Source organism: Lepidochelys kempii, chromosome 10 (assembly GCF_965140285.1).
Source record: "Lepidochelys kempii isolate rLepKem1 chromosome 10, rLepKem1.hap1, whole genome shotgun sequence".
NCBI lineage: Eukaryota > Metazoa > Chordata > Testudines > Cheloniidae > Lepidochelys > Lepidochelys kempii.
In genome coordinates this window covers 31,061,168-31,637,883 of record NC_136389.1, presented here as the reverse complement: position 1 = coordinate 31,637,883, position 576,716 = coordinate 31,061,168, and the positions used below count along the sequence as shown (strand labels likewise).

At 44.9% G+C, this 576,716-nt stretch overlaps 6 protein-coding genes and 2 long non-coding RNA genes across 35 annotated transcripts; 4 read left to right on the top strand and 4 right to left on the bottom strand.

Moving 5' to 3' along the window:
• Nucleotides 1–9,192: 9,192 nt before the first annotated feature.
• On the top strand, nucleotides 9,193–125,527 carry RHBDF1 (rhomboid 5 homolog 1). Of its 3 annotated transcripts, none has more exons than XM_073362664.2 (19): nucleotides 9,193–9,547; nucleotides 64,444–64,585; nucleotides 71,858–71,988; nucleotides 77,879–77,980; nucleotides 83,127–83,340; nucleotides 89,016–89,222; nucleotides 89,838–89,960; nucleotides 90,139–90,299; nucleotides 102,011–102,262; nucleotides 103,012–103,123; nucleotides 104,654–104,728; nucleotides 105,530–105,691; nucleotides 107,332–107,432; nucleotides 108,948–109,011; nucleotides 109,941–110,035; nucleotides 113,066–113,141; nucleotides 113,933–114,033; nucleotides 114,396–114,549; nucleotides 124,635–125,527. In XM_073362664.2, exons 2-19 carry the CDS (start codon nucleotides 64,466–64,468, stop codon nucleotides 124,641–124,643), a joined length of 2,259 nt encoding a protein of 752 aa, XP_073218765.1. In that variant the 5' UTR covers nucleotides 9,193–9,547; nucleotides 64,444–64,465; the 3' UTR covers nucleotides 124,644–125,527. The 3 variants fall into 3 exon arrangements, with proteins under 3 accessions (XP_073218765.1, XP_073218762.1, XP_073218763.1); XM_073362661.2 differs by lacking the exon at nucleotides 124,635–125,527 and adding an exon at nucleotides 116,351–117,180; XM_073362662.2 differs by lacking the exons at nucleotides 77,879–77,980; nucleotides 124,635–125,527 and adding an exon at nucleotides 116,351–117,176 and having other exon boundaries at nucleotides 9,194–9,547.
• Nucleotides 41,688–42,986, bottom strand: LOC140917888 (uncharacterized). The gene is made up of 3 exons (XR_012161032.1): nucleotides 42,806–42,986; nucleotides 41,834–42,101; nucleotides 41,688–41,721 (listed from the first exon to the last, which is right to left on the bottom strand). It is a non-coding gene; the product is annotated as an uncharacterized LOC140917888 (long non-coding RNA).
• On the bottom strand, nucleotides 94,048–127,519 carry SNRNP25 (small nuclear ribonucleoprotein U11/U12 subunit 25). Of its 4 annotated transcripts, none has more exons than XM_078854607.1 (7): nucleotides 127,333–127,519; nucleotides 126,617–126,707; nucleotides 125,042–125,147; nucleotides 124,563–124,637; nucleotides 122,251–122,313; nucleotides 119,006–119,156; nucleotides 94,048–94,691 (listed from the first exon to the last, which is right to left on the bottom strand). In XM_078854607.1, the coding sequence occupies exons 1-5, from the start codon at nucleotides 127,447–127,449 to the stop codon at nucleotides 122,259–122,261; spliced, it is 444 nt and encodes a 147-aa protein (XP_078710733.1). In that variant the 5' UTR covers nucleotides 127,450–127,519; the 3' UTR covers nucleotides 94,048–94,691; nucleotides 119,006–119,156; nucleotides 122,251–122,258. The 4 variants fall into 4 exon arrangements, with proteins under 4 accessions (XP_078710733.1, XP_078710734.1, XP_078710731.1 ...); XM_078854608.1 differs by having other exon boundaries at nucleotides 119,025–119,156; XM_078854605.1 differs by lacking the exon at nucleotides 94,048–94,691 and adding an exon at nucleotides 96,011–96,417.
• POLR3K (RNA polymerase III subunit K) lies at nucleotides 127,329–130,152 on the top strand. Its single transcript, XM_073362689.2, has 3 exons — nucleotides 127,329–127,669; nucleotides 127,964–128,051; nucleotides 129,589–130,152. Exons 1-3 carry the CDS (start codon nucleotides 127,559–127,561, stop codon nucleotides 129,714–129,716), a joined length of 327 nt encoding a protein of 108 aa, XP_073218790.1. The 5' UTR covers nucleotides 127,329–127,558; the 3' UTR covers nucleotides 129,717–130,152.
• A 12,525-nt stretch (nucleotides 130,153–142,677) lies between these two features.
• GTF3C1 (general transcription factor IIIC subunit 1) lies at nucleotides 142,678–225,128 on the bottom strand. 6 transcript variants are annotated; one of them, XM_073362655.2, is made up of 37 exons: nucleotides 224,880–225,128; nucleotides 219,046–219,255; nucleotides 216,398–216,574; nucleotides 212,344–212,487; nucleotides 210,792–210,888; nucleotides 208,141–208,264; nucleotides 206,241–206,399; nucleotides 198,220–198,335; nucleotides 195,990–196,314; nucleotides 194,912–195,123; nucleotides 193,898–194,037; nucleotides 192,038–192,191; nucleotides 190,294–190,397; nucleotides 188,531–188,718; nucleotides 187,192–187,488; nucleotides 186,399–186,544; nucleotides 185,004–185,101; nucleotides 183,425–183,521; nucleotides 181,547–181,724; nucleotides 179,642–179,783; nucleotides 175,992–176,127; nucleotides 174,508–174,589; nucleotides 172,545–172,730; nucleotides 169,775–169,929; nucleotides 167,894–168,036; nucleotides 162,623–162,704; nucleotides 159,528–159,640; nucleotides 158,266–158,328; nucleotides 156,392–156,485; nucleotides 153,839–154,011; nucleotides 153,044–153,328; nucleotides 151,545–151,798; nucleotides 149,454–149,740; nucleotides 148,275–148,953; nucleotides 147,998–148,037; nucleotides 146,016–146,208; nucleotides 142,678–143,043 (listed from the first exon to the last, which is right to left on the bottom strand). In XM_073362655.2, exons 1-37 carry the CDS (start codon nucleotides 225,098–225,100, stop codon nucleotides 142,822–142,824), a joined length of 6,516 nt encoding a protein of 2,171 aa, XP_073218756.1. In that variant the 5' UTR covers nucleotides 225,101–225,128; the 3' UTR covers nucleotides 142,678–142,821. The 6 variants fall into 6 exon arrangements, with proteins under 6 accessions (XP_073218756.1, XP_073218760.1, XP_073218759.1 ...); XM_073362659.2 differs by lacking the exons at nucleotides 216,398–216,574; nucleotides 219,046–219,255; nucleotides 224,880–225,128 and having other exon boundaries at nucleotides 211,844–212,437; XM_073362658.2 differs by lacking the exons at nucleotides 216,398–216,574; nucleotides 219,046–219,255; nucleotides 224,880–225,128 and having other exon boundaries at nucleotides 211,848–212,437.
• On the top strand, nucleotides 155,243–170,473 carry LOC140918391 (uncharacterized). The gene is made up of 3 exons (XR_012161179.2): nucleotides 155,243–160,618; nucleotides 161,339–161,453; nucleotides 164,327–170,473. It is a non-coding gene; the product is annotated as an uncharacterized LOC140918391 (long non-coding RNA).
• Nucleotides 225,129–225,206: 78 nt separating the features above from the next.
• On the top strand, nucleotides 225,207–406,649 carry KATNIP (katanin interacting protein). 10 transcript variants are annotated; one of them, XM_073362645.2, is made up of 27 exons: nucleotides 225,207–225,243; nucleotides 230,080–230,156; nucleotides 249,809–249,978; nucleotides 255,859–255,953; nucleotides 259,478–259,609; nucleotides 287,432–287,554; nucleotides 295,956–296,214; nucleotides 301,102–301,251; nucleotides 303,343–303,554; nucleotides 309,908–310,020; nucleotides 316,251–316,353; nucleotides 321,383–321,595; nucleotides 324,385–324,525; nucleotides 330,458–331,331; nucleotides 349,769–350,500; nucleotides 351,736–351,944; nucleotides 356,353–356,428; nucleotides 364,068–364,245; nucleotides 368,058–368,223; nucleotides 373,489–373,646; nucleotides 374,147–374,211; nucleotides 377,965–378,075; nucleotides 382,822–382,961; nucleotides 392,097–392,198; nucleotides 392,705–392,865; nucleotides 398,939–399,027; nucleotides 404,628–406,649. In XM_073362645.2, the coding sequence occupies exons 2-27, from the start codon at nucleotides 230,095–230,097 to the stop codon at nucleotides 404,684–404,686; spliced, it is 4,893 nt and encodes a 1,630-aa protein (XP_073218746.1). In that variant the 5' UTR covers nucleotides 225,207–225,243; nucleotides 230,080–230,094; the 3' UTR covers nucleotides 404,687–406,649. The 10 variants fall into 10 exon arrangements, 9 of the variants coding, with proteins under 9 accessions (XP_073218746.1, XP_073218750.1, XP_073218747.1 ...); XM_073362649.2 differs by lacking the exon at nucleotides 225,207–225,243 and adding an exon at nucleotides 225,251–225,405; XM_073362646.2 differs by lacking the exon at nucleotides 225,207–225,243 and adding an exon at nucleotides 225,343–225,405 and having other exon boundaries at nucleotides 303,343–303,515.
• Nucleotides 406,650–434,914: 28,265 nt separating this feature from the next.
• GSG1L (GSG1 like) lies at nucleotides 434,915–574,003 on the bottom strand. Of its 9 annotated transcripts, XM_073362639.2 has the most exons (8): nucleotides 573,261–574,003; nucleotides 536,186–536,233; nucleotides 516,184–516,336; nucleotides 506,602–506,713; nucleotides 502,602–502,769; nucleotides 488,971–489,038; nucleotides 473,490–473,530; nucleotides 462,241–462,360 (listed from the first exon to the last, which is right to left on the bottom strand). In XM_073362639.2, exons 1-8 carry the CDS (start codon nucleotides 573,559–573,561, stop codon nucleotides 462,328–462,330), a joined length of 924 nt encoding a protein of 307 aa, XP_073218740.1. In that variant the 5' UTR covers nucleotides 573,562–574,003; the 3' UTR covers nucleotides 462,241–462,327. The 9 variants fall into 9 exon arrangements, with proteins under 9 accessions (XP_073218742.1, XP_073218732.1, XP_073218731.1 ...); XM_073362631.2 differs by lacking the exons at nucleotides 473,490–473,530; nucleotides 488,971–489,038 and adding an exon at nucleotides 450,494–453,582 and having other exon boundaries at nucleotides 461,764–462,360; nucleotides 573,261–573,988; XM_073362630.2 differs by lacking the exons at nucleotides 473,490–473,530; nucleotides 488,971–489,038 and adding an exon at nucleotides 450,494–453,585 and having other exon boundaries at nucleotides 461,764–462,360; nucleotides 573,261–573,985.
• Between the last annotated feature and the right edge of the window lie 2,713 nt (nucleotides 574,004–576,716).

Below are 576,716 nucleotides of genomic sequence, written 5' to 3'. Positions count from 1 at the left end.
ACAGGGCCCTGGCCTGGAACCTGGTGTAGAGGGTGAGCCTGGGTTCCCCCCATCCTGCCAACTCCTGATTGGACATAGGAGGAGTTGACCTGTTCTTTGAGCAGCACCAGAAGAGAAGGCCTAATTTGGAAAGGGATCTGGCCTGTCTCTGACCCACTAGGTGGGACAACAGAGTCTGTGGCAATTGTTTGCCATTTCCCCCATGCTGGCCAGTGATGAAGTTAGCTGAGTGAACGGCAGGTTTGAGCTTCTAGCAGAAGTGGCTAAACTGAGGGCTGCCGTGAACCTCTGAGGTGAGTAAATCTGCCAAAAAGCGCAGGACCCACCAAGGCAGAGGAGGAACTTTGTCACAGTAGTGACAGGAAACTGCTCTTCTACCACTAGACCATACTTGTAGAATCCCTAAAGGATTGAGTCTCTCTCTATTCAACATCTACATGAAGCCCATAGCTGAACTGGTCAGATGACATGAATTCAAGTGCCAGAAATATGCAGATGACACATAGTTCTACCTATTCACCATATATGACCATACTATTACCACCAAGATGGCTTGGTGGACAAGATCAGCTCATGGATGAAGAACAGCTGGCTGAAGCTGAATCTGAGCAAAAGACCCCATCACTTCTTTGTGTACAGTGACCCAGCCTCAGTTATTCATACCTTCGTCACCTCTCAGGTGGATTACAGCAATGCAATATATCTGGTCATGAAAGCTTCAGCACCTAGGAAAATCCAGTTAGCACAGAATGCTGCATGCATCTCAGCAACACTGGCTACCGCAAGCAGAGCACACCCATCCTCCACTGTCTACCAATAAAATAGTGAATTGAGTTCAAAGTCTCGGTCCTCATAGTCAGGGCATTGTATACAGGTATAACCTCTCAACTAGCACAGAGTGTGGTGTGTTTTTTTTTTTGTTAAATCCCTTCCCAAGTGACCTAAACTAAACCAAAAAAGGGCATTCAAACCAGAATAAGAGTGTCTAAACAGTAGGTTATGCTGATATAACTTTTTCACTTTGAATTCACACCCTATGTTATACCAAAATATCTTTCCTGGGTAGACAAGGCCTGAATATCTCCTAAGTAGAAGAGAGGCCTTGTTGTTCCAGAGGGAGTCCATGACCACTTTGTTCAATTCTTTTCTTTGTTTCATGGCCTAGGTGTGAACTCTCATGGTGCCTGCAAGAGCCTCCAGCAGAGGATGTCCCTGTGATGGCTGCTTTCTTGTGTTGTTGACTGGACTTATTCAGTCTTAATGGGTTGTAATCATGAGCCTGAGGGCTGTGTCTCCTCTGTAAGTGAGGTTGTTTAAACTGTCTAAGCAGGGAGGAAGGGGGTTTCCCTCCCTTTTGCCAGATTAAGACCTTGTCTACACCTAACATTTTTACTGCTATAGCCATTAAGGGGGTGATTTTTTTTACCAACATAGCTATGCTGCCAACCCCTCTAGTGTAGAAAGGTTATACAGGCATAATCTATACTGGTACAAGTATAGCTATGCCAGTTATCTGAAATGACATAAGCTACACCAGTATAAGCAATTTTATATTAATATAACTGCATCCACATTAAAGGGTTTTGCCAGTTAGTTATGTAAGTATAACTGTACTGGTAGTATCTCCTAGTGTAGACAGGACCTAATACACCATCTTAGAAATCAAGCACCTAAATCACACTTTGGATACAGATCAAAATATGCAACTAATATAGAGATACTTATAGTCCTATGCTGTCCTCTGCCTCTCTATTCTAGTTTAGTCCAGTCTTTTTACCACACCCATTACTGTGCTGAGTTCCTTTCAGAATTAAAAAAGCCAGACACCCTGAAAAATCCCCAGATGGTACCAAATCCAGCAGTTGTCTGCTCAGCAAGACCTGTCACTATGATTGCATCACTGAGGTGCTCCAATCTTCTGCACTGGCTGCTCAGTGCACAGAACCCCATTCAAGGTCTCTGCCCTCATGTTCAAAGACCCCTATAGGACAGGATGTGGGCACTTGAGAGATGTTGCTCCCTCCATGACCATGACAGCTGTGTCCCATTGAAACAATTAAACTGTCAGCCAAGAGCAAGGGGTCAGGAATTCAGAAGATGTCACTTTCACAGGAGTTGGACTTAGACTGTGGAGCCATCTCCTGCAATGCATAAGAGACATCAGGCCTCACAACATTCAGCATTAAATGCAAAGTCCATTTCTTCACCTTTGCTTTCCTTCAATAATTTTTATACACACATACAATTCAACAAAATAAATCAAAGAAAGACATAAATCAAGCTCTGTCTCCTACCTGCTGGGAAAGGAGATTGTTGTGGTTTTTTTGTTTTGTTTTGGTTTTTTTTTTTTGGTTTATTGGGAGGTACTCAGAAACTACTCTGATAGATAGCTACTGCTAGTGAGGGAAGGACTTCCAGGCCAAGAATGTTACAATATCCTGTAGTATTTGCTATATGCATAACTAAACAGCTGTATCACATGACACCATTGCATAGTTCCTTTACCTGATTCTCATGAGAGTAGGTTGCTACTGATATAGTAGGACCATGGGAGACAGCACCAGTGGCAAACATACCATTATACTATTGCTGTAACTGATTACTTTGGCAAATGGTCACAAGTAACTTCAAAAGTTATCGAGTTCTTAATTTTCAACTGCATTCTGACAATGGAGCTCAGTCCACATCAATGGAATGTAAAGAATTCCTAAAGGAGAGAAACGTTAAGCACATTACTTTGCTCCACACAAAGCACATAATCCATTCTGCATTATCATGCCATTTGTTATCCTCTGGCCAATGGGAAAATAGAATGTTCTAATCAAATTTAATCCAGACTGTTTGCAAACAGCTGACTTAGAAGGATAGCCCTGGGAATGATCTGCCTTACAAGACCACCAGATACCCGATATATTCTGTTGTATTCTATACACGTTCTTGTGCCCCGCTCATCCCCACAGCACATGAACACCATTCAGTAATGCATTAAGCAATATGACTCACATGTCAAGTGTTGTTTGTTCTCTCATCCTCTCCAAGGGGAAAGACATATGTGCAGTGGAACGTTCTGTTTTGGTAGTGGTTTATATAGATCTCTCCTCACCTCAGGTGTTTGGCCCCTTGCTCTTACCTGTTTCAGGGTGAGATCTTGTAATTCTCCTACTCTGTGAACGTTAGTACAGAGAAATGTGCTTGGGTCCATTTCATTCACAGAGTAGGAGAGGTATGCTCAGAGACCAGAAAAGGGACAGAGCAAGCAGCCATTGCTAAAACCAGCAATTGAGCTACCAGTTATCTACAGGTGTTTCTCCAGTACTGGTCCAACAAATGATTGCAGGGCTTGGTCTTAAATCATCTCATCAGAGAGATCCACAAACTGGCATACCAATCTGTGAAAGGGACAGGGAAAATGTAATTGTACATGGTGAGAGCCTGTAGGCCAGCAGTGATGGAGAGGGTAGTGTATACTATGGGAAAGTATGAGGGTGAGGATAATATTTCAGTGAAAGAAAATTATTTGTCTCATATTAAACTTCCATGTGCTGGTGGGTGGAGGCTAAGAAAGAGCAGCAGTGTCTCTGAACCATATGCTGGCTCCAAATTGCTCTTTTGGGAGATGCTGAAGGGCCTGTGGACTCATCTCTTTTATTTCTGTTACTGGACAATTTCTTTGCCTGGTTTGTGTGGTTGGAGCATCTGGAAATAATCTGCAATTGTTGAATTGCTTCAGTAGAAAGGAGCTTTGAGAATGGTCAGTCTGTGCCTTGAGTAAGCCCAGCCCTCTGCAGCAGCAACTAGCAGCAGAGGCTATTGCTGTGCTCACACCATGACCAATGAGAGGGGCTGTGGATAGACAGATAGTCATTCTCTGCAGCGACCTCTTTTAAGCACTCTCCCAGTATACACTGATTTCCCTGTTGATATGGGTGTGAGTAGGAATGTGTTGGGGTGGGTGTGGTGCAGATGAGCTAATTCTTCCTTGGGAGTGTGGTTCCCGGGCAGCCCCCACACTCCTTCTTTCTCAACTGCATTTTGTAATTCAGATGATTAAGGTGAAAAGCAGGAAGCAGTAACGCTGCAAACAAGGCAGCAATTCTGAAGGTGGGGTGGGAGAACTCCAGAATAAAAATGGTATAAATTTAAAACAACAGAAAAAAATAACATAGTGCTGGAAAATTGGGAGCAGAGGGTGGGCTAATGGCACGGCCATCATAGGGAGAGTAGAGAAAGTGTTAATGAAGTGCCAAGGAATGGAGAGAGGAAAAACAAGGGATGCAGAACATGAAGAGCTGAGGGGTGGATAACAATGGGCAGGTAACAGGGGCTGGAGAATTGGAAATAGGACAACTATGAAACAGAGTGTGAAGGACATAGCTGTCAAATTTTGGGGAGGAATAGCTCAGGGGTTTGAGCATTGGCCTGCTAAACTCAGGGTTGTGAGTTCAATCCTTGAGGGGGGCATTTAGGGATCTGGCGCAAAAATTGGGGATTGGCCCTGCTTTGAGCAAGGGGGTTGGACTAGATGACCTCCTGAGGTCCCTTCCAACCCTGAGATTCTATGTGACGTTTATTAACATTATAAAATGGAATAATTTGCATATAACAGTAAAAACACATTTTAAAAAATGGTGTGGATTTCTTACAGGTGAAAGGCAGCCCTGGTGAATGAAGCTTTCAGGTTATCTACAGAGCAGCACCAGGGTTAGGTTTCCCTACTCACTACCTTGCCAGCCTAGGTTATGGGATAACAGTCAGTCTCAAACGCACTCTCAAAGAAACTGCAGAACCACCTGATCAACATCCTATACAGCAAACAGGAAAAGATTAAGAATGGGCTCTCAAAACTGGATACACTCATAAAAAACCAACCTTACACACAAACTTCCTCGTGGCTGGACTTTACAAAAACTAGACAAGCCATTTACAATACACACTTTGCTTCTCTACAAAAGAAAAAGGACACTAAGCTATCTAAACTATTACATGCCACAAGGGGCCACAACAGTGGTTCCCTTAACCCACCCAGCAATATTGTTAATCTATCCAGTTATACTCTTAGCCCAGCAGAAGACTCTGTCCTATCTCGGGGCCTCTCCTTCTGTCCCTCCACCCCCACGAACACGATACAGTTCTGTGGTGACCTAGAATCCTATTTTCAACGTCTCCGACTCAAGGAATATTTCCAACACACCTCTGAACAACATACTAACCCACAGAGACCTTCCTACCAACACGACAAAAAGAAGGATTCTGGGTGGACTCCTCCTGAAGGTCGAAACAACAGACTGGACTTCTACATAGAGTGCTTCCGCTGACATGCACGGGCTGAAATTGTGGAAAAGCAGCATCACTTGCCCCATAACCTCAGCCGTGCAGAACACAATGCCATCCACAGCCTCAGAAACAACTCTGACATTATAATCAAAAAGGCTGACAAAGGAGGTGCTGTCATCATCATGAATAGGTCGGACTATGAACAAGAGGCTGCTAGGCAGCTCTCTAATACCACATTCTACAAGCCATTACCCTCTGATCCCACTGAAGGTTACCAAAAGAAACAACACCATCTGCTCAAGAAACTCCCTGAAAAAGCACAAGAACAAATCCGCACAGACACACCCCTAGTATCCCGACCAGGGCTATTCTATCTGCTACCCAAATCCATAAACCTGGAAATCCTGGATGCCCCAACATCTCAGGCATTGGCACCCTGACAGCAGGATTGTCTGGCTATGTAGACTCCCTCCTCAGGCCCTATGCTACCAGCACTCCCAGCTATCTTCAAGACACCACTGACTTCCTGAGGAAACTACAATCCATCGGTGATCTTCCTGAAAACACCATCCTAGCCACTATGGATGTAGAAGCCCTCTACACCAACATTCCACACAAAGATGGACTACAAGCCGTCAGGAACAGTATCCCCGATAATGTCACAGCAAACCTGGTGGCTGAACTTTGTGACTTTGTCCTCACCCATAACTATTTCACATTTGGGGACAATGTATACCTTCAAAACAGCGGCACTGCTATGGGTACCCGCATGGCCTCACAGTATGCCAACATCTTTATGGCTGACTTAGGGGACGAGAGCTGAGGAAGTGTTGTTCTAATGCCCCTACTCTACTTGTGCTACACTGATGACATCTTCATCATCTGGACCCATGGAAAAGAAGCCCTTGAGGAATTCCACCACAATTTCAACAATTTCCATCCCACCATCAACCTCAGCCTGGACCAGTCCACACAAGAGATCCACTTCCTGGACACTACGGTGCTAATAAGCGATGGTCACATAAACACCACCCTATATCGGAAACCTACTGACCGCTATTCCTACCTACATGCCTCCAGCTTTCACCCTGACCACACCACACGATCCATTGCCTACAGCCAAGCTCTACGATACAACCGCATTTGCTCGAACCCCTCAGACAGAGACAAACACCTACGAGATCTCTATCAAGCTTTCTTACAACTACAATACCCACCTGCTGAAGTGAAGAAACAGACTGACAGAGCCAGAAGAGTACCCAGAAGTTACCTACTACAGGACAGGCCCAACAAAGAAAATAACAGAATGCCACTAGCCATCACCTTCAGCCCCCAACTAAAACCTCTCCAACGCATCATCAAGGATTTACAACCTATCCTGAAGGACGACCTATCACTCTCGCAGATCTTGGGAGACAGGCCAGTCCTTGCTTACAGACAGCCCCCCAACCTGAAGCAAATACTCCCCAGCAACCACACACTACACAACAAAAACACTAACCCAGGAACCTATCCTTGCAAAAAAGCCTGTTGCTAACTGTGTCCACATATCTATTCAGGGGACACCCTCATAGGGCATAATCACATCAACCACACTATCAGAGGCTCATTCACCTGTACATCTACCAATGTGATATATGCCATCATGTGCCAGCAATGCCCCTCTGCCATGTACATTGGCCAAACTGGACAGTCTCTATGTAAAAGAATAAATGGACACAAATCAGGACATCAAGAATTGTAACATTCAAAAACCAGTCAGAGAACACTTCAATCTCTCTGGTCACTCGATTACAGACCAAAAAGTGGCAAAACAAAAAACCTTTTTTCAACAAAAAACTTCAGAAACAGACTCCAAAGAGAGACTGCTGAATTGGAATTAATTTGCAAACTGGATACAATTTAACTTAGGCTTAAATAAAGACTGGGAGTGGATGGGTCATTACACAAAGTAAAACTATTTCCCCATGTTTGTTTCTCCCCTCCCCCCGCCCTCTCCCTCACACATTCTTGTCAACTGCTGGAAATGGCTCACCTTGATTATCACTACAAAAGGTTGTTTTTTTTCCCCCTCTCCTGCTGGTAATAGCTCACCTTACCTGATCGCTCTCATTACTGTGTGTATGGTAACACCCATTGTTTCATGTTCTGTGTATATAAAATCTCCCCACTGTATTTTCCACTGCATGTATCCGATGAAGTGAGCTGTAGCTCACGAAAGCTTATGCTGAAAGAAATTGGTTAGTCTCTAAGGTGCCACAAGTCCTCCTTTTCTTTTTGCAGATACAGACTAACACGGCTGCTGCTCTGAAACCAGTCAGTCTCTGTGGCCTATCCAGTTCTTGGTCTCTCTGCCAATTAGTTCAAAGTGTGGGGGTAAGAGTGTCATGTGGGAGCTGTAGCTGAGACACCCTCACCCCAAATTTATCTTGCATCAGGGCCACCAAACACCCATTAGAGAGGAACAACGTAATTCAAGCTAAGCTGGGCTGCTTTCAGACTGCTGACCTACAGGGAAAAGGCTCTGAAGCCCATTAGTATCATCCTGAGGCATCCAGTGCCTCTAAGTGCTAATATGACACCCTTGAGTATTTCTGGGAAGATACGTTTATTAAATCTAGTTCTGACCTCTTCCGAGTTTACACAAGCAACATCTCTCCCACACTGCATGCGGCCTCTTTCACAATCCTTGTGTGTCTCACCCCATGCTGAAAGAGGCAGCTCCCATTAATCGAAACACAAACACTAAAATCTGCAACACTGAAACAGACACAACATCTACATTCATCTCTCAGTACAATATTTTGCAATATAAAATGATTGAAACACTTTTCCCAATGGCCGCACACTAATTTGCATATACTTCTTTTTCTCTGGCCATGAGCAGTATTGGAACTCAGGCTGTTCAGGTGGGGATGAGGGAAAGCGTATTTTTGTCCTTGATGAGAAGCAGCCCATATGAGCTTCAGCATACACTTTATCTGCTATTTGTGAACTAGCACTAGAATGCTGGGTATTGGCATTCCTGGGTTCTCTCCTTGGCTCTGAGAGCAGAGCCTGGTCTAATGGTTAGTTACAGCACAGACAAGTGTAACAAAGCCCCCGACTGAGTTGTCCACAGGGAATAGCCTCTTGGCCGTAAAAGCCTCTTGATGTAAAAGTTTAGCTTGAGTGATAGTACTAGTTTACCTGTGTGGCAGAAGCTCAAAAGACAACGCATATTAGGTGTAGAGACAGTAGCAGGATCTGTGAAAGGACTGAATGATAGCTGCTCCCCCAAAATCAAGGGATGAGGCTTCGGTTAATCCGAATTGCACTGATGTAGTAAGAGCAGTCCTTGATGTAAGTCTTCACTGAGCTCAGTGCCCGTTCTCCAAAGCTATATAGGGCTTTGTGAAGCATGGCTGGTGTGGTGGCACAAACTGCAACCGGTACATTTTCCCACCAGGAGCAGTTATCACAGAGTAAGGATGGCCTTTGCTTACCCAGAAGATTTTGCTATCTTGGGACCTTTCACATCCTTCTGGTCCTGGGGCAGTTTTCGCATCCTCTAGTCCAGTGGTTCTCAACCAAGGGTACACGGGTATGTAGTGGTCTTGCAGGGGGGTACACTGGGCAGATCTCCAAGGCATAGGGTGGAATAACACTGGACAGGGGCAAGAGGATAAGGTAGCACCGGATTATTTAGGGCTTGCCTGCACAATGAAAGTTACTCTGTACTAAACGGGGGTGTGAAGCTGAAGTGGAGCAACTGCTCCGGAATAACCGCAAGTGTGGACATTTCTGGACTGGGAGTTCCCCTCGGGCTATGGGGAACGGCCGGCTGAAGGCAGCGGGCACCTCCCTGGCTGGGTGAGGGGCTGCCCGGCTGAGCCGCTTCCGCTGGGCTCAGGGGGGCAGCTGACCCGCGCCGCCGCCAGCAGCATTCCTGCGCCGTGACTCAGCGCAGATAGCGAGCCGCGGCCGGCGGGCGGGCGGCCACCACCCCAGCGGGAAGGGCATGGGGCTGCGTGGCGGAGCCGCGGGCGCACGGAGCAGTTCCTCTGCCGGGCGCCGGCTGCCGGGCGCGGCGCGGCTCGCAGCTCCTATTTGCATGCTCGGGCTGTGAATGGCGTTGCCGGCCGGCCGGCCCCTGGCACGGGGGCGGAGTCTGCGCTGCCTGCTCTGGGCGAGTTTGCGAGCGGGGGCCCCTTAGCCGCACCGGGGCGGCCCGATCGCTGGATCTGTCGCTCGCTGCTGGGCGGGCCCCACGCGGAGCCGAGACGGCTGCCCGGTGAGTGTGGCGGCCCGGCGCTGGGGCCCGGGCGGGGGCCGGCGCTGGGGGCCGGGCGGGCGCCGCCGCGGGGGAGCGGCCCCGGGGCGCTCGGATGGGGGCAGGGGGTGCGGCCGCGGGCCGGCCGCTGGGCCCAGGCAGGGAGAGGCGCTTTGGCACGGCGGCAGCCCCGGACCCAGCTTCGCCGGGCGGGCAGCCGCTCGGGCGCCGGGCTTGGTGCTGCCCCGAGGAGCCGCCTGAGCCCGGCTCCAGCGAGGGCAGCGCTCGCCACCGCCGCCCCTCGGCCTGGCGCGCACGTGAGCTGCGGGCCCCGCCGCCGGCCACCTGCCGGGAGGGCGGCCCGAGGCGGCGCCGCGCCCCGCCCAGGAGCCCCCGGCTGGCGGGTTCCCTGGGGGTTGTGGGGGGCAGGCGGCTGCTGACGGGCCCCGCGCCCCCGGGTGGGGCGAGCTCCCTCAGGACTGAGCTCCGGCTTGGCTCGGCCTAGAGGCCGGAGTCTCCTGGGTCGCTGAGGGATTGGGCGCTCCCGTCCGCGGGGTGCGGTGCATGCTGCCCGGGCTGGGGGACGGGACGGGGCTGGGCGACGAGCGGTGATGTACGTGTGAGTTTGTAACCCCAAAGGCCGGGCCCGAGAGCCAGAGTCGAGTTACTGCCGCCAAACCGTTACTGATCCGACAGAGTGAGAAGGCAGTTGAGCCCACCGCTCTTTGTAACCTAAAACCGGGTAAACAGCTTGGGCTGGGACCTGGTGCGCTGAGAGCGGAGCCTGATCTCTAGCAGGCCCAGGGTCTGTCCAGCCACACTGTCTGGAGATGGAAATTCAATGGCAGATACTTGTTGCAGGCATCCAGTCTGGCTGCATTTCCTCTTGGGCCCTGGGGATGATCCCAGAGTAAAGTGAGGTGATGGTGGAGCAAATTCCGTGTGGAAAGCACTGACTGGAGCAGGATGCTGGGGGAAGTGAATTCAGGCACTAAGGCCCTTGGCTACTTGCTGTGGGAGTGGGACCCACGCTTGGGAATGCTGGAGTTTGCAGTTGCACTAAGGCTGCAGACCTGCTTCTGGGTGCAGCCAGTAATGTTCTTCTATTTGGAATTTGCCCTGGTTAAAGGAGGGGATGTGTGACAGTTCCAGGACATGTTCACAATTGTGTGGGGCTCAATGGGGAAATCTCAACAGAGTCTATACTGAGACGTGCACATCCCCCAAATAGTTTTGGTGGGATTAGTCCAGTGCATCTCCCTTAGCTGGCAAGAGCCCCTGGTGGACACTAGTGGGAGAGACGGCAGACAACCCCTGTTCCCAGGAATGCTGTGAGCAAGCCTGGACTCTGCACACTTGGGATGGAGTTTAGTGTCTGTCCTGCTTAGTAACTCATGGGTATGTTGTGGGCTTTCAAGGCAGGTGATCAGCAGGCAGCAGCCTGGCTCTGTGCTAAGACATCCTCCCTTCAAGAATCTGTCTTATCCTGCAGTGCACACATGCATCCTCAGGACTCTTAACTTTCAGACAGGTTCAGCTCACTGGGTGCGTATTGGGTGCTGCTTGGGCAGAAGCTGGGATAGCTAGGGAGCTTCAGTGGTCCCATTCAGAGGACCTGTTCCCTGCCCACTAGTATGTGTCCAGCTCCTCACTCTGCCTCATGCTCAGGAAAGAAAAAGCTCAATCTGCAGCCTTTCTGCTAGCTGCTCTAACACGGCAGCTGAGGATAACTCTTGACATAGGGCTTGATGGAGCACATAGCTTGAAGGACAGAGACCTGAGGCTGCTCTGAGTTACAGTGGGAGCCATTTTGGCCTTTAGCCAGTCTAGGACTGGGGAGGCAGAAAGATGGCTTTGAGTCACCCCCTCATCCTGTTCTCCTCGGGGTAGCAAGTGTAAACTCAGCCCAGCTGAGGATGGAGTCTAAGATCTTCAGATGGATCTTGGATTCAGGAAGAAATGTGTTTGGACCCGAATGCAGCCTGGCTGCTAGGATGGCAGCCTTGAGGAGTCCTTGACTATTGATAATATTCTCAGAGTCACTGAAAAGTGAGTGAGACAGGCCCCATGAGATCACTAGTCCAGTCCTGGCGCTGTTTCTCTCCACAGATTGCAAACAATATCATTGAGATGAGAATATTTTCATGCTACTGGCACTCTACACAAATGGGGCACGCATATTGAGTGCAGTTAGCTAAGTCCCCTAGATGGCATGCTCGTGGCCTTGGAACATGGGAGTCATGAGAAATTAATTTGCACTAACCTGCCTGATTCCAGTGAAGGGCAAAATAAACGGTGTGGGGCAGAATCCATGGCATGCTAACGTCTCCCATTAGGCAGAACAATCTCCAAAGTAAGTCTGAGTAGTCATGCAAAGGGACCTCCAGCCTTTCCTTGGGGAGCAGACTCCACAGCTTGATATTTCTCCGTGTCAGGGAGTTTCTCTGATATCCAGTCTGAAGGTTCATACTCCCATTACAGCTGGTTGTTCCCTGTGCATAATCCTAAATAATTCTTCCCCTTCTTTGGTATCTACTTCCTTCATGCTCATGGAGACTGTAGCTACTCTACCCTCCCTGCCCCAGCATACAAGTGGGGCCTTCTATATTTATTAGGGCTGTCAAGCGATTAAAAAATATTAGTCGCGATTAATTGCGCGATTGAAAAAAACTAATTGCGATTAAACAATAATAAAATACTATTTATATTTTTATATGTATATATTTTTAATACTATTTATATTTATATTATATTTGTGGATGTTTTCCACTTTTTCAAATATATTGATTTCTATTACAACACAGAATACAAAGTGTACAGTGCTCACTTTACTTTTTATTATGAATATTTGCACTGTAAAAATAAAAGAAATAGTATTTTTCAATTCACTTAATACAAGTACTGTAGTGCAATTTCTTTATCATGAAAGTGCAACTTACAAATGTAGAATTATGTACAAAAAATACCTGCATTCAAAAATGAAACAGTGGAAAACTTTAGAGCCTATGAGTCCACTCAGTCTACTTCAGCCAATCGCTCAGATAAACAAGTTTGTTTACGTTTTCAGGAGATAATGCTGCCTGCTTCTTGTTTACAACGTCACCTAAAAGTGAGAACAGGCGTTCACATGGCATCGTTGTAGCTGGCGTTGCAAGGTATTTACGTGCCAGATGCACTAAATATTCATATGTCCCTTCATGCTTCAATCATCATTCCAGAGGACATGCATCCATGCTGATGATGGTTTCTGCTCAATAATGATCCAAGCAGTGCAGACCAATGCATGTTCATTTTCATCATCTGAGTCAGATGCAACCAGCAGAAGGCTGATTTTATTTTTTGGTGGTTCAGGTTCTGTAGTTTCTGCATCAGAATATTGCTCTTTTAAGACTTCTGAAAGCGTGCTCCACACCACATCCCTCTCAGATTTTGGAAGGCACTTCAGATTCTTAAATCTTGGGTCAAGTGCTGTAGCTATCTTTAGAAATCTCACATTGGTACTTTCTTTGCATTTTGTCAAATCTACAGTGAAAGTGTTCTTATAATGAATAATGTGCTGGGTCATCATCCGAGACTGCTATAACATGAAATATATGGCAGAGTGAGGGTAAAAAACAGAGCAGGAGACATATAGTTCTCCCCCGAGGAGTTCAGTCACAAATTTAATTAATGCATTATATTTTTAACAAGCATCGTCAGCATGGAAGCATGTCCTCTGGAATGGTGGCCAAAGCATGAAGAGGCATACAATTTTTTTTAGCATATCTGGCACGTAAATACCTTGCAATGCCAGCTACAAAAGTGCCATGTGAATGTCTGTTCTCAGTTTTAGGTGACGTAAATAAGAAGTGGGCAGCATTATCCCCCTGTAAATGTAACCAAACTTGTTTGTCTTAGCGATTGGCTGAACAAGAAGTAAGACTCAGTGGACTTGTAGGCTCTGAAGTTTTACATTGTTTTGTTTTTGAGTGCAGTTATATAATTAAAAAAACTTACATTTGTAAGTTGCACTTTCACGATAAAGAGATTGCACTATAGTACTTGTATGAGGTGAATTGAAAAATACTATTTCTTTATCATTTTTACAGTGTAAATATTTGTAATAAAAATAATATAAAGTGAGCACTTTACACTTCGTATTGTGTGTTGTAACTGACATCAATATGTTTGACAATGTAGAAAAACATCCAAAATATTTAATAAATTTCAATTGGTATTCTATTGTTTAACAGCGCAATTAAAACTGTGATTAATCACAATTAATTTTTTGGAGTTAATCGTGTGAGTTAACGGCGATTAATTGACAGCCCTAATATTTATTGGCTTATTTTTTCTTTACATCGTGTGAAGTATATGAGTGTTGCTGTACAAATGAGTACTGGCCAGGGCCAAGAAGACCAGGGGCATTCCCAATACAAGCCTTGGCACTGGCTGCTGATTCCCCAGCCAGTTTGCACTGCTTAGTGCTGGTGTACACAGAGTAGATCAGGGATGTCTCCAGGGCAAGCAGGAAGTTGATTCCTTTCTTCCTGTTTTTGTCCCCATGGCTGCTAATTTCCTCTGGGAGGAAAGAGCTGCATTTCTGCAGTAAAGGAAAAAATATCCATATGTGATGGACAGGGAACAAAATGTGACGCAGGGAGGTGAAGTCTCTTCTGAACTAAGCATGGGCAAGAAAAGGATAGATTGTTGTGACTCCTATAACATTACCTGTGTGGTAGAACCCCTCTTACCCAGGGCACCAGCCCCCAGAAATTTAGCACCTCTGCCCCAACCAGAGATGGCACCACACTCACAGAAAGTGAGCAGTCACCCCAGACTGGCCATGACAACACATCCATAGAAAGTGAGCTGGGAATAGAACTCAGGTTGCTTGAGTCCTAGTCCAATACCCTATAACACACTGTCTGTAGCTGCTCTAACTTATGGTGGCCTGTCTCAGGCTAATTGTGAGCTACTGGGCAGCCCAGAATCCTTTAGGGCTTGCTCCCAGCACACCGCCTACATTGTAGCCTGCAAAGGGGCAGCATAGGATGACTTGCAAAGCCTATATACTCCGCCTGGGCTGGGGGAATTTTTCCTTGGCCCCTTGCATCACCCTTTTAATGTCAGTGTGCCGCAGCATGTAGCTGCCCTGTAGAGTTTGGAGTTGGGGACAGAATCTCCCTCATCCTGGTTCTGCTGTAGTTCCCTCAAAGGGCAGTTGCTCTTGCACATGACCACGTATTAGTGGCGCGATTTTCTTGGTGAGCTTCTGTAGACGAAGGCTGAGCAGGAGGTCAGTGCTGTGCAATGATGAGTGAAAAGCAGCGCCTACACAGCTAGTCCTGCTCTGGGACTTCGCTTGGGAAGCTTTTTAAAGCAATACACTTGCAAGAAATTTGAATACAAACTGGCTTTTCTGGTTTCATGTAGAGCTGGGAGCTGCCCAGATCTTAGGAATGTCTCGCTCTGTGCAGGGCAGGCCCATAATTGGGGCCAATTGCTGCTGGATACAGGGCAGAGCATTGGTTATGTGTGGAGCACGCACCAATTCCCCAACGTGTACGTCCATTCCACGCCTTGGTCCTGAGAGTTATGGGCCACAGACATGGCGCCTCAGTCATAGTCTCTCATCCTCTCTGAAGGGATTACTTCTACCTTGCTACCTTCAGAGGGAGAACAGACTCTTCCCGACTGGCTGATGTTTCTCCCTTGTGCACAGAAGGAGATAGTGGTACTGTCATAAAGAGACCCCAGAGGGTGGGGCCTCGCTTGTCCTCCATGTGCACTAGTGAGGGGTCATGTCCACCCCACCAAGGGGTAATTGCGTCCTATTAGGGTATTAGGAGTTAACCCCAGCAGTAACCAGCATTGAGAGGGAATAAACTCCAATAGGGTTAGTGGGAGTTATCCACTGTCCCTATCCGTGGGGGTATTAGACCCTATAGTATTGGTTGGCATTTCTCCCCTGCATTAAGATATTGAGTTGTAGGGCCCTGGTCACTTTAGAGCATTTAGGGGCCCCTTCCAGCTCATTTGTTCTACTCTGGCAACTGAAAGCTGATATAATTGGATGTTGGTGTAAAGAATCACTTTCCTGGCTCTTGATGAGGGGAGCATTTTTTCACTGAGGGGAACAGGGTGTGGCTAGAGTGCTGCTGCTCTCCAGCATGCCCCAGCTTCCAGATTAACTCAAAGGGACCACTAGCTGGGCGCACCTTAAAGCAGCCCTGAAGCTGCTCTAAATTGTGCCAAGGACTGGATTGGCCCCATGATTAGGAAGCTGCAAGGATGACGTTCATCCACTTTTATGTCCCACCCATCTCATTGTGTCAGGCACAGCTGAGGTTTTGAGGGGGTCTTGTTACCATATTTTCAAACACAGTTAGACTAAGACATGGGAAGAACCTTTTGCCTATTGCAAACCCTCTGGCATCTGTGTTAAACACAGAGCTGAACTTGTCAGGGACTGGCTGAGTTAAGTGCTCCCTGCGAATGCAGCATGACAGACCGTGCTAACACCATGGTAGCTTCATCCTTACTTGAAAACACTTGGCGTGCAGAGTCCTGTGGTGTTAACTGGAATCAGGTTCAACCGGAGCTTTCATACTCCTGGTAGGGTCCCCCTTGGCGAGCACGTCTGAGGCAAGGCTCCTGACTAACTGCAGTCCAAACTTCACAAGATCCCAATGGTGGATCAGGGGCATATAGAGGACCTTTGAGTACTCTGTGGCTGTGAAGGCTGATGAGGGCTGCAGAAGGAGGGAGGTCCCTGGTTGCCTTGGATCTCCTTGCCACTGAGTCAGGGTTTTCCTTCTGTCAAGTGTCATGTCACTGCCTGCGTACCAGTTTCCCCACGTTAAAAGATTTCACATGCAGGCCTCTGCCAAAGGGCTCACACCCACACAAAGCCTTGCATCGAAGGGTGGATGGTGGTGAAGACAGGAGTAGTGATTTCTGGGAGTCTTCGTTCACAAATCTGCAAGCAGGTGGCAGCTGTGCGACAGATGAGACAGAAGTGCATTTTAGCAGCAGCGGCTGTGACTGAGCAGGCCTTTTTAGGATCCCCTCTGCTTACCCCAAATGGGGAGGGGGCTAGAAAAGGTGCCCCAAACATAGGCTGTCTCTCACTCTTCTGACTGGATGGTTGCATCCAGTGGGATCACTCAGCTCCGCAGCCGAAATGAGATATAAGAATGAATTTCACCACCTGGAATGTCTGCACCCTTATGGACTCTCTGCACAGCGAATGCCCCAAAAGAACTGCCATAATTGCCAGACTACTGGCAAGACTCAATATTGACATTGCAGCTCTTAGTGAGACCCGCCAGGCCGATGAGGGCCATTTAAGAGGATGAAGGTGGCTACACCTTCTTTTGGAAAGGAAAGCCACCAGAAGAGAGATGCATTCATGGGATTGTCTTTGCCATCAAAAATAAGATTGCCAGTCATCTTTTGGAGATTCCTGTGGGGGGTCAACGAATGTCTCATGACTCTTCAGCAACAAACTCTTCAGCAACAACCAACATGCCACAGTCATCAGTGCATGCACCCCAACGCTTGATGATGAGAGAGACAACAAGGAGCAATTTTATGGTGCTCTCGATGCCGTTCTCACAGCCACACCGAAGGCAGACAAACTCATCCTCCTGGAAGATTTCAGTGCCAGATGGGACTCCCAACTCTGGAGTGGCACAATAGGCAAAGAAGGGGTGGGAAATGTAAACCCCAATGGTATTCTCCTCCTCAGCAAATGTGTAGAGCATGACCTGCTCATCATAAATACCATCTTTAGGCAGAGTAACAAATTTAAGACCACCTGGAAACATCCTTGGTCCAAACACTGGCACCACCTTGACTATGTTATAGTCAGAGCTTGAGATTATGCCGATGTCTGTATAAAACTAGCCATAAGAGATACGGGTTACTGTTGGACAGACCGTCTATTAGTAAGATCAGTCATGTATGTGCAGCTCCACCACACTGCAAACACACAAAGGCTAAGTGAAAGCGGTACAATGTCAAAGCACTTCAAGACCAAGCCAGCTGCAAGATGTTCCAGCAACACCTCTCTGAGAAACTCTCTAACTTGCCTGATAACATCATTGATGTTCAAGAGCACTGGGATCAACTTAAAAATATCATTCACAGTGCATGTGCTGAAACTATAGGATATTCCACTCATCGGCACCAAGACTGGTTTGATGAAAACAATGAGGAAATCCTAGCATTAATTCAACAGAAAAGAACTGCATTCTGTAACTGGCAAAACAATTCCTCTAATCAATAAAAACATGAGGCTTGTCACCTGCTCAAAGCCGAAGTCCAAAGGAGGCTATGTGACATCAAAAATAAGAGGTGGTAAGAGAAGGCCTCTGAGATCCAGGGTTTCGTAGACCAGGATGACATGAGAAGGTTCTTTCAAGCAACAAAAGCTATATATGGGCTGAGCTCCAAAGGCCCAACCCCTTATGTTCGTAGGATGGCTCCACCCTTCTCAATGACAATGTGGCCATTAAACAATGCTGGAAGGAGCACTTTGAAAGCCTACTAAACTGTGAATCCATGGTCTCTGAAGACACCATCAAGTTTATTCCACAATGCTCAGCAACGGAACACCTTGCTGATCCCCCATCTTCTGAGGAAGTCCAATGTGCCATTACTCAGATGAAAAAATCACAAGATACCAGGCCCAGGCGGCATCCCAGCTGAGGTTTTTAAAGCTGGTGGAACAATGCACCAGCACAAACTTTGCAAACTCCTTGACAAAATCTGGACCTGTGAAGAAATTCCACCTGACATTAAGAACGCGAACATTGTTACAATATGCAAGAAAGGGGATAAATCTTTGTGTGGGAACTACAGAGGTATTGCCCTCCTCTCCATCGTAGCGTACATCCTTGCCTGGATCCTACTACATCACCTCCCCCTTGCTGAGGAACTCCTCTCTGAATCACAGTGTGGCTTCAGGCCATCCTGAGGCACAACTGGCATGATCTTCATGGCACGATAGATTCAGGAGAAGTGCAGAGAGCAACATCAGGAACTGTTCATGGCATTCATCAATCTCACCAAGGCCTTTGACTCTCTCAGTCGTGATGCTCTATGGAAAGTGATGTGTAGGTTTGGCTGTCCACAGAAATTTATTTCCATCATCAGACTATTCCATGGTGGGATGACTGCCACCATTCTATGCAACGGCTCAGAGACCGAACCATTCATCATTTGCACTGGTGTCAAGCAGGTCTATGTCATTGCTCCAACACTCGTCTCCATTTACCCTGCCATGATCCTGATTCTCAGCCATGACCGCCTTCCTGGTGGAATCAGGACTGAGTATTGTATGGATGGTCAACATCTCCTAACAGAATCTAAGATCATGAGAATTGGCATCACTGCTTCAGGGTGCAGATGACTCTGTCATTCTTGTACACACAGAGGATGACCTGCAAAGTACCCTAAAACTTTTTACAGATGCCTATCACAGCTTGGGTCTCTCTCTCAACATTTGGGGGAAAAACAAGCTACTCTACCAGCCTTCACCTGCACAAACTACTCTTCGTACTCCATAAATCACCATCAGCTGACAACTCCTGGAAAATGTGGGCCATTTTCCATACCTTGGCAGTCACCTCTCCCAAACAGCCAGCATTGACACAGAAATCGAATACAGGATCCGCTGTGCCAGCCCATCCTCTGGAAGACTACTCAAATGAGTCTTCAGTCATAGGGATCTGCAAACAGGCACCAAGATCTTGGTTTACAAGGCAGTTGTCATCTCCACCCTTCTCTATGGGTATGAGACCTGGGTAACCTATAGACAACATCTCAAGCGGCTGGAGTGGTTCCAACAGCGCTGCGGCAGGAGGATTCTCAGGATCAGCTGGGGAGATGGACACACTAATGTCAGCGTTCTCTCTGCAGCCATCACCATCAGTATAGAAGCGCAGGTCATGAAACACCAACTCTGCTCGGCTGGCCACTGTGTCTGCATGCATGACATGCTCCTCCTGAAGCAAGTACTCTTCTCTCAGTTAAGTCAAGGAAGAAGGGCTCACGGGGGGCAGCAGAAGTGCTTCAGACATACTGGAAGTACACCTTAAAAAGGGAGGCAGCAACCCAACAAACTGGGAGGACTCGGTGTGGAACAGAACATGGTGGCGCCACACCATACACCAAGCCACAGCTCGCTTTGAGGGGAACAGACGTGCTCATGAGGCAGAGAAGCAACAAAAGAGGAAAGAAAGGGCACAACACTCCAGCCAACAACTGTGTCCTTCAAGATTACACCTGTCACTTCTGTGGGAAAATTGGGCTCCTCAGCCACTTAAAAACGCACCAATTAATCCCCTTGGCAGACATCATACTCTCATCGGTCAGACATTCTACTGGCAAAATGCACTCATGAGCAGGGGGTAAGAAAACAGACCACGTGCATCATTGGGACTGGCCCCAGCATCTGTCCCATCCCTGACTGCAGCGTTCACTACTCTCATGGACCAGTCTGGAAGCTCTGGGTGATGGGTGCTGAGTAGTCTGCTGTGCTACCCAACAGCTCTGACTGTTAGGAGCTAAGTCCCAATATCTCAGGAGGCGTTCCTTTCTTTAGGGTCAAGCTTTTGCTCCTGGAGCTGCTCCTTTTAACTCATTCTCCCTTTGTTCCTCTTTCTCACTTTCCTTATTTGCATTTCCTTTTGTTTTTCTGTCTCCTGTCCAAGCCTATGGCCCAGAGTTGTGCACTTTGCCTCAGCTCTGTTTGCCCCAAGTCTAGGGAGAAGTGCTCTTACTGCCACGATTTGACATGTGTATTGAACATCCAGAGGATCACACCTGAGAGTAGCCCTGGTCACTGTGAGTTTGCTGTGTGCTCTCAGCCCTAGATTTCTGAGCACTGAAGAGGAGAGACGTGTGTGTGTGTCTCCCTCACCTCCCTCCCTCCATTAATACCCATTTAAAGCCATGGGATAGAATGGAGACAGCTTGAGCCTCCTCGTTCAGGTGCTGCTCCAATTTTTGCCCTGCTGGTTGCAGAATCTGGGGTGTAGTACTGCCCTGGCCATGTGCCATTCTACCCTCACTCAGCCCTCTTCCCTCACTCAGTTACCTCTGCCCCACTGGGGAACCCCCCTCCCTGGCAGCAGAGGCACTTGAACATAGATAGAACTCGGCAAATTGGCAGGTAACCGCAGACCATGCTTGCGGATTGTGGGATGGATACGGATCCACATTTTATATCTAGAGCCCTGCAAATCTGTGGATATCCGCTTTATATCCGCAGAACATGTTTGCGGATTGGATGCGGATACAAATTTTGTATCCATGCAGGGCTCTAAGCATAGAGGCCCCTTGCCTGGGCATATTCCTGAGGGTCAAGTATGGTCCTCACACCTAGCCTGTGGCTCTGTTGCTCCAGGTAGCTGGTACAAAGGGGCATTGGGCAGTGCTGAATCAGGAACTGCATTCTCCAGAAATGACCATACTCCCCCTACCATGGGTATTCTATATGAACCCTCAAGTGAAAGCTGTAAGCTAATTCCCCTGTGGCCAGCTTGGCACTAACCCTGGCATTGCACAGCCCTCAGTCAAAACTAGGAGGCAGTTTTCCTCTTAAGACGCCATTGCATAAGAGGCATGTTTGGTGTCTTGGAGGCTTCATGGGACTAGAGACATCTGATGCAAATGTTTTGAGGTGAGCTATGCCACAATGCTCCATGGTGGGCTTTATCACAAGGCAGAAAAAGAAACTTTGTTTAGGGTCCATAGTCCTTTGTCTCTGCATTCCAGCCCCAGGTAATGACTAGCAGTCCTATCATATTCTCCCTGGGGGGCAGGCAGGGCCTGGGGCTAGGTCTTGCTGAGTGTAGCATGATAGGGCAGTTTATTCTGGGCTTCATACTAAGCTATAATTAACTGAAGTTTGACCCTCCTTAGACCAGCTGGGTCTCCGCACAATGTGAACACAGTCTGCTTGGTGCAGACTGTCTGATACAGACAACGTGACAAAGCAGCCCACCCAGTTCCCCTTTCCCATCCCACTTGTCCAGCAGAGATGGTGACAGCTTGCAGGGGTCTCTGCCAACACCGTTTGTTACTCTGTGTGGGATCAGTCCACAAGCTCACTGGGAAGAGTCAGGGTCGTAGCATCTCTACCTCTGACTCATTTGAATCTCTGTTTTCACCCTATGAAGCAGCCTGCTGTAGGATTTTTCCCTTTGAGAGAGCATCCGTGTCCAGCGGCTGTGGGATCCTACATGGAGAGTGAGCACAGATGCTTCTGTTCTCACAGACCCCAACACTAATCACAGTCTAGGTGAGCTCATCAGTTCCTCCTGATTCTCACAGCCATCCAGCCTCCACCAGCCCACGCTGTGTTCCAGCCCAGCTCCTCTGGCACATGGGAATGCCACAAAATCCTGCACCCAAAGGCTGCATTCCACCTCCCTCACCTTGTCCCAAAGGCAGGGACTGCATTCATTTCCTTGTAGCTGTAAGTCTGCCGAGGGGGATAGCCCTAAGCCCAACCCTATCCCCATCTTGGTAAACCATGCGGGCAGGAACACGTACCCCACATTTTCTCACTGTAAGGAGCTGCTCAGTGCTTGATGTGTGTAACTGTTATTGTGGAGAATCCACAGGTAGAGAAGGAACACTGGATGCTGGCACTTGTGTTTCTGCCGGCCACACCTCCAGGTTAAAGGCTAAGATGTGTGTCTTTAGCTGCAGCCTGTATTGTGTGAGTTGCTGAGCCACACTGCTGTGGTGGAAGCTCTGGGAGCGCATTGTGTCCCTGTCAGGAATAGTCTTCGAGTGCTGCAGGATGAAAGGGGTCACTGCAGTGTCCTTTCCCAGAGTGCAATGACCCCTCTCTCCAAATTCCACATGGCCCAGCCCTGCCCCCATTCTGGGGGTTAGTGCTGGGTGGGTGCTGGCTTGGAGGCATTGTTGTACTTGGAAGCCTAAGTAAAAAAGCTCCTTGCACTCTCTGCACATCCTCATAGCTGAAAAGGACCATTCATTTTGCTTCCGTGGTCAGTTATAGTCAGTAATTCAGAATTAACTTGCTAGCAGGCGGGGCTGACAAATTATTACTAGCTCACAAATTACTAACTAATGTGATTAACTCAAAAAAATTAGTCGCAGTTAATTGCAGTTTTAATTGCACTGTTATACAATAGAATACCAATTGAAATTTATTAAATGTTTTGGATGTTTTTCTACATTTTCACATATATTCTATTCTGTGTTGTAATTGAAATCAAAGTGTATATTATTTTTATTATATATATTTGCTCTGAACTCTAGGGTACAGATGTGGGGACCTGCATGAAAGACCCCCTAAGCTTATTCTTACCAGTTTAGGTTAAAAACTTCCTCAAGGTACAAACTTTGCCTTGTCCTTGAACCCTATGCTGCCACCACCAAGCGTGTTAAAGAACAGGGAAAGAGCCCACTCAGAGACGTCTTCCCACCAAAATATCCCCCCAAGCCTTACACCCCCTTTCCTGGGGAAGGCTTGATAAAAATCCTCACCAATTTGCATAGGTGAACACAGACCCAAACCCTTGGATCTTAAGAACAATGAAAAGGCAATCAGATTCTTAAAAGAAGAATTTTAATTAAAGAAAAAGTAAAAGCATCACCTCTGTAAACTCAGGATGATAAATACCTTACAGGGTAATCAGATTCAAAACTTAGAGAATCCCTCTAAGCTAAACCTCAAGTTACAAAAAGACACAAAAACAGGAATATACATTCCATTCAGCACAACCTATTTTACCAGCCATTTAACAAAAGGAAATCTAACGCATTTCTAGCTAGATCACTTACTAACTTAACAGAAGTTCTCCCCTTTCCCCCCCGCCCCCAGCTTTTAAAGTAACTTGTCTCCTCATTGGTCATTTTGATTAGGTGCCAGCGAGGTTATCTTAGCTTCTTAACTCTTTACAGGTGAAGGGGTTTGCTTCTGACCAGGAGGGATTTTATAGTTCTGTATACAGAAACGTGGTTACCCTTCCCTTTATATTTATAACTACCTCATACAAGTACTGTAGTGCAATCTTTGTCATGAAAGTGCAAGTTACAAATGTAGATTTTCTTTTTTACATAACCACTCAAAAACAAAACAATGTAAAACTTCAGAGCCTACAAGTCCACTCAGTCCTACTTCTTGTTCAGCCAATCGCTAAGACAAACAAGTTTGGTTACATTTACAGGAGATAATGCTGTCCGCTTCTTATTTATGTCACCAGAAAGTGAGAACAGGCATTTGCATGGCACTTTTGTAGGCAGCGTTGCAAGATATTTACGTGCCAGATGAGCTAAAGATTCATATGTCCCTTCATGCTTCTTTACGTCCCAGATATGCTAAACATTTGTATGCCCCTTCACGCTTCAGCCACCATTCCAGAGGACATGCTTCCATGCTGTTGATGCTTATTAAAAAAGTGTTAATTAAATTTGTTACTGAACTCCTTGGGGAAGAATTTTATGACCCCTGTTCTGTTTTACCTGCATTCTGCCATATATTTCATGTTACAGCAGTCTCGGATGATGATTCAGCACATGTTGTTTGTTTTAAGAACACTTTCACTGCAGATTTGACAAAATGCAAAGAAGGTACCAATGTGAGATTTCTAAAGATAGCTACAGCACTTGACCCAAGGTTTAAGAATCTGAAGTGCCTTCCAAAATCTGAGAGGGATGTGGTGTGGAGCATGCTTTCAGAAGTCTTAAAAGAGCAAAATTCCCATGCGGAAACTACAGAACCTGAACCACCAAAAAAGGTGGCATCTGACTCAGGTAATGGAATTGAACATGTGTCCGTCTGCACTGCTTTGGATTGTTATTGAGCAGAACCCATCATCAGCGTGGAGGCATGTCCCCTGGAAGGTGGTTGAAGCATGAAGGGACATATGAATCTTTAGTGCATCTGGCGCATAAATATCTTGCGATGCTGGCTATAACAGTGCCATGAGAACACCTGTTCTCGTTTTCAGGTGACATTGTAAACAAGAAGCAGGCAGCATTACGCCTGCAAATGTAAACAAACTTGTTTGTCAGTGATTGGCTGAACAAGAAGTAGGACTGAGTGTGCTTGCAGGCTCTAAAATTTTACATAATTCTACATCTGTAAGTTCAACTTTCATGATAAAGAGATTGTACTACAGTACTTAAGTGAATTGAAAAATGCTATTTTTTTTACAGTGCAAATACTTGTAATAAAAAATAATTATAAAATGATCACTGTACACTTCGTATTCTGTGTTGTAATTGAATCAATATATTTGAAAATGTGGAAAACATCCAAAAATATTTAAATAAATAGTATTCTGGTATTGCTTAAGAGTGCCATTAATTGTATGACAGCCCTAATTATTACTTGTATTGCAGTTGTGCCTAGAGGTACCTGTACTTCGTGCTGTACAGACTCATAGCAAGATATAGTCCCTGTCCCAAACAGCTTACAGTCTAGACCAGTGTTCTCCAACCTTTTTATCTGAAGATCAGTTTTTGAATTTAAGGACAACCCAGGATCTACCCTGCCCCTTTCCTGAGGCCCCCCCCCATCACTCGCTCTCCCCCACCCTTACTCACTTTCACTGGGCTGGGGTAGGGGGTTCAAAGTGTGGGAGGGGGCTCCAGGCTGGGGCAGAGTTTTGGGGTGCAGGAGGGGGTGCGGGATGCAGGCTATGGGAGGGAGTTTGGGTGCAGGAGGGGGCTCGAGGCTGGGACAGAGTGTTAGGGTGCAGGGGGGGTACAGGGTGCTGGCTATGGGAGGGTGATCAGGGCTGGGGCAGGGGGTTGGGGTGCAGGAGGGGGTACAGGGTGTTGGTTCCAGGAGGGGCTCAGGGTTTGGGGTGCAGGAGGGGGTTCGGGGTGCTGTCTCCAGAAGGGGGTTCAGGGCTGGGGTGCGGCCTCCCGCTGGGCAGCACTTACCAGTGGCAGCTCCCGGTTGGTGGTGCAGTGTGGCTGCTGCTAAGGCAGGCTCCCAGCCTACCCTGGCCCCACGCTGCTCCTGGAAGGGGCCAACATGCCCCTGTGGGGGACAGGTGGCACGTGGCTCTGTGCACTGCCCCTCTCTGCAAGCACCGTCCCTGCAGCTCCCATTGGCCACAGCTTTCCGTTCCTGGCCAATGGGAGCTGCGGGGTCAGTGCTTGCAGACAGGAGCAGCATGTGGAGGGAGACATGCTCCCTCTCCCCCTGCTCCACCCGCGGGGCAGCGCTGGCCACTTCCAGGAGTGGCCTGGGGCCGGTGTAGACAGGGAGCTGGTCTCAGCAGCAGCCCTGCTGCGCCGCCGGAGATTGCCTAGGATCGACTGGTTGGTGACCACTGGTCTAGAGATAAACGAGGGACAACAGGACAGCCATTAGCAGCTTGAATAACCCAGCCTATTGGATTCTAACAGATATTTATGCAACCCTTTGGGCATCTTGTTGAGGAGGAGACCCAACACCCCCCCCCCCAACTCGCTGAGTGCAAACAATCTGCTGGTACTGATACCAAGGGGAAGTGCCCTGTGTCTGAGTGGCTTAGGTTTTGATACTTACTACGGAATGGTCAAGAGAGGAAATGCCTTAGTCTCCCATCCACTCTGTGTGCTGATGTGAGCCGTCTCATCACTAAGGACCAAGTTCAGCTGTGGCATAATGGAATTATGAAACTATGGAATTTATAGTGGAGTCAGTGGAAGTAGCACCTTCATTAGTGTTTGCCCCTAAGTGATTCGTACATGTGGAACCTGTTAGGATGTTTTTGATTGTTGTGGTGTTTGCTGCTTTTTTTTCAGTCCAGTATTAATTTAGTTGTTCGACAGGATTGGCTGAATCCCGTGTGAAAGCAGCAATCATACTGACTGACAAAAGAGACCACGGTAGAGAGGAACAAAATAAACTTGCAAATATGTTTCTGAATATTTCAGTTTGTGCTGATTGAAGGAGTCTTATTACTCTTTATTTGAGAGTGTTCAGGAAACTGTGCTCATGTGCCATTGGTAGCAAAATGAATAGCTTACAGAGAACAGTTCATGGGCAACCCAGAGGTTGAAATTCTTCATCCAAACTACCCAGTGAATCCTTTTGAATAATAAATGTGTTAAAGAAAATCCTGATCAATTCAGGAAAAAATAATTAACCCACAAAGGGGCTTCATTTTAATAGGGAAAATAACTTTAACACTCAGGGTATGTCTACACTACAAAATTAGGTCGAATTTATAGAAGTCTTTTTTTTAGAAATCGTTTTTATATATTCAAGTGTGTGTCCCCCCACAGAAAATGGTCTAAGTACATTAAGTGCATTAACTCGGCGGAGTGCTTCCACAGTACCGAGGCAAGTGTCTACTTCTGGAGTGTTGCACTGTGGGTAGCTATCCCACAGTTCTCGCAGTCTCTGGAAATGAGATTCGAACATTTCCGGTTCTTTTCCTGTCTACCTGGCCAGTTCATCTGAGTTGAGAGTGCTGTCCAGAGTGGTCACAATGGAGCACTCTGGGATAGCTCCCGGAGGCCAATACTGTTGAATTGTGTCCACAGTACCCCAAATTCGACCCGGCAAGGCCGATTTAAGCGCCAATCCACTTGTCAAGGGTGGAGTAAGGAAATCGATTTTAAGAGCCCTTTAAGTCGGAAAAAAGGGCTTCATTGTGTGGACAGGTGCAGGTTTACATCGATGTAATGCTGCTAAGTTCGATCTAAAGTCCTAGTGTAGACCAGGGCTCAGTGATGGTTAAAGGGCATTGGATTGTTTTCAGTGAATTAAGAGATGATATAAGATTTTCTATGAAAACCTCATAGAGACTTTTGCAGCTTTGGAGAAGGAAATGGATCTATCCAGGTGAGGAGTGCAGGAGGATTGTAATTGGATTAGTGTGCCAGTATCACCATGGCTGTGTGATTCTTCCTGGGCCTGGCATATGAGAGCCATCTAGATTCACATAAAGAATTCAAAGCTTTTTCTCTGAGGAAGCTGATTCTGTTATAGCTCTTCCCTCCTTTTCCTAGCTCTCTTTTGAAAATGTTTTAAAAAGTGACCTGAAGAAGAGCTCTGTGTAAGCTTGAAAACTTCTCTCTCACCAGGAGAAGTTGGTCCAATAAAAGATATTACCTCACCTACCTTGTCTCTGTAATATCCTGAGACCAAAGTGCAGTGTTGTTGTAGCCAACAGCTGGTTCAAAACATAGTTAGTTCAAACTTACAGAACTTGAGTATGTTTCTAAGGCTCTGTCGACACTGGCAGTTTCGTTGTTAAAGCTTTTGTCACTCAACTGTGAAACACCCGCCCCCCCCGGAATGACAAAAGTTTTAATGACTAAAAGTGCCAGGGTGGACAGCGCATTGTCTGCGCTCCCAGCAATGAAACTACTGCCCCTTGTTGGAGGTGGTTTTATTTTGTCACCGGGAGAACTCTCTCCCGGCGATAGATTGGCTACACAGCGCACCTTACGATGGCGTGGCTGCAACAGAATGGCTGCACTGTTGAAAGGTACAAAGTGTAGACAGAGCCTAACTGTGGTGGTACTGGAATTCATAGGTGGTGCTATTGTTTATCTGAATGTATAGGAGTGAGATCTTGGGGAAATGCATCTGGTCAGTAGTAATGCATTCTCTTGCTGAACATCTCCAGCAGTATGTGATGCTGAGTGTATCAGTCTGTTGCTTTATCAGTGAGTCTCAGTTTGAATGATTTAAACGTAGAGCTGCTACCTTCGGATCATTCCTATGAGAACAGATAAACCAGGGATTGCCATTGCCCCTCCTCTGGCCTGGGGGCTATTCTTAACCTTTTGAGATTTATGACATCACTCAGTCTTCTTACAGTTGTTAATGTTGCATATGTTTTTTAACTGTCTGAATAGCTATTAGTGAAAATATCTGAGGCTGTATTCAGAGATTATTAGTTTCTTCATCTCACATCCTGTAGGACATCCCGATTACAGTACCCCTTTCAGGAGTCTGATTTGTCTTGCATACCCCAAGTTTCACCTCACTTAAAAACTACTTGCTTACAAAATCAGACATAAAAATACAGAAGTATCACAGCACACTATTACTGAAAAATTGCTTACTTTCTCATTTTTACCATATAATTATAAAATAAATCCATTGAAATATAAATATTGTACTTCTATTTCAGTTTCAGAGTAGCAGCCGTGTTAGTCTGTATCTGCAAAAAGAAAAAAAGAGTACTTGTGGCACCTTAGAGACTAACAAATTTATTTGAGCATAAGCGTTCGTGAGCTACAGCTTACACTGCATGCATCCGATGAAGTGAGCTGTAGCTCATGAACGCTTATGCTCAGATAAATTTGTTAGTCTCTAAAGTGCCACAAGTATTCCTTTTCTTTTTACATTTCAGTGTGATACCTGAGCCTGTTTTTCACTTGTGAGCCTTGTCTGAAGCCTGAGACCCAGGCAGCAGGGCTGGAGCAAGTAACTTAGCTTCGTGGGGCCGCCTGTGGCGTGGGGACCCTGGCAGTTGCCCTGCTTGCCACTCCCTCATGCTGGCCCTGCACTTGCGATCCTCCTAAGCCCCTCCCATGACCCTCCTGAGGGCTGCAACCTCCAGGCTGAGAAACACTGATCCCCTGCGTACACCCAGAAGTACGCATACCCCTGGTTGAGAACCACTGCTGTAGGATGCTGCTATATTGTGGTACAGGGAGAAATTGAGACGTCTTTCTCCTTATGGTTGGGGAGATTTTTAGCACTGAACAGCCCATCTGGAAGAATGAGAGAGGTAAAGGAATTGCTAATTATGAGAGGTATCTGCACTCTGAGAATACTATATGCAGAAATTACTGTGTCCCCTTTCCTTCTCATTTCTCCATTGCCCTCACTATCTAGAGACCCCCAAGTTGCTGATTGGTAAGCATGCTTGCATCTCGTCTTTAAAAATATTATCTGAAGTCACACTGGTCTTTACTGCATCACAAGCTTTGCAGTTCTGCTGTGATTCAGTGGAATTTAAAATTGTGTTCATGGGTTTAAAAATTCTTGAATCTGATGAAGAAAATATTCATTTGATGAACCACAAATACATTGGAAGATAGTACTGTAGAACTTCAAGCAAAGATAGATCACTTGAAGATCTTTACTGGTGTTACTGTAAAAGAGGAGGTATGGGGAGTGTGGCAGAGCTCCAACCTTGTCCCCATGGGTCCCGTGCTTCCAGGCAGTTTATACTTGCCTCAGAGGCTCACTGGGACCCTCCACGTAGCCCTTCTCTCTCTAAGGCCAGGGTACAGTTTACTGAGCCCTTTTCATCATAAGCCAGCAAGGAGGTTGGTGAGAGAACTCCCGCAGTCTGTTGTCCCTATGGGCTTATTCAAGAACAGTTTAGCCTCCTGTCCTGACAGGGGCCTGCCTTCCCCTCCCAGGAGGTGTTTCTGTAGTGGCAGGTTGAGGGGAACCCCAGCCCGCCCTCTACTCCAGGTTCTGGCCCAGGGATCCTAATGGCAGCAGCTGTTGGCAGCGGACCTTTCACTGCCAGAATTGCTACATTTCCCTGGCCACTTCCCCACAGCTCCCCACTTCTTTCTCTTAACACTTTCTTCACCCTTACCTGAGAGCTCCTTTTCCAGTGGTTTGAGGGTGTCTTCACTACTCAGCCCTTCAGCCACACTTCCTCTCCTCTGGCTCTCTTTGGCCTGACTGAAGTGAGCCCTTTTACAATATGAGAGGGGCCTTAATTAGAGTCAGGTGTTCACATTAGCTTAAGGGCTTCAACTGACTCTTTGCAGACTAATTGGAGTTGTGTGTCTGCCCTAGCCTGGAGCAGCCCCTGCTCGGTCAGTCAGGGAACAGAAAACTGCTAATCCAGTGGCCAGAAGCTGTGCTTCTGACTACTCTCTTATAGCTCTCTGGCCTGGAGGGAGGCGAGAGGCTGCTGCTAGGCCCTGGGCTTTCGCTGCTCTAGCTACTCCCCTGGCTGGGCCAGATGCACCCCCCCACCCCATCCTTCTTTGCTACCTGGTTGCTGGCTGGCTGCTGGACCCCCCCTCCCCTTGGTTGCTGCTGCTGCAGCTCTAGCCCCTTGGGGGTGCCTGCTGGCCCGCTCCCCAGAGGAGGGGAGTGAGGGGCCCCAGCTGTTGCTGCTGTGGACAGCACCACCACCACCTGTGAGGGGCCCTTCTTGCCTGGCCACCGGACTGCCACCTGGAGCTGCTGTTGTGTTTGCTGCTGAGGTTCTGCTGGAGCCCCAAGGAGGAGAAGAAGAGGACCATCTGCTGCTGGGGGAGTGCACAGAGACTCTGCAGACCACCGTGGAGGGGACCTCTAAGACTGAATAACTTTTGACCTGTGCTTTTGTGGTGGGGGTTTTGACTGTGTTTGTGAGGACACGGGATGCGGTGTGGAACCTGCCCCCTGGTCCATCCGTGTGTCCCCCTTCCCCACCTTGACCAGGAAGCACGGAGTCTATTGCCTCCTGGTGCCCGCTTCACCCAACGTGAAGACCTATGTGCAGGCGTTGGCGAGGGTGGTGGGGCCCATGGCCATCGTAGCAGGCTCCAAGATGTATGGAGAGGTTGTGTTCTTCCTAGCATTGGAGGTTGCCACCCAGGAGGTGGTGGAGAAGGGCCTGGCGGTGGGGGGGCGTGTTCGTCCCCCTTGAGCTGCTGGAGGACCTGGGCGTCCGAGGGGTCCTGATCTCCGTCCCTCCCTTTCTCCCTAATGCCGCCCTGTTACCTGCCCTTTCTACCCTGGGGAAACCTATCTCCATTATCAGCCCTCTCCTAATGGACTGCAAAGATCCCACCCTCCGTCACATCCTCTCATTTCGCTGGCAGGTGCAGCTTCAACTGCCGCCAGTGGCGCGTGACGGAGAGGCGCTCGAGGGGTCCTTCCTTCCGCCCTACGGCCTGTTACCAGGTACATTATTCATTCCATGGGGGAGGCCCGGTGCTACCTCTGCCGGGCGATGGGGCATGTCCAGAGGGACTGCCCCTTAGCCCGGCACGGAGGAGCGTCCTGGAGCCCCGGCAGGGCCCCATCATCACCAGCGCCCCTGGTGCCCGGAGCCGCCCTTCCTCCTTCCCAGCCCACCACTGCTCCCGCTCGGGCCCAAAGGGTACCTCCCCCAGTACGCCCAGATGAACAGGAGAGCCCCGCTTCCACTGCCTGCAATCTGGTGGGGCCTGTGGAGAAGGGTGCGGCGGGGATACCGCCGAGCATAGCAGAGGGCCTACCCCAGGGGGAATCTTTCCTCTCTCGTGCTGCCCCACCATTACCTCCCCAAGTCCCTAAGCCATCGCCCCTGTCCCTTGACCCGACCCCTGTTAGCCAGCCCCCAGATTATGCCATGGAGGGCTGGGCCCTACTAGGGGCAAGTGGAAGGCTCGAGCTCTGCTCTTTCCATCTGATGCGGAGGTCCCCCAGAAGACCAGGAGCGGGGGCACCGATGCCGAGCCTTCTGCCTTGCCCAAGGGTGTATTCCATCCACCGGTGCTGGCTGGGGAAGACGTGGCAGCATGGGAGAGAAGCGCCGCCCTTCCACTGGAGTCCCTTCCCACGGAGGTCCCCGATGGAGCCCCTCCTGCCCCATTAACATCTGAAGCCCCTGCAAGCCCCGAGGTGAGCGTCGCTTCGGGCGCTGGCGGGGAGAATCCAAGGATGGTGGAAGGTGATCTCCCTTCTGTCTACGAGGAGATTGAGGCCCTGGGTCTGATACCGCTTACCCAGGAAGAGGATGACCTCTGGAGGAAGGCCGGGGGCCAATGACCACCGTACCACTCCCCCAAATATGCTGCGAGAGGAGCTGTGCGAGTTTCTGGAAGACATCCGTGGGTCCCGTAACAGGGTGCAGCTTGCTCTCCAGCGATGGGGGGATTTTCATCACATTCTCCGGGCCGCAAGGGCCATCACGGGGAGGGTAAAAGGACCAGGAAGCAGGCCGCCGTGGCCTACGAGCAAGTCTGCAGCTTCCATGACTCCTTGCTCACCTACAGGTTTGCTGTGCGGCCCAATGGGGGCTGTGAGCATTTCTGCTGGCAAGGATCCCCCCCAGTCCTCCTCATGGCACCCATCATCCTTGTAACATTGAATACTTGGGGCTGTAGAATGGGTCTCTGCAGGTGCCAGGTGCTCCCCTTCCTTCGGGAGTGGGGGTACTCTGTAGTTTTCCTGCAGGAGACCCATATGGATCCAGCCGCCGAAGATAGCTGGTGGCTGGAATGAGGGGTGTACTTTATCCATCTCACAGTTCGTACAGCTGGAGTGGCTACCCTGTTCTCTCCTGACCTACAGCCTGAGGTGCTGGGGGTCGCTGAGGCTGTGGTGGGCCATCTGCTGCACCTCCACGTCCACATGGAGGGGCTCATGTTCAACCTTGTCAACGTCTATGCCCCGACATCGGGCCCGGAGCGGCTGCATTTCTGTCAGCAGGCGTCTACCTTTCTTGGCTCCTTGGATCCTTGCGAGTGCCTGGTCCTAGGCAGGGACTTTAACACTACCCTCGAGGAGTGGGACTGCTTGGGGACCGAGCAGTGCCCGGCCGCCGCGGACATCCTCTGGGAGATTGTTGACCATCGCTCACTGGTGGACATCTGGCGCGACCACCACCCGGACGATGTCTCGATGTTCACCTTTGTCTGGGTGGAGGCCCATCGGTCGCGCCACTCCCAGTTGGACCACATCTACTTGTCACGCTTCCACCTTTCACGGGCCCACTCCTCCAGCATCTGGCCAGCCCCGTTTTCTGATCACCATCTAGCCACCGTGACGGCCTCTCTCTGTGCAGAGAGGTTGGGGCCGGCCTATTGGCATTTCAACAACAGCTTGTTGGAGGATGTGGGCTTCGTGGCATCCTGCCGGGAGTTCTGGCTGGCCTGGCAAGGGCAGAGGGGCGCCTTTTCCTTGGTGTGGCGGTGGTGGGACGTGGGGAAGGTGCGTGCCCGGCTCTTCTACTGTGACTACACCCGGGGCACCAGCCAACGGAGGGATCTGACCATAGAGCAGTTGGAACGGGAGGTCTTAGAGCTGGAGAGGCGTCTGGCTGCCAGCCCTGAGGATCTATCTCTCTGCGGAGCGTGCTGGGAGAAGCGGGAGGAGCTCCGGGCCCTCGAAGACCACTGGGGTGCCTTTGTTCGATCCTGCATCCGCCTCCTTCGGGAGATGGATCACAGCTCCCGCTTCTTTTACGCCCTGGAAAAAAGGAGAGGGGCCAAAAAGCACGTTACCTGCCTTCTGGCAGAGGACAGCACCCCCTCACGGATCCGGCGGAGATGTGCGGGAGGGCCAGGACCTTCTACGCAGGCCTTTTCTCCCCGGATCCGACTGATCCTAACGCTTGCAGAGTGCTCTGGGACAGACTCCCAACGGTCAGCACGGGCGACCGAGACCAGCTACAGCTGCCTCTCACTCTGGCTGAGTTCTTGGAAGCCCTCCGCCGCATACCCACCAATAAATCTCCAGGCATGGATGGGCTGACCGTGGAGTTCTACCGTGTGTTCTGGGACGTCCTCGGCCTGGACCTAGTCACCGTCTGGGCTGAGTCTTTTGGAGAGCGGGGTCCTCCCTCTCTCATATAGGCGAGCCGTGCTCGCCTTATTGCCGAGGAAGGGGGACCTCTGCAACTTATGGAATTGGCATCCCGTCTCGCTCCTCAGCATGGACTACAAACTCGCTGTGGCTGGGGTCCGTGCTGGCAGACGGGGTCCAGCCAGACCAGACCTACATTGTCCTGGGCTGTACCATCTTTGATAACCTGTATCTGGTTTGGGATCTCTTGGAGCTTGGGTGTAGGGATGATCTGTTGTTCGCCTTCCTGTCCCTGGATCAGGAGAAGGCATTTGATAGGGTGGACCATGGGTATCTCCTGGGCACTCTGTGAACATTAGGCTTCGGACCCCAGTTTGTGGGCTTTCTCCAGGTGATATAAGCCTCCGCAGAGTCTCTGGTCAGGCTCAACTGGACCCTGACTGAGCCGGTCAGCTTCGGGCAGGGAGTACGGCAGGGGTGCCCCCTCTCCGGCCAGCTGTATGCTCTGGCGATCGAGCCCTTCCTCTGTCTCCTCCATCAGAGGTTGACAGGTTGGTGCTGCGAGAGCCAGAGCTGTGGCTGGTCCTGTTGGCGTATGCCGATGACATGTTCCTCATGGTCCAGGACCCGGGTGACTTGGCACAGGTGGAGGCTTGCCAGACCGTCTACTCGGCAGCCTCCTCCACCTGAGTCAACTGGGTCAAGAGCTCTGGCCTGGTGGTCGGGGATGGGTGGCAGGCGAGCTCCCTCCCACCTGCGTTTCAGGCCATCCGGTGGAGCGTGGGTCTGCTGCTCTCTCTGGGTGTTTACCTTTCTGCCACGCATCCGTCTGCGCTGGAGAACTGGCATGGTTTAGAGGGGAGGGTAACAGAGGAGCTCCATAAATGGACAGGACTACTCCGTTGCCTCTCCCTTCGAGGGAGGGCACTGGTGCTCAATCAACTAGTCCTGTCCCTGCTCTGGTACCGGCTCAACACCCTAGTCCTGGCCCCGGACTTCCTGGCCAACCTCCGGATAGCGATTCTGGAGTTCTTTTGGCCAGAAGTGCACTGGGTCTCGGCAGGGGTCCTCCACCTGCCCCTGGAGGAGGGAGGGCAGGGCCTGCACACTCAGGTCCATGACTTCCACCTCCAGGCCTTGCAGAGGTTCCTTTATGGTGCAGGTAGAGTACTTGCACACGCCTTTCTGCGCTGCTTCTGAGGGCTCCGATATGACCGGCAGCTCCTTTATCTCCACCTGAAAGGTGTTCCGTGAGACCTCTCCAGGCTGCTGGTCTTCTACCAGGACCTTCTCCAGACCTGGAAACTGTTCTCGGTGACCAGGTCTGCGGTGGCCACTGAGGGGGCAGATCTCCTCGCGGAGCCCCGCCTACACAACCCCCAGCTCCGTGTGCAGGTGACGGAGTCCCACTGGGTGCGCCAGAGGTTGGTCGCGGCAGAAGTCACCAGAGTCGGAGACCTCCTGGACTATGACCGGGGAGACTGGCTGGATCCCCTGATGCTCACTCAGCGAATGGAGCTCTCCAGGCCTCGTACTCCCCGGCGCATACTTCAGGAGGTGAGGGCTGCTTTACCGCCCACTGCTCGGGCCTATCTTGACCAGGTCCTATGAGAGGGCACGCTCCACCCACCTTCCACCCCAGGCCCTCCGGACCTTTTCATTGGGCCCCTGCCCCGTGGACCCGACCGGCCTCCTGCCCCTTTACAGCGAGCTGGCTGCATGACTTGCAGCCAGTTCGGTTCCAGACTGTGCCAAAAAAACAGCTATACATGCTCGTGCTCCACACCCTTCACGTCCTCAATCTCGCGTTCTGCCCCGACACGAAGTGGTGGGACCTCTTGCCGCCTCTGGAGGGTGAGGAGCCCCGGTGGGCCAGCCTATATTCCACCCTGGTCCCGAGGCCCGCCGGGGACATCAGCTGGCGGCTCCTTCGTGGAGCCATGAGCACGGGCATGTACTTGGCACGGTTCACTCCCCTCCTGGACACCTGCCCCTTTTGCAGCATGAGGAAGATCCTGGCACACGTGTACCTGGAGTGCGCCAGGGTGCAGCCCCTATTCCGGCTCCTCCTAGATATTTTGTTATGGTTTTGGTTGTACTTTTCCCCTCACCTGTTCATCTGTGCATTCCCTATCCGTGGCCCCACAAAGTCGCGGGACCTCCTTGTCAACCTCCTCCTAGCCCTGGCCAAAATGGCCATCTACAAAACCAGGGAGAGGAGGTTGGCTGATGGGGTTTCTTGCAACTGTGGGGGCTATTTCCGTTCCTCGGTCCATTCACACATCAAGGCAGAGTTCCTCTGGGCAGCGTCCACTGGCTCCCTGGACGCCTTCGAGGAGCAGTGGGTGCTGTCCGGGGTTCTCTGCTCGGTGTCCCCAATTAGGTTCCCTTTGTTTAGCCCTGTGACCTCACTCCCGTTCCTGTTATTCATTAGTTGTCCCCCGATTTATTTGGAATCCTGGACTTGTGGATCCTCCCCTTAGGCTGTGGGGAGGTCCTTTAGTAGTGGGCAGGTAGAAGCCTGCTCACCTCCTGGATATCAACAGGACTACTCTGCTGTACCCAACTGGCCTGGGTCTATCACATGAGACATTGTCACAGCATGTAACATTTATGAATGGGGATTATTATTATAATTTTATTATTTGCATTATAACTGAGATTGGGTTGATTGTGGTGGGTGTTATACACGCATGGTAAGGGACCACCTCTGTCCCAGAGAGCTTACAAGTAAAATAGCCGAGATAAACAAAAGGGGAAGTGACCTGCTTTGTGACTGTGGACAGTGGCAGGTTTCCTGAGTCCTGGTGTAGTGCCCATCTACTGAGCCACGCTGCAGCCTTGATCAGCAAGCTCAGCAAAAAATGTTGAGTTTTTGATTTCTGGAAAAGGATATTTTTGAATGAAAACCCAAAATATTTGTAAAAAACCTTCCAAACTGAAGAAAAAGGCCTTGTGATCAGCTCTGTCTGGTAAACATATGCAGTATTGCCAACCCCACATGTTCAAAAAATCATGAATGGATGAGTTAAGGCATCCAAAATCATGAGATTTAAAAATATATATACTGGGGTTCTTTCATTTGTGTTCTGGTGTTTGAGCCATTAGGGGTCACTTTATCCAGCTTTTCTTTTCAACTGGGGAGCTAGAAACTTGTTTATTAATGCAGGCTGAAATGCTCACATCGTCACCTGACTGCAGGATCAGGATTGAAGAGTAAGCCCTAATATTGCATGTGTGCCTGGCATTGTACTAAATACTCTAGTGATTCAGTTGGTCTTGGTAATAAGTGAGCATTCAGCTTGCTGAGTGGTTCTGTGGTATTGATTTTTTCCCCCCCTTTTGATTGCTCATGAGCATTTGGTGCTCAGCTGTGCTGTTATGACTGCATACTGCTTTATGTCCCAGCGGATCTCCTGGAATTCCAGGGAACTGAACCTGCTCTTAAGGATGGTGCAGCCTGCTCTTTTCTCTGCATCTGCCCAGCTCTGTGTCCCCCGTTTCTTATTCCCTTTGGGGTGGATTGTGCCCTGGGAGGTGCTAGGATGTAGCAGTCCCTGTGCTGGCATAGCACAGGAATCGTGAATGTGGCTGACCTCTGAGTAAGAGTGCTGCTGGGAAAGGCTCCTTTGGCCTGTTTCAAAAGTGGGCTCTCAGTAAATACTGCAGGTTTCATCCAGGGAAGGAAAGGGCTGATACTTACTGACTCTCTCTCATTCTGTATCAAACGGTTGACTCCTGACTCATGCCCCCATGATGCCAGCTTGTCATACTTGTTAAATTTTCAAGCAAGCCCCTTCATGCTTTCTCCCATGCTGCTCCTTTCTCCTGGGAGTTGCTCCCCGTAAACATTCACAAAGCTGCATCACTGTCCACCTTCAAATCCCTCCTCAACACTTTCTCCTTTGCTGCAATGCCTACAAAAAACTTGACCATGGTTAGGATGCTGTATGCTGAGACCACTGCCTGTCATGTTAACGAACATTGTCTCATTGTTTCCTTGTACTCCCCCATCTGACACTATCCATCTGTTGTCTCTTGTCTTACACATAAGCTCTTTGGGAAGGGACGTCTTTTGTTCTGTTTGTACAGCAGCTAGCACAATGGGGCCCTGGCCCATGACTGGGACTCCTAGGCGCTACAGTAATACAGATAATGTAGGAGGTATGCACGTGGAGGGAGATGGAGTCGCTGAGTTCCTGGGCTCTCATTGCTCAGGACCCTGTCTAGACTTGTAAAGCAGATTTTGTCTCCACACATGTTAGCTAACGTTTCATATGCATTCAGACACTAGTGTAGAATGGGTTTAGCACTTTGAAAAGTGCTTTGGCTTGTCATGATAGGCCTAGAGAGGAGCCATGGTAATGGGAAAGGTGAGGCCCTCAGCCCAGTCCCTCTCCTGTTCCTCCCCTCCTGCCAGCATGCAGCTGTTCCCTTGCTGGGCACTCTAGTCGTTGGGCAGGCAGTGCTGTCACTAGAAAACTTGCTCTTTGCTTCAGGGATTGTGCTTTCTAAAGAACTTGTGCACTTGAGCGCGAGTGAAGTTTCTCTATGGGCCCCAGAGGAGCCCATGGATTCCACTGTGCACCAAGTAATCCTTGCAAGAATTCACTGTTTCTTTTTCTGGCAAACAGCACTTTGCTCCTGTCGTGGGGCACTGGGGAAAAGATGAAGTAAAACTGCAAAATGTTTTGCTGTGCCCAAGGCCATCCTGATATCAGAATGCTAGGAACCATTGGGAAAGGGACCACTAATAAAACAGTATATCGAAATCCATGGTACGCCCACAACTTGAATACTGCCTGCAGTTCTGGTTGCCCCATTTGAAAAAAGATGTATTAGAATTGGAAAAGAAACAGAGAAGGGATTAGGGATCTCGAACAATGTCCATATGAGGACAGATCAAAAATACTGGAATTGTTCAGGTTGGAAAAGATAACTAATGGGGGGAATGATAGAGGTCTATAAAATCATGACTGGGGTAGAGAAAGTGAATAAGGAAGTGTTGTTTACCTCTTCACATAACACCAGAACCAGGGCTTACCCAATAAAATTAACAAGCAGCAGGTTTAAAACTAACAAAAAAAGGAAGTCCTTCACCCCATGCATAGTCAACCTGTGGAACTCATTGCCAGGGCATGTTGTGAAGGGCATAAGCTTTACTGAGTTAAAAAAAATATATATATCTAAGTTGATGAAGGAGAGGTCCATCAATGGCTATTAGCCAAGATGGTCAGGAACACAACCCCATGCTCTGGGTGTTCTAAGCTTCTGACTGTCAGAAGCTGGATCTGGATGAAAGTGGATGGATCAGTCGATAACTGCCCTGTTCATTCCCTCTGAACTGTCTGGCAATGGCCACTGTCAGAAGACAGGATATTGGACTCACTGGACCACTGATCTGACCCAGTATGGCCATTCTTATGTTACTTCTTATGATCTTATCACATGGGATGTTTTATAGCCAGCACCCAGAGTCTACCCACCATTTGTCTCTGCGTCCTAGCTGGGTGCACACTGCAACAGGGCCAACAAACAGTGGGTCAGGTGCAGTGTTTCAGCCACTCTGCTAGGTTGCTACTGTCTCCCAAGCTCAGCTCTGTGCACTGGGAAGTTTGATGAGGGGACTGGAATCAGCACCCTGCTAGAGCCTGAGTGAAGGGAGATACCTCTCCATCATAACAGGTTCAGGAAAGGGACTCAGGAATTCCCTCATGCAGCACCTTGTAAGGGAGCTGGGGCTGCCATGCAGTGTAGGACAAGGCTTTTCAATCCGTCTCACTGCCTTCACAGCCCCATTTTCACCCCCCTGTCAAAGCAGCCTCGTTTGTGTTTTTTTGCTGGAGGGGCTTGGCTTTGATCCGCTGCAGTTCTACCCTTTCAGACATTCCAGCACATTCATGTCTGACTCTCCATTGGCCACCACCTTGTGTGCTATCAGCACCAGTGCACAGAGAGTGTAAAACATGCCTGTTCTGAGTTGAGAGCATTTGACACCCTCTTTGCTTTGGAGGAGGAATGATACACAAGGGTTGGGGCAGGAGAGAATCCACCCCAAGTCACTACTGACAGATAAAGAGGAACAAATCACAGAACTAAAAATTAATGGTATTATAGGTACAAGTGATCATGACGGTACAAGCAGAATAAAGTCCAGGCCAGTACTATCTACTTGGTGCTTTAATAGGGCCAATTTCACAAAGCTGAAAACAATTATGAGTAAGGCTAAGAGTTTAGCACAGGTATTTTTAGTAAAAGCCATGGACAGAATGTGGGCAATAAACAATAAATCATGTAAGCCAGAGCCCAACCAATTGGGGCAGACAGCTGGAGCCCCACAGCCCAGGGCTTAAGTTGTGGAGGTCACACAAAATCATGGAATGTGTGTCCTCCACGACTGACTTGCAGCCTTAATCATGAGCCAAATCAGCTGGGAAGAAGAATAATTTAGAATAATTTAAAAATACCTCACTAGATGCCCAAAAACCACAATTGAGGAAGAAAGCTGTGCTATTTAAAAAAACAACTTGGTTTAAAGAGGAAGTGAGGGTAGTTGTAAAAAATGAAAAGATAATATAGAACACATGGAAGAAGAGGGAAATTGATAGTAATGAATATAAACCAGAGACTAAGAATTGTAGAAAATTGATAAGGGAAGCCAACCGATACAAGAGAAATCTATGGCCAGCAGAATTAAGGACAATAAGGAGTTTTAAAATATATTAAGAACAAAAAGAATCCTGACAATGGTATTGGTCCATTACAAGATGGAAATGGTAGAATTATCAATAGAAATGCAGAATAGTTCAATAAATATTTCTGTTGTGTATTTGGGAAAAAACATGAAGTAGTCTCATCATAGGATCATAACACTCTTTCCATTCCACTAGTATCTCAGGAGGATGTTAAAACAGTAGCTACTAAAGTTAGATATTTTTAAATCAGCAGGTTCAGATAACTTGCATCCAAGGAGCCCGCTGGACTGTTAATATTGATTTCCAGTAAACCTTGGAACACTGGGGAAATTAAAGGCTAATTTTGTGCCAATATTTAAACAGGGTAAGCAGTATGATCTGGGTAATTATAGGCCGGTCGGTCTGACATTGACCCAGGCAGTATAATGGGGCAACTGATTTAGGACTTGATTAATAAAGAACTAAAGGAGGCTAATGTAATTAATGCCAATCAACATGGGTTTATAGAAAATAGATCCTGTCAAACTAATTTGATATATCGTTTTTGATGAGACTGGAAGCTTTGATGGTAAAGGTAACAGTATTGATGTAATATGCTGAGATTTCTGTAAGGTGTTTGACTTGGTACCACATAGCATTTTTAATTAAAAAAAAAAAAATCTAGAATGATATAAAATTAACATGATGGCACACATTAAATGGATTAAAAACTGGCTAACTGATAGATCTCAAATGTAACTGTCAGTAGGGACTCATCATCAAGCGGGTCTGTTTCCAGTGGGGTACCACAGCGATTGGTTCTTGGCCCTGCACTATTTAACACTTTAATCAATGACCTAGAAAAAAACATAAAATTATCACTGATAGTCTGCAGATAACACAAAAATTGCAGAGTGGTAAATAATGAAGGGGACAAGTGATTCAGAGTGATCTGGATCACTTGGTAAACTGGGCGCAAATAAACAATACGCATTTTAATATGGTTACAAAGAATGAAGGGCATACTTACAGGATGGGGGACTCCACCCTGGGAAGCAATGACTCTGAAAAAGATTTGGGGGTTATAGTGAGTCATCAGCTGTGGCCAAAAGAGCTAATGCGATATTGGGATGCATAAACAAGGTAATCTCAAGTAGGAGTAGAGAGTTTTCTTACCTCTGTATTTGGCAGTGGTGTGACGACTGCTGGAGTAGTCTTTAGTTGTGATGGTCCCTATTGTATTCCACTGAGGGTTATGCATGAGCACCGTGTGTCTGGAGCCGGATAATTTGAAAGTAGTGTCTGTTGGTCCGCACAGTGTGCCTTGGCTCGCCTTGTGCTTCTGTCCAGTGTCATAAAGGGTGGGGCGGATTGACTGCATCTCTAGTTCCTTCTCAACATTGCATGGTCTGGGTTGGAACTTTCTGTCCTTGTTTCTGACACACTTTAAAATAAGATAGTTGTACATAGTTTTAAGAGTTTTATAGTAGTTTTACTAGTTTATTGTAGTTTTATCGTAGTTTTAGTGATTAGTTTAGATAGATTGGGGGTGGAAGGGGGATGTTTTCTCCACATCCTTCCCGCCCCCTCAGGACCTGTAAGCGGGTACCGAACTATGCCCAGAATGCCGGGCTTCATACTCTGTGCCTCCTGTCCATGCTCCTTCTTGGTCAACAGTGAACACCAATGCTGTCTTTACTGCTTGGGGGACGCTCACGTTGCATTCAGGTGCAGTATTTGCCAATCCTTCCCTAGCTGCAAACCAAGAAGACCGGGCTCGATGCCTCTGGAAACACCACCTGGAGCTTGCCATGAGGCCTCACTCAGACCTAGGCTGGGGAAACCCCCTCCCGCCCCGTATCCTCTAGACCAGGGGTCGGCATCCTTTCAAAGAGCCATTTTTTTGTCCTTGAACAAAATATTTCGAGAGCCACATCACATGCAAAGCTACTTGTAGATTTAGAATTTATCAGCAAATAATAATTGAACATATTTAAGTTATTACTACTCACTAATACTTTTAATGTGACTTCAGCCTTTTGAATTTGAATATAAACAGGAGGGGGCTCTGGGCTGGGACAGGGGATTGGGGTGTAGGAGGGGGTGTGGGGTCTGTGAGGGAGTTTAGGAGCAGGAGGGAGTTCTGACCTGGAGCAAGGGGTGGGGTGCAAGAGAGTGTGCGAGGTGCAGGTTATGGCTGGGAGGTGCTTGCCACAGGTGGATTGCGGATGGCGGTGCAGCAGGGCTAAGCAGACTGCCTGCCTGCCCTGGCCCCATGCTGCTCCCAGAAGTGGCTGGCTGCTGGCACGTCTCTGCGCTCGCCTGGCCTGGGGAGAGGCGGCTCCATCCCCAGCACTGTCCTCACAGCTCCCATTGGCCGGTTGTAAATCCTCCTTAGTCAAAGTGGCGAGGTGAATATTGTCTGTGAATATAAGGTTATGCACTGTCCTACCTCGTAATATGACTCCTCCTGCTTCATCTCTCAGTGCTACAGCCATTACTGCTTCCAGTATTAAATGAACAAATTGAACTAATTCTGGCAGGATTCATTAAATATTAACACCAACAGTCTGGACAATTCCTTCGTGAACTCTTTTAAAACTCCTGGATGCAAGTTATCAGGGCCTGATGGTTTTAAAATATTTAACATCAGTAGCTGCCATATAGCATCCTCCTTAGTTGGAATGGAAAGTATTTCACTGTCAGATGATATGAGCACATCATCCATCTTCTTTGCAAATGCAGAACAGAAATATGTATAGAAACTTCTGCCTCATTTGCATCATTGATAACGTTACCATTTTCACGTAGTGTACAACTTTCCTTGTTGCTGTTCATTTACAGTAGCACTCGTGTGCGAGGTGCTCACCAACACTTGAGGAGGAGGTTCCTGTTCTGAGAACTTCATAATATAATGACAGAAGTCAGGAGAAAGGAAATAGCAATTGGCTGCTTATATACAAATCAGCAAGTTTCACTATGGGCAGCATGGCAGAGGTAAATCCTTAAAGGGCCTTATGGGGTTAGGATAGGGCATTAAGCCCAGACAGGTCGGACCATGCACAGGGGACTGCATAGAAGAAGGTAGGGAATCTGACTAACTGGTGGGTGAGTTTGGGAGCATTGATAGAGTGGAGGGGACACACATTTGCTGTTGTTGCATTTAAAATGCTCCTTGTTGTGGTGCCTAACCCAGTGGTGAGGGCTGCTGCAATGGAGCTTGTTTGTGGGACTCTAAAGGGTTTAGGATTTGGTGATTGATTGAGGCTGGGCATCTCCTTCAGGATCAGTGCCTTCTCATGGCTGATCGGATCTGTCTTGATTGAAGTTATGATTCTAGTTTGTACTGGCAATAAGTATAAATGAATGTGAGAAGTTGCTCTTAGATATTTTAGCCCTTCAGACATTCTTGAAGTTAGCCATGCAGTATGTATCAGTGAAATGGCTAACTGACATGAGGGACTGTACGTTAAAGTGGCACTAATAGAACGCTGCAGCTGTCTGAAACCCAGCTGTTTGAAAGCCTGGGAATTCAGAGTCATGGTTGCTGTGAATGTGGAAGCCTCTGAAAGCCAGGAAGTTCAAAATGATGCTTGCAGTCCTGGATCCTTTATCCATGCTGCCGACCTCTCTTCTGATGGTTCAGCTGCAGAGCCTTGTGAGGTATCCAGTCAGTGCGTAGTTTGGGTGATGGATGATTTAAATCAAGACCTTTGATTCATAGTGGAACTATGATTGAGACTGGGTTGTATCGGGCTGTAAATGGAGGGATAGGGGAGGGGATGACATGCAGGAGTGTCTGGTGAGGTCCATGGCCTATGTGTATGTGGGGGTGTCTGAATGAACAGTATTGGAGCAGTGGTATTTGCAGTGTACGTCAGACCCACCATCTCTTTGCTGCTAATCATTTTCTGACTTCCAGCTACTGACGCAATTCTGCATAAGATGCTTTACACTACAAAGATTTGCTTCCATAGCTATATTGGTTAGGAGTGTGAAGAAAATTACCTCACTACTCGATATTCTTGTCAGTATTCTTGTCAGCAAGTTAAGGAAGTATGGGCTGGATGAATGCACTATAAGGTGGGTAGAAAGCTGGCTAGATTGTCGGGCTCAACGGGTAGTGATCAATGGCTCCATGTCTAGTTGGCAGCCGGTATCAAGTGGAGTGCCCCAAGGGTCGGTCCTGGGGCCGGTTTTGTTCAATATCTTCATAAATGATCTGGAGGATGGTGTGGATTGCACTCTCAGCAAATTTGCGGATGATACTAAACTGGGAGGAGTGGTAGATACGCTGGAGGGGAGGGATTGGATACAGAAGGACCTAGACAAATTGGAGGATTGGGCCAAAAGAAATCTGATGAGGTTCAATAAGGATAAGTGCAGGGTCCTGCACTTAGGACGGAAGAATCCAATGCACCGCTACAGACTAGAGACCGAATGGCTAGGCAGCAGTTCTGCAGAAAAGGACCTAGGCGTGACAGTGGACGAGAAGCTGGATATGAGTCAGCAGTGTGCCCTTGTTGCCAAGAAGGCCAATGGCATTTTGGGATGTATAAGTAGGGGCATAGCGAGCAGATGGAGGGACGTGATCGTTCCCTCTATTCGACATTGGTGAGGCCTCATCTGGAGTACTGTCGTTTTGGGCCCCACACTACAAGAAGGATGTGGATAAATTGGAGAGAGTCCAGCGAAGGGCAACAAAAATGATTAGGGGTCTAGAACACATGAGTTATGAGGAGAGGCTGAGGGAGCTGGGATTGTTTAGCCTGCAGAAGAGAAGAATGAGGGGGGATTTGATAGCTGCTTTCAACTACCTGAAAGGGGGTTCCAAAGAGGATGGCTCTAGACTGTTCTCAATGGTAGCAGATGACAGAACGAGGAGTAATGGTCTCAAGTTGCAGTGGGGGAGGTTTAGATTGGATGTTAGGAAGAACTTTTTCACTAGGAGGGTGGTGAAACACTGGAATGCGTTGCGTAGGGAGGTGGTAGAATCTCCTTCCTTAGAGGTTTTTAAGGTCAGGCTTGACAAAGCCCTGGCTGGGATGATTTAACTGGGAATTGGTCCTGCTTCGAGCAGGGGGTTGGACTAGATGACCTTCAGGGGTCCCTTCCAACCCTGATATTTTATGATTCTATGATATAGCTATACCAGCATAAACCCTAGTATAGATGCAGTTATTCTGGCAAAGAAGTCTTTTGGAGAACTAGTTTAATCTTTACTGGCAGCAATTCTTTTGCCTGTATAAGCTGTGTCTCCCACTGTGGGAGGGAGTTTGCTGGTATAGTGCTATTGGAAAACCTATACTAGGAAACCTTTAGTATAGAGCATAGAACAAGACCTGCTGTTAGTATCTGTAGCCCCTGTTCCTGGATAATCGAAGATACAGATACTGCAAGGATGGGTGCTTTGCAAAGGCAAAAGAAAACAACTAGCAGTTATCAGGCGCTGAACTCTGAACATTGTGTTTGTGATGTGTTAATACAGTTTTGGTACACAGGAGATTTGTATGTGGTGCATGAGTGCATTCATGAGGGAGCGTTCGTTATGTACGGGGGGTCATTCAGAGGGGTGGGTGGGGGAGAGCTGGCTGAAAGTTTTCATTCAAAACTTCGGAAAAAATTTTTTTCTTCAAAATGGAAATGTCAGCGGGAAATGTTTTGCTTTTGACTAATTTTATTGTGTTTTTTTTTGTTGGAAACTACCAACCCAAATGCCGATTTTTGTTGTTTTTGTTTCTGGGAGCCAAAACCAAAAATCTCAACTAGTCAGGCAAAAATTTTCAGTAAAATCCCCAAATTTTTGCCTGATCAGCCAGAATTGTGTGATTTCCTGTTGTTGAAAACAAAAACCAAAATTTTTCATTTGTTGAAATTTTTAACAAGGAAAAAGCTGATTTTCCCAGCCAGCTCTAATATGTAGCAAATTGCAAGGTTTTATGAACCTGACACACAAACGTGCACCCATACCCTCATGTACCCATCCCTTTAATTTACACACATTCCTCTCCACATGCTCATGAACATCCACTCAATTACATTTGTACTCCCTCTCACACAAACACAGTTGTTCTGTTCCCTGGGGAATACGTCTGCTGTGGCATCTCTGGTAGTATGCACCATATGTGCCACCCAGAGCGAGTCTGCAGGAATCCTTTGCTCCCACATGCTGAGTGCTCTCAAATTCCCCAAGCTCATGACATGCAGTGAGGAAGGCAGGAGCTGCAGCACTGGGGCCTTGGAGCTGGAAATGGAGTGAGCTCCTCACAGCAAGCAGAATGGTGGGTTTGCCTTTGGTGAGTGCCTTACCTCCCCTCCCCCCAGGCTGCCAGGACTGCTTCCTCTTCCCCTCCAGTTTTGTCATTCAGGATAGAGGATGTTCTAAGAGTCTAAGGGCAACAATGACCAGTTGGACAAGCCTTGTAGAAGGCTGCCAAGTCTCACAGTGGTGTTTAAGTGACGTGACTGAAGGAGTACACAGTAACAGGATATGACACAATGGTTGACTGAGCAAAAGCAGGCCATATGGCTCTGGAAGAGACATGGAGTGTAATGGTGACAAAATCTATAGGGTTCTATGGAAATTACTCTAACATGTAGCCTTTAAAGGGAAGAAGGGACTTTCCATGGAATTGTTATCCGGTTGAGAATAAGATTCCTGCCCTACTATTGTGTAGATTGGTTTAGAAATTCTACAGCAAGGTTTTCATTCTGTTTGGGTCACTAGAGACTTTCCTAGAAGTGGCTTTTGTCTGAGGATCCCTGGACTTAACCACCTACTCTAGGATTTAACCCACTAACTCCCACCCCTTGTTGGATTGTGTCACTGATGTGGCAGATTTCGGTTTTATGCTTTCCCCAATGACTGCTTCACTTTGGCCTAGGGGTTCTTAAAGCATCTTACCTTGAGAAACTGTGCCTCAAAGCTCACATGCAGAATTTGTGTGTGTCATTACCATGAGTGGATTTGCAGTTACCAGCTGAGTGAATGTAACAAACCTTCTCCAAGTGTGTGCACAGCTGTGGTACCTGTGTTCAAGTTATGTACATGGATTCCTGAAAACGTGACCCCTCGCCAGTATATTGGGTCCAAGATCTGTACAGTACTGTTTGGTGACCTGGCGAGAGGCAGGTGTTCAAAATCCCTGTAATCTAGAGTTTACTCATCTAGAATGACTGCTCAGGAGAGAAGTTGTCCACTAGCACCTTACAGTGTGTTTAGCATCTTGGACTGGCTGGGAAAAGTGACATTCTTGGGAGGTGGGGCATACAGTTCTCCAACAAATGGTGGAAGTGGAGCAGCTTTGGAGGGGTCTCTGCTTTCCCAGTACAGCCAGGAGCGATCCCCTCTGAGACACCCTCCTTCCCTTGCTGGGCTTCAGAGTCTGAGCGGGAATGTCTGCTGCTATTTTTAGCATTATAGCATGAGGCCCATGAGCATGAGTCTGTAGACCTGGGCTCTGGGATTCGCTGCCATGTTTTTGTTTTGTTTTCTTTTGTGTGTGGTATAGACATACCTTTGGTAGCAGGAACTCTCTCGTTTTGCAGGGTACTCTCATATAGTTGCCAACTCTTATGATTTTATCTCCAGTCTGGTGAGATTTGGTGCTTCACTGAAAGTCCCAGTTGCTGGAGTCCATCTATTACCTGTTTCAGAGTAACAGCCGTGTTAGTCTGTATTCGCAAAAAGAAAAGGAGTACTTGTGGCACCTTAGAGACTAACCAATTTATTTGAGCATGAGCTTTCGTGACAGTCTTAGCTTTCGTTTAAAAACACCCAAAACTTTATAGCCAACCTGTGTGCAGAAAAAAGCTTGGAAACATGGACCCTAAATGTTCCCATGCCAGAAGGGAAGTACAAAGAACGCAATGTAATTTTTATTTTTTTTTTTAATATCTTGATTTTTTTCGGGGGGCCTGACTCTCACAATTTTTGAATGCTTGGGACTGGTGATGCTGCCCTCTGCATGGGCCCTTCTTTATTAAAGGTAAACATGCAAAGTTCCCTCTCTGACTTTCATCACTGGGAGAGAAGCAAAGGCGGCTGCTCACATCAGTCTGTCACTTAGACTCCAGCCTTCTAGCTCTTCGAGGTGGCTGCAGTTTGCTGACCAGGCTGCGCCACTGTCTATTCCATGGAGAGTGCACCCCAGCATGCACAGAAATGGCTCTCCTCTCCAAAGTGACTGGACAAACCAGCTGTATCCTCCAGTCCCTGGGAGGGCCAGCTATGGCTGACAATAAGAAGGATAGGGTGTTCCCATGTGCAGTGCAGGGCACACACAGTGAAGCATTGTTGGGCTCACAATGCCTGAGAGAGATGTTTCTGGCCAGTATGGAAAAGGAACCATTTGCCCCAACCCAGGAAATGTTTACATCTTTCTGCAGGTTAATTTCTCATGAGAAAGAGTCGCATTCTCCAAGCTGGAAACTCTGGGGCACTAGTAACAATGCCATGCATCAGCAAGCAGCTCAGCCCTGCATTGAGCTTGCAACCACTGAGGTCAAGTGAATCCTGGGGACAGGAGTGTGGGCTGATCACAGAGCCTGGGATTCCATTAGTCAGGAAAATTTCTTCTGAATGGTTAGTTTGTAAAAGTTATAGACAACTACTTCAAATAGAGGTCATAAAGGGGAATGCTAGGCAACTTTAACTATAAGCATCAGTCCACACTCCACCTATAGCAGGTGTGGGCAAACTTTTTGGCCCGAGGGCCACATTTGGGTATGGTAATTGTATGGTGGGCCATGAATGCTCATAAAATTGGGGTTCGGGTGCAGGAGGGGGTAAGGGCTCTGGCTGTGGGGTGCAGGCTTTGGGGTTGGGCCAGAAATGAGAAGTTCAGGGTGCGGGAGGGGGCTCCAGGCTGGGGCAGGGGGTTGGGGTGCGAGAGAGGGATCAGGGGACATTCTGCTGCCTCTGGGAGCCTTGGCATATGCACGCGGAGCAGTCTTCAACCCTGCTTCTAAGCTGGAGCGTGGGAGCAGGGCAAGCCCCAGACCCCGCTCCCCAGTGGGAGCTTGAGGGCCGGATTAAACAGGCTGGAGGGCCGGGTGTGGCCCCCAGGCTGTAGTTTGCCCACCTCTGACCTATAGTTACCCATTGGTAATTGGAAATGATCACATCTGTTCAGTGCAAAGAGGGGGAAAAAAAGCCCATTAATTCATGTTTCTCTCACAATATATGCAAAAGCCAAACACTCGTTTCAGCAAACTCAGCATAAATGTGCACAATTATTACATACATTTTTGTAAAATTTGACCAGTGGCTTGCTATTTTTTGAGAATGAGGAAGATTGTAAATGTGAATGTGTGAATGTCCATTTCATGTATTATTCAACAGCATTACAAAATGTTTCACTTTCTGTAACACTGGACTGTATATTCAATAAGGCACTTATGCAAAGGTGGCTAAGCAGATGAGACAAGTTATGAAGTCATAACTTATAATACACAGGTCTTATGTTATTTAATGTTTCTATAACAGTCACACACACATGCCCCAGTCAGGATTGTGGGTGCGACACAAACACACGTGAACATGCAGTGCCTTCCCCAAAGAGCTTCTACTGCAGAGGTCTCCAAACTGTGCCCCCTTTGAGAGGGCTGGGAGGAACGTTTTGGGGGAGAGGGGGCACAGGTGGGGCCTGGGATAGCCCCCACAGGGGGTAGGGAGGGAGTGCCCACCCAGTTCTGCTCCTGGCCCTGTCTGCCGGCCCGGGACTCCAGCTGCCGGCCCCACGCCCGGGGCTCCACTCACCAGGGCTGTGGCCCCAGCCTCAGCCCCCTTACTCCTGAGTGGGGTGCAACCCTGAAAAGTTTGGAGATCACTGATCTTCTGCAAGAAGAGAAGTGAAAAAGTGATAGTTTATTAATAAACAATTTAGTTTTGGGCCAGCGTGCAGAAAACCAAGTACTACAAAAAACTGAAACTAAATCCAAAAGGATAAAATGTTAAAATATTTATAAATACGGATTAAAAAGGATATACACCATTAATCTGTATACAATCACCAGGCTCCTTGCCTTTTCGTTACTTTTAGTGGCTGACTATGCAGATAGGGTAACTGCTCGATACGTTGTCAGTTCCTAAAAAATATTCTGTTTTCTGAGAGATCATAGATAAAGGCATCTGGGACAAAAACATGGAAAGCCAGTTTGACGTTAAATGACAACACAGATTACAATGTAATAAATAATAAAGTAAATATTCCACCTGCCCTAAACTGCATGGACAGAGGCATTTACATTTCTCAGTGCCAATATCTTGGCCTTTTAAGTAAGTTGTCTGCATTGATTGGAAATGAAGAGCTCCTGAGTGTGTGATTACAAGGACTGGGTAAATATCTGGCATACACAAGTCTGTTTTTGACAAGGGGAGCCAGTGTGACATTTGAAATAGAAAAAACTGCTATATCTAGTTGATTATTCATATCCTTTATTCTCAACTTTAATAGGGATTTCACATTTTTAAACTTAAATCTAATCATTTCCGATTCTCAGAAACATAAAGACTGCAAAGAATTCTGAACATGCTCTAACTGAGGAAACTTACGTGAGAAAGTCCTGCTGAGCTGTTCCTCTAAGCATAGCCTGGGCAAAGGCTGTGGGTGCATAGTATGAGTATGAAGCCAAAAATTAATATTACAATATTGACTTTGGACAGAATATCCATTCCTGCCTCAGCTCTAAGCACAGAAGCTAGGGTATTATTTGGGAGACCAAGGATCTTTCTAAGAAATTTGTTTTGACTCACCTCCAGTCCCATGGGATCATTCCACCCCCATATTTCTGCACTGTACAAAATTTGAGCTCACAACTTGTCCTCAAACACTCTTATGGGCCCTACGCTACCAGCACTCCCAGCTGTCTTCGAGACACCACTGACTTCCTGAGGAAACTACAATCCATCGGTGATCTTCCTGAAAACACCATCCTGGCCACTATGGATGTAGAAGCTGTCCACACCAACATTCCACACAAAGATGGACTACAAGCCATCAGGAACAGTATTCCCGATAATGTCACGGCAAACCTGGTGGCTGAACTTTGTGACTTTGTCCTCACCAATAACTATTTCACATTTGGGGACAATGTATACCTTCAAATCAGCGGCACTGCTATGGGTACCTGCATGGCCCCACAGTATGCCAACATTTTTATGGCTGACTTAGAACAATGCTTCCTCAGGTCTCGTCCCCTAATGCCCCTACTCTGCTTGCACTACACTGATGACATCTTCATCATCTGGACCCATGGAAAAGAAGTCCTTGAGGAATTCCACCATGATTTCAATAATTTCCATCCCACCATCAACCTCAGCCTGGACCAGTCCACACAAGAGATCCACTTCCTGGACACTACGGTGCTAATAAGCGATGGTCACATAAACACCACCCTATACCAGAAACCTACTTACCACTATTCCTACCTACATGCCTCCAGCTTTCATCCAGACCACACCACACGATCCATTGTCTACAGCCAAGCTCTACGATACAACCGCATTTGCTCCAACCCCTCAAGACAGAGACAAACACCTACAAGATCTCTCTCAAGCATTCTTACAACTACAGTACGCACCTGCGGAAATGAAGAAACAGATTGACAGAGCTAGAAGAGTACCCAGAAGTCACCTACTAAGGACAGGCCCAACAAAGAAAATAACAGAACGCCACTAGCTGTCACCTTCAGCCCCCAACTAAAACCTCTCCAACGCATCATCAAGGATCTACAACCTATCCTGAAGGACGACCCATCACTCTCACAGATCTTGGGAGACAGGCCAGTCCTTGCTTACAAACAGCCCCCGACCTGAAGCAAATACTCCCCAGCAACCACACCCCACACAACAGAACCACTAACCCAGGAACCTATCCTTGCATCAAAGCCTGTTGCCAACTGTGCCCACATATCTGTTCGCGGGACACCATCACAGGGCCTAATCACATCAGCCACACGATCAGAGGCTTGTTCACCTGCACATCTACCAATGTGATATATGCCATCATGTGCCAGCAATGCCCCTCTGCCATGTACATTGGGCAAACTGGACAGTCTCTACGTAAAAGAATCAATGGACATAAATCAGACGTCAAGAATTGTAACATTCAAAAACCAGTTGGAGAACACTTCAATCTCTTTGGTCACTCGATTACAGACCTAAAAGTGGCAATTCTTCAACAAAAAAACTTCAAAAACAGACTCCAACGAGAGACTGCTGAATTGGAATTTAATTTGCAAACTGGATACAATTAACTTAGGCTTGAATAGAGACTGGGAGTGGATGGGTCATTACACAAAGTAAAACTATTTTCCCCATGTTTATTCCCCCCCTCCACCTTCCACTGTTCCTCAGATGTTCTTGTCAACTGCTGGAAATGGCCCACCTTGATTATCACTACAAAAGGTTCCCCCCTCCACTCCCCCCCCCCGCTCTCCTGCTGGTAATAGCTCACCTTACCTGATCACTCTCGTTACAGTGTGTATGGTAACACCCATTGTTTCATGTTTTCTATGTGTATAAATCTCCCCACTGTATTTTCCACTGAATGCATCCGATGAAGTGAGCTGTAGCTCATGAAAGCTTATGCTCAAATAAATTTGTTAGTCTCTAAGGTGCCACAAGTCCTCCTTTTCTTTTTGTCCCGAATTGGCCCTCTCAGTTGGGTGCCACCAAAGCCAGCATCATTACCTGGCCACGTGCTTCTCCATGCGGAGGAGAGCAAGGTGTCTGGGACTCTAGTGTTGGTAATCTTCTCCCCATTTAGATACTCAGAAACTAACTAATTCACTTCTTAATCATCAGTAGGCTAAGAAAATAGAGTTCTGATCTCTCACTGCAATATAGGTTTGTCAGACCTCAGATCGTTCTTGTATCTTTTTTCTGAGCCATTTCTGATTTGTTTCAACATCCTTTTCAAAGTGTGGGCACTAGAACTTGACTCAGTTTCCAGAAGTGGTAGTACCAATGCCATTTATGGAGGTAATGCTGCTGCCTTATTCTTACTTTGTATTCCCCTCTTTATACTTCCAGAGATTGAGTTAGCCCTTTTTGCCACAGCATCGCACTGGGGACTCATGTTCAGCTGGTTTCCCTATGACCCCTAAATTCTTGTCAGAGTCATTGCTTTCCAGGATCTAGTTCCCGCCCCCCACCCCATCTGCTAAGCACAGTCTGTATTTTTTGTTCTCAGATGTATGAGCTTGCATTTGTCTATATTAAAATGTATGTTGGGTAATTGCAGTGAGTTTATTCTATCTGTGATTTGTCCTTATCATTATTACCACTCCACCAGTCTTTGTGCAATCTGAAAATTGTACAGCAAGGGCATATAAAGCCATTTCTTCCAGATCATTGATAAAGATATTGAATAATTTGGTCCGAAAATCAATCACAGCTGGATCCCACTAGCAGCATCCCCCACTTGATGGTCATTCCCCATTAACAATCTATCCAGTAGCCAGGTTTTAATGACACTGTTTAATATGCGTCGTTGACTTGGTATAGTGCCTATATACTGTGGTACATAGTAGGTCAAATGCTTTACAGAAGTCCAAGTATGTCACCACAATTACCGTAGTCAACCAAACTTGTAATCTCGTCAAAAAATTATATCAGGTTAGTTGGACAAGCTCTATCTTCCATAAAATGAAGATGATTGGCTTTCATTATGCTATTATTCTTAGTTCTTTACTGATTATGTCCTGTATCAGCCATTACATGATTTTACCCACTGTCAATGTCAGGCTAACCAGCCTATAGCTATGCATTTACCCCTATTAAATATTGGCATTTAGCTCTTGCAGTTCTCTGTAACTTCTCCAGTGTTCCAACATTTATTAAAAGTCAACACGAATGGCTCAGAGAGCTCTGTGGCCAATTCTTTTAAAAGTCTTGAGTGCAAGTTATATGCTCTTGCTGATTTTAAATTATTGAAATGTAAGTAGATGCTGTTTGACATCGTCCCTACTTACTGTTGGAACAGAAGATATTCCATTATCACTGTAACATATTAATACATCACCTCGCTTCTTTCCAAATCCATAAATATTTCTGTAACATTTTATTACTTACCATAGGGAATGGATGCCTGAGGACATTGCTAATGTAGCCTGAGCCTTCCACTTGCAGGTCACCAGCCCAGCTCAGTACAGTTTTAAAGTGGTTGCCTTTGAGTGTTTGGAAGGCATTTGGGGGCTCTTACTTCCCCATTAGAGAGCATTCACCCTGAATGACAAACTTGCAGTGTTTGTTAAGCAAGAGCAAAGCCCTGTGTGACTACTTCTAAGTCAGTTTAGAAATAGCTTATAGTGATTTATTTACCTTCAGCTCGTCATCAACTTCACTTAATCGGTTATAGCCATTTCTAATCCAGTTTAAGACTGTTCACACAGGGTTTGCAAACTGAGCAAGTTTGTGGGTGGCCAACCCCTCAGTCAAACAGGATTGTTCTGAACAATACCTTCCCGACTACCTGGAGTCCCTGCTTTGCAGGTTGTTCTCAGAGTCTGCCCCTCAGGTCTGCACAACAGCCTGCCGGAGGATTTGTTCTGCTGCCTCACTGTATGTACTTGTCTGAGTTTCTCTCCATTGAGCTTCAGGTGACCCCTTTTTAGTTCTAAAGCCCAGAGCTGCTCCAACACAGACCTGCCTGTGCTCTCACGTGCACACACACACTCTGCTCCCTCTGGCATTGAGTGAGAAGAAATGTGGTTGTGAGCATATGCACGCACGCGCACACACACACACACACCCCTCCTCCCCACTCTCTCCATCTGGCATTTGGGAACCCGGAGCTGTCTCTTCCATGAGTCAATATAAAGTAAATGTGACCGTTTGGGCACAGAGCTAGCCTCAGCAGTTACCCAGTGTTTTTGCTTGCAGCAATTCAGGAGAAAACAAATTCCAATAGGAAGTCTTTAGGATTGCGTGATTCAACCTGCAGTGTGTCTATTACAGGAGGTTGGCAAACCCAAGGGATAGCTATGGGGCAGTTCCTGTATTCCTGTTGGTGTTAGAGTATGAAACCAATCCTATATATGACAAATTCACTGACCCACACTGGCCTGGCATGGAGAGGGGTAGTGCAGTGCAGAGGGCAGAGTAAAGCTGCTCCTCTTCCTCATGCCATTTTCTGCAGTAGGGGGTAAAAACCTGCATCAGGTCCCCGGCTGTTTTTGGTGAAGACCTGTCTGGATGATGCAAAGCCTGACTCATGATGACAGGACCACAGCCCAGCTCCCATGTCACAGAAGGACTCGATGCCTTGTCACCCTCTGAAATAAGGAGATTAGCAGGAGGGAGCTCACTCATGTCCTCAGACTGGGACCCTTTTCATCTGCAGCCCTGAGAAAGAAGCCTCCCACCATTTTGTGATGGTCTCTCTGAGGGTTCCCTGTGGCAGGCCGGTCTGCATCACTTATTACAACTTCTAGCCAGTCCTTCCAGACTGGGGAACAGATGTTTACCACAGTTCCCCAAGAAACTGAGGGTGGGACCATTTCTGCACCAGTGGGCCATGACCTGACCATGAAAACGAAGTGTAGCCCACACACCATTCACATCAAAAACTATCAAGGTGAAACCTCAGCCATTCGCCTGTCACAAGTGAAACAAAATTCTTCTGCTTGTATCAGAATATACTCCCAGGAGCTGGTTGCTGCTCACAGAATCTCACCAGTTATCTGCTCTCTGACTAGGTGCCCAGCATGTATTTTCTCATTTAAAAAGTGTAACAGCAATTTGTTCTCTATAACTAGGAATCTTTAAATCAAGCTTGTATGCCTTTTTTTTGGTAAAAGGTACATTCTATCTCAATGACAAAATATGGACTAGATGTAAGAATCAGTGGGTGAAATTCCCTGGCCTGTGTTATGCAGGAGGTCAGATGAGGAGATCAGAATTGTTCCTTCTGGACTTAAAAAATCTATGAATTTACAGATTACTCCCATCCCAGGTCTAGCTGACCTGCCTGCACCCAGGGGCTAGCTCCCTGGAAACCCGATCAGAAAGACAATTGGGAGCCACTTCCTCTTTCTCTGTAGTGTTTGACACCTTGTTCTAAATGTCCTGGCTTCCTTTCTCTTTCTTTTGCAATTAAACAAATACCTGCTCTCCAGTTATATGTTCCTTCAGTGGGTTTTTTTGTGGGGGAGACGCATAAGAAGACTGATTCCTGAGCAGATGTCTCCAAAGTAGTAAAGTAGCTGCCATGCTTGCAACAGAGGGTGACTCATGTACAGTTAGTGTTGGGAGAAAAATATGTGAAGGTGCCAGCAAAAACATGCTACACCTCCCAATAGAGTAGCCTTTTGGGTGTGGACCGGACTTTGCCCATATGACTAAGCATAGCCCAGACTGTAGGATTGCTGTGAAAACTCTTACGCGATATGGGATGATTCATGCATCTGCATTCTCAGCTTGACCTGAGGACTTGTTTGGGCCATGTGCTGGTTTTGATCAGTTCCTAGTATCTTAAGCATTTATGCTGTTAAGTCAAACCCTACTGGCCCTGTAGGCTTTGCTGGAGCCAACGACAGGCTCTATACACAACAGACAAGAAGGTTTCCAGATGACATTGGGTTGGAATTCTTTCTAAGCATTTAGTGAAAATGCAGCTGAGAGTAGAGAGTTGCTTGAGAAGCTATCAATTTAGCTTCTGAGGCATGTGATGTAAGCTCTTCCACAAATACTTGTGTTGTATTTGGTACATGTGAGGCTAGTTGTGTTAAGACCTTTTAGGCAGCCACCAGACTGACACCTCCACACATTGCAGTGGCTGTATGATAAGAGTGTTTCAGGGAACTTTGGCCTCTTATCAGGCTCATTTGACAAATACTATTCACTTCTGAACTGCACTGAGAGTATGTTTTCAGATTCCAGAGCTTGAGAAACCTACCTTGTTCCCAGTCTTAGTCAACGATGGGGAATTTGTCAGCATATTGCATGTTAGGATAAAATGCAGAAGGCTGTCTGGTAATTGTGCTTTCCCATCTCTTATTCTGACTAATGCTCTGATGCCCTTGTTTAGCTCTGTTGTACCCTGGGGATCAGTATTAATCTCCAGCCTCCCTGGCTGGTTTGTCCTGGCTTGGAATTAGTACAGCTCTGACACCAAGGACAGCAGTAAGGGTGTGCGTGAGAACTAACACCCACATTCCTTTATGGTGCCCTTGGGTATGTGAAGCAGTGCAAGTGGCTGGCATCATTCTGGAGGTTATTGTACATACTAGTTGACTGGTACGATTGCTGTTGCAAGATGGTCTCTATTCCTGGAGCTAGAGGAATCTCTAGCTTTTTAATGCCTAACAGACTACATCAGCATGTAGCAGCAGGAGAACACTGAGTGGAAGTAAGGACGTGGCATTATTTCTTTATATGGCAGTAATGAGACCATTACTAGCTACTGTGTCTAGTTCTGCTGTCTGCAATTCGAAAGTACGTTGACTGATTGGAAAGGGTTCAGAAGAGAGCTACCAGAATGGCTGGAGGTCTGGAAAACCTGCCTCAGTGAGAAACTAAAGAAGCTCAATGTACTTAGTTTATCCAAGAGAAGGTTAAGAGGTGATGTGATCATGGTCTACATGGGGAAGACATTTCTGATAGTAGAGGGCTCTTTAATCTTGGAGCTAAAGGCAAAACAAAACACACAGGTTGGAAGCTGAAGCTAAACAAATTCAAACTGGAAATAGGGTATTTTTTACAGTGAGGGTATTTAATCACTGGGACAACTTGCCTAGGGACATGGTGGATTCTCCATCACATTGAAGTCTTTAAATCAGCGCTGGATATTGGTCTAAAAGTCAGAAGTTGTGGGCTTGATGCAGAGTTTACTGGATGAGGTTCTTTGTCCTTATGTGTTTTCCCTCCCGTATGATGTTGTCCCTGCTGCTGTCTTCTGCCACCTGCCAGATTTTCATGAGAAGGCTGGAGATGGACAAATGAATCATAGAATCATAGAATATCAGGGTTGGAAGGGACCCCAGAAGGTCATCTAGTCCAACCCCCTGCTCGAAGCAGGACCAATTCCCAGTTAAATCATCCCAGCCAGGGCTTTGTCAAGCCTGACCTTAAAAACCTCTAAGGAAGGAGATTCTACCACCTCCCTAGGTAACGCATTCCAGTGTTTCACCACCCTCCTAGTGAAAAAGTTTTTCCTAATATCCAATCTAAACCTCCCCCACTGCAACTTGAGACCATTACTCCTCGTTCTGTCATCTGCTACCATTGAGAACAGTCTAGAGCCATCCTCTTTGGAACCCCCTTTCAGGTAGTTGAAAGCAGCTATCAAATCCCCCCTCATTCTTCTCTTCTGCAGGCTAAACAATCCCAGCTCCCTCAGCCTCTCCTCATAACTCATGTGTTCTAGACCCCTAATCATTTTTGTTGCCCTTCGCTGGACTCTCTCCAATTTATCCACATCCTTCTTGTAGTGTGGGGCCCAAAACGACAGTACTCCAGATGAGGCCTCACCAATGTCGAATAGAGGGGAACGATCACGTCCCTCGATCTGCTCGCTATGCCCCTACTTATACATCCCAAAATGCCATTGGTCTTCTTGGCAACAAGGGCACACTGCTGACTCATATCCAGCTTCTCGTCCACTGTCACCCCTAGGTCCTTTTCTGCAGAACTGCTGCCTAGCCATTCGGTCCCTAGTCTGTAGCGGTGCATGGGATTCTTCCGTCCTAAGTGCAGGACTCTGCACTTATCCTTATTGAACCTCATCAGATTTCTTTTGGCCCAATCCTCCAATTTGTCTAGGTCCTTCTGTATCCTATCCCTCCCCTCCAGCGTATCTACCACTCCTCCCAGTTTAGTATCATCCGCAAATTTGCTGAGAGTGTAATCCACACCATCCTCCAGATCATTTATGAAGATATTGAGCAAAACCGGCCCCAGGACCGACCCTTGGGGCACTCCACTTGATATCGGCTGCCAACTAGACATGGAGCCATTGATCACTACCCGTTGAGCCCGACAATCTAGCCAGCTTTCTACCCACCTTATAGTGCATTCATCCAGCCCATACTTCCTTAACTTGCTGACAAGAATACTGTGGGAGACCGTGTCAAAAGCTTTGCTCAAGTCAAGAAACAATACACCCACTGCTTTCCCTTTATCCACAGAACCAGTAATCTCATCATAAAAGGCGATTAGATTAGTCAGGCATGACCTTCCCTTGGTGAATCTATGCTGGCTGTTCCTGATCACTTTCCTCTCATGCAAGTGCTTCAGGATTGATTCTTTGAGGACCTGCTCCATGATTTTTCCAGGGACTGAGGTGAGGCTGACTTGCCTGTAGTTCCCAGGATCATCCTCCTTCCCTTTTTTAAAGATTGGCACTACATTAGCCTTTTTCCAGTCATCCGGGACTTCCCCGGTTCGCCACGAGTTTTCAAAGATAATGGCCAATGGCTCTGCAATCACAGCCGCCAATTCCTTCAGCACTCTCGGATGCAACTCGTCCGGCCCCATGGACTTGTGCACGTCCAGCTTTTCTAAATAGTCCCTAACCACCTCTATCTCCACAGAGGGCTGGCCATCTCTTCCCCATTTTGTGATGCCCAGCGCAGCAGTCTGGGAGCTGACCTTGTTAGTGAAAACAGAGGCAAAAGAAGCATTGAGTACATTAGCTTTTTCCACATCCTCTGTCACTAGGTTGCCTCCCTCATTCAGTAAGGCCCACACTTTCTTTGGCTTTCTTCTTGTTGCCAACATACCTGAAGAAACCCTTCTTGTTACTCTTGACATCTCTGGCTAGCTGCAGCTCCAGGTGCGATTTGGCCCTCCTGATATCATTCCTACATGCCCGAGCAATATTTTTATACTCTTCCCTGGTCATATGTCCAACCTTCCACTTCTTGTAAGCTTCTTTTTTATGTTTAAGATCCGCTAAATGGCTCATATAAACTCTGCCAATGTATCCCTTCTGCTAGGCAGCAACAGGAGTAACAAGAGCCAGGTTCAACAGAACATCAGGAGTCCCTTTTAAAATAAATAAAATGGTCAGCTCAAGCCCCACCTGACACCTTGTTCATGTCCAGTTTTTAGAAATTTATAATCTAACCATTGGGACCCTCTTACAGGTGATTTTTCACCACTTCCGAACACAGGGGAGTCCTGGAAATAGGAAACAGGAATCTTTTTTATTTGGTAAACAAGATAGACGTTCCTTAACACAACAAAATAAAATTAGCCAAACCACAAAGTATATATGAAGGGCATGGCCAACTCCATGGGCTCAGTTATTAATTCCCTGGCCTTTTGGGGGGCCTGAGACTTTACTGAAATGCAATCCCCTCAACCAGGCCAAGCTGGGGCTAGTCTGCTCACCCAGGTCCAGTTCCCTGACATCAACTCCACAAGGGTCCAGAAGCCTGGGCTGGAAGCCAGCACAAAGCAAGACACCCAGTGTCTGTCTTTCTCCTGTTCATCTTGGGCTCACTACTGAATCCAAGCCGCTATCCATCAGCTCATGGTGACCCATTTCTCCCAGCGTATCCGCTTCACACTTCATATAACTGTAACCATTTATACAGTTATATGGCACTGTTTCTCAGAACAGCTCACAAGTAAACTACAGAAATGCAGAAAAATAGGCTGTACTTGGCAGTGGTGGTTCAATTTTAATTCCTTGATAAGGTGTCATTTTCCAGTGAATTTACTGCACTATATTTTGTAAAATTAATTAACTCTTAGTAATCTGAGAGGAGACCTCTCTCCAGATTTGTGTCTGTGTCTTAGATGCTTGCAAATGATAAAGGGACACATTGTGATTTGAAGGTATTGGTTCAACATACAGTCCCCTCCACATGCACTGTGTGGAGGGGATGGACCATGGCTCCACCTCTTCCTCACCCTCCCTGTGGTAGGTAGGGCCCATGGAGATATTAGTAGAGAACCCCACTTAGACAAGTTAGATGTCTTCCAGTCAGCAGGGCCTGATGAATTACACATTAGAATACACAAGGAACTGGTTGAAGAGATCTCTGAGCCATCAGCGATTATCTTTGAGAACTCATGGAGGATGGAAGAGATACCAGAGGACTGGAAAAGGGCAAATATAGTACCTATCTATAAAAAGGGGAATAAGGACAATCCAGGGAATTATAGACTAGTCATCTTAACTTCAATACCCAGAAAGATAATGGAACAAATGATCAAACATTCTATTTGTAAGCACCCAGAAGAAAATAAGTTAACAGTCAACATGAATTTGTTAAGAATAAGTTATGTCAAACCAAACTAATATCTTTCTTTGTCAAGGTAACAAGCCTTGTGGACGGGGGAAGCAACAGATTTAATATATTTTGACTTCAGTAAGGCTTTTAATGTGGTCTCTTACTACCTTCTCATAAACAAACTAGAGAAATATAGCCTAGATGAACCTACTATGAGGTGGGTGCAGAACTGGCTGGAAAACCATATTCAGAGAGCAGTTACCAGTGGCTCACAATTGAGCTGGAAGGGACCTGCAAGGATCTGTCCTATGTCCAGTACTATTTGATGTCTTCATAAATGATTTGGATAATGGCATAGAGAGTACACTTTATAAAGTTTGTGGATGATACCAAGCTGGGAGGGGTACCAAGCGCTCTGGAGGACAGGATTAGATTTCAACATGATCTTGATAAACTGGAGAAATGGTCTGAAGTAAATAGGATGAAGTTCAATATGGACAAATGCAGAGTACTAAACTTAGGAAGGAATAATCAATTGCATAAATACAAAATGGGAAATGACTCCTAAGGAAGGAGTACTGCAGAAAGGGATGTGGGGGTTATAGTGGATCACAAACTAAATATGAGTCAACAATGTAATTCTGTTGCCCCAAAAAAAAAAAAAAAAGTGATCATTATGGGACGTATCAGGAGTGTTATAAACAAGAAGTAATTTCTTCCACTGTACTCAGTATTGATAAGGCTTCAGCTGGAGTATAGCATCCAACCCTGGGCTCCACACTTCAGGAAAGATGTGGACAAATTGGAGAAAGTCCAGAGCAGAGCAAGAAAAATTATTAAAGGTTTAGAAAACATGACTGACAAGGAAAGATTGTAAAAATTGGGTTTGTTTAGGCTGAAGAAGAGAAGACTGAGGGGGGACATAAGTCTTCAAGTATGTAAAAGGTTGTTATAAAGAGGAGGATGATAAATTGTTCTCTTTAACCCCTGAGGACAAAACAAGAAGCAATGGGTTTAAATTGCAGCAAGGGAGATTTAGGGTAGACATGAGGAAAAAATTCCTGACTGTAAAGGTGGAAAAGCACTGGAACAGGTTATCTAGGAAGGTTGTGGAATCTCCATCTTTCATTGGAGGTTTTTAAGAACAGATTAGACAAAAACCTGTTAGAGATGGTCTACTCTAGATAATCCTGCCGCAATGCAGGGACTGGACTAGATGATTTATCAAGATCCCTTCCAGGCCTACATTTCTGTGATTCTAACCCAGGTAAGTGCAAGGAGAATTGGGCCTGAGAAAATATTCATATTTTTCTCCCTCCTCCTTGTAACAACCTTATATGTACTTGAAAACTGTTATGTCCCACCTCAGTCTTCTCTTCTCCAGACTAAACAAACCCAGTTTTTTCAATCTTCCCTCGTAGGTCATGTTTTTTAGACCTTTAATCATTTTTGTTGCTCTTCTCCTGAACTTTCTCCAATTTGTCCACCTCTTTCCTGAAATGTGGTGCCCAGAACTGGCCACAGTACACAATACAATAATTGCTAGCTTGTATTTATACAAACATTGTGTTTCTGCATCCTCCTCAGCCCACCGCACTGAGGATGCTGGAACAGAGAACAAATTTGTATGAAGGGCTCGGCATGTTTGTAAATTTGTATATAGGAATATTTGAGGAGGATGATGATTTGTTTCTGTTTCTGTTGCACACACAGTGCACTTTCCAAACACAATCCCTGCCCGGAAGAGCTCAACCCAAAAAGGCAAAGGGCAGGGAAAAAGGGCATAACCTCTAGTAAAGTGGGTAAGATGGTAATTTGTCACATTGTTGTTAAAACATTTCGTTAACCACAGTGATTTTTATTTAATGCTATTTCTGTACTGTTCCCATATGACTACACTCTGTCCTGGATTTAACCTGGAATTGATGAGCTTCTGTAGTTTGCACACTGAGCTCATTTTTTCTGAGGTCAGTATGTGGTTGGGTTTTATATAAAACAGTTAAATAAAATTGAATTTTAAGACAATAATAGTTAATTAGTGTTTGCCAAAGTCAGAAATACAGTTCTTGGCTCAGGCTCGGCTAGGGAATGGACATGAATCACAAGGAGTTTTCAGAGTGAGGTTGATGGCTTTGATTTGTTGGGAGGGCCCATTGGTTGAATTGGACCCAGGTCCAAATAAGCGGTAATCCATCCTCAGTCCTTGAGGAAATAGTGGCTATTAAGCAAATCTCAGACAGTGTTAATGGAAAGTGAATTTTAAAACAACAACTTAGCGTTCACTCTGGAAACCTGATTCTAGGTGTTCCCTTCCTCCTGTTGGAGAACAGAAACATGCCATGTGATCTGTGTGTCTAATCAGAACTTATCAGAACTGCTGGGAAGGTGACTCTTGAATACCCATAGCAAACTGCTCACAAAACTGCAACAGCAGATTAGTCACAGAAAGTACTCAGCAAATCAGCTAACTAGGGACAGGATTTGAGTGAATCGGTAGCTGCTCATAGCCACTTTGTATGCATGATAAAAGGCGAGATCTGCCTGACCAATGAACGGCATGGACTCCTTCCAAACTCAATGATCTCTTCCCTTTTCCTCAGGCCTGAGGACTGAGACAGGAAGATGTCTGAAGTGCGGCGTGACAGCACGAGCAGTTTACAGCGGAAGAAGCCGCCATGGCTCAAACTCGACATACCGGTGCCCATCTCTGTGGCAATGCCTGAGGAGCCCACCTTTGTGCAGGTACTGGTATGAGTAATGTACAAAGATCGGGGAGGGGGCATAAGGAATGAATATGTGAGTTCAATGTAGTCTGTACGCACAATGGGAAGGGATTTGGATGCTTAGAGCTTTGGACTCTACTGTGTTGAGAGCCTGTTTGCATTATATGGTCTAGGGATACTTTATTATATGGCATTATATGGTCTAGGCCTCCTAGATACAAAACAGGTAGGGCATATTAAATGGTTATTAAGTTACAGGGGTAAGGATGGAAACGAGAGCTTCATTTAAGTCAGGTGATCTGAATTGTACCTTCCAACAGACAAAGGGAGGCAGAAGGTGGGTTGTCTGGAAAGAAAAGATGAAGAGTAAGTGGAGTGTTAACATGTCAGTATGCCAGGAGCATGGGAAATCAGCAACAACCCAGTGGATCCTAAGAGCCACACAATGGACTACAGTACCAGGGAGAATGAAAAAATGGGAATGGGGCGGTTACATATATATCAAGGGCAGAGAGGAACTGGGAAGAAAGTAGCTCCATTAATAAGTGAGGAAGGGATGAAATTAACAATTCATAAATAGTTGATAGTGAACTCTTCTTTTTAAACTTGTCTTCAACAACAAAAATAGTGAGAAGGTGTTTAGTACAGGAAGTAAGGTAGGAATAGCCTGTACAATAACTATTGATAAAAGGCAGTTAAGAATTAAATACGTAATAAGTTCCATATGGTGATGCTGGCATCTATTATCCCCTCCCTTCCCCATGGAGCCTGGTTTGCAGCTCTTGATATGAAGGACGTCTATGTCCACGTCGACATTCACCCAACCCACTGGAAATTTCTCCCTTTCCGGGTAGAACTACACCACTACCAGAATGGTATTTAGTCATTATTTAACTGCATCACATTGTTGGCTTATATTCAAATTGTGATCCACTATCACCCCAGACCCTTTTCAGAAGTACTACCACCTAACTAGTTATTCCCCATTTTCTATTTGTGCAAGGATCTGGAGGATGGTGTGGATTGCACTCTCAGCAAATTTGCGGATGATACTAAACTGGGAGGAGTGGTAGATACGCTGGAGGGGAGGGATAGGATACAGAAGGACCTAGACAAATTGGAGGATTGGGCCAAAAGAAATCTGATGAGGTTCAATAAGGATAAGTGCAGAGTCCTGCACTTAGGACGGAAGAATCCCATGCACCGCTACAGACTAGGGACCGAATGGCTAGGCAGCAGTTCTGCGGAAAAGGACCTAGGGGTGACAGTGGACGAGAAGCTGGATATGAGTCAGCAGTGTGCCCTTGTTGCCAAGAAGGCCAATGGCATTTTGGGATGTATAAGTAGGGGCATAGCGAGCAGATCGAGGGACGTGATCGTTCCCCTCTATTCGACATTGGTGAGGCCTCATCTGGAGTACTGTGTCCAGTTTTGGGCCCCACACTACAAGAAGGATGTGGATAAATTGGAGAGAGTCCAGCGAAGGGCAACAAAAATGATTAGGGGTCTAGAACACATGAGTTATGAGGAGAGGCTGAGGGAGCTGGGATTGTTTAGCCTGCAGAAGAGAAGAATGAGGGGGGATTTGATAGCTGCTTTCAACTACCTGAAAGGGGGTTCCAAAGAGGATGGCTCTAGACTGTTCTCAATGGTAGCAGATGACAGAACGAGGAGTAATGGTCTCAAGTTGCAGTGGGGGAGGTTTAGATTGGATATTAGGAAAAACTTTTTCACTAAGAGGGTGGTAAAACATTGGAATGTGTTACCTAGGGAGGTGGTAGAATCTCCTTCCTTAGAGGTTTTTAAGGTCAGGCTTGACAAAGCCCTGGCTGGGATGATTTAACTGGGAATTGGTCCTGCTTCGAGCAGGGGGTTGGACTAGATGACCTTCAGGGGTCCCTTCCAACCCTGATATTCTATGATTTGATTTTTTCTACCTAAATGCAAAGTACTTTACTTATCTTTATTGAATTGCATCTTGTTGAATTCAGAACAATTCTCCAATTTGTCAAGGTCATTTTGAATTCTAATTCTGTTTTCCAACGTGCTTGCAACTCCTCCCAGTTTGGCGTCATCTGCAAATTTCATAAGCATACTCTCCACTCTATTATACAGGTCATTAATGAAAATATTGAATAGTACCAGACCCAGGACTGACTTTTCTGACATCCCACTAGATATGACTTTTTGGTTTGACAGTGAACCATTGATAACTACTCTTTGCGTACAGTCTTTCAACCAGTTGTGCCCCCGCTTTATAGTAACTTCATCTAGAATGCATTTCCTAGTTTGCTCGAGAGAAAGTCATGTGGAACTAATCTCCATGCTTGAATAATAAGAGTATAGAAGTAGGGAATGTTCTATCGACCACCTGACCAGAATGGTGACAGTGGTTTGTGAAATGCTCAGGGAGATCAGAGAGGCTACAAAAACAGAAAACCCAATAATAATGGTGGATGTCAACTATTCCCTTATTGACTGGGTACATGTACCTCATGCAGAGATAAAATTTCTAGACACCTTTAACAATTGCTTCTTGGAGCAGCTAGTCCAGGAATGCACAAGGGGAGAGGCATTTTTGATTTAGTCCTAAGTCATGGAGTCCTAAAGTACACAGGATCTGGTCCAAGAGTTGAAAATAGCTGAACTGTTCGGTAACAGTGAATATAATGTAACTAAATTTAATGTGCTTGTAGGGGGGAAAATGCCAATGAAACCCTCCACAGTAGCATTTAACTTCAAAAAGGGCAACTACCTAAAAATGAGGAGGCTAGTTTAAAAAAAATTAAAAGGAACAGTCACAAGAGTGAAATGCTTGCAAGCTGCATGGAAAATATTTTAAGATACCATAATAGAGGCTCAAACTGAATATATACACCAAATAAAAACAACAAAAAAACAGTAAGAGGACCAAAAAATGCCCCTGTGGCTAAACAACATAATTAAAGAGGTGGTTAGAGGCAAAAAGGCATCCTTTTAAAAATTGGAAGTCAAATCCTAATGAGGAAATTAGAAAGGAGCATATACTCTGGCAAGTCAAGTGTAAAAATGTAATCAGGCAGGCTGAAAAAGAATTTGAAGAGCAACTAGCAAGACGCAAACGAAAGCAACATTTTTTTTTTAAGTACATCAGAAGCAGGAAGCCTGCCAAACAGCCAGGGGGCCGCTGGATGATCCAGGTGCTAAAGGAGCACTTGAGGAAGACAAGGCCATTGTGGAGAAGCTACATGAATTCTTTGCATCTGTCTTCACTGGAGAGGCTGTGAGGGAGATTCCTTAGGTGACAAATCTGAGATACTGTCCCAGGTTGAGGTGTCAATAGAGGAGGTTTTGGAATAAATTAAATGGTAATAAGTCCTTTGGACCAGATAGTATTCACCCAAGAGTTCTGAAGGAAATGCAGATATGAAATTGCAGAACTACTAGCTGCAGTATGTAACCTATTGCTTAAATAAGCCTTTGTACTAGATGCCTAGAGGATATCTAATGCAAAGCTGATTTTTAAAAAAGTGTCTAGAGGTGATCCTGGCAATTACAGGCCGGTAAGTCTAACTTCAGTATGAGGGAAATTGGTGAAACTATAGGAAAGAACAGAATTATCAGACGCATAGAGGAACATGATATTTGAGGAAGAGTCAACTTGGCTTTTGTAAAGGAAAATCATGCCTCATCAAATCTATTAAAATTCTTAGAGAGGATCAACAAATGTGGACAAGGATGATCCAGTTGATATAGTGTACTTGAAGTTTCAGAAAGCCTTTGACAAAGTCCCGCACCAAGGGCTCTTAAGCAAAGTAAGCTGTCATGTGATAAGAGGGAAGATCCTTTCCTGGATCAGTAACTGGTTAAAAGATAGGAAACAAAGGGTAGGAATAAATGGTCAGTTTTCACAATGGAGAGAGGTAAATAGTGATGTCCCCCAAGGACATATTCATAAATGATCTGGGAAAGGGGGTAAACAATGAGGTGGCAAAGTTTGCAGATGATACAAAATTACTCAAGATAGTTAAGTCCAAAGCAGACTGAAGAGTTACAAATGGATATCACAAAATTGGGTGACTGGGCAACAAAATGGCAGATGAAATTCAATAATGATTAATGCAAAGTAATGTTAATTGGAAAACATAATCCAACTATACATACTAAATTAGCTGTTATCACTCAAACTGTGATCTTGGAGACATCACGGCTAGTTCTCTGAAAACATCTGCTCAATATGCAACAGCAAACCCAAAAGCTAACAGTGTTAGCAACCATTACGAAAGGGATCGATAATAAGACAGAAAACATAATAATGCCGCTATAGACATCCATAGTAACCCACACTTTTACACTGCATGTGATTCCAGTTGCCCCATCTCAAAAAAGAAATATCAGAATTGGAAAAGGTACAAAGAGGGGTAACAAAAATGATTAGGGGTATGAAACAGCTTCCATATGAGTAGAGATTAAAAAGATTGGGATTGTTCATTTTAGAAAAGATGACAAAGGGGTGATACGATAGAGATCTATGAAATCATGAATGATGTGAAGAAAGTCAATAAGAAAGTATTATTTACCCCCACGTAACACGGGAACTAGGGATCACCCAATGAAATTGAATAGGCAGCAGGTTTAAGACGAACAAAGGAAGTACTTCACACAATGGAGAGTGAACCCGTGGAACTCATTGCCAGGGGATGTTGTGAAGGCCAAAAGTATAACTGGGTTTAAAAGGAATTAGAGAAGTTCATGGAGGATAGTCCAACTATTGGTCTTAGCCAAGATGGTTAGGGATGCAACCCTGTGCTCTCAATGTCCCTAAGCATCTGACTGCCAGAAGCTGGGTTTGGACAACAGGATGGATCCACTTGATAACTGCCCTGTTCTGTTCATTCCCTCTGAAGCATCTGGCATTGGCTGCTGTCACAAGGCAAGATACTGGGCGAAATGGACCATTGGTCTGACCCAGTGTGACCATTCTTATGTTCTTACAGTGTCAAAAGCCTTACTAAAATCAAGAAAGACCATATTTAATGCTTTTCCTCTATCCACTAGGCTATTAACCCTTTCAAGGAAGGAAATTAGGTTGGTTTGGTATGATTTGTTCTTGACAAATCCATGCTGACTATTCCTTTCATAACCCTGTTATCCTCTGATTGTTTAATAATTTGTTCCACTATCTTTCTAGGTATTGAATTTAGGCTGTCTGGTCTATGATTCCTTGAGTCCTCTTTGTTCCCCTTTGTAAAGACAGGTACTATGTATCCTCTTCTCCAGTTGCCTGGGACCTGACCTGTCCTCCCATGAGTTTGCCAAAGATAATTGCTAATAGATCTGAGATCGCTTCAGCTAGTTCCTTGAGTACTCTAAGATGAAATACATCAGGTCCTGCTAACTTGAATACATCTAACGTATCTAAATATTCTTTAACCTGTTCTTTCCCTATTTTGGCTTTTGTTCCTTCCCCCTTGTTGTTTTAATGTTAATTGTGTTGAGTATCTGGTCACTGTGAGAGAGCAAAGGGAGCGAAGGAGCTGCCTGCAGAATCCTGGGCCAGGCTTGCTAAATGAGCCAGTTGGAGACACCTGTTGCAGGGAAGGAACCTCAAGCAGCTGGTTCCTTCTGAGAGAGCTGAAGCAGTTCTGTTGGGGAGAGACTGACACTTGGGAAGCTGCAAGGGAGTCAGCTTGTGTAGGATAGATGCAAACTGATAGGAGAGGCTCTGTGAGGAAACCATTTCTGCCCCCAGGCTCTGAGGTAAGAGCCAGGCCTTGGAACAGATTTGTGGGGGGCTCTGTGAGTGAGTGGTAAAATTCCTTCTTTGTGTTTGCTTTTTTTGGAGCTTTGTAAAGAAAGAAACCAGACCCCAAGAAGGACTATATTTGGAGGAGAGAGACTGTGTGTGGTTTGTCCAAGGAGCCCTGAGAAAGGGGAAACGGGGGGAGGGGGGGCACTGCAGACATACCTATGGCCATGAGGGGGCGTTACAGTCGTCATAACTTTTTTACTGAAGACTGAAACAGAATAGGCATTAAGCACCTCAGCTTTCTTCATGCCAGCTGTTATTAGCTCTCCTTCCCCACTAGGTAGAGGACCTACCCTTTCCTTCGTCTTAATCTTGCTCCTAATATATTTAAAGAACCTCTTCGTATTGTCTTTTATGTCCCCTGCAAGTTGTAACTCATTTTGTGCCGTAGTCTTTCTAATTTTGTCCCTACCTGCTTGTGCTGTTCTTAGCGATTCATCTGTATTTCCACATTTTATAGAACTGTACTAAATGTACAGTTTGGACAGAATTCTGTGCAGTGCTGAGAGTGCCCCTCTAGGGAAGGCTGCGAGACATTCTCTATTTTAGGCCCTTAGTTTCACACACTCCCTTCTGGGCTGATAAAATGTGGAAACACAGATTATTTTGATTTTCAGGTAATTAAAATGCTCCTGATGGAGTCATATTGGCCTCTTACTATTATTCCTATCTTTCCTTCACATTGGGATAATTTGCTGTTGTGCCTTTTATATTGTCTCCTTGAGAAACTGCCAACTCTCTTGAACTCCTTTTTCCCTTAGATTTTTTTTCCCATGGGACCTTACCTACCACTTCTCTCAATTTGTTAAAGTCTGCTTTTTTTAAATCCATTGTCCTTCTTCTGCTGCTCTCACTCCTTCCTTTTCTTAGAGTCATGAAATCTGTCATTTCATGGTCACTTTCACCTATATTACCTTCTACCTTCAGGTTTGCTACCAATTCCTCCCTGCTGGTCAGAATGAAATCTAAAATTCTTGTGTCCCTGGTTACTTCCTCTGCTTTCAGAAACAAAAAGTTGTCCCCAGTGCACTCCAGGAACTTGCTGGAGATCTTGTGTTTTGCTGTATTACTTTTCCAACAGATGTCTGAGTACTTAAAGTCCTGTATTACTACCAGGTCTTGTGTTTTGGATACGATGGCAAAGTCCGTCTCCTCACTCATGTGACTAGTGCCCAGTTCTGGGGTTGCAGCGCTATGAGCCTGGGGGTGTGTAGGGAGAGAGGCCCCGACCATAAGTAACACATCTTTCTCACCTACTCAGCACTGTGGCAAAGCCTAGAGCAGGGGCAGAAGCCTGGTGCAAGAGCTTTGCCACAGACCCGGCCAGTAGCACTTGTTAGCCCACGAGCTATTCGTGCCCTGCAATGAACAAACAGCCCTTGGCTAGGGAAGCTGCTATACTGTTGGTTCCTTTGTGTTTCATGTCCCTGTTGGGTTTTGCTAGGGAATGAATGTGCAGCATGAATGCAGGGGCACTGAAATGCTCCCCACTTTGTTTTGCAGCCATTTAAACGCCAGGCCTTCCTGAGAAGCGTCAGCATGCCTGCTGAGAACACCCGCATCCCCTCCCCGCCAAACGAGGTGCGGCGGCCCATGCTACAACGACAGACCTCCATCACCCAAACCATCAGAAGGTAAGATGTGGCATATTGTGCACACAGAGACTGTTTTAAGAGGGAAAGGTGAAGGCCTTGGGATTTGCTGCTGACAAGCCTCCTGGCTTCGTTTGCACTTTCTGAAGAGATGCAGCAATTTCCTGCTGAGGACTCTGGATGTTGGAGTCCAAGGAGCAGTTTCCTCTACTAACGAGTGGTTTAGTTAGAACTGCTCCTGGGAGATCAGCGCTTGCCTACGTTGCTGCATTACACTCTCCACCTTGCATTAGAAGTGCCTTATCATGATTTTTACTGAACAGAATATTTTCGGAGCGTTAGGACTGCCTGTTCGCTTTGACTTGGTCAAAGCCCTTCAGAAGATTATAGTGTTTGGGAAGATACTTCAAATCATTGCAAAGGGGGCAGGGTCATGGTTCTTGGGCTGCACACAGAGAAGCAGTATGTGCTAGCCAAAGAGCTTCTGTTGTCCTCCTGTGCCCCAAGCCCAGTCCCAGAGGTCTCCTGGGGCCAGCAGCTCTACACCGTCCTTATTCAGGGCCATTTGCACTTGGCCCAGTATGACCTCAAGCTGCTGTTTTGCCAGAACCAATGGAAATGAAGGGCTTCCTTGGCTGAGATCCAGCTGCAGCTGGAGGGGCCATGGGCAACAGTTAGTTTGGACAGAATTCTGTGCAGTGCTGAGAGTGACCCTCTAGGGAAGGCTGCGAGACATACTCTATTTTAGGCCCTTAGTTTCACACACTCCCTTCTGGGCTGATGTGTTCTCGGCTTGGTCTCTGCCCAGAGGGAAGATCTTTGGAAAGTTTGAGCAAATTTCCTTTGGCTGCTTGTGTTTATGGCGTGTCAAACAATGCACTTCTTGCCTTGTGCAAGCAGTCTGACCATCCCTTTTGAAACGGCAGAACCAGCTGATGTCTGCCTGACGTCTGCTCTAAAGCTTCTCTCTCTCTCACCAGCAGAAGTTGGTCTAATAAAAGATATTACCTCACCTGCCTTGTGTGTCTGACATCTGTACAGCAGCCTGGCCCTGATGGTTCTTAGGAAGGTACATGTGCCTGGATGTGTTTGGGGAAAGAACCCTTGAAAATAGGCAGTTGTTGGAGAAGGAGGGAATCCTGCTGTGCAGACGTAGAGCAGGGGAGAGAGAGCTGCTCTGCAGCTGTTCCCATGGCATCTGCTTTCTTGGCTGCCACCTTTATGCACTTGGGACTTTTGGGGTTCTGGAGAACTTGGTGGGATGGTGTCTGCCCTCAGGACTGAGAGCAACCCCCTGCCTTGTTAGTGATGTCTGTATATTGGGGTAACATGCATCTGCATCCCCAACTGGTCCTGAAGCCCCAGGTCACATTAACAGGCAGAAGTGACTTTTCTGTCTGTATTAGGCATACTGATCCAGTTTCTCCCAGATGTGGCTATCTCCTTCCTGATCCCTGCCCCATGACTTTTGGCCTGGTTAATATTTATCATATTATAGTAGCTGCCAGAACTCCAGACAAAATTGGGGCCCCAGTGCTCTGGGTACCTGAACAAACGCAGTGTGAGACTTGCCCCATGGATGAACAACATGCACAGCTGAATGGTCCCCGCTCAGTTATACTCTTTTCCTAATTATCATTTTAAATAGTCCCCCCCCCGCCCCATTCCTGAAAATGTGACGTGGGGAACACGCTTGTACGTCTGGCTCTTGGGTGTGATGGATTTGATCCCCATCTCACATACTCCGCTAATGTGGTTCTGCTGGCTGTAAGGAGGTCATTCCCGGTTTATGGGAGAGGAGCCTTCAGCTCCCTTGATGATGAGCACCTCCCTCTGCATCTGCCCTTGGTGCCTGGGAGGCCACTGGGGCTTGGAGGGTTGATGGCCTCTGTGCTGCCATCCAGAGGGCAGCGGTGTCAGGTCTAACAGGGCAGAAAGTCCATTCATCAGTGTATGTTGGGATGTCTCTGGGGTTCACAGCCTGTTCATTCCCTAATCTCCTACCTACCCCCTCCCTGCCAACAATCACTTTCTCAGACCTCCTGAACAGCACACAGAGTCCTGAACACCTGGCATTGGGCCAGGTTCATTGCTGCTCTGTGACCTTTGTAACAGCTAGACTGGCCATAGGGAAGGCATGAGCACCCTGCTCAAGAAATAGGGAATACACCATGGAGAAGGGGCCTGTGTCAGGCCCAATACCTGAACCACTACCTCGGCAGGAGCTCTGAGCACTGGGTGCATTCTGGGGGATAGGCCAGAGAAGTGAGGGGGGCAGTTGAGGTTAGGAGGCGGTTCGGCCGGCTCAGCCCTGAGCCCCAGCAATTCTGCACCCTTGTAATGGCCCATAGGGACCATTGCAACTGGGCACAAGTTAGGGCAGCCCCTAAATGTGGGAGGCACAGGCTGCCTCCCCTCTATCCTTGCATTAGCACAGCTGTGGGATGAATCTTCCCCCTGGTGCTGTTCAGAGGGGTGAGGGCTCCTTGGGCTGTGGAGGGGCTACAGCAGGTGCAGAATGGTCCCTGGATAGTGGAGAAGCTGCTCATGCTCCATTGAGGAGCTGAGGTCAGATGATCTGCTCATGCCAACAGTCCCTAGATCTGACTCTCTGGGCCTGGTCCTGGGCAGGGCATGCTTGGTGCTGGGTCTTTGGCTATTGATCTGACGGAGGTTGAGTCCTGCCTTTCTGGGCATGTTGGAAAATCCATTTACTCTCTCAGGCTGGGGGTAGCTGTGGGCTCTGCTTGGTAGCCTGGATCTGGCGTTGTGTCTCTGCTGTAGTGAACGTTTCTATTGTTTGTTTTGTGCACTGTTATTTTACAGCCCTGAGACGTGCACAAGGCCCCTCCCAGTGCAACTGGAGAGTCACAATTCCTGGGTGGGTAAATGGCTCAGAAGTCCCATTTGCCTTCATGTCACGTACAGGAACTTTCGAAAATGTTCTCCTGCTCTGAAAAGGTGATTTCAAACATGCTGCAGTAAGACAATGTAGCTGTTCCACACAGGCTTGTACACAGCAGAGAGGGTCTGCTAAGGGCACTGCTTTTCTTTATGCCTTTTGGCAAGTGTCTTTGACTCATGGCTTGTAGATGGTCCACCAGATTCCTAAGGAATGGGGAATGGGTCTGGTGGACCAGCTTGGAAGGGTATTCCATGAGCAGGAGGGAGTTGTAGGAGATGCAAACGGGGCACTGAGCGTGGGAGAAAAGGGTGGGAAATGCTGTAATAAAAGACTAGGTCAGATAAGTAGGAAGGGCAAGACTAGAAATGTACATTTGATACAAAGAAGGTGGAGAGCCAGTCGAGAGATGCAAGGACGGGGTCTGATGAGCTGGCCAGAAAGATGATCTCAGCAGCTGTGTTGTGTGGACTGGGCAGCACTGTGTGTATCAGGGAGTCTGCAGACATTAAGGCAGGAGATGATGGGGGTCTGGATGAGAGTTTTAGTGGTATGGACAGAAAGGAAAGAGCAGATCTTAGTGATGCTGAAGAAGAAGAATCAGCAGGATTCTCTCCCATGGCCTAGATTCCAGTGTAGGGAGATGAAAGGGTAAGAGCCAGAGGTCCCCCAAGGGAGAGGGAGGAGATAGGGGTAGACAATGGCTGAGATGGAGGGGTAGGGAGGGAAGATCAGGAGCCCAGTTTTGGTCCTGTTGAGTTTAAATTGACAGTAAGACTTCCAGGAGAAAGCTGGGAGTGTTTAATTCAGCTTCCTGGCCTCTGCCCCTACTTTCACGGGGGCTGGACAGCAGCACCCTCATTTCATAGAGAAAGCATCTGACGCATGGAGAGGTAAAAGCCAACGTTTCCAAGTGTTGGTTCCTAAAGGTGGGCAGCTCGATCCATGTTCAGTAGGGCTGTTGATTAATCACAGTTAACTCAGACGATTAATTCAAAAAAATTAATCCCGATTAATTGAAGTTTTAATCTCACTGTTAAACAATAGAATACCGGTTGAAATTTATTAAATATTTGGATGTTTTTCTACATTTTCATATGTATTGTATTCTGTGTTCTAATTGAAATCAGTGTATATTATTTGTTATTACAAATATTTGCATGTAAAAATGATAAACAAAACAAACAATTCAACGAAACAATTATTTTTCAATTCACCTCATACAAGTACTGTGATGCAGTCTCTTTGTGGTGAAAGTGCAACTTACAAATGTAGAATTTTTTGTTACATAACTACACTCAAAAACAAAACAATGTAAAACGTCAGGGCCTACAAGTCCACTCAGTCTTCTTGTTCAGCCAATCGCTAAGACAAACAAGTTTGTTTACTTTTATGGGAGATACTGCTACCCACTTCCTATTTACAATGTCACCAGAAAGTCAGAACAGGCATTTGCATGGGACTTTTGTAGCTGGCATTGCAAGGTATTTACGTGCCAGATATGCTAAATATTTATATGCCCCTTCATGCTTTAGCCACCATTCCAGAGACATGCTTCCATGCTGATGACGCTCGTTTAAAAAAAAAGGTGTTAATTAAATTTGTGACTGAACTCCTTGGCAGAGAATTGTATGTCCCTTGCTCTGTTTTACCTGCATTTTGCCATATATCTCATGTTATACCACTCTCGGATGATGACCCTGCACATGTTGTTCATTTTAAGAACACTTTCACTGCAGATTTGACAAAACGCAAAGAAGGTACCAATGTGAGATTTCTAAAGATAGCTACAGCACTTGATCTAAGGTTTAAGAATCTGAAGTGCCTTCCAAAATCTGAAAGGGACAAGGTGTGGAGCATGCTTTCAGAAGTCTTAAAAGAGCAATACTCCAATGCAGAAATTACAGAACCAGAACCACCAAAAAAGAAAATCAGCTGTCTGCTGGTGGCATGTGACTCACATGATGGAAATGAACATATGTCGGTCCGCACTGCTTTGGATCATTATCGAGCAGAACTCGTCATCAGCATGAATGCATGTCCTCTGGAATGGTAGTTGAAGCAGCAAGGGACATATGAATCTTTAGCGCACCTGGCATATAAATATCTTGTGATGCCGGCTACAATGGTGTCATGAGAACGCCTGTTTTCACTTTCAGGTGACATTGTAAACAAGAAGCGGGCAGCATTATCTCCTGCCAATGTAAACAAATTTGTTTGTCTGACCAATTGGCTGAACAAGAAGTAGGACTGAGTGGACTTGCAGGCTCTAAAATTTTACATTGTTTTATTTTTGAATGCAGTTTTTGTACATAATTCTACATTTGTAAGTTCAACTTCATGATAGAGATTGCACTACAGTACTTGTATTAGATGAATTGAAAAATACTAGTTCTTGTTTTTATATAGTGCAAATATTTGTAATAAAAAGTAAAGTGAGCACTGTACACTTTGTATTCTGTGTTGTAATTGAAATTAATATATTTGAAAATGTAGAAAACACCCAAAAATATTTCAATAAATGGTATTCTATTATTATTATTTAACAGTGTGATTAATGGCACGATTAATCGTGATTAATTTTTTTAATCTCTTGACAGCCCTAATATTTAGGCACCTAAATAGAAAGTGGCTTCAGTTCCAGAAGTCTGGGGGACACGGGCCTCTCTGGAGTCAGCAGGAGTCTTGGGGAAATCAGGGCAAGAGTGTAAGTGCATGAAAGGGAGTCTGTGGCCTACCACATTGCCCCAGGCCCTGCTCTTGCGCCAGGCCCCGCTCCAAGTTACAAGCACAGAGGCTCTTTTCTGCCATTCCCAGCTTCTCTCTGCAAGGTTGTGCTGTCCATCAGAGCATGGCCTTGGGTGCACCTGGTCTCAGCTGTCACTGTGGTGAAAATGTTATGAACAGGAATAAATGACAGTGCGATACCCTCCCTTTACCCCGTCCCCAGTGGCAATGGGAAAAGGCACCTCTCATTTGCTGCCTGTCCCTGCAGGCTCTCTCCCTTCAGCTCTCTTTTCTTTGCAGCAGACGGGTACGGTTTGAGAGGATTCAGACCCTGCCTATTCATGGGCACCGGGCAGGCAGGAGGCCCCTGAGAAAAAGGCAGTCAGTTCCCCGATCGCTTTTCAGGTACCCGTGGTGTTGAGTGTGAAGCCCAGCCAATGCATGTGTGTGGGAGGGCTGCTGTGAATCGTGCATGGATGCTAGCCCTGCGCCATGCTGCCTACTGCATAGACCCCAGGGCCTGGGCAGGATCCAAACAAAGGGGCCTGCTGTGGTGGGTGTCATGTGCGCACCTAACGGAAAGAATGGTCACATCCACTAAACGTTTCAGAAGCTGAAAATACCGAGCATGGAATTGACTAATGAGCCATTAGCCTCCTTCCCGACCTAACAAGCCCTCAGCCTCCTGGCCTTCTTCACAGCTGGAACCAATTCCCAGAGGCACGCCTGGGCCCCACAGACCTCCAGGTGCAGGGTGCACTTCTTCACCCTGCCATGCTAATGGGAACAGAGTAGTGTGTACACAATGCCCTAGAATGATAAACCGTCCCCTGGGGAGGGGAAGAGAGAAAGAGAATGACCCACAGGACACAGATGCTAGTTACTGAGCTTGATATGCCTCTGGAAGGTGCTCAGATACAAAGGGGGATATGTTACACTCCCAGACCAGGAAGGGTTTTAAAACTGGGGTTTTATTAAAGTTACTATCCAAGAAACCAAACAAACGCAGCTTGCCCAAGCCCCATGCCTGCTCAGTCTCACTGGAGTACAACTGCCTCCTGCAACCACACCTTGCTTCCCCACTCTGTTCCCTTTAACCTCTTCAGCAGAGCTCCGAAACTGCAAAGGGACAGGGCACATCTTTAGGGCTAGGGTGCACACAAATATAACCCTGGCATTCCATTATGAGTGCCAGAAATAGAACAGAATAGCTGCCCATTCCATCCTAACATCACAGCTTTGACTTCAATCAGAGCAATTGTTTTCTTTTGTCCTCTGCTGTCAGGGCAAGGGGCTTGCCTTGCTGGTGGCTAATGGGGGTGGAGGGTGTTCAGAGGGCTCCGAAGCATGATCCATTTCTGTCACTACATTGTTCCATCCGTGGTTGGTTAGGACAGTAAAATGCTTTGTCCTCTTCCTTCAGTGGAGTGGCCCCTAGGTGCAGGCTTCACCCTCACAGATTAGCTTGGTTCACATACATCCTGTGACAAAAGAAGTGACTGGGAAGGTGGATAGAGTGCTGGATACAGAAGCCTCGAGACAAATCTGGTCAACTGGGCTATAAAGATTGTTTTGAAGCCTTACATTGTGGCCGCGCAGGAAGTAAGGAAAGTTTCTTTCCTCCACTGTAGCACCTGTACAGTCTCAGTCAGTGGGTTTGTTTTGGGCTGTGGACAGCCCAGTTAATTCAGGCTGTGTCAGCCTGGGTGCTGATTCTAGTCCCTTTCACTGTGGGCAAATGGAGAACATTGTTCAGATGTTGTACCTGTTTGTACCTGTTTGAGCTGACCGATCGGTGTCTGTAGGAGCAGAACAATATCCTGAGGGAATAGACTCCTAAGCGGAGTGCAAAGCTGCCTCTTGACTTTTGGCCTGTATCACCTTACTGAGGTGCTGGAGGTGTTAGGAAAAATTTGGGTCACTCCAATCAGGTGAGATCCACAGGCTGGTGAAGACCAGTGGGGAGCGCTGGGTTTGTTATTAGAGGAAACTGTCCATGTCTCTGCCAAGGAGGAGATGTTGGTGCTTGACTAGAGTTCACCATCTGGGGTCTGGTTGGATGAACAAGTGACATTGGGCCAGGATGGCTTTGTTCAACTTGCATGTGTCCAGAAGGACAGGTTCTCTTTTCTTGGATGCAGACCTTAAGAACATAAGAATGGCCATACTGGGTCAGACCAAAGGTCCATCCAGCCCAGTATCCTGTCTACCAACAGTGGCCAATGCCAGGTGCCCCAGAGGGAGTGAACTTAACAGGTAATGATCTAGTGATCTCTCTCCTGCCATCCATCTCCACCTTCTGACAAACAGAGGCTAGGGACACCATTCCTTACCCATCCTGGCTAATAGTCATGAATGGACTTAACCTCCATGAATTTATCCAGTTCTCTTTTAAACCCTGTTATAGTCCTCGCCACAACCTCCTCAGGCAAGGAGTTCCACAGGTTGACTGTGCGCTCAGTGAAGAAGAATTTCCTTTTATTTGTTTTAAACCTGCTACCCATTAATTTCATTTGGTGGCCCCTAGTTCTTATATTATGGGAACAAGTAAATAACTTTTCCTTATTCACTTTCTCCACACCACTCATGATTTTATAGACCTCTATCATATCCCCCCTTAGTCTCCTCTTTTCCAAGCTGAAAAGTCCTAGCCTCTTTAATCTCTCCTCATATGGAACTTGTTCCAAACCCCTAATCATTTTAGTTGCCCTTTTCTGAACCTTTTCTAATGCCAGTATATCTTTTTTGAGATGAAGGGACCACATTTGTACGCAGTATTCAAGATGTGGGCGTACCGTGGATTTATATAAGGGCCATAAGATGTTCTCCGTCTTATTCTCTATCCCTTTTTTAATGATTCCTAACATCCTGTTTGCTTTTTTGACTGCTGCTGCACACTGCTTGGACGTCTTCAGAGAACTATTCACGATGACTCCAAGATCTTTCTCCTGATTAGTTGTAGCTAAATTAGCCCCCATCATATTGTATGTATAGCTGGGGTTATTTTTTCCAATGTGCATTACTTTACATTTATCCACATTAAATTTCATTTGCCATTTTCTTGCCCAATCCCTTAGTTTTGTGAGATCTTTTTGAAGTTCTTCACGGTCTGCTTTGGTCTTAACTATCTTGAGCAGTTTAGTATTATCTGCAAACTTTGCCACCTGACTGTTTACTCCTTTCTCCAGACCATTTATTTATAAGTTGAATAGGATTGTTCCTAGGACTGACCCTTGGGGAACACCACTAGTTACCCCTCTCCATTCTGAACATTTACAATGTATTCGTACCCTTTGTTCCCTGTCTTTTAACCAGTTCTCAATCCATGAAAGGATCTTCCCTCTTATCCCATGACAACTTAATTTACATAAGAGCCTTTGTCAGAGGGACCTTGTCAAAGGCTTTCTGGAAATCTAAGTACACTATGTCCACTGGATCCCCCTTGTTCACATGTTTGTTGACCCCCTCAAAGGTTAGACTGTTGCAGTGCGAGGCTACATTTGGACCTGGTGCAGAAGGCAGCTGCGTGCTGGGTGAATAGTGTGTCTTATTGGGAGCACATGACACCAGAGCTCTGTAATCTACATTAGCTGCTGGTTAACTTCCAAGTAAAATCTAAAATGCTGGTTTTAACCTATAAAGCTCCAGATAGTCTGGGAGCCACCTCTTTTCCTGGGCTTCACTGCCAGAGCTGCCATCTGCAAAGCTGCTTAAGCTGAAGCCCTCTTGGGAATGACAGAGAAGAGGCTGCTGGCAGGGTGAGGGCATTCTCCATGAGGGCCCCTTGATTTTAGAATTTCCTCTCCTCCTTGGATGAAAATAGCCCAAGTCTTTTGACCTTCGGGACACACTGCAAGGCTCTTCTGTTTTGGGTATCTGGGAAGGGATATATAGAGGGGACCAGTCTGAGATAAATGGGGTTACAATTGGAGTTTAACAGGAGAGGCTGTCTGAGGCCTTTGAATTGGATATGTATTTACATAACCCAGATCGTTTGGATAGGGACCTTTTTGTTATAAGTCAAAAAGCAGTTTATTCTCTCGCTGCCCAGGCACAAACCCCATTAACAGAATCTTGCCCCTGCCTAATTCTAATTCTAGGGCATACTACTTCCTGCTAATACTAAAATGGTATATTCCCCTCTGATGCCCAGGCATAAACCTGATGAACTAACAGTAACTGAGTCTGCTTCCCTCTTAGTGCCAGAGCATACCCCCTGGCCTCCACCAGGAGCACAGGCTAAAACCGCTCCCTCAGTGTCACAGCATCAGTGGATGTCCTTGCTCCCATGAAGGAGTTGATGAAAAGGATCAGATGATCTCACGCTTCCATGTGTGCACTTGGGAGGGGTTAGGATGGACTTTTTCTTCACAGCATTGAACACTTGGCCAGGTGCATTATGGGTTCTTGTGGCATGCCTTCTTTGGAAGCAGCAGGTATTGGCCACTGCTGGAGGAAAGGCATGATGGATCAGTGGTAAATCTTACATTTCTAGGACAGTTTACAATGCATGACTAGAGAGACGACTGTAGCCATGTCAGTCCCAGGATATGAGAGAGACAAGCTGGGTGAGGTAAGTGCCTCACCCACCTTGTCTCTCTCATATCCTGGGACTGACATAGCTACAATTACACTGCATGCTACAATGCATGACTGTCCTCCTGCATTTGGGGTGGCCTGAAATGCTCCTAATTTACATGTTCTGGCTTCCTCCAGGATTTTGTCTTTGAATGTAGATGCCTTTCAGTGATGAAGTAGAAGCAATGCAATACAAACTGTTCTGCTCCCAGGAGAGCCCTAGCAATATCCTGATGGCCTGCATTGCTGCACTCCACTGCCTTCTGCTCCTAGCTTTTCTCAACTTTCCGCAGCAGGCAGCTCAATGCTATGTACCCCTATAACCCAGACATAAACTGTTGGAAAGTTGAGATCCCAGGGAGCATAGCGGCACTCTGGATGTTGATGCTAAGCTTCAGCTAAGTACCAGTTTGGCAAGCACAAGGAGGGAGAGGGCAATAATGGGGAGTCAGGAGAAGAAAAGATGAATTCAGACTGAATATAAGGAAACTCTTTCGGACTGTGAGATGGCTGAGGTTGTGAAAGGGCCATGGCCCCATCACTTGGGACTAGGCCTGGTCCAACATGGGTAAGTATTTTCTGTGAAAATGTTCAAAGAAATAAAATAGTTTCATTAAAAAAAGTTTCCAGTCAAACTAAATGACAAAATAAATAGGTCCCCTGGTTCCTGCTGCCCCTTCTTTTCTTTTCCCCACTGGGAAAAACTTAAAGTTGACCAAAATATTTTTTTGCGTTAAATGTTTGTTTTGGTAAAAGGCATTTTTTGTTTATAATAATGTTTTGATGAAAATTTTGTGCCCTGGTCTTACTGCATATTTAAAACCAAGCTGTGAAGAGCCCGTGAGATATACTATAGGGCAGAATCCTGCATGGGAATGGAGTAGGTGTGAACCACTGGGGCTTTTCTATCTCTAATTTGCATGATTTAAGCGAACCCAAACGTTCCCTGTGCTTGTGTGTCGGTGTCTTTCAGGGGCACAGCAGATTGGTTTGGGGTAAGCAAGGATAGCGATGCCACTCAGAAATGGCAGAGAAAAAGCCTTCGCCATTGCAGCCAACGATATGGGAAGCTGAAACCTCAGGTCATCCGGGAAATGGACCTGCCCAGCCAGGATAACATCTCACTCACTAGCACAGAGACCCCTCCTCCTCTCTATGTCGGGACTTGTCAACTTGGCATGCAGAAGGTGAGTCCAGTGGAGGAGTAGCCAGGGCCTTTCCATGGGGCTTGTTAGCTTTCAGAACATACCAAAAAGGCTCCTTTCTCCCCTCTCCCACTGCTGGATGCTAAGCCTGCTTTAGGGTTCAGTGTTTCCTGAACATTTCAGATCAGTGTACACAAGACACTAAAGAGATCAAACATGGAAACAAAGGTTTTAGAGGAAAGGAAGAGTTTCCTGTGAAGGGATGGTTTCCTAAATCTCATACACACATTTGAGCACTCTCTTCCCATAATCAGTGTTGTCACCCTTCCACTTGGGCCTCTGGGGTTTATACATTTGCAGTCTGTTTCCCCAGGACTCTGAGAGCCATGTCTTTGTCCCTTTGGCATCATTACTGAGTGAGAATGGTATATGAGCACTAGTAAGGAATTACAGTAATCGTGGAAGGCATTTTTCAGCTTTTTCCATAGCAAGATTCCAGTTTCCTAGTCAAATCTGGCTGTCAGAGTCTTTTCCAACATGGGGTATTCAGCAGTTTTGAGAGGAGAACTGTCAGTTTACTTTCGATACCCAGATTAGACCCTATCCTCCCTAACTGCAGTCTCATACTAATAGCCCCATTGCCATGCAATGCACTTACTTTTTTATTCTTCACATTTTGCTGTGACAATACCCTAGTTTTCAGTATCCTCAGAAATATTATCTCATGACTTCACAGGAGCTACCTATGTGTCATCTCTCTTACCTCAGCAGCTGGCACACTGTGCTCACAAGCCCTCAGAAATTGCCAGGGGAAGCTGTAAAGCTTCCTGCTTCCTTGCCTACTCCATGTTCCCAAAGTACAGATTCTGCCAGTACACAAACCTAAATGAGGTAACTTCATTAGCACTTGAGCTCTAACCTGAAGGGTTCCCAGTGCCTTGCTTTTCCCTCGTAATTAATCTGATATTATGAAGTCAGTTAAGAGTGTTGCACTTGTCCAGGTGGTGAAATGGGAAATGAAATTATCTCCATCTGCAGATAATCCTGCCTTGGAGAAGGGAGGGTAAGAGATTGGTAGTGTCTCCATAGTAAAGGATTGACTATTGTCTAACCCTGATCCTGCCCACCGAGAGCCCTCTCTCCTCTTTCTCAAAAGCTGAAATTTCTCATGTTTTTAAAAAGTTTTTTAAAGTTTGATTTAATCAAACAAATCATTTTAGAGTTATGGAACTTAGAAAAATGGCTTCTTTTTCAGTTTGGAAAAGCCTTTGAATCAACTCATAATTGACGTGTGGCTTCAAACAGGTCCTGTGCTCTAGACCTTGCTGAGAACTCAGGCACAGAACCAGTTTGACAAGTATTCTTAAATATAAAATATTTATTCATGGTCAAGATCATTAATATTGGAACTTCCATCCAGTCCTCTGACAGCAGTTGTAACTTTTGTCTAAAACCTTGTGTTCATTTTTGAAAGTACAAGTCTTTTATAAATTGGCACCCTGGAGAGGTTAAAGTTAATGAGCACCACATCTCAGGCCTCACAAAAGTTATAGTCTTTCCTACCCTACCCATTGGAGCCATGTGGAAGTTGTAATGTCTGTCGGATGTAGCTGCCGCATTTTATAACTTCCATATGTAACAATGGAAGGAGGCTGGCTATGTTGTGCTGTTAGATGTTGAACTCTTGGTTATGAGCCCAGCCATCAGAGCCTATAACTTTTTCGGGCCACAACTGTTGGGGTAATGAGGATTATATGCTATATTGGCAGAACCTGTAAATCTACCAAGGATTGTATTTTATCAGCCTTTTGGTTAGGAGAGTGCATAGAAATTGCTGCCATAGCCAGCATTAGTTTTTTCTGGCTGTGTTGGACAGAGTTAAATCCTCATTTTTGACCTTGTGGAGAAGTAATGTGATGTTCTGGATCCTGTAATTTCACAAGTGTGTGCTGCCCAGGAAGGTTACAAGTAGGGCTGTCGATTGATCACAGTTAACTCACGCAATTAACTCACAAAAATTAATGGCGATTAAAAAAATTTATCATGATTAATCACCGTTTTAATCACACTGTTAAGCAATAGAATACCAATTTAAATTTATTAAATATTTTGGATGTTTTTATACATTTTAAAATATATTGATTCCAGTTACAGCACAGAATACAAAGTATACAGTACTCACTTTATATTATTTTTGATTACAAATATTTGCACTGTGAAAATGATAAACAAAAGAAATAGTATTTTTCTGTTCACCTCATACAAAAACTGTAGTGCAATCTTTGTCGTGAAAGTGCAACTTACAAATGTAGAATTTTTTTGTTACATAACTGCACTCAAAAACAAAACAATGTAAAACTTTAGAGCCTACAACTCCACTCAGTCCTACTTCTTGTTCACCCAGTCGCTCAGACAAACAAGTTTGCTCACATTTATGAGACATAATGGTACCCGATTCTTATTTACAATGTCACCTGAAAGTGAGAACAGGCTTTCGCATAGCACTTTTGTAGCTGGCGTTGCAAGGCATTTACATGCCAGATATGCTAAACATTAGTATGCCCCTTCATGCTTTGGCCACCATTCCAGAAGACATGGTTCCGTACTGGTGACGCTTGTTAAAAAAATGTGTTTATTAAATTTGTGACTGAACTCCTTGGGGGAGAACTGTATGTCTTTGGCTCTGTTTTACCTGCATTCTGCTATATATTTCATGTTATAGAAGTTTCGGATGATGACCCAGCACATGTTCGTTTTAAGAACACTTTCACTGCAGATTTGACAAAATGCAAAGAAGGTACCAATGTGAGATTTCTAAAGATAGCTACAGCAGTCGACCTAGGGTTTAAGAATCTGAAGTGCCTTCCAAAATCTGAAAGGGACGAGGTGTGGAGCATGCTTTCAGAAGTCTTAAAAGAGCAGTACTCCGATGCAGAAACTACAGAACCAGAACCACCAAAAAAGAAAATCAGCCTTCTGCTGGTGGCATGTGACTCACGTGATGGAAATGAACATATGTCGGTCCGCACTGCTTTGGATCATTATCGAGCAGAACTCGTCATGAGCACGATCGCATGTCCTCTGGAATGGTAGTTGAAGCATCAAGGGACATATGAATCTTTAGCGCATCTGGCACATAAATATCTTGCAACGCTGGCTACAACAGTGCCATGTGAACGCCGGTTCTCATTTTCAGGTGACATTGTAAACAAGAAGTGGACAGCATTATCTCCTGCCAATGTAAACAAATTTGTTTGTCTGAGCGATTGGCTGAACAAGAAATAGGACTGAGTGAACTTGTAGGCTTTAAAGTTTTACATTGTTTTATTTTTGAATGCAGTTTTCTGTACATAATTCTACATTTGTAAATTCAACTTTCATGATAAAGAGACTGCACTACAGTAGTTGTATGAGGTGAATTGAAAAATACTATTTCTTTTGGTTTTTACAGTGGAAATATTTGTAATAAAAATAAATATAAAGTGAGCACTGTACACTTTGTATTCTGTGTTGTAATTGAAATTAATATATTTGAAAATGTAGAAAACATCCAAAAATATTTAAATAAATGATATTCTATTATTCTTTCACAATGCAATTAATTGCAATTTATTTTTTTAATCACCTGATAGCCCTAGTTACAAGTAGATCTGCTTGAGAAATTGACAAATTTTGCAGGTTGCAAAATTGGTTCATTTTTCAAATTTATTAGCCAAAATTCTAATCAGTATGTTTATCATTTTCCATTTTATAAACAAGCAATATTGGGGGGGAAAAATTTGGTCAGCTTAGTCACTTGGTAGAATTTAAAAAAAAAATTGAAAAATTTAAAGAAATTATTGACTCGATTGCTTATTTTGGAAATAGTCAGCAATAAATGAAAAATATCTATGAAATTTTCTGTGGATTTGAAGGAGATCACTCGTTGCTGGAGTTCTTCCTTGTGGCTAAGCATGGTGTAGTGTCTCTCCCCCATCTGGCACATCCAGCTGCCCATTGCTTTGGCGCTGCAGTGGTCTCTCTTCTTGTAACTCGGCCCTCTGGTCAGGTCACAATTGAGTCAACCTCTGCCAGGGTACCAGAAGAGTCCAACCAAGTCCGAGACCTTGTATCAGATCTTCAGCCCTGACACTGGGACTTGTGTCCTCACTCCCGTTTCTCAGGGCTCTCTATCATCCATGTCCCTTTCTCAGGGGATTCATGCCACCTTCCCTGGTGGTTGGTAGGGAGCCTGTCCCCTCCCACTATCTCAGGTTCCAGTCCAGGGATCCTGTAACCAGCAGCCAAGGGCTGCTCTGCAGAATTCCTTCCTGCTGCCTCCCTGGGCTTCCAGCTGGGTTACCTTGTCTGCAGAGTGAGGTAGGGTTACATTTTCAAAAATTGGACCCCAATCTTGCAAGCACACATGAGCTTTACTTTACTATCTCAGATAGTCCCACTGAAGTCATGTTCTGGTGGGGAAAAAAGGGGCAGGGAGTATTTAAAAAACCAAAACCAAAAGGAAGTGAAAGGAAACACCTCCCCTCCCCCCCGCCCAAATCCAAAACGAAATGAAAAATGCAATTTGAACCTAAACAAAGTAAAAATTTTCAGTTTGTTTCAAAATTTTCCATTGAAATATTGAACAATATAATTGAAGATGACCTTTTTCTACAAAAAAAAAATTATATTCAACAAAACCACAATTTTTGGTGAGAAGAATTTTTGGCTTAAAAATTTTGACCAGCTCTAAAGAACAGCAGTGATGACCAGAAAGGAGTTTTGTGTTCTGCTGCTTAGGAATGGAGGAATTTCAGAGACCTAACTAAGCTGGGTGAATGTAGCTTACATTCGATGCTGGTATGTGCTGCAAAGTAATGCATATTGGAGGGGGAAAATGTGAACTATTTACACATCTTGCAGGGTTCTAAGTTAGCTGTATTAAATCACAAAAAGGACCAGGGCATCACAGAGGACAGCTCAATAAAGACCTCTGTTCAACTGTGGTCCAGAAAGCAAACAAGATGTTAGGATACAGGATGGAAAATGCTACTGTAAACATTATTATGCATTGTGTAAATGAGTCCATCTCGACAGCGTATGCCGCACTGGTCACTCCTTCTCAAAAAAGATATTGAACAGTGAGAGGGGTCTCAGAGAAGAAATTTACTTTAGGAATTATTTTGGGGAAGTTATCTGGCCTGTGTTTATATAGAAGGTCATACTACATGATCGCAGTGGTATCTGGCCTTGGAATCTGTGAAAGGAAGCCAAAGAGTGATCGAGGGCCTAGAAAAAACTCTCATTCACACAACAGATAATTAGACTGTGAAATTCACTGCCACATGACGTTGGTGAAGCCAAGAATTTAGGAAGAGTCAAAGAGGATTGGACACTCCTCTGGATAGTGTTTTTATCCATATTTATTACAGTTAATGATAAAAATTTTGGAAGGAATGTAAAACCTCATGTTCAGGGCTCACGGTGTGACCTTCATGGATTACAGATTATCCCAGACCTTCCTCTGAAGCATCTTGTGCTGGCAGCTGTCAGAGACAGGATACTGGGCTTGATGAAGCCCAGGTCTGATCCAGTCTGGCAGTTCCTATGTTTCTTTGTGTTTGTTGAGGGGAGAAAAGGGCCCCAAGAATGAGGCACAGGCCTTTGCTCCTTGCCTGAGAGCATGCTGAGATCTTCCCAGTTTCTCACAGTAACTGAGATCCTCTCTTCGTCTGCAGATTGTAGACCCTTTAGCACGAGGCCGAGCATTCCGTATGGCTGATGATAATGATGGATACAGCATCCCTCACACACCAATCACTCCAGGTGCCACATCACTGTGCTCCTTCACCAGCTCTCGGTCTGGGTTTAATCGCTTACCACGACGGCGGAAACGGGAATCAGTGGCCAAAATGAGCTTCCGAGCAGCAGCAGCCCTGGTGAAGGTACTGTCTGATTGAGGAGGATTCCTGTGGGGACAGGGTGGAGGTCTCGGGTGAAGGCACCATCTATGGGATTCCTGAGGTGGGAGGAGGTGTAAAATGGGACTCCACTATGTCATTTTGGGGAGTCACTGTTCTGACTGCTTTGCACTGTGTCTCCTGCCCATGCCTAGAAGGAAGTGGAGTAGACCAGATAAAGACCTGCCAAGAGTTTGTCAGTCTGAGTGCTTCAAGTTTGACAACAAACAGGCTCAAATGTTCTTTACAAAATTTGGTTAGCAGTAGCTAAGCTCTAGGCTCTGATTGGATGAGAAGTTTGGAAAAGCTAGGCTCTGAATGGGTGATGGTCCTTTGTAAAAAGCATGTTAGAGCATTCATATACTGCAGAAGGCACCATTTAGCTCAGCTGAAAGGGATGGTGCTGCCATCTTGGAAATACTAGTATATGGGATTCACAAGTCTCACTAGAAGGGTGTCAAGTTGCTGGTGGATCTGCTGCACTTACTTTGGTGACTCCCTGACACAGCTAAGCCTCTGAAGAAGCAGGGTCTGCAGAACTCTTAGGTGTTTGTGGGGTCAAATTTCTCTGTGACTGAATGCTATTCCCTTCTCTTCCAGGGCCGCTCTGTGAAGGACAGTACCCTGAGGAGGGCTCAGCGACGCAGCTTCACCCCAGCTAGTTTCTTGGAGGAGGACACGGTGGATTTCCCCGATGAGTTGGACACCTCGTTTTTTGCTCGGGTAAGGGGAGCAGTGCTGGCTTTGTCCCCAGTAGCCAAAGGCTGTAAGAACTCTATCACCCAGCAGTATGTGTGGGCTCAAGGGAGAGGTGCCACTCCTGACAGAGCTTCCTTTTGAGTTGCTTTGCTCTAATAAGTCACTGGAATGTCTTTGACAGGACTTATGTTTCTTTGCCCAGGAAGGAGTCCTCCATGAGGAGCTCTCTACATACCCCGATGAAGTGTTTGAATCTCCATCTGAAGCGGCGATCAAGGATTCTGAGGTGAAACCCCAGGATCAGGCCGATCTAACAGGAGGTGCCTTAGACAAAAATGAACTTGAAAGAAGCCACCTGATGCTGTGAGTATCTTCCTGACAGTTGGCAGAATCTAATCTGTGGTCCCGAATCTGGGAAGGGAAGGACATTTCACACCACAAATTTGAAAGGCCTTAGCCACCATTGCTCATGGTGAAGACAAGCCCAGAGGAGTTAGTGTCTCTGACGCTGCTGGTACTCCTCGGAATGGATCTGATACACAGGCCTGATTTGTGCAATGATTGATACCTCAGCTCAATTGACTCAGTTTAGCTCAGTGCAGGCCTAGAGCAGCAGAGCACACACATTCTTGCCTAGTGCTAAATACTAGCCCTCTTGCTGAGGGCCTTGAATGGAAAGGCTGAGGGGCTGCAGAGGCCACTGCCCCAGTATTCCTGTCTGTCTGGGAGGAGAATCCCCAGGGCTGCTGCACAATCTGTGTGACACCCCCTCTGTTTATCTCATACCTGAAATCTTCTTGTTTACCTAAGAAACAGTGTCCGACTTCAGAGAGCAGTAGACAATTGGTGCATATGAAGGGCTAACTCTGCTAACTTAACTCTAGTCAGCACAACAGCATGATGAAGTTGGGTTCCTGCACATCATGTTTATGAGGCCGTATCATTCTTAAGGGGAAACAGAGACCAGTTTAAATGGGTTATATGAGTGCCAAGAGCGCAGAACATGGCAAAAATGCAGTGTGTGAATGTCAGTCCTCTAGGGTATTGGCATGAAGACCGGTAGATAGAATGGCTACCTCTAGCCATATTCACTATGAATTGTCCTGCTCAAATGCCATGGGGTAACATGGTAGGTGATATTACACTAATTTGAAACCAAGCAAGTGGAAGACCTGGTGCTTTAAGACCATGATGCATGGATGGAACCTTGTGTCTTCAGTTTCCTCTTAAACCTAAGAATGGCCATACTGGGTGAGACCAATTGTCCATGTAGCAAGTATCCTGTCTTCCAACAGTGGCTGGTGCCATACGCTTCAATTTATTGAGTGATCCATCCCTGGCATCCAGTCCCAGCTTCTGGCAATCAGAGGTTTAGGGACACCCAGAGCATGGGTCCCTGGCTGTCTTGGCTAATAGCCATTGATGGACCTGTCCCCCATGAACTTATCTAATTCTTTTTTGAACACAGTTACACTTTTTCCCTTTTCAACATCTCCTGCCAATGAGTTCTACGTGTTGACTCTGCGTTGTGTAAAGAAGCATTTCCTTCTGTTTGTTTTAAACCTGCTGCCTATTAATTTCATTGGGTGACCTCTGGTTCTTGTGTTATGTGAAGGGGAAAATAACACTTATTCATTTTTCTCCACACCATTCATGATTTTATAGACCTCTGTCATATCCCCTCTTAGTCATTTCTTTTCTAACTGAACAGTTGCAGTCTTTTTAATCTCTCCTCAGAGAGAAGCTGTTCCATACCCATAATCATTTTTGTTGCTCTTCTCTGTGTCTTTTCCAATTCTAATATATCCTTTTTGAGATGGGGCAACCAGAACTGCACACGGTATTCAAGATATGGGTGTAGCTTGGATTTCTATTTTCTGTTTTATAGTCTATCCTTTTCCTAATGGTTCCTAACATTCTGGTTAAATTTTTGGACTGCCGCTGCACATCTGAGGGGATGTTTTTAGAGTACTATCCACAATGACTTAAAGATCTTTCTTGAGTGGCAACGGCTAATTTAGATCCCATCATTTTGTGTGTATAGTTGGGATTATGGTTTCCAATGTACATTACTTTGCATTTATCAACATTGAATTTCATCTGCCATTTTGTTGCCCTGTCACCTAGTTTTGTGAGATCCCTTTGTAACTCTTCCCAGTCTGCTTTGAATTTAACTATCTTTAGTTTTGTATCATCAGCAAACTTTGCCATCTCACTGTTTACCCCTTTTCCCAAATCATTTATGAATATGTTGAGCAGCACTGGTCCCAGTTCAGATCCCTGGAGGACCCTGCTATTCACCTCTCTCCACTGTGAATACTAACCATTTATTCCTACCCTTTGTTTCCTATCTTTTAACCAGTTACTGACCATGAGAGCATCTTCCCTCTTATTCCATGACTGCTTACTTTGATTAAAAGCCTTCGGTGAGGGACCTTATCAAAGGTTTTCTGAAAGTCCAAGTACACTATATCCACTGGATCACCATTGTCCACGTGTTGACACCCTCAAAGAATTCTAATAGATGGGTGAGGCATGATTTCCCTTTACAAAAGCCAGGCTGACTCTTCCCCAATGTATCATGTTCATCTATGTGTCTGATAATTTTGCCTGGTACTGAAATTAGACTTACTGGCCTATAATTGCCAGGATCACCTCTGGAGCATTTTTTAAAAATTGGCGTTACAATAGCTGTCTACCAGTCATCTGGTACTGAAGTTGATTTAAGCACTAAGCTACATACCACCGTTAGTAGTTCTGCAATTTAATATTTGAGTTCCTGCAGAAGTCTTGGGTGAATATCCCTGGTCCTGGTGACATATTACCATTTAATTTATCAATTTGTTCCAAAACCTTCTCTATTGATACCTCAGTCTGGGACAATTTCTCAGATATATAACCTAAAAAGAATGCTCGTGTGGGAATCTCCCTCACATCATTTGCAGTGAAGATCCATGTAGAGATTTCTTTAGCTTCTCTGCAACAACTTTATCTTCTTTGAGTGCTCCTTTAGCACGTCTGTTGACCAGTGGCCCCCTGATTATGTGGCAAGTCTCCTGCTTCTGATGTACTTATAAAAATTAACAGCAATTTTTTAATCTTTTGCTAGTTGGTTAAAAAATTTTTTGGTTTGCCTAATTATACTTTTACACTTGACTTGCCAGAATTTATGCTCCTTTCTGTTTTCCTCAGTATTATTTGATTTCCAGTTTTTAAAAGATGCCTTTTTGTCTCTAACCACTCCTTTTACTCTGTTTAGGCATGGTGGCATTTTTTGGGTCTGCTTCCCTTTTTATTTATTTTTTTAATTTGGGGGTATACATATAGTTTGAGCCTCTATTATGGTGTTTTAAAAAAATTTCCATGCAGCTTGCGGGCATTTCAATCTTGTGACTGTTCCTTTTAGTAACTGGTTCCTCACCCTAGCAAGGAATCAAACTATGTCATTTCCTTTTGTTTCCTGATAAGTCAGAGACTCCCTGAGTAACTGGCACCTCACACTGTCAGAGGGCAGCCTTGTTCTTGGCTCTATCAGTTCACCAGGGTGTGAATGCACAGCAGACATGGGGAAGGACCTTGTCGCGGTTCTGCTGCTCACAATCCATCTCATTGTGCTAACGCTTTCCCTCGTCATGTTATTGAGAATGTTACCAGCTGTGACACAGATGCTGGAAGTAATACTGGGAGTTCACCACTTTTCCAACGAGAATATGAGATCCAATTTTTGGGCAAAACTAATTCCCAGTGTTTCCATTTTTATATCATTTTAATGGTTTTATTTATCAAAGCAAAAATGATTTAATTCAGACTCTAGGGAACGGTATCAAACTATTGAAGGTGCCAGTTCAGGGAGTCAGGTATGCGCCTGGTCATAAACCAAATCAGAGACTTCATAGCAGGAAATTTAGAGGGCAGTACCTCTCTCTAAAGACACATAGAAACGCCTCAAACTCCCAAGAGTCGAAGAGGTGTTCAAGGCTAGGCCACAGGTCAAATCTGAATCCATATTGCTCATCGAGAAGAATGATTTTCCAAGTGACACGTAACACAGTCTTCTTCTCAGAGTGTCTTGGAAGGGTTTGTATCGAATCATTCATACACTGAGAATCCCTAAAGGTTACAAAGATTATTTTATTCAATTTCTTTTGAGCATTTAAAACATCATCTGTTATGCTTTGCAACACAGAAACTAACCTACAAACACACAGGAAAGTTTGGGGGTGTTATTTGTGCACTTATTAATTTTCTGTGGATTCTTTCTTTCCCTAATGCACACTCCAAAGAGTTGAGCACTCACAATATTCACTACCCACCACACCACAACTAAGTGATGTGGTGGGCAGTGGATCCCCATTGGACACAGTCTGATACTACTGGTAGCCACAACAATCACTCGAAGATACCAGAGAACATAAAGCCACCCTAAGCTCATGCTCTGTTGTGGTGGCTTTCCAGGAACCAGTTAAGAGATTTCCTAGGGCTGTGCTCTGGTTCTTCTTTGAGTGGTAGCCCCTATGTGTCATCCACTGTGGATAAGCATGCGCTGCAAATGCGTCTGAGACCAGAGAGTTCTTGCAAGCAGTGTCCACTGCCTACGCCTCTGCCTTTGCCATCCTCACGCTCCACTCCAAGGCCATAAGAGGCTGTGTGCACCAACTGCCTCTAAAGTACCTTCTTATTGCCTCCTGGCCTGACTCAGAATCTCCAGTGTCTGGAGCTTCTCCCTTCTCTTCAGCCTCGTCCTTGTCTTCAAACCTGTAAATATGTCAAAGATTTTACTGTTTTAGCTCTGTAGTGAAGCTATTGTTAATGGGTTTTATTAGTATAGTTAGTGAGTAGTTTAAGTCCCCTTCCCAGAAAACCTCCTGCCTCCCTGGTACAGGAATTAGATGATGCCCAGAATACCTGTATTTGGAAACAATGTCTCCTCTCCCTGCTTCTTTTTGGTCAGCAATGACCACCAGTGATACATACACTGCCTCAGAGAAGTGCATATCTCCACCAAGTGCAATATGTACCACTCCTTCCCCAGCCAGACCCAGAACTCCAACTTAAAAAGCACCTCATGGTGAAAGCTGTGAGGCCTGAGTCGGACCCAGGCTGGGGACCCCACCGTACATCGATGAGCACGCCTCCTAGCACAAGACCTGACACAGGAGCAGGAAAGAGCAAGGCCAGGGACCCTTTGACAGGTTTTCCACATGAGAGCAAGGGACTCTCTCATAAGCACAAGAGCAGAGTCCACTCTGAAGAGTTTGGATCCCACCCCAAGACTCTGCCGCTGACACATCCTTCAGAATGGCGGTTCTACAGGCAGCCATACCACCTGCATCCTCCTCCTCTCTGAGTGCTGCTTGCCAGACACCCACAGTGGAAGACACACAGGGACCAGTGCTTGAAGAAGAAAGGGAATTTACTTTGTGGTAGCAGGAGTTCTTATAGGTATTCCACTACCCATCCTCCTTCCCCTCTGCCTCAGATCATGTCTGCATTCACAGGAGAGACGGAACTGGAGAGGCATCTGTCCACACCACCTCTTATATCCTCGGCGTGGAGCACACTGGTGGCAAGGGGATAGGCACCGACCAACGGACACTGTTTGCAAGAATTCTCCAATCTGAGGTGCGTGGTGCACAGGCATTGTCACATTTTGGGGTGCAGTGCAGTTCAGTGAGGGGCCTGCCTGTAACGCCCTGCTGCTGTGGCTTACAGCCTGGACATCAGCAGACGAACACGCAGGTCTGTATGCTGTGCATCCCTGGAGCAGCAACTCTGACTCCAGCAGCCTGCCTCCAGCACAACAGCCCTACCGTGGTTTCCGCCAACCTGGGTTGCTACTTGCAAGGTGACCCCAACGCACTCCCAATCCTGAATTTTCCCAGAACTGTGTGCCCTGAAATGTCCAGCCCTCTCCTGGGCCACTCTGAGAAGTAATAAGGTTTGTTTGCGTCTTTAAAGAGACAAAAGCACATTACAGCTTATTAACTGGGAGAGGTACACCCTTCCTTCAAACACAGCACTGAGTTGGTTTATAAGAAAAAAACCACAAAAATAACCAAAAACAAATTTATTAATAGGACAAAGGTTATGTGATGCCAAGTAAAAGAAATAAAAGTAGAGATGTTACAAGAAAATACAAGTGAAAGGACATATCTAAAGTTTAAAACTTAATCTAGCAAGGTACAGGCTTTGTTAAAGATGGTTTCTCTCATCAGTCATTCTTCTTTCCAGCCGTGGTTGACTTTCCCTCAGTCAGGGCCTTCCACAAAAGCACAAGAGGCTGGCTTCTTTTGTCTTCCTAGGTGAAAGGTCTTGGCCTAAGCAGGTTTCTCACCTATATTCAGTTTCCAGTGGCTTCAGCCCCTCCTTGGTTGAAGGGCCCATCTTTTTCAGCTTGCAGAGCTCTGGGCCCTTGTGTCTGTCTGGTGATGGATGCCAAAGATGACCTCTGTCCTTGCTTATATCTTCCAGAGTTCAGTGACTTTATTTAGAGAGGCAACATAAGATAATACAAGAATGTTAGAATGGCCATATTGGATCAGACCAATGGTTCATCTAGCCCAGTATCCTGTCTTCAAAGTGGCCAGTGCCAGATGCTTCAAAGGGGATGAACAGAACAGTGCAATTATAGAGAAATCCGTCACCTGTTGTCTACTCCCATCTTCTGGCAGTAAGAGACTCAGGGACACTCAGGGCAAGGGGTTGCATCGCTGACCATTTTGGCTATTAGCCATTGATGGACCTATCCTCCATGAACTTACTTGGTACTTTCTTGAACCCATTTATACTTTTGGCCTTTACAACATCCCCTGGCAACAAGTTCCCCAGGTTGACTGTGTGTTGTGTGAAGAAATACTTCCTTTTGTTTGTTTTAAACTTGCTGCCTATTAATTTTTATTCCACACTGATAAGGCCTCAATTGGAGTACTGTGTCCAGTTCTGGGTGCCAGATTTCAGGAACGATGTGGACAAATTGGAGAAAGTCCAGAGAAGAGCAACAACAATAATTAAAGGTCTAGAAAGCACGACCTATGAGGAAAATTTGAAAAAACTGGGTTTGTTTAGAGTGGAGAAGAGAAGTCTGGGCGAGGTGGGGAACGATGACGGACACATAACACTTTTAAAGTACATATAAAGTTGTTACAAGAAAGAGGGCGAAAAATTGTTCTTTTTAACCTCTGAGGACAGGGCAAGAAGCAATGGGCTTAAATTGCAGCAAAGGGAGGTTTAAGTTGGACATTAGGAAAAACTTGGTGACTGTCCAGGTAGTTAAGCACTGGAACAAATTGCTTAGGGAGGCTATGGAATCTCCATCATTGGAGGTTATTAAGAACAGGCTAGACAAACACCTGTTGGGCATAGTTTAGTTATTACATACTCCTGCCTTGAGTGCAGGGGACTGGATTAGATGACCTCTTGAGATCCCTTCCAGTCCTACACTTCATTCGGTGACCCCTTGTTCTTGTATTATGTGAAGGGGTAAATAGCATTTCCTTAGTCACTTTTTCCACACCATTCATGATTTTATAGACCTCTATCAAATCCCCCCTTTAGTCATCTCTTTTCCAAACTGAACAGTCCCAGTCTTATTAATCTCTCCTCATATGCAAGTGGTTCCATATCTCCAATCATTTTGTTTCAGAGTAGCAGCCGTGTTAGTCTGTATTCGCAAAAAGAAAAGGAGTACTTGTTGCATCCGATGAAGTGAGCTGTAGCTCACGAAAGCTTATGCTCAAATAAATTGGTTAGTCTCTAAGGTGCCACTAGTCCTCCTTTTCTTTTTGCAAATCATTTTGTTGCCCTTCTCTGTATTTTTCCAATTATATCTAATCTATCTTTTTTGAGATGGGACTGCACACAGTATTCAAGGTGTGAGTGTACCATGGGTTTCACTAGTGGCATTATGATATTTACTGTCTTCTTATCTATCCCTTTCCTAATGGTTTCTAACATTCTGGTTAGCTTTTTTGACTGTCGCTGCACATTGAGCAGATGTTTTCAGAGAACACAGTGACTCCAAGATCTCTTTCTTGAGTGGCAACAGCTAATTTAGACTCCATCAGTTTGTATGTATAGTTGGGATTATGTTTTCCAATGTGCATTACTTTGCATTTATCAACATTGACTTTCATCTGCCATTTTGTTGTCCAGTCACCTAGTTTTGTGAGATCCATTTGTAACTCTCTTCAGTCAGCTTTGAACTTAACTATCTTAAATAATTTTGTATCATCTGCAAACTTTGCCGCCTCACTGTTTACCCCTTTTTCCAGACCATTTATGAATATGTTGAACTGCACTGGTCCCAGTACAGATCCCTGGAGGACCCTGCTATTTACTCTCTCCACTGTGAAAACTGACCCTTTGTCTCCCATCTTTTTAACCAGCTACTGATCCATGAGAGGGCCTTCCCTCCTATTCTATGACTGCTTACTTTGCTTAAGATCCTTCAGTGAGGGACCTTGCAAAACTTTCTGAAATCCAAGTACATTATATCCACGGGATCACCCTTGTCCACATGTTTGTTGACCCCATCAAAGAATTCTTAATAGATGGGTGAGGCATGATTTTCCTTTACAAAAGCCATGTTGACTCTTCCCCAACATATCATGTTCATTTATGTGTCTGATAATTCTCTTCTTTACTGTAGTTTCAATGACTTTGCCTGGTACTGAAGTTACCCTTACTGGCCTGTAATTGCCAGAATCTCCTCTGGAGCCCTTTTTTAAAGAATTGGAGTTACATTAGCTGTCTGTCAGTTATCTTGCACAGAAGCTGATTTAAGTGATAGGTTACATATCACAGGCAGGATGACCTCAAGGTCTTTCCTTCTTGTGGGATTCCCATCCACCTGCTGATTTCTGTGTTAATGGGGCTTCCATTGTTTTTGGTCACACCTTGCTTAATTTCATTGGGGACAGATAGATAGCTGCCTTTCCCTGTCTGGTAGAGACCTGTTTCTCCCTTTGTTTGGTCACAGACTGTAAAATGTAATATCAGTGAGTATTTGTAATTTGCATATAGTGTTAATGCAGAGATTTCTCATTGATATTAATCACCAGTGTGTCACAGGCTTTCCTAAAAGACCCCACTCTACACAGTTATAATACCTTGATATTGCATACAGTCAGTTGATTCAATTGCTTATCACTTGAGGATCAGCCCCCTGTCTTTGTAGATGAGTAAACCTTTACAGTGTATTCTTTGAAATGTAAAACCCAGACCAATTTTCTCTCTCCTGCTCTTGTGTAGATGCCATGCTGTCTCCTCCCCAACTTGGTAGCTTGGGGGATTTGTTTGCCTAATATGTAAATGGACCTTCATTGTCTCTGCCTGTCAACCAGGCCAGTCAGAAAAGCAAATACACATTCCTGTGTCTAAGGCAAAGTGCTTATGCATTGCTTGACAAACTCATGCTAAGTATATAATTCTAGCACACATTTTTGAACACACCCTATACATACATCATGCAAGAATATTAATGATCTGTGAGTTCTTAGTTTTCTAATGATATCTTACATGCCACCTGTCAGATACAGATTGTGACAACAGTGTGTTAGGTGTAGTGAGTATGTCAGGCCTGACGAGCTGTTGACACAGAGTACAGAGTAGCAGCCGTGTTAGTCTGTATTCGCAAAAAGAACAGGAGGACCTGTGGCACCTTAGAGACTAACAAATTTATTTGAGCATAAGCTTTCGTGAGCTACAGCTCACTTCATTGGATGCATTCAGTGGAAAATACAGTGGGGAGATTTATACACACAGAAAACATGAAACAGTGGGTGTTACCATACACACTGTAATGAGAGTGATCAGGTAAGGTGAGCTATTACCAGCAGGAGAGCTGGGGGGGAGGGGGCAGGAAAACCCTTTTGTAGTGATAATCAAGGTGGGCCATTTCCAGCAGTTGACAAGAATGTCTGAGGAAGAGGGGCGGGGAGAAGGAATAAACATGGGGAAATAGTTTTACTTTGTGTAATGACCCATCCACTCCCAGTTTTTATTCAAGCCTAAGTTAATTATATTCAGTTTGCAAATTAATTCCAATTCAGCAGTCTCTCGTTGGAGTCTACAAGCCATCAGGAACAGTATCCCTGATAATGTCACGGCAAACCTGGTGGCTGAACTTTGTGACTTTGTCCTCACCCATAACTATTTCACATTTGGGGACAATGTATACCTTCAAATCAGCGGCACTGCTATGGGTACCCGCATGGCCCCACAGTATGCCAACATCTTTATGGCTGACTTAGAACAACGCTTCCTCAGCTCTCGTCCCCTAATGCCTTTACTCTACTTGCGCTACATTGATGACATCTTCATCATCTGGACCCATGGAAAAGAAGCCCTTGAAGAATTCCACCAAGATTTCAACAATTTCCATCCCACCATCAACCTCAGCCTGGACCAGTCCATGCAAGAGATCCACTTCCTGGACGCTACGGTGCTAATAAGCAATGGTCACATAAACACCACCCTATACCGGAAAGCTACTGACCGCTATGCCTACCTACATGCCTCCAGCTTTCATCCAGACCACACCACACGATCCATTGTCTACAGCCAAGCTCTACGATACAACCGCATTTGCTCCAACCCCTCAGACAGAGACAAACACCTAAAAGATCTCTATCAAGCGTTCTTACAACTACAGTACCCACCTGCTGAAGTGAAGAAACAGATTGACAGAGCCAGAGGAGTACCCAGAAGTTACCTACTACAGGACAGGCCCAACAAAGAAAATAACAGAATGCCACTAGCCATCACCTTCAGCCCCCAACTAAAAACTCTCCAATGCATCCTCAAGGATCTGCAACTTATCCTGAAGGACGACCCATCACTCTCACAGATCTTGGGAGACAGGCCAGTCCTTGCTTACAGACAGCCCCCCAACCTGAAGCAAAAACTCACCAGCAACCACACAACAGAACCAGGTTTCAGAGTAACAGCCGTGTTAGTCTGTATTCGCAAAAAGAAAAGGAGTACTTGTGGCACCTTAGAGACTAACCAATTTATTTGAGCATAAGCTTTCGTGAGCGAAAATAAATTGGTTAGTCTCTAAGGTGCCACAAGTACTCCTTTTCTTTTTACAACAGAACCACTAACTCAGGAACCTATCATTGCAACAAAGCCCATTGCCAACTGTGTCCACATATCTATTCAGGGATCACCATGATAGGGCCTAATCACATCAGCCACACTATCAGAGGCTTCTTCACCTGCACATCTACCAATGTGATATATGCCATCGTGTGCCAGCAATGCCCCTCTGCCATGTACATTGAACAAACTGGACAGTCTCTACGTAAAAGAATCAATGGACACAAATCAGACGCCAAGAATTATAACATTCAAAGACCAGTCGGAGAACACTTCAGTCTCTTTGGTCACTCGATTACAGACCTAAAAGTGGCAATTCTTCAACAAAAAAACTTCAAAAACAGACTCCAATGAGTGACAGCTGAATTGGAATTAATTTGCAAACTGAATACAATTAACTTAGGCTTGAATAGAGACTGGGAGTGGATGGGTTATTACACAAAGTAAAACTATTTCCCCATGTTTATTCCTCCCCCTCCCCTGTTCTTCAGACGTTCTTGTCAACTGCTGGAAATGGCCCACATTGATTATCACTATAGACATTGGGGGGACGGGGCATTAGGGAGATAGGGTGGGGGATGGGGTGGCAGGTCGGGCAGTGCTGAGATGAGATGGGGCTTGGGTGCAAAGGCAAGAAGGGAAGGGTTTCCTGTGCAATCTAGCAGTGCCCCCACTCCTTCCTCCCCGTAGACAGATGTTCTGGGGGTTGAGCGTTCAGACTGTCTGTTAGGAATCCCTGGGGTCTCTGAGCCAAGTGCTCAGTTACCTGCCCCAACCAGCTTCTGACAACAGAGATTGGTTGGTTCCTGGCTCCGTAATTCCAAGGAGCTAATGGCTGGGGTAGGAAGGAGCCCTCCAGCCCTTGCTCTGCTGTCCTGTCCCCCTCTCTGACCCTGTGGCCATAGCCCAGGGAACGGCCTTTGCTCCCTGCTGCACTCTGCAGAAGCAAAGCATTGCTGTCTTGCTTTATGTTCCAGTCCCCTGGAGCGAGGCTGGAGAAAACAGAAGGAAGGGACCCTGCCCCAACCCAAGGTTCGCTTACGGCAGGAAGTGGTGAGCATGAGCCCTCAGCGACGAGGCCAGCGCATCGCCGTCCCAGTCAGAAAGCTCTTTGCCAAGGAGAAGAGGCCATACGGACTGGGCATGGTGGGCAGGCTGACCAACCGCACCTACCGCAAGCGCATAGACAGCTACGTGAAACGGCAGATTGAGGACATGGACGACCACAGGTGAGAGGAGCGAGCCCCTTTACAGCAAGGGTTGCTGGAAGAGGCTACAATGAGCTGGTTAGCATGTCCCCGACTGGGTGGGATGCATCTCACTTGCTGCGAGTACGTGTGTGACACTTGCCGAGTGAGACATGCATCCTGCAGTGGGGATTATTTGTGTATTCCTTGAACCCCTCCACTCAACACATTTCCTTGGTGCCTATTGGGACAATCCTGCCATGAGCACCCTGGAGCCTGTGTGGCTTTGACAGCCCAGCACATCTGCTAGTTGCTGACGAGAATGGTCCTCTGCACAGACCCACCTGTCTTATTAGCCAGATTGACAGGGAAATTGAGACGTCTCCTCCTTTTTCCTCCTCCCTGATGAATTTTTTTAGTCACAAAATGGATTTAGGCTTCAGGCCTGACATTTTGTGTCACGGAAACTTTGCACAAATGTTCATAAGAAGTGAATATGTGTGACCCCGGGTTCCAATCCTCCCTCCCTCCAAAACATTTCCTCCAGTCTTGTCCCAGTTCTGAATCGGCTTGTGGCTGGTCCTCTGTGCTAATGAAAACCAGAAAAGACCATTGCTCACCTGTGCGTGGGGCCCAGGCATTACCGGTCACAGCAAAGCTCCTTTCAGACTGAAGTGCATGTGAATTAGCAGGTGTTTTGCTTATGCTCCAGGAGCAAAGACACCTCCAGAAAATATGAACATGATCTTGTTCCTGGCTCTGATCTGTGATTGTCTCCATCTCCTGTCTAGGCCTTTCTTCACCTACTGGGTCACCTTTGTGCATTCGCTCATCACAATCCTTGCTGTGTGTATCTATGGCATTGCCCCCGTGGGGTTTTCTCAACATGAAACCGTAGATTCAGTGAGTAAATCCTCTGCCAATCGGTATGAACTGTGCTTGTTTCGCAGCGATTGTTTATTACCAGAGTCCCTGACCTCTCCCCACGTTCTGTAACTTGTCAGTGCATTTCCTGACAACGGCCAATAGCTGGCAGCCAAATGTGCTCACCTGAGGGGCTGGCAGCTGTAGTTGCACGCACACGCACACCTACAGGCCTATGCACCTGCCCATGTTCACACCTGCAGCCACACAGCGCACATGCATTCACGTACACATCTGCAGACTTGTAAATTCCCCACTGTGCAGAGGCCTGGCTGATTTTCAAGGGCAGCATGTTGCCTGGGCAGACAAACCTGCCTGTTGGGCTTGCCTGCCTGTGAGCTTTGGCTTCCTGCCATTAGCACTGAGTGATGGGAGACAAGCCCATCAGGGCTGGTAATTTCTGCATCTGTCAGATAGCAGCAACGTGGCACTGTTCAGCCTGAGGAGCAGGGTCCTGGCGGCCCATTGGCCCCCACAGCACGGGTTAGAAGGAAGGTGTCTGAGTGGAATCCTAGGCTGGGGTCTGGGGCAGAGCTGGAATTCAGCCAGGACTCCTGGGATAACACCTTACTATGTCATGAGGTATTAAGGGCTAGATTTGCAGGCTGTGTTGAAGTGCTTGTACTAGTTCCCTTGCACAGGATCCCACACGTCCCTTCAAGTTTGTGCGTCCTCTGGCACCAGTTAACATCTAACAGCGCTCTCCCCTCCTCACTTGAGCCCAGAAGGGTGTTCACAGCAGGGAAACATTTATTTTTAGTGACACAGAGACAGGATTTCCCTTAAAATCCAAACAAATCCCAACCCACCTGTAGCGGCTGCAGCATTCTATCCTGTCCCATCATCCTGCTCCTCCCAAAGGGTGAAAACGGGGTGTCACATTTTGGGAAGCTGAGTCCCCCTTCAAGAAAATACATCTCCACCCACCTCCTGTAGCCGGCCATGTGTTGACAAGGGCCCACACAACCCTCCCTCCCCTCCCCTTTGGGAGACACTTGTAGATAATCGTAGTATGATCCTTCCTCTTCTTTCTTGCGTGCTTTGATGTGCAATGCAGCAGTTTCCAAGGGTGACATTTAGAGCAGCATCCCAGGCATCTGAGTCCGCACCAGTGAAACGAACGGGGCAGGACACCACTCTGGGTTCACTTTCGGCAAACATTGCTGCATCCATCACACTTGGGGCATGTTTTCAAGGTTTTTTCTCACAACCAGAACAGATGGAGGCGAAGGGGTCTATTAATGAAAGCTGAGGCTCTGGAGATCAATTGAGAGGCCAGGGCAAGCCATGCGCACACCACTCCCTTCTGGTCCAGGAGACTGTTTGGAGAGCTCTGGATTAAAAGAAACCTGAGCCTGATGACCTGCTATAGGGCTTCCGCTACCCCAGGCATTGCAGGTTTCCACTGCTCCTTCCCAATTAGTGCCCCTTTTTACCATTGCGCCTGCACCCTGTGGTGCCCTGCTGGCCATGTGGTTCAGAGGGGGTTGCTGCTTTCTTGTTTTCCAGGTCCTGATGAACAGGGGGATTTATGAAAACGTCAAATATGTTCAACAAGAAAACTTCTGGATTGGCCCCAGCTCGGTGAGTCCCACCAGTTCGGGTTGGGTCCCTGGCGCTGGGGCAGATAGTACACCCGCACCTTCATCTGAGGGGTTCAGCAGCTCTGCTGTTTCTGCATAGAGCGGTGAGCCTGGTGCAAGGGTCTGAGCAGCCAGGGCGTGTCCAGTGACACTCAGGCCCCATGACTGGCGATTTGTGCTCTGACATGCTTCCTAGTGGGCTTGTGGCCTGGCCCGGCCAAGCTTTTCAGGGTCCCATCAGAGTGGCATTGCCTGCGCTGGGTGCCCCTGTAAAATGGGCTAATTCCCTGCTTAGGGAAGCATGTGGTGGTGTCTCCAATGGGGTCTGCCCTCTGCTGCCTGGCACTTTGCAGCTTGGCCAGGGGCATGCCCTGCTGAAGATCTGGCTCTGCCTCTGTGGGGCACAAGCTGGGACATATCAAGTCCTGTAGGGGTCAGTGCAACAGGGGTGGCTGCCGCCCTAACTGGTGCTTTCCCCTCCACCCCTGCACTGGCACCAGCATGAGGGGGACCTTGCACAGGATGAAGATGATCCTTGTTGTTTGCGGAGACTGACGACACTTGTTTGGGATCATGTATTATGTGTGAATATTGCTAGTTGTGCCCAGCCCCTTGCCCTCCCCCTTCATCCCCGCCTGCCTTGACTTGCCAGAGGCAGCTGTTGCCCAGCCTCCCCCTGCCTTCCTTTTCTCCTGGACCCCTGGCTGCCAAGCCTCTTCCTTCTCTCTTCCCCCAGAGACCTCCCTTCCCCCTTGGCCCCTGCATGACCCTCAGCTGAGCTCCTAGCCCTGTCTCTTTCCAGGAGGCCCTGATCCACTTGGGGGCGAAGTTCTCGCCATGTATGAGGCAGGACCAGCAGGTGCATAACTTCATCAGTGCTACGCGAGAGAAGGAGAAGCACTCGGCCTGCTGTGTGCGCAATGACAAGTCGGGCTGTGTGCAGACCTCGGAGGAGGAATGCTCTGTGAGTGCCCCCTCTGCAACCCACTCACAGCCCTGCACACCTCTCCTCCCTCACTGCTCATCATCACGCCTGCGGATGGGACCCCTAGGCCAGTCTCCCTGCCTGCCTGGCAGCTGTGACACCTCCAGCCTCCCTTCCCAGTTGGTGTGGACCTCTGCAGCCTCCCACCTATCTGGGTCTTGTATTCATTTAGATGGAATAAATGGGCCCAAAGAGTCAAAGGTGTTAAACAGTGTCTGACAACGTTCAGGGTTTGGGGGACGCAGACTTCCGCCTGCTTAATACCATGGCAAACACACCACTACACATCCCGTGACCTTATTAAGATTCAGAAAAGAGAAAACAGTTTAAAACATTTGAAATGTAATTTTAACAACCTCTGTTGTTCCCTTTTCCTCTAGCTAGGAAGAGTTTTTAGAAGGGAAAAAAAATCTTGTTTGAGAGTCCCTGAGATGGTATCAAAGCAGGTAATAGCTGTCCTTTTGGGGAATAGAGAAGTCAGTTGAGCTGGGCTCAAGCTGTTGTTGGGAAAGTCTGATCCCCTTTCCCGGAAGGCAACACAAGACAAACACACACAAAGGGGACAGTAAAGATAGAAACTGCAGCTTCTGCCACTGCCTCACTTGCAGCCTTGCTACTGCGGAAACATAGGTGCAGCGCACGGTCTGATCAGCCACGCTGAGACCTGGCAAACTCATACCAGCATCATGTTCAGGGTGTTGCTTTTAAATGCCTTTTTGGTCACAGGCTTATAGCAGTGTTGCAAAATATACAGTCTTGGCTGCTAAGCCAGACTCTGGTTAGACAGAAGGGAAAAGAAGAGAGATAGGAAAGGGAAGAAGTAAGGTGGGGAAGGAAAGATAGACACAAGAGGTGTGTGTGACAGTCTCACATCCCAGGAGGATTTAGCTGAAGCCCGTGGAGGTGGTGGTGTCAGCTGGGTCCCTCTGGCTCAGTCTGGTCAGGGCATCTCTCAGGATCAGGATGACAAAGGCCCAACTGTGTCCTGGTGCATCCCGGGGTCCCAGAATGGTGGGGGTGGCAGCCATAATAGTAATGCTTACTCCTTCTGGTCCACCCATCTCCCACTCAGCTGTTGGCAGCTTCTTGATTTTTCCCCCTGAAGTGTGTGTTTTTTTTTTTTTAAGGACCCCCGAAAGGGAGTGGTGGGAGAAATAGCCTGTCACGTCATTATTTTGTTCAACAATTAGACCTAATTTCTTTCACACCAATTTTGGTCCATTGATTTCTGATCTCACACTTCTCGTTTCACAAACATGATCTTAACACAGTCCCTGAGTTATAGTAATAGGCCTCTTCGTTTGGAGTAATTCGGCCTGCCTCCCTCCCTTTCAGACCTTTCCCCCTCACCATTTGTTGTTGTTGCTTATTGGAACAGTTCGTAAACTTTCCCTCACTTTTCTCAGCTGAGCTCACAATCAGGCTAAGTTTGTAGGCCGGTTGCCAAAAGTCTCCGTACTCAGCGTGTGTGACCCCATCTCATTCTGATCCCCCAGCTCCCTGCTCAGTCACTGTGACCCCCACCCCAACCCCAGATTATCTCTATGAATGCCTCTGCCTCCTAGAGCTCCTGGGCCCTGTGGTGCTCAGTTGTGCCTCCTCTGCTCTCTCCTGCACAGTCCACCCTGGCCGTGTGGGTGAAATGGCCCCACCACCCCAGCACGCCAACACTGGCAGGAGGCAAGAGACAGTTCGGATCTGTTTGTCACCAGGATCCCAGGTAGGCACTGCCTGGCTCAGGGCTAGCTCAGCCTCTCTCCGCCTGGTGACTGTCAGGGGCTGCCGTGTCTGTGCAACAAGTCAGAGGAGTCATTGTGCGGAGTGGGTGGGACAGCTCGTTATCCTGGGGCTTCTTAAGGAAGTAGAGGCTGTTTGGAGAATGGGCCAGGCAAGGGGAGTGGATCCACAGCTGGAGAAGGAGACTGCTCTGGGCCTTGATTGGAGGAAGGAGCATGATTAGATTCTTACCCCAATATGGGAGCTGAGAGAGGTTCTGATGCATTCATATACCATGGGGCAAACTGTGCTGGACACAGGTGGGGGCACAGGGTCACTGGGTAGAAGAAGCGGGCACAGCGTGTCACTGGGTAGAGGTGGGGAAGGGGGTGTGGAGTGTCACTGGGCAGGGGGGCAGGGAACAGGGCACAGCGTGGGGGCTGTGGGGAAGGGTGGTGCTGCTTAGAGACCAATTGGATACTTGATCTAATTTCTGCTCCTCCTCCCCATGGGCATTGCTGTCCGCTTGTAGCCTGAATGCATCCAATGAAGTGAGCTGTAGCTCACGGAAGCTTATGCTCAAATAAATTTGTTAGTCTCTAAGGTGCCACAAGTACTCCTTTTCTTTTTGCCTGTAGCCTGTGCTTGATGTTCTCCCTGAGCTCCCAGCAGCATCCAGGCAGGGAGCTCCTGTGTGCCTGGCTCAGAACTGCTGGAATTCACCCTGCTTGAGCCATCCCATCCTGCACTGCACCTGCCCTGCCCTGCATGCCATCCCCTGCTCCCCACTCTGCAGTCTCCCTGCCTTCCTAGCTGCTTCCTGCTGAGCTGGCAGCACAGGCCCCACCTGCATGCAGCTCTGTGACTATGGCAAATACCACAGAAGCCCACAATCCATGGGAGCCACCCTGGCTGGCCTGTCACTTCCCCTCCTGTGGCTCCACCCTGCCCTCTGTTGGAGCCATGTATTTCACTGGAGCATCCAGACTCCTGAGAATCTCCCTGGGACTCCCTGTGCAGGGGGGAAATGTGCATTGGGGGATTGCTGGTAGCTGGGTGTGGGGCTGGCCCTGCGTGGAGAGGAGTCTGAGAGCTGGCAGACAGGGCAGAGTTGGGGTGCTCTGTCAGGTAGCTGGCCAGCCAGCTTGCTGCTCAGCAAGTGGCCCAGATGCTGGTAGAATCAGCTAATGCACCAGGAAGTTGAGGTGTTCCCCTTCAAGTGACTGCACTTCAGTCAGCATCACAGCACCATGACAAGTGCTCTCAATACGGAGGCCTCGGTTCCTGTGGCACAACACTGCCAATGGCAGCTTGGACCATCTGACCTTGAGCGATCCCTGACTCAGCCTAACCTGTCCTCAGCCCTACAGACATTGCACATGAGCTTGGAGGAAACCCTGGGGATTGCGGCAGCAGCATGGTGCTGTAGCTCCTGGCAGTGGGGGTTCTCCTCCCCGGCCTGCGCCTGTCTGCTGCTGCCTGGTTTGTCCAGCTGACCTGTTGGATTTTGTTGCCTCAGGGTTTGTGAGCAGCCAGCATCGATGGATCCCCATGAATGGCCTGATGACATCACCAAATGGCCGGTGAGCATTGCTAGAATCACGGTGGGGGGCAGGGAGTTGCAGGCCAGGGTTGGCACAGACGGTGCCAAGCACACCAGCCTCACAGCCGCCCAAGGAACAGAGGCGCTGGAGATGGGCTCAGCCCTGTGTCATTCACCTCATCACCATAGAAATGCTTTGCACATCCTCTACTGACCAGTCAGTGGGAATTCCAGGCCCTCAGACAGAAATCAGTGCTTTGTGCAGGGGGAGGGTGAAGGATCAGGGGCAGCCCCAGGAGATGCTTCCTCTTTCAGAGAACCGGGAGACACAGAAAGGGAAGAGTTGGGCAAGGGCTGTGCGGGGCCCAGGCTGCTTTGGGGGCTGACTTGGCCCACAGCTACCACTAGTGTGGGGGAGCTTCAAGCATAGCTCGGCCAGGCCTTTGGATCTTTGAACAGTGACTCCAGTCAGCTGAGATTTTGAACCTTTGATCTGACTGTGGTGTTTGGGAGGGGAAAAGCAGCCAGGCCAGGATAGACAGGCCCGGATTCACTGCACTAGGCCAGCCTGCTGAGTGCTCTCCTGAGGGCTGACTGTTAAGGCTGCTTCTCCCAGTCAGAAGCCAAGGGAACTGTTGTAACTGGGAGGAGCCTGCATGGGCTGCTAGGATTTTGCTCCTCTGCTTGTGGAGCCCATCTTGGGGAGGGGGCTGGCTGGGCCACCCAACTGGCAGCTAAAAAGCTATGTATGATCAGGTTGTTCTGTTGCAAACCTGGGTGCATCCCCATTAACCGCTCCCCTGCAAAATCAGATGGAGGTAGAACGTGGCCACGGCCACAGCACCAGCCCCATCCCCTCCCAGAACCTGGTCACAGGTGGCTCAGAGTACGGCCACAGCACCCTCCCCACATGTCAGGTGGCGGAAAGGTTTCCACATCCATCTCATTCCATTTGTTATTGTTATCCAGATCTGCACCAAAAACAGCGCTGGGAATTATACCAACCACCTTCATATGGACTGCGTGATCACAGGCAGGCCCTGCTGTATTGGGACCAAAGGAAGGTAATGGAGGCCACCTGCCCATCTGCAGAGGGCTGCAAATAGGATGAGGCACGCAGTGCATTTGCAGAGGCTTTGTGCGATTTGCATATAGGTACTGGGGACTTGTCCTTCTCCACAGAGGGTAGTGTCTCCCTGGCTATGTGCGGCCCAGGGCACTACTGTGAAAGGGAAATCAGACAGAAATGGAACCAACTCAGGCTTGTGCATCTAGAGAGCCAGGCCCTGCCCTGTGCGGAATGGGGAGGAGCAGAAAGGTAGAAGCCAGAGGCTCCAGCAGAGAGGGCCAGGGGACAGCATGCTTCGTAGCCCCCCTCACCCTCTGCATTTCCCACCCCTGGCAGCAGCTTCTGGCCAGCACAGAATGTGTGCAAGGGTCTAGAGCATTGGTTGCTGAGCCACCTTTTTGACACTGCAGAGCACTAGGAATGGACTGACCTGTTCTTCAGATCTGGAGCCCTCACATTTGTTCCTCATTGAAGGGAATAAATGTTTTCCTTGCCCATCTGATGATCTGGTAGTGCTTTGGGGTGGTCCAGCAGCCTGCCATCCCCTGCTGAGTGCAGTGTAAACTGAATGGGCCTCGCATTTTGTCGTGCTGGAAATGGAGATGGTCTTTGTACACATAGGTTAAGGTGTGTCCCTTGTCCTGGGGAGCTGACAGGCCAAAGCTAGATTCTGGCAATGGCTGAGTGGAGGAAGCTGTGGGGATTACAGTGAGGCGAGAGGGAGAGCTCCTGGGAGGGATAGCTCAGTGGTTTGAGCTTTGGCCTGCTAAACCCAGGGTTGTGAGTTCAATCCTTGAGGGGGCCATTTAGGGATATAGGGCAAAAATTGGGGATTGGTCCTGCTTTGAGCAGGGGGTTGGACTAGATGACCTCCTGAGGTCCCTTCCAACCCTGATATTCTATGATACCTTTGCTGGAGCATGACGGAGTTATGGAGGGATCTGACGGAGGATGGAAAGCACTTGGTAGTGACATTAGGGAGGCTGTGCCAGACGCAGGAGCAGCACGAGCCAGCGTACAAAGCAGAGTGTACGAGGAGCAGAAAGGAAAGCATGTTGGGAGGGGAGCTGGGGAAAAAGAGCAGAGATGGCAGGCTCTATAGTGAGGGCTAGGTGCTTGAATTTGATGTGGTAAGCAACGGGCGCTGATGTGGCCAGGGGGACAGGGAAAGCATTTTGGAGGGATGGGGGGAGCAGGGAGAAGCGGGCAGACCAGAGAGGGGCAGGTTACAGTGATGGAGGGGAGAGCCCTGTGCTGGGGGTCTCTTAAGCAGGAGGGGAGACATGCTCCTGGGATTGGCTCATATGTAATGACAGGGTCACAGTCATTCCGGGTGCCTGTCCTTCCTGGCAGGAGGAATGATTAGCAGCTGCTATAGTCCCAGATACCCTGGCTGGCCAGATCCTCAGGCAGGGCGAGGAGCTGTCAGTAGAGGTTAGATAATAATGGACAGGGAATCAATCAGTGCTGCAAACCATGAGTGTGGTGGTCTGGCTGGCTTTCAGCAAGAGGAACTTCTTGCTCTTTATACAGGTGCCCCTTTGGCCAATATGGATAGCCAATAATTGGGGTCTTGTGGGGTTGCTCCATTAGGAGGGGAAATTGATTATAAGAGTCAGGTATTTCTTTCGTGCGATCCTGTTTATTTACAAAGAATAGACATAGAGTCCTGTTCCCTGGAACATAGGAGGAACAAATAACAAAAGTTCCTTGCTCACAAGTTGAAAGTCTGCCTCTCCAGTGAGTCCTGTGCCCTGAGAAGCTGTCTGTGATCTCTTTCAGGGCTACACTAGTTTTCCTGGCTTTCTCCTTTTGCGCACGAACACACAGCTGCAACCAATCAATCCCTCAGCCCCTGTATTTGCAATCACTGCTAGGGAAACCCTGGGACCACATTGCTTAATTGTGTCCTTGGGCTGTAGCTTCTTGTTTCCAGTTATCACTACATAAAGGGTTATTCAATTGCTCCTTCTGTGATTTTTCTATAGACCAATTTGCTGGCAGCCATTAGCACCTTCCAGCATAATCACATGGTGGTGGTGCCCAGAGATCTGATCAGGATCCGTGTGTTAGGCACTGTACACATATAGAGGCAGACACAGTCCCTGCCTCAAGTTTCTCACAGTGTAAGAAAGTCCTGCAATGGATGCTGTAGTACTTAGATTTAGAGACCCTCAAGATTGTGGCAGACTCACTGTCTGTCACTCCTTTAGCTAGGAAATCAATGGACTAGGGTTATTATTCCTTCAGGGAGATCATTAGTTCTTGGTTCCAATCTGACTCATGGAACAAAATCCCAATAGAAATCAATGCCTTCTTGTACAGCCTTGTCTACACGGCCTGCATAGCTGTTGGTGTAGTAGTGCAACTACTAATATAGACATGATTCACACACTGATGGGATTTGCACAAGTGTAAATTGTGTCTATGCTAGAGCTGTGCAGCTAGACTGGAGGCTGATGTTCAGGGTACACCAAGCCCAAGAGTGCCCTGAAGCATGATGAGCACCTCCCAGAAAGAAGGGAAGACCTGGTCTCTGCACCAAAAGGGTTTACAGGCAAGGGTCCTAGACAGAAAGGGGAAGGGCAGCACAAGCCAGCTCCTGTGCTTCCTCAGGGCTACCCAGGGCATTAGGCTGTTGGGCGGTGACCCCTTGCTGGGTGAGACACGGTGGTGACTCTGAGCCGGGATTTACTGAGGTGCCAAAGGTGACTCAGGATGCGTTTTGGGAGGATATTGGTGAGGGCTCCATTTGCTGGGTGGATTGTTCAGAGTGGTTCCCTGGCTCTAATGGGGACATCACCACACACAATGGCAGCAGAAAGGATGGCACAAATGCCCCTGGCAGGGAGAGGCTACAGCAGTGCTGGGGAAGAACATCTCTGAATCCGGTACAGTGTGGTGCCAATTTTGGGGCCTGGACTCAGGGTATGAGGGGGTCTGAAGCATGCAGAGCATGACTGGCTCCAAGAGGGCAGCAGGTGCTATTAATAGCACAAATGAATCTTGCTGTTTCCCTCCCCAGGTGTGAAATAACATCCCGAGAGTACTGTGATTTCATGCGGGGCTATTTCCATGAGGAGGCAACACTCTGCTCCCAGGTACGGCCAAGGCTGCAGGGCAGGTTCTCATGGCCACTCTCTCCTCCCTCCCCTCACTCTTCTCTTTCCCTCTCCCCCGTCTCCTCCAAGTGGCGTGATGAGATTTGGGCAAGATTTTGCAGCTTTCCTTCCCTTCGCTTGGGAGCCCCTTGCTGTGCCCCACAGCAGGCCCCATGTGAGGCGGCACTGCCCGCAGAGCTCTCCTGCCTTTATTCAAATGGGGGTGGGTGGTCAGGCCCGGCTCTGAGCCACAAACAGGTTAGAAAAGGCAACTCTTCCCTCTCTGGAGACCAGTGCAGGATTTGTGCTCCAGGCAGCCCCCTAGCCCTGCAGGGATTCAGGAATGAGTGGGGGGGGGGGGCGGGTGGGAAATGAGGTACCATTTAGAGTTCTAGTTCTGGTTCTAGTTCTGCTCATGATGTGCTTTGTGGTCTTTTTGCTTCCTCTCCATGAAGAGGGGAGAATATGACTTCCCTGCTCTGTGGGCGGAGGAGGGTAACTGGAGAGTTGCAGGGAGTAACTTAGGGCAGGTGCACAGAGCACCAATACCCATATGGAGGCTCCTCTACTGACAGGAAGTAAGGTGAGTGGGCTCCCCCATGTGAGCAGGGGGAAGATGCATATCTTCCTGTAGGGGGCAGTCACGCAGGTGCAGAGGCGCCTAGATTCTGTGGCACTAGGCCCATTACAATGAGACAGGCAGAGCAATACCTTTGTGTGGCAGGAGGGGGCAGCATACTCTAGCCTGACATAGACCCTCTGGGCTTCCAGCTGACCTTGCTCTCTATTAGGTGCACTGCATGGATGATGTCTGTGGCCTCCTGCCCTTCCTAAACCCAGAGATTCCTGACCAGTTCTACCGCCTCTGGCTCTCCCTCTTCCTCCATGCTGGGTAAGTCTCACTGCAAAAACAAACCAGTGTCTGCCACTGTCATGGCGAGGGGGGAGTGTCTGTGTGTGTGTGGGATACCTGGGCATGGTGCTCATTGGTTCCCTGCAAGGGGTGGGGAGTGGTTATCCCTGCTTGGGTGTGTTACAGGCAGTGCTCAGCATGGGGCCAGTCTCCTCTGCACCTCAAATAAGTTACAAATATTTCATGTTCTTGGCCCAGGTGCTCGCTGGGGCCATGGACTGAAGTGCATGTGGGAGGCAGGCCAGAGGCCATGGGTGAGCCTGGGGCAGGGATTACAGAGCAGGACTGCACACGACCTTAGTAGCTGCTGCCTCAGCTCTGGTGTTCTCCTGATTTGGTAGGATCCTGCACTGCCTGGTTTCAGTCTGTTTCCAGATGACCATCCTGCGAGACCTGGAAAAGCTGGCAGGCTGGCATCGCATCTCCATCATCTACCTGCTCAGCGGCATCACAGGGAACCTGGCCAGTGCAATATTCCTGCCCTATAGAGCAGAGGTAGGTCTCTGGCAGGTGAGCAGGCCCAGTTACCTGCTGGGAGCACTGAATCCTACATCACCCAGCCCTAACACACCCACCTCCAGTTACCTTCTGTAGGCACAGCCCAGACTGGGGACCCCAGAGTGGCCCAACTCCTCCTTTGTGGACACCACTTGGATAAGGAGCGGGATGACAGCTCCTGGCACTTCAGCCTCCACTGCCACTTTTGTCATGGGCCATCTCTGCATCTCCCTGGCCTGTGAGGCAGAGGGCTGCACTACTGGCCACTGACCAACTGGTCCAGTTGCTGAGCAGTAAAATCCCCAGAGCACTCCAGACCCTCTGAGGGTCTTGCCCTTTCAGGACATGGCCCCGAGAAACAGGAGTGAGGCCAGGCCCTGCCCATGGTCCTGAGGAGGCAGTGAGATGGCCCAGCATGATAGGGGGCCCATCTTGAGTTAGCCTAGTGCAGGGGCTCAGGCCCCTGACAGACCAGAGACTGAGAGCTCCATAGCTAATGTCCAAGAGCTGTTGCACCACTGCTGCAGCGCTTAAATGAAGATACTCCTGTGCCGACGGGAGAGCTTCTCCATCTCCCTGAGAGGCAGTAGCTTTGTTGATGGGAGAATCTCCCGGTGACACAGCGCTGTCTACACTGGGGGTTAGGTTGGTATAACAAGGTCCCTCAGAGCTGTGGATTTTTCATACCCTTGAGTGACGTAGTGTAGAACTGGCCTTAAACAGAATCCCAGCAATGGGAGTTGCTACTGCCACCAGGCCTCCCCAGCCAGGCATGGCCCACTCTTTACCCCTGAAAATGATCTTGAGCATGTTTGTACTGCAGGTAGGAGCAATATGCCTGCACTCTTCCACAAATGGTCACTGCCTTTAGGCTGCTGGCTATGGGCAGGCCCTGATCTTAAAAGGCTGAGTGTTCCCATGGCAGGGAAAAAGGAGCAAACAACTAAAACAGACTGTCATGGCAGGAGAAGCACATACAATATTACTCCCACACCTTCCTCCATCTCTCTCACCTCACACCTTCACCCTGCCTCCCTGCTCCCATCTTCTAAGACCCCCACTGTATCCAGCAGCCAAAGTCCTCTCATGCTCCCAGCTGATGTCCTGATGCATTTTAGAAGAATGCTAGAGCCTAGAGCAGTGATACTCAGACTGAGGCTCACGAGCAGCAAGTGTTTCTTTAATGTGTTTCCTGAGGCCTCTTTGGAGCACATGACATTAAAACACTGGTTAATAACTTAGATTGATTAATAATTAAAATCACACCATCAGGATGTTTTACTATATTATTAACCAACTATAGTTGATGATAATATACTTGGTCAGTCATTCTGCTGTGAGAATATATCGCACTGTAATAAATGAAACAATGAATTCACACTACTGTGGCTATTTTGGGTAATGTTGATAGCTGCTTTGGCTCCTGAACCACTGAGGCCTGAGTATCATTAGCCTAGAGGATACCTTGTATTCCTCACCCCTGGATACTGGTATCTAGCTTGGGCTGTATAGCATGCTTGTTGCTTTAATGCTACCCTACAAGGAGTGAAGGCTGAATCAAACTGGCAGAAGGCCTCATGCAGATACTTCCCCTCCCCCCCAGTAGAAAATGGCTCCCCTGCTAGCTGTTGACTCAGAATGAGGCAGCTCCTCAGTCACTGACATGGAGCATTCTAGTGGCTAATAGCACTGGATAGCAAGAGACACACCTCTGTGAAGCTGAGACCCGGCAGGAGCAATCAGTAGCTGGGTTGGTTTGGTCTCGCTCTCTGTAACCTGTGTCGTCCTCCTCCTGCAGGTGGGCCCCGCAGGATCCCAGTTTGGAATCCTGGCCTGTCTCTTTGTGGAACTCTTCCAGAGCTGGCAGATCCTGGCACGGCCATGGAGGGCCTTCTTCAAGCTGTTGGCTGTGGTGCTCTTCCTCTTTGCCTTTGGCCTCCTGCCTTGGATTGATAACTTTGCCCACATTTCAGGATTCATCAGTGGCCTCTTCTTGTCCTTTGCCTTCCTGCCCTACATTAGCTTTGGGAAATTTGATTTATATCGGAAGCGATGCCAGATTATAGTGTTCCAGCTCATCTTCATTGGACTCTTCTCAGGACTCGTGATTCTGTTCTATTTCTATCCGATCAAGTGTGAATGGTGTGAGTTCCTCACATGTATTCCATTCACAGACAAGTTCTGTGAGAAATATGATCTAGACGCACAGCTCCACTGAAAGGCGAAGACTGGCTTCTCAAGCAGGTCCTGGAGTTGGATTGTCTTTGCAGCTGCTGGGCCAGTTCCACATGGACAACACCTCCTCATCCCGTGACACATCTAACCCTGACTATGGTTAATTTAAACTGTCTTGTCAGCCCTTGGCAGACCTATTTTGCCTTATCTCAGAAGACCTGCACATTTTCTGAAAACAGAACAATTGTGCCTTGTTCAATTTATTGAACTTTTTCTGCTGCCATATTTTTATTACACTACTTTAATACTACATTTTTAACCAGATTTGTTTACTACTGCTAAGGTGGTGATTAAATAGAAAGGTAGCGTTTTAGCTACTGTTAACTATTCTGCAGTCTATGGCTATATTTGTTTGCTTTATCCTAAGCACTTTGTCTCCAGCACCTACTGGCCACGTCCTTTCCCTTTGTCTGCAGCATTAGGTTCCCACAGTCCCAGCAGGATGATTCTACTTTATTGTTTTGTAGTAGTTGCCATAATGAATTCTCTATAGCAGTGTACATGCTCACCATTTTGTAGGCTAAGCCCTTGAGCCTTTGTGGCAGTAGGACAAGTCATAAAGAGCCTAGTGATGGCTCTTTATGTAAAATCAGTGTGATAAGTATCATGAGCTGCTTCTTGCTAGACTCACTTGTACTTGTAGTGAACCATGCCTATTTGCTCCCTTCACCTTAATTGCCCTGTATCCACCTGCTTGACTTGCCTGCAGTACAAAACCCAGGATCTCTGCCAATCTGACCCAGAGAAAAGAATTCTTCCTGACCCTAAATATGGCAATCAGTTAAACACTGAGTATGTGGGCAAGACTCACCAGCCAGAGACTTGGGAAAGAATTCTCTGTGGTAACTAAGAGCCTTCCCCATCTTGTGTCCCATCACCAGGCGTGGGCATTTCTATTTTTTGTTAGGTTGACACAACTGATTAGAGCTTTAGGACTCTTTTGAGACCAACTAGGTCCCTTTTTAATTTCCTGTTTTTCTTTCGTTCCTATCTGTACGTTCTGTCCTCTCCTCTTTACTAGGTTATAGAGCAGAGGTCCCCAAACTGTGGGGCTTGGATGACTATTTGGGGGACATAGCTGGGGCCCAGGCCAACCCCCATGCCCAAGGAACAGAGGTAAGAGGCGGTATGACTCTGAAAAGTTTGGGGAGCACTGCTATAGAGCATCCTTGTTAACAGTTCCTCCCCTAAGGGATGTCTGTCTCTCTCTGAACCTGTTGGCTATCCCCTAGTCCTTAGTTTAACAACTCCTCTACAACCTTTTTAATTTTACATACCAGCAGTCTGGTTCCATTTAGGTGGAGCCCAGCCTTCCTGTATAGGCTCCTCCTTTCCCCAAAAGGTTCCCCAGTTCCTAATAAACCTAAAACCCTCCTCCCTACACCATGACACCTGCACACTGAGCCCCTGCAGTTCTAACTGGCTCTGTGTGTGGAACTGGAAACACTTCAGAATGCTACCAGAGATATCCTGGACTTTAGAGGTTTTCTAGCAAGGTGGCACAGCTGTGTGGGAACCTTCACAGAGACTTCTTCCAAAATGTTTAAATTCTCAGTTGACTGGGTAGTGATTCAGTAGCTATAGGAACAGGATGAATATTGACTAGTATAGGCCCTGATCCTGTACACCTTCCACTCCTCCTTCAAACCCATCACACCATTTTTATTAAATTTATTTAAACACACACAGGCTGGTGTTCTGCAACATGGGGCTGGTGTCATCTTGTTTTATAGATGCCAGTTCCTTGTTCCAAGGCCATCACATCCTGCCTGTCTCACCAAGGGAGCAAGCTCCTGGAGGTAGGGCAGCACAAAAGCAACAAATGCCATGGTTTTCCATACAGGCCAGTCCTCTGACTGCATGCATGCTCTCTAGCTGCTGTTGGTCTGATTCCCATCTCCTGGGCTCAAGGCCTCACGCCTCCATTTATGGCTTCTTAGAGGCAATGCTCCACACCTTTACCATATCCATTTTTTTTAAGCTTGCAGTAGCTCAGGCTCAGTTCTGCCTCTCTGTGGTCTGGATTGCTTCATGACCAAAATCTGGTCAAGACAGCTGCATAAATTATTAGTCTGAGTCCTTTATTTCTGGTTGTACCTATGGTGGCATCAAGTTCTGGCAGACAGAACTTCAGGGGGCTCCGAAAAGCATCACTGTGCACCATTTGCCCTTCATAGCCAGGGTACAGCAAAAGCAACCACCACATTCAAACACTAACCTATACAAGAATTTATCACCTCCTGCATCTGCTCTGCTTTGAAATGCCACAAGTTTCTCTTCTGGAAAGATGCTGAATGTGCAGGCTGGTCCTGCTGCAGTAACGGCCTGGACCGAGTCCTTTTCCAGCAGAGGGAATGCTGCACCTGGAGCTGTAACCAAAGAGTGAGAAATCAAGACATTGCTACTGCCTCCCCTATTCCCACAGGCTGGCAAGCGGCCTTGGGCACCAGCTGGGCACTCTCAGTGTGGTGTATGTTGCTGTGTTTTCTTTATAGTTACCGTAGGACAATCAAGCATCCTGTATCAGACACAACATTTCCTACATCAATTACTAGGAGCTTGGCATTTGAAAAAAATACCATGCAAACAAAACAAAATTTTGTAACTTGATAACTAAAGTTAGGCACCTCGATGAGCAGCTTGGTGGTGCAGTGCTGCCGCTTCCTCTAGCATTTGGAAAACCAGTTCACTTTTTTAGATGCAGGAATATGGATTCAGGTGCTTAACTTTAATCAACCAAGACTGACAATTTTGGCCACCCCAGTTTAAATGCCAGCCAGATATCGGAACTGTTCAGTAAGCACACACAGTACCCTTGTTACATTGTTGAAAATACTCATAGTGGCTGAAAGCATTTTAACTACATTAACAAAGGGTTAAGGTTGCCCAGTGGTGCACTTTGCCCTTACAGAATGTTTAGTTTTTCAAGTGGCACTGCATATTCCCACTTATAGGTTGTGTGCCTTTACTAGCACCACTGCCCCGCCCCTCAGTATCCCCAAGGTACCGAAGGAGATTATAGAAGGGGGCAGAATGCCCGCCCCACCTCAGTTCCTTCCAACTGCATGCCTGGACAGCTGTGAACTCCTCCAGTTTCCTCCAAAAAACTTAGTGTTCCCTCCTAGTGAGTAGTTAGGGTGTCTCTCTGGTTCTGAGGTATGGTGGAACCAAAAAAGCAAAGAAAGCTGGGGTTTAAAAGGTGTGCTTACTGCCCAGCTGTATTCCCAGTATCAGACAACCATGTACAGTACCTGAAGCGTCTGGGAGAAGGCCACTTGCCTTTTGGGTATCTGATCTGTCAGAAGTTCACTCCTAGTGCCCACAAGTATGGGAAGATTTGTCTGCAACGCCCTTTGCTTAAGGAAGCCCTTGAGGCTAGAGCTCTGGATCTGTTTAGACTTTGGTTTCAAGGTCTGAAAAAGTCAGCCTCTGCCCCGGTGGCCTCCAGTGGTTCTGAATGACTGAAGAATTGCAAGAAGGTGCCAAATTTCCTCCCTTATGATTCTGTCAGTGCTTCTGAGCACCCAGAAAGCAAAAGTCTCTAAGGACAATCCCTTATTCATTAAGGGATCATAGAAAAATTAGTATAATTACATCTTTGGAATCCCAGTTCTTGATCTAAGCTCTTGTCATCAAACAGTTTTCAAAAACAGCATTTGGGATGGGTCCTGACACTAGTAAAGGCTGCTGTCCAAGAGTAGGCTGGCCCCTCAGTAGCTGTGCCAGAGCACAGCCCTAAGAATCAAAGGTTGGCAAAAGGGTAGAGCCCCGAGCTTGAACCCCCCTACCTCCTGGCACTGCTCTGATACCACCTCCCACCCCCCAAATTTCCTATCTCTGCCCCCCCCAAGTTTTAAGAATCTGAAAGTGTTAGCAGCAGCTCATGTTAGGTGTACTATGTATCAGGATCCCCTTGACTAAATGGCCCAGTCACTTGCTTTTCTTTGATCACACTCAGTCCCATTGTACAGGAAGAGGGTGGAGGGCATGGATCAGGCTTTCATTATCCTTATTGCTTACTAGAGACTTTCACCTGTCCTGTATTTAATTAATGCTAATTTCCTTGACAGTACTTCTAAAGTAAAACCAAGTCCACTTGTGGATTTTAGAGCCCTTGACAACATTGCTCTTAAACCAGAAATTTTGGTCTCAGGGCCAAACTTTCAAAAGGATCCCTGCAGAATGCAGGTAGAGGGAAACTAGTGTGCACAACATGCATTCTCTGAAAGCTGCCAAGGAAAGGGCTCAAACTCTCAGTACATGGGTGCAGCTCAGGTTCAATGACCACAGCATGTCCCCTTGAGCCACCCCATTACTGTGACAACAGTCTGCCTGTAAACTCTCGGGTTTCAGAAGAGCCCTAGGATTGCTGCCCTTACACATTTTACTCTTTGGGCCAACCCATGCTGGAGTAGTGTATTTTACTCAGTAATTTTTTCAATATTGATTCCCCAAATGGGTAGGGGATAACACTCAGGGGGGTAACACCAGTTTGGGTGATATAAAAATGTTTGTTCCTGGGCAAAGAACAGCATAATTCTCTATTCAAGTACAGCATCAAAAATCAGGATGAGGTCTGCTTTATAAAGAAGCAAGTCTGAGCCCCAAGTATTGGCAAAAAAAGAAAGAATCAGATTTTTGTGAACCGCTGATATTTAGGGAGGGGACCCTTTCCTCAAATGACCCCAAATTTGGACCACTAACCCTACCCTGAATGCACCAGTCTCCATGAGGCACAGAACTTTCAAACAATTCAAGTCACCCTGTGGATTTTAGAGTATTTAGAATAGGTGTGTTTTAAACAGTAGGCGACTCTTGACCTCAGCTGAACTAGAACTGCTGTTCTACTATAATCTTGTGGCTCAGAATTAAGGATATCTGGGAAATGCATCAAGAACTTTTTTTTTTAAACCATATCAGCATTAACCAAACGCATGAACTGCAAGGATAATAGGTGATTTATTAAATACCTGAACCAGTTGTTTCCACTGCTTTCAACGTGTAGGTTGATTTAGTTGTGTTCTTGCTATGTGGTTTATATAAGCACTGAATTAATAGTTCACTATAAATTAAAGTGCTCCTTCAGAGAGCAAAAAGAAAAGGAGGACTTGTGGCACCTTTTTGTGAATACAGACTAACACGGCTGCTGCTCTGAAACCTTCAGAGAGCAGTATTTATTAGCTGTAAAATACTATTGGGGGGAGGTAACCCCATTGATATTAGTCACAGCCGCAGTGCCTAATGATGAGGCATCTGTCTACTTGGCCTCACTCCAGCCTACGTGACTGAGACCTGGAATTATAGTAGGACAAGTGGCTGAAAGTGACTGGAACACAGCAACAACTCTGGAGCGCTCCAGCAGCTGAGAGTTGCAGCGTTGGGCATCATGAGCATGAGCACTATGATCCTGGATTAATGAAGATATAGGCTTACAGAATGTGTGCATGAAGCTTTAAGACGTACCTTACAGGTCACTTTCGAAGCTTCTTTATAAAGCAGACCTCATCCCGATTTCTGATGCCGTACCTGCAGAGAGACTTATGCTGTTATATGTCCATGAACAAACTTTTATATGCCCCCAGCCCAGACTCCTCCTCACCTGGTAGAGTCCATGCTTTCAAGGGGAGACATGGGCACCGTGTTATTGGCAGGACACCAAATAGTCATGTGACCAGAGAATTCTATTCCATTTATCCAACTTCTCACCCCATCACTGCAGTAAGTCAGGACCTACAGTCATTCAATGCATTAAGTGACATGACTAACATCTATCACATGCACCTCCTTCTCTCTCATCCTGTCCCCAGTGTGAGAATCATGCATGCACGGGAGGGTTGGTTTTCGTAGCAAAGGCATTTCTTGCACCCACCAATCCGTACACTGTATTTAGGAGACAAGCCTTTCCCCTTCAGTCTGTGGATGGAGGTTGCCAATTTTCTTTGTCCAATCTGACTGGCTCCAGCGTGCCCAGTGCCAGAATGTCTGTAATAGCTAGAGAATGCAGCAGGTGCTGGTGCTGCTCTCTTCTTCTCATGTTACTGAGTATATGTATGGGAAGCTGGGATGGTTTGTAAACTTCTTACTTAGGTCCCAAGTGACATACCACTAAGCAGGGCCAGGAGCCTGTCTTCCACTCTTCACTCCCTCTTCTTGTGTTATCATGACTCCCACCCTACCTCTCCCTTCAGCCTCTCAACCAGTGGCACGGCTCCTCTCCCCAGTGCCAGGGTTCTGTACTTGGTCTGCTCCCTGTCCTCATCTTATCCTGGATGCCTCACTGCCCATTAAACCATACCGTGAAAAAAACCCGACTTACCCCCTGGTCCCAGCTAATTTCTGCCCTCCCAGCCCCATCACCACCACACATGCACACTGCTCCCTGAGGAAAAATAACACCCCCCTTTCCCCTGCCTCTTTTTCCCTTGGTCTGTGGGCATCTATGGTGTTCTCAGGCTAATTTAAACTGAGCCCCTCAGGGCAAAATGCCATATTTATCTGGGAAGCACCATGCATACCTGTGGTTGGTGCTCTGGAAACAGCAATAGCCTGGGGAATGCAGAACCTACTCTTGGTAACTGCGAATCAGGGAAATAGCTTTTCACCAGGAGAAAGGACTCATGGCTGCTCTGTTGAACTACAAGGTTTGCGGACTTCGAAACATCAAGTCAACATATTGTACTGTTATACACATGCCCCGCTGAGCTCCCTCCCAAGAGCGTGAAGTCATGCACACTATGAGGGCAGCCCAGAGAGTGAGAAACAGGTACTGAGACATTGGAGAGGGGGTCCCTTTAATAATAATTATAAATGTTGGATCTAGATTGGTCAGTGGTGTATCATAAGTGGGGCTAGATCTTTCACCCTGGATAGCGGAGCTGACCAACCTCTGGAGAGAGGGCTTTCTAAGAGAACCCCTTACTAATAGTCACCAAATCGCTTCCACTGAGACCAAGCCAGAGAAGGAGCCTTAATGGCTCTAGCCCACTTTTGTGGGAACAGTGTGAACAAGAGGGAACCTGAATGGGAAACCCCAAGACACAGGAGGTTCTGGGCCACCTAGAGGAATGTAAGTGGCTTCTGTTTTGTTCCTGTAACTGAAGAGGAAAGCCTGTCTAACTGAGCATATAGAAAAGTGTAAGACTAGATAAAAAGAACAGGAGTACTTGTGGCACCTTAGCAACTAACAAATATATTAGAGCATAAGCTTATAAGATCTCTCTCTCTCTCACCTAACTATATGTTCCATTCTATGCATCCGATGAAGTGGGCTGTAGCCCACGAAAGCTTATGCTTTAATAAATTTGTTAGTCTCTAAGGTGCTACAAGTCCTCCTGTTCTTTTTGCGGATACAGACTAACAGGGCTGCTACTCTGAAACCCGTAAGACCAGATGAGACTCAATGTGTATGTTGGCTGTTTCTTGTTAGAAAATCTCCCTCTCTCTCAGTGGTTAGCTAAAAACAGTTTTAAGGAGGCTGTTGGTTAATCTCACTGGTCACAGATTCCCCCAGGGAGAAAACTCATGCCTGAGCCCAGGTCAGGAAGAGACATACAGCTAGTTCACTGACATAACACACACCCTGGGAGCACTCCATGAGGCAATGCAGTCACACTTCTCAAGCTTTCCATTGGAAAATCTAACCAGAATCAAAGGGACAAGACCAGCCCCTGTACACACAAACGTTTTGCACACATGCAGTCTGACAACAGCGATCAAACCAGGCCTCCTCCTAGTTCCAACAGGCTCAGTGAAGATAGAGAAATCCTGATACTTACTCTCGCAGCTTCTTTTTGTCATCTGTCATTTTCTCTCCAGCAAAGGTTAAGTGATATGTTCTCCATACATAGGTCCTGTAAAAGCAAAATTCTGTGACTTAACAGAGGGCAGCAGGAACAGCAGCAAGCCACAAAGGATCAGAAAATAAGGATGACAGCAGCTCTGTATGTGGCCTGCCCTTCCACCGCTCTGTTCCCAGCTATCACAGGTCAGCCCAGAGTGGAGTGACTGAGCAGCTAGGGCCTTCATGCTCTTTCTGGCCCACATGTGCTTTACAACGGACTCCACCTGCAGTTATGTCTCTAGGTTTGATTACACAAATGAAGGCCAGGATTTACATGCCTCAGAGACAAAAGGAAATGAATAGGATTGTGTGGGTGGCTGCTTTATGCTCCCCTTGTTGTAGGAGAAACGGTAGTATCAAGGTTCATCAGACTGCCCACAGCACCCCCTTTCCTCTGAGGAGCCCCCAACTCACCAGCTAATGTGCTGTATGCCCCCTTCCCGCTCCTGCTTCAGCTGCACATATCGCTGGATGGCTTTCTTCAGGTCCAGGACACTGGCATTCTGTACCACTACTACAGCTAAAAGGGAAAAGATTGTCACCTGGCAATGGCCCCAGAGATGCATTCTGGAGGGAGGCAGAGCTCCAGCTCCCATACCCCACCCTCACCTCTTGGAAGCTGCACTTTAAGTGGAGTTGCTTTGTGCTATTTGTGGAGAATAAAGAGCAACACTAGGACTGGCTTTCCTTAATGCTCCAATCCAAAAGCCTGTGCCACAGTAACCCCAGGGAATGGGCTCAGGGCTGGGAACTGTATGATACAAAGCCAGTTTGGCAGCTGGTGAGAAGTGAGGTAGGGATGAGTCTGCCTGGCTTTATCAACTATCACACAGGAGTTTTTTACTTTATTGCATCACAGCATTTTAGGCCCCAACCTGTGCGTCTGACTCAGGAGATGGTTTGGGCTGCAGAAGCCTGGTGAGAAGGCATTAAGCTACAGCACTCTGATACCCTGCTGGCAGTATTCAAAGCCCTGCATGACAAGGAGTTTACCAATCTAGTGCCCTTCACAATATCACCATGGTAGGGTGCCATGTGGAGGGGCTTGCCCAACCTCAGACACAGCACCCACTGCACTGGCTTACTAGCCGGCTCAATACTTAAGTGTTGAATTTCCTAGAACTCATCCTCAACCTTGTGGTTCCATTCAAAACCCAGCCCCTGCAGATAGCCTTTTTTCACCAAGCATGGAATTCCTCCCCAGAGCCCATCAATGCCACCCCTACCCTGGCTGGGGAAGTTCACCTCAGAGCGAGCTACGCAGTGGAATAAGCACCACTAGATCAAGTGGCAAGAGAAGATGTGGGAACTGAACTTTGGTCTCCGTGTCCTCCCCAGATCCAACTCCACCTGAGCCTGGCTTCAGTAGGAGGCTGCACACATGCCCAGTGCCACTTAACTGCGAGCAACTACCCCAGCTAGCTCTACCACTCTCCCCCCGGCTCCTGCTTCTAACTGACCAATGCTCCAGAGCTCTAAGCTGTGCCTGAGATTTGCAGGGGAGATCATTCAGCATGGTCCCTGTATGTGTGTCATTTAACATAGCAAATACATGTATGCAGGGGCAGGCCCTACACAACCCCTGAAGTAGCACATGGGAGCAGACCCACTTCTCCTGCCTTTAGCCCCTCCTTTCTCTTTAGGTCAAAGACCTGGCCAGTGAACTAAGGCAGGCCGTCAGTATGATCTTGGATCATATGTCTACTCTGCAATAAAAGACCCATGGTATGGGCATCTGTGGAGGCACCCACGCACAAGAAGGGTGGGTCTCAGAGCCCATGCTCCAGTTTCAGCCCGAATGTCTATGCTGCAATTTTTAGCCCCACAGCCTGAGCCCTGCAAGCCAGAAGCAACTGACCTGGGGTTACTCAGACTCAGTGCTGTGGCCTTTTTATTGCAGCGTAGACATACCCAGAGAGACTCCCAACACAACCCCGACAGTCAGCCTAGGGCACCGGGGATGGGGGGAGAAGCATGTCAGGGACTTACGCATCACTTCTTCATCCGCCTTGCACACCCGCACAGTCATGGCTTGGCCATACTCCAGCGCAATCTGAGAATTGATCTCCTCCACCGTGACCTGTCCAGAAAGCGAAAGGCAGATGAACCACCAGGTGCACCTTACTCCCCACAGCCCTGTTAGTGCTCTGAGAGGTGTGACGCAAAGCATCTGACACCTGCAGCCATGGGGCTCTGCCTCTTGCCAGCCTCCCCCTCCCGCCCCCAAAGGCTCTGCCCCTCCCACACCCTGCCTCCAATCTGCAACCCCCAGCTCCTCCACAGCCCTGTCCCCTCATCCCCCGCTCCAGGGCTTTTCCTCCCGCCCCCCTTTTTCCAGGGCTCTTCCTCCCCCAGTCACCACCCATGCTCCAGGGCTCTGCCCCCCATGACTGCCCCTGCCCTGAACCCACCTGCCCCCCCACGCCGGAAACCCACCCCCCGCATTCTCCAGGGCTCGGCACCGCCCCCCGGAATTTCCAGGACCCTGCGCACCCCACAGCGCGCACCCAACCACCCCCACGCTCCAGGGCGCTGACCCCGGCAGTCACGTGCGGGGGAGGAGCTCGCCCGGGCTCGGGACACGCCCCCCAGCTCCTGTCCGGCTGGCGGCCGGTCAGTGTCCGCCCCAGAGCGGGGGACGCGCTGCCGCGACGCGGCACAATGCGGGGGGCGGGGCTCGGCGCGGGGGGGGGGGGGAGCGGCACCTGCACGGGGAGGTCGCACAGCAGCGGGTCCTGCACGAGGCGGGCCAGCCCCTCCTGGAACAGCTCGAGCACCTCGGCGTGCGCCAGCTCCTCCTCCTCGGGGCCCGGCTCCGCCATCAGCCCGTCGCCCGCGGCTCGCCAGGAGGGCGGGGCCTGAGCGGGGGCGGGGCTTCCCGTGACCCGGAGAAGGGAAGAGGCGGGGCTGCGACGTGACCCGGAAGCGGAAATGCTGCTGTTCTGCCCAGCCTGCGGGAACGTGCTGGTGGCCGAGGAAGGCGCGAGATGCCACCGCTTCGCCTGCACCACGTGTCCCTACGTGCGCAACGTCACGCGCAAGGTAATCCCTCCGGCCAGTGGCAGCGCCCCCTGCTGCCGCCTCCCCTGGCGAGGCCTGTGCTTCGGTGGGCGGGGACTGCCAGCTCCTATAGCCCGCCTCCTGGGGCAGAGCAACCAATCAGAGCCTGGTGGGACGGGCCTGAGGGGGGGTCTGCTGGGGGCGGAGCTAGTCGCTGGCAGGGCGGGGCCGATGTGGGCGGGACTCATGCCATGGGCGGAGGCGCCTCCCCCCAGGCCGCCTGGTGAAATCCCAGCGGGGTCTGGGCTGGAGCCTCACGGCCTGTGTGCCCCCCAGGTGAGCAGCCGGAAGTACCCGAAGCTGAAGGAGGTGGACGACGTGCTGGGCGGCGCTGCGGCGTGGGAGAACGTGGACTCCACGGCAGGTGAGCATGGCCCTTGGGGCTCGGCTGGTGATGCCTGGTTGGCCCCGCCGCTGCGGGAGACGCTGGGCCCTCCTGGCATGGCGGGGAGCCAAGCCAGAGCTTGAGGGACAAGCTGAGCCAGGGAACAGCTCCTGGCAGGCTGGCTCCCAGCCTCCCTCCAGCACAAGAGCGGCCCTATTGGGTCAGACCAACGGTCCATCTAGCCCAGGATCCTGTCTTCTGATAGTGGCCAATGCCAGGTGCTTCAGGAGGAGTGAACAGAACGGGGCCGTTATCAAGTGATCCATCCCCTGTCATCCAGTTCCAGCTTCCGGCCGTCAGAGGCTAGAGCCATTCAGAGCATGGGGTTGTGTCCCTGCCCACCTTGCCAAATAGCCATTGATGGACCTGTCCTCCATCAACCTAACTCTTTTTTGAAACCCCTTTATAGTTTTGGCCTTCACAACATCCCCGGGTCGTGAGTTCCCAGGTTGACTATGCATTATGTGACAAAACACTCCCTTTTGTTTTAAACCTGCTGCCTATTAATTTCATTGGTTGACCCCTAGTTCTTGTGTTATGAAGAGTAAATAACACTTCCTTATTCACTTTCTCTACATCAGTCATGATTTTATAGACCTCTATGATATCCCCTCTTAGCTATTCTTTTCCGATTTGAATATATCTTTTTGAGATGGGGTGACCAGAACTGCACACTGTATTCAAGGTGGGGGTGTACCATGGATTTATATAGTGGTATTAAATATTATCTGTCCCTTTCTTAATGGTTCCTAATGTTCTGTTTGCTTTTTTGACTGCCACTGCACATTGAGTAGATGTTTTCAGAGAACTATCCACAATGATTCCCAAGATCTCTTTCTTGAGTCATAACAGCTAATTTAGACCCCATAATTTTGTATGTATTGTTGGGATTATGTTGTCCAATGTGCACTGCTTTGCATTTAACAACATTGCACTCTTTGCACTCATAACAACTCTTTGCAGTGTGCTTTGGAATTAATTTTGTATCATCTGCAAATTTTGCCACCTCACTGTTTACCCCGTTTCCCAAATCATTTATATATATCTATTGAACAGCATATTCTGGGTCTGCTTATGTGCATGGAGCTGTTGCTATTTCTGTGCTTCAATTTCCCTACTCCCATTGGGATCTGTCCCGTACCCTGCAAGATTTTTGACTGAGAAAGAAGTGACTTCTGGCCCTACCTTTCAGTGGCCATGAGAGCAGCATTAGTGCCCCGCTGTATCTTAGAAACCAGATAGTCCCCAACATGTTAAATCCATTGGCATTAGGGAGTGCTCTCAAGGACAGTGGCCAGAGTTACTGATCTACCCCTGAAGGCCCTTTAAGTTCTCCCATCATGTAAAAAGTGAGCCAGTGGACATTTTGAAATAGCTCTTGAATGGATTGTGGAAGGCTGAATTCTAGTCCTTCAGATAGAGCAGCTCTAGAAGTGAGCTCCCCTGGCAGAATGAAGAATTGCTTTGCTAGCCCTGGGAGCTGTACTCACTGTAGTTCGTCTGGTTTCTTTTGCAGAGCCGTGTCCCAAGTGTGAGCATCCGCGTGCTTATTTCATGCAGATTCAGACCAGATCAGCTGATGAGCCCATGACCACCTTCTATAAGTGTTGCAATGCCCAGTGCGGCCACAGGTGGAGGGACTAACTTTTGCTTCAGATTTAATTTCTTCAGTATCATTTTTGCTGTTTGTTTGAAAATTCTCCAGCTGGGTTCTATGAAAGATGGTAACATGGAAATAAGTGTCTCTGGTTCCAGCTGTTGCATAAAGTTAAATTAACACTGGCTGCTGCTCGTGCAGGCATTCACCATAATCTGATGGTCCAGGGGCTGAATGTTATGCGTACACTGCACATTTTCCTGATAGCAAACATTGTTAGAACAAAGAACTGCCTCTGTTTAGAGATTATATGCAAAAAACTATTTATTCAGCCGTTCCCACTGCAACGCTGCTCTTTTATAGGGATGCATTAAGTTATCATTTATTACTAACCACAGCTGTGATCTACGATTGCAGGCTAAGAAATGGCAGGAATGGTCAGTATCTAGATGGGAAACAGATAAATAAAATGTTTAAGTCGTACTATTGCTTCATTGGGTGATGCTTCCCCTGGATCAGTACTGAACTCACAGGACTGGGGCCCTGTTGTACTATGCTCTCTACAGAAACCTGACAAAGACTGTCCCCTTGCCCTAGATTGCTTATGAATGAAAGGAAAAAAAAAAGACAGGTGAAAGATGAGGGGAAAGAGATACAGCATACAAGGAGCACGATCAGAGTGATGGAGAGGAATTGTCATTTTAGTTTTGTGTTTCAATATTTAACTCCTGTCCCTGGATAGTATGAGGCCAGTGTGTGAGTGGAGGTGGCTTCTGTCTCATAAGACCTAAAACCAGGGACCTGACTGCTGGACACTAAGGATACCACAGTGCTTTTTTCAGACTTATTTAAAAAACAGGCCTTGTCTATGTTCAAAGTTGCATTGATTTAACTAACGGTGTGTTTAAAAAGACCTCCAGCAACTAGTGAAACCAGTGCAAATCCCTGTGTTGACACAGTAGGATTTAAACCTAACATATTGATGTATTTTGATTCCTTAGGGAGTTAATATAAGCCAGCTTGAAGTCAAATTAAGAGTGTCCAGTAGTTTTACTAAAGTTAAACTAGTGCCATTTCAATATAGACAGATGTTCTCCTTCTCATATTTATTCAGTGTCAAGTAACCAAGTGACTTTTCACTAGAAACTACTGCAGTGTAATGTAATTTTTCCCATCGCTGGGTTACCCTAAAATTTAGATGCCAATTAAATTAGCCTACAATGATGCTTTTAATTTAACAAAAGGGTAACAAGGTTGTGGCCCGCCCTAAAGGAATTGCCAGAGCTTTACCGGGGGCTTGTTTCTGACCTGCAGAGGGCTCCCAAGAGCAAGCTAGTCTTGCTGACCCCTGAAAGGACACGGATACAGCCTTCTGCTCAAGGATGGACACACAAGCAGAAATTCTTCAAAAACAAAAATTATTTATTTAACAGAAATAGAAGTTACAGTGGGTTTAATAAGGCAAGAAAAGATACAGCATTTAATACAGCACAATAGAATTACATTTAAGAATTGTACAATAAAGCAGTGCAACAAAATAAAAAGACTACATAGGATATCTAACACATACAGGAAATACAGTAGTTTCAATGAAACATGCATATAGGGATCCCATATACACAAAGGCTTTTAGTTTTAGTGATACAGTTTAACCCCGTACTTAATACAATATGGTGTATGTGACCTCTATATACACTTATGAAAAACCATTACCGTATTCACAGATTTAAACATTTATTTAGCATCAACATTAACACTTAATACTAAACATTTAAAATTGAGCATCCTACAAATGCTGGCCAAATGGTTGCAGGATGGGTAGGGGAGAGCTCACTCAAGGCACAGGCATCTGGCTTTATTTATAGACAGATCCATATATTCTTAAATGGTAGGTAGAAAAGAAGATCAGACTTACACTTATATCCAAAACTCCCTCTGTATCGTCTTAGGTCCTTCTGATCTGTCTTCGTTTTAGGGACTGTAGTCTCTACAGTTGCGGTCTCTCTTCGAGCTGCTGGCAAGGTAGCTGCTAGCAGGCAGTTCGTTGCCAAGGCAACCTTAGAATTCTGCTGATGATCTTTGAGACTTCTTGATCTTCTAGGTAGTGCTGTCTTGTCTTGCCACTCTTGCTCTTCTCAGTCTGCTGTCGAACTCACTATGTCAAACTTGCTACAGTCTCAGCCTGCTGGCTGTCTGCCTTATATACTGGTTGCTCGCTCAAGGTTAGCTCATTAATATAATTTGTCTGGCTCAGCCAATCTGCTTCCAGATATTAGCATATTTCATCTTCCTGTCTAGATTCTCCCCCTTTTATTAGCATATTTGTACTTCCTGTCTTGCTTCTTCCCCTCTTACATCATCCTATTTTTAGATAACTAAGCTCCTCCCCTGATGCCATCTTGGATTCTAGACCTTTCTGAGCTCCTCCCTCTGATGCCATCTTGTTTGCTAGAACTTTCCACTACTTAAATTTTCTGCATCATCCCCCATCTCCGCCATTTTGGTAAGCCATGTTGGATTTTCTATATTTAAACTATCATTAGTTTCTACTTAGAACCTTAATGTTAAAACTAATTAATATTTTATGCAAGCCAAAGTTTTCTGATACTGTCACCACCTTAATTATATCAATTGGGAAAAATTTTATGAATTTTATGGTGTTTTTAAACCCCCTCTGAGGTTTTTCTGCAAGCTTTTATTAAGGTGCTGCAAGGTATTTCAGAACATTCAGAGCAAAAATCTCTTGGTACAACTGTGCTCTGAAAAACCATCTACAGCCGTGAAAGAGAACCTGCAAGGGGCACCCGACTTTGGGGGTTCTGTCATTGGAGCTTCACTTTCACACTCAGCTAGTTTTGAAAGTGGCGCCTATGAGCGTGAGGTTTTACCTGGCCCGTAGCCAGTTGGTACGTTCTACAGGTAGCACATTTAAGATGCTGCTGTAGAAAATGACTTAGGGAAAGCAGCATATAAGTTCCATATTCATCTTTCAGTGATCTCGCATCAAATGGGACCAATTTACAAGTACAAAGATTTTTTTTTAATTGCTAGCTCTGCACATTTGCACTGGCATTAGCACATTTGTGCTTTTTCCATTTCATGGATGATCCATAAAGACTTTGCAAGCACCTTGGTCTACAGTTCTGTTACATGAGGTAGAATAACATTTAACTCCCTCTCCCAGAGCTGTGCTAGCTCTTCAGGATCTGGAGGAGTAAAAAGTAGGAAAAATCTACTTCGGCAGCAATCTGCTGAGAATCCTCATGTGTAATGTCATGGTTAGGGCCCTATCAAATGCACGGTCCATTTTGGTCAATTTCACGGTCAGAGGAATTTGAAAATCATAAATGTCATGATTTCAGCTATTTAAATCTGAAATTTCACAGTGTTGTAATTGTAGGGGTCCTGACCCAAAAAGGACTGTGGGGTTATTGTAGAGGGAGTTGCATGACACATTTTTCACGGCCGTGAATTTGGTAGGGCCCTCGGCATGGAGAAGCAGCACTCTCACAGCTTTGCTCCCTCTGCCCAGCCATGCTCCAGATTCAGAGAAGCCCAGCCACATAGCGCTCAGAGAGGAGTGCTGTGTCGACTCAACTCCCTGCCTTCAAATAGATTTCATGTCAAAGGAGAAAAAAAAAAATAATGGGTAGAAAGGCTATGTGAAAGCTGCAAGATCATTCAAGCTGCGTCAGGTAGGATCTGTTGTATATATTTACATGGAATATATGGGCCAAAGCTGTTACCATAACCCAGTCACTGTCCAACATTAAACAGTTTTAAACAAGGTTTGGTATACAGAGACCTTAGCCTGTTTTGTGCCATGCCAAACATACCATTAAAAATCCTTTTAACATTTTATTAAAGATACAGGGAAAATGGTTACAGCGTTTGCTATGTAAAGTATTGAATAAGGTTTTTGTTTTAACAACGTTCCTTATTCCCTTTCCCTTTAGCTGGAGAGAGTTTTTAGAAGGAAAAAATACTTGTTTGATACCATCTAAGAGACTGCCAATGATGGTAATAACTGTCCTTTTTGGGGAAAAGATTAGTAGTTAGTAAAGAGAGGCTGGAACTGTCATTGTTGCTGTTGATGTTAAAGTCTGATTCTGTTCCCTAAAAGGGAGAGGAAAAGAACAGCAAAGACTGAAAATGCAAAAAGAAAAGGAGTACTTGTGGCACCTTAGAAGTGTCTGTATCTGACTCTCACTTGCAGCCTCACTGCTGGAAGAACATAGGCATGGCACATGGTCTGAGACCTGGCAAAGTCATACTAGCATCAGACAGTTTAGGGCATTGTTTTTTGCCACTCTCTGGTCACAGTCTTACAGCAGTGTTACAAAATATGCAGTCTTGACCGGTTAAGCAAGATGGAAAAAGACGAGAGAGTAGAAACAGAACAGAAAAGGTGGATAAGGAAAAGGATACCTGGCATGAGACAAAGTGGAGCGGGGATTCAGAGGGACGTGGTAGGTAGGGATGGTCATCTGGCGTCCTGGACATCTTTCAGGATTGGGAGGTCTGCAGTTCTAGGAGATGATGGGGGTCACAGCCATGAGGGTGAAGCTCACTCCTGTAGCCTTTTTCTCCCGAAGTCTCTTTCTTTAAGGACCCCAAAATGGAGTGATGGGCGGAACGGCCTGTCCTCTCATTTTGTCCACCAGTTAGGCCTAATTCCTGACACCAATTTTGGTTCACTGATTGCTGATCCTGTCCTTTTCTTGTTTATCAGGCATGATGTTAACTCAGTCCTTGAGTTATATCAGTAGGCCTCTCCCTTTGGACTAATTCGTTGTTTCTATCTCCTTTGTGCACTTTTTTCCATCACCATAACATAGGTTACTGTGATATTTTATAACCTTTCACTCACTCGTCACAGTTGAACTCACAATTAGGGGAAGTTTACAGGTCCATTTATTACAGCAGATCCCTATAGTGAGCTTGGACAAAACACTTGACAAAGGCTGCAGGCATGAACGTGTTCCTAGCGGAGGAACTTGCAGTGCTTTGATAAGGTAACCTGGTTTGCAGAGTTAAACAAGGCCAGCCCAAATCAAAGGAAGGGATGGCTGAAATCAGGAGTGTGCTGGAAGCAAGGTGGATACCATCTGCTGGGCTACTGGGGGGTTTGCTGCTGTGATGGTTGAGCCAAAAAGTTCATATTACACTCAAAACTCCATTAAAACATTATAAAAGTTGCAAAGTTGAGCACTCAGAAGTTAAGAAATGCCAGAATTAAGGTGGTTTGTGCAGCCTTAATTTGGTCCTTGTGTGCCTATGCCTTATGATGGTCTTTAATCACCTGAGCACATACTATATTTTCCACAGGGCCCCTGTCTCAGTCAGGGCCCAGGCTGGATGTGCTCTGGGGATGAATCAGGGTTGCAAAGTGAAGGAGTCTTAGTATGGTGCTCTTTGCTGTCACAGGCAGCAGGAGAAGCTGACTAATGAGAGGGCATCTATGCCATAGGCTCAGCAGGTTTTGATTCAGTGCTAGGTCCCGAGATCCAGGGTGTTACTTATCAGCTCTGTGTTCTTGGGGAACCAGGGCACAGTACCCAGCCTGTCTGACTCATGAAAGACCTCCCCTCCGAGCCTCTGCTTGAACCAAAACCGATCAGAAGAAAGACTTATGAAAAGGCAGTGGAGACCCACCTAAGCCCCTGGGACAAGGGTGACAGGATTAAGGCAACTCACCTAGTCCCATTTGCATCGAAGATGGGACAAGGCAGCATCTCCATTATCATACAGAATGGAGAACAGAGATTCCAAGGCAAGAACTGCATGGAACTCTAGAACCAGAAAAGCAGGGAAGCACTGCATGATGGGGGATCTCTGCTCCAGATGTTAATGAACCCACAACTGCACACACCCAGCTCAGTAGTTATCAGACCAATTCTAGTAATAAATCCTTTATTGGTATCCAAAATAGTGAAGCTCCCTAATTGCATTGTGAGCTCCCTCCAAGGAACACTGCCCATAGCCAGAAATGATCAGCTCCCATTGTCTGGCCTGAACAAAACAACTTTGGGATACTCCCCTGAGCTATCAGTTTACATATAAACAAATCTAGTGTTCTCCGTTGAACTGTTATTGTTTCTCTACAAAAACCCCTACCCATGCTCAAGTAAGCGTTCTGATGCCCGGATCCAAAATCTGCATCAGTTCCATTGGGACTTCAGTATCTCCTGACTGATCGTGCTGGGGACTCTGCCTGTCCCCAGCACTCTGGACCCTCAGCTACCATCGCCTGGGACCTCCGATCGATTCAAGCTTCATGGAGTCGTGAGAACTCAGCTTTCTCTCTCAGTATAGCCTGACCTTGATTTGTGTGGTCAGTTATAGTTTTCTAAACCTGACTTTCATAATCAAATTTAAGCTAGATTTAATGTTACAACTGGTTTGTTTGTATGGTTATTACCTGGCAATAAATAACTTTCATGGTTAAGCTGGTTGCTTCTCTCCCTCTCTCCCCCTTTTGGGTGTTTTTGGCTTCCTCATTCGTGCTGCAGCAATGCTCCTCGTACCTAAGCTAAAAGATCCCTGCAGTGCCCAAAAATCCAGTGGGGGTTTGCTCATCAAATGTGTTACTACCTGAACAATTGTAACGTGAAAGTGGGGACAGGGATGTGCTGAACCTGGGACATATGAGGGTGGCAGCCTGGAAGTGCAGCTCGACCCAGCCTGCTCCATTGTGCTCTATTCGGGTGCGGTGCCCAGGGCATATGAAGGTGACAGCCTGGAAATGCTGCTCAACCCAGCCTACTGAGTCCAGGGAGATATAAGGGGTAAACTTGGGAGTGCTGACTAACCCGATCCTCTCAGACACGCTCTGTTAGTGTGTGTGTGTGTTTGTCTGATTCTGGGGAACCTAGGTCCTGCAGCATAGCTCCAGTGGGAGGGGACTTGCAGGGGGGAGAAGTAGAGCTCTGTATAAGAACACAAGTGATACAAGCAGTACATTGATAGTACAGACCCCCCTCCCCCCACACTGGAAAAGTAACCCTAATAAATGAAAAAAGAAAAGGAGGACTTGTGGCACCTTAGAGACTAACCAATTTATTTGAGCATAAGCTTTCGTGAGCTACAGCTCACTTCCTCAGATGCATATCGTGGAAACTGCAGCAGGCTTATATGCATCTGAGGAAGTGAGCTGTAGCTCACGAAAGCTCATGCTCTAATAAATTGGTTAGTCTCTAAGGTGCCACAAGTCCTCCTTTTCTTTTTGCGAATACAGACTAACACGGCTGCTACTCTGAAACCTAATAAATGAGCATACCCCAAAGTAACAGGCAAAGCTGGTAACAAGCGGTAACCTCTCGGGTAGTCAGAGCATTGGCTGAGGGAGGCCTAGAAATGGCAGGCACTTCTCAGAAAAGAGCACTCCAACAAAGGAATATTAGGAGCACCTCTGGCATGTTGAATGTGTTTTGAAAAACCTGCAGCCTGATCACTTCAGTTGCATGCCTTTCTCCAAAGACACTTAACATGCCCATCGTTTACAGGCATAGCTGCCTCACAAGCTGGGAAGTTTTAAAGCCTGGAGATGCTCTGTTATAAGGATGGTGCTCTGACAAGGAGGTAACTAATTACATGATCACATACTGTTGCCTCATTCAGTGCACCACGATGGTGCTTTCTCCCTGTTGTTCAATGTGTGGCTCCTGCCTTATTTACTGCACACTATTCAAACCCGCTCTGAAGACAGAATTATTTATTAATTTATTTTCACCCCACCCCAGCGAGGTGAGGGGATGGAATGATCCCAGGTTTGCGGATTGAGGCACAGCAATACGCTGTGAATGAGTGGGATTGGTGGAAAAGCGTAGAGGAGCCTGCCTGACCATGTCAGTATGGAACCCGGGCTGTGATCCCGTAGAATTGCTGATGCTTTGTTGGACTTTGCTGTGGAAGATGAATCTGGCCACATGCGGGTGAAGAGACCACTCACAGTGACATGTAAACAAATTGCTCAGGAGGTCTGCTAGGTTGTTCTGTATGCCTGACAGATGCTTCAAGATCTATTGAACTGGCAAGATTGGCTCCCAAGGTAGAGTTGCTTCTTGACAGAGTGGAGTAAAGCAGGCATCTTCCCTGCTTCTTGAGGTGAAACATTGCTGCCCTGTTGTCTGTGAGGATGGACAGGCTGCTTCCCCTGATCTGTGATAAATTCTTGGCATGCCAGCCTGTCAGCTTTCAGTTCTCTAACACTGATGTGTAAAGCTAAGTCCTCTGAGAACCACAGACCCTGCAATTGTAGAGAAGCCAGGTGGGCTCCCTACCTCAGAGCCAAGCATCTGTCACTAGCATGAGAGGTGGCAGTGGGCAAGCAAATGGAATGCCTACACATACATTGGCTAGATCTGTCCGCCAATCTAGGGAGGTGAGGACATGGGAGGGCATTCTTACCACCATGTATAACTGATGGCATCTTGGCAAGCAGACTGATGCCAACCAGCCCTGCAGAGTTCTGAGTTGCAGTCTGGCGTATTGAACTACATAGGTGCAAGAGGCCATGTGACCCAGAAGCCTCCAACTGTTTTGTGCTGTTGTGAGCCTTCAAATCTATAACCATCTAATTGCCTGGAGCCTGAAGTGCAGAAGAAAGGCCCTGGCTTAAGAGGAATCCAATACAGCCCCTATAAACTCTATCCTCTGGACCAGGGAGAGAAGGGATTTTTCTGGGTTGATTAACAGTCCCAGAGCACTGAAGGTTGACTGGACCAGGGCAACACTGCTCTGTCCTTGCCATCTGGACCAGCCTTCAACAAACCAGTTGTCTAGATCAGTGGTTTTCAAACTCTTTTTCTGGGGACCCAGTTGAAGAAAATTGTTGATGTCCGCAACCCAATGGAGCTGGGAGTGAGGGGTTTGGGGTATGGGACGGGCTCAGGGTTGGGGCAGAGAGTTAGGGGGTGTGGGCTGGGGCCAGGAATGAGGGGTTCAGGGTGTGGGAAGGGGCTCAGGGCTGGGGCAGGAGGTTGGGGTGTGGGAGGGGGTCAGGGCTCTGGGGTGGGCAGGGGATGAGGGGCTCTGGGTTTGGGCAGGGGGTTGGGGTGCGGGAGGTGCTGGCTCTGGGGTGGGGAAAGGATGAGGGGTTTGGGGTGCAAGAAGGGGATCTGGGTTTGGGGGGTGCTCAGGGCTGGGGCAGGAGATTGGGGCATGGGGTTGGGGTGTGAGGCTTACCTCCAGCAGCTCCCGGTCAGCAGTGCAGCCAGGGTGCAGAGGCAGGCTTCCCACCTGTCCTGGCACCATGGACTGCGCTGTGCCCCAGAGGCAGCCAGCAGCAGGTTCGGCTCCTAGGTGGAGGCGCGCAAGTGGCTCTCGCCCAGAGGCACCCCCACCCCCAGATTCCATTGGCCGGAAAACTGCCGATGCGAGTGCGAAGCCGGTGCTCGGGGCAGTGTGCAGAGCCCCGTGCCCCGCCCCCGTCTAGGAGCTGGACCTGCTGCTGGCTGCTTCTGGGGTGCAGTGCAGTGTCGGAATAGGTAGAGACTAACGTGCCTTAGCAGGGCAGCAGCGCCGACAGGACTTTTAATAGCCCGGTCAGTGGTGCTGATCAGAGCCGCCGCAACCAGTCCCTTCCATTCCGTGACCCAGTTCTGGGTCACGACCCACAGTTTGAAAACCACTGGTCTATATAGCAGAGGTGGGCAAACAACGGCCCACGGACCACATCCGGCCCGCTGGACCCTCCTGCCCAGCCCCTGAGCTCCTGGCCTGGGAGGCTTGCCCCCAGCCTTTCCCCTGCTGTTTCCACCCCCCCGCAGCCTCAACTCACTGTGCCACCAGTTCTGTGCTGCACGGTGGCGTGGCTGGCTCCAGCTGGGCAGCACGGCTGCCTGTCCTGGTGCTCTGGATGGTGCGGCTGTAATGCTGCCAGCCACCGGTGCTCCAGGCAGCGTGGTAAGGGGGTGGTGGTGGGGGGGGGTTGTATAGAGGGCAGCAGAGATCGGGGTGGTGGTCAGGGGGCTAGGGTGTGGATAGGGGTTGGGGCGGTCAGAGGGCAGGGAACGGGGGGTGAATGGTGGCAGAGGTCTCCAGGGGGCAGTTAGGAAGGAGTGGAGGGTTGGATGGGGCAGAGGGGGCAGTCAGCGGCATTGGTTCTGGGGGCGGTCAGGGAGAAGGGTGGTTGGATGGGGCAGGGGTTCTGGGGGGCAGTCAGGAATGAGAGGAGGGGTTGGATGGGGTGGGGGGGCAGTCAGGGGCGGGGGGTCCAAGGGCCATCAGCGGACAGGGAGGGTTGGATGGGGCAGGAGTCCCGGGGGGGCCGTCAGGGGGTGAGAAGTGTGTGTGTGTGTGTGGGGGGGGATTGGGGGGAGGAGGGGGCCAGGCCACGCCTGGCTGTTTGGGGAGGCACAGCCTCCCCGAACCAGCCCTCCATACAATTTCGGAAACCTGATGTGGCCCTCAGGCCAAAAAGTTTGCCTGCCCCTACTATATAGGGATAAACCTGGACTCCTGATCTTCGGTTCTCGACCCACCTCTTGATCCTCAGTACTCAGCCTGCTGCTGGGCTCTGGGTTCTCACTGGCACAGGTTTGGAGCAAGAAGCACATGGCGTGAAACCCAGTGACCAGAGCATACCTCGGTACCTTCAATAGAAAATCCCCAAACAGGGAAAACAACAAGTGCAGAACACATTTTTATTATACACACAGCTAAAACTTACTAACTATCCTAACCACCCTAAAGACTAAATTACACACAGTGTACAATATACAGTGTTCCCAAAGGCTGAGAGAGAGTCCTGTTCTGATATAGAACAGAGTTCCAATGACTGTCGTGGGTAGTAAAGAAGGAACTGAGGGGTGCTGGGGGTGACTCTGCTCTTTAGACCTGCATGCAGCAGTAGCAGGAGCTCGAGTTTTCAACAACCGTGTGCTGGGCACACTGACACCAAGAGTGAATGCACATGTGCAGTCCTCGAAGAACCAGCAGTGCTCAGATCATCATACGCAGCAAACACCCTCGTGATTCTTATTTTGTGTTACCGTAGTACCCAGGAGCCACAATGGATGCCATTGTGATTGGAGCCATACAGACACTGAACAAAAAGACCGCCCCTACTCCGAAGACCATACGATCTAAGTATAAAACAAGAGAGAACAGACGGATGCAGAATGACCGACGAGAGAGCACGAGGAAACAAATGAGAGAACATTGGTCAGCATGATGGACAGTGGTCGCAGTACACAAGCAGCAGCAATTTTTCTTATAGACATCATGAAAAAAGGAGGGCTTTAAAGGAGGATAAAGAATTTGCTTTGCAGATGTCCACAGGGAGCTCAAGGGGCAGCACAAGAGAAAGCACAAAAGTGCTTGTGTGAAAACTGAACAAGTGGACAATGGAGGCTGACATCATGGGCTGATCAGAAGTGGAAAATAACTTTTTTGATATTGAATCAGAGATGATAGGTAGGGTGGTCAGGGCTATGCCATCAAGGGCCTTGAAAGAGATGCCAAGTAGCAACAGAGAAGGGGGAGAAAGTGGAGGGATACAATATGAGGATGACATAGGCAAAGTAATAGGCTGGGGAAATGATTTTTGTAGCAGCATTCTGAATGGTACGCAGGGGGCAAGATTACATTTGCCAGGCCAGAGAGAAGGATATTGCAAGAATCATGATGGAAGATGAGAACCTGGATGAGAGCTATACCTGTGTGGATGGATAGGAAAGGCCGGATCTTAGAGATGTTATACAGAAGAATCTGAAAGATTTAGACATAGCCTGGATATGAGGAGCTAGGGAGAGGTCTGAGTCAAAGATGATGTTCAGATTACAGACCTGAGCAGTACTGTCCACAGTGATCAAGAAAATAGGAAGTGGGGAGAGCGCAGGGGGAGGAGGATGGAAATTAAGGGTATGTCTATACTGCAATCAAAAACCTGCAGCTGGCTTGTGCCAACTGACCCGGGCTTGAGGGGCATGGGCTGTGTGTCTGTTTAATTGCAGTGTAGACTTCTGGGCTTGGGTTGGAGCCTGGGCTCTGGGACCCTGCAAAATTCTTACCTTCACCTGAATACTTTTAATCAAATATAATGAATTGGGTTTATTATACACCGTGTTAGTTACTAATTAGTGAAACAGCTGTAATAATCATGGGCTCAGTGAGGGCTGACAAAGCATAGGCCAATGTGGAGGGTACCGGGTCACCAGCTCCTCCTATAATGCAGAGGCTGGGTCAATTGCATTGCCATAAGAACTCCACTTTCTATGGCTCCTGTCTCTGTTGTAGCTCAGGACTTGCTGGAGGCACAGGATCTGGTGAGAGGTTGTAGGGAAAAGAAGGCAGTACAGCTTGCCTAGATGTAGGCCTCCTGGTCCCCAAACCAGGTAAAGAGGTAGAGGCCTGCGTGCCTGCGTGCCTGTAGAGGCCTCCATGCCTGGAGCAGCAGAATTCTAGTCCCTGCTCCCCATGACTGTGTGTATGTGCAGGTTATACAATAGCTGTGTGAGAGATTTCTGATAGTAAAGGGCTCTTTAATCTGCTGACAAAGTCAGAACACGATCCAATGGCTGGAAGTCAGTAGAGTTCAAACTGGAGATGTAATTAAAACAGCAAGGGTAGTTAACTACTGGGACAGACACCCAGGTTGGGTCTCTAAGATCTGCTCTACTTTAATCAAAAGTCTGTTGAAAAAGGCTTGATATAGGAATCACTAAATGAAATTCTATGACCTGTGGTCAGCCCGAATTATAACAATCTCAACCTGCTTTATATACTATGGAATAACCTTACTTCATTTGCATCTTGCACTAAGTAGAATCTGACAGTCATGTTAACCAGGCAAGAGCCTTTTGGGTGAAGAGATCTTTGATCATGTAAAACACTACAGCTTCTGATGTGAATTTGAGAAATCAAATCAAGGTACAGCAGTTTGGATACAAAACCATGTCCAAAGATGATGCAGTTTCCCTCCTCTAGGAGGTGCTGTCATTGTTTGAAGACTGTTATCCTATACAACCATACAAGCTTAATGTTTGCTTTACAATGGGCCTGAAGTAATTCCCAATAAGAAACGAAATTTATTTAACAAAACATGACAAAATGACAGGCACAGCACAAGTTATAGGACACACCAGAAGTTTCTCCTCCATTGGCATTCACCAATGCAGGCTGGACAAGCATGACGCACCATGCCATCTCTTATAAATGGATCATCTGCACCCATTTATTCCAGTTGCCTTCATATGGGAACACTCTGCCCATTCTCAGAGTACAGTCTATGGTGGGCTCATAAAATATTGTTGGAGTCTCACTCAGTTTGGAGTCGGTTAGCTCTTCTTCAGGAGCAGGCCGAGAGAAGAGAGATATTACTGAGGGCTTTTTCATGCAGAATCTTCTGATGCAGCCAAGGGTTTCCAGACCCTGTTGAAAAGTTGACATGTTTTAGCTTAAGAAGTTACATAGTAATGCTAAAACCCAGGAACACCAGTAAGACTATTCCGTGTGACATGCTTCATAGACTGTTTCTCCAGATGCTTCAGAGAATTAAAAAAATAGAAGTGAACAGCCACAAGAAAGTGGCACTGCTATAGATTACAGCAATATAACTAAACCAATAATGTGAGCCAACACTGCTGAGGACATGCACCAGTTTAAGCTACTCTGCTCATGAATCATTGTGTCCCCACAATGCAGAAGTATATTGATAAAAGCATGCTGCACTCTGGGTGGCTATTCCAGGGAGCTGACTGACACTGCTAGGCTCTGTGCATTCTGGGCAAGCCTGAGGCATAGTTGTGGCAATGGCTTCAGGATCCTTGAACTTGCAACCAAAGCAAATTGCAAATGCAGATAGTCAAGGGTCTAACTGGCATTTAAGCTGAAGGGGAACATCCAGTCAGGTGACCCTGGAGCAGTGGAGTAACCAGACACATTTCAGGAGTGGACAGTATAGCTTGGGATAGCATTTGAAGGGCTAAATAGTGTAGATATATAAAACGGTGATGCCTCCCTGTGGCTCTTACACCACTATAGCTCGCACCAAATTAGAGTTAAGTCAATTCCATAAGTCACAGAATCATAAAAATGTAGCACTGGAAGGGACCTCAAGAGGTCATCTAGTCCTCTGCATTGAGGCAGGATTATCTAGACCATCCCCGACAAGTGTTTGTCTAACCTGTTTTAAAAACCTCCAATGACAGATTCTACAACCTCCCTTCTACAACCAATCTGTTCCAGTGCTGGACTACCCTTACAGTTAGGAAGTTTTTCCTAATGTCCAACCTAAATCTCCCTAAATCTTTCTGCAATTTAAGCCCATTACTTCTTGTCTTGTCCTCAGTGGTCATGCTCCTCTTTATAACAATGATTTACATGAAGACTTATATCCCCCCCTCAGTCTTCTCCAGGCTAAACAAATCCAGTTTTTTCAATCTTTCATCATAGGTCATGTTTGCTAGACCTTTAATAATTTTTATTGCTCTCCTCTGGACTTTCTCCAATTTGTCCACATCTTTCCTGAAGTGTGGTGCCCAGAACTAGACACAGTATTCAAATTGAGGCCTTATCAGTGCTGAGTGGAAGAATTACTTCTGGTTTCTTGCTTACAACACTCCTGCTAATACATCCCAGAATGATGTTCACTTTTTTTGCAACAGTATTACATTGACAACTCATATTTAGTTTGTGATCTGCTGTAACTCCTTCTGCAGTACTCCTTCCTAGGCAGTCATGTCCTATTTTGTATTTATGCAGTTGATTATTCCTTTCTAAGTGGAGTACTTTACATTTGTCCTTATTGAACTTCATCCTATTTACTTCAGACCATTTCTCCAGTTTTTCGAGATCATGTTGAATTCTAATCCTTTCCTCCAAAGTGCTTGCTACCTCTCCAGGTTGGAACTCTAGATCCCCAGCCAGCCAATTGTACACTCACCTTGTAATAGGTTTGTCTAGGCCAGTGGTTCTCAAACTTTTTTTTTCGTGGACCACTTGAAAATTGCTGAGGGTCTCGGCGGACCACTTAATGATCTTTCCAAATGTTGTTTGTACCGTTAGCTAACTAGTGTAAAGTGCTTTGGATAAAAGCGCTCTATAAAAAAGCCCCTTAATAAACATGTTTTTGTTCTACAAAGAAAAGCACACAACTCATATTTTAATATCACTAGTCTTACCTTTCTAATTCAATGGATGTGCCCTCTCTCCCCTGGTGCAGCAGCCCCCAGGCTGGGGCTGGGAAGGAGGGGGGTCTCTCCCTCTCTCCCCCGCCACAGCAGACACAGAGCTGGGGCTGGGAAGGAGGGTCATCTCTCCCCGGCAGACGCAGCCCTGGAGCTGGGAAAAGTTGCCTCTTTCTCTTGTCACTGCAGCCCTGCACGTCCCAAATTCCCCCACCCCCTCTTCTCACCCCACTGCCCCGTCCCACTTACCCCCTATTTTCCCACCCCTCTTCTCCAGGGTGCACGGCTCCACTAATTAGCTGGGCAGCCCTTCATTCTCTCATGTGCTGCCGCCCAGGCCCGCACCTAAGAGGGAACTATCCGCAGACCACAGTTTGAGAACCTCTGGTCTAGGCTATATTTCTCTAGTTTTTTTATGAGAAGGTCGTGTGAGATAGTATCAAAAGGCTTACTAAAGGCTTTTTTGATAGATGTCTGTTGCATCAACTGCTGATTGAAATGCGGTTCTGGCCATCAGTTTACCTTCCTCAGTAAGAGCCTGGAATTGATTTCTGTCTTGCTGTGGCAGCTTTTCTACAGTTTGTGATCTTGGAATAGTTCAGATAGTCATACTTAGCCAATAGGACAGGATAGTTTGCTATTCTGAACAGAAAGCAAGTGGATGTGAAGACCTTCCTTCCCAACAAGCCTACATGTTTGGCCTTCTTGTCAGAGGGAGTTGATTTTGGATGTTGTCTAGATCAACCCATGGGTCGGGACCCAAACTGGGTCACCAGAATGCTTCAAAGGATTGCGCGGAACTCCTGTGGCTCCCGTCCCCTGACGAAGCAGCAGTTCTGGCCACTGGAGGTTCCAACCCAGGCCATGCTTGACATTTCAGGCCAAAAGGCCCATTTTAGAAGGCAATCCTAGTTGTGCAGTTGCTACCAAGCACCACAATAATTCAAAGACCAGGCACGGCAGGGCACACTTCCTATCAACCCCACCAGCCAGCACGCCCCAGGCTTGGCCCAGATGAACCTGTTCAAGGAATGAGAAGGGAACTCAGTCTCCACGGTCCAGTCACAGTTGTTGGCTTCTCTCCTGGGACTCCCAACAAGGGAGTCTGTTACTGTGGCGTGGACACGTGAGACCCTTTGGTATCACTCCAGTGGGACAGTCACACTAAACAAAGGCTGAAATAGGATAATGTTCAACATCTGATAACAAATGTACCTGTAGTATCTCCAGGACAGAAACAGGCTGAAGAACCCCCACATAATGTTGCAGCAAGGTGTTTTCTGTTATGCCGGGCTTTGTCATGATGTGATAGAGCACAGCTTCCATCATTCCCTTACACACAGGTTTATTCAGATTCCCGTCCACGATTCGCCACGGCCTCCCAATGAAACAGACATTCTCACAGGCCCTGCAGAGGGACAGCAAGTTCCACTTTGTCAGTTGCAGTTTTAAAAATGAAAAATGCAAATTGCTTGCTATATAGAGGTGTCTCTTCCCTCTCCCTACACTAGCAAAGCACCCACATCAGAAGCAAAAATAATGGCACCTTCTGTGAGTCTGTGCAAACACATTGGGCTGCAGATCACTGTCCTAAGTCCCTGCAGGGCTCTCCTGAAATAAATGTTCTATCCAGCTACCAGAGTCCCACGGTTAGAAGTATTGCTTGCTAGGCATACCCCCTTGAGAGTGATCTGGGAGTGAGTTTGTCACAACAAAGCATCCTAGTGATGGCCAGTTTGCTGGCGAGTGACAGTGTTTTTAATCTGACAGTGGGTGTGGAGACTGGTGCTAGTTTCTATTCAGCTTCCATGGTGGTTTGACCCAGAGCTGAACTGAGTAAATAAATGTGTGTGCTGCGTGCCCTATTAAAGTTGGATGGAAACACTACCTTAGGGCTCCTCCCACCACATTGCAGGGGGTAGGGAATGTCTGTTTTCAGCAAGAGGCTTTAATTCCATATCATGGTTTCTGCACAGCACCAGTGGGAATGCTTAGGACATGCATGAGCAGCAGCTGAGTCAGAGTGCTCCCTGACTAGTTGGGAAAGGCAGCTAGCCTGTTAACATAAACCATCTCAATGCCAATCAATGAAGCAGAAGTGTGCAGCTAACGTGCTTGTCTATTTCTGCTGGATGCACCAGCAAATACTGGGACAAGGGCAGTGGGAGATATGGTTACTGTCAAGAGTTACTGGGGCAGAGAAAAAAGCAAGTCCCTCATCCCCAAACGTACGCAGCCACCTCTAAATCAGGCTGAAAAGGGCAAAGAAAGATGTGTCCCTTCCCCAGCGCACACACCTTCCCAGATACCAACAGTCCCAACTGCCTCACCCCTCACCATTTCTGCAATGAAGTTGTGCTGACAATACAAAACTCTGTGGCACATTAAAGATTATGGGAGTAGTAACAAATAAACCAACTAATAAAAACCCAGCAGGAAGCCTACCTGATCGGACTGCTCATTTCATATAATTTTTAATTCAATACAATCTGCATTTCTGATATACCTGGATCTGCTGCCGAAACCACGGGGCCAGAGCGTGTCACAGGGTGCACTTTACATCCGTGCCCAAAAACGATGCTGGCTTTCACTCTGCTCATCAGTCCAATTCAAGAAAACAGCTCTTTAATGAGCTACAAGGCTACACAAGACCCCTCTCTCTGCGTTGCATGTCAACAGCAGAAATCAGCCGAGGCACTGAGTCCCCTGATTTAACATCTTGGAGGTGAGGGCCAGGTTCTTGACTGGAATCTACCACTCCGATATTGTTCTATTCCCTAGACCCTCACTTGGGAAGCAGGGCCTAATGAGCATTAAGTTTATTTGAGTGTAGGGTGGAGAGGATTATTTCTGTTCCTTCTAGTGTTTATAATATGTTGGGGACTTTCAGAAGTGCCCATGCCCCAGAGACATTTGGAATGGCCATGCTGAGGGGCAAGGAGTCTGAGGTAACAAGAGGACGAGGTAGGACAGCAAGTCCTAGTCTCCAGAGTCCTTCCATGCACTCTGGGTTCACCAAGGAATTGGAGACACATCTAAACTAGCGCCAAGCATGCACTTTCCACATCTGTTTTTGTAATTGTTATTTTGCTAATATATTGTATTATATTATACATTATATTATTTTTCTAAATGATTGCATGTCTAAGCACGATATGCTTATTATTTAATGGTTCTACAGACTTCTCTTTACGTACCTTTCCCGTACTGCCTGGGGTAGATCTGTCACAGAATTGTCTGAAGAAAGATCAGAAAACATGTAATGAGTACCAGAAAAAAAAAAGGACAGTTTTTTTTTTTTTTTTTTTTTAACTGCCACAAATCACTATTCACTGTTAATGAAAAAGCAGTAAGAGAGATGTCTGTTTCCTGCTATAGCACAAAGTTATGAGGTTTGGGGCTAGTGAATTTACAGGTATAAGCTTATAGCTTGAGAAGTAGTCTATATCCCATATCAATAAAACTCCTATGCACCTTTACAGACTTCAGAACTTTCCTGTGGGTGAGATGCATCATCAAGTGACATGTTCAAAGCTGTATCTCTGGCTGTATGTTCAAAGCTAGGCATCTGCCTTTCTTCCTCATTAGCTGCAACACTATCATCTACTGCAGTCTCTTGTTCTTCAGAATTGGCTTTATCTTGCTCTTTATCTTTTTCAGTGACAGATTCTGGTCCATGCACAGGGTGTTGCACATAGTGTCCTGTCTGCCCTCTGAAAGGACCCATTTCTTCATGTGCAACTAACACCCCTTTCACCTGCGTGGGCTCAGTTAAACTTGCATCAGGGACTGCTTCAGTTGCTCCTTCTGAACAGCTCTTTATGTCCTGATGGACTTCGGTGCCATCTTGAAGCCCACCATGTTGAGTCTTGAATCTTTTCCTTGAGGGTCCTTCATCACTGTCAACAGGACTTAAGACTTTTCCAGGCTGTCCCTCCTCCCTTGAAGACTCCACCCCTTGCTTTGGCTCTGGCTGCTGAGAGTTCTGTTGCAAATCCAAATGAGTGACGGAGTTTTTGCCCTGCAGATCAGCACCACCATCTTTATTCTTCAGACACACTGAATACAACAGCCAGGGTTTGGCAAATGTCATTGCAACCAGTCGTACAGTGTTCCCTCCCACTTCTAACACCTGTTCCATCTTGAGGAGGTCCTGAAAAAGAAACAAGTTTTATCTTTAGGTAGCGCTGTGGAATACCAGTATGATGAAACATTCAAAACTTCCTGGAATTCCCATTATTGTAACCAGTTGCAAGAGTGCCTTGCCAAACTCTCAGTCCCTTTTCAACTCTCCTGTCCTATAGATTTTAAAAAGGGAATAGTTCCCTTGCTTAATCTCCTCTGAAACTACAGCAAAGATATTGAAATATTCCTGTGCACTTTAGAGACTGACCACGGTGCGCTGGGTGAGTGTAGTCACTCATCCAACTTTTTCATTTAGTGCCACCATATTTTCTGGTCTTCAGAAAGACAAACACAGGATGTATGAGGTGAGATGACCATTGGTTGTTGATTGGGAATCTCATTACTAAATTTATCACGTAGAGGAAGTAATTCTGTTCCCATTTGTTTCATATGGATTATATGTCCTTCCTATTCAAAAAGAGTGCTATGGAGTTCACATATATATTGGTGACGGAGATGTAAACCAACCTGAATATACTGCTGTAAACACCTGGTGCATTCGGTGTCAGCTTCTTCATAGCAGTGGAACTGTTTGCCCAGCTCTGCCTTGTCAATCCCGAAGGAAGAGGATGCCTCAATGGCATTACGGATCTCTAGGACAGCAGACACATCTTTGGAGCTATACCCATAACACTCTGTACACTGGAGGACAAACTGATCTACATCATAAGTGGCTTCCTGGACTTTTAGCAGCCTAGTAAAAGCATCAGGGAGGCAGGAGATCCCTACAGCCATGTTATCAACCACAGAAGGAACTGCAAAGTAAACAGAATGAGTGTATTAGTCTTGATGAAGACAGAATCTTCCTGTACAATGTTACCATACATTGGATGACAGAAGGATCAAAAATCTTTCCAGGCTCCTCTGACAACTCTTGGAGCTATATTTTTAATTTAAGAGTCTATGTTCCACATTCACCACTGCAAATTCCTTTCTTCTATATGCCCCCCACACTTGTGTATGAAATGGGCTGCAGAAAAGGAACCATCAAGTTGGCTTACAAAGGCTCTAACCTCAAGCCAGTACGAAATATCAGTGAAGGGGAGACTGGACTCTTGCAGTCTCTCTCTCTCTAGCTCTGGGTCACTTAGGAAATCCTGTAAATGAACAGATTTAAGAGTGTTCTGCTATGTCTTTAGAGAAGGTCAGTAAAATCACAACTGGAGAGCCTGAGGAAAAAAGACAGACTCTGGAGAAGTGACTCCTTTGGTAGAAATGAGTGACAGATGCCGATGCAGAGTAGAAAGCTATTGGCCAAGTCGGATAAAGAACATGGAACAGAAGATTACACCACCATGAAGACACCAGAAAAACTGGGTATAGAGAGGGTGTACATCTCTGAGTGGTTTTTGCCTTAATGAGAAGCTCTGTATCAGTTAGCTCCAAACTAACATTCTTTTCAAAAGTGACTTTTCTGGTCCAGGATGCTGGGGGCGGGGGAAGGACAGATATGACACCATTCTTAGTTGATTGTTTGCTCCCACCTTCCTTTTTCTGGTGTTTACAGACAGCCTTTACACTTTGCCCTGTGGGGCACTATGATGTAACACCTGCTCTCCTTTGATGGCCAAAGTCAGGTGTCCAAGAGGAACGGCAAAGTACTGCAATGAGCTGGCAACCTGACTGACCCATACAGAGATTGTATGGTAACAGGACTTCAGGAACCGGGGTTTTCAGATTCCTGTTGTGACAGATGTGAATAGCATAGGCAGGGACAGCAGCGGGCCTTCCATTACAAACCAAGAAATCCTTCCTGGATACATCTGTCTTGAGCAAAGACCACCACCACTCTTGTGGTTAAGGCACTGGACCAGCACTCTGGCAGAGCTGAGAACTGAATCCAGATTCCCTGACTCCCTATGCGACTGTGGGAAAAACTGCACACTCTGCTTCAGTTCCCTGTTGGTAAAATGGAGATAAATATTCCCTTTCTCCCACTCTTTGTCTGTCTTCCCTATTCAGGTGGTCTCCTGTTCGGTGTTTGTGCAGCACTGAGAACAAGGGGCCCTGATCTTGGATGCAGCTTTTAGAACCCAGAGTTCTGAATATTATTAACATTTATATTGCAGCAGTGTCTAAAGACCACAGCCAGATCAGGCGCCATTGTGTTAGGTACTGTATAAAATACAAAATAAGCAAGAGTCCCTGCCCCAAAGAGCTTTTCAAGGAGATTGGCTCAGTCTCCTTACAGAAGAGGAAACTTGGAGGTAACAGAAAAGCGGTTTTAAAATTAGAAAAGGGACTGATAGGTTCACCAAGTAGCAGGCATGTTTGGATTAATGACCGCCCACAAAGTGGGATGCACATAAGGAGCTAAGTTACCGAGGAAGCTAATCAAAGCAAGCTGCATTAATAAAACCACGTTAGAGTCAGAAGAATGAAACAGCCCAATAAGTAGTATGAGAATACAGGAAGAATCAGATATTTGGTACGTATGAAAGAAGATGATCCTGCTAGGAGACTGCATTAAAACACTGCCTCCATTCCCCTGAGTTTGCAAACGCAGAATGACATCCATTCCAATTTGTTTTACTTGTTTACACACATACAGAAACTAACCTGAGGTACTGAGCCTCCCTGGCATTGGGGCACATCTCAGCTTGACTTTCACTTGGCAAGAATTAACCACGATATTGTCGTTGGGGTTCAGATTGCGTGTGCTGACGATTCCTGGAGCATAGTAGCCTCTCATGAGTAAGTAATTGGTATGAGATGCTTGACGAGCTTTTATCTCTATTCTCCGTTTGTTTCCAGAGCTCTCATCCAAGTCATCATCTTCATCATAGTCATCCTCAAGACCATCTTTTCCCAAACTGCAGGAAATGTACTGTTAATCTTTTGCCACTTTCTTCCAAAAAAAAGAGAGACTTTTTTCCAATAGTTTATTTCATTTAAGCTAAATCAATTAAAAGGATTGATAATGATGAACACACAACACTACAGTAATGCAACATTCCAACTATGATTTTAACCACAATCAGGAAATTCAGAAATGAGGTTGCTGACCCAGTCAAATATATGTATTGCAATAAGATCTTTCATTACATAACCACATATCACCAAGAAAGATCACATTCTGCTCCACACTCCAACATGTTAGTCATTCTCAAAATACAGCCCATAGAGGACTGCTTTTCTGTAGAGTTGTTCATAGTAGTCTGCTGAATGAAATGTTTAGAACCAGACAGTAAAAAAGGAACTGCAAGAAAGCTTGGAAGAGGGAACTCCCCTTTCTGTGAATTTTTAATCTGTAAATTCTTTAAAAACAATCCCAATGCATCAGCTCCAACTACTGAACAGTCAGGCTACATGGTCATTTCATCAGCTACGTTATGGAGCTTTGAGAGGCCTCCTCCCATAGAGGGCTAGATCTGTATCTGGTTTCCATTGTGTTCATCACTCCCTAGTTCCTTCACAGTATGTCTTTGTATCCCATGTTCAAGGTATTTGATTATATTCCTGGATTTATGCTGTATATTAATGATTTGATTAGCAACACTTAATGGCAGATCTCTCCTTTCCATCACCTGCCTGGTCTTCTCAGAACAGTGAGGTGACAACGGGCATTACTTCTTAGGTGTCCCATCATTTGGAGCCATAGCAAGTGCACAGGGTAAAATCATGCAGGCAATTTCTTTCCCACAAATCATAACATGAGTCCAGCAGAGCTGAAACCCACATAGAAAACATAACAAAAACACCAATTCATAGTAATTCCCTGAAATGGTTAGGTTGGTACAATGGCGATGAGCATGTGCAATTGACACAGCTAGGCTATGCTGCCCTGATTATCTCTGAAAACAGTGATGAAGTCTTTGGCGATTCTATCTTCACCATAGGTATGTTCTTTCAGAATAATGAGGAAGTTAACACATGCCAATGCTCAGATGAAAGACTAACAAGTGCTGTTAAATCTTCAGGATGGTCCCTGAAAACATCCAAGATTGCCATTGGAAAGCATGTGCTGAAACGCAGAGCAGAATATTCCCATGTCTGTTGTCAATTTCATTCAGCAAGTTATACACAGCCCTTATTTGGATAAGAGCATTAGTGTTTACCTTTTGATGACTTCATTCTCCACCATAGTGCTGTCCACCACGATTATTTGGTCTGGGATCCTCACATCCACAGAAATAAGGCCCAGGGAGAACAGGGAAAGAATTGCTACACAATGACCTCCGGGGCCATCCATAGGAAAAGCTAGCATGCCTGCTGAATCTTTGGCTTCTTGATCCTTGAATGAAAAGCTATCTGGTTCGTCTGATTTTCCAGCTTCCTTGAGCTTCTCTAGGAACTGGAAGGATTCTGTACAAACTGTACTAGGAAACCGCCATGTGAAGACTCTGGACACAAAAACATTTGAATGAAGATATACAGGGTTTGTACTACTGGGCAGAAATCCCAAAAAACTGCAAAAAATCCCAAAAGGAAATGCAACAGTCTATGTTCCAGGCTGTAGCAAAGCATCCCAGTGCAAAGAAAAACCCTCCATTTTCCTAACAGCTGTTATGCTATCCTCTCCTCAGTGCAGTTTCCAGCATAAGGGGCGTGGCTGGAAGAAAACAGGCTTGGTTCCCTACAATTCTCTGATGATCCCCCAGCTGCCATTTCAGCTATACTAACCTAGCCTGGGGACTAGCTGAAGCTGCACATTTAAACCACCTTTACACCCTCAACTCTTGCTGTGTGCTCTTTAGCCATAACAGAGAATCTGGTCCCTAGCTTCTAGTTCCTCATTGTTTCTATTCCTTGTTAAGTAACAGAGTTATATATTTTATCCTCTATTCAAAGCATGTTTGGAGACATTACTGCGTTAGCTCTATACAGTACAGCAGACTTTGCTGGACATTTACCTGTAGTAGCTTTGTGATAGTTGATATGACATAGGCACAAAGGGCAAAGCCCGGCTTTTCTTTGGACCCAAAGTATGGTTAACCCGACGGCGATTGACCAAACTTCTCTTCTGACATTCTAGGAAAGCCTTCACAAGAATGTCATCCTTGTACTCACGGTACAGCCGAAAAGTCTGCAACACACACCGTTTAAATGCCAGATTAACAGCAGGGATACATTAATAAAATCCACATATTGCAGCCCAAACCACAAACTCTTCAGCTCTGTAGAGCAAAGTTACATCCAAATCAGAACAGTGACTCAAGGCAAGACAGACAGAGAGCAAAGTCATCCCTGTATGTCCAGATCCTATTGTGGGGGGAAGCACTATAAATATGATAGCCATTACTGAGATACTGGAGTGAGCTTTATGGGTAGTCTCAGGTACTGACCTCATAAGTACTTAGCATTAGCTCTCTATTCTGTTGTGGTTTTTTCCAGAGACCGAGTCACGATCACGTACAACAAAATATTTTATGAGATATGCTATTTATAGAGAAATTTATACCCAAATATAACAAAGTTTCACTTGTTTGCTCAAGAGGCAAAACAAATTCCATTCAATTTACGTGGCGGTTTGCTTGCATGCAGATCCTGGTAAGAACTAGGAAACCATTTATTTGGAATCAACAGCCCTTGTAATCAAGTCTGTATGAGTTGTTTATAAATTGTCAGTTACATTTTCAATATGAAACCACAAATCAGAACTTACAGTTGAACGTAAGCTTAAGGACATATATATATGTTTATATTACATTTACAGGGTTTCCTAGGAACCAAAACCAGTAAATTCCAGTGATGTGCACCAAATTCTATAGAACTTCGTAAACAGAGTGCCTGTCTGATATTTCAAAGGTAAGTATTGAGATCAGCTGCTGTTATGATTGCACATTTAAAATTCTTCATCTATTTTTCTCATTAAAAGGATCACAACACTTTCAATGCACTTCAAATATGTGCATAATTATCTATGTGGAAGTACGCCATGACAGATACAATCCCATGTAATATCTTTGGGAACCTCATTTTATTAAATTTATGACTGGTTTACGTATGATTGTGTTCTTCTCCATGGAGGAGGGTTACCACAGTTCCTACAGGAACTAAAAACAGTGGGAGGTGATTAAAGTGAATCACTGAGACTAAACAACTCTAGAGAGGTACCATCACCTAGGAATGCTTGCATATACTGGTTCAAGATGGCTTTTAGGCAGTCTGGCTTGCTGGGGATATAACAGTGTAAGGCAGCCTTATACCTTCCAGTCAGAAGGGACTGGGACGAGGGTCCCTACCCAAAGACAGGTGATGGTAGGAGACTTGAGATCTGATTGGGAACTCCTGGAGTGGATCACAGGGGAGGGGAGGGGAGGAGGAAGGGGAATACAGGTGTAGTTACGCTGAAACAATTTCAAAGGTAAATACTGAGATCAGCTCTTGTTAGGATTCCAAATTTTAAAAAATCTTTATCTATTTTTCTCATCATTAAAAGGATCACAGCATTTGCACTATTCAGTGATCTTTGTGGAATTATTTATGTAGAAGTACACATCCTGCAAGTTGAGAGCCATGAACCAGTCTTGAGCTTGGAGTGATGGACTGATGGAGGGAAGTATTACCATTCTGAACCTGAGACATGTACATATTTGTTCAGTCTGCTCAAGTCTAAGATAGAAGAAAGAGGGTTTTCGTTCTTCGGAATGAGGAAATACTGACAGTAGAAGCCGCTACCCCTATACTCTGGAGGAACCTCCTCTACAGCTCCTACAGGAAGCAATGAGACCACACTGCTGATTGTAATAGGCTCTTATGAGAAAGGTCCCTGAGGAGGGATGGAGACACCATGGACAATGATCTCTAAAATCCATCTGTTGGCTGTCATGGCAGACAACATGCAGTTGAATGGATGAGGTGGATTCCGAAAGTTATGTTTTCTCTAGACTGGGTTTGATGCAGATCTCAACCATCTTATCAAATCTACATACGTATCAAAGCAGCAGTGTGCATTGCCAGGGAAGAGGAAGGTTGGTGCCTCACGTTGTATGGCGCATGCCTTTTGGCACGCTATTTCATCTGCCTGGGGCACTAAGATGGTGTGTGCTGTCTCAGCCGTGGCTGGGAATGGTACAGCTTGCAGTACGAAGGACAGGTGTAAGTCCCCAGAGAGTACACGAAGCACTGGAGTCATTCAGTGAGCGCGGAGTGTTGTCCATCCTCTTGATGAAAAGCTCTGTGCCCTCAAAGGACAAGTCCTCTATCATGGTCATGGGCTTTAACAGGGAACTGAGGGAGTGTTACAGCTGCCCTGCCCTTTATGCCCTTACGTGGGCGCATGAGGTAGTACAGGACACATGTGTGGCCCCACTGGACACAGCTAGTCCCAAAGATCAGGTTGTGTGTGCATGAGGCGCACGTGCACTTACAGTGGAATCCACTCTGACAAACTTGAAGAACTTTGTTATTTCCATCACAATGTGTTGCAGAAAAAGTGAAACAAAACCAAAATCATACGGTACCTGAAATGACTGGCAGGACTTCATTTGATTATCTGAGAGTGCCAAAGTACTCTGAATCAGGTTCTGGAGCACTAGGAAGTGAATATCATAGATACTGAAAGAAAACAATCGCATTACTTTATTCAAGGCATTCTGAGCACGAAGCACCCAATCACTAAACTAATGCAGTAATATTTAAATGGAGTGTTTGCCTGTAATGTTTGCATATGCGTGCACACACACAGTTAGTCAATGTTGCTACATCTGAATTCCTAACGAAATGGGGACATTTTCCCTACGTGCTACACTTGGCTTTTTCAAGAACTTTATACCACTCCAGGATAGTTGGATCATAGCTCCTCCCAATCAGCCAATGGAGACAGAACTCTTAGGGTTTTTGATGACATCACACACCCACATAGAAGGATCTAGCTCTCTCCCAGCCTTCACTTGGTTTCTTCAGAATCCTTACTTTAACAAACATAACACTTCCGTAAGCTTTTAAAATGACTCTCAATAAACACTGGGTACCAACATTCTCAGAGGGTCTGGACTGTTATAGATCTTGAAGGAGAATTAGCAGATAAAGAAAACTTCCCCTTCTCTCCTCTATATGTGTTCAGAAGCTTGGGACCTTCCAAGGCAGTTTACAGTCTAACAATACAGATGGAATTAGTACCTGACTGCTGTCTATAATACCCTTCTGCCAAAGGCCACAGTTGCAGAAGTAGTCACTCCTCATCTATAGTGTTTTACAAACAAGAGGGACTGTAATACTACTTATGACTCCATTCCTTAGACTAGGTGGAGAAGATTAATTTGGAGAATAGACCCGTGACTAATTAGATGAATTTAAGAAACAGAGATGTAAGATGAATACCCAGAAAAGGCTTCCTGAGAATGAAGTGGGCCAGGCAGGAACGGTCTCCCCCTGCTTGGCAGCCAGAAAACTAAACTGGACAAAACTCTGGTAAGTGTACAACAGGGGAAATTCTGCTGTGGCAGGGAGATGGGGTGGTCTGATACCATGTCACGAGCACACTTATAAACACCTCAAGTCATTGTGGAAGCTTAAGCTGGCAAAGTTGGCAGTAGGCGCACATCACACCTGTGCTCCATGATCTGCACTGGCTGCCCACTGATTTCTGGATAGAATTTAAGTTGTTGGTTTTGACCAACAAAGCCCTAAATGGCCTGGAACCCTACTTATTTGATAGGTTGCCTTTCTCCCCAGGACATGCTGCAGCTGTAATCCGTGATGGTACTTCAGTTGGATTTCCATAGATCAGGGTTTCTCAAACTTCATTGCACCGTGACCCCCTTCTGACAACAAAAATTATTACATGACCCCAGGAGGGGGGGACTGAGCTTGCTGAAGCCCTGTTGGGCTTCAGCTTCAGTCCTAGCCAGTGGGACTCGGGCTTTGGCCCCAGACCCCAACCAGTCTAAGCTAGCCCTGGTGACCCCATTAAAATGGGGTCCCAACCCACAGTTTGAGAACTGCTGCCATAGATTTTAAAGAGAGAGGGAGCGGATGGTAGACTGATCTCTGTGTGAGGCACTCAGCTTTGGAACCAGCTTGCCTCTTGGTCTGAAACAGCTTGGACCTGACTGAGTTGCAGGGCATGCTGCGAATCCATCTGTTTACTAAAGCTTTTGGAGAGGAAGGCGTTGATGGGGAGTTGGTGAAAGTCTTTGTTGGCTGTTAGTTTTAGAATCCTCTCTGTAGCCTATGTCAACAGTGCCTATAGCTTTAACACAAGCAACTTTCTATTAGTATTTTCTCCACCCTTCTCCAATAACCAGTGAAAAGAAAAGACTATCCATCTCATTTTCACTGAGAGCCCACAATAACTCAGGAGCTCTAATGGGAAAGGCCTCTAACTCCCCCTCACCTGTTGAGAGCATCCTGTTTGATGCTTTGATTTGCTTCATCTCCAATGGCCAAAACTCTGAACCTGGTTAAGAGAGAGTAAAAAGGAAACATTTAAACACAGAAAATAGTATGCCCTGTATCACAGACAGAGCCCCTGATTTTATTTTAACCCTTGAAACGCTGAAGGCTGATATTTATCATTGTTAATCTTGACACAACCTGCAAAAACAATGTTGGGGAACCACCTGTCCTGGCAGACCTCAGCAGAGCCACAGAGATGAATTCCCCGGTCTCCAAGAAGCTGTTTGTCCACATCCAGACTGAAGCACATAGGGAGGAAGCAGCATGGAGCCACTGTCTATGCTGTGGATACAAAATACTTCTGTCTACAGGGCTGGTGTGTGGGAAGAGAGAGAATTTTTGTATTAGAGAGGGATGGCATCTGCTCTTATCATCCCCTAATGTGAAGGAGTGGAAAGGACTTACATGTTATTGGGTGATAGAATGTCTAGTTCTCAGTCCCAGTGTTTTCTGCAGATGTGCAGCTCCTCTCAAAGTCAGGGAAGTTAATGAGGTGACTAACTTTGGGACACCAAAAGAATAAGGCCAAAATTTTCATGCTTGGCTACCTAAATTCCCCATCTGTAGATGGGTACACTGATACTTACCCTTCCTTGTAAAGTGCTTTGCAATCTACAGATGACAAGTACCATATAAGTGCTAAGTATTACTATTACAGCAACTAGGGATGTGATGTGTCCACTCTTTTAGGAATCAACATTAATACTTCATTTTTATTATTTAATGGAGACACCAACTACAAATCCCAATGTAAAATCATGCCACCTAATATGTGCAAAACAGTGAGTGGTTTGTGACAGTTATCTATTACAGTGGCACAGGGCACATCTAAGTACTCAAAATATTTTTTCTAATAGAAAAGTTAAAGACATGAATGACATTAATGAAAACTATAATAAAAATTTTCAATATAAAATGCAATTAATAAAAACAATATTTAATATCTGGTGTGTAGATGAGAGTAATTAAAAATGTAGAATCGTTATTTCAGAACAAATTTAATGAACAACTTTTCTTATACTTTTTCAGTATTGAAATACAGTATTGAATACTTTTTCAGTATTGAAAACCAAACTGCAAATTTTTTTATACCATGATTCCAGGTGCTCTCAAAAAGTCTGAAATTCTTGACAGCAGATTCTCTATCTAGTTCTGATCTCACCTTTGCATATGACGTTGAGAACATCTTAAGTAAAATACCTGCAATACAGCTCCTGCAGTGTATCTGGAATTTCGAGTTTGGGATTCCCTAGGGTTGAACTGAATTTCTCTTTAAGTCTCTCCACAAATTCTTTAAACTCTTTTGCACACACCTTTCAAAACAAGAGATTGAAATATTAAACACTTAGCAGGTATGTTTCCTACAGTGCAAAAGGGCAGCAGGACCTCCCTATTTCACATTCATAACTGGAAGACCTATTGCAAATGGCTACAGTTTATGAATTAGCAAGTAGGAGAAGCAGCACAGTAAATAAGCCAAGATAATGTGTCATGAAATGTACTCTGTACCTTCATTTATTTAACAAATGCTGTTTCATAGTTATGAGTAACTAAATAACATATGAAGTATCCTATCGACAGTGTATTCTGTAAAAACAATGATATCTCATTACCAGTGTGACAGCTTTCTCAGAAGAGCCTTGATTTAAATCTCATCTGATTGGAGATTTTTCTGTATACCAGCCCTGCTGCGCAGATTATCAGACTGTGAATTTGTGAGGTTCCACTATTTGTCTCATCAAACAAATCAAGTCTAGCTTCTAAAAGCATTGCTGGAAAGAGACCTAGTATATTGCAGGGGATGGCTGGACCAGATATCTCATTGGGAATATTCCATTTGGTTCCAGAGAAAGAAAGACAAACAGGGACACAGCAGGAAGAGAAATGGAAGAAAGAGGGAAACAAAACAGTAACAGCTGGAGTCAAAGAAAGGTGAAAACGACAGGGATTAGACAACTCCCCCCCCCTTCTCTTTGTTATAAAGGTTGACACTAGAAACTAGATGCAGGAAGATACCCAGCTCAATTTGCTGAAAAAGGAAGATTTCCTTTGCAGTTTTTCCCTGAAGGTTTTTCTACTCCTTAACTTCTACTTTGTTTTCTCTTTCCTGTGCTTTCTCTGAACAAAGCAAGGGAGGAAGTGGAAGCGCAAGAAAGATGGTATTCTCTTCTAAAGGCTGAGACTGCACTCTGGTGGCACAGTCAGGCCAGCGAGGCTTTTAGGTTATGAGTCACAGCATATACTTGGAGCAGAAGCATCAGAAAACCCGCTCCATTCTCTTCAGCATGCAGGTAACAAGATGGGTAGCTCACAACCAGGAGCAGCCTAGCAGCAGGGCACTCTGGTTACTTTAGATGCTGGCTGCCCAAAACCACGTTCCAATTAGCAAATCAGGCCTTTTGGTGATGTCAGGTCAGGATGAGTCATGTGGATGACATTGCCAACGTCTTATTTACATCTACAGGAGCTATAATTCCAGCATGCTGGGGAACGGGGGGCAGAGGCAGGCTAAATTATTATGCTGGGAAGCCGAGAAAGAGGAGATTTTGATTAAGTAAATACTACAGGCAGCAGGTGCAGAGTGCTTCACCAATGACCCACTCCTCCAGCCCAGCTTCTGTGCTTTGCAGGCTGCTCCAAAACTTCTCAAGGTCCTGGTCTGAGCCTGGGAATAGCTCCCATGTCAACTAGATAAAAAGAAGTTCAGCGGCCTCTGCAATGCTTCTAAGGGTCTCACCCAGGCTGGAGGAGAAAGATGGCGTCTTGAGGAGAGCTACTGGCTGAATTTCACATAGAAATACCCTGGCCATGGCCCTCAGTGCTGCAGAGGGGGGCTGGGTTGCCTTTTTTGTTAATCAAGTAAATTCACGTCCAGCACTGCACCCATCCTACATCATCCCAGCTCTCAGTATCTCCCCACCAATCTCTAGCTGAGCATCAGAACACGGTCACCACTGCCAGCCTTGTAAGGAGATTGTCTCATGCTTCTTGTTTGCCTACCACCTCCCCAGGCCTCCTTCCAGGATTTCCTGCTGTCGGCTTCCAGCTAGTTCCTTGGACACCTGGTTTTGTCTCATGCCAGACCATGTTGCCTCCCTCCTGACTTCTAGCCAGAATATTCAGACAGTAAGTATATCAGGAGAGGCAGGAGACACCAGAAACGCAAGACAGAGAAAGAGAGAGGCAGAACAGTCTTGGGGAGAGCTGATCCCAACCATGCTACAGCTTTAGGAAACTATTCCTCATCTCTCGGCCTGCAACACCTATTAGCCTTACTCTACAACCTTTAGGAATCAGCTGGTCACCACACCAGCAGCTCCATAGCTAAGGGTGAAAACAGCCTAGCCACTTGCAAAGCACAGCAGCTGGGCTTGGTGTGGCTGGTCCATGAAGAGAAAAAAAACAAAGAGGCAATTGTTGTTTTAGCCATGTTCACCTCCCACTCTGTACTGTAGGGGTTCCACTGGGAGCTAATCCTCTGATAAACAAAACGGAATGGCTAGATAATAGAAGAGCTAGTTGGGAATTTTCCAACAAAACATTTTTTTCTATAATCAAATGCCAACTAGTCAAAACCCAAACTGCAGAACAGGCTGGTTTCAACATATCTCGTGATTTGAAACAAATTTTGAAAAGTTTTGAACTAGTCAAAAAGTCTCATTTGGACATTTTCAAAATGAAAAGTTTCATTTTTTGATTCAAAATGACTGTTTAAAAATGTTAATTTATTCTGCACAAGGTAACAAAGGGGATGAAATCAACACACAAATGCTTTGATTGGCTCAATCAGAACTTTTTTTTTGAGTATCAATTTGCAAAAAGAAAAAAAAAAGTCTGAAATTGACTTTTTATCTCAATTTGGGAAAAATTTCAAAATTTAAAAAAATTATCACGGGATGGGTAAACTGTTTCCCACATAGCTCTACATAACCAGTAACAAGACTGGTGGGGAAGATTTGGGGCAATTGACACCAAATGGATAATCTGTGGAAGCACAAATTGGCCTAAGAAAAACTAGCTTTGAGGATAGCTTGGCGGTACAGATCTGTATGCTAGGCAACCAAAGGTTAAAGCAGGCTCTGTTGCTGCAAAGCGGTGCTGCTTTCTTGCTATTTGGAGGCTAACCATGTCTGTCTAACTCCCAGAATAGCAGTGATTTGGAGCATGAGTCTGTTTTTAGGAGGTTGACAGCACAAAGGGAAGAGACAAGAGGTGAATCATAGGAATCCAAATACAATTCCATGGAAATGTTATGTTAACCACTCTGTCTCCCTTTAGAATACCTCTCCTCCTACCTGTGGGTCTTGGTAGTTATTTTCCCTCTTCATGAAATCCTCAATAAGAGCTTTATCTTGGTAAACTTCAGCAAGGCAAACTCTGCAACAAATAAGTGTAAAAGTGTTCACAATTCAGCATGGGTCACAATTCACAACTCAGTGGGTCAGAAAACACGCACACAGCTGCTCATTTGGTTTGCCATTTCTATGCACCCTGGAGTACCATATCAATGCTGCTGGCTGAGAAAGTGTGCCTACTGGATCACACACATGCCATTGTCTTCAGTGCAACTAACTCCAACTACCATATCTTCATTTAAGACCTAAGTTCACTTTTGAAGGAGAAGCTTCTCCATAGTGTGAGCATGCTACCATATAAGAATAAGGGAACTGGTATAACAGAGTCTTATCACCTCATCATTTCTTGGGAAAGAAAAGGGAGAGAAAAGTAGTTCTCTGTCTGGATGGAAGAGGAGATGGAGTCTGAAATGATGCATATCTCTAGAAGTCAAGTTGTAGCTGTGTCAGTCCCAGGATATTAGAGAGACAAGGTGGGTGAGGTAATATCTTTAATTGGACCAATGCCTAGTGGTGAGAGAGACAAGCTTTCACGCTTACACACAGCTCTTCTTCGGGACTGGGAAACATACTCGGAATGTCACAGCTAAATACAAGGTGGAACAGGGCAACAAAAATGATTAGGGGACTGGAACACATGAATTATGAGGAGAGGCTGAGGGAGCTGGGATTGTTTAGCCTGCAGAAGAGAAGAATGAGGGGGGATTTGATAGCTGCTTTCAACTACCTGAAAGGGGGTTCCAAAGAGGATGGCTCTAGACTGTTCTCAATGGTAGCAGATGACAGAACAAGGAGTAATGGTCTCAAGTTGCAGTGGGGGAGGTTTAGATTGGATATTAGGAAAAACTTTTTCACTAAGAGGGTGGTGAAACACTGGAATGCGTTACCTAGGGAGGTGGTTGAATCTCCTTCCTTAGAGGTTTTTAAGGTCAGGCTTGACAAAGCCCTGGCTGGGATGATTTAACTGGGAATTGGTCCTGCTTCGAGCAGGGGGTTGGACTAGATGACCTTCTGGGGTCCCTTCCAACCCTGATATTCTATGATTCTATGATTCTAACAGAGTGTTTAGCATAAGTAGTTAACGGATCTGGAGAAGAGCTCTGAGTAAGCTCGAAAGCTTGTCTCTCTCACCAACAGAAGTTGCTCCAATTACAGATATTACCTCACCCACCTTGTCTCTCTAGCAGTCTAGTTCATCTGAGACTTAGGACACCCAGGAAACACGCCTTCTAGAGAAGTAGGTAGTTATGAATAAATTAGGTTTTCTTGTGATATTTAATTATTTTAGCAGAGCAAATTTGTCCTACTGGCACGTCCCTGCATCTCAGTGACAATTAGTTTCAAAAGATCCTGAAGCGCAATCAATAATTCCCTAGAATGCAGGTCAACTGGACTAGCTGATCTGTACATGTTAAAAGTTCTCCAGCCAGTCCTATATCTGAACTTCAACAAAAGTTACATCTCATGGGTCTGTCTTCCTTGTTAATACTTTCTATTTGCTAGCTGAAGACAAATGTCAGAGTTCAGAACCTCAGCCATTTTTCAGTCATTAATTTCATCCCCCTTATTTAGTAACAGAACTACTTTCATTTCCTTTGATATTTTCATAAAAGCCTTTAAAATAAGTTTTTTTTTATTTTTCAGAAACAAGAATGAAAGTCAAACGGAAGATGTTGGAGAGACAATTCAGTGTAATTATAAGAATACCACACATGTATACTTATTACTATGCATAACTGATCTGCTGTTACACACCAATAGAAGCAGCAGAAGAGGAAAAAGGGAACAGATTTTATCAACAGTTAGATAGCACTGTAGATGAGATCTCTGATCATGATAAGATTTTGATAATGGGAGATATGAATGCAGAAGTTGGTAGCAGACATGGTACACAAATGAATAATGTTGGACTACACAGCATTTGGACAGCAAATGACAATGCCTAAAGGTTAAGAACTTGCTGTGAGATGCTCACAAGGTTACATGGAGTTCATCAGATGGTCAAATCAAAAACCAGATTAATCACATCACCACCAGTAAAAGGCACAGACAGTCACTGATGGATGTTAGAGTTTATAGAAGTGTCAAGTGTGGCAGTGATCATGAACTACTAATGGGAAAGATTAAGATTAAGTTAAAGTCCAAGAAAGAGAGGGGTGCAATTGGAGCTAAATTTGATTTTAATAAGTTAAAGGATAGCTCTGTGAGGGAGGCATAGAAAGTGACTCTTGGAGGGCATTTCGGGTCATTAATCTGTGATGATGAAGAAATCTCACTGCAGGCTGGATGGGAAATATTCAAGGAAGTAATAGAAAACAGTGGAGGAAGTTCATGGGAAGTTATTGTACTATTGGCAGATGTGTGAATTAATTAATTTCCTCTTTGCTACCTTGAAACATTGGCGTAGGTGACTTGGAATAAATGCCAAGACGACAAAGTGGTTGTATCTTGGAAAAGGGACAACAGATAGTGTCGACATGCAGTGTTGGTGAAGTCATAGGAAAAAGTAAATCTTAAGCGTACCTAGGAAGCTTGGTCAGTGCCAATGGTTCCATCAAGGATGAAGTTAAAATGATGTTGTTTTAGCTACATGTGCTGCACAGAAATTGATGAAATTATGGGCTGATAAAAACATTAAATTTGGAACCAGACTGAAAATTTAGCAAACCAGTGTACAAACAAAATTACTCTATGGTCTGGAAGCAGCTGCATTAAAGACAGAAGGCGGGAGGCAACAGAGATGAGAGCACGCTGAAAGATGGAAGCTGTAAAGTGGAATGCTTTTAAGACAAATGAAGCGAGAAGGAAAGCAGAGCGGGAAATCCAGGTACAGGACTGCATGCAGTTGAAAAGATTACAATGGTAAGGACACTGGAGAAGACAGACAGATGATACGGTGCCAAAGAAAATAATGCAAAAACAACAAAGGCCATTCTGACATAGAGACTGACCATCGACTAGATGGAGGGACACGGCACGCAGGGACATGGCCAGGCTGGCCTTCATGGAGGAATAAACCAGGGATAGGAATGAATGGTGATGCTGTACTGCTCCTGGTGTCTGCAAAGATGCTCGGAGATGAAAAGATGATACTTATTCTAGGCAGAGCAGGTCGTGTCACCTATTAAAATGACCGGATTTCCCGTCATAAGACCCTGTATACAGATGCTTACAGGTTTGCCAAACTGCAAGCTCAAGCTGATTTTTTATTTTATTTTTTAAGTTTCAGTCACAACCGTTCACACGTTTCTGAATGAAGTGAGGGGAAAAAAGTTTTGTTATGATAAAATTCTGGTTACCTTTAATTTGAGAAGCTCTAGAGGCTTTGGCACAGGGGACTTGAAATTCAGCAGGGAGTGGCCTCTGTGTCAGAGAGGTACCTTTTGCCATGACAGTGAAAATATACCCAAATTTGGCCAAGTTACAAGCCTCTGAAAAATCTCAGTTTGCACATGTTCAGTGGAAACTTGGGAGTTTCATGACAGTTTTTGGAAGAGTCCATCTGCACTGAGTATGCTCCAGCCTAGGGCTGAAGGGGCCAAGCAGGACTTTCCCTGCAATTGCTGGTTCTAGCTTCTATGGGGTCAGGGTGGGGAACCACAATTGAGGGCAGGGAAACTCTCCTGTGGTCTCAGTGCTCCCATGGCTGGCACCCAGGCACGTGGAGAAGGAAGACACCCGACAGACACTAATGCAGAAGGGACAAAAGCCAGGGGGTTGGGGTGGGGAGGAGAGTGGGAGAAGGGAACAGGACAGGACCAAGGACTGGGATTGCCTGGGCAGGGGGATAGGAGCAGGCAGGAATACAGAGACTGAGCAGGGAGACTGGACAAAGAATCAGACATGGAGAGAAGAGGAGACAGATCTGATGACAAAAAAAGGGTGTGGGGGAGAACTATGTCTACCTGGGGAAAAAGACAAGGAGCTAGGGACAGGGTAGACTGTGACAAAGCTGGCTAGGATGGAGGTGAGGAGACAGTTTGGATAATGAGCCCAGAGAGGAAGACTGGGAACCATTGTGGGGAGAGAAACTTGAGGAGTGGAAACCTGCACTGCCTAAGCAAGGAGACAGGGGTGAGAAGGAGGCAGGACTCGAACAGAGACAGGTTGCAGGAGATGGGATAGAAGGGGTCATGTTTAAGGAGGAATGGACAGAAATGTTTGAGTCCCACTAAAGCACACTCCAGTCCAGTGTCTACAATCAAACCTAGTATTCCTGAGTCTGATCACTTTTCTGATGTCAGCAAATATCTATGAAACCCACTGGCAAAGTGACCAACCTCTCCTTAGTACTGGTTCACAGAGACTGACAACCTACTACTGCTATCAGTTAATCTGTTAGCTCAAGTAGTAGAGGCCTGTGGATTGGATCTCCAGGTTCCAATTCTGCTGATGACCCATGTGGGTGAGACCATATGATGCCACATGATGGAATTTGTTTTTTCAGTTTGCTTTTTTAAAAACCTATGAAATTACACACAAAAATACAAATAACAGATTATTACAAATAATTGTAATACAAATTACAGTAAAGGAACATTAAGGCCACAAAGTCAAGCACTCAAAAGTTAGGAAACAATACAATTAAGATTGCCTATATAACCTTAATTTGGCACCCCTCTGAGCATTCATGATAAAATCTAATTGGATAATATTATTTCCCACAGGACCCCTGCCTCATTCATAGGCTAGAAGTTGTTCTCGGGATCAATCAGGTTGGATGGGCAACCTCAACTCTAGCATTTCCTATCTTTAAAATGCTTGGCTTTGCAACCTAAATAATACTTTAATGTTGCTTTTTGTGTGTCGTATGTATGATACACTCTCCTCCCCCCCCAAAAATCATCAGGAAAGCCTGTACCTAGTTTATAAAATAAAAGTTGAAGTGCCCCGGAACATGACCCAGGCTACAGTAACTTCAATGAGGCAGAGTAAGTCTGTGGAACTCAGAAGTGATATGGCAGGACCAAGAATCCCTGCATCCTAAACTTTGACTCAGCTATGCGTGGTGCACCTGCCTCTGCCTCAAGATGTCATAGATCATGTAGCATGCCAGATTAACTTGTACAGAGATGCCCAAAGAGGGACACTGGAGATTTGAATTAATAGGATGGAGGGGGACAAAAAAGCAGGAATCCAAGTACGGAGGAATGAAATCCTTAACTTCATTTCATAAATATTTAGAAAGACAAATTAAAAAAAATCACTTACTTATAATTAAGATAGGTTTGTGGATTTTTGACAATGTAGCGAGCTCTTCGTCCAACAGAATGAGAAGTTTTATCTAAAGATTCTTCAAAGCTGGCATGCATGATATCTCGGACAACCTGCCATGGAACAAACGGTCCTTTCACCTGGATCAAATACAAAAAGAAAGTCAAAGCTCATCTTACTTTGACCTGCAGGTATGCAAGTGATGGCTGGCAACAACCACTAGAAAAAAGGCCGCAATCCTTTCCTGTATGCCCCTCCACACACATTTATAACTGTCAAGACATTCATTTTTGCTGCTGGGATTTTCCATGTTTGCTCTGTTCCTAAAAGTGAAATCTGGTCTGGAAATTTTGAACACAACCCCTTCAGACATTCATGAGATATGGAAGGGTACAACAGTTTACTTTTCCCCACTTAAAGTACAGGCTAAGACTTTAAAATATATCATAAGAGGGGCTAGTAGCACTTCCTATTAAGATCACCCTATACTACTTCTTATAAGACTCTGTTTTCAGTTGCTTATAACTTTGCCACTTTATTTCAACTGAAATTTTCAATGCTCGGTGTTTGCCTCTGGGGGGAAATTTCAGCCAAAATCATTTAGCTGTTTCTGGGAATGAGTCAAGAGAAAAATAGGTTGTTTTGCCCATGTTAAAGAATTTTGTTCACCTCTTCTTTGAATAGCTCTAGCATGCCCATTCTTTGGAGCAGTGCCTTGAAATATGGCAGGGGGTGACCACTGCACCAGAGATAAATCTTTTCCTGTCTTGTAAAAATCCACTCACATTAACCCAAATTATAAGCCTCTGAAAAACTGCAATTTGCACATGCCCAGTAAACACTTGAGGGATTTTAGCAGCTAAAATCCCTCAAGATGTCATCTGCACTGAGCATTCTCCTGCCCAGGGCGGAGAAGGACTTTCTCCAAAACTGGAGTCTGAGTGCTGCAGGCTATGCTAAGTCTGGACACCTGAAGTGAAAACAAGGAGTCTCTCTCCTGTGATCTCCATGACTGAGCCCAGGCAGAGTGGAAGAGGAAACTGTCTGATTTGAATGCAAAGGGGACAAGGGCCAGACCCGTGGAGGGGATGGATGAGTAAGCTAGGATAAGGAGCCTTTAAGGGGAGGAAAGAGAGGGATTGTATATCAATACAAACCAAAGCTTTGTTTAATGACAGCTAAAGTTGCTTCAGGACACATCCCATCTACCCATAGTACAGAAGCATGGGAATAAGAAACTAAGGAAAATCTCCTGCATTCCTTGCTACCTTCACTTCACTTGCAATGCTGTCAGTAACAACTTTCCACTTCCATAAGAAACACATTACAATAAGCAATATGTACCTCAAACTACATCCAACTCATAAAACCTTGGTAATCTCATACTCTCGTCTCAGAATGGCACACATCCTATTCACTTGGAAAGTTATCCCCCCTTAACACTGAAGATTCATCACTATGTTTTTTTGTGTTGTAAGTTTTAGCATTGGTCCCAACATCACATACTACAGAAGGACAATTTCATACTTCATCCTGCTTTTCAAAAGAGATCCAAAGAAAAGGTAAGAGTGCAGAATATTTTATCTCATGGTGCTTTTTGGTACAGCAATAACTAAGCTCTGATTTCCCCCTTCCAAGTACCCTAGAAAATTCAAACCACTTTACAAACTACAAATCAGCATTTCAAATTAATCCTACAATTCAAATCACACAATACCTTGGAAACCTTTGTCACCTCCGTGAACATAAAAAGTCTGAAGCAAGCCCAAATGTGGTGTTGCTTCCACTCCCCCATAATACAGAGGGATACGGCAATGCCAATGCTATACTAGTTCTACTGTGTACACATTCAGTAGAGAAGTGATAAGAAGTGAGCACCTTTGTGTTTAGCACATTACTGGCAATTCGACATAGCATGAGCAGGCTGTCTTCTTGCACAGTCCAGGTGACACGCAGGCGCGTCATTCTCAGCAGGGCGCTCTGGTCAGCCTCATCATGGTAGCGCAGCTTTTTATTTTTTTCTACAGACTCCTCTAAACACAAACCCAAAGAGAGACAATTATACTAACAGTGTTTGTAGCAAGGCCCTTATTCTTATTGAATTGTATTATGCTAATAGCTAGAGGCTCCAGCTGAGCCTGGAGGCTCATTGTGCTAAGTACAGTATAAACATATAGTCCTGGTGCTGAACAGTTTACAGTCTAAACAGGCAAGACAGACAAAAGGTGGGAAAATGAAAGCACTAGCCTTATTTTATAGGCAGAGAACAGAGGCACAGAGAGACTAAGTGACTTAGTCTGCGCAGTATTTCTGCCTGCTCCCAAAACATGACTTCTATTATTTATTATTTGAGGTGCCCACTACGTACAAGGTGCTCAGGAAAGTGTCCCCATTCCAGAAGCTCAAACTGAGAAGTCTGATTGAACATCTAATTGTAAATAATTTGTCTGAAAAAGTTAACAATTTCAGTGATGAAGGGCCTCATCACATCCACCTCTAGATGATGATTAATTCCTGGCGCTGCCACTGACCTGTTCTGTGACCTTGGACAAGTCTCTTGACTGCTTTATGCCCGTTTCCCCAACCTTTGTCTGTCTTGATGATAAATGCTTTGGGATAGAAATTGTCTTTTACTATGTGTGTGTAGAATGCCTAGCAGAATGGGATCTGTAAGTGTTACTGTAACATACATAATAATAATAAGGGGGTGGGTAGAAGGGGGGGAGTGAAGGATGACAAAAAAGAGGAAGGTTGAGGGGTTTTAAGACAATGAGACTGAGATTAGCATTGTTGAGGTGAAGTCGAGCTCCTATTTCACAGTGCCAGTGTTTTGGAAAAATACTGGCAAGATGATGAGCAGAGAAGAGGTGAAAGAGGACAAGGGAGAAGTAGTCAGCAGGATTAGAAAGGAAGAGTCAAATCAATTTAATGTTGTGTGTCAGCACAGTCTGGTGGCCTTTTCCAAAGGGGCTCAACAAAGCACAAACAGCGATGCGAACAACTTTGCCTGGAAATCCAAGGGGTGGTCAGTGGTCTCATTAGCATAGGACACAGGGGAGCTGAAAGTAGAGACCACGGAGCTAATAAGGGGAGGGATGTCAGATGGAAAGGTGGGGGCTGAATGCAGCAGAGAAGCCAGAACATGAGATATTCAAAAAGGAAGTAATGGTTGGAGAGGCAGAATTCAGAGATGGAGACATCAGAAAGAGAGGTTATTAAAGACCAAAAGTCCAAGAAAGTAATGAGATAGAGTGGAAGAGACACCCCAAAGCTGTCAAAGTAGGATGTTGAGGGGAAATGAGAGGTAATGAAGTCAGACTGGTCAGCACTAGGAAATTCCTGAGAAAGGTAGGAGATATAGGGCCAGGCAGCAATCAGCAAGAGGAGATGGGGGCTAAGTTCCCTTTCAGCTGCATGGCCGCACAGCAGGCTATCAAGGGTCATGCAGGCGCGCACCCATAGGGCCTGGACTGGAGAGGCGCCTCTCCCCTGGCCCCAGAGCTGCCGCAGCCAGAGAAAGGGCTGTGGGGGAGTCCTCACTCCTTGCCGCAGCCCTGGGGCAGCCTGCACCCCAAACCCCTCATCCCTGGCCCCACCTCAGAGCGCACACACCTAGTCAAAGCCCTCATCCCAACCCTCTGCCCCAGCCCTGAGGCACCCAAAGCCCCTCATCCCTGGCCCCACTCCAGAGCCTGCACCCCCCTGTACCCTAACTCTCTGCCCTAGCCCTGAGCTCCCTTCCACAGTCCAGATCCCTCAGCCCCACATCACCTCCATATTGGTGCACATAACAAAATTCATTCCTCACATGGATGTAAAAAAGTAGAGGGAACTTTGGCTGGGCGCATGAGGGGCTTCAGATAACAGCCACTCAAATGGAAAGGGAGAGAAGAGCTGGATAGAGTGGTTTTCAGAGAGGAGCCTGGTGTCACCAGCATAACCTTCAGGATAGGAAGGAGAGAGCACAGACTTAGAGGGAAATATGTGGCGTATCAAGGCAAGTTTATAAAAAAGAATTAAGATTCCAGGGAGTAGGAGGGAAAGGAAGAAGAGGAGGAAGGCGTGCAGGGAGGAAGGAGGCAGCAAAGACAGGGGTTGGAAGGTTTGTGAGAATGAAAAAGTGCAGGCAGGGGAGGAGACACTGAGACAACAGTGGGTAAGAAAGTAAAGGCCATGAAAGTCAGTGGAAGAAGGGTTGGTAATGCCCACAATGTGGGGAGGAGGGAGAAGGAGTGTGACAGGAAGAGTGAAGGCCAGAAGCCAGGAAATGATTTCTACAGAAAACAAACTGACCGCCCTGTGGCTCTCCATGGGAGAGAGCTCTGTGGTGCAACCACAGCAATGGCCAATGGGGCCCAGACTGGGATCTGTGATTCTGCAGCTAGTAAGAATGGCGATACAAATCTGTAAGCGCATGCAGCTAAAGGACAGTGTTCCAGCATGCTGCTATGCTTCCCCAAAGCCAGCACATAGCCCTATGGCACTGACAGCTTTCTGTTCACCAGGAGGGCAACCCAAGGAAGTGGCCAATGAAAGCTTTTGGTTACAGGAAACCTCACAGTCACCACAGCTCCTCTGAAGTGATGCCACAGCAAGTAGACTGCTCAAAACAAAGCTTCTCTTACTGACAAGCATACTACTTGTTTACCTCTCTTTGTCTTCTTTGTCTTCTTCCCAGTGTCTTTCTTAAGCCTCTTACGTTTCTGGCTTTTTCCACCCCTTACTCTCTTGGTTCTGTTCAGAGTTGCTTCTTTATCAATCTCAATACATTCCTCCTTCTGCACAGGGGACTTTGCACCTTCCCTTGCATTCCCCAAAATGTTTATTTTACTACCTACAAAGAAGTACATTTACATCAGTGGAATTTTATAGCAAAATATGCAATGCAATGTTAAGCCATCAAAAGTCGAAATACAAAGTTACATGAGAATATACCACCCAAACTCTGTCCCCTCGTGTATCTACATTATCAGTGTAGTCATGTAATCATGTATTATTTCTCAAAGACAACGTAACAATAGGATTTTCCCCAGGTTTAGATATCCGTATCCCTAAGGAAACATATGATCATGTAGTTGAAGACTGCAATGCGATGCACACGTAAATCAAGAGGGCAGTTAAAGTTTTACATTCAACTTTAGGTTTCACATTTCCTTACTGTGGTGCTTTACTATGCAATCTTAATATTACTGTAGCTCTATTGCATTTAATTTCTTCCAACTTACTGGGAATTAAAATAAAACCAAATTTGAAGAAAATGGTTTGACAGTTTCAAAGTTACTCATTTTTGAAGTCAGCAAGTGAGCCACCTTATCTCAAGTTAGTGTTAAATAAAAAGATTCCACTTCCACTTTAAAAAGTTAATAATAAAAACACTCAGGCTACACAGATTCTCTTCAAACATGGCTTGCAGTTTATACATTTCAATGAGCTCTACAAAACAAGACAAGTATGATGAAAACTTGGGACTTGGGCAGGTTTTAAAGTTTTGAATATTTAAATTCATCAGGCCCCATCATTTTCATCAAAATTCATCAATTTTAAAAGTGTGCTAATTGCATTTTACCACTTGTCTATAGATTGACTAAAGAGTCTACTGTTCATACTTACAGGTTTCAGAGTAGCAGCCGTGTTAGTCTGTATTTGCAAAAAGAAAAGGAGGACTTGTGGCACCTTAGAGACTAACAAATTTATTTGAGCATAAGCTTTCGTGAGCTACAGCATCCGATGAAGTGAGCTGTAGCTCACAAAATCTTATGCTCAAATAAATTTGTTAGTCTCTAAGGTGCCACAAGTACTACTTTTCTTTTTGTTTCTTTAGTAATACATTTTCAAAAACTTCTAACTTTGGCTTAAAACAAAAAAGCAATATTCTTTAAACTAAGCAGAGGCACCTCAATAAGGAAAAAAATTCAGCCAAAAAAGACTGATGTTTTGGGAAAGTATGAAAATGTGAAAATTGTTTTATATTCTACATCACAGTTGGAAGTATAAGACGCCTGATATAATTATGGCTACAGTAGAAAGATCTGAAAAAGCTTCTGGCTTGTCAGTCATGTAGAATGTGTGTCTGTCTGGCCTTTCTGCAAGATGTGCTTCTGAGGCCACGTCTACACTACCTGCTGGATTGGCGGGTAGTGATCGATCTATCGGGGATCGATTTATTGCGTCTAGTGTAGATGCGATAAATCGATCCCCTATCGCTCTGCTGTCAACTCCGGAACTCCACCACTGCAAGAGGTGGAAGCAGAGTCGACGGGGGAGCGGCAGCCGTCGATCCCGCGCCGCGAGGATGCGAAGTAAGTGATTCTAAGTCAATCTAAGATACGTCGACTTCAGCTACACTGTTTTCGTAGCTGAAGTTGCGTATCTTAGATCGATCCCCCCCCCAGTGTTGACCAGGCCTTAGACTCTCCAGGATGAAGTACAAATGACCAAATTCTGTCACACTCATCCAGAAATAGGAAATAAAGTTTTCACTGTTTCAGTAATGACCTAGAATAGCTCATATTATGGGAGGGGTGTGAAGAACTCACATAATCACTGTGGGTTTGAGAAAGAGGATCATAGTTCTAACACAATTACATATTTTATATGCACCATTATGTTACCTCCAGTACTGAGTGGAAGGGGGTGTTTTGTTAAGAAAGTCTGGAGTCTCACTGTAAGTCCATTTTCAGGAACGGCACTTTCCTAAAAGCAACAGAACATCCACCAAAACAAGATGTAAGCACCAAGGAGTACACACTCTAATATTAATAAATTCAAGATATTTCTGAGAGAAGAATGTGTTGTGGACAGTTTTCAGAAAGAGATTTTTAATATAAGCAGTAGAAAGCCTCCTGACATGAGTCAAGGTTGATCTAGTAACGCGATCACCACTAAATATATGGATAGTTTAAAAACATTTCTAAAGTTGTACTGAAACCACCACCATTGTTGGAAGTTCTGAACTTCGTACTAATTCCGTCAAGTAAAAATTTGTGGAGGAAAAGTAGAGAGGAACTAAGAATTTAAGGAATTTATGGTAGGGGTGCTCTAAGGCTGTATCATAGTTAAGACTGAGCAGCAATTTCTCTATAAAACTGCTTTTCAAAGTGCTCTAAACGCCATATGAATTTCCAAGAAGCAGGAAATACACACAAAACAAAACACAAACATTAGAAAACCAGGAAATGCACTCCATTCACCCTACCACTCCACCTAACCATATCTCTAACCCCATGGAAATAGCAATAAAGCAGAACTTTAGCCATTCCCAACAATATCTTCCGTTTTCTGTGTGGCCACTACAACTCCAAATCTGTACTCTTATTTGCACACTTCCATGGACCCTCTGTGCTGCACCATTAATACGGGCAGTATATGTGGTGGGCTGACAGACATAACTGAGAAAAGAGTCTCAGCAAGGGATCAGAGGCTTTTGAACACCTTACACTCCTCCTCCTCTCCCCCTGGAACACTGTTCTTTTCTTCCCTAACCTTCATATCTTGAAAGAGCTGTACAGTACTGTGATATCCCCCAGGGACTCCGGAGGGCTGCACTCACAGGGGGCAGAGTTAAGGTCAGATGGGAGAATGGCATGGGAGGCATTATCCTGTACTGACAGATTTTCTAATGTTTGTTGTGTGCATTTAATGCTTTTTGGAGGTTTCAATGTTCAGCCACCAAATTCCATGTTCTGGAAGTGTACAAAGCACTATTCAGCAACCTTTTACCTTCATATTAATTATGTGTTTGGGTAGTGAATTCTCCTTTGGCCGAATGTGCCGTTAAAGCAAATCTCAGTAAAGCACATGTACTGAAGGGAACCATAACTCAGACTGCATTTCACAATTCAGACAAATTTTCCATCCACTGAATATCAAAATTCACCAGGGTAACTATTCATTTACCATCTGCTACCTTTCATGTTTTTATAAAGATGCCTTGATAAGGAAAAACCTTACAAGGTTATGTGTCCTTGGGAATGCACACAACTAGAGTAGCAAACATTTCTATTAATATTTCAACAACTCTTAAAAATACTAGAAGTTAAAAGTTTAAATAAAGTCAAACCATTGCTATATAATAAATCCATTTAAAAATCCTTACCTTCCTAGTTTTATTAATGATATAGCTTGTCCATATCCAATTGCGTTTTAAATGTCCATAAAAGCTGGAATCCAGACCCCCAGCTCCCATCCCATCCCCGGGAATGCATCCATCATCCACCACCTCTCGACTTCCTCTGAGGAAAAGAAACAAAATACATAGTAACAGACTTGTAAGAATAGCTGACAAGACATTTGCTAGACGTCTTTGTGTACACCTCAACAGCTAGTGAGTTGGTGCAAAACTGCAGGAAAAGGCGCACACTCCGTTGCTCACACCAAAAAGTTGGCAACAATGTCAGCTTTTCTACTCAGACTAGGTACTCAGGATCCAGTGAAGTGACTTTTCAATTTTAGAGAAAAGAACTCAATATTAGAAATTGCAACCAAAGAGACTGTAGAACTGTTAACTTAGATTAAACTGCAGGACATAATTCTGCTCTTACTAACATCTGTGCCACCCAACTGGAGATAAAGTTTGCCAAGATGAAATTCAGCTAGCAGAATTTTTAATTGAGATAGCACAAAGGCCTAAAAGAACACAGCTTTATCTGTAAAATGGAGCTGGCAGTGGCTCACACTTGATTACCTTCTGAATTTCAGGCTCATGGATGTGGTCAATAGTAAAGGTGATGAGATGCATGGAAATAAAGACATCAGTCATTAGAGCTGAGATTTGAACTCATAGGCTCCTGGCTGCCAGTGCAAGGAACTTTCGTTTAGGTTTACAGAGGAATTTAATGGGTCTCACTCTGAGTCAAGGGTGATGGAGGTTTCCCTGAGAGGGTGTGCAGGAGACAGAACTTTTTGGGGGGCATGAGCTCCCACGGGAATTAAAGACCTCACCATCTTCTGCTCCAAGTGAAAGATGTAGTTCTTCAACCTGCTTTCTCTAACACAAAGCAGCATCTGCACTGAAACAAACAACACTCTACCAAAAAATCAAAACACTACACTAAACACACAGTTCAGAGTGTATAAAACCAGAAAGGCTCACTCTGCTCTGACCTCCTGCACAATACAAGTCAGGGAAGTTCTCTGGCCTAATTCCTGTTTGAACTATAACATATCTTTTAGAAATCTAATCTTGATTAAAAAGTTGCCAGTGATGGAGAATCTACTTTATCAATTGTTCCAATAGTTAATCTCCCTCACTGCTAAAAGTCTATGCTTTACTTTCAGTCTGAATTAGTCTAACAAACTTCCAGCCACTCAATCTTGTTATACCTTTGTCAGGTAGGGTGAAGAGTCCATCATCAAATATTTGTTCCCTATGTAGGTACTTATCAACTGTAATGAAGTCACCCCTTAACTTTCTCTTTCTTAAGCTAAATAGATATAGTAATAGACTCATGGAACTAGAAGACATGGTTTCTCACCCTTTAATTATTGTCATGTCTCTTCTGTGAACTGTCTGCAATTTAGCAACACCCTTCCTGAATTGTGGACTCCAGAACTGGACACAGCATTCCAGCTGTTGACGCCTCAGTGTCAAAAACACAGATAAAATAATCTCTCTGGTCCTACTCAAGATTCCAATTTATGCATCCAAGGATCACATTAGCCCTTTTGTCCACAGTGTCACACTGGGAGCTCATCTTTAGCTGATTATCCACCACGATAGCCAGATCTTTTCAGATTCACTACTTCCCAGAATAGTGTCCCTCATCCTGTACGTATGGCCCTGCATTCTTTTTTTCTGAGATGTATACATTTTCATTTAACCATATTAAAATGCATATTGTTTGCTTGCACACAGATTACCAAGTGATCCAAATTGCTCTGTATCAGTTTTATCATCTTGATCATTTACCGACCTCTCCCCCCCCACATTGTTTGTGTCATTTGCAAACTTCATCAGTGATTAGTGTGTGTTTTCTTTCAAGTCATTGATAAAAATGCTAAATAGCATAGGGCCAAGAGCCAATCCCTGTGGGACCCCACTAGAAACATACCAGCATGACGATCCCCCGTTTACAATTACATTCTAAGACCTATCAGTTAGCCAGCTTTTAATCCATTTAATGTGCGCCATGTTAATTTTATATCTTCCTAGTTTTTTTATTCAAAATGTAATGTGGTACCAAGTCAAATGCCTTGCAGAAGTCTAAGGGAGAGGATGAGTGAGAGAAACAGGACAGATGTTTTTCACACTGCTTAATACACGATGGGGAGGCACTTAGATATGATGTTGAAGAAGGCAGTATGTGACAGTACAGCGTAGCAATATTGCCACTCCTAAATACACAGTATTTAACTTGGCAAGTTTTTCATTTACAAAGAAAAAGTTATGAATCATGAGATTAAAAACTACTACTTCACATGACTGATACTTATTAATGAGCTCGTGTGAAGCTACACATGGCACAAGGCATGAGAGTTTCAGATTTATTGCAAGAAGGTCTTAAAACAAAAGATAAGACAATCCAGTTCAAATGTCAAAAAGTGGTCATTTTAGAACTCGTGATTCTCTTTATATCACTCCATTTTTCATCTACCCACTATGAAAAACTCAAATATTAGACCAGATTATTTCATGAATTTTTTGTTGAAGGTTTAAAATTCCTGTTAAGCTTCAGCCTTAACTATGCTGTCACAACCGACTCGAGCATAATTACAAGTCATAACTAGGCAGAGATAAATTTTTGATAGGCTATCAGACAGTATTGTGATGGGGACCACTTAAGGAGCTAGATAGAGGAAATGAAAAATTCAGTCTGGCAACACGGTTACCTGGAATCAGGTTCCCCAAATGCAGCAGAAAAGTACTGCTACTAACTTAAAATGCATAAGGTGCGATTTACAAAAACACCTGACTGAAAAGCAAAAATTCCATTGACCTTCATGTAACTTAGGTACTTTTGTAAAACCCAACCACAGTATTCAACTTTTTGGAAACACTGACTGATCTATAACAGACTCTGGGGTTTCTTTATTACAGCAGAGCAGAAGGTTAACCCTTCACCTGTATATATATAATTTTTTTTTTTAAAAAGAGCATATAGCTTGAAGTGTGACTTTCATTAATGCTGATGGGTGTTCTACCTATATATCCCAATGCAGCATGTGTGCAGTTACTGACATTACTGCATACATAACAATGGGCTCATACTAATCAAAGGACTGAATTAGGAAAATGTCTCCAGGCAGTTTTTGAAGGTCTAGTCATGGTGAAGCAAAGCACTACACAGGATTATATAAAGGGTGGACACAGAGAATCTTCAAACATTAGCACTGCCACAGTGATGCTTCTTAAACATCATCCAAAAGTCTTCAACAACACTCCTTGCTGTTGGATACAGGAGGAAATTTGAGCCCAGTTTTCTCACTGGTCACTTCACCACCACCCGGTCTTTAAACTAGTCTGCTAACTGAAAACACAGGACTGATCAACTATCTTCCCTATTGGTTAGATGGACTCTAAAACAGAATGACATACCAGATTAAGTATTACGATGCTAACTTCCACTGACTGCATCTGATGAAGTGAGCTGTAGCCCACGAAAGCTTATGCTCAAAAGATTTGTTAGTCTCTAAGGTGCCACAAGTACTACTTTTCTTTTTACTATCAGTATAATACTCTTAAAATGAACTGTTCTGTTCTTAATAATCCATCTACTCAGTGACACAGAAAGCTGGAAAGAGACATACGAGGTGTATTCCTCCATTGCACACTTTCGTTCAAGATTATGCTTATCCACTGCTGACTCCTGTTCCATCTGCACATCCAATGTGGTGCTGGCCTCCTCACCCTGAAGATTACTTCTTTTTGCACGAGGATGGCGGACGACTCCTAAACACACAAATGTACTTCGGTTACTATCAGTATGAAGAGTTATGTTCCAGTCTCTCCCCAATCCCGTTTCTGGCTGCTTGCTGCCACCATGGCAAAACAGTTGGGCAAATGAGTGGGGCAGATGTTTCACTGAAACAGAAATGCTAAGAGAGTCAGAAACACCCTCTACCACTTTCTTTAGGTATCAAACATGCTGCTTTCATAACACAGTTGCTTGTGAGGCTCATGGCCTGGACCTTAAATTCCAACATAGAGATCTACTTAGCACAGGAGAGTGGTGGTGGTACCCATCAGGAAGTATGCTGCACACTGATGCTCTGGGCACAGACCCCAGAGATTAGAGTAGTTCCTTGGAAAATGGACTGCTAATAGTCCTCAAGAGACAGCCAGTTTAGGATTGCTTGAACTCAATGTGAAGCAGCCATGCCACCTTCCTATCCAATGTGCCCCCTACACTGGGGTGGGGTTGGAGGAATAGTGCAGGATGGACCTGTACCAGCTGAGAGGTCCCCCACACTGGGAGAAATTCTGAGCTGGCCAGATCCATTTGGGTTTTGGCCCTTCGTGCTGACAGAACAGCAGGCTGGGCCTTGAATGAAGGAGAGCACCTGACCCATAGGCTCAGTATAAGCTGAAGCCTAACACATAGTTTTGCTGTTTTCCCTCAAGGCTCAAGCAGACAATTTGTTAAAAACCCTACAGCTTTCCAAAGCATTATGTTGGTGGCACAGTACACAAATCCCCATATTACAGGGAGCCAGATGTACATTATATCTATGACAGCCTGGTAAACATATACTACTGCACACAGTCTGAGAGCAGCAGCACAATTATAGCACTGCCAAAATGGACATCGGCTCAATTACACAAAGTTGTCTAATGCCTTCTGAAAAAAACTGCTTCAATATAAAAAGGAGGATGAAACTGCAAATGGATCATTCTGCTTGGCTGCTTTCAAGTTACAGAAACAAAAAAAGTTGCTTTTGGTTTTAGAAGCTTTTGCTCTTTAACCAATTATTGCTAGTGCACTACTCTACCTTTATTAAAAAAAACCCACCACTACCAAAAAGACACTCCCCGATTGCGAAAATACTGTAACCGCTTACAACTGTAATACTTATTACTTCGATGAACCTGTACTTATGGGCTATGTCAGAGTATCTAATGGAAGGTTTAACAACATGGTTCTCAGAAAAAAGATCTCTTCCCATGCTAGCCAGGGAAATCATGATAAAAACATGTTGGCAACAAGTATTTTTTAGCTTGCTTGGCAAGGACCGAACTAGGCCCTGTAAGGGGGGTGGGGGGTGAATAATTTGCCTTGTACCTCTGCTCTGAAGGTATTAACCTGCATGAGTCTCATTCTTGGCTCTCAGCTCTGTAGCAAGAGATTGACAAACACCAAATCCTAAAGTTTTCTGGTCCCCAAGGGCAGAAGCCAGGAGTGCAACATGCCCTGTACTGTTGACTGTGCTCCATGCTGCACCTTAACCCCTGCCCGTATTTGGAGATTTCCAGTCAGTTTCAGATTACACACACCCCAAATAGTGCCAATCACAAAAATTGATCAAGAAGGTTAATATTTCAAAAGCTTAGACAATAAGCTGCAGAACAGACAGATACTTGCCCATAGGGGTTCAGAGACAGTAAGTTAAAGGTGACAAGATCGAATCTGCCTTACTTCATGGCAAAGTGCAAGGGAAGCAAAGGATATAAAGGATGAAGGTGGAAATGACAGAGAATGCTGGATCATACCATACCTAATGGAGTATTAAGGCAGACACACTGCAAATCAAACCAAAAGTTTTCTACGTCCTGCATAGTGTTCAAAACATACAAACGTCTCTCAAATGGGCGACTGCTTTGAGCCAGGTTATAGTGAGGGTCACAGATAGTAGTATCAACAATCACTGCATTTCTCTTCGTATAGACGAATACCTGTGAAATACACAAGGTTTCACACCTGTAAGTAAAATTGCTGAAATGGCTATTTTAGCAGGACACAGAACTCCATCTATTCCAAGTGGCCCATACTGGCAACAACCACTTTGCACATTGTTGTCATCTTGCCCAGTGATGGCACTTCACTCTGTGATTAGGGAACCTATTCTGGGTTCTACAGAGAGACAATCTATCATCACCCAATGGCTAGGATCAGGAATACAATTTCAGAGATTGTTATCAACTGTGTTGTGGTAGAATATATCACCTGCTCAAGTCAGAATTTTACTGAAGTAAACTATTTATGCCTGGAATTCCTCTTACTGGTTTGTTCTACTCTGATTATGTAGTCCACTGTGTATGCAAGAACTACATTCTTTAACTACAGTCTTTAATTCAGTAATGAATGATTGTATAAGTGTGTTTAATCCCAAAGGGACACCTTTCACAGTTATGTTTTCAAAAAGCCACATCTCCCAATGCAGGATTTACATGGCACCCGAATTCCCAGTAATGGAGGCAAACACGTTAAGGTAGTGTGACGTTGCACCCCATGATGCTTTATGGAAATATGCTTATGAATGTAAATATGACATAACTGGAATATGTTTTATGCTACATATGTGTAACATATCTCTGCAAAGGTTATGTTCTACTGAATATATTCATCCTATTTGTATGCATGTAGAGAAAATCTATTTAAGCCCCTGGGAGACTCCTCCATTTTGTCTTCAGCTGGCTCAAGAGATAGCCTCTCCACCCCGAAAGGCTACCTGAAAGAAACTGGAACAAAGGACAGTAACCACAGGGGTGTGAGCGATTGCTGGACCCAGACTAGAAGGAGCCTAGTCTGTAAAAGAAGCTTATTGGAGTATCTCTGAGGGTGAGATTTCATCTGTAATCACTTTCTTATTGTATTAGGTTTAGACTTGCATGTTTTGTTTTATTTTACTTGGTAATTCACTTTGTTCTGTCTGTTAGTATTTGGAACCACTTAAATCCTACTTTTTGTATTAAATAAAATCACTTTTTACTAATTAACCCAGAGTATGTATTAATAGCTGCGGGGGCAAACAGCTGTGCATCTCTATCAGTGGTATAGAGGGTGAACAATTGATGAGTTTACCCTGGATAAGCTTTATACAGGGTAAAACGGATTTATTTAGGGTTTGGACCCCATTGGGAGCTAGGCATCTGAGTGTTGGAGACAGGAACACTTCTTAAGCTGTTTTCAGTTAAGCCTGCAGCTTTTAGGGGACGTGGTTCAGACCTGGGTCTGTGTTTGCAGCAGGCTGGCGTGTCTGGCTCAAACCAGGCAGGGCACTGAAGTCCCAAGCTGCCAAGGGAAACAGGCTCGGGGTAGTCTCAACACATCAGGTGGCAGTCCCAAAGGGGGTTTCTGTAATCCAACCCATCAGAGCCTGGTAAGTTCCAGACAGGGTGCTGACATTCTGGAGACTTCTGGATCATCACTGCATATAGTTTGTAGGAATCTGGCTCAATATCTGTGAAGTCTTGTCCCAGAATAATGGTCAGAAATTATCCATGAAACTTCCAATATTTCACTAAAAATTGCACAGTTGCATTTTAGCCCAGAGTCAAATATTTAAGCTCATCGCAAATGTAAGAACTCTTATTTTATCATCATCATCATCAGAACAAAAAGTAGAGTAATATTCAAATTTTAAATACATTACCTGATCTTTATCTTGGAATTTCTCAGTTGGGCCAAACTGTAGCAGCCCCATGCAACATAACCTCTGCAGGTTTTCCACCACTGAAAAGATGTACCTCCTGCAACATAGTTGGACGTGTTACATTTTGAATTCATGATAAATTAAACATGTGATACATGTCACTAATTTACACTAAACTGTAAAAACAGGCACGAGCAATAACATATTTTAACAGACATATTAAGTAGTCATATAACACTCTAGTGTCTCCAAATGTTGAAGCATGAACTTTAAATTTCTCAGAAGGGGCTGCTGGGATCAGAAAGGTGCTTTTTGGTGTTTCCAAGAATACCCACCCAAATTTGGCAAGTTATAAGCCTCTGAAAAAAACCCACCACACTTTGCATATGCATGGTAGAGATTTGTTTGAGGCTGGCAGTTAAAAATCTCTGAAGATTTCATCTGCCCTGAGCATGCTCCTACTCAGGTCTGCAGGAGCCAAGAAGTACATTCCCTGCAATTGCTCCTCCAAGCTCATGGGGACTGCTACGGTGCCAAGCACCAGAACAGAGAGCAGGAAGAGTGTCTCTGCTGTGCTCCCAATACTTCCCAGGCTGGTACCCAGGAAGCATGGAAGAGAAAGAGGAAGCTGCGTGACTAGAATGCAGAGGGTGACAAGCAGAGGGACCGGCTGGGCGTGATACAAGCAGATAGGCTGGTTTGGGACAGAGATGGGGAAAAGACTCGTAACCATTAGCGGTTAATCTCAAGAATTTAGAACAGAACCCAAATTCCCACGTCTCAGCATTCCTCTGCTGTGTAGCAAACTGTTATGATACCCACTGGCAAAGTCTGTCTCTGTCTCATCCTCCTCTGCTGGCTGGTTCACAGAGGATAACAGCCTGCTAGTGCAACCACCAATCCATTAGTTCAAATGGAAGTCTGTGCTATGTAGCTAAAGGTTCCAATCCTGCTGACTCATGTGGTGGGTTGATACAGTCCCACACGATGAAATTTCTGTTCTCTCTAATTGCTTTTTATTAAAATTTAGGAACTTATATTAAAAACATTATGGTTATAAAATCAAGCACCCAAAATTTAGGAAATTCCAGATTTAAAGTTTTCTGTGCCACTCTGTTTGCTGACACATCATGGTGGACGAGTTAATTACCAAATCAGGATGTTCTCCTTTGGGAAGAGAGAAGACAGTGCCATGAGGTGAACTGTCCAGGCCAGAGTGCTAGCCAGTTGGCACTGCTCTTTCACTGACCACATGCCCTGAACCATCTGATATTCTCAATAAGCCTAGAACCAATTAGATCAGCACCTGTCGCAATTCTTCCCCCCAAAGGCCTGATTGATGTGAAAAACTTGTTCGTTCTCTGACAACATGGACAACCTACCCAGACCCCAGTCACTTTACCTGAATGTTGCTGTCTTCTTCCTCTCCCACCTTTTGGTGTGTTTTTCATCTTTTCGAGCATAAAGTTCTTCTGGGCAAAGAGTCTGCCCAGTGTAGTCCTTGCGAGAACAATCAACAACCCCCACTTCCTCCCCACAGCCACTTAGTTTGACATATCCCACCACCACAGGTACTTGCCTCTTATAAAGAAGCTGCTGTCGGACTGACCTCGGAAGACATCTGATCAGTGTATGTTTTTTTAGAGGATTGTTTAAAAAATCTTCAAGACCATCCACCTAAAAAAAATTATTTTACAATAAGTTTATCAAAATGTGAAAACTGACTGAAATTTAATCAGAATACTGACTAGAGATTAACTAGTCTTTGAAGTATCACACTTAAGTGTGACAATTGCCTTCAGAATCTGGGTTTTTTTATAATAAATATCAGCACCAAGAAGGATATTCAGCGAAGAACCATGAGAATGATTAAAGGATTAGAAACCATACCATATAGTGATAGATTCAGGGAGCTCAATCTATTTAACTTGAGAAAGAGAAGGTTAAGTGGTGACTTGCTTACAGTCTATAAGTACCTACATATGGAACAAATATTTAACAGTGGGCTCTTCAATCTAGCCAAAAAAGGTACAACAAGATACAGTAGCTGGTTGGAAGTTGAAACTAGACAAATTCAGACTCAAAATTAGGCATACATTTTTAACAGTGAGGGCAATTAGCCATGGAAAAATTTACCAATGGTGGAGGTAGCTTCTTCATCACTGACAATTTTTAAATAGAGATTGGATGTTTTTGTAAAAGATCTCTAGGAATTAGTCTGGGGAAGTTCTCTGGAACATGTTATACAGGAGATCAGGCTAGATCAGGGGTCGGCAACCTTCAGCATGCAGCCCATCAGGGTAATCCAATGGTGGGCTGCAAGACATTTTGTTTACGTTGACTGTCCGCAGGCACAGCCCCCGGCAGCTCCCAGTGGCCATGCTTTGCCGTTCCCAGCCAACGGGAGCTGTGGTAAGCCAGGAACGGTAAACCATGGCCAATGGGAGCTGTGGTACACCAGGAATGGTAAACCATGTCCAACTGGGAGCTGCGAGGGGCCATTCCTGTGGGATGGTCAACATAAACAAAACGTCTCGCGGTCCACCAGCGGATTACCCTAATGGGCTGCGTGCCGAAGGTTGCCGACCCCTGGGCTAGATAATCACAATGGTTCCTTTTGGCCTTGGAATCTATGAATTGCCAGTGCATACAAAGTGGCTAATCATTAGTCACGTTAATTCATTTTACCAGGCAAAAGCAGGGTTCTGTGAAGTCTTCAGTAAGTCACATGCAAATTATTGTCCTATGAATCAATAGTACTAGAGTGCTGTTCATCTTGGATTGATTATTTTCTTCCGGAATCAAACTGGCAAAAACTAAAGTTAAATTTCTATGGATTACCAGCTGAAACTGATTATATAGTCTTAAGAGCAGATAATACTGACTAAGCATGTCTGCTGCTTTGTAAAGTACTGTTAATAACAATGGACATTATATCATACAGAATATGAATTGCAAAACAAAAGCACAGTACCTTGTAGCTGACTTGCACTATCTGAACAAAGATGGAGAGAGGTAGGCAAAGAAGAACGTCACTAACAAGAGCCCAGCCATACCCAAATTCCCTATGTACTGGGAGAGGAGGGACGTAGCGCATCCACGAAATATCATCCACATACACTAGAGAAAGGATGCTGGTTTAGAATCACAGATGGAACAAAATTATTAGTCCTATCTGGGGACCAGTGAAGTATTGGAAATCTGAAGCCAGGTCTACAATTGTAAACAAACATAAGAACTGCAATACAGACTTAAAGCAGCAGTCCACTTAGCCTAGTATCCCGTTTCTGCCAGTGTCCAGTACCAGAAGCTTCAGAGGGAGGCACGCTAATCCCCGCCATGGGCAATTATGGAATAACCTACGCATAAGAGAATCTTCTTCCTATACTCAGGCAGTGAGTTGTTGGCTTATGCCCAGCATTGAATAATGGGACAATCCAAAGCCTTAGGTCCAAACCACCTCCTTTTTTGAGTTCGCTAAAGTACATGTTCTCCATTTCCAATATGTGCCCCACATTTTAATCATGGCTACAGCATCCACAGCTGAAGTCAAACTCTAAAACATGGCAGTACCAATCCTTTAATGAGGGTCAGTGCCTTAAGTAAGCTTTGAGGAAGTGGTGTTACAAGCAATTGAAACAATATTTCGGAGCATGCTCACTAAGTAACTGGCATTAAAAGTGGCGAGGATTCCCCCCCCTTGCCCACCACCCCAAGAATTCCCCCATGTAGACACAGTCCTGATCTGATGAGGAGCCAGTTCTTACCTGTCTCATTACACAGATCCACTTCAGACTCCTGTGCAGGGACTTCATGATTCGCCACGCACGTAGTTTCTGGTGCAGCCTCCTCCTCATCATCTCCTGATGCACCTGGATAGGTTTCAGGTACAGCTGTGTTTGTGTCCAGTCCCTGTGGACTGCCTCTTTTATCACCATCATAGCATGCTTTCTGTTGCTGCCCATTTAAAGGATGTCCATAAATTAGGTACCAGAGGAAAATGTGGACCATTCTTAACCGAGGCATTTTGGGAAGAAAGCCAAGGGAACGCCCAAGTCCTGGAACTGCAGAGAAAAGAAGATGAACCACTGAATGCAAAGACAAAATAAATTAAAAAGATAAAAGGACTAATTCCTTAAAAGTGAGGGAAATTACAAGTTTTAAATTGATTGGGAGGAAAAATTTAGACACGCAAACGTGCATGAAAGTTCGAAGCTGTTTAAGAGGAGTTTATCAGATAGCCAAAAAGCCACAATCACAAATAAGAACTTTGTGTAAAAGCCCATTCTGGTTAAGATGGGAACTGAAGGAAGCAATTAGAAATAAAAATGTAATATATAACAAAGAAAAGGAGAAGATGACAGCCATCAATATAAATCAGAAGTTATGAAGTGTAGAAAATTGATAAGGGAAGTTAAAAGACACCAGGGAAAAATTCATGGTTGGAAGGGCCCAGGACAACAAAGAGGAATTTTTAAGTAGACCAGGAACAAAAGAAATCCTAATGGTATGGGCCTATTAGTAGATGGAGATGGTAAAAAATTGTTAATAATGATGCAGAAAAGTTCAATAAATATTTCTGTAAAGCGTTCGGCAATCCTAACTTTAAGAGTTGTTGCCAGCACTCCCTAGAACTGTTTTACTTCACTGTAGTCTTGTTTTAGTATGCTGTAATGCATATTTTTCTGTACTACTTCATTGTCACACAGTAGTACACAGTACTCCAAGATGGTATGCATGTGTAGCAAAGGCTACATAAAAAATCCCTATATTATAGAAAGTGACCAACTGAGCTATAGTTTTAGCATCCCTATTGTTGATTGTAGATGGAGAGGGGGGTTTTAATTGCTGATGAAGAGCTGGACATAGCCACCTATGGGAACATTTTCCCAACTGCAGTCACATCACATAGGAACTACTGGAGCACCACGGGCTACATTTCACTACGAATGGCTTTCATACACTGAACCTAGGAAGTTCCCACCTGAATTTCACTCTAGGACACAAATCTTAAGTGTGAGGATCTCTCAAACCCTGTATCTGAGAAATGGAAAAATTTCTCCAGTTGTCTGAATTATTTGACGGACGAGTAGAAGTTAGTTTTACCTGTAACAGGGTGATAATTTTTTAGCTGCATTATGCCCATTTTCAAATCAGTTTTCCTTGCCCGACCATTATTTTCAGCATTAGAGGGAGAGGTTCCTTGCATTTCCCCTGATACAGCAGCAGTCTCTTGCCCCAGACTATCTTCCTCTAAATGCTCTTGGGGTGTTGGTGTCTGGGGAACTTTAATCCTATATAAAAACCACACAGGAAAATTGGTACATTGGTAAAGTCAAACAGGCACTAATATAATTAATTCTGCAAACAATCACCAGCCAAGGTGACAGTCACTGTTCTGCAAGAACATCTTCATACAAAACCAAGACTAACTCCTCTCCTTGCAAATCATTACTGAGGAAAAGGGTTTTGCATGTTTGCTCTCACGAGACAAATAGTGGGGGGTCTCCTGGTGAAGGATGTGGGTCTATTCACAAAGAACAAAAGGATTTCCCTGAATTGACAATGGAGTGGGCTGCACAGAACACCATACCACCAGGACAACCCCTTATGACTGCTACAAGAGAGAAGTCACTCCAAACACAGAGAGCATCAGCTAGAAGCTTCAAAAGGGGAGAGTGTGCAAGGAGCAACAAGAGGTGCCGCTGCCTGAGGCTATGATTCTCCAAAGGATAGTAACAGTTTCATATGTTGTAGGAGACAACAGCTGTAAGCGAGGAATGATTAAGATTGTGAAGTATGACTCCTTCACTAAACAGATGTGTGAGCCTGCTATCTAAATGGAATGTGAGTCTCGAATGGGAAAGAAGCACCAGGAATCAGTCCGCCCCATGCAAGGGGTGAGAAGTGTTGAGGAGGAAACCTCCAGCCTCAGTTGACAGTCTGGGTCACCTAAAGCCCTTAGGTAATGGTGTGTCATGAAAGCTTGCAGGAAGGGCCCCACTCCTAGTAACATGTATGTGGAGGAAGTGGTCCCCAGGTGACGGGAGAAGAAGTCAGGGGAGATGTCCTTTCCCTACTACTTCTGAATCAGTCAGGAAGCCATCAGGTATTTCATGACCCCCGAAGGGTGTGTGTGTAGGAAGCAGTGGCCCTCATGCGCTGACACATGCTGGACTCTGTTTGAATACATGTGACCAGGGAGGGAAGCAATCAAGAGGCTGTCAAGTATCCTCTTGGTCTGGATTTTGTAAATGTGCAAGAAGCAATCAGGGGGAGGCTGTCTGTGTTCAAACAATAGGACACAGGTAACCATTGAGCTAGTGAAGTATATCTGGCACGAGACATTCAGTTTCGAACAAAAAAGAGAAAGCAGACTTCACATGCCTCTTTACAACAATCTACTCTTTAGACATATGATTTCTAATTGGGGCCTGTCCCTAAGACTTGCTAGAGCAAGTGAGACTGATACCAGACAGACCTGCTGAAAAATCAAAACTGCCAGGCTTACAAGATTAGTCTTTGAGTTAAGGCTTGGGATTCAAGAGATCCACATTCTATTTCTGGCTCTATTAGACTTCCTGCATGATCTTCAGCAAGTCTCAAATTTCTGTGCCTCAGTTTCTCCAAACAAAGCAAAGCTAATACTTCAAAAAATTCATCACTGTTTGTGAGTGGCTCAGCTATCCCACCCAGGTGTGCCACAGACAAATGTAGAGATAAATAATAAAACAAGACTCAAGGACATAACGCAGAATAGCCCTATGCATGATACGGTGGCACAACTAAGGAAATGAACAAACAGGATGGAAATTACAGGAATCTCAGACTGCAAATATTGGAGTCACTGAACTGTAGACAGTACTTGCCTGTTTGCTGTGCTTGAGTTGGAGATCCGGAAACGCACTTGCTCAATGGCACTTTTTACCAGGGGGTCATTAGGATTCACCGAAGGGTGAACTACAAACTCTACCTGTACAACAAAGTAAAAACAGAAGAGTGTATGGAGATTTACTTATACTGATTCAGAACAAATTGAAATTAATCACCATACAAAAGCAGTATTATCTGATGCCCTGCACATACTTTATGTTTTACGTTCACGGTTCCCAAGCTGTGATCTTCAGATCACTTGTTGATGGTCCATGATCAGCTGGTGCGTTTGGACTTTGGTGCGGTTGTTTCCAGCTGCCTTGTCTGGACTTTTTACTGTAAAGAGCAGCCTGCAAAAGCAGCTGAGGCCAGGGTGAAATCCTGGCCCAACTGAAATCAATGCCAAAACTCTCCTGGACTTCAGTAGGAGCAGGATTTGACCCAGGGACAAGGAGTCAACTACATAAGAGGAAGAGAGGAAACAGAAGCTGCCCTCAGACTTGAGCCCCCCATGAGGCTTGATATTCCAGATGGAGATGAAGGAACAGAACAGGTAGGTGGGGCCCATACTAGGTTTGAGAACCATATACATTTAGAAATGTTTCCTAAGTTTTTAAGAACAAACTAAAGACAGAAAAGGCAATTAAAACTGCCTCAACTGCTGAAACCTGTATAATTTTTAAAAACATCTTAAATATATATAGGGGAATATAACTATGTAGGGCAGCATAAGGTGTAAATTTTTAACAGTGGGAGTAAATAATCATTGGAACAATTTACCAAGGGACATGGTGGATTCTCCATCACTGACAATTTTAAAATCAAGATTGGATGTTTTTCTAAAAGCTCTGCTCTAGAAATTATTTTGTGGAAGCTCTCTGGCTTGTGCTATACAGGACGTCAGAACAGATGGTCACAATGGTCCCATCTGGATTTGAATGCTAGTAACAGGCTGAAAAGTGTATGAAAGACTTCAGAAGTCCATAAGACCAACAAATTCATATTAAAAGGAGTGCACCTTGAGGACTTCTCCCAGGTCAGGCACTCAGATTTCACAAACTTTCTACCGTGCGTGCACAGCAAGTAATTTTCAGTGGATGATTATCAAACAGTAACTTTCACTTATGATTGTGTGCAAATCTCCTCACTGAGGACTGTTTACACAGCAAGCACCAGTTTGAGTTGTGTGAAGGAAGTTTCAATAATTATTTCAAATTAAAGAATTTGTTTTTACCTCCATGAAACTCAAGAACAGATGCAGAGATTTTGCTTCAACTTAAAGAACACAGACAATTTTGGATGAAGATCAAGCTTAGGAAAATTCAATCCCAAAGGCTAATTTATGAAGTTTTCACATGCTCTTGCTTTCCAAGAGAAGGCTAAAAAGGGGAACTGTTTGACAGTCTGAACTATACTGAGAGGGAGCAACCAGCCAGTTACCAGAGAAGTGACAATGGGAAGCTCCAAGCACTAATTAGGAGGAGTCTTGGCTTGCTGAGTGTAGTCTCTTGGTAGCTTTTTTGGGGTGTTACTAATAAAACAAAGTATTTCTACAAGAAAGGCCTGACGGGTGTCAACATTGGAGAATATTTAATATAATGTGCTGAAAGCTCTACCTGTCTGTTACGTCATTTAGTTCTAAATTAAAAAATGGCCAAGACTAGCTTGATAATACGCAGTATAAGCAGCAATTTTTGCCGCCACAGTTCCCAGCAGCAAAGACTCAGAGCAACAAGTTACCTTTTTGCTAATGCCATCTTGAATGACCGTTGTGCGGTAGAATCTGAGGAGCCCTTCTTGGGAAAGCTTGTGTACCAGTCGAACAATGGATTTCTTACAGCATTTCGTGGAAACACCTTCTTGCTTCTCCTGATCCATGATCATTTTCTGAAGCCTAGAACATGAAACAGCATCTTACACTTCTTAGCTGCAGTGACATTTCCATGCTGCTTACAGCTGCAAAATCTATAGTGAATTTGTGGTCAAAATTAATTCTATTTTTAACCTTGCACCAAAACTGCCACAGGCTGCTCAACCCACATCTGAAAGCTCCGTTTGTCACTGCCTGAAAGGAACATTTAGTCATCAGCATCCTCTGGCAAACTTAAATTGTGATGTGTTTAGAAACAGTGGCTAAGATACAGCAACTGCAGTGTGGTATGTGCCTGATGTCATAATGTAGGAAAGTTTTTTTTCTGGTTTTAAGCCAGTAACTAAACTGAGACTTGAACTGGGCTAGGTTGTGCCATAAGAACAACCCAGCACTTCTTCTGAGGTTGCCATCCTGTTTTCTAGAATCTCAGCTTTCATTTTAACAAAGGTAAGTTTAATGCGTATGGCTGTGTAGAATAACTTGAAAATGTGAAAGGAGTGTGCACCATGGCAATGATTTCTGGCTGCATCTGCAAACCCCGAAACAATTGCTCAGGGCTGCAAACTACCTCATACATCTCAATGGGGCATTAGCTCAGATGTGGTAGGATACTTTAAATGTCATGTATGCTTGGAGGGGTGCTGTACAGGGGGATCTCCCAAGCCTGGATTCAATGCACCCTGGGTCTCATCGCTTCTTTCATCAGATATTTTCAAAGGCAGGGCTCGTGGGCTTCCTGGGTCTGGGGCAGAAGGATTTGCAAATGGCGCAGTTAGCTGCAATGTGTGTCTCACCCAGGCAGGAGAGGCATCGCTGGTGCTCCCTGCTCACAGAGAAGGAGTGCAGGCAGGAAACAGTTTTTTAAGCCCAGAATCCAGGGCATAGTCCTGGGCAGAGGTGAGGGGGCAGAATGCAGTCCCTGAACGGGGAAGAGAACTAAACTGACTATACCAAAAATGATCTAAACACTAAGAAAACCTATGTACAAACTATTTACAGCTAGGCAGAAGTAGGTCATGCTTAGAAAACAAAGAGCATGAAGGAACAGTAGGTTCCGACTCAGGCCATGCGGCAGTAAGAGGGAACTGGAGAGGCGTCAACCCACACTACCTCTTACACCCTCAGCTGGGAGCATGAGGAGATGCACTATGTATGTGTGGGTTAACTAACACTACCAAGAAATACTTCCAGACTCAAGTGCATGGCATGCATCCGCACCCACACGTGGAATACTCATAGGGACCATCACTCGAAGAAGCTTATATACGCATTTAGACCTTTTATTGTTTTGTATGTTTACTGTGTCAGACCTATCCTAAAATAAATGTACTGTGCTTTGACAGAACTCTCGTTACTTGTAGCTGCTGGCATATACCGTTAATAGCCCTCTGAGACAAAGTGAAGTGCAGGGATAGGACTTTTGTCAGATCTGCTGGGATAAACACAGTGAAGAATAAGGGGGCTGCAAACCTATACCTCTGGTCAGTAGGGAGACGGACTAGAGGCTGTGAGGGCATTCCTTGAGCAGACCATGGAGGGGGCTGAAAGTGCAGTTACTCTTAAACTGTAAATACCTGCATTCCTACAGTACAGAACATGCTGTCGACAGGAAACCACGATCAACCACCATGTAATGAAGTGCACAGACGTTTCAAAGCAGTGATTGTGCTACCATAATGCTTCAGGCTCCCACTAAACAAGTAAACAGCTTTCAGACCCTGTCTTACGTGAACAAGCTTTCGATTAAGCGGAGGTTTCGGACAGCTTCTACGATGAGATTTCGGCGCTTCAGTAGCCGGTATGTTTCATGAGATCTCTCCACTGCAGTGGCTCTGGAGCGCTTTTCCTTCTTTTGCTCAGCGTTCTTCTAGTGAAGAGCATGGAGAGAGGAAATTCAATCTGTACAAACTCAAGGAGTTCCTATCTGTCCCTCTATCACCATAATATCTGAGTCTCTCTCAACTTTAATGTGTCATGTTCTCAGCATCCTAGTGAGGCAGATCAGTACTATTTATTCCCATCTTGTAGATGGGAACTGAAGCACAGACTAAGTGACCTGCCCAAGGTCATACAGGGGAGTCTGGTGGAGCAGAGAACTGAACCCAACTTTCCCATGTCTGAAGCTTGTGTCCTAAACAACTAGTCTAACTTCCACCAAACTGCAATAACCATGTCCATATCATGCATCACCATCAGGTTTTGAACCTTGAACCTTCAGCACAGATCTCTACCACTCAAACTACAGGATGACTTTAGGTCTAGCACATGCTTGCTCTTCCTACAAATCTCACTCAGTTTTAGCCCTATGGCATTTGACTATGCTTGTTTCTGAATGTTTTAGGCAAGTGGTGATCAATGTGCATAGCGACTAAAGAATGAAGTCTGCTCTGTGTGCAAGCAAGGAGTGGCATTTCCCAAGCCCCCAGAGCTGAAAAACTGACAATGAGGAAGTTCCTATGAACGTAGTTTCATCCTCTCATTCCATTCCCTAAACTTTGAATTGCATGACTCAACTAGGCTGCTGATAACCTTTAAACAAAACCAGATTGAATGTGTGCAGGGAGATGGGAAAGCAGAGGGACAAAATAACCAATGTGAAACAAAGGGATTGTAGCTGGAGGTCTTGCTATGAAAAGTAGAAAACTGTCAGTCAGAGGGTCACCTGCCCAATGTTGCAGGAATTCTCATACTTCAAGCAGCTGTACCAACAAGAGAGCAAGTATCAAGCCATAATATCTTACCTTGGGGTCTTCAAGTCTGACCTCCTCAATCACAGTCATATCCCCCTCTTCATCTATGGAATGAGTGCCTAGAGAGAGATTAGGTTCCTGCTTTATAGTGTCCAAACTAGAATCCTCCTCTGCAAAGCCATCTGGGAGCTCTTCAGGATCTTCAAGAAGGCGGGGGGAAGGCAGCTTCTTCACCAGGGTCTTCGTGGCGTGGAACTTGCAGCCTAATTTAAGAACACAAAGAAGTCCAGTTCGGCTGGCCACTTCATTGTTCAGTTCCTACAGGTTTTTCCCATGCCCAGCCATTCCCTAGATGACAGGGACCTAGCCCAGGCCTGCAGACAGGTTCACTTAAAGTGTCTCCGGCTATACTCTTCAAGCATCTTCTATCCAATAAGGCCATTGCAGGAAACAGGGAGGCTCAAGGAGAGTAAACAGCTATGCTCAGTCTTAAAAATTTAAATATTATTTGAGTGAATTCTGGACACTTACATCCTCCAGGTGATGATGCTTTCCCCCCCTCCCTGACTGCAGGTAGAAGACTCTCCAGGTAGATTCCTACCTGATAGTAGGGGGCAGGATTAGCTTGGTCAGCAGCTGCTGCCTGAAGAAAGGGGGGAACGGGGGGGTTGTCTCCCACTTCAAAGACTGTCTTGCCTGAGAGGAACCTCCCCTGGAGCATGAAAAGAGTAGGAGTTCACAACATGCACCTCTGCAGCCTTTCCATAAATCTATGGCAGGTCAGGTGACCCCTTCCCATAGCTCATTAGAGAGACGGATGGGAGTGCACAGGAGACTGGGAAGAAGCACCTGTACCCCACCCCTACACCAGTTTCCCAGTCTAGCAACCTTAGGCAAGGAAGTTGTTCCAAGTCCCCAGCAGAAGGAAGAGAGAGTGGGGTTAGGAACGAATGTGTCACCCTTGCCCCCCAACAATATAGTAAGTTTTGGGGAGAGAACACCAAACGCAAACAGGGTGCAGGCAATGCTGCAGAAGAGGATTTTTTTTAAACAAACCTGATGTCCTCTCTATTTTCTTCAAAGGAAACCTACATGAGAAAGCCAGACTCCCCAGAGAACCATTCCCTACCTTTAGTTGGTGTTGACTGATGGGGGCCATCTCGGAAGCTGAATTTCAGCAGTGCATCTGAGTTGGCCTTCACTCCTTTTTCTCGTTTCTTGTTGTATTTCATCTCTTCCTCATTATCTGATTCTGAGAGGAAAGTGTCTTCTTCTACAGGAGACAGATCTTCCTCAGGCAGGGAGTCTTCATGCACTAGAGCCAAGCTAACTGTCGCTAACTGTTCACTCCGGGCCTTCTCCCTCTCAAACTGACGGCTTAAATCACTCTCTTCTGCAAAAACGTGTGAAATGTACTTTGTTGTTCGTTGCCGACCTTCATCTTCCATAAATCCCTAAGAGGATTGAAAGTCATTATTTTGGCAAATTCTTCCGTTTCCCCCTCCGTTATCCTTGTCCTCTGACCACCCAGATTCTCAACTCCTCCTCCTCCTCCAAGCCCCACCTCCCAAAGCTTTAATCTCTATTCTTAAAAACTAGGCGGGCCACGTCTGCAGCTCATGGAAAACAGAGAAACATTCCGTTTACACAAAAATTCTGTATCCTGCGTAGATAACAATCACATACCACAATATATTTTCTCTTATTCTGTATTACAGACATCTGAACAAAACCAAGGTATTTGTTTCTTAATCAGTTTGATGCATACTGTTCTAGAACCATAATTCTGTGTGAAGTTGCTGGAATATGGGACTTACAAGGCTGGATCAGACCAGGGGTCCTTCTACTCCATTATCTGGCCTGACAGTGGCCAGAACCAGATGCTTCAAGTGTAGAAAAGCCCAGAACAAATACTTAAGGAATTTCTTCCTACCTCCACCCCACCCCAATCAATGAATGGTTGGTTTATGTCCTGAAGCATGTTTATATCCCTTTTCTAATCTTATATAAAGTATCTTTAGATATGAATCCTGGGAATATGTTTTGTTTTTTTAAATCCTACCAATTTCTTGGCCACGACATGCAATCTTATTAAAACAACTGCTATACAGAAGGGTTGGAGGGTAGCAAATGTACCTATACTTAAAAAAGGCTCTAGGGGTGATCGAGGCAATTATTGTCCAGTAAGCTTTATATGGTAATTTGTTAAAATGATAAAAAACCTGGAAGATCAAGGTATGACGGTTTAACAGCATAGCTTCCTCAAAGGAAAATAATGTATCACTAATCTCTTAGAATTCTTTGTTACTTTAGTGATATGTTCAGATAAAGGAGAACCAGTTGACAATTTATTTAAATTACAAAAGGCCTTTTGACAAGGTCCCTCAGTAAAAGCTACTAAAGTTTTATCTACACAGGAGGGTTTATCTTGCACTGAGTTTTTTCATATTAGATTGTATGCACTGATTGTGTACACACTATCAACTGTTTTCTGATTCAATACATGTCACTGTGTCTACATGGGGACTGTGCACCATTATGGGTGAATACCACATGGTGATTTGCTTCACTTCTGGGTTCCACACATGTCAGGACTTCTCTCCCTGTGTATGATGGGATACAATACTGAGGTCAGCTGGAAGGGATTTGAATTCTGGGGGTCAAACTCAATTTCCATAACTTCTTTCCTACTCTCCCACCTAGGTTAGCCAGTGCCATTTTCAAACAGCCAGCATTTTCTGTCTCCTACCATGTACAGGTAAATTAAGTATTGGGGCAGCTAACCAGGGACTGGGCAAGGAGGGGCATGGCTTGGGGAATTTGTGTATTGCAGCTTGGCAAGTAAGCTTAGGGCTAGATTTTTAAAAGTATTAGGCATGGCTGCACCTAACGTCGCAATTCCCAACTGATTTAGGAGCCTAAATCTCATGTTCAAAAGGGATTTAGATGCTTAGGAGTCTAAATCCCAACTGTCAATGGAATTTAGGCTCCTAAGTGTCTAAATCCATTTCAGAAATGAGATTTAGGCTACCAAATCAGTCATGTGTTGCAATGCTGAGCACAATACCGCCTAAACACCTTAAAAATCTATGTTGTTGATGTTGAATTAATTTTTCAAACCCTGCCTTCCCCGTTCATTATTTTGCATATGCTATCCCTTATCTGTCTCCCCTCTAAATGGAACAGTCAATCTTTATAGTTTCTACAGGTCTCTTTTTTCACTGCCCATCTTCAAATCCCTTCTATTTTCTCTCTCTTTTTTGAGATAAAAGTGACCATTAAGTTCTATTTAATTTATTTCCACAGTGATGGTAGTTGCAACCCTGTCTTTAATCTCATTTTAATCCACAAGACATTACCTTGACAACTTTGTATCTCTCTAGAAGACGACAGAGCATCCGTGCTTCTAGCTTCCCCACATTCATAGCCGATCGAATTTCTGCCTGAGAAATTCCTTTGGTTCCCCTACTTTCAACTGTTTTAGGGAGGGGAAAGAAGTTAAAACTTAAGTTTACAGGAATCACCTCATACTGAAACAATCTGGCTGAGCTGCAGAGGCTATCAGATCCAGCCTGAACAACTGCTGTCAGCTTGAACGTCATTGTCTTAAAAGCATAAGATTTTCAAACATACATCAGAATGTCTTCAACACTTAAAGAAAAGGAGTATTGTGGCACCTTAGAGACTAACCAATTTATTTGAGCATAAGCTTTCGTGAGCTACAGCTCACTTCATCGGATGATGATGGCACATGATGGCATATATCACATTGGTAGATGTGCAGGTGAACTAGCCTCTGATAGTGTGGCTGATGTTATTAGGCCCTGTGATGGTGTCCCCGTTGCCAACTGTGCCCACATATCTATTCAGGGGACACCATCACAGGGCCTAATAACATCAGCCACACTATCAGAGGCTCGTTCACTTCCACATCCACCAATGTGATATATGCCATCATGGGCCAGCAATGCCCCTCTGCCATGTACATTGGTCAAACTGGACAGTCTCTACATAAAAGAATAAATGGAAACAAATCAGATGTCAAGAATTATAACATTCATAAACCAGTCGGAGAACACTTCAATCTCTCTGGTCACGCGATTACAGACAGGAAAGTTGCGATATTACAACAAAAAACTTCAAATCCAGACTCCAGCGAGAAACTGTTGAATTGGAATTCATTTGCAAATTGGATACAATTAACTTAGGCTTGAATAGAGACTGGGAGTGGCTAAGTCATTATGCAAGGTAACCTATTTCCCCTTGTTTTTTCCTACCCCCCCCCCATAGACGATCTTGTTAAACCCTGGATTTGTGCTGGAAATGGCCCACCTTGATTATCATACACATTGTAAGGAGAAAGAAAAGGAGTACTTGTGGCACCTTAGAGACTAACCAATTTATTTGAGCATGAGCTTTCGTGAGCTACAGCTCACTTCATCAGATGAAGTGAGCTGTAGCTCACGAAAGCTCATGCTCAAATAAATTGGTTAGTCTCTAAGGTGCCACAAGTACTCCTTTTCTTTTTGCGAATACAGACTAACACGGCTGTTCCTCTGAAACCTGTCATTGTAAGGAGAGTGGTCACTTTAGATAAGCTATTACCAGCAGGAGAGTGGGTTTGTGTGTGGGTGGGGGGGGGTGGGGTGAGGGGTGAGAAAACCTGGATTTGTGCTGGAAATGGCCCAGCTTGATTATCATACACATTGTAAGGAGAATGATCACTTTAGATAAGCTATTACCAGCAGGAGAGTGGGGTGGGGGGAGGTATTTTTTCATGCTTTGTGTGTATAAAAAGATCTTCTACACTTTCCACAGTATGCAGCCGATGAAGTGAGCTGTAGCTCACGAAAGCTTATGCTCAAATAAATTGGTTAGTCTCTAAGGTGCCACAAGTACTCCTTTTCTTTTTGCGAATACAGACTAACACGGCTGTTACTCTGAAACCTTCTTCAACACTTGCTACTATAAATCGTTTTCACTGTCATACACATAATACACAGTGTTGTACAATAAAATATGCATATCTAAGGCTGTAAAAAAGATTTCTACTACATTATATTTGTGAAATAGTATGTGCTAATTTAGTTAAAGAAGATCATAATGCATGTGCACAATGGGCAGAGTTAAGTCTGCCTGTGCTAATTTGACACGTTAACTTAGATTCATAGATATTAAGGTCAGAAGGGACCATTATGATCACCTCGTCTGACCACCTGCACAATGCAGGCCACAGAATCTCACCCACCCACTCCTGCAATAAACCTCTCACCTATGTCTGAGCTATTGAAGTCCTCAAATCATGGTTTAAAGACTTCAAGGAGCAGAGAATCCTCCAGCAAGTGACCCGTGCCCCATGCTACAGCACAAGGCGAAACCTCCCCAGGGCCTCTTCCAATCTGCCCTGGAGGAAAATTCCTTCCCAACCCCATATATGGCGATCAGCTGAACCCTTAGCATATGGGCAAGATTCACCAGCCAGATACCCAGGAAAGAATTCTCTGTAGTAACTCAGATCCCACCCTGTTGCGGTTCAGTGATGAGACAGAACACAGCTTTATGCAAGCAAACAGGCTGGTCAGCGGAGATGGGCTGTTCTGCCCCCCCTGCCTTCCACCTTCTCCTTTTATTATATTTCTCCCCCTAAGCATTACACACTGCTACACAAAGGAATGTATGACGTTAATTTATATGCTTAGTTACCATTCTCTATCTACTACAATCCTGGTTCTCAGGCCTTGAGCCCAGGCTAAAGAAACCTCCCACAGTTGCTGTCCAAACAATTAAGTTCTCAGGGTTCATATCTAGCCCTTGTCCTTGGATAGAGCAATGTGTGCATTGCTCCTGGGAAACAGTCAGGGTGTGCCCCGCCTGCTTCCAGGTGGAATAGCTAGACATTAACCCTTCACCACCCCATCTAACTTGAGTGGTTAGCTGGGAAAAGAAACAGTTACTATGAGGTAAGTAACTGAACTGTGCTTCTCCAAGATGTTCTGTGCATGTGGATCCCACTCATGGTGTGGTAGCACCCCTTGCACAGGAGTTCGGAAACTTAAAAAGCAGTGTCCATTAAGGGGTCATGCGTGCACCCTTTGTGTCCTTGCACCCCCTCTCCTAAGGGCAAAGGGCAGTGTGACCCTGCTCACTCCCTCAGTTCCTTCTCGCCATCCAGAGTCTCAAAGAGTCTCTGAGCTGTGGGGATGTGCTGTGGGTCATGGGATCCACCATGCAAAGAGCATGTTAAAAAGCCAGTTACTGTAAGTAACCATTTTTTCTTCTTTGAGTTCCTGTGCACGTGGTTTCCCCTCATGGTGATTAACAGGCAATTCAGAAATCAAGGTGATGGGAACTCAGAGCTCATTTGAACAGAGATTGCAGGACTGCTCTTCCCATTTGTGCATCTGCTCTGAAAGCTGATACCAAGGAATAATGCTTGGAAAGAAGTATACAATGAAGATCAAGTTGCTGTTTTGCAAATTTCAGCAATTGGTATCCTACTCAAGCACCCTGCTGAGGCTGCATGTGATATAGCAGAATGAGCAGTTACTCTGGCTGGAGGCTGGAGTTTGTTAATAAGGTAGGAAACTTTTATACACTCCATGATCCATTTAGATCATTGTTGAGAGGAGACTGATTTTCCCTTTGAAGCACTGCCATAAGCAATAGAAAGATAGCTCAGGAAATCACCAAGATTTGTTATATTAAGGTAGTATAAGAACATGAGAATGCCCATACTGGGTCAGACCAATGATCCATCTAGCCCAGTATCCTGTCTTCCAACGGTGGCCAATGCCAGATGCTTCAGAGGGAATGAACAGAGCAGGGCAATCATAGAGTGATTTATCCAGACCCAGCTTCTGGCAGTTAGAGGCTTAGGAACACTCAGAGCATGGAGCTGTATCCCTGACAATCTTGGCTATTGCCATGGATGAACCTATCTTTCATGAATGTGTCTAATTCCTTTTTGAACCTAGTTATACTTCTCGCCTTCACAACATCCCTTGGCAACGAGTCCACAAGTTGTCTGTGCATTGTGTGAAGAAGTACTACCTTATAGTTTGTTTTAACCCTTCTGCCCATTAATTTTCAATGGGTGACCCCTTGTTCTTGTTTTATGCGAAGGGGTAAATAACACTTTCTTATTCACTTTCTCCACACCACACTTTAGATTCAAGTTTGAGAACAGATGTAAGGTTGATTTTACAGAGTTGGAGACCTGCTGAACTGATCTTCTGCGGATTAACCAATCGTTGAGGTATGGGTATACAAATACCTTGATGCTGGAGATGGGCAGATACTACTAACAGGCATTTTGTAAACACCAGGAGCAGTGAGGAGGCTGAACAGGAGAACCCTGAATTGATAATGATTGTGTAGTACATGGACATGAAGAAGTTTCTTGGTATTCCAACATGAAAAGGTGTTTTGCAAATTGAGGGTACTGAACCAGTCCATGAGATCTAATGAATGTGTGATATATGCCAAAGTCACCATGCAGAATTTTGTACTGATGGAGGTGTTAAGGAACCTGAGGTCCAGTATGGGGCTCTATAGCCCCTTTTCTTTTTGGGTACAAGAAAGCAGAGGGAATAAAATCCTTCTCCCTTGAAGAGTTGGAGGACTGGCTCTATTGCTCCCAACTCCAGGAGCGATAGTATTTCTGGACACACGACTCACGGGAGATTGGTCCCTCAAGAGACATAGGGACGGTAGTGGTGGGGGAGGGTATAATATGGAATTGGAGGGTATACTCTTCCTGAATGGCCTGTAAGACCCAACGGTCCGATGTTATGGAAGTCTAGGCATATTTGAAAAAGAAAAGGAAAGTACCAAAAAGGGGAAGAGAAGGGTACAGATCCACAGTCTAGTGCAGAATCCTTAACTGAAGCTTCAAAACTGTTGCTCTCCTGTTGGTACTCTAGCCACTTCTCTCCTGCTGAATTACCAACATGGCATTTGTCGCTCCTCATTCTTTACTAAAGCTGAACTGTTCTTGTTCAAGGGAGGGTTCCATCGTTCTCCTAATCCCGGCAATGAAGATGTATTCATGTATCTTCATCCCATGTAATAGCAACTTTATTCCTTTATATAGTTTCCTCATTCCTCGATGCTTCCCTTCTCATGTTCTGGGATCAAGATAGACTTACACAATTTCCCACACAAACAGAAACTAAAATTGCTAAATCAGAGTACTGTTAATTGCCTGGGCCAGAATATCTCATAACGTGTATGGATAAAACCTCTTTCTCCCAACCTAGCTAAAAAGAACTCTAAAAAGTTAGCAAGCAGGGTAACACACTGTTGTCCTATGAAAAGCGGCCCACTGTGCACTGAATGGATCAACAGATGGGTGGGGAAGTTGTGAGTTAACCAAGATACAGCTTGCTGTGAGACTGAATGTCAAATGAGGCAAACTGTTACCTCAAAAAAATCCAAACCAAATTTTTCGCCCCCAAATGATATACTATCCATTTGTTTGCCCTCAAAGTCAAATATACCATGCATTATCTGTTTTGTACCAAAAATGTGCCTTTTACCCCAAATTAGAAGCTGCATGTTTGTGTGCCCTGTGAGTCAGATCTACATCTCTCTATAGGAGGACAGCATCTCTTGTTGTGTTGTAAGCCCTATATAATATGAAATACTTATAGACAAAGAATGTATGGCGTATGTCCATTGGTCTTTGGAAGATAAGGGATTTTGTTGGTTTTCATTGTAAATAACTGTTGCATTCTAGAAGTAAAAGGAATTGTATGCACAAGGAAGATGTTGAAATATATAAACTAGGGTATACCTTTGAATTATTAAAAGAAATTGCTTAAAAAGAGCAGAAATCCAACTAATTATGTGGGCTAATACTGAAATACAATCCTTGAAATTAATCAAACAGAAAAAGCCACCAATAAGGAAAGGATTGAAGAAATGCATTGTACACAGATGCCATCTACTGGATGCCAATGGAAGCAGCAGAGAAACAAAGCTGAAGTCTGAACCCTTATTTGACATGTGTCCAACAGAAATCGAGAGGGTGACCCTCTCCAATGGCCCCTGGAAGCACAGCATATAAAACTAAGGTCACCATGTGGGACCCCAGAGCTCACTGATGGGGGAAAGACTCTTTTCATCCAGAGTCACAGGACCAAGAGTTGACTGAACCCACGAAGAAGCTGCAGAATCCTAAGTGCAACCAATGCCTTGAACAACTGTGTGGAAAGGACTCTCCCCCCATCCCTGGGTTAAGTGGTGAGATTTCATTTCAAAGATTATATTTCTTATTTGGTTCCTTAATATAAATAACTAAAGATTAGCTCACTGAGTCTACATCTCAAGTAACTATATCTTAGATCGGTAAGCATTAGTCTTACCGGTTAACCTGCCTTAACTGTTAATCCCGGGCTGGCCGGCCGGCATCAGTGGCCCCGCTGCCCGACCGGAGCAGCACCTCCCAGCTGGAGCAGTGGCCCCGGCTGTGCTGGCCAGCGGGATTCGCCACAGAGGCTTAATCAGTTAATTGTTTAAACGACATTTTAAATTGTTTAAATGGTTAACTTTTTAAAAACAGTATTTACATCCCTAATGCTGGGCTTTGTAAGTCCAAGCAAATTGGCCTAAGAGAGATATGAACCATAATTTTAAGCAATTCCTTTTGATATTCTGTACTTGTCTGCTTTGAGACCAAACCATTCAAATAGCAGGCACTTAGAAGTGCCTTACAGACACACACATTCTTACTCCTTGAAGAAATACTGGAATTGTGATAAGTGTATTAGATACTACACAACTGATGATAACAAGTAAATGCTATAAGAAATTTTGGTGATTTGCATTAATGTAACTGCTGAGCCCCAACCCTAGTCTATGACAATTGCTTGTAAGATTATATTGTTGTGCTCGGTACAGGCCTAGAACACTGGTTTTGTCTACCCTTGATTGATGAACTGTTGATTGTATACTAATGTGGTTCTGGGTGAATTAATACATTGTTGACTGGTTAAGAGAAACTAAGTGTACTGATCTGAGAAGTACTGTCTAAGATAAAAGTTAACCTGAAAAGAACCTGTCATTAAATTAGTAAACCAACGCTTCCTGGACTCAATAAAAAAGGGTTATTAATCTATTAGATTCCATCTAACATTGCCTATAACACTGACCAAACTGAAATCTAGTTGATCAGATTTCAGTTTTAAAATCTGACTGGTATGTTGGAAAAATCATAACACTGACCTTCATTGACGTTTACACCAGGCTGAGTACAGGGGAACAAAGCCATTTAATAAGTGACAGCGTGGGTGAAGCAGTAGGTAGGACACTAGGGTGGCGCTAGATATGAAGGGAGAGGCCAGGATTAAGAGCAGCAAAGGAGTGGCTGCTCTTGCACCCCGCTCTTTACTATAAGGTGTTGAGTTTTGGGTTTTTTTTTACTCTGAAAGAGAAAGTGATGGGAAAAGGTAGAGGGCAGTCCTTTTTCTTCCCCACCAACCTCCTTTATTCCCCATCAGCATGCTCCTGTGTGATCCCATCCCCACCCCACTTTTTCACTTTGAAAATATAAACAATCTACAGAGAAGGGACAAAGGTGATGGCAATTGAGGCAACTTGCTACTTTCAGCCCCAACAGTTACTCTGGGCACCAGCCACCACTGCTAAGATGGATACAGAAGTCCTGACATTCCCCTCCCCCATTACAAGTTCAAATCCTGTCTAGGCTTGGACTGGAGAACTAGTGTAAGTGACGACAAAGAGGCAAAGCCACATCTAACCTAGAAAAATAGGCAATATTTAAAAACATTAGCTAACATGTTTTAAAAAATAGTATGCACTGAATTTAACCTCCTTTAAAAATGTTATCTGGCTAAGTAATATTTTTAAACAACGTATATCCTAGTGTAGAGAGGGCCCAAGAGAGCAAAAATTAATCTGTTAGAGGGAAGAGATTTTTAGCAAGTGTTTAAAACTCTTGGCTCATTTTTCTTAACTATTTTACTCCAATGCCAAATTGACATTTTGAATAAAGGAAGCTTTGTTAATCATTAAGCACCCACACTCTTTTCGACTAGGATATTGAGAGTTCATAACAAGCCTTAGTCATCTCATTTTTATATCCTGGTAGTCCCTAGAGGCAAACAAAACTGGGACAGGAAAGTGCCCAATGTGTTAGATACTTTCACACATTGTGAAAGACAATCCTGCTCTGAACAGATGAGACGAAGGGTAGGAGAAAGTAATTATTTTTCTGATTTCACAGATGTGCACAAGAATCTAATGTACAAAGTAATGACAATTTCAAAATTAAGCCAATAAGAAAACATTCAGCTCATTTTCATGCAGGTAACATATGAACTTAGATTATGAACACCCAGAACCTGATTACATTACCTACTTAGCTCATAAGCCTGCGTAAGCATATCCCGCTCATAAACAATATCTACAGGCTGGACAGCTTTTGTGATCATCTCTTCCTCCTCCTCATCATGGTAATCATTCACTTTCTTTCGAAATTCCTTCACTAGTTTGAGGCATCGGACCATGACATCAGTCCCTGAGAACACATGAAACTACTGGTTAGTAAAATAACTGAATAAAATCTGTGGGTGAAAAGGAGGGATCCACATGAAAAATAAGTTAATTCGTTTTTCTCAGCATTGACAAACAGAATGACATTCCAGTTAAGTATCTTAATGAATTATCACAAATGGAACTGGGCACTCGCATATGGGCCTGATGGAAACTCTCACAGCCTTGAGGTTTTAAACCATGGATACAGATGGAAAGGTCTCCTGCTCATCTGCAAAGGTAACATAGGATATCTCTAGGGCTCAAACAGTGAAGTATTTGAGGGGATGTGAAAAAAGTCCTATAAAAAGACATAATATGAAATTAGGGAACTTTTAATTATGTGCAAGAAGGTGTGTGAATGGTGATCCTGTGAGACACATCTCTTCAGAAAACCAATATAGATTGCAATCTCTTCAAAGACACTGTCCTTTTGCTCCGATAATCACCTAACAAATGTTTGGGTCTTTTAAAGAAAGTAATTAACTGTAATAATTTTAGAGACTAACCAATTTATTTGAGCATAAGCTTTCGTGAGCTACAGCTCACTTCATCGGCTGCATACTGTGGAAAGTGTAGAAGATCTTATTATATACACACAAAGCAAGAAAAAATACCTCCTCCCACCCCACTCTCCTGCTGGTAATAGCTTATCTAAAGTGATCACTCTCCTTACAATGTGTAGTCTCTAAGGTGCCACAGGTACTCCTTTTCTTTTTGCGAATATTGGATTTGTGCTGGAAATGGCCCAACTTGATTATCATACACATTGTAAGGAGAGTGATCACTTTATATAAGCTATTACCAGCAGGAGAGTGGGGTGGGAGGAGGTATTTTTTCACGCTTTGTGTGTATATAATAAGTTCTTCTACACTTTCCACAGTATGCAGCCGATGAAGTGAGCTGTAGCTCACGAAAGCTTATGCTCAAATAAATTGGTTAGTCTCTAAGGTGCCGTAAGTACTCCTTTTCTTTTTGCGAATATAGACTAACACGGCTTTTTACTCTGAAACCTGTAATAATTTTATCTATCAAAATGTAATACCACCCTTGAAGTTTTACAGCCCTTCTACTCTATGAAAACAATAGACTCAGGGAACCTGGTTACAACACAGCTATCTTTTGAGCTGTTGTAATATGGTTAAAATGTATAATGTGGATGAAACATCACAGTGTTGGAACCAGGACTAAACCAACAGATTTGTTTCAGGTTTCCCGTGCAGACTCAGGAAAATGATGTGGCATTAGTCACAGACGGCTCTCTTGATAACAATATATATGGACAAGAAACTCTTAAAAGTTTACCTTTTGCATCCGTGAAACAGTGGAAAACTTAGTACTGTGCATCTAGGGAATGGTCAGATTTGTTAACACAAATGGCAGACTGAAAAATATTGGGGAAAAATACACACTGTGAAAATGGGTATTTGATAGAAAATCTTTCCTGGGTCTAAAACTAATGCACACATGGAAGGATGACATTAGTACATTAACTAATCATATCATAATCCAACTAATCCCTGGTTAATTGTTTAATGCTCAATATATCCCTGGAATGGATAATTATTTCAGGTGAGTTGTGTTGTGTACTAGCAAATTTATAACTTGATATATACCTGAGATGCAAAGGAAGCTTTACCTTTAAACACTCTGCAAATTAAGATTTTGGTTAGTTTATAGACTTGATGATATCCGCACGTACATAATAAAGATGTGGCTGCAATTACCTTTCTTTGTTTTATAGGGTCCGCCATCAGGGTGAATGTCCTGTAACGGGGTAGATAATACTTTGGCCAGGCCAGCGTTCATCATATATTGATACAGACGTTTGAATGTTCTTTCACAGAGACCCTACAATAACAGTAACAGTAAAGAGAAATGAAAAGGATGTCACTATTCTAAGGAGCATTCCCTACAAATCAGGAAGCTAATAGAACTAAACCCTTGATTTTCATAGAGATGTAAACAGAGAAACATCTTTCTGTCCCTGAGGTGCTTGACTCAGTTACTATATGCCTCTAGCCCCTTGACCAGGACTTTAGATCCCACTTCTTCTCTTTCATTTACCTGGTTTTTAGTACCCAGTTGTCTTTCCCTATCTACAAGCTCTCCATTATCTGTCTTGGAAAATAGCTTTCCTATTATCACATCTGCCTCTAATTACCATCCCTTGCCTCCTTTCTTCCACTGTGTTCAGTTTATTCAAACGTCCTAGTCCTCAACTAAACCTTTCATTCCATTCAATCCTGCTTCTGCCCTCTCCATTCAGAACTGTCAAGATCAAAAATAATAATATATTACAAATGGAAAAAAGGGAAAGTTGATAGTAGTGAATGTAAATCAGAAGCTAGGAATTGTAGAAAATTGATCAGGGAAGCAAAGGGACACAAGGAGAACTCTATGGCCAGCAGAGTTAAGGATAAGAAGGAGGTTTTTTTAATGCACATCAGGAACAAAAAGAATCCTAACAATGGCTCTGGTCCATTACTAAATGGAAATGGTAGAATTAATAATAATGCCAAAACATAAGTAGTGGTCAATAAATATTTATATTTTATATTTGGGAAAAGAACAGATGATGCAGTCATATCATCTGTTAACACTCTTTCCATTCCACTGGTATCTTAGAAGGATGTTAAACAGGAGCTACTAAAGACAGACATTTTAAAATCAGCAGGTCAAGATAACTTGCATCTAAGAGTTTTAAAAGAGCAGGCCAAGAAGCAGACTGGGTCATTAATGCTTATTTTCAAGAAGTCTGAGAACAACAGGGAAGTTCCAGAAGACTGAAAGAAAGCTAATGTTGTGCCAATATTTTAAAAGGGCAGATGGGATGACCTGGGTAATTATAGGCCTGTCAGTCTCACATTGATCCTGGGCAAAATAATGGAGCAGCTGATACAGAACTCGATTAACAGAGAATTAAAGGAGGGTAATATAATTAATGCCAATCAACATGGGTTTATGGAATATAGATCCTTTCAAACTAACTTCATATATATATATTTATGAGATTACAGGTTTGGTTGATAAAAGTAAAAAAGTGTTGATGTAATAGACCTTTTTAAGGCAATCTTGGGGCACTTCTCACAGTCCCTCACGTACTAGCTCCTGACTTCCCTACGACCCAAATGGAGTTGAAGCAGCCAAAGGAAGATGAGAAACTAGTGACTAATGGGATGTAAGGAGTTCAGCCACCAGCTGGAGGCAACATAGAAGACAGCAGAGGAACCCCAGAGTCCATACAAAACACTGTGGCCCAGTGTGAAGGGGAAAGTGATCTGCATTCCCCTTGCTCCCAGAAACAGGGAAGACGGGATCACAGAGCTCCTTCCCCTCCCACTGCTCTCCTTCCTTCAGGAGTGGGGATAAAGGTAGCCCCAAGCCTATCTTCAGAGCAGGCACCTTAGGAGGCTGCTCACTGCAGCTATGCAGCTCCAGAGGCTCCCAATGGGGTGGGAGAAGCAGAGGCCTACCTTCCAATCCTAGTCTGCCTTTCTGGGCTCCCGTCCCAGTCCCACCGCACCCCTCCCCCACTGGTTGTCAATCTGCCAGTCTTCTCCTATTCCTCCCCACAACTTTTACTCCCAGTTTCTCTCCCCATCTGCCAACCTCTAAGTCCCAGTCTCCCCCAGGTTCCATGTCCCAGTTTACTCCCTCTGGTCTGGTTCTTGTCCCTTCTGCACTCAATTCAGAAAGCTTACTCCTTCATGATGCCTGGGCCCAGAAAAAGGAGCACTAAGAACACAGGCTCTTACTTCCAGTGCCTGGCTCCACCCCAGCCCAACCTGCATCAGCCAAGAGTGGCAATGGCAGAGAACGCCCTGCTTAGCCCCTTCAGCCTGGGTAGGTGTACGCTCACTGCAGATGGAGTCTTTGGAGAATGCAGCTGTGAAGCTCCAGCAGGTCTCTACTTAGTATATGTGGACTGAGATTTTTCAGAGGCTTAAAACCTGGCCAAATTTGAGTACATTTTCACCATACCAGCAAAAAGCACTTCCCTGACACAAAGGCCACTCGCTTCTTAATGTCAAGTCCTTGCTCCAGAACATGGGGGCGCTAGAGATTCTCAGATAAATGGTTGTTTATTTAATATGATAAACAACATTTTCCCTATACCTCATTCTGGGAAATGGCTGAGCCATTTTGTCTGAAACTTTCTAAAGTTTGTTTTGAATTAGACACCTGACACTGCAAATTTCAGCCTGAGAAGTTAAAGTCTGGCACTTTGAAGCAACGGAAAACAGGTCTGTTTAATGGGAAGTATTATAAGGTTGTCTAACACGTCTCATTATACAGACCAATTCTGCTTGTAATGCTGAATTTTTGGATTTCATTAACAGCAAATTGAGAACTTGAAAGCAAATGATAATCTCACCAGTTCTTCCCTCAGATTCCCCAATTTTTCCATTTTGTTTGGTCGACTGCTCAGCATACTTGAGAGCTTCTCCATAAGGATATCATATTTACTCCTCCTAAAACAAAAGAAGGTTATTCAACATATGAAATTCATGAACACTGACATTTATATCCAGAAATATCACAGAAAACACTAGTTACCATCACAGAGGCAGACTGAGAAATAAAAAGCAAAGATTTTAGCAACATTTGAGGGAATATCAAGTTGTTTATGTTTAGGTCTTACAAAAGATAGATGCAATTCAATTTTTGAATAGTCTTTGAATTTGGACTCAAAACCCAACATTTATCTGCAAAAAGAACAGGAGTACTTGTGGCACCTTAGAGACTAACAAATTTATTTGAGCATAAGCTTTTGTGGGCTGCAGCCCACTTCATCGGATGCATAGAATGGAACATATAGTAAGAAGATATATATATATACATACAGAGAATATGAAAAAGGTGGAGTAAGAGGCTAATTAATTAAGATATTCTCTGTATATGTGTGTGTGTATATCTATCTTCTTACTATATGTTCCACAACTACTCCTGTTCTTCTTTCTAAAAGTTGATAAATCCCATATAGATTTCAGCAGAGCCTTTGACCCACATTAATACTTCACAAACATAGTGATGTATGCACAGTACCCAGATGACTTCCCCAAATTATCTCTACACATCACATTCCCCACACCACATATCTTTATTTATGCTATCAATCCCTGGTTTGCCTCCTGGAAGCATGAGAACACAAAAAGCTTTATGAAGTCCATGTAGGTTTAATGGTTCCTACTAACAGGCCTTAGTTACAGGACTACCTACACTTCATCAAACAATATTCAAAGGTTGGATGCTTTTCTGATATAAAACTATATTTGATATAAACATTGTTTGTCATGGGAAACTGTAAGAAGTCATACTTGACAATTTTTTTTTACCCACTTCATATTTAAAAGCCCACACTCTGTTACACTGTTCATATACAGAGTCAAATTTTAAAAAATTTATAGAGGAGTTCATTTCATTTACACACAGAGTGCTGGTAGGGGAATGCCCTTCACCCAGGTGGGTCAAACAGCAGATGCAAATATCCAATACCAGGAAGACAGCCAGATACCCAAGCTGTTCTGAAGCCAGGCCTGCTGTTTCACTGTGACCATGCCAAAGCCAGTGCAGGATCTAACTATGCAACAGAGAAAAAGAGAGTCAGAAGTAAAAATTCACTAGAAGGCACTATAGATGCTATCCAACAACAACACAGCTATTAAAACAATGTACAAGAAAAACCCGGTCTCTGTAGGACAAGACCAGGCAGTAGGATACCTACCACTCAAACCATGGCTGGAGGTGGGGCACACATCCTTTATACAACCTCTGTCTCTGAACGCTGTGAGAAGGAGCTAATGCAGCAACCAATAGGCACTGCTTCCAGAAAGTTCTGATAGTCCTGTGGCACCGGGGCATGTCCTAATGATAAGAAAGTACACATGCCACCCTGAAGAACCACCTAACATCTGTTGGGTACATACCTGTCAACATGAAAGCGGTTCAAAAGCAGAAGAATGGAGTGCTGCTGGGCTCCACTTGGTAGTCTTATGACATGGGACTGCATTGAAATGAGACCATTTTTGTCTAATACTCTTCTGTGATAATGCATTTTACCAGCATCCACCCTAGAGAAGACAAGACATCCACAGAACCTCCCATGATGACTTGTAAATAAATATAATAAACAAATTATATTCATATAGCACCTGTCATCTCAATGCCCTTTACCAACTTAAATTACTATACAAATTGCCTGTACAACCTTAATTCAGCCCTCTTGTGCATATACATTATGATAGTCTTATTACATAATCACATACAACTTTCTCCACAGGACCACGTTCAATGTACAGGAAATGAATCAGGGTAGTACACTGAATGAGGCTGTTGTCTATAGGACTCAGCCTCATTTGTTGCAGAAGTTAAATGTATAATAAATGAGAAAAAATACTATTGGAAAAGAAAGGCTGGTCTTACGGTTAAGGTAGCTGACTGTCACACAGAGATTGGATTTTATCTCCACTTCCACCACGTGATGCCGGGCAAGTCACTTAAACCAAAATTTTCACAGGTGGCACTAACTGTGTTTTTCATTTTCTTGAAACAACTGGGGTCTGATTTACAAAAGTGCTGAGAAGTCATAGCTGCAGCTGAACTCAATGGGAGCTGTGCTCTGAGCATATGAAGTTCTACAAAAATATTAAGTACCCCAAAAAATCAGTCCCCAAATGTCTCAAGTTGAGCACCCAAAATAGACAATTATGACCTTCATATCTCTGTGCCTCAGTTCCCTATTTGTAAAATAAGGTAATCCCACCACCGCATCTCACAAGAGTGTTGTAAAGGTAAATTCATTAATGTTGGTGAAGCACTCAGATTATGATGGGAGCTCTAGAGAAACATCCATGAGGAAATTAATAGTTCTGTATTCAATGCAGGGTTAGGATGCTGTGAGTGTTGCAGGAATGCAGAATTGGTCAGCGCTATGCTCGGCTGATGTGGCAACTCCTGGTGTCAGACGCCATCACGTGGTCGAGGGACATCTACCTAGAACACATCACTGGACATCGGCAATACCAGGAGTGATGAGCTGAAATGCTGATGAGTAGCAAAGTCGGGAAAATATCTGAAATACTTCCCTGATGGACTGTATTTTCTAAGGAACAACCTATCCTAATTTCTCAGATACTGAGGGACAATCTTCACTCATTGCCATATTTGCTTTCCACAACCAACTCTCTGTATAACTTTTCATGAGTGATGTAACTGAATATTTGGATACTAATCTCTAAACTGTCTTGTTAAATTTATTCACCTAAATTTGGGTTATTTCAGATTAGGTACTATATGTATTTTATGACTTTTAAAACAAACTTTGTATTTTTGGATAATCTAAGCACTATACCCAGATGTACAGACACTCTTTCCTTAACCTGTGTATTATATAATTTTAACATTAGATTTAATAAGAAATTGTAAATATGGCCTGGGGCCACACGCTGAATGATGAGGATAAAAAATACTGACTAGCCGCTCAACATTAATTCTGGCATTTCCCAACTTCTATGTGTTTGACTTTGCAACCTTAACATTCTTTTGGTATATTTTTTTTAAAATGTAATTTCTTAAGTTCTTTAAAAAGCAAATGGAAAGAAAAGAAATTCCATCATGTAGAACCATACAGACCCCACTTTCCAGCAAGGCTGGAACCTTTAGGCCCACAGCACAGTCTTCTGCCACTGGACCTAACAGAGTAACTGGTAGCAGTAGCAGGCTACTATCCTCTGTGTACCAGCCATGAGAGACAGGTAAGAGTTTCCCAGAGGGTTTCTTCTGCTGTCTAGCCAATAGCTATAAATGTTGAGACTCAGGAATCCTGGGTTTAATTCCAAGTGTTCTAGTACTTACAGACTCTTCTGTACCTGTATCCCCTCTGCTTCTAACCCAACCCCAGCCTGATCCTGCCTTCCCCCCGTGTTTTCCAGACAGGCTGTTTCCTCCTACCCTGAAACTGTGACAGGTGCATCTCTGATCCCACAGAGACCTCCATGCAAAATTTTGAGTCCCTAACATCATCCTCTGAAACAGATGAACGGTCATTGTTTTTTTAAATTCAGCCTGGGGCAAAGACCTAACGTAAAATTTTTCAACTTGAACATTTAGATTCTGACAAAATTATAGGCAACAAAAAACAGGGTCTTACAATGGAAAGCATAGCTCCATGTATAATTAACATCCTGTATAAAAAGCGTATACTTGCCAGGAAGTAGAAGAAGCAGGTGGAAGCTTTCTTTAGACAATGTAGGGCCATAAAAGCCACATTTCTGCCTAACTTAGGCTTGCATTTTAAATAAATATTAAATTTCTAGTCCTTGGTTACAAAGAAAATCTTGTGAACATGAACAGAACCTTTTACACCTTTGTAGGTCTGCAGAGAGTTTCAGTGTCTGAGCTTCACAGGTAGGGCCCTATCAAACTCACGGTCCATTTTGGTCAATTTCACGGTTGTTCAATTCTAGGAATTTAAAAATTGTAAATTTCATGGTTTTAGCTATTTAAATCTGAAATTTCATGGTGTTGTAATTGTAGGGGTCCTAAGGCAAAAAGGAATTGGGAGGGGTGGCGGCGGGGGGTGTTGCAAGGTTATTGTTGGGGGGGTTGTGGTACTGCTACCCTTACTTCTGTGCTGCTGCTGGTGGCGGCGCTGCCTTCAAAGCTGGGCAGCCGGAGAGTGGAAGCTACTGGCCAGGAGCCTAGCTCTGAAGGCAGAGCTGCTGCCAGCAGCAGCGCAGAAGTAAGGATAGCATGGTATGGTATTGCCACCCTTACTTCTGCACTACTGCCTGCAGAGCTGGGCCCTCAGTCAGCAGCCGCCACTCTCTGGCTGCCCAGCTCTGAAGGCAGTGGCAAAGACATAAGGGTGGCATGGTGTGGTATTGCCAACCTTACTTCTGTGCTGCTGCTGGTGGAGTGCTGCCTTTGGAGTATACAGCCAACAACATAAACAACAGCCAACGCTCTCCAGCTGCCCAGCTCTGAAGGCAGTGCAGAAGTAAGGGTGGCAATACCGTGACCCTCCTAAAATAACTTTGTAACCACCCCCCCCCGCAACTCCCTTTTGGGTCAGGATGCCCAATTTGAGAAACACTGGTCTCCTTAGTGAAATCTGTATAGTATAGGTTAAAAGTACACAAAAGACCAGATTTCATGGTCTGTGACATGTTTTTCATGGCCGTGAATTTGGTAGGGCCCTATTCATAAGCAGCAGGAATGGTATGAAATTAGCATGGATAGCAGCAGTAAAACTACAGAAAGTCTGAACATGGCAAGAACCATGCCAGTTTCATGCTGCTGCTTGGCAAAACTAACAAAAACAGCAGAAGCAGGGAATTAAACTATTAATAATGATAAGAGGAAGGGATAGGAGACAAAAAACTGGAGTCTTGAACAGAGCGGTAGAGTAGCAACAAATGATCTGGGTTGGGTGGAGCTTCAAGTTTTCCTATCTAGTAGCTGGAAACTAGTATAAAGGAAGCAGGTCCCAACCACAGTTCAGGTACAGCAGCTCAGCAGAGACCCCCGCACCATCCCCTTCATATAATCTGGGGGTAGGTGAAGGAAGAGAAGCAGCAACTGAGCTTCTAAGTTGCACACCTGGACTTTGCAGCACTTCATGTTTTGTATCTAGCTATAGCTATTAGGATCAGTCCTCCACATGAAAGTAATCCCTACATATAAGCAGGTTAGGACAGAAAATTAAAATACCATCTCCAACTGAAACTGGAGGAGCAATTTAAAGAAAGCATAAAGTAGTTAACCAAATGGGAATTTGGTAAAGACACAAGGTTAATAACTATTTTGGTGAGGAAGTACCAGGAAATTTAGTTACTACAAGCAGTAAGCTGGCATCTCAAGCAGCACAGGACCTGCAGAAACAAAGTGCCTGTAATACTGTGATGATACATTCCTGATGAATGAAGCCTTATCTGTAAGGCTTTGATTTACTTTATAAACAGCAACAAACAGTATACTTACTTGAAAGCACCACTGTGAAGGTCTCTCTGAAGTTCCCCTTGCCATCTAGCACGACCTAATCGCTCCAAAATGCAGTAGGAGAAGTCTGGGAGTTTTAAGTCTGGATCCCCCTCCCAGCCAATTAAAGCCCTGTAGCGCAGAACCTGTGAAGCAACGATGACTAGTTTCTCCCCCCACCTACAAAGCAAACAGCAAGAGATGAGAGGTTAATTTCCCAGAGCTCCTAAATTTAACCATTTCCCCGCCTGCTTCCTTTTCTGAGCGAAAATGATTACTGAAGGGATTACTTCAGCTGATGATTTAGGACTTTCCTCTTCATGACTGCACATAACATCCAGTAACATTACAAACAATTATCTGTAACTCCAGAAAAATTCTTCACTAGCACCAAGTTTGAAATTTAGGAAGTTGAACTGCCTGCCTGGTTCCTATCCAAACTTTTCTCACCTTCCTGATATAGAACTGAGGTATGATCCTGTTCTCAACCACTATCTCCATATAGGATGAGGACAATTGCAACAATTCCACGATAGGCTTGATATTCGGCAAGTCAACTGACATCAGCAATAACAAGAGGCTTGTTACTCAGAACTGCTTTCACAACACTGTTTTAAGTGCTGAACTGAGGGATGGAAAGGATCAAATTATTTTTCAGGTAGTTAGTAAGGTGCTTAGGCTTGATCTAAACTTAAAAGTTAGGTCGACATAGCTACAGCACTCAAGGGTTCTGAAAAATTCACACTGTAGATGCAGCTAGGTTGACAGAAGAATTCTACCTTCAGGAAGTGTAGGAAGTGTCTACAGCATGGCACTAGAGCAGCATAGCTGCAGTGCTGTAGCACAGGCATGGGCTTAGTGAGCAGCATTAAAAGAAGTAACCTTGCAGCAGGAACTGGTGATGGAGCTTTAGTTATAACAGGAGCAGTGCACACATACAAAATGATTAGCTGCTTGGTGCATATTATACAGCCCACAGGCTCCCCAAGTGCTGATAATGCAGTACATCAAAAGAGAAATCTAAGAAGTTCCAGAGCAACTTGTTTAATCATGTTTTTAACACTGAATAGTGGTAGCATTACTAAATACATGTGCGTTTTACTCCAAACAATTGTCAAAGGAAAACCTAGACGTCTCCACTGTACTACCAGGGATATGTAGTATCTTGGCAGCACTGAGAGCTAACTGGTGGCCCCAAGACTATGTTCATTAGAAACATTTAAAAGAGAAAAACTTCAAAAGCTTGGGTTTGAAAATCTATATATCTGGTTCCCAGGTTAAATTCCTCAATTTTTAAAATGGAGAGAAGCTAAGCTAAGCTGACGGTAGGCCAGACAAAGGGTTTGGGAAGCTCAGTGCAGACAGAACATTCAGAAGTTTAACCAGCAAGCTTCAAATGATTTATCTTGTTTATGTACAAGACTTTCCCAAGGATTTATAGTTTGGCCAAGTCTGGCCAGAGTTCCATGAGGATAGAAAAAGATGCCTGCCTCTCGGTCCTCCTGCCAAATTTCAGATTCTTGTTCCAAACCACAGATGTGTTAGAATGCTTTTAACATTTTTTTCTGACCATTTTTGAAATACTCATTTTCCCCAAACTTCCTCAGAAACTTTTACCTGAAATTTCTAAAAAAAAGTGACCTGAGATGGACACCAAACAGCCCAAGGTGGGTGAGATAATTTATTTATTGGACCAACTTCTGTTGGTGAGACAGACAAGCTTTCGAACCAACAGAAGTTGGTCCAATAAAAGGTATTACTTCACCCACCTTATCTCTCTAATATCCTGGGCTACAACTACTACACCAAATAGCCCATACAGTTGGTAAATTTCAGCCTAAACAGTTAAAATTTGGCAACATTATAAACAACTGAAAGTGGAATTATAATGGGAAATGTTAGGTGAAGAGATTCACAATTAGAACCCCTATAATGGTAGAAAACATGACAGCTTGGATCAGTGATATCTGGATGGGGAAGGTACAAATGTTTACAATTTTTTGAAGACTGTAGACACCAAAAAGGAAGAGGAATTATTTAGGGTGAAACGGGGCAGAAAATAGGCAGCAGAGTTTACAATAATTGGAATGCAAGACCAATGGATGCATTTGGATCTGATGAAGAAAGCTTAGTCACTCATATATGCCTTTGATGAATGTGGTGAAGGAGGGATAGATTGAAACCCCATGCCTCTGAAAATCTCAGTTCTCATTTTTGGAAGATGCACTAGAATTTTGTCTACTGCTGCAACAGAAAATCAATGTTATATTGAAAACAATGGTTTCTTTACAGAGATTTTCCTCCATTGATTTATATGTATCTAATGCAGCACAGTAATGCCAAATTAAATCATGGAGCCAGTAGGGATGTAAATATTGTTTAAAAAGTTAACCGTTTAAATTATTAAAATTATATCGTTTAATTGGTTACCGATTAAAGGGAGAGGTCCCGGTCAGTGAGGCCCGGGGTGGCCCAGGGCCGGGGGTTAACGGTTAGGGTGGGTTAATGGTAAGACTAATGCTTACCAGTTAACCATTTAATATTTTCATCCCTAGGAGCCATGCTCAGCTCTTCTTAAAAGGAGCTGTTTCCAAATAGCAAAGAATTGTAATTTAAAACGAAACACCAACAAATACTGAAATCTTACTCACTTTTCATAGGCTTCTGTGTAGGCATAACAAGGCTGCAAATCCTTTGTCCTAATTTGATCAGTATAATTTAGTCTCTCCTTAAAATATTTGCATGAACCCTGAATGCCATCCTTATTATCCAAAATCATATGGACAGGATAAATATCATCTAGAGGGACAGGATCTCTTTTAGTTTCCAGTATTCCTGTTTCAAGATCTATTTCTTCATACCTGAAATAAAAATGCAAAGAGAGTCAATATTTAAAATTGTAACATTCACAAGACAAAAACAATTTAAAAGCTGAATTTAAGATTGCTGCTACATTTCAACTGGTCTCCAGAAAATGTCTTGGAAGAAAGCTAGAACTAAAAATCCTTCAAATCTCAAAAGTCAGAAAGCCAGGAAATGCAGAATTAGAGTTGCACTTCTCAAACAAGGAATCCAAATATGTCAACATTCAGAGCATAATGCAAAGGCCTTTTCTGAGGAGATGGGAGCAAAGTAAGAATTTTTAGCGTAAGTGTGTCAGGAGGGTCATAATATGCACACTGATCTTGCCGAATTTGAATGTTCTTTTATTGATTTGGACATGTACCATAAGTTTTAGACAGGCACACTGAACTAATACAGAACTTGACTCTTTTTCAATACTTTTCAAAAAAAGTTGCAATGCTTTTTATTTTCTGATTATTTTGCAATAAGACAATCGTACAGAAACTAAGTTTTTGCATATTAATTTTGATTTACAAAACCATTAAAATAGTGCAATTCACAAATTATTTCTAGTTTTATAGTTTTTGACAAACACAGGAGAGAGTTGTGTGCTACAACATATTAGTATACAAAACTTATGTTTAGTAACAATTAAGGTTGTGACAGTCCATACCCCACCCATGCTTTCTTTTCCATCTTACCCACAACACTGTAAATAACCCATTCCAATACTCCATAAAGCCTTCACTTCTCTCTCCAACAGATACCCAAAAGTAATACATACCAGTTTTATCAAACTTTAATTCAAATGCAAAACCTTAAGCTACCTCATCTGCTTTTATAAAATTGTAACAAAAGATCAGTAAATCTGACTATGACATATTGCATGCATTCCGGACATTATTCCGCCTTAACACTACAAGGTTACTGTTAAGATTGTTAATCATGCTATCTCTCCACACATAGATCAGCAGCCCCCTGACCTTCATAAGCCTAGTTTAGGTTATTTGAATTACACAAGTAATTATTAGCTCCTTTCCAGACCAGGCACTGGAGAATGATTTGACACAATTTTCCACTGGTTTACACAACTGTTTAGTAGACAGCAGCAGAATCCTGTATTCCAGGGGTTCTCAAACTGGGGGTCGGGACCCCACAGGGGGTCGCAAAGTTATTACAGGGGGGGATCGCGAGCTGTCAGCCTCCACCCCAAACCCCGCTTTGCCTCCAGCATTTATAATGATATTAAATATATTAAAAGGTGTTTTTAATTTATAAGGCGGGAGTCCGCACTCAGAGGCTTGCTATGTGAAAAGCGTCACCAGTACAAAAGTTTGAGAACCACTGCTGTATTCTATCCATGCTTGGGAGAGGAGTCATGCTGCAAGGCAGAAGGATTCAGTGGCTAAGACGGGTTTGTCATGGGTTCTGGGCCTGCAGTGATCTTGCATAAGCTCTCTCCTTAACTTTTTTTTTTTTAAAATAGACAGGAATGTTCAGCAGCTCTTCCTTAACTATCTCCTATGTTTAGATTCATAGCCTTAGTCAATAATAGCAAATTGCATGGGAATTAACAGCATTTAGAAAAAGTGAGATTTGAACTCCTGGTCTCCTCTCCCTCAGCTCTGGGAGCTTTCCCTTACACAGACAGGCATGTAGTGTCATTCTTCCCTAAAAGTTAATGACAGTGTTCACACCACAACATTTATTTTTCGTTGTTGAGTTAAAAATTAACAACTTCAGTTTCGCACACTTATTTGATGTTATGGCTAAAAAGTTACAGTAAAACACGCTTTACAAACACTACTGACATATAACGGATATTCTAGGTACAGTATTCAGAGTAGCAGCCGTGTTAATCTGTATTCGCAAAAAGAAAAGGAGTACTTGTGGCACCTTAGAGACTAAAAAATTTATTTGAGCATAAGCTTTCGTGACCTACAGCTCACTTCATCGGATGCATTCAGTGGAAAATACAGTGGGGAGATTTATATACATAGAGAACATGAAACAATGGGTGTCACCATACACACTGTAACCGGAGTGATCACTTAAGGTGAGCTATTACCAGCAGGAGAGCAGGGGGAAAAAAAACCTTTTGTAGTGATAATCAAGGTGGACCATTTCCAGCAGTTGACAAGAAAGTCTGAGGAACAGTGGGGGGTGGAAGGGGGGAATAAACATGGGGAAATAGTTTTACTTTGTGTAATGACCCATCCACTCCCAGCCTTTATTCAAGCCTAAGTTAATTGTATCCAGTTTGCAAATTAATTCCAATTCAGCAGTCTCTCGTTGGAGTCTGTTTTTGAAGTTTTTTGTTGAAGTATTGCCACTTTTAGGTCTGTAATCGAGTGACCAGAGAGATTGAAGTGTTCTCTGACTGGTTTTTGAATGTTATAATTCTTGACGTCTGATTTGTGTCCATTTATTCTTTTATGTAGAGACTGTCCTGTTTGGCCAATGTACATGGCAGAGGGGCATTGCTGGCACATGATGGCATATATCACATTGGTGGATGTGCAGGTGAACGAGCCTCTGATATTGTGGCTGATGTGATTAGGCCCTATGATGATGTCCCCTGAATAGATATGTGGACACAGTTGGCAATGGGCTTTGTTGCAAGGATAGGTTCCTGGGGTAGTGCTTCTGTTGTGTGGTGTGTGGTTGCTGGTGAGTACTTACTTCAGGTTGGGGGGCTGTCTGTAAGCAAGGATTTGCCTGTCTCCCAAGATCTGTGAGAGTTATGGGTCGTCCTTCAGGATAGGTTGTAGATCCCTGATGATGCGTTGGAGAGGTTTTAGTTGGGGGCTGAAGGTGATGGCTAGTGGCATTCTGTTATTTTCTTTGTTGGGCCTGTCCTGTAGTAGGTGACTTCTGGGTACTCTTCTGGCTCTGTCAATCTGTTTCTTCACTTCAGCAGGTGGGTATTGTAGTTGTAGGAACACTTGATAGAGATCTTTTAAGTGTTTGTCTCTGTCTGAGGGGTTGGAGCAAATGCAGTTGTATTGTAGAGCTTGGCTGTAGACAATGGATCGTGTGGTGTGGTCTGGATGAAAGCTGGAGGCATGTAGGTAGGAATAGCGGTCAGTAGGTTTCCGGTATAGGGTGGTGTTTATGTGACCATCGCTTCTTAGCACGTAGTGTCCAGGAAGTGGATCTCTTGTGTGGACTGGTCCAGGCTGAGGTTGATGGTGGGATGGAAATTGTTGAAATCATGGTGGAATTCCTCAAGGGCTTCTTTTCCATGGCTCCATATGATGAAGAGGTCATCAATGTAGCGCAAGTAGAGTAAGGGCATTAGGGGACGAGAGCTGAGGAAGCGTTGTTCTAAGTCAGCCATAAAGATGTTGGCATACTGTGGGGCCATGCGGGTACCCATAGCAGTGCCGCTGATCTGAAGGTATACATTGTCCCCAAATGTGAAATAGTTATGGGTGAGGACAAAGTCATGAAGTTCAGCCACCAGGTTTGCCGTGACATTATCGGGGATACTGTTCCTGACGGCTTGTAGTCCATCTTTGTGTGGAATGTTGATGTAGAGGGCTTCTACATCCATAGTGGCTAGGATGGTGTTTTCAGGAAGATCACCGATAGACTGTAGTTTCCTCAGGAAGTCAGTGGTGTCTCGAAGATAGCTGGGAGTCCTGGTAGCGTAGGGCCTGAGGAGGGAGTCTACATAGCCAGACTATCCTGCTGTCAGGGTGCCAATGCCTGAGATGATGGGGCGTCCAGGATTTTCAGGTTTATGGATCTTGGGTAGCAGATAGAATACCCCAGGTCGGGGTTCCAGGGGTGTGTCTGTGCAAATTTGTTCTTGTGCTTTTTCAGGGAGTTTCTTGAGCAAATGCTGTAGTTTCTTTTGGTAACCCTCAGTGGGATCAGAGGGTAATGGTTTGTAGAAAGTGGTGTTGGAGAGCTGCCTAGCAGCCTCTTGTTCATATTCCGACCTATTCATGATGACGACAGCACCTCCTTTGTCAGCCTTTTTGATTATGATGTCAGAGTTGTTTGAGGACGTGGATGGCATTGTGTTCTGCATGGCTGAGGTTATGGGGCAAGTGATGCTGCTTTTCCACAATTTCAGCCCGTTCTACTGTACCTCAGGAATGGAGGTTGTCTAACTCTGAAATGTTGCATAATTCTGAAGAGGTTATGGACTTCAGCCACATGGGGGGGGAGGGGTTGGGGCTGCAGTCAATGGATGGGTGCGTGCGCATTAGGGGGGGATTGGGTAGTGGGGTGGTTAGGACTCTGGGGGAGGGTCATGGTTTCTGAGCCTTGGGGAACCAGGGCTCTGGGTGGGGAGCTCAGGGCTTCTGCCCCATGGGAACATTGGGGCTTAGCGCTTTCGACCTGTGGGGAACGATTGGGCTTCAGCCCCGCAGCTCCGTTCCCAGCTTCAGCCCCGCTGGGGGGGCGCCAGGGTTTGGGGCTCCCCACGGCACCACTCCCAGCTTCAGCTGGAGGGGGGGGAAGGCGCACTGGGACTCGGGGCTTTAGCTATGCGGGGAGCCTTGGGCCTGAAACCAGCATCCCCCTCATAGCTAAAGCCCCAAGTCCTGGCGCCCCCTGCGGGGCTGAAGCTGGGAAAAGAGCCGCGGGGCTGAAGTCCCAAGCCCCAGCACTCCCCCCGGTCTAAAGTCCCAAGGCCCCCCCCACCCACTCTGCCCAGAACCCTGCCCCCTATGGCTGCAACCCTCTGTGATTGAAGCCCTGAGTACAGTAGAGAATAAATGGACACAAATCAGACACCAAGAATTATAACATCCAAAAGACAGTCGGAGAACACTTCAATCTCTTTGGTCACTCGATTACAGACCGAAAAGTGGCAGTTCTTCAACAAAAAAAATTCAAAAACAGACTCCTTTTCTTTTTGCGAATACAGACTAACACGGCTGCTACTCTGAAACCTGAATTATAAAAGTGAGGGCAAAAACACCTCAAGTCTCTTTCCTTATCCATCTCTCTCCTTTTCATCTAAGAGGACAAAAGAAACAACTGTTGGAGTTGGGGAGCAGGTCCTGTCCTGAGAGTTTGGTCAGCAACATTACTGAAAACACGTTTGTTAAGGTTAGTACTAAGAAACATGTTATATGTATTTCTCTTGTAACCATTTCTGACCTATGCCATACACTTGTACTCATAAACTATCTGCTTGTAGTTAAATAAACTAGTTTATTCTTTAATTAAAACTAATCCAGTGTTGTGAATTGTCTGGGTAACTTCATTTAAGGTAGCAAACTGTTGCAAATTGATCCCCATAGCGGGGGGTGGGCCTAATATATGTGGACTGTATGGGAGAGGGCTGGACAGTGCAGAACACACGTTCGGGGGGTGGGAGGGGACCCAGGCATGGGAGTGTGTTGGGGTCACCATGCAAGTCGAAACCAGACTGTGTCTGATGGGTGACTGGCAGGTTGCAGCCATACACAGACACTCAGGGTGTTTCCTGCATACTGGAAGGATGTGAGTAGCTAGAGGGGGGTACAGCAGCAAAGCATTCTGAGGCACCCAAGTTTGCAGGGCAGGGGATGACACAGCCTCTCGCCGGTTTGGACTGCGCCCCGCCGGCCCCACCCCCGCACTCCCCATCTCACTCTACTCCCCACCCCCTGCCCCCCCCCTCACGGCCGCCCCTCACCGATCGTGCAGGCGGAGGGGGGGCCGCTCCCGCGGTAACAGGTAGAAGCTGAGGCCGGGCTGGGCGCTCAGGGCAGCCCACAGAAGCTGCTGGGTGGCGGGCTCCAGGGGCAGCGGGAAGGGCGGGACGCGGCTGCTCAGCCGGTGCCATAAAGTGCCCAGCGTGATCCCATCCAGACCCTCCAGGGCCACCTCGTCCAGCAGAGCCCACAGCGCCTCCATCCCGCCTTCACTCACTGCGCCTGCGTCACCGCCCTCCCGACAGACCCTGCGCCGATTCGATGAGCTCTACTGCGCCTGCGCATCCTCATTTTGCGTCACAGAGTCGCTCCGGAAGTGAGGTTTGCTAGTCGCCAGTCGCGACGGTAACCAAGGGAACCGGTAAACAGGGAGGGCGGCAGAGCTGTCGGTGTCGCCGCTGGCGGGAAAGCGACGCGGGGCGGGGCGGCTCCGGGGTGAAGCAGCGGAGGAGTGGGGACGGGGTGCAGAGGGGAGGCTCCGAATTGAAGGCGGAGCGCTGGCCTAGGGTGAGCGGGGAGGCCGGGATTGGGGGAGCGATGCCGACCGGGATGGGGTGCAGGGAGACCCGGCCGGGATGGGGAGGGGGCCCGCCGGTGGGCTCTGGCGCTTGTGCGATGAGGCGCCTCGGCCGCAATATAGCAATGTTTGTTCTGGCCCCACCCGCCGTTGCCCAGGAACAGCGGTCGGTGTTCAGCTTAAAAACCAAGGCTGAAGCGTTGGGTCTTCGCCTCTGCCCCAAACAGCCGCTTTCAAGGGGCTCTTGCAAGACCGTCTCCTGCCTGCTGATATTTCGAAGGTCGAGTTTCTAAACAGCTCTGTGCGTTTAATATCGACATGGAACGAAGGAATGTCTCTTAACTGAGCCGGTTCTATTACGGATTAGTGCATTGTGACTCGTTTTTACATAATTGGTTTCCTAAACTATCCTGTGGTTGGCCTGTTGAAGTTATAGAACAGGAAAAAATAGAAAACAAGTAAGAATAAGTTTGTTTTGGAGTAGCTAATGTGAATTCTAGTGTTCATCTGTTTTTATTGTCAATACAACGTATGAATTGTAAAGTTAGTAGAAACTGTAGCTCTGTTACCTTGGCTGATTATTTCCACACCTTTTAGAGCAGTGGTGAGCAACCTGCGGCCCATCAGGGTAATCCGCTGGCGATTTGTTTACAGGTGATGGCCAGCCCGCTCCTCTTCCACCGCGGCCATTGGGAGCTGCGGGCAGCTGTCCCTGCGGGTGGTCGATGTAAACAAAAAGAAAAGGAGTACTTGTGGCACCTTAGAGACTAACAAATTTATTTGAGCATAAGCTTTCGTGAGCTACAGCTCACTTCATCAGATGCATTTAGTGGAAAATACAGTGGGGAGATTTATATACATAGAGAACATGAAACAATGGATGTTACCATACACACTGTAAGGAGAGTGATCACTTAAGGTGAGCTATTACCAGCAGGAGAGCGGGGGGAGGGGGGACCTTTTGTAGTGATAATCAAGGTGGGCCATTTCCAGCAGTTGACAAGAATGTCTGAGGAAAGGGGGAGGAAGAAATAAACACGGGAAAATAATTTTACTTTGTGTAATGACCCATCCACACCCAGTCTCTATTCAAGCCTAAGTTAATTGTATCCACTTTGCAAATTAAATTCCAATTCAGCCTCTGATATTGTGGCTGATGTGATTAGGCCCTATGATGATGTCCCCTGAATAGATATGTGGACACAGTTGGCAACGGGCTTTGTTGCAAGGATAGGTTCCTGGGTTAGTGCTTCTGTTGTGTGGTGTGTGGTTGCTGGTGAGTATTTGCTTCAGGTTGGGGGGCTGTCTGTAAGCAAGGACTGGCCTGTCTCCCAAGACAGTGAACAAACTGTCTCGTGGCCCGCCAGCGGATTACCGTGATGGGCCGCAAGTTGCCCACCTCTGTTTTAGCGGTTACGTGAACAGGAGAAAAAAAGAGGTTTTTTCCTTTCCCTGTTTTTTGTTTATATTAGAAATTCAGGTCTTATCTAATACATGTCTAGATGACAGTCTTAAGTCGACCTAGGTAAGGTCGACTTACAGCCACTGCAGTAATTACTGTGGTGGTGGATGTCCACGCTGCCCTCTTTCTGTTGGTGGTGTGCGTCCTCACCAGGAGCACTCCCACCGACTGAAGAAGGGGCAGGGTGGCCCTGAGAGCCAGGGCTTTCAGCTCTGCGCAGCTTCCTGCTGGGCTTCTCACCTTCCGTCCCTGTTGGGGGTGAGGGGGAGCCACCTGCAGCTTATCGTCTCCAGCAGCTTATCACCTCCAGCAGGGAGAGCGACACCCAGTATCTGGTTGGCAGCCGTGCTCCTGGAAGGAACCAAGAGCCCAGGGGGCAGCCGGGCTCTGAGTTGGGACCGTGGATGCAGCCAGGCTCCCTGCCAGGAGCAGAGAACCAGGACACTGGAGGGTAGCGGGGACTCTCATTGGGGAGCCGGGACTCTGGGGGGGGGGTAGCAGGGCTTCCAGTGGGGAGTCCAGGCAGCAGCCCAAGCCGGGAGCCTGGCTGGCAGCCCAACTTGGAGTGGAGAGGGGGCAGCAGCCCAGGTGGGAGTCAGGCTTTCTTGTCAATTTCATGGCTCTGAGTGGCTCAGAGCTGTGAAATTGACAAGACAACCAATAGCCCATGTAAGTAATGCAGTGTCTATATTGACACTGCATCTTCCTAACTACACCGACATAAGCCCTACTCCTCTCATGGAGGTGAAGTTACGATGTTGGTTTTGTGGGGCACTTACACCAGTGTGTACGCTGACATAGTTGCCTTATGTCGATCTAACTGTATAGTGTAGACCAGGCCTAAGATGTCTTTTCTGGAAGATTGAGTGGATAACTAATGAACTGGGAGGATCATATTCACAGATATTATAGCATAGTCAATAATATAATAATAGACAGCAAAGTCAAGAATATATTATTTATTTTTTATAGGAAACTATATAAAATCCTTATTTCAGTGTGCAAATTAAGCTTCTCAGTGTGTAAGTAGTCAAGTGGTTTATATGTATATAGAGGCTGAAGGGAGTAAACTTTTACTTTATTGACATGTATTAGAGATGCATCAGAAGTATCATCCTGTACTGTAACTGTTGAGAAAGGCCTGGTAACTTGAAATATGTTCTTTTAATCTGTATTCAGCTGTCAGCCTGAACCCTAACTTCTGCCTTATTGCATCCTTCATGTTGCACATCTCTTTAAACCTCCTAAGAAAGAAACACAATGAATATTGCATCATTTCAAAGGGAAGTACTGGTTCTCTCTGACAGCCAAGTATGAGAGAAATGGGGAGCATTTAAAATGAAGTTTACTTTACGGGCCTGAACTAGAAGCTGGTATAATGGTCCCAGTTTATTTTCTTAGGAATTTAAGAAGAGAAATAAAGTAGTGTTGTGGGGGTGGAGGATTGCTACTGCCTCCACTCCCCAATTAGCCCCTTTCCAAGTTGTGAAGCTACAATCACTTTTAGCTTTCACTTTTAATTGGAAAAAACAAAGCAAGGTGTTCAGTATCATCTTTTAATTATAAACAGAGTTGTAATTGGCTGCTGGACCACAAACTACTGCTGAAAGGTTAGCATTTATAAACTTTTCTGTACTGATTTGTTTTATTCTTCTGCTAGTATATGTTTCCTAGTTGAAGAATACTTTGCATAACCCCTTAATTCTTCCCCATTCCAAAGTAATTGTTTTACAGTTTAAAAATGAAACAAAAACACTGTAACTCAGAATAACTCAGAAAGATTACTCTAATATCAATAAGACACACTAGAGTATGAATTAGTTTGCCACTGATGCACTGGCTCCTCATAATACACATGAGGTCACCAGCTTGTAGAAGTATATGTTTGTGTATTTTCAGTAGATGTTCTAAACAATCTCACATTTTCTGTTCTGAGGACCAATTCAATTCTTATTAAAGTCAGTGGAACTACTCAGATTGACTTCAGTGGGAGTTGAATCAGTCCTGCTTAGTTGCTATGTAACACTGACCGACTCCGGTTGTTGTCAGGCGGGACGGAACCTGGGACCTCTGGAGCTAAATGCATCAGCCAAAAGCTATAAGGCTGTTAACTAAGGCTGTAGAGCAGACTTCTTAATCTCTTTCTCTAAGTGGTCTTGGTGTCATTAGATGGGACAGAACATCACATGCAGGAGGTGTGTGGGTTACAGCTACATGCTATGATTCCACTGGGAACCGTAAAAAACAAATCAGACTACAAAGTCCTTATACTGTATTGTCAATTGAGATAAAATACAATTGTTTTTCAAGTTTAGAATTGTGAAAATATTTCTGGTGCTTCTTTTTTTGTTTACTATAAATTCAGTGTATTCGATTCACTGTTTTGTTTTATGAAAACTCCTATGTTAAAGCAGCAATTAAATAATACATTCTTGCAAAGTAGGTCAGTAATGTGAGTTATTTTAAGAAAATACACTGTGCAATAACAAGTGTGAATTATTTAATTCATGTCTTGCAAATTGAGAAATCTCATAGTACACAGAGGAGGAAAAGATCTATTAGTTAACAACTTGTTATATATATTGCCTTTTGTTATTCCCCTTTCCCTAAAAGTTGTTTACTTGTTTGTCCTTAAATTGTGCATCCTCTTGGAGCAGGGATGTTACTTCTTAAGTGTTTGGAAGGCATCTTGCACATAGTGGGCAGTACCCCAAATAAATAATTACTTAGGCTGTGTCTACACTACAGCTTATGTCGGCATAATTTATGTCACTCAGGGTTCAGGAAGTGAATAAATCACACCCCCCCCCCCCCGAGAGACATAAGTTTACACCAACATAAGCACAGGTGTGAACAGTTGGCTTCTCCTGCTGACATAGCTACTGCTGCTCGCGGGGGCTGGAGTAGTTAAACCAATGGGAGAGCTTTCTCTCATCAGTTTAGAGCAGCTACGTTAGAGAGCTTGCAACAGCCCAGCTGCATTGGTGCAGCTGTGCCACTTTAAACTTGTTAGTGTAGCCATACTCCTAGGCTATCTTTTCAGGAGGTAGTGCAACGCTGTTTTCTTTAAAACCCTCAGGAAACAATGTTCTTCAACATTAGAATGTAGCCTTGTTCTTTTGTTACTGATGCTAAGAGACTAATCTTTGTGTTCTGAACCCTTTCCTTACTCCACTACTCCAGTTATATTTTCTTGTTTCAGGTTTACACTAAGGACATGGTGACTGACTTTGATGAGAAGCATGATGAATATTTAATATTACTTCAACAAAGAAACCGGTAAGATGCAAGGTCACCAGCACTTTTCATATTATGGAAACTGGGCTAATACTTGTATTTATTAACAGAATATAAAAGTGGACAGTGGTGCAGAGTCTGGGTAGAGGGAGAGTGTCAAACTCTGGGCTCCAGCCCAAGCAGGAACATCTAGACTGTTATTTTTACTCCCATAGCACAAGCTGGAGTCAGTTGACTCAGGCTCTGAGACTTGCTTTTTCTTTCTTTCTTTTTTTTTTTTTGGCAATGTAGACATAAACAGAGTATTCACTTTATTGAAAAATGAAAAAAATAAATAAACAAACACCTACTTAGATGATTCTGCTTGTGTAGCCATTATTTTCTGTTTATTACCACTAGTGATATAAGCATGGAAACAGGACTCTTGTTTCATTCTCCACCCAACTTTCTTTTTGTGACACCACATTCTTCTTCACAGCAGCTTATTGTGTCGTCACAAACATAGCCTAGGCAATGGCAGAATCTGGTAAACTCTTATAGACAAAAGATCCTGTTTCCATGCAGATATCTCCAGTAATAAAATGAATGAAAGAAAGAAAAGGGCAAAATGTATTGGTCTTCAACCCCATAGTGATCTGGAATCACAAGGGATGTGCCTCTTGGCCCCAAGCTTGGCTGGATCAAGTAAGTGTTGTTTACCTCTTCACATAACACAAGAACCAAGGGTCACCCAATGAAATTACTAGGCAGCAGGTTTAAAACAAACTGAAAGAAGTGTTTGTTAATACATAGAGTTTAGTAGCAGTTGGGGCTTGTTAGCTTTCTTTTCTGAAGAAGACAAAAGGAACAGGAGATGCCCTGCTAGGTGCTTCTGGGACTGGAACAGCCAAGCTACTAGACAGGGTTAAGGAACCCTGCTGTGACTTGGACTTTGTTTAAAAAGACTTTGAGACAAAGTGCAAGAATATTAATTTGTTTTTTCCTATATGTCAAGAAAAGGAGTTATAGACATCTTTAGAAAGAGTGTGCTGTGGCTTTCCCTCATGGTGTTACAAGGGATGTTATTGGAGGGGGGAGTGAGCGGCATTGCCTTCATGTGGAGTTTTTCTTTTCTTCGTGATGATTCATGTTCACCCCTTTTTCAAGACTATGATAAATTTTGTACAAAGTATGCCTTGTGAGGTATCAATTGAAAACTCATAATTTGCTGATCATTATTGTCCTGGTAAAATATGTGTGGCAACACTCTATGTAAAGTTTACAGTTCTACTGTATGACATTACTGAGACATATCCAAGTTTAGAAAAGTAACCACAAACCAGTTCCTCAGAGACAAAAGGTTAGCCGATGCCTTGGACAGGTGTCAACAAGATTAAATGGACTATCACTTGGTTAAGTGGCCATTCTTTGGCAAGAAAGAGGATGTGAATGAGAAATTTACCTGTTGTCAAAGAAACAGCTGGAGGTTCCTGTCCCCACACACTTTCTGTTTCCTCAACCCCAGCTGGAGATGATTCTCAAAGAAGAGGAGAAATATAAGAAAGGGTAACAGATGCCCCAAGTTATTCCTCCCTTTCTTTCTACTCACGGTAGCCGCAATGTCTGAGAACAGAGAAATGGCTTTAGGATGAGGAAAGGATCCTGTCTGAAAGGAATTCAGCTAGTAAGACTGCTAAAGCATGTGGTGAGAGAGATTTTTACTTTGAATTAACTTAGCTTGTTAAGTTAAGAACATAAGAATGGCCATACTGGATCAGACCAAAGGTCCATCCAGCCCAGTATCCTGTCTACCAACAGTGGCCAATGCCAGGTGCCCCAGAGGGAGTGAACCTAACAGGTAATGATCCAGTGATCTCTCTCCTGCCATCCATCTCCACCCTCTGACATACAGAGGCTAGGGACACCATTCCTTACCCATCCTGGCTAATTAATGGACTTAACCTCCATGAATTTATCCAGTTCTCTTTTAAACCCTGTTATAGTCCTAGCCTTCACATTCTCCTCAGGCAAGGAGTTCCACAGGTTGACTGTGCGCTGAGTGAAGAAGAATTTCCTTTTATTTGTTTGACACCTGCTACCATTAATTTCATTTGGTGGCCCTTGTTCTTATATTATGGGAACAAGTAAATAACTTTTTCTTATTCACTTTCTCCACACCACTCATGATTTTATATACCTCTATCATATCCCCCCTTAGTATCCTCTTTTTCAAGCTGAAAAGTCCTAGCCTCTTTAATCTCTCCTCCTATGGGACCAGTTCCAAACCCCTAATCATTTTAGTTGCCCTTTTCTGAACCTTTTCTAGTGCTAGTATATCTTTTTTGAGATGAAGTGACCATACTTGTACGCAGTATTCAAGATGTGGGCTTATCATGGATTTATATAGGGGCTAAGATATTCTCCATCTTATTCTCTATCCCTTTTTTAATGATTCCTAGCATCCCGTTTGCTTTTTTGACGGCAGCTGCACTCTGCGTGGATGTCTTCAGAGAACTATCCACGATGACTCCAAGATCTTTCTCCTGATTAGTTGTAGCTAAATCAGCCCCCATCAGATTGTATGTATAGTTGGGGTTATTTTTTCCAATGTGCATTACTTTACATTTATCCACATTACATTTCATTTACCATTTTGTTGCCCAATTCCTTAGTTTTGTGAGATCTTTTTGAAGTTCTTCACGGTCTGCTTTGGTCTTAACTATCTTGAGCAGTTTAGTATCATCTGCAAACTTTGCCACCTCGCTGTTTATCCCTTTCTCCAGATCATTTATGAATAGGTTGAATAGGATTGGTCCTAGGACTGACCCTTGGGGAACACCACTAGTTACTCCTCTCCATTCTGAAAATTTACCATTTATTCCTACCCTTTGTTCCCTGACTTTTAACCAGTTCTCAATCCATGAAAGGATCTTCCCTCTTATCCCAGGACAACTTAATTTACGTAAGAGCCTTTGGTGAGGACCTTGTCAAAGGCTTTCTGGAAATCTAAGTACACTATGTCCACTGGATTCCCCTTGTCCACATGTTTGTTGACCCCCTCAAAGAACTCTAATAGATTAGTAAGACATGATCTCCCTTTACAGAAACCATGTTGACTTTTCGCAGCAATTTATGTTCTTCTACGTGTCTGACAATTTTATTCTTTACTATTGTTTCAACTAATTTGCCCGGTACTGACATTAGACTTACCGGTCTGTAATTGCCAGGATCACCTCTAGATCCCTTCTTAAATATTGGCGTTACATTAGCTATCTTCCAGTCATTGGGTACTTTTTTCAGAGTAGCAGCCGTGTTAGTCTATATCAGCAAAACGAAAACAAGTACTTGTGGCACCTTAGAGACTAACAAATTTATTTGAGCATAAGCTGTCGTGAGCTACAGATCACTTCATCGGATGCATGCATTGGGTACTGATTTAAAGGACAGGTTACAAACCATAGTTAATAGTTCCGCAATTTCACATTTGAGTTCTTTCAGAACTCTTGGGTGAATGCCATCTGGTTACTGTTAAGTTTCTCAATTAATTCCAAAACCTCCTCTAGTGACACTTCAATCTGTGACAATTCCTCAAATTTGTCATCCACAAAAGACAGCTCAAGTTTGGGAATCTCCCTAACATCCTCAGCCGTGAAGACTGAAGCAAAGAATTCATTTAGCTTCTCTGCGATGACTTTATCGTCTTTAAGTGCTCCTTTTGTATCTCGATCGTCCAGGGGCCCCACCGGTTGTTTAGCAGGCTTCCTGCTTCTGCTCCCTGGTCGCTTCCTCACTGCTTTATAAAGCCCTGGCCTCCTTGGTAGCCCTGCTCCCTGACTAAGGCTCAGGCAATGAACAGAGGCTTCTAGATTTCAAACCTTGTTTAGAAGCTCACAGCTTCCAACCACCAGCCACAACACACGGTCCTTCAAACAGACAGACAAACACAACCTCAGCACACAGCACGTAACCCCCAAACACACACTACAGACAGCCACTTACCCCAAGGGTCCCATATTTGCTCCTCCTTTACCTGGAGAACTCCCTCTTGAAACTCCCTGTTAGCGGCCCCTGGTCGCAAAGCTCCCTGGTCGCTTGCTTGTGGCAGTTCAATACAAGACAGGACACGGCTTTAGGCAAGCAAGCAGGCTGGTCTGCTGACAGGATTGCCCCTGTAAGCTTTTCCACCTCTCTTTTATTTCTCTCCCCCCTGTGCATTACATACCCCAACCGACCGCAAAAGGCATCAACAAAGGAAATAATATGACTTTGATTAATATTCCTATTTACTAGCCTCTATCTACTACAATCTTTGTTCTCAGGCCTTGAGCTTAGGCCGAGGAAGCTTCCCACGGTTGATGTCCTTATTTTGACTTCCCAGATGGTCCATGTCCTTGGACAGAGCAGAGCAATGTGTGCATTGCTCCTACACAACAGTCAGGGTGTGCCCTGACTGTTTCGAGGTGCATGAACGCTACATGAACCCTTCATCCCCCCTTTTGTTATTATTTGTGCTCGGCCATCTCATGGTAGCCATCAATTTGCTTTTGCAAGTGATTTAACTCCCGGACAGACAAGGACATAACTCGGGGAGCCTGCCAGGGCGGATCTCTGCAAAGCCTTAGCAAAGAGGGAATACATTGTATACAGCAGCAGCAAAATATAAGCCCAACAATTACAAACACAGCATAACCGAAAAGTTGTCGCAGCCATCCTAGAGAGGGCAGCCATCCTGTAAGCCAATTTCAAAAACCCTCAAACCCCAGATCTTGGCGTATGTGTGCTGTAAGATTGGCCAATTGGGCCATTCTAGTTTCTATGGAGCGACTATTATCAGTTAAATTAAAGCAACACATATGCTGAAACGTGGAGCAGCCTAGATGGTGTTTCAGGAGCAGAAAATCAATGGCTGCTCTGTTATCCAAAATTGCATCCCTTAATTCGTGTTGCTCTGTGTTAAGTAGGGCAATTGCCTGGGATGTTGTATTAATTGCCTTTGCCGCAAAGCATGCCAGGTTATTTAAAGTTCTGGCTGTATAAGTGGCAAGCCCGGGAACTCCAACAATAGAGGCTGCTAAGGCGGTATACTCAGCGCGGCTAAGAAGATCAACATCTGCAACACAGCCTTCTGAAAGGGGTACACCTCTTTTACTGCGCTTTTGGCCGGCAAAAGGCAGAATGAGTGTCATTCTGCTGAGGCAGCAAAGGGTGCCATTGCTTAAATTTGCAGGAATATAACTAAAGGTGCATGAGCCGCAGGTAAAAAACCACCCTGATGGTAGGATGATATGGCCATAATTGTACGAAACATTCACGGCGTGGGAACAATTTAAAAAGGTTTGAGAAACTTGCCGACAGCCCAAGGGCACCTTTGTACTAGTGCAGTTAACCACACGCGCACAGGTGACATTGTTGGTCCCGGCCGGGTACGGTGTGTGGAGGGATATGGCCGTGTGAGGCAAAGTATAGTTGGCCGGGCCCCAATTAGCCATACCAGAGTATTGGGAAGAGAGATTCACGTAAGCAGCGAGCATCGTCTCATTCCCTATTTCCTCAGGGTGATGACATACTGGGATAAGGCATGTACCTAACAATTCTCCGGCTGCTACAGAATTAGATAAACAAAAATGGGTAAAATTTGCTATTGAAGCCAATCTTTCCCATAGGTTATATGTCATTCGGGCTTGTAATGGAGAAAGCGCTCCCGAGCGAACCCCTACAGGAAATAGCAGGCACAAAAGGCATACAATCAATACAGAATTAGCCGTAATTTGGGCAAGAATTGCCACAAACAAAGTCTCAGGAGTCTCTAGCTGTTGGTTTGCTGCCAGCCGTCGTTGAGCCGCGGCGACCAATGCTTTTACTGCTCCCCATGTCACGGGCTGGCTTGGGACACTACGCCTCTTCCGTTTCCGTCCCTTCGTTGTCGACCCGGGAGGCACCGCGTTCTCCTCCAGGGTCAGCTGAAACTCCGGTATGGGGTTCGATAGTCCCTGGTGCCATGCCATGCTGCTTCAGTGCCGGTCGCACACACCGGGCCGGAACCCACAACGATCCTGCAGGGAGAGACACACCAGCATATCCCCGACCCCAAGTGATTAGAGGTACTGGGCCCAGCCATTGCGGGTCGGGCAGCTGACGGTAGTAGACACGCGGTCTTTCCAGTACCTCGGATTTATGAAAATGCCGATCCACGGGGGTCTGCTGATCTGCGTTCAGCGTTAAATTATTTAAAGTGAACAAAAGGATATGCAATTGCTGCTGAATGTCTCCTAAGGTTCGGAGACGCAGCTCCCCTTGTTTTAATTGTTTGTCAAGCAAGGTTTTTAGCGTGCGATTTGCACCTTCAACAATGGCTTGGCCCGTGGAGTTATAAGGGATCCCGTGTGTGAGATGGACGTCCCATTGGACACAAAAGGCGGAGAGGACTGTTGAGCAGTAGGCTGGGGCATTATCTGTTTTTATTTGGCTCGGGCGACCCATAACAGCAAAACAGGCTAGCAAATGGTGAATAACTTTGGGAGTGGCTTCCCCACGCTGTGGGGTTGCCCAGAGGAATCCCGAATAGGTATCAATGGAAACATGTAAAAACGAATAGGGACGGAATTGTGGCACAGCTGATTCACTGCAGTACCTCTGGGGTTAACGGCATAAGAAAAGGTAGGGGCAGTAGCGGCACAGTGGGGGCAGGAATGAACAATAGAGCGTGCATGATCAGCAGGAATGTGAAACTGGCGGGTCAAAACAGAGGCAGATTGATGAAAAAAGGCATGGCTTTCAATGGGGTCAGAAAAAGGGGAATTTACCTCGCCATGTAACGCGCGGTCAGCGCACGCATTGCCCTCAGTAAGTAGCCCAGGCAGAGGGGTATGACTGCAAATATGAGCAACAAAGTAAGGGAAATTACGAGTGGTGATGAGATACTGTAAAGACAAAAACAGGTGAAGGAGGTCTGCATCGACCTGAGGGGTAATGAGGGCAAGGGGTAAATGATCAATTACTTGATAAACATAATGGGTGTCCACAATCAAATTAAAGGGACAATCAACAAAAAGTTGAAAGGCCAAAACAACAGCAGCCAATTCTGAGCGCTGCGCAGAATGCTGAGGCAGCGTAAAATGAGAATGCCAATGAGGGGGGTCACCTAATTGATAGGTGACAACACCTCGACGTGGAGAGCCATCAGTAAAAAGAGTGATGGCTGAAACAATAGGTTGAAAGCGGCTAAGATGATGGACAACTAGGGGCACCTGTTGGGTAATTACCAATCGGGGATCTTTTGGGGGATTATAAGAGATCTCTCCCACATAATCACAAAGAGCAACCTGCCAGGCCAAGGAGGTATGGCACAAGGAATCAAATTCACTACGGGACAAGGGGAACACAATGGCAACTACATCGGTACTCGTGAGTTGCACTGCACGGTGGCGGGCTTTACGAACAAGATCGGACAAGGCATCTAAATAAGGATAAATGTCCCGAGGAGGAGTGGATGACAAATATATCCACTCTATGATAGAGACGGCTGTGTCCGTATGAGGGACAAACAGAGCCTCAGTAGGCGTATGAGGGGTGGCCAGGAGAACCAACCGTAGGGGACAGATCTCAGTGAGTCTATCCACAAACTGCTGACTCAACACTGCATTGATCTGCCGAATGCAGGCAAGGTGCTCTTCAGTGACGGCAATAACTGCGCCCGGTGCCTGAGCTCCACGTAGGAGCTCGAACAACGGCTGCAGCATTGATGTGGGGAGACGGAAGTAGGGTCGAATCCAATTTAAATGACCCAAAACCTGTTGTAATTTAACAAGGGTTAGGGGTTGAGGTAGAACCAGTTCGGGGCGAACAGGGGCGGCATAGGTTTGCAAAACCTTATGCCCGAGGTAGTGGTAGGGATAAGAGCGTTGGATTTTTTCTGGTGCCACTAATAGGCCATTTTGGCAGAGAATCTGGGACAGAGATTCAAGCTGTTCTGCCGTAACCTGGGGACCACTAAGCAAAATGTCATCCATATAATGGTAGACCTTTAGTGTGGGGTATCAGGCACGAAAAGGGGCAAGGGCCCGATCCACAAAAAGCTGACACAAGGTCGGACTATTTTGCATTCCCTGGGGCAAGACTTTCCACTGATACCTATGAGAGGGTTGCTGATTATTATATTGTGGCACTGTAAACGCGAATTTTTCGCGGTCTTGTGGGCAAAGGGGAATGGTGAAAAAACAATCCTTTAAATCTAACACACAAAGCTGATCGGTTTGAGGAATTAAATTCGGGTTCAGTAAGCCAAATTGTAAGGGGCCCATGGGTTGTATGCGTTTATTTATTTCCCTTAGATCGTGTAACAGCCGCCATGCACCCGATTTTTTCTTAATAACGAACACCGGGGTGTTCCAGGGACTAGTGGAGCGTTCCAAGCGCTGCACATGCAAATGTTGCTGCACAAGCGACTGAAGTGCTTTTAGCTTCTCTAGAGGGAGGGGCCACTGGTCAATCCATACGGGCTCTAAGGATTGCCACACCAAGGGTAATGCGGAGGGCAAGGTGCGTGTGGGAGGGTTTTGGGCCATTAGATATTAATATCAAGGGTGGTGTCCAGCTTTGTAAGCAAGTCACGGCCCCAAATATTGAGGTGGACAGGGAGCACAAAAGGACGGATTGTAGCAAGGGCACGGCCTCCCGGTTTAGAGACCGTGACCCAAGACAAACTTTGGCGCCCAGGTTTACTACCCCCAATCCCCCACAACTCTTTAGAAGGAACTGTTGGCCAACTGACAGGCCACTCCGGATCGCGAATCACCGTAACGTCAGCTCCAGTGTCCACCAGCCCTGTAAAAGGAACATTGTTTAAGAGAAGTGTTAACTGAGGTTTCGAGGGGCGGACCGACATTGTTAGAGCAACAAGTGGAGAGGACATGTTGTGAGATGGCGACTGAGCCAGCGTCGATCCAAAGCCGCCTCCGCCCCAGGCTCGATCCTCCGCAGCTGGCACCTGATAGGGGACTAAAATCAATTGCGCAATTGACCGTCCATGCGGGAGCGACTGTGGAAGATGGGTCCATACCTGAACCTTAATAACGCCGGTGTAGTTGGCGTCAATGACCCCTGGAATGACCAAAAACCCTGTTTCCCAGCGTGTGAGCGAGGGAGAACCAGACCCACAAATCCGGCAGGGAGAGGTCCCGTCACCTGGGTAGGTATGGCGCAAACCTCCCCCGGCAACCGAAAGTCAGCATCCTCCTGCATAATCAAATCAAGCCCTGCACTTCCGGCAGTCGCCGCCTTCATGGAGTCTATGGGTTTTGAAGCAGAGGAACAGTTGTCTGAGTGGGAAACACCCCGTTTGGCCCTGGGTTCGGGGGGGACCCGTTGTGCGGTTTCCCGACCCGCTACGACACTGATTAGCCCAGTGATAGCCCTTCCTATACTTGGGGCACTTCTTTGAGGGGCGAGCGGGCGCCGCCGAGGAGCGGCACTCCCGCTGAAAGTGACCCTCCTTACCACAGCGGTAACAACGCTTCCCCTCCTTCCCGCTTTTCCACAGGGCGGCAGCCAGAACTCCAGCCTTATGGGCTTGGGTGCCGATGTTTTGGCACGCCCGCAGCATGTCCGACAGCTCTAGAATCCCAGAGGCTTGTGCCGCCTGGAGAGCACGGCGGCAATCCTCGTTCGCATTTTCAACTGCCATTTTTAAGAGGATCTCCTGAGCTGCTGCAGGGCTATCCACCTGCCGGAGGATAGCCTCCTGTAATCTGTTGGTAAAATCCATAAAGGACTCTGATGCACCCTGATGGATACTGGCAAAGCTTTTGGTAGGCTTGCCTGAATCCGGGACCTTCTGGAAAGCATGCTGGGCGCAGGTGGAAATAATGGGGAAGATGGCCTGAGGGAGTTGAGACTGCAGCTGGACAGTAGCAAATTGGCCCTCCCCTGCCAGGTGCTCATAAATGATACCTTGCTCTCTATACACCTGGGCCTGGCGTTCCGCCATCTGCCGATACTCACTAAGCCAAATAACATACTGACTAGGTGTCAGCATCATGCGCAACAGCGCCTTCCAGTCCTCAGGGACCAGGGAATACCCAGAACCTAGCCCTTCAATGAGACCACGCACATACGTGCTAGTCAGACTGAACTCACGAATCGCTTTCTTTACTTCTCTGATCACCGAGTAAGGCAAACTGACCCAGTTTGCAACCTGGTTGCCCTGGCCATCATCCTGCCAGGTCACCGGACAGACTGAGACCAGCTCAGCCAGCTCCTCTGCTGTAAGATCCGAGCGAGTCTTCGCTGCATGGACCATTTGTTGCACCAGCGAAAGCCCCTGAGCAGACGCGGATGACCCTCCAGGGGGCCCCGGAGCATGGGGCCCCACGGTGGGAGGGTGATCACACACCGGCTCCGGTGGGGAAGGCCAGGGAGATGGTGGTAATAGAGGCCCTGGGGGCGAAGCAGGGGGAGGGATGGTTGCAGGAGCGGATGGGGGTGGCGAGATCGGCAGCCCCTCTGTTGGTGCAGGGGGGGGCCTGTCTGAAGCGACACGCTGTGTCGCGGCAGAGGTGCCAGGTGTGTAAAGCCTGCACGGGCGCCCGAGGCTCCTTGTGCAATGTCTGGCCCAACCGCTCCCAGTCCGCTAGCTTAAGGGTTCCAGCTTCAGGGTACCACGGGCACTGGGCACTCACCTCCTGTAGCAGGAGAGTGAGCTCTCAAGTGGGACAGTCATGCTGAGCCTTACACAGCAAATACTGTAGCTCACAGCGGTGTTGCACTTGCAAAGCAGAGAGGGAGCTTCCCATACTTACCACAATGAAAAATACTCACTGGGATCCACGAAGCGGATGAGTGATGCGTCTGAAACCCTTGCCGGGCGAGGTGAGTGCTGAGGGCCCCACGTTTGGGCGCCAGTTGTGGCGGTTCAATACAAGACAGGACACGGCTTTAGGCAAGCAAGCAGGCTGGTCTGCTGACGGGATTGCCCCTGTCAGCTTTTCCACCTCTCTTTTATTTCTCTCCCCCCTGCGCATTACATACCCCAACCGACCGCAAAAGGCATCAACAAAGGAAATAATGTGACTTTGATTAATATTCCTATTTACTAGCCTCTATCTACTACAATCTTTGTTCTCAGGCCTTGAGCTTAGGCCGAGGAAGCTTCCCACGGTTGATGTCCTTATTTTGACTTCCCAGATGGTCCATGTTTCCATGGTCCATGTCCTTGGACAGAGCAGAGTAATGTGTGCATTGCTCCTACACAACAGTCAGGGTGTGCCCTGACTGTTTCCAGGTGCATGAACGCTACGTGAACCCTTCACTTGCTCACTGCTTTATAAAGCTAGGTATTAGTTACTCTTTATTTTCATTTTCTTGTAACCAGCTCTGACTTTTATGCCTCATTACTTGTTATCGCTTAGAATCTATCTTTCTTTAGTTAAGTAAATAAACGTGTTTTATTGTTTTATCTAAACCAGTGTGCTTGGATTGAAGTCTTTGGGAGATAACCGGATTTGTGCATATCATTTTCTGTTAATAAAATGATGGACTTTATATGCACTTGTGTTGCCTAGGAGAGGGCTGGGCAGTACAAGATGCATATTTCTGGGGTGGAGGGGGGAGTCTGGGACTGGGACTTTGCTGTTGTTGCTCTGCAGTGTAATTAAAGGGTGACTGGCTGTAGCACTGTTACAGTGCAAGAGGGAGTAATTTACATGCTGGAGGCTTTGTGTGAACAAACCAGGGTAGTAACTCTCACAGCAAAGCAGTGTAAAAGGCACCACAGGTTGGAGAACTGATGGGACACAGCTGTTCTTCAGTCCAAATTGTATCCTGGGTAATGTCACTGTGGTGTAGCGGACCAAAGTATATGCACAGTATGTTATTTTAAGTGAAGTTTACACTTTAAGCACTGGTATAGCAATTTTAAGTGAGTCTCAAGTGCGGTAGCTAGAAACAGTCAAACAGAGGTTACAGTTGTTTTCTGTTTGTTTACTTCGGGTAATGGAAATAGAAACAGTAAGGCATAAAAATGAACAGTGAAACAACTGGAAAGTTAGAGAGGGCCAGACTGGAAGCAGAAGAAAAAGAGAACTCCAGCACCAAAAGTGGCTGACAGAATTGAGACTAAAAGAAGCAGGTGCTGCCCTGGCGCATAGGAGAAAGATGCATGTGCTGCACAGGAAGCTGAAGAAGCCACCCACATAAGAGCTGTGGAATTGAAATAAGAAGCTGAGGAGAAGGAGAGAAAATACAATCTGGAGCAGATAGGAAAACGTGGGAAGATCCTAGAGTCACTGACATCCTCCAGTCGAGATGATCCACAGCTGGGACCAGTTATGTTCTGCATAGAAGGAGACAAACTGCATTGAGGAGAACTTCACCACTTTTGAAAAGCTACGTGAAGTTCATAAGATTCCTGAGGACAAGAAAGTCCTCACGCTGGTTGCAAAACTGTTGTTAAAGTTTTGAATGTATTTAATGCCAATTCAGGAAGCTTTGATATATTCTAAATTTAAGGAAACAGTTTTATAAAGGTTTCAAATCACTCCTGAAGGGTATAGGTGAAAAATTTAGAAATCTTAAAGGGAGTGCTTGCTTGAGTCATAATGAATATGTTTATAAGATCTGTGACTTAATAAGAAAATGGGTAAAGGGAAAAGGGGCTGCAGATTATGACGGATTGCTTGATCTCATTGCTCAAGAACATTTCTTGAGTATATGCACTAACAGTGTAAAAAATTGCCTATGGGCTAAACCTTTATCAGAGATGGCTACGCTGGCTGATGCCTTTGAGCAAGCTGAGATGTCCAATGAGTGCAAGCTACAGACTGAGGCGCACAAACCCAGTGTAAAGGGGGGATCCTGTTTTACCCCTGGGAAAAAGAAGGGTAGTTGGGAGCCTAAGTACTCCTCCCTCACCACCAGAATTATTCCTCTCCTGGTTATCCCCATCACAAACCTCCTGTGAAGAGGGAGGGCCCAAGAACGTTTTACCAGTGTAACTCCACTAGGCATCTGAAAAATCAGTGCCCTAAGATGAAAGAAACTAAGCCCTATCCAATCCATGTTAATGCAGCTGTCATCAGCACAGTAGCCCCAGAGGCACCTGCAGTTTACCTGATGAGTAGGTCCCTTCCAAATTCACTGCCATGAAAAACACATCACGGACTGTGAAATCTCGTTTTCCCCCATGAAATCTGGTCTTTTGTGTGCTTTTACCCTGTACTATGCAGATTTCATGGGGGAGACCAGCGTTTCTCAAATTGGGGGTCCTAACCCAAAAGGGAATTGCAAGGGGGGGGTCACAAGGTTATTTTAGGGGGGGGTTGCGGTATTGCCACTCTTATGTCTACGCTGTCTTCAGAGCTGGGCAGTCGGAGAGCAGTGGCTGTTGGTCGGGTGCCCAGATCTGAAGGCAATGCCCCGCCAGCAGCAGCGCAGAAGTAAGGGTGGCAATACCATGTCATGCCACCCTTACTTATGCACTGCTGCCTTCAGAGCTGGGCGGCCAGAGAGTGGCGGCTTCTGACTGAGGGCGGCTTCTACAGGCAGCAGGGCAGAAGTAAGGGTGGCAAAACCATGCCATCCTTACTTGTGTGCTGCTGCTGGCAGTGGCTTTGCCTTCAGAGCTGGGCTACCAGTCAGCAGCCACTGCTCTCAAGCTGCCCAGCTCTGCAGGCAGTGCTACCCCTACAATAACCTCGTGACCCCTCTCCCCCGCCCATGACTCCTTTTTGGGTCAGGACCCCTACAATTACAACACCATGAAATTTCAGACTTAAATAGCTGAAATCATGAAATTTACAATTTTAAAATCCTGTGACCGTGAAATTGACCAAAATGGACCCTGAATTTGGTAGGGCCCTACTGATGAGTTTTAAGGGGGCTGGCTCTGCAGAGCTAGATATGAAATTTGTTAAGGTTATCAAGATTATCAATAACAGAGAGTGCATAGGGTGGCGAGACTCCAGTGCACAGATTCCTCTAGTTAAGCAGAGTGTGATCCAAGACACTAACATGTTACCTGGCCTAATGGCAGAGCTTGTGGTAGTGGGAGGATCTAGGATTCCTGTGCCATTAGCTAAAGAGCATGTGGAGTGGGAAGGTTTAGAAAGTGATTTGACTGTAGGGGTAGTGGACAATATCCCTACTGAAATGCTTGTTGGGAATGATTTTTTTCATGTAGTTAAGACTATTAATATGGTAACTTACATCAAAAGGGAATATTGTACTGTGATCCCAGAGGGGAGTGGTAAGGTCCCAGAAACTGCTGAGGGAGATAGAGAAGGTCTCTTTGACTCCTCTGCTGTCTCCAGGTATGGGAGGGACTGAGGGTAACTCCTGAAAAACAGTATAAAAGGCAGCATGCTCTCAGGGCCAGTGGCGGGGAACGTGATCCCTGTGATTGAAGAAGCTGTCCCAATTGTCAGCTGCCAGCATTTTGCAGGTGAGCAAAGATCAGACCATACTCTAGAGAGCATAAAAAAGTGTGACCTAGTGGGAGCCACAGGAAAGGAAGATGGGAAGAGATTTTTTGAAGAAGATGGGAGGTTGTATATACAGGCTTCTGTGGGAAAGAACAAAAGCCCTGGGCAACCCTATAAGCAGTTGCTTGTGCCCACCTAACACCATGGGGAATTATTGTTAGCACATGACCTCCTTTTGTTGGTCACTTGGGGGCACAGAGAACCTATGACAGGGTGAAGAAAAATTTCTATTGGTCAGGAATACAGAATAATCTGCAGAATTATTGCAGGTCTTGTGAATTATGTCAAAAAAGGAAAAGACCTGCAGGACCCCAGAAAATCTCTCCATGCTCCTTGCCTGTAATACAGGAGGCATTCCTAAGGGTAGCAGTGGACATTGTGGGCCTATGCCACGTCTTACCCTCCAAGGAAATAAATATATCTTAGTGATAGTGGATTTTGCCACTAGATTTCCTGAAACAGTACCTCCGTCTAGTACTGAGGCAGAAACGGAGGCAAGAGCCCTTCTCACCATCTTTAGCAGATCTCCCTAAAGGGATTTTATCTGATCATGGGTCGAATTTCATGGCACAGCTATTCAGCGAGCCATGGAAGTTATGTGGGATGAAACAACTAAAAACTGCCCCATATCACCTAGAAACCAATGGTTTGGTGGAAAGATTCAATGGGACTCTAAAATCCATGCTGGGAATGTATGCAGACAAAAGGGTTCAAAATTGGGATGAACTGTTACCATTTTTGTTGTTTACAGAGAGGTACCCCAAGAATCAGCAGGATTCTCCCCATTTGACCTCCTATATGGAAGGAAAGTGAGGGGACCCCCTAGACCTCATCAGAGTCTCCCGGGAAGGGAACACTGAGGTGAAGGAGGAGCCAGTGACTGAACATGTACAGGGGTTCAGAAAGGAGATAAAAGACATGATGGGTATTGTTCAAACTAACCTCAAAGTCAGACAATCCAAACAAAAGGCGTGTTATGATAAACATACTAGTAAACGCTCTTTTGTAATAGGAAATTGGTGTTAGTGTTAAGCCCTGTGAAAAGGTACAAAATGCAAAATTCTTGAAAGGACCCTTTGAGGTGGTAGAAGTGGTAAATGAAGATACATATTCTGTTAGAGCCTCATGGTAATGCTGTTCCACAGCTAGGACATGTAAACAGACTTAAAGCCTATCACAGCAGAAAAGCCATGGTAAACATGATCTGCTGTGTAGAAAGGTTTCAGAGTAACAGCCGTGTTAGTCTGTATTCGCAAAAAGAAAAGGAGTACTTGTGGCACCTTAGAGACTAACCAATTTATTTGAGCATGCACACCACCTCATTGATTTAATAGCTGAATGCCAAAATAACTCAACTCTGGAAAGCATTGATATCTGCAGTGAGATAACACCAGTTGAAAGGGCAGAGGTGTTGTCAGTGCTACAAGAATACAAAAGGGTATTTTCTAATAAGCTAGGAAAGACACTTGCTAACTCATAAGATCATTACAAAAGGATGACAGCCACCTCCCAGCAGACCCTATAAGGCCACTGGAAAGGTAAAAAACAAATTTGTGCAGAAATATGAAACATGTTAGACCTAGGAGTAATTCTAGTCTGACAGCTCTTGGGCATTAGCTGTGACGTTGGTCCCTAAGAAAGACAACACATTAAGATTTTGTGTTGATTATAGAAAACTCAGTGCTGTTACAGTACCAGATGTATATCCCATGCCAAGAATTGGTCAGGTGCTGGACATTTTAAGCAAAGCTAAATATCTCAGTTCTTTTGATTTACCTCAAGGTTATTGGCAGATCCCTTTGGATGAGAATGCACAGAAAAAATCTGCTTTCATCACAGATATAGGATATATATGTATGAGTTCACAGTGTTACTGTTTGGTTTAATTAGTGCCGGGGCCACCTTCCAGAGGCTGGTTAACCAAGTGTTAAATGGTTAACAGAACTTCACAAGAGCATGTGTGAATGATATTGCAGTGTTTAGCAACACTTGGGCTGAACACAAAGAACACTTGGGAGTTGTACTGTCAAAACCCAGGGAGGTAGGCCTAACCATAAAACCTCTAAGTGTAAAATTGGAGCAGCCAGAATTCATTATCTGGGACACTGTTTCAGTGTGTTTGGGTGTGTGTGCGGGGGCGGTCAAATATTCCCTGATCCTTTTAACGTTAAAGCCATTGTGAATTGGCCTGTACCCCAAACCAAAAAAGAGGTCCAATCTTTCATAAGTCTAGTAAATTATTACAGAAGGTTTGTGTGGGGGTTCAGTGATGTATCTGCAATCACAGATTTATGTAAAAAGGCTAAGCCAAACAAAGTTGTTTGGATGAAAGCATGCCAGGAAAGATTTGATAAGATAAAGAAAATCTCATGTAAAGATCTTGTCTAAAAAGCTAACCCTAATTTTGACAAAATGTTTGAACTGTGTGCAGATGTTTTATCAGACATTAGTCTGGGTGCTGTGCTTATGCAAACAGGAGAATAACAAGAATCACATAATTGTCTTAAACAAAACACTGACACCAACTGAACAGAATTATTCTATCGTAGACCAGGAATGCTATGCTATAGTGTGGGCAGTTAAGCAACTAAGGCCCTAACTTTTCAATATGAAGTTCAAGGTCTTAACAAATCATTCACCATTGGTCTGGCTAAGCAAAACTAAAGGCTCAAATGCTAAGCTTCTGCACTGAAGCCATATACTTTAAAAATCTTATATGGAAATTGTGCATATAAAGGGAAAAGAAAACATGGTGGCAGATGCCCTGTCTAGGAAGGAGGGCCCTGACTCACTGCCTCTCACTTTTTGTACACTGCCTCGCATAATGGGGCCTTGTCACAGACTCCGAGTGTGGTTCTTTGGAGGGTGGCTTCTGCCCTCACTGGGACCCCCCCTTAGTTTGCTCATGGTCAGGGAAGTTCTTTGATTGTGTCTGGAAGTATGTCTCAGTCTCTTAACTGTGCTCTGGGAGGGAGCCTGGTACAGCATGTTGCCCCTCCGCTGTCCAAGGCCGTTCTGCCTTCCACTCCAACCTTCTCTGCACTCCCTCCTTTATAGTATGCCTTGTTTCCTCTCTTGGGTGCAGCTGTGAGTTCCCACCTCCATGATAGGCAGCTCTGGCAGCTGCATGTGGGTGTGGCTGAGCTGCTTGCCTGCAGATAGGAAATGCTCCTTGTGACGCTCTGTACCTCGGGGGAAGACCCTGCACCCCCATGTTCATCCTTCTAATATGATTGTGTGGTATCCAATGCAAAGTTTTACATGTTGGGTGTCTTCAGAAGGCTCATGATGCACTAAGCATTGTTGTTATAGTAATGTTATAGGTTGTAATTTCATGTATGTAGTTATGAGGCTGAAAACGTGTTGTCATGGCTTAAAACAAACCCTGGCAAAACTCTCCAGAAGCAGAGGGGCAGTTCACACCTCATAAGGCCATGTATGGGACAAACCCAGCCCACCCTCCCAGGAACAAAGGACACGGGCCTAGGCAGCAACAAAGGATCTGTTGGACTCTCCAGTGAGTCACCCCCCTTCTCTTGGTCAGTTTGGGACTACGATGAGGTAATGCTCACCTGACTCTGAAGGGGTGGGGGCAAAGCCAAGAGGGAAGAAAGAAGATGATAAAAGAGAGAATGGCAAAGTCTCTCCTTCTCTTCCACCTCCATCTACAGACACCACCACCAAGCGACTGAAGCGCTGATCAAAGGGGAGAGCCTGGTTGGGCAACCAGTCAGCCTGTGGTGAGAAGCACCTAAGTTTGTAAGGGCACTGAAAGTGTTAAGATCAGCTTAGAATGCGTTTTACTTTTATTTCATTTGACCAAATCTGACTTCTTGTTCTTTGACTTAGATTTTAAGTGATTATATCTTTTGTAGTTAATACATTTGTTTGTTTGTTCTGCCTGAAGCAGTGCATTTGGTTTGAAGAGTGTCAGAGACTCCCCTGGGGATAACAAGCCTGGTACATATCAATTTCTTTGTTAAATTGACTAAAACATACAAGTTTGCAGCGTCCAGTGGGCATAACTGGACACTGCAAGATGGAGGTTCCTAGGGTTGTGTCTGGGACTGGAGATATTGGCTAGTGTCATTCAGTTGCACAATTCGAGCAGCGGCTGGCCAAAAGTGCTCACTCACGTAGCTGGGAGCAGCTTACATGCTAGAGGCTGTGCAAGAACAGCCCAGGAGTGGGGGTTCTCACAGTGGAGCAGGGTAAGGCTGGCTCCCAGAGCCAAGGGTTGGAGTGACCTAGCAGATCACCAGTCCAGATAACACCAGGAGAATGTCACACTCCTCTCCTGCCTAAGCTCAGTATGGGTTTTGTATTCCCCATTACAGGCCCTGATCTCAGTTGGGTTCTTTAGCAAGAGGGCCTTCAGTAGGGGACAAAATTGCCTTATTCACGATAAATGTGCAAGCGTTGGCAAGACTGTAAGTATTGTGCACTCACACTGGGGTGGGCAGGAGGAGTTCAAATATCAGAAGACAGAACAAAAACCATGACTGATCTTTTTTTAAAAAACTCATGTTTGGGACAACAGCATGATTTCAGGGAGAGGGCAGGAAGGTCTGACTCATGATTTCTGAGCTTTCAGGGTTGCAATACTGTGTAATACAGTACAAACTGCCAGTGGAGAACTGTCAATTAGTTTTACTGTATATAAAAATAAATGCACATGCAACATGTTTTTACTGAACTGTCAACTTTGCTGAATCCAAACTGATATTCACTGGACTGCTGGAAAAAAACTCATGGAACTTGGGATGATTTCTCCACCAAATGTTAGCTTTCCATTATCTCTATCAGAACTACTAAAGTTTTTTATTTTTAAAGTCACAATTATTAGCAGAAAATTGTGACTTTTTTGGTCTATTCTTGAAAACAGCTCAACCATTTAATAAAGATTTTGAGTGAAAGTTTCAGAAATTAATTTGCTTCCTGAGTTGAGTGCAAATGTTCTAAATTTCAGCTAAAAATATAAAACTTTGAGAAAAGTATAAGGAGCTAAAAATGATCGGTTAGAATGGAAATGCTTGGGCAGCCTTAATATAGGTGTCACAATGTCTGTAACTATAAAAGAACTGTAGAAATAGAATAGCTCCGGGCGGTTATACCTTGGAAGCTTTTATGATTCAGATTGTGAATATGTTCTTTTGTTCCACAACCCAGCAATATATATCTATTGTTAATTCATAGATATTTTTCTGAAGATCACATTAATTACTGTCCTTTCTATTTTAGGATATTGAGACATTTGAAAAGAAAGGACCCCATGCAAATCAAACTAGAGCATTTAGAACAAGGATTTTCTCTGTATCTAAATGGAGCTAATTCAGAGTCAAGAAACTGTCGCAGAAAACCCAGTTTTCAAGAATTCTTTAGATGTGGGTTGCAGACTGCAAGGATAAATGGTGAGTTAAAAGTAATAGTTACTCAATATCTTACTAGAGTCACCATTTAAAACCTTTGCTTATTAGACTAATAAGCTATTGGCATGGCTACTGGATTTTAAAGAAGGTGAGCTGTGAGGGAGTAAGGGTGGTAAGACAGTACCAGCTGAATGTGGTGAAAATGAGGCTCCATGACACCACTTCATCAAAGCACTAATGCCTATACTATGCTACAGAGACAATCCTAACAGGAAGCTGATTATACCTCAGTGGAGCCCCAGACAGATCCAGTATTTAAGGTAAACTGGATCTTAAACATGTTCATAACCAGGCTGAAGTTATTTAACGCAGTTGGGGCTCTAGTTTGCTAGGTGTTGAAACCAACATAGTTGTAACCAAATACTGCTTTTTTCTCTTTTTTACCCTCCTATGTATTTGTCTAAATTCAGTTTCTATCCATTGGATATCATTATGCCTTTGTCTGCTAGAATACAAAGCCCTCTACTATCAGAAATCTTTTTATGTACCAAGTTACCTCTTAACTTTCTATTTGATAAAGAGCTCAATCTATTTATAGCTTAAGTGTCTCCGTGTAAAGCAGGTATGCCAGTCTTAATTCATAGGCCTCAAACCTCCTACAATCTCTCTTCTAGAGGTAAGCCATATCCATTAGTAGCCATTGTCCTTATACCCTAATCATTCAAGTGTTGGTCAGTTCAGATCAAGGTATGGTGTGTGTGAGTGAGTGTGAGTGAGAGAGAGAGAGAGAGAAAGGCGTGTTCAATAAATATTTCTGTTCTATATTTGAAAAGAAGTAGGATGGTGCACTCACATCACTTAAGGATGATGAAATACTTTGCAGTCCATTAGTAATAGGGGACATCTGGTAACATTACTCGTATTCAAGCGAGTTCAATGGTAATCAATCAGAACTATGCAGTCCAAATGTTCAAATTAACATCAAGTTGACTGAGACCCTGTTAAAAAGAAATCCTGCGTAGCTGGATTCTTTTTATTTACCTTCTTATCTTTAAGGCTTTAGGGTTCACACAGGGAGGGGTGACACACACACACACCCTTACCCTCCCCCCACAGACATGGGAAGAGGTGACACACACACACTCCTGTACACCTCTCTCACATGGGGGGGGGGGTGACCGACCGACCTGACCCTCCCTGCCTGATGTTCTCCGCCCTCCATGCCTGGCTGGGCTCCTGGGACAGACCAGCCTCTCCTGGTACCTGGTACTATGTCTTCCTGAGGCAACATGTGGGTCACATGCCCCTGCTCCCCAGATTTCTGCCAGGGTTCACACCAGAATGTGGCCAGCAGCAGCCTTTTGGCACTGTGTGGGAAGGAAGGGATGGGATCTGCGTCCAGCTGCAGGGGAGAAAGAGAGGAGGAAGGGATGACCTGCCCTGTGTCTTTGCAGAGCTCATCTCTTCTCCCCCACCCCGCTCCTATGTGTCTGAAAGCAGCTTGCCCCTTCCTGCCCTCACAGAGTCGAAAGACAGCTAACGCCTCCAAGCTGCTGCTGGCCACCGACATTAACCCAACCACCTCCTGTCCCCTGGCTACAGCATGGGCAGGAAGGGGTTAAACCCAAAGGATGCATTGTGCACCAGGGCCCAGGGAACTTGACTGCAGGGGCTTCAGCGAACAAGAGCAGAGAGGTGGCTCAGCAGGGAGGGTGCTTAGGGGACAGAGCGGCCCTGCGCTCCCTGGGGACAGGACCCAGGCTGGTGGAGGTTTGTGAAGAGGGTGCTAAGCCCCTGTCCTGGGGGCTTCTGTGGAGCCTACAGATTCAGGGCGTGAACAGGCTGGAAATCACTTTCCCCGACTCCAGAACTTAGCTGAAGGGCAGAGAGGCTTCCCCATGCCAGGGATGTGCGGGATTTTGGCACATGCAGGGCTTGGCTCCTCCAGGCCAGCGCCCCGGGCTGGAGGGTCTTGGGTTTTCCTGGGGCACCAGCCAAGTCAGAGGCAGTGGGGGAAGGAAGGAGCCTGCCGGAAGGCTGTTAGTGATCTGAGTGTTCCAACCAGGGGCTAGATCTCCGCACAGCACTGAGAGCAGGACGCAACCTGCTGGGAGGGATATGGAAGAGAAGCAGGGCTGGGGGGTGGGAGGGAAGAAGGGGCAAAGCAGGGAGAGGACAGTGAGAGGGGGAGCACATAAAGGGCCAATGGGTGGGCAGCAGAGGCAACACATAACAAACTGCTGCCTGGCGCCTTCCTGCACTCACCAGCCACTGCAGCTTGCAGCCAGTGCTGGTCAGAAACGGAACCGGGGGCAGGGCCCTGCTGGCTGGGAGCCGGCATGCAGCGAGGGCTGTGCTGACGGACCAGAAGAGGGAGCAACCAGCCCCACTTGCTGCATCTTCGCCTTATCATCAACCTTGCACACCCACCCCCATTGCCAGCCACTGGACCGCTCCATTCACCACTTAGAGTTGTCCAAGAAAATACGTGGTCACTGAGGTTCATTTTTAATAAATCTTGTAATGATGGGGAAATTCCAGGAGACTGGAAGAATACTAATGTGTCAATATTTTAAAAGTGCAAGCAGGATGAGTAGCCTGACAGCAATCCAGGGCTAAATAATGGAAAAGCTGATATGGGATTAAGTCAATGAGGATTTGAAGGATAGGAATATAATTAATGCCAGTCAACATGGTTTGATCAAAATAGATCTTGTCAAATAAGCCTAATTTCATTCTTTGAGGCGATTACAAATTTGGTTGATAAGGTATAAGTATCAATGAGGGTCGATTTTATGAGTTTGCTGAGGTGCCATTTGGACATTAAAACTGAAATCTAACAAATTAGATTTGCCAATTTGAGAAGTGTTATTGCCAATATCAGAATGAAATGTAATTAGGTTACCCTCTTTTTACTGAGTCCAGGGAGCTTTAGCTTAGTAATTTTAATGCTAGGTTCTTCTCAGGTCAATGTTTACCTGGGACAGTATTTCTAAAATAGGACATTTGGTTATTTTTAACCAGTCAACAGTTTATTAATTCACCCAAACTATATCATATACAATCAGCAGTTCAGTAAAACTGTAGGTACAACCAATGTTTTAGGCAGTAACTGCATACAAAAGATACAGTCTTGCAAGCTACTGTCATAGACTAGGGGCTGAGGTTCAGCTGTTCTACCATGTAACAATACAAATCACCAAGATTTCTTCTTATATTTACTTATGATCTTCAATCTTCAGTTCTTTAGTATCTCTACCACATTTATTATATTTCCAGCCTTCCTCCAAGGCAGGGGTGGCCAACCTGTGGCTCCGGAGCCGCATGCAGCTCTTCGGAGGTTAATATGCGGCCCTTTCATAGGCGCTGACTCCAGGGTTGGAGCGACAGATGCTAACTTTCTAATGTGCCGGGGAGGGGAGGGTGGGCGGCGACGGCTCACTGCTCAACCCCCTGCTCTGTCCCAGGCCCTGCCCCCACTCCACCTCTTCCCCTAAGGCCCTTGCTCCTCCCCCTCCACCACAGAGCCTCCTGTGCATGCGAAACAGCTGATTGCGGGAGGTGCTGGGGGCTGATGGGGGTCTGCTGACACATTACTGTGGCTCTTTGGCAATGTACATTGGTAAATTCTGGCTCCTTCTCAGGCTCAGGTTGGCCACCCCTGCTTCAAGGAGTAAGGATACACTTGTTTTAAAGGCACTTTTAAGGATGTTTTCCCTGCTGTTGATTGGTTTGGTCTGAAAGGGACAAGTTTAAAATATCAAGCAATTGCTTAAAGTTGTTGTTTTATTGTTTGTTGCTTTAAATCTCTTAGGTTAGTTTGCATAGACTTACAAAGGAGACCATGCAGATAGCATTAGTTAAAATCCAAAATATTTCTTGAGATCTCACTAAAAAGTGTAGACTCATTAAAATAATGTTCAGTTATTTATATTAAAGAACAGAAGGCGAAATACAATCTTATCTGAAATCTCACCACTTCTTTAGGGCTACAATAGAACAGGAGACATTGTCCACATATGAAGAGCCAGTTTATTTGATTCATGAAGGCATACAATGTGCAGCTTCTAATTTTGGGTGAAAGGCATATTGGTGGGATGAAACAGATTCTCCATGGTATATTTGATTCATAAGCCAAACAGATTTGGGGTGAAAACTTCTTGGAGTAAACAGGAAACTTGTTCCCTAACATAACATGCTGTTCGTGACTGGTTTAAACTCACAGCCTCCCTGCTCATCTCTTGATTGGGATTCACTTACAGAATGCAGTATGCCACCTTGCATAGTAAGACAAGGTGTTACTGTGATCCAAGGACCTCTTGATGCCAACTGGGAGAGGGTTATGGGCTCCTGCCAGTCAGAAGTGACAGCACCTATGGGGGAACTCCAGACGGCGGCAGCTAGCCAGAAGGAATTACTGCCAAGCTTGAGTCCCCATTTCCCTGAAAAGCATTAGGATTACACGAACATTTTTGAAAAGAACAGTGAGGACTTGCTGCCTCTGCACCGAAACTATTACTGCCCTATATATCTGCAACCCAGGGTGAAGATCCCTTATGGACTGATCAATGTCTGAGCTTGAACTGGCAGCCCTTCGTGAATGTATCCTTGAAAACCTGGCCAAGGGCTTCATCCGGCACTCCACCTCACCAGCAGGGGCTACAGTCTTTTTCGTCAAGAAAAAGGACAAAACGCTACACCTTTGCGTAGATTGGTGGGCTCTAAACCATGTAAAGGTCTGAAACGGGTATCCTGTACCCTTAATCTCAGAATTAGTAGATCGTGTGCAGTCTGCCAAAGTCTTCAACTTAATGCACATCAGGTCAGGGGACGAACGGAAGACCACATTTTGAACCTGCTATGACCACTTCAACTATTTAGTAATGCCATTCAGGTTGACCAATGGTCCTGCAACCTTTTGCAACACTTTGTGAATGACACATATTTAGAGACATCCTGGATCAGTATGTAGTCATCTATCCTGATTTCTGAAAACACAAGTATGTCAGTCTTGAGGAGCATTGTTACCACGTTCATTCCATCCTGGAAAGGCTACAAAAGCATGGCCTGTTTGCAAAGTTGGAAAAATGTACTTTTGACCAGTCCTCTACAGGATTTTTGAGTTACATCCTCCCCCCAGAGGGTGTTAATATGTACCCCCAGAAGGTGGAGACCGTTACACTATTACCTTTATAACCAAACTTGTAAGCTCATAACAAAAATCAAGTTAGTTTGACGGGATCTATTTTCCATAAACCCATGTTGATTGGTATTTTTCTTTATTAATCGAGTCCCATATTAGCCACTTCACTATCTTGCCCAGAATTGATGTCAGGCTGAGGGACCTAAAAAGACCCAGTTTTGTAACACTTTGTTTCCAAAATTTCTGTGTGCTGTTGTATGAATCTCCACCTTTTGTTCAATAAACATATACATACTTTTCCTATAAACAAATCTAAGTGGTGTGTGCTAAGCAAAGCTGTGTTCCAAGGTGAACTAGTAAGCAGTGGTATACTGTTCCTTTGGGATCAGTGGGCCTGGTAATTCTGTGAGTGTCCAGTTGGGCAGGGACTGAAGACTACAAGTGGATACTTGAAGGATTTTTCGGTTGGTGTGTGCCTGTCACTAACCTGTAAAGAGAAAGTGGAGCCTATGGAGGTAGTTGCTAGTGTTGCCAGTAGCCAGTGGATCAGGGCACTGATCCCGAACAGGCACAAACACTGTTCACTCATGCTAAGGGCAGGTGGAAGCGAGGTTTCTCACAAACCTGGGTACCCCCAGGGAGCATCAAACTTGTGTTTAACTTTTTGTTTGACATTGGAATCAAAAAAGTGTCAGACCTGGGGAGCCTTATAAACTTTCTGAAAGAACTCCAAAGAGGATATGTGTTGTCAATTAGATTGTTCCTAATTCCTGTTTCAGATTCTGGTACGCCAGCCCAAGTAAAAGAAATTGAACTGCAAGGACGCAGCACGCAGACTGCACCAAGCAAAATCCAACGTAAAGGATGGCGTCAGGTATGGCGTGGCAGGGAAGAATGCATCCTTGGTGAACTGTATTGGGGCAGCAACAAGTTTGTTGGGAGGCCCTTTCCTGACCCTAACTACAGCCCTTAGTTCTGCAGTGTTACACAGGTATACAGGGAGACACACTGTGCAGTTCCTCTAGCCTGAGCAGTAGTCAGTAGGGAATTCTTACATTATTGAATTAAAGAAAAAGAGCAGCATGTACTGGTAATGGATATTGCTTCCCCATGAGAGGACAGTGGTCATCAGCCCCGCACTTGTTTACTCCACGGGAAAAAAAGTATTTTTAAAAAAATCTTGCAGGTGATCAGTTTATCAGAATTCAGTAGGCTGTATGTGCAGTAAGATGTCTTGAGCTATGACATTTTACAACGTTTCCCTGGAAGTTTTAGTTTGACACCAGTTGCAGTAGTAGCTATGACATGGTTCAGAGGAAGTGTGTATGCCCCAGACAGCTAATATTTTTAATAGGATCCCTATGGAAAGAAGAGGGAACGTGATTTCCACCTCAGGTTGTTGGGGTGTGGGGAAGGGGGGAACAGCAGAAAAAGGGACGATTGATTAGACCAGGAGCAGAAAGAACATATTGCTGCAGGAACCAGTTTGTGGAAGTATGAACGTAATGTTTGTTTGCCTGCTATATTATCTTCCTTCAGTGACTTAATCTGCTTATTTTCACAGATTTTAAGGCCAGAAGGGACCATTGTGCTCATGTAGTCTGACCTCCTGTATGAACAGGCTATAGAATTAATCAAATTTGTAAATTTTACAGTTCCAGCCTGGATTGATTCTAAGCAAGATGATTGAAATAACTGATTTCAATCATTCATATAGATATAAACTTGATAACTTGTACGTCTCGCTCAAGCAGTGACTTGCCTTAACAAATCTCTTCAGCCTTCATTTTTGATATCAATTTTGTACTATACTTCTTCAAAATATAGTACATACACCTGTTTCACTGAAATTCCTGGGAGTTTTAGCACTAATGGGAACAGGATCAGATCCTGTGTAAGGAACATTACTCGAACGAAATTAAATCCAACCACAGAGAGCAGCTTGCTACACATTTTTTAAAAACAAAACTTTTTCTTTATTAGGTTTATACTTTCAGCAAAATGTTCAGTACTGTGTTATATTGAAATTATAAAATATTGCTAGTAATCTATTATCTTGTGAGAGGCCACAACTAACCATCTCCCTAGGGAGCCACCTGTATGGGTTTTTTTATATATATATCGTCCTTGTCATCAGCAGTATGCATTTCTAAACTGTTTCTTTCTTACTACCAGACCTTGTATCCGTTCATCACACTTTGCACATTTGGCCCATAATTTTTTTTAAATTATTTATTTTTTTTATTATTATTTTGACACAGTCACTATCAATAGGTACAAGGACACCTTTAGCATATTTTCCCATAGAGTAGTTTCTCTGATCTAAAAACCTGACAGTCTTTTCCTCTAAAATATCTGGTAAGATAGCTGAGCAGCCTACACCAAGGTTTCTCAACCTGGGGGTCGGGACCCAAAATTGGGTCCCCAGAATGTTTCAAAGGGTCATGTGGCAGCTCCCATCCCAAGGGGGTGGCTGGGCTCGTCTCCCTGTTCCAGGCACTGCAACCTCTGGGGTCCAAGCACCACTCAAGTTTGGCCCCGGTATTGTGATGACAGGAGCCCGGGTAGGCCAAATTTGAGTGAGTGACGTTGCAACCCCATGAGTCAGGTCACAACTTCGCTCACAAATTTGGTCCAGTCAGAGGGAGGGCCAGACCTGAGTGGTGCTGAAACCCCGGAGGTTGCAATGCCTAGAGTGAAGAGCCAAGCCCAAACAGCCCCACAGCACAGAAGCCACCACTGTGGGATTAGTGCTGGGTAGGATCCAACCCCCACAGGGGCAGGATCCAACGGAAAACACCCAGCTACTCTGCCCCTGGACTATTTACTGGGTCGCAACAGGTCATAAACATTTACAAATGGGTCCTAAGCCCAAAAAGATTGAGAACCTCTGATCTAGACTAAACATTATATCAGTCCCATCACCATATGGGAACTTTATATCAACTTTATAGTCTGAATTCCCTTATTAATTTAGTTTCCTACTTTGGAGACAGCTGGAATACATCTACATAGAGCTGTTTGGGTGACTTCTTGCAATTTGACAGAGAATCCTAATGGAGTACAGTTATGACACACAGTTTGGACACTGAATGTAGCTTCTGTATTCAGCTTTTCCCCAGTAACTATGGAAAGGCTGGGAGGAATTTGGCTCTAAAAGTAATGAGTTTTAGACTTTGACCAACAAAGCACTTAAGTACATGCTTAACTTTAAGTACAAGTAGCCCTAACATCATTAGTCATTCCTGGGTTCAGGCTATAAAATTTCCTTATGCATTTGAAGTTTATAGTGTGTAATAAAGTTGAGGACTGTACAGAACATAGTTTAAATCCTATTTGTGCTGATAATTTCATACATGTGAATTGTGCAAAGCACTGAGCTATTCCAACATACTACACTATTTTTCTATTTAAGTGACTTTGGTATGTAATGAACTTAAGTAACTTGTCATAAATTAGATAAATGTCAACTAGCAGGTTTCTAGCAATCTGTTCCATTACTTTCTTTTCGGGAAGCTGCTTTTCTCTTGTGATGTCAAATGGTATTTAAAAATAAAGTGAAGATAGGAGTTCACTAAACTTCACATGATAGGGAATCTACTGCATCCCTACATATTTGCTTTAATGGTTAATTACCCTCACTGTTAAGCATTTGTACTTTATTTCTAATCTGAATTTGTCTAGCTTTAACTTGCAGCCATTGGATTGTCTTATCTTTCTTGTCTGCTAAATTAAAGAGCCCTCTGCTATCAAAAATGTCTTTCCCCCTCCCCTTTGTAGGTACTTGTGGACCATGATCAAGTCACCACTTAACCTTCTCTTGGGTAAACTAAATAGATTGAGCATTTTAAGTTTGTCACTATCAAGCATTATTTCCCAACCTCGATTCACACCTTGGGACTCTTTTCCACACCCTCTCTAATTTTTTCAACATCCTCTTTGAAGTGTTCACGCCAGAACTGGACACAGTATCCAATAATAGGCTCCCTATTGACAATACAGAAGTAATGCTACCACCCTGTTCTTATTTGATATTCCCCTGCTTACACATCCAAAGATCAGGTTCACACTTTTAACCAATGCATTGTGAGCAGGATGGCTAATGTAGAGACACTGCACCATTGCTACTTACATTGGAGCAATCCGATTGATTCAGCTCTACAGTGCAAATGCAGCCATTGCTAATACTTGTAACAATAGTAGATAAAATTTCACATGGGAGAGTATTTTTAAGTTAATGGTATCCCTTTAAACTTAGGGAAGGAATATCTTTCTAGGTACATTTTAAAGTTTATATCTAATATGCATGGATATAGCATTGTACGAAGCATGTGATAACTACTTACTTAGTGTGCTAATAACAGAAGAAAGATGTGATTTGTTTGTTTCTTTTTATAGAAACCTGTGCTGATTAAAACAGAAAGTGGCTCTAGACTCTGCATTTCACCTCCTCTGGAGTACTCTGATGATTTTGAACCTTATGAAAGCTTGAATATGGAGACAAACGACTATCATATTAATTGTTCCCAGGTACAGTTTGACTTCTGCTGTGGCATTGTTCATGATCAAATGTGAGTCTAAATGAAAGTGGGCTCAATTGCCATAGTTTTGGCAGCTGAATACTAATTCTCACTAATTCAAGCAAACCCATAATGTATATGGATAACTAGAGTATTTGGGAGTGGTTAAAAGTGACACCAGAAGGGTCAAAAATGAAAACATCTAATGTGTCATTTTAAAAGCATCAGTTTAGTCTAATTGCAGTCTACAACACTAAAATACGTAAATCATAATTGTTTGTCTTTTGCATGGTGTCACTACAAGGCAGAATTAAGGGTTCTGCTGAAGGAAAGCTTTCAGCCCTTAGAGGGATTGTCCACAAAGATTCCACTCTCTCAATTTTTGGGTCAATGGCAAACTTTGTCAGTGATGATTTTATGTTTTCGTCAGGTGATTGATAAAGCTGTTAGTAGTTAAAAATTTTATAGCATTCTTCACCATATAATTTTGACCGGTTTCTCCTCCCTTTCCCTACTTCTGGTTCATGTCCCACCCCATGTCTCCTATTTGTACCTGCACACTTTTGGTGTGGTTGGCCATTTTGAAAAAAATATTTATTTTTAGGGAACTTAGGGTGATTTGCATGTGTGGTTTTTTACATATTAAGGTTAGAAGAAAATATAGTTTTTTTACACATTTTTAGAGAAAAATAATTTGATCGGTTTTTAGATAATTTATAAAGTGGATTATCACAAAGTGGTAAAGGAAAAATGTCAGAAAAGAGTTTTTTAAATCTGCACTAAAGGAATAAGTTTTAAAACACAAACATGTCAACAAACCTCTTTAGAGAAAAAATAATCTTTATTCATTTTTTGAAATAAAGGTTGTGACACTGGCCGACCAGGACTGCCTGGTCTTGCTATGGCTTTAGGCCTCAGGCGAGCGCTGACAAATTAACCACTGGAAACTAGTCTGCTTCACCTATGTACTAGTATGGTTACAATGGGTATTGGACTTATAACAATGTATTTGGTGTTTAGACTTTAGAAAATTCTTGTAAGTTGTTGCATGCATTAAGCTCACTTATAATATCTTTATCACATACTATAAGGTAATATTTAAGTTTTTGCTTTGTATCTGTAAAACATATTTTCTCTGAAATGAGTCAGGAGGAATCATCTCCTGCCCATCGAGAAGGCCTATCAAAACTAAATTGGCCATTGTGGGACATCACAATACAAAGAGTTGGTTAATTGCCCCATTAAACCCATGAAGAGGCTATGTGCAAAAGGGCTTGTCCCATCAGCTTGAATTCTGGAAAAAAAGAAATAAAAATAGCTGACAAGAAATTTTTTCATCTTTTGCTGTTTGGACTCTCACAGGACCAGAGCTACAAAACAGAAGCAAAGATTCCTAGGGTTAACCTGGATTAGCCCTAAAAGACATTCAGAGCTGACATATTACTACATTTCTGTCAGCTTTTGAAACTAGAGACTGTAACTCATTTGTGTATATATGTGTGCCTGCTTTAACTTTGTAATAACTCGTTCATTTCTTTTCTTAATTAATAAATCCTTAGATATTTACTATAGGGGCTACAAGCGTTGTCTTTGGTGTGAGATATAAGGTACACATTGACCTGGGGTAAGTAACTGGTCTTTTAGGACTGGAAGTAACCTGACTATTTTGTGATCTTTTGTGTAAAGTGACCATCTATTAATGCTTAATTTGCACCAAGGCTAGGCTTGGCAGTTTATAACCTCAGCATATCTGGGCTTGCTGCATCAGTTATGAATGTAAAAAAAATTGTTTGACCTCCAGCACCTCTTTCGTTACAAATTAAGCACTGACATCTATCACATAGGCCAGCCTGCCTGAGTGGCAAAATTGACTGGAATGCCCCAAGGGACCATCTGTGACTCTATGGTAAGGCTGTTATAGTGATTTAGGAGTTCACACTTGTTACTGGGTTGGTGATATCTGATATAGAACATACAACCAGTTTGGGGTCTCTGCTCTGCTTCTTGACAGTCTGTCCTAAGGTTGGCACTCAGTCGGAAGCAAATCCAGACAGTGTGACAAAATTAATAAATATTAGTTTTTAGAAAAAAATGTTCTTTATGCATTTAGGTTATTTTGAAATAAAGTCTGAAAAATAATTGTATATCTTTTGAAATAAAGACTAGTACATGTATTTTTAGAGTACATGAACAAGACAAATTGAGAGAACCGCCAAGGAAAGCAAAAGCCTCTTCGCCTGTTACAGAAAGAACAAAGAGAGAGAGAGAGAGTGAGTTTTAAAGCAGCAAGAAAGCCTGTTACTGATCACATGGCAGAGAGAAGAGAAAACCACCTTAACTCTGTGACTGCCTCTAGTGAAATGCCAACAATTCCAGGGTCAGCTAGCTTGGAGCAAATCACACCTCTTGGCTGAGCCAATCAGAAGCTGTTCTATAACTACATCATCTAATGCATCTCCCTGAACCAATCATAATGTCCCACATGACCACTGAGGCGTGGTTATCAAGTGTTGGTCAATTAAAAAAATACAGCTGTTTTGATGAGCCATTTAGAAATAACCTTTCGCAGAATGGATTGGTTCAGTGGTTCTCAAACTTTTTTTTTTTCTGTGGACCACTTGAAAATTACTGAGGGTTTTGGCGGACCACTTAGGGATCTTTCCAAATGTTGTTTGTACTGTTAGCTAACTAGTGTAAAACTAACCATTGTAAATATAAAAAAAAAAATTTAATAATAAACTTTTTTTGTTTTAATGCGATGGATGTGCCCTCTCTCTCCTGCTGAGGCAGCCCCCGACCTAGGGCTGAAAAGGAGGGGGGTCTCTCCCCCACCACAGCAGCCACAGAGCTGAGGTTGGGAAGGAGAGCCATCTCTCCCTGGCAGCCGCAGCCTTGGAGGTGGAGAAATTCTTTCTCTGGCCGCCGCAGCCCTGCACATCCCAAATTCCCCTCACCCCCTCTTCTCACCCCACTGCTCCCTTCCACCTACCTCCTATTCCCCCGAAGGGCACCACCTCACCTTACATGTGCATCTTCTCCAGGATGCCTGCGTGGCTCCACTAATTAGGTGTGCGGTCTCCCAGGTGCTCACCTTAGAGGGAACTATCCACGGACCACCTGAATGAAGCTCACGGACCACAGTTTGAGAACTTCTGGATTAGTCTGCAAAACTCTAGTCAATGATTGTCTGACCAGTGTGTATAAAACCATGCTTTTTTGCACGGGGTTTTAAATTGAGAACCTATAGATAGGAATCATGTTTTTACAAGATGCCTACAGACACCAAGAAGCTAGAATTGCCTTTGAATGCACCTGCATGTATTCGGAAGAGACAACCTGTTTACACTTATTTTGCTAAAGAGGAATCACCAATACCGAATCCCATGTTCCATCCAGAATTTGAACTGAAGAACCAGGGAGACTTTATGGAGTTGTCACCGGTTGTAAATGAGGAAAAAGATGTAAAGGACGGGGCACAGAGAGATTTGTTGCCTGTTATGGAGCAGGCAGACTCGAGAGCAGAGGTAAGAAGGGTCTGTATTATTTTATAACAAATTGTTGAAAAATTATAAGAGGTTAAATATTTATATTTTTTATAGGCAGGAGAGGAAGAAAAGCCTTATATACATGGACAGAGCGGCTGTGGAATTGTCAGAGGCTAGTGAGGCTCAGAGTCAGGCAGTAACTGATGAATCATGGGCAGATGGCGACATTGTTATGGTAAAAGTAGCTGAACGTTTTTACAGATTCTAAAAAAAATTATTACAATCACGCTTTTGAAATGAGGGGTTTGGGGTTTTTTTGACAGATAACCAAGCCAGGACCATACAGGATCACAACCCAATTGTGGAGCAAGTGGCCAACAGCTTCAGAACTATCTAAGCCAGAAGCACATGACGAGGTAAGACAGCTTAGACCATTTTAAAAGAAAATGAGGTAGAAATACAAGGCTTAAAAGCGATCCATTTGTTTTTAATAATGGAGCAAAGACAGATGATACGGAGAGAAACTCAGTTCCTGACAATGCGACTGACAGGGATGATGATGATTCAGAAACAGATGAGGGTATGATTGAGGTAGCATGTGTGAATTTTTTGCCTTTTTAATTTTTAAACTACCACAATGAAGGATTTAAACCCTACTTTTTTCTTTGCTTTTGACAGATACTTCAGGATGAACAGGATAAAGAGAACCAGCCTTTGGGAAGGATAAACCTGATATGCACATGCTCCTTTTGCATGAAGCAAGATTTAAAAAAAAAAATACTGTAAAAAGTACGGTAGAACCTCAGAGTTATGAACACCTTGGGAATGGAGGTTGTTCGGAACTCTGAAATGTTCGTAACTCAGAACAAAACTTTATGGTTCTTTCAAAAGTTTACAAATGAACATTGAGTTAATACAGCTTTGAAACATTACTATGCAGAAGAAATATACTGCTTTCCCTTTATTTCTTTTTAGTAGTTTACACAACACAGTACTGAACTGTATTTGCTTTTTCGGTGGGAGGGGTGCTCCCCTGATTGCTGCTGCTGCCTGATTGCATACTTCCACTTCCAAATGAGGTGTGTGGTTGACTGGTCAGTTTGTAACTCTTGTGTTCGTAACTCTGAAGTTCTACTGTAAGGTGGTTGACCAACAGAGCTGTAAAGACTGTTGTTAGGGCAGTTGTAGTAAAAGCCCTTTACCTTTGCTTGAAAGGACAGCATTTAGATAACTGTGACACTTGTGTGATAAATTAAACCAGTCAGTGCTGCCACAATTGTGTACTTTGGGGATGCTCGGAAACATTTCACCAGATAGGATGCATTTCTTCGGAACTGAATGTGGCACAGATCCTAAGTATAATTATGAGCGAAAGCTACAGACTCAAAGGGCTTAACTTGACCACTGAACCATAACTGAAGTTGTCAAAATGATAAAGGGGGTAGAAGAGCCACCATATCCGTTGTCACTGCTGATAGGCATTGGAAATAAGGTGCCAGCAAAAATTGGCCAGATGGTGTGTTAGAGGGTTTGTAAAATAGATTATAAAACCTTTTACATGACAAAACCTCATCTTAAAGGATAAAAAAATTGAAACTGAATATTGATTAAGATGTACATGGCCCACGGTCAGAAACAAATGTAAAATACAAATATGTATAATTGCTTCACATATTACTGCTTTTAAGTATTAATGTAAAATATGGTGCATTGCTCTATATTATACAAAAAACAAACCAACCCAAGTTTGTTTTTTTTGATATGCCTTCAAGTTTTGGGTCAGAAATAGTGGGATTGCTAAAGAAAATGTATTGCTTTCCCAGGGAGGTTGGGAGTTTTGGGGTTGTACACCCTTCTATGAGGCTGCTAATAAAACATAGTAAAATTCTGAGTAGAAAATGAGTTGTAGCTTGGCTTACAGATCAAGATGCTTACACTTTGCACAAACTGGCAAGAATTACATTTAAAAGAAATAAAAAGGTTGTGCCTGATGTGGATGTCAGCATGACCCCAACTCTAACCAGTGATGGTTGTAAATATGTTTTAACGGTGATAGACATTTTGTCTAAATACGCCTGGGCAATATTCCTAAAGCATAAGATTGGAGAAGATGTGGCAAAGGTGTTTTAAAGTTATTTTTTAGGTGTTTAAAGCTGGGTGCCTAAAAAATTACAGACAGATTGAGAAAAAGCGTTTTTAAACAAAGCTTTAAAGAATTTGTTAAAACAACAAGGTGTACACCATTTTGTTACCAATAATGAAGTCAAGCCAGGGCTTGTTGGAGAAGTTTTACAGGACTTTAAAATCAAAGATGTAGGTATTTTACTGCCCGTAGCACCTGTCGATGCATTGACATACTGCAGGCCTTCACATACAGTTACAACTGAAGTTATCACAGAACTATCAAAGAATGACCAAGTGATGTTTCCCATGCTAACTCACTGAGTATGTGGAAAACTGTCTATGGGGACAGTTTTAAAATAAAGGAAATGTGAGCGCTTTTTAAGAAAGGAGATCATGTAAAGGTGTCTAAATCAAAAGGAGCTTTTGAAAAGAGATATCTGCAAATCTTTACCAAAGAATATGTATTATGTCTGTTCTTTTAGAACAAGGGCAGAGACCAGTGCACACATTAAAGATTACAGAGAAGAGGAAGTTGTGGGATCTTTTTACCCTGAAGAATTACAAGAAGTAAACACTAACCAGGACCATGTTTGCAGAATAGAAGAAATTCTAATGAAGAAAGGATGGGTGAGAAACAAGTGTTTTCTGGTGAAATGGAAAAGGTGGCCTGAAATATTTAACAGTTGGATTAAAGCGTCTCAAAAACTCCAATAAGGGCAAAAATGGCTGAAGGAGGGTTTTATGTCACTTTATCTCACAATGTATCTTCAGGGACTTTTCCTTAAAATACTAGTTCCAACTTTACAATACAGTTAGCCAAGCCTTTGGGATGTTGCTTTATCAGAAATTGATTGTCACTCATGGAACATAATCTCTCATGATTTACCATTCATGATAGCATTGAAAAAAAGGTGATGATGATACTATATAGAAGTGGATTATTCTTCAAGCATTCAGTAGAGAACATCAGAGAAACCATGAACAGCGATCCCAAGATGCCTGAAGTCAACATCATTTAAAATGCAGTGACCAGAAGGATTCAGTTAAAAGCAAAAGCAGACAATGAAAACTACTTTTTTTGTATGGGGGGAATTGGGAGCGATACCGAATGAGAAATGTAAGATAGTCTCACACCCTGCAGACATTACAGGGGGCTTTAACGCTTTATACATGCACCTGGATATAGTGGAACATCAGTTACTGGGAGACTACTATATACCACTGTTGCAGCAACAAAGAATTTATTACTACTACATATGACATACTGCATTATGCCCCTGTGAGTAAGCAACACATCAGTACCATCACTATTGAAATAAATAGTTGAACCAGAGTAAAAAAGTTTCATTTCGTTTTGGGAAGGTGATTGTTACATTGCATTTGCGCCCCAAGCCAGTTAAGGGATGTTGACTGTAAAAAAAAAAAAAAAATTAGGGGGATCCCTCTTTGTGTAGGAACTACTACAAGGCCTAAATTCGTTATGCCTTACCAGGAATATCTAGGATTACCCATCATGTATGGGGCAGGTTTTGATAGATATTCTGTAGTCTTTTTAGAAAAAAACTGATTTTGAGAAGGGGTTTAGAAATAATTAAGCCTCACATGAAAACAGCAGCTTAAATTATAATCAAGATATAGTGAACCATGTGTCTAGTGCCATTATGAACAAAGTAGACATGCGCATGCAACAGGAAGGTCAGTCTAGTGGTGATGAGAAAAAGCAGTATCACAACATCAATTTACAGGCCCCCAGGCCCTTGGGAGGAAAAAAAAGCTGTCAGAAGATGCCTCAGAAGAGGAAGCAGAGCATGGCTGGTGGTAAAAAGGATATATTTTTAAAATACAAAATGGCTTTCATTCATTGTAGTTCTGAAGAATGTGCCAAATCAGAATTGGCTCCATTTCAGATAGCCCCCACTCAAGCCAACATCAAGAATAGCTTTTGTGTAAAGGTGCCACCTTTGGCTGCTTTAATGGTGAATGCCTCTCTAGACTTTTTTATTTTGGGACACAGGGATCATTATTTAGACCTCCACAACACAGTGCTGTACATATGCTTCAAGGTTGTGAAAGAAGATGGGTCAGACATTGATGAAGATGCCATGGTAGCCCTAACAAAATACTTTATCGTCACCCTTTTTAACGAGTTGGATGTCAGTTTAGGTGACCATCTTATCAGCCAGAGTAACAATTGTTACCCTTACAGAGCCTTTATAGAATTGATTCTGAAGTACAGCCTCGATACCCTTGCTACACAATTTTCTACAGGAAGGTTTCAGAAAGACACAGTGGCGGCCCATCAGAGCACCAATTTGGATGGTGTGGGTAATGGGGTTTATGCACAGGGCCGAACTAATGGCCCACATGAGGAAGTTGGATTTTTTGGGGCCTCAACATAGCGATTTTGTTTTTTTTCAAGAAAAATTGCTGCTGAATGTGTGGACTAAAATTAAACTTACACATAGCAATGATTCTTTTTGCCTCATGAGTGGGAATGCCAATCAGAGCTAGAAAGTGCATATTATTTCAGCATCCCTTTTTGTAAAACATGTGTGACATTGCACTCCATATGCTTTATGAAAATATGCTTATGAATGTGAATACAGTATGATGTAACTGGAATATGCTTTATGCAAAAGGTCTCTTGTGAGGTATCATTACAAAGCTTATAATCTACTGAGTGTGTTCATCCTATTTGTTTGCATGTATTATTTCTGTGTCTGACGTTAGGAGAATAAGATATAAACTTGTATTACTGATGTAGACATATTAAGTGGAAGCCATTAAGGGTGCTTCAGAATCAATGAACTGTAAATGGCTCTGTTTACTTGCAAACCTTCCTGTTTATATATAGGGCAGCCCAGGAAGAATGGAGGCTGGGGTCTCACAGGACATGTGACCATGTCACCTGATAATGAAATCCATCTTAAATCTGGTCCTTTTCCATTTAGAAGGAGGGGTGGGGACTCAGAGAGACAAAAGATTCCCACCTTATGCCAAAGCTATAAAAGGGGGTGGAGCAGGGCGAAGGGGTGGCCACTCATGAGAGAGCCCCTGCTTACCACCTGAGATGTCTGCTGGAACTAACAAGGACTGTACAAGGGGAAAGGATTGGGCCCAGACTAGGAAGGAGTCTAGTCTGTGAAAGAAGCTTATTGGAACATCTCTGAGGGTAAGATATTGTCTGTAATCAGTTTCTTAATGTATTAGGCTTAGACCTGCATGGTTTTGCTTTATTTTGCTTGGTGACATGCTTTGTTCTGTCTGTTGTTACTTGAAACCACTTAAATCCTGCATTTTATACTTAATACAATCACTTTTGTTTATTAATGAACCCAGAATAACTGATTGCTCCCCCAGGTATTAAACAGCTGTGCATATCTCTCTGTCAGTGTTCTAGAGAGCGAACAGTTTATAAATTTACCCTGTATATGCTTTATACAGACTAAAACGGATTTATTTGGGGTTTGGATCCCATTAGGAGGTGGGTATCTGGGTGCTAGAGTCAGGTAACCTGCAGAGCTGTTTTCACTTAAGTCTGCAGCTTTAGAGGCGTGGCACAGACCCTGGGACTGTGTTGCAGCAGGCTAGCATGTCTGGTTCAACAAGGCAGGGTTCTGGAAGTCCCAAGCTGACAGGGAAAATGGACTCAGAGGTAATTTCAGCACATCAGGTGACAGTCCCAAGGGGATCACTGTAACCGAACCTGTCACAGGGTGAAAGTTACCCCAGGGGTCTGTCTGGGCTGTGTAGAGGCTCTAATGACTGCCAGTGCTAGGTATCCTGTGGACAGGGTGGGCTTGAAGGTATTTAGTATTCCAGCTGGTAGTCATGTCAGTAACCAAGAAAACCTCCTTTGGGGACAGTTATTAGTTTTATAGATAACAATGCCATCAGTGGCAATTATGCTAAAAACCCTTTCAACGTTATGACATTAATTTTGTGGCCTTATAAGTGGATGGCAAGCAGGTGCCACCTAAACCTCTACAACCTGATTTTGAGAATGGGAACTGTGTGAAAGAGTACATGCAGCTCATGCAGGCAGCTGGGAAATATGTAAAAGACCGAGTGCTCATTGTGGTGTCTTTGCCCATGCTGTATACCTTCAACCTGACCAGGAATGCACTGATCATTATTCTCTGATTAAAACTGGAAACCAAAGAGCAGAAATTTGTTTTTCTATGGTGTTGCCCTCTACAGTCACCATGATGGTGTATGAGGTTTTTGATAACATACCCGAGGTTAATCACAGAAGGAATGTTCCGTTTGATTCTATGTGATTATAAACAACATGCAGTTAGCACTTTTTTTAAAATCAAAGGATGCTTCTTTTTAGATGTTTTTTCCTAGTGACCTGCCTCCAAAGAGTTCTGTGTCCAGAAGACCCCTGGGACTTGTAAACACAACTCCCCACAATTTACCCAGGGAACACTGGCTAAACCTCTACTTACCAGATCATGGGCCAGGACAGTTCTTTGACTCCTGTGGATTTTCCCCAGACAGTAACTTTTTTCCTAAATCTTTCTTGCCTTTCTTTTTAAACCAGAGATAGCGACAAGACCCCCTTGCTGACAAGACCCCCTTGCTGTTACTTAGGGATATCGTATATTTTGTTTAAATAAATGTAGTAAGGGTTTATCTTTTGATCATATTTTAAAATTGTATACAAATGATTTACCAGAAACTGACCACATGGTGGTGTACTTTGTAAATGGGAAAAAGTCCAGACATGCCCCAAACATGTTTTAGCATATCCAGACTTGTCTGTCTTATTGCAAGTATAAAGATGTGCATCAGTAAAGCAACCCCACACATTTGATCCTGTGAAGTGTACAGATGGCCTTGGTCTCTACAGGCTTATGTGTAATGAAGGCTCTGGATGCGTGGGGTTGTTTAGAATCAGGGTTGTTATCCCATCTGTGTTGTGTTTGCTGTTTACCCCCACTCTTGCTTCCCCTGGACAACATAGATGCTTCAGGGATTCTTGTAAAGCTAACTTTACCCTTTTTAAAAGCAGTTTCTTGCGATCTTTCTTGTTGCTGTTGTGCATCTTGTTGGCTAACATTTGATGAGCCTGCCAAAGTAAATGAATAAAATGTTTTGCATTCCAGTTTAAAACAAAAGCCTATATTAAAGTGTTAGAGATAGAGACAGGGCATTAATGTAAATGCATAGCCCATCTTTTTACTAATTTTCATTGTAATTTAATTTTAAGTAAGACAAAACCAAAGTTTAAAAAAAGGGGAGGAGGGGAGGGAAGAAACTTTATCTCTACAAAAGCAGTACACTAAATTCACAGCCTTTATATTATACAAAGATACCTATTCTTAGTAATGGCAACTATGTTTAACCCCATTTAAGCCATGTATATATATTTTTAAAAACAAAACTTTAAAATAGTTATTTAAAAAAACCAAAATTCAAACTCTCATAAGCCAGAAGCCCTTTATATACGCAAAGCCCTGATTATTTTAATACTCTTTATTATGTTGTTGCGCAAATAAAGTGGATCGCAGCCCCATTTTAATGGGGTTGCCAGGGCTGGCTTAGACTTGCTGTGGCCTGGGGCCAAAGCTCAAGTCAGAGGGCTTCAGCCCTTGGTGGTAGGGCTCAAGTTACAGGCCCCCTGCCTGGGGCAGAAGACTTGGGCTTCAGCTTTGGCCCCCGGCCTGGGGAGGTGGGGCTTTGGCTTTGTTCCCCCTTCTCCCCTCAGGGTGCCAGGGCTTGGTTGGGGTCAGGCTTCAGTCCCCCCTCCTGGGGTCCTGTGGTAATTTTTGTTGTCAGAAGGGGGTCGCAGTGCAATGAAATTTGAGAACCCCTAATTATTCTATAGTGAAATTTCCCCCTGTGTTTTAAATAGCATTTTATTGGAAGACCCCTATATTAAGGCTATTTATGTTATACCCTGGCATTCTTTACCAATAGAACAGTTTTTGTTTGGTACTTTCAATGGAAGCTAAAACTGTTTTTAAAAAGGATAGTAGAGTGTATCTTAAGTATTTTTCACTAAACCTCTACAAAACATTTCTAAAATAGGTCTTTTTATTATGTTACATCTCAGTCAAAAATGACCAATGCTGTATTTTCATGTTACACTTTTCATAGTTCGAAATAATTAAAAACTGTATGTTAGCAAAAGAATGACTGTTTTAAACTGAGGGGAAAAAAGAGTGAGATAAGGGGATGGGGGGGCAGACTTGGGGTTGTTTCATCAGATAACCACATGGGGGGGGAGATATGTTTGCTAAGATAAGGGTGAGTGGGATCAGTCTTCATCTTTGGCCAGGTGTACACTATAAAAACTTAAATTAGTATAACTCTGTTGCTCAGAGGTGTGAAAAATCCACACCCTGGAGCAATGCAGTTATACCAGTGCTTCTCAAACTTTTGTACTGGTGACCTCTTTCACATAGGAAGCCTCTGAGTGTGACCCCCTTTATAAATTAAAAACACTTTTTAATATGTTTAACACCCTTATAAATGCTGGAGGCAAAGCAGGGTTTGGGGTGAAGGCTGACAGCTCGCAACCCCCATTTAATAACCTCACAACCCCCTGAAGGATCCCAACCCCCAGTCTGAGAACCCCTGAGTTAACCAACCTAATGCCCAGCTTCTTCTGTCGACATAGCTACTGCCTCTCGCAGAGGTGGATTAACTACACGGGAGAAGCTTTCCTGTCCGTGTAGTATCATCTTCGCTGAAGTGCTACAGCAGTACAGTTACGTTGCTTCAGTGTTTTAAGGGTAGACCTGCCCTTATTCATACAGTTAGAAAAGTATAGCTTTGTGGCAAAGGTGCCTCTTTGCTGCAAAATGTTGCTTTCTTAGTATTACGTTTAAATCCAATATAAAAGCATGCTAACAAAAAATTTTCTTGCAAAAGTTATTAGAAATAAAGCTAAGAGCTTCAAATAAAAAAAGGGGAGGGGGAAGTCTTTATCTTATTCCTTCATGCAGTTACTCAATCCACTTTCTTTCTTTTTTAGACTTTTATTGTAAATGATGGGAATATTACATTCACCCCAAAAATCTTCACATTTTACAAAGGATATCCGATAAACCAGTTACAAAGTTTAATTTAAAGACCTCCTTATGGTTAAATCAATAGGTGCTAATTTTCAATTAATGTAAAAAGCTATAAAATACATTACTTCAAGTAAATGGAATAAGGGAAGTTGATATAAAGGTTAGACATAACGTTCATGAAGGTCTATCAATCATTTTTAAAGACAAAGGCTAAAGGCATTATGTTTTTTTTTTAAAAAAAAAAGTAGTTTAACTCCTGGTACAAAACTAAAAAAAAAAAAAAAAAAAAAAGGATGTTCACTATATTTATGTACTTTTTGTAAATAAAGAAATCTACACTCATTTCAAAAGTTTGTTAAAACTTTGTTTTAAGAGCATTTAGATTAAAAAAATTAGGAAAGAAAAAGTGTGGGGGGAAAAAAAACATTTTTTACCAGAGATAAAGCAGCAAACTGTTTTATATAAGCTAGTATTTCTTTTAAGTTAGCCTCTGTGTGTTTTCTATAACGTGTGTAATTCTAAAGCTTTTTTATAGTTTACAAATAGTAAGTTTAAGAGACATTTTCCTTTAGGCAAATCTTTATAAAGCAACCCAACACTTGTTCTAGAAAAAGTTGTGTTATGCAGTGTTTGTTGGTCGATAGCTACACCTCAGTGGTGATGTGGGACATCTTGATTGGTTCAGGAAAATGCAGACTATGACATAGCTATAGAACAGCTGCTGATTGGCTCAGACAAAAGACCTGGTTTGCCCCAGGTTGGCTGACCCCAGGATTGTTGGCATTTCTCTAGAGGTCGCCTCAGGGGTGAGGTGCTCTTCTCTTCTCTCTGCCCTATGGACAGTGACACAGGCTCTCTCTCTCTCTCCCTTTAACTTCTCTTTCTGTAACAGACTAAGAGGTTTTGCTTTTCTTGGCTGTTCTATCTCACTTTGTCTTGTTTATTTTCTCCAAAAATACATGATCTATTCTTTATTTCAAAAGACAGTTATTTTTCAGACCCTATTTCAAAATAACCTAAACACACAAACAATATTTCTAAAACCTAATTTTTAATACCTTTATTTAAAAAAGTATAAAAATTGTTCCTCTAAAAAGACCTGTTAACATATTTGTCTTACAATTTTAGCTCTTTTTTGCAGTTTTAAACTTTTAGGATATTTTTCCTTATCACTTTGTGATAATTTAAAAATGCCTATACAATTATCTCTCTAAAAGTGTGTAAAAATCCTAGTTTTCTTTTATTAAAAGTCCGGTGAGCTTCTCAGCCAGCTCTTTTTAAACTCTACAAATTATCTGGACCAGCTGATTTAAAAATGTCTGACTTTAGTAGCTGCTGTTTAACATCCTCCAGAGATATTAGTGGAATGGAAAGAGTGTTTTCATCACCTAATGAGACTGATAGTCTATTTTTCCACAGAAAACACAACAGAAATATTTATTGAACACTTCTGCCTTTTCTGCATTATTAGTGCTAATTCTATCATTTCCATCTAGTAGTGGACCAATACTATTGTCATGATTCCTTTTGTTTCTAATATCTTTTAAAATATGTATTTATTGTCCTGAACTCTGCTGGCCATAAATTTATCCTTGTGTCCCTTAGCTTCCCTTATCAATTTTCTACAGTTCCTAACTTTGGATTTATATTCATTACTATTAACTTCCCTGTCTTCCATTTGTTATATATATTATAGCTGCCTTCACTTCCCCTCTAAATCAGGTTGTTTTTTTAAATCAAAATGACTTTCTTCCTCAGTTATGGAATTGTGACTTTTTGGGCATCTAGTAAGGTGTTCCTAAATGATTCCCAATTATCATTCCCATTTTTCTGATTAAATTCTTCCTCCCAGCGGATTTGGCTCATAACTGTTTTCAGCTTTGCACAATTGGCCCTACTAAAGGACTAAGTATATATACTTACTGATTTGGACTTTATTCTGCTTGCACATTATAAATGTGATCAAGTCATGATCACATGTACCTAAGCTACCATTATCTTTTAGTTCTATGATCACTTCCTCTTATCTGTTAGGACAAGGTCTACTATTGAATTCTCCCATGTTGGCTGCAACATGTTCAGTTAGGAAATTGTCATCTATAGTATTTAGAAATTCCAGGTTGTTTTAGTACTGGCGGTATGACACCTCAAGTTTATGACACTCAAAGTGAAGTCTCCCATGATCACACAATTTTTTTCCCCTACACATTATAGATAGGTGCTGTTAGATTGAGATTCATTTGCTCAGCTGCTGGATCTAAAGCAAAAACACTCAGCAAGTAGTGATCAGTTACTTACAAGTGGGAATCTTATCAGGATGATCTCATCACAGTTGCCTCCAGCACCACTCAATACAGCTTCAACCTCCCTTTGTTTCAGACTTACTTATAAGTTTATATTTTCTTATACATATATATTAATTTCCATAAAAATCTCCTCCCCTATCAGTACCGGTTTAGTGTTAGTTACTTTCTCTTTTTTCCCCACACAAACATGATTACCTTGCAGTTTCTTACACCGTGCAGTTCTACATATGCTTACGCCATTAAACATCATCAGATTAGACTCTTACAATTCACATCGGTCCTAAATATGCCTTCATTCATTTTGATGTTGAGTGCCACTTCCCCACCCCTTTGGTCTTCAGAGGTTCCCTCTTTTTACCTCCCCTTTTGCTCTTAGTTTAACCCCTTCCTGACTAGTCTAGCCAGCTTGTCCCCTAGGACAGTGGTTTTCAAACTGTGGGTCACGACCCAGTACAGGGTCACGGAAATGTAAGGCACTGGATCACAGTGGCTCTGGTCAGCACTGCTGACCAGGCTGTTAAAAATCCCATTGGCGGTGCTGCCCAGCTAAGGTAGGCTAGTCCCTATCTGTTCTGACACCACGCTGTGCCCCAGGAGTGGCCAGCAGCAGGTCTGGCTCCTGCGCGAGGGGGGGGGGGTCACGGGGCTTCATGCACTGCCCCAGCTCCAAGCACCAGCTCTGCACTCCATTGGCCATGAACCGGCCAATGAGTGCTGGTGGGGGCGGTGCCTGTGGGCAAGAGCCGCACAGAGCTGCTTGCATACCTCTGCCTAGGAGCCGGACCTGCTGCTAGCTGCTTCCGGGGCACAGTGTGGTCCATGGTGCCAGGACAGGTGGGAGGCCTGCCTCTGCACCCTGGCTGCACTGCTGACCAGGAGCCACCGGAGGAAAACCCACGCCCCAACCCCACGCCCAAACCGGGAGCCCCTTCCTGCACTGCAAACACCTCATCCCCAGCCCCACCCCAGAGCCTGCACCCTAGCCCAGAGGCCTAATCCCCTCCCACAAGCCAACCCTCTGCCCCAGCCCTGAGCCCCCTCCCACACCCTGAACCCCTCGTCCCCAGCTCCGTTGGGTCGCAGGAGTCAATTTTCTTCAACTGGGTTGCCAGAAAAAAAAGTTTGAAAACCACTGTACTAGGAGATTGGTCCACCTTCTACTGAGATGGAGGCCACAGTAACTACACTGCCCCCTCTCTTCATAGAAGGTGGACCAACGTTCCACATAGCCAAAGCCCTCCACACTACCCCACTTACCTAACCAGTGATTCACCTCCAGGATCTTCTGCCTTCCTTCACTTGTGGGACAGGAAGAATCTCAGAGAAGATTGGACATTCTTCTTCAGCACACTTCCAAGTTCACTGAAGCAATTTACTAGCTGTGAGATATTTTATGATGCAGAGTCATAGTGCTTATATGAACCATCACTGATTAATCCTTGCCTGTAGACTTCAGAAGTCTATCCAATCTTAGAGACAGCACACTCTCCTGTTGTCTGCTTGTTCCTGGCAGAATGTTCTTTCTAGTACTGAATCTCCATCAAGGATCATCTGTCTTCCTTGGGTGGTTGGAGAACTCTTTTGCTGGTAAGCTAGTTTTTCTTATAGGTTGGCCCAAGTTGCCATGCATGCATGTGTCCCATACATCTCTCCATTCCCTTGGATCTGCCTGATCTTGAGAGGTGTCTTCTGTAGTTTCCATGTTGAGGATCTGATATAGATTTGAAACTTTAGCTGTGTGGAATTCCTCCTGCTTCTCTTTTCTTGGGTGGCCACGTCTGCCTAGCCTCATCTGTCTCCAGCTGTGTAGAACATTGCAGTGACTTCTTGCCTCTAGTTGTTGTGAGCATCCAGGCCTCCACTTGTACCTATTCTTTTGTGGCCAGCTCCATTCATCCTTGAACCTGAAACTTAACCTGGTTGTCTAGGAACTCCTCAGCTTCACTGATTCTTAGTAGCATCTCAGCTTGCCCCTCCAATCCAAGAATCTTTTCCTCCAGCACAGCCACCAACTTGCTCTTCATGCACAGGAGTCACGTCTGTTTTCGGGCAGGAAAGAGAACATGGCATATACATTGCAGGTAACCACCACTGTTCCATCGCTAGCCATCTTGATATCACAAGTTGTGTTGAAACTGGAAGAAAAGCCCCAAACTCCCTTCCAAACTCCCTCCAAAACTCTGTTAGCTGTCTTGGTTTGCAGCTCTCAACTTCACCTAGCAAGTTTCTTTTATACCAAGTCTTCCCCTCTTAGCTCACGTCAGCTCCTCACCACCAGCAACCGATTAGTCACTCAGAGACTTTAAATAGTTGGGCTGATTGATGCTCCAAGGGCTAGAGCCTCACAGCTTTTAGCAGGGCACTGATCAAAGCTTCAAGGGCTTACTCACAGGCCCACAGCCCAGCCATACTGGAGTTCATTCCACTAGGATCAAGACTTATCTTCTGCCTGTTTGGGGAATATTCCCATTCCTGAAATATGCAGACCAGCTATGCAGATCTTGATCCACACATTTACCATTCACTAGACTCCCAGGTCGGATTTTGGTAGGGCTGCCCTGCAGTCACTATTTAAGTAGGACTCTTCAGACTCTCCTCCAAGCAAATACATAACTGCTTGTTAGTCAGCAAGAGTGGAATCTGTGGACAATCATTTGAAGAAAGAATGGTTACTTACTATAATAGGGCTGCCCTTGAGCATGGTCCCTGGCAGTCCTGCAGGTGCACTGCCCTCAGCTCCCTCCTGGTTTTGCAATAATTTCCTCAGACCCATGTACCTCAAATAGGTACACCTTTTGGGGGTCTGATTTATTAACTCTTTCACAGAATGCAAAGACATCTTCTTTAGCTTCTCAAGTCCAAGCCTCTCTAGGGTCTGTATGGGTTCAAGTAGGCTTCCTCTCCCAATTTTGAGAGTCTCCAGCTTTCCTCCTGGAGCTGGGTTACAAAACTCACTCTCCTTGCATGTTTTATGCTCTTAAAATCTCATGCTTCAGGGCTTCAGCTGTTCATCTGCAGGGGTTATGGAGAGATTGCCTCTCAGTGTACTCTGGGTTTTTTGTCTCCTTTCTCTAAATTGTCAGAGATGGCCACAGGTGGCGATGGGACACTAAATGGAGTGGGCCAATACTCTAAGGTAGCACCCAGATTTCTCTCTCTCAGGCACTTTGCTGGCTGGTTCTTGCTCACATGCTCAGGCACTAGCTGATCACCATGTGTGAGGTCAGCAAGGAATTTTCCCCACACCAGATTAGCAGTGACTTTAGGTATTTTCATCTTGCTCTGCCGCATGGGGTGTGGTCACTTCTGGGACTATCTGCATATATCTCAATACGTTCTCTGCCATTACAGGGGCCTCAGGCATTGATGCACCTTGGTCCGTCCTGTTCTCTGGCTGTGGCACATAATAGTCTAATCTCCTGTTGGCTGTATTAGGTTGGTCTAAATTTGGTTATTGGGTTTAGTGTGCGGGTGCTGTTGGTGGCCTGTGATATACCGGAGGTCAGACTAGATGATCTAGAGGTCCCTTCTGGCCATGAACTCTAGGACATCAGGATTCCTCAGCCCTCTTACTGGAGCTGGGTTATAATTCAGGCTAGCTGCAGCCCACTATCAGCTCTCCCCAGCTGGTCCCCTTTTCCCACTCAGTCCTTTCCTTTAGACTCGTAGAGGTCAGCAGTCCTCCCACTAGTGGGGTAGAGTGGAGAGGTTTTTTGTGTGAAACATTGGTCCATCTTCTGCGAGGAGCGGGCTGTATAGTCTGGATGGCCTCCACTTCAACAGAAGGGGACCCACTCTCCTCAGGGATAGGCTAGCTAGAGTAGTCGGGGGGCATTTAGCTAAAAGCAAAAGGGGAGTGTAAAAAGAAGGAAGATATGCAGACTCAGCACAAAATGGAGAGATTTAAAACAAAATTAATCAAGGAACCAAAGGACATGAAGAGAAGAAATTCTTGAGTTGTCTATACACTAGTGCTAGGAGCCTGTGTAACAAACAAAAAAAGTGGAATTGCTCATTCATAAGCACAAATTTGATCTAGCTGGTATTACTGAAACCTGGTGGGTTGATTCCCATGATTGGAATGTTAAAAATCAATGGTCATAGCCTATTTAGGCAGGATTGAGGCAAAAAGAGGAGTGGCACTCTAAGTAGAAAATGGCACAAGGATTAACACAGAAGAAAATTATCTTGAATGCTAATGCATCAGTGTCCTAACATATAAAGCATAAGATGGGGTATTGGTTGGTGTCTGCTGTAGACCACCAAATCACACTAGGGAACAGGATAACCAGCTCCTTACACACCTATCTTTAATGTGTAAGAAAAAAAATCTCTGATCATGGTGGATTTCAATTTGAATGAAATATGCTGGAGGTCTCATGCTCCCAGTAGGAAAACATCCTTGGTATTTCTAAACATTATAGATAAGTTTTCTAACTCAAAAAGCATTGTAGCCAACATAGGAATTCTTTATTAGACCTCATCTTGACAAATAAAGAGGTCAAGGTACACTTGGGCCTGCCTCATTGCAGGGGGACTTGATCTATGTACGCTGTTTGTGTATATATATATATATATATATATATATATATACACACACACACATACACACTTATGTTCATGGCAGGGGGACAGACTTGAGGTCCCTTCCAGACCTACATTTCTATGATTCTGTGGTAGTGGTAAAATGAAGGACTTCCCCTTGATTTCCCTGGGGAATGCAAGTTCTTAAAAATAAATCTTATTTAGCTGCATTCCCCTCATGCTTGAGTAAGCACCTCACATGACTGTTGTAACAAAACAGGCAATATGGATTTAGAAGCCTAACTATTTTGAAAATCTTGGCTGTATGTTTTTATAGAAAAACAAGAAGTTTTTTTCCAAAGATACCCATCTATATAATAAGCACAAAAAAAGTATCTACATAAGAAACATAACCAACACTATAAAAGGTTGTAACAGTAGAGAAAAAAACCCCAAAGTTGCTGGCTAAAGAGGTGGAAAACAGCAAATATTCTTGTGTATGTGTGGAAGACGGAAACAAAAGTCCTGTGTGTTGGAGGGAGGACAAACACAAAACCAGGCATAGGAAGGCTAAGATGCTTCCAAACCTCTTCAGAAAGTTAAATAGAACCTTCCATCCAAAATAAAAAAATCATATGGGGCATCACTTACATGTTCTTAATGTAACTCATGGCGACCGGGGGAAGTCCTGGATGACTGGAAAAAGGCTAATGTAGTGCCCATCTTTAAAAAAGGGAAGGAGGATCCTGGGAACTACAGGCCAATCAGCCTCACCTCAGTCCCTGGAAAAATCATGGAGCAGGTCCTCAAGGAATCAATTCTGAAGCACTTAGAGGCGAGGAAAGTGATCAGGAACAGTCAGCATGGATTCACTAAGGGCAAGTCATGCCTGACTAATTTAATTGCCTTCTATGATGAGATAGCTGGCTCTTGGATGAGCGGAAAGCGGTGGACATGTTGTTCCTTGACTTTAGCAAAGCTTTTGACACGGTCTCCCACAATATTCTTGTCAGCAAGTTAAAGAAGTATGGGATGGATGAATGGACCATAAGGTGGATAGAAAGTTGGCTAGATTGTCGGGCTCAATGGGTAGTGATCAATGGCTCCATGTCTAGCTGGCGGCCGGTATCAAGTGGAGTGCCCCAAGGGTCAGTCCTTGAACTGGTTTTGTTCAATATCTTCATAAATGATCTGGAGGATGGTGTGGATTGCACCCTCAGCCAGTTTGCAGATGACACTAAACTGGGAGGAGAGGTAGATACACTGAAGGGTAGGGATAGGATACAGAGGGCCCTAGACAAATTAGAGGATTGAGCCAAAAGAAATCTGATGAGGTTCAATAAGGACAAGTGCAGAGTCCTGCACTTAGGACGGAAGAATCCCATGCACCGCTACAGACTAGGGACCGAATGGCTCGGCAGCAGTTCTGCAGAAAAGGACCTAGGGGTGACAGTGGACGAGAAGCTGGATATGAGTCAACAGTGTGCCGTTGTTGCCAAGAAGGCCGATGGCATTTTGGGATGTATATGTAAGTGCATTGCCAGCAGATCGAGAGACATGATCGTTCCCCTCTATTCTACATTGGTGAGGCCTCCTCTGGAGTACTGTATCCAGTTTTGGGCCCCACACTACAAGTAGTATGTGGAAAAATTGGAAAGAGTCCAGCAGAGGGCAACAAAAATGATAGGGGGCTGCAACACATGACTTATGAGGAGAGGCTGAGGGAACTGGGATTGTTTAGTCTGCGGAAGAGAAGAATGAGGGGGGATTTGATAGCTGCTTTCAACTACCTGAAAGGGGGTTCCAAAGAGGATGGATCTAGACTGTTCTCAGTGGTAACAGATGACAGAACAAGGAGTAATGGTCTCAAGTTGCAGTGGGGGAGGTTTAGGTTGGATATTAGGAAAAACTTTCACTAGGAGGGTGGTGAAACACTGGAATGCATTACCTAGGGAGGTGGTGGAATCTCCTTCCTTAGATATTTTTTAAGGTCAGGCTTGACAAAGCCCTGTCTGGGATGATTTAGTTGGGGATTGGTCCTGCTTTGAGCAGGGGGCTGGACTAGATCTCCTGAGGTCCTTTCCAACCCTGATATTCTATGATTCTGTGAATGCATATCCTAAACCAGAATTCCTGTTTAGATGACAGATGTAAGCAATAATGTTTTATAATCATGTGGTGCTTCGTAGGTCTGAGACCAGCCACTGAAATGGCAATACCCATAATACTTTTAGCATGACCATGAATAGAATTTAATTAGGATAACCCCTTTTTAGTGAGCCCAGAGAGCATTAGTTTACTAATTTTAAACACTCGGTTCTTTTCAGGTCAACTTTTAAGTTGGACAGTATTTCTCAAATCGGGACACCTGGTGTTCTTAATCAACAATTTATTATTTCACCGAGAAGCACATAAGTATATATATTCAACAATGTTTAGATCAAGTTTAGGTACACCAAATGTTCTAAACATGTACTGAACACACAAATACAGTGTCTCTAGCAATTGTCATGGGCCAGGGTTGAGGCTTAGCAATTATACCATATAATACCACAAATCACCAAAATTTCTTATTTCATTTACTTATGATAATTAATCATCAATTCTTTAGTTCCTCTAACACATTTATCGTACTTTCAGTAATTCTCCAAGGAGTAAGGATGTCTTAAGTCACTTCTAAGGGTGTGGTCCCTGCTATTTGAATAGTTTCAGATGAAAGGGACAAGTTTAAATATCAAAAGCACTTGCATAAATTTTATTGTTTTAAATCCCTCTTGGGCCAATTTGCTTGCATGCATAACATTAATTAGTTAAAATCCAAAATAGGATTACTTGAGGTCTGTCAGCAATATCCCCCCTCATCCCCGTGTGCCCCCTGTGTCTGTGAGTGCAAACATCAGTTATCACATTAGGGACCTCTTGGGTCCCTAGTACTCTAAGAAACTGCTCCCAAGGAGGGATATTATTGACACAAGAGTTTATTACAAAATCTTAGTGCAAATAATCTGTAACAAAAGTCCCAAAACACAGTCCATTTCTCACCCCCATTGTATATAGTCCTTAATATCCCACATCATTTAACCCATCAGCATAGCACATACCATGCCCCAGCATCTTCTGTCACACCCGGGCTTTTCTTCTGCCAGGACAGCCACCACAGCTCCTCTAGCTGGAATTAAAACCCTGCTCTTCCCAGCGGGCACTCCCTTCTTCCCCCACAGCTCACCAGGGTAACATCCATCATACCCTGTTCCATTAACCTTTTCCAGCTTTCCAGGATGGAGACATCAGCGGGTAAGCCCCATCCACTGCTTCCCTACCTTCAGTGCTCTTTCATTTTTGGCTCCAGCTCTCTGGCTTAGGAGTCATTAGGCAACTCACTCTGCCACCTTCAGCCCTGTCCTGCTCTCTGGGTCTCCAGCTTGGGCCCTCCTACAGCCTCCTTCACAAACCTTCCCCCTCTTATTCTCCCTGATCCTTATAGCCCAAGGTGCTACCACATCCTTGTAATTGGCCAAATTGGGAGCACACGTTCTGATAAATGGGTGATGGACCTGGTTCATTTAAAGAGGCCAGCCACCCTGTGACAAGGTCTCACTAAAAAGAGTGCAGCCTCATTAAGATAGCCTTATAGCCTTTAGTTATTAATATTAAAGAACAGAAAGAAAAATATAATCTTTTAAATGAAACCTGCCCACTTCTTCTGTTAATTCTGGGAGGGGGAATCAGTCCATACAACTGCTCCAAGTGGCTGGAAGCACTCCTGATTTTGTAGTTTCTTCAATGGGTTCAGTAACTCTTCTTAGTTCTGTAATTCCAGAGGAGAGAAGAAGCTGTTCACAGGGTATTCAGCAAACTCTCCTATCCACATGGTGACTTCTGGCTTATGTACCTTGTTTCTGGGTCTGTTGGAGCAGACAATCTTCTTACTTTCTATTGGACACTGATCAACTGGGCACTCAAAGTTCACCTCTTAGTTTCTCTCTGCTTCAGTCAGTATCCAATAGATGACAGGTTTCAGAGTGGCAGTTTATAATAAATGTATTTGATGCTTCTCTTAGTCAGAGGCTTTAATTCATTTCCTGGATTCTATTTCAGCATTATCCCTGGTTATTAGTTGGGATTCCCCCACTATCATCAACATCATCTCTTTTTAAGCAATTGCTTGTAATATTCCAAAGTTATATTCTGGTTAGGTGCTTATGTCTTTCAATATTCCCTTTTCCTTCTTGTGCTATGCAATTCCTACCACTTCTAGTGTGCACCAATCATTTACAAAGAAAACTAACAAAATCCTTTATAATTCCTCTACACATCTACTGGACATAATCTATACATTCTTTGATTACATCTAATGTTTTTCATTGCACATCTTTCAGGACTTACCATAGGATATGAGACATAGCATTGGGGGAACAAGACAGATTATCTACCTAGAGAGCTGTGTATGTCAATCATAAGGCAAACACATATATAGTTTCTAATTTGAAAGATATATTATGGATCTTTGGGTAGTAGGCAGTTTGACCTCTGGAACTTCAGCGTTTTGTGGGTTGCTCACCAAGTTATATCTTAAACAGTTTTTCCCTTTTTGTCAACCCCCTGGGGTTCTATATAACCAGACTGAGAGTCTCTTTGGTTTGAGAGTCTAACAAAAGCTGGAAGACTCCTTTCCTGGAAAATGCGTACTTGAACTTTAGCTTAATTGATGCTCCCAGACAAGATGCCTCCCCTGTTGGAATGTGCATATTGATTCTCATTGTCTTTTATTCGGAGAGGAAGCCAAAGGTTTGGAATATGCATAGTGGGATTGGTGGTATTCTTATTTGCCACAAACAATCAAAATGGCAGAGAGAGAACTATAATTGGTAAAAATATATTTTCAAGGCATATTTGACACCTATGCTGCTTATACCATCAAGTTGCAAGCCTTTCAGTGTGTAGCACTTATAGATGCATTATTCTTGCTGACAGATCAAACTGTATTAGAAATTCCATTTATCTTTTTGAGAGGTTTCAAAGTAGCAGCCGTGTTAGTCTGTATTCGTGAAAAGAAAAGGAGTACTTGTGGCACTAAGCGCTTTAGTCAGCTTCAAATAAAGGGAGGGGACCATCAGGTCAGGCAGACTGGAGTACTAGTTTAAGTACTATTTTGATGGCTGTTAGATGTCCAGGGCAGGTAGCAGCTGTAGCAAGAGTGCTTTTTCCCCCCTGCATGTGGCAAGACAAGTGAGATCTTTTCTCCCTGAGGTAGCCTTTGCCTTAACTGTCCATGTCTTTGTCACTTCTCTACTAGGTTATGTCTACACTAGCAGTTATGTCGGCAAAACTTTTGTCGCTCAGGGATGTGAAAAACAGACTTCCTTGCGCAACGTAGGTTTTGCTGGCATGAGCTCTAGTTTGCATAGTGCTCTGTTGTTGGGAGACACTCTCCAGCCAACATAGCTACTGCCGCTCGTTAAGCTGGCTTTATGTTGACGGGAGAGCTCTCTCCCATTGGCATAACGCAGCTACACAAGTGCTCTTACAGCACCAGCACAGTTGCAATGGTACAGCTGTGCCCTTGTAAGCTTGTAAGTGTAGACATGGCCTTAAATTGCTGTAATATGTTCTACCTGGGCTACACTTTGGAACCATTCAGAATTCTTCAGGCTGCTTCTTAAGAGTAATAATAATACCTAGCTCTTATAAAGTACTGTACTTTTCATTAGTAGATCTCAAAGTACTTCACAAAGGAAGTAAATATCACTAGCCCCATTTTACAGATGAAGAAACTGAGGCATACAGAGCATTGAAGTGACTTGTCTGAGGTCACCCAGTAGGCCAATGGCATAGTCAGGAATAGCACCCAGATCTCTTGACTGCCAGTCCAGTGCTCTAACTAGTAGGCTATGCTGTGAAGTTGCCTGTTGGGAGCATATTAAACCAATGCTCTGTCATCTGTATCAGCTCCCAGTAAGTTTCTGCATGGAATCCAGGGTGTTGGTCTCTGCCCAAAATATGCTGTCACTGTTGAGATTAGCAGAGACACTTAAGAAGCAACTCCTTCAATATAAACGAGAGGGAACTGCTGGCAGGACATTCTCCAGGAGTGGTCCTCAGTTTTGGAACTCGCTCCCCCACTTGCTCTGCCATGGAAAAGAAGCCCTTGAGGAATTCCACCATGATTTCAACAATTTCCATCCCACCATCAACCTTAGCCTGGACCAGTCCACACAAGAGATCCACTTCCTGGACACTACAGTGCTAATAAGCGATGGTCACATAAACACCACCCTATACCAGAAACCTACTGACCGCTATGCCTACCTACATGCCTCCAGCTTTCATCCAGACCACACCACACGATCCATTGTCTACAGCCAAGCTCTGCGATACAACCGCATTTGCTCCAACCCCTCAGACAGAGACAAACACCTACAAGATCTCTCTCAAGCGTTCTTACAACTACAATACCCACCTGCTGAAGTGAAGAAATAGATTGACAGAGCCAGAAGAGTACCCAGAAGTCACCTTCTACGGGACAGGCCCAACAAAGAAAGTAACAGAATGCCACTAGCCATCACCTTCAGCCCCCAACTAAAACCTCTCCAACGCATCATCAGGGATCTACAACCTATCCTGAAGGATGACCCATAACTCTCACAGATCTTGGGAGACAGGCAAATCCTTGCTTACAGACAGCCCCACAACCTGAAGCAAATACTCCCCAGCAACCACACACCACACAACAGAGCCGCTACCCCAGGAACCTGTCCTTGCAGCAAAGCCCACTGCCAACTGTGTCCACATATCTATTCAGGGGACACCATCATAGGGCCTAATCACATCAGCCACATGATCAGAGGCTCGTTCACCTGCACATCTACCAATGTGATATATGCCATCATGTGCCAGCAATGCCCCTCTGCCATGTACATTGGCCAAACTGGACAGTCTCTACGTAAAAGAATCACTGGACACAAATCAGACGTCAAGAATTATAACATTCAAAAACCAGTCGGAGAACACTTCAATCTCTTTGATCACTTGATTACAGACCTAAAAGTGGCAATTCTTCAACAAAAAAACTTCAAAAACAGACTCCAACGAGAGATTGCTGAATTGGAATTAATTTGCAAACTGGATACAATTAACTTAGGCTTGAATAAAGACTGGGAGTGGATGGGTCATTACACAAAGTAAAACTATTTCTCCATGTTTATCTCCCCCCCCCCCCCCCCCGCAACTGTTCCTCAGACGTTCTTGTCAACTTCTGGAAATGGCCCACCTTGATTATCACTACAAAAGGTTTTTTCCTCCCCTCTCTCCTGCTGATAATAGCTCACCTTACCTGATCACTCTCGTTACAGTGTGTATAGTGACACCCATTGTTTCATGTTCTCTGTGTATATAAATCTCCCCCCTGTATTTTCCACTGAATGCATCTGATGAAGTGAGCTGTAGCTCACGAAAGCTTATGCTCAAATAATTTTGTTAGTCTCTAAGGTGCCACAAGTCCTCTTTTTCTTTTTGCGGATACAGACTAACACAGCTGCTACTCTGAAACTTTGTCTATGTTGTCATTTTTAATGTATGAGATAGGTGTCCACAGCACTGTATGGACATCTATAATTAATTTTATTTATTCATATTTTTAAAACACATGTAGAAATCAGATGATTACTGTCCCCACCCCCTTGGTGCAGATAGAATGTGGCTCTTTAGAGGAGGCAATGTCTTGATTGAAGTAGTATAGGGAATGTCAAGCATCCCCTGGATTGATGCACAGAAGTACTCTGGACAAAATCTTGATGCATCCTGCTGACAGGTATCAGTATCAGGTGTGCAGGGTGTGTCACAGGGGTGGAAGAGGTGGTACGGGGCCTGTCCTTTTGCTACATGGGTGACAAAGTCACAGACAGCTATAAGATTTCTTGTTCCCCAGTGTGCCTTCCCTACACCGTGGAGCACTTTAAGTTGGCTATATGTTGGATTTATCAGCGGATACAGGGTAGGTCTGGGGCACTTTCACACGCTCTTTCTGGGGCGTAATGCAGGCAGACCTCATGGTGTCTCAGTCCTTGCACAGAAAGATACAAAGTTCTTTATGCCTGTACAGCACAGGCTGAATACAGTGTGAGTGCTTTCTCTTTGCTGCCTTGTTTTTAAATTCAAGTATGTTTTATTGTTTAAAGTGTTTATAATATTTCTAAGATAATTTCCCTAAACATTTTCTAATTCTTTTAAAAGTAAAACTTCCATTGTATATTGGATTGCTCTCTCTTTTCTCTTTCAAGAGACATCCTATCCACCCTTGATTGTCTATGAGCAGGGAATGTACCTGTAAGTGAAGCTACAGTGAGTTGTTCTGTATTTTTGCTTCCAGAATCTCAAGTCTCCCAAAAGCAGTCCTGTCAGTGACTTTAAATTCACCACCCAGAACCCAGTACTCCAAGTACACGGCGATGTGGAAAAGGAAAGAATACTTTTAAGTATTGATGATGTAAAGGTGTGGTATGGCCTTTTATGTTTTGCCAAACTTTATAAATAATCTGATAATAGAACAATTTTTATCAAAAGCTTTGCAGGGTGATTGGAACTGAAACCATTTCCTTTTCAGGAAGATGAGAGTCCCAGGCTTTCTTCATAGCTTCAGGCCATCCCCTGTCCCCATGCGTACACATACATGTACACACACATGCCCTTCAACCAAATTCTCTAGCCTGAAATCTCTGCCTCTCCCCCCTCCTATGTCCCTGTTCCCGCTGGGCCTTTGACTCCTCTGTTGTACTTCCCTACTCTGTTCCCCTGGTTCAACATGCAGCAGCTCACTCAGCCCCATATTCACCCCGACATTGTACTGTCCTTGCCTGCCCCAATGGTGCCCCGGAGCCCAATTTCACCACCAGAGCCTAACTCACGTCTCCTGCAGCCCAGCTTTCCTGATTCACCAGGGATATTCATAGATTTATATTTTAAGGCCAGAAGGGAACCATTAGATCTCTACTCTAACCTCCTATATAACATAGGCCAGAGAATTAAATCCAGTTACCAAAAAAAAAAAAAAGAAAAAAAAAGCTTGTAATGATGTAATTAGAGACTGTACCACAATGCATTCCTAACTGGCATTTCCTAACTTCTGACTGCTTGACTTTGCAACCTGAGTGTTCTTTTAATGTTTATAGTTTTTTTGTGTGTAATTTCCTAAATTTATAAAAAAAGTAAGCTGAAGAAAACAGGATTTCCATCATGTGGAACCCCATATTGACTCCTACATGATTCATCAGCAGAGTTAAAAGTTTTACATCTACAGCATGGACTGCTGCCACTTGAGCTAACAAAGTCACTGCTAGCAGTAGTAAATTGTCATTCTCTATATTGTGAGGAAGGTGAAGCACAATGTCGAAGAACAACTACCTCCAGGGCATGCCCTCACGTGGTCCTGCAGTGTTCCAATGCCTCAATTTTCCCTTTCCAGGAACTTGCCGTTCCACTTTTTACAGGGGATCACCTACTCCACCATATGTGATAAGACGCACCATCCTGTGGTAGGCTGTGAAATGACTGCTGCATCTGCCTCAGTTTGCCCTTTCTTCCAGCATCCCAGTAACTCCATGCAGGCTTTCAGAGAATAAATAGCCCTTTACAGGGTTAATTTATTGCAGAAGGTCCAAAAATCATAATCCAGATTTTCCCAGCACAGTCAATCTTTCAAATTCCACCAGTCTGTCAACATATCAACTACAGTTCCAGTGTCTCTCACCATGCCCCAGCACTTCAGCATGGCTCTGGCATTTCTTACCACACCTCACCCCAGCACCTTTAGCTAGGGAACTTCTCCACCCTGTTTCTAGCTTCTGCTTGGAGACATCAGTGGGCTCATCCTTTAATCATTCCCCAGCCTTCATCCCTCTGGCTTCAGCTCTGCAGCTTAGAGAGCCGGCAGGCATCTGCCTCTGTGGCTGTCGGCCTTCAGCTCTCTCTGGGCATGGCTCTCTGGCCTGGGAAAGTTTGTAAGTGACCCTCCCACAGCTGTCTTCCCACCTCCACCAACATGACCTGGATCCATTGCTCAATAAGAAAATGCTCCCTGCTCCCTCCTTCAGGGGCATCTCCTTCCTGAAGTTTTCAACACAGCTCTGCTCTTCTTCTGAGCTTTCTCTGGACTCTGAATTCTTCTAGTTTGGGTTCTGAATGCTCTCATGTCTTTGGGCTGTCTTATTTATAACTTTCAGGGCAGCTCTCCCTCCTAATTACATCAAACTAGGGCACCTGTACTTGGACGGGAGACCTGGGCCTAATTTCATTTACAGGGCCAGCTACCCTGTTACACATACATTTTATTAGTGGATTTCACAGTTGCTGGCTGTTATCAGAGGCATGTTGACATTAGAGGAATCCTGGGTTCTATTCCAGGTTCTGAGGGAAAGTTATAGACCATTCTGCCCCTGTTTTCCCCAAAGCCTGATCCCTTTTGCCCCACTGATCCCTCCAACCTGTCTCAGTCCATCTCCACCTCAGCTTCTTGTCCCAGTTCCTTCTCCCTTTTTTGGGTCTTCATTCCAGTGTGGCTGCTTCCTCTTTCTCCTCCTCACTGCCTGGGCACCAGCAGTGGGAACATTGAGAGCACCAGTAGAGACAGTATCTCTGCACTTAGTTCTTGTGTCTGGCATCCTAGTTGTTCTTGGCATCCAAGAGTAGCAATTGCAGGGCAAGTCCAGCTCAACCGTGGCTATTCTGGGATGATGCATGCTCAGTACAAATAAAATCTTGGGAGACGTTAGCTTCCAAATTCTAACAAGACTCTGTTGAACTTGTGTGCATTAAGATCTTCAGAGACTTATACATTGGCCAAATTAGGGAGAATTTTCATAGGGACAGCAAAAAGCTGACACCAGGGCAACGCTCTGCCAAATTTAACTCCTTGCTCCAAAGAATGGAAGCATTAGAGTTTCTCATTTAAACAGCTTTAAAAAATGTTATGTGGGCAAAGCAACATATTTTTCCTTAACCTCTTTTTGGGAAATGGCTGAACTTTTTTGCTGAAATCTTCCAAAAAATTCAGCCCGAGCTTGATACCCAGCATGGAAAACTTCAGCCTGAATGGTCACAGTTTGTCAAAGTAAAAAGCAGCTGAAAACTAAGTCTTATAATAGAAAGTATTATTAATAATACAGAAATGCCAGTTTTCAATGCACATGGATATAGTCTGTGTTTTTTTTTCACAGGGTTGCTGTCTCATTCAGGTCCCAATCATATACCACTAAAGTCAATGGGAGTAAAGGGAGCAGAACTGAGCCCTCATTGCATAGCAGAGGCAATGAGTTGGCTGGGTGGGGGGCATGTGGGGTCATGTGCCCACCCAGATTTGCCGCTTGGCTTGTACTGAACATACTCACAGAGACTGAGCATGCTCAGTAATACTACTGAAGCTGGCTTCCCTCACTCTGATGGATGGTGCTTATTGAATGCGGCAGCTGTTCAGCACTGCCTTTTAACCTCATTATTCATTATATGGCACCAGGATTTATTTACTGCACACCGTCCAAACCCTGCACTGAATAGGGAATTACTTATTTCCTCACAACTTTTCTGCTATGCTGCTCACCATGATATCTGAGTCTCACAGACTTTAAAGAATTAGTATTCACAGCACCCTGGAAAGAATTATTAATCTCATTTTACAAATGGGGATCTGAGATATAAAGAGATTTTGGCCAACATTTATAAAAGGGTGCATGAATTTTGAGTGCCTCAGTTACTGGATACCCAGCTTGGGATACTTAGGGCTAGATTTACAAGGGAGATTTAAGCTAGCAGCTAAGCGCCTAAGTGCAGTGTTTAGGCACCACTGACATTCACAGAACGACAGTTCAGCTGCCATGTAATCTGTTGGTGCCTAAAGTCTATAGGTGTCTAATTTTCCTCTGGTAAAGTCCCCCTGGCAACTAAATTTCTGCCTCTGGGCCTGCACACAGCCTCCTGAAACCCAACACTGCCGAGCAGCTTGGCACTTAACTCCTGCCTAAACCCCAGCAACATTCACAAGCTAGACATTCCCCTGCCTGTCTCGCCTGATCTGGTAGATATGCTCAGAAGCTGCCTAAGAACATGCGTACCAAATCTTGCCCCTCACAAAAAGCCAGCTGAGGCGGTATCCCCAATAGCCGATGGTTGGAGCACGCCCTTTGGATGTGGGAGACCTGGTTTCAAATCCCTGCTCTGCTTCCTAGCTGAATCCCCCTTCCTAGCTGAGTGCCCTAAGATAGAGGGTATTCTCATTCTCTCCTGTTCAAGTTGTTCCACTTTGTGTAAAATATTTTAATATTCAGGAGATCAGAGAGAGTGTGACTGGATAGCCTAGTGATTAGCACACTCCCATAGCAGACCTGCGTTCCAGCCCCTGCACCAGTGAATAGTTCAGTGTTTCATCCAAAGTCGAACCATTTCAACGGGTGAGATTAAAAAAGACAGCCCCCACCCCCACCCCAGAATATCCCATAGCCCAGTGGTTAGAAGATTCAATTGGGAGACCTAGGTTCAAGTCCTTGCTCTGAATCAGGCAGAATGGGGACTTAACCTGGATCTCCTACTTCCTGGGTGAGTGCTCTAATGACTGCACTCTTTGGTATAAAGGAGGGTGGCACCTTCTCTTCATTTTTAACTTGAGAAAGGGTTGTTCCGGTTTAGGTCCCTAACTCCAGGAGAGGGTTCAAAGTTGTGAATTCTGAGCATACTCCAGCCCAGAGTTAGGCATCTCTAATGGGTTGCCCCCTTTCAAGGCGCCATCTGATGTGCTGAGATACCACTGAGCCCACCTGTTCTGTCAACATGGGCCCCCTTTAACTTGTCTTGCTGAGCCAGGCTCTTAAACCCCCTCTAGCACACACACAGGCAGGGTTACACCCAGCTGCAGAAAGACACGGACACTGAGATCAGCTCTGGAAAGACTCAGCTTAAGGGACTTGCTCCAGTAGTCAGGTGCCCACCTCCCTTAGAGTGCAGACCCAAAGGCATATTGTCTTGTGATGTATAGAATAATCTGCACAGTGCAAGCTCATAAAAATTCACCCTCTTCCTCAATGTGAAGAGAGATATGCACCCTGTCTCCCCCCCCCCCAGTTACAAATTGCACAAACTGGGTTTGATAATAAACAAAACAAATTTATTAACTATAAAAGGCAGATTTTAAGTGATTATAAGAGAGAGCAAACAGAACAAAGCAGATTACTAAGCAAATAAAACAAAGCACGCAAACGAAGCTTGATTCACAAAAAAAATTGGTTACAAAATGTAATTTCTCACCCTAAATGTTGAATTAGACTGGATGCAGCGCTTCTGTAGCTCAGAGTTCCAGTTATTTCTTCTTACAGACTGGTCCCCTGTCCCAGTCTGGACTCAACCCTGCCTTTCCCTTCAGGTTAGTTTCTTTGTCCCTTTAGGTTCTTTCATCAGTCCTTCTTCTTGGGTAGGCAATGGAGGAGAGTCTGGAATGCCTTCCCTCCCAGCCTTAAATAGAATTTACATAAGGCAGGAAGCCTTTTGTTTCCCAAACTTGACCTCCCCATCCTGTGAGTGGAAAATTACTAGAAGTCCAAGAGCGTGTTTAGTACCAGGTGGCAGGACCTCCTGACCAATTAGTGTCACAGCTACATCCCAGGATGACTCTTAGGAAGGAGAGAGATTAGTATCTTCACAGTCTTGTTGTTTCTTCCTAATGGGCCATTGGCCCTGTCTGGCTTTTCACTGTTGTATCTGAAGGGCTAGTTATGGGTGTCACCCAAAGTAGCACATTTGAAATACAGCTACATGGTCAATATTCCTAACTTCAGATACAGAAATGATACAGGCATACAGATTGGATAATCACATTCAGTAAATCATAACCTCTCCAATTCTATCTTACATGAGCCATCTTGCATAAAGTGTATCTCAGTTATGCCATATCCATATCATAAGCATATTTCCATAAGAATATGGAGTGTAACATCACAGCATCAAGCTTCCTTTCAGGGGCAGGGCTTAGGCTTCAGCTTTCTCCTTGGCATTTCCTACTTGCTAGCTTAAGTGGCTGCCTGCTCTACGCTCTGGCTTCTGTGAATCCCTTTTTTGGTACCCAACTATCTCCATGCATTGTATGAAGAGTCCAGGCATCCAGCTCGGGGTTGTGAATTCCACTTATTGGCAGGGTGCTTAGCTCTGCTTTTGAATCTAGGGCCTAAGGCTAAACATGCACAACTCCTGTGGGATTCAGCTACAATTCTGAATGATCAGCACTTCAGAAAATCATTCCCTATCTAGCTAAAGTTGATTTCCCAGTAAATGAGGAACACACAGTTATCAGCCACCTCTGAAAATACTGATTTTAAGTAACTTATCCAAAATCCTATTAAAAGTCTTTAGCAGAGCCACGACTAGAACCCAGTTCTCCTTGGACTTAGTCCAGCACCTTGTCAAGAAAACCATCTTTTGTCTTCCTTGAGTCCCCTGTTTCCCCATGATGAACTTTTGGAGTAAATGAGCTTGGGTGCTACAGCCATCAATCTTGGTTACTATTCAGACCTGTCTTACTCACTGCCCCTCTTTTGTATGTAATTTTATAGATTTAAAAAAAAAAAGGACTTCTGTCATGTGTAACTTTAATAATATTCACCTGGGTTGTTAGTAGGATTTGAACCTGGGACCTTCAGATCCCCACCATAGATACCATAACGTGAGCCAAAGCTGTCAGCCGTAGTAGGCTGTTATTGTCTATGGACCAGCTACTGCTAGAATCGGTCGTGTATTGCACTGAAACAGTGGGTTACGCATGCAGGAGTAGCCCCATTCTATAAAAGCAGAATCAAGCAATACATTTGGCATATTCTTTCTGAGAGGAAATATGGCTAAATTGAAGAAACTTAGGTTCCGTTCTGAACTATGCCAGATGTGATCTTGTACAACATTTCAGGCATATTAAAACAAACCAACAAAAAACCCTTGGCCATTGGCATATTTTATACAATCCCTGTTCCAGTGCTCATTGAGCTTTTATTCTGGGACATCCATTGTTTTCTTCAACCGCCATGGGTACCAGGATGGATCCCCAACATGCCAACCTCTTTATGGGCTACCTCAGGGAAGAATTTCTGGATAAATGCAACATAAAATCAACTATATACCTGAAATACATCAATTATATTTTCATCCAATACATTTCCCTGTTCTGTTCACTCTCTCTGAAACATCTGGCCTTGGCTGCTGTCAGAAGACAGGATATTGGGCTAGATGGACCATTGGTTTGACCTCATATGACCATCCCTACGTTCTTATCCTTCAGACAGACAACCTAAACAATGATTTCCACAACAACATCAACAACTACCATCCATCAAACTTTGTAGAGAACTCCCACACCAGCATCAACTTCCTGTACAGCACGATCAGTGTCAACAATGGAACCCTACAGACAACTATATACAAGAAAGCAACAGATCACCACACTTACTTCCACTGATCCAGCAACCACTCCAGAACACCAACACCAAGAAATATGTTATATACAGCCAGGCACTTAGATACCATAGAATATGCTCTGAAGAGAAAGTCGAGAATGTACACCTTAACACACTTAAAACCACCTTAATTAAACAAGAATGCTTCACTAGAGAAGTAGATAGCCTCCCCAAGAATTTATGGCTCTTGCAGAGAAGGGGAGGCAAAAAGATTAGGAGAATGGAAAGAAAAGAAGATCCACCCCTCTGTATTTTAAAAAGCAAGGAAACACACAATACTTCAAAAATGCTAAAGAATTAAAATAACTTTTGGCTGACTATCAGTAGCTCAGAGTCTTAATATGACAATAACAACAAGGAGTCCGGTGGCACCTTAAAGACTAACAGATTTATCTGAAGAAGTGGGTTTTTTACCCATGAAAGCTTACGCCCAAATAAATCTGTTAGTCTTTAAGGTGCCACCGGACTCCTCGTTGTTTTTGTGGATACAGACTAACACGGCTACCTCTCTGAATATGACAATGACATTTCCATTTTTGTAAAAATAAAATAAATAGGAGTTCATTATACCATACATCTCTCAAAGATACTAGTAATATATTAGACAGACAAGGTAGGTGATGTAATAATATCTTTTATTGAACCAACTTCTGTTGGTGAAAGAGACAAGCTTGTGACCTTACACAGAGCTCTTCTTCAGGTCCTCAGAGTATCATAGCTAAATACAAGGGTGGAACAGATAAGTAGTTAACATGTTTTGCAAGAGAGCATTCAAAGTGAAAGGGGAAATTAATACTTCTACAGCTGTAGGACAAAGGAGTATTAGTGAGTTACAGATTGTTGTAATGGTCCATAGTAATATATTATAGTTCACAATATTATTGTAATAAACAGGTTTGTTTGTAATAACTGGTGAAGGCTTCTAAAGGGGATTATTGCCATATTGAAAGCCACAACTGTGAGAAATAAACATTTATCCCTGTGGAACACTGGCAACAGAGGGCTGAGTTAAGGTTGTCTAGGTGTGACCTTGTGGAGTAGGGCTGATTTGCCAAGGGAAAGTGTTTGTGAGCAGCTTTGTGTATATGGGAGAAGGTAAGGTGTGTAGCTGTATATTGTTTCCTGGCTTTTGTAGATTTAAATTTTGCATTGCTGTCCCTCAGCAACTTTTAATGTAATTTATTTTTTTAAATGTAGTCTATTTACTCAGTTTCATAGCTTTCCCTGAAATACTACACTTCCATGCTCTTGCTTGCAAAGGCCCAAAATGTTTTCTGCTGCCTTCCAGCTGTGTGTATTTATAAAAAGTGTTTGTGTTTTTCCCTTCTTGGGGGTGGGAGGAGCAGCAGTTTAACTGGTTTTATTTTGAAAGACATATGTGAGATTTTGCTGACAAATCTGTCTGGATTGTACCAGGAATTGAGAAGAAGTTTGGAACTCCGTGTAAGTCAGAAAAGGATGGAGAAGGAAAGTTCTAGTGATGACTATGACTCTGTTGAGGAGGATGTGCTTTTGGAGCACTCTCAGGTGGAAGAGACAGTTGCAAGTTTTGGAAGCCTCCAGTTGCCCAGTGGCGAGTCATTACTGAAGGATGTTCCCAAGTATCAGGAGGCTGGAAGATGCTGTGACCTTGATGCTGGTGCTCTCGTGCTGGAATTTAAGCAGAATCCGACAAGTAAGTCTTTGTGTCCTGTACCGGTTCAGCTGCAGCGTTGCAGTAGTAATTCTAGTTTTTATTTATAGAGTTTGTGGCTAAAAGGGAACCTTATGTCATCTAATCTGACCTCTTATACACCACAGGCCATTATGTTTCATGCAGGTATCCCTGCATTTAGGCCAGTAATATGTGTTTGATTATAGCATATCTTCCAAAAAGGATTCCAATCTTTCTGAAGAATTCAAGAGATGGAGAATCTACCACTTCCCTTGGTAGTTTGTTCCAATGTTTAATCACCCTCGCTGTGAAATATTGGTGCCATGTTTCCCGTTTGAATTTGTCTGGTTTCAGCTTCCAGCCATTGGTTCTTGTTCTGCCTTTCTCCGCTAGATTAAAGAGCCCTTTTGGTACCTGGTGTTTTCTCCCCATGTAATCAAGCCATCTCTCAGTCTTCTTTTTGATAAACTGAACAGATTGAGCTCTTTACATCTCTCACTGCAAGGCATTTTCACCAGCCCTTGAATAATTTTGTGGCTCTTTTCTGCACCCTCTCCAGTTTTTCAATATCCTGTTTAAATGTAGACACTAGAACTGTATGCAGTATTCCAGTGCTGGTCTCACTAATTGTAATAGGCCTAGATCACATCCTCTAGTCATCAGCGCACTGGCTAGTCATACCACCTAGTGGGTTCAAGTCCTGGTTTGGCAGTAGTGCCTGGTGGGTTCAAGTCTGAGGTTGCTAGTAGCACCTAGTGGGTTCAAACTTGGGGGTTGATGGTAGTGCCTAGTTGGTTTGAGCCAGGGAGTTGGAGGTAGGGGAACCCAGGCCCTCTCACTCTTCCGGTTCCAACCAGGGCCCTGGGGCAGGCAGTTCAGGTGTGCAACGTGGGTCAGGGTATCGCCCAGCCTTTTCCCTGGGTTACTTCCTATTGTGGGGTTGACAACCTGCAGCACATGTGGAAAAGGCGGCATACGAGCCAATTTTTACTGCCACGCTGCTGCCAGCCAGGGTCCCAGCCGCTGGCTCCACTCAGCCTGCTGCCTGCCTGGGTGAACGGAACCCCAGGCCAGCAGCGGGCTGAGCGGGGCCAGCAGCCGGGACCCCGGCTGGCAGGAGCTGGCAGCCGGAACCTCAGACCACTGGCCACACTCAGCCCGCTGCCAGTCTGGGGTTCTGTCAGGGGCCACTGTAAATGTAAAATTTATTACTGTCACGCGAAACCTTAAATTAATGAAGACTTGGCAGACCACTTCTCAATGGTTGCCGACCCCTGTCCTATTGCATCCCTGCCTCTCCAGAGGCACAGCGAAGGCCTGACTAATGACCTGCAACATGTACCCCCAGAAGAGGAGCAGGAGGTTCCCTTCCCCACTCACAAGCAGATGCTTTGCTGTCTCTTCTGCAGTGGTTTGCGGCTCTGAGTCTTTTCAGGGCTGTGTGGAGTTCCTTTTGGATTCCTGCATGAGCTACCAGAGGAAGTCAGTTCCCTTGCACTGACCGCCCTGATTGAGCTGTGCTGTGCCCTTGTAAGCTCTGTCTCAATTGACAGCATGTCCAGAAGGCTCTGCTGGGTAGAGCCTCCTGCGACTAGAGCTACTCCTTAATTCCCTTTTCCCCAGTGTGGGGTTTGTACCCCATCATACCAACACAGAGTGAAGTTACCTCTCTACTTCCCTCCTTATCCATCCAAGAATCTCATTATCCTTTTTTGTCACAGCATCACACTGGGAGCTCATGTTTAGTTGCTTGTCCACTGTGACCCTTACCTCCTTTTAACAGTCACTATTTTCCAGGATAGTCTCCCATTCTGTAAGTATAGCCTGCATTCCTTGTTCCTAGATGTATAACTTTCCATTTGGCTGTATTAAACCACGTTTTTTATCCAGGTTACCAAGTGAATCCAGATCACTCTCTATGAATCCCCTGTCCTCATTATTTACTGTTCCACCTATCTTTGTTTCATCTGCAAATTTGATCAGCCATGATTTTACATTTGATTCTGGATCATTGATGTAAATTGTTGAATAGCATTGGGCCTAGAACTGATCCCTGTGGAACGCCACTAGAAACACCCCGTTCAATGATGATTACTTGTTGAGACCTATCCATTACACAGTTCTTCATCCATTTAACATGAGTGTTGTTGCTATTGGACATGGCTAATTTTTAAGCAGAATATCATGTGATATCAATTCAAATGTCTTACAAAAGTCTAAGTCTATTATATCTGCCCTGTTACCTTTATCAACCAATCTTGTAATCTCATCAAAGAATGAAATGAGGTTTGTTTTATAAGATCTATTTTCCATGAAACCATGTTGGCATTAATTATATTCCTGTCCTTTAATTCTTTATTATTTGAATCCTATATCAGCTTTTCTATTAATTTGCCCAGTAATTATGTCTTTGACAGCCTCTGTTCATTCCCACTTGTGGCATATGGTGCCCCGGCTTCAAGCTGTGGAACTGCCTTTAAAAGCCATGTCTGTTTGTAGGGTGCACAAGTGGTCTCACACAAGGGGAATGTCATCTCCCTACACTATATAAAGGAGTGCGTCCCCTGGCTGCTTCAGTTCCTTTGCTGCTTCAGCAGAGAACTAACAGAACTCACTTCATGTCCTTGAATTGCTCCATTGTAGTCTAATTCTCTTCTTGTATATAGTTAGTTAAATTAGTCTTTAGTGTAGTGTAGCTTTTAGCACAGTATAAGTAGCTACCCTCTTTGGGTAATGGCAGGAGCCATGTTGGGTCCTAAGCCATATAGGGCATTTAAGAAGTGTGGTTCTGCCCTGCAATGATTCCTGAGATGGACACTTATTTCAGATGTGTCTGTCGTTCTAATTTTGATTGACTGAATGGGCTCAGAGAGTCAATGGTATTAATATGACCCTGTTGCTATTCCACATTAAACAGTTAAACATGGGTCAGGGTTTCTAGAATAGAGACTGTAGCCTGCCTAGACCATTAAGAATCTTTATAGCCCTTTTTTTAAAGATACAGAAAAAAAGGGGAAAAAAACAGTTGAAGCATTTGAAATGTAAAGTGTTAAGTAAGGATTTCATTTTAACAATATCCCTTATTACCTTTCCCTTTAGCTGTCGAGAGTTTTTATAGGAAAAATCCCATCTGATGGTCTTTAAGGTAGTATTAAATATGGTAATTGTTCTTTCTGGGGACAAGAAAACTAATTAGTTGAGGTCAGCTGGAGCTGTGGTTGTTGCTGAAGTCATATTCTGCTTTCCCTAAGGCTAAACGAAGCAAACACCCTCAAAAGGGAGAGAAAAGAACAGCAAAGATAGAAAATGCAGCTTTGGTCTCTCGTGCTGACTTTCACTTGCAACCTTGCTGCTGGAGAAACACAGACACAGCATGTGATCTGATCAGCCACACTGAGACCTGGCAAACTAGCACTGGGCTTTGTGTCTCCTGTCTGCCACTCAATGGATACAGCTTTTAAAGGGCAGTTCTGCAGCTCAGTGCCAGGGTCACCATATCCCACAAGTGGAAATACATAGAGGCAACTCTTGATCAACAGCTACTAGTAAGTGACCTCTCTTTTCTGTGAGTTGGATCTTCAACTCTAAACCTCTGTTATCAATCATTTAAACTTTAAAAGTTTGAGGACAAAATTTATTATTTGAACACTTTCCATTTTTCAAAAGTTCCATTTAGAATGATGACCAATAAGGACATAGATTCTTGGCTGCAATTTCTCTTTCACTATTGCCCTTGCAGGCAGGGTCACATCTCTCTCTTGCCTTGTGCTTGAGGCTGAAGTGTCATTTTGACTGCCCAACAGTCTTGTTCTTCAAAAGCAGAAAGACTGATGTTCCTGAAAGATCCTAAAAAGAAACGTGGGAATATCTTTGCTGCAATGTCCATGTGCAACTCCCTTTTGTGGGCTCAGAAGCTGCCATGAGTAGAGATGGGGGGAGAGAGAAAGGTGAAGGGGAGGTCACTGTCTCTCATTCTTATAACCCTCTCCCCTCTTTAAGGATTACCCCCAGCTGGGGTGCAGGCGGCAAGCATCTCTTGTGGATGTGAGGTTTGAACCATCCCTGTGATGAAATGTAAATTTCTTAGTCACATCTTCCCCCTGACGGAGAATGGCCACTTAAGCAGGTGATAGTCTTTTAACATCTGGCTGGGTGTTGGCCTGTCCTTTATTCCGGAGAAACTGGTTTAGACCTGCTTTTCTTAACATTGGAGCATGTTATAACAGTGTTATACAGTAGACTCTTGTAACTTTACATACCATACTCATACACACATTTTACCAGGACAATAATGTTCAGCAGATTATGAGCTTTCAACTGATACCTCACAAGGCATACTTTGTACAAAATTTATCATAGTCTTGTAAAAGTGATGAACATAATAGTATAGATCATCACATCTTCCCTTGTAATCCAAAATTTGTGTCTAAATTCTAATCTACATTTAACAAGTTTTATTGGCATAACTATGTTGGCAATGTATATATTTTATTTACAGATATATTATGCTGGTAAAAGCTTTAGTGTAGATACAGTTATACAGGTATAAGGCACTTGGTATAGCTTATTTAGCTTCATTGTACTGGAATAAGCTATATGTAAGCACTTCTGTAACAGTATAACTACATCTACACTAGGTGAAGGGGGTGGGGTGTACTGCTTTAACTTTGCCAGCATAGTTAAAGCAGCAAAACTCTTATTTGTAGACAAGTCCTAATAAGTCTTCACTGATTTGCTGCTCCTAAATCCAGTTGAACTTCACTTGACTTATGTGTTTAGTGTGTGGGAGCTGGGTGACGATGGTGGCCTGTGATGTACAGAAAGTCAGGCTGGATGATCTGGTTGTCCCTTCTAGCCTTAAACTCTGTGACTCTAGTTCTCTTACTCTTCTCACTTGTTTTTCTGCAGATATGAAACAGGAACGAATTCTGTCTGCAAAGAGGAAAGATGCTGCTGAAACCTACATTCCAATCAGACCTATGAAGGTCAGAAGTAAAATGGCTCGTCCACTTTCTGCTGGACCCCTGCACCAGGAGGGACATGAAAGAACCTGCTCCCGTAAGAGAGATGAGAATATGTAAAGTATACAATTGTGAGCTTCCATTCTCCTTCCCCTGCACTGGATTAGATGTTGTCTCTGCTGCACACTTCTATCCTCGCTCTCCTGGGCTGTTGCCCATTTTTATGCTTCTTTTCATCTCAAAATTCCATTGACTTCAGTGGGAGCAGGAGCAAGCCATGGCTATATATGCTATCTCTCCGCCTCCTCATTCTTCTTTCCCTGCCCCCACAGAATGAAGACTTCTTCCCTTCTTTTTCCATCCTCCCTACTGCTCTATACTTGCCCCTTTTTCTTTACACAGACATATTCCCTATGGTGAAAGGGTGCTGACAGGAAGGCAACCTCTGCATGTCAGCTACTGGATCTTCAGAGGAACTGTCAAAAGATGGTAGCTCTCTGTAATCCAGCCACTCCCCTTAAGCAAGTTCACCATCAGTTACAAAAAGATGGGTTTTTTGGGGGTGTGGCGGATATCTGACATAAACCCAGTTACTCAAATGAATGGAAGAGGGTCAGATCACCTTATTACTGTAATAAAACTTCTCAAGCTAAGCACAGCTTCCAAATGAATCCTGAGAGCCAGTAAAGTTAACAGTATTGAAAAGCCCAAACTGTGTCTCCTTAATTAATACAAAACCTAAACAAAACCAAGAAATTATATTCCTTCTTAAACAAAAGAGAAACTCAAACTCCCCCTGTCACCTGGATGCCAGCATCAGCTAATGTTTGTAGTAATACCTCCTGGATCAGATCCTTGCGTTAACCAGTTTTTGAAAGATGTGTGTTGCACTTCCTTCAAACACTTTTAAAACAGTGTATTATATGCATATATCAATTCTGTGTGAGCAAGACAACCAAGGGAAGGTTTAGGAAAAAACAACAGCAGCTAAATAGTCTTGAGCTAACAGTGGTCACCTTGGGAAGACCTCTGGGGAACCCAACACAAAAAGAGCAACCATCCAGCATGTGTACAGCATCTTTCACAGCACCATAGATACACAGGCCACAGGCATAGTCAGTCTTGGGGCAGTGAACCAAGCCACATCTAAACTCAATAATCTGTCTCCAGAGGTGGCGTGGGAAGCCCAAAGCCAGGGAGTCGCTGGTAGTAGCAGAGGCTTTTTCCCATCCTGTCCACCACAGTAAGCTGATGATGTTATCAGCTTGATGGAAAGTATGTTGCACTGCTATGTAATTGGTGGTGCAGTGCATCCCATATATCCCTGAACAGTGGCAAGTGTGTCATTTTCTGTAGCTTCGGGGGCAGTTTATTGGTGCATTCTGACACCAGATGTTAGGCGGAGGAATATGAGGTAGGACTGGTAATCACACAAGTTTTGCTGGCTTCAATGTCCCTGTTATCACTCTTATAGTATGATTAAGCTGTGTTTTAAAAACAGTAGGCCAGAAAGTTGTCTGGGCTTTTTGAGGGCTGTAGAGGAAGGATTGTGTTTGGTTGTTTTGCCTTCGGCTATGTTTACATTATGTACTAGGGGTGCGATTCCCTGCTCGTGTACATATACTCACGCTAGTTCTTATTGAGCTAACATGCATATAAATAGCAGTGTTGTTGTGGTAGCATGTGTAGCGGCAGCATGAGCATGGCTGAGCTGTGCCAAGTACAAACCTGTCGGAAACCAGTGGCTATGTATTCGGCACAGCTCAGCCGGGCCCATTCTGCCACTATGCATGCTACCACAGCCACACTGCATTGCATCTGATGAAGTGAGCTGTAGCTCACGAAAGCTTATGCTCAAATAAATTGGTTAGTCTCTAAGGTGCCACAAGTCCTCCTTTGCTTTTTGCGAATACAGACTAACACGGCTGCTACTCTGAAAACTGCTGTCTATATTCTTTTGTGATGTCATTTGTTCACTAGTTGCCCAGGGTAGAGAAGACCTGGAACTCTAAATTTAAAGCAAACATTAGCATCACCTATATGCTGTGCCTTACTTGGGCTGGGTTGCAAGCTGCCAGTTCAGCCCTTTGTTAATAACTAGACCAGATATTTCATGCTTGGGCTTTTACAGTATTTTATGCATGTATGAGATGATCAAAAAACATTTCTTGCTACTTTTTGATGTCAGGACCAGTAAGTCGACCAGAAAAGCCACTGTCAGCAACTCGAAGGAATGTGTGTGAGAAGAAGGATCCTGAGCAATCTGCTTCTGCTGTCATTAAAGCTATGCAAGTTGAAAATGAGATCTTGCAAAGAGAGATGCTTTGCAGAAGGCTGGAGACTTCTACCAGCCATCAAATGGTATGCCAAAGTACTGACCTGGGACAAGAGAGATCCAAGGTGTTCACTAGCAAAAATTATTTCCTTTCCCTAAACATGAATAGGAATCTTATATAGTTTAGTACAGTGATACTCAGACCTCAGTGGTTCAGGAGCCAAATTGGCAATCAACATTACCCAAAAGAGTATTAGTATGAATTCATTGTTTCATTTACTATAGTAGTATATATTCATATTTAAATAGAATGGCAGGGGAAATATTTAGTTAATTTTTTATATATGTGGTATATAATGCTCACAGCAAAATGACTGACGAAGTATTATTATTTTATCAACTATTGTTGGTTAATAACATAGTAAAAGCATTCTGAGTGGTTAATAATTAAATCACACAGTGTTTTAATATCATATGCTGCAAAGAGCCGCATTAGGCACATTAAAGAGCCACTTGCGGCTCAGACGCCTCAGTCTGAGTATCACTGATTTAAAGCCTTACAAGGGTAGGTGGTGGGGTGAATCTTAACACTACATGAAATGGAATAGTGTGGTCATCCCATATGCACTTTCTGGGGATATTACCTTACAGCTCTTTCTTGATTTCAGAGAAGATCAGAAAAGAATGTGTTAACCATTTATGTGACTCTTCTTCCTAGAGATAGAAAGGATCCTTCTGGTTTCTGCCATTCCCTCCCTCAAAGTTAACACCCAAACAATTTGAAAAGCAGTCACATGACTTTCACTGCACACATTCACCAAGCACTTAGGGCCTGATCCTAGTTTCATTGAAGTCAATGGGAGCTTTTCATTTGCTTCAGAATTGGATCAGACCCTTCTTGGCTGGAATTCAGGACTGGGTCTGTTGGTGTTACAGAATCTCTTTCCAGGTTATGGGCTGCCAAATTCTCCAATCTCCTTTTTATTTTTTGTGATGTCTGTTGTTTTGTGGTTGAGAGAGAGAGTAGTTCCCTCTGCATATTCACAAATAACATGAACTTGCTATGTTTTATGAAAGTAAGGTAATACTTACTTAATAGGCATTGTCTTGGGACACAGAGTGGGATTTTCAAAAGCCCCCAGTCTCAGTGTTGGCCTAACTCTACTCTCAGGGAAGCAATTTACTTCCAGTAACTACTAACACTAAAGGCTTTGAAAATCCCACCTTCAACATGTAAATGTGCTACAGGGCAGAATTAAGGCATTAAAAAGAAAACAAACAAAAGATGGCATTTCATTTCCTGGGACTTTTAAATTCTACTGGCTCTGATTGCATGTGTAAATTCCATAGCCCAACTCCTTGCCTCAGATTCTGTGTACCTTTCAAAGCCTACAGGAGCCTCTCTCTATCTCTCTTACAAGGTCCTTAGGGTCCTTTTCCTGAGCTTCATCTGTCCCTAATTATTCACCTCATATTTGACCCACAGACTTTTCACCGCACAGCTAGGTTACCCATTTGTACATATATGTCACATTCTTAATGACAAGAACATGAAAAAAATCTAGTGCATGTCTGTGGTATGTCATTTAGCAGAGAAATATTTCTCCTGGAGGAGCAGTGCATGGCCTTGTTCCAGATGAAATAGGATTTGGTTTGACCAAGTTACAAGCCTTGAAGTCCAGGAGATATAGGTTCAGGTCTCCTGCTACTTTGGCTCCAGCCCCAGGCCCTTCAAGACTTGTGGGAAATGCCAAACAATCATTTTGAGGGGCCTGTTGAGGATGCAAACAGTTTCCATCTCTCCAGACCCAAATTCCCCCACTTTTGCAAATGGTCTGTCCCATTTCCTCAGTGCTTGGTACCAAGTTATTTCAGACCAGTAGGTCTCCAGTTTGTTTCTAAAATTCTTTCCCACCCTTCTTCCCCATCCCTCTTCGGAGACTACTCCCACGAGACAATCCTCCTCCAGGAGGTACAGTCTCTCCTTTGCTTGGGGGTCACAGAGGAGTTTCAACACTGTCTCAGATGGCAGGGGTTTTAATCCCTCTATTTCTTAATTCCAAAAGTGAAGAGGAGTCTCAGACCAATCTTAGATTTGCGTCAACTCAACAAATTCTTAAAAAATAAAGTTTTGCATTGTCACCCTAGCTCCTGTTATCCCCTCCCTGGATCCTGGTGCCACCCTTGCTTGACTTAACAGATGTCTATTTCCATGTGGCAATCAATCAAGCTCACAGGATGTACCTCAGATTTTTGGTAAATCAAAATCATTACCAGTTCATTGTGCTACCATCTGGCCTGTCAGCAGTTCTCAGGGTCTTTACAAAAGTTATGGCAGTAGTATCTGCATTCCTCAGAATATCTGGAGTTCAACTCTATCTGGATGACTGGCTTGTCAAGGGCCGATCCGGACTGCAGGTACAGTGTAGTGTATTCCTGATCCAGTTGACAGTCAATGCTTTGGGACTACTAGTCAACACAGAGAAGTCTTTCATCTCCTTGGTCCAGAGGATAGAGTTTATAGGGACTGTAACGGACTCAACTCAAGACAGAGCTTTTCTTCCAGACTCAAAGGTTCAAGCAATTTAATCAGTTGTCATAGGTATGAAAGCTCACCTGGTCACAACAGCACAAAAGTGTTTGAGGCTTCTGGGGCACATGGATTTCTGCACTTACCTGGTTCAGTGTGCCAGACTGCACCTCCGAGTTCTACAGGGTTGGCTGGCATAAGTCTACTTTCTGAGCTGTCATCATCTAGATTCGGTGGTGAACGTACGCTCTCATGTCCTCCCTTCCCTACATTTGTGAACAAGTCTAGCCAGTGTATGTGTAGATGTTCCCTTTGCCTGCCCACAGTCAACATGCACATTAGCTCTGGCTGTTAAGTTTGGCTGCTAGTTTGATTAAAGTACATCTTGTAACTATTTCACTGTTCCATCCTGAAGTGGATTTTTCTCTAATGACATGTCCATACATTTTTGAAAGGCCTAGTCAAATTGTATCTTCAGGTGCAAGATTCCCATTCCCCTGTGGGATCTAAACTTAGTGTTATCAAGACTTATGGGTGGCCTGTTTGAGCCTTTGGCTACTTGCACTCTACTGCATCTGTCAATAAAGAGAATTTTTGGTGACCATCACCTCAGCCAGAAGGGTAAGAGAGCTGCCTTCCTTAATGTCTGGGCTTCCCTATGTGATATTCTTTAGGGACAAGGTTTACCTGTATTCTCAACCAATGTTCGTCCCAAAGGTGGTGTAATCTTTCCATACGAACCGGCCAATTTATTTGCCTGCATTCTACCTGAAGCTGCATTCGAGCAGGGAAGAGGAGTGTTTCCGTACCCTGCATATCAGAAGAGCTCTGGCATTCTAACTGCACAGAACCAGGCACTTCCCTAAGTCTTCCCAACTGTTAGTAGAGGTGACAGACAGAACAAAAGGACAATTAGTCTCCATCCAAAGAATTTCTTCTTGGATAGCCTCCTATATACGCGTGTGCTATGACATGGCTAATGTCACCCTTGTGAGCAGAGTCACAGTTCATTCACTGAGGTCCCAATCTGCCTCAGTGGCTTTTATGGCACACGTTCCAATTGTGGACATTTGTAGAGTGGCAACCTGGTCCTCAGTCCACATGTTTGCCTCCCATTATGCTGTGACTCAAGACTCCAGAGACAATGCTAGAGTTGGATGAGTCGTTGTCCAATCCCACCTCTTGTTTTCACAGCTTGAGAGTCACCAAGAGTGGAATGCATATGTGCAATCACTTAAAGAAGAAAAACTAACCTGTTCAGTAACTGTTATTCTTTGGGATGTGTCACATGTGTCCATTCCATGACCCACCCTCCTGCCCCTCAACATGGGAGTTCTAGCAAGAAGGAACTGAGGGGAGCTAGGGGTGGCTCTGCCATTTACATGTCCATGCGCTGGTGCATGGCAGCAGAGGGCATTTGAACGTCCCAGTGGGTACTGCTGAGGGGAAAAGTTTCTGACATCCCTGCGCTGGACACACACATACTGAGAATGGAATGGACATGCGCAACATATCTCAAAAAAGAACAGTTACTGAGCAGGTTAGTAACTGTTTTTTCCAGGACCCGATGAAACACATGGTGTAAACCTCAGTCATACCCCTGAAAGTGGTCCAAGAGAAGCAGCGCAAAGAAATTTTTCATATTTTCGTAATACAGAGATTTATCATGGTCATTAATGAAAGTTTACTAGAGCCCTCAAGAATCATCTGTGTACACCTCCATCCATCCCTTTGTGAATCTGTGACCTGTGATGAATAAAATGTGACAGCCATCTTAAACCAGTATGTTGCTTAATATTAACAATAGGAGCAACATTTAGAGAAAAAGGATTTTAAAACAGTCAACATGTGTGTCTTTCTTACCTAAAGCCTTATCATTCTGTGAGGGTGTCCTAAGCAGACCTAGCTTCTTCAGATACCCAAATAGGTGTCTGTGTTAGTTTGAACAGCTCTCCCAACAATTACCTGGAATTTCCCCCCTGGAAAAGAGAGCCTCATTTTATCCAGCTAGAGTTCCTTTGGGCTTGCCAGTTGACAGGCTTTTGGCTCTGCTTGTCCAAACCAATTCAGCAGGCTCCACAGGAGGTTGAGGCAGACTCCTCAGAGCCAAGGGCTCACCCATTGTCCTACAATAACCCTCTAATATTCACTATAGGGTAGCTTATCTTGAGCTGTTGTTTCCTTTCTGTTTATTTTCTTACAGCTTACTATTAAACTAAACCAATATATTCACATAGTAAACATCTCAATAACCAGGTCAACATATAGTAGTTATAAATAATTACAGAACAGCTGACCATCTGTCACACTAGTAACAGCTGTTCTCTGAAATCTGTGTGATGTGATGGATCAGAGCTCACTCTTCCTTCAGCATTTAAAGATTATGTAATCTTTTGTACTTTGTACAATTGTGATAAATATGGGAATCTTCTTATGAAGAACCGGGGAGATATTTGCATTTTTTAATGAATGTCCTGTGTACCTCAGTGCTTGATATTGTCCGGTAGGACTGCATTAAGTTGAATCAAAGAAAGCTGTTAGGTGAAAACAAGCAGGAAATGAATGACAGTCACAAGGTTCCTCCAAAGAGAATACCAACTCTCCTTAAGAAAATAATGTGGGAACTATTAATTGGAAAATGCCCACCTGCCTGTTTTCAGCCAGGCTAGCAGATTTATTTTTCCGCAGCCTGAGCCTAGAATCAAAGGAACATTAAACCATTAAAGACTTCTTCCTAGAGAGGAAGGAAGGGGTGTGTGGGCATCAGCGGCCTGGGGGACATGCTGCAGGGAGAGAGAGGCAGAAAATGGTGCATAGCATGGCTGTCTCTTGCAACCCAGAAGTAGGGGGCCTGGACTGAGTGGAACTTATGGGAAACTTTCAAGAAAAGGGTAAGAGTTAGGTAAGACCCAGGCAAATAGACCTTTTGTTGTTTTATCCCTTTCTGCTTTCTATCTATATCTGGGTGTGTAAACAATGTTTGTTTTGAAGAAATCAGTTTTGAGTCACTTTAATTAACCATGGTTCACAAGTCTCCCAAGTTTCAGAGTGATAGCCGTGTTAGTCTGTATCAGCAAAAAGAATCAGGAGTACTTGTGGCACCTTAGAGGCTAACAAATTTATTTGAGCATAAGCTTATGCTCAAATGAATTTGTTAGTCTCTAAGGTGCCATAAGTCTCCCAAGAGAATTTTTCTTGCAGGTTCCAAATACAGTTGGGACTGTCACATTATAATGGTTGGGAAATAAGGGGGACTGCAATCCACAGATTCAATCCAAGAGTGGTTGAGCCTTGGAGTTCTGCCTTTGACAGACGTGAACGAAGCCAAGTCTGTCACCAGAAGGGTGCACTCAATTGGGCCTTCAAAGGGATCTAAAAAGCAGATTGCACTGTAACCATGACAGTTTTTATCATCTATTGTGAAAGGAGCAGGTGATTTTAGCATCAGGCCCCACCAGTGACTTTAGGCCTTTGAATTTGAGGAGTTTCTGCCCTGTTCACATGCAGGATCATGAGACAAGGGCAGTGCTCTTTCTTTCAAAGTATTATCAGCAGAGGACTGCCATTGCAGGGATGTAATTTCTTATTTTCATGAAAGCACATTGAAGTGGCGCAAGCTGAAAGTGGGAAGGAAATTGCATTTTCGCTCTTTCATGTATGCTTTAAATCTCATATTAATAAATTATTTTAAAGGGTGGTATGAAATCCTTTTACATTATTTTCACCTGCCTTACATGTAAAGGACCAGATTCTAATCTCAGCTATAACAGTGTAAATCCACAGTAATTCCATTAAATTCAACGGAAATAGGTTGGATTTACATTAGTTTAGCTAAAATCAGAATTTGGCCATACTCTCATTCATTTCAGAGACACAAACCACAGCTCATATTGTTTTATGTGCGTAGGGAATAGTGTATATAAAATTTGTTAATTTTTTCTTACATAGCTGCCTTCTGTTTCAATTTCATCTATTTCTGCAACAACTGAGCCTTCAGAAAAACAACAGGAAACAACTGTAGTCACAGAAGCCATTGAAAGAATTGGCCATTTGGGAAGCAGGTAACTATATTAGTTTATTTAAGAGTGATTTCCTTAATGTGACTGGATTATTGATATCATATATTGTGGTTCTCTGGTTTTATCCTTTCTCGTGATTATTTCTAGAAGCATGTAATTTCTGCTCTGTGTAATGGGATAAATCTTACCAACAACATATTTTTCTAGATGTTCCTTCCTGTGTCCCATATTTTGTCTCTACCCTGTAAAAGGCAGGATGACCTGCATCTTGGTTATGTACAGGGGAGAGGCTGAAAATATTGGTCTTCTAAGTTCAACAGACTTTTCTGCTACAGTCCAGGTGAGAGTGGGTGTGTGATGGGATTTATCAATCCTGCACCAACAAGGCAAGGGTTAAGGAGCCACTCTGGACACGGGAAGCCACGCCCCCTCGCCTTTGCTAGGCATGTTTCCAGTTGTGGGAGCATTCAAAGAGGAAGTAGCTCAGCAGTGGAGGAGATTCCAGAGACAGACTAGAGAGGAGCACAGGAAGGCCCGATTTTGCAAAACTGTTCATCCTCCAAATGGATTCCTCCAAGGTGGGCCTCAGGGCCATATTGTCTGAGGAGGTAGATGTCAAAGAACATCCAGTACTGTAGGTAAGCAGGAAGCTGTTCCCCTGGGGAACCAAATACTTGACAGTTGAGAAGGAGGTGCAAGCAGAATAAAGTTCAGACAGTAATATATATATATATATATATATATATATATATATATATATATATATATTTGGTCCTATAATAGGAGAAAAGTCACAAAGCTGAAAACAGTTATGAGCTAAATCAACTGGGAGGAAGAATTTAACAAAGAAAAATGTGACTGATAATTGGGACTCATTTAAGAGCACCTTACTAGATGCCCAAACAGCCACAAAGAAGGCTGTGCTGGTTAACAAAACAACCTGGTTTAGAGGAGACGTGATGGCAGCTATTATTATATACTTACTGAATATTTTATATATCTATAGATGGATATAGATATCTTTATATAAATTGAAAATATAGGTATATCGTGTGGCAAGGCACCTCTTTTCTCTTGCTAGCCTTAGCGCTTCCCCCTCAGGTGATGGTGGGCCTGGGGTAATCAGCCCCACTCAGGCAGGGTTTGCCTTCCCCCTTCTGTGCTCCCTTGGTTGTATTTTCAGGGTAGGCCTGAGGGTCGGCCTAAGGGTGATCCTCCACCAAAGAAACAGTCTCATGAACAAAAACCCATGAGGGTACCTTTCTCTACCCCCCTCGCTGGGGCAAGGTGTCATCCTGTTGGTTGCTCTGGAGCATCAGTCCTTCCCCTAGCAGGCACTCAGTTTTGGCTGTCTCCCTATGGGAAGGAACACAAGCTCTCATCCTGGAGCAGTTTATTTCCCTGTTGCCACTAGGCTGGCAGCAGCTTGTCTGTCTGTCTGTCTGTCTGTCTGTCTGTCTGTCTGTCTGTCTGTCTGTCTTTCTTTCTTTCTTTCTTTCTTTCTTTCTTTCTTTCTTTCTTTCTTTCTTTCTTTCTTTCTTTCTTTCTTTCTTTCTTTCTTTCTTTCTTTCTTTCTTTCTTTCTCTCTCTCTCTCTCTCTCTCTCTCTCTCTCTCTCTCTCTCTCTCTCTCTCTCTCTCTCTCTCTCTCTCTCTCTCTCTCTCTCTCTCTCTCTCTCTCTCCCTCCCTCCCTCCCTCCCTCCCTCCCTATCCTCAGAGGAGGGGTTTTTAAAGGCCTCAGGCAGCCCTTAATTGGATTCCAGTGTCCGTAATTGACCTGAGGTAACCATTTCTCAGCTTGTAGGGAAAAGGGCTTTTAACATTCTAGGGATAATATATTGGCCTTCCAGGACCCTCTTGCAGCCGTCTGGCCTGACTTTGTCACAACAGATATCTATCTATCTATCTAGAACAAATTCAAGAAGGGGGAAGCTGAAAGAAAGGAATATGAATCAGAAGTTAGGAATTGTAGAAAATTGATAAGGGAAGTCAAAGGACACAAAGAGAAATCTATGGCCAGCAAAGTTAGACAATAAAAAGGAGTTTTTTCAATATATTAGGTACAAAAAGAATCCTGAAAATTGTATTAGTCCACTACTTGATGAAAATGATAGAATTATCAATAATAATGCAGAAAAGGCAGAAGTGTTCAATAAATATTTCTGTTCTGTATTGGGAAAACATTAGGTGACATAGTCTCATCATATCGTGATGATAACACTCTTTCCATTCCACTAGTGTCTCTGGAGGTTGTTATACAGAAGCTACTAAAGTTAGACATTTTTAAATCAACAGGTCCAGGTAACTTGCATTCAAGAGTTTTAAAACAGCTGCCTGAGGAGCTCGCTGAACCATTTATGTTGATTTTCAATAACTCTTGGAGCACTGGGAAGTTTCAGAAGACTAGAAGACAGCTATTGTTGTGCCAATTTTTTAAAAAAGTCAATGGGATGACAGGGATAATTATACCCCTGTCAGTCTTACATTGATCCTGGGTAATGGAGCAGCTGATATGGGACTCCCATTAATAAACAATTAGAGGAGAGTTATGTAATTAATGCCAATCAACATGGATTTATGGAAAATAGCTCCTTTCTAACTTGATATCTTTTTTTATGAGTTTTACTAGTTTAGCTGATACAGGTAACCATGTTGATGTAATAGACTTTTGTAAGGTGTATGACTTGGTACTGCATAACATTTTGATTAAAAATCTAGAATGATATAAAATTAACATGGCACACATTAAATGCATGAAAAACTGGCTAATTGATAGGTCTAAAAAGGTAATTGTAAATGGGGAATCATCATACAGCCGGGTCTCATAGGGATCAGTTCTTGTCTCCATGCTAGTCAACATTTGTATCAATGTTCTGGAAGGAAACATAAAATCATCAGTGATAAAGTTTGTAGATGACACAAAAAAATGGAAAAGAGGTAAATAATGAAGAGGACAGGTCACTGATACAGAATAATCTGGATTGCTTGGTAAACTGGGCACAAACAAACAGTATGCATTTAATACAGCTAAATGTAAATGTGTACTGTGACGGGTTCAGTCACAGAGACCCCCTTGGACTGTCACCTGATGTGCTGAAACTACCTCTGAGCCCATTTTCTTTGCCAGCTTGGGACTCCAGAACCCTGTCTTGTTGAGCCAGACTTGCTAGCCTGCTGCAACATAGACCCATGGTCTGAACCACGCCCCCAAAGCTGCAGACTTAAGTGAAAACAGCTCAGCAAGTACTCTTGTCTCCAGCACCCAGACACCCAGCTCCCAATGGGATCCAAACCCCAAATAAATCCTTTTTACTCTGTATAAAGCTTATACAGGCAAAACTCATAAATTATCTGCCCTCTATAACACTGATAGAGAGATATGCACAGCTGTTTGCTCCCCCAGATATTAATCACTTACTCTGGGTTAATTAATAAACAAAAGTGATTTTATTAAGTATAAAAGTAGGATTTAAGTGGTTTCAAGTAATAACAGACAGAACAAAGTAAGTTACCAAGCGAAATAAAACAAAACACGCAAGTCTAAGTCTAATATATTAAAAAACTGAATAAAGGTAAATCTCACTCTCAGAGATGTTCCAATAAGCTTCTTTCACAGACTAGATTCCTTTCTAGTCTGGGCCCAATCCTTTCCCCCGGTGCAGCACTTGTTAGTTCCAGCTCAGGTGGTAACTAGGGGATTTCTCATGACTGGCAGCCCCCTTTGTTCTTTTCCACCCCCTTTTATAGCTTTGGCCCAAGGCGGGAATCTTTTTTCTCTCTAGGTCCCCACCCTTCCTTCTAAATGGAAAAGCACCAGGTTTAAGATGGATTCCAGTTCAGGTGACATGATCACATGTCACTGTAAGATCTCCTTCTTTATTACCTAGTAGCTGGAAGACAGGTACACAGGAAGACTTGCAGGTAAACAAACCTATTCACAGTTCATTAATTCTAAAGCACCCTTAATGGCTTCCACTTAACATGTTTACATCAGTAATAAAGTTTATATCTTATTCTCCTAACTCCAGACATAGAAATAATACATACAAACAAATAGGATGAACACACTCGGTAGATCATAAGCTTTGTAATGATACCTTACAAGAGACCTTTTGCATAAAGCATATTCCAGTTACATTATTTTCACACTCATTAGCATATTTCCTTAAAACATATGGAGTGCAACGTCACATGTACATTTAGGAACATAGGACATACTTACAGGATGGGGGACTCTATCCTAGGAAGCAGTGACTCTGAAAAAGATTTGGGGATTGTCATAAATATAAAGGGAAGGGTAACCACCTTTCTGTATACAGTGCTATAAAATCCCTCCTGGCCAGAGGCAAAACCCTTTCACCTGTAAAGGGTTAAGAAGCTAAAATAACCTTGCTGGCACCTGATCCAAAATGACCAATGAGGGGACAGGATACTTTCAAATCTGGAGAGGGGGAGAACAAAGGGTTTGTCTGTCTGTGTGATGCTTTTGCCAGGAACAGATCAGGAATGCAGCCTTACAACTCCTGTAAAGTTAGTAAGTAATCTAGCTAGAACATGCATTAGATTTCCTTTTGTTTAATGGGTGGTAAAGCTGTGCTGGATGGAATGTATATTCCTGTGTTTGTGTCTTTTTGTAACTTAAGGTTTTGCATAGAGGGATTCTCTATGTTTTGAATCTGATTACCCTGTAAGGTATTTACCATCCTGATTTTACAGAGGTGATTCTTTTACCTTTTCTTTAATTAAAATTCTTCTTTTAAGATCCTGATTGCTTTTTCATTGTTCTTAAGATCCAAGGGTTTGGGTCTGTGTTCACCTGTACATATTGGTGAGGATTCTTATCAAGCCTTCCCCAGGAAAGGGGGTGTAGGACTTGGGGGGATATTTTGGGGGAAGACGTCTCCAAGTGGTCTCTTTCCCTGTTCTTTGTTTAAAACGCTTGGTGGTGGCAGCATACTGTTCAAGGACAAGGCAAAGTTTGTACCTTGGGGAAATTTTTAACCTAAGTTGGTAAGAATAAGCTTAGGGGGGTCTTTCATGCAGGTCCCCACATCTGTACCCTAGAGTTCAGAGTGGGAAAGGAACCTTGACAGGGATCATGATGGATAATCATCTGAACATGAGCTCCCTGTGCGATATTATGGCCAAAACAGCCAGTGTGATTCTCAGATGCATAAATAGGGGAATCTCAAGCAGGAGTAGAGAAGTTATTTTATCTCTGTATTTGGCATTGGTGCAACCACTGCTGGAACACTTTGTCCAGTTCTGGTGCTCATAATTCATGAAGTATTTTAATACATTGGAGAGGGTTCAGAGGAGAGCAATGAGAAGGATTAGAAAATATGCCTTATAGTGATAGACTCAAGGAGCTCAATCTGTTTAACTTATCAAAGAGAAGGTTAAAGGGTGACCTGATTACAGTATATAAGTATCTACATAGGGGGAAATATTTAAATAATGGGCTCTTCAATCTAGCAGAGAAAGGTATAACATGAAGTTGAAGCTAGACAAATTCAGATAGGAAATAAGGCTTGTTATACAGGAGGTCAGACTAGATGGTCACAGTGGTCCCTTTTGTCCTTCATATCTATGAATCTATAGCACAGGCCAGAGAACGTCCCTGAAATAATTCCTAGAGACTATCTTTTAGAAAGCATCCAATCTTGTTTTTAAAAATTATCAGTGATGGAGAATCCCCCACAGCCCTTGTTCAGTTGTTCCAATGGTTAATTACTCTCACTGTTAAAATGTACACCTTATTTCCACTCTGAATTTGTGTAGCTTCAACTTCCAGCCATTAGATTGTGTTATACCTTTCTTTGCTAGATTGAATAGCCCACTATTAAATATTTGTTCCCCATATAGATACTTACATGTATGTTAAAGAGCCCTCTGGTATCAAATATCTTCTTTTGTGTAGGTAGTTATAAACTGTGATTAAACTTCACCTTCTCTGAATACGTTCTTAAGAAAAATCCTTTATCTAAAATAGCATATCTTGCAAAGCAAGTACATGGGAAATAAAGAAAGAAAAATGCTGCTGCAGTTGATACGGGGGCAGAAATAATCAGTGTTTGCATTGCTTTTTAGGTACATCTTTGTCTGAATTTCATGGGCTTCTAATAGGGTTTTTTAAATAACTGTAATGTCCTGCATGAGTTAGGTGGGTTTTTTTTTCATTCTGAGTTTTCTTCACCTTTACTCTAACTCAGTATTTTTTTTCCAAGTAAAAAGTTCAGAAACAAAATTCCTAAGAGTTTAACTATGTTTCAGGCAACAGAGGAAACTTTTGAAACTCCTGCAGGAAATTGAGAGCTGTTCTAGCTGCCACAGTCATGAAGTCCTACCTACTGAGGAACCGGAGCCAGATTCTGTGGTGAGAAATAAGGCTTGTACAGATAGGTGCAATAATCACAGCTTTGTAACTATTCTCTCATCAAGATCTTATCAAAAACCAAAATGCAAAAGTGGTACTTTGAATGACTTGTGGCCTTGTGGGAGAGGGCACAGGAAACATGACTTCAACATGTCTCAGGGAGCAGGCACAGCTATGGGCATGGGCTTCCTTGGACTACTGAATTGCCAGGGTCTCACTCTCTTGCAGTGAGAAGGGGTCATATGGGTCCTGCTGGTCATATATGTTTGGAAAATGTAGTTGTATAGTGGCACAATGAACTCTTTTTTTCAAAGTCACTTGCAACTCTTGCTCCATAGACACACCCAGCAGGAAGTAAGTTCAGACTGTGCAAGTGATTGGAGTCTTGATTTACCTCTGTGGTTTCCATATATTCCATACCTGAAAACTTGCTGTCTTTCAGATGATGATTGGTCAGAGAGAGGGTATGTGTGTGTATTATAGGTAGAACTCCTACCAACAGCTATAGTTAGGGTTACCTAACTATACTCTTTGTCAAATTTTAACTGTTCAGGCTGAAATTTTCTTAAATTCTTTTAAGAAAGTTTAACCAAAAATAGCTCAACCATTTCTTTAGGGAAAATTAGCTAGTTTTGCCACCGCCTCATACACCTATGTTGCGAGGCAGGCAAGTATCATTCCTCCTTTATTTTACAGATGGAGTAACTGAAAGGTTGCAAAGGTCAGTTCTGGCTGAACTAGGAATTGAACTCAGTCAATAGATTCTACGATGCTTTCCGGAAGCTGAGTGGAAAAGGTGCCACCTGGAGGGAAAGGGGGTAAAGGATACTGCGCGGGCTGGCCGCCACTTCCTGCAGCTCCCATTGGCCAGGAACGGTGAACCATGGCCACTGGGAGCTGCGGGCAGCTATGCCTGCAGATGGTCAGTGTAAACAAACTTTCTTGTGGCCCGCCAGCGGATTACCCTGACGGGCCGCAGGTTGCCCACCACTGGAATAGATAGTTAATTTAGGTGAGAGGGCTGTTTTCCCTCTCTGTTTCTCCATGAGACTTGTCTTCTCCTGATGAGGTGTGCCTAGTTTGCCAGGCTTGAAACGCTGCCTCTTTTCCCAGGAGGCTATATTGATGGACATTCCAACTGTGTCCGTTGCTTGTGGGAGTCCCACATCTTCCAGAAGTGTTCTTTTTGTTTAGCTCTTAAGTTCAGGGCTAGGAAGAACAGGGAAATAAAGCTCAGACTGTTGGTGATGGAACGTTCCCTGCAACCACCCTCTGAGCCAGGTCAGAAGACATCCCGTATACATCTGTCCCTGGACAGATCCAGCGCCACGTCAACCTTGGGGCACACGTCTGCTAAGAAAGGGGAACCTTTGGAGCATGCAGGGAAGACTCCCAAAAAGTTAAGCATGGACCCTGTATCTGAGGAGCCAGCTCCGAAAAAGACCAGTTCCCCACTGAGAAAGGAACAGCAGTGGGTAGGAGAATGGACATCAAGAGGAAAAACAGTGCCGATACCAATGAAGCTAGCAGTCAGGTAGGCGATACTGGCTGTAGAATGACTGTCCTCAATAGGGTGAGGAATGTAGGCAAAGCCAAGCAGAAACAACTAAGACGTTTGTACACCAATGCAAGGAGCCTGGGCAACAAAATGGAGAAACTAGAACTACTGGTGCAGGAAGTGAAATCAGCTATTATAGGGATAACAGAAACATGATGTAATAGAAGTCATGAGTGGAGTACAGGGATTGAAGGGTATGTACTGTTCAGGAAAGACAGAAATAAAAGTAAAGGTGGTGGATTGTAGCATTGTATATTAATGATGAGGTAGACTGTAAAGAAATTAGGAATGGATAAAACAGAGTCTGTTTCGGTCAAAATCACTTTGGGAAAGAAAGCTACTAGAGGTTCTCTTGGGATAGTGCTTGGGGTATGCTACAGACTCCAGGATCAGATTTGGGTCTAGCTAGGGACCTCTTTAACGTTCACACGTTCCCATTGTCTTTGTCTCTAAAAACTGATTTGGGCTTGCTTTTCTTAACCTTAGGGCAAATTATTACAATGTTATAGAATCTTGTGACTTTACATACAACACGGATACACACATTTTTACCAAAGCAATAACATTCAGCAGATTATGACATTTCAAATGATACCTAACAAGGCATACTTTGTACAAAATTTATCATAGTTTTGTAAAAGTGGTGAACACAGTAGTATAGACTGTCACATACTAAGGACCAGGGGCTTTCCTCCTCCCTTCTACTCCAACAGAAGTCCCACTCAAACTCCCCTGTTTACGGTTCTGTTTGCTGGCTCCCATGCCTCACCCTCCATAATTCCTCCCTTAGATCTCCAGGACTGGTTCTTGGCTCTTGACCTGCAAGAGGCCTGTTTCCACTTATCTATTCATCCAGCACAGGAAATACCTCAGATTCCTTGTAGAAACATCTGATTACCAGTATAGAGTCCTGCCCTTTGGTCTTTCCACAATACTGAGGGTATTCACCAAGTACTTGGCATTCATGGCGGCTCACCTAAGGAGACAAGGAAACCAAGTCTACCTATACCTCAGAGACTAGCTGATTCGAGGAGATCATCCAACAGGTGACCAACTCAATTCAAGTAACCTTATAGCTCTTCACCTCACTGGGACTCAAAACCAACAGATAAAACTCCACAGTGATTCCAACTCAAAGCATAGAGTTCAGAGGAGCAGTGTTAGACTCCAGGTCAGTGAGAGCTTACCTTCCATAGGAAGAGTTCCAGATAACAGTAAGTCTCATCAACCACCTTGAAGATCATTCAAAAATATCAGTAAGAGTATGCCTTAGACTGCTGGGATTCATGGACTCATGCACCTGTGTTATGCAGTTTGCAGACTTCATCTATGCTCCATAAAAGGATGGTTGAAATTAGTATCTATCCAGCAGACACCATGTGGACATGCTGTACAAGGTCCCACAAGAAGTCTTCATTAAACTGGTGGAAAAACCTCTTCATGGGTACAGTGGAGTATCCTTCTCTACACCTCTATCTACAAAGACTTTGGTAACAGTCACCTTTCACTCAGGGACAGGGTGGCAGAAAGTCTGTTTGTATGGGAACCTCCAGCTGTTCTGTTGGCAATATGTAGATTTCTTGCTCACACCCTTCTTCCTGTAAAAGAATGGCTGTTTAACCAGGGATAGTCCATTTGATTGTGTTGACACCTGGTTGAGGTGTTGGCTAGCATGTCTGGGGAACTTGTTTGAAGCTATTTTCCCAGACTTGGAGCATGTCTTCTATAGTAAAATTTTATAACTTTACATACAGTGCTATCACACATATTTTACCAGGATGATAATGTTCAGCAAATTATGAATTTTCAAATGATACCTCACAAGGCATACTTTGTACAAAATGTATCATAGTCTTGTAAAAAGGGTGAATATAAGGGTAGGGATCTCACACCATTACATCAGCTTGAAGGGCAGGAGATATTCCGGCCCTCATGGCAGGTTTGCCTTCTGCATTATTTAATAAGGACAACATCATCCTCAGGTCTCAACCCAATTCCCTACCCAAAATTGTTTCAGAGTTCCATGCACGCCAATTTATTCATTTCCCAGTTTTCTTTCCCGAGACTTGCTCAACCTTGGGGGAAGCTAAACTTCACATACTTGATGTAGTACTGACATGACAACAACTACTCAGAAACGTATTGGGGCTCTATGTGTCCTTTGCAGAGATTATGATTCAGACAATATCTTCAGAGCTTATCTAAGTGGGTCTCCAACTGTATAAGGACAAGTTATGAATTAGTCAGCTTAGGTCCACCTAACTACGTTAGAGCTGCCTGTTTGAAGAATGTCCCTATTTCTGAAATCTGTAGGGCTAGGGCTAGGGCAGTTACATACAGCTTGGTCCACACATTTACAAAACACTTCTATTTCATGGTAAACACTTGCAGATTGGATCCCCATTTTGGTAGAGCTGTCCTACAACCATTTTGATTCCTACTGCCCAACTCCAATCAAAGAGATAACTGTTTGTAGATCACCAAGAGTGGAATCTATGTGATCAATCACTTGAAGGAGAAATGGCTACTTACCCTACAGTAACTGTGGTTCATTGAGATTTATTGTCCACATGGAGTCCACAACCCGCCCTTCTACCCTGCTACTGCAAAGTTCTACTCCTCAGGGATTCTGTTTTGGTGAAGGAACTGTGGTATGGTTGGGCCTGCTCCACCCCTTAGGGCTTCAGATGGGTGTGATGGAGGAGTATAAGGAAGTATAGGGTGCAGGCATGGCCCCAATGGATTCTGCTGGCCAAAATAAGCATATCTCATGTGCATGGGGCATATTCGCACCAAGAGTAGAATCCATTTGGATAACACATCTCAAAGAACCACAATTACTATAAGGTAAGTAATCATTCTTTATTATTGTTTTTAGCAAATCTAAGGATTACATACCAAAAATACAGTAAATAATCATTATGGTTGCAAAGCCAAGCACCCAGAAATTAGAAGGTGCCAAAATATTGGTTGTTTGTGCAACTTCAGTTTGACTCCCAAGGCATATGCTGTCAGAGGCAATTTTTACTTATGGCTCACATACTGTTTGTTCTGCAGAACACCCTTGCCTGACTCACCATACAGAATGAAGTGAATGAGGCAGAGAGTTGCAAGAAGAGAAAGGAGAGTCTCTTGCGTTTAAATGCTTGGGACTGGACTGGGCCCCAGGAATGCTGAGTTCTAGTCCTTACTCTCCAATAGGCTTCCTGTGTGACGTTTGGCAGGACCATGATAATGCGCATGAGCTCAAATGAACATTATCTAAACACCCTAAATTCTGACAAGTATCAGGGGGTGGCCGTGTTAGTCTGTATCCACAAAAACAACAAGGAGACCGCTGGCACCTTAAAGATTAACAGAATATTTGATTCTGACATTTCCTAACTTCTGGGTGCTTGACTTTGCAATCATAACATCCTTTTACTATATTTTTTGTATATAATCTATGTGTATAAACAATCTCTCTTTTAGGATCAGCTGCAAACAAAGGCAGAAGTACAGGATGCCATTTATGTGACTATGGAAATCCTCTCCAATTGGGGGAATGCAGTCAATGTGGGCTTGACGGAGGTGGAATTCTTTGATTTACATGCTGTCAGGATGTTTGTGTCTCCTCATGACGTGGACATCCGAAATGCTGACTCTCCAGGGGATCTCTCTTGTCTGGTCAATAGAAGCCTGAATGTAAGTTGCCCTCATCCCACCTGTACAGGCCTCCTTCATTTCAATAGTTTTCTTTATAGTTTATGATCTCTCAGTAAGTTATTTTCTTTCTAAAACATTTAAACCTGAATTTTACCACTTATTCAGTGATTTTAAATGTGTGTAATATATTGTTTATGGCTATCACTGATGGACGTCTCTGTCCAAGATGGGTGTGACCAATATATAATTAGCACTATAGACATGGATGAGTTTGTGTAATTGAATTTTGAATGTTCGGATTTGCACAATTTCATTCTCAAAAGTCAGAAGACGATAACTCTCTCTCCTTGTGTGTTTACACTGTAATATAGGCTTTAAATACAGGAGCACATTACATTTATAAAACAATGGACTACAATGTAATACATCTATCTGCCAAGATACAATTTTTCTGGAAAGTCTTGTGAATCTTCTGCATTTCCTTATTTTTCCTCTCATGATTAACCTAAATAATTGTGTCTTCTGAAAATTTTGCACCTTTACTTTTTTTTCCAGACTCCTAATATATTTTAAACACTGATCTTAGGACAGAAGTTTGGGGCACCCCACTGCTAACCTTTTGCCAAGGGCAGTCACTGGGTAGAGTAGAAAGAGAAGGTGTTCCAGGCATAGGCGTGGCATGAAGATGAGTGAAAGAATTGAACAAAAGGGGTGTGCATCTTGGAAACATTGGATGAAGTGTAGGCAGCGAGAGGTGGGGGAGGAGAAAGGATGCTCTGTGGTAAAGCCATTGAACTCAGGAATTCTGGGATGAAATCCTGGTCCCATTGAGGTCAGTGGCAAAACTACTATTGAGTTCCACAGAGCTAGGATTTCACCTTGGCCATACACTCACTGTGTGACTTTCAGCAAGTCACTTGAGGTAAAATTTTCAAAAGTCTTTAAATTCTACGGAAAGTCAATTGGACTTCAGGTTCTAAGTGACGTAGGTGCTTTTTGAAAAATTTACCCTTAATCTCTCTGGGCCTCTGTTCCCAGTTTGTAAAATAGGGATAATACTTCTCTCCTTCACACACTGTCTGAAGATAAATGGATTAGTGTATATGAGCCACTCAGATGTAACGGTGATGTGCGGCATATTATTCTGTCCTGTTCTATGCAAGTTCTTATACTGCATGTCTTCCAGTACAGTGCAGTGTGACTAATATCTATCACATGTGGTTTGATCTTTCTATCATACTCTTCCCTGGGGAAAATTGTGTGTGCAGTGTAATGTTTTGTTTTGGTGGTATGTGTGTTTTTTATAAATTACATATATTCTGTGTTATGTGTCTATATGATCAAAGGCAAATTTTAAGACCTACACCTTCCACTGGGAACAAAAGGGGCTGAGGGTTGTGGGGCTCTTGCAAACTATAAGCAGGACCAGAGCTGCCTGCAGCCTTGAAGGCAAGAATAAAAATTTTAACTTTCTAATGACTTCCACATCAACTTCAATGGAAGAATTTTAAAGAGGAGAATGAGGTGGTCCAGAGAAAAAGGAGTGCTCTGGAGGAAAGGAAAAGGTCAAAGTCAGTCCCCCCACACCGCTCTAGTGACTCCCATTCCCCAACTTTCTAAAACCCACTACCACTCTGAAACCCTCCTATACTGAGCTGGTCAGAAATACAGGGAAAAGGGAATATGAGACAACTGAACTCTCTTGTGGGACTGCAGCAGCATTTCTAAATTGAAATATTTTGGGGTTTGTCTGAAATATTTTGGGGGTTGGTCATTCAATTTTTGACCAAAAATAAAAAATTTCCACAGAAAGCATACTTTTCACAAAAAATTCTTGTCAAAAACTCAGTTTTCTGTTGAAAAAACTGTTCAACAGAAAATTTTCAAGAAGTTCTCATACTGTGCACCTTCACCTGACTTTACCTATAGCTGCCAAAATACCATCCCTTCTGGTTACCAGAATATGTCCCACCCTTTTCCTCTTGGCTTTTTAAACCCTTTGCTTCTTACACTTTTCCCAGCTGTTGGCAATGTAAGATCACAAGAGGGTCTCAGTAACCGGGGTGCGGATTTTGGGTTTTGCTTTCTGACCCATGATATAAACTTAGTAGCTGCACATGCGGAGGTAGATCATTGCAGCTACAGGGGGTACTACATTCTTGTGTTTTTTAATCCCTTTTGTCCATTCTCAGATGTCTACTCATATCCATAATGTGGTTCTCTGTGAGGCTTAAAAAACCATCAAGCACACACCTTTGTATATCTGTAAGCTCTAGGTCTAAAATTGTCTGCATAGGAGTCTGGTAAAGCATGAGCAGTACAGAAAATAACATAGAGTCCCTTATTCCCAAGGGTTAAACCGGAAATGTACCTTCAGAAATTGAATTAATCTTTTTTCTCAGTGTCCTGTGGGCACAAATCATACTCTCCTTCCCCTTCCCCTGCCCTCCTCAACTTGCAAGCTGATTAATTTGATTAAAATAAACTGTGGACTGGTTTTGACCCTGCATGTACAAAGCATTGCAGACAGTCTTAGCGCTGGTGAGCATGCAAACTTCTCACAAGCACAGCAGGTAGCAGACCTATATCTAACAGCCCGTCTGCTCTGTGCTTTTCTGCAGGCAGTAGAGTAGAATGTACACTTTGGAGACTGGGGTTAAAGGTTTTTTCTTTTGCTTTCTCTTTAGCAGTCTTGTCTGTCAATTTGTTGTTCCTGTGACTTGGGCTCTCTGCTCCCTTTTTCTGGTGAGCAGTGAGTTAATCACAACTACTTTGCTTCAGGAGAAGAAAAGCGTATTACTAACCATCTCTGCTTGTCCGTGTTTTAGAGCATCAAGGAGTGCTTCCTGTGGACGTGCCCTTTCCATGCACCAGTTCAGCTTTACTTTGTTATCCGCAATCCCAGCTGGTCACGTGACTTTGGTATATCTAAGATCAAGATTTGGAATTACAACACGACGACTCTTAGTGTAAGCAGCTTCTTCTCAACTCCTTGCTGTGTACACTCACCTTAGACCTAGATAGACTCAGGTTGACCTTCCTTCCAAAAGTGTGAAATACATATAGATATTGTCTTCTCTAATAGGAAAGGAGATCTTGCAGGATGTCTCTACTGTGGGGTTTTGTTGTTGTCTTAATTCTAAGTGGTAGACATGCAACTCATAGTGTTTTCACCAACAAAGCCAGTATTCTCTTTCAGAGTCTTGCTAGTATTTCAGAAGGGGTAACAAAATCCTTGCATAGAGTGTTTGTTGTGGCTTTACTGGTAATTAGAAACTGAGACGCTGAAAGGTAAGTGCATCTCAATATGCAGGTCTCTGTTTGGGTTATATTATCAGAATAGAGAAGACTACTTGTCTGATCACATGATTAATTTGTAGATGATTTATGAGAGAGAGATCGACTGACTTTCCAACTCAGGTTCCTGTAGTTTTTGTCACTTGAAATTTGGCATGTACAATCTGTGTATGCATGTTAAAATTTTAAAATATTCTAGCATTGCAAGAGACATTACATGGCAGATGGTTACTGATTCATATGTCTGCAATTCACTGTGAAATTATTCTAGTTAGTACACTATGATGTTCAGTTCAAAAAATTCCCAGGTACTGAGTCAAAGAGGATTTTCTGTTGTGGATTATAAATGAGATAAGCTTTATCCTTTCTGACTTGCTCTCATCTGTGTTCTTATATAAGCATATGGCAATACAAATGTACAGAAACTGCCGCAGGGGAAACCGTCTTAACAAACACAATATAACACCAGCTTAAATTATTTTCTGGAATCCTTGTTGCTGTGTGTATTAAATGTGGGTTACAGGATGTTATACTGTAAGCAGGGGGGATACAATGGACCTTTCTGAACCCTTTGAAAAGGAATTCTATTTGTGGAGTAAATAATACTGGTCTGTTGTCACCGTGTGTTGAATATGTCGCAAATGTAACTGTATATTGATTTAATTGTTTTGATACATGAAATAGTTGGAAAAACCCCACTTTGGCTAGGTTCTCAGCTAGTACAAACTAGTGTAGTCCTATTGATTCCTGTGCAGCAGTGCTGACTTATGCCAGCTGAGGATCTAGCCTACTATTTTTCATGTGGGGAAATAATAGAAAATAATTCTGAATGGTCCGCTATCATCTGTGATATGGAAAAGTTAGCACCATTTCTGCTGTATTCATTTTTATTCAAGTATTTTTTAAAGAAATAAATAATAAAGAGCTTTACAATTTAAGTTATAACAGCCCTCTGATCACTCCCTCCCCTGCTAAAATAAATCCTGACCAAAACTACTATTTTGTTAAGATCCTGAGTATCACCACCTGCTTCCCCTTCTTTCCACCCCTCAAAAAAAAAAAAAAAAAAGAAAAAGCCATGAGTGGGGAGAAGTGTTTAAATGCATCCCAAGTGAATCCTGAATATTTCTGCAATTCATGCAAAGCTTATCTCAGTTTGAACAAGTACTTCAACAGAAACTGAAATTGTTGAGATTGTTTAGGGATCTGGGATTTTAAAACAGGAACTGAAGGTCAAAAGAAGTGGTTGAAAGAAAACTATTAGAACCTGCCACACAATTACTACAGAAAATTTAATTGATTTAAGTGAAAATGTGTATTAATTTAAAGGACATCTCAAATAAAAAGTACTGTCTCACTGTCATTGTTGATTAAAATGTAAGGGCACTTCTGAAGACATCTGCTGCATGTATTGATTTAATGCAAAGGTGATCAAGGTGATATCTGCCAGGTTTATAGACCTAAATACCTATACAGCAGAAAGATAATCACCAACATAGTCAAGTTTACTAATTTAAGAGAAATCACACACCAAATTTGCAACTGGCTGATTAAGGGCGTGATATAAAGCCTATTAAATGAATAGTAGTCTATCCATTGATTTCACTGGGTTTTGGATCTAGACCTACATTTACTGGATTAATTATAAAGACAGGTTTAATAATGACTAAACTTATAAACTTCAAGGAAATTGCCTTTATTACTTTAACAAAGGTATACATAGAATTAATGGGCTTGCTAAATTTAGTGGCTTAAAGTGTTAGTTAATTTAAGAAGTGTGAATTTCACTGTTCATAAAAAGGCTCACAATTAAATTCATGTTCTCCTTTTGAGAATTACCTCTGTAGAGCCACACTTTTTAGAGCATGTGTTTTAGAATCAGACCTCCTGGGACCTGTGGAAAAACAATAGCCATTAGGGTTGTGTGCATATCTTACTCAAGGAATTAATGCTCTGGGGTGGTTATAGGCACCAAAAAAGGTTATAGGTCATCAAAAAAATATTGATTCTTTGAAACAAACTCTGTGAAACAGGGTCACTTCTGATGAATCTCCCAACTCAAAAAATGTTGAAGAAAAAGTCTTGAAATTGTCAAAACATTTTTGAATGAAAAATTCAATTTTCTGGTTCTAAGATTCATAGATTATAAAAGCCAAAGAAACCATTGTGATGATCTCATCCAGGGATTGGCAACCTTTGGCACGCGGCCCATCAGGGAAAGCCCCTGGTGGGCCGGGATGGTTTGTTTACCTGCTGCGTCCGCAGGTTCGACCAATCGCAGGTCCTACTGGCTGCGGTTCGCCGTCCCAGGCCAATAGGGGCTACGGGAAGCAGCACGGGCCGAAGGATGTGCTGGCCACCCTTCCTGCAGCCCCCATTGGCCTGGGATGGTGAACCGCGGCAAGTGGGAGCTGTGATCGGCCGAACCTGCAGACGCTGAAGGTAAACAAACCGGCCTACCAGGGAGTTTCCCTGGCAGTCTGCGTGCCAAAGGTTGCCGATCCCTGATCTAGTCTGGCCTCCTGTATAATAGGACATAGGACTTCCCTGAGTTAATTCCTTTTTGATGGAGTTACAGTTAACAGTATATATCAGTATATAGGATAAAATATATTAGAGATGTCACAATTATCCCCAAACCAAATATAATACATCCAGGAAATTCAGAGCTAAAATTAAACTGCAGTAAATCCAAACATGTTAATGTATAGAAAAATTCTGCCAGGGCACCCAAACCACCTTACTTTGTCCTCTAAGGATACCATGCAATAATCATATAGGTATGTGAGTCTTTTTTTCCGAGATGAAATTAATCTGGAAATGTCCTTGTTTCAAAAAACCCAAGTAGAATGTTACCATGAGATATTTCTAGTGATTTGAAATAGCAACCATAAATCATTTTTCAAAATGTTGTCTTTTTGATGATCAGATGCACCAATGTGCTCTGGCTGCTTTCTGCTACTCTGAAGCAGCATGAGAAGCCAGAACATATTGGCCAGTTAAACTGTGTTTACAACTACTTTGTTTTGTTAGAGCAGTTTAAAACAGCCACAGTGTACACCCTAGTTTTTTCCATCCTCCACCCTGTCTTCAAATTCCACCTGCTTCTTGCACTTTTCTGTATTCCCTGGTCATCTCACCAAGTTTCTGCCTCTTGCAAGTCCCTCTTGCATTCTCTACATTCCCCTGTGTGCGCACACCTGTTTTCCCTCTCTCCTGCACACCCCTGCATGTGTGTACACATAATTTCCCCACCCATCCTCCTCCACTGCCCACACACACACCCCCCTCCTGTGAAGTGGGTGCACTCCCCCGCAGGGTCCTAGAACCTGGGCTCAAGCCCTAGTCCGGTAGTCTACACAGCAGTGACACAGCTCCTGTAGCCCAAGCCCCATGAGCACAGGCCAGCCGCAGGTTTTTCTTTGCTGTGGGCAGCACATTCTTAGGAGTGAAGTTAGGCCATGATCTGGAACAGCTCTTAAATATGCCCTGGCTCTGGGCGCACCGAGATAGCAGGCGCGAGGGACAGAGTCTTGCATGCACTGCCCAGCCCCACACCCCTAGGCGGTGATTTATTTCTCCTTTGGCTGCTCCCGATGCCTAAACCAGATGTGCCCACTTGGGAATGCTACCTAGAAGGGGAACATGAATCAATTATTCTGCAGGGAAAGAGTAAAATCTGCAGGGGACATTAATACTGTGCTTGTGCAGTGGCCACAGAATTGCCCCAGGAGTAAATTTCATCTGTATAAAGTCTGCCATCCATCAGATGAATCAGTTCAGCCTCCCTAAATGATGTAGGCCCAGATTACCATAAAGGATGCCTCCGTGTCTCAACCTACTGTGCAGTTTATGTCACAAGCCAGTGGTGAAGGTTGGAGATGCTAGTGGTAGTTTTCTTGGTAGCAGACAATGCCTCTGGAACTCACTTCCAGCAGAAATACAGTTAAGATCAAACTTGCCCTCTTGGCTGAGGCTTTTCCAAGTAACTGAATTTTGGTTTCCTAGCTGACTGGTAAAGTTGCAGGCAACAGGGAAAACAGTGGGACTTTTGGGCTCTCTTACTGAAATCTTGAATGCCTCAACTTAAGCCTTAAAAGGTATTCAGATATCATGAAGATGCATGCCATGCTTACAATAATAAAAGTAGTCTTGTTCAGTAAACTTGTTCCATTTTCTAACTCTCATTCTGGATCCCTGCACAACTATCAGACACGTTTCTGGGGTACCAGTTGTAGTAGGAAGAGGTCTTGAAACTTAAGCCCTTGTATCAGAGGACTGGTATGAGGCCTGAGGCCTGGACTAAAGTGGTGGTCAAAGCTTTGCTAATATAAAGCAAAGTCAGGTTGTGAACTGGAGGCAGGCCTTGCTCACAGAATCTGGCAATAACAGGGCTAATATTGCAGAAACATACATTCCTAAGTAGTGTTAGTTATAAGAAAATACACGCAAACACATTCCAGAAGGATGGTACCAGAACACCCAGATACCAGCACATTCCCCAAGATAACGGGAACACACTGACTCATCCTAAAGATTAGGTCAGGATGACAGCATGATGGATAGAGATGTTTTGATTGAACCAACAGGTACAAGACAGTGGGTGACGCCCAGATATGTCAGGGGTAATACTTAACTTGCTTGTATTGCTGTATAAAGAAGCATCTCAGAGGGAGTGTCTTTGGCTAGCCTAGGGGGGCAGTGGAAAGTCCCGCCACTGACTGAGCTGCGTCCATTGTCATGGGCATACATTGCAGTGTAACTGTAGACATTGATCCGGGAAGCTAGGACTGTGCTTCGTCAGCAATAAACCTGGCTGGGTCCCTTCGTACCTTAATCAATCTTGTGGTTATTGGGTGGTTCACTCAAGGTCTACTGAGCCAGCTGTCTGCACAGAGCTGGGACAGCACACAGGGAGAACACACACACACAGCAAAACATCTAATTACACCAGTGATCAAAGAGAAAATTAAACTATATTTGAAACAATAGCAACAGCTATTTTGGAACCTTAGTTTACTGGCTTCTTCTTACAGGGAATTTAGGACAGTCATATTTTCCCCCAGATAAATCATACACAATCATATAAAAAGAACAACTCTGTAATCTCTAAAGCCAAGTCTTCTCTCTCCCCTCCTCAGAGGCTTGGAAGATGCTGACTTTAGTGGAAGTGTTGTGGTTTCACTTAAATATGACAGAATACCACTCTATGGTAGTTCTGCCTGCAACAATGCAGATGGGGATTGGGGTGGTAGCTGGGCTAGTGGGTCCACCACTACACATATCTACTAGCTAAAACTTCCCATTTATAAGTTTACTGGGCAGCAGCTCATGGGCTATTTTAGCATCTGTGGACTGGCTATACTGGTGACCCATAATCTGCAGGGGAAAACTCTATTTCTCTGGACCCCCACAGTGATCCCCATGAAAGTCTGATTGCTTGGAACCTACATTTAAAAAATATTTTGTATCTTTATATGGATTGTCATTGCATTATATTAATATGTTCCCTATTCACTCTGGAGTCAGTATATCAATTCTGTTAAATCTGATACTTGGGGAAGTGCAATACAAATCTTCATGCTTCTATTTCATTTCCTTTAGGATCTTGACATAGGTGCAAAGAATGTGAAACTATATATTGATGAGAACCTTGTATTCAGTGGTCAGTTAGAAAAAGGCTGTGGAGATCTAACCACTGATTTCAGCACTACAATCAACCTTAAAGACAATAGACAAGAGATTGCTGCACATTCTACACAAGGAAGAAAACAATCAAATGGAGCTAATAGCACAGGCAATAAGGAGGACCTGTACTTAAAATATCCACAGCCAGACTGGGCTTTATTACACTGGAAATCTTCCTTAGAAGAAAATCTCCCTGAGGAAATGATGAATTCCATCAACTTTAGGAAAGAGAAATTGACTAGATTAGAAGAAGATCTGAAGGTGTTATCAACTCCTGTGTCTACGAAGGCTCTCAAGAATGATGTGTCAGAATCAGCAGTTGTGGAGTACATTCAGTCTGATGATGAGCTTACTATGAGTGAGCAAATGGAAAAACTAACTGGAAGAAAATTATCTGAATCTACAGGTGTAACTCCATCTTGGTTACAGTCCTCTTCCCAAGTGACAGAGAAGTACCATAAACAGAAACCCTCCTGGCTGGATACAAAGCACCCTTTAGATTTGAGAGTTCAAGAGCAGCCCATGAGGGGCTGTCCAGGACTAACTGATGAGACTATCAAATGTCACGGAAGTGAACTGGGGAGATCCAACAGTAGGAATGCAAATGGAGATGAGAAGACACAAATGGTAACCAGTAAAGACTGTACTATTAACTTGGACATTTTAGACCAGCTTCCCAACAAGTATTGCTGCACCCCTGAATGTCCTGCTAGTGGGAGGAGAAGCAGCAGAGGTATAAGAAAGGAGGGTTTATGTACAAGTCATGGAGATGAAGGTCTGACACACACAGGTAAGAGCTGAAGACAGCATCCTTAACTCAAGCTTTGCTTACATGTTCTCCCTTATCAGGATATATGAGACAGGTTTTAGTTACACTAATGCAGTATTTAGTTTTTGTTGTTCTCGAGCAGGACAGAGACACCACTGTACTGAGCATGCTGCAAACATATAATGCGAGAGAAGTCCTTGTCCTGAACAGCTTGCATTCTAAGTTTGGGTGTCAGTCATGCTCAGAGGAAGAATGGATTTCATGGTTAATTATGATGGAAGGTTATCTTTGCAATAGGACTGGTTGGAAATTCTGATGAAACTGTGAATTTATTAAATACTGTGTATTTATTAAACCTGAAATGTTTTGTAAAAATGGTTTAGATTTGATGAATTTTAATTGATTCTCAGGCAGGATTCTGTCAGAAACATGACTGGTTTCCTGCCAGTTGACCTGGTGGACGTGCTGGGGAGCCTGCATTTCCAGGGTATGTGGCTCCAGATCAGCCCCATCATGTGAGGGCTTCCAGATTCCCTTTCATGGAGCCTGGGAGCCCTGGCTCTAGCCAAGGCTCAGCTTCTAGTTCTCCAGCAGGAAGCATTTAAGCCCTCAGAACTCCAGCCTGATCCAGGGCTCTCAGGGTTTCCAGGCTTCCAGCCACATAGGCAGGAGCCTGAAGTCCTGGGATGGGCTCCCAGGATTTGTGGCTCCAGGGTCACCCCACAATACAGATGTCCTAGCCATGGACTCTGGGCCTTCCAGACTCTCAAGCCAGCTAACCAACCTATTTCCAAGAAAGTGGACAAGCTGTACCAAATCCTCTGAGGGTTTTTCATACTTTCATGTGCATCTTCCTCTTAACTCCCTAGGACTGGCAGCAACAGTATAGAGGTCAAGATCTGGGTATTTACACTAAGCCCCTAATGACAGAGAAGGGAAAAGGTTTCAGATTAGTAGCCGTGTTAGTCTCTATACGCAAAAAGAAAAGGAGTACTTGTGGCATCTTAGAGACTAACCAATTTATTTGAGCATAAGCTTTCGTGAGCTACAGCTCACTTCATCGGATGCATTCAGTGGAAAATACAGTGAGGAGATTTATATACACACAGAACAAGAAAAAATGGGTGTTTATCATATACAATGTAAGGAGAGCAATCACTTAAGATGAGCTATTACCAGCAGGAGAGTGGGGGGGGAGGGGGAGAAAATCTTTTGTAGTGATAATCAAGGTCATTTGTGGTTTAATTTTTTTAAAGTTGATTTAACAAGGTCCTAATATATGAACAGAAGGGCTCAGTCATGCTAGGTTTCAATCTTTATCTTCACTGAAACTTGACAGTGAGAAGGAGTATTGACATGTGACTAAACACAGCTGTCTTTCCCCCCCCCCACTCTCCTGCTGATAATAGCTCATCTTAAGTGATCACTCTCCTTACAGTGTGCATGATAAACACCCATTTGTTCATGTTCTGTGTGTATATAAATCTCCTCACTGTATTTTCCACTGAATGCATCCGATGAAGTGAGCTGTAGCTTACGAAAGCTTATTCTAAAATAAATTGGTTAGTCTCTAAGGTGCCACAAGTACTCCTTTTCTTAGAGGGGAAAAGATTAGATTCTTTGGGAAGGAAGCTGTTTTCTTCATTTGCAATTCTCATATTTAAAGAAGATGATCGGGCAATGATGGTCACATATACATTTCATATCTGGGACAAAAATTCACTTTTTTACAAATAATCTCCCAGAAGAACATAGTAAATTAGCCAATGCCCTTATCAAGGAGAGTCAAAATGTGGACAGACACCCTTAGAGCTTCATTTGACATTTCGGATGCTGCTCCTAGATTGGTTGCCTTTTCTGTAACTCATTGCTGACATGCTTGGTTCTTCTTCGAGATGTATCCCTATGGATGCTTCACTGTGGGTGTGTCTGTGTCCCTGCGCTTCTGATCAGAGATCTTCGGTAGCAATGTCTGTTCGGCCCGTGCACGCTCTTTCCCTCCCTTGTGTTCTGTGTGCTTTAAGGCGAATTAGTGTTGAACCACCCTTAGTTCCTTCTCAACCGCCAATTAGCAATCTGTTCACAGATACTTTAGGTCTTTAGAAATGTTCCCTTAGTGTTTTCGTTCACCCTTTTCTTCTTAGTGTTATGGGGTTTCTGTTAGTTTTTTCTTTCCTGTTTAAAAATAAATAAATAACCCCCCTAGTTTTTTATTTTATCCCCTTCTCTTCCCGAGGGTTTGTCCCCAGTAAGGGACATGCCTGGTTCCCCTGGGTTAAAGAGGCACCTCTCCTGCAGGGAAGCCGTAGTGGTTACAGACAGACATTCCCTCTGTGTGCGGTGCCTTGGAGAGGCCCACATTCCACAAAAGTGTACTTTTTGCTGGCAGCTAAAAGCCAGATCCCAAAAAAGCCAGGAACTAAAGTTGAAACTACTCCTGATGGGGGGATACAGTGAACTCTCGTGTCCGCCAACATCATACAAAATCTACCTCTTATGATAGGGACTGGAAAAGGCTTGACTTGTTTGGAAGGAAGGCCTATTCTTCATCGACGTTGCAATTCAGAATTGCAAATTACCAGCCTTAATGGCAAAATGTGACCACAAGAACTACACCAAATTTAACGTTTTTATTGACCACCTGCCAGATCCACAATGAGAACAGTTTCAGGCTATTGTATATGAGGGGCAGTTAGTGGCAAGAACAGCACTCTAGACTGCATTAGGTGCTGTGGTTACAATGGCCTGCTTGGTATCAACAGTGGTTGTGATGCAATGGACATTATGGTTATACCTTTTGGAGTTCCCAAAGAAGGTTTAGATGATAGTAGAAGATCTCTCTTTTGAAGGCACAAAATTGTTTGCAGTTAAGACTGATGCATCACTCCACATTCTCAAAATTGTAGGGCCTCACTATGGTCACTGGGGATCTACACACTGGGTCAGAAACGGAAATTTAGTCCTCAGTATTTCCACAAATGACGTCATCCCCAGTCCCCTCCACAGTGCTACTATGAGTCACAGCAAAAGAAGTCTAAATTTCAGAGGTGTAAACCATCAGCCCCTCAATCTTCAGCATCAAAACCTTCTACCTCGAAGCACCAGTTTTGATGCCTTGGACAAGACTCTGAGAGGTCACTTCCTACAGCATTAGCTGCAACTTTCAGACCTTCCACATCCCTTTGGATGCTGTCTTGCTCTGTTTCTTCAAAATTGGGAACACATATCTACCGACAAATGTTTTGGAGATTGTCTCCAAAGGATACTTTAACCATTTCACCTCCCTCCCCATCCCTCTTCAGGGACCTTTCTCATGAGAGACTGTTAAGACAGGAAATAGATCACCTCCTATGCCTGGAAGCTGTAGAACCTGTTCCAGTACATCTCAGAGGCAAAAGGTTTTTATTCCCGATTTTTCCTGATCCCCAAGAAAAAAGGAGGTTGGAGACCCATACTGGGCCTCAGAGCACTGAACAAATATATGAAGGCAGAAAAACTCAGGATGGTCATGCTAGCAGAGATTATTCTATCTCTGGAACAGGGAAATTGGTTCTCAGCCCTTGATCTCCAGAATGCGTATTTCCACAAATCCATTATATCATCCCTAAGATAATTCCTCTGGTTTACCCTAGTCAGGACTATTATCATCACAGAGTACTTCCTTTCAGCTTCTCATCAGCTCCCAGAATGTTCTCCAAGGTCCTCTCTGTAGTATTGGCTTATCTACACACCCTGGTGATTATAATTTACCCATACTTGGATGACTGTCTCCTCAGGATCTGCTCCTTCAAAGATGCCCTAGGGGTCACCCATGGAGCTATGGACATATTCACGAAGCTGGGCCTACAAATCAATGTCCAAAAATCAACCTTAACTCTGGTACAGTGTTTGGAGTTTATCGGAGCCAATCTCGACTCACTGCAAGCAAAAGCACTCCTCTCATAACACAGATTTCACAGACTGCCCACGCTCATAAAGACAATTCAAGCCATCCCACAAACGTCAGCCAGACATTGCTTCCAGCTTCTGGGACATATGGCAGCAAGCACATTTATACTATCTTATGCCAGACTATACATGAGGTGTCTTCAGGCATGGTTCAGATCTGTTTACAGACCAAACAAAGACAAACCTCTTTCAATGCCCTCCAGGGTCAAACACTCCCTGGATTGGTGGAAAGACCCAACAAATGTCTGTATGGAGGTCCTGTTCACACATCTTCCCCAACATTGTATCCCTAATTGGCTGGGGAGTGCATCTCAACAACTTCAAGACTCAGGGCAAGTGGTCGCCCATGGAGACAACTCTCCACATCAACCTCCTCGAACTCGGAGTCAGAAATACTTGTGCTCACTTTCTTCCACTGATCAGAAATACGCACACAAAAATTATGACAGACAACATAGCGTGCATGTATTACATAAATCGTCAAGGGGGGCAAGATCATCTTCCCTATGCACAGAAGCGCTAAAGCTGTGGAACTGGTGCATTCGCCACAATGTTTTAATATCAGCAGCTTATCTACTGGTAGTGCAGAACATAACAGCAAACAGTCTCAATTGCAAGTTCTTACATGACCATGAGTGGGAAATGACCCCAACAGCATATTCTATCAATGGGGACCCCGATGATAGACTTGTTCGCTACTTACCTGAACAGGAAATGCCCACGCTATTGCTCCAGAGCCAGCCTCGGGAAACACTCATAAGGGGATGCTCTCCTTCTCCCATGGGACAAGAGCCTTTCTCCCATTCCCTCTACTGTTCAAGGTCCTGATAAAAATAAAAAGAGAAAAAGCAAACGTCATTCTGATTGCTCCCAACAGGCCGAGACAGACACGTTACCCACGTGTACCCTGGCAACATGTCCCCCAGTCCCTCTTCAGCCCACCCCTTACCTCCTTTCACAGAACAAAGGATAAACTCTCCATCCCAACCTGCGGATCCTCTGTCTCAAAACTTGATTCCTTCATGGTTCCAACACATAGAGATCTGCTGCTCCGAGGAGGTATAGGAAGTGCTACTACACAGTAGAAAACCAGCTACCTGACGCATTTACCTGCTGAAGTGGACTATGTTTCAGGTTTGGTGCAATTCCAGGCAAATTACCACGGCATCTACCACTCTCCCCATGGTGTTGGACTACATGCAGGATCTCAAGATGTCAGAGCTATCCCTCAGTGCACCCAAAGTACGCATTGCCACCATAATGGCTTTCCATCAGCAAACTGGAGGATATACAGTTTTCACCCACCCAAGTACAAAGAGATTCCTCGTGGGCAATCTCTGTTCCCAACCCAGACATTCCACTCCAACATGGGACCTAAATCTATTTTTAAAGAGCCTGACTAGACCACCTGTTGAATCTATGACCTCTTGTTTGCTTCCATACCTGTCGATGAAGATGGCATTTTTGGCGGCCATCACCTGGCGAGGAGAATAGGGGAGATGGCAGCACTAATGGCACACCCCCTGCCCCCTTCACAGTATTCTTTAAAGAAAAGTTACTCTTAAGCCACATCCAAAGTTCATCTCCAAGATGACCTTGTCTTTTCACATAAACCACCCGATTCACCTACTGACCTTTTCTCCTAAGCCTCACTGTGATAATAGGGAGGCTATACTGCATCTGCTAGTTACTAGGAGAGCCTTAGGGCTGGTCTTCACTACAGGGAGATCAACGCTGCTTCAATTGATGCAGGAGAGGTTGATTTAGCAGGTCTAGTGAAGACCAGCTAAATCGACCACAGAGCGCATTCTGGTTGACCCTGGTACTCCAGCTCCCCGAGAAGATTAAGGTAAGTCAACAGGAAAGTGTCTCCCATCAACGCAGCGCAGTGAAAACACTGGGGGAAGTCGACCTAAGCTACGTCAACTCCAGCTATGTTATTCATGTAGTTGGAGTAGTGTAACATAGGTCGACTTACCCTGGTAGTGAAGACAAGCCCTTAGCCTTTTTTCTGAACAGGACGAAGGCCTTTAGGAAAGCACCTAAGCTTTTCTCCTCCATTGAGGAAAGGTCAAAAGGCATAGCAATATCAGCGCAAAGACTCTCCAAATGGTTCTCAAACGGTACTTGCTACTGCTATCATGCTCTCAGTGTGTTACCTCCATATGGAATCTGCACACACTTGATGAAGTGGTTTCCACCTCTGTTACCTTCCTCAAGAATGTTCCTATCTCGTAAACCTGTAGGGTAGCGACTTGGGCATCTGATCATTCTTTCGCGGAACACTATGTGATTACTGGAAACTCAGCTTCAAACGCACAGGGATGCAGACATACCTACAATGGTGCACCCATAGGGGCACACATCTCGAAGAACCATCATTACTGCACAAGGTAACTTCCTGTTGCGGTTCAATGACAAGACAGCACAGAGCTTTAAGCAAGCAACCAAGCTGGTCTGCTAACGGGCTTCTGCCTGTCAGCTTTCCACCTTCCCCTTTATTCTTTCTCTCCCCCCGCGCATTACATTCTCCAACAGATAAAAGGAATACACTGGCTTTGTTTAACATTCTTATTTACCACTTTCTGTCTACTGCATTCCTTGCTCTCGGGCCTTGAGCCCAGTCCTGGGAGGCTTCCCACGGTTCATGTCATCTGGGCGAGATTCCAAGGTTGATGCCCTTGAAAGGAGCTGTGTGTGCACAGGTCCTATACAACACTCCGGGTGTGCCCTGAATGTTGTCAAGCGCATGAACCTTGTATGAATCCTACATCCCCTCCTTTTTTGTTTATTTGTGCTCGGCCATCTCATGGTAGCCATCAATTCGCTTTTGCAAGCCAATTAACTCCCAGACAGATGAGGTCATAACTCGTGGAGCCTGCCAGGGCGGTTCTTGACAAAGCCTTAACAAAAAGGAAATACATTGCACACAGCAACAGCAAAAAATGAGCTTAAAAAGGTAAAGTGTAATTGGCCGGGCCCCAATTAGCCATGCTAGAATACTGGGAAGAGAGGTTCACGTAAGCAGCGAGCATCATCTCATTTCCAGTTTCCTCAGGGTGATGACATACTGGAATAAGGCACGTACCTAACAATTCTTCAGCTGCTACAAAATCAAATAAACAAAAGTGGGTAACATTTGCTATTGAAGCCAATCTTTCCCATAGGTTATATGTCATTCGGGCCCGTAATGGAGAAAGTGCTCCTGAGCAAACCACCACAGGAAATATCAGGCACAAAAGGCATACAATCAATACAGAATTAGCAGTAATTTGGGCGAGAATTGCCACAAACAAAGTCTCAGAAGTCTCTGGCTGTTGGTTTGCTGCCTGTCTTCATTGAGCCGCGGCGACCAATGCTTTTACTGCTCCCCATGTCACGGGCTGGCTTGGGACGCTACGCTTCCTCCGTTTCCGTCCCGCCGTTGTTGACCCGGGAGGCACCGCGTTCTCCTCCAAGGTCAGCTGAAACTCCGGTATGGGGTTCGACAGCCCCTGGTGACACGCCATGCTGTTTCAGTGCCGGTCGCACACACCGGGCCGGAACCCACAACGGTCCTGCAGGGAGAGACACAGCAGCATATCTCCAACCCCAAGTGATTAGAGGTACTGGGCCCAGCCATTGTAGATTGGGCAGCTGACGGTAATAGACACGCGGTCTTTCCAGTACCTCGGACTTATGAAAATGCCGATCCGTGGGGGTCTGCTGATCTGCGTTCAGCGTTAAGTTATTTAATGTAAACAAAAGGATATGCAATTGTTGCTGAATGTCTCTTAAGGTTCGGAGACGCAGCTCCCCTTGTTTTAGTTGTTTGTCGAGCAAGGTTTTTAGTGTGCAATTTGCACGTTCAACAATAGCTTGGCCTGTGGAATTATAAGGGATCCCGTGTTTTAGACTGACGTCCCATCGGGTACAAAAAGTGGAGAGGGCTGTGGAGCAATAGGCTGGGGCATTATCCGTTTTTATCTGGCTCGGGCGACCCATAACAGCAAAACAGGCTAGCAAATGGTGAATAACTTTGGGAGTGGCTTCCCCACGCTGTGGGGTCGCCCAGAGGAATCCTGAACAGGTATCAATGGAAACATGTAAAAACGAATAGGGACGGAATTGTGGCACGTGAGTAACATCCATTTGCCACAGCTGATTCGCTGCGGTACCTCTGGGGTTAACGGCATAAGAAAAGGTAGGGGCAGCAGCGGCACAGTGGGGGCAGGAACGAACAATAGAACGTGCATGATCATCAGGAATGTGAAACTGTCGGGCCAAAACAGAGGCAGACTGATTTAAAAAAAGGCATGGCTTTCAATGGGGTCAGAAAAAAGGGAATTTACCTGACCACGTAACGCGTGATCAGCGCGCGCATTGCCTTCAGTAAGTAGCCCAGGCAGAGGGGTATGACTGCGAATATGAGCAACAAAATAAGGGAAATTACGAGTGGTGAGGAGATACTGTAAGAACAAAAACAGGCAAAGAAGGTCCGCATCGACCTGAGGGGTAATAAGGGCAAGGGGTAAATGATCAATTACCTGATAAACATAATGCGTGTCCATGATCAAATTAAAGGGACAATCAGCAAAAAGTTGAAAGGCCAAAATAACAGCAGCTAGTTCCAAGGACTAGTAAAGCTCTCCAAGCACTGTGCATGCAAATATTGTTATACAAGTGAATGAAGCGCTTTCAGCTTTTCTAGGGGGAGGGGTCAATCCATACGGGCTCTAAGGATTGCCATACTAATGGTAATGCGGATGGCAAGGTGGGTGAGGGAGGATTTTGGGCCATTATATATTAATATTGAGGGTGGTGTCCAGCTTTACAAGTAAGTCACAGCCCCAAATATTGAGGTAGACAGGGAGTACAAAAGGGCAGATTGTAGCAAGGGCACGGCCTCCTGGTTTAGAGACCGTGACCCAAGACAAACTTTGGCGCCCGGGTTTGCTACCCCCCGATCCCCCACAACTCTTTAGAAGGAACTGTTGGCCAACCGACCAGCCACTCCGGATCACGAATCACCGTAACGTCAGCTCCAGTGTCCACCAGCCCTGTAAAAGGAACATTATTTAAGAGAAGTGTTAACTGAGGTTTCGAGGGGCGGACCGACATTGTTAGAGCAACAAGTGGAGAGGACGTGTTGTGAGATGGCAACTGGGACAGCGTCGATCCAAAGCCGTTCCTGCCCCCGGGCTCGATCCTCTGTGGCTGGCACCTGATAGGGGACTAAAATCAATTGCGCAATTGACCGTCCACGCGGGAGCGACTGTGGAAGATGGGTCCATACCTGAACCTTAATAACGCCGTTGTAATCGGCGTCAATGACCCCTGGGATGACAAAAAAACCCTGTTTCCCAGTGTGTGAGCGAGGGAGAACCAGACCCACAAATCCAGCAGGGAGAGGTCCCATCATCTGGGTAGGTATGGCGCAAACCTCCCCTGGCAACTGAAAATCAGCGTCCTCCTGCATAATCAAATCAAGCCCTGCACTTCCGGCAGTCGCCGACCTCATGGAGTCTATGGATTTTAAAGCAGAGGAACAGTTGTCTAGTGGGAAACACCCCCATTTGGCCCTGGGTTCGGGGGGGACCTGTCGTGCGCTTTCCCGACCCGCTACGACACTGATTAGCCTAGTGATAGCCCTTCCGACACTTGGGGCACTTCTTTGAGGGGCGGGCGGGCGCTGTCGATGAGCAGCACTCCCGCTGAAAGTGACCCTCCTTACCACAGCGGTAACAACGCTTCCCCTCCTTCCCGCTTTTCCGCAGGGCGGCGCCCATAACCCCAGCTTTATGTGCTTGAGTTCTGATGTTTTGGCACGCCCGCAGCATGTCTGACAGCTCTAGAATCCCAGAGGCTTGTGCCACCTGGAGAGCACGGCGACAATCGTCGTTTGCATTTTCAACCGCCATTTTTAACAGGATCTCCTGAGCTGCCGCAGGTTATCCACCTGTCGGAGGATAGCCTCCCGCAACCTGTTGGTAAAATCCATAAAGGACTCTGATGCACCCTGACGGATACTGGCAAAGCTTTTGGTAGGCTTGCCTGAATCCGGGACCTTCCGGAAAGCATGCTGGGCGCAGGTGGAAATAATGGGGAAGATGGCCTGAGGGAGCTGAGACTGCAGATGGACAGTAGCAAACTGGCCCTCCCCTGCCAACTGCTCATAAATGACACCTTGCTCTCTATATATCTGGGCTTGGCGTTCTGCCATCTGCCGATACTCACTAAGCCAAATAACATACTGACTGGGCGTCAGCATCATGCGCAACAGCGCCTTCCAATCTTCAGGGATCAGGGTGTACCCAGTACCTAGCCCTTCAATGAGACCAGTTACATACGTGCTAGTGAGGCCGAACTCGCGAATCTCTTTCTTTACGTCTCTGATCACCGAGTAGGGCAAACTGACCTAGTTTGCAACCTGGTTGCCCTGGCCATCATCCTGCCAGGTCACCGGACAAACTGAGACCAGCTCAGCCAGCACCTCTGCTGTAAGATCTGAGCGAGTCTTCGCTGCGTGAACCATTTGTTGCACCAGTGAAAGCCGCTGAGCAGACGCGGACGACCCCCCGGGGGGCCCCAGAGCATGGGGCCCCATGGGGGGAGGGTGATCAAACACCAGCTCCGGTGGGGAAGGCCAGGGAGGCGGTGGTAATAGAGGCACTGGGGGCGAAGCAGGGGGAGGGATGGTTGCAGGAACGAAAGGGGGTGGCGGAATCGGCAGCCCTTCTGTTGGCGCGGGAGAGGGCCTTTCTGAGAAGACACGCTGTGTCGCATCGCCAGGAGGGGGGATGGCTGCAGGAGCAGACGGGAGTGCCGAGAGCACCAGCCTCGCGAGGGAGGGCCTGTCCGAGGCGACACGCTGTATCGCGTCGCGGCAGAGGTGCCAGGCATGTAGACCCTGCACAGGCGCCCGAGGCTCTTTGTGCAATGTCTGGCCCAACCGCTCCCAGTCCGTTAGCTTAAGGGTTCCAGCTTCAGGGTACCACAGGCACTGGGCACTCACCTCCTGTAGCAGGAGAGTGAGTTCTCGAGTGGGGCAATCATGCTGAGCCTTACGCAGCAAATACTGTAGTTCACTGTGGTCTTGCACTTGCAAAGCAGAGAGGAAGCTTCCCATACTTACCACAATGAAAAATACTCACCGGGATCCGCGAAGCGGATGAGTGACGCGTCTGAAACCCTTGCCGGGCGAGGTGAGTGCTGAGGGCCCCACGTTTGGGCGCCAGTTGTTGCGGTTCAATGACAAGACAGCACAGAGCTTTAAGCAAGCAAGCAAGCTGGTCTGCTAACGGGCTTCTGCCTGTCAGCTTTCCACCTTCCCCTTTATTCTTTCTCTTCCCCCGCGCATTACATTCTCCAACAGATAAAAGGAATACACTGGCTTTGTTTAACATTCTTATTTCCCAGTTTCTATCTACTGCATTCCTTGCTCTCGGGCCTTGAGCCCAGTCCTGGGAGGCTTCCCACGGTTCATGTCATCTGGGCGAGATTCCAAGGTTGATGCCCTTGAAAGGAGCTGTGTGTGCACAGGTCCTATACAACACTCCGGGTGTGCCCTGAATGTTGCCAAGCGCATGAATCTTGTATGAATCCTACATCTTCCTTTTATGGACCTCTTCTCTTTCCTCTGAGACAAAGTCAAAGATTAAGGATCTTCTGTTTGAGAGAGACAGTCTGTTCAGTTCTAAAACAGATGAGGTGTTGGAAAAGATTAAATAAACTAGATCTATGGCAAGATATCTAGAAACCTTTAAGTCTTTTTCAGACAGAGAACTCCTGCATCCTCATTCAGATACCAGAGGCAATGTTACATTTTCATAGTCTTCTTATTACTCTCAAAGAAAACATCTTTATCAACAACAGCAAAAGCATCCTCCTCCTTCTCAGTCTCAATATAGGAAAAGATTCTCCAAACTCAAGATGAGACTGAAGTACTTTTCTATGACTTCTTTTTGCCTAATATTAGGCCTCAGATTTGATTAGGGTGACCAAAGAGCAAATGTGAAATATCGTGATGCGGGTGCGGTGATAGGAGCCTATATAAGAAAAATACCCAAAAATCGGGACTGTCCCTATAAAATTGGGACATCTGGTCACCCTAGGTTTGATGTTACAACCAAGAGCTACAAACGAACCTTAGATGCTCATGACGTGTGGAGACTGTCTGTCTGATTTTTACAATACATGGCAAAACATCACTATGGACAGATGGATTTTGGAAAGGAGGGTTACACCATACCATTCAAGACCATTCCACTCTTCCTTGCCTTCCCTTTTCATGGACACCTCTCACAAGAGAATTCTCAGAGCAGAAATCCATTTTCTGCTACTACAGAGAACAATAGAGGAAGTCCTGGAAGATCTCAGGAATCAAGGGTTTTATTCCTGTTATTTTCTGGTTCCTAGATGGATGCAGGTTTCTGACCAATCCCAGATCTTAGAAAATTTAACAAATACATCAGGAATTTTCACTTTAGGATGCTGACTCTTAGTTCAGTCATCCTCTCTCTTTCTGCTCTAGATTAGCTTGCTGCTCTCTATTTAAAAGACACTTACATCCACATTTCCATTCAACCATCTCACAGAAACTACCTTCATTTAACCCTGGGACAGATCCATTTCCAATACAAGGTTTTCCCATGTGGCCTTTCTACTCTTCCTTGGGGTTTTACAAAATGCTTTTCTGTAATAGCAGCCTTTCTGAACAGACAATGCATTTTTGTGTTCTCATATTTCAGTGACTGGCTTCTGAAAGCTCATTCCAAAGTCGAGTTGAACAAAGTCATTCTCTTCACATATTCTCTATTCCAAAAATTAGATTTTCTGACAAACAAGAAAAAATCATATTGCGCCCAATGTAAACAATTTCTTTTCTTAGCAGTAGTTGTCAACTCCACAGTAATGAGAGCTTACCTCCCAGAGAAAAAATTCCAAAAACTGAAATCCAGCTTACTCCAGAAATCACCACAAGAAGTACTGTTCTTCCTCATCCTCCTTCTGGGTCTTGTGACCTTCTGGGTCTTGTTACACCTTACACAGGATTCAGAATGAGACCTCTGGGTTTCAAGAAATTTCATTCTCACAGTGCACAGCATGTGCATGATGCTTACAATCCAAAGAAAGTTTGGAATACTTTTCTATGGTGGATGAAGCCCAGGAATGTACTGAAGGGAGTGATGTTCAACCCCCCCACCTCCTTCAGCAATAATTACAATGGACGCTTCCAAGATAGTTTGGGGGCACATTTCAACAAATTATTAACAGGGGGTTTCTGGAATCTGCAAGAATTGCAAATTGACATCAATGTTTTGGAATTAAAGGCTATCCATTTAGCACTCAAATCCTTACTCCCTCAGATTCAAGATTCTGTGTTGCAAGTTGCCATCAGCAATGTGTCAGAAGCGTATTCTGTAAACAAACAAGGAGGTGCCCATCCATCACAACTTTGCCGATAAGCAATAAAACTATGGAACCGGTGTATATGTCATGAAATTTATCCAATTGTGTTGCATGTAGCAGGATCTAACAATAAACTGGCAAACCAACTAAGCAGAGACTCTTCTAAGGTTCACAAATGGTCTCTAGAGGAATCAGCGATTTAAGAACTTGTCAATATTTGGCGATTTCCAAATGTCAATCTCTGCCATCAGCCTCAATAGCAAATGCCGTCACTTTTGTTTGATAGAAGAGATAGACACTCAGTCATTGATGGATATGTTTCTCATCAGTTGGGGGACAGATTTGATGTATACTTTCCTGCCTTTTCCATTATTGTTTAAGGTGGTAAAAAAGATCAGACAGGACTCAGCCAAAATGATACTCGTTGCTCCAGCATAACCAAGACAGCGATGGTACATGAACTAGTTTCTCCTCTACAAAAGGAAATTCAAACACTTACCTGTATTGCCATATCTGCTGTCATAAAAATGGGAAGAGTACACCATCCAGACCCTCAGTCACTACATCTCATGGCATTCGGAACAGGATTTTGACAAATTTTGAGAACTCTTTCTCTCTTGAGATGCAACAAAATGGCAGATGAAATTCAGTGTTGATAAATGCAAAGTACTGCACATTGGAAAACATAATCTCAACTATACATATAAAATGATGGGGTCTAAATTAGCTGTTACCACTCAAGAAAGAGATCTTGGAGTCATTGTGGACAGTTCTCTGAAAACATCCACTCAGTGTGCAGCGGCAATCAAAAAAGCAAACAGAATGTTGGGAATCATTAAGAAAGGGATAGATAATAAGACAGAAAATATCATATTGCCTCTATATAAATCCATTGTACACCCACAACTTGAGTATGGGTGTACAGATGTGGTTGCCCCAACTCAAAAAAGATTTATTAGAATTGGAAAAGGTTCGGAAAAGGGCAACAAACATTATTAGGGGTATGGAACGGCTTCCATATGAGGAACGAATAATAGGACTGGGACTTTTCAGCTTGGAAAAGAGATGACTAAGGGGGATATGATAGAGGTCTATAAAATCATGACTGGTGTGGAGAAAGTAAATAAGGAAGTGTTATTTACTCCTTCTAATAACACAAGAACAAGGGGTCACCTAATGAAATTAATAAGCAGCAGGTTTAAAACAAACAAAAGGAAGTATTTTTTCATACAATGCATCTGTGAAACTCCTTGCCAGAGAATGTTCTGAAGGCCAAGACTATAACAGGGTTCAAAAAAGAAGTAGATAAGTTCATGGAGGATAGGTCCACCAATGGCCATCTGCCAGGATGGGCATGGAAGGTGTCCTTAGCCTCTGTTTGCCAGAAGCTGGGAATGGGCGATAAGGAATGGATCACTTGATTATTACCTGTTCTGTTCATTCCCTCTGAAGCACCTGGCATTGGCCAGTGTCAGAAGACAGGATACGGGGCTAGATGGACCTTTGGTCTGACCCAGTATGGCCATTCTTATGTTCTTAGGTACTGCTTAATTCTTGAAAACAATCTACTAGAATATGTTATGATCTAAAATGGAGATTTCTACTGTGGGTATCAGATAAGGATTTTGATCCAGTATTTGCTCCTATTTAGTGTATTTTAGAGTACTTGTTTTTCCTAACAAATAAGGGGTTATCCATCTCATAGTTTAGAATGCATTTAGATGCAGTAGCAGCTTTTCATAATCCTGTGGATGGTAAAATCAATTTTTTCTTGTTATATTGTCAAAAGATTTTTAAGGGTCGATTGAATCTTTACCCACCAGTTTCTCCATGGGACTTAAACCAAGTGTTAACATTTGAACTGTTATCAACTTGGTATTTATTTCATCTTTCCATTAAAACAGCCCTTATTATAGCAGGTACATCGGCTAAAAGAATCAGTGAATTTTATGCCTTGATGGCAGACCCTCCATTTACAATTTTTTATAAAGATAAATAACCACATTTTTTTAGCAAGTAATTTCTGATTTTCTTATTAATCAATGTATTAACCTGCCAATACTCTTTCCAAAACTTCACACTCATAGGAGTGAATTAAAGTTACATTGTTTGAATGCTAAAAAGTTCTCTCTTACTATTTAGACAAAGCTAAAGTATTCAGAGGGAAAAGAACATAAGAACGGCCATACTGGGTGTCAAGGTTCCTTCCCCACTCTGAACTCTAGGGTACAGATGTGGGGACCTGCATGAAAAATCCCCTAAGCTTATTTTTACCAGCTAAGGTTAAAACTTCCCCAAGGTACAAAGTATTCTACCTTTTGTCCTTGGACTTTTTTGCTGCCACCACCAAGCGTCTAACAAATACAACAGGGAAAGAGCCCACTTGGAAACGTCTTTCCCTCTTAAATCCCCCCAAGCCCTACACCCCCTTTCCTGGGGAAGGCTTGATAAAAATCCTCACCAATTTGCACAGGTGAACACAGACCCAAACCCTTCGACCTTAAGAACAATGAAAAAGCAATCAAGTTCTTAAAAGAAGAATTTTAATTAAAGAAAAAGTGAAAGAATCACCTCTGTAAAATCAGGATGGAAAATACCTTACAGGGTAATCAGATTCAAAACATAGAGAATCCCTCTAGGCTAAACCTTAAGTTACAAAAAGACACAAAAACAGGAATATACATTCCATTCAGCACAACTTATTTTATCAGCCATTTACACAAAACAGAATGTAACGCTCATCTAACTAGATTGCTTACTGACTTTTTATAGGAGTTCTGACCTGCATTCCTGCTTTGGTCCCGGCAAAAGCATCACACAGACAGAGAGAACCCTTTGTTTCCTCCCCACTCCAGCTTTGAAAATATCTTGTCTCCTCATTGGTCATTTTGGTCAGGTGCCAGTGCGGTTGTCCTAGCTTCTTAACCCTTTACAGGTGAAAGGGTTTTTCCTCTGGCCAGGAGGGATTTTAAAGGTGTTTACCCTTCCCTTTATATTTATGACACTGGGTCAGACCAAAGCTCCATCTAGCCCAGTATCCTGTCTTCCAACATTGGCCCAATGCCAGGTGCCCCAAATAAATAAAGCCAAGCACCTCACTGCTGGGGGACAACAGGCCCAGCCAGAAACTGCTGCCCAGGCTCCAGCGAGATTTGAACTCATGACCCCTGGTTTACAAGACCAATGCTCTGGGTCAGACAGTTCAATGAAGTGAGTTGTAAGAATGTTTCACATTTTTCTCCTCCTACTATTAACACACATTCTACCAAGGTAGTTTCTACTTCAGCAGCATAGACCTATTTCATTAATTGAAATGTGTAAAGTGGCCACATGGAACTCAGTACATACTTTTAGTAAACATTATGCATTAGACATAGCTGCTAGTCTGATACATAATTTGGCGGGGCTGTTCTTCAACCTCTCTCGTTGGGATACATTTACCACCATACATTTACTATCTACTACTGACCAAACTATCCCAAACTATTGCCAACTTTGTAATATATAAAAACCGAATATTCCAGCAGGAGTGCTGGAACCTCCCTTGCCCAGCCCCTTCCCCCTGAGGCCATGCCCCGCCCCTTCCCCCAGGCCTCATTCCTGCCTTGCCTCTTCAGAGCCCTGAGGCTCCACCATTGCCCCTCCCCCTCCCCCTGAGGCCCCACCTCCCATTCACTCCTCTTTCCCCCTCCCCCCATCACTCGCTGCTGTTCCCCACCCCCTACCCCTGCATGGGTCGGGAGGGACTTGCCTGCAGAGCCGGGGAGGGGAGCTGCAGTCGCCCAATGCAGGTAGGAGGTGGCCCTGGCTAAGTAGGGGCTGGCACAGGTGATGACTCGGTGCCTCCCCTGCCTGCAATAACCAGACTTTGGGTGTCTGATCAGTAGAGCTAACCGGACACCATCAGGTCCCCTTTTCAACTGGACTTTCCAGTCAAAAACCGGACACCATTCATGACTGCCGGTTGGTGCATATCCCAGGAGTGTGAATATGCAGAGTCCATCTTGAAGAACCTCAGTTATATGTAGGTTTTAGAGTAGCGGCCATGTTAGTCTGTATCTGCAAAAAGAACAGGAGTACTTGTGGCACCTTAGAGACTAACAAATTTATTTAAGCATAAGCTTTCATGGGCTAAAACCCACTTCATTGGATGCATACAGTGGAAAATACAGTAGGAAGATATATATATACACAGAAAGCATGAAAAAATGGGTGTAGCCATACCAACTATAATGAGAGTAATCAGTTAAGGTGAGCTATTATCAGCAGGAGAAAAAAGAAAAAGAAAAAACCTGTTGTAGTGATAATCAGGATGGCCCATTTCCAACAGTTGACAAGAAGGTGTGAGTAACAGGAGGGGTTAAAATAAGCATGTGGAAATAGTTTTACTTTGTGTAATGACCCATCCATTCCCAGTCTTTATTCAAGCCTAATTTAATGGTGTCCAGTTTGCAAATTAATTCCAATTCAGCAGTTTCTCGCTGGAGTCTGTTTTTGAAGTTTTTTTGTTGTAGTATTGCGACTTTTAGGTCTGTAATCGGGTGACCAGGGAGATTGAAGTGTTCTCCGACTGGTTTTAGAACGTTATAATTCTTGACATCTGATTTGTGGCCATTTATTCTTTTACATAGAGATTGTCCATTTTGGCCAATGTACATGGCAGAGGGGCATTGCTGGCACATGATGGCATATATCACATATATCCTTTAGTCTCTAAGGTGCCACAAGTACTCGGTTTTTTTGCTGATACAGACTAACACAGCTACTACTCTGAAACCTGTAATTGACTTATAGTTCCATTAACAGTGCTCAGCTGATGATGCTCAGGTAGCCTTAAAACTTGGATTCTTTCCTTTTTTTTTTTTTGTTGGTTTGTGTCTCAACATTAACCTTTATTGACATAATTATTTTGTTTAACACTGAGCTGGGAAAGGGAGTCAGAGATTTTAACCTTGTGTGTAATAAGAGAAGCAATGTAATAGCAGCATTAGAACAGAACGCTACCGCAAAAGAACCCAACATAACCAACACAATGGTCTACATTTGATAGTCTATATTGTGGGAATTAATTTCTTGTCATGTCTACATATATAAAGACTTATCTTGGATTTTATTTTCAGATGAAGCCCTTTGTGTCAAAGGCCTAAAAAACTTCAGAGTCGGGTGGCACAGTGAACAAGAACACACTCTGCAGGAGTCATGGAACTCCCTTCTAAAGTTCAATTATTCTCACCGTGGGCGAATCTCCAACATGGATTTTCAAGGGGATATCTTTGATGAGTTTCTACATCAGCAAAAAATCAGCCGGCATGGAGAACATCAGCTTGTGAGGAAAGAAGGAATACAAGTGCTACCAAAACGACAAGAAGAAAATTACATGGAGACAGATGATGGAAATGATTTTAAAATCCCTGTTTTGCCATATGGACAGTACTTAATAATAGACATTAAATCCACATGGGGAGACAGACACTATGTTGGTCTTAATGGAATTGAAGTTTTTAGTTCCAAAGGAGAGCCTGTTCAGATTTCAAAGATAAAAGCTGAGCCACCTGATATAAATATTTTACCAGCATATGGCAAAGATCCAAGAGTAATAACCAATCTAACTGATGGGGTAAATCGGACACAGGATGACATGCACCTTTGGCTAGCACCCTTTACTCCTGGGAAGCCTCACCTTATCTATATTGACTTTGTGAATCCCTGTCAAGTAGCTATGATTAGGATTTGGAATTATAATAAATCCCGAATACACTCCTTCCGAGGTGTGAAAGATATTACAATGTTATTAGATGAGCAATGCATCTTTAAAGGAGAAATTGCAAAGGCTTCAGGAACATTGTCTGGAGGTATGGTATGATCCCTCATTTTCTTTGTGAAAACGACACTGGCTACACTGCTATTTTTAGCATGCTAGCTAGAGTTAGTTTGGGTACATCTGCATGAGCTGGGAATCAAATTTCCCAACTCAAATGTAGATGTATCCTTTTTAAGGAGAATATTTTATATTTATAGCTCCTAGAGTCCCCAGCCAGGACAGGAAACAGATAAAAAAACAGAAGATTGTCTCTGCTCCAAACAGCTTACAGTCTTGGGCTTTATTTGTATTGTTCTTGTTTTTATGTGTATGAGATCTTCTTTTTTTACAGATTTATATTTTAGATGTGTTTAAAAATCAGCTGGATTCTCTGGACTCACCTACACTACAATAAGAAATTGTGTTTTAGCATGTTAACTACAGTAGAACCTCAAAGATATGAACACTAGTGTTACAGACTTACTGGTCAACCGGACACTATGTGGAACTGGAATTAATCAATCAGGCAGCAGCAGAGACAAAAAACCACAAAACCAAAATACCCCCAGCAAATACTGTACTTCCTTGGGGCCTTAGCCCTGGAGCTCAGGGCTTCAGCCATGGGGGGTTGGGGCTGCAGCTGCAGGGTAGGGATCAGGGCTTTAGCCCCTTGGGTACACAGGGGCTTAGGGCTTTAGCTACAAGGGGAGCACCCATTTCAGCCCCAGCACTCCCTCAGCAGTTAAAGTCCTGAGCCCCAGTGGGCCCCCCTGGCTGAAACCGGGAGCGGAGTCATGGGGAGACCCAAGCCCCGACGCCTGCCACGGGGCTGAAACTGGGAGCAGAGCAGCAGGGCTTCTGCCCTGAGCCCCAGCACTCCCCCCCCAGGTCTAAAGCCCTGAGCCCTGTTGCTCCCGTGGGGCAGAAGCCCTGAGGCCCCTGCCCGGAGCCCTGGCACCCCAAGGGTCAGAAGCCCTGACTGTCCGTCCCCCCCCCGTGACTGAAGTCCACAATGTCTTGTTCAGAGTTACGGAACATTTCAGAGTTACGAACAACCTCCATTCCTGAGGTGTCCATAACTCCTGAGGTTCTACTGTAACATGACTAAACTGTAGCATAAACAAGGAATACATTGTCTCTTGTCTATGTTACAATTTACAATTATATTAGTTAAACATATTACTCAACACATGTTAAAACATAGTTCCACATCGTAGTGTAGTGAAGCCCTTGATTTGCAGTACTTTCACATTGTGTTTTTAATTCCTAATGTCTTGTGCTTTTCAGCTCCAGAGCACTTTGGGGATACTATATTGTTCACGACTGATGATGATATTCTAGAGGCCATATTCTGCTATGATGAGACTTATGATGGAGAAATTGAAAATGTGTGCTCGCTAAGATATGAGGAAGAGCTAAAGAGACCAAGGACTGCTGATGGGGAGGGAGATGAGAGACCTTTCACACAAGCAGGCTTAAGGACAGATGATAAGCAGGTAGGACACATATAAATGAGGATTTCTAAGGAAACTATCTTTTCTTTCCATTGAATAGCTCCAATAGCAATAATTGATATCAGGGACTGAAGCTGGGACTGATATGGCTGTCAGTCTGTTCTTCGGATTTTATCACCAGTCATATTACTGGGAGAAATTTGTTTTCAAAACTAATATTGTATTCCAATTTTTGTCTTTTTTCTGATTTATTCATGAGCATTTAATGAAGGCTATAGTGACATTATTCACAAACTTCCTCTTTAATTACATGGATAGAGATAAGACAGTGTTTCTTTTGATTTAGACCCAGCTGCATGCTTTGAGGGTTTATCTGTGTTTTTAATCCACAACTTGTTCTTTTCTGAGTGTCAGGGCCGTGGGTCTCAAACGCCAGTCCACAAGGCTCTTAGGCACCAGTATGTTCCAACCCGCCACCCCGTGACCTGTTTTAAAAGTAACCAGAACTCAAAGTTCACCTCTGACAGAGGACTCAAGTCCTGGGCTCTGATGGGTGGAACTCCAGGAATCCTGTTTGGTTCGCTGCTTCTATTTAAACCAAGCAGAGGAACAGGAATTCATCTGTGCAACTGGGTGTCCCCTGCTTGGGATGGCATCCCCTGCATTACCTGCTCCTACTGCCTATTCTTATCTCCACCTGACCCTGCTGACATCTGACTCTTTTTGCCCTCTGGCTTATCTCTGACTCTGATCACCTGGTATCCGGACCTGGCTTCCAACTCCTGTTCTGACCAGTAGGCCTGGACCATTCACATCCCGCTTGTGACACTGGGCTTAAGTCAGCTATAAAAGTAAACCCTGAACTAAAACATATTCAAAAGTTCTTTGTGAAAATTTTCTCTACAGATCCAAATTGTAGCAGCTAGGCAGCTTACTTTATGAACCAGGGAACTATGCAGAGCAATATAAACTGTCAGGGAGCACTTGTTCGTCTGTCATGGTATAAAAGACTCTCTTGTGACTTTCATCCCCTTAAAGTTCAATAAGTAGTGGAACACTGGGGAAGTTCCAAAGGACTGGAAGAAAATTAATGTTGTGCCAATATTAAAAAGGGTAAACAGGTGACATAAATAATTGTGGGCCTGTCAGTTTGACACTTAGAAAAAACAATGGAATGGCTGATATAGGACTAGATTAATAAAGAATTAAAGGAGATATTATAGTTAATGCCAATCCTCATGTGTTAATAGAAAATAGATCCTGTCAAACTAATTTCATATCTTTTTTATGAGATTACAAGTTTGGTTGATAAAGGTAATAGTGTAGATGTAATATACTTATGTACAGCATTGGCTTTGGTACCACACACATTTTGACTGAAAAACTATAAAGATATAAAATCAACACAACACACATTAAATAGACTAAAAACTGGCTAATAGGTATATCTCAGAATGCAATTGTAAATGGGGAATCATCATCTAGCACATACGTTTCTAGTGGGTCCTCTGGGGATTGGTTCTTGGCCCTATGATATTTAATATTTTTATCAATGGTCTGGAAGAAAACATAAAATCATCACTAATAAAGTTTGTAGATGACACAAAGTTTGGATGGGTGGTAAGTAATGAAGAAGACAGGTCACTGATACAGAATGATCTGGATCGCTTGGTAACCTGGGCATAAGCAAATAATGTGCATGTTAATACAGCCAAATCTGTAAGATCATACATCTAGGAACAAAGAATGCAGACCATACTTATATGATGCAGGAAGCAGTGACTCTGAAAAAGACTTGGGGGTCATAATGGATAAATAGCTGAACATGAGCTCTTAGTGCGATACTGGGGCCAAAACATGTATGTATAAACAAGGAAATATTGTGTAGGAGAAGAGAAGTTGTATTACTTCTGTATTTGACACTGGTGTGACTACTAGTGGAATATTGTGTCCAGTTCTGGTGTCTACAATCCAAGAAGGATGTTAACAACTTGGAAAGAGTTCAGAGAAGAGCCACATGAAAGATTAAAGAATCATAGAAATGTAGGGCTGGAAGGGACCTCAAGAACTCATCAAGTCCAGCCCCCTGTACTGAGGTAGGACAAAGTAAACCTAGACCATCCGTGACAGATGTTTGTTCAACCTGTGCTTAAAAACCGCCATGGATGGGGATTCCACAACCTCCCTTGGAAGCCTATTCCAGCATTTAACTACCATTATAGTTAGAAAGCTTTTCCTAGATATAACCTAAATCTCCCTTCTGCCAATTAAGCCCATTACTTCTTGTGCTAGTTTCAGTGGATGTGGAGAACAGTTGATCACTGTCCTCTTTATAACAGCCCTTAACATATCTGAAAACTGTTATCAGGTCCCCCCTCAGCCTTCTTTTCTCAAGACTAAACATACCCTCTATTTTTAACCTTTCTTCATAGGTCTTGTTTTCTAATTTTATAATTTTTGTGGCTATTCTCTGGACTTCCTGCAATTTATCTTTCCTAAAGTGTTGTGCCCAGAGTTGGACACAGTACTCCAGCTGAGGCCTCACCAGTGGCAAGGAGAGTGGGACAATTACCTCCTGTGTCTTACAAAAGACACTCTTGATAATAAATCACAGGTTATTAGCCTTTTTCACTTCATTGTTCACTAATATTCAATTTGTGATCCACTATAACCCCCTGATCCTTTTCAGCAGTGCTACCACCTAGCCAGTTTTCCCCATTTTAAAGCTGTGCCTTTGATTTTTCCTTCCTAAGTGTAGTAATTTGCACCTGGTTTTATTGAATATCATCTTGTTCGTTTCAGACAAATTCTCCCATTTCTCAAGATCATTTTTAATTTTAATCCTGTCCTTCAAAGTCCTTACAACCCCCTACCCATCTGGTGTCATCCCCAAATTTTATAAGCACTACTCTCCACTCCAGTATAATAGATTCATAGATTCCAGGGCCAGAAGGGACCATTGTGATAATCTGTTCTGACCTCCTGCATGACATAGGCCAGATAACTGCCCCCACAATAATGCCTAGAGCAGATCTTTTTAGAAAAACATTCAGTCTTGCTTTAAAAATTTTCAGTGATGGAGAATCCACCATGACCCTTGATAAGTTGTTCCAATGGTTAATTAATCTCACTGTTAAAATTTTAAGCTTTATTTCTGGTCTGAATTTGTCTAACTTCAACTTCCAGCCACTGGAGTGTATACCTTTGTCTGCAAGACTGAAGAGCCCACTGTTAAATATTTGTTCCCCAGATAGGTATTTATAGACTGTAGTCAAGTCACCCGTTAACCTTCTCTTTGTTAACCTAAACACATTGACCTCTTTGAGTCTATCACTATAAGGCATGTTTTCTAATCCTTTAATAATTCTCGTGGCTCTTGTCTGAATCGTCTCCAGTTTATCAACATCCTTCCGTACATGTGGGCACCAGAACTGGACACAGTATTCTAGCAGTGATCGCACTAATGCCAAATACAGAAGTAAAATAACCTTTCTACTCCTGCTCAAGATTCCCCTGTTTATGTATTCATGTATTGCATTAGTCCTTTTGGCCACAGCATCACATTGGGAGCTCATGTTTAGCCGATTATCCACTAAATCTTTTACACAGTCACTGCTTCCCAGGATAGAGTCCCCCGTCCTGTAAGTATGGCCTACATTATTTGTTCCTAGATGTATACATCTACATTTAGCCATATTAAAATACATATTGTTTGCTTGCACCCAGCTTACAGAGCGATCTGGATTGCTTGGTATCAGTGACCTGTTTTCTTCATTATTTACCACTCTCCCAATATTTGGGTCATCTGCAAACTTTATCAGTGATGATTTTATGTTTTCTTCCAGGTCATTGAGAAAAATATAACCTATTACATATAATGTTGCTACATGCATTTGCCATGATATTATTTATCAGCAAATTGAGTTTTTAAATCATACCTCACAAAACATACCTTGTACAAACATTATTACAATAGTCTGTAGGGTGGGTACATAGGGTTATATTCTGTCACAATATGGAAACAGTAAGTCCACACAGCTAGTGTGGAACAGAGTTTGTGTATTTGAATTAATGGACCCACACTCTGGCAATTCATCAGAATGAGACCAAATGGCAGTTCACCAGAATGAGAATCTTTTGTTCATTTATAATGCATAGGTACAATAGTGACATGAAATAAGTGATAAGATTTCTTTGTAAATTATAGTTTATCCCTTTTCTCTAGGTGTCTTTTTTTTTTCTTCTATTCTTACAAACTATCCTTCCCCATGCCCCAGCCTGTTGTCATATCTCATTATTTTATCTGTCAAATTAAAATTGTGAGTACTCTAGGTCAAGGGCTTGTCTTCTTTCTTGTGCACATAGTTCTTTGCACATCAAGAGCACTGTATCAACAATACACTATATACAACATATGAATATCCACTGCACTTCTTGGTTTACTTTTTAGGTTCAAGAGCAAGTGATGGTGTCAGACCATCTTTCTGAGCTTACACCTAAGCTCCCCGGGGTATACACTGGACAATGTAAGTACTGTGTTTTGCCATTTTTTCTTGTAATATACAAACTAACATGTTACATAACACATTCTTTCACCCATAACATCTGCAAACATTATCATGTGAGATTTTTCTCCAGCACCGTTGTGTACAGACTTCTGATGAATGTTAGATTGAAGTAAAGAAGAGTAATTAAGTGTGCATAGGTTGAAACTTTGTTTATTATGGAATTTAGCACAGCATAACACTTGAAATTTAACCCAATTTTCTGTAATACTCAGAAAAATGGCACAAGGTAATTGACCAGTCCCTGAATGAAGGCTGATTTGAATTAGCTCTGTCCCTGTCAGTTTCTGTGTAAACTGGTGGGATGTCTCAGGCGTGCTTTAGTGGTATAGGAATACCAATCTAGTGTCCCAGCAAAGCATACCCAGCATGGATGCAGTTTATATACCCCCTCACCTGCACAAGAACGAAATAAGCTATACTTCTCAAAGTACTGTTTTGCCATCATAACTGTATCTGCACTGGGCTTTCAGCTGTGTCATTCAGGGTTCACACCTCATCACACCCTTGACTGACACAGCTATGATGGCAGAACTCTGTAATATAGACCTAGCCTCAGTAGAAATAAAACAGCAGTAATCGGTAGGAGCAAATCTTTAATGGAAAAATGTTATAATAAGCAACATAAACAACAAAATACCTCCACAGCTAGGGTTCAATCAGTACCTGGATAAAGATCCCTGCCTTCTCACAGGCATTCTCCCTTCTCTGCCACCCCAGTAGCCCTTCTGTAAGTCTCTCCATGAGCACTTGTACAAAGAAAGAGGAAAATGAAACTGGAGTTAACATCTCCAGGGACTGCCCTTGCCCCATCAGAGTCTACTTCAGGAGACAAGACTCTTGAGCTAGGCAGTTGAAACTACTATCCCTTAGCATCCATGTAAGCTCTGCAGAGATCGCCACACTTAGGGTAATTACTAATAGGCACAGCATGAGCTCAGCATTGCGTAATTATTAATAGCAGGTTATATGTAGCTGGACTGTACACTTTGGCTGCCTTGCTGTTTGTTAAACAGGGTATCATGAGTATTAGTGCTTCTTCAGACTTCGTGAAAGGCAGCTATCTGTGGGTTTTATTGTTATTTATGAAATGAGAAATATTTTTACATTTACTGTGGTGGACTTATCCCACCTGATGCATTGGAATTTTACCTGCTGTATCTAGATATTATTGATAGTTGTTTAGTAAACCTATGAGCCTGTGAAATGTGAAAAGCCACCTGTCTGTATGTATGTAATACTGTTGCACGCTACTTGGCAGTCCTCCAGCAGCTTTCTCACACTGCTTTATGGGCAACTGTTACCAACCTGTCTGTGTACCTCTGTGCCCTCCCCTCCTCTGGTGTCAAGTTGCCAGGATGCCCCCTTCTCCCATTTTAAAACAGACACAGGGCCAGATTTTGTCCATTTGAGTATTCTAGCATTGCTGCAATATTACTCCAGAAACTCCACAATATGCCTCGCACAGCCTGTTGGAGCTGTGCTGAGACACTGGATCTCATCGCTATCTAAGGAGAAGCCTCAGTGCAGAAAGCTCTTGTGGTCAGTCACCGCAATAAAGACCTTTTTGTGGACATTGCTAACAGATGGCCACGACGGGCCACAACCAGAAGGATGACCAGTGCAGGATAAATAGCAAACAGCTCAGGATAACCTATATTCAAACCAGGATGACAGAAAATGGTCCAGGAGTAGATAGGTGTCCTGTCCACTTTTTGAGGATCTGGACAGGATTTTGCACTGTTACACAATCTCCCAAACCCAGGGAGGCTGTGGAACCTGCTACCGTAGCTTTTCCCCATCTGGAGGATGACCAGCAAGACTCTTCGGAGGAGGAACTTGAGGAGGCCATTGAAGAGCTTAGGTTCTCTAGGTTCCCTGAGAGTTAGGTTCTCTTTGGGACAACAGGACCTGATGCCAGCCTGGAAGAAGGCAAACCTGATTGCTGCCATATAACGACTAAGCCCAATTCCCAGCCAGCAATCTTGGCCAGAACTGAAGAGGGAGATCCTGTGGAGAAAACCTCACTATGTAAGTGTCTAGCTTTACAATTTATTATTATTGTTGTTATTGTGCTTCCTGCAGTGCTAGCTTCCATTCCAGGTGCTCCAGGGCTGAAGCCACTGTAGGTGAGTCTTCAGCCCCCTCCTGCATCCATCCCTTCTTCGGCCCATGCTGTCCACTCCTTTCCTTCCTTGTACACATTTCCAAAATGGCGGCTGTTACAACTGGGCAATCGGCCTCTGTCACAGTTCCAGTGTAACTGGACCTGTATTCCCCCTCCATGGTTCACTGAGGGCACCTACTCCAAGGTTTCTGGCCCCCAGCCATCACCTCTCTTTGACAGAGAGCTACATCTCACTTTTTCCTGATCAGGGCTTTTTCAGGCTGCACAGTTCCCTGCCTACACTGTGATACACCAGCAACCCAGACTGTCTAAACAGGCCAGCATCTGTGCTTTGCTTTCTCTCCAAAGGCTGTAAACAGTGTAATTACCCTCAGTTACCAAATACCACACAGCTCTTTCTATGCAAGCATATTTATTCTTAAGGTCAAAGCATTAAACAGAAAACATATCAAAACAATAAAAGCACACACACCCATGCTTAAAAGCTTACTGGAGGTCACTCCAACTCCAGCCTCAGGTTCTGCTAGCTGTAAGTCCTTGAAAACCCACAACTAGGTTTTCCCAGTGGTTACAAGTTCATAACTGTCTCAGATTCAGAACCAGAACAAGTATGGCAGTTCATCTGCTTTTTATACAGCTCAGGCCTTTGATCTCCACTCTCTGGCAACAGGTAAATCAGCAGACAAAAACCCTCTCCTCAGGGTGTAGCTTCAAAAGGCAGGTTTTTTTGCATAACCAGAGGTGGGGAATTCATCTTAACCTCCCCCTACCTATTCCCCAGGAAATCCATTTAATGTATATTGTCCCAAAAGGCCATTCTTATCTGGCAAATTTTCAATATAGTTCTTTGAACTTGCAGGCCTCTCATCCCATCCCCTCTCTAAAGAGGTGACATACAATCCCGGCCCATAATAATACTTAATCTTTGCATTTAACAGAATGGACCCCAAAGATACTTAAACTTAATTCAATAAGGTTTTTTAAGGATATTGTAAGAAATTGACGTCTGTCACAACCTCTGTCTCATACTAAAGTCCTGATTATCAACCATTTTTAGTCCCACAGCACAGAGGGCGCAATTGCTTGATATTCATCTAGATATTGTGGGGGATATCTGCACAGTCATTCCCCCCAGAATAGCTCGCAACTCTCTTCCATTTCTGCAGCATTTCTTGGGGAACCGTCTTGGGGAATAACTTCACAGCATAGCTCATTGGTCTGCTCTTTGCCTTTTTGAGTAAGGCCATTCTCTGTCTTCTAGTCATCCACCTCAGTGCAGTGGAGAGTCAGGATACCTAAAGGGAATGTAGAGGGAATTACTATTCAGCTCACCGCTGGGTGCCCTCTGGTAAGGCCTCCAATACCATATAAACTCCTCTACGGCACACCAAACCTGCAAGGAACATAATTCCCAGCTCCCAGCCTCCAAGGCACAACAGCAAAGCCAAATAGTATATACTGCACAAACAAAAATCCCAGTGCAGCCAGCCCTCCTCATGTACAAACCACTCTCCATATCTGAGGTTCCCCAACCTGGGTAGACTCTCAGTGAGATAAAATCAGAAATACATATAAAAATGCTATTGTAATCTGTCTGGAATAGGAACAATAACTGCTTTTGTTTTTTTTCTTACTCCCACAGCCATGGCACCTGCAGTGGCCAGACCTTCAAGGACGGGATCTTTATCTACAGCTGAGCTACTGGCTAACCTGCCGGGGAGAAAATGGAAGACTCAGGACAAAAATGTTGTGGACCTCATCAAAGTCCTAAAGTAAAACCAGAATAGCGGAGAGATGGAGACGTTATTTGAAAACGGAGAGGGGAAAAAGAGAGGGAGCTCTACAGGGAGATCATAGGATCCAGAGAGAGTGTGGTCAAGGGCAGCATGACAGTTTCGAGGGAGAGCGGTGCTGTGGCCAAAGACAGTATTGACAAAGAATGGGAGATGCAGAGCCAACTTCTGGAGGCAATGTAAAGCCTGAATGCTCTGCTGCAACACATGTTGATGTAGGGCAGCAGGTGCTGCAAGTGTCATACAGCAGGACTCAGCCTTGTTCTGCAGCCCCTAGATAATAAGAGATACTGGGAACAGCAGCAACTCCTCCCAACTGTAGCCCCTCCCCCTGGGCAGTCCTCCCAGTGTCCGTTCCTTTCCCACAGGCAGATCTGGGCACTGAGAACAGTTGCACATGGAAGCAAGGTTGTTTTGAGCCTTCCAGCTCCCCTGGTAACTTTGTGCCTTGCCACTCAATTCCAGAAGGCCCTCGAACAAGACGAAACAGAGGCAAGGTGTATACTTCCCTGTGACTTTAAGCCACCCTCCCCCTTGTTTTGTTTTATACTGCACTTTCTGTTTTTACTTCACTATTGTTTTAATAAAAGGTTTCTTTTAAGTTGTTAGTTAATAGATTGTTGTTTAATGTATTAATAATAAAAATTGTTGTTTCATTATTGCTTCTGCTTCAGTTAAAGTTTTATTTAGTTCGTTACATAGCTGATTGTGGTTACATAATAAAAACTGTTAAAATTCATACATAGTGAATCATCCCATTTAACACAGAAAATCCTTAAACCTGAAATAATTCACAGCACATTTTTTGGCCCTGAGACTCAAAATAACAGCAGTAGGCGTCTCTGATAATAATGCCTCAGCTATTTCTGTAGGATGCCTTGGTGGCTGCTCACACTGCTGAGTGAGTCTCTGCATCTCCGCCTCCCACCCATTGTTAAGGCTTTCTCCCTTACTCTCACAAATATTGTTCAAAATCCAACATGCCGCGATAATTGTTGGAACTTTTTTTCTGCTGCTTCCAACCTATTCCAGAAGCAGCAGCACCTCCTTTTCAAATGGCCAGATGTGTAGTCCACTGCCATTCTGCAACTAGTAGGGCAATAGTTGAACTGTTCCTTCTGTTGAGGCATCCTGTGAACAGCTTCATTAACCAGGGAAGCAGAGGATAAGCCAGGTCTCCCAGGATAACTGGAGCAACCTTCCCACCATCAATGTCCATAGTGATCCTGGAGGCAAACTGTCCATTATTCATTAAGGTAAAAAGAGCTGAGTTCCAAAAGATCCTAGTATGTATGAAGAGAGGGGTGTCAAATAATAGGCACTTGAGTCCATCAGTGGCCCCTATACTGTTTGGGAACCCCAAGTGTGCAAAGCTATTAACGACCCCCTGAGCATTACCAAGCTCTGTAACCCAGTATACCTTTTCCATAGCAATACATACATAGATGACAGTGGCCCCAGCAGTCAATCTCCCCATGCCAAACTGGTTGGCTAATAGCATTTGGGGATGGCCAGCTTCCAGATGGCAATGGTGACTCATATCCCCACAGACATGGGGCACCATGTGTTGGTAGGCTGTCACTGCAGCTCTGGGATTAGTTCAGTACAGATGTCAAAAAAGGTTGCCTTCCCCCTCCTGAAATTCTCTTGATTTTAAAATTGTCAGTGGTGGAGAATCCACCACAAAAGTTGGTAAATTGTTCCAATGGTTAGTTACTCTCACTGTTAAAAATGGATGCCTTGTTTCCAGTCTGAATTGGTCCAGCTTTAACTTCCAGACACTAGATCATGTTAAACCTTTCTCTGATAGATTGAAGAACCTATTATTAAATATTTGTTCCATATGTAGGTTCTTATGGACTTTAATCAAGTCACCTTCTCTTTGTTAAGCTAAATAGATTGAGTTTGAGTCTATCACTATAAGGCGTTTTTTCTAATCCTTTGGTCATTCTCATGGCTCTTTTTGGAACCCTGTACAATTTATCAACATCCTTCTTGAATAGAGGGTGCCAGAACTGGACACAGGATTCCAGCAGTGATAGCACCAGTGCCAAATATAGGGATCAAATAACTTCTCTGTTCCTACTTGAGATTCTCCTGTTCATGCATCCCAGGATCTCATTAGTTCTTTTGGCCACAGCGTCCCAATGGAAGCTCATGTTCAACTGATTATCCAGTCCCCACCCCAAATCTTTTTCAGATTTTTAATCAACATGTTGTGTGATACCAAGTAAAATGCCTTACAGAAGTCTAAGTATATTACATCAACACTCTTACTTTTCTCCACCAAACTTGTAGTCTCATAAAAAAAATCAAGTTAGTTTAATAGGATCTATTTTCCATAATTCCATGTGGGGTGGGGACAGTTGGTGGCAGGGAAAGGGAAGGGGCAGGGAAGCAGCTACTTGCTGGGACCAAGGAGGGGGAGAGCAGGTGGCAGCTAGGAACGGGGAAAGGAGCAAGAGAGCAGGTGACAGCTAGGAACAGGGAAAGGAGGATCAGGTGGCTCCTGGAAGTGGGATGGAGGTAAGTGTAGCCAGCTGCTCCAAAATTGTGTGAGGGCATGAGTTCTTCACATCATCACCAGAGCTCCTGCAGCAGGGGTCAAAATCTTGGGACTCTGCATAAAACCATAAAAGGTGGCAGTAGTGGGGGTGACATCGTAAGAGCGTTCTGTCAGGAAGATGCTCTTAGCAGCAGTTTGAATGGACTTGATGGGCTGAGTTTGCAGGCATAGAGTTTACATTTGCATGCCCGCTCCTAAACATTTTGAAACTCCTGCATCATTGTGGATAACAAGCTACCCTGGATTCCTTAGATCCCCTGCTATCTCCAGTTACTGTTAGCAAATCTTAGCCCTTGAACTTGCATTCTGTTATTTTTAACTTTTCTGGATGCACCTGGAAAAAAATGAAAGGAGGTGCTTCTTCTTGTTGCATGCTAATTATGGAGGTTTGGATTAATAAACTGATCTGCTAGCACAGAGGTGGGCAAACTACAGCCCACAGGCCCGTTCTCCCCGGCCCTTGACCTCCCGGCCGGGGAGGCTAGCCCCTGGCCCCTCCCCTGCTGTCCCCCCTTCCCTGTAGTTATGCTGCCATGGGGGCAGCACAGCTTGCGCCCGCCCACCTCACAGGCTTTCCAATAAGCCTGTCCTGCCACTCGGAGTGGCATGGTAAGGGGAGCGGGGGGTTGGATAAGGGGCAGGAAGTCCCAGGGGGCAGTCAGGGGACAGGGAGCGGTTGGATGGGGCGGAGGTTCAGGGGCGGGGTAGTCAGGAGACAGGGAGCGGGGGTGTTGGATTGGGTCCCAGGGAGGATGGGGGATGGGGAGCAGATGGGGTTGGATGGGGAGGGTTTCCAGGGGGGGCAGTTAGGGGCAGGGGGTCCTGGGAGGGGGCGGGCAGGGGAAAAGGAGCAGGGGAGGTTGGATGGGTTGGGAATTCTGAGGGGGACAGTCAGGGGGCGGGAAGTGGGAGGGGGCAGATAGGGGGTGGGGGCCAGGCTGTTTGGGGAGGCACAGCTTCCCTACCCAGACCTCCATACCGTTTTGCAACCCCGATGTGGCCCTTGGGCCAAAAAGTTTGCCCACCTCTGTGCTAATATGTGCTTTAGGATCATTTCTTTGGTGCCTCCTGCTACTGACTGATAAATATGTATGTGTTCATTCTTATTTTTAGGTCTGCAGCTAAATTTCACCTTATCCTGGGGAGACTCACATTATCTTGGACTGACTGGACTTGAAGTAGTAGGAAAGGATGGTCAGGCTTTACCAATTACTATGGCTCAGATTTCTGCTTCACCACAGGATTTAAATGACCTTGCAGAGTACATGGAAGATTCCAGAACATTAGACAAGTAAGTAGGAAAACAACTGAAAACGCTAAGTATCTCCTGAAGTGTTTCGTCCTGTGTGGGCTGTTTCCATGATAGTCTTCTCAATATTCTCATTAGTCTGAGATTTTAGAGGTAATGAATGAGAACTTATTATAAATACATATAATTTACATTTATAAAATGTATAATTGTTTAACCCTTACTATATCATGATGATAATAATAACAAAACAATAATAATAATTAATAATAATGTAAACTTGCAGCTGTGCCATCATTAGCTATGACCTGTGTCAGATTCCAGAATCCTGTGCCAGCACGTCCCTGTGACCCGCCGCGTCCCACAGCTCCCATTGGCTGCGAACGGCGAACCACACCCACTGGGAGCTGCAGGGGGCCAGGCCTGCAGATGGTCAACATCAGCAAAATGTCTCGCTGCCCACAATCACATTATCCTGATGGGCTGCATGCAGCCCGCAGGTTGCCCACCACTGGACTATACAGTACAATTTTGCAGACCTGATCTCAGCCCAAGTATTAATCATTTTTGGAAAGTTTGAGCAAATATAGGTTCTTGTTCCCTTTTAAAAAAAAAAAAAAAAAAAGCTGTGCACTAAAATAGAGAGGTAAACATTGGAACTATGTCAAGCATTATGTCTTCATTATGGAGAAACACCTTTCAGTTTTCCAGTGAAAATGGGTTATGGGCTGAGTTATGTCCATATGAAAACTGCATGTCACACATGCTCAAGTAGTTTTCCTGGTAGCTCCACCTCATTCAATGTGCATGGCTCATGCATTTGAAATATGTTATGTGCCTAGAATGTAAAGTTTTCTGTAAAATTAATTGGATTCTTTGGGCAGGATCACATTTTCACCATATGTACAAACAGCACCTACCATAATGGGGCTCTTATCCCTGATTGGCCATCTAGGTGTAACTGCATTACAAATAATAATAGCTTGTGTGCACAGTGCATACAACATTTAATGGTGCAAGGAGCATGTTCAGTGAGACAAGAGAACACTGGAGTTCTTGCCTCAGAGAATAAAATATGTAGTGACTTAGGCAAGACCTTGTTTCCTTAAGTGAATATTTTGCACAGGACAGATGTGCCATTTTTCATGTTTTAAAAATAACAAACCTAAGGAATTCTCTTAAAATAACTTGTGAAAGAAAATGTTACAGTTGCATAATTAAGCACTCAGAAGTCAGGCAGGAAGCACTCTTTTGGCACAAACGTAAAAAAATTATTACAAATAGTAACATCACTATGAACAATTAATTTTGACTTCTTTAAAATATTTGTAATAAGTACTTAGTGTAATGTTATTTTACTTCAGACTTAAGTTATTTAGAAATAAATCTATCACACCTTTTCCTTCAGTGGGTATGATTCTACACATACACTGCAGAGGTTCTCGGAAATCATACTGTGCAGTGATTTAATTAAAGCTTGTATCATGCTGCATAAACACATGGGCAGAGTTAAGACTACATGGGCAACATTAACTTTGTCATTTCCTGGTTTTTGAGTGGTTCACTTTTGCAATCATAAAGTTTTAATCATTAAAAGTTATTGCATTGAAACCTCATTCTTCTTTTTAGATTATACGTCTGCTCTAAACTGAGGTAATTACAATTGCTGTCCTTTTAATGCCTAAAAAAGGAAGACTGATATCATCTAGCTTAAGGACCTAGCTTACTAACTGTTTCTTGACTTTAGCAAAGCTTTTGACACGGTCTTCCACAGTATTCTTGTCAGCAAGTTAAGGAAGTATGGGCTGGATGAATGCACTATAAGGTGGGTAGAAAGCTGGCTAGATTGTCGGGCTCAACGGGTAGTGATCAATGGCTCCATGTCTAGTTGGCAGCTGGTATCAAGTGGAGTACCCCAAGGGTCGGTCCTGGGGCCGGTTTTGTTCAATATCTTCATAAATGATCTGGAGGATGGTGTGGATTGCACTCTCAGCAAATTTGCGGATGATACTAAACTGGGAGGAGTGGTAGATACGCTGGAGGGGAGGGGAGGGATAGGATACAGAAGGACCTAGACAAATTGGAGGATTGGGCCAAAAGAAATCTGATGAAGTTCAACAAGGATAAGTGCAGGGTCCTGCACTTAGGACGGAAGAACCCAATGCACAGCTACAGACTAGGGACCGAATGGCTAGGCAGCAGTTCTGCGGAAAAGGACCTAGGGGTGACAGTGGACGAGAAGCTGGATATGAGTCAGCAGTGTGCCCTTGTTGCCAAGAAGGCCAATGGCATTTTGGGATGTATAAGTAGGGGCATAGCGAGCAGATCGAGGGACGTGATCGTTCCCCTCTATTCGACATTGGTGAGGCCTCATCTGGAGTACTGTGTCCAGTTTTGGGCCCCACACTACAAGAAGGATGTGGATAAATTGGAGAGAGTCCAGCAAAGGGCAACAAAAATGATTAGGGGTCTAGAACACATGAGTTATGAGGAGAGGCTGAGGGAGCTGGGATTGTTTTGCCTGCGGAAGAGAAGAATGAGGGGGGATTTGATAGCTGCTTTCAACTACCTGAAAGGGGGTTCCAAAGAGGATGGCTCTAGACTGTTCTCAATGGTAGCAGATGACAGAACGAGGAGTAATGGTCTCAAGTTGCAGTGGGGGAGGTTTAGATTGGATATTAGGAAAAACTTTTTCACTAAGAGGGTGGTGAAACACTGGAATGCGTTACCTAGGGAGGTGGTAGAATCTCCTTCCTTAGAGGTTTTTAAGGTCAGGCTTGACAAAGCCCTGGCTGGGATGATTTAACTGGGAATTGGTCCTGCTTCAAGCAGGGGGTTGGACTAGATGACCTTCTGGGGTTCCTTCCAACCCTGATATTCTATGATTCTATGAACCAGGATGAAAATATATTCACCAAATGCAAAACTGAGAACCACATTCATTTACTGCATTGTTTCCCAAACTTGGGACACTGCTTGTTCAGGGAAAGCCCCTGGCGGGCCGGGCCAGTTTGTTTACCTGCCACGTCCGCAGGTTTGGCCGACCACGGCTCCCACTGGCCACGGTTCGCTGCTCCAGGCCAATGGGGGCTGCGGGAAGCGGCAGCTGGTACGTCCCTCGGCCTGCATATAACTGCAGCATATGTAGGTGTAGCCAGCTAGCCTTGATCCAGCTAGCTCACTAAAAATAGCATTGAAGCCATGGCAGCCCAGGTGGCAACTACAGGCTAGCCTCCACTCATGCTGCCACATATTCACTGCAATTTTTAGCAAGCTAAAACCTAGCATGGGTAAGCCTATACTTATGGCAATCATACCTCATGATTGCTCAGTCTTTTTCCTCTTTTCCTTCTTTCTCCTTTTACACTCGTTTATCAGGTTACATAGTGTTCTCTATCTTTTTCCATATATATTCTCTTTCTCCCTGCCCCCCTTTCACATATATGAAATATAAACATATAAAACACTAGTTAAAATATTAAATTATGAAGTCAAACAATCAAAAGTTAGGAAATGCCAGAATTAAGGTTACCTAACTCAACATTAATTTGTCTTCTTGTAAGTATGATACTGGGTAAAATTTTCAAAAGTACCTAAGTGATTTAGACACTTTAGAAAATTTTACTCACTGTTTTTAATTACATGATGATATAGTGTAGAGTGCTTTTTTAACTTTCAGACAAAGGCATAATAAAATCTAATGTCTGGAGGCTGGCTACTCAAATTCAGAATAGAAATAAGGCACAGGTTTTCCTGCGATCAGTTTTGGGCCTCTTCTGTATACTGTTTTCTCTTGCTATTTTCCGTTGCTTAACAATTGCCAGTCTATCACTAAAGGATTTTTCTGTTTGTAGGTTAATAGATGGGACTAACATCACTGTTGAAGATAATCATATGTGGCTTATTCCTTTCACTTATGGGGAAGATCACATGATCACAATCCATTTTGATAAAGCTGAAAATATTGCAGGGCTTCGCTTTTGGAACTATAATAAATCTCCAGAGGATACCTATAGAGGGGTGAGTGAAAGAAAGTGGCACTGCCAGCAGAAGTGTTTAACCACCCATTAGAAAATGTGTACTTTGATAAATGAATGTCGCTGCTTTAATGTAATAGCATAAATCCTTCTAAATTATCTGACTCTGAGTTTAATGGCAGATTTAATGGCAGGTTTGCTGTCTTCCTTCACAAACAACAAATACAAGAAAAAGAGGCAGAGATAGTTCTAAGAAATTCACAGGGCCTGATAATAACAAATGGGTAGGTGTAAATACTAGGTGGGGAGAGGACTCAGCATGGATGCCTTCCATATGGCATTAGCTCCTAAAGTATTGAGGTTCTAGAGTGTGGGCCACTCTTTCATAGAAAATCTAATTAGGAGAGATACTGATAGCAGTTTGTGGGGCCCGGGCTTCCATGTGCTCTCTTAGCTGGAGGTAATTTTTGTTCTATTTTTGTTTATTTTATCACTGTATAAAATGCCAACAGGAATTTCTTTCTAAAAGATGCCTCAGTTGTTGTGGGACTTCATTACATTTAAAACCTCAAGCCTTAGGCATGTCAAACAGGTCTTACAACTCCCATCCACTCTATAGGAATGGATAGTGTGTATAATCTACAGTTTATGGCAGTGAACATAAGCCCTATGGAATCATTTTAGTTAATTCTAAGAACTGAGAACTGATAGAAAATTATTTGGATTTGCAGGGACCTCTAATGGGCATCTAGCCTATTCCCTACATATAATAGCAGAGAAGCTAGTCAGCCTCACATACCTCCACTGAGGGTGATTCCTTATCTAAGCGCAGTAACTTATCACATTCTCCACAATAATCTTATCATGACATACATACGTATATACCCCAGAAGAGACCACCTCAAACAAGAAATCATCACATACTCCCACACACTGGAAGAAAACAATCCGGAAATCTACATGGCGATCATGCAGGAAACCCAAAACAATTATAAAAAGAAACTGATGACAGCCATCAAACACAAAAACAAACTACACCAGCTCCACAGTCTACAGAACACCACGCCTGGGAGGAACAATGACACCAGGACCCACCATATGGACACTGCACTACACCCCAACGTCATCAAGCTGTCAAGGGAACCCAGGCAGACCCATCACATCTGGCCACAGTACACTTAGTGAAGGAATATCAGGACTCATAGAAACCATCCTCAAAAAACTCACCATACAAAGGGCCAGGGAGATTGAAGTGACCAATCTGGCCAAATAAATTTGTTAGTCTGTAAGGTACCACAAGGACTCCTTGTTGTTTTTGCTGATACAGACTAACATGGCTACCACTCTGAAACCTGTCATCCATTTCATATTCACCCACAAATTCCTATTTAACAACAGACATCTGTGACATTACCCAGGGTACAAGCTGGACTGTTTGACAGCTGTGTCCCCTCAGTTCTCCTTCCTGGGGTGCCTTTTACACTGCTTCGCTATGAAAGCAACCACTCCTGGCCTGCCCACTCACAGCATATAAATTATCCCCAGCTATACTGCAAAAGTGCTTCAGACAGCCACCCTGCCACCCATGAATTACACTGTAGCGCAACACCAGCAAATTCTCAGTTCCAGACTTTCCCCCAGAAATGTGCTGCTTGTACTGCCCAATACCTTCCTGGATAATACAAGCTCACAGAAAGTTCATAATAAAAAATGATATGTACAAACCTTGTTATCCCAAATGAAGTTCCCAAATACTTCAACCTAAACACCCGAGTTGAGATAAAACAATAAAACACATTTATTAACTATAGAAAGATAGCTTTTAAATGATTACAAGTAATGAGACATAAAAGTCAGAATTGGTTACAAAGAAATAAAAGGTAAAATGCAAAATAATACCTAGCAAACTTAACAAGCAAAGTGAATTTGAAGCAAAATGTCTCTCTCACCACATGATTTTGCTGTCTTACTGGCTGAATGCCTTTCAATCAGGATCCATCCCCCAGTTCAATGTTCATTTCCTTCTCCTTCAGATATTGTGGATGTTGTGATCTGAGAGAAAGGGATGACAGGTGATTTGTTCCTCATTTTTATATCTTTTCCTCCTCTTTGAGAATCATTTCCAGCTGGGGTTCAGGCAACCAAAAGTTTGTTGGACTGTAACTTTCAGCTGTTCTATTGCTAAGATATAAATGTCTTGCTCACACCCTTCTTCCTGCCAAAGAGTGGCCGCTTAATCAAGTGATAGTCCATATGATTACGCTGGCTGTGGTGCTGGCTAGCTTTTTGTCTCTGGGGAAGTGGTTTGAGGCTGTTTCACCAGAGTTGGAACATGCCATATACAATAGAACTTAACAACTTTACATACAATGTTGCCACACATATTTTACCAGGACAATAATGTTCACCAGATTATGAGTTTTCAAATGATACCTCACAAGGCATACTTTGTACAAAATTTGTCATAGTCTTGTAAAAGTGGTGAACATAAGGTTACAGACTGTCACAACACCTTGTCCAAACCATGAGAACATCCATGGGTACTAGGATGGCTCCCCAATATGTCAGCCTCTTCATGGGCTACCTCAAGGAAGAATTTATGGAGAAAGGTACCACAAAATCAATGATATACCTGAGATACATCAATGATATTTTCATCGTTTGGACAGATTACCTAAATTCTCTCCTAGATTTCCACCACAACTTCAGCAACCACCACCCATCCATGAAACTCTCTCTAGAACGTTGCCACACAGCATCAACTTCCTGGACACCATAATTAGCAACAGTAATGGAACCATACACATGACTATGTACAAGAAACCCATGGATCACCACACTTACCTCCACAGATCCAACAACCATCCTAGACACACCAAGAAATCTGTTTTCAACAGCCAGGAACTCAGATGCCATAGAATTTGCTCCAAAGTGAAAGGGGAGTGAGCTTAGTAAAATTGCCACTATTTCCCATTGTTTCCAACGGGACTGAAGCCACAGGCTACCCTCAGAAAAATGGCCCCCATTTCATTAAAAACTGTGCTGCCAAATTTCTCAGCCACCAAATGGCCAGTGTGTGACATCAGTGAACAAAATGTGTGAAATATGACCCAAATGTGGAACACCTGTTTTTTGTTACATGTCACATTCACCTTAGTTGGCAGATTAAAACTTGTCTAAGGATATTTTCTCACTGTGTGAATTAAATAAGCCTTTTTGTAATTTTTGGAAAATCACGACTTCTACTGTGCAGCCATCAGGGAGCCCTGTGAGGGTCACAGCAGAGTTTGAACCACAGACCATCACATTCCCAGCCCATCTTTCTAGCGCCTGAAGTGCAGGAATAACTGTTGTTCTCTCAGTGGAGCAACCACTAGAGGGGAAAGTGACATGTACCTGTTTCCAGTGGGTTAAGTAACTATTTGTTAGTCAGCTGTAGAATACTGGGTTCTAGTCCTCGCACTGGGGTGGGGTGGCCTACTGATGATTAACCGGATAACTTTTCACATTAGTTTGTCAGTGTAGTTGAGACTAAATTCTGTCAAATTATTGGACTGGATTCTATTCCCAACTGTGCTAGAAATTAACTTGTGCAGTTCTGCTACTTGATTGGTAAAATGGGATGCCTGATACTTGACTGCCTTCTCAAATAGGTGTTTGAGGTATGGCTCAGTAATAAGAGCTGTAAAATGCACACAAATATAAGCAGCAGTGAGTAGAATAGGTGAGATTTCAGCCTGGGCTCTCCTGGCACCCAGCTCCATGCTTCTTTCCTTAGGCTAAAGTAGATTTTTGGATTGGACTCTCTCTCTCTCCTCTCCAAATTGGGAGCCTGATTCAACTGAAATATAGTACATCTAAGAGTCCTGCTTGCCATCTGAATGTAAGGCTGTACCAACTCAAGATGGCTACCTTTTGGCTCTTTCATTTCCGGTGGGGCTGCTGCTACAGGCTGCTCCCAGAAAAGATGGCTGCCATCTATGCTTTGGCTAGGAAACTGCAGGGAGATAGTCTGTGACACAATCCTCGACTATGCTGGAGAGCAGTGGAAAGAGCTCCCCGAGAGAGAAGTTACATGCTGCAGTGCTGGGGCTCAGTGCTGCCAACCCTCACAATTTTGTTACGAGTTGTGTGATATTTGGTGTGTTTCTTAATGCCTCTGCCCCTGGAGTCATGTGAATACATCTGAATTTTAGCTATCCTTTTTTAAAAGGACATTTCTAACACTCTTAGTTGTTGGGAAGAGCCAGGAAACATGACACCAAAGGCTAAAACTAGAAGGCAACTACCAAGAGCCCAGCTGTGTTATTTCCCTGCATTCTGCACTCTTTCCTCTCACTGCAAGCATCCCTGCTCCATCCATATTCCCATATACATGGCAAAAGTTGACGTGGAGTGCATCCCTATCTCCTCTTATATGCCTCCCAGAGCCCTGCAACACTTACTGTATTAAAAAGCAAGGAATTTCCGTAAACAAAAACTTTCTTCAAAAGGATGAAGGTGGGTAGGTGTGACATCCCTCAGGGTAAACCCAAACCCCAAACAAGTTTAATAACTGCAGATCTGACAAAAACTGGGATTATAAACAGTCACTCCTCAAACGTTCAACCTTGCATTCCAGAGCACAAAGCTAAACTCTCTTCCTCTTAATTCTGAGGTTAAACAGATGTCCTTTCTTATTACAGGTGAAAGCAGTTACTTAAGTAGCTACTAGTTCGTATTTTGCTGATGCTAGTAAAACCAAATTTACTAACTTTAAACAGCAATGTAACAACAATCTAGGGAAAAGTGATACCTTTATTAAAATAAAATCTTTTACTTTTAAAATTCAAATTTAAAATTTAAAAATTCAGCACTTCTACCGAGAGCCTCTGTACTTCACACAGGCTCAATAGTGATCATAGCAATGTCTCATACCTTACTTCCTTGCTTTTTAGGTTTGGTGTTGTGGGATGTCACTCTTAACCAGCCTCAGCCCCTTTTAAATTAAGGGTTTTTTTAATGGAATTTTACTAGGAATTAAAATTAGCATATTGGAAGCTAAGCTCTGAGTGTGAGCACTCTCATTATTCCTGGGAATTTTTGTCTCAATGACATTTTGATTTACATTTCTTGTGTCACTAGTGAGGTATATGTATTTTACGCCTTGTTTTTTGTAAGAATTCAGATTCCAACGAATTTGTCAAAAGGGAGATGAAATAAGTGCAATACAACAAAAGTATCTTTAATAATCAAGTTGTTTCAGTCAGTGAAATTAAAACATATTTTTATTAGATCCATATGTTAAAATAAGGTATTCTTTCCCAAGGCTAAGGTTGTCCATGTCTCGCTGGATGGACATTGTATCTCCCCGACAGAGGGCTTTCTTATCCGAAAGGGACCAGGCAACTGTCACTTTGACTTTGCTCAAGAAATTCTCTTCATTGACTACTTGAAGCCCCAACAGATTATCAGACCATATGGCAGGTAAAGTGGAATGTTCTTACTATTCTAAATATTACATATTCTCTTACCTACTCCTTGAAGGTAGTCTGTTTGGATGGGCCTCCCTGAAGCAGATGCATTATGAAGTGCATGGATACAAATATCAAGTACTTTGGGCATACTTTTTTAAAATTACATGCACTTAAATGTGCCCTCAGTTGTGTGCCTAATTTTCATGTGTGCGTACAAAGACTGTATGTGCAAGTGGCCAACTAGATGCACAGTGGACAATTAGCATGGAGAAATAAATGTGTATACAAAATAGATGTGGAGTTCTGCACTCAGCTGTGAAAATAAGGCCCTCTTCTTCCTGTAGTTTCTCAGAGAATTCCTGTGCTGAAAGCAGATGGATAAATTCTCCAAATTCACTGGTTTGTTTTTGTTTTTTGGTGTGTTTTTGGGGGGTGGGGGGGTTGGTGGAGAGTGTCTGTTCTTTACTAAATATGTCAGGATTTTAACATTTTTCTTGTGTATTTTGGCAGAATTAATGCAAGGGGGATGGAACAAGCTAGTATGGACTATGAAGCACCATTGATGCCATGTGGTTGTATCCTTTCCTATCATTTTCTCACTTGTATTATTATATTTAGTATCTTGTGATTATTTTTATTATTATTATTATGGGTATTGCAATTCTGTTCTTTTTGGTCTCCCTGAATCCCTGCTCTCTTGACCCCAGCATTTTCAGAATTCCTCTAGCTGGCTTTGTTTTAATTTAAGTGAGGTACCTAAAGCATGAGAGAGGCATCATTAAAATACAAATAAATATAAATTGCATGTACAATAAAGCATGAATATGCAACCCCAGCTTCAAACTCTTCACTGGCTCTGTCTCTAATTCAGGATCAATTCTAAAAACTGCCTCTTGTTTTTATAATCCTCCATACAGAATAAAGCTGGATATGATTTAAATAGGAAGGACAAAAACTATTGACATGAATGTAGGTCAGGACGTAACTATGGTTTGTACTAAACTATGTTAATTATATATTTTAAAATAAATTTTCCCAAATAGAGGAGTTGGATTGGGAACTTCTTTTCTCCCTCTATCCAAGTGGGAAGAAGATGACATTCAAAGTAATTGAGAGACAGTGAATTCAAAAGCAATAAAAGGCAATACTTTTTCACACAAACTCATTGCTCCAGGATGTCACTTAGGCAAAGAAGTTAATGAGATTCAAAGAAGGATTGGACATTTCCACAAATATCAGATCTATTCAATGTTATAACAGTAAACACTAAAAATAAGGTTTAAAAGGTTATAAATCCCCCTGCTTCTCAGGGCTCAAGCCTCTCTCTGTTTGTGGTAAGGAGATGTCCCGACCAGGGGTATTCTATCTGCTACCCAAGATCCATAAACCTGGAAATCCTGGACGCCCCATAATCTCAGGCATTGGCACTCTTACAGCAGGATTATCTGGCTATTTGGAATCTCTCCTCAGACCCTACGCAACCAGCACTCCTAGCTAGTTTCAAGACACCACCGACTTTCTGAGGAAACTACAATGCATTGGTGATCTTCCTGAAAACACCATCCTGGCCACCACGGATGTAGAAGCTCTTTACACCAATATTCCACACGAGGATGGACTACAAGTATCCTTGTACAGTATCCCTGATGAGGCCACGGCACACCTGGTGGCTGAGCTTTGTGACTTTGTCCTCACCCATAACCATTTCAGATTTGGGGACAACTTATACCTTCAAGTCAGTGGCACTGCTATGGGTACCCATATGGCCTCACAGTATGCCAACATTTTTATGGATGACTTAGAACAGTTCTTCTTCAGCTCTCGTCCCCTCGTGCCTCTCCCCTGCTTGCACTACATGGATGACATCTTCATGATATCGCCCCTCAGGAAGGATGCCCTTGAAGAATTCCACCTGGTTTTCAACAATTTCCACCCCACCATCAACCTCAGTCTGGACCAGTCCACACATGAGATCCACTTCCTGGACACTACAGTGCAAATTAGTGAGGGTCACATAAACACCACCCTATACTGGAAATCTACTGACCGCTATACTTACGTACATGCCTCCAGCTTCCATCCAGGACACATCACGCAATCCATTATCCTTATCCAAGTCCTCAGATACAACCGCATTTGCTCCAATCCCTCAGACAGAGACAAACACCTACAAGATCTTTATCAAGCATTCTTAAAACTACAATACCCACCTCGGAATGTGAGGAAACAGAGTGACAGAGCAAGACGGGTACCCAGAAGTCACCTACTACAGGACAGGCCCAACAAGGAAAATAACAGAACACCACTGGCCATCACGTACAGCCCCCCAGCTAAAACCTCTACAGCACATCATCAACGATCTACAACCTATCCTGGAAAATGATCCCTCACTCTCACAGACCTTGGGAGACCAGTCCTCGTTTACAGACAGTCCCCCAACCTGAAGCAAATACTCACCAGCAACTACATACCACACCACAAAAACACTAACCCAGGAACCTATCCCTGTAACAAACCCCATTGCCTATGCTGTCCCCATATCTACTCTAGCGACACCATCAGAGGACCCAACCACATCAGCCACAGCATCAGGGGCTCACATCTACTAATCTACCTACACATCTACTAATGTGATATATGCCATCATATGCCAGCAATGCCCCTCTGCCATGTACATTGGCCAAACCGGACAGTCTCTATGTAAAAGAATAAATGGACACAAATCAGACATCAGGAATGATAACATACAAAAGCCAGTAGGAGAACACTTCAATCTCCCTGGACATTCAATAACAGATTTAAAAGTAGCCAACTTCGACAAAAAAACTTCAAAAACAGGCTTCAAAGATAAACTGCAAAGCTACAATTCATTTGCAAATTTAACACCATTAATTTGGGCTTGAATAGGGACTGAGAGTGGCTGGCTCACTATAAAAGCAATTTTCCCTCTCTTGGTATTGACACCTCCTCATCAGTTATTGGGAGTGGACCACATCCACCCTGACTGAATTGGCCTCATCAACACTGGTTCTCCACTTGTAAGTTAACTCCTTTCTCTTCATGTGCCAGTATATTTTTCCCTGTATCTGTAATTTTCACTCCATGCATCTGAAGAAGTGGGGTTTTTTTACCCACGAAAGCTTATGCCCAAATAAATCTGCTAGTCTTTAAGGTGCCACCGGACTCCTCATTGTTTTTGTGGATACAGACTAACACAGCTACCCCTCTGATACTTAGGAGATGCATATTATCCCACATCTGCGTACTGTTTTGCTGTACTGTTCTTGCACTTTTGTGGTAAGTATCTGGCCCTGGCCACTGTTGGAGACAGAAGTCTGGACTTGATGGACCCTCGCCTGATCCAGGATGGCAATTCCTATTCCCAGTTACTATGTGGGTCTGGGATTAGTCCAGCACAAGGACTTAAAAGGGTGATGCAAGGTCTTCAAATCTCACTTAGCACAAACTATTTAATCAAAAGTCCGGTGGCTGGAAGTTCAAGCTAGTCAAATTCAGACTGGAAGTAAGGTACAGTTTTTTTAACAGTGAAGGTGGTTAACCATTGGAACAACTTACCAAAGGAAGTAGTGGACTCCACATCACCTGGAACTCTTTAAATCAAAACTGGATGTTTTTTTAAAATGCCATGATCTTGTTCAATCAGAAGTTATTGTCCTTGGCATAGGAATTACTGGGATAAATTCTATGCCTTGTATTATGAAAGAGACGAGACTAGATTATCATAATTGTCCCCTGTGGCATCACAATCATGTATCTGTATTCCAAGTAATTGTAGCCCACATAAGCTGTTAGCTAAGTGGGCTTTATAGTTACCTGAATCCTCTCCTGAACTGCAAATCAGGATACCTGTGTTGAGTATTTGTGCATAGCTTATTTAGTTTCATAGTTAGCTGGCTCATCATGTGACCTGCACCTAGGGAAGACTGTGATGCTTGAGGAAAAGAATATGTACAGTATGTGAATGCAGATTATTAATTAGAGAGAAGACAACTTATGGCAGAAGCAGTCTAAGTCAAGGAAGGAATATTTCACCATTATGACAATGAATTATTGAAAGTAATAAGAGAATGAAAAAGAATAATGCAAGATGTTACCCATGTAAATAAGGCTGTAGAAAAAAATGTATGATGTACTAAATAATGTGTGTCCCAGTAATTAAAGACAGTATCATAATGCATACACACAAGTGGGCAGAGCAAAGGTTGCACAGTCATTTATTCACCGTAGAGATTTACTATTCTCTTATAACTTTCTTCTGAAATAGAAAAAACGTTGGAATCAAAATTTTCCTTAATAACATCTTTCAGTTATTTTCCAGTTTCAGCTTCTAACGAGCTGGGGTGATCCATACTATATTGGTTTGAATGGACTAGAGTTGTATAACGAACATGGAGACAAAATCTTACTCACTGAAAACAGTATCCTTTACCAGACTGAGCTTCCCTTTATCTTGCATACACACTCTCTTCAGTCCTTGATGGACCCTATCCTACCATCATCTGCTGACCTATACAAAAAGTGCAGTATTACCTCTCCTGACTAACTGCTGTGATTGCTCTTGAGTTTTTGGTGATAATTATTGAGGCAGAATTTCATAATGTTGCTGCTTCATCAAGTGGCCTCTTCACATTCCGGCTCTTGGGATGGGCCTGGCAATGCAGCTTGGACTGGTGGATCCTTTTCATAGTAGTGCCCATTAGAGCATTCTCATGGCTCCTCCTGCCCCTCCCCTCACTGTTCTTGAATGTTCTGAAGGCAAAGCTATAGAAGGGAGGGGTTGGCTCCAGCTGCCTCAGTTCCTTACAACCACAGTAGCAGACGGACCAGGAATTTCACCAGCTTAAGATAACCTGGATTTGTTGGAACAGATTGTTCCCAGTGCCTGCTGATTGAGCTAGTTATCTATTTAGTTTAGTTAGACTAGAGCTGTTCATTTTGATTGTTTAATTTATTTTTATTATTTTACTTTTATTTTTTTTTGTTGGCTTGTGTGCCTTGGCACAGATTCACGGTTCCAAACTACCACTAAATGGAAAGAAATCGGGATGCAAGAGATGAGCTTCTTGAATGCAGTCAACAATGTTGGGCTTTTACCATGGTTACATTGGTCTGAGGCAGCCTCTTGCTCTCTTGGAGAGGAGCCTCCCTGGCTACAGCAGACACAAGCACACCTCTCAGAATGAAGACTGTCTTTATTCAAGCTCATACCTCTCTCAGGATTTTTGAATACTAAGAATGTCACCCTTTTATTTTTCTACAGCTTTTAACAGCTCACTCAGCAGCCCCCATTGCCCTTCTTCCTGCACCCAGAATATTTTTGAATGATGTTCTGGACCACAGAACCACACAAGTTTTCATTATTCTTCGGGGTAGGTACCTTCAATTTAGTAGCATAGTGGCTGGGGCTTTGTCTTGCAGTTTTCTCATGGTCCCATGTTTTTATAGCTTTAGCAGGGCAGCTCTTATTTTCAGCTGACTGTTGTACCTCCTTCACCAGCCTGTTCTCATTCTGTATAGCCTTACTCTGCAATATTTCAGATCTTTTTGCAGGGTGGCCACTTCAGCCTTTAGGCCCTCTAGTTCTTTATCCTTCTCCAAGTCAGACTTCAACCCTTGCTTGACATTAAGCTGGTTCTGGAGTATAGTTAGCTCCTTCTATAGCAATAAAGACTGCTGTTCCCGAGTCTCCTTTTCAGCTCTGAGGGGTTTTAGCCTCTGCTCCCACTTTATCACTTGCACTAAGAACCTTTCCCATAAAGAGCATGTCTCAGGGATTTCAGCCCAGTTCCCATCAGTCATAGCAGCCTTCTCCTCCAGTTCCCTCCAGCTCATTATTATATAGGTCTGCTGGGTACTACTGCCATTATTGCAGCTTCTTCTGTACACTGGTTCTGAGTGTTCATGCCATGGGATGCCTGGTCCTTTGACAAACAGCCAGTTGTCCTTCTTGGAAGGCCTTTCTGGAGCCTCGAGGGGTCAAACAACTCCCCTGTATCTACATCAGCTTCCCATTAATCAACTTCTGCGCTCAGCATGTGAATGCAGGTCTCCACCCATGTTTTAGTATCCTGGTCACACCATCCTTCACAGTCCTGGACCAGTTTTCACTGCAACACAGCTTCTTCTGCCACAGTGTATAGGCTAATGCTTCATTGGCCAGTTTCAGGAGCTCACTAGCCTTAGTCTCCAGCTTCTTTTCCCTCTGGGTAACCCACTGCTCCAAGGTATGATTGACACTCAAACTCCAGCTTCTGCTTCAAAGCTTCTTCCCTTGTTCTGCTCAAGAAAAGGATCTCTCTCCCTTCCTTTGTACTTTTCCTTCAGCATATTCCCTCACATCCCTGCAGTGGGAGGAGCAGTTCTCCAAAATTAGCAGATACACTAAGTCTTTCAGACTTTTGTCCTGGTTGAGATCCCTAACTCAAGATTTCCATTTTCTTCTGCTCCTCCACACATGTGCTCCTTTAGGGTGTTCTCACTCTCTAATCCAGTGGTGGGCAACCTGCGGTCTGCGGGCCGCACATGGCCCATCAGGGTAATCCACTGGTAGGCCACGAGACCGTTTGTTTACATTGACCATCCACAGGCATGGCCGCGAGCAGCTCCCAGTGGATTACCCTGATAGGCTGTGTGCAGCCCGTAGGTGGCAGGTTGCTCACCACTGCTCTGACCATTCCACCTTGGTATTGAGATGTAGCTCCTGGTGCAGTTCTTCCTGAAGTAACCCCTCATCCTCCACAATAGTGATACCAGTTCTACCCAGCTGTCCACTGATTTAAACAAATTGGCTTTCTGTCTCTCTAGCTGGAGAGGCTTGTAACTGGTTATGTAGAGAGTGGTTCCAAGAAACATTTTCTCAAGAGCAGATTCCTTGAGAGTCCTCATTGCTGTGAGTCTGAATGGGACGAGGAAGAGTCAGCAGTTTGTTTCTGCTGGCAGATTGGTAGCTCCAGTTACTCAGGAGAAAATGCTGCAGATCTCAAAAATGCAGCATGGCCCACTAAACTCTGTTTTCACAGGAAACCATGGTTTCCAGAAGTTGCAAGAATTGGAAGGCTGAGATTTTTTGGATGGTCTCAAAACTTTGGGAGAACCAATGATTTAAACTTCTGAAAGTGATCCAAGATCAGGAAGACTTTTCCTAAATCTGTCTTGTAAAAAAAGAGCTTGTGGTTGAATGGTCCCTGTAAAGAAGTCTGAAACCTCTTCTCCTGACTGATGATAATATTAGAATATAGTGTCTTGACAAGCATGGCAGACTGTTCCCCTTGCTGAGGAAGTATTTATTTATCTGCAGACAAAAATACTGCATTACTTATTACAAAACCACAAGCCAATGTAAAGTTAAGGCATTTAATAGTACATACCATCTACTTCTCTGTCCAGAGACACATGTCACCTTACCACTAGAACAGTAAGTCATAGTAAATAAACTCTTACTTTTATAAGAAGATCATTCAGGCAGTGATAGATTTGAATCTTCACGCTTCAGACATCTCTGAGCATATTCACAGAGGTATGGGAACAATTGTGGCTCAAGTCAGAACCAAAGAAATTCATTTGTTCCCTTATTTAGTTGTCAAAGACAAGATACAGAACTGAATTGCAACAGACAACAAACACCGGCATTAGGGTGCTGTTATCTTTCAGATTTATGCTAAATCATGACAAGAGCAGCCTCACACCCACTCATTCACTGATGTGCCTGGGATTACTCATACAGACCACCATTGGGCAAATGGTTATCAAAACTATAAAGGTATGGCATTCTAGATCCAAAGCTCAAAGAGATCATAAAAGCCTGCTCGGACCCCTGGGGATGATTATTTTTTCCATGGACATCCCCTGAACTGAGTTGCACACAAGGAACCTTCCTAAATTCATCCTAAAAAAACTGGGTCCATCACAGAGAGTATGGAGAGGAAACTCTCATCTGTGAAGATGGAACTGTGTTTATGAAGTCAGAGATACCTACTTTGAAATCAGTGGGAGTTAGGCATATCTAATCCATGTATCAGAGTAACAGCCGTGTTAGTCTGTATTCGCAAAAAGAAAAGGAGTACTTGTGGCACCTTAGAGACTAACCAATTTATTTATTTATTTATTTATTTATATATGACTTTATTTATTTATTTATTTATTTAAACTGGTTAGTCTCTAAGGTGCCACAAGTACTCCTTTTCTTTTTGCTAATCCGTGTAGGCATTTTCAAAAATCATAATAGGCTCCTAAATACTAGGCCAAACACCCCCTTCCCCATATGCTGGAGATGTCCTTAGGTAGTGAGCGTGCACCTATTCCTTGCCAGGTCTGGCATTTGCCTCCTTTGCTTATGGAGGTCCAGAAACTCCTGGCACAAAACTGAATTACACAGGAGTTTTGTAGCCATTTCTATACAGGAATATTAGGCATGGGAATGTGTACAGACCAATGGGCTAAATGTAGTGAGAAACATAAGGGAATTCAACAACAACAATGAAACAGCAGAATCCCTTCTCCTGCCTCTGGAGGTGCCCAAAACCTTTAGCTCCTCCACCCAAGGCCTCTAATCCCACTGGTGGGGCACATAAAGCTGAGCTGCACTAGCCTGGTGAGGTGTACTGCTCTCTGGTGGCTGCTCAATCTGAGCCTCCAGCCTGGTGGGGCGCTGCTTTTTGACTGCTTGGTCATCACCTGCCCTCAGGATACTAGCGAGTCTGAGTCTGAAGTGCTCGCAACTTGTCCTTTCCCCCAGACTCATGCATACCCACACCAAGGGAAACACAATCCTTCCTCTTTCCACCAAAGCGCCTCCCACACACACACACACACACATACTACAGACAAGATGGCACCCACCCCCCAGTTCGTCCCAGCTGCCATGGACTCCTCTGACCTCTTGTCCCTGTAGGCCACTGATCCTCCAGGACTTGGCTGCTCGCACTTAGGTGCCATCTGCTGGTTTATTCCAATACCTTTGAAAATCTGGCCCTAAATTCTTCAGTTAACTGACAAGGTCACCAATAAATGTCCTCCAATCAGCCTAGCTGTAGGAAGGATTTTATAATTTATACTGCTAAAGAGAATACATTTATGACAAAGTTTGGTAGAAAAAACATAGGTTGTAAAATGATGGTTTTTTTGACTCTTCCTGTTTGGTTAGTTAAGCTTAAGTTTTGTTTCAGACATTGCTGCTTTTCCAGACAGTGTCAACATTTTAGAGGGGGTGTGTGGAGATATCCGAACTCCAGACAAACTGATTGACAGAGTTAATGACAGTGGTGATGGCAGACACATGTGGCTTGCACCTATTCTTCCTGGTTTGGTATGAATACTTTTCTGTTTTCACCTCTTCATTACATCTGAGTGCTCTGTATGTCTCATGTGTGCAAAGATATAGATATACAAACATGTGTGTGTATGTGTATGCTTTTTAAAGTGAGGTTAGTGCCAGTGAAAAGTTCTGGACTGACACCTTTCAAAACGAAATCCTCTGTCTCCTGAAGTGCTACAGCATGGACAACAGCAATGTAGGTTTCCTCACACTGTGACCCCCCTTCCACCCCACCTCCCCATGCCTGCACTCTGACATGGAGGCATCACTTCTAGCAACAGGGTATGTAGATCCTTGGCCTCTCAGCTGAGACTACCAACAAGGGAGGCAGATGCATGTGTCTTGTGCAGTGGACACCTGTCCACTGAGAGGTGGGCTCAGAACACCAACTCATTTAATGTAAGCCAATGGTTAAGACTTTTGGTGTCTGCTGAACTGCTCTGAATTGAAAATAGTGAACAAGAAGGGACAGGCAGAGTGTTCCATGTCCCAAGGTTCTGAGTAATCCATCCCCTTCTAGTAGCATCATTTTAAAATTGTGTGTGGTTTCTAATATCTGAAAGGGAAAAGAAGATAAACCAGACTAGTTCTGGCCTACGTTTAACTTTTGGGGATGAACCATTTTGCACACCTGTATCGTGGACATTTACATTTCTCTACTTAACCTTTCAGAATTGGGCAGGTTAGAAGTTTCCAAAGAAGGTCTAACATGAGATCTGATGTTGGCTATTATGTTGGGGAAATCCTGACTTAGGGCTTGACTACATGGTGGGGTGACCACCCGTCCCGAATTGGGCAGGACAGTCCTGAAATGCAAAGTTCAAGACCTGGTCCCGGACTAAATGACTCCAGGACAGCCTTTGTCCTGGATTCCCTGCAGTGCTGCTCCGCACCCGCCCCAGGCTCAGGGGTGGCACTAACCTCTTTCCAGTGAGGGGTGCTGAGGTGGGCCTTTATCCCCCCTAATCATGAGGCCCTGCAACTGCTCCTCCTCTTTCCCCTGAGGCCCCGCTCCCTGGCCAAGGTGGAAGTCAGTGCTGGGCCATAGTAAGAGCTGTCCAGGGAGCCCCGGACCCTCCACCTGCCCTGGGTGGGGTGTTGGGGTGCCCAAAAGCCACCCCCAGACCATGTCTCGACAACCCGGGGCACACTACCCAGGGCAGCTGGAGGATTCGGGGCTCCCCACAGCGACCTGGGCTCCCTGAGTGGCTCTTACCAAGGCCTAGCTCTGGCTTCCAGTCTGACCAGGGGGCAGGGTCTCAGGGAAAAGAGGAGGGGCAGGGAGTGGGGCCACAAAGACTGGTGGGGCTCCTGCATGTAGGGTTGCCAACTGTCTAATCACACAAACCCAAACACCTGTGCCCTGGCCCTGCCATGAGGCTCCACTCCTGCCCCACCCCTTCTCCGAGGCCCTGCTCTGCTCATTCCATCCCTCCCTCCCTCCATTGCTCGCTCTCCCACACTCTCACTTTCACCGGGCTGGGGCTGAGGGGTTCAGAGTGTGGGAGGGGGTTCTGGGCTGATCCTGGGGCAGAGAGTTGGGGTACAGGAGGGGGTGCAAGCTGTGGGAGGGAGTTTGGGTGCAGGAGGGGGCCCAGGGCAGGGGATTGGGGTAGGGGGTGCTGTCTCTGGGAGGGAGTTTGGGTGCAGGAGGGGCTCAGGGCTGGGGCAGGGGGTGGGGATGGAGGAGGGGGGTGGGGTGCTGGCTCTGGGAGAGAGCTTGGGTGCGGGAGGGTGCTCAGAGCTGGGGTAGGAGGTTGGGGTGCAGGCTCCAGCCAGGCAGCATTTAACTCAGGCAGCTCCTGGTCAGCGGCGCAGCGGGGCTAAGGCAGGCTGCAGCCCCTGAGGGAGGGGCAGGGGGCTCTGCACACCGCTCCGAGCGCCAACTCCACAGCTCCTATTGGCCGGGAACTGCAGCCAATGGGAGCTAAGTAAGAGGTGCTTGCAGACAGGGGTGGCGCGTGGAGCCCCCTGCCCCTCCCTCAGGGGCTGCAGGGGTGTGTTGTCCGCTTCCGGGTGCAGCCTGGGGCCAGGGCAGTCAGGAAGCCTGCCTTAGCCCCGCTGTGCCGCCTGACTTATAGCAGCCTAAAATCTCCCAGATTGGCTACAGTAGCCTCCGGGAGACAGAGCCCGATTCCATGAGACTCCTGGTGAAACCGGGAGGGTTGGCAACCTACCTGCTTGTGTCTCACTTTTGCCTTTTGAAAAGGTGGTCACCCTAGTAATGCGCACTGCAGAGGTGTGATTTGTAAAGTGCACTAATTTGCCATGCAGTAGTTGGTCTGTGTAGGCCCTGCTGGTGTGCACTAGGGAACTTTTAGTGCATACCAGCAGGGCTTACCCAGACCAATTACTGTGTGACACATTAGTCCCCTTTAGAAATCACAGCCCCGTTGTGCACATTGCTACTCCATTGTAGACAAGCCCTCCGAATGTTAAAAGTTACAATTATAAACTTAAGCTGTCAATTAATGAGAAATTTCAAATACAAAAAAAGAAAACAGCTTGGGAAATTATACAAACAGCATTACATGTTGCAGTGCAGTGGATATAAATGAGGTAATGCCTCCAGATATGTAGGAATTCTTGGATATCTGCATTTCTTGGGGTAATGAAAAACGCAAGACTAATTGCAATACCATACTCTTGTAAGTATGCAATATACCTGAAACGCCACAGTCATGTGCATGTTATTCCTTATACAATTACCTCTTCTCCCGGATGTGCTCTTTCTTCTGTAAATGCTGTGCAGTGGAGACCTTTTCCTGACTTCTTTGGCCCCAGACTTTGCCTTCATGGCTGTGCCAAAGAATCTTGATTTCTTTGTAGCAGTGTAGTTGGTTGTGCTGGAGTACCACAAGGTGGATGTATTTATTCCCTCTGGTGCATGCATCTCTTCTGCTTTGGGATTGGAGTCTTGTTTCACAAAGCTCTTGGGACCTCCAGTTTGCTCTTGGTGAGAATATTATCTGTACCATACACCTCTGAAGAGGACATCCTTCATAACAATAGTTACAGCCCAGTCATAGTCAGGTACAGTCCAAATGGCCAATTCTCTGTAAACTGTAGTCCATATGGGAAATGTGATGTGGGCAGTGATTTTATCCACATTGTCAATCTCAAGTCATGTCTGTTTCCGTCTCTTACAGGCCACTATCCTGTTTGTATTTCCCCAGCTCTCTTTTGCATCACTGTTATGACTCACCAGGTGTTCATTCACCTGACTATAACTAATGGTATTCATCTAATCTAAAAACAGCATCCATTGCAGGCCATCTGTCTTTTTCAGAGAATTTGCAAAACTGTTACCTGAAGTTTTGTATGTACTTGAAACCAGATTTGTCCCTCACTCATGTCTGATCTTGAAGAACAAAATTATGGTCAATTATAATTTTTTCTTGACCTGCCATTCAGAGCTGGTCCTCATTTGCGCAATCTTGCAGTTTCTGATCATCTAAAACTCCTCAGTACACCTTCTGAGTAGGTTGCACTGCTTGCTACTCTCCCACAAGTGGGAATATACAGAGGCCACACAAAGAAGGGGAGGATACTTACCAGTAACTGTCATTCTTCCAGAGCATTCCCTCTGCATATTCACAGTCCCTGCCAACCTTCCCCACTTCTTCAGAGTTCCAGGTGAAGAATTCTGAAATTAGGAAACAAACTGAGCATGGTTTGTGCCATGCTTCCTTTTGTACCTTCAGAATCCAGAAGGGGCAAATGGCCCTAAGGGACTGCTCTCTAGTCCACAGCTCGACCCCAGGATGCATCGGTCCCACAAGTGTGAATATGCAAAGGCCACACTCTCAAAGAACAACAGTTACCAGTAAGTAACTGTAAAATGTTTCCAGCATTCAGTGGAAGGTCACACTCCCAAACTTGTTTTGCCTGTGCAGTCTCTACTTCTGGGATGAGAAAACATCAGAGCAATTAACTTAGTGATGCTTTTGCACAGACTGAGGTGCCATAGTGTGCAGATCTTCCATTCGGTCTCTGAATCCTTGGGTCATCTGTTCTATCTGGAGTTTCAGGAGGCTTTGATTCCCCTGTTGGAGCCTTTTGGTAGAAAAGAGAGACCATTTTAACAAGTACTCTTGCAAAGAAGAGAGCCCTAAGCAGGAAGTAAGGAGGTCAAGAGAGTTGAATTGATCACTTTCTAGGCGCAGGGGAGACTCTGGTTCTGACCATATTTCTATGCCACGTTTCTGTGCAGGGCTTTGTTCTCAACCTTCAGATTCAATATGCTTGGATCCACTGAAGCATCAGGTCTGGTGTTCAAGTGATTATTTAGTTCCACACCAGGTCTAATACCCGCCAAGCCAATGCTAAAGTTAGAAACTATTATGAGGATTGAGGAAGGATTTAATTCTGGGACTTGGAGCAAAATCTTTACAGATCCATCAGGATTTGCACTGAGAGGTTCCTCTGATCCGTTGTCTGGATGGAAGGTGCCTCAAATGAGGTTTAGGTCAGATCCATATGAATCTTTGAGATAGATGCCCACGCTTCAGTTAACACTCAGCAAACCAACTGCTTCATTTGTTCTCAGAGAGGATGAGTGTCCAATGTCAGATACCTCTGAATCACCTGGCCCTGGTTCTCTTATCATTCCCCCAGAGCAGAGTCCTGTATTTTCCCTTACATCTCCGCAACTGTATGGGGAACTACTGTTCCATCTCGTGTTACTCATGGTCAGTGTTCAGCTTACATGCCAGTATGGTCTTAATTTCACAGTTAGGGCTGTTAGAGCACCTTCTCCTAGATCGAAACAGTCTGGTGGACCTCACCCACCTGAAAAACAAGTTGCTTGAGAGCCATCATCTCCTTGAAGCTTCTGTGCTTCCATCAGCACTGGAGTTAACATTTTTGACTGTAGAGGACTTGGAGGATGTCAGGTGGTGAAAGAGATTCCTGGATGAATGAATGAATTCTCATTACCTTTTCCTCTTACGCTCCAGATGACAACAAAGCTTTGGAGATTCTTGTGGCTGCAATTCCAAGGAAGTTGTATAAATTATTCAGTGTTTTCCAATCCAAGGAAAGAGGAAGGTGTCCTTACCGATTCTTAAAGGCCTTAAGGATTTTGCCTTGGTGTCTGCAAGTATCCAGCCTTTGTGCCTTCCAATTTCAAGAAGTCTGATAGGACGTACCAGGACCTGCAACAGGATTTAAATATTTTTCTTTCCCCTTCCCTGTTCTGAGGACTGTGCAGATGTTTGCCTCTGCAGATAGACCTCTGTAGTTCCCCTCCCTCCATCCCCCAGTGCAATAAAGCATCTAGAAGTTTGTGTATTTTATTGGGAAAAGTGTACTCACTTGCTTGGCTCCTTGAGTGACATTCGCCTCCGAGCTCAAGGCGTTTGCATCACTAAAGTCCCACTTAAACCCTCTCAACTACAATGAATCAAATTGATTTGAATATAAATTGCCTAATGTTCCTCTTCCCTCTAATCTCTGTCAGCTTGCCTGCCAGCCCCTAGACTGTGAGTTCTTCAGAGGAGGGACTATCCTTGAGTGTTTGGAAAGTGTCTAGCACACAGTGGGTACTACCATAAATAAATGAATGATAAGTACAACTAAGCCCGTCAGAATCATCTGGCTTTTTGTGGAGATGTCCAAGGGGAAAACAATAACAGTTGAAGGCTATGAAAATGGACTGCCAATACCAGACAGACCAGTAGTGCCTCAGAAGGGACTAAGCACCACCAATTAAATCATCCCCTCTTTATATTTTTGGAGTTGCCAAATATCCATCCTTTCTCCCCTTTCTTTCCCAGTGCAGCTCCATGGAGAGCAGTCCAGAGGGGCTGCTGACATTTAGCCCCTGCAGTGCAGCTGTCCGGGGAGGAAGAGGTTGATGGAAGTGGTTGCCTCTAGCTCCCAAGAGAACTCCTTCTTCCAGTGAAAGTATTGAACAGTGCAGAGACCAGCACATGTTCACAGGCTGCCTTTTCAATTCCCTTTGAGGCTAAAGAAGATTAGCCCCAAAGTGTCTGAACACAGCCTCAGTATAGAGCTCCATGCCTTCCTTAGGTGCTGTGGCAGTGGGAAAGGGAAGCAGAGCTGTCCAGTGTCCTGCAAATTTAAACAGGAGCAGAGGCAGCAAGTGTGTAGGAAGAGGGAAATGGATGGTTAGCAGCCCAGTGGTGAAGGGCTGGGCCTCTCACGCAGCATCGGCGCCTAGCAGGGAGATTCGGGAGCTCAGTGAGGGATGGCCTTTGGCTTGTCAGGTCTGACAGTGGCAGCTGAGTGGCTGGAGCCACTAGCTTCTTTTCAGGAGAGGGGAGGGAGGGAGGGAGCTAAGGTGGGGCCTTTCGCCTATGTCCTTGTTGGGAGGAATGGTAAAGAGCAGGAAAGGGGAAGGCGCAGAGTGACTGGAGCTCCACCATTTGCTTTGGGCACCAGCTGCTACTGAGGGGGACTTGGAGCGAGAGAAGAGACAGGCTGGTTACCTCAATGACTTCCCTCTGTAATGTTTCCATTATGGCAATATGTAAAGCTGGTACTTGGCATTTGAACCATGCCTGATGAAGCATTCCTCTTTCCATTGAGATGCCAGTCTGATTACTGATTTGAGAGAGTAGTGCTTCAGTTTCTGTTTAATTAAATCTCCTTAGCCCTCCCTCTGTAGCTGTCTACTGCTTGCTAATCTCCCTAATAACTGGGAGTTAGCAAAACCCATTTCATGATAGTAAAAGGAAAATAACTCACCAGTAGCTGGAGTTCCCCTAATATATATGTATCTGTGTACATCCACATAGCTCTTTCCTCCTTCCCCTCTTCTTTGGAGGGTGGTTAGTGTCAGGAAGAGGAAGCAAGCTGATCCTGCGGGGTGTGAAAAGGGCAGTCTCTGTAATGGAATCTCTTGGAATGCTGGACCAAATCTTTGGAATGCATGTGCCTCCTAATGGTCAGGCTGCTTTGAACTGTTCCAGGGACCTACCAAAGCAAGTGTGCCCCTCTTTAACTGGAGATCTGCAACACATTCAGCAAACTTCTCTTTTCTGTTAAATAATCTTCCTTTTTTCTTTATGCCTTGTATTTAATCAGGCAGAGTAGTTCTGTCTTGGGGTAAGATAGATATTTGGTTGGTCGGAATGATTCATTTCTCCATCTCTGATAGCTGTTTTACTATTAATATATACGAATAGCCAGCAAATTAATTATTGTACCTGAATGTAACTGTCACAAGGCAGAGTCTATGCTGGGTGGAGGGAAGGGCAGGGGGCTTGGCTGGCTTGGTTTTTCTCAATTGCAGGACAGATCAGATATTTTACTAAACTGCACCAGATGTAGCCAGTCCAAGAATCAAGGCAACAAAAATGTGGCTTAAAAGCCACTGTTGAGCCACCTTGGGCCCAACCACCCCCATGAACCTGGCCCAGTGTCTTCAGTGGAGTACTTCCTATCTTTAATTGTGTAGCTGAGAGCAGAATCAGTCCCCTGAGCTCCCAGGTAAATTAGAAAGCTGAGCCAGTATATTAAATACCACCATTAATCTTCTCACAGGCAAGGCAGTGTCAGATCTATATTTCAGGTGGATTCAGAAAATAAAAAACTCAGTGTCAGCATCTGGCAACCTAAAGTTACAGAAACCAGATTTACAGTAGTATATACTTAATTGCCGCCTTAGAAAGCATATTAAAACCCCAAGAATGTGAGTAAAGACCCCTGAGGCATGACAACACCATCCCTTCTTAAAGATAACCAGAAATACTGTTTCTTTAAAGAGATTGTCCTGGAAAAGTTAGCTCTCCCTGTGGAGAATGTATTCATGGAACCAGACTCTCCCTGAAGCCCAAAGATAGAATCCTAGCAAGAAATAAGAGTAGAACAATATATTGAAAAGATACAATATTATTATTTTCAACTTTTAAAAATAGGCTTGCATACTCCTGAGATCAGTGAACTGCTTCAGAACATGTGGCAAGGCTTATCCATGGTCTATTGCTAAACTTACCTGAATTACAGTAGTGCTGAGGAGGTCCCAGTCATGGATCAGAACCCTGTGGTGCTAGGTGCTGTACAAACACAGAACACAGGGACAGTCCCTACCCCAAAGAGCTTACAGTCTGAATATGAGACAAGAGACAACAGGCTGACGCAACCAACAGAGGGGGAGCACACGGAAGCAATGTGACGATCCTAGCCAGCCATGTTAAGTTTTTAGTCAGCCTCAGGGCAAAGCGGAGTTTTAAGGGATCTGAAAGAGGACAATGAGGTAGCTTTACAAATGTTATGAGGAGTAGTTCCTGGGCAAAAGGGGCAGCATGCAACACAGCACCAAGGTGCTTGTTGGAAAATGTAACAAGTGGGCAGTGGAGGAGACGTTGTTAGGAATGCAGAGAGGAGAGTCATTATCTCGATAGCATATCAGAAATGAAAGGTAAGTGGGGATAGGCCACAAGGGCCTTATAACCAAGACCAGTAGTTTTTGATGCAATAGCAAGGGGGGAGCCAGTGGAGAGATGTGCAGAGTGGAGGGACATGGTTGGAGTGATGAGGCAGGAACATGATCTTTGCCATAGCATTTTGGATGGATGTAAGTGGTGAAAATTGCATTTGTCGAGGACATGTTGCAGCAGTCGAGACATGAGATGAGGGCCTAGGTGAGCGTTTTCGCTGTGTGGATGGCAAGGCCAGGTCTTAGAGATGTTGTGCAGGAAGAAGCAGCAAGATTTCGACTAGCCTGAATCAGTGAACCTAGAGCAAGATCAGTCAAAGAGGACGCCCTGGTTCCAGGGATGAGAAGCAGGAAGGTGGTGCTGGCCACAGTAACTGAGAGAGGAGGGAGAGGGAAAGGCTTTGGGTGAAGAAAGAAGAGCTCTGTTGTGGGTTAAGCTAATGGCTTGACATCCAGGAGGAGATGTTAGAGAGACAAGCTGAGATTTCAGTCTGAACAGGAGAGAGGTCCAGAGTGGAGAACTAGATCTGTGAATCTTTGGCATGGAGATGATAGATGAACTCATTAAATGCTTAAATATAATTTTTCTGCTTTCCAGCTCTGCTCCTTTAATACAAAATTTGAGTCTTGTTCTTTACGTTTATCATGCTTTATGTTTGCATTCCTTCATTTGATGTTTGTCATGTTTTACTGAAAATTAAATGAATTCTTTTCTCTGACAGGTGAATAGGGTTTATGTTATTTTTGACCTGCCCACTACCGTGTCAATGATCAAACTATGGAATTATGCAAAAACTCCCCAAAGGGGAGTGAGAGAATTTGGTGTAAGTACTTATTCATAAGCAATTTTTATGAGTCAGCTTGCCCTAATTTCCTTTTTTATTTCATACTCATAATTTATCACAGTGTGATTCACTCTTTTTGTGTGCAACTTCAACATAAATGTCTAAGTTTTTAAAAACATGATGATTCATTAAAGTTAATAACATGCAGAATAACAGAATCAATTTCTGTAATAGGGTGTAGTCAGGTCTTCTATGCCTGCTCATATATTTTATTAGAAACTAATCTGCCAGGAGACAGAGTGTGAGAAAGCACCAGAGGCAAATTGAGAGAGATGCAAACTGTTTGATACAGAGATGCAGCTAAACTAGTGAGCAGCTCTCCTGGAACAAATGGTGCAACTCCTATTCAGCTGACAGAAAGGACTGTATTGAGAGCAATGACATTTCATTCAGATGCTTTTTCCAGAAGAGTTTTCAGTTTTCATGAATAATAATATAAACTGTTGCTTGAACAAAACTGATTCTTGATTGTTTTGTGTTTCCAGCTTCTTGTAGATGACTTGCTTGTGTACAATGGAATTCTAGACATGGTGAGCCACATAGTGCATGGCATCCTGCCCACTTGCGACCCTGTGGTCCCATATCATACCATTCTCTTTACAGATGATGAGAGGATTTGCCAACGAGAAAAGAATACAGTTATTAGGTATGTGCTGGGCTTTCATTTTAATGAAGAATCCTATTTACATAATTTTATCTCCAGTGGCTGATGTCAGCAACTTCTACGTTACTGTCAAGAATTGCAGTGCTATGTACTGACTGGCATAGAAAGCAATTGTGCTGTATATTGTATTCAAAGGATCAGATACCAACCCAGTGATGTTAAATTTTAGAAAAGTAGATTTCAATAAAATGAGGAAGTTAGTGTCAAAAGTAAAAAAAAAAAAATTAAAATCCTTCCATTTGGCATCAATTCTACTTAAGGAAACAATACTAGAGTCTCACACAGTATACATACCATAGAACAAGAAGGTAAGCAGTAAACCAGTCTGGCTAACTGATAAGGTTTGAGAGGTTATTCAAGCCAGAGATCTTTCAGAATATGGAAACCAATCTTAGTGAAGCCAATTAAAAGAAGCATAAATTACAGGATGAAAATATAAGAAGGAAATTAGTAGGGCCCAGACGCATTTCAAGGAGCAAATAGCTAAAGGTAGAAAAACAAATTGATGTTACAAGGCTAACTGCACTCTGTCCCCTTTGTGGTCACTCTGTTCCTTTGTGCACCTGCTTAGGAGTCAGGCCTCATGTCTTTACCTCTCTAGTGGTGGAATTCTGCAATTATCCTACTGCTAGGGCTTTGGGCAGCAGTATCCTGTGTATTAACCATACTTACACAGCAAGTTCAGCTGGGTTCAGCACCTGCAGTTTTTCCCTTTGGGAGCCTGTGACTCGTGGTGAATACAGTGACCAGCTAGTCTTCTTGTTTATTTTCACAAAGGAACAAAGCATAGTAGGAAAAAATTGATTTTAAAATAAGAAAACATCTACATACATGTCTATCATTCATACTTAAGGTTTACCATCCCTTGATAGTGACCTAAGCAGGTCTACCTTCTTCAGACACCCCAGTGGTCTTGGCATCAGTCTGCTTTCCCTGTCCAGTTACCCAGCAACTATCTCATCTCTGGAGAGAAAGAGTCCTTTTTTCTCTGCCAGAGAGTCCCTGGGCTTGTTCCCTTCGGGATCAATCCAGTCCTTTGGGCTAAACAGGAGGTCAAGCCAGGCTCCTCAGAGCCAATGGCTCAGCCATTCTCCGGTAACCCTCAAGGGTTTACCATGGAGTGGTTTATCTCAAGCTATTGTTTTCTTCCTGCTTACTTTTCCTTACAACAGCCTATTAAACTAACCCAATATTTTCATACAGTAAACGTATCAAATCAACACACACTATTCCTCAGTTATTAAGGAGCAGCTCCATGCCCGTCACACAAATAATAAGAAATTATTTAAGTATGTCATTAGCAGGAAGCCTGCAATACTCTTGTTGGTGGGTCTGCTGGATCACTAGAGTTAAAGGGAGCAATTAAGGGGGATAAGGACCTTTGCAACAATCTTCCCCAGACAATGTTGGGGAGATTCTTTTTACCGGTAATGGAGATGAGGTACTATCAGACTGAAGTGTCAAAATGAGAGATGCTGATACAAACTAAAAGCAATAAGTCACCAGGCCCACATGGAATTCATCCAAGAGTTCATCTAAAAGAGTTCATTCTAAAAGAATTCATCTAAAAGAACTTAAGAAAGCTGTGACTTAACTTTGCAATCTCTCATAAACATCAGCTGTGATACCAAAGAATTGATACCAGAGTGGGTATTAAATGTCGTATCTATAAATAAAAAGAGTTGTGATCTGAGGAAATAGTGGCCTGTGAGCCTTATATCTGTGCCTGGTAAATTGGCTAAAATGATAACTAAGAGTACAGATATAAAACAGTTAGAAGGTGATTATATAATAGGATCTAACCAGTATGGTTTCTGCAAAGGAACATTGTAAAACAGTGGATAAAGGAGAACTGATTGACATGGCTTGTCAATGAAATTGAATAGTGGCAAATTGAAAATGTACAGAAGGAAATGCTTTCCCATATAGTACACAGCTAACTTGTGGAACTCCTTGCCATTATCATTTGAGGCCAAAACCATAATAGGATTCAAAAAGGGATTAGATGTTTATTTAGATAACAAGAATATCCAAAGCTGTTATAAAATTTTTAAAAATAAACAAGGGCATAAGCCAACCTCTGACTATATGGGCTTTATGAGACACTTTTTCTGAGGAGACGTTATCACACAGCTTCCTAGTATAGGATTTCGTGAACTTGCTCCAAAGCATCTGATATTGGTCAGTGTTGGTGCCAGATTGCTGAACTAGTTGGACCACTGTTCTGAACTAGTATGGCAAGTCCTATGTTCCTATCAAGAGTCCAGTCCAAATGGCTGTCTCATTGCATTTCTCATTGCTCTTGCCTGGCAGCCCTGCAGCTCAGGAGTTATGCCAGTGCACCTTTAATTGGAGACACAAGTAGCTCCAGCTGTAACTATGGGTCTCCTTTCTCTTCTGAAGACTTGTAAAGCTACTGTATGACCTTCTCCACACATACTCACAAAGCATTATTGTTTGAAGTTAGTTTCAAGAAAGGAATTGCCATTTGAATGATCAGTGCTGCAGAACGTGTTCCCCAGCCAGGGATGCCCTAACTCTCCTGTCCCCGGGATTTTCAGTTCAGGAGATCTCTTGGGTCTCTCTTTTCAGTTGGCCTTTTTTAAGCTTTCATTCCGTTTTTTCCTCCAAGCAGAGGCACCCTACCCTCACAGTTTTGTGGTGGAGAGAATAAAACCTCACACTATTAGTACTTGGTGGATCTTAACCTTCATTTTCAGAAGTGTGTATAAACTTTTCTTTATTGTTACTTTTGGCATTGGCCTACTGTCTTTCCCACTGCACTGTTCAGCACTTTTTATAAACTCTGGGCCTGATTCTGATCTCATTGACCTGTTTAAATCCAGAGTGACTTCAGTGGAGTTATTTCAGATTTATACTGATGAAGCCTGAGGTAGAATCTGTCTCACTTTGTGTTATTTTGAGATATCCCTCCTTTGTCTCCAAGAATGGAAATCTAGTACAATAAGGTATCTTTAGAGAAAAGGAAAAAGGCAATTCTTGTTTTCTGAAGCTATCATATCACTGGATTCCCACTCACCCACCCTTTGGGTTGCTTTTTGTGGTGATTGATATATAAGCATAAAATGGGGTTGGTCCATTTTGTTAATTTGCCAAGCTGCCTGTTAGATTTTAAAGCTAAAATCTAACAAACTAGATTTGCCAATTGGATAAGTGTTATAGCCAATATAGAACGGAACCTAATAGGATAACCTCTTTTTTTTTATTCAGGGAGCATTAGCTTTCCAGTTCTCATTCTGGGTTCTTTACAGGTCAACTTTTAACTTGAACAGTATTTCTCAAATCAGGACACATGCTTAGTCTTAACCAACCAACAATTTATTAATTCACCCAGAGCCACGTTAGTATACAATCACACATTCACCACTCAAGTGTAGACAACAACCAGTGTTCTAGATGTGTAGTACACACACACACAATACAGTCTTGCAATCAATTATCATAATCTAGAGTTGTCTCAACAGTTAAACCAAGCAACAATGTAAATTATCAAGATTTTTTATTACATTTATTTATGATACTCAGTTTCAGTTCTTTAGTACCTAGCATTTTTATCACATTCCAAGGATGAACTTGTCTTTAAGACACTTTTAAGAGTGTGGTTACTATAGCTTGAATGGATTGGTCCAACAGTTAAAAGTTTAGCATGTCAAAAGCAAGTGGTTAAAGTTATTGTTTTTTATCTCTCATAGGCCAATTTGCTTGGATATGCAAAGGAATTAAAATCTAATATATTGTTACTTTAGGTCTCACTGCAAAGTGTAGACTAGGCAAGATAATCTACAGTTATTTATATTAAAGAATAAAAGGGGAAATACAGTCTTCTAAATGAAATCTCATCACTTCTTCATATCCACTTAACCTGGGATGAGGGAGAGTCCTTTCCACCTGGCTGGTCTGGGCATCAGTCACACTTAGGATTCTGCAGCTTCTTATTCCATTCAGTCAACTCTCCATTTGCACATGGTGACCTCAATTTTATATACTCTAATTTCAAGGCTGGTTGGAGGGGCCACCCTCTGATTTCTATTGAACATGTGCCAAGTGAGTGTTCCAATTTCAGCTCTCTCTGTTTTTCTGCTGCTTCCATAGGTATCCCATAGTGTAGGTGTACAACAAATTTCTTCAATCCTTTTCTTATTGGAAGCCTTTATATGTTCAATTCATTTCAAGGATTGTATTTCGTTATTAGCCACTACTATCAATTGGGATCCACCCCTTTTAGCAATTGCTCTTAATATCTCAAAGTTATATCATTATAACATTCCTTCTTCCTTGTGCCAGACAATTCCTATTACGTCTAGAGTGCAACAGTTATTTACAATGAAAATCAACAAAATCCCTTCTCATCTTCTAAATCTGGAGGACATACTCAATGCATTCTTTGGTTGTACATAAGCATTTCACATTATTTAAGACTGACAATAGAGCAAGAAGGATATATATATATATATATATATATATATATATATATATATATATATATATATATTCACTTATTGAAGGAGGTAGATCTGACTCACAAAGCAAACAAACTTGCAGCTTCTAATTTTGGGTTAAAGATTATCCATGATATATTTGATTTACAAGGAAAGCAATATATAGTTTATAATTAGGGGTGAAAACATGTGGCTTTGATTTTCTTGGGGTAGTTTACCCAATTTGACCTTCAGTCTTACAGCCAGTCATTTCTAGTTTGCTTAACTTGCAGCTTCCTCATTCATCTCTTGATCCACTCACAATGTGCAATGGGCCACTTTTCATAGGCTAGGAAGGTGTCACTCTTGCCTGTAAACTGGAGTTCTTTTTAGGTAGGTTGGGAGGGAGAAAGAGGTTTTATCCGTATGCAGATCTTGCCTAGGTGATTAACAGTACTCCCATTTAGCCATTTCAATTTCTGTTCTTTGGGAGAAGAACTTCAAACCTTGGCTGATCTGTGGGTTCTTAGACAAAGTGTCTCACATGATGCAAATCATTTTCTTCTTGTCTTTACTTCTTAGATGGATCCTGTTTTAGGATAAACAGAGGTGGATAGCTTTTCTAATTTTTTTTAAGGCCAGAAGGAATCAGTAGTTGTTAATCATTCAATGCATATCTGTTCTAGAATGTCTCTCACAGATGTTATTGTTAAGCATCCAGCTGACATTTTTTATGTATTTAAATTTGATGAGATTTTGAAGCTATTGATTCCTGCTCATAAAGGAACAGATAGTCTGGCTGCAGTCTACACACAAATGTTGCATTGATTTAACTAAAATCCACTTTTAAATAAAACACTCCCATATGGACACACTTACACTGGAAAGAAAGAGAACATTTTCAACAGTGAGGGTAATTTGGTAACATTGGAACAACTTACCACAGGTTTGATTCTCCATTGCGTACAGTCTTTAAATCAAGAATTGATGTGTTTCTAGAAGATATTTTTTAGTTCAACCAGAAGTTATGGTCTTGATGCAGGAATCACTGGGTAAAATTCTCTGGCCTGTATGGTGCAGGAGGCCAGACTAGATGATCATAATAATCCCTTCTGGCCTTGAAATCTATAAATGTATGAAATTGGTTTATAACTCTTTTATATCAATTTAGCTTAATTCAGTAAATGATCAAATTAAGCTAAATAAATTTAGGATGGTTGCAAATTGGTTTAAGAGTGTCTACATGGGTTTGCACTGGTTTAATGAAGTTGATTTAAAAACAGATTTTGGTTTAGATGGTCAGATTTTGCATGTAGAGAAGGTCGGAGTAGGCTGTGGAGTGGACGTGGTAGTAGCAGTTGGAATGTGTGTGTGAGAGCACCCCTCCCAACAAATACAATTGTGAGGAATAACTTTAGGTTCTTAGGTTTATAACTGTGGGCTATATGAGAGTTAAGCCTCACCCTTCCAGACTGTGACTCACAGAAGGCAGTGGTGGCAGTGATGCAGCCTCGCAGTGGTTTAGGTAACACATTGCAATGTGCTTCCCCATAGCTGCAGTGGTGTCTATAGACTATTGATTATCCCTACTATTGGTCTGTTTTTCATCTTTGCAGCAATCATGTAGAGGATCAGGATGTACGAATGATGAACGAAAATCAACTTATCACAAACTCCAAAAAGAAGCAGATTGCTGCTGATCCCGGTGAGTTCCATTTCTTTATGAGAACCTTTTGCCCACTTTCCGCAGACAGAATGAAAAACGGGCACACTTTTTGGCAGATATACAATCACCAAGAGTATAGAAAGTGGGGAACCTCCAGTAAATATACCTCCCTTCCCTGCCAACCCCTCCACCCTAATAGGGCAAAGCTGCTAGTTCAAGCTCCTCCTGCCCCAGCATGACAGCTGGACCCCTTCATCTAGGCCAGTGGTTTTCAAACTTTTTTTCTGGGGACCCAGTTGAAGAAAATTGTTGATGCCAGTGACCCGAAGGAGCTGGGGATGAGGGGTTTGAGGTGTGGGAGGAGCTCAGGGCTGGGGCAGAGGGTTGGGATGTGGGGGTGAGGGCTGTGGGGTGGGGCTGGGAATGAAGAATTCAGGGGGTGGGAGGGGGCTCTGGGCTGGGGCAGGGGGTCGGGGTGTGGGAAGGGGTTAGGGCTCTGGACTGGGGGTGCAGGCTCTGGGGATGAGGGGTTTGGGGTGCAGGGGGGGCTCCAGGTTTGGTTGGGGGTCAGGGCTGGGGCAGAGGGTTGGGGTGCGGAGTTGGGGCATGGACTTACCTCTGGAGGCTCCCGGTCAGCAGCACAGTCAGGGTGCAGAAGCAGGTTTCCCGCCTGTCCTGGCACAGCGGACTGTGCTGCGCCTGAAGTGGACAGCAGCAGGTCCAGCTCCTACATGGAGGTGCAAAAGCGGCTCCATGTGGCTCTTGCGCACAGGCACACCCCACCCCCACCTTCCATTGGCTGCGATGGTGCTTGGGGCGGGGGCAGCGTGCGGCGCACAGCGGCCCCTTTGCCTAGAAGCTGGACCCACTGCTGACTGCTTCTGGGGCACAGCGCGGTGTCGGAGCAGGTAGGCACTAGCCTGCTTTAGCTGGGCAGCACCGCCAATGGGACTTTTAACATCCCGGTTGGCAGTGCTGACCAGAGCGACCCAGTGCCTTACATGCCGCAACCCAAACTTTGAAAAACGCTGATCTAGGCCACACCTCTGCCACAGGGCAGTAGGACCTCTCATCCACACCTGGCTTAATGTAACTAAACTCTTGAAATCTCACAGCTCTAAGGACAACTCTGCTCACAGCTTTAAAGCTTGGGGGATAATAGGTGAGAAAATTTATCTCATGGCTCTCCTCCTTTCTCAATTCACATAAAGTCTCCTCCTCACTTTCCCCCTCTCCCTCTCCTTCCCAGATGTAAAAGTGAGCCCTTGCTTACCTCTCTATACCCATCCTGGCATGCTTCCAACATACTTGCTAAATGGAAACAACACAGCACTATGAATACAGATGGTACCTGCTCATAGCAGACTAGGCAGGTTTTTTCCCCACACTAGTTAGCAGGTTGAGTTAAAGATGGGGGGAGCCTATTCTGTAATTCGACCTGCTAACTAATGTGAAAACTACAAATTGCCTTGTCTTAACTAGGATTTTACCTTGCATTTGTTAACTTGAGTTAGCTAACTATGTGGGCGCCCTGAGGGAAAGCAAGCAATTGGCCAGCATAACCCTTAAGAATCCCTCAGAGAGGAAGCAGCAAACTTGCTGAAGGGCTTCCTTGTCCACCCTTCCAAAGTCCTGCAGCTGAGTCAAAATTTCCACCTGGTCAATGGTATCAAGAGCTGCTGATAGAATCATCTTACCCTAGTCTGCTACTAGCAGATCATCGCTCGTCAAGGTCAGCACAGTCTTTGTTCTGTAACTCAATCTGAAAATGGACTAATATGGATCAAAGAAATCTGTCAAATGCAAGTGTAGCTCACGCTGACTCATCACCACCTTCTTGATAATAGAGCCCAAGAAGGAGACCGGGTTCAAGATGAGATGAAAATTGGTGAGGTTGTCCATGTCCAAAGTTCAAACATGGCTGACAATTTTCTTACCTCAAGGAAGGCATTACAGTAATGATACTCCTCAGTACTGGCCTCAGTGTATCTCCACTGGGTTTGTAATCAGCTTTGAAAGGCATAAATTCATCTCAGAGGTGGTTGGTTGTGCTCCCCAAGTAAACCACCCAGTCAAGACGGTGTTTTTAATTTCCATCCACTGTTCTCATGGAAGCTGTCGATCAGCCTGAATCTGATCAATCTTCTCTAAATAATAATCATAATTAATCAGCAGTTCTTTGTAGACTTTACTGAGAAATACGTGACTGTGTTACCGTACTGTGAGGATTCATGGGACTTGATCCCAGGTCTATGCTGACGGGAGAAGCTGCAGAGTTTTAAGTGTAGACCTGCCCTCAGAGTGTCACAGCAAAATACAACCTGGAACAGATTGTTTAGCATAAGTATTTAAAACACATTTCAAGGGACCATTCAAGATTAAGTGGCCCTTTAACACCCCTGTATTCATGAGGAGGAAAGGGGTGGAAGCAGCTAGGGGAGGGTTAGTGGGTTATAGATTGTTGTAATAAGCCATAAGTGCCTCTGACTGAAGGGGTGAAGAAGAGCTTTGTGTAAGCTTGAAAGGTTGTCTCTCTCACCAACAGAAGTTAGCCCAATAAATACATTACCTTACCCACCTTGTCTCTAATATATTAATGGCCCTATATATGTTCTGCCCCATATATAGTTGCAGGTACTATATTTGAGTGAAGGCAACCCCCTAGCAGGGCACTTCAGATGCCTCAAAAACTACTGCCTAGTCTCCTGCTTCTTTTAGTGGCCCTGGATGTGGGTTGAAATTCAGGCTTATGTTGACTCATGTGACTTATGAACTTGCACCAAGGTGCTGCACACGAAACCTCTTGGCACCCTCATACCTCTGGAGACTCTTCCCCAGCCATGGACAGCCAGTGCCATGAATTCCATCATAGAACTCCCCAAATCAAATGGCCACACAGTAGTACTAACAGTTGTAGATCAACTGACCAAGATGGCACACTTCCTCTCCTGTGCCCATGTACCTTCAGCTCAGATGACAGCTCAGCTCCTAGTAACAAATATCCTCTGCCTCCCTGGGCTCCCCTGCCTCTGGCGCAAAACCCTCAGGCTACTAAATGTCCACGCTTATTCCTCCTCAGCATACCACCTGCAGACAGATGGCTAGATAGAGAGGATGAATAAGGTACTTGAGCAATATTTACAGTCCTTTCTTAATTACAGCCAAGACACCCTCGTACTGTATGCTGAATTTGCATACAACACCGACCATGCCTCCACAGGGAAAAGCTCTTTATTTATTTATTTTTTTTGCTAACTATGGGTTCAGCCGTTTCCTCCTGCACTACCAGTATCCTCCCTGAACCCACTGCCTGCTGACTTGGTTCAATGAATCCACCATATAAAAGAAAAACTAAGGGGACACTTTGAGGATGCTAAGATGCATGATACACAAACAGCCAGAAACAGGAGGGGCCAGTCTTTTCTGTACACAAGAAGGTCTGCTTATCCGCTAAGAATCTCACCATGAACAGGCCATCTCACAAGCTAGACCACCCAATCCTTGGAAACTACCAGATTTATCAGAAAATCAGCCCTGTCACTTTCAAACTCCGCTTACCTAGTCCCTCAAATTGCACCTGATCTTCCTTGTTTCTCTCTTGAAACCATACACTGAAAGCCTGTTCCCTGACAGAACACAACCACTGCCCTCACTGGTTCAAAGCCATGAGGAGTACAAGGTCCAGACCACACTGGACTTTGGATTGAAGTGGGGTCAGTTGTGGTACCTCATAGGCTGAGAAGGTTTTGGTCCCAGAGAATCTCCTAGGAGCCTGCCTGTAACATTCACACCCCTGGACTTGTACAAGAGTTTCAAAAATATCACCTTGACAACCTGGTCCTACAATACCCCACAGGCACCCCCTGAAGGAGGACTTGACCCCAGAACTTCCATGCTGTCATGGCAGAGCCATCATGAATGCACCATACATTCTGGGAGACCAGCCACTGCTGGAAGTGCTGACCACGGTAGAGATGACTGGCAGCCCCTACCATGACCTCTGATTGACCCAGACCTACTATTTAAGCTTGAGGGAGTATCAGGAAGTTGTCTGTGGAACAAGGCAGCTCCCTGACCTACTGTTGAAACAGATCCAGCATTATTTTTACCTCCTTGCCCTGCCCCCTGTTTTCTGGCTATTGACTCTGACTTGATCCTTGGCTATGGTTCTTGGCTATTGACTCTGGCTCAACCCTAGGCTCCAGTCCCTGGCTATTGACCTTGCTGTGACCCAAGGCTCTGGACTCCAGCTACTGACTCTAGCTTGACTTCTCAGGCCCAACCACTTACGGCTTCAACCACTGAACCTGACCTCCCACACCCTGGTTCCTGACTCTGAGGAGTCCAGGTTTCTCATATTGCCCAAAACTCAGACCAGTTCCCCACTGACTCTAAGAGAAAGAAATTTTGCCTTAACCACACCTAGAGGAATTAAACATGTCCATATCATGCAATCAATTGGATTCAGAGCTAGTTTTCCACCACCTGCACCCAATCCTTTTCCCACCGTTTCCTCTGTTATGTGTTACCTAAATTCTGTGTTGACCTGCAAGATCAGTGCTGAAGCAGAAGGTATCCAGGTATCACCATGTCCTGTACAGAACAGTTACACTTTGACTTTTTGTCGCATCTCTTGTGCCAGCACTAGGTGGTCAGGATAGCACCCTGTGTCTGGGTCAGAGATGGTCTAGGTCTCATTCTTCACTATCAACTCCTCAACTGAGGAGTGAGGATCACCTGCTGCTTCTTCTGAGCTGCTCCCATGCCGGTCTTGCCTTTAGATAGCTGGTTAGACTGCTGTCCATCCTTGGCCTCTTCTCATTCAGGTCATCTCCTACTTTTCAAAGATGAAATGTATATTGCTAGCACTGAGACTGAATGGTGCTCTTTTTCCTTACCATATTGCCATGTTCTTCCACTTTCCTTTGTCTTCTTCCACATCCATCCCATTCATCGTGTCATCCTGCGATGTCTCTCATAGGTGGTGCCTCCCTATGTGACTTATCTGATTCAGCTATAACTCATCGCAGATTTAGCTTCTGTCTGAACCTCTCAACTATCTCCTCCACAATAGAAACTTGTACTTGTGCATATGTAGCTCTTCTAGCTTTCATTCAGAAATAGAATGATGTACAACTTCCACATCAGATCGTTTTTGTTCAGCCAGGAGCCATGCTAGATTCTAGCTTATTTTTCTTTTACAGCAGTTCTCTTCTTTCACTGTGGAAAAGGTTTCATAGATTCAAAGTGTTTAATACCAGAAGGTATCATTAGATCATCTAGTATGATCTGTTTGTATGTTACAGGCCATTACATTTCACCGTTACCCCTGTAGGAGCCCAGTAACTTGTGTTTGGCTAAAACATGTCTTCCAGAAAGGCATCCAGTCTGGATCTGAAGATCTCAAGGGATGGAGAATTCATCCATTCCCTTAAGAGTTTGATCCAATGGTTAATCATTCCTTGCTCTTATAGTGAGAGAGGGTTCTCTTTCTTTGGGGCTCAGTACCGAGGAGGAAGGGGATAGCTTTCTGTCTGGTGTGGAAAAGGGAGTTGATTCTTCTCTCCTGGTTTAACTTGTGACTTCACTGTTAATATGTATTATTGGTCTTAAAACAGAACACTTTTCTGTCCCAACAGCTTTACGTCCAAAAACCTGCATATGTGATAAAGGAATACTGAGGAGGAAAAGACACTGAGGGGTTATGAACTGGACGTCCCGAGCCCACCCACCTGAGATGCCTACCACCTGGCACTTCGGAATGCAAATCAGCCATGTGGCAGATGTTTGCCACTTGACACTCCCAAACCACCACCGAAAGGCCTGAGATCTTTACTGTGTAATGATGGGGAGTTTCATTTGATGGAGGAAGCTCTTTAGAAATGAAATTTTAAGTATATGCTGATAGTGTTTCTTATTATGTCAGCACCTATACTATCCAAATTTTCATTCTCTGTTAACTGGTAAACCACTAAACAGTGTAAGTAAAGTCACTGTTAACTTCTACCTATCTCTACCTAAGTGGACCTGCTTTTGAGTAAGAACCTTAATGCTAACTGGAGTCCACTGAGTTTACACACACATGGTTATATGCTGGATTGTGTACAAAGAGGCTGTAGCAACACATGCCATATAGTGCACGAAACAGATCTATTGTCATCAACATACCACACCCATCCTGGCAAACTAAGTGCTTTCCCTCTGGTAGGTAACTTGTGTTCCATATATAAATGGATTATGTTTCTGGATCTAAACCTGAAGAGTCCAGATATATTGTACTATAAGTGTGGTGTTATGCAACTAAAAATGTGATGAAAAAAGTGACTGTGTTGCAGGGTGCAGTTATGTAAGTGTCATTTTCACTTAAAATTTGTTGCTGATTATAACCTATAAATCTCTTTTCCATAGAAAAGATTCTTCCTTTTCCCAGGTAGAGAGTTCCCCGTGTTCACCGTAGAGGTGAGACACTGAAATACCATAAGACACATTTCTTTTAGCCAGATGCTATTTTAAACATAAAGCAGAGACTTACCACTGCAATTCCTGATACAGCAACCAAATTCATTGTTGCCAATTCTAAGCTACATCAGGATTATGTGAGAACCTGATAGCTTGTATATTTGCTTATAAAAATATATTTTATTCTTTGTCCTGGTCAATGTTGTTTGCTGAGTTGTAAAGCACAAATGAAATGAAATGTACTCCCCCCGATTTCTGCCTATTGATATTACAGCTATATATAACATTTTGTATTTAAGACAAAAAGAACTTTTTACTTTCTCTAAATATAAAATAGATTTATATCTCTATTTCAATATCATTAAAATGCTATTGTATGGAAATATTGATGTGCTGGCTATGACCATGAAAAAGTTTTATTGTAGCAGCCAGGAGATAAAAGATAAAGTCACTTCAACAGAGCGGGGTTAAGATCCTGATTAGGAAATGGAAGTCTCCTCTTGGTTCCTAGAAGGCATTTGTTCACATCGTAAAGCAGCTGTAAAATTTTCCTCTCTTGGCCCTTTCTGCCCAAGACCCCCCTGGCAACAAAAGGGAGTGCTGCCAGTCAGGACTGGAGTAGATTTGGGATATTGAAGGTCCAGGTAAGGACTTGTACAGTTGTGAAGGGCTAATGTTTGGGTTCCAGGTCTGCACCATCGTCAGTAAAGCCTAGTCTACACTAGAAAAAGTTAGTAGCCACAATTCATAACTATAGCAGCTCACTATGGTAGCAATGGTGGAAGCCGTAGTGTAGATGGGACTTAGACACAGTTGTACAAATGCCTGAGTCCTAAGCATAGTTGAGATTCTGCCTTAGCTCCGCAGTGGAGCTGCACCGATTGTGAATTATGATGACAAAGTTTGCTAGTATAGATGCAAACATATAGAATAATGTTAGGAAAGTGAGTAACCCAAGAACTGTTGGACTGTCCACTGGTTCAGCTCTACTGATGGTAAAAATGGTGAGAATTAATGTGTACAGTGCTCCAGGCAGCCACTGGCATTTTGAGCACTGTTGTCGTCATTGGCTCAAAGCATGTCTCTGTGGCCAGTGGCCACATCTTGTCTACACTATCGCTCCCACTACTGCTACCATCAGTGGAGCTGAAATTTTAGCAAAATGTGAGAGCTTGTGTACATGGCGATTTAGTGTGTGACAAACTAGGGTGTGAATCTACAGTCCACTAGCATGCTGCACACTAACTGATCATGAGAACCCTGCTACTACACACTAAACATTCTGTCTTTTAGTATGCAATGGCAGAGCCCACATGAGCAGTGAGTGCATAGCATGCTAATGCACTGCATATTCACATGCTGGCTTGTTATGCATTAAATCACTGTGCAGTCAAGCCCCCTGAAGGTCTTGGAGAACTGGAGTTTAACAGAATGACAGTTATTGGTAAGGTGCTTGTTAAAAAGCTTCCCTAACTTATACCACTTACTTATGTCAAGTTGCACTATACCTCAGTTCTTCATTGGTGAAATGAAGATAATATTTCCCACCCCACAGGGGTGTTGAAGACATTGTCATTAATGTTTGTGAGGTGCTCAGATACTACAGCCATAGGTAGAAAAAGTTGAGTGTTGTATTTTGAAGGGCTAGTTAACCGGAGTGTAGCTGCTGAGTAACATGACAGTGGACAATACTGAAATACGTCTATTACAACTGCTTTCAAAATAGGCCTGGATTAATGGATACTAGCATCCAAATAAGCTCTGCATTTCTGAATGATCAGCCATAGAAATGCTGCCCATTCTCCTCTGAGCCAGCCGGGGGACCATTCAAAATGATACATTAATTTCTTATTAACAGTCTAACTTGCAAAATGTCCCAATGTCTTGCAGGAAAAGGTATTAAACTCTTGGAGCTGGGCCCTCCTGGGGTTTGCAGTGGACCCACTATGTGCTTCACAGTGCGGGAAGCAAGTTTCCACATTCCCTCCCCAAGGCAGGGTGATTTTGGAAAACATTGCCAAGGAAACTTCTCAGAACCCTCACCCATGGGCATTTCCACAGCAATGAGTGACTGGGCCCTCTGCAAGATATGTGTTCCCCTTCTACACCGGGAGCCAAGCCACTATACATACATGCTGCTTAGGCTTCCTGAATTGTCTCAACAAAATAAAGGTTTTAAAATAGGCAGGGTACAACAGCCCCAACCATCACTGTGTTACACCCTGTGCAAAGTTCCTCAGCTCCTGTGGCCACTGTCATAGCCCCAGATTGTCCGCACCGTAGCCACAGCCAGAGGGAACTTTTGGGAACCTGAGCACCAGCATGTCTTTACAGAGGGGGCTCCATGGGAGGGAGTAGAGCAGGGGACTGGCTGTGCTCCATGACACCAGACACTGCTCAGGAAGTAACTATGCCAGCAGCATTAACTGCAGCATTCCCTCCACAGCTGCAACTGAGCAAGTGCCTGGGGCCTTAGCCAACACAGGAGATGGGAGGCCTCACTAGAGCTGGTTGGAAATTTTCCATCTAAATGTTTTTTGGACGGACAGTGCTGTTTTTCGTCTAAGTTAAAAGAGTTCGAAAAATGTCCTCTATTGCAACAAAAAATTCCCAGGAAAATCATTATTTGGAAACAACCAGGGAATTCATTTCAAAACATTTTCCTTTTGCAAGTTTTCAGAATTTTTGTTTAGCTTTCCAAAAAAATTCTTTTGAATTTCAAAATTTAATTTAGAATTTATTTTGACTTTTTTATAAGTTTTACATTATTTCATGATATGTCAGTGGTAGTATCATGCCACTTCGCCTTTAAATCTCTCTTTGAAACCTACCTCTGCCATGATCCTTAAAGGTCCTTCCCATCAGGTACTGGGTAGGCCAGGGACCAACTGGACCATGGGTTCTCTGCTCCACTGTTATCTTGTCTCTTCCACTCACCCGAACTCTGACCTAGTTTGTGTTGTGGGGACTGTTGCATTAATTTAGATGGCATTCATAGACTCCAAGGCCAGAAGGAACCATTGTGATAATCTGGTCTGACCTCCTGTATAACAGGCCAGAGAACTGCCTCGCAATAATTCATAGCATAGCTCTTTTAGAAGAACATCCAAGCGTGAGTTAAAAATTGTCAGTGATGGAGAAGCCATCATGACCTCGGTAAATTGTTCCATATATGGGCCCAAAGGTGTTAACAAGACCCTGTCACTGTTCAACAGTAAACAGTATTAAACGAGATTCCGTATACAGATACCTCAGCCTGCTTAGTATCATGGCAAACACATCATTAAATATTCTTTTAGCCTTTTAGTAAACATACAGAAAAGAAGGAAAAACAGTTCAAGCATTTGAAATATAAAGTATTAAGGCTTTCATTGTAACCTTACGCCAGGCTTCCTTTCCCTTTAGCTGGAGTGTCACGAAGGAAACAAACCGTGGTTTGACAGTCTTCAATCACTGCCCTTTTGTGGGAAACAGAGAAGGAGTTAGTTGCGATGGGCTGGAGCTGTTGTTGCTGGTCCAGTCCCATTGCCTGGGAGACAAAACAAGACAACCACACACAAGAGGGGAGAGAAAAGAACAGCAAAGAAAGAAAATGCAGCTTCTGTCTCTGGTGTTGACTCTCACTTGCAATCTCATTGCTGGAGAAACACAGACATAATGTGTGGTCTGATCAGCCACTCAGACTGGCAAACTTGTACCATCGTCAGGCTGTTTAGGGCATTACTTTTAGCTGCCTCTTTGGCCAGAGGCTTCAGCCGTGTTGCAAAATATAGTCTTGGCCAGCTAAGCCAGATTCTTACCAACAGAAGGCATAAGAAGAGGGATAGGAAAGAGAAGAGGATAAGGTGGGGAAGAAAAAAGATAAATGGGGGGCGGGGGTTGTTGGGATGACAAAATCTCACATCCCAAGTGGGGTTGGGAATTTAGCCACAGCTGGTGGAAGCGGTGATGTCATCTGGGCCCCTCTCTTTAGCCTGCTCTGATCTCGAGATTAGGACGATGAAGGCCCAGCAATGTCACAGTAGAGCCCAAGGTCCTAGGAGATGGTGGGATTGGCGGCTATGATGGGCAAAGCTCACTCCAGCAGTTGTTTGCAGATGGCAACTTCTCCTCCCCCCCAAATCTTTTCTTTTAAGGACTCCCCCCGACCAAAGGATAGAGATGGGTGAAATAGCCCATCCCCTCATTATTTTGGTCACAAATTAGACCTAATTTCTGACACACCAATTTTGCTCCATTGCTTTCCAGTCCCACACTTCTCTTGTTTACCAGAGTTAGAATTATATCAGGATGTGTTTTTGTTTGTACAGATTCAGTCTTTCTGCCTCCCTTTTGCATCTCTTCCCATCAACATGTATTGTTATAAGTTATTGTGACAGTTCACAAACTTTCACTTATTTTTGATGATTGCACTTACTACGAGGGAAAATTTGTTGGCCCCATTATTACAACATAATCCCTCTCTTTCATGAACCAATTCCATCCAGGATTGGCCATTGTTTCATTAAATTACTATTACAAAAACAGAAACCTTGTTTATTTTAAGCACAGTAAAAAGGAAAAGGTATTTGGCTATATATTTAGGTTTGCAAATTTCTTATTCCAAAATGGGGATTTACAAATTTTATTTGATTAGATGTTATAAAAATTACAATTAAACCTTAGAGATGTTATCAAAGCGTAGAACAACTTACTTCATTTGTTGCTAGAACAAACCCCAAACAGCTGCTGTTATATGTATGTAAGTTGTTTAAAAACAAACCCTCTCTTATTGCTTCATTAGCTGTGTGCCTAGAATGGGTAAAGATGGCAAAAACGTCTCCCTTCTTTTTGCCACTTATACAGTTAAAGTTGCACATTTACACACGCCGTGAAAATTTTATGCACTAGTGGTTAAACGTGCTTACTTGGAGAACAATGGCATTTTCACCCACGTGTGTTGCCTCCTTTAAAAAGAAGCAACAAAATGATGTTCATTGAAACAATTTTTGTATTCATGAGCCATTTGCAAAACCCAAAGGCGGTGAAAATTTGTAGGCATTTTTAGTCTATGCCGTATCCTGCCCACCTGTTTCACCACAAACATTTGTGAGGACAACGTGGCCATTGTGGGCTTGTGCCAATTTAGCCCATTATGGGCATCATTAGCACCGTGCTGTCTCTCATGTACAGAACAACAACAAATATCATTTACATCAAAAACAAAACCACCCCAGTTTGCAACAACAACACAACAAGGAAGAAATTGCAAATCAAACAATCACAAAAAGGTTTAGTGTTACAACAGCCCTTGGTTCAGATGATTTGAAAATAATTTACAGTCACTTCATTAGAAGCCCTGAATTAAGAACATAAGAACGGCCATACTGGGTCAGACCAAAGGTCCATCTAGCCCAGTACTCTGTCTTCGGACAGTGGTCAATGTCAGGTGCCCCAGAGGGAATGAACAGAACAGGTAATCTTCAAGTGATTCATTTCCTGTCGCTCATTCCCAACTTCTGTCAAACAGAGGCTAGGGACACCGTCCCTGCACATCCTGGCTAATAGCCATTGATGGACCTATCCTCCATGAACTTATCTACCAAGAGTTCTTTTTTAACCCTGTTATAGTCTTGGCCTTCACAACATCCTCTGGCAAAGAGTTCCACAGACTGACTGTGCGTTGTGTGAAGAAATACTTCCTTTTGTTTGTTTGGTTTAAACCTGCTGCCTATTAATTTCATTTGGTGACTCCTAGTTCTTGTGTTATGAGAAGGTGTAAATAACACTTCCTTATCTACTTTCTCCATGCCAGTCATGATCTTATAGACCTCTATCCTATCCCCCCTTAGTCGTTTCTTTTCCAAGCTGAAAAGCCCCAGTCTTATTAAACCTCCTCATACAGAAGCCATTCCATGCCCCTAATCATTTTTGGTGCCCTTTTCTGAACCTTTTCCAATTCCAATATATCTTTTTTTAAGATGGGGTGACCACATCTGCACTCAGTATTCAAGATGTGGGCATACCATGGATTTATATAGAGGCAATATGATATTTTCTGTCTTATTATCTATCCCTTTCCTAATGATTCCCAACACTATGTTAGCTTTTTTGACTCAGGGGTCAGCACCACCAAGTTCCACAACAGACGCTTGACAAAATTACCGGACTTAGTGACAGACATTGGCGGGGGGTTATGTCATTCAGTCATTCAACCTGTAAAATAGCGCACATAATTTTCCAAACTGAAAAAAACAGTAACCTAGTTAGCTAGCTAATAATAATAAGAAGAAATTCTACTCACTCAGCCATGTGCCTGTACGAGCATCTCTCTCCGACTTCCCCTGCAGGACTGGCTGGGAGCGGGACCCCTCTCTGCGTGGAGCCTCCCTCCCCTGCCTGCACATGCCGCCTCTCGGAGCCAGGCAGGGAGTGAAACCAGAGAGCCCCGGCCGCCCGCTTCTCTCCTGCCCCTGAGGCCCTCGGGCAGCACAATCCCCTCCCTGCCCCATGCAGTGCCAGCCACGCACAGCCAGCTCCGCACACTGATTCCCTCCAGGCGGTGAGGGGTTAGAGCGCGCACCCCTCTGCCCTTCCCCCCACCTTCCCCAAGCCCCGTGTGTGACAGGTCAGTAACCTCCCAGAGCCCAAGTTGTGCCTCTGCCCCCAGCATTCAGGGAGGGGTGATGGAAGCAGCAACAGCAAGGATGGGGAGCCACTTGCGGGGAGCCGCCTGAGATGGCCATGAGCGCCCCACACAGACCTCAACATTTTTACCATGGACACTTGTGTCGGTGTATGGACACATTGCCGACCCCTGTTTTGACTGCCACTGCACATTGAGGGGACGTTTTCAGAGAACTAGCCACAGTGACACCAAGATCTCTTTCTTGAGTGGTAACAGCTAATTTAGACCCCATCATTTTATATGTATAGTTGGGATTATTTTCAGAGTAGCAGCCATGTTAGTCTGTATTCGCAAAAAGAAAAGGAGTACTTCTGGCACCTTAGAGACTAACCAATTTATTTGAGCATAAGCTTGCGTGAGCTACAGCTCACTTCATGGGATGCATAAAAGTGGAAAATGCAGTGAGGATGTTTTTATACACACAGACCATGAAAAAATGGGTGTTTATCACTTCAAAAGGTTTTCTCCTCCCACCCCACTCTCCTGCTGGTAATAGCTTATCTAAAGTGATCACTCTCCTTACAATGTGTATGATAATCAAGGTGGGCCATTTCCAGCACAAATCCAGGGTTTAACAAGAACGTCTGAGGAACAGTGGCATGGGGGAAGGGGGTAGGAAAAAACAAGGGGAAATAGGCTTGAATAGAGACTGGGAGTGGCTAAGTCATTATGCCAGGTAACCTAAGTTAATTGTATCCAATTTGCAAATGAATTCCAATTCAGCAGTCTCTCTCTGGACTCTGGTTTTGAAGTTTTTCTGTCGTAATATCGCAACTTTCAGGTCTGTAATCGCGTGACCAGAGAGATTGAAGTGTTCTCCGACTGGTTTATGAATGTTATAATTCTTGACATCTAATTTATGTCCATTATTCTTTTATGTAGAGACTGTCCAGTTTCACCAATGTACATGGCAGAGGGGCATTGCTGGCACATGATGGCATATATCACATTGGTGGATGTGCAGGTGAACGAGCCTCTGATAGTGTGGCTGATGTTATTAGGCCCTGTGATGGTGTCCCCTGAATAGATATGTGGGCACAGTTGGCAACGGGCTTTGTTGCAAGGATAGGTTCCTGGGTTAGTGGTTCTGTTGTGTGATATGTAGTTGCTGGTGAGTATTTGCTTCAGGTTGGGGGGCTGTCTGTAGGCAAGGACTGGCCTGTCTCCCAAGATTTGTGAGAGTGATGGGTCCTCCTTCAGGATAGGTTGTAGATCCTTGATAATGCGTTGGAGAGGTTTTAGTTGGGGGCTGACGGTGACGGCTAGTGACATTCTGTTATTTTCTTTGTTAGGTCTGTCCTGTAGTAGGTGACTTCTGGGTACTCTTCTGGCTCTGTCAATCTGTTTCTTTACTTCAGCAGGTGGGTATTGTAGTTGTAAGAATGCTTGATAGAGATCTTGTAGGTGTTTGTCTCTGTCTGAGGGGTTGGAGCAAATGTAGTTGTATCGTAGAGCTTGGCTGTAGACAATGGACCGTGTGGTGTGGTCTGAGTGAAAGCTGGAGGCATGTAGGTAGGAATAGCAGTCAGTAGGTTTCTGGTATAGGGTGGTGTTTATGTGACCATCGCTTATTAGCACCGTAGTGTCCAGGAAGTGGATCTCTTGTGTGGACTGGTCCAGGCTAAGGTTGATGGTGGGATGGAAATTGTTGAAATCATGGTGGAATTCCTCAAGGGCTTCTTTTCCATGGGTCCAGATGATGAAGATGTCATCAATATAGCGCAAGTAGAGTAGGGGTATTAGGAGACAAGAGCTGAGGAAGCATTGTTCTAAGTCAGCCATAAAAATGTTGGCATACCGTGGGGCCATGCGGGTACCCATAGCAGGGCCGCTGATTTGAAGGTATACATTGTCTCCAAATGTGAAATAATTATGGGTGAGGACAAAGTCACAAAGTTCAGCCACCAGGTTTGCCGTGACATTATCGGGGATAGTGTTCCTGACGGCTTGTAGTCCATCTTTGTGTGGAATGTTGGTGTAGAGGGCTTCTACATCCATTGTGGCCAGGATGGTATTTTCAGGAAGATCACCAATGGATTGTAGTTTCCTCAGGAAGTCAGTGGTGTCTCGAAGATAGCGGGAAGTGCTGGTAGCATAGGGTCTGAGGAGGGAGTCTACATAGCCAGACAATCCTGATGTCAGGGTGCCAATGCCACATTTATAACATTCATAAACCAGTTGGAGAACACTTCAATCTCTCTGGTCACGCGATTACAGACATGAAAGTTGCGATATTACAACAAAAAACTTCAAATCCAGACTCCAGCGAGAGACTGCTGAATTGGAATTCATTTGCAAATTGGATACAATTAACTTAGGCTACCTTGCATAATGACTTCAGTCTCTATTCAAGCCCATTTTCCCCTTGTTTTTTCCTACCCCCTTCCCCCACGCCACTGTTCCTCAGAGGTTCTTGTTAAACCCTGGATTTGTGCTGGAAATGGCCCACCTTGATTATCATACACATTGTAAGGAGAGTGATCACTTTAGATAAGCTATTACCAGCAGGAGAGTGGGGTGGGGGGAGAAAACCTTTTGAAGTGATAAACACCCATTTTTTCATGGTCTGTGTGTATAAAAACATCCTCACTGCATTTTCCACTTTTATGCATCCGATGAAGTGAGCTGTAGCTCATGCAAGCTTATGCTCAAATAAATTGGTTAGTCTCTAACGTGCCACAAGTACTCCTCTTCTAGTTGGGATTAAGTTTTCCAGTGTGCAGTACTTTGCATTTATCAACATTGAGCTGCCGTTTTGTTAACAAGGGGTGGAGGTTACCCAAGATGTGATTGTAGTAAAAATCTGCTTTAGCAATTTAACCTTTAACACTTTATTTTTGCCACTTTTGCTTTTTTCTTAAAAATGCCTTTACATTAAACTATTAAAGTTATTACCAATTATAGAAAAGACAAACCTTAGCAGAATAAAAAAAGATCTGAAACAAAGCATTTGTGAAGGGTTAAAAAACAGTAACTTTAAAACAATGGTTAACCCTGTTTTACTATTAAAAGCAAAAATATTAAGGTTTGCTTTGCGTGCTTATTCCAAACAAGATCAACACATTTAAGGATTTAAAAACAAACTTGTTTGTTGGCTCATCAGGGTACAAGGTGTGATAGGGTGTTCACCCTACACTTGCCCTGGGGGGTGGTTAATAGAAGACAGATGGGCCAATTAACCTAATAGGTGACAAACTGGGAGAATTAAGACTGAGGGGAAAGCCCTAATTAGGGAGAGATCACCTCTGTGGGAACAGGTGGGGTTTCTATAAAGCCAGGGAACTGAGAGCAGAAATAGGCAGTAGGGAAGTAGTCTGTAGTCACTTCCTGGGAGAAGGGAGGTGTGTTTGGGGCTATAATGGCAGGTAGCCTACAGTTACACCCTGGGAGGAGGGAGTTGTGGGGCTGGCAAACCCTGAGAAGTCAGGGAGAGCCAGAAGGTAAGGAAAGGCCCAGGGAAAAGGCAGTAGAGTCCAGGAAGGAAAAGACCTTGGCTGCTGACTAGAGGATCCCTGAGCTGAAACCCAGAGGAAAGGGCAGGCCCAGGTTCCTCTGCCAGCCACTGGAGAAGTGGCACCAAAGGGGTAGTGAATGGGAAGGCTGCCAGTAAGGAAAGACTTTGACACCCTGGAAGGGGAGAATGCAAACAGTGACCTGGCCAGAGGGCCACATCAAGAAGAGGGAGTGCCCTGAGTGATAGAGAATAGCAACAGAGCGTGCTGCAAGCGGCAGAAGGGCACCTCAGACCTGGAAAGAGCTGATCCCCAGAGAAGCCAGGAGGCGGCGCTGCCTGCGATGAGTGGACCCTGTGACATGAGGCACTACGTATGTATTAACCCTTTAGGCCCACTCAGGGAGGCCAAAAATGTTGTATGAAGTTAGATGGAATATATGGGCCCAGAGAGTCAAAGGTGTTAACATGGGCCTATCACTGTCCAATATTAAACAGTTTTAAACAAGTTTGGGATTGGGCTATAGAGCCCTCAGTTGGCTTAGTACCATGGCAAGCCCCGCATGAAACACCACAAAAGAAGGAAAAACAGTTTACAAGGTGTGATCATAACACAGTCCTTGAATTACATTAGTGTAACTTTTTTTACAATTAAAAATCACAATTCGGGTAACTTTGTTCCAACAGGACTCTCCTTATTATTTATCTGCACAGGATCTGTCACATGGGGCCCTGATCTTTGATAAGGTTCTGAGGCTACAGCTACAAAACCAATAATAGCAGCTTCCCCACACTATGGGCCTTTCAAAGGACTTCACAAGTGTTGTGAGGAGACTGTCAGGTCTCCCAGGCAGTCAACAAATGGTGCCTTTATAGGGACTGCTGTAAGGGCCCCAAGTCAAGGCAAAATTGAATGAAATCCTGGGCTTGTGCCTGCAGTAACTTATACAGAGCAATGTAATATTTAGAAAATATTTTGTTAATCTCTGTGGGATGGGAGCAGACGTGAGTTTCTGCATCCCTAATCTGAGGGATTAGCCTGGATGCAATGACCTTATTATAAACCATTGCTAGCAAAGGACCTCTTTTATCCCTATACTCACATACACTCTGCTTCAGATACCAGTCCCGCTTCCAGTCATTAGAAGAGCAAAATCTGAGCTGTTTTAATTTCATTTTTTCATTAATAATTTGCAAAAACACTTATCTCACCCCAGGGCTCACAGCAGACAGAGGAGAAACAAACTTGTCATCAAGAAAGTTTCCTTTAGTCAATGTCAGGTCTTGTTTCAGCAAGAGTAATTCATTCACAGGCAGCAGCTGCATATCATTCAACATTGCCAAAAGTATGATGCAAAAAGAAGAATTAATGTGACTTCTTGCCTAGCCGTTAAATGTAAAAGATTAAACTTCAGGCTTATCCACCAATTCAATTTCCAGGCCATTAAGCAAACCATCACAACGGGATTGTTCACCTTTACCTATAGCCTGCTTACTCTGGGAAAAAACTGAATCTGGATTGTAAACATTAGTTTATCACAGCATGACATTGGCAAGGGCAAAGAATAAAGGAAAAAAACTGAATCTGTAATGGACTACATCTCAGGCCAAGTCAGATCTACAATTGCCTTTTGATTTTTGAAAACCTAGCTAGCTGGTTATCGTTACACTGATATCTGATCACACCAGATATCCAGTGACAGCTTACTATCTTACATTTTCAATTTCTTTCTTAAACAAAACCAAATTCACCAATCAGTAGAATTTCAAATGCCAGTTCCTGGTAGGGGGCACTGGATGGTGGACAGGGGTACACTGGTGGTACTTTAGCAGCCTTGTAACTTCTGAAAGGGGCAAGGCAGGGCAGGTGGAAATTGCTGTAATGAGACAAAAACAACAAGGAGTCCTTGTGGCATTTTAGAGACTAACAAATTTATTTGGGCATAAGCTTTCATGGACTAAAACCCACTTCATCAGATGCATGGAGTGAAAAAGTCTCAACAGCTGATAAGAAGGCGTGAATATCAAAGGAGGAAAATTACTTTTGTAGTGCTAACAAGGCCAATGCAGTTTCGAACTGGAATTAATTTGCAAACTGGACTCCATCAAATTAGGCCTTGTGGTGGAGCAGAGCCCCACCCCCTGAGAAAAGGGCTGAACCAGGCCAGAGAGACTGGCTGCTGGTTCACACAATCAGTGAAGGCCTGGGGAGAGCCAATCAGGACTGAGCAAGGTTCTATATAAAGGCTGCCCAGCTAGGGAGTAGGGTAGTCTCTCCTTGACTGGCAAGGGAGGAGGACTGGCTCCTAAGCAAAAAGGTAGCACCTTGGACAGAGCAGTGCTGAGGAAGGGCAGAAGGAGCTGGGGCACTCCGGCCAAGGAAACCCCAGGCTGCAGGCCTTCCTCCAAAGGGCTGAGCATGTGTGCAGGGCCGAAGGGGAAGCAGCCCAGGGATAATAGTTTGACAAGAGGAAAGAAGAAGGGCTGAGAGGCTGCCGCTAGAGGGTCCCTGGGTCGGGACCCAGAGTAGCGTGTGGGCCTGGGTTCCCCCCTTCCCCCTTGTACTACACCTTGCTGAAGAGGAGCGTGGCCTGATACAGGCTGTGGCTGGCCCCTGAGACAAAGGGGCTAGACTTTGAGGCTGTAGTCGGCCACTAGAGCTGGTGTAGATCGAAGACTGCTGATAACACCAAACCCCCAGAAGGGGGTGAGACCAGAGCAGTGGGTACTGCCGGAGGGCAGTATCCTGAAGGGGACGCTGCAGAGTGGGGAGCAATTTGGGTCCCCAAAAGCAGACTAAGGGCAAGGCACCACACCTGAAAGATGCTCCATGACTGGACAGAGAATTCCCAGAGCAACCAGCGGGAGGCACCAGTGGTGGTGAGTCAAACCCCGTCACAGGCCTGAGTAAAGACTGGGAGTGGATGGGTCACTACAAAAACTAACTTTCCCCTCTGCTGATTCTCACAACTTCTTGTCAACTGTTGGAAATTGGCAACGTCCACCTTGATTGCATTGGCCTCATTACCACTACAAAAGTAACTTTCCTCCTTTGATATTCACCCCTTCTTGTCAACTGTTGAGAATAGGCTACTTCCACCTCAATTGAATTAGTCTCGTTAGCACTGACCCCCCCCACTTGGTAAGGCAATGCCCATCTTTTCATGTGCTGTAATATTTATAGTGCTTTCTGTATTTTTCACTCCATGCATCTGATGAAGTGGGTTTTAATCCATGAAAGCTTATGCCCACATAAATTTGTTAGTCTCTAAGGTGCCACAATGACTCCTAGTTGGTTTTGCTGATACAGACTAACACGGCTACCACTCTGAAACCTGTAATGAGACAGGTAAGGATAGCAGTGGTGACAGGGAACTCCTTGGTGATGTCAAGTCAGTATAGCAGGCTCTGTGCCAGCTGTTCCTGCTCCCCCTATAACTGGGGGAATAAAAGGGGATATGTCAAGCCCAGGTCAGGAACAGCTAGACCTAGTGATCAGAGCTGGACTCCACAGTCAGGAGTCAAGAGTCAGGACACCAGGAGATTAGAAGCAGGAGACCAACGGGAGATAAGAACCACAAGTCGGCAACCAAGGTCAGGTCAGCATACCCAGGGGTCAGAGGCAGGAGCCAAGCCAGGTCAGAATGCCAGGAAGTCAAGTAGGAGCAGGGTGGATCCCAGTTGTTCAGAAAGCTTCTGGTTCCTGTGCTGGCTTAAGTAGGGCTAGGGTTACCAACTTTCTAATAACACAAAACTGAACACCCTAGCCCTGGCCCTGCCCCCACTCCCTACATTTCCCCCCTCGGTGGCTTGCTCTTCCCCACCCTCATTCACTTTCACTGGGATGGGGTAGGGGCTTGGCGTGCGGGAGGGAGTGAGGGTTCTAGCTGGAGGTGTGGGCTCTGGGGTGGAGCCAGGGATGAGGGGTTTGGAGTGCAGAAGGGGGCTCCAGGCTGGGGAGTGGGGCTGAGGCATTTAGAGTGCAGGAGGGGGCTGTGGGTTGAGCCAGGGGGTTGGGGTGAGGCCTCAGGGGTGGGGCTAGGGATGAGGGGTTCAGCAGTGGGAGGGGACTCTGGGCTGGGGCAGGGAGTTGAGGTGCAGGAAGGGGTATGGGCTCTAGGCTGGGGCCAGGGATGAAGGCTTTAGGGTGCAGGAGGTGGCTCCAGATTGTGGGGGATCTCAGGGCTGGGGCAGGGGTTTGGGGCACAGGCTTCCTTTGGGCGGGTCCCGGTTAGCAGTGCAGTGGGGCTAAGGCAGCCTGCATACCTCTCCTGACACTGCATTGTGTGTGTCCTGGAAGCAGCCAGTAGATCTGTCACTAGTCGGCAGGGGGGCAGGAGGCTGTACCCACTGCTCTTGCCCATAACAGGCACTGCCCCCAAAGCTCCCATTGGCCAGTTCCAGCCAATGGGGAGTGTGGAGTTGGTGCTCGGGGCGAGGGCAGCGCACATTAACCTGTGGCCCCCTGCCTAGGAGCCAGACATGCTGGCTGCTTCTGGGGCACAGCATGATACCAGGACATGTGGGGACTAGCCTGCCTCAGTGCCTTTAACGGCCTGGTTGACGGTGCTGATCAGAGCCACCAGAGTCCCTTTTTGACCAGGTGTTCTGGTTGAAAACTGGACGCCTGGTCACCCATAGTAGGACCAGCAGGCCAATCGGCTGCTCTGGGACTCCGCCAATGGGAAGCCAGGGGCAGAGCCTCAATGGGGGCTGGACTTCATGGGTCCTGGGTCAGCAGTTGTCAGCAGGCTGCCAAGTGGAAGGTTGAAGCATGGCTGCTTCTGTGGACCTGGATTTGAGGCCTGTGGATCATGAGATCATGTGTCAGGGAAGGCCCTGGAGCAGGCGAGTGTGGATGGAGTGCATTGCCCTCTGATAATGGGCACCATTCCTGCTGGAGTAACAGAGCATCTCTTCTTCAGTATAATGCCTGAACCAGCAGCTGAAAGGTGGCTTGAGGCCTTTCCCACCCTCCCTTGGAGGCTCAGGCCCTTGGTGTCTGCATGAAGCCGAGCTGGTAAGATTTTATACAAAGCTTTCTGTGCTTTCTCTGCAAGACTCATACAGTACAATGTCTTTTCATTTCAGGTCGGTGTCAGCGACAGAATCGAGCAGGGAAGAGCTGCAGCAGGCCCACCAATACAAGCTGGTGACCCTGAAGCTAAAATCAGGTAAATTCACCATCTGAGTCACAGGCCAGACAGTGCATTGCTTGTTGCCTTTTCGATCACCTGGGAAAATTGGACATGTACTTCACTGCCACTGCTGCTCTATAGGGGATAGCAATGTGTGGGGCCCACTCCTATTGTGCTGGGCCCTGGGGTCCCCTAGGAGCTCACTGCCCAGCCTGGGTCCAGAAGTGGTTGGTTTGAGAGTCCGCGCTGCCTTGTCAAGTTTGGTTAATGGGGGATTTAAAGCATGTTTTAGCCTCTCCTCCAAGACCTGAGTCTATCTTTGGAGAGAGAAACTAGGCTTAGTGCCGCTGAGGCATTTCTGTTGCCGTGCCGGGAGATGGGTCCTGCCCACATGGAGGACACATCGTCACACTCTGCAGAAGCTCTTGACATGAATGAAGTGGATTTGCCAGGAGAGACTCCTTGAACTCCACCAGCCCCAAGTCAGACTCTCCTCTCCCTTAGAACTAGGCGGGACTTTGCGCGGACGGAGGGAAGCTCTGCTGCGTTAACCCAGCGCTGCTCCTGGGTTTAAAACCCCTGAGGCCACAGCATCTCTCCCCTTCTGGGGTTACTATGGGAACAGCTGTCTCCACTTAGCCAGCAAAGACCAGCTGGTTCAGAAATCCCTAAACAAAGCAACATCCCAGGCCCATTAATAAACCTAAAACCAACCCTCTTCCTTCCTCCCTGAGAACTGGAGTACCTGGTATTGAATGGGGAAATTGATATAATAGGCATTACAGAAACTTGGTGGAATGATGATAATCAGTGGGACATGATATCAGGGTACAAAATGTATAGGAGTGACCGAGTAGGTCGTGCTGGCGGGTGAGTGATGCTATAAGTGAAAGCATAACGTCAAATAGTGAAAATTTTAAATGACTCACTGTACCATAGAATCTGTATGGACAAACTTCCATGCTTGACTAATGAGTATAGTAGTAGGAATATACTACTGATCATCTGACCAGGATGGTGATGGTTGTAGGCTTTGCTGGAGCCCTAGGCATAGCTGACAGCGTGAACCAGAGTAGGTCTGGCTGTGGCAGAATAGTTACACACTAGGTGTCAGCTAACCAGGGAAGCACATTCCTGACCAGAGAAGATGGTAAAAAAGCACACACCTCTCCAGTAACTACATAAACGTATTCCGAAGAGCTGGTACAGAATCACACCAACCCCTCATAAAGCTAAGGGGATGTTGTGAAGTCCAAAACTAGAATTGGATAAGTTTATGGAGGAGAGGTCCATCATTGGCTAATAGACAAGGGATGCAACCCCATGCTCTGGGTGTCCCTAAGCCTCTAACTGCCAGAAGCTGGGACTGAACAACAGGGAATGGATCAGTCAATAATTGCCCTGTTCTGTTCATTGCCTCTGAAGTATCTGGTAGTGGATACTGTTGAAAGACAGGTTCTTCAAGTAGATGCATCTACTGAGGTTTGTGTGCTTGCTGGAGCCAGAGAACTTTGCTGAGAAGTACCCTGAGGGGTGGCATGCATACCCTGTACCCATGGCTGCTCTCCATATAAGGAGGGCGCCCCCCCTCAGTTCCTTCCTACTGACCATGGCTAGAGTAGGAGCACAGTGTGGTTTTCATCTTGCACATTCAGTCTCGGTTTTGGAGAAAATGTTCTTGTATATTGTAGTTAGCAGTACCTTAGGCTAAGCCAGGGATCCGCAACCTTTGGCACGCGGCCTGCCAGGCCGGTTTGTTTATCTACCATGTCCTCAGATTCAGCTGATCGCAGCTCCCATTAGCCGTGGCCCACCATCCAAGACCAATGGGGGCTGCGGGAAGTGGTGGCCAGCATATCCCTTGGCCCACGCCGCTTCCCGCAGCCCCCATTGGCCTTGAGCAGCACATCCAACAATTCAACATTGGCGCATCCTTTGGCAGTGTCGTTGTCTTGGCAGCAGATCCCTTCATTGAACTCAGTACCACCCTTAGCATCAGTACCAGCACCTCTCCTGGTACTGGGTAGGAGCGTTTCATTTGGTACTGCCAGTGCTGATCCGTCCCACCCCATTCTGCTTCAGCACTGATGTTGCCCACGTATTGGGCTTCCAATAAGTCTGTTTGCTGCATTGGGGTTTGCTTCCCCATTGTCACCAGAGAACCTCTGGGACACCTCAGGTTCTAGGTGGGGGGTCATCCTTTCCTCCTGATTTGATAGGCACCAGAGATTGCCCTCAGATCACCATTGGTACTGAGATTGGCATCTGTCCCACAGTTGGACATGGGCTCTTGACCCGGTGCCTACTGGTCATCAGTGCCTTATCTGTATGCCCAGTGGCCTCCTTGGAATCCTTAGAATGCTCCACAGTCCCTGACATCCCACTCCTCCTCTTCTCCGGAGGGAGATCACTGGTCCCAAGAGTGACTTCTGCTCCCAAACCATGTCAGCCACCAGTGACCACTGAGCCTATTTCCCCTGGACCTCCAGGATTCTTCTGGCTGGATACTGTGGTCAAGAACAGGACCCAATGTTGGCACAGAAAACTGCCTCCTTATCCTCTCTGGATAACTCTACTGTCCTGGAATCTCCTTCTTCCTCTGTGCCTGAGAACTTTAAGGCCTATCGGGACCTCCTGAGGCATATGGTTGCTACCTTGGGTATCCAGCTGGAATTCCTGCAGGAGAATATACGTAAGCTGCTGGATATGCTCCAATCATTAGCTCTGGGGAAAGTAGCCCTTCTGATAAATGAGGCTCTCTTGGAGCCTGAAAAAGCCCTCTTTAATATCACATCTTCACTGCCCCTGACAGTGAAGTATTTGAAGAAGCCATACTTCATCCTTATGCAGGGTTTTGAGGGTTTTTACTCGCACCCAGCCCCTAAATCATTAGTGGAAACTGCAGCAAATGACAGGGCTTGGCAGGGGATGCATAAGTTTACTCTAAGGACAAAGAGTCCAAGAGGATGGACTTAATGGGGAGGAAGATTTATAGCTCCTCTTCCCTGTAAATGTGCATCACAAGCCACCAGGTGCTCTCTAAATCCAACTTTTGATTGCTTTCAGCTTCCCAAGTGATCCAGATCTCTCCATGTCAGGGGCCTGTCATTACTATTTGCCAGCCCATCACTGGTGTGGCCTGGAAGGGGACAGGGGCTGCACCCTTCATCCTCAGAACTATCTCATTGTGGGGTGCAATCCAGACCAGTGAGGAGCTGTGATTTCCCTGCCCTGCCACCTTGGTGCCTCGCAATGCTTTGCTGTTGTAGCTTCCATCTTGGGTCACTTACAATTAGCCTGCCAGCATGCAGGTCACATCCTGAGTGTCTGTTGTGATGGGGGCAAGGCTGGATGGCTATAGGAAAGTGGTGAGAAACAGGTATATTAGCCCCAGGCTAAACAAATCCCTGTTACCATGGTAACCAAATGGCAGTTGCTCCAGGTTAATCAAGACACCTGGGGCCAATTAAGACCCTTCCAGAAAGCCATGGAGACACGTTGATTGGGACACCTGAAGCCAATCAGGGGCTTGCTGAAGCTAGTTAAAAGCCTCCCACTTAGGTGGGGGGGGGGTCGTGTGTCAGGAGCTGTAGGAGAAAACCATGCTGCTGGAGAAATGGAGCAGTACAAACTCTATCAGGCACAATAAAGGAGGCATTGAGCTAAGGGTGCTGTAGATTTTTGAGGGGGGGGAGGGCTGCTGTGGGGGAAGTGGCCCAGGGAATCATACTAGTCCTGTTTCCAAAAAGTCCGCTACCAAGAGCTGCTACTGTCAGAGTCCCTGGGCTGGAGCCTTGAGTAGAGGGCGGGCCTGGGCTTCCCCCTCCCTTCCCCAACTAATCACTGAGACTGGGAGACAACAGATTGTGTGAGGGAGGATAACTTCTCACCTCCCTTGCTGATTTATGATGAAAATGGCTCAGTAGGCTGTGATCCTTGCCTCTAGAGAGAAGGGCTATGTGGAGGGTCTCAGTGAGCCTCTCTGAGGCTAGCGTAATCCGCCAGGAAGCACAGGACCCACTGAGACAAGGTCGGACCTTTGTCACACTGTGTATAGCCACAGGCCTGATCCAGCCACTCTGACCCTAGCAGCCTGTCAGCAGCACACCAGCCACACTCCAGCTTCCAGCAGCCTTGGTTACTACTTGCAGGGTGACCCCACCATGCTCCTAGTCCCAATTTTCCCCAAAACAGCATGTATTCTGCACTGGCTAGACCTCACCTGGACAGTCCAGATATTGGAGGTCTATTGCCCTGGTAAGGGGTCACTGTACAACCGTTTGCTACTTTAACTGGAGTTACCCAAACAGTTCACTTTGAATGCAATACTGGATTAGTTTTGTTTAAAGAATAAAACAAATTAATTTAACTACAAAGAGATTAAGTGAGTGCAAGGCATTAAAGTCAGAACTGGTTACAAGAGAAATACAGATAAAATGCTTTCTAGCAACTAAACTTAAAGTAGATTTGGTTCAAGGTAAAATCCTCAGCCCAAATTCCCAGCACTACAGCTGACCAAATTCTCATGTCAGGATCTGCCTCCAAAGGGTTGGTTTCTTTTGTCATCTTAGGGGAATAAACAAGAGAGAATTGATGGGGTGATTTGCCCCTCATTTTATGTTCAAGTCACCATTTGAAATGCTTTTTCCTGAGGGTATCCCCTAGATAAAGTGCCCTCCAGCTGTGAGGAAGGAGACATGGGGGTGTCATGATGAAAGAGGCTCCATGGTGGTGTTGCTAAAATGCAGATCAGTCCATTCCTGCCCCCCCTTCCTTGCCAAAGAGTGGCCACCTGACAGGTAATTGCCCATCAACTTTGACACCTTGCTAGAGGTGTCAGCTTGTCATTTGTCCTTGAGAAACCAGTTTACCCCCTCCGAGATGTCTGGTAAATATGTTGAGTCATAATTTCAGCTTATGTTCATAACGCTGCATATAATGTTGCTACACACATTGCACCATAATATTGACCAGTGAGTTATTCGTTTTCAGATTTCTCACAAGGCATATTTTTACAAAGCTTATTACAATAATCACATGTAGGGTGTGAATACAGAGGTGCATTCTGGTTCAAGAACGTTTTAAAAAACCATGAGCTGCCACATTCTTCCTATCATTTACTGCAGAGAGATTTGGAAGGGATGGGGGGAGGCAGGCGTGACTGTGCAGTGAAAAACATCAGCACATACAGAGGACACTACTTTTCTCATGGCCTCAACCCGGTGTCCAGTTTTGCAGGTGTAGTCAGGTTGCTAGATGTGTAATGGTGGCTCTCGGGGTGCATGGCCATGGTCTCTCGAGACTAATGGATGCCTACTACTAGATAGTGACATGTGCCCAGAACTAATGGTGGGCACAACAAGATAAAGTGTGGCAAAAATAAAGGCCACTCCTGAAAACCAGGGCTCTGCTGTATAATACAGAGAGGACAGAAAAGGGAGAGATGGGGAGGGTGGTGCCAATTGGGATGTCAGAACTGCTTATGACTCTCCTGGAGTGTCGGGGCACAGGGATTCAGAGGGGAAGAGAATTGGAGCTCTTGGCTTAGAGCCTCCAATGCCCGTTTCTGTGGCTGTTTGTGCAGAGAAATGACTTACAGCCCCTGTGAGACACAAACATCCCTTTATCACGCAGCTTGTCACCCTAATGCAATTCTGTCAGTTGAGGATAAAATGTGGACTCAAAAAGCAATTACCGAGTGAATCTCCCAGCTGCTGGGAAGAGCTCAATGATGGGGACAGAGTGCCCATCCGGAATAATATCCTGTCTGTCTGGCCACTAAATCTTGCTGGGAAGAGATCAGTTTCCCTCTCTTGTCTAAGAGTCTTTGCTCCAGCCACCCAGCTCCATTCTAGGAGGAGCTGGGCTGAAATGGATGCACAGCAGGAGACACCTGCAAGTTATGGCTTCTTCCCTGTTTTGTTGGCCTGGAAATTAATGGAAAAGGGAAAGCAAGGCTGCAGCTCCTTCTTCCCAAGGATCTAAACATTCCCTTCCCTAGCATCTAGTCCAGATAGAGCCCTGGAGGGTCCACATGAGTCACGGCAGGGCAGCTGCCCCCAGGCTAGGCAGTCAGCATACACCCCCTTTTGCCCTGTGTAACTCTGAGCAGCCCACTGTGGGCCATGGCATTGGTACTAACTAGGAGGGAACAGCACCAGCTGATGAGTTGCTAGGAGTATTTTTCAGGCTGCATGGGCTTCCCTTGGATGTTTCCTATTCATATAGTGATTCAGCCTAGCCCTGCTTAGCTTGCGAGGGCGCAGTGAGGTACTATGTCTGTAGAAACTCCACACCACCATGTACTTGGCATGATCAAAATCAGCCAGACTTACAAACTCCCAGTGTGTCAGCTGTTTGCTATTCTTTGGGGCTCTTAGGATAGCTGGGCAAACACTCCCTCTACCGTTAGACCTGAAGGAAAACATTTCCCTTGCAGGGCGGAGTGGCTGGCTGGGGAAGAGGCTTGGGAAGAACTGATTTAGTTACTGTTTGTTTCAACATTTGCTGTTTGTTTTAACCACTCTTATGCTCCAGGCATGTAAACAATTATTTCTGATATGAACTGCCTGCAGGAAGCCCTCACTCCTTAGCACACCATGGAAGTACAAAATGAGAGCCTATTACATTACCATTCATTAACCGCCCTCACCCCCGCCGCCGAAGAGTGAGGGCAAATTGACATTTTAAAACTGCACTGGTGGTGTAACTGCGTTGCTGTAATGCTTTTGTGAAGATGCTGCTAGGTTGGGGGTGTCATAAATATAAAGGGAAAGGGTAAACCCCTTTAAAATCTCTCCTGGCCAGAGGAAAAATCCTCTCACCTGTAAAGGGTTAAGAAGCTAGGATAACCTCGCTGGCACCTGACCAAAATGACCAATGAGGAGATAAGATACTTTCAAAAGCTGTGGGGAGGGAAAAACAAAGGGTCTGTCTGTGTGATGCTTTTGCCGGGGACAGAACAGGAACGGAGTCTTAAAATTTAGTAATTAATCTAGTTAGATTAATGCATTAGATTATGATTTCTTTAAATGGCTGAGAAATTAAGCTGTGCTGAATAGAATGGATATTCCTGTCTGTGTGTCTTTTTGTAACTTAAGGTTTTGCCGAGAGGGATTCTCTATGTTTTGAATCTGATTACCTTGTAAGGTATTTACCATCCTGATTTTACAGAGGTCATTCTTTTTTACTTCTATTAAAATCTTTCTTTTCAGAAACTGAATGCTTTATCATTGCCCTTAAGATCCAAGGGTTTGGTTCTGTGGTCACCTATGCAAATTGGTGAGGATTTTTACCAAACCTTCCCTAGGAAGTGGGGTGCAAGGGTTGGGAGGATTTTGGGGGGAAAGATGTTTCCAAACAACGCTTTCCTAATAAATAAACCCAGATAAACGTTTGGTGGTGGCAGTGGAAGTCCAAGGGCAAAGGGTAAAATAGTTTGTACCTTGGGGAAGTTTTAACCTAAGCTGCTAAAAGTAAGCTTAGGAGGTTTTCATGCAGGTCCCCACATCTGTACCCTAGAGTTCAGAGTGGGGAAGGAACCTTGATGGCGGGGGATAGGTCAGTGGTTTGAGTATTGGCCTGCTAAACCCAGGGTTGTGAGCTCAATCCTTGAGGGGGCCATTTAGGGATCTGGGGCAAAAATTGGGGATTGGCCATGCTTTGAGCAGGGGGTTGGACTAGATGACCTCCTGAGGTCCCTTCCAACCCTGAGATTCTATGGCAGAAGAGCTTCTCCCATCAACGTAATTAATCCACCTCCATGAAAGCCAGTAGCTATGTCAATGGGAGAAGCTGACACAGCGCTGTCTACACCAGGGGTTAGGCCAGTATAACTGCATCACTCAGGAGTGGATTTTTCACACCCCAGAGCAACATAATTATACCAATATATGTTTGTAGCGTAGGCATGGCCTTAGAAAGCAGTGCACTTAAGATACCCAAAGACAACTAGTACCCAGGGTGGATGTGCTATTGAAAAGGCCAGAAGCTGGGCTGCCATTAAAACAGTGTGAGCAGTGGGAAGGGGAGGGTCCTATACAGGGACTATGCTGATTAAAACAGAAAACACCTGGAAAAGGGAGCTTCTAGCTGTCTTTTAAAGTGGGCAGGGCTGGATATGGGAGTGAGGGTGAGTTCAGTAGCAAAGAGTTACCCAAGACACAAACCCCAAAAGGGGGGCTCAGGTCCCTCTCCAGTCAGGGTTTGAGAGTCATGGGTCCAATTTAAAGCCCATTGGCCATATTGTAGGCAGCTGGTGTGAGGGGATGCGGAGTGGAATGCTCTTATTGGTTGATCTGGATTTAGAGGTTCCATCCTACAGCTCACCCTGTGGGTGTCGGGGAGCCCAATGCCTAACTGCTTGCTCCCAACAGTTGTGGGAATGTGGCAGAGTGACAGCTGGCAGCTCTGCAGCACAAGTGGATTTTCAGATGGGTCTTCGGTGCAAATTGCATCCCAAGTGCAGTGGGAGTGAAGCAGAGAGTGGAATGGCCTGGCCCCAGGCACAGGAGAAAAGCACGCGGGCTGGGATGGGCTGAATCAGGAGACGGGAGAAGTTGCCTCATGATTGTCAGCGTTTTTCCACCAAAGGAGGCTCAGCCTGGGAGTCGCTTGGGAATGGTCCCTTTGTGGATGGGGGATGGCAGAGGAATGGTTGCCACTAACACTGTATAGACTCCTAGACCTTAAGGTCAGAAGGGACCATCATGATCAATCTAGTCTGACCTCCTGCAGGCCACAGAACCTCACCCACCCTCTCCTGTAATAGACCCCTAACCAAGTTACTGAAGGCATCAAATCATGATTTAAAGACTTCACTTTACTGAGAATCCACCATTTACACTAGTTTAAACCTACAAGTGACCCATTAAGAACAGGATTGGATTTTTGGTGTCCTAAGAGGTTTGTGCATATGCTGTTTGATTAAGAATGGCCATATTGGGTCAGACCAAAGGTCCATCAAGCCCAGTATCCTGTATGCTGATAGTGGCCAATGGCAGGTGCCCCAAAGGGAATGAACAGACAGGTTATCAAGTGATCCATGCCCTGTCATTCAATCCAGGCTGGTGGCAACAGCTGATTTCCTTTGTTTTCTCTCTCAGCTCAGAGCAGTGTGTGAAAGAGCTTGAGGGTACTCTACAGGGAGGAATTCCCAAGTGCTCCTTCTGGGATCCAAGGGTTTTTTTTGCATTTGGGTGGTGGCAACATTTACCAAGCCAAGGTCAGAGAGAAGCTGTAACCTTGGGAGTGTAATACAAGCCTGGATGGCAAGTATTAATTTCTAAAATCCTTGCGGGCCCCCACCATCTGCACTCAAAGTGACAGAGTGTGGATTCAGCCTTGGCAGTACCTCTGCCATTTCCACATTTTCTGTTATTCCCCCCTCCCCCCACCTTTGAGTAATGGGCCTACCCTGTCCTTAGTCTTCCTCTTGCTTCTAATGTATTTGTAGAATGTTTTTCTTGTTACCTTTTATGTCTCTAGCTAGTTTGATCTCGTTTTGTGCCTTGGCCTTTCTAATTTTATACCTACATACTTGTGTTATTTGTTTATAGTCATCCTTTGTAATTTGACCTAGCTTCTACTTTTTGTGGGACTCTTTAAATTTTTAGATTACTGGAGATCTCCTGGTTTAGCCAGGAGGGTCTCTTGCCATACTTCCTATCTTTCCTACGCAGTGGGATAGATTTGCTCTTGTGCCCTTAATAATGTCTCTTTGAAAAACTGCCAACTGTCTTCAATTGTTTTTCCCCTTCAACTTGCTTCCCATGGGATCTTACCGACCAACTCCCTGAGTTTGCTAAAGTCTTCCTTCTTGAAATCCATTGTCTTTTATTTTGCTGTTCTCCCTCCTACCATTCCTTAGGCTCATGAACTCTATCATTTCATGATCACTTTCACCCAAGCTGCCTTCCACTTTCAAATGCTCAACCAGTGCCTCCCTATTTGTCAAAATCAAATCTAGACTAGCCTCTCCCCTAGTAGCTTTCTACACCTTCTGAAATAAAAAAGTCTCCACTACATTCCAAGAACTTGTTGGGTAATCTGTGCCTTGTTGTGTTGTTTTCCCAGCAGACGTCTGGGTAGTTGAAGTCCCCCATCACCACCAAGTCCTGTGCTTTGGATGATCTTGTTAGTTGCTTTAAAAAAAGCCTCTTCTTCCTGGTTCGGTGGTCTGTAGTAGACCCCTACTATGACATCACCCTTGTTTTTTACCCCTTTTATCCTTACCCAGAGACTGTCAATAAGCCTGTCTCCTATTTCTATCTCAACCTCAGTCCAACTGTATGTATTTTAAATATATAAGGCAACTCCTCCACCCCTTTTTCCCCTGTCTGTCCTTCCTGAGCAAGCTGTACCCTTCTATACCAATATTCCAGTCATGTGCATTATCCCACCAAGGCTCTGTGATGCCAGCTATGTCATAGTTGTTTTATTTACTAGCATTTCAAGTTCTTCCTGCTTATTCCCCATATTTCTCACATTAGTGTACCAACATCTAAGATACTGATTTTGATATTTCCCTCACCCCACAGTTCTGTCTTGTCTCTCCCTTATCCCTGCTATAACGGCCCATGCTCCACCGAAATTCCGATCCTTCTCCCAGGTCTCCATGTTTTTGACTTACCTGTGGGCTTTGGTCACCTGCCCCCTTCTAATCTAGTTTACAGTTGAGACAGCATGAGCCTACACAGGAATGGTTGGGAACATCAGCTCCAGTGCATATGGATAATGCTCACAAATCTAATTTCTAAGGCTCCCTTCATTGAGTAAAAATTGTAGGGTAGGTGGCTATAGGCACCAACTTCTGGCACTGGTGAGTGCTCAACCCCTTCCCCAAAGTCTCTGCCCCAACTCCACCCCTCCCTGACCCTATTCAACTCTTTCCCCAAATCCCTGCCCTGGCCCTGCCTCTGCCTCTTCCCCGCCTCCTCCCCCGAGCGTGCCATGTTCCCACTCCTCCCCTCTCCCTCCCAGCATTTACTACAGCTGTTTGGCAGCAGCAAGCACTGGGAGGGAGGAGCGGAGATACAGCACACTGGGAGGAGGTGGAGGAGGAGGTCAGGTGAGGCAAGGTGGGGGGGGCAGGGTGGGGAGGTTGGCTGCCGGTGGGTGCAGAGCACCCACTAATTTTTCCCCGAGGGTGCTCCAGTCCCGGAGCACCCACAGAGTTGGCACCTATGTAGGTGGCCAGGTCTGGGGGGTCCTCTCCCTTCTGCCCAGAGTAATCTGCCCTCTTGCCCCCAGATTTGATGGGAGATCCAATACTCTGTGTGTGAGAGAGAGACAGAGAGAGTGACCACGCTGGATATAGGGATGGGAGTTCCATGCTGTTTATTAAATAACCGAGTTCGTTCAGTTAACACATCATGTTAGGAATGACAAAGTAGCGTGAGCTGCAAATGCCTTTACTACATTTCTAAACACTGTCCCATCCCCTTGCTTTGGGGAAGTAATTGTAGAACTGAGGAATAATGTCACCTGCGGAGTTCAGTGCATGAGCTGCCCTGATTTTGGCTGTGCCCAGAAATGGTGGAGCTCTGTGTGGAGGAGTGAAAACACCACTGAGGCCTGGTTGGAGCTGAATCAGTATCTAATTCCAAATGCTTGCGACGTATTGGTAAACTGGTAGGAGAGGGATGTTTAAGAAGCCTGACCTGTCCTAAGGGGATGTCTACACTACGAAATTAGGTCGAATTTATAGAAGTTGTTTTTTTAGAAATCGTTTTTATATAGTCGATTGTGTGTGTCCCCACACAAAATGCTCTAAGTGCATTAACTCAGCGGAGCGCTTCCACAGTACCAAGGCTAGCATCGACTTCCGGAGCGTTGCACGGTGGGTAGCTATCCCACAGTTCCCGCAGTCTCTGCTGCCCATTGGAATTCTGGGTTGAGATCCCAATGCCTGATGGGGCAAAAAACATTGTCGTGGGTGGTCCTGAGTACATGTCATCAGGCCCTCCCTTGTGAAAGCAACAGCAGATAATGGTTTCGTGCCTTTTTTCCTGAGTTACCTGTGCAGACGCCATACCACGGCAAGCATGGAGCCTGCTCAGCTCACTGTCACCGTATGTCTCCTGGGTGCTGGCATACGTGGTACTGCATTGCTACACAGCAGCAGCAACCCATTGCCTTGTGGCAGTAGATGGTACAATAGGCCTGAAAACCATTCTCCTCATGTCCAAGGTGCTCCTGGCCACCTTGGTAAGGTAGGTCAGGAGCGCCTGGGTAGATATGGGTGCAGGGACTAAATTAGGAGTGACTCGACCAGGTCATTCTCTTTAGTCCTGCCGGCAGTCCTATTGTACTATCTTATGGTGAGCAGGCAGGAGATGAGGACGGCTAGCAGTCCTATTGCACCATTTTCTACCAAGCAGCCAGGAAATGTGGATGGCTTGCAGTCCTTCTGCACTGTCTGCTGGCAGCCAAAGTTCTAAAAGATAGATGGAGTGGATCAAAACAAGAAATAGACCAGATTTGTTTTTGTATTCATTTGCTCTCCCCTCCCTTTGAAGTTCTGCCTGAAATACCAGAGGGAGGGATAGCTTAGTGGGTTGAGCATTGGCCTGCTAAACCCAGGGTTTTGAGTTCAATCCTTGAGGGGGCCATTCTGTGTGAAAGTTGTTTTTGTTTCTCCTTGATGTAAAGCCACCCCCTTTGTTGATTCACTGTAACCCAACCCTGTAAGCCATGTCGTCAGTTGCCCCTCCCTCCGTCAGAGCAACAGCAGACAATCGTTCTGCGCCTTTTTCTGTGCTGACGCCATACCATGGCAAGCATGGATTCCACTCGGATCACTTTGGCATTTAGGAGCACATAAAACACCACGTGCATTACCCAGCAGTATATGCAGCACCAGAACCTGGCAAAGCGAAACCGGGCGAGTAGGCAATGTCAGCACTGTGATGAGAGTGATGAGGACATGGACACAGACTTCTCTCAAAGCATAGGCCCTGGCAATGCGGGCATCATGGTGCTAATGGGGCAGGTTCATGTTGTGGAACGCTGATTCTGGGCCCGGGAAACAAGCACAGACTGGTGGGACCGCATAGTGTTGCAGGTCTGGGACGATTCCCAGTGGCTGCGAAACTTTCGCATGCGTAAAGGCACTTTTGTGGAACTTTGTGACTTGCTTTCCCCTGCCCTGAAGTGCATGAATACCAAGATGAGAGCAGCCCTCACAGTTGAGAAGCAAGTGGCAATAGCCCTGTGGAAGCTTGCAATGCCAGACAGCTACTGGTCAGTTGGGAATCAATTTGGAGTGGGCAAATCTACTGTGGGGGCTGCTGTGATGCAAAGGTCTGCTGATATCAAGGGTAGTGACCCTGGGAAATATGCTGGTCATAGTGGATGGCCTTGCTGCAATGGGATTCCCTAACTGTGGTGGGGCCATAGACAGAACCCATATCTCTATCTGGTCACCGGAGCACCAAGCCAGCGAGTACATAAACCACAAGAGGTACTTTTCAATAGTGCTGCAAGCACTGGTGGATCACAAGGGATGGTTTCACCAACATCAGCGTGGGATGGCTGGGAAAGATAAATGACACTCGCATCTTTAGGAACTTTAGTCTGTTTCAAAAGCTGCAGGAAGGGACTTTATTCCAGACCAGAAAATAACTGTTGAGGATGTTGAAATGCCTATAATTATCCTTGGGGACCCAGCCTACCCCTTAATGCCATGGCTCATGAAGCTGTACGCAGGCAGGCTGGACAGTAGTCAGGAGCTGTTCAACTACAGGCTGAGCAAGTGCAGAATGGTGGTAGAATGTGCATTTGGATGTTTAAAAGTGCGCTGGCGCAGTTTACGGACTTGGTTAGACCTCAGCGAAACCAATATTCCCACAGTTATTACTGCTTGCTGTGCATTCCACAATATCTGTGAGAGTAAGGGGGGGACATTTATGGTGGGGTGGGAGGTTGAGGGAAATCGCCTGGCCGCTGGTTACATGCAGCCAGACACCAGGGCAGTTAGAAAAGCACAGGAGGGTGCGGTGCACATCAGAGAGGCTTTGAAAACCAGTTTCATGACTGGCCAGGCTACGGTGTGAAAGTTCTGTTTGTTTCTCCTTGATGAAACCCCCCGCCCGTTGGTTCACTCTACTTCCCTGTAAGCTAACCACCCTCCTCTCCTCCCTTCAATCACCGCTTGCTGAGGCAATAAAGTCATTGTTGCTTCATATTCATGCATTCTTTATTAATTCATCACACAAGTAGGGGGATAACGGCCAAGGCAGCCTGGGAGGGGTGATGGAGAGAAGCACTGGGAGGGGTGGTGGAAGAGGGAAGGACAAGGCCACATACCACTTTAAAACTTATTGAATGCCAGCCTTCTGTTGCTTGGGCAATCCTCTGGGGTGGAGTGGCTGGGTGGCCGGAGGCCTCCCCATTGCGTTCTTGGGTGTCTGGGTGAGGAGGCTATGGAACTTGGGGAGGAGGGCGGTTGGTTACACAGGGGCTGTAGGGGCGGTCTGTGCTCCAGCTGCCTTTCCTGCAGTTCAACCATACGCTGGAGGATATTAGTTTGATCTTCCAGCAGCCTCAGCATTGAATCCTGTCTCCTCTCATCACTCTGCCACCACCTTTCAGCTTCAGCCCTTTCTTCAGCCCGCCACTTACTCTCCTCAGCCCACCACCTCTCCTCCCGGTCATTTTGTGCTTTCCTGGACTCTGACATTGTCAATCTCCACGCAGTCATCTGTGCTCTGTCAGTGTGGGAGGACAGCATGAGAACATTTCATCATCAGTGTGTTTTTTTTCACCTTCTAATCTTCACTAGCCTCTGGGAAGGAGAAGATCCTGTGATCCTTGAAACACATGCAGCTGGTGGAGGGGAAAAAAAAGGGACAGTGCTATTTAAAAAGACACATTTTATAGAACAATAGGTACACTCTTTCACGGTAAACCTTGCTGTTAACATTACATACATAGCACGTGCTTTCGTTCCAAGGTCACATTTTGCCTACCCCCACCATGTGGCTAGCCCCTCCCCCTTCCCCGTGGCTAACAGCAGGGAGCATTTCTGTTCAGCCACAGGTAAACAGCCCAGCAGGAACTGCCACCTCTGAATGTCCCCTTAAGAAAAGCACCCTATTTCAACCAGGTGACCATGAATGATATCACTCTCCTGAGGATAACACAGAGAGATAAAGAAGGGATGTTGTTTGAATGCCAGCAAACGTACACTGCAATGCTTTGTTCTACAGTGATTCCTGAGTATGTGCTACTGGCCTGGTGTGGTAAAGTATCCTACCATAGTGGACGGAATAAGGCTGCCCTCCCCAGAAACCTTTTGCAAAGGCTTTGGGAGTACATCCATGAGAGCCGCAAATGCCAGGGCAAATTAATCATTAAACATGCTTGCTTTTAAACCATGTATACCATTTTGAAAGGTACACTCACCAGAGGTCCCTTCTCCACCTGGCGGGTCCAGGAGGCAGCCTTGGGTGTGTTCGGGGGATACTGGCTCCAGGTCCAGGGTGAGAAACAGTTCCTAGCTGTCGGGAAAAATGGTTTCTCTGCTTGCTTGCTGTAAGCTATCTACAACCTCCTCATCATCATCTTCCTCATCCCCAAAACATGCTTCCATGTTGCCTCCATCTCCATTGAAGGAGTCAAACAACATGGCTGGGGTAGTGGTGGCTGAACCCCCTAAAATGGCATGCAGCTCATCATAGAAGCGGCATGTTTGGGATTCAGACCTGGAGCAGCCATTTGCCTCTCTGGTTTTCTGGTAGGCTTGCCTCAGCTCCTTAAGTTTCATGCGGCACTGCTTCAAGTCCTTGTTATGGCCTCTGTCCTTCATGCCCTGGAAGATTTTGACAAATGTTTTGGCATTTCAAAAACTGGAACGGAGTTCTGATAGCATGGATTCCTCTCCCCATACAGCGATCAGATCCCGTACCTCCTGTTCGGTCCATGCTGGAGCTCTTTTGCGATTCTGGGACTCCATCATGGTCACCTCTGCTGATGAGCTCTGCACTCACCTGCAGCTTGCCACGCTGGCCAAACAGGAAATTGAAATTCAAAAGTTCAGGGGCCTTTTCTTGTCCTGGCCAGTGCATCTGAGTTGAGAGTGCTGTCCAGAGCGGTCACAATGGAGCACTCTGGGATAGCTCCCGGAGGCCAGTACCATCTAATTGTGTCCACAGTACTCCAAATTCAACCCAGCAAGGCAGATCTTCAGCGCTAATCCCCTTGTTGGGGGTGGAGTAAGGAAATCGATTTTAAGAGCCCTTTAAGTTGGAAAAAAAGGGCTTCGTCGTGTGGACGGGTGTAGGGTTAAATCGATTTAATGCTGCTAAATTTGACCTCAACTCCTAGTGTAGACCAGGGCTAAGTGCATTAGTAGGTGGCTGTGGAGTGGGCGTTTTGTTTTGTTTTGTTTTTCTTAAAGAATGGTGAGCAAACCCAAAGGCCTATGTATTTACCAATGGCATTGCCTGTGCTCTGTCGTTGCTCCAGTGAACAATGGATCGGGTGCTCCAGTAGGTAAAGGCATCACCAGTTATTTGGAAGATACATTGTTGATGGTGAGAGAAACAAAAGAACATGACTTATCCTGGAACACTTCAAATTAGTTGGACAGGTTGTAGAAATATGATTGGTTTTCTGGGGGACAGTGGCACAGAAATCAAAGGGGGATGTTCCGAAGAGAGAATATCTCCATTGCTGAAAATGTTTCAGAGTGAGATTTTTGGGGGGTATGTTGAATTGATATGGAAAATTCATTCTAGATATATCAACATTAATCAGACCCATGTCTGCATTGCTAAAAATTTGTGGAGTGGGTTTGGACTGAGACAGAAAATGTGACTCTTGAGGAAGTGACATCAAACCTGAGTTGGCCCCATGTAGTGATACATTTTAATCTACTGTTTCCCTTACAGTGTAAGATGCTACACAGTGTGGGTAAAGGGGACCGGAATCTGGCACTATATTGATGGGGCATATTCATGATAGTCAAGTGGTTATATGCAAAGGTCTATTGAATCCTGCTGGCTGTCAAATGAGATCGGCAAAGTTGGAGGAATCTGATGACTCGAGGGCTGTGTCCTGTTCAGCTGCTGGCTAGGCCTGTGCTATTGTGCAGGGATTGCAGGACCCTGGAAAAATTAATAACAAAAGAGGAAACACATGTAACCCCCAAAGGGGCAAAAATGAAACCCGAAGTTCCATTCATGACTAGAGTCTCCAGAGAGCTCTGGAGCTGGCCTGTTTTCAAACAGCTATTTTCATAGGGGGAAGAGGAACAATTTTTGCATGGCTTTTCTATCGGTTTAAAGATTATTGGGTAAGAAGTAGAAGGTGAAAGAATGAATCAAGTTGACATTTCCATTACCAACAGGAGATCAGTTTGTGGTCAGACTTCATGGAGAAGGATGCTGGATGCTACCAGGACTATTTATTACGTCTTAACACTGTCAGAGCGATGAAATAGCTGCTATTATTCATCTCCCCGGGACAGTAATGCATCTGTGAATATTAAAGCAAAACATGGAGATCTGATTCAAACCTCTGACCCTCCAAAGTATTTATCTGAATGTGGAAACATTTTAGTCTTTCTCATTTGGACACTGAGAAAATGAGCCCTTCACAATTAGGCTGCGAGCTGCTAAGATGCATTATTTTGCTTGCTGTTCCAGTGGTTTGATCATGAAATGCAGCTTCCCTTTCAAAGGCCATACTGTCTGCAATCTGTGTCGTGTCTGCTATGTGCATCTTGGGCTGCCTCCTTTCAAAGTCGCTTGTATTCGTTCTTTCACCCTTGAGAGTTGATGTAAGAGCACCGATGAGATCTGTGGTGCCGTGACCTGCCTAGGAGTGCACAGACCGGGTGCAGAAGGATTTACACATCCCAGCACTTGGTGCATGCAGTCTGAGCCTAGCAGGAATTACTGATGTGAGAATGAGACACACCTGAACACAAGGCCCCTGACTCTGCAGTGCTTCGTTCCTGCACTTGGCAATGGGTCAGAGATGAGAGGCAGAGGTGGGTGCCTTTAAGGCACCTTTGCCTCTGCCTAGTTCTGGGCTCAGCCCCCAGCACAACTTAGAGCAGCCCCAGCCTGCCTCTGACGTGCCCCTATGCCCTGACTGCAAGGGGAACTGGAGTAGGATTGTTCTGTCAGTGACAAGAGTATTCTGAGAGGGCCATTTCCACCCCTTTACATTGCCAGAGCTGCACCATCTGGCAGGCTTGGCACCAAGGGCAGTAACCTTCCCTCCACGTGTTTAAGGGGGACTCTCCAGCACAGTACTGGATATGGGAGGCATATTGTGCATGTGTGATTCTCCTCTCTACTGGGTGCTCCAAGTTTGGTCGCAAAAAGGAAGCAAGTGTCCAGTGTGAGCTGCAAACCACTTCTTCTTTGCTCAGGGCTATTTCCTTCGTTTCTCCCCAGCAATCTTTCTTGAGTCCATTTGCTTTCCCTGTGTCCCAGAGAGGTTTTCACAGCCTTTCTGCTTATTTGTAACTGGCCAAACTGAACCACCCCTCCTCTGGAAACCTTCCCACTGTACCAGTGCTTGTTTAACATGTCATGCCGTATGGAAACACAGTCTGTCTATCACAGGAAACATTTATTAATGAAAACAACTACAAATGATGGACACAAATAAACCGGCTTCCATGAAGTTTGAGTCCCTGCCTTGGCTCCCTTGCTCACCAGGAACCACATCCTGCCTGGAATTCTAGAAAACGTACAGACATCTAGTGGCCAGATGATGTGCTGCATGTGAACATATCCTAGACTGGCCTGGCCTGATCATTCCCTGCTTCCCAGAGTCTTATATCAAAACCCCCTGATTATGATGCACCAGCTCGCCAGCCCACTCCAGCAAAACATGCACATGGGATTGGGAACAGCAAAGAGGAGACTTCCTTTAGGCACTTTACCAATGTGTAAGTGGAATTTTGACTGTTCATGGGAGCATTTGAGACAGAACCAACCTCACTGAGGGAAGCCCGGTGATTGTCAGCCTACCCACCAGTATATTGGAGTATGGAGTCACCAGAAAAGAAGTAAGCTCTGGTTTACACTGGCAGGTGCTGGAAGCATGAACTGGAGGTGTCAGTAGGTACACCTGGAAGAAGCGCTGACTCTGCTGGGTCCAGGGCTGGCCTTACCATGAGCTTCCCATTTCCTGCTGTTTTCCTGAACCCACTTGAGGAGAACAGGCTGTCAACTGAAGTAGTAGGAGCCAGTTAGGCGCTTAAGACGCTGATATCTTCCCTCACTCAGGCCCTGCCACCAGCCTGCTTATTTGTTCCTTCAATTGAGTGAGAGCCACTGTAGGTGGCACAGAACAGTAGTCATGAGTGAAAGAAGAAAACGCCCCTCTGGGGCAGCATTCAGAAAAAGAAAGAAAGCAAAGGAAGCTTTTCTATCTAAGCTGGAAAGAGTTCTCCTGAGATACATAGACACAAATGTTCACGGTGAGCCTTCCTGCCCCAGTAAGGATGTGAGTGGTGAGGAGATGCCTGATCTTCCAGTTAGAGTGCAGGTGACCTGGCAACTACTGCAGCATCCATATCTCCATCTCAAATGGATGTAACCGTGCACATTCCTGAAAAAAAGCTTAGATCAGAGAAGAGTGTGGTGGAGGCACAAGAAACAGCTGCTGCTGAGTTTAGTTCCTTAAATCTAGATGATCCAGGACTGTGGACCCACTTGAGCAGTAGCCTGAGGGACTTCCTTGTACTGCATGGGCCACAGTAAGTGAAAAACTTCATGTTCCCCAAAGACAATAAAAATAGAAGTTTCCATCCAACACGTTTACTGGCGTGAAATCCCCAATGATGACAAAGTGGAGAGGCCACGGCTTATGTACTCAAAAACCAAGAATGCTGCATATTGTTTTTGTTGCGAACTCTTCCAGTCTAATGTTCCAGCCACATTGGGTTCTAAAGGAACAAAGGACTGGAAAAATCTGGCTAGAAATCTGGCATGCCAGCAAATCACCAGAGAGCAGTCCATAGGTGGAAAGAGCTTGAGATGAGACTAAAGTTAAAGGCCACCATAGATAGTCAGCATCAAGAGAAGATTGCATCAGAGTCTCTTTATTGGCAAAATGTTCTGAAAAGGCTCACTGCCATTGTGAGAATGCTTGCTACCCAAAACCTAGCACTGCATGGTACTTCAGATCAGCTGCATGTGCCAAACAATGGAAACTTCCTTAAAATTGTGAAACTGATTGCTGAGTTTAATGTTGTAGTCCAGGAGCATCTAAGAAGAGTCACCACCCAAGAAATGTACACACACCACTACCTTGGAAAAAACATTCAAAATGAGATCATACAGTTACCGGCAACAAAAGTCAAACAGAAGATTGTGGCAGATCTGAAGTCAGCAAGATATTACTCTGTTATTCTAGACTGCACACCTGACATCAGCCATATGGAACAAATGATTTTAATGGTGCGTTTTGTAACAACAACAGAACCTAGTGAAAATGTCCCTGCAATGGTGACTGTCAGAGAGCACAGAAGCAGGCTGAACTAGCAGAGTGAGAGAGCAGCTAAGACTCCGGGAAGGGCTGAGAGGTCAGGAAAAAAACCAACCTGATGGGGACACAGAGACATAAAAAAACGGATTTCACCGAGTTGCTTAATAGATTTGTCATGCTTCACAGAAGACAACACAGACCCTTTGTGTTAAACTACAGGTCATGGTTAATGTGTACAAAAGGGAATCCTGCTTTTATGATCTTTGTGGGAAAGGTGGATTAACTATAAAAATATGCATCAAAGATCGTACATAAAATATTTATGAGAGGGTGACAGAGCACTAAGTAAAACAAGCATTTCTTATGAAATTTAACTGAGGAAAGTTTTTTGCCTTTTGGTAGCAAATACTTTATTAGTAGAAAGCTGCTAAGAATAACACTGATTGTTAAAATTCTGCAGACAGAGGAGTGTAACTACTACATGCAGTTTAATGCCACTTGTATAGAGGGATTCATTAAATTTTATTCTGTTCAATTCTGTATCCATCTAAAATTTGATTAGTTTTGGGTGGGGGGTGGAATCCAACCCTTGAAATGGCAAGGGGATGGTCTAATGGGAAGTTCTGTTGGTTTAAAAAAAAAAAAAAAACATGACCACAGAGTATCATGAATATTTGTTCTTTTATTTGAAATCTTATGTGACTGATCCTTTGGCTACAAAGCAAGAGGTGATAGAATTTATTTCCATTCTATCAGAAGCCAAGTGACACATTTCCCTGCACTCATGTTCCGTGTAGGACATGTCAGACGTGTGTGGTGAGGGGGTGGAGACAGAAGGAGCATGGACAGCCCTCATCAGGACCTGCCACAGTTGCCATCTAAGGAGTACATGGACTGCTCTGTCAGTGCACCTTTGGGTTGCCTGGTGCCCCACGGTGCCATGCCCTCCACTGCACCAGCCTGCGGAGGAGCTGGCTGCACTGGGGGCAGCAGGCTTTTCAGGCCCCCAGGGCACTGGTATGCTTGGTCCAAGCCCTCCCTGTGGAATGGTGCAGCTGCGTAGCTATTTGCTAAGCCCCACAGTAGGGCCCTGAACTGAGCCCAATGACATTGTGTCATAGAAGAACTGGATGGCCAAAATGGTGCATCAGGGGCATGTTTAGAAGTGTGCAGATGAAGCAATTTAAGCTCTCATCAGTGAAATGAGAAATAAATAAAGGCAATGGGTAGTTACTGATGTGGAGATGAAAGAGTGAAGTGTCCATTTCATTGAAGCTTGTTTTGAACCAAGTCCTAGATTGACTGGAAACAGACACTGCTGAACTGATGTTGTACCGCTGATAAACATGGACTTAAGTCAGCTCATAAACCCAGCAGAGAATGTGTAGATTCTTGGCACTGAAAGACAAACTTCCCAGCGGGCTTCATGCAGAATGGAGCAAATGTCAGAGTGTACCCAGGTGCATGGGCTGTACTTAGCCTGAAGTTCAGAGCAAGTGACTGCAGTATGGCCACCTTGCCTGATGTATCATGAATCTCATGATATTTGGAGTCATGTGATTAGGAGTGAAGCTCAGCTTCCATTAATTACACAAGCAAATGTGAATTTTGTTAAGGAAAAGTTAGCATATGTGACTCCATTTTGGTTTGGGGCCCACCATTGTCTAAAAGCAAGCACATCATGCACCAGGAGAAGTGTTCCTTAGGTACTGCATTCCTGTGAAAACCCTCCCCCTTGTTTCCAGCCTGTCTCGACTCCTGGTTTCTGTTCTTTGTCTGTTCTTAACTCCCTACCTCCTGGCCTTGATGTGAGCCTCCCATCCTGATAAGAGAGGCTACTGGTGCATTGCTTTAGGATCATGTTGTGTAATTGAAGTAATGGTTTAGCTCGGGGAATGTACCTAGCAGGGATAGGTGGTAGATAAGGGAAGGGTTTGTCTATTGGCTAAGGTTTCCGATGCACGAGGGCAACATGCTCTGCTAAAAGGTATATAATCTCTGTATAACCTGCATTCGGGGTCCCCCTCTGGTGCCCTAGCAGGGGGGCACCACGCTCGAGCGTAATAAACTTAGTATCTTTGGGAACTCTGCAGTTGTGGACTTTGTTCGTGTGCCTCAGCATAGACTCAAACTGTGCATGACCTATCGGGTATAATTCGCAGCAGTTCCTGTGCGTGACCTATCAGGTATAATTTGTAACAGTTTGTGTACATGACCTGTCAGGTATAATTCGTAACAGTTTCTAGTCCTCATGCAGAAAGATGTGATAATGTGGCTCCAAAAGGCCCAGCACCCGAAGGCAAGGAATGATTTTTAAGATAACAAGTAACCTGATTTTGGGGACCTGATTTGTGAACACTTGGGGATGTCAATACTGTAAATGTCATGCAAAAGGAGGAGCTGCAGGGCACAGTCTGAACCACCCAGCTGGTCTCATTGACTGAGAATTACTAGGGCTGGTTGAACATTTTCTGTTGAAAAAAAATTTTTTTTGACGGAAATTTGTTAAACAAAATTTGTCATGCAAAGTGTTGCCTTTCCTTGAACATTTTTCAGTTTTTCTGTCAGAAATCTGAAAACCTCAAAACTGAACTATTGATCAAAACCTGAAAAATTTCAATTTTCATTTCTTTGACAAAATAAACCCAGATTTTCTGTGGGGAGAAAAACACATAGTCCAGCCAGCTCTAATCGTTACCCCAAATCTATTGCTATATAAATGTTGAACAGGACTGGCACAAAACATGGGCATGTAAAGTGACCGTGGCTGTGGTTCTGAGAAATCAAACCCTAGAGGAGGGGCCCTGCTTTGCTATTAAGCTGTGACAAGATGATGCACACAGCTGGACGCTGCAGTGCTCCACAAGGGGCTGTTCTGCAGCCAGGGCTTCCAGGAGCCCAGCAGCACATGGCCCAGCCCTTTCCCATGGCCACATCCTCCACACAGTTCCTCTACTGCAGGGCAGAGGGGGCCATAGGCAGCTGCACACCACCCTGGGATTCCCTGGGGGCAGGGGAACACTCTCTGGTGCAGGGTCTGTGGCACCGAGGATTGGAACCGGGAGCAGAGAAGAACCAGGGAGACTAGGCCAGGATCAGGAGCAGCTACCCTGACCCTGGCAACTGAGATGTGAATCCCTTCTCAGCCTGGAGCCAGCTGCTCCTCCACCTGAGTCTCAGTAGCTCCCTGAGCTCCCCGTACAGAGCACCCACCCTGCTCCTATCCCTGACATCCTGCTCCCCAGGCAGAGTTCCCACCGCCACCTCCCTCAACACCCTGATGTCCCTGTCTGCCCCGGCTTTCCTCACTCCCCAGGTGTGGTATGGTGCTCAGTATGGTCAGGTTTCACTCTGCCCACCCCCATTCAAAGTGAACTTTCACCACCTCTGCTCAGGGGGGCTCTTTGGTTGTTTTATGCTGGTGGCCTGGCACGGAGCAGCAGGAATGGGACCAGCAACTGGCCATCAAGTCTGTGAGAGGAGCATGTTCTGTGTCTTTTGGGGGAAATGCTGCCCGGGAGGCCTCCCCTTTCTAAAACTCTTGCTCACTGGCTGCACAGAGGATGGTTAGGGCAGTCGTGCAGAGAAAGTGAGTCTCTACGGCCTGCTGTATCTCAACAATGGCCAGAACACCACCAGAACGTCCTCTCAGACTGTTGGGAAGTTGCACGTGGCCCCGCTAAGACCAGGTGAAAGAACGTTGGAGCCAGGCTGTTCTCCTCTTGCTCTCTTGAGTAGAGCCTAATGGACAATCTTTGGGTTTATTCATGCTCAGTAAGTTTGGGGACGTTCCTGCTGCCAACCCTATATCTCCTTGTGTCAGATTGTCTCCAGAGATAGCCATGTGCAGACCGTATAGAAGGTTAGTTGGAGGGACAATGTGGCCTTATGCTATAGCAGAAGTATACTGTAACTGGTGGTATTAACCACTTGGACCTGACTGTGCAGAGGGCTCTTTGGAGACAGTCAGGATTCTCCCTCCTTGCACCTCGGAGAGGTGTGGTACAGTGGTCATAAAGGGGTTACCTGGGTTGATTTGGTACATGCTCCACCCCTCCCTTACTTCCTGTTTAGTCAGTGTGTGTTTCCCCTCCCACTCCGCTTGCATAGAGGTGAATGAAGCAGCACACTCCCAGCCTGCAGTACTGTAAGCAAAGTGTGTTTCTTGTGCACTGAGGGGTCCCTTTACGCAGGGAAGGAGACAGAGGAGTAGCTCAGGAGCACTTCACGCTGGAGGGAATGGGCACTCCAGGAGAGAGGCAGACAGCCAGGTGTGCATAATGGATGCCTGTTAGAGACTGTACTTGTGCAAGCAGCCCTGTGCCTTGGGCCAGACCGGAGATGCAGGTAGCACGGAGTGTGGCAGGTAGCAGCGCTCCCTGAGATAGCCCTGTCTCAGTCCACTGGTTCTGCTGCAGAGCCCAGAAGCAGAAGCCATGAATAGGGGAAGCTCTAATCCAGGAAAACTGAGAAGCTGAGAAGTGAACTGATGTAGGCCGGGACTAGCAGCACCCTCATCAGTGAGGCTAAGCAGCGTCTCCCTCGGCCTGGGCAGGAGCTGTTCCTCCAAAGCGCCATGTGTGAATGGAGCCTGAGCTCCAGCCTGCACAGCCTACACGGCTCCTCTTGGGTTCCAGACCATGCTGCCTGTCTCCATTAGCTCAGGGAACCTCCAGACCTCTTCTCCCCTCTGCCACTGCAGGAGAAGCTCCTCTGCATGAAGTTGGCCTTCTCTCACAGGCCCACGGGCTTCAGCAGCAGCTAATGGCTGGAGATTCCTTGGCACAGCCTGTCATAAGGCTGAGTGTGGGGGCAGCTGGGTGAGTGTGTTTGGTGGGTTACGCATGCAGGAGTAGCCCCATTTTACAGATACCATAGCCAAGCATGTAGATTTGACAGATCCTTTTTCACTGTAGCTAAGTGGCTGAAACTTGAATCTACTCTATTACAGGTAATCGCTAGCAGCCAGCATGGATTTACCAAGAACACATCATGTCAAAGCAGCTTGATTTCCTTCTTTGACAGGGTAACTGGTTTGGTGGATGGGGGAATGTGGTGCACCTAATATACCTGGACTTCTGCAAGGCTTCTGCCACAGTTCCACATGACATTCTGATGAGTAAGCTGGAGAAATGCATTAACTGGATACACAATTTGTTAAACAATCACAAACAAAGAGTAACTACTAATGGAATGATGCCATATTCAAGGGCAGTCTTATGTGGGGTTCCACAGGGATCTGTTCTGGGTCTGGTGCGGTTTAACATCTTTATTAATGATCTGGAGGTAGGAATAGAGAGCAGAATGATCAAATTTACAGATGACACAAAGCTGTGGGTGGGGAGGGGGGCGTTTGCCAACACTTTGGAGGATAGAGCTAAAATTCAGGGGGGTCTTGATAAATTGGAGAACTGGGCTATAGACAATAAAGTGAAATTCAACAAAGACAAATGTAAGGTGCTACACTTAAGGAGGAAAAACCAAATACACAAATACAGAATAGGGAATAACTAGCTTGGCAGCTGCACTGCTGAGAAGGATCTGGGAGTTGTGGTGGATCACAACCTCGACATGGGTCAGCAATGTGATGCTGTTGCAAAATAAAGCAAATGCTATTTTTGGTTGCATTAACAGAGGCACAGCATGCAAGGCACAGGAGGTGACAGTACTGCTCTATTTGGTGCTGATTTGGCCTCAGCTGGAGTACTGTGTCCAATTTTGGTCACCAATGTATAGAAAGGATGTAGAAAAACTGGAAAGGATCCAGAGGTGAGCGACAAAGATGATCAAAGGGAGGCAAGCCATATGAGCAAGGCTGAAGGAACTGGGTATGTTTAGTTTGGAAAAGAGGAGATTAAGGGGGGAACGTGATAGTGGTCTTCAGATACTTGAAAGGCTGCCATAAAAAAGATGGAGAAAAGTTGTTCTCGCTTGCCACAGAGGACAGGACAAGAGGCAATGGGTTCAAACTACAGCACAAGCAGATTTAGATTGAATCTCAGGAAACACTTCCTAACTGTAAGAACAGTAGGACAATGGAACTCGCTGCCTAGGGAGGTCATGGAAGCTTCTTCACTGCAGGTTTTCAAAAGGAGGCTGGACAGCCACCTGTCTTGGATGGTTTGGACCCAACAAATCCAGCATCTTGGCAGGGCCTTAGACTAGATCAGTGGTTTTCAAACTTTTTCTCTGGCAACCCAGTTGAAGAACATTCTTGATGCCTGTGACCCAATGGAGCTGGGGATGAGGGGTTTGGAGAATGGGAGGGGCTCAGGGCTGGGGCAGAGGGTTGGGGTGAGGGCTGGTGGGTGGGGCCAGGAATGAGGGTTTCAGGGTGTGGGAGGGGGCTCTGGGCTGGGGCAGAGGGTTGGGGTGCAGGAGGGGGTCAGGGTTCTGGGCTGGGGGTGCAGGCTCTGGGATGAGGCCAGGGATGAGGGGGTTGGGGTGCAGGAGGTGGTTCTGGGTTGGGGGGAGGCTCAGGCTGGGGTAGGGGGTTGGGGGTGGGAGGGGGTCAGGGCTCTGAGCTGGGGGTGCAGGCTCTGGGGTGGGGCCAGGGATGAGGGGGTTGGGGTGCAGGAGGTGGTTCTGGGTTTGGGGGGGCTCAGGGCTAGGGCAGGGGGTTGGGGCTTGGGGTTGGGACACGGATTTACCTCAGGCAGCTCCTGGTCAGCAGCGCAGTGGGGGTGCTAAGGCAGCAGCAGGTCCGGCTCTTAGGTGGAGGCAAGGAGCTCTCGCAGCTCTCGCCCGTAGACACCACCCCCCCAGCTCCCATTGGCCGAAAACCAACCAATAGGAGTGTGGAGCCAGTGCTTGGGGTGGGGGTGGTGCGCGGAGCCCTGTGGCACCCCCCCCCCCCCCCCCGGAGCCAGACTTGCTGCTGGCTGCTTCCGGGGCACAGCGCGGTGTCAGAAGAGGTAGGAACTAGCCTGCCTTAGCCAGGCAGCACCACCGCTGGGACTTTTAACTGCCTGGTTGGCGGTGCTGACCAGAGCCGCTGTGACCCAGTGCCTTACATTCTGTGACCCAGTACTGGGTCATGACCCGCAATTTGAAAACCCTTGGACTAGATGACTCTTACCCTCACTTCTAACCGTACAATTCTATTAATCTATGATTTGAGTGCTATTCCCACCTCTTGTACAATGGCTCAGTTTTTCTTCTTTACCATAGGAAGCCTTGATACTTGCCTCCCTTATAGGAGAAGAGTATGACTCTTTCCTTAGTAAGGGCTGTGATGTACACAGAATTAGTAACATCACTGAGAGAAGTGGAATTTGAACATAGGGTCTCCTGGCTCCCAGCCCAGTGCACCTGCCTTTAGGCAAAAGGATATGTTGCTAGGTTAAGGCAGCAGCAGGAGAAGTGATTTTATCTGTGGCCCATCTGGAGGGGTTGCTTTGGTCTGGGTGGCTATTTCAGGAGACTCAGCAGGCCCAGGGAACTTGCTTGTTGTAGATGAAATGTTCAGAGTTTAGTGACAAGTTTGTAACAAGGTCTACTGAGAATGTGCAAATGGTGGTGGGGGGAGGCTTATAACTTGGCCAGATCTGGCCATAATGTTTTGGGTTGAAACCTGAAAAAAGCAAAAGAAATTCAAGCCAAGGCAGATACCAAACATGGAAAATAACAGTCCACATAGTTAAAATGTGGAAAAATACTATAAGCAGTTGTAAAAGTTGTAAATTATAGAGTTAGGCAATCTTAATCTTAGTGGCTGTTAGTGCTCATGGTAATAATAATCATAATGAATAACTACCCCTGTGTTGGATTGGTGATGTGTGGGAAACACCCATCTTACTTAACCTCCGGGAAGCAAGTACCTCCAAACAGAATCTGGGTAGAGCATCTCCAGCCCAACATCTCCTATAGGCCCTTCGGAAAGTTTGATCAAATTGTATAAAATACCGACTACGCTTGAGAAGGGAGACTGGGCGCTTCTGTTAACTCTAGCATAAGGCGAGAACAGAGGGATGTGAGGTGTCTTGTGATATCTGCCACCTTCACTTCCAGCAGGCAAGACACCAGAGCATTCTCTCAGTCACTGCGTATCAGCTGTTTATATTCCAGGTGATCTAATCCCATCAGCACAGCCAGTCTTACTCTCCCAACTGTTACGACCCCTTCCAGCGAGTGAGGAATTGTCTGCTTCCTCTATCTCAGTCAGCAGGTGGGTTGCATCTAGGTGGCGTGTGGCCCTCTGTACCACCTTAGCGCCCTTCCCTCCTGAGACTGGATTCCTCAACTAGAGGGCAGGGGAGTTGGTTCTGATTTGGGCCCTTTCCACAATGTGCCTAAACGTTGTTTCTGAAAGCAGTTCTGTCTCTCTCGGCTCATCCAGTTCAGCAGCTCTGGCCCGCAGACACTGCATGTGAGTGTCGAGGGCCATGAGCTGCTGGCCCTGGGCACGCACATACACCACTTGGCCACGTGGCAATAGTCAGACATTCTGCACTCTGCAGTAACTGGGCAGTGCCCCCTTGGCTAGTCCGCTGCTGGTCCTCTACCTCCACAGTCAGAGGGAGTTGAAGCACCAACTAGAGCTACAGTATGGCTTTTATGTGGTCGGCTGAAGCATTTAGGGCAGTAGCTTTTAATTCGCCTAATTGTCTCTTAGCAATGAAAGTCAGAAGCCTGCTGCCTTCAGTGCCCAACTCCCCTGGGCTCACTCTGTCAGTTGCTCCCTCCCTTGGCCGGGAACCTCTCCTTATGGAAGAACCGACCAGCAAGGCCTCAAGACTTGCTACTGCTTAGCAGGGAGGGGTGACAGCTGCCCAGTTTTGTGCAGTGCCATATGTAACATTTTATACAGATTTTAATGAGCTAATTTACACAATTGCAAATAATTTGAGTGTAACCATAAGTTTCAGGTGGTGGCCTGTTTGGCCTCTGTGGACTGAGGTGGATCCCCATCTCAGAGAAGAACAGTGGCCTTCCTGCTAGGAAAGGAGAGGGAGCCACACAGACACTGATCAACCAAAAGAGGCAAAGCAAAACTATGAGGCCACAGCTGAGGTCAAAGGTGCAGAAGCAGGGAGCTAGTGGGGGTGCCATGCAGAGACCCCAGAGAAAAGATCCAAGGAGTTGATGGTCACTGCCCAGTGGAGTTCTACCTGGATGCAGGAACAGACAAGAGCAAGGCAAATGGCCATATGTTAATAAACAGCTTCCTCATGGCTGTGCTTCCTCCCCTGAACTGGTGCATGGCCAGCTAGGTCAATGCCAGGAGCAGGTTCACAAGGCATCTCTGGAGTTTGTGGGTTCTTGGATGGGGTGACCATAATGAACATGTGAGAAGAAAAGGGGCTGCAATCTGGAGATAGACAAGTGCCGTGGTGCGTATATATTACAATATACTCTTTAATTACATAAACACATGCGGTTTTACAAAAGGGGCATCAACAGGGTTTGAAGACAGGACTCTCTAAACACTATCTCTTGAGCCAAAGGAGTAACTGAATGCGCTTGACACAGACCTTCCAGCACCTTACACAACTATTTACAAGATTCATAGATTCCAGCACCAGAAGGGACCATTGTGATAATCTAGTCTGACCTCCTCTATAACACAGGCCACAGAACTTCCTCAAAATAATGCCTAGAGCAGATCTTTTAGAAAAACATCCAGTCTTGATTTAAAATGGTCAGTGATGGAGAATCCACCAGGACTCTTGATAAATTGTTCCAATAGTTAATTACACTCATTGTTAAAAATGTATGCTTTATTTCCAGTCTGAATTGATCTAGCTTCAACTTCCAGCCATTGGATTGTGTTAGACCTTTCTATGCTAGATTGAAGAGCCCATTATTAAATATTTGTTCCCCATATGGGTACTTACGGACTATAATCAAGTCACCCCTTAACTTTCTTTTTGTTAAGCTAAATAAATTGAGCTCCTTGGGTCTATAAGGCATGTTTTCTAATTCTTTAATTATTCTCGTGTCTCTTCTCTGCACCCTCTCCAATTTATCAACATCCTTTCTTCTTGAATTGTGGACACCAGAACTGGATGCAGTATTCCAGCAGCTACCACATGAGTCCCAAATACAGAGGTAAAATAACCTCTCTGCTCCTCCTGTCCAAGGATTGCATTAGTCCTTTTGACCACAGTGTTGCACCGGAAGCTCATGTTCAGCTAATTATCCACTATGACCCCCAAATCTTTTCCTGAGTCCTTGCTTCCCAGGATAGAGTTCCCCATCCTGTAAGTATGGCCTACATTCTTTGTTCCTAGATAGATACATTTACCCCTATTAAAACATATATTGTTTGCTTGCACCCAGCTTACCAAACGATCCAGCTCACTCCGTATCAGTGACGTGTCCGCTTCATTATTTTCCACTCCCCAAATTTTTGTGTCAGCTGAAAACTTTATCAGTGATGATTTTGTGTTTTCTTCCAGGTCATGAACAGAAATGTAAAATAGCATAGGGCCAAGGACAGATCCCTGTAGGCCCCCACTAAGAACACACCTGTTCTACTATATTTACATTTTCAGACCCCTCAGTTTGCCAGCTTTTAATCCATTTAATACATGCCATGTTAAGATAGCAGTGGCAAGCTGGCTATCAGGATACTTGTCCCTGTGAGGGGAGTGTGGTTGAATGGGTGCAGCAGTGCAAATCAACAGTACAGCACAGCAAAAGCAGGGTGACTCTGAGAAGCAGGGTGACTAACCGGACTAACTTGGTTGGCTCTGCTATAGCTGGGCTATGGATTCTGTTCCCAGCTTTGCAAAAACTGGGACCTTCTGCAGCTTCCCAGTTACTTGATTTGTAAAGTTGAGGGGAATGATTCCTAGGGTAGGAATATGAGGCCTTGGTCAATAATGAGGGTTGGGAAGTACCAAGAAATAGTAGCAATAATTAGTAGAAAAGGTGAGAACAGAGCTCACAGTCTCCTGGGTGCAATGGTAATGGGTCTTTGGAGAGGGACATTCTCTCCAGAAACCATGCCAGTGCAACATGTGAAACAGCCCTTTCAGTTTACAGACTGTCCGGTGAAAATTGGGATGAATGGCAACCCTACCCTGCTATGTATTTTGGAGGGCATGCCTACATATTTGGTGTCCTGGAAGTAGAATGGTATGAGTCCAGTAAATTGGGAGCAGAACGTCACACTAAATGTCATCTAGCCCTGAAATCTCATGCTCTCAGACAGCGGTGGCGGTAGTCATCGGGGGTCAGAAAGCACCTCAAACACGTTTGCGGTCATCTTTGACCTGGATACAGGGGTGATGGGTCTCCATATGAGTGGACTAGATGTCATGGATGATAGGTATAAGCAGCAGCAATTAAGGAAGGTGCTGGCCACAGAAAGGCCGTGGTGATAGGTAGAAAATGCATAGTTGTTAACTGTGGTGATCGACTGCCCTGTCAAACAGCTGATCGTTACATCTGAAATTGTGAAATTGCCATGGCCAGTTCCTTGCTGACCTACACACCTTTCACTGGATCCGCTGGGATCTTTTTATGGGGCTTACAGCTACCATTGTCACTGAGGTACCCCTGGCCCAACTCATGGCAAGAGTACAATTTTAGACTCCAGTGGCTGGTTAACTTGGTGTTTGATGTATTTTGAGACACAAAAGAGGCACAGTTTTCTAACAATTGATGCCATTTAATGAATGATGCACTCTAGAAAATAGAAACTAGCTGGGTGCTGGGATCCAGATGAGAGCCGTGTTCCATGGAGCCATGAGAGGAGGCCCTTTCCCTCACACACAGTGCCTTCTTTGGCTTATTTTGGCAGCATTTGCAGCTGCTGGAACCAAAGGGAACATCAGTATGTCGAAAGAAGTTCTAAGGGGGCATTTTCTTTCAAATGTGAAGCTGCACAGGAAGTCTTCCCGGCCTGTCTCCTCAGGAGAGGATAGCGTGACAGACTCAGAGCTCACCAAGCATTTGCAGATAGAGGTAACCTACAATGTCACAATTCAGTGCTCTGAAATCTGTACAGAATGCAGGGTTCCTGGGCCTCTGTAGATGCTGGATTTGCTTGGTTTTATTGGACTTCTTTCTGGATTCTTTTCTGCACACGCTGTGTCTTTTCTCTCAGGGTTTGGCTGCTGATTCCAGGGAATAGGCTTTTCAGAATGTTACAGTACACCATGTACAGCTCCGGGTCTATCTTGGGCATGGGGGCTGAGTTCGAATTGCAGGCCTGTTCAGCGACAGAGTGCTGCAGCAAGTACACATCATTGAAGAGAGCAGTTAGGATTTTGTGTGCCGCTTTGTAAGGGTCATTTTCAAACTGCACCATTGCCTTAAGCTCAGTCAGGGTATAGCCATTGTAACGCTTGCTGTCTTCTGGGTGAGGCGGCTCAGGCTCACCAATATGTCTCACCTTCCACTTCAGGCATTTCAGTTCTTCTTTTACATTGTCCAGTTCTCTCTCCATGGCTTGGAATTCCTTCAGGGTTACAAATCTCCTGCTGAAAGAGATGTTAATAATAGATACAAGGTGGTAGTCAAAGGACAGTCAGTGTTCATTCAAAATTAGCTGCTGGGCGGAATTATCAGTACAGGGTTTGGGACTCTGCGCAGGGGCCAGCCCCAAATACCCTCAGTCTGGGGCCATTCAGCGCTGTAGCTAAATGCTTGAATTTTGTCATTAGCGGGGCTTGGGCACTGTCCTAGTGAGACTCTCTCCGACCCTCCAAAAGGTATGTCCTGAGGGAGCTATCCAGTAAGATCTGGGGGTCACCGCGTAAGTGGGGCCGGGGTAGAAAGAACTTGGGAGGGTATGTTTGTGAGTGGAGGCGTGGTTGACATAAGGGGACATTCCATCACGAAGGCAGGGCATCCAGCACTATATGACAGCAACAGCCCTCGCAGCGCTTCGGAGGATTGCTCGCGTCCGGGCTGTGGCAGTGCAGACAGGGCGTGGGAGGGAACAGTGCATATTGGGGCTGGGAATACAGTCATGGGGGGCGTTTCCTACACGGGCAGAGCTGCATGTTGGGGCTGGGGCTAGGGCCTGAAGCCATGCACCCTGTGGTTGCTAACTGAGGAGCTGCATGCAGCTATGGGCAATCCACGCTGTGGCTAGGGTAGAACACAGAAGGACCAGGGATGTAGCCAGAATTGGGTCATTATGGCAGGCCAACTGCACATTCAGGCTATGGATGTACACACTATAGGCCAGACTCATTGTCGCCCTCTGGGCCCTTTGTATCAGCTACCTCGAACTGGAGAGCAAAGCTAGCCCACTGAGCAGTGTGCATTACATGTCCTCTGCTTGATCCCTAGAGGAGGTGAGTCTGATAAAGCGGTCAGCAGGCAGGGTTGCCTCAAGCTGCAGCAATTCACATGTATAGCTTTGGAGATCCCTGGTTCCATCCTTGGTATGTGGGCCAACACAGTGCCTACCACATTAGCACAAAGACCCAAGTGGCAAATAGTCCTGGCACAGAGGGCACTGGGGGGTGGAAATCAAAGACTGGAGGAGACATGGCCAGGGCAGTTCTGCCCTCCTTGTTCACTGTAGTTGTGGGGGAAGAAATACATTTTCCCATTGTAAAAATTTCCAGTGGTGCTTATCCCAAGGGTGGAGTTTTATAGCCCGGCCCAGACATCATCCTTAATAAGGAGCTTCTGCTTTGCTGGGTTTGGGGGAAAGTACCAAGGATACTGCCAAATCACTTCTGGGCAAACACACTGAGCTAAGTTTCTGATAGTGCTCAGTGGGGTCCTGCCCTCTTTGTGACAGCATTGCACATGCTGAGAGGGGGCTTGGGCTGGCAAGACTTGGAGGAAGAGCATCATCAAGTATTTCCTGAATGCCGCAACAGGAGAAAATCTGAAAGCCTGGGGTGCAAAGAAAGGGACGGTGCTGTGATTTTAAGGCCTTCACTATTTGGCTGCATTCTGCAAATTCTTTGTTTTTAGCATTTAAACAAATTAAGGGCCAGCTCCCAAGGGAAGTATCTGCCATTTGCTCTTGAGTAGGGGTCTCTGTGCTGGCCTGACCAATTTGGAGGATGGTCGGGCTGGCATGGTGGTAGTGGGAAGTCTCTCAGCTGTCAATCAGATTGGGATAACCCCACCGCTCACTGATGTCACTCCCCCATCACGACACTACCGACCATGTTTAGAGCCATAGTCCACCTCCAGCAGGCTGGGTGGCTGTAGTGCAGCCAAAGGGGCCTTCTGCCAAAAGGATCTAGCTAGACCCGTAAAGCACAGAACCCAGCTGGGCCACCTAGGGTCAGGCTCCTTGCCCTCTGAATGCTGGGTCAGGAATTGGCTCTACATTTCTATTTTTTCCCAGTGCAGATGCAGCCAAACCAATACAAAGGGACTGACAGGAGATTATGCAGTCACACTTGGGAAACAGCAGAGTTGGGAATGAGACTTTTCCCAGCTCCGATCACCTCACAGGTATGATCTACAAAGCCTTTTGGAAAATCTGTAGGAAAGCTCTATTGGAGTTTAGAGCATTGGTCGGGAGCTTCTATTTCATGGCTGGATATCTGCATACCTGAATGATTTGTACTGAAAACTTGGGGGGGGGGTTGTGTGTGTGTGTGTGTGTGTGTGTGTGTGTGTTTCAAATAATGTGAGCTGGCTGGAGCATAGAATGGGCATGGGAGGAGTTAAAATACAATTAAAAATAAACCCCATGGACATTAAAATGTGGATATTAATATTCACCAACTTTCTTATCTTTCACAAAAATTCGTTGGAAATTAACTGTCAAAAAACTACATTAATGAAATGTGATCATTGCACACTTAAAAATTGCAGTCAGGAAATGCCCAGATTAAAATTCCAGTAGCAATGTTACCTTAGCTATGGTGCACAAACAGATAGGTACTGTTTTAGCCTTCTGCTTTTCTGGGGAAAGATGCAGCTTTGTCATGAAGAACCACATTTTCAGAAGCACACAGCATGTTGAGTGTATCTTGGGTGATGAGTTCTTGAGAATCTGGCCATTAGTGTCATGCTGGGCTCTGAGGGGAGCTAAGCATTTGATAACCTGACTCCAGTTGCAGGTGCTGAGCACCTGAAAATCGGGTCCTGGCTCTTTGGCAAATCTGGCCCTTGGTAACACCACTGTGCTGCAGTTAGCATGGCGTAGGGAATGATTTCTCCATGACAATGCACTAGAACCCCTCCCATTGACTTCAGTGGGGTTTGGATCAGGAGCTAAGTTTGCTACAGCTTCCTTAAAGCACCCTGATCTTGCAAATAATTAGCATGTAAGAAACTTTAGCTATGTGAATAAAGTTTTTCCCGTATTTGCAGGATCAGGGCCTATGTTACACCACAAAACATGCAGCATGACTGTGTTATCGCTGCTGCTCACTAAATGTCCTTGGCTGAGAAATCAAGAGCAACCACTGCCCAGCGTATGTAACCAGATAGCTAGAATTGTCTGTGTGTGAGAGAGAAACAGCCACCTGTCCTATGGCGGTGATGAGTCCAAAGGTAAATTCTCTGAGTCCTGAGGCCCAGACCAGGGAAATAGCTCTCTGCCCTGAGGGAACCTGAGGCAATGTTGAGCAAAGTGATGCCATTGTTTCCAGCTGAGGCCCTTGCGGAGCACTGCCAAATCTATAAAAAGAAAAGGAGTACTTGTGACACCTTAGAGACTAACCAATTTATTTGAGCATGAGCTTTCGTGAGCTACAGCTCACTTCATCGGATGCATACCGTGGAAACTGCAGAAGACATTATATACACACAGAGACCATGAAACAATACCTCCTCCCCCCCAAACCCCACTCTCCTGCTGGTAATAGCTTATCTAAAGTGATCATCAAGTTGGGCCATTTCCAGCACAAATCCAGATTTTCTCACCCTCCGCCCCCCCCCCCCCCCACAAACTCACTTTCCTGCTGGTGATAGCCCATCCAAAGTGACCACTCTCTTCACAATGTGTATGATAATCAAGGTGGGCCATTACCTGCACAAATCCAGGTTCTCTCACCCCCTCACCCCCCTCCAAAAACCACACACACACAAACTCACTCTCCTGCTGGTAATAGCTTATCCAAAGTGACCACTCTCCCTACAATGTGCATGATAATCAAGGTGGGCCATTTCCAGCACAAATCCAGGTTTTCTCACCCCCACCCCCACCCCCATACACACACAAACTCACTCTCATGTTGGTAATAGCTCATCCAAAGTGACTACTCTCCCTACAATGTGCATGGTAATCAAGGTGGGCCATTTCCAGCACAAATCCAGGCTCTCTCACCACCACCACCACCCCCACGGAAACATACACACACACACACACACACACACACAAACTCACTCTCCTGCTGGCAATAGCTCATCCAAACTGACCACTCTCCAAGTTTAAATCCAAGTTTAACCAGAACGTCTGGGGGGGGTAGGAAAAAACAAGGGGAAATAGGCTACCTTGCATAATGACTTAGCCACTCCCAGTCTCTATTTAAGCCTAAATTAATAGTATCCAATTTGCAAATGAATTCCAATTCAGCAGTTTCTCGCTGGAGTCTGGATTTGAAGTTTTTTTTGTTGTAAGATAGCGACCTTCATGTCTGTGATTGCGTGACCAGAGAGATTGAAGTGTTCTCCGACTGGTTTATGAATGTTATAATTCTTGACATCTGATTTGTGTCCATTTATTCTTTTACGTAGAGACTGTCCAGTTTGACCAATGTAAATGGCAGAGGGGCATTGCTGGCACATGATGGCATATATCACATTGGTGGATGTGCAGGTGAACAAGCCTCTGATAGTGTGACTGATGTTATTAGGCCTTTTGATGGTGTCCCCTGAATAGATATGTGGGCACAGTTGGCAACGGGCTTTGTTGCAAGGATAGGTTCCTGGGTTAGTGGTTCTGTTGTGTGGTATGTGGTTGTTGGTGAGTATTTGCTTCAGGTTGCGGGGCTGTCTGTAGGCAAGGACTGGCCTGTCTCCCAAGATTTGTGAGAGTGTTGGGTCATCCTTCAGGATACGTTGTAGATCCTTAATAATGCGTTGGATGGGTTTTAGTTGGGGGCTGAAGGTGACGGCTAGTGGCATTCTATTATTTTCTTTGTTAGGCCTGTCCTGTAGTAGGTGACTTCTGGGAACTCTTCTGGCTCTATCAATCTGTTTCTTCACTTCCGCAGGTGGGTATTGTAGTTATAAGAAAGCTTGACAGAGATCTTGTAGGTGTTTGTCTCTGTCTGAGGGGTTGGAGCAAATGCGGTTGTATCGCAGAGCTTGGCTGTAGACGATGGATCGTGTGGTGTGGTCGGGGTGAAAGCTGGAGTCATGTAGGTAGGAATAGCGGTCAGTAGGTTTCCGGTATAGGGTGGTGTCTATGTGACCATCGTTTATTAGCACTGTAGTGTCCAGGAAGTGGATCTCTTGTGTGGACTGGACCAGGCTGAGGTTGATGGTGGGATGGAAATTGTTGAAATCATGGTGGAATTCCTCAAGGGCTTCTTTTCCATGGGTCCAGATGATGACGATGTCATCAATATAGCGCAAGTAGAGTAGGGGCTTTAGGGGACGAGAGCTGAGGAAGCGTTGTTCTAAATCAGCCATAAATGTTGGCATACTGTGGGGCCATGCGGGTACCCATAGGAGTGCCGCTGATCTGAAGGTATACATTGTCCCCAAATGTAAAATGTAAACGCATTATTAAGGATCTACAACGTATCCTGAAGGATGACCCAACACTCTCACAAATCTTGGGAGACAGGCCAGTTCTTGCCTACAGACAGTCCCGCAACCTGAAGCAAATACTCACCAACAACCACATACCACACAACAGAACCACTAACCCAGGAACCTATCCTTGCAACAAAGCCCGTTGCCAACTGTGCCCACATATCTATTCAGGGGACACCATCAAAGGGCCTAATAACATCAGCCACACTATCAGAGGCTCGTTCACCTGCACATCCACCAATGTGATATATGCCATCATGTGCCAGCAATGCCCCTCTGCCATTTACATTGGTCAAACTGGACAGTCTCTACGTAAAAGAATAAATGGACACAAATCAGATGTCAAGAATTATAACATTCATAAACCAGTCGGAGAACACTTCAATCTCTCTGGTCACTCGATTACAGACATGAAGGTCGCTATTTTACAACAAAAAAACTTCAACTCCAGACTCCAGCGAGAAACTGCTGAATTGGAATTCATTTGCAAATTGGATACTATTAATTTAGGCTTAAATAGAGACTGGGAGTGGCTAAGTCATTATGCAAGGTAGCCTATTTCCCCTTGTTTTTTCCTACCCCCCCCCCAGACGTTCTGGTTAAACTTAGATTTAAACTTGGAGAGTGGTCCGTTTGGATGAGCTATTGCCAGCAGGAGAGTGAGTTTGTGTGTGTGTGTGTTTCCGGGGGGCGGGGAGGGGGTGGTGGTGGTGAGAGAGCCTGGATTTGTGCTGGAAATGGCCCACCTTGATTACCATGCACATTGTAGGGAGAGTGGTCACTTTGGATAAGCTATTACCAGCAGGAGAGTGAGTTTGTGTGTGTGGTTTTTGGAGGGGGGTGAGGGGGTGAGAGAACCTGGATTTGTGCAGGAAATGGCCCACCTTGATTATCATACACATTGTGAAGAGAGTGGTCACTTTGGATGGGCTGTTACCAGCAGGAGAGTGAGTTTGTGTGGGGGGGGGGACGGAGGGTGAGAAAACCTGGATTTGTGCTGGAAATGGCCCAACTTGATGATCACTTTAGATAAGCTATTACCAGCAGGAGAGTGCAGGGGGAGGAGGTATTGTTTCATGGTCTCTGTGTGTGTATATAATGTCTTCTGCAGTTTCCATGGTATGCATCCGATGAAGTGAGCTGTAGCTCATGAAAGCTCATGCTCAAATAAATTGGTTAGTTTCTAAGGTGCCACAAGTACTCCTTTTCTTTTTGCGAATACAGACTAACACGGCTGTTACTCTGAAACCTGCCAAATCTATGACACCTACCCAAGGGTGGGAAATGCCCAAATAAAGTGCTTGCGAGATGACAGAAGTAACTACAGCCAGGAAGATGGGGGAACTTCTTCCTCCAGGTTATGGCTGCCTGATGGGCTGTGAAAATGTAAAGGACCCTGAGTGGGGTAGAGTGGGGGGAAGAACTGCTGCTCACCTTGTCTCAGTGTGTAGGGAACCAAAGGCCAACACAGTGGGGATGAAAGAGGGGGGTTAATACTCTCCCTTCTCCCCCCAGAGAAGCTGGAGTTAGGCCACAGTGGTCCCCAGGCCCCAACCTCTGAGGGGGTGGGACACAGAAAAGGAACTGGGCTGTGGGGAAGAATGTTTACGATCTGAGTTGTTGAAATTTGAAAAGATAAAAGGTATTGGCAGTCATGCCACCCAGGGAATAAACCTGTGGGTTCCCTTAGGATGCCATTTGTGTGCCCTCATTATACCAACTTCTTTATGGGGCAGATGTGACAGATATGGCAGCTCCATGCAGTATCTTTGGGGACCATTGTATTACATTTGTGATACTTTATATAGGATTATGTTCTACTGCATGGCGGAGGGTTACCATAGCTCCTCCAGGAACTAAAAACAGTGGGGAGTGACCAAGTTGAGTAAACTCCAAAGATACCACCCCCAGGGGTGGCTTGCATTCACTGGGCCAAACTGGGTTTTCTGGTGTAAAAAGCTCACAACCTTCCTCTTGATTCAGTAAATAGACGGGCCCCTTGGTCCCAGGGTGGTCCCAAGTGTTGTGGAAGGATTGGAAAGACCTTGGCATACCAGACTGCCCATGTGGATAGTGGATGATTCCTGGTATTTGTAGTGAGCATTAAAATCCTTGTATTGTTTTTGGCATGTTTTCTCTGTGATGTTCGTATCCGTATAATAAATGTGCTTCCTTTGGTAGAGTCATGTGGTCACTTGTACCCGCTGGCACACACAGGCTATAGCCCTTGGAGAGAAAGCACAGTACAGACGCTGGCCATTAGGCAGCCTGGCTGGCTGGGGATATCTCAGTGTATGACAGGGAGCTGAGCAGCTTTCAACCACCAGTCAGAAGGGAGTGGGACATGGGTCCCTGCTCAGACACAGGAGCTGTCTGGAAGCCTGAGACCTGACTGGGCAGTCCTGGAGTGGGCCATGAAGAGGGGGTACAGGTGCAATTACCCTGAAACTGTAACATCCATGACTCATAAAGTGTGGCCTTTTCAATGATTGGAGCGCTGCAGTGTTTGCAGTTTAAATACAATATAAGCAAATATTTATACTCACAGACAAACTGCTCACGGCACTTAGGAGGAGGAAGCCCAAAAGGTGTGCAGCTTTGACCCCAAATTAAAATACCAACCTACAGTGAGTGCAACTTCCCAGGGCTGCACTCAGGAACCGTCCTACCCACTTGTGTGTATGAAGCCATCCCAAGCACAGTATAGAAAATAGCTCACCTGTGGGTCTGGCTGCTGCTTGATTACAAACTGATTTATTGAACCAAATACCAGCTTGGCTCCCAACTGTCAGTGTAACAAGGGACTATGAATATCTCTGGTACGCCATGTTTACATCATTCACTGGTATAACTCTGTGTGCTAACTGCTTACTCAGTTATTTTTAAAAAAGAATAAACAAATAAATTAGTGACCTCCACGCTGGGACTCCAGTGCCTGTCTGATCTAAACACGTTACCCAGATGCATACCTTTTGCAAAGGGGATCTTCATGAGACGGTTCAAGACGCCTTCCTGGAGGTGTGGACCCAGAATTGGAGTAGCCAGCAGATTGCGAGCTATCACTGGGGTTCGCTGTCACTTTAGGCCTTGTGCTTTTCCTGCTTGGAATCACTGTGTGGTCTGATGGTGAGGCTTGTAGAGTTTGTGCTGTGTGAGGACAACAGGAATATGAGAAGGTCAGATTGAGTTCTGCCTGGGATTCTGGGTCTTGCTGTGGATTGGCTGAGCTGGATGTTAGATTAGATCTGAGGCTAGCAGAATGAGATGATGTATTTGGTCTTGGATTGGTTGGACTGGAACCTGATGTAGCTAGTTTTGGATTCATTTGCTCCAATGTTCTAGGTCTTGATGCTACTCTTGGGGCCAATTGAGTGATGTGAACAGCTTCCAGCATGGTTGGGTTCTGCCCCATGGAGGTCTGGCTGACAGGCTCTGATGAAAGCGAGGCATTGGTTGATGTATCGCTGGAGGAGCTCGATGTAGAACATGGGGATGTTTTCTGAGCATTGTGGCCACTCCTGGTCCTTCTCACTTTAGTAATGTTTAGAGCTGAGTGTTGCGCTGCCCTGAAAAAGACAAGCAAACAAATATTCACTCCCCACTCCGGGCCTGTGCTAAGAGCTGATATGTCAATACAAGACCCATCGCCCATGAGTATTACACCCATGAGTCACCTATCTCTTTTGTGCTATATTCCCCCCAGTTGGTCTCCAAGGAAGAAGCAGTTTTACAAAAAAGCAGCCACTATGAGAATCATACCCAGCATATCAACATTTCCCATCTTCTCAATGACTTAATATATGGAGACCTTTGTTGGGGAATCCAGAAGCCAGGCAGCAGTGGGGGATACCAAATAAACACTGACTAATGCTCCAGTGATGGCATATGGATGGACAGCTAAATGGAAGGGAGACTGGCTGAAATGCAGTCCTCCCCCATGCCTAAAGAAGTCACTCCTGCTCACTCCTGTAAAAGGCAGAGCCTCTCTCCTCGTCGCAAACAATGGACTCAGTGGGGTACCATAACAGGTGAGTCCTGGCATAACGCTATTGTGGGAATTCTGGCCGCAAGCAGCTCCACAAGCCCCTATCCCAGCTGGTGTCAGAGTTAGACTGGCCTGGGGGACTTTGTTGTCCTGGTAGACCTTGCAGATGACAGTTCTAGTTCATTGGCTTGGGTTGTCATGGACCCCCTGGTGGTCTCTGGCTCCACTTATACAAGGTATGCAGTACCAGGTCTGGGCTGTGGCATAGTCGGGTATTGTGAATATGCCACTGTTGTGGTCAAATAATCACCTCTAAGGCGAGATCTGGCCTTGTCCCCATTCCTGGCAGGGCAAGGACCTGTGACATTCCCTGCTCAGAGACCAGGGCTCCTGCTGGGGGAAAATACTTTCGTTCCTGTAGGCCAGCGTGGACAGCCTGGTGCAGCATTGTGATGTCATCCGTGACTATTTATGCCCTGACCCTTGGCTGTTTCTCAGCAGTGTCCTTGCACTTCATCATGGTTCCCAGATGCAGTGGCAGGGGAGGCGTCTGGCAACCTAGTGGTGGAGGGGCTGCACTGACTCATGTCACCAGTACCGCGGCAGGTTCATGGAAGCCCCTGCTATTGCTCAACTAAGGAAGGGGAGGTCTTTCCTTCTTTTCCTCAGCCACAGGAAGTACAGAGTCCTGACCAGTGTAACTGTTCCAGGCACTGGGACAGCTGACTGCCACAGGCTGCTTTCCCCAGGCTGCACAGACAAATCTCACTGAATGATGTGCTCCACAAATAATTTTCTCTCGGGCCCCTGAGAAGCAGGAGGGAGCATTAAGTACTGCCGCCCTGGCTGAGCTATATTCGGTCTCTCAAGACTCTGATGCGCGGGGGGAAGGCAGAGACATTTGCGATTTGGCTCCTTTGTGCTGTACCAGTTGTTCAGGGAACCAGAATCTAGCTGTAACTGCACATCTTAGAACCCCCCAGCCCAGCATGTCCAGGGAGGAGGGGTGGTGTTGGGGGCAGGGGAGGAGGTGGAGCAAAATGCAGCCCTACTGTGCTAATTCTCAGCTGTTCTATGGTCCCTGAGTAAGTTAGAGCAGCTCCTGGACAGACAAGGCCAGAGCAACTGCGGTTTCAGACCCAGGGAGCTAAATACAGCTGCCTGATATCTTCCCACCCTTCCACTCCCTTGTGCATTAAGTGCAGGAGAGAATCTAGCCTCAGGTTCCTAAGGCCACTGTCCTACTGTCTGGAATGGCTCACACCCTGAGTGCCAACCTCAGGGCAGACTGTCAAAAAGTAGGGCAGAGACCCCAAGCTGGTGTGTTCTATAGATAAATTTCACCAACCCAGTAACAAATGTGAACTCTTGGATCACTGTAACAGTCTTACCATGGAGTCACAGACAGTCCTCTTGGGCTCTGCAGTTCAGCCTGCCACCCAGGCAAGCAGGATTATGTGATAAGTGGTCAGTTCCACCAAAGATCACACAATATTCAGGTTACTCCCAGTCCTAAAAGACCCGTCACTTACCCCAGGTCAATTTGTCCCTTACATCTCACACCAAACACAATGCTCATAGCCAATCCTATAGTAAACTAACTAAGAATTTATTAACTAGGTAAAAAAAGGAGAGAGTTATTTACGGGTTAAAGCAGGCAACAGATAAGCATAAATGAGTTTCAGTTTCTGATTCAAAAGGTGACAGAGTTGTAATAATCTGTCACTTCAGAATGTCGTTCAGGGCTAAGCATGCCAGGTAGCATGGGGATCTCTTTGCTTATGTTTAGGAATCTTTGCCCCTCAGAGTCCAGACTGCATAAAAGTTTCTCCTTGTCAGGGATTTTTATCCTCTCCACTCGGGAGTCCAAATTGATGGGATGAGTTCATGTGCAGGTCTCTCCTTTCTGGAGGGAGTTAGGAATGCAATCAATGGGGCCTCTCTCCTTTGAGGCTACACAATACCTCATTTACCTTCAATGGTCCATCTTGTAACTTTATCTTAACCAATGCATCTTTTCCTGTTTTTGGTGAGTTACACAATTACAGAGGTTTACAATGCAAATACTCAATACAACTTTACACCATGGGCTGTAGAGGTTATAAGTGAGATCAATATAAAGCCTAAACACTAGACACATTCTTTTCAGCAAAACATCTAATCTCTATTATGATGATGCTAACACACAGGGAAGCAAGACTGGTTTCCAGCTATGCATTTGTAAGTGTTCGGTGAGGCCTGGGGCCTTGGCATGAACTGATACCTGGTGTGCCAGCATCACAGCCACGATCCAGCAAAGCACTTGAGCATGTGCTTCATACCCCTCAATTTCAACAGGACTATGCACATTCTTGGGGGCCTTGCTGGACCAGGGCCTAATCTCCGAGTTTAAAACAAACAAACCTTTTGTACTGGCTTAGTACAGCTGAGATACCTGACAGAAGGGTGCTCTCATGGACATGGCACACCCAGCTTAGCTCTTTAGAAAGGAAACACAATAGGGGTCCCTGTGAAAGAAAAGAAAAGTGGAGAAACTAGAACATGCCATCTAGGGCAGAGCAGAGTGCCTCAGAAAAGTCCCATCATCCTGAGCTGTGACTCAGCAGGGCCAGGGAGGGAATCCTACTTGGACTGCCTGCTGCTTGGAAGGGAGGGATGTCACTGTGCAGGCGCAGCCAGGAGCTTTGTCCAAGTGGAGATGGGTTGGCTGTAGGCCACCTGAGTCCTATGGGAAGGGAGCAATGTCACTTCACACAAGGACGGGAGCTCGGCCCAGAACCAACCCAATATCCCAGATCCACTTGTCCGGACAGTTACAGGGAGAGGGAGAGCCCTTAGTGTCCACGGAGGAGTGGGCCGGTGGTGGCCCTGGCAGAGTGAGTGCATAGTGCCCTTGGTGGCCTGGGTGTGGTGGGAGCCCAGTGTCTTGTATGGACAGGGTGGGTACTCAGTGCCCTTGGTGCCCCAGATGGGGCAGGGTGGGTACTCAGTGCCCTTGGTGTCCCATGCAACTTGTGGCTCAGGGTTGCACATTGTTTTCTGTAGCTGGAAGGAGCCAGCCAAATGCAACCTGAACCTGGGGCGTGGCAGCAGCCAAGCCACCTCCGCCCTGGAGAGTCCTGGTCTGTCCAGGGAGCATGAACTGCCAGCCAGCACAGCAGAGCCCAGGACTCAGGATTCCATGATTGCACTGTATGCAGCACTGCAGCCTGTGGGGGTGGGAGAACATACCCTACTTGGGACTGAGAGACTAGGGCTGGTGGGGTTTTTAGTGGCTTTAGAGAGCATTAACCTGTATATTTAGGTGCTGGGCACACTGTACCTTTGCTGGGGGGACCCTCCTTTGAATCATCCTCCATACCGATAGAGGCTTGTCTCAGCGCAGATAAAAGTGTTCTCTTATTGTTAACTGCAGCTTTTATTTCTGGGGTTAACTCCTGCTTCCCCAAGAGGGGTTGGGGTATAGTGGGAAATCCAGGGCATGTGGCTTTGGATCTGGGAACCACTGAACCAACTGCGGGGCCCTCCCACCCCATGCAGACATCGCCAGCCTAAAGTCATTGCTAAAATATTCCTTACCGCAATGACAAAATGATCATCTTCCCTGCTCTACTCCCCTCTTGTGAATACACTACAGTTTTAAATGATCATAAACCTTAAACAGTTTCTGGTTGTTTTCCTCTACTAACAGCAATCTGAAACAGAAGGCAAAAGCTTCCACTAAAAGAGGCAAGCTGCAAAAATTCCTCTTCTTTTTCCATTACATGTACAATTCTACACCTCACAAACAACTACTTTAAAAGGCTTCAAAAACCCAGTGTAGGAGTCATATTTGAAATCCATGGCAGTACACAGTTTTCTTCTGTACAGCCTGGTTTAAGCAACTGTGGTAGTGGATGAGGATAAACCCTGCAACTTGCCCATTTCCCCATGATATAGTCTGCTGGGCCTAATTTGACATTTATGATAAAGCATCACTAGTAAATGGTGCCATCATTTCAAAATTTCTCTGAGGACAACACAATAGACTATTAAATCCAGCCTTGAATTTTGTGTTTAGGGCTCTCTGATAGAGTTTAAGGATCAATTTTAGAATAAATATCTAGGGACATAAAGCATTTAAGAAAGCATTTATATGGAAGCTCAAAAAAATCTGTTGCCCTTAAAGGAGATTGCATTTTTTCTATACACCTAATCCACTGTTCATCTTCTAGAGGGGCTTAGAAATCCACCTCCTATCATCTCTTAACTGGAATTAAGACCCTTCGATTTTCTTTGATTGAAAACACATCTATAGCAGAAATGCAATATGAGAAATGGCAACTCTGACAGGAGTAAGGATTCCCGAGGAGACTGCAAATCTCCGTCATCAGTGTAGTCCTTGCTCCTGAGTTCAGAAGTGCTGAGGAGTCCTGGCTTCAGTTCTAGTCAATGGAGCTGTGGTTGCTCAGCACTTCTGAACATCCTGCCCTTTATGTTTCAATCTCTAGGGTGAGATATTCAAGGGCCAGGCACCCACAACTCCCAGAAAAGGCAGTGGATGCAGCAGGGGCTCAGCACCTCAGGAAACCAGGCCCACGCGGTCTTGTAAAAGATACAAGTTGAGTCAGTCCATTTCTGGATTTATAAGGTCAGACCCTACCCATGTACCTGGTTCTGTGCTATCCAACATGCCCTTTGCCAAGCGAATCGGCACACGGCTGTTGTCCAGGGCCATGGGGAGGGGCACCCTAACTAAACACTGCTCAGAGAAAGGAGAGGATGGCTGGTCCCAAGGCCACCACAGATCGGAATAAAACCTTAACCCGTCATGTAGCTATTCATGGCTTCCAAGGCCAGAAGGGACCACTGCGATCATCTAGCCTGACCTCTTGCATAAGGCAGGCCAGAGAGCTGCCCCACAATCACCCCTAGAGCAGCTTGATCAGAAAACATCCAATCCTGAGTTAAAATATTGATATTACCAGAACCATATTGTTTTGGGATTCATCCTGCCTGCCCAGGGGACAGCAGGGCATGTGTCCAGGACCCTGCCCACCCCCACCCCACGATGTGAACTACCCAGGGGTAGAGTCTGTGCGTTCTGCTCCCCTAGCCACAGTGGGGCAGCATCAGCAGAAGGAGCTCTGGGAGGGGGTGCATTTAAAGATCCAGGCTGGACTTTTCATAGGAGACAAAGGGACTTCAGGCACGCAAACCCCATTGGTATAGGATGGGAGCTGGGCACCTAACTCCCCAGGACATCTGAAACCCCCAGCCCTGCCCATCCAGAATGCCCAATAGCTCAGTTGTTAAGGCCGTCTCCTGGCATAGAGGAGACTGCGGTTCAGATCACTGCTCCACATCAGCAGAGTGGGGATTTGAACTTGGCTCTCCCATGTGAGCACTCTAACTGCTAGGCTATTGGGTAAGGGCAATGGGGGGCATCACCTGAGAAAGGGCTGGCCTGGCTTAGGCATCCCACTCCAAGACAAGGGTCATGGCTGAGACTGCTGAGTGGAGAGAGGTGCCTCCCTCCAGCCTGGATCCAGGCACCTAATTCCCTTTGAGGCCCTGCTCCCTCAGCATTTCCTCCGGGCTAGTGTAGGACACTCCCCGCTCAGCGGGCTGGTTCCGGTGACTCCCTTTTTTAGGCGCCTAACTCTCCTCAGGCATTGTCCAGGGAGCCCAGGTGTCTAACTTGGGCCTGTGGATTCTACTAGCTGGTAGGGTACCTAAAAGTTAAGCTGAGCATTGAAACACCTGGAGTCCTTGTTTTCTAGCCAGCCCTCTTGACCGTACATCCCTCCAGATACACTTCATTTGGGCTGTGCAGGTGCAGGATGACAAAGAGCTGGATACCAGCTGTTTGCCATGGCATTACCCTGGCTCTCCCTGCCACTATCCACATAGGTGTTCCATTGGGAGCGTAGGCTGATTCCACCAGCATTGCCTTGTGCAGATTTCCCTTGGTGATTGCTGCCGCACACACACTGGATACTCGGTGAACAGCAGCGGGTTCAGGGGAGAGAAGAACCAGTAATGAGGGGTGCCTGGCCATGAGTCACAGGGGGTGCCTTTGTGTGCCGTTGGCCATTCACCCGATCTGACACATTTTTTTATATTTAACACTATTTTAAATGCTACATTTATAACCTATTGTTTAAAATTAATTTACCTTTTCTCGCTGCTTTTAAATTAAGACTAAAACACGTTTGTATCAAAGCGGGGGAAAGGGGGGGCAAAGAAATTTTGTCACTACCACTTTTCACAGCAGACTTAGTGCCTCATTGCCACCCTTACTTCTGTGCTGCTGCCGGTGGCAAGCGCTGCCTTCAAAGCTGGGCAGCTGGAGCAGTGTGGAACTGCAGAAGGAAGGGCAGCAATGCCATACTATGCCACCCTTACTTCTGCAGAATGTTTGACCTTTGCACTGGGAGGGGTAGTTCCAGGGGAGGCTAAGGCAAAATTTGGGGTTGCTATAGCCTCCACAAGCCCCCATCCCAGTGCCCTCCTGCCTGTGCATCTGGCTGTTAAATTATCAATTCCTTTTTTTGCTGAACTCAGTGTTCTGATTGGTCTGCGATTTAATGCAACTCTTCAGCTGCTGAACAATCAAGCCCTCTAATGTTGTCTCAGTCCTAGGGCCGGCCTTAGGGAAAATGCTGCTCGGGATGAACTTCTATTTTGGCACTCTTTCTTTGGAGGTGGAGTTGGGGGTGGAGTTGGGCACATCCCCCTGTACCGCCTTAGGCTCCCTCCTGCCCCCACATCCTCCTCCCCCCTCAGCCTCCCTCTTGCTCCCCACAACCTCTGCATCCTTCAGCCTCCCTCCTGCCCCCACTTTGCCCTGCATCTTCCTCAGCCTCCCTCCTGCCCCTACATCCCCCTGCACTCCCTTAGTCACTCCGCTCTCCCCACATCTCCTGCACCCCCCTCAGCCTCCTTTCTTGCCCCACATTCCTGTATCCTCATAGTTTCCTGTCCAGCCCTCAAGCTGTAGAACACAGTGACAGCCATCTTTCCTGACTACGGCCTGGCTTCAGTCTCATTGAAAACCATGAGCATTGGTGTCCACCTCTATTATTACAACATTTTGTAACCCACTAGCCCCCTCTTTTTGACCTATGACTGCAGGCCACTGTGCCTTGAATGGTCCTTTAGCACAGCAGTTCTCAAGCTGGGGTCCATGTACAGCATGGGGGCCTCAGAGACTGCACAGGGCAGGGGGGGGCCCCGCAAAATATTACAAAAAGGTTTTAAAAATCTCACCTCATGTCTGCATTGCCTAACGATTAAAAGCAGTAGATCTACTGTTGCTGTTTACACAACATATTCTGTGGTGCATGAACAGTGCCAAAATATATTACATAAGCATCAACATAAAAAATCGAAAGCAGAAATGACTGAGATGTCTTTGGCGGGTGGAAGTGGAATATATTTTTACAGTGTGTGAGCAAATTACATTGAGTTTTTAAAATGTCCTCATACTAGTATTGCTAGTTGTGCTGAAGCCATGGATAATGCACAGTCAAGTAGTAAGAAACAAATTAAGAATAGAAAGTTTGACGAAAGTTATACTGATTTTGGTTTTATGGAATTTAGTAATGGGTGACTGCAATGCATTGTATGCTTACAAATCCTATAAAACGAAGCAATGAAACCTGCAAAGTTGAAATGACAGCGCACAACAAGGCACCTTCAATAGAAAGATAAATCCACAGACTTTTTTCCAAAGAATACAATCAACAGAAAACTCAAATGACAAATGTAACATCGGTTCCAGAAAAGGCTCTGAAAGCATCTTTCTTAACAGCACTTCAGACTGCAAAGAGTAAAAATTCCCATAGCATTGGAGACGACCTGATTCTTTCAGCTGCTGTAGAAAAGAGCAACATGATGATAAGTGAAGATGCAGCAAAGAAATTTAAGGCCATTCCAACTTTCTAACAATATAGTTAGTAGGAGAATTGACGAGGTTTCAAATGATGTCAAATGACAGCTAACTGAAAGACTATGTACCTGTGAATAGTTTGCAATTCAGCTTGATGAGACAGCTGATGTTGGTACTGCAACACAGTTATTAGTTTTTGTTCATTATGTTTGGCTGGGGGACATTTTGGAAGATTTTCTTTTTTGTCAGGAGTTACCAGAATGGACAACAGGTTAGGAAATAGTCAAATTATTGGATGATTTCATTAAAGCTCAATTGCTGAATTGGGAGAAGTGCATTGCTGTTTGCAGAGACTGTGCTGCTGCTCTGACAGACAATAGGAATAGTGTTGTAGAAAGAATACAAGCCGCAAACCCACAGGTAATTGTAACTCATTGTACGTTGCATTGCCAGGCCCTTGCATCAAAGAGAATGGAATCCAAAGTACATGATATGCTAAATGTAGCTGTGACAGTTGTGAATTTTATAAAGTCCTGGCCTTGGAATTCACACCGTTTTTGCAAAGCTGTGTTTAGAAATTGGTGCAGGATATGACAAATTATTGTTTCATGCGGAAGGGTGTTTGCTATCTCGCAGCAGAATGTTGGAAAGAGTTTTTGAGCTTCACAAAGAGCTGCTGGGTTTGCTTTCTGGGCACAATCCCAAGATCGCTGCAAACTTTTCTGACCTGATATGGATTGTGACATTATTAACTGGTTGAATGCGCTGAACCCGTCCACACAAGGGGGCAATACAACCATACTTGAGGTGAGTGACAAGACTGCAGCATTTCGGAAGAAAGTAGAGATTTGGCAAACTAATGGAATCTCTGATGTGCTTTTGCTACTGACAGATTTTCTCGGTACTAGCAGCATGACAATTGACTGTGTGAGAGACAGGATCATTGCTCACCTTTCAACTTTGGCAGAGTACATCAGTGTTTACTTTAAAAATATAAACTGGAAGGAATATGATTGGGTTTGGGATCCGTTTTCAACTCTTACTATGTCATACTATGCTGTTTGAGTGGAAAAGCAGACTAGGAGCTGCTCGAACTCTCCTGTGACCGTACACTGAAAATTAAGTTTCAGGAACAGACTCGTTGCCACTTTTGGCCCAGTTTTGGCCAACAGTTGCTGCAGAGTACCCGATTTTAGTTACAGAAGCAATGGAAGTGTGGCTACCTTTCCCAACAACATATATATGTGAAGCATCATTCTCTGCCATTACAGCTAGGAAGACAAAGTTCAGGTCCTGCCTGGAATTGGAGAATGATTTACATGTTTGCTTGTCAACCATCACACCAAGGATAGACAGACTCTGCAGTAAGACGCAGGCACACCCATCTCACTGATGTCTGTAAGTACTCTTACACGTCTTTTCTTAAAGCTAACAATACATGTTTATATGAAGTACACATATACTTCTGTCAATCACTTTCTCTGTTGGGGGGTCTATGATTAACTCTGCATTTGAAAAGGGGTCGGTCAACCAAAAAAACGATGCCTTAGAATATGTGCTAACTGCTTGTGCTAAACAAGTTCTTCTACCTGGCATTTTGCTATGATGCTGGGAGTACCTTTCCCAGCCCTGAAGAGGAGCTCTGTGGGGCTCAAAAGCTAGTCTCTCTCACCAACAGAGATTGGGCCAATAAAAGTTATTACCCCACACACCTTGATGCACCTTTATTATGGTCAGCCTCACTTCCCCGTGCAAAGGCTGTAGGAAATGGTCACCATTGTGACAGAAGGCCATGTTCAAATTCCTGTTGAAAGCAATGGGAGCTGACAGCCACTTCAAATAAAGAAATATTTACAAATTTGATGCCAGGAATCATGAGATTCCTTTAAAAGCCCCCAGCTAGGTAGGGTTGAGTTGCTGTGAGATTGGGGATGTGATGGGATGTCATTTGGGGGAATGTTCACATTTTTATTTCTGGGCTCTTGTTTATTTGAAATATTAACTGCAATGTCACATTAGTTGTGGTTTTTGCATTTCACATACAAAGGCTCACATTCCACTTTGCATGGGCAGCCTCAGCCTTCTACAGAAGCCAGGCCTGGGGAAGGTGAGCAGCATTTGGTCCTTCAGTGGGAAGGTCCATAAAACACAGAGAACATGCACAATGTTCAGCATGACATGCAAAAGTCAGACAAACATGCAGAATATTGTCTGGCAAGGTGGACACGTACAGCAGCCTTCATGTAATGCTGGGTCATTCCTCTCCCCCTCCATGAATTCTTTAGTAAAGAACCTTAAAGATGGGTCTGTCCATTTCATGCATTATTATATTATGCTGAAAACATGGTCCCTACACACTTCCCCAATGCTCAGCTATTGAGTCACTAAATGATAGCTGTGGCATTCTCAATAGTTTGAGCCCTGTGCAGTTCCACACGTGGATCTGGACCCTGCAAGTCATTGCATCAGGTTCAGGAAGGAGCACAAACATATTCTATTCCAGCAAAAGCAGTAGCGGGAAGCGTGTTGGGTGTGAGTAAGGAGTGAGCTTGCCCAGTACTGCACGCTTAGCCTTACTCTGCAGGCACACATGCTCCCTTGCCCCTAAAACAGGAGGGTGGACCAGGTTTTGGCTGAGGAGACAGGAGCTTAATAGAGCCAGTTGCCATTTTTTGAATGAAACATTTTTTTAGTTGAAAAATGGCCTTTTTTTTTCAGAAACAGATATTTTAAATAAAGGTTTTTGTTGGTTTACAATGCTCTGTTTTTTCAACAAAACTCCAAAATGAAAAACTTCCATTCCTTTGGCTTTTCAGATTTGGGTTTTTCTGTTTTACCTTTTTTCTGTCTTTTCTTCCATTCCTTTGCCCCTCCCCACCTTTCCAAGTAGCAAGTTGGAAAAAGGACAAATAAGAGGGAATGAGGGAACAATGTAGAACAAAAAAACAAACCAAACATTTCCAAATTGAAACAGTTTTAAATTGAAAATTTTAATGAACAATTTCAATCCATATTTTTAAATAAACCGGAACAGTCTCTGCAAAAGCTGTGGAACAAAAATGATTTGGAAATTGTCCAAATTTTTAAAGAAAGGCTTAAAACTGGATTCTTCTGAAAGTAAACTCTGGGCTCTGCGCCGTAATTCCCTCACACCACCGACCTGGCATAAGTGACTCAGCAGCCGCGTAGCTGCATTTGCTCACGTTTGGAAATGATCAGGTGCCTCTGTGTGCTGTTTGCTGGCTAGCCAAGACTTTGGGCATATGCGATACTTGGCCCATCAGACATAGCTTAAAGCAGCCAATCTGGTTCCAGTTTATGCAGTTGTGACCAATCAGAATTTGCAGTCAGCCTCACAGCACTTTGGCTGACTTTTGGCCCATGGAACCCCCACACTTGCAAAGTTGGGCAAGTCCACAATAGTTATTCTCAGGCTGAATTCCCTTAAAATGGGCCAGATCATGGCCCAGGCTATGTAGCTTCATGGGGCATACGGAGGAATCAAACACACCTCCCCAGGCTTATGCACTACTACAGCCATGGAGGGGCAAGTAGGAGATTCATAGGAGCTGCAACTATTTGGCGCCCAGTGCTTAAAGCCATGAACCAAGACCCTTGCACATCAGAATACACTGGGAGGCCAGCACTGGGAATAGCACTGCTGACACCTAAAAACATAGATCAAGGCTGCTTGTTACTGCTCTTGTCCCAGCATGGTACTGCCTTTTCAGAGGCATAATTTATTCCTTCCTGCGTAAGAACTGCTTTTTAATGCACGATTCACCCTCTTAGGACACCACTAGTTTAAGGTAGAATTAGCAAGCACCTACTCTCAGCCTGCCACAGCACCACAGTGGTTAGGAGTCCTCTAGACTCTGATGAGGTTTCGTTTATGAGGCCAGTTTTAAGTGTGTTAGCAGAATCATGAAGACTTTTCTGAGTGAAATTACCCACAAAAAGACCGAATCACACAATCAGTAGCACCTTTTATTTTAACACACACATCACAATTTTACTGCACAACAAGAGAGATTTGGAAAAGGTGTTGGCCAGTGTCCAATTGGTTGTAACAAATTCATTGCACAGACACTAAGGCACAGAGCCGTCCCTAGGGTAGGGCGAATTGGGGCGATTGCCCCGGGCCCTGCTCTCTGGGGGGGCCTGCAGAAGGCAGGCGGGGAAGTGAGCTGGAAGGCGGGTGGGTGGGCGAGCGGGGTCAGGAGGCGAACGAGGAGACAAGTGGCAGGCTGGCAGGAGGGTGGGGGGGATGAGGAGGAGCCCCCCTACGAGAACCTCCCTCTCCCCTCAGTGCCTCCTGCCCACCAGCGGGCTCCGCTGATCAGTGCTTCCCCCCTCCCTCTCAGGGCCTACCACTAATCACATGTTTTGCTCGTGGCGTCAGGAGGCGCTGGGGGGGAGGGGAGAGGAGCAATGCAGCGCCCTCAGGGGAGGGGGCGGAACTGGGTGAGGAAGAAGGGGTGTGGGCGGGAAGAGGTGAGGAGGGGAGGGGATGGGGCCTTGGGGGAAGGGGTGGAGCTGGGCCTGGGTGGAGCCAGGAGGGAGCCCCCTCCAGCAGATTAGAAACTCGGCGCCTATGTCCTGGGCCCCGCACCCCCTAGGGACAGCCCTGCTCAGGCAGTGATACATTTCACAGTAGGCGTCCTTGAACCCAGGACCCTCAGCCAGGTACGGTATAAATGTACAATCTTTAATTTGTACAGAACAAGAAGTCCCCGGTTTTAGATATCAGTGTACTAGAAAGTAACAAATGCACTGTGTTCTTTCCCAGATGAACTGGAATTCTGAAACCAGCCCCCCAGGAATGCTTTTACTCGCTATTACACTTGGCTCTACCGAGACAATGGCTTTCCTGTGGACTAAACCAGTGTTCATCTGGTGATGGCGCCCTGACATCCATGCTTAGCCCTCTAGTCTGGTTTATAGCCTTCTGTTGGTCCACCCTACACTCTGCTGTCTGGCTGCTTTCTTCTGAGCTAACATTGCTCCGTTATGGGTCTAAGTCCTCTAGTTTGGTCTCTTCTGAACTGTTCCATCCTCTTGGCTGCCTGTGTTCCTGTCTAGTTATTTGGCCTTTTCCTCCAACTCCAAAGCATAGGTCCCTAGCACCTGAGCTAAAGGAGAATGTTTGTTACCTGGAGTAGAACTAGGGATTACACTTGTGGGTGACACCCCACCCCTATATTTGGGTAGCCTGACATTTCATCCAGAACAGTGCAATAATAACATGGATACAGCAGGTAGTAGGTTGTAACCTTCCATCACACCCTTGTCCTCTCCTGTTGGAAGGTTCTTGCTGTTTTCACCCTGATTGTAGTATCCCCTTCAGGATCCTGGGCTCTCAATAAGTTACTGAAGAAGAGCCAGATTCTTTCTTGGGTCAAGATCTGCCCAGCACATTTGTGGGGAGGCGCAGAACAGGAAGTGGGGAGGGTGCTGTCAGAGGGCAAGTTACTGCTTGTTGATTCTCTGTATGGTACTATCCCTGCCCCAGCTGCAGTTCAAGTTAGAGCAGCCACGAGGAAGTTCCAAGCTATGCCAGCTGGCAATTGGCCCCAAGACATCATCTGCCAGCTGGGAACAGTCAGAAGGCAGCATGCTCCGGCCATGCCACCTCCCCACCCCAACACCCCCTGACATGGCCTTTGATTCAGCAGCTCAATGGAATGGCAAAAGCACTGACTGCTTGCTCTGCAGTCGCTGATAAAGTGCAGGTGGTGAATCTGCTAAGCAGAGCAGGGCACTGGATCTGCCCTGTGGCTGGTGTGGCTTCAGCCCTTCTCCCTAGACACGTGCAGGCCCTGGCTGCTCTTTGATGGGGCACTGACTGAGGGACATGTGGATCGGATGGAGAGTCACCTTTGGGACAGATTTCAGAGTAGCAGCTGTGTTAGTCTGTATCTGCAAAAAGAAAAGGAGTACTTGTGGCACCTTAGAGGCTAACACATTTATTTGAGCATAAGTTTTCGTGAGCTACAGCTCACTTCATGCATCTGATGAAGTGAGCTGTAACTCACGAAAGCTTATGCTCAAATAAATTTGTTAGACTCTAAGGTGCCACAAGTACTCCTTTTCTCTTTGGGACAGAGACCATCTTTCTCTGTGCTTGCAGAGTGCCTGGTGCGGGGGGGGGGGGGAGGAGGGGTGCTGGTCCATAGTTGGGGTCCCTAGGTACTACCACAAAGAAATAATAATTAATGCAACCACTTTCCCTATTTGCTGTCTTGAACTGTCTGTCTGACTGGTGCCTCAAGAATTTAATAGTTATTTGTTTGCTTCATTTGATGCTAAAGAAACAATTTTTGCCCTGATGCACACAAAACCAGCACCAATACTGCACAGGCAAATAGAAAACCAAGCAAAAAACAAGCACTAAAACCACAAAAACAAGCGAAAGAGCAGGCACATGCAGCTAGATTTTCAAAAGAACGCATCACCTAACAGAGCTGACCCTGAGCTTTATTGAAAAGCTGGCCCAAAACCAGCTTGCGAAAGCATATGAAAGATCAAGAATGACTCACACTATGCTCGTCTGGCTAAAGCAGAGGATGGGGAGTCAGAAGATCAATGCTGATGCTCCGACTGACGTCACTTGTGACCTGGGAGAAATCACTGACCTGCTCGCCCTGTTTCCCTAGCTGTAAAATAGCGATAATGATACTTGGCTGCCTCACAGGGTTATGAGGCTTAAAGCTCACAATGGCTGACTTTCGTGGAGCTCTGCGTGTGACATTTAACGCAGATTATTTAATGGGATAGTTTGCGTATTTGCAACTAACTGGCATATAACAGCAAACTCTGGCTTTAAAAAAATGGTGTGGATTTAGTACTCATGCACAGCCTGGTGAACAAAGTCCTTGGTTTGTCTACAGAGCAGTGTCCGGGCGAGCTGCCCAAACAATGCACTGTCAGCCCGGCTCACAGGTAACAGTCTGTCTCTGTGGCCCGTGGCTTCACTGCTGAGTCTGCCAATCAGCACAAAGTGTAATTATGTGGTGTGGGAGCTGGAACTGAACACCTCCTGCAAAGACATCTGATCTAGGGGACTGAGACAGCCATTAGAGAGGAACAACTTTTAATCCCTCCTGAGCTGGGCTGGTTACAGACTGGTGACTGACAGGCAAAAGGCTGAAGCCCATTAGCAATGGCTTGAGGCATCCAGTTCATTAATAAATCCACTGTTGCTGACTCTGGAGCACCAACAGCCTAAAGGTGCACTGAACTGCAAAGCTAGTGACCTGAAAGTTGAGTCTCAGCTGTTCCACCGTGGGCGCTGCTATTTCTTTACTTTTCACAATCTTTATTATAAGCCAAGACCTGATATTGGAACCTTGGGGGGTAACTGTCATCCGCCCACTTCGGATAAGATAACTGAGAGCGTGCAGATTTGGGAATAGATCCCGAGTTCTCTAATATAACAGAGTCAAGTCCCAAACACTTTGCCACACAGCCTTGTATGGAAGGGACATGGCAGATTAGGTGTGTCTGTATCCAGGTTTAAATAGAGTGTCTCTGTGTCACCCTCTAGTGGCTAGTCAACATATACAAATGTCTGACTACTCTGCTCCATCTGGCTCTTCAGCTCAAGAGGTAGATACTCATACTTGGACATCCAGCAGTTTGGATTCATTCCTCATAGACAACTCAAACAGACTTGTTACATTTGCTAGGCTGTCTGTAACCACTAGCTTACAATCTCCTCTTCAGCCAGAAAGAGAAACCAAGAAACCTGCCAGTGGCCACCCAGTGTCCCACCACTGTCTGACAAATACTTGTTTAACGCACTGGCAATGGATGTGTTCTGGCTCCCTCTATGGGCTATATCCACATAAGAGGATAACAGCATATTTTTCTCCTCACTGGTTTCTCTTTAAGCGTCAGTAGAAGAGGTTTATGCTGTGGATCTGAAGGTTGTGTATGCGAATCTGGCTGATGACACATGCGTGAAATACAATAGGTAGATGTATTACAGTTAGTATAAGGACCCTGGAGTAATTGATGGAAGGATTTTCTGTTGCAAGATGTATTTAGCAGTGAATTTGGGTGTTGTGTTAATATTGTTTTACTGTTGCATTTGAATTTGGGGTAGTTGGCGCTGTCCCTTTAAGAATAGGATTTGGCTTATTGAGCATACACTCAAGAAGAGCCGTGTTTGAGAGACTGTGCTGGTGTGACTAGACCGGGGCAGACTCTGCATGTGTCAGTTCGAAAAGGTCATGGTTTGATCAGATAAATGTGTCTTTCCAGAAAGCAGCCTCACTTTCGCAGGTGTCACTTTAGCACGTATGGAAACTGGATGCTCCAGGGTGTTGCTATTGCTATAGAGCCTTTCACCTGCAGGTCACCACCATGAGTCCTGCCCAGGAATGGTTCCCCTCTAATGGCTCCCTGTGTGGGATGAAATTGATGAGTGCTAGTTCCCGCTCCTATGTCACGAACACCCCATTATAGTTTGCACTAGAATGTTGCCTCTTCAGGACAGACTGTCTTTCTCGCTGCATTTGTACAGCACCTAGCACAGTGGGGCCCTGATCTCAGATGGGTTCTCTAGTGAAAGAACCTGCAGCAGGGGCTGGAAATTGCCGGAGTTCCATGGGTGGGGGCATGCCAATAATTGGAGGACAGACCGGAAAATATTATTTAATCATTTTGTAAAATCTCATTCTATTTGGGCCACTCTCGTGATGTTTTAGGGTCTGGCTCATGATTTTTGAACTTTTGGGGTTGGTGTTACTGGAAATTAGCTTGAAGAAATGAATCTCAACTGGAGCAGTGAAACTCTGGCTAGGCCGAGAGGCAAATGACATCACAAAAACATCACTACAGCCAACCAATTAGCTTTTCTCGCTGCTGAACACTGTGTGAAATAAGGATGGTTGTGGGAACCTGCTATTATTATGTAACAGGAAACACTGGAGGATTATCTCATGTCTGCACCCTCAATGGACATGATGGGATCCCACTTACTTATAGAGAACGGACATAGCCAGCAGCTGAGAGACACTCACCAGAAAGGCACTTTCACACCTATTATCCCCAGTTCCAGCCACAACCTGTGAGCCACTAGTGCAACTCTTTTCATCAGCAGTACCGTGGCCTAGCGGCACACCACAAGACCTTGCTGGCTGGCTGTTTGCCACCAAACCTTGGCCATAACAGTTTTACATTTTCTGTCTCTGACCAGGTGCTGTGAGTGAATCCCTGCACCAAGACCAGCGGGGTGGGGGTGCAAGGGAGGTGAGATCACTGGGAGCGTTTCTCCATCCCCAGTGCCTCGGCCCGAAGCCCAGGCACAACCACGGGACTTGGGCTCTGGGAATGGTCTTTGTGGCAATGGTTGCTCTAGTCTCCTCAAAGGGAACGGGGAGGCATGGGGCTATGGCCCACGCTGCCTCCCTTCCACACAGGCCCACCAAGCTCCCCTTGGAAAGGACAGCTGCTGCGGCCTTGGAGGGAGAGGCAGAGTGGCTCCTGGAGTTCCAGTTCTCATTCATGGGAAGTGGCTGAACCCTGAAGGGCTACAATTGAGCTCTATGAGCCAGATCCTCGGCTGATGTAAATCAGCATGGCTCTGCTGATTTCAATGAAGCTACTTCAATTTACACCAACTCAGGATCTGGCCTGTATGTTTATATCATTTCACTGTTGTGAGCGGAATGGTTATGGTGGGCTATGTTCCCTGTATCACAATCAATACCACTAACCCACAACATTTCCTGAGGATGCTGTGACAGGAGATTGTACCAGAAGGAGTCTCTCATTTGCTGAAGGGAGATATTACTGAATGTGTTACTCCCACTTGCATTCACTGTTTTCATTTGTTCACACCAAGAGCCCCTCCTCCATCTGCTGCTACAGAGTGTGACAGCCTGCTTGTGGGCTGGTTAGCCTTATGCGGGGAGTCAGAATGAGAAGCTGGATTTGGGAGCACGAGCTTCACAAACTGGATTTCCCAGTGTGATTAAAACAAGACACAAAAGATTACAGGCAGTAACTCAGGCCTCCAGAATAGCCTTGCTCTGTTTGTACTTAAATCCAGCTCTGGGTGTAAAAATCAGCATGAAAACAGATTCCAGAGTAGCAATATGTTCTTTCTGAGAAACTGTGCAAGACTAAATACAGAGGGCCAGATCGTCAGCTGGTATAACTCAGTGCAGTGCCATTTCCATCAATGGAGCTAGCCAGTTTACACCTGCTGAAGATTTGGCCCAGACTGAGTGAATTGCAATCTGGCAGTGTGGCTCTGGAAATATACAGAATAGCACTTAAAATGCTAGTAAAGGGAAAGTCTAGGAGTAGGAGCTAAACAGAACACCGTTTGCCTCAAAAGACAAAGGTCCTGCTGTTTAGGTGAGAAATGAGGTTTTAAATGTGGCTTGGGGAAGAGTTAAGCAGCTTACTGCCTCATTCGGGGAGCATTGTGCTAAACAGATCTACGGTCTCAACGGGTGTATTTTGGTGAAAGGAAATGATGCAAAAGTTAATGTTCCAGAGAAAGCAATTCCAAAATGCCGTGATGCGAAGCCAGTGTCTGGCTCATGGAGAAAGAGCCAAGATCCAGACATTCAAGGAGCTGGAGAATGGAGATGCAAACCCTGGGCATACAGTGGGTGAGCTTTGTCCTCCGTGTGTGGAACTCAGACACTGAGGCATGAATTTATGGGAATTATGAAATGGCAATTAATCGCTGCTTGGACATAGAGCAATAACTAATTCTCAGGATTTATTTCCAATGTTAACAGAAAGAAGTACATTTTCAAGGTAAGATTTGACTGATGCCATAGTGCTGTCATTGGTGCTTATCAACATTACCAAACTGCAAGCTTTCCTCGAAATAATAAAGGCGCATGGGCCATTCGTTGTTTGCTTGTTCATGTTTTAAGCTTCCGGAGTGTCTTGTAAAGAGTGAAAACTATGAGTGGTCACAGGGGCACCAGAAAGCATCTAACTAACCAAGGCCTAATTTTCGAAGGCATTTTGGTGCCTAATGAAGCAGACAGGGGCTTGTAGCAGGGCGAGCTCTGCTCCTGCCTTTTTGCACCCCAGAAACCGGCTCAGACTCTACTGGCTGTGTGTCTACCATGCCATTGGAGTTCCCTCCGCCAACGCCTTCAGAGGCCTGTGCAACAGTCTACTGTCGATGTGGCCTATGCTTTAGACTAGTGGTCCCCACATATTTTTCCTCACACATTACCTTACCCTTGTCTGACTCCCCCCTCCCCCCCAGAGCAGGGGCTGGGAAGGGGCTGCGGCTTGGGGGTGGGGTAGGGTGGGGATGCAGACAGGGGTAAGGGGGCTGAGGCTGGGGCCACAGCTGGGGGCAGGGCCAGGAGTGGAGCCCTTGGCGCAGAGCCCCGGGCGCAGAGCCTGCAGCCAGGACACCGGGTGCGGGGCTGGCAGCGGAATGCAGGACTGGGAGTGGGGCCCCAGGCACAGGGCCAGAAGCGGAGCTGGGTGGCACTCCCTCCCCACCCGCTGTGGGGGCTGGCCCAAGTCCCAGCCACGCCCCCACCCTGAACATTCCTTCGTGCCCATTGAGCGGGGTGTGCCCCGCAGTTTGGGGACCTCTGCTTTAGACCATCTCCTCAGTACCAGAGGGGAGCAGAGATCGCTCTCCCCTAAGGCTTGGCTCGCCCCTATTCCTTTCTCCCCCCGCATCTCCTTCCTCTGCCTCTTTAACAGGCTTGAGCTGATGGACTAATTGGCTCATTAGCTCCCCAAGACCACCAGCTTTCATTACTGAATTACCTTTAATTATCAGCTTTCTTGTGGGGGACGGGGGAATAATTGGTGACAGAGTGCAGGCTCACATCTTAACTCCCTGCGCTCTGTGTTAGGGCCTAGTGGGATTTCAAAGTGCTTAATCGTGTTAGGCCTAAGTCTGCTTTAGGAAACTAGGGAGACAAAGTGGGTGAGGTGATGTCTTTTATTGGACCAACTTCTGCTGGTGAGAGACACAAGCTTTCAAGTCACACTGAGCTCTTTTTTAAGTCTGGGAAAGGTACTCTGAGTGTCACAGCTAAATGCAAGGTTGAACCGACACGGCCACAACTACACTGCATACAACATTAGGAAACTAGGGACTTCTGAAAATCCCACTAACCTCTTATCTGCTTCTCTAGGCATCTAAATACTGTTGAACACTGGGACAAAGTAACTCAACCTGCACTGTGGAGTGTTAGTGCATTTTGATGCTGAGTTGGGGTTTGTGGCACATTTCTTGTCAGAAGGGAGGCTCTAATCTCCAGACAGAGACTGACAGATGGCAAGGAGAAGCTCAGTGCATTTGTGTCACACCCCATAAAACGTCTGACAGGGGTTTGGCATACAGCAAGAAAGGGGAGTTGGATACAACCTTTGTAGTAATGAAATTCTACAAATTCCTCTCTATATGGTAGAAAACTTACTTGGATAAACCTTTTCCCCAGTGATTAGAAGCCAGGCCTGGGGTAACATCTGTCACTGCTGACAGTGCAGAGCTAGTCTTTGAGACTGGTATTCTGGTTTCTCTTGCAAAGTTAATAGGTAAGGCTTTTCCAAGTTCTTTGAAAAGTTCCTGATAGTATTATATTTATTCCAAGGATCATCCTTAGCATCTCTGGGTTTGCTCATCCATTCTTTGTTGGTAACTCATGTTTTTAATCGGAGTAAATAGTTGGGGCTTTGTATTCCCATTTCCTCAGAGTAACATTGCTGTGACATGCATGGCTGCCCAGATCCCTTACCTAGTTCAGAATGCTGTTAGTCAGAAGGTTAAGTCATTCCCCCACCACTTGGCCGCCTCCTTCTCAGAGCACAGGGACTGGTAGCAGCAGCTGCCACTGGCATGGCCGGAGCAAAACACAGCGCTGAGCAACCTCTTCTTGCTCTGGTTGGAACTGGTGGACTCTCTCCATCCTGTTCCCCTCCCTCTCTCCTGACTCCCATTCTCAAGGTCTGCTCTTTTGCTAGAAGCTTTCCAACTTTCTATGATTCTCTGAACCCCTCCCTGCAAACTCAGACACTGACACCTTCTCTCTGCTGGAACCACACACCCTCTTGTGTCTCCTAGAACAGCTGATTTAGCATGGTGGATCAGAGCAGGTCTCCTTTCTCCCACACTGCATAGCCCAGATGCAGCAACTTCTTCCCTGCCTTACTTCCTGTGCTCTCTGGGAATCTCCTACATGTCTCCTGATTCCTGGCCTCTGCCCTCCCCTTCAGCCCCTCTCCTCTCTCTTTCTTTCTAGTCTCTAATCCTCTTCTCTCCTTGCTCCTCCTCTGCTCCTGTAAGCACTCCCCTGTCATCTCAGTATCACCTCCCCTGCCTCCTCTTCCTCATTCCCACACAACCTCTCCTCGTCCTTCGCCTGCTCTACCTCTGTTCTCTCCTGACCCAGGCTGCCTGTGTAGCCGTGCCACTCCTGCTCCCACCCTTTGCCATGCCTTCAGACTTGGCCATGAGTTCTGCTCCTTCCAAATTTATTCCCATCCTCTGTACTCCTCCCTTCCTGCTACTCCCTCCGGAGTTCTGCTCCATTAGCAAGTCTAACCTTGATCCACTGTTCCACGTCCTGGGCTGTCGGAGTAACTCAGGCTGCTTTCACCAAGTCTCAGACCAGAAAGTCTCCCTTTGCAAGGAGCTTTCAGTCTACATAGCAGATCAGATTGACTGCAGCTGCTCTGACAGTATAAAAACAGGAGGAAGAGAGTGTCTGCACCACCCCTTCACGAGTTCTTGGTCAAGATATCCTCTCTTGATATAAATTATTTTGACAATCATAACCCATCTGCTACACTTTGCTTTCTGGGAAAGTCCATTGAGGAAATGGTGGCCAGCCAACCCTAGAAGCATTTGGTACTGCTGTCAGATTTCAGACATAGGGCTGAAATGGCCCAGAATTTTGTTTTGGTAGCTGATGATGTCCTCAGAGCAATGGAGAGATCAGACATCCATGCTGAAAAATTGGAGCACTAATGGCCAAGATTGTATGCTGAGTCCATGCAACGGGGGGTACGTATGCAGTGGTGGTGAAAGCCGCTTTCTCTTCCAATATCTCTGTACAGATACATCTGGCAGCAGAATTGCTCTGATTCACAGGCAGGTAAGTGACGTCTGGCTCTGCCCTGAAATAGTCCCATGGGCAGTGCTGTGAGGAATTTTTCACCTACTTCACAGACATGATCCACTGAATCTGGACTGGCATGGCTGGTGTCACGGTGGAGGATTGGTGCCCAGAGGGGCCAAACACAATGTCTTCTCAGTCAGCCCGCTCTGAATATACTGCAAGAGCTTCCACTTCAAAGAGCCTTTGAATTGCACTCATGCCCCTGTTGTCTTGCTGAAGTAAGAGCTATTAGGTCCACTGATGCATGAGATTGTCAGTGTTTCTCTCCTGTAGGGTCAGGTGCCAGTTTCCCTTCTGCAAGTAGCTGTAGTTTGTCACTGGCAGGATGGAGAGTTATCAGCCTGTTGCTAATCTTCTCTCTGTGGGGAAGTCTATTATAAAGGTCTAGTGAGGCAGTTCTGGTGTCATTTGGAGTTCTCAGGTTTGGTTGTTCCATTTCAGTTGCAGGCCTGAGTTTGGGATGGAGTCAGCACTGGTCTCACTGGGCACTGACCTCTCCCTAGAGATAGTCAGGGGTCCATACTCTTACTTTGGGGCTGATTAGCAGCCTGAGAGGGCTCTGAGGTTTATTAACTAGTCTGCAGGCTCGGACTGGGCAGACAGCTCTGCTTTAGGATGCTTCCATTCTTTCCTCTCTAAGTTCTGGACAATGCCTCTGCTCTGAGGCTTTTCTGTGAGCCGGGGTAGGCAAGGCATGTCCACAAGGTACCCAGGGCAGCTACTTAAGTGATTTCCGCTGTGTTGTTACAGAATGCAAATGACACACTGATTTATGTCTTCCATTGTGATGTCTGGGCTTACCCAATGCTGATCTAAGATGTGGACTTTGAAAGTGAGCTGCATAAAGCTCAAGAAAGAGGTGATGCTGGTAGGTTGGAGGAAGGAGTTTGAGAGTATGCCAGGGATGGTTCCTGCCCCATTATTAAATGTTTTGTTTCTTTTTAAAGAAAGCTTCATAATTTGGGGGTGCTCTTGATTCCTGTGTGATCCTACAGTACCAGGATGTGGTGATGGCTGGGAACGCTTTGCTTCATCTGCATTTGGCATTTGTGATCTTTTCTTTCTCATCCAGACCTTACCACCATCCCCCAGGCCTTTACGACTTCCAGGCTGGACTATTGCAATGTCCTCTACAGGGAAGAGTACAACATCTACCTGAAGAGCTCTGTAAAGGTGTGCTTTGGGCACAATGCAGCTTCTCAAATGTTTGGGCAGTATTAGCCACAGGGAAGAAGTTTCATAAGTTCTCCAGGAAATGCAATGGCTCCCGATTGCTTCTGGGTGCAATTCAAGATACTGACTTGGATCTTTGATCTAAAACATCCTCAGAAGCTTGGGCTGGTTACCTAAGAGATTCTCCTCTTAGAGTGTGCTTCTGCAACCCCTTCCGTTCAGCTGGTGTGTTCAAGCTGTGTCCCTAGAGGGAAGTGTCTGAGTAGGGCTGGCTGGAAAACAACAAGTCTGTTTTGTGAAAAATGTTGAGGTTTTTAGATTAGTTTTCTTTCTGATGCAGAACAAACACAAAACTTTCACAAAAAAGAGAGACTGATCCCAGAATAGCCAGAGCTAACTTGCTCAGGATGTGGGAAACCCAATTTCATGCTCCTGCTCTGAATCAGGCAGAGCACGGATCTGGGTCTTTCACATCCCAGGTGAGTGCCCTAACCACCAGGCTATTCTGCAGTCAGTTTCTCTCATTTTGACCAGAATTTCTCTCCTGGATCTGAGAACCCTTCCCAACAAAATTTTCATGGAAAGCAATGTGTTTCTGTGACAGGTATGGCAACTTCTTGCCGTATCCTGGACAAACTTTATAGAATTAAATTAAACATTGTTGAATTAAGTTTAAATATCTTAGAAACTCATTGTTTTAAAAATGCAAATATGTATGTGTTATCATGGGATTGTATGTCATTTGTCTTGGAGACATGACTAATATAAGCCTTGGGAAGCATTATGAGCTTCAATGGACTGTTCTAAACAATGGCTAAGACAAAAATGAACTGTTAGTTGAGTAGGTTTCCTAGGAAGTACTTGGGAGGAGGGGAATGCAAATGCCCACCTCTGGACTTGCTCTTTTGAATCTCTGCTCTGGGGAGAGGACCTATTCACAGGATCAGATGGCCCAAACGAGTGACTCACAGATTCATGAGTGTGCTTGTTCTGAGCAAACAGCTTTTATGAACTTGTGATCACAGAAAACCCTCTTGTGGGGGTTTGAAGGACTGTTCACTGGCCAGACCCCTTGTTGGAGTTGGGGTGATCTCTGGTAAGCTTATTAGCATGCATGTAGATTCTTTTATTGTTTTCATAGGTTTTCTCTGAAATGCTTTTACCTTAAGAATGAATGTGCTTGCTGAGAAAGAGCTGGGTCGTAGCCTAACTGTGTCAATTATACTGTTTACCATCTCTGAGGAGAAAAGTAAAGCGGGCCTGTTTAGGCAGTATGATTTTGCTGCGAAATTCACAGAGTAGGCAGGGAGCCTGGAAATATCCTGGTCAAGAGAGAGAAAATATTGTGTCTCTGCCCAAGAGAGCTGAAGTCTGGGGAGCTGGAGGCCTGAGAGTGGCCCTTGCTGGACTACAGCAGGGAAATATAGGTGCAGTTGCCCTGAATTGTGACAGTTTCCACAAAACATTTAGTTTTTAACAAAATGCCATTTTTTGATGGGGGAAAATACCAGGTTGTCAAAATTTCAAGCAGCTTGAGGATTAAGGGTGGGGAGTTCTCAGTGTGGGGCTCAGCTCTGGAACACCTCACCTTATTGAGTTCAAATTTGTTGACATTTAAGGAACAATGCAAGGCTCTCAAGTGTTTTCCTCAAGAGGGCGGGGTGGTTGTGCATGTGTGCATGATATTGGGGTGGGGGGATGAGAGAGAAAGAGAATTTGGATGTGCATGTGTGTCCCAGAACAAGGTTAGGATTCATGTTATACTGATATAATCAGAAACACAAATAGAATAATCAGAAATAATCAGTTTTGTTTCATTACACCTCAGCTATATGGAAATGGAAAAAAATATATAGTTTGTGTAATGGATCCACAGCTGACATGCAACTCTTTCAGCTCAAGTGCTAATCCGCCTTTGTGATACCAAAGCTGCCTTCAAGCCTCAGTAAATGCCAGTAGATCTGATGACCACCACCATCAAGAAACCATTTGTGGAGAATGTAAGTCCATGGAGCTGCTAGGACAAAACTGTAGAGGTATCACTGTCCTTGTTATTATCAAGGCTGTGGACACTGAGATGTGGTTGTGCATTCTGCATCCCAGTAAAACAGAGGAAGTGGAATACTCTCAGGTTTCCAAATCTCATTAGTATTGGCAGGTCACTTCCGGGAGCTCTGCCAAGCAGCGTTCCCTCCAAGAGGCTTTTCCACTCTGCTGAGTGAGGATTCTCCAGCTTTCTTTGTGAGAATTCCATGATTCTTTTGAACACAATGCTATTTACCATAAATAAACAACATCTTGCTATATCCGTGTTTGTATTTGCTGCATATTGAAGGGAAAGAAGAGCATTCATTATGGGCCAAACCCTGAGATCCTTACTCCCATGTTCATCAGCAATGAGACAGAACAGCTGGCTAACTCCCATTGGCTACAGTAAGAATTTTGCCTGAATAAATGCTGAATAAGATTAAAGTAAAGACCTATTGATTTGTCTGTATAGTGACTGATGAAAGACTGCAGGAGTTGGCCCAGTTGATTCATATTAAAGTTATTATTGAATAATACTTGCTTTCACTGATTTTATCTATGAACGGTAGATATTCACCGCATGCACCAGTGTGGATTAGTGTCACATACTGATGAAACATGTACAAATGTTGTACATTATTATTGCATGCTGAATATTATACAGTTATAATTTTCTAAATTAGTGCTTATCTTGAAAAATAGATGTCTCTGTAGTAACGGCTGCTAGAGATACTATATGGTATATCATTGTAGGACAACATTGCTTTGGATGCACAGCTAAAATAAACTTCATGGGATTGTGCACAGTTCAGTTATTTTTCATTATTCCTATTTGATTAAAATTGCACATGCATGTTGGCTATTTGATTAAATTGCAAACATGTATTTGTCCCACCTCCCTACTTGAACCTGTATCCAAACTCCCAGGAACCATTCTGGGGGTTACATAAACCATCATCTATTAGAGACATGGAGAGCTGTGTTCACTTACTATTTGGGGAGCAGCTATGGAGGCACTGTAACCTCAGATCCCCATCCTCATCCCTCTCCTCCTTTGTTCTGGAAAAGAGAATATAGAAGTAGCATCTTTAACAGAAACAACGGCTGTTCCCAAATGTACAGAAAGGAAGAGTCAAAATCAATAAGAGTACAACATACCTGGGCTCCTCCATCTACAGCCAGCCAGGCCCATTACGGTGATCCTAATGGTCTCAGGAGGGACTTGTTTCCATTGGCTTTGCCCTTCTCAGGGGAAAGCTTATGTACAGAGGCTAGGGGGAATGGGAATTGGGGGGAGGGGGTCACGGCTGCATCTCACTCTTCATGATGAATCTAAGCAGCAGGAACTAACATTGTACAGTACATGTGTTGGAAGTGGGTATGTTAATGCTACACCATTTATATGCCAGTCCATGTAACTTTCCAGAAGGAACAGCTCTGCAGATGTTCCCTTCCATGCTTTGCAGAATAAATCCAAGGCAGAACTTTGCACTTGTACCTTGCATGCCAATAGGAGGCAAATAATCAGATTTGAAATTCCTGATCATTTGTACTGTCAATGGCAGCTACTGGGTGCTCAGTACTTTTGAAAATCAGGGAAGTTATTTAGATGCTTAAATATAGACACTAGAGCCAAACCTTAGGCATCTCTTTTGAAACTCTTGGCCAGAATCTTCACATCTCTTTGTGTATGCACCTGAAGCTCTTGCAAACAAGAGGGATTACAGTACACTAGTAATTTTTCCTTAAGAGCCCACACAATAAGAAAAAATGCTACATGCACATGAGACTATAGGAAATGGTCATACTGAAAGGTAATTATTATAAGGGGAACAGGAGCAAACTCTGTGGTGGTTTACAGAATTCTTTCATTTCTAACATTTGTTTCCAATTGTGCAGAATGTTCCAAACATTTAACCTTTTGGGCTGAAATTTCCCAGACTCAGGGTGAAATCCTGGCTCCACTGGAATCAGTGAGACTTTTGACATCACCTTCAATGAGGCTAGAATTCCATAGATTCCAAGGCCAGAAGGGACCACTGTGACCATTTAGTTTGACTTCCTGTACAACACAGGCCAGAGGACTGTCCCAAAATAATTCCTAGAGCAGATATTTTAGAAAAACAGCCAATCTTGATTTTAAAATGACCATGATGGAGAATCCACCACCACCCTTGGTAAACTGTTCTGTTAAAAAATGTACCCCTTATTTCCAGTTTGAATTTGTATAGCTTCAACCTGCAGCCATTGAATCGTGTTATACGTTTATCTCTTAGACTAAAGAGCCAGTTATTGAATATTTGTTCCCCATAGACTGTAATTAATCACTCCCTAACCTTCTCTTTGTAAAGCTAAATACATGGAGCTTCATGAGTCTATCACTGTGTGATGGGGCAGCTGCCCCTCACTGGCAGAAAAGGGGTTAAAAGCAGCCCTAAGGAGACTGTGCTGGAGGCAGCCAATTAGAAAGAGGCTGAGAGAAATAGCCAATCATGGCCCGGCAGGCTCATATAAGAAGGGCTGCATGGCAGAGCAGAGTTTAGTAGCTGACTGGAGCTTGATGGGGGAAGACTAGGCTCTTAGCAGAAGGAAGGGGCACCAGCACCTGGGACAGAGCAGTGCTGTAACCAGGGACTGGGGGAGCTAGAGAGAGCTCCTGGCTGGCTGCTAGGGCCTGCAGGCTGAGGCCCTGAGGTAAGGGCAGAAGAGGGTGTTGGAGCCGCATGGGAAGCAGCCCCAGGACAATAGGACTACAATTGCCAGTGAAGTAGTGATGGGACAGAGATTGCAGGTGCTCTGGAAGGGGGGAACACAAAGCGTGGTGTGACAGACAATGTCACTGAAGAGGATGCTGCAGTCCTGGGTGTGGTGTTGGTCCTGGAACAAAAGTGATGGGCTGAGGCACCACCAGAGGAGGATGCTCTGGTGAGCAGAGCTAATTTCCATGACAGCTGGCAGGAGGTGCCGCAGTGGTGAGTGAGACCCATCACACACTAAACACAGGTTTCAGAGTAACAGCCGTGTTAGTCTGTATTCGCAAAAAGAAAAGGAGTACTTGTGGCACCTTAGAGACTAACCAATTTATTTGAGCATGAGCTTTCGTGAGCTACAGCTCACCTTATTGGATGAAGTGAGCTGTAGCTCACGAAAGCTCATGCTCAAATAAATTGGTTAGTCTCTAAGGTGCCACAAGTACACTAAACACAAGTTTTCTAGTCCTTTAATCATTCTTGTGGCTCTTCCCTGAACCCTCCCCAATTTATTAACATCCTCTTTTACTCAGGGCTTGTCTACACTTACCGGGGGATGAATGAGTGGCAATTGATGCACTGGCGGTTGATTTAGTGGGTCTAGTGAAGACTCACTAAATCAACTGCAGATTACTCTCCCATTAACTCTATACTCCACTGGATGGAGAAGAGTAAGGGGGGGGTCAGTGGGAGAGTGTTTCCTGTCAACATTGTGTAGTGTGGACCCCATGGTAAGTAGGTCTAAGCTACATCCATTTGAGTTACATGATTCCCGTAACTCAAATTGCATAGCTTAGATTGAATTTCCCCTGTAGTGTAGACAAGGCGTCAGTGGTCTCTGCCAGAAGGTGAGTTTTTTCTTTTTGGAAGCTTTGAGCAAAAGTGTTCAGTCATTTGGATGTATGAGGACAATGGGGGGAAAACTAGAACCCCCACTTTCCTCATCCCAATTTTACAGATAACTTAACACTAAACATTTCAAATTTAGTTGCTTAAAGTTATCCACTACATCACAGTGCCTCAGGAAAAATGTACTGTAATCTATATGCATAGTCTGTCTGTAAAATGGGTCAAGTCCTGCATGATACCATTTCTCAGGTGATTTGACAGCTACAGCTGGGAAAGCTTCAGGTAATGCAAAGTGTCATGCGAGGCATATTTTAGAAATAAGAAAAACTTGAGCCACAGGAAAAATCATAGATATTTAAGGCCAGGAGGGCCATTATAATCATCTGCTCTGACCTTCTGCATCACACAGGCTAGAAAACTTCCCCAATTGAAAGTTGCTCTGTCTCTTTACCTTATCAAAGAGATGATTAAGGAATGACTTGATTAGTCTTTTAAATACCTGCATGGAGAACACACATTTGATGATTGGCTCTTCAATCTACCAGAGAAAGGAATAACATGATCCAATGGCTGGAAGTTGAAGCTAGACAAATTCAGACTGGAAATAAGGTGTAAATATTTGGCAGTGAGGATAATTAACCACTGGAACAATTTACCAAGGGTTGAGATGGATTCTCCATCACTGACCAATTTAAAATCAAGACTGGATGTTTTGGGTTTTTTTTAAAGATCTGCTCTCAGCATTATTTTGGGTGTAGTTGTCTGGCCTGTGTTACAAAGGAGGTCAGACTAGATGATCACAATGGTCCCAAATGGCCTTGGAATCAGAGAATCTATGAATATATTCTTTGGCTAAGAATAACCAAGTGTCCTGATTTGAGAAATACTGTCCAAGATAAAAATTGACCTGAAAAGCATTAAAGTCATAAGCAAATGCCCCCTTGACTCAACAAGAAGGTGTTATCCTATCAAATTGCATTCTAATAGTTGCTATAACACTTATCAAATTAGCAAATCTGTTTTTGAGGTTTCAGATTTTAAAAAAATCTAACTAGCACCTCAGCAAACTTATAAAATGACACACACACACACACACCCTATTCACACTTAGAGGGGAAGTGACAAAGCACATTGTCACCAGGGCCATATTTTACTTAATGAGATTTAAAGCTAAGTGAGACACACTGGTTTGCAGTATATTTAGGCCCAAGTTGTAGTGGCTGAGGGAAAGGTCATAGTAATGCAGCCACCTACACGCTGGGCTCCAGTGGAGGGCCTGGAGTTGGCTAGAACAACCTAGAAAGTGGGTGGAGTTGTAGCTAGGAAACGGGGGGGGTAGGGGCTGGGGTTACTGGAGGATGATGCACTGACTTGGCCTGCCTCCTCAGTTGGGTTCCTAAAGAGACCCACAAGGAAGTTAAATCCACTGTCTGAGAGTGTGCATGAATATAAATGAGATAAAACCCACTGTTTATTGCTTTATTAAATCTTGAGGAGCTTCTAGGCTAGACTCTCAGCTCGTGTAAATGGCAGTAATGCCATTAAAGTCAGTGAAGCTATACTGATCTACACGGGCTGAGTGTCTGGTCCTGTATCTTTTTTGCAGGATATGTAGGTTACTGTGGCTCAACTTTGTCACCTTAACTGGACACATTTGACAAATAACACATTGTTGACATATAAGAGCATGTAGACACAACATGTCCCTTTTCTGCCCAGTAGGAGGATTGTGTCAATACATATAATATAGAATACATCTTAAAAAAAATGAAAATTATGTGTTATGAAGGCCCTTTCCAAACTCTAAACCAATGACATTCTAACCAGTGCTAGAATGTGGTCTGCCAAGGACAGTCCAGTGGGTTCTGAGCTTTTTGCAAACCAATGAGCAGACTTCAATTTCTATTAAAGACCCCACCCTTCTGTTACCCACAGCATGAGAACCAACACTTCATGACAGGCTTAGTTACGTTGTAATAGTCACAATAATAAACACAGCCCTGTAACTGCTTTTACAGGAGAGGATTTCTATTATGAAGGATTGTAACAGGGTGCACTGAGTAAGAAGCTAACTCATCACCCTGTCACTTTAATACCCACGAGTATATATTAATTGGGACTTAATTGGAAGCTAGGTAGTTGACAGGGTGTCAATTAACTGAGTAGAGCTACAGCTGAAAGGCTAATTGATGGGGAAGAAATCCCAACAGGTGGGATTATATAAATTGACATGAAAGATGCGCTAAAGAGGAGGGAGCCTGAAGCAAGGCAGAGGTAGCCAGCACTGGTTGCTGTTAGTATGGTGCCTGTCCCTAGAAGCAAATGGGGAAACTACCTGTGCAATGTAAATACATATAACACTATAGGCTGTGGCCTGCTGAAAGAATACAGTAAAACATGGTACTGATGAAGGAAACCTGGCGTGATTGTGGTCTGTGATTAAGTCCTGAAAAGACTCAGGGGATGACCTCATGACAAGGGGATAGTGGAATCGTTTATTGGTATTTAGAAACAGAGGAAAGACCAGAGCAGAGAAATGCTGTGAATCTGTGTATGGTACAGACAGACTAGGAAATAGTTTTCATAATATCTGGTAATATAATCAGGCTGGGTTATAAAGTTAATGGAATAGTTCTCTCGACTGCTGGACTCCTCCGAGTTGCCCACCCCCCTAGAACAGCATAAGGTAAAATACTCAATTAGCTGTTCCAGTCTGAATATTCCTAGAGCCTTCACTCCCAAGAGGCATCATGCTTTATGCAGGGAGAATTTGCTTTGCTTAGAAGCCATTGCTTAGAAAGTTCTTCTGCTTTGACACTGTTGGCTTGAGCTCAACATTTTATGCCCTTTACTTCCTTGTGACCCTCCTATTTATAAAATCTGGGAGCACCTGGGACACTAGACTTTGCAGTAACACCTAATCTTTAGAATTCTGAGTAGCTCCTAATTTAATTTGCTTTAGGCTTTCTCACAGTCCTGTCATTTCAGTTTTGGGAGCATTGGGGGAGATTTTCAAAAGTACCAAGGTCAGTTTGGCCTAACTCCTATTTGTGCTGTTGAAAATCTCCCCCTTAGTGTTTGTTCCAAGGTGTCTAAAAAGCTTTGCAGGCACAGCCTAAGGACAAACAATTTGGCTAAGGCTTCCAGAACTGTTGTTATGGAAGCACTGGCCCTGCTTCATAGTTATGGCTGAGTTGAGTTTTGTACTTAGAGCAAGGATGCAACCATGACAAATAGACACATCCTCCATAAATGCAAAGAGTAAATGCTGTGCATATAAAATGAGTTTTCTGATCATGTGCTAGTAAATCTGTTTATTAGTTTGAGTTAAAACTAATTAGAAAATAGGTCCCTTAAGAAACTTAGCACTCAACTGTCAGACTCTCCTCCCGCACGCCCCCCCAGAGATCTCAGTAATGAAATAACACTTCAAACATGCAAAGTTAATAGTGATTTTGCCTTTATTATTCATAACTGACAGTTTTGTCTTCAACAGGGGCTAAAGAATAATGTAGCAATTAGAGGTGGGCAAAATTTTTCACATCAAACTTTTTCACATCAAAACAGATTTGATGACGCCAAAACGTTTTGCAAATTTGTCATTTTCACTTAACTGTTTTGGTCAGGGAAAAGCACCTAAAATACCCAAATCAAACACTCCCCTGTCCCCCCAGAAAACTAAATGTTTCTTCTAACATTTCAAAATGAAACATTGATTTTTTTTAAATGACTGTTTCAAAATTTCATTTAGCTTAATGAAAACATTAAAAATTAAATTGTTGGATTTTTTATTTTTGTCAAAACAAAACTTAATTTGACCCAAAACAAACTATTTTTTCTTTTTGGTTTGCTGAAAGTCAAGTGTCTGATATCAAACAAACTTTAATTGTTCAGAATTAGAAAACCTAAAAAAATCCATTTACCCAACTCTACTTGCAAAATAGAGAATTCTACAAATAATTGCTCTTTCAAAATGGATGCTATCTTTATTTTTCAGCATCTGTGAAAGATCAACATCCATTATGCAGGAAAATGACCCTTAATCATTATTTCTTTTCACTTCATTGCACTAGGTCCGCTCAACAGAAAAGGAGTGGCGGGAGAGAAATTAAGGGGTGTGCACGTGTTCATATGTACCTCTGTGGGGAATGTGGGGATAGGTGGGAAAAACTGTATGCACACATGAATGCAGGGAATTTGAGGAATGGATAATTTGGTGAATGTGTGCATAAAGGAATGGAGGGGGGATGCAGGAGTAAATAGGAATTTGACGGGAGGAGGGTGCGGAGGAATGTAGAGGGTGCAGGAGGGAGGGAGAATTTTACTTATGTATGTGTATGCAGATGAGGGTATGGGCTAGAGGAGGTGTGGCGAAAGGTGTGTACACTGACTGACTTGTGATCTTCTGATGATACAAAGCATCTGTAAACCCAAGGTAACTAGCCAGTACATGTTGGCTGCTTTGCATTGCTCCTGACTGGCAGAAATTATCCAGAGCATACTGGTGAATCTGGCAATAAATTACCAGATTACTGTGTATCTTCAGGTCATTAGAAATATTACATGGTTACATTCTCTTTGAGTTTCTCATTCAGTATCCACGTGAATTTAATACTTTAAAATAAAGGAAATTAAGATGACATTGAGGCTCAGAGTACATAATGGTAAAAGTTACATGAAGACTGTAATTATCCCAACACCTGTATAAGGAGTGCTTGTGGCAGGGTAAGTGTGTGTGTGGAGGATGTGTATGTGCTCTAGAAAGGGGGTGTGAGTGCTTGTGTGAGCATTGCATATAGTTAGGAAAAGCTTTCTAGTTAAGGATTGAAAATACCAACACAGTAAAGGCAGCTAAACTCTGGAATAGGCTTCCAAGGAAGGTTGTGAAATCCTTGTCACTGGAGGCTTTTAAAAGCTAGTTAGACAAACACCTGTCAGGGATGCTCTAGATTTACTTGGTCCTGCCTCAACACAGGGGACTCGACTAGATGACCTCTCTAGGTGCCTTCTGGCCCTACACATCTAGCATTCTATTTTATATGAGATGCTGGAGTGTCTGGGGTGTGGTGAGGTATATGTGAGAAGAGGAATTGTCTGATTCTGGAGGGAGTATGAGCTGTTTGGGTGTAAGGTGGGACATTTGTACATGGAAGAGGTGGTTTGGGTCTGGAGGATGCATAGGGGTTGGGCAGTGTTTGGGGTGAGCATGGTGGGGTGTGTGAAGGGGGTTGTCTGGGTCTGGAGAGTGTGTAGAGTGGTACGTGTGTAGTGGGCACATATGTGGTATGGGAGGGTTTGGTGTGTGTGGAGGGGGAGGGCTGAGTCTGCAGGGCATGTGTATAATGTGGGTGTGTCTGGACATGTAGGGGTGTGTATGTGGCAGGTGGGGCTGGGTTTGCAAGGCATGTGTGGGGTGTGGTCTGGTCTGTGTGGGTGTGGAACAGGAGTGTGGTGTGTGTGTGTGTAGGGCTTGCGTGCAGTGTGGAAGTACTTGGGGGTGTGGCTTGACGATGGAGTGGTCTCAGTTGTGGTGTGTTTTGTCTCCTAATGTCTTCATAATACTGTACAGTCCAAAGCATGATGAGAAGAAAGACCCCTGTCAAAAACCAAGGAACAAATCTTCATCCAGGTTCTGATCTTCCCAGGCAGGAAGATCTGAATAGCCTGTACCGAGCTGGGCATATAGCCACATGGCCAGTGTGCTCTGGCTAGAGAAACAATCTTCTCCCCTAAAGAAGTCATCCCATATAGGGGAGAATGAGGCATTAAATGAGATAGCTACATGGTTTCATGAACACCTTTGCCATTATAAAACACCAACAGACTGTTTCTGGGAGTATGCCCTGTATGTAGGGAGGAGGCCTAGAAGTAGAATGTCTGTTTCAAGCACATGGTGTGATGTATTCAGCAGTTCTGATGTAGTCACACACACATTCACGCTCTTCCTCCAGAGTGCCCCCTGAAAGACCACTCAAACCCACATTCCCAGTCCAGTGAACTTTTGATTGGAGAGCAATACCTACAGCAAGGGGTTCCCCACACCAAGAGATGTCCCACTCATTCAATCTTTTTAAAAGATTAGACTATTGCTTCCTTCCACAAACTAGAAGCAACTTGGATTTTGGAGAGGGAGAAACAGCGACCCTGGAACTTTGAGCATTAAGAAAAGTTCAATATTGCTAATGTTCTGCTACAAATGGGATAAAAAGCACCATCAAAACAAACATGCAAGGGTTAGAATTGTTAATCTGCTATACAACTCACTTGGTCTGCTTATCATGCAGGAAGGACTGGTAGTGATGCTATATAAAATTGCTTAACACTTCCTATTATAATCCCATTTTTAATCACTTATAATTCTGCCACTTTAACAGTTCAGGCAAAAATGTTCCATTCTTGCTCTCTACCTCAGGGTGAATTTTCCTGGGAAGACTCACCAAAATTTAATTTGACAAAATTAACTTTTTAATGACTCTTTTTTAAAAGAGCTAGCACCTTTTGGAGCTTGTAAATTGTCTTGCAAATTGATGTCAGAGGGGCCTTTTACTGTTCTAATAAAACTAAATGTGGCCAATTTATAAGCCTCAAAAAATCACCATTTGTACTGGCTGAGTAGAAGTTGTCATAGGTTTGCTGCCAAAAATCTCTGAACAGTCCATCTGCATTAAGCATGCTGCCTGGCCCTGCTGAGGCATCTCCAGCATTTGGAAAGAACCATGCCTCCAGCCAGGACAAAAATGGCTCATTCCCCTCCTGCTCTCTGCCATCAATATCTCTTCACCTATGGGAAGGTGCACCACTTCTAAACGTGTGCTCCCATGCCTTGCTGAGCAGCCTGTTTGTTAGCTTCCCTCTCCAGATACCTTTTAAGCTAATGAAAGGTACACTGAGCAGGGAATCTGGAGACTAGTTCATATCTCATCTCCTTCACTGACGGACATCAATATTTCTAGGCTGCTTTTGTTTTGAGCAAGGCCTTTTGCCCTACCTGAGGGGGAAGGCAGGTATTCCTGCAATTTCAGATAGAATACAGATGTGTTAAGGTCACTTCCAGCAGAGCTGGGACTAGAGTCTAGCTTTCCCACAACGGACTTCCATCTTGGCCAATGAGCCACCCTACTTTTCGGAAAGTCTGCCAAATCTATGTGCTTGTCCATGCTGTACGTAAAATCGAAATTCTCACATATGTAACCAACTGTTTGAGTGTGCTGAGCCTCATGAGTCATTGGAAAAAATTAGCTGCAAGTTTTAAGTGTCCAGCCAATCCACAGTCCAGCCAGGTGACCAAGGCAGGTCTATAGGTTGCTAATGAAAGCAGCTACTCAAGTCTGCCCAGTGTTGCTACCTGGTTGGGGATGCTCCTTGCTAGCTGGCAGTTCTGATAGATTGCATCTGCTCAACCCACAGTTGGTCACTTAGCTCTCCTGATACTGTTTGGTGTGAGTCAGCATTCTCTATAGCAGCTGACCTATGAATGATCACAACCTACCTCTGCTGCCATCTCATGTGGTTACTCTTAACGCAAGGGGTAGCAGTCTGTGCTGTGTATCTAGATTAAACCCTGCTGCTGATCTATGTGGGGAGCTGATACACTGGCACATGAATTCCTTTGATTTTTCATTGGCCACAAGCATGACAAGGGAGGGGCTGTGAGTGTATGGGGAGATGGGCAATGGACTGGTGGAAGGAGGGAGGGGCAGTGCATGTGTCTGCCTGAGTAGTGTGTGGCAGATGGGCACTGTGTGTTTGTGGCGAGGAATGGGGGTGATCTGTGAGGAATGAATGATGCCCATGCAAGGGGATGGGCAGGTTCAGTGTGGGAGAAGGATGGGCTCTGTGTGGGGAGGGGAGGAGATGGGTTGTGTTTGCAATGGGGTTGAGCGAAGTAGGACTGTAAGGGATGTGGATGGTTTGCGAGGGGGATGATGGCTGGCCTGTGTGCAGGGGAGCTGGGCAATGCCTATATGCTGGGAAGTGGGGGCAAGGGATGTCTGTCTCTGCAGGATGTGTGGTGTATTGGTGGGGAAATGGGTGGTTTGGGGGGTAATATGTTTGTGCAGGGAGATGTGTGGGGAGGATGGGTGTGAATGTGAAAATACATGTTGGTGAGGGTGTGTGGGAGGAAGTGGGGGAAGGAGGATGGGCAATGGATGAGTTTGGGAGGACTGTGGGGGTGGGGCAGGCAATGAATGTGTGAGGAAGATGGGGTAGTGTGTGGGGCAAACATGCATGTGTGAGGGAAGGGACAGTGTTTGCCGGGGGGGGCAAGATAGGTAGTGTGCATGTCAGGGGATAGGCAGCGTGTGTGTGGAGGATTGGTAGGGTGGGCTGTGTGTGCATGTGTGAAGGGTGTGTGTGTGAAGGGGCATGACCTTTGTGTGTGGGTGAGATAGGTGTTTGTGTGGGGAGGATGAGCAGTGTGTGTAGGGAGTTGTGTGTGAGGCGGTAGGCAGTCTGCATACAGGGGGATGGACACTGGGGAAGAGAGGTGGGGTGTGTGGAGGGGAATGAGCCCTACACACCTAGGGGACAGGCAATGGGTATGTGAGGGTGGAATGGAAACTTGTAGGTGGGTGGAGCTGGGCAATGTGAAGGGGTGACATGAGGGGGTGCATACAGAGGAATGGGCAGCATGTGTGTGAAGGGTGATGTGTGGGATGTGCATGCAGGGGGATGGGCAGTGTGTGAGGAGGAATGCGCTGTGGGCAAAATGGGTGCTATGAGTGTGGGGTAGGAGTGGCTTGTGTGTTTGGGGGGGTGATGTGGGGATGGTGGGAAGTGTGTCAAGGGTGAGGGAAGTATGCATATGGCATATGAGTAGAGTGTCTGGAGGAGAGGCTAGGCAGTGAGGTTGGGTGGTATGTTGGAATGGGATGGGTGGTTTGTGTGGGGAAGAAGGGCAGTGTTTGGGAGGGGAAATGAGCACTGTATGTTGGGAGAAGGGTGATATTTGTGTGGGGGAGTGTGTGGTATTTGTGTGTTTGCAAGGGGGTCGAATGGTGTGCAGTGGTCAGTGGGTGTAGGGGAACAGGTGCTATGCGCCTAAGCTGATTGGCATGTATATGGAGAATAGGCAGTGTATGTGAGTGGGGAAAGATACTTGTTTGGGGGGCAGGTTTTGTGTGTGGATGGTGTGTATTTGGAGTGTAGAGGATTGACAGGTGTGTGTATATGGTAGTGGGTCTGATATGGGGATGGGTGGTGTGTGTGCAAGGGTGAGGAGAGTTTTGTGGAGGGTTGTGTGATGTGTTGAGGGGGATGCTTGGTATGTAAGGGATGGGTAGGGGGTGTGGGAGTACAGTGTGTGTGGGGGTGGGGGGGGAGAATGTCTGGGTGGGGGTGATGGGTAGTGCATGTACTTGTAGGCAGATGTGTGATTTGTGGCCAGGATGAGCAGTGTGGGGATGGGAAGCTTGTGTTGGTGATGTGAGGGGGCAGTATGGTCAGTGTGTTTGCAAGGGGATTGGGTGGCATGTGAATGTGTGAGATGGGTGGTTTGTGGGGGGAGTGTGGAGAAGATGGCAGGGGACGGTTAGCATATGTAGCAGAATGGCAGGCTGGTGTGTACTTGTGGGGTAATGTGTGTATTACTGGAAGAGGATGGGCTGTGAGAGTGCTTGCAAGAATGGGGCTGTGGGTGGTTGTGTATGGAGGGAGATGGGTAGTGGGGATGGGGAGGATGGGTGGTGGTGTGTGAAGGGGGTTGAGTAGTGGATATGGAGGGGGATGTGATTTGTAGGCAGTAAGTAGGATGCATAGGATGTGTGGGGTATGGCTAGGAGGATCAGTGGGTGTATGCAAGGAAGGCTGCAGAGCATGGGGGTGTGGTTTATAGATGAGTGGGGTAATGTGGATGAGCAGTGTGTCGAAGGAACAGGCAGCAGGCCCACTAGCGGAGGGGGATCGGTGCATATGTTTATGGGTAAAGACGAGTGTGTGTGGAGGAAAAGTGTGTGTTGGAGGGGGATAGGTGGCTTGTGTATATGTGGAGGAGGACAGGGTGTGTGTTAGTATGCAGGGGAAGGGGGGCTGTGTGTGTGTTGGGGCCAGGTGAGTTGTGGATATGTGAGCATGGAGTGTGGAGACTGGGAGATGGGCAGTGGATGCAGGCAGCAAGGGAATAAAGTATTTGTTGTGGGTGCTCATGTGTTTGAGACTGAGTGGTTGGTGCACATGCTGGGGAAGGAGGGGGGATGACTTCATCCTTCTTAGGAGGAAGTGTGCATGTGGCAGGGGTGTGTCAATGGCAGGTGGGTTGTGCCCACAAGTGGTGGGGTTGATAGGTGAGGTGTGTGTACAGGGCAAGGAGGACCAGTTCTGTGTGCACATGCATAGCTGAGGGTGACTGGTGGTAAGTGTGTGTCTCAAGGAGGATGTGGAATAATGTAGGGGTCTGTGTTCCAGGGGGAGAGGCTGGTGGAGTATGCAGTTGTCCCTACTCCCAAAAGCTGCACATTTCTGACACTGAGTCAGAGCACAATGTCTGTCTGTTGCAATGGAGAACACATTTTCAAATTGAAGCCAATCATGTCATTGAATCCCAAGCATTTTCACCTCATTCCAGCAGGACTGAGCCCATTTCCAGAGAAGCATCTGTACTGCCTAGATTCTGAATGGCTTTTTGCAAGTAGATGCTCCCAGAGCAGGGGCAGCTTCCTTTAGGCAAAGGGAAAATGTCATTTTCACCAAACACTGAGCATTGATGTAAGACTTTCAGGCTACACACACTAGGAGACAAGTCTTTGCTTCCATTTGCAACGTCGCCTGCAAATCAGACACATGCCATTGGGAGCTTGCCAGTCCGCCTTTAATGAGTATATAAGAAGTGGCATACGGGGGGACTTCACAACATTGAAGAAAAAACACTAGTCAAGCAGAATCCTGTGGGCTTCTCTTTAACATGGTTCTTCTCCAAGTATCTCAGACTCCACCTAGATCTACTGAGGTGGGCGAGATCCCAGACTTTGAGGCTAGCAGTAGAATCCACAAAAACCTCCCTGACCCAGAGACTGACTGCACTGACCTTTCTCTGAAGTACTTGATTGCCTCCTGGTCTAGGAAGGTCTGCTCCTCTCGAAAGCCCTGCTCAAAGATTTTGCGCTTGTGTCTGAACTCAATTACAGTCTTAGTGTAAGAGTTCAATGTAGTGACTGAGGCAGCCATGCAGCAGGTGAAAGAACCCCACGCCAGACTGTGGAAAGAAAAACCAGCAGACAGAACGGCGTTAAGACAGCAGCCCACCTTGGGTTTCTGGAGGCAAGAGACACATGTAAATGGAGCGTGGTCAGGAATGACCAACATATTAAAGAGAAGATGGATGCAGTAACAAAGATGTAAGAAGATCTCTAAGCTCAAAAGCTGGTCTTTCACCAACAGCAGTTGGTCCAATAAATGATCTCACCCAACTTGCCTCTAACATCCTGGGACCAACATGGCTACAACAGATTTGACTCATTTTACTTCAAGAACTCCGACTAGAGCTAGACTATTTGGTTCAGCCAACAGCTTCACCAAAAAAAAATTTTTTGGTCAAACAAAAATATTCACAAGTTTGGATCAATAGATTCAGCTGAATAAAAAAAATCAAAACATTTTCAGAATGTTTTGACTTTAATTTGAAATGACATTAAGAATTTTAGCTGGCTTTTTTTTAAAAAAATTACATTTTGGTGTAGGGTTAACACACTGAAAATCCAAAAATTTCACTTCAGATCAAACAATGTTTTGTTTAACCTGAAATAGGTGTGGGTTTGTTTTTTCATTTTGGCCTTTGAACTAAGCCACGATTATTCATTCAGCCCGATCTCCATAATGCAAAGCAGGATAACTTGGGCTGCGATTCTTATCCTTGGCAATGAGAAGTCCTGTCTGGTAACATGGATGCCACAGTTGAGTGGGGTGAAATTTTTCAAATGAATAGTTTATTCCCCAAAAAACGCAGTTTCAGTTGACCTAAAACTATTAATGAATGTGATATGAATTCATTGAATGGTTTCAGGTTTTTATTTGAATTTTTGGGTCTTTAGTGCTATTCACAAAACAGCAGTAGGAAGAGGTGATGCCCACCTTATCGTTCAGTGATTAGAGACCTTACCTGGGCTGTGGGAGACCCCAGTTTGGCTCCCTCCTCTGTCTAATGTGGGAGTGGGATTTGAACTGGAGTCTCCTACACTGAGCTATAGGGTAGCAGGAGGCAGGTTTCTCTGGGTATGTCTACACTGCACTAAAGGACCTGCAATGCAGACAGCCTGGGTCAGTTGACTCATGCTCACTGACTTGGGTTGTGGGGCAATAAAATTGCAGTGTAGACCCACCCACTCCTGCACAGGGTCTCAGAGCCCAGCCTGAGCCCGAATGTCTCTGCAGCTCTTTTTAGCTCCCACAGCCCAGCCCTAGGAGGCTGAGTCAGCTGACCTGGGTTCTGAGATTTGGTACATGGGTTTTTATTGCAATGTAGCTGTGGGAGCTATACCTGAAGATCTTAATTTTCATGAAATCAACACCTGAAAAATGTTGGAAATTCTGAGTTAAAGTTGCATTTAAAAGAAATCCAGACAGGATAAGACCTGGAAATGTGCAGCTGACACCCAAACAACCTTAATTTTTCCCTGCAGCAATGTAATAAATTAATCGTACTTGAGTATGTATGGTCCTAGATTAGATTAAACTGACTTTTAAATACAACTAGGAAGTTGAATTCCAATTCCTGCTTTAAGTGCAAAACTCCACTCAATATTAACTATGCTGCCATGACCTGCACCTCCATAACACTGGTTGCAATTAGTCTAGTTACCTATACATCCCCATTGCTATACTATCTGAGCACTTCACACCGCTCCCATTTGAGAGAGGGCAGTATTATTCCCCCCAATCTTACAGAAGGGGGACTGAATCAAATGAGAAACTATGCAATTGTACAATGTTACACAAAGCTTGTGACAGTCAGGAACTGAACCCCCACCCTCTAAATCCCAGCCACAAGATGACCTTTCCTCTCCTGTATTACTTCAGTGGGGTGTAGGCCTTCCTGCTGTATAGGCCAGACACTCAAACACTAGAACTGTATTTAAAAGGAAGCTATAAATATCCTATATATAATTTATGTTTCTGACAGAGGTAATCACACTTCAGGGCATCATCTGATCCCCAGAGGGATCAAGGAATTTTCCCCTACATACAACACCTCACAACTGGCCTGAAGGCCATGTGGGGTGTGTTTCGTTTCACCCTCCTCTAAAGCATTACATATGGGCCACTGCCAGAGGCAGATATAGTTGTCTGGTCTGTTTAGCAATTATGTCTGTTAATCTGGAAGGCAGAAACATGGTTTTAGGGTCAGAGCAAGGACCTGAGAGTCTGATACGCTGGGTTCTTTTCTCAGTGGTGATACTGGCTTGTTGCATAGCCTTTGGGAAGCCACTTAGGCTCTGGCCTCAGTTTCCCAAACTACAGAATAAAAATATTGATGTGCACCCCTCTCCACGGGGCACTGGGACTGATTTGATGCTTCTAAAGTACTTGGTGGCCCTATGATGGGAGATACTCCAGAATGGCAACATTACCATGGAGATAAAAATGTTGTTAAGCATGAGACTGTCTCTCAGTCATTCAGGGAAGCTTGGCAGGAGGCTGTAGCTATAACACAAAACAACAACTAGGAACCTGAAAGTTTGATTTTTACTTTAAACGTGTGAAGGTTTGGCAATGCCCAGTGACCATGACCTGGGCCATGGCACCTTCAGCCTCTCCCTCATGGCTGTGTCAGGCTGCTTCCTGCTAATCACTGAACTGACACTCACAACTAGCTGGCCCCTGTACATCCAATTTGTAGCTAACAGTGTGAACTAGTGTCGGTGAGCTCTGAAACCAGGGTGGGGGCCACAATAGCCTCCTTATAACCCTTTGAAAGGGGGTGAGGGAGGCTAATAGTTCCTTGCATTGGAACACAGGAGGGATTGTGGGGGATAACAATTGTGGGGGGCTAATTCCAGCAGTGGGAGTGGGGGGCTAAAAATCCCTTGCATTGGAATGTGGGATTTGGAAGAGGGGGAGGGCTAATCCCTTGCCTCACAATGTGGAGGGGGCTAATCAACTGTATTGAGGTGCGAGGGGCTAAGAACATCCTGCCTCTGGTCCTGGAGGGTTAATAATCACCTGCCTTGGGATGTATGTGTGGGTGGAACGGTCACTAATCCCCTGCCTTGGTGTATGCAGTGTATTGTGTCCACACCTGCCTGATTTGGGGAGTAGAATTAAAATATTACTCAGTAATAAAAAAAAATAAAATGTAATAAATTACAAAGGAAACCCCTTCCTCAGGCTACACAGGACAATGCAAGATGTTGAAAGTTGTCAAAACTGCCTGTGATCAAAATATTCCTAACTCTCCAAATTCTCCTGTACTAGTCAAATGTGCCAGTTCTACTAAAGGGTAGGATAAAACATATTAGGGGGCTTCTAGGCCAAGCCATTTTTTTTCATGAGCAAAATACATTGGGGAATCTTTCCAAAGCCTCCACCCCCCCCCCCCCCCACACACACAATACATTAAATTCTCTCCAAAACAGTTTTGTCTGATTTGCCTCAAACCTTCCAAGAAACTCCCCCTGGGTGCTATTGTGAGATCCAAAGACACCATGCCTCCCACTGCCACATAGGGGCATTGCCGCTTCTATAGAAAATTGCCCTGTAAGGCACAATTGAGCCTAAATTCAGGAGACCAACATTTCAGAAATGTTATGGCACCTAATTCAAATGTATACACTCAATGGAACTGCTTTCAGTGGTGGTAATTGTGGCTGCAATTGACTTGCAAGAGATCATTTTTATTTGCAATTATAACTAGCCAGTGCAATCCCAGTTATTGTACATCCAATGTCCATGATCAACTGTGAGTGTTTTTGCACTTGGAAATGCACATACAATTTCCTGGAGATTTAAGCATGTTTGTAACCCCTGCACTGATATCCATAATCAGACAATTTAAGAGTGAGAAGAAGATCCTAAATGAAGGAGACACTTACCAGAAGGACCAGCCATAGTCCCATGAATGTGGTCTCCAATCTTCTGGTCCAAGGCTGACTGTCACTTGGAAAACTTGGGTGTACATCATATGAGCCACCATCCCCAAGAGACCTGGAAAGCAGGAATGGCAATAAGAACATTTTTCCCGTTTCTTTTCTATCCTTCCTGAAGGAGCTTCGCCAACTCCAGCAGATGCTGAAAGCTCCTGCAAAATAACCCTCTTAGTGCACCGTGCACCACTGCAGAAAAGGCAGCACATTGTGGGCAGAGGAAGGGAGCCATTCAGGTTTTGTTATTTTACAACAGTCTGAACGGTGCAGGGGTGCTGATGGTACAAAGGAAACCCTTTGAAGAGCTTGCCAACACATTAATGTTACCATCAACCTTGCTACTGTAAGCCAGGTTCTCTCTGGTTATGCTATTCAGGTACCAAGCAGAAGCTGAATGCTTCCATTGGTTGCTCATACAAGGTGATGTTTCCAAGAATCATATAAACATCCAGCCCCAAGTGTCCCTTGTGAGAAGTTGTTCTTGTTTATTATATGTATTACTATATCACCTAGGACAGTGGTTCTCAACCAGGGGTACATACACCCCTAGGGGTACACAGAGGTCTTCCAGGGGGCACATCAACTCATCTAGATATTTGCCTAGTTTTACAATGTGCTACGTGAACAGCACTAGCGAACTCAGTACAAACTAAAATTTCATATAGACAATGACTTGCTTATACTGCTCTATTACCATATTTGTATTTCAATTGATTTTATAATTATGGTAAAAATAAAAGTAAGCAGTTTTTCAGTAATAGTGTGCTATGACTCTTTGTATTTTATGTCTGATTTTGTAAGCAAGTTTTTAAGTGAGGTGAAATTTGGGGGTACACAAGACAAATCAGACTCCTGAAAAGGGTACAGTAGTATGGAAAAGTTGAGCGCCACTGACCTAGGAGTGCTAGTCATGGCCCAGGATTCTATTGTGCTAGGTGCTGTACAAACAGAGCAAAAAGACAGTCCTTGCCCCAGGGGCCTTACAATTTAAGTATAAGATGAGACAGATGACTATAGACTGATGGGGGAGCACAAGTAGGTAATGAGACAATATTAGTCAGCATGGTAGGCAGTGGTCTCTGCACACCAGCAGCCCAACCATTGTCCAGGTTTTTGGAGGCATCGCCGCAAAGGAGAATTTTGAGGAGGGATCTGAAGATAGCTAATGAAGTAGTTTGCTGTACGTTCACAAGGAGACTCTCCCAAGCATGGGAGAAAGCATGAAGGTGTTTGAAAGTTTAGCAAGTGGGCAGTGGAGACTGGAATTGTGGGGCCACTGTAGGTGAGCATCAGCAGCTCAAAAGCAAATGAAGGATGATATGTAGTGTGAGGACTGACTAGAAAGTAGAGGACTGCTTTTGGGGCAGGAAGAAATTCATTAGTAAAAGGATGCAAATGCAGCATACCATGTGCAGTATTTGAGACTGACTGATCATAACATGAAATTTATATATATTGTGATAAAGCTCTGTCCTTGTCTCTGTTGGTCCCGCATTTCCTGGCGGATTTCACTAGCCTCAGAGGCTCACTGTGACCCTCCACATAACCTCTCTCTCTAGAGACAAGGGTCACAGTCTACTGAGCCATTATCATCATAAGCCAGTGAGGGAGGTGAGGAGAAGCTATCCTCCCTTGCACAGTCTCTGTCTCCCAGTCTCAGTGATTAATCGGGGTGGGGGGCAAAGCTGGGAAGCCCAGGCCCACCCTCAACTCCGGGCTCCAGCCCAGGGACCCTAATAGTATCGGCTATGGTAGCTGACCTTTTAGAAACATGACACGTACAATTCCCTGGGCTACTTCCCCACAGCAGCCCCCACTTCCTCAGGCTCCACTTCACCCTTACCTCAGGCCCTCCTTCCTTGTGCCTGATATGGTGTGTACTGCTCAGTCTCTCCAACAGCACAACTTCCTCCCACAGCTCCTGACATCCACACTCACCTGGCCAACTGGGAGGCTTTTAACTAGTTTCAGCCAGTCCCTGATTGGCTTCAGGTGTCCCAATCAACCTAGCATTCTCCCTGCCTTCTGGAAAGTTCTTAATTAGCCCCAGGTGTCTTAATTGACCTGGAGCAGCTGCCATTTCACTTAACCTGGTACCAGGGATTTGTTTAGCCTGGAGCTAAGATATCTATCTCCCACTACTTTTCTATAGCCATCTGGCCTTGCCCCAACACAATATGTGAAAAACCTCTTCTTAACAGAGACAGTTCCAAATTGCATAAAGTTACACGCAGTATAAAACGTCTCATGTTTTTTGGTACAGGTCATTTGCTTGAAGACACTCGAGTACCAAGCACACATGTTGGCCATGAAGGGCTGGGATTTCTGAGAAGATGAGAATGTCATCTAAATAGATCACTACGAACTGCTTCAGAACATCTCTAAAGATGTCATTCACAAAGTGCTAGAATGTGGCTGGAGCATTGGAAAGACTGAAGGGCACAACAAGGTATTCAGAATGATCTTACTGGCTGTGAAATGCTGTCTTCCACTCACTGGCATCTGGAATACAGACTAGACTGTAAACACCACAAAGATCAAGCTTGGTGAATATTTGAGCAGAGCCCACCCTCTCCAAAAGTTCAGTGTTCAAAGGTAAAGGGCATTCATTCTTGAGGGTAATGTTCATGGCTCGACAGCCTACACAAACATGCAAAGGGTATATTAGGAAATACTATTTCACTAGGAGGGTGATGAAGTACTGGAATGGGTTACCTAGGGAGATGGTGGAATCTCCATCCTTAGAGATTTTTAAGGCCCGGCTTGACAAAGCCCTGGGTGGGATGACTTAGTTGGTGTTGGTCCTGCTCTGAGCAGGGGATTGAACTAGATGACCTCCTGAGGTCTCTTCCAACCCTAATATTCTATGAAAGAGCTGTACTCTTTTTGACAAACAGAACTGGAGCCCCTGTGGTTGATGTAGATGGATGGTTAAAGTTTTTTGCTAGGTCCTCATTGAGGTATTCCCACAGGGCATGGAGTTCTGGCTCCAACAAGGGGTAAAACCATCCAATGGAATTTTGGCCCCTGGCTGAAGCTCAATGGAGCAATCATAAGACCTATGCAGGGGTAGGACATCAGCATTTTTTTAAAATCAAATATGTAGGCAAAATCTCAATATTTTGCAGGGATTGGTGAGCTGTTATTCCTTGAATTAGCTGGACACAGAAGGTGGTGATCTTCTCCTTGCTAGTTTCTCATTCCTTGCTGCCTGACTCTGCAAGACACCATTGCTGGCAGTAGCCTGACTTGAACCATACCTTTTGCATCTTCCAGGAGATATTTGGATCATGGACCAAGAAGCAGGGGATGCCAAGTATGATGGGGAAGTGAGGTGAGTTAATAAAGTTAAATTGCAGGGTTTCTTGGTGGTCTTGTATTTTGACCCAAAAAGGCACAGATTCGAGGGCGATGAGACTTGAGGATAGCATGCTACCATCAATCAGTTTCACCAGGTGTGGGGCAAGCTTTCTTTCTACTGGAAGCTGGGTAGCCCTAGCAAACCCAGCGTACACTGAATTAATAGAGGCTCCAGAATCCACAGGTGCAAGTTGGGTGCAGCTCACCTTAGGTCTGGAAGGGATGCAGAGACAGAACAAGACTAACAGGTGGGGATGGCAGTGATCCACAGCTGTTAAACTGCACGTTGGCAGAAGAGGGGATCCATTTCGGAAACCTGATTCCATTATTACATCCAGCCACAACCCCCTTAATGGGGCTGGACACGGTTGTTTCCTGGATCTGGCGCAGGTCTGGATTCAAGGGCATAGTCAATGGTGAAGTGACCTACCACAGTACAAGCAAAGGCCATTCCATCATCAATACTTTTTCTCACAGACAATGAGGTGTCTGGGCATTATGGGCTGCATCTAGGGGCAGTCGGAATGGGACCACACCCAGACTTGGGTTGAATGTATAGTCTTTTTTCATGGCACCATTCGAACAGTTGACTGAACTATACTTACAGATTGACAGTATACGAGTTCAGCACTGTGTGTGCTTTAAGTTGGGGGCAGCCCAAAGCTCAAGATCAAACTATTGATGAGATGTGGGTCAAAATGGACTCAGTCTGTTTAGTTTAGTTTTACCCAGGGACCCATGGGACACACTTAAAACCTTGAGTGACCCAAATTGATAACAATATTTAAGAAATAGTACTTAGTGAATGGGCCAATGCAGAAAAATTAAAGGGTTTCCATTCCCGCTATTTTATGTGCTTTAAAGCTTGGTTCTTGTAAATGCTATAAAATCCAAATGGTTAATTGGATTGCTTTGAAATTTGGTGTGCCCCATGGGCTGCACGGTAGTGTTAGGGATCCCAGTTCGACATCATTTTGATGCCTGGAGATCCCCCTGAAACCAGTTCCCTTCTGTTGCCTTGGACTACTAAGCTGAGAGAGACTAACCATTGGCTGAATCACACACCGCAGTGAGTTTGATGAATCTGAGCTCACCCTTGATGGGTTTGAACCCACCCTTCAGTTACCATAACTAAGGATAAATTAATCACAAACCCCCACCTAAAACAAAAGGAGTGGTTGGAGATTGGCTACAATTTGTGAGTCATGGGTGGCTGTTTATTCTGGGGGGTATGTAATCAAAGTGAAAAGAGTGAAATGCCTGCAACCTGCATGGAAACTTTTTTTAAAACACTGCAATAGAGACTCAAATTAAATGTATACCCCAACTTTTTTTTTTTTTAAAAGGAGGACCAAAAAATATCACCATGGCAAAACAGAGTAAAAGAGGCGGTTAGAGGCAAAAAGGCATCTTTTGAAAATAGGATTTGACTTCCAACTCAGGAAAATAGAATGGAGCACAAACTCTGGTACTTCAAGTGTAGAAGTATAATTAAACAGGCCAAAAAAAAATTTGAAGAGCAACTAGCAAAAGGCACAAAAACTAACAGCAAAAAATTATTTAAGTACATTGTTTGGCAGGCTTCCTGCTTCAAAATGAGCCACTGGATGATCAAGGTGCTAAGGAGCACTCAAGGAAGACAAGCCCATTGCAGAGAAGCTGAATGAATTCTTTGCATCAGTCTTCAGGACTGAGGCTGTGAGGGAGATTTCCACACCTGAGCCATTCTTTTGGGTTGACTAATCTAAGGAACTGTCCCAGATTGAGGTGTCAGTAGAAGAGGTTTTGGAACAAACAGATAAATTTAAATAGTAATATGTCATCAGAGCCAGATGGTATTTGCCCAAGAGTTTTGAAGGAACTCAGATATGAAATTGCAGAACTACTGACTGTAGTATGTAACCTATTGCTTAAATCAGCCTCTATACCAAATGACAGGAAGATAGGTAATGGAGGTTTTTAAAAGAGGCTCCAGAGGCAATCCTGGTAATTACAGTCCAGGAACCTAAGTTCAGTAACGGGAAAATTGAAACTATAGTAAAGAATAGAATAATCACCCACATGTGCAGTGGGTTGAGCCCCCCTTTAGGGAAGGCTAACTCTCAGCTCCACCCCTTCTACCCATGGCCCCCCAAGACGCTCTGCCCCTCCCCCACAGCTGGAGCCACAAGTCGTCTTCCACCACCCCCCGCCCCTGGCTTGGAGGAGTCCCAGGTGGCCCTCCCTTCTCCAGAGGAGGCCCAGGCTGGCCAGAGGACTGAGCGTGCACCCCGCCCTCGGCTGGAGTCCCAGGTAGGGTTGCCAACCCTCCTAGATTGGCCAGGAGTTTCCCAGAATCAGAATCCATCTCCCGGTGGCTACTGAAACCAATCCCTGAAATTTTAATAGGCTGCTAAAAGTCCAGTCAGCGCTATAGCGGGGCTAAGGCAGGCTCCCTACCTGCCCTGGCTCTGCGTGGCTCCTGGAAGCAGCCAGTATGTCCCTGCAGCCCCTAGGCACGGGAGCAGCCAAGGGTTCTCCATATGCTGCTCCCGCCCCGAGTTTGACTCCACAGCTCCCATTGACCAGGAACCACAGCCAATGGGAGCTGCGGGAGCAGTGCCTGCAGGCAGGGGCAGTGCACAGAGTCACTTGGCTGCCCTTGAGCCTAGGAGCCGGACATGCTGGTTGCTTCTGGGAGCCACCTGGGGTAAGTGCCACCCAGCCGGAGCCTGCACCCTCACCCCCTCCTACACCCCAACCTCCTGCCAGAGCCCTGAGCCCCCTCCCACACCAAAACTCCCTCCCAGAGTCCATACCTTGCATCCCAACCCCCTGCCCGAGGCTCAGCCTGGAGCCTCCTCCCACACTCTAAATTCCTCAGTCCCAGCCCAGAGCCCGCACCACAACCAGCTGCCTCAACCCAGTGAAAGTGAGTGTGGGGGGTGGGATGGAGTAAGCAGGGGATGGGGCCTCGGAGAAGGGGCAGGGCAGGGATGGGGCCTCAGAGAAGGCGTGGGGAGGGGCAGGGCAAGGGTGTCCAGGTTTGTGCAATTAGACTGGTGGCAACCCTAGTCCCAGGCCAGCCAAAGCCCCAAGCCCCTCTCCACCTGCCCAGAGCAGCCCCAGGCCAGCTGCAGCCATGCCAGCCTCTCCTCCTCTCCCCAGACGCCAAGATGTTGTGGGGAAAAGCCTCTCACTCTCCTCTGAAGAAACTTTTGATATGCCCCATGCAGATTCTGGGTCGACTGGGCAGCGGTATTTACTACTCAACTTCCTGGGTTCATGAGTACAGGGGTTGGACCCTACCCCCTTAATCTGGGCTGGGGTCTTGGGGGCCTTGCCTTTCTGGGAGGACCTGAGGCCTTCTCTCTGCCCCCAGGCTCTGGGAAAGTCCTGCCCCTTTGGGTGGGAAACAGAATGGGTATATTTCATGCATATCACATCTCTAAAGCCTCGAGAAGGAGGATGGGAATACCCACTGATATGAATGCTGCAGGTCACACATCTCAGAGCTATGGTTCCAGGCTGTATTCATCTCCATAGGGTATTCTCATTCAGCTGAGAACACCACACTGAGATGAATGGGCACTTCCCACCTTTCAAAGCCTCCTCTCCTGCAGATGGTTGTGTAGAAGAGCTCTTTCCTGCCATCGTCCCTCTATCCTTCCTGTTTAAAGGATGATGTTTCTAAAATCCACACATGCTTGCATAGATTATGCTGAAATTTGCTATGCCTTGTGGTAGTGCAGAGTAGGGTCCATGACCCACATTTGGGGTCATTTGAGCCAAGGGTTCTGGAGATATAAGCCCTGAAAAAATAGCAGTTTTCAAAAAGTTTCTAGGTGGGTGTTTTTTGCACAAAGCTGCAGCTCAAACTATGGCTGTGATGCAGAACAAAATAGTCTGTCGGTCAGTTTTAACCCAAGGTAGTGCATGGCATCCACTAAGGTTGTTTCTTTTTTTGGGGGGAGGGGAGAGACCCAAATTGTGAATGGTATTTAAGAACATGTTCCCTTCTTCGCTTGCATAGATGTGCAGTCTGGAAGGATGGCACTGTGCATGCACCAATAAAGAAAAAAAATCATGCAAGGGTTTCTATGCAGCCACCTTATGGTTGCCTGGGTAGTTTGTGGGAATGTGCCAAAGCCAGTGCCCCTGGTGAACACCTCACCCCTGATGTTTCTAGTGTGAACTTTTGGTACAACTGAGCAATAAGATTTAAAAACTCGCGTTGCTTGCTACAAGTTGTCTCTCTTATAATATAGCATGCTTTTGTTTTATGGGGATGCTTGCTGTGAACACAGCCGAGTTGTCAGCAGATAGAGAATCTGGGGAGGGGACAGAGACAGGGAGAGGAGTTGTGGCTACAGAGCAGTTGGTCAATGAGGATTGGTGATAAGCAAGCCTTGGATTGGCTGTTTGGGGGAAAAAAATTGTATTTTACTAGCCCTTGGGGGTGGGGGCAAGTGGCTACTTCCTGCTCTTGGGGCAGATTAATGAGAGGGTTCCAAAGACACATAGCATGGAGGTTTGGAATTGACAGTGCAGGCATCTTTACCACTGAGCAGGGGCGGCTCTACCAATTTTGCCGCCCCAAGCAGTCGCCGCCGAATTACCACCACGCCCGGAAGAGTGGCAGAGCTGCCTCCCAAAAGCCACCGTGGTGGGAAGAGTGGCGGAGCTGCTGCCGTGGGACACGGACTGCTGCCCCGTTCTGAATGCTGCCCCAAGCACCTGCTCGGAAAGCTGGTGCCTGGAGCCGGCCCTGCCACTGGGGGAAAAGAAATATGTGCACTGCCAGGTTTGCTTAAGGGGTGGATTCCAGAAGATGGAATTTTCTCTTTGTAATCACAGTAGCAACAAGGAAGTCAATATTGTAATTCTCCCCCTTCACAGTGAAACAGCTGTGAAATTCCCTAGCACAAACTGGAGTGCTGCTGAGTTCATTGTGGCCATTGGCGAGAGAGAGAGGACGGCTTGCTGTCCTGCACTCATATCTTCTTGGTTTTCATTTGCATGGCCCCACACGTACAGGCTGTGTGAGAGGGAATCACACACAGGGTCAGATGCTATGTTTCAAGAGCATGTGGCCATCCTCACCCTGCTGAGATGCTCCGTCAAATTCTGTCCTAGTGCAAGAGTCACAGTTTAGGGTTCCAGCAAGTTCAGGAATCAGAGAGCTGGCAGGGAAGCAAAGCATATTAGGGATATACCAGGAACCCCAGCTGCAGCATTCACATGCTGTCATCAGACCCTCACTTTCACTCTGGTCCAGAATGCATGGTTGGGAACAAAATGGTTCTGTCTACACTGCAGCTGGGAGCATGCCTCCCAGCCTGGGCAGACAGACTCATGCTACCTCTGCTCAAGCTAGCACACTAAAAATACCAGTGTGGCCATTGCAGCATAGGAACTGGCATGGCTTAGCTGCTGGAGTGCAAGCCTGGCTGACCCCTTGGGTCCAAGCTCAGGTAGCTAGCCCATGCCACAGCTTGTGCTGCAACGTCCACGCTATTATTTTTAGCATGCCAGCACAAACAGTGCTAGTGTGCATCAATCTACCTGAGCTGGGATGCACACTCCCAGCTGCAGCGTAGACAAAGCCTCACACAGTTTAGTCTGCTGGAATCTGCAGCCAGCCTGAGAGAATAGATCTGAGACACATGAACTTCCCCATTCATGTTCATGGAGTTGTTCCTGAGCTGTCCTTCGGTAACACCAAGTTTTCTTCACCCATTGTGGCTCATAAGATGCTTCTCCTTCTTAATTCTCCTAATGCATCAGCTAGACCCCTTTCCTTTTTCCTGCACTCTCTAGTCCTCTGTTTGTTTTTTAACATGAACATTAAAAAAGGATTTTCAAAAACACACCTTCTCGTTTTCTATTTGGTGACCAGGAGGGTGATGCTGAGAGACGAGGTTCATAGATGGCATAATCAGGGCAGTCTTGGTGGTGTAGGAAGATTAATCGAGCATGCCATCACTTTGGATTTAGTGCCAGATATTTTCAGTTCTAGGGGGCTGTAGGCAGCACTACTGTGCTGACCTTTTCCCAAAGCTCTAATGAAACTGGGCGAGCCGCACATGGCCGAGAGGAGCCCGGCAGCCCTGTGTTTTCAACCTTTCGAAGTTTTAGAATCTCACTTCGTTGGATGTCCCAGGCGGACTGAGGAATGGAAAGGTCCCTTACCTGACAGCACAGTGAAGACTGCAGCAAAGGCATTTAGCTTGAGCCCATCTATCACATTACTCGAATGAAAGAGCTCTAGGCACATGAGGCTGAACCCAACGACTAACAGCATGATGTACAACACTTCAGATACGACCGAAAGCCACAGGACACCTGAAACACAGAAGAGAAACAACCGGAGGCTGCTTTTAGTTACCTCTAACATAGTCCAACGTTGACAAAAGCACAGTGATGAGGGCAGGAATATGTAGCGCTGTCTTGTGCCATTTAAATGGGGCAGAGAAAACGCTTGAGGGAAAGTACATGTGGCAGTAAAGGGGGCTGGCCTTGTGGGTGAAGGCTTTGGCTTGGGACACAGCTGCTGTGGGCTCAATTCTCAGCTGAGCTCTGCTAATGACTCTGTGTGATCCTCGGCAAGTCATTTAATCCCTGTGTCTGAGTTCTCCGGCTGTAAAATAGACATGATTTCATAATAATCCCCACCAGAGGTGGGTGCGAATAAAGCGTTGATGTTTGGGAAGTGCCAGGGACCGGATGGGAAAATGGACAAATGCCTCGAGGCATAAGTGCTGAGTGGTCCTGAGACAGAATGATTTAGTTCGGTGAGGTCAGAGAAGCTCTAGGGCTCATGGTCTCCTAAGAATATGAATGGCAGAAGCAGCAGGCACTGACTGTGCAGAGAAAGAGTTGGTAGGGCGCTAGAACCATGCAGTTAGTGCCAGCCCTGTGTTTGGTTGAGTCCGACAGCTGTGCAATTGCCCTGTCCCACTACGTAGCACAAATGAGTTCATTGTGGCGTTGGGTGAGAGAGAGAGAACGACTTGCTGTCCTGCACTGTGGTATCGTCTTGGTTTTCATTTGCATGGCCCCTCAGGGATGGGCTGTGTGAGATGGAGTCTCGGCTCAATGGCCACTATTCAAATTCCCATTCCTCCCAACATCTCCAACATCTGAGTGGTGCTTATGTCACTTTTTTCCATCTGAAGATGCCTTCTGCATATTTCTTTGGAAAGGACAGCCATTCTCCAATCAGCCCCAGTATGAAGCAGAAACACTGGAAAACTACCGTTCTTGGATGGATGGATGGATGGATTTAAAAGAAACACCCTTTATACCTTTTCTGGAGCACCATTGCAGGATGGTGGGGGTGTTCACTATGCCTACATTAGTGGCACAGGATCCAGCAACTCCAGAGAGACTTGCACTGACTCAGTGCTGTGTTGGCAACTTGATTCAAGCATCAGTTGACTGTCAGGTCTTTCTACTGCATGGATCCATGAGAGCAAAATGCACTAGCACCAGCCATCAGACACTAGCTTAATTTCCTAGTGCAGGGGAATTAATGAGAGAGAGCGCACGCAAACCTCCTGTCTTGAAGGTGACATTGGAGATGGAGAGGCAGTAGTGCTTAAAAAGTGCATTAAAATGTTAGGTGACATGAGTCTGAATTGAGAAGCTAGCAGGTAAGACTAACTTTCAATGGGATAAATTAATTTGGATTCCTAATAATGTTCTGTATACACTGATATCAGGACTTTAACTATGGCCATTTCCCATGAACCCACGTCAAGAAAGAACTGCTGCATGAACTACCTCAGTTGAAGAGAAAACCATGCTGTAAGTGACCCTTCACCTATCAGCACTGACAATGGAAGGATCATTGATGTTCTCCTAGTATGACTGACCCCCAAGTCCCCGCCTTCATGCTGCCTCTTCCCCCGAGGCCCTGCTTCTGTGCTGCCTCTTCCCCTGCCATGACCCCACCCCCACTAGCTCCTCTCCACCCCCTCCCCCATGTCGCTTGCCCTTAAGGCTGGTAAAAAGTGGGAGGGCCATGGCCCCCTGCCCTCCCTTGTTCTGGCACCCTGCTGTCAAAAAGAATATAAGCGCAGCAAAACCTACTGGTACCAAAGTCTTTGGTAGGTATAAAAGGCCAAAGATTGGGAAAACCAATGAGAAAGCACTGGTAAGGATTAAAAATTGAGTGAATACCATGGTACTCTCCCTGTGTCCTGGCCATTTTTGCCTTTAATATGTTCTTTCCAAATTTCTAGGCAAAGCTGCATTTAGAAAAGTCCATTCTAAGAAGCAGGTGGATGGTACCAACTGCAGTAAGGCAATCCCTCTGGGTGCGGTTATGCAGTTGGGGGGAGGCGAGGAAGACTATCTGCAGGGCACCTTTTCTAGCCCCCTCCCCATGTGGAGTGAGCAGAGCAGGTCCTAAAAAGGGCAGCTCAGTCACAGTCACAGTTACTGAGTTGCAGTCCTGCCTCTGTCCAAATGCAAAAACAACCATATACAGCTTCCACCCGAATGCTGGTCCAGTCATCATGGCCCTGTGCCTGTCACCACTCATCGATTGCCACACGACTTGGACATATGTGCATGAATTCTTTTGATGTGGAGACACCGTTGCACACAAGTGCCCACATGGTGCTTGACAGGATGAAGCTCTTAATCCAATGGCAAAGGAACCAAGAAGATTGGAGAACGCCATCCTGCTGCAGCCTTCGTCCACCTTCACAGCCATTGAGAGAAATCACTGCTGCTGAGGACTTTGGGGTGGGGTGTGGTGGATTGCTGTTTGTCTGGAACCTCACCTTTGACTTTGCTTCCTTGGGTGACGCTACAGGGAGTGCAAGACTCCTGACGGCATCGCTCTTGGGATCATGGGAACACTCAAGCTGCTCTACCATGTCAAGGTTATGATCCACTGGGGCAGGTTAGGATAACATATGTATACTGAATTATGATATTGAAATATAAAGATGAAGAATTGCTAAATGGTAATAATCAGGGCTTTGTTACTTTAATAGTTTATAATTATGGATAGTGAATATGTTTGAGGTATTGCTTATGCCACGGCCTTGGCTTGGGTGGTGTTTTGCCAATTTTTTTTATATGGACTGGCGTAGATAATGCTTACTGCTGACAGTGATGTTTTGTTGTTATGCTGCAAATTTTAGACAAAAGAAAAGTTAACTTTATATTTGTGTATTTCTTAGACTAGTTAAAAGTCCCTTTACTGAGAGAGAACAAGAAGACATGAAAACATAAGGACATGCAAATAGTGAAAACAGCATAAGCTGCGTAAATTGAAGCTTGTGCATGCACGTTGTATGGGCTACATAAGAGCATGTTTAATGCTGATTGAAGAAAAGTTAAAGACTTTGTATTGTGGAAATTTATAAGAAGCCAAGTAAAGTGGGGGGGAGGGCAAATTGGAGAAATACCAGACTAGAAACTGAAGGAATGAGACTGAAGGACCAGACCAGGAATCAGAGGCTGAGACAATCATCATGAAGTACAGAAGAGCTTCCCAGAACCCCAGTGCTGAGCAACTTGGGCCCCTACCTCTTCCATCTGATCTGTTTGTTGTCTGGCATAAATACATGTTCAGAAAGTGGCAATAATTCTATCTGAATTTTATAAATGAAAATTGAGTAAGCCTAAATTGAGTGGACTTGTGACTCCGTTTCCCACCTTCCATTCCCAACACTTATAGTGATAGATTCAAGGAGTTCCATCTATTTAGCTTAACAAAGAGAAGGTTAAGGGACTTCATTGTAAGGACTTTGTTACAGTCTCTAAGCACCTACATGGGGAACAAATATTTGATAATGGGTTCTTCAATCTAGCAGAGAAAGGTGTAACATTACTCAATGGCTGGAAGTTGAAACTAAACAAATTCAGATGTAATAAGATGTCAATTTTTACGTGAGACTAATTAGCCACTGGGACAACTTACCAAGGGCCATCGTGGATTCTCCATCACCGACAATTTTAAATCAAGATTGGCTGTTGTCAAGGTTCCTCCCCCACTCTGAACTCTAGGGTACAAATGTGGGGACTTGCATGAAAACCTCCTAAGCTTACTTTCACCAGCTTAGGTTAAAACTTCCCCAAGGTACAAATTAATTTTATCCTTTTGTCCCTGGATCTCCACTGCCACCACCAAACTCTAACTGGGTTTACTGGGAAACGTAGTTTGGACAAGTCTTTCCCCCCAAAATCCTCCCAACCCTTGCACCCCACTTCCTGGGAAAGGTTTGGTAAAAATCCTTACCAATTTGCATAGGTGACCACGGACCCAAACCCTTGGATCTGAGAACAATGAAAAAGCATTCAGTTTTCTTACAAGAAGACTTTTAATAGAAGTAAAGAAATCCCCTCTGTAAAATCAGGATGGTAGGTACCTTACAGGGTAATTAGATTCAAAACATAGAGAATCCCTCTAGGCAAAACCTTAAGTTACAAAAAAGACACATAGACAGGAATAGTCATTCTATTCAGCACAGTTCCTTTCTCAGCCATTTAAAGAAATCATAATCTAACACATACCAAGCTAGATTACGTACTAAAAGTTCTAAGACTCCATTCCTGTTCTATCCCTGGCAAAAGCAGCATACAGACAGATACAGACCCTTTGTTTCTCTCCCTCCTCCCAGCTTTTGAAAGTGTCTTGTCTCCTCATTGGTCATTTTGGTCAGGTGCCAGCGAGGTTACCTTTAGCTTCTTAACCCTTTATAGGTGAGAGGATTTTTCCTCTGGCCAGGAGGGATTTTAAAGGGATTTACCCTTCCCTTTATATTTATGACAGCTGTTTTTCTAAAAGATCTGCTCTAGGCATTATTTTGGGGCAGTTCTCTGACAGGATGTCAGACTAGATGATCACAATCGTCCCTTCTGGCCTTAGAACCTATGGATCTATGACTCTAGGTGTATATGAGCAGAGGAATCACACCCTATCTCATAGTGTAGATGTAGCCTATAAGGCATGTTTTCAATTTCTTAATCATTCTTGTGGCTCTTCTCTGAACCCTCTCCAATTAATCAACATTCTTGTTAAATTGTGGATGCCAGAACTGAACCAAGTATTCCAGTAGTGGTCACAGAAGTGCCAAATACAGAAGTAATATAACCTACCTACATTAATGGATCCAGTTAGCCCTTTTCACTATAGCATCACACTGGTAGCTCTTGTTCTGCTGATTACCCACCATGACCCCCTCCCCCCAAGTCTTTTTCAAAGTCACTGCTTCCCAGGATAGTCCCCCATTCTTTGTTCTTAGATGTCTAACTTTATTTTTGGCCATATTAAAATGCATAGTGTTTGCTTGCACCCATCTTACCAAGCAATACAGATTGCTCTGTATCAGTGACTTGTCCACTTCATTATTTACCACTCCCCCAATCTTTGGGTCTTCTCTTCTGCAAATGTTATCAGTGATGATCTTAGGTTTTCTTCCAGGTCACTGATAAAAATACTAAATATCTTATGTGGGCTTGCTAGTCCTTGTGACTCTGGACTCGCCAGCCATCATTGTCCTGCTTCTTCATGTTTGCCCATTGTACTGTTTAGTCTTTGGTATCTCCTCTGAGCTCACCAGCTCCCTGCACCCTCAGAATCATCCAATGTATTTTCTGTTGCCTGGATAGACAATGGGGAAGGAAAGAAACCGTCACGCTATCTGGAGTGGCTCAAGACCATGAATGCCTGCCTCAGGGCAGACTGTCAGAAAACAGGGCAGATACTCCAGACTGGTGGTGTGTTTGATAATTAAATTTCACTAAATGTGAACTCCTGGGTCGCTATATCATTCTTACCATGGAGTCACAGACAGTCTCCTTGGACTCTCCAGTCATCTTACTATCTGGACAAACTGGACCTTGTAATAAAAGGTCACTTATACCAAAAATCACTACATCAGTTTGCTCCCAGTCCCAAGAGACAGTCACATATCCCAGATCAATTGGTACTCCAGATATTGCACCAAAGGCAGCATTGGCAGCCAATTCTATAGTAAACTAACTAAAGGGTTTATTAGCTAAGAAAAGGAAATGAGAGTTATTGAGGAGCTAAAGCAGGTAAAATATATGAACAGGTGAGTCACAGTCTATAATTGTAAATGGTAGCAGAGATGTAGTAATCAGCCAGTTTCCCAAAAGTCTCTCAGGGCTACCAGAATAACTCTGGGGATCTCCATATTCTTGTTCAGTTGTTCTGCCTTGTTACAATCCAAACAGTCCAGAGATAAAAGATCCTTCCCTGAATCCATACTTATAGCTTCTTCTCACAGAAGACAAGCTCACAGTGTCACTACCCATGTGGGCTTTTCTTTTGACGGAGAGAGACGAACGCATTTTGAATCTTTGACCTCTGATCATCATACAGAATGACGACTTGCTTTAAAATTAGCACTCTTCTGTTGAAGTTCTTCATTTGCATTTCACATGGCTTCTTTCTCATTTGACTGCTCATTTGATGGGTTATTTAGTTGCGGGGTATACACAATGTAAATATTTGCTACCCCATTATAATGGGATGCAGATACATGAAAACGATGCAAGTAACATCCCATTTGTTTTCATGAAGTTTAAACACCAAAAACACTCTTATACATTTACCAATTACTTTGATGTAAACTAATGCACAAGTGAATTGACCTGGAGCTTCAGCATGAGCTGGCACCTGGTCTGCCAGCGTCCCAGCTCATCTGGTTTTGACAGCCCTTCAGTATGGATGGGGGTAGAAGGGGAATGATTTGCATGCCTGGGCTCACAATTTCAGAGCAAACATTCTCAAAGATATAAAGTTTAAAGTTATTTTCTTATAGCATGGAATATGGACATTAAAAGTGAGATTAATGCATGCAGCAATTTGCAAGCATTTCATAGAGTCAAAATACATTCTTATAAGATTAATACCTATTTTGAGCAAAACTAACATACAGGTGAACTGGTCTGGTCTCTAGCTATGAGTTTGTCAGTTCTTAGCTAATGCCTGCAGCCTGGGCAAGAGCTGGCATCTGGCCTGCCAGCGTCACAGTAACTATACAAGTGTATTGAGTTTGAGGAGGAGGTGTTGGGATGCTTTGTGTCTCCTTTGTGAGAATGCATTAAACCCCATTCAGGCTTAAAATAAAGGCATGATGGCCAAGTGAGCACTCCTTCTTTCTCGTTCAATTTCACCATTCAGATAGTTTTATTACTATATCTTTGCTTATATGTTTTAGGCTCCCAGATTGGAATTGTGTGCCCCAAATATTTGGTGTGATCAATAAGAAATGGTGAAAGAAATAAACATTGAGCATGCTGTTGTGGCTGGCACAGTTTTCCAGCTCTGCACTCCCAGCACTGAGCATTCAGCCCATCTGTTGGGTAGTGTAATCTGATTATGTCAGACCATCTGCCGGATTACTTTGTGCTTCTGTGTAGAAAGCTGGGATGAGAGAAATAGATCAAGAAGCTGTGAGACTTCCTCACAAATTCTTCATGCTGCCTGGGGTGCTGGCAGACCAGGTGCCGGCTCATGTCAAAGTCCCCATGTCTAAACTGAACACTAATAAACACATTCCTGGAATTAGTTTGCCTCACCTGTGTGTTAATATTATTATTAGAATCATAAGAATGTGTTTAGTGTTTCGACTTTATTGAATACATGTGAGTTGCTGCATGCATTAATCTAATAACATCTGTATCCCATCTTGTAAAGTAATATTTGAGGGTTGTATTGTAAGCCTCTGTGACTGTATAAATCACCAGGCAGGGACTAGCCATTAACTAGTATAAAGCATTGATTTCCAACAGAAGGTGTTATGTCCTGTCCAACAGGCAAGGTCCATCAACACCAGGTGGACTATTGTGGAACATTATATAGGACAAAATAGGTTTGCTGTTTTGCTCTCTCCCCCTCCCCATGTGAAGATCCCATCAGCTGAGTTTGCAGCTCAGAGCACATGGCAAGAGGGGGTTAAAAACCCCAAACAAAAAGAACCAGGGCTCTCTCTGCTGCTTGGACTCCAGTTGGCAAGGTTTTTCTAAGCACTGACAAGAGATCCCTAGCTGCTTAGCTTGGGTTAGCCCTAAAGGACAGCTAGAGTTTACAGATTATAGAAGCTTCTATTTCCTTTTGAAATTTAAGACTGTAACTCATGTGTGTACTTATGTTTACCTGCATTAATGCTGTAAATAGTTTCCTTTCCTATGATTTATTATATAGGATTGACTACAGGAGTTGTCTTTGGTGTGAGATCTGAGGTGCAATTGACCTGGAGTAAGTGACTGGTCCTTTTGGGACAAGAAATAACCTGAATATTGCTGCGGTGCTTGGTGTAAGGGACCATCTATCACATAGGTAGGCTCATCTGGTTGACAAGACAGATTGGAGTACCCAAGAGGACTCTGTGTGACTCCAGGTATAGTGTCTGAGGGTTTACATTTGATAATTGGTTGGTGAAATCTAAATAGAAGTCACAGCTAATGTGGGGTTTGTGCTGTGGTTCTGAACAGTCTGCCCTGTGCTTGGTACCCATGCTCCTGAGCCATTGCAAGGCACTGTTACTCTGCCAAAACCCAGCAGAGACACCTACAATGCTGAAATGTTATTAGACACTCAACAGAAGGGACAGAAAGAAAGGATCATCCAGCCAGGGTGGCTGTGGCTACCGGACTCTGGATACATCTACACGTTGAGCTGGAGGTGTACATTCCAGCTCAAGGAAACATACTCTCACTAGCTCTGGTCAAGCTAGTACACTAAAAATAGAGCAGAGCCCTAGTGGCACAAGCGGTGGGAGGGGCTAGCTACTCCTAGTCTGTGCTTTCCATTTTGGATAGGTACCTACGTGAGATGGCTTGGTGCTTGCACCACCACTGCTGTATCAGAGCTAGCATGGGTATGTGTGCTGGAGATGGAACACCCACCTTCAGCTCCGAGTAGATGTCCCCTCTGGGGCTGCATCTGGTGAGTTTAATGCCGAGGCACAGTTTGGATCATGGAAAGGAGGCTGGTTGTTTTGGTTTCATTTGGCTTTAAACTTGGACTTATTTCTTTATTTTCTTGGGGTGAGGGGAGCTCTGTGCCAAAGGAACTAAGAGTGTGGGCTGGAGTCAGAAGGGAGGGTTTCCATTGTCTATTGCAGTACGGTTGACTCCTTGCTATTTAACCAAACAAGAGGAAGGTTGGTTTTATGATTATGCCATTGGACGGGGATCAGAAGTCAATTGTGTGTGTGACTTTGGGCAAATCACTTGATACCCCTGTGCCTTTTTGTAAAATGGAGGTAATAATACTTCCCTACTTTGCAGCATTAGGAGAGAAACTAACGAATGTTTGTGTGGCACCTAGATATGGTGGTGATGAATGCAATGGAAAACCTATACAGTAATATCTAAAATAAGAGTATTCCACATACTTTTGTATGGAAAATAGCTTAAATCTCTTATCCAAAACAGAGTTTCCCTACTCTATCCCAAAACACGTCAGAGTTAATACAAGCCATAAGTGACATACAACATGAGCTGCCAGTGTGATGCTGCGGCCAAGAGCTAATGCGAGCCTGGGATGCATAAACAGGGGACACTCTAGTAGGAGCAAAATGGTTATTTTACCTCTATATTTGGCACTGGTGTGAGAGTTGCCAGAACAGTGTGTCCAATTTTGGTGTCCACAATTCAAGAAGGATGTTGATAAAATGGAGGCGGTTCAGAGAAGAGCATGAAAATGGTTAAAGGATTAGAAAACAGTGGGAGACTGAAGGCATTCAATCTATTTATTTTAACAAAGAGGAGGTTAAAGGGGTGATTTTATCTACATGGGGGGACAAATATTTAACAATAGGCTCTTCAATCTAGCAGAGAAAGGTAACGCTATCCAATGGCTGGAAGTTGAAGCTTGGCAAATTCAGACAGGAAATAAAGGTGCAAATTTTTAACAGTGAGAGTAATTAACAATTGAAAGATCTTACTCAGGGTTATGGTGGATTCTCTATCACTGACAATTTTTAAATCAAGAATGGATGTTTTTCTAAAAAATCTGCTCTAGGAATTATTATGGGGTAGTTCATGACCTGCGTCACAATGGTACCTTCTGGTACTGAAACCTATGGCTCAATGAATAGATATATCCTATTATTCACAAAAAGCTATGCTAAAAGATTGTAAAGTCCATCACTCAGCCATCCAGCAATATCAGATATAAAGTGTGAAACCTTAATTCTGCCCCTTGTGCTATACATTGTAACCAATCAATTCGTAACATCTCATAGGAAGTCTGTGGTGGAGTCAGGAACGGAATCCAGCTCTCTTGGGTCCTCAGAGTGCTGGGTCCAAAAAAGAACAGGGAACATTTTCTGAAGTTCCTAAGTCACTTTGGAGCTAAACTCCCAATGATTTTCAGTGGACTTAGGCTACTTGGTGCCCTAGGCACTTTTGAAAACTTTACCCAATATCTTTCTTCATGGACGGATCTTTGTTTTGAAGCTAATCTTCTATTTCCTACACAGGTAAACTAGTTACATTCATTCACATAAGGCAATTAGCAGGCACTTCATTATAACATAGATAGTTAAACTGAAGGCAATCTAGATAATATTATTAGTTTCCTGCAGTATCTTACATCTGTGATCTTAATGTTAACTGGACACAGCCACATATATAATTAAGACATGAAAGGGGATCAGCATCTACAAACTAATCTGGTTATGCTGTTAAACTTCTAACAAGATATAGGTAAACACAGACAATCACTCTTGAAATTATTCCTACAAATGAATGAGTTGATGATTGCTAGTCTAGCACATCTCTTTGAAATGTACATACAAGTAGATTATCTTGATTAAAAATTGTAATGTCTCCTGTTAAATTGTTATGGGTCATACACAGGGTGGCCTGTCTGTCAGTGTCACATTGTCCCTGAGCAAGACACAGCGGTAGATCCATGATTTTATTGAAATCCCATGAACCACTGCAAAGCATTTAGCATAAGCTATACCAGAGTATTAACAAGCAGGCACTCTTCCCTGTGCATTACTTGCCCAGCACGACAGTGATAGTTCCTTGGCTGCATGAAAAGAAGAAGTGGGTGGGAAAGAGAGGGAGAGAAGAAGGATGGCATTGGTTTTAAATGGCCTTGAGTGGGGAAAGAATAGTTATGGTTGTGACAAAAACCCATCATCCCTCCCCCAGCACCCCCATGCCCATCTTTCCTTCCCCTTATGAATGGGAGCCGCATGGAAAGCGGGAGGGGGATGGTTGGGCGCTTGTGTGTGGGCCCGCCTAGGTCCAGGAAGGGAAAAGGTTGTTCAAGGAAAGTCAGAGTGGTCCATTCTCCTTGGGACCATTGCAAATATTATGTACCATTCCCAGTCCCTGGGCTCCATCACCGCACTGAGCCACTCTGCAGATGCTGGGAAAAGCATCTGCTCTCCAGTTCCATAGACACAATGCTGTGTCCCTTAACTGTGGAGAGGTGACTGGCTCGCAGTGTTAATCCAGAAGTTCAAGGGAGAAAATACACTTCCAGTGCATCTCTGTTTCCCTGTCCTTTTCAGTGCTGTTGGTTGTACACAGAGGCCAGAGTTTCTGGCAATGCAGGTGGAGTTGGTGGGGATTCTTTGTGGTTCTCTGTTCCTCTTCCATAGGAAATCAATCTGCTATCTTAGAATACAGTTTCCTCTCAAATTGCCACCCAGTCCTGTAAGCATAATTCAGCAAATTTTTGGAGTAGCAGAAATTTGAGCTGGTTCTTCAAATGTGCTTGGTCCACCTTCGTAGCTCCCCAAACCACTCCACCCAGCTGTATGTAGAGGAGTCACCATTAGCAAAAACATCTCTCTGGCACTGATGGCTGGGTGCCCTCCTCAGTCCTGGATAGCCACGTCTCTTTTCCATGCCAATGCTTTCAAAACTGCTGTGTTCTCCAAGTGATGGCCAGCCTTTAAAGAAGAAAACCCACACATTACCCCTGCAGGAACTGACCATACCCCAACAGGACCCTTTGATGCACTGTATGTATTCCAACATTTGAATATAAGTAACACAGGTATATATTTACCCTCGGCTCCTTCCTCATGGGCTGCAAAAGTAGTCTGAAGAAAGGAGGCTGTAACAGCTGCACTCCTGGGCTGCTTAAAACTATCAATATTGTGGCCTTCAGGCCTACGTTATGGGGGGCATTTCTTAGGTTCCGTCAAAGGAGAAATGAAATATAATGCTAGCCATCTGTTTGACTCAGCAGACCATTCCGATACCAACAGGGAACCCATTCCCCTGGGAAGTCAGAAGCGGCACTGCAGAGACAGCAGACAAAGAATCCAAAGGACTCTGGAGGACCTGCTTGTTGGCATACAGAGAAGGAGTCAAGAGCAGCTGGACTTTCTTAGGGCAAGGGAGGATCAGGCTTTTAGATAGGATGAGGCATTCCTATAAAAGGAGAGACAGCCCAGGCAATGGGAGCGTGCACTCATGCAGTGCCTACTCCGGCGGGTGGTAGAATGCTTTCGGGGCCCATCCACTGCTTTTGCTGCTGCTCCTCTCCTGGAAGAGGCAGAGCCTCTCACTTCCATCCTCCTCCCTTGGATGACCAGGGTGCCAGGCTGCCGCTGAGGCAGTGAATTCCAACCCCCACCCACCAGGGAGGAGAATGCTGGACACCAGGCACAAGATACTCTGCCGGCATCTGAAACCCCTCTCAGGGGAACTCCCCGGAGCATGGAGACAATGGGCTCCATCCTGTCCCTGTAGCCCAGCCTGGGATCAGCCCCCAAACCCCCTACAGAGAGTCCCTGTTAGTCCCCCTGCACATAATCCATAGTTGTCCCCTTCTACCTGCCCTTTATCATAGAATCTCAGGGTTGGAAGGGACCTCAGGAGGTCATCTAGTCCAACCCCCTGCTCAAAGCAGGGCCAATCCCCAATTTTTGCCCCAGATCTCTAAATGGCCCCCTCAAGGATTGAACTCACAACCCTGGGTTTAGCAGGCCAGTGCTCAAACCACTGAGCTATCCCTTCCTCCAGGGGGAGGGGAAGAGCAAGAAGACATTTCCACAGACATTAACGTTTGCCCATACCTCTGGGATTTTTTTTCTTTTTTGGTTCATTTGTTCCTGTTTTAAAAAAAAATTTGCTATGTGTATGTAAGTAAAAATTTCTATTCACTTCCCTTGTGTGCGCATCTTGTTTTCGGAGTATAATCAACATGATACTTCCCAGAGGCTGGGAAGAGGGTAGCAGAATTCACAGCTCACGAAAATTCATGCTACTCTGAAAACCGCTCATGATGGTGATTTATTAAAAATCTGGTACCACGGAACTGCAAACAATTTCATCCCTGCACCAAACCCTTCCAGCCCCCCTACTCATGAATTTGCTACCTTGACAACAAAGTAAGCTGTGATATAACTGTTGCATCCAAAGCACCACAATGAAAACCAGAAGAGAATTTAGTGGACACATCTTTATGTCTTTGTTAATAATTTGTGATAATACAGTGACAGGAAACAAAAGTAAAATAACAGAAGATATGTGACGCTGAGCGGTGCTTTTACAACTTGTGTGTAGACTTCACTATTGATATAGCCTGGTAGACCGCCCCAATAGTTGAATTCCCAAATTGGCTTACAACAGACTGGTAGCTGTCAGATGTTGCCAGATTCCAAAGGGTGATAGCCACCTGCTTCTGTACTATGGGTTTGCAAAAAGTGAGAGGACTGGCCCTGGAGGGTTGGGGCAAGCACCTTGCACAAGTCCATGAATTTCTGCTTTCTCATTCAGAAGTTCTTCATCCTCCTCGGTGTCCAAGACAACGTGGACCCACCACACCATGCTGATTCTCCGGGGCCAGAAGCGGCAATCCACCTGCGAACATACCATTGCAATCCCGGCATTGAAAACATCTGTTCAATGGGACCAAAGTGGATTTTCATTCCTCTTCTGGGTCAGCCATCTTCACCATCTGAAATCTTTCTGGACTGATTCTGTCCAGTAACCAGTACTGCACTGCATGAACATTTGTCCCACAAGCAGGAGCAGAACGACATCATCATAGACTTGTTCCATGGCTCCAACACATTTTGGCAGAAGGGAGAGATGACAGAGAGGTGCCGTTGTCAAATGCATGAAGATATAGTTCCAGCAATGTGAAGCAAGGCAGTTCCTAGAATGTCTCCTGTGACGCACAGAACTCTGGGATACTGCTCCTGAAACGTTACCATGAACATTGCGTACCGAACAGATGCAGGGTGGATGAGGGCACTCAACAGTGCACAGCATATACTCATGCCCAGCACAGCATCTGTGGCCATGTGGTGTGGTGTAGTGGGGCAGCTGCCCCACTCCATCAGAACAGGGGTTAAAAGCAGCCCTGGAGAGGGCTGCGGCTGGGATAAAAGGAATGAGAGAGAGTAGCTGATCACAGGTGTGACCAACTCAATCAGGGCCCAGCTGGCCATGATAAAAGGGCTGGAGGGCTAGGAGCTGGAGGAGTCTCACCCTAGCCCTGGAGGGGGAAAGGCTAGCTGCCTGGGAGCAAGGGACCTGAAGCAGAGCAGTGCTGAGGAAGGGCAAAGGAAGCTGGGGAGCTCCAGCCTGGTCAACCCCCAGGCTGCAGGCCTTGTTGAAGGCCTATGAAAGGTACTGGGGCTGCAGAGGGGCAGCCCGGAGGTGGGCAAGGGCAGCAGATCCTACCCCCTTGCCAATGATGAGTGGCTATTATAGACTGCAATCTGCCCCAGGGAAAGGAGGCTAGATGATGACTGGCAGTAGCCACTGAGGCAAGGTGGGCTTAGAGGGTTAGGGGTTCCCCTGGGAGGGGAGACCAGAGCATGGGGGCACTGTGGTGGGGCAGCACCCTGAGGTAAAGGGCACCAGGGTCTGGGAGGGACGTGTGGGGGGCTTGAGGCAGGCGAGACACTGGCCAGCAGAGGGCACTCTGAGGCTGGAAAAGAGCTAATACCCAAATGACCAGCAGGAGGCGCTGCACCGGTGAGTCTTCAGCTGTTACCATGCAGGTACAGAGTACATGCTCTAGCAGTACATGGACAAGTAACTGTGTACACTTGAAAGTGCAGTCATAGCCTAAGAGGCACAGGAAGTGACTCTGGGTGAGGGTCCAGAAGACAGTGAGCTCTGGAGAGACTGTGAAGCCTCTATTTCATTTTAAATATCATACTTTTCCTTTTATTATTTTTGTCTTTTTTCATTAGCTGCAAGATGCCCTAGCCGCCTTTTTATTTTCAGAGAGAGCAAAAAGCCCACATGTGGAAGATGCCGGAAAGAGAAGTGTCCCAGATGTTAACGGCTCTAAATATTGTCTCATAAAGATACTCAGAATGTCTTCTGTGCCTAAACGACTTGAGACTGTCCTCTGTAATGACTGTCTAGTAAATAAGATTTATTAAACTTCTGCTTAGTAATGGTGTTCTGTTAAAGTATGTATTATATCTGTGGCAGGGGAAGAAAGGGTCAGCCCCCTACATAAGAACTGACATCTAAGAAGGAAGCTGTATAATTGACTGAAGTTGTGGTTAAGATGATAAGCATTTGGTTTCATCGTTAACCAGGTGCAAATGATACATTTGATTTAATTTTTGGTAAAATTAGCTAGTTAGGATTTATAACCAAATGGGCAGCCACCTTCTTGTGCCGCCTCTTAGAGTTTATATAGCACTGATTATATTTTTAATACTAATTTGGTGATTTCATTCCCACCTAATATTGAGATTCACTTGTTTGATTTCTGGATTTGATTCTATTTTGATAGTTTTATTCTTAGTTTAGTATTAATAATAGCTTAGCTATGGAGATATGTTTCCTTGATTTTTTTTTTTTTAGTTCATTTAAAAATCTTAAGTTTATAAAATAGAAACTGATCCAGACAACTCCAACTTCTTCCTTTCTGGGGGTGCTTGACCCCTACTCCATCCCAACCTTGCTCCTCTCCCTCCCCCCCAGCGCCTCCTGCATGCCACTTAACAGCTGATCTACAGTGGGCAGGAGGTGCTGGGGGGTGCTGATGGTGGGTCCTGAGCACCCACCATTTGTCCACCCCACCCCACCCCCATTGGTGCCTATGGATCCAGAGTCACATCTCTTTCAATAAGCAACATCTGTCCAGAACCTTTGAGGGCCTGGGTGGAGACTAGCCAGTCAACCTAAAAGTGTGATAAGCTCTCCCTACTGTGTCTGTCGTTTTCACCTGTGAAAGGCATCCAGTGCTTTCTATTGGGTGCTCATCATCTGTCCAAGTTCCTGCCATACCTCCCCCAGGTCAGCGAACACCTTAGCAGTCTGACCACTGCAGATACTGGTTGGTACTGGAAATCCCCACAGCAACAATACAGATCAAAAAGTTAGTGGTTAAATAATAGTCCTAAAACGTTATGATGTAAAGGAACCTGTAACTATTCAATGTGAAGCCAGTGAACGCAGCATTATTACAGACTGGCCAGCCTGTGGCATTTGCCTTGTCTAGGATTATCTCCGACAGCAAAGCTGTGCTCAAACACAGAAAGAATGCCTAGCCATTATGTTTACATACATCAAGTTTGACCAGTGTGTCCTGGGACATGATCATAGCCACGTAGACACAGACAACAAACCTTTGGGATTCATCTTCAAACACACTTTGCTGCAAAATATCTTCAAAGAATGTTAATGAACATTCAAAACTCATTGCTTGGACATAGACTACAAAGGAGGTCTCTGATGTTCATTGCAGACTTGGTCCTGCTTTGAGCAGGGGGTTGGACTAGATGACCTCCTGAGGTCCCTTCCAACCCTGATATTCTATGACTTTGTCCAGCAGGGCCATTAAGAACTTGAACATACCAAAAACGCAGAATTCCTTTCTATGACAAGTAGCTTCTGCAGATACAAAGACCTACCCAAACAGCTGCTGTACTTCTAGCACTCAGACAAGTCACGTACTTTGCTCCCAGAGCCAGAACCCAGGAATCCTGCTACCTAGTATTCTAGGGCCAGTTTGCAGTTATCTAACCCAGCGATGAAGTGCATGCTCTAGCTCCTTTTATGGACTGCTCTGCAGAGAAGTTAAAAGCATGCTTTCCTTTATTTTCCCCCTTCCCCCTCCTCCAGTACCCCAGTTACTCCTAGACCTGGGGTAATTCAGGACTGTGTTATGCACCTGAGTGGTTCAAATCCAGCTGATGGTGGGACAGGCAGAAGTATATGTAAATTAGTGTGAGGACCGCAGGGAAAGCAGTTTAAATCATGTTATATTACAGAAGAACAGTCATACTGGCTCAAGACAATAGGCCAGATAGCCCCGTCACCTATCTTCCAACAGTAGCCAGTACCAGAGGCTTCAGAGGGAATGAACCGAACAGGGCAGTTGCCAAATGATCCATCCCTGTCATCTAATCCCAGTTTCTGGCAGTCAGACATTTAGGGAGACCCAGAGCATGGGGCTGCATCCCTGATCATCTTGCCTAGTAGCCATTGATGGATCTGTCCTCCATTAATTTATCTAATTCCTTGTTGAACCCAGTTATATTTTTGTCCTTCACATCATCCCTTGGCAACACGTTCCACAGGTTCACTGTGCATTGTGTGAAGTACTTCCTTAGGTTTAAAACCTGCTGCCTATTCATTTCATTGGATGACTCTTGTGTGATGTGAAGGGGTAAATAACACTTCCTTATTCACTTTCTCCACACCAGTCATGATTTTATAGACCTCTATCACATCCCCTCTTCAGTATCTTTTCCAAGATGAACAGCCCCAGTCTTTTTAATCTCTCTTCATACGGAAGCTGTTCCATGGCTCTAATGATTGTTTATTGCCCTTCTCTGTGCCTTTTCCAGTTCTAAGACCTCGTTTCTGAGATGGGGGGGACGAGAACTGCACACAGTATTCAAGCTGTGGGTGGCTGTATATAGCGGCATTATGATAGGAAAGGGACAGATAAAACAAACTAATGGCTCCTAACAGTGTTCGCTATTTTGCTTGCCACTGCACATTGTGCAGATGACGTTTTCAGAGAACTATCCACAGTGACTCCTCAATCTTTCTTGAGTGATGACAGCTAATTTAGACCCCATCATTTTGTATGGATAGTTGGGATTATGTTTTCCAATGTGAATTACTTTTCATGTAACAGGACTGAATTTCATCTATTTTGTTGCATCCCTTTGTAATTCTTCAGTCTGTTTTGGACTTAACTGTCTTGAGTAATTTTGTGTCATCTGCAAACTTTGCAACCTCACTGTTTACCCCTTTTTCTAGATCACTTATGAATATGTTGAATCGCACAGGCCTCAGTACAGCTCCTCCCTTCCCCCCCACCCCCCCGCCAAAGCTATTTATTTCTCTCCACTGTGAAAACTGTCCTTTTATTCCTACCCTTTGTCTCCTGTCTTTTAACAAGTTACTGATTAAGGAGAGGATCTTCCTCCTTATTCCATTACTACCCACTTTGCTTAAGAGTCCAAGTATACAATATCAACTTGATCACACTTGTCCATGTGCTTTTTGCCCCCTCAAAGAATTCTAATAGGTTGGTGAACCATGAATTCCCTTTACAAAAGCTGTGTAGATTCTGCCAACATATTGTGTTCATCTGCATGTCTGATAATTCTGTTTTTTGTTTTTTTACTATCGTTTCAACCAATTTGCCTGGTACTGAAGTCAGGCTTACTGGCCTGTAATTGCAAGGATCGCCTCTGGAACCTTTTCAAAAAATTGGTGTAACATGAGTTATCTGCCACTCATCTGGGACAGAGGCTGATTTAAATGATAAGTTACATACCGCAGTCAGTAGTTCTCCAGTGTCTTATTTGAATTCCTTCAGAACTCTTGGGTGAATACCATCTGGGCCTGGTGCCTTATTACTGTTTAAGTTATCAATTTGTTCCAAAACCTCCTCTACCGACCCCTCAAATGAGACATTTCCTTAGATTTGTCACCTAAATAGAATGGCTCAGGGGTGGGAATCTCCCTCAATATCCTCTGCAGAGTAGACTGATGCAAAGAATTAATTTAGCTGCTCCACAATGGCCTTGTCTTCCTTGCATGCTCCTTTAGCACCTCAATAGACCGGGACCCCCCTGACTGCTGGGCAGGCTTCCTGCTTCTGAAGTACTTAAAATAATTTTGCTGTTAGTGTGTGTCTTTTGCTAGTTGCTCTTCAAATTCTTTTTTTGATCTGCCTAATTATACTTTTACACCTGACTTGTGACTGTTTGTTTGTTTCTTTCTATTTTCCTCAGAAGAATTTTACTTCCAATTTTTAAAAGATGACCTTTTGTCTCGAACCACCTCTTTTTTTACTCTGTTTAGCAATGGCAGCATTTTTTTGGTCTTGTTGCTCTTTTTTTTTATTATTATTATTTGGGGTATACATATAACTTGAGCCTCTATTAGGGTGTGTTTAAAAAGTTTCCCTGCAGCTTGCTGGGATTTCACTTTTGTGAACATTCCTTTTAATATCCAATTAACTAGCTGCCTCAGTTTTCTGAAGTTCCCCCCCTTTTTTTTTTTTTTTTTTTTTTTTTAACTTTAATGCTTCTGTGGTGGGTTTGTATTTCCCCACAGCAATATTACATTTAATTACATTATGATCTATTAATCCACTATTAATGAGTGGTTCAGCTATATTCACCAGCTGGAGAAGGTGATTTTGAAATCCTGAAGAAATTGACAAACCAGAACTCCATATGTCAGGTTGAACAAGATCTTTACAGCCAGTCCCTTCTCAGTGCTGTTGGCTCATCTTTTTATTTCTCTGCCTCGCAAACAAACAAGCAAACCTCCCACAACCAATATTTAATGATCAATAATGCCTATGACACTGCTGCTTGCTCTGTATGCAAATCCTTCTGGCCTGTGAAAACAACACAAATGTGCTGCTCCTCTCCTCCATTGCTGGGGCTTAAGAAGTTGTTTCCGAGCTGTGGTTTATAGTTTGACTTACTGGACAGCACTGGGTTTCCTCAGGAGGAGATGGACCTGGAGAACACTACACAAGACCTTACAAAATTCCCACATAAGCACTTGCCTCACAGGTAGGGAAGGACTGATTGGATGTTCTTTCTCGCTTTATGTCCCACTTCCTTTCTTGTCTAGCTATCATATAATTTCTATTGTAAGAGCCTCTTGTATTTTTATGAGAATGCACCTTATGGCACTGAAGAAATATGAAAAAATAATAGTAATATCTGCAAAGGGGCAAGTGGGAAGAATCCTCAATTGTTATTTGTCTTACCTTTCTCAGAAGCCGGGGCAAGGTCAATAAAACTTCGACATTTTTCACCTTTAAAAGAAAAGGATTTATTTTAAGAGACAGAAGTTGATTTGGTTTTGCTTTGTCTTCTCTCGCTTCCAACGATGGGTACTGCAGTCACTCCCCCTTCAGGTGCTAACAGACCATGCACCGAGAGCTGGCTATTAATCTGCCAATCTTTCCCATCCACCATGCTCTGCTCCCACATGGTCTGACCCTCCAGCCTGTCTATATGGGGTTTCCTCACCCATATGAGCTCCCACATTCCCTTCCTCTCTTGGGAGTTGAGAACATGATTATGGAGAAGCAATTTACCTTTTGACTGCCAGGGTCCAGTTCTCCCCTCCTGCCCCACATGCTGCTGACAGACGGGGCACAGTCTGTGATGCATCTGTTCAGGATCTGTAAGGTCTTCTGTTGTACCCCTGCTGCAATGGCCACTATGCAATGCACTGCAGGGGCACAGAATCACTGGTCACAGACCTGCCCTGGCATCTGGTGCTCCAACCAGGGTGGTGCAGAGCCTCCCTGTGGCAGGGGGTATTCCAAGGAAGGTGGAGGGGTGTTTTACACCTGTCCTGTGGTCCCTTTGCACCAGCCTAGCTCTCTGTCTGCCTTAGTTACTCAACCCCTTCTGCTCAGAGCAAGCCTCCCAGAAGTAGTGACTGGAGGATCCTGGTCAATCCTAGCACACACCTCCGCTAATGCCAGTGAAGCAGAATTGGTGATAACAATGATGGGGCATTTTTTGCAGAAAAAGCCCATGTAAAAAAAGGCCAATGATGCATGAAATTGACCTAGCAACAAAAGTCATTTTCCCCTTTTCACTGTACCTGGAAACACTCAAATGTGCTGGTAAGGGAGCATCACTAAACCATTGGAAATGGTGAAAGAGGAGAAACTGGAAGATACAATGAGGACCTTGCCTGCTCTGCTCTACCTGTCGTACAGCCAGCATACACCAGGATCCTAGCTACACTGCCACCTTCCTACCCGATTCCTTTCTGCTGAGGGCTCTGCTTAGTATCTTACAGACAGTCACAGACCCAGAGTCGTCCTTGCACTGGCACCAGCATAGAAACCTACGTGAGGCTGCAGGGCTCAACATGGCTCCTGAGGTCAGCCCTAGAGTCTGCCCAACTTTGTGCCTCAAAGGGAGCTAGTAGCAGCAGCATGAGCAGTACTGGGGGGTAGTGCCTAGCAGCCCAGTCAGAGAAGGATTGGACCCCATTCTGCACACACAGAGTTTACCGTCTGAGTCTAAGAAAAGAATGGCCGGTAGGTTCAGACACACAGGCAGAGGAGGACAAGGGAGCAGCGAGACGCCAACTATGATCACAGTGACAAGCAGCAGTCACAATACACAAGTAGCCTGGCCTAGCCCTTGTTTTGTAGCCCTCATAGCAGAGGAGCTTTAAAGAGGGATTTGAAGGAGCAGTGAGGTGGCTTTGTAAACAGGGAGCTCAACCCAGGCCTTTGGGGGTGGCATGATGGAAGAAAACTGGACTAAGGAGCACTCAAGAGTGGCTTCCTTTGCAGAGTGGAGCTGAGGGTCGACAGCTCGACCACATTTAAGAGATGATAGGTGGGTGGGATAGGTCAAGAAAGATATATTTGGAAGAAAAAAAAAGTAGTTTGTTTTTGAGGCAGTGGAGAAGGCGGAAGCCAGTGGAGGGATGTGCGGAGAGCAGGGATGTGGTTGGAGTGAGGAGGCTGAAAAATGAACTTTGCAGTAGCCTTTTGGATGGAGGTAAGTGGGCCAAGATTACATTAGTCCAGACTACGGAACAGGATGTTGCAGTAGTCACACCATGACATGAAGAGGGCCTTGGTGAAAGTTCTAGCTGTGCAGATGGAGAGGAAAGGCTGGGTCTCAGAGATGTTGGGCAGGAAGATTTAGACATGACCTGAGTTGATTGGTCTAGAACAGGTGTGGGCAAACTACAGCTGCAGGCCGCATCCGGCCCATCAGATCTTTTAATCCAGCCCTCGAGCTCCTGCTGGGGCGCAGGGTCAGGGGCTTGCCCCGCTCCATGCATGCTGTGGCTCCGCACAACTCCCGGAAGCAGTAGCAAGTCCCACCTCCAGCTCCTACCCGTAGAGGCAGCCAGGGGGCTCTGCACACTGCCCCTGCCCCAAGCGCTGGCTCTGCAGCTCCCATTAGCTGGGAACCGTGGCCAATGGGAGCTGCAGATGGGGCAGCGCACAGAGCCGCCTGGCTGGCGCTGCACCTCCACACAGGAGCCGGATGGGGGACATGCTGCTGCTTCCGGGAGCTGCTTGAGGTAAGTGCCACCTGGAGCCTGCACCTCTAACCCCCTCCCAACACTGTGCCCCAGCCCTGACCCCCCTCCCACCCTTCAAACCCCTCAATCCCGGTCCGGAGCACCCTCCTGCACCCCAAACCCCTCATCCCCAGCTCCACCCCAGAGCCCGCACCCCCAATTGGAGCCCTCACCCCCCCACAGCCCAACCCCCTGCCCCAGCCCAGAGCCCCCTCACACACCCTGAATCCCTAATTTCTGGCCCCACCATGGAACCCGCACACCCCAACCCCCTGCCTCAGCCCAGAGTTCCCTCCCACACTGCAAACCCCTCTGCTCCACCCCCTGCCAATAGCCCCCTCCTGCACCTCTAAACCCCATCCCTGGCCCCACCCCAGAGCCCACACCCACAGCCAGAGCCCTCACCCCCTCCCACACCTCAACACCCAATTTCGTGAGCATTCATGGCCCACCATACAATTTCCATATCCAGATGTGGCTCTCGGGCCAAAAAGTTTGCCAACCCCTGGTCTAGAAAGAGGGCTGAGTTGAAGATGACACCCTGATTATGGGCCTGAGTGGCAGAGAGGATGGTGAAGTTGTCCAGGCAGAGTGAGAAAGGAGAAGGATGGGAGACGTTTAAGAGCTCAGTTTTGACCAGTTTGAGTTTAAGCTGACAGCTGGACATCCATGAGGAGATGTCAGAGAGAGAGGCCAAGATTTGGTTTAGAGAGAAGGAGACAGGTACAGAGAAGAGGTGGATCTACGAGTCAATGTAAAGATGGTAGCTGAAGCTTTGTTTTTGAATGAGATCACCAAGCTGTAAAAGGAAAGGGGTGTGCAGAGGATATGGATCCTCATGAGACCTGCATAGAAAGTTGAAGTGAGGAGGAGGAGAAATTAGGGTGACCATATTTCCCAAAGGGAAAATAGGACAGTGTCCATATGGGGCTGGTCCAAGCTTCCCCCCACCTCCCCGTAGGGCTGGCCCCAGCAGCTTACCCCCAAGGTGCCCCCCAAGACTGTCACTGGTCACTCGAACCCTGCCGGCCCCCTGCTTGAGGCTGTCTCTGGTCACTGGAACACTGCCTGCCTCCCTACACACTGGAACTCTTCCTCCCCTGCCTCCAGCCCAACCTCCCCCTTGCACAGGGCTGGCATCTCCACTCACCCCCTACACGTTTCTTCGCACTGCACCTCACTTTTTTGACAAAAATGCCCTCTTTTGCCAAAAAAGTCGGGAAGGGTACTGGCCAACATGGGACCTATGGTCACCCTAAGAGGAATCCTCCAGATGACATGCTGAAGGAGCAGCTGAAGAGGTAGGAGGAAAACCAGGGGAGGAAGCGGTCATAAAAGCCAAGAAAGGTCAAGATTTCAAGAAAGAGAGCGTGGTCCATGAGATCAAAGGCAGCTAACCGTTGAGGAGGAGGAGGATGGAGCACTGGTCTTGAGACATGGTAAGGAAGAGGTTGTTCAAGTTGTTGGCAAAAGCCATTTTAAAAGTAAAAGTGAAACTATGCAACTCTGTCACTCTAACTTATCCAAACATGAGAAAACTCTATAGTAAAAAGAGGGAAAAAAAGGGAAAATCAAAACTCTTACAGACCACTCATTCAAACCCCTAGACATTTCTCATTCTGTTGCATTAGTAGCAAAAACAGACCAAGGAAAAAGGGGGAGAAGGAGGGAAAAAATGCACTCACGCTTCCCCTCCTCTTTTCTAGTACAAAAGTGGGGAGGGGTGAGTGGAAAAGTGTCTTAAAATGTACGTTCTCCCACTTTTTTTGTTGTTTGCCGTCTTTTCCAGTGGAGAAAAAAGGGTGAGGGGAGTGAAAACCTGAGACAAGATTGGAATTTTGCAATAAATTTTAAACAAAAAAGTCAAAAATATGAAAAAGGTGTTTCATAATTTTTCATTTAAAATGTTTTTGACAAATAATTTTTATGAACAAATATTTTATCTGAAAAAAATATTATTGATGAAAAAAACTTTTCTTTGAAAAAATGTCAAACAGCTCCATACAGGTCATTTTGCTAGGCAAAGGAATAGTTATCAAAGTTGCATAGATGCTCGAGGTGGAAATGCCACGTTGGGTCACAGAGCCCATCTCCCAGAGGCCAGAGGACTGCTTCCAGAACAGAAATTTGAACAGAAAAAGTCATTCCAGCAAACCATAAGAACGGCTATAATGGGTCAGACCAAAGGTCCATCTAAGCCCCGTATCCAGTCTTCCAACAGTGGCCAATGCCACGTGCCCCAGAGGGAATGAAGAGAACAGGTAATCATCAAGTGATCCATCCTGTCGCCCATTCCCAGCTTCTGCTCATCAGAGGCTAGTGTGACAAAGTCAGGGTATGTCTACACTACGAAATTAGGTCGAATTTATAGAAGTCGGTTTTGTAGAAAGCGGTTTTATACAGTTGAGCGTGTGTGTCTCCACACAAGTGCTCTAAGTGCATGTAGTCGGAGGAGTGTGTCCACAGTACCGAGGCTCAGTCTGGATGGCTGCAAGAGGGTCCTGATATTGGGTTCCGGGAAGTGGGCAGGCACAAGAAAGGAAGTGGGTGCAAATGGGGACAGTCGCCAGCTGGGCGTATGCCCTGGGGGCCAGGAGAGGGACACCCGCAGAGCTGGTGGAGGGAATAACAGGGAGAGGAGGGAGGGACACCGTGGCCGATGGCAGAGCCGCGGCAGAGCGGGCAGCCCTTACCATGGAGGGCTTAGCCTTCTTGGCGGGGCCTTTGCCCTTCTTATTCCCCTGGCCCCTCCTGCCAGCTGGGAGAGGGGCTCCTCTAGAGTTGGAGGGGACAAGGGGCATGGCAGCAACGGAGTCCGCCCCTGTGTTTGCTGCTGCCAGTGCCCTAGCAGGGCTGATGACAGGTGGTCCGGCAGCAGCAGTTGAGATGGGGACCACAGAGGGGGACGGGAGAAAAGGCGAAGGAGGTGTGGCAGGGTCAACCTGAGGGGCCCCCACCCACCTCATTCCCCGCCATGGTCAATGGGGACGGGAATGAACCGGGTGGGGGGGGGCGAAGGGAAGGGTCGACCGCTTCTCCCCACTAGGCAGCAGGCGGAAGAGGAAGGTGCCAAGAGGGGGGGGAGGGCATGGGGGCACCTCTCAAAACAGGGAAGGAGGGGGCTATCACTGACACAAGGTGAGACTACCGGCTCCTCCAGCTGCACTGGGGAAAAGGGAAGGACTATATCATCATTGGGGGGGCAGTGAACAGTAAGTTCAACAGAAAGGGGCTCAAGAGCATGGGGGGGGGCCACCTCCACCCTGCCTCCCTTAGCTGTTCATACATTGGATTTCTACAACATTTCTGAAGGCAAAGCCTGAGCCCCACTACCACCCCTGGTTACAAAAGCAGGCTGCTGCCACTGCAATTTTGCTAGTGTCTCTCACAAAGAGCCACTGCCACTGGATCAGGGATTCTGCCTGTCACACTCATTTATTGCTGTAAATGAAAACAGATTCCACATTTGCTACTTCAGCTACAGGAAAAGGCTTGTTGTTTCTGGAAGGGAAGCTTATCTCAGGGCTGGGAGATGGGTGTTTGACCTTTCTTCTTTAGGCAGCCACAGAGATAAGATGATTTCACTCCTCTGAAGCACCCACCCACCAAACCAATTAACTGCCTCTTTGAATGTGATGTACCCTGAGGGGACCAATAGTATGGCTAGTAAGTGATCCCGAGATGGCATGCCTGTCCTAGCTAATAGAGAAGAGTCCATTGCAGCCTAACATTACATAATTAACGTACAGACAGCTGAAAGGTACCGAGTGAAGGTTTTGAGTCATTTTCTTTCCATTTTAACTACTCTAGTAAAAACACTGAGACCAAAAATGCAATACTAATAGAAGAAAACAGCAAAATGCTGCAGAGACCCCAAAAATTACTGTGGGGTTTAACAACGATAATTAATTAGCTACACAAGCCATAGTAAAATGTTAACACTTTCAGTGTCCTAGGATTCTGAGTAGAATGCAAAGTATCAGAATGACAGCTGTTCTAGAATAACAAGCTACTATTATACTGCTATTGCTCTGATTTCTTATATTTACTTCCTATAATTCTAAAACCATCCTGAATAAGAAAAAGAGAAAAAACAAGATTAAAGAATTATGAAGAAAGGAAAACATGGTAAAATAATTGTTGATGAAACACAGACAAGGGATACTTGGAAAACAAAAAAACATATAAATCAGCCAGGGTGAGTAACAGGGATCTTTAGTATTAAGTGGACCAGATAACCAGGAGGATAAATTTAAAAAGAAAAATGTAAATGATAGTAATTTAAGAACATTGTACTAGATGTCCAAAGAGCCATAATCACAAAAGAAAGGTAAATCAGTTTTTAAAAAATCCTACTTTAGAGGGGAAGGTAAAGCAGCAAATGAGAAAATTAAAATATAACAAATAGAAAAGAAAGATGCTGATAACTTCTAATTTATATTAATTGTTAATAAATGCAGACATTTGATAAGGGATGCTAAACGTATAGTGGAAAAAAAAATCCATGCTTGGTCAACGTAAGAACACAAAGGAATTTTTTAAAAATTATCAGGAACGAGGAATCTTAGCAATAGTGTACATCCATTACTAGACTGAGATGGTAAAATTGTAATGCTTGTCCAAACTTTTTCACTAGAGATCTTTTTTTTAAACTAATAATGTTTCCCCCCCCCTTTTTTTAAATGAAACAGAAATCTTTACAAGAAATTTTCACTGAAATTTTGCAGGGTTTTATTAAACATTGGTTTTAAAACCTGGAAAATGGAAAATTTAGTTTTAAAGTTTCAAAAACTAACAAGTGTTTGGTTTTCAGTTTTGTGATGAAAGCACAAAAAGTTCAGTGAACATTTTAAACAAAAATTTAAAAAAATTGAAATTTTTGCAGGAAATAAATACAATTCCCAACTAGATCTATAAAGCTGTTAATACAGATGCAGAAAAGAAAAATGTTCAATAAATAGTTCCATCCTGTATTTGGAAAGAATTTGGATGAAGTATTCACATCATACAATGATGAAATATTTCCATTACAACAGTATCTAAGGAGGATGTTAAACAGCAGCTACTGAAATTAAACATTTTAAAATTTGCAGCTTTTGATATATTGCAGCCAAGAGACTTAAAAGAATTGGCCGAGGGACTCCATGGATTGTTAATGTTTAATAAAACTTGTTATAGGGGAGAAGTTCTAGTGGACTGGAAGAAAAAAAGATTAGTGTAGCTGTCGTAGCACACATAGTGGCAGTGGAGGCACATCTGATATGGACTGAGTACATACCCACCAAGTTTAGGCAGATTTGTACTTGGCACATGTCAGGTTTCCCTCCCCACTCTGAACTTTGGGGTACAGATGTGGGGACCCGCATGAAAGACCCCCTACGCTTATTTTTACCAGCTTAGGTTAAAACTTCCCCAAGGCACAAATCCCTTGTCCTTGGATGGACTGTATGCCGCCATCACCAAGTGAGTTAGACAAAGTGTCAAGGTTCCTCCCCCACTCTGAACTCTAGGGTACAGATGTGGGGACCTGCATGAAAACCTCCTAAGCCTACTTTTACCTTTTACCTTTTACTGCTTAGGTTAAAACTTCCCCAAGGTACAAATTAATTTTATCCTTTGTCCTTGGAATATCCACTGCCATCACCAAACTCTAACTGGGTTTACTGGGAAACGCAGTTTGGACACGTCTTTTCCCCCAAAATCCTCCCAACCCTTGCACCCCACTTCCTGGGAAAGGTTTGGTAAAAATCCTCACCAATTTGCATAGGTGACCACAGACCCAAAACCTTGGATCTGAGAACAATGAAAAAGCTTTCAGTTTTCTTACAAGAAGACTTTTAATAGAAATAGAAGTAAATAGAAATAAAGGAATCATTTCTGTAAAATCAGGATGGTAGATACCTTACGGGGTAATTAGATTCAAAACATAGAGAATCCCTCTAGGCAAAACCTTAAGTTACAAAAAAGACACACAGACAGAAATAGTCATTCTATTCAGCACAATTCTTTTCTCAGCCATTTAAAGAAATCATAATCTAACACATACCTAGCTAGATTACTTACTAAAAGTTCTAAGACTCCATTCCTGGTCTATCCCTGGCAAAAGCAGCGTACTGACAGACCACAGACACAGACCCTTTGTTTCTCTCCCTCCTCTCAGCTTTTGAAAGTATCTTGTCTCCTCGTTGGTCATTTTGGTCAGGTGCCAGCGAGGTTACCTTTAGCTTCTTAACCCTTTACAGGTGAGAGGATTTTTCCTCTGGCCAGGAGGGATTTTAAAGGGGTTTCCCTTCCCTTTATATTTATGACACAAAGATTTAGGGAAAGAACCACTTGGAGTTCCTATTCCCCCAAAATATCCCCCCAAACCCCTACACCCCCTTTCTTCTGGAGGCTTGAGAATAATATTCTCACCAATTGGTACAGGTGAGCACAGCCCAAACCCTTGGGTCTTTAGGACACAGAAAATCAATCAGGTTCTTAAAAGAAGAATTTTATTAAAAAACGTAAAAGAATCACCTCTGTAAAATTAAGATGGAAGGTAATTTTACAGGGAAAAATAAAAAGATTTAAGACACAGAGAATTCCCCTCTAGGCTTAGTTTCAAAGTTACAAAAACAGGAATAAACCTCCCTCCAGCATAGGGAAAATGCACAAGCTAAAGCAAAAGATAATCTGACGCCTTTCCGAACTTTACTTACTATTTTAGTAATTCTGGATGCTTTTTCAGGCAGGTTCTTCAGAGATGGTTTTTTTTTCTGCCCCTGGTCTCTCCCTCTCTCTCTCTCTCTCTAACTGAGAGAACACACAAACAAAGAGCACAAACAAAGCCTTTCCCCCCCCCCCCCCGAGATTTGAAAGTATCTTCCTTTCCCATTGGTCCTTGAGGTCAGGTGCCAACTAGGTTATTTGAGCTTCTTAACCCCTTACAGGTAACCTCTGGCCAGGAGGGATTTTATATTACTGCATACATAAAGGTTGTTACCCTTCCCTTTATGTTTATGACACGCCCCCCCAAATCACAGATAGTGGTGGACAGCCTGTTCCACACTGGCTGTGATTTCTTTCCAGATTTTTAGGAGAAAACGGCGTTAATGAGACACATGCAACTTCAGATATACTACTGATTATATAAAAACTAACAATATTTTCCACATTTTAAGGACAATTTTAACCAGTTTATTTTGGGAAACTTTTACCGGAGAGCGCATTAGCCACCTTATTAGAAGCTTCTGAAATGTGTTGTATTTTCAAATCAAAATTTTGGAGAGCTAAACTTCACTGAAGAAGTTTTTTGTTATTTTTTTTTTTGACAATATGAAGCCACTTCAGTGCAGCATGGTCGATTTGCAGGTGGAAATGCCGTCTCCAAATGTATGGGCGTAGCTTTTCCAGAGGGTACACAATGGCATAACGTTCCCTTTTGTTGATTGACCAGTGGCTTTCCCTCTCAGACAGTTTTTTGCTGAGAAACATGACAGGATGGAACTCTTGATCTAGTCCTTCCAAATGCTTGGATGCATTTGTGGTTACTAGGAAAGGTTTGTCAAAGTTTCGAGCCCTTAGCACAGGGTCAGACATGAGTGTCGCTTTAAGCTGGTTAAACGCCTTTTGACACTTTTTAGTCCACTGAATTGCATTTGGCTGTTTCTTTTTGGTTAGGTCTGTTAGTGGGGCAGCGATTTGGCTGTAGTACGGTACATATCGCCTGTAATATCTGGCCAAGTCTAAGAAGGCTTGGACCTGTTTTTTTCCACTTTGGGACAGGCCAGTTTTGGATAGCATTTACTTTGGCCTGAAGGGCGTTGATAGTTTCTTGACCCACCTGGTGTTCAAGGTAAGTTACTTTGTTTAGGCCTATTTGACACTTTTTAGCCTTAACAGTTAGTTCTGCCTCCCTTATGCGCTCAAAGACTTTTTGGAGATGCTCCAGGTGTTCTGCCCATGAGTCAGAAAAGATGGCAACGTCGTCAAGATAGGCGACTACATATTTTCCCAATTTCACTAGGAGACTATCTATAAGTTTTTCGAAGGTGGTGGGTGCATTTTGCAGCCCGAAAGGGAGAACATTAAATTCATACAGCCCTACATGGGTGATGAAGGAGGACCTTTCCGTGGCAGATTCATTTAGCGGTACTTGCCAGTACCCCTTGGTTAAGTTTAAGGTAGAGATGAACTGGGCATGTCCCAGTTTCTCCAATAGCTTATCTGTGCGTGGCATTGGATAGTTGTTTGGGCAAGTCACAGCATTTAGCTTACAGTAGTCCATGCAAAAGCGTATTTCCCCATCCAGTTTGGGAACTAGAACCACTGGAGATGCCCATGCACTGTTAGAGGGATGGATTACACCCATCTGTAACATGTCCTGGATTTCCTGTTCTATAGCAGTTTTGGCTTGAGGAGCCACCCAGTATGGTTGGGCTCTAATTGGGCAAGCATTACCTGTGTCAATGGAGTGGTATGCCCGTTTGATCTGGCCTGGGGTGGCTAAGAACACTGGTGCAAAGCTAGTGCACAGCTCCAGGATCTGCTGGCGCTGCATACGTCAGAGGGTCATTGAGAGGTTCACCTCTTCCACGCCACCGTCACTTTTTTCTTTGTAGTGGACACCTGCAGGCCACTTAGTGTCATATCCTTCCTGGGCTGTAAACTGACAAACCTTTAATTCTCTGGAATAAAAGGACTTTAGAGAATTAAGATGGTACACTTTAGGTTTGAGGTGGGAGATGCGAGAGTGAGCTGTAGCTCACGAAAGCTCATGCTCAAATAAATTGGTTAGTCTCTAAGGTGCCACAAGTACTCCTTTTCTTTTAGCAGCTTACAGGCGCTCTTGGACCATGAATGGCCCTTTCCATGATGCTTCCATCTTATGGACCTGGAGCGCCTTCAAGACCATGACCTGGTCCCCTACTTTAAAGGAATGCTCTTTGGCATGTTTATTATACCAGGCCTTTTGCTCTTTCTGAGCATCTTTTAGGTTTTCTTTAGCAAGGGCTAAAGAGGTTCGGAGCGCAGTTTGTAGGTTGGTTACAAAGTCCAGAATGTTTGTTCCTGGAGAAGGCGTAAAACCCTTCCATTGCTGCTTTACCAACTGTAGTGGCCCCTTAACCTCGCGGCCATACACAAGTTCAACCCTAAACTGGGATGTGGTACAGCCCTGAAGGCAAAGAGCAACTGCTGCAACACTAGGTCCCAATAACTGGAGTGCTCATTTACGAATTTACGTATCATGGCCCCCAAAGTTCCATTAAACTTCTCCACCATGCCATTTGTTTGATGGTGGTAAGGGGTGGCAACCAAGTGGTTTACCCCATGAGCTTCCCAAAGGCTTTTCATGGTCCCTGCCAGGAAATTAGTTTCTGAATCCGTAAGGATGTCGGAGGGCCAACCTACTCTGGCAAATATGTCTGTTAATGCCTGGCACACACTTTTAGCTCTGGGGTTACTTAGAGCTACTGCTTCTGGCCCTTGGGTGGCAAAATCCATGAAAGTCCGTATGTACTGCTTTCGTTTGGGTGTATTTTTTGGGAAAGGACCCAGAATATCCACAGCTACACACTGAAATGGAACCTCAATGATGGGGAGTGGCTGGAGAGGGTTTTTCCATTCTTTGGTACACCTCACAAGACCAGACATAGGTAGAAATGTCTTTGCCCATTTGCTCCCAGTGGAATGACCTCCCCAAATGGTCTTTGGTTCTGTTCACCCCGGCATGGCCACTATGATGATCGTGGGCTAAGCCCAAGAGCTTTACCCGGTACTTAGTTGGAACTACCAGCTGTCTCTGCAGATGCCAGTCCTCCTGGTGCCCACCAGAAAGAGTTTCCTTGTATAAAAGCCCCCTTTCTACAACAAACTGGGATCGATTAGAAGAGCTGAGAGGCGGTGGATTGCTCCGTGCCTCCGCCCAAGCTCTCTGGAAGCTTTCATCTGCTTCCTGTTCGGTCTGGAACTGTTCCCTTGATGCTGGAGACATCAGTTCCTCACGGGATGGTAGACCTGGGCTTGGTCCCTCGGGAAGTGATGCAGGGGATGGGGTTGCTTCCGGTGACTGTGAACCACTCTCCGCGGGTGCATTAGGTTGTGGTTCAGGCTCCGGTTGAGCCTCTTGCATAGGTGTATCTGCTGCTGCCAGTGCAGGCTCGTGGTGCCCTCTGGCATTGGAGTTGTAGACGGGGTTGCAAGCGCTGGACTCAGTGCTGGCAATGGTTCTGGTGCTGGTTGGTCTGCCAGTTCTGGTTCTGGAACTGACTCTGGCTGGGTCTCTGGGACTGGTTCAACTACTGCTGTTGCAGACGTTGGCAGGGGATCCGGTTATATCACCTCCATCTGGGTCTCTGGTAATACAGACTGGGCCCCAATGGAAGGCTCAGGAACAGGGATAGGTGTGATGGCTCACTTAGCTTGGCTGTGGGTGACCATTCCCACCCTCTTGGCTAGCTTCACATTGGTTGTCCAAGTCTTCCCGCAGCAGCATGGGAATGGGATAATCATCATAGACTGCAAAAGTCCACATTCCTGATCAGCCCTTGTACTGGACAGGCAACTTGGCTGTAGGCAAGTCAAAAGAGTTTGACTTGAAGGGTTGAATCGTCACTTGGACCTTTGGGTTGATTAAGTTGGGGTCCACTAAGGATTGGGGGATAGCTGACACCTGCGCTCCAGTGTCCCTCCACGCTGTAACCTTCTTCCCGCCCACACTCACAGTTTCCCTTCACTCTGAGGGTATCTGGGAGGCATCTGGGCCTGAGGACCTTTGGTGTGACCCCGTTGCAATGAACTGTCATGTGTTGGGGTTCTTGGGACAGTTGGCCTTCACATGCCCCAGCTCATTACATTTAAAACATTGCCCAGCTGACTGGTCAGTGGGGCAAAGTGGGTTGCTGGAGAATGGTGTGGTGGGATGATAAGGTGTCTGGGGTTTTCCTTGGGGTGTAGGTGGGGCCTTGGGCTGCCCCCGGTGGTATTGTGTGGTCTTGGGGTGCCCCTTCTGCTATCCACCCAAACTGTGACCAGGGTTGTTCCTCTGCTACGTCCACCCGTTTTGTTTAGATTTTCCCCTCCTCTTTGGCGGTTTGGGACTGTTCATATTGATCAGCATAAGAAGCAAAACTTTCTGCCTAGTCCATTTTCTTATCCCATAACCACTGCTTTACATTATCACCGGTCATAGTCAGGAACTGCTCCTGTACAACCAAATCACACATTCCTTCAAAGCTAGTTACAGTCCTTCCTTTGACCCATTTATGGAACAGATCCTTCATCTGGTTTACATAAGCCACATTACTTAGTCCAGCCTCTCTTTTAAGGGCTCAAATTTTTACCCATAAATTTTAGGTGTAATTTGAAATTGTTTTAAAACCAAATCCTTAAATTTACTATAGTCAGAAGCATCTTCAATAGGCATCTTGTTGAATATGTCCAGAGCTCTTCCAGTCAATTTTGCTACCAGTGTGGTCATCTTGTGATCATCAGGAATTGCATGGAGGGTGCACAGTCTCTCAAAGGTGAGGAAATATTCAGAAATATTACTGGATTCATCATACTGCCGCCATAGTCGCTCCCATTTGTGGATTTTTGGGCAAGTGAAGCCAGCTGCTGAAGGGCTTCGTCGTTTCCACTCCATCACCTCCAGTTCATGCTTCTTCTCTTTTTCCCTCTCCTTCTCAGCGTGCTGCCTCTCCCTTTCCTGTGACTCCAGGGCTCTCTTGTGGGCAGCCTCCACCCTGGGTGATTATGCCTCCATAGCTCTCTTGTGGGCAGCCTCTTCTGCCTCCACAGCTCTCTTGTGGGCAGCCTCTTCTCTGGCTGTTTGTGCCTCCAACTTCAAGCGCCTTAAGGCCATCTGTCTATCATGTTCTTTTTGTCTTTCTTCAGCTTCAAATCTGGCTAATTCTAGTTTCTTTTGGACTTCGCTGTCCGTCATCCCAGCCTAGTCTAACCCAAGAGCTAAAAAAAACAAAAAAACCCTACTTGTGAATTCCCTTGCAGGAAGTTAACTACCCTGCCCTCAGGCAGAGAGAAAAACTCCAGCTTAAAAAAAAGTGTCCCTTTAAAAAAACAGACAAAAAACAAACAAAAAAACCTCCCTGTTTTTCAAGCAGCCAAAAGCACAAAAAAATCCTTTTAAACCCTTTGTGCTTCTGATTCAAAATGATTCAACCTTTGCCACCATGTCAGGTTTCCCTCCCCACTCTGAACTCTGGGGTACAGATGTGGGGACCCGCATGAAAGACCCCCTACGCTTATTTTTACCAGCTTAGGTTAAAACTTCCCCAAGGCACAAATCCCTTGTCCTTGGACGGACTGTATGCTGCCATCACCAAGTGAGTTAGACAAAGATTCAGGGAAAGGACCATTTGGAGTTCCTATTCCCCCAAAATATCCCCCCAAACCCCTACACCCCCTTTCCTGGGGAGGCTTGAGAATAATATCCTTACCAATTGGTACAGGTGAGCACAGACCAAACCCTTGGGTCTTTAGGACACTGAAAAGCAATCAGGTTCTTAAAAGAAGAATTTTATTAAAAAAAGTAAAAGAATCACCTCTGTAAAATTAAGATGGAAGGCAATTTTACAGGGAAAAATAAAAAGATTTAAGACACAGAGAATTCCCCTCTAGGCTTAGTTTCAAAGTTACAAAAACAGGAATAAACCTCCCTCCAGCACAGGGAAAATGCACAAGCTAAAACAAAAGATAATCTGATGCCTTTCCTAGCTTTACTTACTATTTTAGTAATTCTGGATGCTTTTTCAGGCAGGTTCTTAAGAGATGGGTTTTTTTCTGCCCTGGTCTCTCTCTCTCTACTTGAGAGAACACACAAACAAAGAGCACAAACAAAGCCTTTCCTCCCACCCCCAGATTTGAAAGTATCTTCCTTCCCCTTGGTCCTTGAGGTCTGCTGCCAACTAGGTTATTTGACAGGTTTCAGAGTAACAGCCATGTTAGTCTGTATTCGCAAAAAGAAAAGGAGTACTTGTGGCACCTTAGAGACTAACCAATTTATTTGAGTATAAGCTTTGTACTGGAAATGGCCCACCTTGATTATCACACACATTGTGAGGAGAGTGATCACTTTTGATAAGCTATTACCAACAGGAGAGTGGGTTTGTTGGGGAGGGTGGGGAGAAAACCTGGATTTGTGCTGGAAATGGCCCACCTTGATGGCCCACCTTGATTATCATACACATTGTAAGGAGAGTGATCACTTTAGATAAGCTATTACCAGCAGGAGAGTGGGGTGGGGGGAGAGAAAACCTTTTGTAGTGATAAACACCCATTTTTTCATGGTTTGTGTGTATAAAAACATCTTCTGTATTTTCCACAGTATGCATCCGATGAAGTGAGCTGTAGCTCACGAAAGCTTATGCTCAAATAAATTGGTTAGTCTCTAAGGTGCCACAAGTACTCCTTTTCTTTTTAGGTTATTTGAGCTTCTTAACCCCTTACAGGTAACCTCTGGCCAGAAGGGATTTTATATTACTGCATACATAACTGTTGTTACCCTTCCCCTTATATTTATGACAGCACACGTCAGTCATGCCTCTGCCACCACCACCCATGCTACCATAGCTACACTGCTTTTTATACTCACGCTAGCTCAATCAGAGCTAGCGTGAGTATGTGTATGTGAGCAGGGCAATCGCATGCCTTGCTTGTAGCATGGACATACCCTAATGTCTCACCCTACGGCATTTTCTCCAGTCCTAGAATCATTTTCTCCTTTCTGCAAACTCCCCGATTTTTAGATTTTTAAAATGTGGACACCAGAACTGTTTGCAGGGTTCTAGTAGCAGTCTCACCGATGCCACATAAAATGGTAAAAGTCACTTCCCTACTCCTACTCATTACTCCCCTGTTTATACATCCACGGATCACATGAGCCATTTTTGCCACAGCGTCACACTGGCTGGTTCTGTTCAGTTGCTTGTCCACAGTGACCTCTAGATCCCTTTTCAGAGTCACTGCTTTCGAGGATACAGTCCCCCATTCTGTAGGCATGGCCTGCCTTCCTTGTTCCTGGAGGTATAATTTTGCATTTGGCTCTATGAAAGCACATTTGTTTGAATAGGCGCAGCTTACCAGGAGATGAAAACAACAGCTATGCTAGCAAAACTATTTTCACAGCTTTCCTGATGAACCAAGAAATTTAAAATGAGCAGCAGTTCCCTTATCCTCTCCCCTGGACTCCAGAAAGCAGAAATCACTGAGGATTTTAACAGCAGCTGTCCTGGGTAGCATTAGGAAAGTTACAGAGATGGGAAGAGCTAAACTTCTGCCTCACTTGCATGGTGGATTCAGACAGTCCTCTACGAACCAAGGTGGAATACAACATGTGCTGTAGGTGATCAGTACACATTAGAAATTGCTGAGTTCATCATCAGCACCTAGGCACCTCCTCTTTAAAGAGATGGAGCACAGCGTGGCCCTTTCCACAGACAGGCTCAAGGTTTGAGACATTCATCTCTCCTCATTTACCACTATGCAACTGCAGAGACTACCCACATCAGTTGGCGAATAAAACCCCAAAGCTCCAATCCCTTACAGAGGAAAAACCTTTCTCTAGCCTTTAGATCACAGCCTGTCACTTGCGCAGAGAGGTCTCCACAATACTAGGGAAAGAGCGCATTGCGAAAGCACATTCTGATCAACACTAGCTCTAGCCCAGTGCCCTCTCCCTGCTTCTCACAGCAGGATGAGAGGCATCCCCACTCCTTAGAGAGACCGAGAGCTGCTCCATATGCCGCTCACATGCTTGCAAGATGCTTCATCTCTTCAAACTTTGCCAAAACATCTTAATTGCTCATTGAAAATTTCCCTATTTTCCAAAAACTGTAAAGGTTTACATTCAAAAACAACAGGCAAAGGAAATAGGGTTTTGTGGGTTTGGGAGAGAAGGGTGCGCTTTGGTCACAGCTGTTAGGGGCAGGTCAGGGTGACTCTGCTGGGCCCCAGGGAGGGGCTGAGGAAAGGGGTCAATATGTATGCAGGGGCACAGGAGAGAGGAAAGGAGGTGTGGGAAGGAACATGCAGAAACCTCTGTAGGAGGCTGCTATGCAGTTGGTGACAAGAGCACTGGGCCCTTTAGAGCCATGATTCTCAACCAGAGGTCCGGGGCCCCTTGGTTTCAGGGGGTCCGCCAAGCAAGGCTGGTGTTAGACTCGCTAGGGCCTGGGACAGAAAGCCAAAGCCCCGCTGTGCAGGACTGCAGCCCGGGGCCCCGAGTGCCAACACCCAAAGATGAAGCCTGAGCAACTTAGCTTTGCGGGGCCCCCTGCGGCATGGGGGCCCCATGCAATTGCCCTCAACGCCGGCCCTGGCTTGTATATGGAGAAAACCAGGTGTGGCACAGCTGGGCCGTGGAGTTTTTATAGCATGTTAGGAAGGGGGCCTCAGAAAGAAAAAGGCTGAGAATCCTATTTTAGAGCAGCTTCATGCACAGGTGCATAGCTGAGGGCAGAAGGTGCAGGTACCACATGCTGGCAGCCCCAGCCTCCAAGGCAGTGCCCAGCTCTCAAGCTCAGGTCCCCCTGCTGGAGAAGCAGCAGCCACTGTCTGCACGTTCTGTTGGGGCCAGGTGCTGCTTCGGAAGGATTGGCAGGTACTATTATTGGACACTACTGCCTAAAAGCTGGTGCCCCTCCAGGAGACAGGAGTCCCTGGAGGAGAGGGAGAGGAAGGAGGCTAATGGAAAAACACACCCTCCACTGCTGGATGGTGGAAGCTGGTTTGCTCTCCCCACCGAACCTTCCCACAGCGGTGACCCCAACACTGTCTGGAGGTGGGTGCTCCCTGCCATAAGGACATGGGAGATGCCCCTTTCCCAAGAGGGTATTGCTGGAGGAGGAGCTAGAAGATCTGGTGACTCACACCAGCCCAGAGCCTTGTTTTGAACCATGTAGAAAAGGGAGTGTCCATCAGAACCCCCCAAACCAATTCAGAGGCTCAGATCGGGTCAGCCTGCTAATCCAACACAGGCAGGGTTGGCTGAGCTAGTCCTGCTCCCCCTGTGTCTAGCCCCACCCCTCCACTGCAATGAGTAAATGACATGATGAAGTCACTCCATGTGACAGGTCGCATGTGTCTGTCTGTGTCGCTCGAGATGAATGCTGAGCTAAGTCTCTCTACATTCTGCATTTGCTGAGGAAGGGGCTGGAGAATACGAGTGCAGCTATGTCACAGTTAGGGATCTAGGGCTGCAAGCTGTCTCCAGACTTGCCTCCTCCTCCCACCCACAGCCTCTTCTGGCAGGGTTTATTGCTGTTTATCATTCATCCAAACGAAAAGACTTCTCTCCACACTCCCCAGGAGAGACGTGCACCTGTGTCATCACTAAAAGCCACACTAAATGGGCACTCGGGCCACACACTCTGCAGTGGACAGGGAAGGTGGGTGACAGCAAGTTGGTGCAGTGCTGGCCTCACATCTCTGGGTATTTGCCAGTACGACAGAGGGTCTCAGTTAGGGCTTATTCTCCTGGGATCATGGAGACATTCCTCCCATTCACTGTAGCAGCAGCAACACCCTGGCCCTGAGAGGAGCCAGAAGCAACGCTGACCAATTGAAAGCCCTCCAGACTGTCCCAAAAGGACCCGCTGCTCTCTCCCTCTGCTGCTGCATCTGCCATGGTGTCACTTGCGGGCACTGTTCCCGCTAAGCTGTGTGCATGTGTGCGTGCACAGATACTAAACTCCGCGCGCACAAAAATGAAATACTACATAGGAGCCAGGCCGAAATATCGTTTACGGGCGATTTTTGACATTGTTCATCTGCCATCTATCAACACAGCCAGATTCTATTAGCTGGCAAAAGGGGGGGAAAGGGAAAGGAGGTTAAATTTCCTTTTTCTAAGTATTTAAAAATGACATTTATAAAATAACATGGTATAAAACTATTATTATCACAAATTGCAAATTAAAACGTTTTAAATTTACTCGCTTGGGTGCATTTGCCTCATGGTGCACAAATTTGAACTCTGCTTCAAAAATCTGCACAGAAGACATTTTTTGCGCACACGGCCTGTCAAAAAATTAGAGGGAACATTGCTTGCAGGTAGTAATGCTGCTGGCCACATGTTGGAGGCTCTTGGTCATGGATCTGAGCCACCATGCCTATGAGTCTACCTCTAAGTGTCCTCCTCTTCCCTGACAGAAATGAAGCCATGGTGGTTTTGAAACAGGGGACTAGGAGGGTTGCAGTCAGGTGGAGCTTCTTTTCCATCATTGCTTGTAAATGGAAATTTCCCACAAGCACAGACAGCATGTTCCCGATCAGAGAGAACCCAGCGTAGTGCTCAGTTGCTAGAAGAGGTTTTTATGTGGGGTTAGTTTCCTCTCCAGTTTGCACAGCAAAGGGATTGATTACCTGGCCAATGCCACATCACCCCTGCTGCCAGCATGGTGGCCTCACTGCAGCTCTAGGCCAGCAGTTCTCAAACTGTGGGTCATGACCCCATTTTAATGGACTGACCAGGGATAGCTTAGATTTATTGGGGCCCAGGACCAAAGCCCAAGCCTGAGGGCTTCAGCCCTGTGTGACGGGGCTAAGGTTACAGGCCCCCTGCCAGGGGCTGAAGCCCTTGGGCTTGGGCTTTGGCCCCCCAGCCTGGGGCAGTGGGGCTTTGGCTTTCCCCCCACCACTCCCGGGGTGGTGGGGCTTGGGCAGGCTCAGACTTCAGTCCCCACCTCCTGGGGCCCCGTGGTAATTTTTGTTGCCAGAAGGGGGTGACGGTGGCAATGAAGTTTGAGAACCCCTGCTCTAGGTGGTTGCAGATCTTCTCCATGAGCAGCCGGAGAAATGCAGACAGGTCCAGGAGGATGTCTGTCTGAGCCTAAGTAGGGTTGCAGAATGCTTGCCCTGCTGCTCTCTGCTCAAACAGATGCTCCAGCATGCAAAAGGCAGAATTCCTTGGTCACCACCTCCTGCTTTATCTGGCAAAGAGAGTGAGACCAGCCGCTCGTGCTGCACAGAGACGGTTTCCATGGCCTTGGATTTGACAGCCACTGTAAACCACGCTGCACCTGGGCATCCCCCTCTAGAATTCCCTCATCACCAGACTGAGGCAGTGAAGGAGGCTTCCAGCATGTCCCTGGCCTCCATCATGCATGGCCTTGGTGACATGCAATCCATTGTCCGTGTCCACAACACTAGCAGAGAGTTAGGGGCTCACCCATTCCTCTGCAACAAGATGCAGCTTCCCCACAATGCTCCTGGAGGAGTCCTGCTTCACAAGGTGCAGTCATGGGTGGTACTAGTCTTGCAGTTTCTTACCCACTGGGCCATGACAGCTGTTTGACCACTGGTCCATATATTAGTGGACAGATGCTCCTTACCACCGTCACAGTTACCCAGGGAACACCGTATAGCTCCCCTCATGGCTGCACACAGCTCTGCCATGGCCCTCTTTGCAAAATAGCACTGTCAGGATATATGCCACCTGGGAGCATAAGCAGCTGCAAAGTCCCTGTACCCCTTACTCTCCATTTGGGAGAAAGGAAACAGGTGCACAGCAGCATCCTTGGACAGGTTGCAGTCAGTGATATGGCCAAAGGCTGGTTAGGACCATATTTCTGTCCCACTTGAACACACCACACTGTGCTCTGCCAACCCCTGCTCTGAGGGCCCAGTGCATATTTGTTGTCCTGAGACAAGCTGCTGCTACTTTAAGTCATGAGGGCTGTGCGCCATGTGGTTCAGCATGCCAGAGGCCCCTGCCCTTTAGGGGTCACAGTCAAAGCCAGCCATAAACATCTGCCTAGCTGGCAAGTGACCCTTATATTGCCATCACCACCATTCAAAAAGAGGGGTGTCTAAAGGGCTTTGCAGCAGGGACCTGGGGTTTGTAGCTGGTGATGGCTGCTGCTGAATGGTAATGTGTAGGAGCTCTGTCTTCCCCACAGTGCTCCCACTAAACCCATGTCCAGCAGAGGGGGAGGCAGTGCCAACTTCTGCCCCAAACTGCTGCACAATATTCTGTTGGTGCGAACACCAGTGCTGGGAATGAGGTTCATAGAACATTTGCTTCTGTTCCCCAGGAGGTTCCTGTTAGCTTTTATCTCACGGCCGTGCAGGAGGTGAGAGTTCTCTTAAAGTGTTCTAGATGTGACCAGTATATTAGGCGTCAAACTGGACCGCAGTCTAAATAAGTGACAACTGGCTGGAAAGGGAGTGGATGATCCTCAGCACAGACTGTAAGGGGTTGATAGGCCAGGCAATTGTTTAGATGGAAGTTTGTGGCCACTATCAGACTCTCAGAGCAAATCTCCATTTGATGAAGCTTTGGCCAGAGCATTCATATCCTGGCAGAGCATCTCTTCAGCGTTGGGTAGATCGTTATCCACATCAGCGAGACAGAGCCCATCCACATGTGCATACTTACAACCTACCACCAATTAAAGCCAGAAAGCATATATGTTGAAAAGGAGGAGACCTACAATGGATCCTTGCAGGAGTCCACTACAGATATGTCTAAGCCAGTTAAGTTTGTCTCCAGCTTGCAAATAGGAACTCAAATTTATCATCGTTTCCAAGATGAGCTGCACCATGGGTTTAGAGAGAATAATGTGACACAACTTGGCAGTCAGCCCCACCTGCCAAACAGCATCACGTGCAGCTGATAGATCCACCAGAACAGCACCAACTTTCTTGCTCTTCTCAAAGGCATCTTCAATGTCTTGTGTTGGGTGAATAATGTGATCTTGGGTACAGCGTGCTCATTTGAAGCCAGCCTGAACAAAGAGCAGTTGTGGCTTGATAACCTCATTGATGCACATCAGAATCGATCTCTTCATAAACTTGTATTTGACACAAGGTAGAGAGATGGATCACTAGCTCTTGGGATCTTCCAGGGTTTTCCTGGTTTCAGAATGGCTACAATCTTTGCATTGTGCCATTTTTTGGCATGCGGTTATTCTGGAAACACTGATTGAGGAACCAAAGCAATCACCTTTTAGCCCTAGGTATCGTAGGAACTTCATATGGATAGGTCTGGAGCCTTTCCTGTTTTCATAAACTTTATGGTCCAGTAAAGACCCATCAAGTTTGAGTCCACACTAGGAGCCTGCCATCTGTAATCTCAGTTTTGACTGCAGGGCTGAAAGACTTATCCAGGTTCTGTCTATGGGCAATTGCCATTGGCTAGCAAATGACAGCATTTGTAGAGACAGGAAACACCTTTTTGATGAGCCTGGAATATCCAGAAAGACTTTTAATGGTCTGCCAGGCTTTCCGGCTGAAATGAGTAAAGTCCACCTTTGTGACTGTCTCCCTCTATCGATCACACCTGGTTTGATCCAGCAGTTGAATGAGTTCTTTGCTCTTATGAACAGCCTCCTGCTTGTTACCAGCAGATCTGAATTCCTGGCATAGCTTAATTGTCTTTGATGACCACCCAGGGATATAATGCTGGCAATAGATTCCAGGGATTGATTTCTTAGCAGCTGGCTGAACTAATTTGCTATTCAAGCAGCTCTAATTAAAACTTCAGCCTTATTGTTCCAGTGTGTTGTGTCCTGGAATAAATAATTCAGTTAACATGCCTCCTGCCCCAACTGGCACATGCCACCTGTGGGAAGAGCCAACAGCACTCAGTGAGAGCAGAATAGTTTAAGCCAAGAAGTGAATAGCCTAAGACCAGAAGGGGCCATTATGATCATCTTGTCTGACCTCCTCCACAACATAGGCCAGAAAAAAAAATCACCCCGTGATTCTGGCATCAACACCATAACTTCTAATTGGGCTAGAGCAGGTCTTTTTGAAAGATACCCAATCTCACCACAAAGACTTCAAGTGATGGAGAATCCGCCACATCCCCAGGTAAGCTATTCCATGGTTAATCACCCTCACTATGAGAAAATTGCATCTTATTGCTAGCCTGAATTTGTCTAGCTTCAGCTCCCAGGCACTGGATCTTGTTGTGCCTTTTTCTGCCGGACTGAAGAGCCCTCTGCTGTCTTCTCCGCAGGTAGATACTTACAAACTGAGATCAAGCCATCTCTTAACCTTTATGATGAAAACCTTCCACTGAGCAGAAGAAAGGGGAGAAAACAGCCTGTGAGGGGTCTTGGAGATCACCTTTCTCCCCCATTGCAGGTCTTCACTAGGCATGTGTCACTATGATCTGCCTTACCCTTGCCCCACTGTTTGCTCCATGGTCCAAACTGACGGGACAATGGCCCCTCCCTTTCCTACCCACATCTTAACAACGTTCAGGACCCAGAGCACCACATGGGACCCTCAGCAGCAGGGTGTGGAGGAACTCCAGCAGCTGTAGCATCAGCAGCTCCTGGTGGCATGGCCTCACATAGGGGTGCTGTGCTCACAGAATCATTGCACCAACACAGAAACAGGTGGCCAGGTAGCAGAAAACCAGGAAGAGAGTAGTCAGAGGAAAGGGAAAGGAATGGTTGGTGCTACTTGCAGAGTGGACCATTGTGGCAATTTAGACCACCACTGCCAAACTTTTAGTTCAGAGTTACCCCAAAAAATCACCCTTCCCAAACATAGCTTTAGTTTACATTTTTGAGAACAGCAACATTTCAAAACGGTGGAATAGAGGTACCATAGGGACCTGACAAAGCCAGGGTAATGGGCAGCATGACGGCAGATGACATTCCATGTTGGCAAATGCCAGTTAATGCACCTTGGAGGAGTAATTTTAACTTCTCACACTCCTTACTGAATTCTAAATCCACTGGAACCACCCTGGGAAAAGAGCTAGGTTGCACTGCAGATGGCTTAGTAAAGTCCTCTGCTGCGTGTAGCAGTGGCCAACAAGCAAAGAAAATGGATGGAAAATAATAGTGCAAATAGCGTTATACTGTCAATTCTATCACACCATCCAAAGAATATACCAGAAATCAATGAGCTCCAGAGATGGGCAATGCAAACAATTAGAGGAGTGGATAGATTTCTGTATAAAGAGGCGTTAAGACTAGGACTATTTAAGGGGAACTGGATAAGAGGGGACATGATAGAAGGCAGGGGCTAGAGAAGGTAAATGAGATGCTCTTATTCAACCTCCAATACAAAAAAGAACATGGAAATATTCAATAAAATTAAAACTAACAGGAAATATTTTGAAACCCACTAAAAATCCATCAAAAAGAATACTAAACACCATTTGCATACCCACACACCCCCATATCTATATGTAATCAGGCTAGGTGAAGTTCACACTTGTGTAGAGCACCATCACAAATAGACGCAAAAATAAAGTGGTGCACCAGCCTTTGCTAACCCTCAGCAGCATGATGAATTTCACCCCATTATCTTTTGCTTTTGTCTGTGACAATTTTTATCTTTTCAGGGTTAATGCTTATCTGTTTGCCTGTGACTATTGTAGCTGCACTTGTCACTCATTAATTTCTTAAAACAAAAGTGAATTAGTATATTACAAAAACAAAATGCAAATCATTAACTGCTTATATATATTCATATTTAAATATAGAAGTATAAAAATATTATAAATATTAGAATTTACACGTTTATACATATTTAATATTTCTCACTAGAAATGCATTGTGTGCAGTGTGGAGATAGACATTATTCTGTGGAAATATTATAGATAGTTTTGCAGTTTAAACTTGACATGTAATTCTGATTGTGTGGAGGTAAGAGACAGCAACCCAAAGCAGGAGGTTTGGGCCCCAGCTCCTGGAGCCATGTGATGATGCCAGACTCTCAGCTTTCATTTAAAAAAACCACTCCTGGCAGTGAAAAAATGTTTGAAAATGTGACCCAAGAGTTATTGCTACAGTAATCTCTGCCTGAGTCCGAAGACAGCCTGATACAATAACTCTGAGAACTACGGACGACATCATTCATTTTATAGGGGCATAGGAATTGCCAGACTGGATCAGACCCAGACTCCATCTAGTCCAGTGTCCTGTCTCTGACAGTGACCAGAACCAGATGCTTCAGAGAAAGGTGTAATACCTCCATAATAGGAAGATGTGGGATAATCTTCCCCCAAACAGGTCATAGCCTCATCTCTTAGCTTGAGTCTTGAAGCCTATCTTCCAAAATTTGTTCATAATTAATTATGATCAATCTGGATCTTCTTGATATCCATATAAATGGCCAATCTCTTTTGAATCTTGTTCAGATCTTGGCCTCAATGATTTCCTCATTACTACCTGCCTTTCCAGATCATTAATAAATATATAAAAACAAACACAGGACCCAGTATGGAACCTTGAGGCCCTACTGCTAAGCTTTGCCATGATGAAAATTGACAATTGAATCTTAGTGTTTATTTTCTGTCTCCTAGCCAGTTTTTTGATCTATGGCAATACTCTGCCTCTCGCCCCATGACCACTTAACTTCTTTAGTAGCCTCTTGTATGAGACATTGTCAAAGGCCTTTGGGAAGTCAAAATACAATATATCAGCTGGTTCTCCTTTATCCACACATTCAAAGAATTCTAAGAGATTAGTGAGACACAGTTTTCCTCTGCAGAAACCATGCTGGTTAGACCCTGGCAGAACATGATCTTCCTGGTGTTTTGTTATTCTATTTTTAAATATTGTTTCAACCAATTTACCAGGTACAGATGTAAGGCTGACTGGTCTGTAATTCTCCAGATCTCCTCTACAGCCTTTTTAAAACCTGGGTACAATATTTTCCACCCTCCAGTCCTTTGGAACAGTAGCAGTTTTTAGTGAGAGTTTGGAAATGTTTGTTTGCAACTCAGTCACTGCCTACTTAAGCTCCTTCAGAATTCTTGGATGCATCACCTGGGCCTAGTGACTTATTGTGATTTATTGCAATTTAAACAATCAGTTTGCTCCAGGACCTTTTTCAGACACCTCCATCTCTGAGAGCACCTCATCTTTACCAGAAAGTCCAATCCCAGGTAGGACTCTTCCTAACAGTGGACTGAGGCAAAGAAATCATTTAGCTTCTCACCAATGTCCTTATCTTCTTTAATTGCTGACTTTAACCCTTGATGATCTAGCAAGCCCACCACTTCTTTTGCAGACTTTATGATTCTGCTATATTTAAAGAATCCCTTGTTTGTTTTTATTCCCTTAGCTATTTGCTCTTCAAACTCCATTTTGGCCCTTCTTATCGCCTTCTTACTTAATGTCTGCTGTAATTTATTATCCTGTTTATTGGCTTCAGAGGCTTAGATTTCCAAGTTTTCAAGGATTTCGGTTTGGCTCAAATAGCTTCTTGAACCTGTCATGTAGAAAACATGGTTTACTCTTTGCCTTCCTGCTTCCCTTTCTGTTCAGTAGTCTGTGTGTCCTCTGAGATTCTATTATAGGTTTTCCTTAGTAGCATCCAAGCCCTCTCTAGGGATTTTCTTTCCTTTACTTTTAGCTTTAGAGCCTTAGCATCTAACCTTCTCATTTTATTGAAATCTTTTTCTAAAGCAATCTGTGTCACTTTTTGGTATCCTACCTGCCTCGTGGATGTTTAACCTAATTATATTGTGGTCATTGTTAGGTTTGTCACTTTTAAATTAGCCTGAAGTAACACACAGGAGTTAAGTCACAAATAACCTCTCCTCTTCGTGCTCTAGAGCTAGCTGTTTCAAGAAGCAATTACATGAAGTGTTGTCGGGAAACCTTGTCCTGTTGGGCCATCTGACAAGCGTATGTGGGTAACAGTCTCCTATTACTAATATTAGGTTAGATATTGCTGCCTCTTTCATCTCTCTCGACATTGTGTACTTATCCACCTACCAAATGCCTTATAAACTACACACTGTTGAATCTTGGCCTGTTGAGAAACCTCAGGAGCACTGGAAAGCCTAAAAGAAATTTTAGAGACTCTCTGAAAAAGGCATAGTAAAGGTTGCCAGATTTCTGGATTCAGGGAATAATGCACGCCAGTGTCGTATTTACAGTAAAACTTTGAGCCCCCACACAACCTGGAAAATATTATTATCAGTTGTAGATACAGGAACTTATGCAATTCCTGATTCACAGCAGCTATCACAGCATATAGAGGAAGTCACAATCTTTGCTGTCATTTTATCATAGCATTGTGACAATATCTGTTAGTTTTGTTTAAGGCTGACTAAAGAATCATATCCCGAATAAGTCTCTCCAACCATTCTCTAGTCCAGTGCTTCTCCAGCTATCTGATGGGGGGGACCCGCAATTTTTTTTTCTAATGTGCACGCAGACCGGCAGCCGATGTCCGGCTTGTGTCCGCGGACCACCACTTTGAGTAGCACTGCTCCAGAATGTACTATTAATTTGCCCTCTCTCCCCACTGGAGAAGCTATGTAATTCAAAGCTTGGTCCTTGACTGGACAGGGCTTCAGCACTCTCTTCAACAGTATATACATGTCATCCCATAAACTATGGGTGGAATTTGCAGAAATACTCAGTGTTGGCCTAACTCTGATCCCATTGAAGTCAATGATAAAATTCCCATTAGTTTCAATGGGAACAGAATTAGACCAACATCGAGTGCTTCAGAAAAATCCCACCTTGTACATTTTCCAGTGAAACTGGGCTTTGAGATAGCTCATACAATAACTTGGTGTTGTCTGAGCAAATGCAAAACAATTGTTTTTTTCTAGGTAATAATTAGAGCTGCGTGAATGCAGAATTTCCATCCCGCAGGAAATTCTGACACTGCAATATTTTGAAGTTTTCTGTGGAATGGCAATTTGATTTGGGAATGCTGAAACATTTCCTTTAGATATTTTTGATCCAAACAACAAAACAATTTGACATTCCTTTCAGTTTGTCAGAATAACCTAAAATGCTTCATATGGAGTCATTTCAACATTAAACTGCATTTTCTTATGGGAGAGCCTGATATCACCATTCTACCCAAAGGGCCAGGCCCCCGGCCTGGACTACAGCTCCAAAATGCACCCCAGCTCATATATAGCCTGTCACAGGGTCCATCCTTAGTATTGGCTCTGCTGGCCATCCTTAGTATTAGCTCTGCCAGCTTGCGCTCCCCCTCCAACGTTGTCCCCCCAATCTTGTCTCACTCTGCCGCCATGATCACTCCTGGGTCTGCATCTTCCTCTCTGTCGCTTGGCTTTCCAGGCAGGTCATTAAAGTCCTCCACTTCCAGGGAATTCAGAGGCTTTTCAGACCTGTTGTCTGTCTGGCACCTCCAATACCCCGGCCACTGCCCAATGGCTGGTAGGGGAACTCAGGCCCCCTCTTTATAATGGGTTCCAACCCAGGGACCCTATAACAAGCAGCCACAGTCCCTGTGTACTCCTACCTCTTACTGTTTCCCTGGGCTTTTTCCTACATGTCTGGTTTGCCCCCGCTCTGGTTTTGCAAGCCTCTAACTCCCTCCACTCAGGGAGTGACTACAGCCTTTCCGAGCAGCAGCCCTACTCCCTGGGAGCAGCTACCTGGGTTTATACCGGCCATGCCTCTTCTTGCACAGGTGAGCCTGTCCTTAATTAGCTGTCTCCATTCTAAATCTCCCCTGCTTGCAGCCTAATTAGCTGATTGGGCCCATCTGGCCTAACTCAGCACTTGCTGGGCTCGTATGGGGAGCATACCCCCATTATGCACCACTCAACTTGGTCGCAGTGAAATCAGAGCATTGCCTTATCAGAGATGTAGTCCCTCTGGAGCCTAGCCCATAAGAGAGAATGGGGGCTGGAAATACACCACCCATAAGTAGGGTGACCTGGTGTCCCGATTTCATAGTCAGGGCTTTCTCTTAAATAGGCACCTATACCCCCCACCACCACCCTCAGTCCCGATTTTTCACACTTGCTGTCTGGTTGCCTTACCCATAAGACAATACGCCACACAGTAGGATAATAAAGTTTAATTTTGTTTAACTGATTCTAGCTGAATCAATCTGGGTCATTTCAAAAACAAACCATTCCAGTTTGGATCGACTTGGCCCAAACTGAAATATTTCATTCTGATTTTTCCCAACAGAAAGCTGCATTTCGCAGAAACTGCACTTTTCACTGGAAAAATCATTCTGATGGAACATTCCAAACCAACCCTACTAATAACATATTTCAAAATAGTTTGTTAAAAAAGGTACAACTAATACAATTGTTTTCACGCCCAACATCAGCTGCCATTTTTAGCTTCTGTCCATTCACAAGCAGTTGCAGGCTTTTTTACTTCTGATTTATTTATCTCCTGAAACAGCTCACAGTCTCCCTCCCATTGGGGGTTGCTTTAACTCAGAATTTCTGTGGCCCCTTTTGTTTATGATTTGCTTTTTTCTGCCAACTCTAGCAGCATCCCACTTCCTTACAGCACAGAGCTTTGGATTTCCTTGACCTACGTTTATTTTGTGAATGTGTGTGGACAGTTCGCAGCCACAGCAGATTTTACGAAGGTAAAATCCATATTTTATACATATGCTGAAGCATCTTTTTGGCTGAAATGGTGGGTAGCTGGGCAAAGAGGCCGTGCTGTACGTGCTCCGGTCGGCCAGTATAGCAGAGAACGCTAGATCCTGCCGGTGCTGACTCAGATAGTCATGCCATGGCAACTGCCTTTTCTACAGTGAAGCCCTCCTGTTGTAAGCATCTTTCACACAGCATTTTGCTGAGCAAACTCCTCCGCAGATTGATCTCAGATCATGACTAATTCAAACGTGCCAAAAACTCACACTTCCTCAGAAGCCCACCTAGTACAGTTCCTAGTTATAGATTTTTAATAGAGTCATGTGGTGTGGAGTCCCGTGCAATAGGTTAGCCTCGTACGTTTGCCTATGCCTGGAGCAGGAAGAGGGAAGATAGACCCAGGGAGCACCTGAGCGCACCTGTGACTATGCAGAACCAGCACCGGGCTTGTCTAACATATGCTCCCCTCTGAGATGGGGACTAGAACTGTGAGAGTGACTGTGAGAGCATCCATGACATTCTTATGATGGAGGGACCCCAGCCACTGAATGTAACTGCAACCAGACCCCAGGGCCAGGGCGTGTGCCTGTTACTCTGACTGAGGGTATGACAGTAGGTCAGGTTCACTATCCTAGCAGTCAAGTATCAGGCGGTAGCCATTTTAGTCTGTATCCACAAAAACAACAAGAAGTCTGGTGGCACCTTAAAGACTAACAGATTATTTGGGCATAAGCTTTCATGGGTAAAAAAACCACTTCTTGAGATGCATGGAGTGAATATTACCCAGCACATTGCCAGCACGCCACCTAAGATTCCATATGACGACAGGCCAAGGAGTGCAGCTGACACGATGAGAAGGTTTCTCCACAGGAGACAGACAACACGATGTTTCAGAGAGAGCTGCTAGGACGACAGCAGCTCTCTCCGTCATGGAGCAGATTTTCCAGGGCCCGGTATCAGATGACCGTGGTAGGGTACAAATTTGGATCCTGTTACCCAAGATCTCTTGATGTCATCTTATAACAAGATAAAAGAGAGAACTGTCATGCTAATTTTTGGTGGAGTTATAGCTTTACCAACGTTAAGATTGCACCAGAGGTTTTGTTTAAGCAGGAGTGTTAAATTTTTGTCAGAAGTGTCTGAATTCTCAAAAAGTCCAGTTTGAAATTAAGAGCTTAGGCAGTCTCATTAAGAGACATGGGAAGGTGTGGGACCCCAGCAAACATGACCCACATCTTCCCATTTCACTCCAGTTACAGATGTTTTGAGGGCCCCCTGAACTCAGGGCCCTGGTACAATTGTCCCCCTCTTCCCCTCTTTGCCAGCCCTGAGCTTAATTGTTTCCAAAGTCACAGAAGTCAGTGCATGTGAGCAGGAGAAATGAGGGGGACAGGGATTCCCCCCAAACCTAAATAGTCTCTCTTCTTCCCCCTAGAAAGATGTATGATTTCCTGTTGCATCCCACACCATTGTAAAGTGTATATAGCCATTAACATATACCTTGAAAATATGTTAACAGCTGTAGTTCTTACTCAGCCCAGTTAATTATTTGTTAACTAAGATTACCACCAATCACACTTTTGCTACTAACCAAATAGTGCAAGGTCAGTACTATTTAGTTTACAGCATGTTTCTCCATTCCTATATAAAACATAACAGTTTGAAATGCAAAACAGCCAGGCCCTTTTTCATACAATTCAGCATTCCCATATCATGTGTAATACATTTTTGGAAAACCACTCTGAAAGAAATTTTAAAATATACGAGAGATAGGACTCAAACCGGACTTAAAGATAAGGGAGTTGGCCTGTTAAAAAAAGATTCAAGTCGGAAATGAGGAAGTTACTCGTATTCTTGCTCTGTATAGCAAAAAACAAAACAAAATAACCGTTCTTTAATTTGTGGACTCAGGCAATGATTCCTACTGTAGATTTCTGGGAAAAAAAACTATTAACAGAATATTTTATAATGGAAGACAAATTCTGCGAGAAGAGGGCCAGACAAATTCTCACACACAAAAAAAGGGAATTGGCATACTTTGCACAAACCTTTATCTTCCTCTTGGAGCTAAAGACTATGAGAGTCAATAAGCCTGTCCCAACAGGTGGGACAGCTTATCTGGGGAGCATTAATTAAGCTAAAGTAAAATACACAATTACCAGGAAAGGAAAGCTCCAATGGTTAACAAAGTCTTCAAGTTACTGTTAAAGGGAACTTCCCATGATTTGCATGAGGACATAATTCCCATTCTACTGGCTTGCTACAAAGTATTACGAACCAGTGATGTGTGTACAAACGTAAGTTTAAACCCTCTAGAAATAACTAGTTATGAGACCCAGAAAACTGAAGGTCAACTGGAACAAACGACCTGTTCCTGCAAGAAATCCAATCCACATTGCCTTCACCTCAAGCTATGCATTTGTTTGCCTTATGACTCAGACGCACATCTCTCTGTGACTAACCTGTCTTATTCTGACAGTATAAAGTCTCCAACCTCATGATAAGCCCCAGAAGATGTGAAGTGAAAAGAATGTAAAGACTCTGCCCACTAGGGTTAGAGGAACTATAAAGGATGTTGTTTGTTTTCTTCATAAATTGTTGCACTCTAGAAGTGACAGGGATTGCATGGCACAAGAAGGGAAAAGGAATGGTCTAAGCACCCACTGAGGGTATAGCTTGGGGAATTCCAATTAATAGTCCTGGCTAATATTGAAAAACAATCCTTGAAATGAATCCAATATAAAAATCCTACAATAAGGATAGGACTGAAAGAATGTGTTATATACCAACACCCTCTACTGAATACCAAGGGAAGTTTCAGAGAAATTGAGAGAGCTGAAATCTGAATACCTAGCTGGCCAGTGTCCAATACAAAATAAGGGGATTGCCTTCCTCCAATGGACCCTGAAACAGTATCTCAACTTGGATCATCTTGTGGGACCCTAGAGCTTGCTGAACCCCTGAAGACAGCCTCTCCCCTAGGCCAGAATCACAGGATGGAGCAGGGATGACTGAACCCACAAATAAGCTGCAAAATCCAGACAGGAGAATGATGTTTGGATCAGCCATGAGGAAAGGATTCTCCCCTATTTCATGCTTAACGGGGTAAGAAGTGGTGAGATTAAATTTCAAAGATTGTATTTCTCCTTCTATTCTGTAATATAAATAACTGAAGGTTAGTTTGTTGAGTCTGCACTCTGTAGAGAGACCTCAAATAATCATATTCTGGATTTTAACTAATGCTATTAGCACTTCTACTTTGTATGTCCAGCAAATTGGCCTAAGAGAAATTTAATACAATAACTATAATCAATTGCTTTTGATATTTTAAACTTGTTCCTTTTAGTCCATACCATTCAAATAGCAGGGACCATACTCTTAGAAGTGCCTTAAGACATCCGTGCACATTAGTGAGGGACCTCTAGTATAAAAAATGTATTAGAAATGCTGACAAAGTGATTATTATTGATCTCATATGTAATAAGAAATCTTGGTAGTTTGCTTTGTTCCTTGGCATAACTGCTGACCCTTGACCCTAGTCTATGACAATCGCTTCCAAGACTGTGTTTTTGTGTTCAGTACAGACCTAGAAAATTGATTGTGTCTACAGCTGATTGAAGAACTGTTTATGGTGTATGGATGTAGTTCCGGATAAATTAATAAACTGTGGATTGATTAAGAATACCAAGTGTACTGATTTGAGAAACACTGTCTGAGCTAGAAGTAGACCTGAAAAAAACTTTACTTTAGAATTAGTAAATTAATGTTTCCTAGACTCAATAAAAAGGGTTAATCCTTAAATTCCATTCCAATACAACACATATTAATTTGGCAAATCTGGTTTGTCAGATTTCAGCTGTAAAATCTAACTGGCATCTTCGCAAGTTGACAAAATTAAGCCCGATTTACACTGCTACTATCTTGCAGCAATGTGCTGCCCTCCCCTGTGGCTCTTTATGCCATCACCACAATTGGTTCCCAACAGAAAGGAAGAGATCAAATCTCCAGGGCAAGCCGGGAAAGGAATGTCTTGTGTCCCTAGGGCCATGACGTGTATGAGGGTAGCGTTGGAGCCTCCAACCCAGCCCAGCCTAAACCCACTAAGGGAACCAACCCTGTTTAAACAAAACTAGAAAATTAAACACACACCACAGTTTAATTTGCTGTAGCAGCACAAGTGTCATGGTTATGCTTGTTGGTAGGTGTAGGAGATGGAAGTGACAGCCTGTGTTATTGCCCACACTGTGGCTATATGAACTGTGCTATTGACTGAACCGGGGCTGTAAGGAATATTTAATTAACAGTTCTGTGACTTTACAGAGTGTGCTATTGACTCGACGGTGGCTACATGGAATGTGTTATTGACAGAGATATGGGCTATACAATGTGTTATTGACCACCCTGTGATTATACCGAGTTTGCTATTGACAACCTTGTGGGCTATACAGAGTATGTTATTAACAGTGCTACGGTTGTATGGAGGGTGCTATCAACAGGGTGGTGGCTATATGGAGTGTGTGAGTACACCGAAGGCATCCTTCCTTACTAGTTCTGGCCCTGTGGTTACAGAGCGTTGGACACCTGGCAATTCCCCCCCCTGCAGGGTATGAAGAAGGGGTTTGAACTTGGGGTTCTTAGCCCTTACATGAGTGCCTTCACCCTGGTCTATGGGACAGTCTGGTGTGAGTTTGTCCATTTCTCCAGTTGAAGCTGTTCCACTGGGTATGAAATAATTAAATCTGCATTTGTTCCGAGAGCGAGGGAGTAAGGATGATTCTTTACTCCAAAGGTTCAGGGACTCACCAGAGCGGTGGGACACCCACATTCAAATCACTAGTCTAAGTGTTATAAGGGCGATAGCCGCCCCCCACGCTTGTTTTGTGCAGAGTTTGGCATCAGCTGCTGCCGTTCTTGCAAGAAGTGCCTTAGGCACCTGAGTCAAGGGAGGGTTCATGGCTGAGAATCACAAATGAAGAAAGGTGCCAGCCTCCAGCCAGCACTTGGTCATCTCAGTCCTTTTGAGGGGCACAGCTTAGGCCACCTCCCTCCACTTGGTATCTGCTATTGACTAGCTTATACCGCTCTCTGCTCAGCATTCTGGCTTTTGCGAGTCCCTTTCCTAGGTGCCTAGCTCTCCCTATGCATTGTGTAGGAAGTCTGGGCCCCTAAAAGCGAGGCACTGCAATACACCACCTAAGTCATTCTGCGTAGTTAGTTAGTCCTGTGGCTGTGTGGAGCATGTTATAGACAGTGCTCTGGTTATTTGGAGCATGGGAAGGTGGCAAGGAATGCTGGGGCTCTGGTGGGGAGCCGGGGGCTGTGCTCTGGGTAATGCACTCAGAGGCAGACGGCCTGTGATTGCCCTGCACGGTGCTTCTCACAGCTGCAGCACAAAGTAAACATGTACCCCCCCCCACTTCCCCCCCCGCCTCCCCCTCCATAGATGCTTCCCGTTACAAGCTGGTGTCTACATGGCCCTGACCACAATGAGCCTGCCTTACTGTCGAGCACTTTCAAGTTGGTCAGGCCAGCCTAGTGCCCAAGGCTGCGCTAGGCCTGTCCTGTGCCTGACGGCTGTGGAGGTAGCCTTAGCTTATCCACTCCAGCATGGCTTTGTCTCCTGAGCACAGCTCTTAATGAAGGGCATATACAGGCTTTCCTTCTACTGCTGACTTACCTCAATGTGTAAACTGGACTGAATTCACATGGTGAAGAGATACCCAGGAAATCTGGGGTATAAACAGTAGTGGACTGAGCCTGGCTAGGAAAACTGGAATAGCCTGTAACAAACTCAGAGGAGCTTGATTGGCCCTGGTTCTGGTCTGAGTGCCACCGGGCTCTAGCTAAGTCCTGCTCTTCTTTCAAAATCAGTGAGAAAAATGCCCTTTTTTCGTAATGTTTTATTTTTCCGTACATTTTTATGATCCAGCATTTGCCTTCATTCCACTCCAAGCAGGTCTGAGAGGATGATCCCAAATCAGGAGTCCCATGCACATTCCTTCCCTCACCTGAGCAAGATGGCCCAAGTTTACCCTTCTGTTGAATGAGCTTTAATGGCTTACTGATTCTTAAAGTACCACCTTAGAAAGCAACACGTCCTGTCCTGGCCATCCAGTAAGCAAGCAACCCAGTGCTTTGGGATAGTGCAGACCTCGTGATGTAATCAAGCTCCCAGCCAAGACAGCTCCAATTTATAGACTATTTGACCTGTTTTACTACAGCCCCTAAACCCTAAATCCTGCCCAAAGAATCCTTGCTTTAGCTCTGTATGGAATTCTACCCTTTCGGGTCTGACGAATCCTTTTCCATTTTGCTTTGAGTCATCATTTTGCACTCAGGGCTAGATTAAGGAGATCTGGGGTTAGGCACACTCCTACAGGCAGCTCCCCCAGACACCACCCCAGAGGATGCTGAATCAGTAGCCTCTCCATCTCTCCCAGAAGTGATGGGAGCAACACACCTGCTTTCATTGAGAGTGTAGGGCCAGGCAGCTTCCTCCCTGGCGGTAGCGGCTGCTGCTCCTGCCTCTGCTGGAGGCTCACTGCAGCCATCATTGCCTCGGGGACACCTGGGCCACATTTTCAAGCTTTGTTTTGCAACCACATGGACTAGAAAACAATTTTTCAAAATTAAAGCTTAGATTCTGGCATCATTGCACAGCTTGGGGAGCAAGGGCCATAGGTATGGGCCTATAGTGCCTTCATCCAGCCCTGTTTGCTTGTCTATAACACCTTCCATCCAGGAGTCTTTTACTGGTGAGGTTGGAAAATACCATTACTCCCATTTTACAGTCAAAGAAACTGAAGCACAAACTGGTGTTTTGCCCAAGGCGGCACAAGGAATCAGTGACCAAGCTGGGAATGGAAACGATCTCCTGTCACTCAGTCCTGTGCTTTCACCAGCATTTCCTCCGCTAGACTTTGGTTAGCTTGTGACATGACCTAAGGGTCATGTCACAATAAGTGTTACTAGAAACACACGATTGGGGCTATTGTCTGAGTGGAACCATGAGCTTCACCCTCCCCCTGAAATCCAGGACAGTGTTTTCAGGATATTTAAGGGGATGCTTGGGATTGGGTAACTGAACCCCAGAATCTCTGCAGCTACTACCAAGACCTTGTCTTTTGTATGATATGTGGAGTGACTCATGAAAGGAAAGCACTGACTGGCCTCTGGAAGCAAGCAAGCAGCAGAACCAGGGCTTGCTAGCACATATTTGTCTGAGGTTCAGCTGATCTCTCAGCACACCCTCACTGCCTGATTAACAGACAAACAAGCAAAGTCTCCTCCTCGCTATGAACAGGTTGTTTCCCCTCTGTCCTGTTTGGAACAATGAATTGCTAAAATTCTCAGGCTTTCATCTGCTGAGAGTTTACAGTTCCAAATAGCTCCTCTAATTATTCGTTAAGCTGCTGAATCAAATAGAAAACAATGCAAGCTGAAAGGAAATAGTATTGCCACTTACCAGCAGCATTGATATTTTCCTCACAGGAGTACCAGATCCCAGTGTGGAAATACCGGAAGAGAAAGCGGTCATCCCCCGTCTCCCAGCTATAGTGCACCACATTCTGGTTTGTCTCATTGGCCGTCTCATTCCCACTGTAGTTGAGGCAATTTGTCTTCTTGTCTTTCCCACAGTTTGGCTTGGGGACCCTCTGAGTCCCTTCACACCAGTGGGTTGTGATAAAGGCTGTGGTGGAGAAGAGGAGAGCCATCAGGTTCAGACTCACTGCTAGGAGGGCTCTGCATCTTCGGTTTGTCTTCATGGTAACCCACCCCCTCCTGCAGAGAAAAGAAATCAAATGTGGGATTTGGGGGCTTGGAAGTTCAAAGCCCGTCACAATTCAGAATGTGGTTTTCCAGTCACAGAAACTCTCGGCTTCTTCCAATCTGTTGCTGAAACAGTGAAGGAAATGCTGCAGCCATCCTCCCATTTTCCTCTTTATTTGAAATCCCGTCTTGGTGTGTTACAAGAGCAGCTGCAGCCAGCAGAAATGTAGCTGTATTGTGGTGTGTGTCGTGGCTAAGAGTACTGAAAGGCTCAGAGAAGGTCTGTCTCAGAGGCAGCATGAAGAGCAACTGAACATCTGCTAGCGTAACACACATGATGCCGAGCAGCTATGCAGCCTTCTCCAGGGGGAGACACCTGCAGGCTGTGGGACTACATTGTACTTGACTCCAAAATCAAGCAGGAGACAGACAGCAGGGGCTGCTTCTGCATGCCATCAAAGTCATTTGTGAATCTCGGCTGTTACTGCATCATGCTGACAGCTGAACGTTACAGAGGAGGCGGGGGAGGAAGCCTCATTTTATATTCAAATTAACAATTATTCAAGGCTAAGGAGCCCATTTTCAGAAGCTGTGCATGAGGAAGCTTCCCCAGAGGAAGGGGGAATTCAGTATGATTACAGACTTTTTATGGTGTCTTGAGTAAGGAACAAGTCAGGGAGCTGATCCTCCTGTTATGTTACGTGGTGTAATTCCTCTGACTTCAGCCAAGCTACTCTCGATTTACACCTATGTGAAAGGAAAATTAGGCCCAAAGGTGATTAATTACTAAAATGCCATAATTAGTAGGAAAAAAATAATCCCACAATAGCAAATGGAGGCCACTGTTACAGACTTATTTCCAGATATAGCACATACAGGTGTGTCTCAGGAAATTATCTGTAGGATAATTCCACTTTCTATGGATGGAGAGAATTCACTTAAAACAAACTGTGATCTTTGCACCTTTGTGTCTGCCTCTTGCCTGCCAGCTGATAAGAGGAACTCCTTAAAAAGACCATATTCACAAGGAATGATGTATTGACCATCATTGTCCACCTGTTTACTGCGTCTCTGATCAGTATACAATCTTTTATTCAGAATTATTCAGTGAATGCTCAGCCTGCTTGTAAACTGTCTCAATGAGCACTGTTGTGAGAATTTGATATACAGAATTCCAAATCCAGCTGTGTGGTTGGTCACCTTAGTCACATGATATTGTTTTTGTGCCCTTATCAGATAAGCATAACTTTTTGAACAGCAGAAGTTGCACAAACCTCTGGGGCTCTGATCTTTTTAGGGAACCTCTGGAAGCGCTTTAGGGACATACCCAATAAGTGTTATGCAACTTGTACGACATCACAAATTTGACAAAACTCTTTTGTTTGGAAAAGTTTTGACTGACTCTATCCATTTCACTACTGCGCCTTATGTTCCATAGAGAAATGTGGGGACCATACCAAAATAGTGTCTGAACGTAAGCATTCTAAAGCTGAGGCAATGCCACCACCAGAGAAGCAGCAGCAGCAAACACTGTAGCTGGACACACCTAGGGGCTCCAGGAGCAGCTGTAGCAGGCTGGGGGTGGAACAAAGCTGTTCTGGGCTCCCTGTGACCATTCCAATAGACTCAGCACATGGTTCCTATGGCCTCTGCCCCCTGTGGACACCAAATAGGACAGGAGTTTCCCCAATTTATGGAGGGAATGGAGAGAAAGCCAGGCTAGGCTCCCCTCAACGACCTCCCAGACCTCGCACCTAACTCTAGTGTCTCTTTCCCCGCACTCCTAGGATAAGAGCCTTCACCTGCCATGAAATTAGTTAATGAAAGTTAAATGAAGTTAATGAAATTAGTGCTGTAACTCACTAACAGGTTGTCTGTCCTGGAGGTTCAAACACTACTGATGCAGGACAATGGAGCTGTTAGCCACTTCATATGTGTTAGGTATAGTATTCACCTGCACATCCACCAATGTGATATATGCCATCATGTGCCAGCAATGCCCCTCTGCCATGTACATTGGTCAAACTGGACAGTCTCTACGTAAAAGAATAAATGGACACAAATCAGATGTCAAGAATTATAACATTCATAAACCAGTCGGAGAACACTTCAATCTCTCTGGTCACGCAATCACAGACACGAAGGTCGCTATCTTAAAACAAAAAAACTTCAAATCCAGACTCCAGTGAGAAACTGCTGAATTGGAATTCATTTGCAAATTGGATACTATTAATTTAGGCTTAAATAGAGACTGGGAGTGGCTAAGCCATTATGCAAGGTAGCCTGTTTCCTCTTGTTTTTTCCTACCCCCCCTCCCCCCAGATGTTCTGGTTTAACTTGGATTTAAACTTGGAGAGTGGTCAGTTTGGATGAGCTATTACCAGCAGGAGAGTGAGTTTGTGTGTGTATGGGGGTTGGGGGGATGTGAGAAAACCTGGATTTGTGCAGGAAATAGCCCAACTTGATTATCATGCACATTGTGTAAAGAGTTGTCACTTTGGATGGGCTATCACCAGCAGGAGAGTGAATTTGTGTGGGGGGGTGGAGGGTGAGAAAACCTGGATTTGTGCTGGAAATGGCCCACCTGATGATCACTTTAGATAAGCTATTACCAGCAGGACAGTGGGGTGGGAGGAGGTATTGTTTCATATTCTCTGTGTATATATAAAGTCTGCTGCAGTTTCCACGGTATGCATCCGATGAAGTGAGCTGTAGCTCACGAAAGCTCATGCTCAAATAAATTGGTTAGTCTCTAAGGTGCCACAAGTACTCCTTTTCATCATCTTAATAGGTATTATGCTCATGGTATTAATGATATACATCATATATGTCATGCTAGGAAGTTATGTTAACTGAATGTATTATGCTTTTTCCACAATTCTGTTCACCCATGTCAGTATTCCACAACACTTTGCAAACCCAAAGTCAGCTTTGGCGTTAGAAAATAGGAAGCCTGTCAAAAACAAGATACATGAATAATGTGTAGGTCCTAGCACATGCTGGGATGTCCCTCTTCACCCAACTGATTTAGAATGTAATAACAAAGAGATAAGGAAAAGTACAGAACAACAAGTTAAGGAATTTGTATGAACTGATGGGTTGGATCTTAGGTGATGTATAAAGTGCTTTTAGCTTGTAAACAACCCTACAA

What these genes read in the sequence shown, in the direction of transcription:
- GSG1L (XM_073362630.2), bottom strand. Translation starts at nt 573,561, where the DNA reads ATGAAGACAAACCGAAGATGCAGAGCCCTCCTAGCAGTGAGTCTGAAC. An exon ending in GACTATGGCTGGTCCTTCTG is followed by an intron (nt 502,770 to 506,601) that starts GTAAGTGTCTCC and finishes TTCTTTCCACAG; the next exon opens with TCTGGCGTGGGGTTCTTTCA. An exon ending in ATCAAGTACTTCAGAGAAAG is followed by an intron (nt 462,361 to 502,601) that starts GTCAGTGCAGTC and finishes TGTCTTTTTCAG; the next exon opens with GGCAGCGCAACACTCAGCTC.
- RHBDF1 (XM_073362661.2), top strand. Translation starts at nt 64,466, where the DNA reads ATGTCTGAAGTGCGGCGTGACAGCACGAGCAGTTTACAGCGGAAGAAG. An exon ending in ACACCTCGTTTTTTGCTCGG is followed by an intron (nt 89,961 to 90,138) that starts GTAAGGGGAGCA and finishes TTCTTTGCCCAG; the next exon opens with GAAGGAGTCCTCCATGAGGA. An exon ending in TGTATTGGGACCAAAGGAAG is followed by an intron (nt 110,036 to 113,065) that starts GTAATGGAGGCC and finishes TTCCCTCCCCAG; the next exon opens with GTGTGAAATAACATCCCGAG.
- GTF3C1 (XM_073362655.2), bottom strand. Translation starts at nt 225,100, where the DNA reads ATGGAGGCGCTGTGGGCTCTGCTGGACGAGGTGGCCCTGGAGGGTCTG. An exon ending in TCAGTCAACACCAACTAAAG is followed by an intron (nt 195,124 to 195,989) that starts GTAGGGAATGGT and finishes TTCTTAAATTAG; the next exon opens with GCTGCAAGTTCCACGCCACG. An exon ending in AGTCCTGCCAGTCATTTCAG is followed by an intron (nt 154,012 to 156,391) that starts GTACCGTATGAT and finishes TGTGTGTTGCAG; the next exon opens with ACTTTTCGGCTGTACCGTGA.
- POLR3K (XM_073362689.2), top strand. Translation starts at nt 127,559, where the DNA reads ATGCTGCTGTTCTGCCCAGCCTGCGGGAACGTGCTGGTGGCCGAGGAA. An exon ending in TGCGCAACGTCACGCGCAAG is followed by an intron (nt 127,670 to 127,963) that starts GTAATCCCTCCG and finishes TGTGCCCCCCAG; the next exon opens with GTGAGCAGCCGGAAGTACCC. An exon ending in GAACGTGGACTCCACGGCAG is followed by an intron (nt 128,052 to 129,588) that starts GTGAGCATGGCC and finishes TTTCTTTTGCAG; the next exon opens with AGCCGTGTCCCAAGTGTGAG.
- KATNIP (XM_073362645.2), top strand. Translation starts at nt 230,095, where the DNA reads ATGGTGACTGACTTTGATGAGAAGCATGATGAATATTTAATATTACTT. An exon ending in TTCAGGAACATTGTCTGGAG is followed by an intron (nt 350,501 to 351,735) that starts GTATGGTATGAT and finishes TGTGCTTTTCAG; the next exon opens with CTCCAGAGCACTTTGGGGAT. An exon ending in GATTCCAGAACATTAGACAA is followed by an intron (nt 364,246 to 368,057) that starts GTAAGTAGGAAA and finishes TTCTGTTTGTAG; the next exon opens with GTTAATAGATGGGACTAACA.
- SNRNP25 (XM_078854607.1), bottom strand. Translation starts at nt 127,449, where the DNA reads ATGGCGGAGCCGGGCCCCGAGGAGGAGGAGCTGGCGCACGCCGAGGTG. An exon ending in GGCGGATGAAGAAGTGATGC is followed by an intron (nt 125,148 to 126,616) that starts GTAAGTCCCTGA and finishes TTTCCCTTTTAG; the next exon opens with CTGTAGTAGTGGTACAGAAT. An exon ending in GACAAAAAGAAGCTGCGAGA is followed by an intron (nt 122,314 to 124,562) that starts GTAAGTATCAGG and finishes GTCTCTCTGCAG; the next exon opens with GTACGGCATCAGAAATCGGG.